This window comes from Phocoena sinus, chromosome 12 (genome assembly GCF_008692025.1).
Source record: "Phocoena sinus isolate mPhoSin1 chromosome 12, mPhoSin1.pri, whole genome shotgun sequence".
NCBI classification, from domain to species: domain Eukaryota; kingdom Metazoa; phylum Chordata; class Mammalia; order Artiodactyla; family Phocoenidae; genus Phocoena; species Phocoena sinus.
The window spans coordinates 14,010,103-14,578,394 of NC_045774.1; the positions used below are offsets into that span (position 1 = coordinate 14,010,103).

Below are 568,292 nucleotides of genomic sequence, written 5' to 3' on the forward strand. Positions count from 1 at the left end.
GCTCTGAAAATTCATGACCAATGGTCATAAAGCTTGTACGTGCCAGAGCCAAGAAGTATGGCCAGGGCTGCCTGATTCTAAGGTCCACACATTCCCTTCTGTGCCTGGGTTGGGATGGGGGTGGGTAGGTGGGGTTGGAGGGGAGCCTGGCAGCAGGCTGACCATCTAAATTCACTGTGCTCTACAGACGCATGTCACCACCTTGATCCTTGATCTTGGGCAGCCAGTGCTGAACCACTAGCAAGAAGGGAGCTGACAAAAAAACCAAACGTCTTTCATGTATTTCTTTATTTGAACACCAAATAGGTAGAGAAAATTGTTTAAGGTGCTTGAGCATCCCACTGGATTCTTTACTTTCTTTAAGGTGCAAAAGAGGTTTACAAGTGTGTTTCATTAAACAAAGCAAAGCTGCAACAAAATAATCACATCAATAATAGTATATGCGTCGGCAAAGGGCATATTAATCCATCAAACACAATTTGGCATGTGAGCTTTTCCCCATAGAACAAGAGCTCTACACTGAAGAATTTGTCGTGCACAAAAAGCATTGTTTGTAAGCTGTGAGAGAACATGAACTGGCATAATGTCACTTATTAATTCAAGTCTCTAGGACCAATGACCTCTCTGTGAATGCAAAGGGGTCCGTGCCTCAGGCACCTGCTCATGGGGCTGTATGTGGCTTCCAGGGTACACAGCTCTGTAAAAACACTGAAGATGGGTTTGAAACATGGCAGCATTTACATATTTAAAAAGTTCAGGCACATTTGGATGCAAAAAAAAAAAAAAAAGAATAGAAATTTTTCTTGAATCTCTGAAAGACAGTGCAAATTGAAGTGCCATAATAGAGGCAGCAGGTACTTAGGAAACAATTTTAAGTGACTTAGAAAGAGGCCACACTTGCTTTAATCCAAATGGAAAGGAACTGCAGTTAGAAACAGAGATAACACTAATGAAAAGGTGGATATTTGGGACCACAGTTAAAGTCATTTGCTCCAGTTGAGAGTAAGTGTTCAGGGAGTTCATCCCGGAGGTGATGATGTCATCTGGACCATCCTCCCAAGACTTGCACCAAAGAGAATCACGTTTGTCTCAGAAGCTATGTATGACTCTGTCTTTCCAATAACCAGCTTCCTGAAGCAAATTTGCCTGTGAATATCAGACATTACTGTGGTCCTAGTGATCGCTCCCGGTATCCACAGTCCAACTCAGAGTTGGGAAGTATGAATAGGAAGGGATTTGGAACTGGTTTCATGAACCAGTGGCCTAAATCAACGGCCATTTCAGTGTATAAGATTTTAACGCAAGAACATCTTAATGGGATCAGAAGTAAATTATCAGTAAGTCCCTTATTTGTTCAGCCCCCAAAAGGCATAGGATATGGCATGGTTAAACATAGTTGTAAGGTTAATAGGGAAATCTAATCAACGACTACACTTCCTTAGGGGCTGGATTTTGCAACCTACGTAGGGTCTTCTCTTTGGATGAACTAGCCTCTCTGATGGTTGCATGACAGCATGGCAGGATCATTACCGCAAGCCTGGAGCTAGGCAACGGCTAAAAGAAACACAGACCACTAGCTGTTCCCTGGACTGGACTGCAGATGCCACTAGTTCTTCCCTGGAACTCAAGCTGCCATTATATCTGAATGGCTGTCAGATACAGCCACTTATTTGTGGTTAACAGGGCACAAGTGAAATACTGAACCCTGGTGCATACCCAGTGCGCCAAGTATTGATCTGCTTCAAAATACTTTCAAGACTCTTATTACGATATTTCCCATTCTTCAAATTCCTAAACCCACGTCCCCACCCTACCCTCACCCACCCACCCCACCCGATCCACCATGGCTTTCAAACTTTAAATTGTCTCAGAGTGGGGGGAAAAAATACAGCATGTTCCCCACACCCGAGAGTAGTGTCAGCGGCAAAGTACCAGCTGTCCATTAGTGGCACTTCAAATAAGAAGAGACTTTAAAAATTACTTGAAACTCCCGGGCTAACATACCAACCATCTGGTGTCCTCTGCCCCATTTCAAACGTAGTAGTATCTTAACATGAATACAAACATCTCAGATGAATAATGTAAAACCCTCCACTGGATTATTGTTTGGATTTAGCTGGTATTACATCACCTATAGTTCTAGAATTTTTTTTGTTGTTTTTATTTTTTTTAAAAGAAAATCTAAGTATAAACATTAAAAAGAACCCACTGACCCATTCACTACTGTCCAAAAATATTTATGTTTTGGTAAAGCAAAATTAGCTGCCCTGAATAATTTTCCTTTTCAGGCATAATCTCTGCTACATATGATTGTCTATCATTCAGGATCCAACAATAGGCATCTGGATTAGTGCTATTTTGTCTACTGTGGATATAAAAGTTGATATGAAATGTGATCTTCATTTAAATGAATAATCACCAGGCCTTAGGCATCAATGACTACATCACAAGGTAGTAATACAAAAAAAGTAAACATTTTTCCTTGGTTTTGAATGTTAACCCAGTCAAATTAAATCCAGAACAGAATTACTACATTCAATTGTCTGACAAACAAGCATTGCAATTTCAAAAAAATATATATTATACTATATAAGGTGCTTCTTAAACAAAAACAACAGAAGAATTATGTTCTAAACATTCTTACTGCCCCCCAATTTAGATGCACTTGTGAAAACAACTTTTTTTTTTTCATGGCCCTCCCAGGTTCCCAGTCCTTTGGTGATCACTGATTGGGTCATTGGAAATGGATGAAATCCACTTTTGAGACAGGCATCCCAAGAGAAGCCCTAGAAGTTTGGCTGGGTTGTTGGCTAACGCATTGCCTGTCACTGGGGTTTGAGTCAACAGACAATGCGGTCACCAGAGGAAACCAAACTTTCTTTTTAGCTGAAAAGGGGAAATAATCCATAATTGCTTTAGAGAAGCAAAGACCCAGGGAAATCTGCCCTGTGTCTGGAGTAGGCCTCTCTTGTTTAGCCTATAGGTTTAAGGATTCCTATGGCCCAATTCTGGGCTTGCTCTCTTGGCTTATGAAGGTTAATGAAATAGACGCTAGGGAAGTTTGTTTGTTTGTTTTTCCCTCAAGGCCAAACCCTGATTTTTGGATGAGCTCTAAACAACCAAGGGCAGGTGTGGTCTGACCAGGCCCCAGGCAGCCTGAGTACGGAGCGCTCCAGTCCTGGCCCTGTTCCCCCGCCCAGAGTGTGCCTCCAACCTGGGCCATGTGGGGAAATGAGGAAGAGAAGGACTGCCCCATGGACCCCAGGGCAGCCCCGCAGTGCAGTATGGGGTCTGCCAGTAGCACTCCTAAGTGGCTGCAGCCTGTGGCAGGGCCACCCTGAGCCTCACAGTTTTATCCAGTTTCTGCCCTGCTTTCCTCTTTGGTCTCTAGTACCTGCAAGAATCATGCACATTTACTATTAAGCCCACTGCCCCAGGGCTAAGAGTGTCACCAGTGTACCTGCTCATTTAAACTGCCCTTGGTCATAGCCTGGGCACTACACCTAATTCACCGTGTAAGTTACACACCAGGAAGAGCCACGCAGAGCGCCCTCTGCTGGTAAGAGTGAGATCACACCAGAACAGGTCCTGAAGCCCATTTACTGCAAGTCCTGGGGGGAAAGGGCTGTCTTTTATAAAATGGAAAAAAAAACAAGAATTTATCTCTCACAAAGGAACTGCTGTGTGTGGAGGTGACTTAACTGGGAGCAACTTGCTGTTTTCCATGGGTCCATGGGAAGCAAGAATTAATTGGAACCCATGACCTATACCTAGTGCTCTCAAAAGCTAATGGTAAAGCATTCAGCAAATCTGAAGGTGCGGTGTATTTAGTTGACAAAGTTTTGACAGTTAGGGGCTCTTCTTTCCCTGTGTGCATCTTGTATTCCTATAGGGGAAGTGGGTGCACAGCCACCAGATATTCTGCTACAGCCATGCAACAGAGCAGAAGCTTTAAGGTCTGACTTTACTAAAATGATACGTTACTGTAGGAATACAAGAGGATGTTATAAGGAACCCTGGACCTAGCTTTCTCCGAGTCAGCAATTAAAGGAGCCACTTTCAATTCTTTCCTGTGGCTTATGCTTAAATAAGATCCATTAAGAAGTGCTTCACATTCACGGCGGTGAAACGTCCACGCTCCAGGCCTTGGGTCACAAGTAGCTAAAGTGCACAGCCATCTGAGCCCAGCTCGTAGACGGAGCTCAGCCACGAAACGCTAAGGGAATCCTCGTGCTCAGTAAGGTAGCAAAGGGAGAGAGAGAGCTGTTAACAAAGAAAGTAGCCCTGGAATAATCCCTTTGGCTGTTCCCAAAAGAAGGTGTGCCACTTAGAACCGAGTGAGCAAATGAATGGCCACCCATATTAGAAAGCCAGCGCTGGGTGCATGCCAGAGTGCGCGCAGGGGCAGAAGTCGGCTAGAGTGATGCATGATGTGGATAAAGTGCGACAGGGATTCTCAGAACCCTGGGGGAGCCGCGGAGCTCTCAGACTGTGGTGGGGAAATTCTCTGCCTCCCCGGTGATGTAATACGTTTGCAAGGAATGTGATGAAGTTGAGCCGGCGGTGGCCAGCTGGCTCTGGTTCACGTCCTCTGTGGGTGCGCTCCCGAAATTGGCTGGGGCGTGCAGGCGGTGGGCATCCAGCATCTCCAGCAGCAGGTCGTAGAGAGGCACCACATTCTTGCACTTCATGCTGTACAGATGCTCCATGCCTTTGTTACTGTGGGCGGGAAGACACAGACAGGACCACTTTAGACGATCCCCAGATCCAGGACTGCTGAAATGCCGGGGAAGGGCAAGTAAGAAAAACCCCAGCGACACTGATATGCCAACCTTTCTTCCTATTTAAAGAGCCAGTTTAGGATTTACTATGCAGGTGAATTTCTTTCCCTCTATCACAATTACATCTAAAAAGAGAACAGATGAGATAGGCTACCAGGTAGGAAAGAGTTTTTATTTTTTAATTTAATTAATTTATTTTTAAATTGTTATTTTTTGTTAATTTTTCTTGGAGCAGATTTGCTTTACAATGCTGTGTTAGTTTCTACCGTACAGCGAAGTGAATCAGTTACGTATACATATATCCCCTCTTTTTTAGATTTCCAGGAAAGAGCTTTTTAAACGTGCAACAAACCGGTCAAGAAGTTCCCTTGCTTCAAACTGTTCAGTTGCTTCCCATGTAACTCAGAATAAAATCTAAACTTCTGTCCGTGCTATGCAAGGTCCAACTGACATGGCTTGTCCTGCCTCTCTCCCTAACCCACTCCCTTTAACCACCCTAGTTTTCATGCTGGCCCTAAAGAAACAAAGCAAGACTCCCAGACTCAGGGTATCTGCCCTTGCTGTCCCCCCACCCGCATGAACTTCCCCCAGATCTTCGAATGCCACCTGCTCTGAAAGGCCTTCCACGACCCCAGTGGCATTCGGCTCAAGACCCTGCAGGTTTAGCCGTTGGCTTTCATGTTACTGTTTTTCTCCCAGCACTATGACAACCTGATATTCTCCTATGGATGTATGTCTTGTATGTATGTTTATTCTTGTTCCATAAGCATGCGCGCGCGCACACACACACACACACACACACACACACACACACACACACACACTGCCCACCCACATCCCAACACACACTGTGCAAGTTCAGTGAGGGGCTGCAATTTGTCCATCCCGTAGGTCTCCAACAGTGGCAAGAACATGGTAAATGCTCAGAAAATATGGGCTGGATGGACCTATAGGGAAATGCATGTAAATGGTGCTTCTCCTTTTACCACTCTTCCCCCGACCCCCAGCCCCGTCCTCCACCAGCGACATCTCTGCTCTGTCCCCACAACACTACCACCAGGAAAAAAAAAAACAACTATTCTCTAGATTGATATTTCTTTAAAAAGAATCATGGATCATGAGTAGACAGACCAAGAACATCCTAAAAAATATTGGCATTTTCAGTAGGGAAAGTCAGCCCTAGCTGGAGACGTGCCATGGAAACAAAGCATCAAAGTGATTCGGGGCATATGACACAACCACCTAAATTACGTTTTCCAGTGGGATTTTGTTTTCTTGTTTTTGTTTTAATTTAAAATGCTGTTAAAGTTAAATGCCCCTGGATCTGACACCGTCTTCCTCTTGCCACCTAATGAATCACATTTACCATCCGATGAAATCTGGTGTTAAATGCTCTGAATAACAACATATGGCTGGGGCCAAGCTTAACACAACAGAGTTCCGTGATTCAGATTGGCTGTAATGAGGCACCATAATATTGTTGGTATGTGGGTGGGTGTGTGTGTGTGTGTGTGTGTGTGTGTGTGTGTGTGAGTGAGAGAGAGAAAGCTCAAAGCTTGCAACAGAATAGCAACTTCTCTCCAGCTCGTCACACAATTCAAACAGGAACTCTCGCCGCCGTGGCCCTTGGCCATGTGTTGCCAGTAAAACTAGCAAGGCCTGTATATGCAGTGCAAATATACTTGGTATTAACTAATTAGGCTGGCTAATGCTGACAAGCAGTTAATGGATCTGAAAATCCGGCAATTCCTACCAACAAAAAAAAAAAACCTTCATCTGTGATACATGGTTTCTACGTCAGTGAAATTCCTAGCTTGGAGTAGAGCTAATACATTTTCTTCAAGGGGAAGGTTACTCTCTCGGTCAGGAAATTTGGTAGGGGATTATGTTATTCTGATCTATCCCCCTCTTCCCTATGTGTAATATTCATCAAAAGAAATGGATGGGAAAGGACTGAAAATGTGTACTCCAAATGCAGTCACCTACTCAACTTGGCCAATGTGAGTCCTTCATCTGTGACACAGGGATTCTTGGGGACTCCCTAAGAACAGAGACTGCAGTCACTTTCTCCCCAACTTTGGCAAGTGAAAGCCATCATTTGTGAATTTCAAATTCATAGGAAAAACCTCAGGTAATTTGTTCATTCATTCATTCATTCACTCATTCACTCAGTAATAATGTTGTGAGCATATACGACATGTAAGACTTCATATACGGCACTGTGGGACATACAAAGAAAGAAAGATACATTTATTTTCTCAAGAAGCTAACAGTTGGCAAAGTTATCTCCAGAAAAGGAGGCACCTGGGACTTTGATGGGTTGAACTTCTTGCCATTTGACTCAGTCTCAAGGTCTGAAGACCCCTTAAAAATTAATCGAACTCTTTCTAGACACCTTGGCCCTTCCCTCATAGCCACTAAGAAACAGAATCTCTTTTTCATTCCTGGGGTTCTGGTGTAAGCCCAAGGTCATAGAGACTTCATCATGCAGGAGTGTCATCACTTCACCTCACTGTTGTGGCCTTTCTGGAGTAAAGAATCCGATACTTTCTTCATCTCTTCCCTGCAGGCTGGGTTCTGTTCACGGGAATGGTACCCACTAAGCCTCTGGCCAGCCATTTAGAATGGAAACAAGGCCACTTTTACCTTCTGGCACAGAAAGACTCTATTTCCTCTGCTATCGTCCTTCTATAGAAAATATTTATTGAGTAGTTACTACGTGCCAAGCCCTATGCTAGGTGGTGCTGGGTACACAGAGTAAGCAGAATGGGTTGTGATAACTGCCTCAGAGTTTACAGTCTAATGGTGTTGAAAGATAAAAAATGAGCAGTAACCATCAGGAAGGACAGGGTATAAATCTCACCTAGGTGTTAAGGGTCAGGAGATGCTTCCTGCAAGGAGTCGTATCTAAGCTATGATAGATTAGCTTACTGTTCGGAAAGATTCACTCTCTGTGCCATGTGTCCATGATCCTTGACTTTGGGCTGTCTCATGTGACTTGCTTGGCCAATGGAATGTTCGTGGACATGACTTAACTAAAAGATTAAAATGCACTTCTCCAAACAGACTCACTTTCTTGTGCCTCTGCCATCAACATGAGAACATGTCCCAGCTCTCCTGTGGCTACAAGGAGGGCAAGAGGCACACGGGGTAGTCACCTGGCCAACCTTCAGGCCTGCAGCTAGAGGCAGAGTCTCCCAGCTGTGCCCTGCTTCCATCAGCTGACCCGCAGATGTGTGCGTGAGCCCAGCGGAGGTAAACAGCTGCGCAGCCCATCTGCAGCCTGCAGCGGAAATCCCCCTCGACTCAGAGAACAGCTGATTAGGGCTACAGCCCAGACTACCAGGAAGTCCTGAAAGTTAAGTAAGGCTAGAGCATAAGAAGGAATATAAGCAAAATAAATGGATTTATACTTTCATCTAAAAGCAATGGGAAGCCATTTCAAGGCTTTAAGTAGGAAAGCAATGTGATAAGATTTGGTATCAGAATGATCACACTGGCTCTACTGTGGAGAATGGATTAGAAAGGCTCTGAGTTGAAGACAGGGAGAAAGGTTAGGCAGCTGGGGCAGAAATCCAGGAGGAGATGGTGGTGGCTTGGGCGAGGGTAATGGCCACGGGGGTGACAAGAATGGATTGAGAGGGATGGAGGAGTCAACGTTGACCGTCCACAAGGCGTTTGGAGCCGGAGTCTCTCGTTTAGAATTCCCACTTGTTAAGTAAGGACAGTGCGACACAGGAACAATAATGGATGTGCGCAGTGCTTTCCGAGGACGAGCGTGCTCGCGGACTTCCCCTGATTGGCTGGGGCCGAGCGAACAACCAGACGGGACCCTCCTCCCCTGAGCTGCTCGCTGCACACTCTTCCCCGGCTTAGGATCTTGCGCATGCGCCAAACTGAGCGAAAGTATCATCTCCTCTCTGCAGGCTTCCCTGACACCCGCCCACACCCCAGGCTGAGTTACTGCCTCCCTCTGCTATCCTCCCCACAGCCTTTATGCTATGTGCCGGGAACCGTCCCGAGTGTGTTATCTGTTCTCAGGCGTCAGCCCTTCCCGGGCCAGCTGTAGCATATTGTTGGGGGCTTGATTGCTTTACCTCTCTCCCATGGGAAACCCAAGGACGCCTCACCTCATGTGCCTGATGTGAGAGAGGATGAGGAGAAGCTGGGCCAGACGCCGGTGCTGTTGCTGCAGAGTCAGGCCCGCTTTGGCCATCAGATGGATCAAGGTGTCTGTGATCTTGTCCAGGACACGGTGGATATGGTCCTTCTCTTCCAGAGACTTCAGGGTGCTGGACAGAAATGTGTACACTCCTGAATGTGCAGAGAGAGAGTGAGAGAGAGAAACTCAAAGAGGATGAGGTCCGGGAAGCTGGGCATGTGCGTGGGACGTAAGACTGAGCCAGTGCCCCGCCCCCCACCCCGCCCCCGCCCGGCAACGGGGAAGTTCGAGATCTGTTCGGTCCAGGCAACCATGCAAAATTCCTTAGGAATATACGTGTGTGAGAGCACACGTTTAGGAAACTCATGTGGCCCCCTGTGTGGGAGCCAGTTTCCAGGATTTGTCATCAAGATTCCCTGGAAAGGCACTGTTCGCCTTGGGGCCATGGTGGTTGACACCAGCCACCTCTCCTCTGACACGCCTGTCACCAACGTTATCCTGTTAACGCTGGTGACAGCTCCACGAAGGAGGCATTATTGTTCCTTTTCACATGAAGAAAGCGAAGGGCAGAGAGCTGCGTTAACCTGCTGAGCAAGCTCGACAGCGTGGAGCCGAGCTGAGAACGAGCCAGTGTGCTGACTCCACATCCGGTTTTATAACGGAGACGCTAAGTTAGAGACACATGACCTCTCGGTGAGGTGCACAGAGAGAGCAAAAGTGATTTGCTAAGTGACTGACAGGCAATTTTTAATTTGCTGTTACAGTTCAGGTCAGCTGTGGGGCCTTCGTACTTTTCATCCTCAGCTGAAAGGTTTATGATGCGAGGGTAGAGAGGACCCCGGGAACTGCTGTATTTCACTGCCAGGCATGTTTTTTTGTTTGTTTTTTCCCCTCTTGCCTTTTTTCTGGTAATAACTCCTGCTCTCGGGGCCGCAGGTAGACTCAAGGCTGAAATTAGACAATCAGGTCACTCTGTCCTTTTGGATAGTATTAGCCCCAAGATAGACAATCAGAGCTTTTTCTGAGCTTGTATATGGAAGTTGTGGGCGGAAGTTCCTTCCTCTAGGGTGGAGGCACTGGGAATATGAGAATGTGGGACTTGTAAGCGCCATCTTCCAGGTACGTGGAGCTCGCCCTGCAGAATGGAGCCCAGTGACGACCAGCAGAGGTGATAGTTACGCGGGGGAGGCAGGAGGGGGGAGGGGACGGAAGGGAGAAATCCTGGTTCCTGTCATAAGGTCCTGGTTCTTACTTTTTTCATTTGACCTTAGAGCTTCCATAATGTCCTTTCTAACACATGACTCCATAAATCCCCTGTTGGCTTAAGATGGTGTTAGTTGGGTTTCTGTCACTTGCAACTGAAAGAATCCTGACTCTTTGACTTAAGTTGTGAGCTCAGCCCACGGAGCAGAGGAAGGTGAGTGATTAAGAGGTGAGAAGTACTGAAAGCAAAAGGAGGGCAGGATGGAGTATTCTTGTCTTGGGACCACAATGATGGCTGTTCTATCAAGTAAACACTGTGGAAATCAGCTCATCCTACCCAAACGCATCATCTCGCAGGGTGCAGATGACGCGGTATTTTTCTCAAGATATACGTCTATTTAGCAACATTTTTTTTTTGGTCTTACGAGCCCACTGGCCCACCCATAAGTATATTTCTTCTCCTCCCCTCCCCCCCATCCTCACTGGTATTTTCAAGTTAAAGGCCCCCAAGTTTATGAATCCCCGGCTTTGTACTTGTAACGCAGTGACGAGTTACTGCTCACACAGCAGCCTGTAGGTCGGGAATGGGGAAAACACCCACAGAGAGGAACTTACAGTAAATACAGTTGTAATTGCCTGGAATGGAAAAGGGCTAATATTTAAAACAAATACAACAATAGCAGAACCAGAATGGTCAGGCTCTTGGCTTACGGGCAGTAGAATAGAATAATGTAGTTTTGATACCCGGAGGCACTCTGATACAGGGGAAATTGAGCACAGAATGAGTAAGCAGCGGACAGGCAGTGGGATTAGAAAGAAATTGCTGGATTACTTATGTTCCATGTGGGCTTCTGATAAAGACTGTGTCCACTAGAAAAATGGGCAAATGTCTAGTGGCCTTGGTGTTGGCCAGGAGGTAATGGATGGCAAGGGAGGTGTGTGCCAGTGGGCTGGGGGGGTCAGGGGCAGCCTCTCCAGAGCCCCACGGCCATGCCTCTCCCTGCCCTCATGTCATCACACACATTCTAGCCTCGCGTCTCTCAGAGGCCCTGCGTCTGGCTGGATGTCCTGGGAACCTGCCCAGGCCACAGAGCTGAGTTAATCCAACTTGGATGATGTGTTTTCTACCAAATTCCTTTTCTGTTACCACCCAGGATGCTGGCCTCGTTCATCAATAATCCCATTCTTGTTCATGGAAACCACAGAACCAAGGAGCTTCCATGTCCCGCGTGGGAAGGTGACACTCGGCAGCACCTACTTGTGTGCACAGGGTGAGGGCACCCTGTGCAGAATCACGGGCGTCCTGAGGGCCCGCGTTGCACTCTGCCCTCTCCTGTGGAGGTAAGAGCCTTGGCACTCAGGCTCTGGGGAGTGTGGTTTTCCCTTGTGCCACTGGTTCCCCATCCTCCCATGGGCTCCCCCCTCCCGCATGCTCTCATTGAGAACCTACTGTGTGCGGACAGTGTGTCATGAGATACGGATTCCAAGCCTTATTTTCTTTTAAGCATTAATGTCTTAAGAGCAGCTATTGCCTGTGGAGGAAGGATTGTCTTCACACTGTCTTTCGGGATGCAAGCCATTCTCAGAACAAGCCTGTTTTTCTAGTCCTGTTTTGGCACCAACACAGCTTATCATCTCATCCTTGCGAGAGGCTTCCTAGCCGTGCAAATATACTTCGAAATAAATATATAGTCCTGTTGAAATGCCAATAATTGACAACTGCAGCCATCTTCCTTTGGGGCTTTTCTGGCAAAACATGTGGTCCGTGTTTGCTGCCTTTTGCCCCTAAGGGGCCGGTGGAGAGAAACAACAGAAATCCGAATTCCCAGAATGCTTCAGGTGCTCTGGCAAAAGCCAAACAGGGTTCCCGGTAATTTCCATATCCCAGGTGGTCCCTGCCACCCTGGACAGCTGCGCCAGTGTTCCCAGCAGCACGGAGCCAGTGATCAGACAGTGCGAGCCTTCAGAAAGAGTCTTACAACAAGGCAGGCTTTTGCAACTCCGCAGGCTGCTCCAAATCCCAAAGATGGAAAAAAACAATCTGTATGTCATTATCCAGTCTTGAAGTGCTGTTGGCAGATCTGAGCCTCTACATATTCTGAATCTTGCAGCCAACATTGGGAGCTTTTAGGAAGAGCCTATGGAGAAAGCGGGGTGGCAGAAAGAACGGGGAGCGGGACTGCATGGGCCCCCCATAGACGCGAGATGTCAGCCTCTCTCCCTCTCTGGCTCTCAGTGACCGTTGCCCTTGCTCTCTCCCTCCTTCTCTTTCTCTGCTTGGACACTCTCTTCCTTCTTTCCTCCTTTTTGCTCCATCCCATAGGAACACCCTTGCTACCCCTCATCACTTCTCCAGATGATGGAGTCTTCTGGAGGCTGGAAGAATGCAGATATGGATACGGTAGTGCATGTGACTGTGTCCAGAGGAAACAGTAGCACAGCCCAGGGTCCTGCTCGCCCGGCCACTGACCTCCACTGAGGGGCACGCCTCACTGTTCCCGGAGAAGTGAGGAAGGCTGAGGCTCACCAGATGCTTGAGGACAAAGTTTCAAGTAAGGCCATTTTCTTTTTTGTCTTTTCCAGAAGGAAGAATGTGACAACGGACCCTGGGACAGTCATTCCATCTATAGCAGCTTGACCAGAAAAGCAAAGGGAATGACTCAAAGGAAAGAGAGAGTGAAGAAAACTCCTCAAACCCACGGCTGTAAGTGGTCTAGGCCAGAAAGCTGCCGCTCAGCTGGAATAAAAACGAGCTGCTTTCTGGATCTGGCTCACGGACGACCCAGGGATTCATCGGTAGGTCAACCTTGAAGGTGGGCTGCTGGGAATGGCTTCCACAGCCAGATGGTGTGCGCTCATAACTGCCTTCAAGGCTGACAGTTTCATGAGCACTGCGTCCATTTTAGCCTTCACCTCTGACTGCGGCTTCTCCTCCTGGGGCTGCTGGTCCTGGTGGGGTGTTGGACAGCTCGTGGCCACTGAAGCCACTTAGTGGGAAGGGCTGAGCTGGATGTCCTATGCGCGGGACAGTCCCAAACAATGAAGGATTATTTTTTCTTTTTTTTTGCGGTACACGGGCCTCTCACTGTTGTGGCCTCTCCCGTTGCGGAGCACAGGCTCCGGACACGCAGGCTCAGCGGCCATGGCTCACGGGCCCAGCCGCTCCGCGGCATGTGGGATCTTCCCGGACCGGGGCACGAACCCACGTCCCCTGCATCGGCAGGCGGACTCTCAACCACTGCGCCACCAGGGAAGCGCAGGAGCCTTCTTTTTGTTAATTATGTCTGTAATATATTAAGAAACAGCCAGGGTTCTGATTTTCCTATTCTTCAGTCAATTACTACCTTTCTGAGGTCAAGAAGACAGTCTGAAGAGACACGTGATGGAAAATGTGCAGCGCATCTAACACGAAGGGGTTTGTTCACAAGGTTCCACGCGGAACTCCTAGTGCAGGTGAGCTAGCCTGGTCTCAGGAGGCCTTGAGGGTTTCACTTTTTTCCCAGAAAAGGCAGGTTAAAACATTCTGGCTGAATTTGTTTCCCTGCATCTCACCTTTTCTCACCTGGCATTTCAAAGACAACGGAGCAACAATGCAGAGCAGAGAGTGGCTCTTTACACACGTTGGGGCAGATTTATTTTCCAAAAATGACCACAACAGTATCTCCCATCCGACATGTGTCTCTGCGACGTGATCTTGGCAGTCCTGTCATGGAGATGTGCGGGTTATGGCCCTCCCTTGAGTCTGGGTGGACCCATAACTTGCTTGCAATCAATAGAATGGAATAGAAGTGACGCCACCTGGCTTCTAAGGTATGACATGCCTGTCATACAAGGCACAGAGCTTCTGCCTGTCACCTGGGACACTTGCTTCTGGAGCCCTCACCGCCTTGTAAGGGCTACAGTGCAACAGGAAGTGAAGGAGCCAAGGCCACAGATAAGCATCCCAGTGGACAGCTGCAGCGGATGTCCCAGCCAACAGCCAGCATCAGTCGTCGGTATGGGAATAAAGTCCTTTAAGATGTCTCTGGCCCACGACTATCAAATCACTCCCAGTGGATGACCCTCACCTGCGGCCCCAGACATGGTGGAGAAGAAACAGTCCATGCCCTCTGTGCTCTATCCAAATCCATGATTAATAGAATCCAAAGCTTTTTTTTCTTCTTTTAGCCATTAAGTTTTGGGGTAACTGATTACACAGCAGCAGTAAACAGAGCACACCTGGATATCTGCGCCAGACATTCAGGGAGGAAAATGACCCAGGACCAGCAAGTTGGAGACTAGACTCCTGATCCGGAACATCGTGAGACGAAACAGCATTTGAATACTTCCTGCTCCACGTTATGAATCCTACTGTGTCTCAATGCCTTGGCCCAGCCCTGACCTTCACTCTTGTTAGTATAATGGTCAGGGCTCAAGCTCATCCTATCAGACCCTGTACACAGTTAACAATTTTCATAGGAGGCCTTTATCCCTAACAACTGCCCAGCTGATTATCAAAATATATGGATCTTCCCTTAACTGGCAACCTCAAATATCTGCACCCTACTTTCTTATCAGAGAATAAAACACTCAAATTCTGGGCTTCCCTGGTGGCGCAGTGGTTGAGAGTCCGCCTGCCGATGCAGGGGACGCGGGTTCGTGCCCCGGTCCGGGAGGATCCCACATGCCACGGAGCGGCTGGGCCCGTGAGCCATGGCCGCTGAGCCTGCGCGTCCGGAGCCTGTGCTCCGCAACGGGAGAGGCCACAACAGTGAGAGGCCCGCATACCGCAAAAACAAAAACAAAAACAAAAACAAAAACAAAACAAAACAAAACAAAACACTCGAATTCTCAGTTGCATAATCTTTATCGAGTGCTGGTTGTGAGAAATAGACCTTGTCGAGATGTGCCTAAAGGAGGGATTTTGTGTGGAACAGCTAGTCTATTTTATTTTATTTTTATTAAAAGCCAGTGGAGCTTATAATAGAATGTGTTCCCTTTGCTTTGGCCCAGCAAAGGAAACTGAGAGCCAAATTTGTGGCCCACTCCTAGCAACCGTACAGATGGACTACTGTGTGCTAATCTGACTCCTGGATTTATTATTTTCTTCACATTATTTTCCTTTTTTTCAGATTGGGTTAATTACTGCCTTACTCCCTTTGCATCACATGAACTTTAGTCAGCCATTTCTAATCCTCTGTGGAATAGGCAATGTATAAACAAAATAATGGACCGGACGCCCCTCCCTCCTCTGCCAAGTTAATAAACTGAGTTAGTGTGAATACAGATGTTTATAAAACATCATTAAACGTTCATCTGAATTAACTGCGAAGCCAGAAAAAATGACATACGACCTAAGAATATATAGTTGGTTGAATGCACATGTTCACATCATCCTGAGTTGAACAGCACTATTTAAAAACCCTGTGATGAGCAACACTGGCTACTGTGAAGTGACGCCTTCTTGTGTGACTGTAAAGTCCACCCCTTCTTGGTGCTGGTTTGCATGTTTATCTCCAGAACCACAAAGATTCATATACACTTTTTCCCCCTTCTTCCTAGAGAGAAAATCAAAATGGCAAAACGGCTGATAGTCTCGCTGATTATTTTGAAAAAGATAATTAGTGTCCAAAATTACTATTTCAGAAAGATAAGTGGACATGTAGATGATACCTATTCTTTAGACGTATCAGTTCCATCATTTCAAGTGAGCTCTACAGTAGATAAAAATTGTGGTGAAAAAGTATCACATGACTGTGACAGGCTTATCTCATTTCTCCTTAATAGAGCCTTGGGAAAGGACATATTACCTTGCAAAAAGGAGACACGGAATTCCAGAATTATGGATTTAAGTTCAGTGTTTTTCAAACCATTTTGAGAATCAAAATCCTTTTAAAAGAGTGAACTTCATGTGAAACATTCACATAGTTTATAAACTGAATGAAGTCAAACTTCTCTGATTAAAGTGGGAGAAAGGGAGAGGGGGAGACTGGAGCCTGCTCACCCAGCGCCCCCTCCTCAGCCTCATGTCCCCATCCTCTGGTGACCAGAGGCACCTTTTGAAACATGAGGCTCTAGCAGAAGGTTTCAAAAGCACTGATCTCGGGACGATGCAAAGTCAAGCCACAGACTGGGAGAAAATATCTGCAAAAGACACCTTTGCTAAAGGACTCTTAGCAAAATATTCAAAGAACTTGAAACTCAACAAAAAGAAAACCAACAACCCAATTTAAAAATGGGCAAAAGATCTGACACTTCACCAAAGAAGATACAGAAATGGAAAATAAGTATATGAAAAGATGCTTCACATCATATGTCAGTAGAGAACTGAAAACTGGAACAACAATGAGATACTGCTACACGTCTGTTAGAATGGCCAAAATCTACAACACTGACATCAGCAAATGCTGGCAAGGATGTGGAGCAACAGGAACTCTCACTCATTGCCGGTAGAAATGAAAAATGGTGTAGCCACTTTGGAAGACAGTTCGGCAGACTTTTACAAAACTAAACATACCCTTTCTATATAAGCCAGCAATCACGCTCCTTGGTATTTACCCAAATGAGTTGAACATTTATGTCCACACAAAAACCTGCACATGGATACTTATAGCACCATTAATCATAATTGCCAAAACTTGGAGGCAAGATGTCCTATAGTAGATGAATGGATAAACTCTGGTACCTCCAGACAGTGGAATATTATTCAGTGCTAAGAAGAAATGACGCCACAACTACTGAAGCCCACATGCTGCAACTACTGACGCCAGCACACCGAGAGCCTGTGCTCCACAACAAGAGAAGCCACCGCAATGAGAAGCCCGTGCACCGCCACAAAGGGTAGGCCCCACTCACCACAACTAGAGAAAGCCCACTCACAGCAACGAAGACCCAATACAGTCAAAAAAAAAAAAAAAAAAGAAACGAGCTATCAAGTCATCAAAAGACATGGAAAAACCTTAAATTCATATTACTGACTGAAAGGAGCCAATCTGAAAAGACTACATAATATATGTTTCCAACTACATGGCATTCTAGAAAAGACAAAACTAAGAAGACAGTAAAAAAAAATATCAGTGGTTTTCAGGGGTTAGGGAAATGTGTGGGTTGAATAGTCAGACCACAAAGGATTTTTAGGGCAGAATGTCCTAAATGTCCTAAATAACATACAGAGTGGAAACTCCTCTGTACAATACTATACTGATGGATACATGTCATTTCACATTTTTTAAAACCCATAGAATGTACAACATCAAGAGTGACCCTTAATGTAAACTATAAACTTTAGGTGATAAAGGTATGTAAACGTTAAGTTCATCGATTCTAACAAATATCTCTCTCTGGTGTGGGATTTTGATAATGAGGGAGACTGGGGGTGGCGCGGAGGGGGGCAGGTTACATGGAAAATCTCTGTACCTTTCCCTCAGCTTTGCTATGAACCTAAAACTGCTCTAAAAAATAAATTCTACAAATAAATAATTTTGTGAATTTTTAAAATTGAAGGATAGTTGATTTACGATGTTGTGCCGATCTCTGCTGTACAGCAAAGTGACTCAGTTACACACATAGACATTCTTTAAGTAAATAATTTTTAATGTGAAAAGGCCCCCTACTGATCCACTCATTAATTTACTTGTTGGGAAACAGAGGCTCAGAGAGGTTAAGGAACTGGGGCTAGTGGATGCTACTGCTGGGAGGGTTTTCAGACAGAACAGCAAGGCTGGACTTGCCTGAGGTCACCCTGTGGGTAAATAAAGGGCGGAGTTGGGACAAGCACCCAAATACCCCTCACTCCCGGCAGTACTGAAAGGCTACACAAAGAATTTCCTAACTTCACGGTTTCTGAGAAACTGGAAATGACCGCCAATAGCCTCGCCTCCAGAGATATCTGAGAAAACTAATAATTTTGCTGGAATGATTTAAGAGCACTCCAGATTTTCCAAACAAGGTGCAAGATGGTGTGGAGAAGAGGTGCTGGTGGACCCAGGCACCTTCTAAGAGTCTCTTTAATTAAGAACATTTAGCAAAATGTTAACAATGATTACTTTTGTGCAGTGAAATTATGATCACTTGGGAGGTTATTTTTCTTGGTGGCTTTTCTGTATTTTCCAAGTTCTCTGCCACAGGCACGTATGCCTTTCGTAATCTGGTAGAAGAAAATGCTATTGAAAATACAAAATCAAAGTGCCTTTCATTTCTATTATTTCACAAGCTTTGTCAATGCCTGGACCGATGAGAGGGAAACAGAGCTGGTGACGGATATTCCAATGACTAAGGAGCTTGCTGTAGGGATATTACTTATTACTATTTTCATAATATTGCTATCATCCCTAAGGCTGTTCGCATTTCTGAAACTCTTCAAGGTTTGCCATTTCGGCAGAAAAGGGAACTAACAAATTTGTTACTAAAGCTTCGGAGAAAATTTTTCTTAGTTGGAAATACCTGCGACATGTCATCAGTAACCTGAGCTACTTATCTAAGTACAGAAAAGATCAGCTTTGTCCCACGAGGACTGGCAAGTTGGAACGCAAAGGAAGCAGAGCATTAAGGTCTTACTAGAAGGTGCTGAGTGCTTGGCTTTCACTGAACGCGAAGGTTATATTATCTCACTCAGAGTAACATCCGCTCTACCAAAAGTAAGGGCTTCACCATCAAGACGAAAAAGGAAAGGTCGTGTCAGTCGCACAAAGCCCCAGAACCCAGAGCAAATGAAATCTTTGGAGGAGGCAGGTTGTCCTTCCCGAGATGAGTTTTTAAAGGGAGGTTCACTTACGGCCATTCAACCTCTTGCCTTCCTTTTTATAAATATCCCTCAGTAAAAACAGTGGCAAAGGGACCAAAGGCAGAGGGTGAGATACTAAATGCCAACCCTCTGTGCATCCTGACTGCTTAGAATAAGAGCAGTTCACCAGCACAGTGTCTGTGCAAGTCATAAAATTTTAAAATGACGTAACAAGCGCCTATATAGATAACAGATAATCAAATAAACAACATTCTCTGAAGCGATAACTTGCTTCCAAAGGAGTGAGCTTGGGATGTTTGTAATACGATGTTTATAACATGTCCTGTGTAGAAATTCCTGCCTGGGAATTTCACAGCTGAGGGCAGTAGCTGGGCTGCAGGGAGCTGTCTGCATCGCTGCCTCTGAGAGGGATGCACCCACGTCTGTCTTCCACATGCGTGAAAAGGTTACATTTATGTAAAAGTGTAATTTGATAAAGCTTTCTGGGGCAGTAGGCAATATGTATCAAGAGACAATGATATCTACACTCTTTCACCCAGCAAATCCACGTCGCGAAACATTATCCAAAGTAATGATCACAAGCAGGCAAAAGACAATTATAAGAACGCAGAAGAAGCGCTGTTTATAATAACAAAAGCGAGAAGTCACTTGTGTTTAACAATATCAGATTCGTTAAATAAATGATCTTATATCTTCATGAATGATTATGGCAGCCATTTAAAGTCTTATTTTTGCTTATTTATTTATTTTTATTTTTTATTTTTGGCCGTGCGGCTTGCGGGATCCTAGCTCCCCGACCAGTGATTGAAACTGCACCCTTGGCAGTGAAAGCTCAGAGTCCTAACCACAGGACAGCCAGGGAATTCCCCAAAATCTTATTTTTAAAGAGAGTACATGTGTATGATCCTAATTAACATGGGTAAATCTAAAGATGAGTATATATACACACGGTACGAAGAGAAAATAGTTTTGAACACAAATTAAGTGTTAGTCTAAAGTAGGCACTTATAAAGCTAACCTGTATTAATAGGTAGGCACTATTAAGCTCGCCATTTCATGGACCAGGGAATAGGAGCCCAAAGCGTTTAAGTAACTTGTCCAAAGTCATGCTACTAGATAGCAGAAAGGGGATTTGAACTTGGAACTAGAGTCCCTTGCTCTTAACCCTTATACTCTATTGCAGTAACATCCATCAAAACGTCCACATGGTTGCTTAACCTCAGGTGGTTATTTCCCTAATAATATATTTTGTTATTCTAAAATTATCTAAATGTAACATATTTTTTGTAATCATAATTTCATTTTTAAAAGGAACAGTTCTGAAGTCAGAAAGAGAAAAACATATACCGTATTCTAACGCATATATATGGAATCTAAAAAAAAAATGGTACTGATGATTCTAGTTGCAGGGCAGGAATAAAGAGACAGACATAGAGAATGGACTTGAGGACACGGGGTGGGAGGGGGAAACTGGGGCTAAGTGAGAATAGCATCGACATATATACGCTACCAAATGTAAAACGGATAGCTAGTGGGAAGCAGCCGCATAGCACAGGGAGATCAGCTTGGTGCTTTGTGACCACCTAGAGGGGTGGGATAGGGAGGGTGGGAGGGAGACGCAAGAGGGAGGGGATATGGGGACATATGTATGCATGTGGCTGATTCACTTTGCTGTACAACAGACACTAACACAGTATCGTGAAGCAATTATAATCCAATAAAGATCTGTTAAAAAAAGAGAACAATTCTCTTTTTATATCTGTCTTTATCTTAAGAGCGTGCGGTCCCTGAGGTAGAAACTGCCTTACTAATCACTGCTACCATAATCACTACTGGTATGACCACGAGGTCACTTTGATGGAGCATCCCTAGGGTCCAGGGAGCAGTCCACATGGCTCACTTCATGCAAACTAGTATGTAGGAACTACTACTACCTCCCATTTTACAGATGGGGCAACTAGAGGCAACTTTTCCTTTCCAGCATTTAATGCCTGGAAAAGTAGTAAATCCTCAATAAATGGTAGTTAAGCTAACATAAATCCATGGATATCACTCAGTTCCGTGGGGGTATTGCTGTCTGTCTCATATGCCAGAAGAAAAACAAAACCTAAAGAGTAGATATAAAGTAAAAACTCAGAGAAACTAGAACCGAGGCAACCTCAAGCTACCTCAACATTCAAAAGTAGCCGTACCCCCTGGGGGAAAGTGCTGAAGGAGTCTGAGGCTGATGTGGTGCCCAAGGACCAGGACCCCATGGGAGAGGCAGGGAGTTTGTTTTTCCACCTTTCTTTCAACCCAAGAGAAGCAGTCAGATGTAGCCGTGGGCCCACACATGAAAGGCTAGGCCCAGAAGTAGGTCTTCCAACTAAGTGTAGGGGTGTTTGGTTTAGACTGAAAACTTGACAGCCTGACTTTCCATTTAAATGTTTCAGGAAGCACACATATTCCAATACGGCTTTTACTTGTTCACTGAGTATCATGCAGGAAAGGAAAACCCCATTAAAAAGCAATATTTTATTTCACTTCTGAGCTCAAGAAATGAGTGGGATTTTGTTGCCGTTTTCTCATGGTCTTCTTCAGTTCAAGTGTCAACACACATTTAGATTTATAGTTCAATGTGCCAGGCATGAGGGCAGAGAGAGGGCATCTACGGCCCTTCCAAATATAGGGCCTGAGTGTAATTCTTGTCCTATGATTAGAACAGGGAGATCCTGACACCAAAGTCTCTGCAGGATATTAGATCACATAATATTTTCCCCCTAAAAAAACAACAGATTATGATAGTAATGATGATATTAGCTCATATTTTAAAGCTATCTTGTTATGTCATGACAAATCCTTGAGTTAACAGGACAGTTTAGAATTATTATTTCTATTTTATAGTTGGGGAGACCAGTGAAGAGCGGTCCAGTGGCTTGATGAGACCCTGTTAGTTTAATGGTGGAGTCAGAACTTTCCCTCTTGCCTTCTGACTCCAGCCAAGTCCAACTCACCCTAATGACTCAGTTGAAGCATTGGTGCTCAGGTAAGGACCCTGCTATCCATCTCTGCGGACACTCTGCTTCCCTTCATCATGACATTCTCTTATCTCATGACATTGACATGATCTGTTAATTGCCTGTGTCCCCTGCCCAAGCCAATGTGTGAAAGACAGGCCTCCATTTCCTGTCCCCAGTGCTGGGCAATGTTCTCTCTGAGCACCAGCAGTTTCTCCCCACAGTTTGCAGAATGGTTCACTTTATCATGTACTAGAGAACTAGTTTAACTTCGCAGACATTTCATCACCTACAGCAGTAGTTTTCAAACTAATTTCCACACATTACTGAGAATTAAAAGAGGATTCTCAAAGGTCCTTAAACTGGCTCCTGGCCTTTTAAAATTGTACACTTTAATCTTAACAATATTCTAAACAATGTCATTAAGACATTAATTTCAGAATGTTCTATGTCAGTTAGATCAAGAGTTCTCAGTCCTGGTGAGACTGAAGTCTTGGTGGGAGCTTTAAACAAACACCGATATTCACGGTTAACGAGATCGGAATCTCTGGGAAGGGTCCCCGCAACAGAATTTTTTCAGAGACCCCCAGAGGATGGAAACGTGTGGAGTATTGAGATGGACCCATCTAAATAATCCATATCATCTTTGACTGTTTCCTAAGTTACATATTTTTCACCCGTGCTCATGGTGGCCTCAAGTCTAACAGTTATGTCTTAAGTATCTCAGAAAAATAAATGCAGAAGCAAACAAAATACATAAATGATGTGTTCTTGCCAAGACAGGGTGCTACAGAAGCAAAGGTTTTGCCATCCTTTTGAACACAGACAAGGGGGGGAGAACAGGGTCCTCACAAGAGGCTTGGTAGACTAGCAGACAGAGATCTGCCTCAGCAGGCTGCAAAAAGCAACTCAGTTTCTGCCAAAACATTATTACCAGTTTGCCTTTCAGTCTGTATTTAATTTGTGAATTTGTTTTGTATGTATATAAGAGCTATGAACATGGAGTTTACACTCATTCATTTACATAATGTGATTATTCATATTTAAGCAACATACAAAGAACTTTTTTTTTTTTTTTTTTTTTTTTTGCGGTACGCGGGCCTCTCACTGTTGTGGCCTCTCCCGTTGCGGAGCACAGGCTCCGGACGCGCAGGCTCAGCGGCCATGGCTCACGGGCCCAGCCGCTCCACGGCATGTGGGATCTTCCCGGACCGGGGCACGAACCCGTGTCCCCTGCATCGGCAGGCGGACTCTCAACCACTGCGCCACCAGGGAAGCCCCAAAGAGCATTTTAAGCCAGCAGTGGGGTAGTCTGGGGCATTTTTCTTTTTTTTTTTAATGGTCCCGTATATTATTCAAACAGGTAATTTCTGGGCCCTAGAGAATGTGGGTGAAAGTGGTGGTTGAATCAAGGACCTAGGAGACAGCTTCCCCCTTTGTCCATGCTCCTTGGAGCATAAAAGGATGGGCAGCTGCTCCTCCCTCTGAGGTTCTTGAATATGAATGGATAACTGCTCCTAATATCAGGATCATCGCAAGGATTTCCAGTCTCCCAATGGCTCCTGCCTTTGCCCCGTCCAAAGAGTTAAGACCCCCAAGTCTTCCCCAGGTTACAGGCACTTAGCTGGTTCCCCCAGTTCCTTAGAAGTTCCAAGAAGTCTCTGCAAGAAGACGCAGGACCCAATCCACCCCTTCTGGGGCCTGGGACTATTCCACTCACAAGAAGGACATCTTTGCTGTGAGAATGCAATTTTTTTAACCCCAAATGACCTGCGTGAAATCCCACTTCAGAATTCCCAGGCAGGAAGTTATGTATCATCTGCTAAGAAAAACGTGCCAGGGTTTTTGTATTTGGAGAGTCTACAGACTGACATTTACGTGCACACATTATGTGCCATGCAGTAGGTGGTCATTGTTTCAATAGTCACAACAATTCTGTGTGTTAGCTATCATTATTTCCATTTTACACATGAGGCTCAGGGAAGTGGCTTAGCAAAGGGCATCCATCACCGCCTAAGTAAGTGCCCGAGTTGCTTCTCTTGAATGCCTGGGCTCTCTAAGACAAAGTCCACACTGCGCCAAGTGTTCAAGAAACTAACGGAGGCCGAGAGGCTTCAGGCCACACCATTAGGTGGGAGCAAGGAAAGACTCCAACAGCTGTCGACTGCCTCCAGAACCCATCAGCCAGTGAGGAGACAGTGAGCCACTTAGTAACTATCAAGTGCCGTTTATCTCAAAGTTACCACAATAAGCAGAGGCTCCCTGGAGGGGAAGCTTGGCATTATAAAGAACCCAAGAGATAATACTATCAAATCTTCTCCACTGTGACAGCAATGGGCAAACCTGACAATGTGTCTATCTGAGATTCCAAGGCTTGTTCCCATCAGGAACCTTCAACTGTTAAGAATGAATGATCCTTAATGTTTGCAGTCAACATATCTACAGTATGTTTTTTAAATGTTTTTTCATCTAAATATAGGGACGCTGAATCATTGTCTAACTTCTACACTTAAAAATATCCGGGCTTCCATGGTGGCGCAGTGGTTGAGCGTCCGCCTGCTGATGCAGGGGGCGCGGGTTCGTGCCCCGGTCAGGAAGATCCCACGTGCTGCGGAGCGGCTGGGCCCGTGAGCCGTGGCTGCTGAGCCTGCGCGTCCGGAGCCTGTGCTCCGCAACGGGAGAGGCCACAACAGTGAGAGCCCCGCGTACCGCAAAAAAAAAAAAAAAAAAAAAAATATATATATATATATATACCAATGCAGTGAATAATTGTCTAATAATTAGCAGAGAGAAAGCAAAGAATTCAGCTCCGAGAGAGGAAATAGTCTTTGTGATGGGAGCCTGTTACAATTAATCATGATTACAAATGCTTCTCTGACGAGATTGCAGCCTCTGGTGAACATATACAAAGCAAATGGATGTCACCAGCTTCAGCATCAGATGTTTCATCAAGGCATCAGGATGACAAGATATGCCATTATTAACAAAGCAGAACTAGGTGACAGACAAGAGCTGGTACCATTTTTATGTTTACATTTAATGTATATGCACCTGTGGCATATTCCATATCCTTTTTTCTTTAAATGAACACGGGGATACACACTTTAGAGATGTTGTCATAATTCTTCCTTCCTGGCATTTTACTTTCCTTTAACTTTCCACCTCGGGTTTTTAGCCCCAGTGGTTTTGGCTCTTTATTCTTCTTTAATACTCCATCAATTGAAAGAGACATGTTGTCTGAAGATCAGCTTTGGATGAACAGGTGATCAAGGGTACAACATTTTTACAGCAGAAGACTTTCCAGGAGTAACAAACATGCCTGCCAATGGTAACACTGGGATCCAGCGGGCAAAGAGTTGGAGTAATTGGAGTTAGTTTGTGGATAAGGAGAGAAAAGAAGGTCCACTGTAACACAGAGGGCAGAGGAGCTGCAGTCAGGGGTCTGACAGGCTCTCCAGGGAGCCAGTTGGATAAAGTTACCTGGGAGTGAAGTACGTGAGGCTCTTCAGAATTACTGAGGTATATAAAGAATTGTGGTCAGAAAGATGTTCAGAAAATGGGGAGAAATAATTATTAAATTGATCTTGAAGGCCAAACCCAACGTTCATTAGAGACTGTAGATTTATACGTATTAAGCTTTGACTCATGAATTTTTCCGAGTCTTGGAAAACACTTCCTAGATGGGTGGTGTTCTGAATGAGAGTGGATTCTGAAGGCTTTATGAGGACCACATAGATGGGGAAAGAGGATGAGAAGAAGCAGAGTCGACTGATGGTGAATGCAGACACCACAGAGTTTTCATTCAGGTCCGTCAAAATTAAGGTTCAAATAACAATCAGTTACTATCCATGAGATAATCTTGCTCTAAAATTTCTCTAAATAAAATTAAATAGCACAATTAACAAAGCCTCAGAACAGTTACAATCTCTATTGTTATTATTACCCTCCTGTCCTTGCATACTTTTTTAAGCCTAGCGGAAGGGAGGCCTTTAAACTAAAAGCACTTAATTTTATTGAAAAAAAGGCATGAACTGACTCCGTTTAAGCCAGAGATTCTCGTGAGTGATGATGACAGTTGTCACTGATTGAGGACCTACTATGTTCCAGGAACTGCATTAGACACTTTATGTACAGTTTCCCCTTGATCTCACAATAACCCAAGGAGATGGGCATTATTTTTTTCCCATTAATAGTTTGCCATTATCTAGATCTATAGTACACTGAAAAAGATGATATGTTTCATCATGGTGGGAACAGCACGGAAAAAATGGGGACTTTCTAGGTGCTTCTGGTCATGCCCAGCAAATACGCGTCTATTAAATGACTGAAGGGTCTAATACTTGTTGGCAGTTCACAGGCTGTGAGGAATAAAAAAAAATATAGTTTATAGGGAAATTAGGACATACACGCATAAAGAACCCATCCAGGCTAAAATAAAACACGGAAAACCCAAAACCAAAGAATGATGTCATTCACTTTCATATATTTGGCTTAAATTTCATGGTGGGAATTCCATAACTGATGAGTTATTGAATAAATTAATGAAATTATTGCATCAATTATTGAAATCAGTGCACCAACTTCCCAAATGCTAGATTGTGAGGTACTGGCTCTAAGAACTAAAATAGTCTGGAGAAGAAAATCTCATTACGGACTTGGGTTGTAGCAAGATTTCCTGAATGAGGTGAGATCTGAACCGGACCTGAAGAATTTGAAATATCGGAATTACAAAGAAGAACTGAAGTCATGCTGGGTAGCAGGAATACAGTAAATGGGCACAGGACCTCCTTCCCGGTCCCCCTCTGTAGCTCCAGCTCCATCCTCCTCTCCCACTGCTGCTGCCTCCCAGCCTTTTGCCCTGAGCTCATCTGCTCTGTTCGCATTTGCCCTACCTTGGACCCTGTCCAGCTAGTTCTCAGAATGCCTTGACACTAGCATTGATTTGGCTAGGGCATCTTTGGATTAACTAGCAATGCCTCTGCCCTTTGGTGGGGAGTATAAAAACAAACAGTGTTTGTCCTATGGATGATGAGAGGCTTTTGCAAGCAAAGTAATAAATTATTCTGTCCCCGTAATGATGAATCCCTCCCACTCGCAAACAGCTGTGAAGAGGGCTTCCCCTGGAAATGTTGGCATTTGGGAGACCTTCTCAAGGCTTCCAGAAAGACATTCCTAGCAGGTCCTCATAACAACCTTTCAACTCCCCTTGTGTCTCGGCCCTAAAGTCAAGGCCAATGTAAACACACTCTTCTCAGACTCTGTTGACAGGGGCTCAGCCCAAAACCCAGGGTTCCTCCATACACTGAGGTCTTGTTTCCCAGGGACCAGAAAAGCATCTTCTAGTGAAGGTTTCCTCAATCATTTCTAGCTTGGCTTCCATCAGAGATTCCAGGAATTAGAGTCACTTTGTATTTTGTCTCATGACAGGTGAAGGGCTGCCCCTGATCAGAGCAAGGAATTGGTTGGGTTTTTAGAAAAGTCCATACCTCCAGTTGCGGGAAAAACCTGTTGATCGTCGCGGCGACCCTCATATGACTGACCACTTTTTGACTCGGAAAAAGGCCCTGAGCGCCACACCACTGTGTTTAGGAGTCATGTTTTCTTGATTCTGTTTTTCAGGAACAATATGAGACACCAGGAGCTGTGCTCAGCGGCAGATCCGCTTTTCCAAAACAGAGCTCACTTTTGGAGTGGAAAGAGCGATTCCACTTTTCCCAAGTGGAGAGACAGCTTCTGTTTTGCTACAGCTCGTGAGCCAGCAGTGCCATCCTTACAAGAAAAGATGAGCTGCTGGTATCTCATGAAAAAGACAACTATAAACTCTGTCAGTAAAACAGTGCCTTGTATTTCCAAAATAGCGTTCCAACCCTCCCAGCGCAAGGGAGCTCACAGAAGATCCTGAGAAAGGGGTAAAAGAACAAGGATAGAGCAGGAAAGTTTAACTGGTGTCAGGGGGTAGCAGGTGGAGGTCCAAATCCTGCGGTGGGAAATACTGTTTGGAGATGCTGGTGCCAGTCTTTACTAAATACTTTCTTGTAAGGGCTTAAAGTTTTTCCTCTGGGATTTAAAATACTTAGGTCTATAAATCCAATATTTTGATGGCAAAAGTCCTGTCTTTTTTATTATATAATATGAAAAAAAAAACACCCTCCCATAGGAACAGATCAGTAATGCAGGAAAAAACTCTGCCGACCTGAAGGATATAGTTTTGATTACCAAGATCATAGCAGCTCCTTTTGTTGATTTTATAACTCCAGCTAATTTCACTTCCTGTCCGGGGTATTATTTCCTGGTAAAGGTAGGAAGAAAGTCCCAGCACTTGACAGGCCTGCCTTCCCTGAAATTAACAGATTGCCCACACGAGAGACGTCGGCGTGTGCCAGCCCTCCAGCGAAGAAGGAGCAGGTTCAGGACCTGGCACTGTGCAGCCGAGTGGCACTGCTCCCAGAACTCTCATCCAATAAAGAGCCATTATGGGATCTGGACCCTTCAACATACAGGACAAATGACTCAAATGAAAAGCACAATGCACGTTGAGTGGAACCTGAAACTTGAATGGAGTGGTAATCACTTCCTTAGTAGAGACCACATTATTTTTCATGCAACTTCATTCTGTAATTCAGTCCCTGCCTAGTGTAATAGTACAGATTTCCATTTATCAGTTAAGTGAGAATGGTTACTATGACAACCATTAAGCAATATAGGTTACTAGCATCGGTGGGGAAGAGAAGTGGAAGATTGTTAGGGGATATGGGAAGGGATTGGCATTCAACAGGAAGAAACAAAACATCTCAAAACACAAGGGAGTGCCGACGCTTTCCATATGGGATCAACACAAACTGTAGTTCAGCTATTGGGAACTTTGAGACCGTATCGAATGATGTAAGAAACTAAATCTAAAATCAGGTCCAGGGGTTCCAAACAGTTGTGATTTGTATGTGAGAATGAGGTCTCTGGCATGAGGTAGGCCTGAGGCTGGGGGACTAAGGTCCAGATTAAGGGCATCTACAGTGCAGGTGGCACCCCATTGTTAAGCTTCAGGTGGTGCAGACTGGGGATCTAGTGCTTAGACTCAACTACCAAGGAGTCTGGGATGAGTCAGGGTGCTGATACAGGCTGAGCCATAGTTTCCATCTGGGTGACCTGGAGTGACTCATTATGCAACAGCCAACCTCACCACCAAAAAAAAAAAAAAAAAAGATGCCACTCTCAGCTAAGCTTTCTCAAATGAATACATAGGAGGGGACAGTTGAATTAGACACCATGGATCAAATGAAAACCACTCTTCCAGCTGGACCAATGTACCGAACTCCACGTTCCTCGGTTTTAGAACTAGGTTTTTCTATCTCTGAGCCAATTATATATTTCAGCTAATCGGTTTTGACTAGAAACATGGTCTGTCTCAAATAAGCCTCTTTGCTTATGATCTGGAACTTAGAATTGGTCACACTATCCTAACAGGGTCACTCGCTCTACTTACCTTCTGACATATACAACTAACAACAGACTTATGTCCACATACATGTACCACTTTAATAAAAACATCCCCAATATCTGTGAGAGGATAAAAGTACTTCAACAGAAAGGCCATTGGAGTCAATGTTCAATTTTTGGTTTTCATTCACCATTTTTGACCAGCATGGTTTCACCTCCATAAGTAATTTAAAAAGAAGATAGGCATTTTATTTTATTTATTTTTTTATTTTAAATGTGTTAATTGTTCCTATCAATTTGTGATTATGTCTTTGTAGTAGGTAGCTTGTACCTGGTTGAAAGTACAAATAAATATTTCTTCCAGTAACCAGCATTAAATTTTCCCATGTTATCCACTCACCAGAATTAAGCAAAATGATGGATTTGAGGCACACGAACTCCTCTCCCTGGAGATTCATCATACGGAACCGAGACGATGTAGCCAGCAACATGTCAAAGATCTCCACCATGCCCTCAACACATTTTCCCTGGTTCCTATGAAAACACAGGAAAAAGGAATTAAAGAACAGGAAAGCTTCCAGAAGAAATGATAAGGTTCACATTCATAAAAATTTACTGGCTCCAAATCTGTAACAAAAAACCACAGCCCATTCTCTTCATAGAGCATGAACATTCATTTGAATTCTAGAAGGCAAGATGAAGAAAGATTTTCCATCAATAAAACATTTTCATTTCAAATTCTTAGAAGAGATGTATTATTCAATCCCCAAATCTGTCATGCTGAATATGAAGTTCTTCAACCTATGGGTAATTAAAAATGATTCAAATTCAGGTAAATAATTTTTCTAATAAATATTTATCAAACTGCTACTATATTCTAGACGTTGTGGTAGTAATGAGAATAAAAATAGGGCCTCTAATCTCAATATGCTCATGACCTTGAAATAATATAATCAGTTTTAATAGACATATAAAATGCTTTTGAAATACAGGACAAACTAGGAAAACTATGAGCTGTAGTTGTGCTGGAACCATTGGTGTTGCCTAGGATGACAGGTAAAGATTTGCCGAGTGGGTGGCATTTGAATTGACATTTTAAGAAAACGTAAATAGGATTTCATTGAGTTGAGGTGTGAAAGCATCATTGGAAGAGGCCCTAAACATGGAGAGGAGGAACAGTGTGAAAGAACTTGGAGCAGTGTGCTATAAGCAGAAGGAGATAGGAGAGTAATCTGGGAAAGAAGGACAATGTCGGTTGATGAAGGATGTCCTACATCATTATATAAGAAGTTTAGGCTTTTCCCCTGTACAACAGAGCTTTGGCATCAAGGATTTAGCATTAATAGTTGCAACTACTGAATAAGCAAACTCACAGGTTCAAAACATGTAATATTTTCAAAAGAAAGTATTAGTATCTTTTCCGTAGGGTTGGTGCAAAAATTAAATGAAGAGATAGATGATACATGTGAAAGGAATTCATTCATCTTGTTATTCATGAGCTGAATTTTGGGCATGATGGGTTTGGGGGGCTAGAAAGAAGCTAGAATATTTTATGTGTATGCAAACATATGTTTGTGCAATATATAAAAATTTAAAACATGAACAGTAAACACGTTGTCCAGCACCTTGTTTTGTTTTTAATTGATATATTTTGGGGTTCTTCATCAACGGTTTTTAAGAGCTGCATAATTTTTCACTAAACAAAATGCTATTATTTCTCTAACTACTTCTTTGTTGGTTGATATTTAGTTTGATTTCAAGTATTGTGCTGTTACAAACATTTCATGCAATGACTATACTTATGTTTATGTCTAGACACATGTATAAATAGCTATAGAATAAATTCCTAGAAGCCAAATTGCTAGATTGGGGGACTTATGTACTCTTAATTTGGACAAATAGTTCAAATATTGCTTCTAAAGAGCTTGTACCATTAGGCTGTTGGTTGGAGAATATATTGGTATAAGCTCTTCCTCTGAGCTGCGTGCTTTTGTACTTTGCCCATATTTTTTGTTGGGTTTTTGGTCATTTTCACATTGATTCTTAAGAGCTCTTTATATATTACAGTAATTAGCCTTTTGTTCTATGTGCTTTTAATTATTTTCTCACTATTTGTCATATTTTTCTTTTGATTTTGTTTCTAGTATTTTCTTCTGCAAAATATTCAATTATTAAATAATCAAATTTATCAAGCTTTCATTATGGCTTTAGAACAGTATGTCTTGCTTGAAAAGGTCATTCTCCCTTCCAATAACATATTAAAAACGACCTTATGTTTCCTTCTAATACATTTCCATGTCTTTACACTTAAATCTTTGATCTTCTGGGATTTATTTTTATAACAACTTTATTGAGATATAATATCATATCATATCATTCACCCATTTAAAGTGTACAATTCAATGGATTTTAGTATATTTATAGAGTTGTGCAATCATCATTTGAGATTTCCTTTGGTGTAAGATGCGAGACAGGGATTCAGCTTCGTATTTTTCCAGGCAGCTACTTAGTTTTCTTAACACCATTTATGGAATAAGCCATCTTTTTTCACAGTGACTTAAAATATGCTAGGTGGGGCTTTCCTGGTGGCGCAGTGGTTGGGAGTCTGCCTGCTGATGCAGGGGGCGCGTGTTCATGCCCCGGTCCAGGAGGGTCCCGCGTGCCGCGGGGTGGCTGGGCCTGTGGGCCGTTGCTGCTGGGCCTGCGTGTCTGGAGCCTGTGCTCCACAGCAGGAGAGGCCACAGCGGTGAGAGGCCTGCATACCGCAAAAAAAAAAAAAAAAAAAAAAAGAAAAAAAATATATATGCTAGGTACTTTTGATAAATTCATTTACTTCTTACAACTTCTCTTAAAGGTTAGTATTATTTTCCCTATTTTCCAAATGAGGAAATTAGGACTCAGACTTGTTAAGTCAAACCACACTGCCTACCAACCAAAAGAAAGTATTCCAACAATAAGATTTTCTTTGTCTTCCTTTCTTGCTCTACTTTAATTCATTCAAAAAGACTTATTGAGGGCCCCTTATATATCAGGCTTTGTGCTAACATTAGGGGACAGAGAAGAAAGCCACGGCCCTTGTTAATGAAGAGATCAGGATGGGTGGAGGGAGTGAGATAAATTAGGAGTTTGGAATTAGCAGATACACACTACTATACATAAAATAGATAAACAACAAGATCCTACTGTATAGCACAGGGAACTATATTCAATATCTTGTGATAAACTATAATGCAAAAGAACCTGAAAAAGAATATATATATATGTGTATGTATGTATATATAAATAAAATATATATATATATATAACTGAATAACTTTGCTATATACCAGAAACTAACACAACATTGTATATCAACTATACTTCAATAAAAATTTTAAATAAATAAAGAGATCCAGAACAGGGGCAAACAGACAAGAAAAAGATGAGTGCAATACAACAGGATACATTCCCCAGAAGAGGTATAGAAAGAGTCTTATATCTAATGTCAGTCTCCCCAGATTTAGCCCAGATCAATATTGAAGCAATTGTCATAGAATTCTCCAATAAAGGTAAAAAGAGTTTTTATGTAAAATGCTTAGAATGGCATGTAGCACACCGTAGGGGCCATATTTAAGTCTTAGCTACAGACATATTGATAAATAGGTAGATCCATAGGTATCCGGGTAGAGGTTGGCCTTTTTACCTGAAGTATCCAGAGAACAATTGCCACAGTGCATTTTGCTTTGTGGAAGTCCAGGTGCATGAGAGCGTGACATAAGCAGAGGGGAATCTTTAAAAGCTATATTGGCAAGGCGGACCTTCAAGATGGCGGAGGAGTAAGACGTGGAGATCACCTTCCTCCCCACAAATACATCAAAAATATATCTACGTGTGGAACAACTCCTACAGAACACCTACTGAACGCTGGTAGAAGACCTCAGACTTCCCAAAAGGCAAGAAAATCCCCATGTGCCTGGGTAAGGCAAAAGAAAAAAGAAAAAACAGAGACAAAAGAATAGGGACAGGACCTGCATCTCTGGGAGGGAGCTGTGAAGGAGGAAAAGTTTCCACATACTAGGGAGCCCCTTCACTGGTGGAGACTGCGGGTGGGAGGGAGGGAAGCTTCGGAGCCACAGAGGAGACCACAGCAACAGGTGTGCAGAGGGCAAAGCGAAGAGATTTCCGCACAGAGGATCAGGGCCGACTGGCACTCACCAGCCTGAGAGGCTTGTCTGCTCACCCGCTCAGGCGGGTGGGGGCTGGGAGCTGAGGCTCGGGCTTCAGAGGTCAGATCCCAGGGAGAGGACTGGGGTTGGCTGCGTGAACACAGACTGAAGGGGGCTAGTGCACCACATCTAGCCGGGAGGGAGTCCGGGGAAATGTCTGGAACTGCCTAAGAGGCAAGAGACCATTGTTTCAGGGTGCGCGAGGAGAGGGGATTCCTTCCCTGTCTGCCCACAGAAGGCAGAGCACTGCCTAAACGAGCTCCAGAGACGGCTGTGAGCCATGGCTATCAGCACAGACACCAGAGACAGGGACGAAACACTAACGCTGCTGATGCAGCCACCAAGAATCCTGTGTGCAAGCACAGGTCACTACCCACACCCCTCCCCCACGGGGAGCCTGTGCAGCCTGCAACTGACGGGGTCCAGTGATCCAGGGACAACTTCCCTGGGAGAACACACAGTGCGCTTCAGGCTGTTGAAACGTCACACCGGCGTCTGCCACTGCAGGCTCATCCTGCATTCCAATTATAACTACTGTACCCCTCCTTCCCCCAGGCATGAGTGACCCAGAGCCCCCTAATCAGCCGCTGCTTTAACCCTCTCCTGTGTGGGTGGGGAACACTACACACAGAGGCGGGGCCAAAACCAAAGCTGAACCCCAGGAGCTGTGCAAACAAAGAAGAGAAAGGGAAATCTCTCCATGCAGCCTCAGGAGCAGCAGATTATATCCCCACAATCAAGTTGACGTACCCTGCATCTGTGGAATACCTGAATAGACAATGAATCAACCCAAAATTGAGGCGGTGGAGTTTGGGAGGAGCTGTAGACTTGGGGTTTTCTGTCTGCAACTGACTTCTTTCTGATTTTTATGTTTATCTTTGTAGTTTTTAGCACTTGTTATCACTGGTGGATATGTTTATTGATTTGGTTGCTCTCTTCTTTTTTTTAATTACTTTTTTATTTTAATAATTTTTTTATTTTAATAATTTCATTTCATTTTATTTTTATTTTCTTTTTTTCTCCCATTTCTTCTGAGCTGTGTGGCTGACAGGGTCTTGGTGCTACGGCCTGGTGTCAGGCCTGAGCCTCTGAGGTGGGAGAGCTAAGTTCAGGACATTGGACCACCAGAGACCTCCTGGCCCCATGTAATATCAATCGTCGAGAGCTCTACCAGATATCTCCATCACATTGCTAAGACCCAGCTCCAACCAACGGCCAGCAAGCTCCAGTGCTGGATGCCCCATAAAAAACAACTAGCAAGACAGGAAAACAACACCACCCATTAGCAGAGAGGCTGTCTAAAATCATACTAAGTTCACAGACACCCCAAAACACACCACCGGATGCAGCCCTGCCCACCAGAACACAGGCACCAGTCCCCTCCACCAGGAAGCCTAAACAAGCCACTGAACCAACCTTACCTACTGGGGACAGACACCAAAAATAACAGGAACTACGAACCTGCAGCCTGTGAAAAGGAGACCCCAAACACAGTAAGTTAAACAAAATGGAAAGACAGAGAAATATGTAGCAGATGAAGGAGCAAGTTAAAAACGGACCAGAACAAACTAATGAAGAGGAAATAGGCAGTCTACCTGAAAGAGAATTCAGAGTAATGATAGTAAAGATGATGCAAAATCTTGGAAATAGAATGGAGAGAATAAAAGAAATGTTTAACAAGGAACTGGAAGAACTAAAGAGCAAACAAACAATGATGAACAACACAATAAATGAAATTAAAAATTCTCTAGAAGGAATCAATAGCAGAATAACTGAGGCAGAAGAACGGATAAGTGACCTGGAAGGTAAAATAGTGGAAATAACTACCACAGAGCAGAATAAAGAAAAAAGAATGAAAAGAATTGAAGACAGTCTAAGAGACCTCTGGGACAACACTAAATGCACCAACATTCGAATTATAAGGGTCCCAGAAGAAAAAGAGTAAAAAAAGGGTCTGAGAAAATATTTGAAGAGATTATAGTTGAAAACTTCCCCAACATGGGAAAGAAATAGTCAAGTCCAGGAAGCACAGAGAGTCCCATATAGGATAAATCCAAGGAGAAACATGCCGAGACATATTAATCAAACTATCAAAAATTAAATACAAAGAAAAAATGTTAAAAGCAGCAAGGGAAAAGCAGCAAATAAAATACAAGGGAACCCCCATAAGGTTAACAGCTGATCTTTTGGCAGAAACTCTGCAAGCCAGAGGGAGTGGGAAGACACATTTAAAGTGATGAAAGGGAAAAACCTACAACCAATATTCTCCACCCAGCAAGGATCTCATTCAGATTCGATGGAGAAATTAAAACCTTTATAGACAAGCAAAAGTTAAGAGAATTCAGCACCACCAAACCAGCTTTACAACAAATGCTAAAGGAACTTCTCTAGGCAGGAAACACAAGAGAAGGAAAAGACTGACAATAACAAACCCCCCAAAATTAAGAAAACAGTAATAGGAACATACATATTGATAATTACCTTAAATGTAAATGGAGTAAATGCTCCAACCAAAAGACACAGACTGGCTGAAGGGATACAAGAAAAAGACCCATATATATATGCTGTCTACAAGAGACCAACTTCAGACCTAGGGACACATACAGACTGAAAGTGAGGGGATGGAAAAAGATATTCCATGCAAATTGAAATCAAAAGAAAGCTGGAGTAGCAATTCTCATATCAGACAAAATGGGCTTTAAAATAAAGCCTATTACAAGAGACAAAGAAAGACACTACATAATGATCAAGGGATCGATCCAAGAAGAAGATATAACAATTGTAAATATTTATGCACCCAACATAGGAGCACCTCAATATATAAGGCAAATGCTAACAGCCATAAAAGGGGAAATTGACAGTTTAACACAGTAATAGTAGGTGACTTTAACACCCCACTTTCACCAATGGACTGATCATCCAAAATGAAAATAAATAAGGAAACATAAGCTTTAAATGACACATTAAACAAGATGGACTTATGTGATATTTATAGGACATTCCATCCAAAAACAACAGAATACACTTTCTTTTCAAGTGCTCATGGAACATTCTCCAGGATAGATCATACCTTGGGTCACAAATCAAGCCTTGGTAAATTTATGAAAATTGAAATCATATCAAGTATCTTTTCCAACCACAATGCTATGAGACTAGATATCAATTACAGGAAAAAACTGTAAAAACTACAAACACATGGAGGCTAAACAATACACTGCTAAATAACGAAGAGATCACTGGAGAAATCAGAGAAAATCAAAAAATGCTTAGAAACAAATGACAATGAAAACACAATGACCCAAAACCTATGGGACTGAGCAAAAGCAGTTCTAAGAGGGAAGTTTATAGCAATACAAGCCTACCTCCAGAAACAAGAAAAATCTCAAATAAACAACATAACCTTACACCTAAAGCAGTTAGAAAAAGAAGAACAAAAAAACCCTAAAGTTAGCAGAAGGAAAGAAATCATAGAAATCAGATCAGAAATAAATGAAAAAGAGATGAAGGAAACAAAAGCAAAAATTAACAAAAGTAAAAGCTGGTTCTTTGAGAAGATAAACAAAATTGATAAACCACTAGGCAGCCTCATCAAGCAAAAAAGGGAGAAAACTCAAATCAACAGAAATAGAAATGAAAAAGGAAAAGTAACAACTGACCCTGCAGAAATACAAAGAATTGTGAGGGATTAATACAAGCAACTCTATGCCAATAGAATGGACAACCTGGAAGAAATGGACAAATTCTTAGAAAAGCACAACCTTCAGAGACTGAACCAGGAAGAAACAGAAAACATAAACAGACCAATCACAAGGACTGAAATTGTAACTGTGATTAAAAATCTTCCAACAAACAGAAGCCCAGGACCAGATGGATTCACAGGCAAATTCTACCAAACATTTAGAGAAGAGCTAATACCCGTCCTTCTCAAACTCTTCCAAAATATAACAGAGGGAGGAAAACTCCCAAATTCATTCTATGAGGCCACCATCACCCTGATACCAAAACCAGACAAAGATGTCACAAAAAAAGAAAACTACAGGCCAGTATCACTGATGAACATAGATGCAAAAATCCTCAACAAAATATCGCAAACAGAATCCAACAGCACATTAAAAGGATCATACAACATGATCAAGTGGCGTTTATCCCAGGAATGCAAGGATTCTTCGATATAGGCAAATCAATGAATGTGATACATCATATTAACAAACAGAAGGATAAAAACCATTTGATACTCTCAGTAGACGCAGAAAAAGCTTTTGACAAAATTCAACACCCATTTATCATAAAAACTCTCCAGAAAGTAGGCATAGAGGGAACTTACCTCAACATAATAAAGGCCATATATGACAAGCCCACAGCCAACATCATTCTCATATGGTGAAAAACTGCAACCATTTCCTTTAAAATCAGGAACAAGACAAGGATGTCCACTCTCACCACTATTATTCAACATAGTTTTGGAACTTGTAGCCGTAGCAATCAGAGAAGAAACAGAAATAAAAGGAATACAAATCAGAAAAGAAGAAGTAAAGCTGTCACTGTTTGCAGATGACATGATACTATACATAGAGAATCCTAAAGCTGCTACCAGAAAACTACTAGAGCTAATCAGTGAATCTGGTAAAGTAGCAAGATACAAAATTAATGCACCGAAATCTTTTGCATTCCGATACACTAATGATGAAAAATTTGAAAGAGAAATTAAGGAAACACCCCCATGTACCATTGCAACAAAAAGAATAACATATCTAGGAATAAACCTACCTAAGGAGACAAAAGACCTGTGTTCAGAAAACTATAAGACACTGATGAAAAAAATTAAAGATGATACAAACAGATGGAGAGATATACCATGTTCTTGGATTGGAAGAATCTACATTGTGAAAATGACTATACTACCCAAAGCAATCCACAGATTCAGTGCAACCCCTATCAAACCACCAATGGCATTTTTCACAGAACTAGAACAAAAAATTTCACAGTTTGCATGGAAACACAAAAGACCACTAATAGCCAAAGCAATCTTGAGAAAAAAAATGGAGGTGGAGAAATCAGGCTCCCTGACTTCAGACAATACTACAAAGCTACAGTAATCAAGACAATATGGTACTGGCACAAAAACAGAAATACAGATCAATGGAACAGGATAGAAACCCCGAGATAAATCCACGTAAATATGGTCACCTTATCTTTGATAAAGGAGGCAAGAATATACAATGCAGAAAGGACAGCCTCTTCAATAAATGGTGCTAGGAAAACTGGACAGCTACATGGAAAATAATGAAATTAGAACACTGCCTAATACCATACACACACACAAAAAAAATTCAAAATGGTTTAAAGACCTAAATGTAAGGCCAGACACTATAAAACTCTTAGAGGAAAACATAGGCAGACCACTCTATGACATACATCACAGCAAGATCCTTTTTGACCCACCTCCTAAAGAGATGGAAATAAAAATAAACAAATGGGACCTAATGAAACTTAAATGCTTTTGCACAGCAAAGGAAACCATAAACAAGACGAAAAGACAACCTTCAGAATGGGAGAAAATATTTGCAAATGAAGCAACTGACAAAGGATTAATTTCCAAAATATACAAGCAGCTCATGCAGCTGAATATCAAAAAAACAAACGACCCAATCCAAAAATGGGCAGAAGATCTAAGTAGACATTTCTCCAAAGAAGATATATAGACTGCCAACAAACACATGAAAGGATGCTCAACATCACTAATCATTAGAGAAATACAAATCAAAACTACAATGAGGTATCACCTCACACTGGTCAGAATGGCCATCATCTAAAAATCTACAAACAATAAATGCTGGAGAGGGTGTAGAGAAAAGGAACCCTCTTGCACTGTTGGTGGGAATGTAAATTGATACAGCCACTATGGAGAACAGTATGGAGGTTCCTTAAAAAACTAAAAATAGAACTACCATATGATCCAGCAATCCCACTACTGGGCATATACCCTGAAAAAAATCATAATTCAAAAGAAGTCACAATGTTCATTGCAGCACTATTTACAATAGCCAGGACATGGAAGCAACCTAAGTGTCCATCGACAGATGAATTGATAAAGATGTAGCACATATATACAGTGGAATATTACTCATCCATAAAAGGAATAGAAATTGAGTTATTTGTAGTGAGATGGATGGACCTAGAGTCTGTCATACAGAGTGAAATAAGTAAGAAAGAGAAAAACAAATATCGTATGCTAACTCATATATATGGAATCTAAAAAAAAAAAAAGGTTCTGAAGAACCTAGGGGCAGGACACGAATAAAAACGCAGATGTAGAGAGTGGACTTGATGACATGGGGAGTGGGAAGGTTAAGTTGGGACGAAGAGAGAGAGTGACATGGACATATATACACTACCAAACGTAAAATAGATAGCTAGTGGGAAGCAGCCACATAGCACAGGGATATTAGCTTGGTGCTTTGTGTCCGCCTAGAGGGGTGGGATAGGGAGGGTTGGAGGGAGATGCAAGAGGGAGGGGATATGGGGACATATGTATACATATAGCTGATACACTTTGTTATACAGTGGAAACTAACACACCATTGTAAAGCAATTATACTCCAATAAAGATGTTAAAGAAAAAAAAAAGAAAGAAAGCTATATTGGCTCCTCGAGGGGATGAGCTGGTGATCACACCAAAAGGTGAGTTGGCCTTAAGCCCTAGTGAGCCTTAAACTAGAAGTGGCCTTAATCTAGAAGTGAGCTTTTCTTGTCCTGTAGTTGAATTTTTTTAAGTGGCACATTTTCTTTCTGGTGAAAAAATAAACAAGGAGAGGGGGAAATGTTTGGAGGATAAAGCTTTAAAAGTAACAACTCATAGCCAAAATAGTGAAATGTTCCTTTCTCAGTATAAAGTCTTTGTTTACTTAACAGACTGCACACCGGCAGGGGAGGACATCTCTGTGTGGGAGGGAGCCTGTGTTCACCTGCTGTGAGCAAAAGTTCAGATCAGAAACTGAGAAAGTGGAGTCTTAACAATTTTCTTCTCATTCCCTTTCAATAGTCTCCCACATTTTCCCATGAGGAGCTTGTTCTGTACTCTTCCAGAGAGAGTGTATTCTTCTCAGCCTCTTCTCACTGGATATCCTGCTATTTCTAAGCAGCCATTATTATCTGGCCACAGCACAGTGCTGGCTCTTCAGCACACATTAGGACTGAGCCCTCAGCCATGGCACACACCCACAACTCTCAATTCAGTTCTCGCTATGCGTGTGTGTGTGTGTGTGTGTGTGTGTGTGTGTGTTTTACTTCAGAGGACGTGGAGGGAGCATACGTTAAGTATAAATCATTGAGACAATATGATAGAAGGACCCTGGGGCTTACCTTCCGTACAAACAGAAGAGCTTCATACCTGCTGGTGGGAGTCTCAAATTTGAGGGCTCTTGGGGGAATATTCACTGCAGTGAAGCTGCAATTTTCTAAGCAATGCTCTAAGAGTCTGGAAGAACTTTACGCTGATGACTCCAAGAGAATGAACACACTGCCTTTCAATGGGAAAAACTCACTTGGTCTGAACACTTCAGCCAATCCATTATTTGTGTAATAACTTAAAAGTGTGTACTTTGATGGCCCTGATGATATTTTCAGTAAATCACTAGAATGTTGCCTGCATGGAAATGACTGATTACATGGTATGTGAGGGTCTCTCACCGGCATTACCACCAGGTGAAAATGCTTGCCATGTGAGCTAGTGGACAGGTGATTTGTCACCCTAAGATCAGGTACAAATCTATGTGGACTTGGAAGGTTAACTGGCACTTGTCACCTGCCCGACACAAAGGAACCCTTTACTATCCACTGAGGTCATTACACATTGGGGTCAGGGCTTCATTTTCAAAGCCCTGTCGAAATATCCTACACTAACTTCAAGGAGCCAGTCAGGCTAGCACATTTAACTCAATTTCAGGGGACCCGATGAATCAATGCCTCAGAGATGGGGTGACTGTTAAGAATCGGGAGGTAACCTGTCTATGATAAGACAAGATTAGTCTAAATCCATGAGGTACTCTTGAGGCTGTGAGACACATGGGGCTTGGAAGAACAAGATTTATTTTTAAAAGAAGCACGGCTTCAGGCATAGAGCAGGAGTAGTTTACCAAGCAGACCAACCCATGACTCCCACTGTGAGACATGTCAGCCTGCAGTGATGAATTCCACCGATCACATCAGTCTGGCATTCAGAGCACCTCAGAACCACCTAATTCTGCTCCTTACCCTCTGCCAGTGAAGTCCAACTGCACTTAAGTCAAGAGAGAAGAAACAGGCTTGAAAAGAACATTTGCTCATGGAAGTTTCTCCTCTATAGAAACGAGCACCTGTTTTTCAGAAGCCCTTAGGTACCTATTGCTCCACGTGGGAAATAAAGAGCTCTAATGAGGGTGTGCAGATCAAACCTGCTTGTATACCTTCAAAAATAATTTTACAAAATGTAAAATTACCCCCTAGCCTCTCTTTGTATAAATGGATATTGATAGATGGAAACTGAAAACCCCCAGGGGATCAACATAAGACATTCAATTTAGCTGTCCTAAAAAGATTTACAATAGAGTTAGAAAAAAAGTTAAGAATTAAGAGGCTGTTTAATATCAATAGTGGCAGGTTTAGTTGTATTTAAAGAGCTTCTGTATCTTTGATGCTACAAAATCTCTCAGCAGATGCTCTGATATGCTGTGACTCCATAACTCTTTGTATGATCAAGAGGTTTACATATACAACCCACTGATGTGTGGGACAAAATGCTGAAGATGGCAAATTGTAAGTGATATACCTTGAAAGATGCAAAATTTGAATGGTTGTATCTCAAAGCTGATTACTTGAGAGGAAAGTGGGTTAAGATTCTGGAATCCAACTGCCTGGGTCCAAATCTTGATACGACTATTCACCAATTATGTGACCTTGAACCAATTACTTAAACTCTTGTGTGCCTGAATGAGCATATACCCACAGTGGTAGGTTGAATAAGAAATAAATAAGTTGTTAGCCTATGTGGATCAATAAAGAAATTGGTCCTGAGAGTGGGCTACTAACATCAAAAATATTTACCCCCTTAATGCCAAGTAACAAGAAACAGATACAGCAAGCTAGAGAGCCCTGTTACAACACTGCAAAATATCTGGTAAAACCATGGTCTGAAAGAAATTGGAAGGCAGACCACTCACCTGGAGAAGTGGACAGAAGGAGTCAGAGTGATGGTGTGTGGTTACCTGTACAAAAAAGAAGTGAACTCAAGCCAAGAATTGAATGGTTCTCAAGCAGAAACTGAAAGGAATGGGGAAATCCCAAAGATAAATAGTCTTACAAGTTTGGAAAAGCCAAATGCTTCTGGCTATGAAATATTAAAGAGACGAAGTTAAAAAGTGTTCTGCGTTTAAAGGCCAGTAAGCCTTCTCAATTTACAAGGTAACTCAGTGTTCAGAGAGACAGAGAGAGGGAGGAAATTGGGGAGCAACAGCATCTCTGGCGTTGGAGCCAGAGTGGAACCAGTCAAAAGGAGTAGTGGTAAGAGAAGTGGCAGATTAGGAGGGACCAAGATGCTGAAGGTTAGGTCAAAAGGAAAAGGCAAGCAATGGGATGAACTAAAGGCAGGGACTGAGAGAGGGAGGGAAGGAGAGAAAGATGGAATTTTTATAGATGAGTACAGACTCAATATCATCATAGGAGCAGGAATGCCTTTTTCTAACTCAAGAATAAGAGAAAAAACAGCGTCAAAACAGGGAAATTCTGGGCTTCCCTGGTGGCGCAGTAGTTGAGAGTCCGCCTGCCGATGCAGGGAACACGGGTTCGTGCCCCGGTCCGGGAAGATCCCACATGCCGCGGAGCGGCTGGGCCCGTGAGCCATGGCCGCTGAGCCTGCGCGTCCGGAGCCTGTGCTCCGCGAGGGGAGGGGCCACAGCAGTGAGGGGCCCGCGTACCACAAAAAAAACAAACAAACAGGGAAATTCTGAGAATTTAGTGTTAGAAATAATATCACCTCAAATTGCTTAGGAAATGGGACGTAATATTATTTGCAGAAAATATGGGAAGGTAGATTGAGGCTGGAGACTTCAGGACATGGGAGGAAACCGTAAAAGTTGTTGGGGGCCTGGTATCAGACAACGCTCAAGAATGCCCTTGGATTTCTGGCCCTTGCCCAATCTTCTCAAGTCCATTTCTTACTGCCTACCTTATAATTTATGCTGCATGACACTTGTGAACAGATGCAAATTATCCATAGCACTTACTCCTGTTAAGGTTATCACCTCTATCCCACCGCATCCTGCTCTTGGATATCTCTTTCTCATCTTTCAAGTTTCAGGTACATATTTCCTCTTCCAGCAGGCCTTCCTTGACAGCCCAGCATTCTCTACCCGTTGGGTTATACACTTTTCCTCTGTGCTCTGAGACTATCCTTTACATCAGTAATCAGCAATTTTTTTTTCTGTATAAGACCAGAGGGTAAATATTTTAGGCTTCGAGAGTAATACAGTTTCTGTTGCATCTACTCAACTCTGACATTTTGTGGTGAAAGCAGCCATAGACAATATGCAACCAATGAGCATGACTATGTTTCAATAAAACTTTATTTACAAAAATAGTACCAGACTTGATTTGGCCTCTGGGCCATGCTTTACTCCTGCTGTATACATTGTTCTATATTCAAAAAATGTATTGAGCACCAACTATGTGCCCATGTTGGGTGATAAGAATGTAATGATGAGCAAGACAGGAATGTGCCTGCTTCAAAAGGAACTACCAATCTCTTTGGGAGACAGATAGTGAAAAGAAAAGAAAAAAGAAAAGAGAAGAGAAGAGAAGAGAAGGGAAGAGAAGGGAAGGGAAGGGAAGGGAAGAGTAGAAAAAAGGAATATTTAAAGTTGTAATTAGTGGCAGAAGGAAAAAAACTAGGTTCTGTGGAGGAGAAGTTTGAGATGCCCACGGGATATCCAAATAGCTCTTAGAGATCTGGAACTCAGAAAAACCTTTGCACCTGGAGATTCAGCTTTGGGAGCTGCCAAGAGAGAGTGTTTGAGTGCAGAAGGAGAGAAACAGACAGCATCTCAGGGGAATCCAGCCTAAAAGGAAGCTGAAGCTGCCCAAGAGGGGCAGTGGGAGAGACGAAAAGGAACCAGGAAGGAGGCGGACGAGAAGCACAGAATGATCTCCAAATGGAGGCTAGAGACGCCAAGAAGAGAAACATAAATCTGTGGGCCAGACCAAGATGATATTCCAGCTTCAGAAAAAGTATTGAGTAGCCCGGGGATGGAAGTGATGAAAGTAGACAGTGGATGTGGCCCGAAGATGAAGACTGATTCTTTAGGCAGAGAGAAGAGTCGAGGGGAGAGAGATTTAGAGGTGACTGATTACAGGGCTTAGGATGAACCAGGAGGAAAACGAGATCAGAAAACTGTAATCAAAGAATAGGAGGAGTTAAGTGTCAAAGATAAAGAGTAGGTCCAGTAGGAATAAAGGAGCGAGGAAGTAGAGGCTACAGAATATATACTCCTGGAGAGGGAGGTTCCAATTTAAGATACTACTGGTGGTACAATCCCCAGGGGTGGCATAAACTAAAAGAGAGAAGAAACCAAATAACTGAAATGTAGAACCTTACGAACACTGAGACCAAGTTTCCTATCATTATAACAAAGCAGGATATTAAGTGACTGGCTTTAGAGTTGACCAAAAGTCTCAGTGTTTTGAAAAATTACCCAGGGCTCTTTTGTTTCTGCAAGAATGGGCTCAATGAACCACTAAAAGGAGAACATATCTCTCTCATGCTCAGCCTTCCCTCTGTGCACCTGTGAACATGTAAACTTCGTGGCTTTGGGTCAAAGTCTGTGCTTCAGGTGTGAGTGTACTTTAACTATCACAGGCTACATGTCAAGGCAAATGAACTAAGAACACATAATTATAACTAGTAAAAATGTCATTCCTCTTAGAAAGGATAGTGTTTAGGTAGAGAAAACTGGAATATAATGAAAACCAATAGGGAAAATTTTAAGAATATGGCCAAAAGATCATCTTCTTAGAGTTATCCTGAGGAAACGGAGATAAAAACCATGTTATATGATTCATTTGGAAGAACCGGATTTCAAGTGGAAATAACTTGTGGTCCATTACCTTGAGAAGAGTTGCTATGAGACTGAAAGCCAGTGCTGTCTTCATTGAGAGTTGGAGGAATAAATGCATAGAGCAATTTAGGAGCATTTTGGAAATGTAAAGTCCTCAGAAGGCACATTCCAAGTCAAGCAGACCTTGCTGAAGAAGTAGGGAAGCGTGACAGTAGGAAGAAGGTTTTCAACTCTGCTTTTCTCAGCTTCAATCCATATGTAGCGCTGTTGCTATTGTTGTTTTCCTTTGAAACATAAGGGAATCTACCAAGAGAAGCCAATCAACATTGGTGCCCAGTAAATGGACTTCCAATAAATGGAGAAAAAAGCCAAAACGATTCTTTCGGCATAAGGAGGTCCATGCTCATTGAAATCACAGAAAGGAGTGAGGCTTTCTTTCAGGCAGTGACCTCAGGATATGTTCAGCTCAAGAAAAAGTCATTCTCCTTCAGAGAGGCATTAACTCACTGATGACTGAAGTTTTGGAATGGCTGCCACAGGATGCCAGGCCATCCACACATATCTAGGCATACATCCAATCCCTTCCATAATGAGGACCCTACTCGTGTCCCCGCAATCATGCCCTGACACAAGGCCAAGAGGACTCCCAGCCCCCGCTCCTCTCTCTTCATTGCAGTCTCTAAGGGTGGACTTCAGCCTTGCAAGAGTCGCTGGGAGCCCACGTCCCATCTTGGCAACAGAGTACAGATAATTGATATGCCTGTTACTCACCCAGAAGGATCCAGACCCTTTTTGTTCATACCGGTGCAAATGGTCGTCATGAAAATTACACAGGAAGCATTACAGTGACCTATCTGAAAGACGGTCTGTGTATTAGCTTCAAACACTTAGTCATCTAATATCCAATTATCTTTATTAAGCCACCTGTCACCTAGGAGTGAGACTCTAGGGAATCCATTGCTATTTACTTTTCTCACATCAGTAGGTTGACAGTCAAAAGAGCTCCGAAGCCAAGAGATATTTTCTAATAAATAGACAATGCCTTAACATGTAGTCTTTTCATATACTTTAGGATGCTAAAGTAGCAAGAAAGGGGGTTACAGCTGGCTGTTATAGGTGCTTCTGTCAGAATGTGTAAAACATACTTCTGGGTCTGAATCGTTTGCCAAAGGGAGAAGGAATTCTGCACTTCTATAGATAATGATCCACTTGAGTTTGCTTGTTCAGTGTATACAGTTTAAGAGCGAAAGTAAGTCCCTAGAAGAAAATTCTCTAATGGTTGCGTCTATTCAGATATCTAGTTGAAAGGGAGTTGGTCAATCATTTAAGATACCTGCATCAAGTATGTAAAACATCAGGAAGAATGCCTCCGGTTATTCACTTTCCATTTGGATGTGTTGGAATTACACAAAGCACTTAGGTAGTTTTTCTCCCATGTACTTAGATGAGCAGATTCTCTTAACTGGAATGAAGGTAAATGAATGAACAGAGAGAGAGTGGTCTGTATGAGAGCAAGTTTCTATTTTTGATAAACCAATAACTGTTTCTCTGTGGATGATAAACACTTCACTTCTTCGTGAACTTGATTTTAGTTATACACTATGTTTTAGTCTCTTATATATGCCAGATTCAGTGCTAGACACTAGGAACTCAAAGATCAATTTTATTCTTTCATTCCTTTATTCATTCAGTGAATATTTACTCAGTGAGAATCTATTATGCTCTGGGCACTAAATTAAGTGTTGAGGGTTTAACAATGAGCGAAACAATGCCCTCCTGTAGCGTAAATTTAGTAAGGTAGACAGGCATTAAATACACACACACACACACACAAAACAATAAAATAAGTAAAACTATTAATTGTAATCAGTGCCAAGAAGGAAGAGTACAGGGTCTTACGAAAGAGAGTAACAAGAGGACTACCTTAAATCAGGGGAAAAGGGGGTGTCAGAGAAGGCCTTTTTGAGGAGGTGACACAATCTGAAACCTAAAAAACTAGGAATCAGATAGGAAAAGACTTGGGAAGAGTGAACCAAGGAGAGAGCTGTGTATGTAGGTTTTAGAAGAAAAAAAAACACTTGATGAGTTTAAGAAACTAAAAGAAGGTCAGCCTTTGGAACTCTGGCACTCCATGATCCCTGGCACAGTGGTCCTGGATGAGGCTGGCAAGGCAGCCACAGAAACGAGGCCCTCAGGCTTTGATCGGGAGGGCAATCTTCAGCACTAGGCCAAGAGAGGCCATTGCAGTACTAAGAGAATTCCAGGGAGAACTTAAGAGTGACCAAGATTTGTGTTTTTCAAAGATCAGACTCACAGGGGGTGTATTTCCTCCAGTCTCTATAGCAGGAAGAAAATAAAATTCACATTTCTTAACCTGGCCATTCTAATTACAAAAGTTTTTACGTACAAAAAAACAAAACCAAAATGCACCACCAAATGCTGTTTTGTGGTACAGAAAGAAAATGCAACACAGTCTACCAAAAATAAAATAGATAGCTAGTGGGAAGCAGCCGCATAGCACAGGGAGATCAGCTCCGTGCTTTGTGACCACCTAGAGGGGTGGGATAGGGAGGGTGGGAGAGAGGGAGACGCAAGAGGGAAGAGTTATGGGAACATATGTATATGTATAACTGATTCACTTCGTTATAAAGCAGAAACTAACACACCATTGTAAAGCAATTATACTCCAATAAAGATGTTAAAAAAAATAATAACACAGTCAATTACAGCCATTGAAATGTCTGAAGAAGAAGCAATTCCTTTCTTACCCTCTTTCTTTTATAGAAAACCTTAATCCGTTCACTATCCTTTAAGACAAATGACACATATCCAATACAGAATATCATGATTCTAAGCACTAAACTAATGACCTAGGAATTCTCAGGGGAATTCTAGAATCATTCATTCAATGAGGATTTATCAAGCTCTTATTTAGATCCCAAACACTTTGCAAGATATTCAAGGTCCCTACTTTCCTGGAGCTTCCATTCAAATGGTAAAGGCAGATAAAGAAAAGTCAACACACAAGTAAGATAATCTCGAATTGTGACAAGGGCTTTTATAGGACATAAAACAAGGAGCAGCAGGCTGCATGGTAGATGGCAAATTCAGCTAGCCTGTCCTCCAGGAGGTGACATCTGACCTGAGGCCTGAGTGACAAGATATTTTGAGATAACCCAGACTCCATTTGCAGAAGAAAAAATTTTCAAGTGTTTTTTTTCATTAGGATAAGAAACAAGCTAGTCATTTTAATGGTTGGTTTGAAGGCTCACAAGAAGTATTCTGGTTTTGAAATCAAATAGGGTAGATCAATACATGCAAAGCATTGTGCCAAACAATCCAAGAAACTGGAATTGAAAAAGGAGAATTAAAAGTGGCCAGAAAAACCACCAGTCCCTCTCATCAGGAAAATTGCACAAGCCTCTCAGATAGCCGCATCCACCAGAGGGCAGACAGCAAAAGCAAGAAGAACTACAATCCTGCAGCCTGTGGAACAAAAACCACATTCACAGAAAGACAGATAACATGAAAAAGGCAGAGAGCTATGTACCAGATGAAGGAACAAGATAAAACCCCAGAAAAACAACTAAATGAAGTGGAGATAGGCAACATTCCAGAAGAATTCAGAAAAATGATAGTGAAGATGATCCAGGAACTCCGAAAAAGAATGGAGGCAAAGATCGGGAATATGCAAGAAATGCTTAACAAAGACCCAGAAGAATTAAAGAACAAACAAATAGGGATGAACAATACAATAACTGAAATGAAAACTACACTAGAAGGAATCAATAGCAGAATAACTGAGGCAGAAGAACGGATAAGTGACCTGGAAGGCAGAATGGTGGAATTCACTGCTGCGGAACAGAATAAAGAAAAAAGAATGAAAAGAAATGAAGACAGCTTAAGAGACCTCTGGGACAACATTAAACACAACAACATTCGCATTATAGGGGTCCCAGAAGGAGAAGAGAGAGAGGAAGGACCCAAGAAAATATTTGAAGAGATTATAGTCGAGAGCTTCCCTAACATGGGAAAGGAAATAGCCACCCAAGTCCAGGAAGCACAGAGAGTCCCATACAAGATAAACCCAAGGAGAAACACGCCGAGACACATAGTAATCACATTGGCAAAAATTAAAGACAAAGAAAACTTATTGAAAGCCACAAGGGAAAAACAACATATAATATACAAGGGAACTCGCATAAGGTTAATAGCTGAGTTCTCAGCAGAAACTCTACAAGCCAGAAGGGAGTGGCATGACATATTTAAAGTGATGAAAGAGAAGAACCTACAACCAAGATTACTCTACCTGGCAAGGATCTCATTCAGATTTGATGGAGAAATCAAAAGCTTTCCAGACAAGCAAAAGCTAAGAGAATTCAGCACCACCAAACCAGCTCTACAACAAATGCTAAAGGAACTTCTCTAAGTGGGAAACACAAGAGAAGAATAGGTCCTACAAAAACAAACCCCAAACAATTAACAAAATGGTCATAGGAACATACATATCGATAATTACCTTAAACGTGAATGGATTAAATGCTCCAACCAAAAGACACAGGCTCACTCAATGGATACAAAAACAAGACCCGTATATATGCTGTCTACAAGAGACCCACTTCAGACCTAGGGACACATACAGACTGAAAGTGAGGGGATGGAAAAAGATATTCCATACAAGTGGAAATCAAAAGAAAGCTGCAGTAGCAATACTCATAGCAGATAAAATAGACTTTAAAATGAAGAACATTATAAGAGACAGGAAGGACACTGCATAATGACTAAGGGATCAATCCAAGAAGAAGGTATGACAGTTATAAATATATATGCACCCAACATAGGAGCACCTCAATACATAAGGCAACTGCCAACAGCTATAAAAGAGGAAATCGACAGTAACACAAAAATAGTGGGGGACTTTAACATCTCACTTACACCAATGGACAGATCATCCAAACAGAAAATTAATAAGGAAACACAAGCTTTAATGGACACAACAGACCAGATAGATTTAATTGATATTTGTAGGACAATCCATCCAAAAACAGCAGATTACACTTTCTTCTGAAGTGCACACGGAGCATTCTCCAGGATAGATCACATCTTGGGTCACAAATCAAGCCTCAGTAAATTTAAGAAAACTGAAATCATATCAAGCATCTTTTCTGACCACAACTCTATGAGATTAGAAATCAATTACATGGAAAAAAACGTAAAAAACACAAACACATGGAGGCTAAACAACACATTACTAAATAACCAAGAGTTCACTGAAGAAATCAAAGAGGAAATCAAAAAATACCTAGAAACAAATGACAATGAAAACACAATGATCCAAAACCTATGGGACACAGCAAAAGCAGTTCTAAGAGGGAAATTTATAGCAATACAAGCCTACCTCAAGAAACAAGAAACATCTCAAATAAACAATCTAACCTTACACCGAAAGGAACTAGAGAAAGAAGAACAAACAAAACCCAAAGTTAGCAGAAGGAAAGAAATCATAAAGATCAGAGCAGAAATAAATGTAACAGAAACAAAGAGAACAATAGCAAAGATCAAGAAAACTAAAAGCTGGTTCTTTGGGAAGATAAACAACATTGATAAACCATTAGCCAGACTCATCAAGAAAAAGAGGGAGAGGACTCAAATCAATAAAATTAGAAATTGAAAAGGAGAAGTTACAACAGACACTGCAGAAATACAAAGCATCCTAAGAGACTACTACAGGCAACTCTATGCCAATAAAATGGACAACCTGGAAGAAATGGACAAACTCTTAGAAAGGTATAACCTTCCAAGACTGAACCAGGAAGAAATAGAAAATATGAACAGACCAATCACAAGTAATGAAATTGAAACTGTGATTAAAAATTCTCCAACAAACAAACGTCCAGGACCAGATGGCTTCACAGGTGAATTCTATCAAATATTCAGAGAATAGCTAATACCCATCCTTCTCAAACTCGTCCAAAAAATTGCAGAGGAAGGAACACTCCCAAACTCATTCTATGAGGCCAACATCACCCTGATACCAAAAGCAGACAAAGATACTACAAAAAAAGAATATTACAGACCACTGTCACTGATGAATATAGATGCAAAAATCCTCAACAAAATACTAGCAAACAGAATCCAATAGCATATTAAAAGGATCATACACCATGATCAAGTGGGATTTATCCCAGGATGCAAGGATTCTTCAATATAAGCAAATCAATCAATGTGATATGCCATATTAACAAATTGAAGAATAAAAACCATATGACCATCTCCATAGATGCAGAAAAGGTTTTTGATAAAATTCAACACCAATTTATGGTAAAAACTCTCCAGAAGGTGGGCATAGAGGGAAACTACCTCAACAAAATGAAGGTCATATACGACACACCCACAGCAAACATCGTTCTCAATGGTGAAAAAGTGAAAGCATTTCCTCTAAGATCAGGAAAAAGACAAGGATGTCCACTCTCACCACTGTTATTCAACATAGTTTTGGAAGTCCTAGCCACAGCAATCAGAGAAGAAAACGAAATAAAAGGAATATAAATTGGAAAAGAAGAAGTAAAACTGTCACTGTTTGCAGATGACTTGACACTATACGTAGAGAATCCTAAAGATGCCACCAGAAAACTTCTAGAGCTAATTGATACATTTGGTAAAGTTGCAGGATACAAAATTAATGCACAGAAATCTCTTTCATTCTTATACACTAATGATGAAACATCTGAAAGAGAAATCAAGGAAACACTCCCATTTAGCATTTCAACAAAAAGAATAAAATACCTCAGAATAAACCTACCTAGGGAGACAAAAGACCTGTATGCAGAAAACTATAAGACACTGATGAAAGAAATTAAAGATCATACAAACAGATGGAGAGATATACCATGTTCTTGGATTGGAAGAATCAATATTGTGAAAATGACTATACTACCCAAAGCAGTCTACAGATTCAATGCAATCTCTATCAAATTACCAAAGGCATTTTTTACAGAACTAGAACAAAATATTTTAAAATTTCTGTGGAAACACAAAAGAGACCCCGAATAGCCAAAGCAGTCTTGAGGGAAAAAAACGGAGCTGGAGGAATCAGACTCCCTGACTTCAGACTATACTACAATGCTACAGTAATCAAGACACTACGGTACTGGCACAAAAAGAGAAATACAGATCAACGGAACAGGATAGAAAGCCCAGAGATTAACCCACACACCTGTGGTCAACTAATCTATGACAAAGGAGGCAAGGATGTACAATGAAGAAAAGACAGTCTTTTCAGTAAGTGGTGCTGGGAAAACTGGACAGCTGCATGTAAAAGAATAAAATTAGAACACTCCCTAACACCGTACACAAAAATAAACTCAAAATAGATTAGAGACCTAAATGTAAGACCGGACACTATAAAACTCCTAGAGGAAAACATAGGGAGAACACTCTGATGTAAATCACAGCAAGATCTTTTCTGATCCACTTCCTAGAGTAATGGAAATAAAACCAAAAATAAACAAATGGGACCTAATGAAATTTAAAAGTTTTTGCACAGCAAAGGAAACTACAAACAAGACGAAAAGACAATCCTCAAAAATGGGAGAAAATATTTGCAAATTAATCAACGGACAAAAGATTGATCTCCAAAATATATAAGAGCTCATGTAGCTTAATATTAAAAAAACAAAGAACCCAATCCAAAAATGGGCAGAAGACCTAAACAGACATTTCTCCAGAGAAGACATACAGATCGCCAAGAAGCACATGAAAAGCTGCTCAACATCACTAATTATTAGAGAAATACAAATCAAAACTACAATGAGGTATATCACCTCACACCAATTAGAATGGGCATCATCAGAAAATCTACAAACAACAAATGCTGGAGAGGGTGTGCAGAAAAGGGAACCCTCTTGCACTGTTGGTGGGAATGTAAATTGATAGAGCCACTATGGAGAACAGTATGGAGGTTCCTTAAAAAACTAAAAATAGAATTACCATATGACCCAGCAATCCCACTACTGGACAAATACCGCAAAAAAACCGTAATTCAAAAAGACACATGCACCCCAGTGTTCATTACAACACTATTTACAACAGCCAGGACATGGAAGCAACCTAAATGCCCATCCACAGAAGAATGGATAAAGACGATGTGGTACATATATACAATGGATTATTACTCAGCCATAAAAAGGAACGAAATTGGGTCATTGGTAAGACATGGATGGATCTAGGGACTCATACAGAGTGAGGTAAGTCAGAAAGAAAAAAAAAATCATATATTAACACATATATGTGGAAGCTAGAGAAATGGTACAGATGAACCAGTTTGAAGGGCAGCAATTGAGAAACAGATGTAGAGAACAAATGTATGGACACCAAATGTATGGAAACAGAGGTAGAGAACAAATGTATGGACACCAAGGACACTTACCTCTTTCTGAGGTAAGTCAGAAAGAAAAAAAAAATCATATATTAACACATATATGTGGAAGCTAGAGAAATGGTACAGATGAACCAGTTTGAAGGGCAGCAATTGAGAAACAGATGTAGAGAACAAATGTATGGACACCAAGGTGCGAAAGTGGGGGGGCGGGCGTGGTGGTGTGATGAATTGGGAGGTTGAGAGTGACATATATACACTAATATGTATAAAATGGATGACTAATAAGAACCTGCTGTATAAAAAAATAAATTAAATAAAATTCAAAAATTCCAAAAAAATAAATAAATAATGGCTGGAACACTGCCTTCCTCTAAGAATCTCCAGTCTTTTCATGCTAAAGTTGGACCTACAACCATTAGGAGAATAACGGCTTTCCCTGGAAGCCAGTTCACAAACTCGGCCCGTGAGCAGTCCACAGAAGATGGCAGTATTTCTTAGCTTACATTGGAAAGAACCCTCTTTGATGGAATACATCTTTCTTTAATATTTACAACTGTTGTGGAGTTCTTTTGTTTCCTTCATTTTTAAAATTTTGTCTTTTATTATGTATGATCCCTGCCTCGACTTCATCATATAATTTCTACTTTCTAACTTCATTTCATACATCTCAATCTATGGTTTAGCCAAATAAAAACACAAATATAAAACATTAATTTGAAGAAGGGTAATTGACACTGACAGCTGTTACATACCCATAGACAGCACCCACCACCTCTGTCCCTCACTTAGCTACTTTTTATTGACACATTTTAAGCTTTGTCTGTTCATGTAACTATCTTACTACTTCCCCCACCCTTAATAGGTTATATGCTATCAGAGGACAGGCTTGTGTCTTATTTTTCTCTATATTTCTAATGCCCAGGAAATGCTGATATTATTAATCAATATCACTCATTAATGGTGGAGTGAAAGAACATTGATGCTGGAGTGAGGAGTCTTGATTCCTGCCACTAAGGAGCTTTACAATTGTAAGCAGATACATTAATAGCTATAACCTCACTTTCCCAGAGGAAAGATGAGCATTATGATGTCTATCTTAATATCCTGAAAGAGCTGTTTCAAGGATAATGAGAGAATGTGGAGGGTAGTACAGTATAAACCGCAAGTATGACACATTGTAGAATTACTGTCATTACTTAAAACTTAGCCTTCTTTTCTACAAGGGTTGTTTCTGAGGCTTTTCTGAAGCAATGCAATCTAGGAGAGGGAAAGGTTATAGCTCACAAATGCTTATTAGAAACTGAAATTAAAATTAAGAAAAATGCACTGAGTTTCATTAACAGCAAGGTTCAACATCATCAAAGTGACCTCAAAGGCCAGATGAACTGGTTCTCCTCCACCCAGAGCTACATGTACTGGCATTTTCAGGAGAGAAATAAGAAATTATCTACATCTCTTTTATGGATGAGTGTGTCTTTCTCAGCATCCCTATCATAAAGGGCAAGGTTTTGTTTTTTGTTTTGTTGTTCATTTGTTTTTATGATACTCTTTTCTCATTTACTGTCTCTCTCCCTTTATTAAATATCCCCAAGGCTTCAGGCTGCAGTACATGGGAGAAATTATATATTTCAACTGACAGAGTAACACTAAACTGGGCCAATACCATCACTCTAATTTACCAAGGACTTCTTGAAGAAACTAAAGCAGGGATTGAAGTTTAATCCTACCATTTCATCAGTGATTGGCACTACAATATATTGTTCTGGACACAATTGGTAAACAAAACTGGAGCCCATTTCTGGGCTTTCAGAAAAACATTTTTATCTTTTCTTTCCCTTCCTGGTGTAGTCCCAAGGACTTCGTGCTGCACTCTGACCCCTCAGGCCTCAATGATGATTAAAATTGATTCTGAACCAAGGTAAACAGGGTTCCTCCCAATGGCCTGGAGAGCTCCAGTCGGCAGAAGCTAATGAAGCCCTTGAAGCAGCCTGCTCCTCTTCCACCCACACTTTATTGAAATGCTTTTGAGTCTTATTGTGTTGTAATTACATACTATAGAAAACTCAACCATCATCTATTTCTAGGATTGGACCCATGACTCTTACTAAAACATTTCAATTCCATTTTCCTGAACATACCATCTCTAAATGCACCTGTGAGGGCCCTCCACAAGTATTTCCATTTCCCATTTCAGAAAACGTAGAGTGATGCAGGTTCCTGACTGAGCTGATGATGGATGTAAAGGGACAGCCATTCTGAGCTGTTTAAGCTGTTCTCTCTTTCCTTACTTCATTTTCTGTCTAATATTTGATTTATACAAAAGAACTGTGACCATATATATGTATTTTATAAAGCATAATAAAAAAGTAAATACCCATTTCTCCAGCGACCCACCTTCTTTTATTTTTTTTTAATAAAAGTTGTTCATTTTAGAGAGATCAACTTTAGCAATGTTTCTTTTAGGGTTAGTACTTTTTTGTGCCCTGTTTAAGACATCATTCTCGAAACTAAGATGGGTATTTTCCTAGAAAACGTTTAATTTTATCTCTCAATTAAATCCTTCATCTGGAGTTACTTTTTTCACATGCTATGAAATAAAACCAGATTTCTTTTTTTTCTTTGTAAATAACAATGGTCTCAGGACCATTAATGTAATGCTTCTTTCTTTCCCTCCCAGTCTTCATGCTCTATCAGACGTCAATTTTTCATAAGTGTCAGTTTCTGAACTCTCTTTTCTATTTCATTAGTCAATGTGCTTATTTCTATGTGATTACCACACTGTCAATTATAATAGCCTTATGAATTTATAACTTAATTATTATAGTTTTTAACCTAATCTCCCCACCTTAATTTCAGTCTTCAGAAATATTTGGCTATACTCGGTCTCTGATCTCTACCATATAAATTTTAGAATTAACTCAAGATTTTGATTGGAAATGCACTGAATTTATAGATCAATTTGTGGAGAACTGGTATATTTTCAATAAAGGCTCTTCCTAGTCATAAACATGGTATAGCTTTCTTTTTAAGGCTTTATGTTTTTAATGACTTTCAATAGAATTTTCTAATTGTCTCTACAGAACTCCTGCAATTTCTTTATTAAATTTATTCCAAAATACATTATAGTTTCTGTTACTACTGTAAACATATATATAATTATATAAAGCATTTATATAATTATATTTAATTGTGTTTTATATTTATTGCTGGTATATAGAAATAGATTTAGTTTTTATATATTGATTAACTAAACATTCTTCTAAACATTCTGATGGGACTGAGTATCAGAAAGATAGCAAGGGAAGTTCTTGTCTAAGAGTATTTTAAACCAGATATATCAAGTCTGTCTAAATTGCTCACGATTAAACAAAAAACCTGGAATTTTTTATTTTAATGGGAGGCAGCTGCTAGAGAATGGAAGTTAATCTCATAGGCTTTCTTTCTGCCTGACTTACAAAATATAAAAACTGTGTAGCTTGAAATCTAAATGGCTTCTTCTGAGTGAACTTATACGATGTACATAGCAATCTATTGCTCCCAAAATCAAAACACATTTCAGTGATGAAAAAGGGTCTTTTGAAAGCTCCATTTGATGATTCTGAGTCCTTCTAATGAAGGATGAATTTGTGTTTGTTTAAAGCCCATTTTTAGCATGTATCTTTGCTAGTTGTTAGTAAAAACCTGGTGTGGTTGAGACCTATGATTCATTGGGGTCTGCTTTGACAATTCAGCTCTTCCAAGTACTGCTATCCACAAGGGAGATGAAAACTGTAGCCTAATATATCAGAATAAGTTAAAAATAATGAAGAAAGTGGTCAAAGCTTTGAAAGAGTTGTACATTTCAGAAACAGAAAATATAGAAATGATATGATCAGGCAACAGAAAAAAATAAACAAGAACTGAGACATTTTGGAAATAAATTGTAAAATAAAGAAAAAACATTCAGAAACACAGACTAAATTAGACAGGATGTAAGAGCAAATAGACTCCATGGACACCATAGTGAGGGGAATAAAGGATGGAAAGATAAAGAGTAAAGAAAAAGAATTAGGAGAAAGTCAAAAATATAGAATACAGGTAAAGAGTACCCATTGTATGTACAAATGTGCCCCTAAAGAAGCAAACCAAAGCAATATAGCAAAGCAATTACTTAAAACTATAAATCATGAGAGTCGAGAAGTAAGAAGATTTCAATCTATGTAGTCAAAAGACACACCATGCACCTGGGAAAACTGACTTAAAATGGTCAACACAGAGACATATCTTAATAAAACTACTGAAATTTAAGTCCATGAAAAAACAAACAAACCCTGTAAGCATTCAGACAAAAAGTCCAAATCACTAACAAGGGAAGGAAAGTCAGACTGCCATCCAACTTCTTGACCACAACATTCCATACTGAAAAACTAAGGAGCAATTGTTTAAAATTACTTGAGAAAAACGTAAGACAATGACTTTGTATACAGCCAAACTTTCCACATAAAGGACACAGAAAAATAATTATAAACGTTCTAAAACTAAAAAAAAAAAATTTGATAAGTGGTCTCATGAATCTTTCCTGATAATAGAAGCTCCAGACAACCAGAAAAGATTAGAGAACCATCAGCATATGGTCTGAAGGTGGACATTAAATATATTTAATGATAGAGTTAACACTAATATTTGGGGTTGGGGGTGACAAAAAAGAGCATCTAAGTGTTATAGGCACTAACTCTGCACAAAAATACAATAAATAAAAATAAGATGAGAAAGGAAGAGTCATAGAAGTTACTATTAGCTTATGATTATCTCATAGGTAATAACTGAGTAAATTAATATCATTTGATTCTGACAAATCAAGTAGTAGAAGCATAAGTATATTTAACACTTTCACAAAGTTTAACACTAAAATAATGTTATGGGCTTAAATTGGAGGGAGGCTGAGGAATGTTAAATGTCCAGCTTACTTAGTAACTCATAGTAGGTGCTCATAGCAGGAAATGAACAGTTTCTAAAGGAAGAATTGACTAAATATACATAAATTTAACAACCAGAACAAAAAGCCTAAAAAGAAACAAACAAAATATTAAAAATAGCAAAGAAAAGAGATAGGCAGATAATATTTTACCTTCTATCTTAATAACAGTAAATAAACTTTCATATCAAGCATATATTAAACATTTAGAAAAACTGAAATTATATTAGTCTACAAAGAAAATGTTAATACATTGCAAAAATAATTGAAGTAGTGTAAACAGTATTCTCATTCCAAAGCAAAAAATGCTTATTAATAACAAAAAATGCCCTTCAAACCTGGAAATTAAACTGTTTATTAAACAACTCTTGAATGAAAGGGAAAATAAAATATGAAATTGCTGAATTATAAAAATAATGATAATGAAAGCAAGTATATCAGAATCTATGGGACATAACTAAGACAGAGCTCTGAGAAAATTCTTTGCATTAATCACCTATATTATAAAGTGAAAATAAATAAATTAAATATCAACTCAAAAAGCTAGAGAAAGAATTACAAACTTAACTGACTGAAAGCAAAAGGAACGACTTAATAAATCTAAAAATATAACAATGAGTTAGAAAGTAAAAACCAGTAGAACTAATAAAAAAATAATAAGGGTAAAAGAACTGACAAAATAGAGAAACCACCAGCTGACCTAAGTTCTAAAAAAAGATAAACACATAAAATAAATTATAAGGTGGAAGTAATCATCAACCCAGAGAAAAATTTTTTTAATCATCAGAAACTACTTTGTCCAACTCAATGCAATAAATTTGAAAACTTAGATGAAATGGATAACTTTATCAGAAGATTTATATACCAAAACTGACTCCAGAAGATATAGTCTACAGACCAATTACTACAGAATTAAAGTTTCCAGGAAGCTCCCCTCTGAGGGAGCCACCAGGTCCAGATGGTTTCAAAAGGGAACTCTATCAACATTTAAAATTTTAAAGATTAAGTAATTCCAATGTTACTCAAACTTTCCAGAGCATAGAAAAGTAAAGAAAAATTCCAAACTAGTTTTATGAGGCATGTGTAGCATTGATAACAAAAACTTGTAAAGACTACACAAAGAGAAAATTTCATAACAAACTTTCTTATGAATTTTGATGCAAAAATGACAATAACCTTCATTCCTAATAAAAACATCTAATAATACAGAAATCTATAGAACCTCTTGTAACATGAATATACAAGAACAAGGAAATGGTGCCCACTATTGCTACTATTTTTATATGGTATTAGAGTTATTATTCAATGCAACTAGATAAGAAAAAATATTTTGATGCTTAGGGATAGGAAGAAGTAAAACAATCTCTATTTGCAGGTGATGTGATTGTATATTAGAAACCCCATGGAAATTAGTGGAAACACTAAACAATAAGAGACTTTAGTAGACTTTAGTAGAGTAGTAATCTATTAAAATAATATGCAAATATCAATTATCTACATACAGACGATATACATATTTATTTATACTTATATATTATATCTACATATATATTAGCTAGGTATGATCTTTATAATATGTGCAAAATATATATAAGGGTATTTGAAAACACTTCTGAAAGACACAAAGATTTAAACACAAATGAAAAAGCACAACTTGTTCTTAGATAGGAAGATTCAACACCATAAAGATGTTAATACTCCCCAAGCCAATTTATATTTAACATGATCCCAATAAAATTACCAACAAAGTTTCTTATGGAGCTAAACAAGTTAATTATAAAGATCACATAAAAAAGGAACAAGGAAGAATCACCTATAAAACCCTTAAAAATCAAAAGGCAACATTAGAGAGATAGCCCAACGAGAATTAAAACACAATTTGGAGCTACCATAAATAAAGCTAGGTAAAGAGATAAACCTTAGCAGGTAATTAAAATTTCATGAAGAGACAAGTTTATAAAGACATTAAGTACGTAATTAAGAAGAAAATATTGATTTTTTAAAATAAATGGTGTTGGGAAAACTGCAAAGCCATCTGGGAAAATATAAAAGTCAATCTTTATTTCACACTGTTGTATCAGGATAAATTCCAAATGGACTCAAGGTATGAGAGTAGAAAGTACTAGAAGTAGGCAGAGTGAATATAATTATAATTTGGGAGCAGAGGATCCCTTTAATAAAATAAAAGATTAATATATTTCTGCTGTATAACTTAATATGCAAACGTTTTTGCATGGCAAAATCCTCCATAAGCAGTTTAAATACAGATGAGAAATTGAGAAAATATGTTGGCAATTTACACTGAGAACAGCTATTCTATCTCTAACATATACAGAGCTCCTAAAAAATTTTTTAAAAAAAGATAAGCTAATACTAAATGGACAGAAATATGAATAGACAATTCACAGAAGATGAAATGAAAGGCTCTAAACGTAAATAAGATGCTCAATTTTATTCATAAATAAAAGGAAATGTAATTAAAACCATTCTAATATACTTCTTACCCATCAGATTGGCAAAAATCCAAAAGTTTGACAACATATTCTGTTGGAGAGGCTGTGGAGAAACAGGCCCTCTTATACATGGCTGGTGAGAAAGCACAATGACACAATATCATTGGTAGTAAATTTTCCAGTATCTACTAAAATTATGTATGCATGCACCTTTTGACCCAGTAACTCCACGTCCAGGAATCTATCACAAGGATAGACTAAGGAAAATACAAAATGACTTACTCACAAAGTTGATTATGGTTGCCTTCATTCTGTTGTTGTATATTGCATAACATTGGAAAGAACCTACATGCCCGTCAATAAGGGATCCACACAATGGAATATAAAATAATCATGAACAGGAATAAGGAAGATCTTTACACACATACATGTAGTAACCTCCAAAGCAATATGCAGAATTATATATCATATGTTACTTTTGTGTATGGGGTGCGGATATGACTACATACGAGCACACATACATATGTATATCCACCTCCCTTCTAATCTTAATTCAAACTTGACATTATAGGAAACACCCAGTGGAGAGGTTAGCAGTGCAAGTTAGACTCTTTGAATACACCTGGTTATAAAGTTTTGACTTTGGAAACAAATATTTTACATATTCAAAAAATTAAATTAAAAATATAAAAATGAAAATCAAGTTGAAATGAATGATTCTTACTCTATATCAAGGTGGCAACATAACTTCAGAGAGAAAGGTTACAACTAGTGTCTGCAAAATATAATATTTTGACTTTCCATTCTCAGTGGAACATAGTTCAAAGACAAATTGAGCTACTTAGAAATCTTCAACTACATTCAATGGTCTAATTGTTAGCTATATCCTAATTTTATCCATTGAAAAGGTCAAGTAGCAATGGCAACTCTAAAGCAGTGAACACACCAAGTGCCAAGACTGAGTTCTAAATACCATTTTCCCTGAAACAAGTGCCCCTTGTAGAAATGGTTGATTCCAGCTCTGGGGCAGGAAATATGAGGTTGGGAGATGTTATTGTGCTATTCTGTAAGGAGGCATCGAAGATTAATGGCTTATGTCAAAATGACACAAACGTCGACATGAAGAAACTCTATTAGCCAAAGATGGGACACCTCGAGCAACAAAAGAGGACAATAAATCAATCGATTGACACACACTGAAAAAAACAAACCTCATAATGCAACTAAAAACTTTCTCATTGGACATCACTGGATTGACCTAGGACACCTGCCCCCTTGATGCTGTGCTATCAAGAACTAGAGATCCACCGCCTTTCACTACCAAACATCTGAAAAAGCTAGTTTGTATTTCCTTTCTCTAATTTTCCCTACCCATGTTCTCTTTCATACATTATACTTACACTTAATACATTTACACTCTTGTTTTATTTCCCCTACCTCTTTACATTTTTACTAAAAATGCTCTCTTCTCTTTAAGGACAACAATTATCCCCTAATTATCAAATCCTTAGTCCCCTCCTACTTACTCCTGCCTACCCCTCTCTAGTATTTGGTGTAATTCACCACCCTTTTTCTTTTGAAAGCCATCACTCCCTTGGAATCAGAGACTTTGTGCTCCTACTTCTCAAACAACTCAATCCCAGGCTGGGATTCTTTTCTACTTGTGACTCCTAAGTGTCAGCCTTTTAACAGGTCTTTCCTCAGCCCTTTGGACACCACTTTCTCCATTGTCTTGCCTACTTATCACATTCATCCCACACTTTTAACTAAGGAGATGACTCAAATCTTTTCTCTCCAGCTTTTAATCTCCATCTCTCTTCTGGGCTCCAACTTTCTTCAGGACATAGCCTTGAGTATATCCTCCCTGTACGTTAAGCCCAACATATATAAGGAAAAATTCATCAGATTTTCCCAACACCTACTCTTTCTTCTGTCTTCCTATCAACAGCATTGCCATCCTTTCAATTGCCAAGACTACAAGTCTTGAAACCTTCTTCATCTCTGCATTTCATGCCACACCCACACTGAATTAAGTGCTCCCTCAGGCTCTGCTCTCCTCAGAGGCTAAGATGGATCCAGTCACAGGCTCAACTTCACAAAGTATTAAGCTTGTCCTATCAAACTTGGAGATACAGAAGAAGCCCTTTTCTTATCAGGGGTATGACTAACCTTTCCTTATTATTGTAACATGTCTGTGGCATCATATTTTCCAATGATAAAGTCATGATGGATCTTAGAATCTGTGCCAATGGAGAGTGGCCAATATATAAACAGATTAAGAAACTGATTCTCTGCTGTGGTATTATAAGACCAAAGAAAATACTGACTGTGTGTTTTTCATTTCTCTTGCATTTGATAAAATAGAAAAACAGGTAAAATAATGAATAAGAATATATAATGACTTAGAAGTGCCTCTTGAAACATCACAAGAGAAATATGATCCTTAGTATTTGGATTAGGAGCCTACAAGGAGAAGTCAATAATAGCAAAGAAGAGGTTGGAATTCAGTTACAGATCATAAGGGCATATAACCATGACACTAATAATAAAGAGAATTGTAACTTTACATAAGAAATGGAAATAGATATACTAACTTCATTTACTTTGAAGTGAAATTCCAAACCTCTATCCAGTCATAAAATTAAAAGCTGTAATCATAGAAAAATATCCAAGCAGTACTAATACCTTGTCAGAAATAATATTTCAAAAATGTGTAACTTTTGGTCATCTACCACAGAGGCTTAAGAAATCTCTGCTAAAATCCCCTGCTGCCCTCCTGCCAGACCCAAAAGACCAACATATGGAATGATCTTTTAGAGTTATCTATATTAGCATGCACTTTTAAGCAGGATAAATGTATAATGAGTATAGTTAGTTATGCTGGCATGGAAATGTCAAGAATGAACCAGTTTATAAATGTAAGTATAAACCAGGGTTTGATTTTCCCTTACATAGACATTAGAAAGTGAAAGAGGTACAGTCGATACAACAGAAATACAAAGAATCATAAGAGACTACTGTGAACAATTATATGCCAACAAATTGGAGAATCTAGAAGAAATGGATAAATTCCTAGAAACATACAACCTACCAAGACTGAATCATGAAGAAATAGAAAATCTGGACAAACCAATTACTAGTAAGGAGATTAAATCAGTAATCAAAAACATATCAATAAAGAAAGGGACCAGATATCTTCACTGGTGAATTCTACCAAACATTTAAAGATGGATTAATACGAAACTGTCATGAACGCTTCCAAAAAATAGAAGAGAAAGGAATAATTCCAAATTCACTTTACGAGGTCAGCTTCACCCTGATACCAAAACCAAAGACACTCTAGAAAAGAAAATTACAGGTTAGTATCCCTGATGAAAAGAGATGCAAAAGTCCTCAAAAAATATTAGCAAACCAAATTCAATAATACATTAAAAGAATCATATACCATGATCAAGTGGGATTTACTCCAGGGATGCAAGGATGGTTCAACATTTGCATATCAATCAATATAGTACACCACATTAAAAAAATGAAGGATAAAAATTATGGGATCATCTCAGTAGATGCAGAAAAAGCTTTTGACAAAATTCAATATTCATTTATGATTAAAACTCTCAACAAAGTGGGTATAGTACCTCAACGTAATAAAGGCCATATATGACAAGCCCACAGCTAACATCATACTCAATGGTGAAAAGCTGAAAGCTTTTCCTCTAAGATCAGCATTAAGAAAAGGATGCTTTCATCACTTTTATTTAACATAGTATTGAAAGTCCTAGCCAGAGCAACTAGGCAAGAAAAAGAAATAAAAAGTATCCAAATCAGGAAGGAAGAAGTAAAACTGTCACTATTTTCAGATGACATGATATATAAAACCCTAAAGACCAAAAAACTGTTAGAATAAATGAATTCTGTAAAGTTGCAGGATTCAAATGCAATATACAAAAAGAAGTTGAGTTTCTCTATGTTAATAAGGAACTATTAACATATAGCTCCTTATTAACATATATTATGATGCATTTACAATTGCATCAAAAAGAATAAAATACCTAAGAATAAATTTAGCCAAGGAGGTGGAAGACCTGTACACTGAAAACTATAAGACGCTGATGAATGGAATCGAAGAAGACACAAATAGCTAAAACTATATCTCATGCTCATGGACTGGAAGAATTAATATTGTTAAAATGTCCATACTAACCAAAGCAATCCACAGATTCAATGCAATCCCTATCAAAGTTCCAATGGCATTTTTCACAGAAAGAGAACAAATAATCCTAAAATTTGTATTAAACCACAGAAGACCCCAAATAGTCAAAGCAATCTTGAGAAAGAACAAAGCTGGAAGCATCACGCTCCCTGATTTCAATCTATATTACAAAGCCATAGTAACCAAGACAGCATGGTATCGGCATAGAAATAGACACATAGATCAAGGGAACAGGATAGACAGCCCAGAAATAAACCCACACATATGTGGTCAATTAATTTATTACAAAGGAGCCAAAAATATACAATGGGGAAAGGACAGTCTCTTTAATAAATGATGCTGAGAAAATTAAACAGCCACATGCAAAAGAATTAAACTGGATCACTATCTTATACCATACACAAAAGTTAACTCAAAACAGATTAAAGACTTGAACATAAGACTGAAACTATAAAACTCCTAGAAGAAAACATAGGTGGCAAGCTCCTTGACATTGGTCTTGGCAATGATTTTTTTGGATTTGACACCATAGCAAATGCAACAAAAGCAAAAATAAATGAGTGGGAGTACCTCAAACTAAAAAGCTTTCATACAGCAAAGGAAACTATGAACAAAATGAAAAAGCAACCTACCAAATGGCAGAAAATATTTGCAAATCATATATCTGATATGGAGGTAATATCCAAAATGTATAAACAATTCATACAGCTCAATAGCAAAAAACCAAACAATCTGATTAAAAAATAGGCAGAGGATGTAAACAGACATTTTTCCAAAGAAGATATACCAATGGACAACAAGTACATGAAAACGTGCTCAAACACCACTAATCATCAGGGAAATGCAAATCAAAACCAGGAGATATCACCTCACACTTGGCAGAATGGCTATTATCAAAACGAGAAGAAATAGGAGATTGGTTCGAGGTGGCGGAGTAGAAGGACGTGCTCTCACTCCCTCTTGCGAGAGCCACGGAATCACAACCAACTGCTGAACAATCATCAACAGGAAGACACTGGAATTCACCAAAAAAGATACCCCACATCCAAAGAAGAAGGAGAAGCCACAATGAGATGGTAGCAGGGGCACAATCACAATAAAATCAAATCCCATAACCACTGGGTGGGTGACTCACCAACTGGAGAACACTTACACCACAGAAGTCCACCCACTGGAGTGAAGGTTCTGAGCCCCATGTCAGGCTTCCCAAACTGGGAGTCTGGCACGGAAGGAGGAATTCCTAGAGAATCAGACTTTGAAGGCTAGTGGGATTTCATTGCAGGACTTCGACAGGAATAGGGGAAGCAGAGACTCCACTCTTGGAGGGCACACACAAAGTAGTGTGCACATCAGGACCCAGGGAAAGGAGCAGTGATGCCATAGGAGACTGAACCAGACCTACCTGCAAGTGTTGGAGGGTCTCCTGCAGAGGCAGAGGGTGGCTGTGTCTCACCATGAGGACAAGGACACTGGCAGCAGAAATTCTGGGAAGTACTCCTTGGTGTAAGCCCTTCCAGAGTCCACCATTAGCTCCACCAAAGAGCCCAGGTAGGCTCCAGTGTTGGGTTGCCTCAGGCGAAACAACCAACAGGGAGGGAACCCAGCCCCAGCATCAGCACACAAGTGGATTAAAGTTTTAATGAGCTCTGCCAGCTCTACCCACCACCAGTCCCTCCCATCAGGAAACTTGCTCAAGCCTCTTAGATAGCCTCATCCACCAAAGGGCAGACAGCAGAAGCAAGAAGAACTACAATCCTGCAGCCTGTGGAACAAAAACCACATTCACAGAAAGATAGACAAGATGAAAAGGCAGAGGGCTATGTACCAGATGAAGGAACAAGATAAAACCCCAGAAAAATAACTAAATGAAGTGGAGATAGGCAACCTTCCAGAAAAAGAATTCAGAATAATGATAGTGAAGATGATCCAGGACCTCAGAAAAAGAATGGAGGCAAAGATCGAGAAGAGCAAGAAATATTGAACAAAGACCTAGAAGAATTCAAGAACAAACAAACAGATGAACAATACAATAACTGAAATGAAAACTACACTAGAAGGAATCAATAGCAGAATAACTGAGGCAGAAGAATGGATAAGTGACCTGGAATGCAGAATGGTGGAATTCACTGCTGCAGAACAGAATAAAGAAAAAAGAATGAAAAGAAATGAAGACAGCCTAAGAGACCTCTGGGACAAAATTAAATGCAACAACATTCGCATTATAGGGGTCCCAGAAGGAGACGAGAGGAAGGAACCGAGAAAATATTTGAAGAGATTATAGTCGAGAGCTTCCCTAACATGGGAAAGGAAATAGCCACCCAAGTCCAGGAGGTGCAGAGAGTCCCACACAGGATAAACCCAAGGAGAAACACGCCGAGACACATAGTCATCTCATTGGCAAAAATTAAAGACAAAGAAAAATTATTGAAAGCAACAAGGGAAAAATAACAAATAATATACAAGAGAACTCGCATAAGGTTAACAGCTGAGTTCTCAGCAGTAACTCTACAAGCCAGAAGGGAGTGGCATGACATATTTAAAGTGATGAAAGAGAAGAACCTACAACCAAGATTACTCTACCTGGCAAGGATCTCATTCAGATTTGATGGAGAAATCAAAAGCTTTCCAGACAAGCAAAAGCTAAGAGAATTCAGCACCACCAAACCAGCTCTACAACAAATGCTAAAGGAACTTCTCTAAGTGGGAAACACAAGAGAAGAATAGGTCCTACAAAAACAAACCCCAAACAATTAACAAAATGGTCATAGGAACATACATATCGATAATTACCTTAAACGTGAATGGATTAAATGCTCCAACCAAAAGACACAGGCTCACTCAATGGATACAAAAACAAGACCCGTATATATGCTGTCTACAAGAGACCCACTTCAGACCTAGGGACACATACAGACTGAAAGTGAGGGGATGGAAAAAGATATTCCATACAAGTGGAAATCAAAAGAAAGCTGCAGTAGCAATACTCATAGCAGATAAAATAGACTTTAAAATGAAGAACATTATAAGAGACAGGAAGGACACTGCATAATGACTAAGGGATCAATCCAAGAAGAAGGTATGACAGTTATAAATATATATGCACCCAACATAGGAGCACCTCAATACATAAGGCAACTGCCAACAGCTATAAAAGAGGAAATCGACAGTAACACAATAGTGGGGAACTTTAACACCTCACTTACACCAATGGACAGATCATCCAAACAGAAAATTAATAAGGAAACACAAGCTTTAATGACACAATAGACCAGATAGATTTAATTGATATTTATAGGACATTCCATCCAAAAACAGCAAATTACACTTTCTTCTGAAGTGCACACGGAGCATTCCCCAGGATAGATCACATCTTGGGTCACAAATCAAGCCTCAGTAAATTTAAGAAAACTGAAATCATATCAAGCATCTTCTCTGGCCACAACTCTATGAGATTAGAAATCAATTACACGGAAAAGAAACGTAAAAAACACAAACACATGGAGGCTAAACAACACACTACTAAATAACCAAGAGTTCACTGAAGAAATCAAAGAGGAAATCAAAAAATACCTAGAAACAAATGACAATGAACACACAATGATCCAAAACCTATGGGACGCAGCAAAAGCAGTTCTAAGAGGGAAGTTTATAGCAATACAAGCCTACCTCAAGAAACAAGAAACATCTCAAGTAAACAATCTAACCTTACACCGAAAGGAACTAGAGAAAGAAGAACAAACAAAACCCAAAGTTAGCAGAAGGAAAGAAATCATAAAGATCAGAGCAGAAATAAATGTAACAGAAACAAAGAGAACAATAGCAAAGATCAAGAAAACTAAAAGCTGGTTCTTTGGGAAGATAAACAACATTGATAAACCATTAGACAGACTCATCAAGAAAAAGAGGGAGAGGACTCAAATCAATAAAATTAGAAATGAAAAAGGAGAAATTACAGCAGACACCACAGAAATACAAAGCGTCCTAAGAGACTACTACAGGCAACTCTATGCCAATAAAATGGACAACCTGGAAGAAATGGACAAATTCTTAGAAAGGTATAACCTTCCAAGACTGAACCAGGAAGGAATAGAAAATATGAACAGACCAATCACAAGTAATGAAATTGAAACTGTGATTAAAAATCTTCCAACAAACAAACGTCCAGGACCAGATGGTTTCACAGGTGAATTCTATGAAACATTTAGAGAAGAGCTAACACCCATCCTTCTCAAACTCTTCCAAAAAATTGCAGAGGAAGAAACACTCCCAAACTCATTCTATGAGGCCACCATTACCCTGACACCAAAACCAGAAAAAGATACTACAAAAAAAGAAAATTACAGACTAATATCACTCATGAATACAGATGCAAAATTCCTCAACAAAATACTAGCAAACAGAATCCAACAGCATATTAAAAGGATCATACACCATGATCAAGTGGGATTTATCCCAGGGATAAAAGGATTCTTCAATATACGCAAATCAATCAATGTGATACACCATATTAACATATTGAAGAATAAAAGCCATATTATTAACTCCACAGATGCAGAAAAGGCTTTTGATAAAATTCAACACCCATTTATGGTAAAAACTCTGCAGAAAGTGGGCATAGAGGGAGCCTACCTCAACATAATAAAGGCCATATATGACACACCCACAGCAAACATCATCCTCAATGGTGAAAAACTGAAAGCATTTCCTCTAAGATCAGGAACAAGACAAGGGTGTCCACTCTCACCACTGTTATTCAACATAGTTTTGGAAGTCCTAGCCACGGCAATCAGAGAAGAACAAGAAATAAAAGGAATACAAATTGGAAAAGAAGAAGTAAAACTGTCATTGTTTGCAGATGACATGATACTATACATAGAGAATCCTAAAGATGCCACCAGAAAACTACCAGAGCTAATCGAGGCATTTGGTAAAGTTGCAGGATACAAAATTAATGCACAGAAATCTCTTTCATTCCTATACACTAATGATGAAACATCTGAAAGAGAAATCAAGGAAACACTCCCTTTTAGCACTGCAACAAAAAGAATAAAATACCTAGGAATAAACCTACCTAGGGAGACAAAAGACCTGTATGCAGAAAACTATAAGACACTGATGAAAGAAATTAAAGATCATACAAACAGATGGAGAGATATACCATGCTCTTGGATTGGAAGAATCAATATTGTGAAAATGACTATACTATCCAAAGCAGTCTAGAGATTCAATGCAATCCCTATCAAATTACCAAAGGCATTTTTTATAGAACTAGAACAAAATATTTTAAAATTTCTGTGGAAACACAAAAGAGACCCCAAATAGCCAAAGCAGTCTTAAGGGAAAAAAACGGAGCTGGAGGAATCAGACTCCCTGACTTCAGACTATACTACAATGCTACAGTAATCAAGACAATACGGTTTTGGCACAAAAACAGAAATATAGATCAATGGAACAAGATAGAAAGCCCAGAGATAAACCCACGCATCTATGGTCAACTAATCTATGACAAAGGAGGCAGGGATATACAATGGAGAAAAGACAGCCTCTTCAATAAGTGGTGTTGGGAAAACTGGACAGCTGCATGTAAAAGAATAAAATTAGAACACTCCCTAACACTGTACACAAAAATAAACTCAAAATGGACTAGAGACCTAAATGTAAGACCGGACATTATAAAACTCTTAGAGGAAAACATAGGAAGAACACTCTTTGACATAAATCACAGCAAAACGTTTTTTGATCCACCTACTAGAGTAATGGAAATAAAAACAAAAATAAACAAATGGGACCTACTGAAACTTAAAAGCTTTTGCACAGCAAAGGACACTACAAATAATACAAAAAGACAACCCTCAGAATGGGAGAAAATATTTGCAAATGAATCAATGGACAAAGGATTAATCTCCAAAATATATAAACAGCTCATGCAGCTCAATATCAAAAAAACAAACAACCCAATCCAAAAATGGGCAGAAGACCTAAACAGACATTCCTCCAGAGAAGACATACAGATCGCCAAGAAGCACATGAAAAGCTGCTCAACATCACTAATTATTAGAGAAATGCAAATCAAAACTATAGTGAGGTATCACCTCACACCAGTTAGAATGGGCATCATCAGAAAATCTACAAGCAACAAATGCTGGAGAGGGTGTGCAGAAAAGCGAACCCTCTTGCACTGTTGGTGGGAATGTAAATTGACAGAGCCACTATGCAGAACAGTATGGAGGTTCCTTAAAAAACTAAAAATAGAATTACCATATGACCCAGCTATCCCACTACTGGGCATATACCCAGAGAAAACCATAGTTCAAATAGACACATGCACCCTAATATTCATTGCAGCACTATTTACAATAGCCAGGTCATGGAAGCAATCTAAAGGCCCATCGACAGATGAATGGGTAAAGAAGACGTGGTACATATATACAATGGAACATTACTCAGCCATAAAAAGGAATGAAATTGGGTCATTTGTAGAGACGTGGATGAATCTAGAGACTGTCATACAGAGTGAAGTAAGTCAGAAAGAGAGAAACAAATATCGTACATTAACGCATATATGTGGAACCTAGAAAAATGGTACAGATGAACTCGTTTGCAGGGCAGAAGTTGAGATACAGATGTAGAGAACCAACATATTGTCACCAAGGGGCAAAAGTGGCAGGGGGTTGGGGGCTGGGGGGATGAATTGAGAGATTGGGATTGACACATATACACTAATATGTATAAAATGGATAACTAAAATGAACCTACTGTACAAAATAATTAATTAAATAAAATTCAAAAAAAAAGAGAAGAAATAACATGTGTTGGTGAGGATGTGGAGAAAAGGGAACCCTTTTGTGCACTGTTGGTAAGAACGTAAATTGGGCGGCCGCTATGGAACACAGGATGGAGGTTCCTCAACAATTTAAGAATAGAACTACCATATGATCCAGAAATTCCTCTTCTGGGCATTTATCCAAAGAAAATGAAAACACTAATTTGAAAAGATATCTGCACTTCCATGTTCATTGCAGCATTATTTACAATAGCCAAGGCATGGAAGTAACCTAAGTGTCCATCAATGGATGAATGGATAAAGAAAAAGTTTATATATATACATATATATAATGAAATATTATTCAGCCATAAAAAGATGGAAATCCTGCCGTTTGTGATAATATGGATGGACTTTGAGGGCCTTATGCTAAGTGAAATAAGTCAGACAGTGGGAGACACATCCCAGCAGGATATCACTTATATGTGGAATCTTAGAAAAAAACAAATCCACCAGGCTCAAAGATACAGAGAACAAATTGGTGGTTGCCAGAGGAGGGTGGTGGGCAAAATGGGTGAAGATAGTGAAAAGGTACCAACTTTCAGTTATAAGATAAATAAGTTCTGGGGGTGGTAATGTACAGCCTCGTGACTATAGTTAATAAAACTTTACTGTATATTTGAAAGTTGGTAAGAGAGTAGACCTTAAAATTTCTCGTCGTAGGAAAATGTATAACTATTTGTGGTGATGGATGTTAACTCGACTTACTATGGTGATCATTTTATAATATCTACATATATCAACTCTTACGTTGTATACATATGTTGTACAATATAATGTTATGTCAATTGTATCTCAATTTTTTAAAAAGTGATGGAGGAAGCTAAACTAGACACGAATGATGTGGGGTGTGGTGGAGGCTTGCTTATAATGTCTTGCTTTTGCCTGCATTCATTTGTACACCAATATTACTCTACCACTAGACAGTGAGTTCCCTGAGGACAGGTCTGCCTCTTACACATTTTTTTCATATCCTCCAGTGTTAGGCAGAACCCTAGAGACATGGACGTACTCAATAAATATCTACTGAGTTGACTTAAACTGAATCCTAACTAACACAGACTTGAAGTTGTGTTATCTCCCTTTATCAATGGATTTTAATTGCACTCATTAAACAAATGAGGATCTTTCCAATTCTGACTATGGAAAAGCAGCTGCGATTAAAGCAGATATGAGAGAGGGATTACGTGATTACCTCTGTGTAGCATGGGTGACTTAAATAATATCAAGATATTTTAGAACTGTCAAAAATATTATGATGATTGTATTTTAAATCAATTAGCAAGTTTAATTGTTAACAATTTGTGGCAAATGCAAAAATAATGTGGTAGGTAAACATGTAAGAAAAGTTAAATTAACCTCTTACACAGGATTAATTCTTTGGTTGGAATTATGCCTTTTCCTCTGGGGCAATTTTATATTAAGTGGATCCTTACTGTTTATAGGCTTATTCCTCTTGAGGAGTTAAAGACTTGTGGCTTAGCAGCCTTTATAACATCGCACTGCTTAATTGCTTTGTTTTTAAGGAGAAATCTTGATTTGAATGTTTTGTTTTTTACCTTTTTCCAGTAGAACCCCTACAGGCGCTTTCATGATTGAAGGTCTCGTTGGTCAAATTGACTTTTTCCAAAACTCCAATATGTGTGTGTGTGTGTTTAATATTTTTATTGAGATATAATTCACATATCACATAATCGACCCACTTAAAGTGTGTAATGAAATTGGGTTTTAGTCCAATAGATATTTTGATACCTTTTCAATCAGAGATAGCAGTAATATTAGCAGCTTGGCGAATTTCTCTATTCTTTGGGCCTCAATTTTTCTCCTCTGCAGTTTACAGTTTCATATTCCCAGGATTTGTCATAACTCTGCACCAAAGACTTTAAAGAATCAATCAGTTGGCATCTGCTGTTGAGTAATTAAGGACTCAGAACTGGAAAGAACCAATGGATCCAGCGCCAAGAATACAAGCTGGTAAAACCCTTTGCTACCTGTATTCTCACATAATAAATAAAATATAGTATAGAAGATAACCCTACACACTACTGTACAGATTAAAGAAGTTACATAAAAGTTGGCTTCCTTTCTTTCCTTTCCTCATCCAATTCTATAAGGTGGAGCAAAAATAAAAGTTATGAACAAAGTTCTTGGGATATGAATGGGCTATATAGGGATGCAAACCAACACAAGCCTGGAAAGTTATGAGGGAATCCAGCAAAGCCACTGGAGTAACCGAAACTGTCTCCTGCCCAGGACTGACTTTGCTGAGGAGCAAAGTCACTCCCCGACCCACCTGCTGCCCCTGCTACTATAACATCCCCCTTCAGTAGAGCATATATTTTTCAGAGAGAAGAAATCTAAAAAGGGAATATAAAGGGAGGTCCTTCTTTTTATGCCCAAGAAACCTTTAAATAAATTACATTCTGAATTTATCAACTTATTTCCGAAATTTCTTTTTTCACTCTTCCAAGTGAAGAAAATCTGCAAAGAATTTACATCAAATTTTACACAGGAAAAAAATTTAAAAGGCCAATTAAAAAAAGGCCAGTAAAAGCATCTGCTGGAAGCATTGTTTCATTTGCATGTTTTTATCTGCATGTTTTTTTCTGAAATATTTACAATAAATAACTTGAAACGAGCACGCTCTGGCTTCTAGAAAATGACTATTTTTTTCAGTTTAAAGTGAATTTATGGTCTGAAAACAGTCAGCTATTTAGTAGAAGAAGCAAAATGTTCTCTCCAGTGCAACAACCTGTTTTTCTCTTAAGGAAGAGAACTTATTCCTATCCCATGCCTACAAGTCAAAGACCTTTCTGTTGTCCAATATTATTTCCTACAGACAGAGCCTCCTGATGCAGGAGCGATGGAAAGAGCTAGATCAACAACCCTCTGGCCAGACGCTTGGTAGAGGGAATATTCTCCTTGTCGAATTAAGCTTTGCTTTCAAATGGATGAATAGTTTTTTTTTCTCTGAGAGTGAATAGGAATCGAAAGAGAGTGCTTTGGCTTCACTGAGAAATCCGCAAATATTTCTTAGAATTTGTTAGCGTGGATGGCGCCAGCAAAACAGAATCTAGACAGTGCTCTGGAAACTGGATAGTCTCACTGAACTGGCAATTCACACTGTGTCCTCTAACATCACATCTGCCTTCCAGCGATAGTAAACTTTACTCCTGCGAAAACAAAGAGATCCCACAAGGAATGACTTATATTGAACACTTTTGCTTCTGTTTTCCGTCTCTGTTTTTCCAGGGTGAGCACTCAAGCAGGACTAAACGAAGAAGTGCATTCCTAGTTGACACAGAGGACATATTTTGTGTTTTCTGGTGCCAAAACACACCAAGGGATTAGGTGCTAGAATGGAAAATGAGATTTCTCCATTTCCTGATTACTTTCACAGGTGTTCTTATTATCTTTAACTTCCCTCTTATAAAATACACACACACACTGAGAGAAATTACTGGGTTCTCTATTAATACCTGATAACAAGCTTTATCTCTTGGTTTTCACAGGAAGAGAAGACTGCATTAAGTGCTTGGGACTCAGTGCTGCAAGATACAGGGAAGAACTGGAAACTGTGGGTAGGCTAAGTGGCAAGGATAAAATTAGCCTTCAAGCATGTGACTACCAGGAAAGCTATAAACTACCAGAATCAAGATATCATGGGTTATCATCGGGAGTAAATCAAGCAATAACTCTTTTGAAATGGATGCTAGATAGGAAATACAGTCCTCTGCTCACAAGTGTCGGATGGTAATCCAGCAATTTTTTTATATTCCTATAATCACTAAACCCCATTTGCCAATACTAACATTTGAGTAATTACAAGGGAAGACTGAGGTATATTCTATCCTCTTGATAGCCTTGGAAAGCACAAGTGCCTGGATTTGCAAAGAAGGCTTAAGAAAACAGGATATCATTATAATCTATCGCAGATAAACCCTTGTCTCTAGTTAGCAACGTTGATAATCCCTGGGTGACAGGACTCCTTGGGACTTCTGGCTTTCCCTTGTCCCCAGGTCTATGCAGATGTAAACACCCTATGGAGGCCGACTTTGCAAAGGTAGTATCACCAAGCCTGAGATAAAATAAAAATGATGCAGTGAACACTCATCTTTTGCTTACCAGCTCTCAAATACTTGGCTTTGAAACTCATGGATTTCTACATTTTGTTACAAAAAATGTTTACAATGTGCAAAAGGATAGGAAAAGAGCAAAAGGGAGATCAAGGTGACTGATGTTAATCAGAAAGCTGAATGTTATCAAAAGGGCTGGGAGCCTGCAAGGCGAAAACATAAACAGTGCTCTCAACTATCACTCAAAAGTCATCTTCCAGATGTATAAAATTTCAAATGGGAGGCTGGTCACAATATTTTTTACTGTTATGCATATATCAATGTCATCAAAAGCAGTTATCTTCTAATACCAAGAGAGTAATTTAATAATATTGAAATTTTATAAGATTTAGGTACATGTTAATAATTAGAAAAATGTAGAAAATTATATACTATAGATCATATTTTAAAAAATAATATTATTTATATAATTTATATTTATTTATATATTTTTCGAATCATTAACATGATTAGAAATGTATGTATGCAAATGTTCTTAAACATATTAAGACCTGGAGGATTTTACTCCATAGTGGGTCTAGTGATGGAAGAAAAATAAGATCCTCTGTTTATCTTCATTTGGAATTTAACAGGTTTGTGGAATACAAGCAGAAGTATAAGCATAAGCCAGATGCACTTAGTAATTTTAAAAATCCTTTCGAAACAGATGTATCTTAATTTCTTCAAAGTCTAGAAGGGTCTAAGCCAGGAATTAAGTAGCCCTGAACAAGAAGTGAGTGAGTTTGATGACAAGAACAGTTGAAATGACCATCAGAAGACGTGGCTTCTCCTGACTCTCCCATGAGCCACCGGGGGACCCTGGCCAGTGCAATTAACAAACACTTATCGGGGATCATGGAAGACTTTGTTCATGGGAGGGAACAAAAAGGCGAACAAGATCTGGTTCCTGCCTGTATGAAGTTCATGAGCTGAAAGGGAAGATGAGACATACAGTCATAACTTACAGGTGACAGAAGGAGAATAAGAGAAGCAGAAACCAAACCCCATGAGAACATAGACAAAGAAAAGGCTACTTTCTGGCTAAAGAGGAGAGAGTTTGGAGGAAGGTTTTCCGGAAGAGTAACATCTGAAATGGCCTTAAAGAAGGTCCCAAGATTCTGACAAGGAATCCTAAAGGTACAGGGCCTTTCAGAAGCAGTGGAAAAAAACCTTGAAGAGTGAAGTCAAGTTCGTGGCTCTCAGGCTGCAGTCAGGGCCCAGGTGCTTGTTAGCCTGGAAAAGAGCTCACCAGGCTCACTTACTCCCCAGAACTCCGTTTTGGACTCAAAGCCACTGACCTTCCTCATTACATCATCTGACCCGCTCTGTTGATGTCTGTGTCTGCGACACTTGCAACAGGGATTCATAATTATCAAGGTAAGAAGTCTAGACGGTACTTTCTAAAGAAGGCAGAGAGCCAATGGAAGCTGAATCAGGAAGCATCAGGATCACAGCTGTGCCTTAGAAAGAAGCCTCTGGCAGCCCTGTGGGAAGAGACTGAAGGAAAGAGGGCCGGTGGCCGAGAAAGACAGTGCTGGAGAGGCAAGCCTTTGGGGAGGGCTGACTTGGACCTGTGCTAGGGGAGGAATGGCGACAAAGGGGAGGTGTGGATTTCAGAAACAGGGCAGGAAGGACTTGACAGTTAACTGGATAATCTGGTGGAGGGAGTGGAATCCACGGTTAACTTGAACTTGACAGCTTCAGTGTCTAGCTGAATGCCACTAATAGAAAAAAAGAAAAGGAACAAACGTGGTGAGGAAGATAATGTATTCAATACTGTGAGTCTGAAGAGCTTATAGGATTTTGAAATGGGAAAATCTAGAGTAGTCATTCTCAACCAGGGACAATTCTGTGCCTCCCTTCTCCCCACACATACACAGCGGACATTTAGAAATGTCTGGAGACTTTGGGGGTTGTCATCTCTGGGGAAAGAGATGCTGCTACGAGAGCATCTAGTAGGTTAAGTCCAGGAATGCTGCTAAACATCCTAAAATACACAGGACAGTCCCCCACAAGAAAGAATAATCCAACCAAAAATATCAATAGTGCAGAAGTTGAGAAATCCTGGCCTAGAGGTAGTAGGAACTTCCTATCTGGAATTTTAGAAGGGAGGAATGGAGAGAAATGAGAACTCTTAGTCACTGACACTGCAGTGAGAAACATGGGAGAAAATTAAGCACACTGACAGTGTGTGGAAAAGAAAGGCAGGTGGTTGATAAGATCCTACACAATATCACCTTGCTGGCAAAATGAGTTTCATCGGGGTGAGGTGATGTCACAAACACTTTCATATCTAAAATGCAATGACTGATGATTGCTCTCAGGAAGTGTGTACCTAGGAAGGTAAACATGGATGAGGTAGTAAATCATGGAACACATCAATTCAGTCAGGAATGTCCCCAATATCCTAAACCCTGAAGACACCTTCCAGTCTACTGTGGAGAAACACTGTATGTGGTCTATGATTTTCATCTGCAAATTTATTATAACTTGCTCATGGAACGACATGACTGTAACAGAAAAAATTGAAAAGCAGCAGAAGAAAAAGGAGGAGGAGAAAGAAAAGGAGGAAGAGGAGATAGGCCAAAAAAAAAAAAAGTAAAGAGGAAAGCGAAGGAAAACAGGAAAAAAGAGGTGGAAGGGAAAAATGACAAGAGAAACAAGGGAAGGGAAGGGAAGGGAAAGGAAGGAAAAGAAGTGAAGAAGCACTGTAGAGACATCCTCTAAAAGGTAGGCTAAATACCGTGCGAGGGCAGTTCTACGGAACCAGACCAGTGGCCGCTCTCGATCAGTCCACAAAACTGTGATACAGGACTATATTCCATGGAAAGAAAGAGCTGCTTCTTGAACAGCATCATCACTGTTGATGACGCTATAATAACACAAAATGATGAAAGAGTAACCAATACGTATACAATTCTCCAGTATTTAAATAAATAAATGTTGCCAGAACTCTGTTCCAGGCGGCTTGGCAGGTGTAGGGCAGGAAGCCAGAGCAGGACAGGAGATGAGGGGGCAGCGTGGTGCTCCGAAAGGAAGGAAAGCCCAAAGATGCATCGCGTGCAACCTGGCAGCCTTGGACTGATGAGCAGAGGCAAAAAAAAGTCTGCAAGAAACAACTAGAAGATGGATCGTTCCCATTCAAATGATTATGTCGTCCGTAAAGACAAGGTGCATCTGGTAACAAAAGGTCACAGCAGCAGACCAGAGAAGGCATTGCTGATGAGGAAAGAATGTGAAGGACGTGTGCACAGGGCAGGAGACAACATGAGTGTGCCAGAGACAGACAGATCTTGAATTCCAATCCTGGCTCCACCATCGGCTAGCTCAATGCTCTTTGCGAGTAGCAGAATGTCTCTGAAACTCAGCATCCTTTCTGGTAAAACGTGAATGATAAGGCTTCCCGGGAGCGCTGTGATGATTAAATGAGATCATGTATGTAAAGTATTCAGCACAACAGCTGGGGCTGGGTAGGGACTCTGTTAGTGGTAGCTGCTGTTAAATAATGTCTAAATTCGATTACTCTAAGCAATGACTGAATAAGAAAGAATAGGACCCACATTCCAAGTCAACCCAAATAGAATACATGAAATAAGGGGGTACGTTTGAAAACTGAAATCTTCATTTTCTAAAATAAGCAAGTTAACTTGTAGGAATTCATAAAACTGGAAGTGGCCTTCAGAACTCTGTTCAAATTTCTTCATTTACTGATGGCAAAATTGGAAAAGGAAATGAAAAGACTATTGTGGTTTGGATTGTACATGAGCCAAAAAAAGATTTTAATTAAAGGCAAGTTACTCATCATTCTTTTATATAACACAAAATGAAGGTGAAGTTAGAAAATTACAGTCCACAATTTTGTAAATACACACAAATACATATGTGTATATATATTGATACATACATATGTGTATATATATTGATACATGCATATATGTATATATAAATATACACACACATATACAATATACACGTATATTTTAGAAATGAGAGAGCTAATCTGGGGAGACATCAGGCAGACAGTTATCCTTAGCCTTCCGTGAACTCGACTACCCTACATCACCCGAATCCACCCACTTGTAAATATATCTGATGAAGTTCTTGGAGGCTTCGTGCAATGCTGAATAAAGGAGCTTCAGGATCAGACTGGTGATTATCAAGAATGTGCTTCCCCCAAGCTACAGCCAGGTCACTCACCTGTCCAGGAGCAAGTTAGGAGCAAACAGGAGCTTCCCTGGGTGCTCCATGGAGCGCCAGACAAGACCAATCATGAGAATCTCTAGCCAGGCACATTCCAGAAGGTGGACCTGATCATGGAGGGTCAAATCCACAAATCCTGAAACAAGACAAGAAAACCCTGCTGACTCAAATGAAAAGTAATGCAACCAGGGATTTGAAGTGGTAGGGTCTATTTTTTATTAGATGGGAAAACATAAATTAGAAGCACACAGTAGGAAAGTCAAGTAACTATTTTTTAAACCTAGCATATCAGTGAACTTTACTGTGGCATTTTTTTAATGTCTTAGTGTCATGTCTACAGAAATATACTAACTTAAGCAACCCACTTAGTTTTCTATAAAGTTCTGAACTTAGTGTTAAAATGTGTATGCTTTTTACTTAGACATTTCTAATAGCCCTATGTGACCATTACATTTCATTTCTGTTTCAGCTGAAGACATTTAGGTGCAAGACATTTAAATTACTTGCCCTAAACCAAATAGGAATTGGAGCACAGGTAGGACCAAAGTCACTAAATTTCTACCTCTTTGCTTCATCACTAAGCCATGCTCTTTTTTTCACACCATGGAAAAGAAAGACTAATACAGTAGAATGTGTAAATAAATCACTCGGGAGAGAATGAGTCAGATGAATAAAAGTGACATTATGGTTACTTCTGGTAATAAACACTAAAAAGTGCCCTTGTTTTCCAATGGTGTATTGGGAGAGTAAAGCTTTCTCCAGTCATCACTGACAATATGGTGGATGCCTAATAGTAATAATAATAGTGAGAAGAAGGAGGGGGAGAAGGAGAAGAAGGGGAAAGAACAGGAAGATCAATTGATTGAGCCTTTACTATGGGTTAGAAGTGATGCTAAGTACTTCCCATACCAATTTTTAAAGTATTTATTAACACAATAATTCTCAGAGGTAGGAACTCACGGGGATATCATTTTACAGATAAGGAAACAGATGTTCAGAGAGCTTATATACTAGTTAAGGTCAGAGATGGAAATATAGTCTCCAGAACCTATGCCCTTGACCACAAGTGACAGTACTTCTTATGTGCTGCAATTAATTGTAGACTTTGGATCAAGTGACTAAATAAATCTAACCACACAAATTAAGACATGCCAGAGTGACAAGGGCATTGTGTAAACAAGAGGTCCATAAAGTTTGCTCCTTTCCAAATCGGTTCCCTGTTCTTTTGTCCTGAGGTACCCCCATCACATTTCCTTCCTCTCTCTTTCTGCCCTCAACCCTTTGTTCTCTCTTATCCATGAGATGGGTCTAGGAATCCCATTTTTCTTTGTCCTCTTCTTTAATTTTTTCTCACTAATATTATACTTTTATTAGTTATCTATACTTGTATTTACTAAAGAGCCAAAATGTAAGTTTATTTTCCTTAAGCAGTAGTAGTGATGGTTTGCCTACTGAATGTTTCTTCTTGGGGGTGTTGATTAAAGAATTAGCATTAAACAGTTAGCTCATCATTTCTTATATACTTAAGTGCCATCTTTCATACAATCCTCACCACCAAGTAGATGATGATCCGCATAGAGAAACCCAAGGTGGAGAAAGACCTCAGAGTGTAAGTCCCCTCTAGCCACCATCCCATAACCAAGCCTCATTAATTCTTTCAAGTAACCATAAAATTCTATTTCTCCTTTCTATATTTCCACCATTACTGCATTTATTTAATTCTCCGAGAGTCTCTCATCTTTTTGCCTTCTTTAACTCAGCATAATTATGTTAAGACTTACCTATGTTGTTACATGTATAAATAGTTGATTCTTTTTATTGGATATAGCCAATAAATAAATACAATTTATCCTTTCATTGGATATTTGATTAACTTCAGGCTATTACAAATAAAATTGCCATGAGCAATCTGTGTACAATTTTTTGTACGGACATATGCTTTCGTTTCTCCTGGGTAAATATTTAAGTGTACTATGGCTGGATTATAAGGTAGGTATACAGTAGGTATATGTTTAACTTTTTAAGAAACTGCTATACCGTCTTCAAAAGTGATTGTTCCATTTTACAACCCCGACAGCAACGGACGATAGTACCAGTCTCTCCACACCTTCAGCCAATACTTAGTATGGTCAGTCTTTTTCATGTTAGACATTCTAGTAGATGTACAGAGGTATCACACTGGCACTGTGATTTTAATCTGCATTTCCCTAAGGACTAATGACATTGAGCATCTTTTCATGTGCTTCTAACAGATCATTATCTTACACTATATTCGCATTAATTATGCATGTGTCTGTAAATCCTTCTAGACTAGGTACTCATTAGAAGCACAAAATACATAATTCTATCAAATTCTGCTTTTCTAACGTCTAAATTTACTGCACCTTCTGCTACATCATCCAGCCATGCCAAGGCCAATTAAAGTGTAGCATTTATCAGAGCAAGTGTCTTCCCACTGGAAAGGGTGGGTTTCAGTCACACAAAGCAGGACTTGCAACTGGAGAGAAAATGGGCAGTTCTGTTCATAAGAAAAACTAAGGGATTAAAAAACAGTGACTGGGTTTCAGGACTCCTGGGAAGAAAAAGGAACAGATATCCCTACACCTTGGAACTGTTTACCTATAGCATGCTTTGGGTCAAAATGGACTAGCCTTGCTCTGGAAGAAGCACTGCCTAAGGCAGCAAGAAAGGCTTCTCTTTCTCAGTAGTCAACGTCTAATGGGATAAACCATCTCCAGTGAGCAGTGTTTATAAGGAAAACTCACAGGGAAGTTTTAATTCTTTAAGATTTCATCCCAATTTTTCAGATAAAGTCTCATAATAGCAATATAAACCTACCCTATAAATCAAACTCACTTTCAGAAATGTTAACATTTGAGAGGTATTTTCTCTCTTCTCATGACATTGCCTGTTTGATGTGGAAAAAAAATGTAATCCTGTGATAATGTCACCCATAATGAAACCTACACAATGTAATTCAATACCCTCCATAAGCCCCAAACAATCACGCAGGATGACATTTAGAGGGTATCTCAAGAGAGAACTGCAGCCATGTAACCAATCAATTTTGGAAAACCAAAGGAGCATTTTCTGGTAGCAACCTTACATATTAAACTGAATCATACTTTTTAATTCTCACGTCAAAACTTCAGTGCTATTTAAGTCAGACAGTTTTAGTGGTTTTGGGGGAGTCTCAGAAGCTCACCATAACCATTTGTACCACAGAGGTCTGGTGATTATGAAATCTGTCTGAAGTATGTCTGTTAGTGACAGTTTTCAGTCTGAATCCAGCAGAATTGCTGGGTCCTTCTGTTGAAATGATGTAGATCTCTCAGAAAGGAATAGTCTCTTTAATTATCTTTCCCAGCTGTGCATATCGCCTGCAGACAAGGGTTATTGTGTCTCTTCCAAAGTGTCCTCTGCAAGTTCCTGGGGCAGGGCTGCAGGGAGTGTGCAGAAACTGTCAATTAACCTTCTCAGTGAATGTGAGGGCTACTGAAGGAAGTTACTGGACGGAGTGTCTCTTCCAATATACTGATCTCAATATTATTTTAACCACACAGGAGCTGCATGCTCTTTTGGTGTAGAATAAATGTCCTTTAATACTCTCAATTCATATACCGTGAAGAAAAATAATGTAATAAATCCCAAACAAAATTATACTGGGCCAACTATCTATAGACACCGAGTTTCAACCCTTTGGCTTATTTTCCTTCAAAACAGGAAGAATAATCTATTATGCTACTTCAGCTGAATCTGCTATCATAACTTAGAGGCATGCAACAATGCCTTTCTTGAACACTTGAAAGTGTGGCCAGTATGAAGGTGGGAGCTAGCAGCATCTCGGGGATATGAATGGAGGCATCAGTGACAGAACTTCTTACAGGTGACACAGTGAGACATGATTTACCCCTCATCACTCAGGGACTCTCATTTAGTGCCAGTGGCAAGGGGTCTTCAGGGCTGTGGAATCCACACCAGTGGGGTAGAATGCATACCTCAAAAGTAGTAACAGTAGTTTATTGAGACCAAGTGAAATCAGCTGCAAGGAAATCTCACTTTATAAAATAAAATTTTAAGAAAAGCGAACATGAGCCTTTTTCTCTAGTCTGCACTTACAGGTCTAGTAATAGAGTATCCAGAGATAGGATATACTGGAAACAGACAGAAATGCTTCAAGTCCTGTTTGCCACCTGTTATGTGGGCAGGGATCTGATGAAGTTGAGGAAGGCCTCTTTCAGAGAAAAAGAGTCTCTCCATACAGACAAGCAGCTTGTTATTTCCAGTCTCATCACCAAGTAAAGATATTTCTGCCTTCTTTCTTCGTTAAAAGGTAACTGTTTTGCCTCCAAGATTTTCCACTGCGTTTTGACTGTGAAAGGAGCTCGTGGCATGTCTTCCCCCCTCCCTTGGGCCTCATGAGATCCTAAGCCCTCTTCCCCACTCTGCTAGGGACTGCCATACTAATTGCTTAATTTGCCTTGGCACACAGGAGATACTTAAAGCCTTACCCACTCTTACTGGGTGTGGCAAGACACGGCAAAGTGTGCCGAGAGCCTGAGGCTAATATAATATGAATGCCCCTTAAGTTCTGCAGTGCTGTTGAGTAAAAGATAAACCAGAGTGGGTCTTCAGTAGAGGCATGAGAAAAAAAAATGAGGGCTACAGTAATTGTATTTCTTTTTTCCATGGAATACAATCTATACGTTATAGATGCAAAACAAAGTAGAATCTCTGTGAAGAAAAAAGCAACTTTTTCCTGGGGAGCAGTTGTCTCAAAACTAGAAGCCAGGTGGTTGGTTCCCTTAGTAAATCCACTGGAAAAATATTAGTTTCCTGACCTTCAAAAAATTAATCATGTTCTCAGTCATATGATGACCCCAATGTTCTCCAAAATGTCAGTTATATTGCCCATTGCATTCTTTCTGTTTTGCCTTAACTCAGTGAAAGAAGATTTAAATAATTCATCTATTTTCCCCTTGATGCCAAAATAAAATAAGTTTTTTTTTTAAAAAAAAAGAAAGAACATATGGAACATGAGATTGTAGCATAAATCAGCTACAAACTGAATAAAACTTGGGATTTCTGAGAGAAAGCCTATAGAACAGATAATGTCAGAACAACCTAGATCCCAGCTCAAATGCTAAGCGGTCTTCACATCCTCCATTTTGTTGTTGTTGTTTTTTTCTTTTTCTCCACAAGATAGTAACTTAATGCCATACTACGAACCATGTACCTCATGGTATAGTTGACTATAACCTCCCTCCTCCAAATAAAAATATGGAATCTCCTTTATATGCAGCCTCATTATAGAGAGACCCATTAGAACTGTGATTCTCATTCTCTAACACTAATTTAAGACGTCTCCGTAACATATAAGCATTGAAAAATTCTTTTCAAAGAAATGAGTTTAATCCATTTAAATAAATAATGTAATATACCACTCTTAGCAAATATGTACCACTGTTATAAAATAGAATGGTAAGAGACTATCACTTGTTTAGACATACTGAATCACAGTGCAAGAACATGGGCCTCCTACCAAGCCTGCCCCACATCACATCCCTGTGTATTCTGGCTTTCCTCCGCTATAATAAAAGGAAGTGTTCCCAGGCCCCCTCTGGCAAACGTCACCTATCCAAAGCCCTTATGCAGACACCGTACTAAATATCCACCTTGCCAATACCAAGCGGACACTTTCCAGAGGCTACAGCATCCTCACCCTCGGGCCTGATTATCAGGTATTTCCAAGTCACTTCCCAAGATGTAACTTTTTGGAAGGTACACACCCTCCCTTCTCCCCCAACAGAATGAGGAGGACAGAAGTAATTAAAAGACAATGAACCAAAAAGACACGTAGACCTGGCTTGAAATTATTCCGTGGCCCACGGCCAGTTACTTAAGGTCTCTGAAAGCTCTTCCCATCTGTAAAATAATCACTTTGGGTTATTGTAAAAATTAAGGAGTTAGCAGATGTCTCAGTACCAGAGTGGCTACTCAGTGAACATTTGTACTCTTCCCTACTTCATCCCAACAGGCTGGAACTTCTGTCCAGTAGAAGGGAAGACCACTTTTGCAAAGTACCAAGAGAAATGTTTGGTTTTAAAATATTGGAGATTTAGAACTTCAAACTTAAATAGAGCACTTTGTGTTTGCCCTAAATCATGATGTCATGTTGTGTTTTCTGTTTATTTTTTCTTTTTATTTATATGTAAAAAATAACCTAATAAAAAGGATAAAAGACTTCCTGGACATCAAACAGTTCTTACAAAACAACATTTTCATGATTTAAAAGTGGAGGGAACATGAGCATGTGAGTTATATTTCTCCTAAAACACATATGTGAAAAAATGAAAAAAGAAAGCACGTTTGGGCTTTTATTATACTCAAAGCATTTCAAGATGTTTAGCAAATCCAGAATGCAGCTGTCCTCATGCCACCCTCCCTGACCAGCCCCAATATAAGTGGCCCATGGCTTTCTATTGAACTCAGCAGACCTCCACTGAGGTCCTTTGTTGCTCCTTATTTGCCTTGGGGTAGAGAGAATGAATCTTACCCTGAGGTGACTACATGCATTGGGAAATAGAGTGGTATTCTCAAGGCAATGCGAAGCAATAAAAACCAGTGGTAAGTGAAGAACTGAATGTGACAAAGTTGACGTTTTTAAAATCTGTCACGTTTAGCATAGTTGACAGCCAAATTAATTTGGGTAAAGATCGAAGAATTCAGTCCAGAGGTTTTAAAATAAACAAAGGTACTGCCTTTTAAAATTACTGGAGCGTCCTTCAAACACCCCTTACTTAGAAGACCATATGTTGAAAGAATTACAGATGATGAAAGTCATGATATCTATATAGATCCACGGACTTTCCAATCTTGACTCTACAGACTGACAAGAGTGTCATGTTTTAGCTGACACTGTATGATGAAGATGCCATGACATCATTACTAATCCCTTCAGAACAGTGCAGCAGAGCTTAACACATTTTACTCTGTGACTTATTTTTACGTGTACAGATTCAAAGGTGGAGTTTCTAAGGCACATCCAAAAGAAAAACCAACACCGCTGTCTGCGGTTATTCTCCTTCTTCCCCAGTTTTATCTGAATGAAAGACAAACAACAGAGAGCTTGCTTGGGAGGATCTGAGATATTTCCCAGACATCTCTCTTACAATGCATACATGAGAGATAAACTAAATGCAGAAAATTGTCCTTCCTCTGAAAAGATCTTAGGTATAATGAGTAGGTTACTCACTGAGAAAGGATATCCAAAGACAACACTGGCTTCAAGTTTGCTCAATTGTTGCTTGGTTTTTTGTTTTTGTTTTCTTTTTTGCGGTACGCGGGCCTCTCACTGTTGTGGCCTCTCCCGTTGCGGAGCACAGGCTCCGGACGCGCAGGCCCAGCGGCCATGGCGCACGGGCCCAGCCGCTCCGCAGCATGTGGGATCTTCCCGGACTGGGGCACGAACCCCTGTCCCCTGCATCGGCAGGCGGATTCCCAACCACTGCGCCACCAGGGAAGCCCCTGTTGCTTGGTTTTAAACACCCTCCCAGAACTATATTCAAGGAACCACACTCCTTATAATGCTCCTTTGAAAAATTGTTAGACTTTGCCACAAAAGTGTATTCAGACTCTACTTCAAAAATTTTCCAGAAGATTTTCCTCGCTTCAGACATCAGCCCACATTTATTGTTTAGTCATCGTACATGTCTCTGGATATGCATCTGTGTGTGTGATCTATTGCGGTTACATTTTACTCAACAACCAGTATTTGACTATGTTTACACTTCAATGTATAGGACAAAAAGAAAAAAAAAAAAGAAGAAAGTGTATGGAAATAAATTACCTCTGATCTAGAGAGGTAATTGTAGAACTTCTCTGATTAGAAAGAAAAAAAGGAGCACCTCAAGGCTTTAAGTTTAGAATTACATATTGTAGCATATGTAAAATAATTTTAATACAAAGAAGGAAGTACTCTTGACTTAAAAGCTGAACTTCACAAAATATTTCCCTTAACCTTTATTTAGTGATTTAGTTTACCACACTGCTTTAAATGGCTAGATATGTATTTTCTTATTTTTCAAAGGTTCCATATGTCTTAATTCTGATCACAGCATGTGTGAACTTGTGAAATGCTGACTATATCCCTTTAAAAATTTATGTTCTCAATTTTTGTAGTAGGTAGATGTGAGAAAATGTCACTGCATCTTTGGTAAAGGAGTGGATGAAAGGTATTGAGCTGCATCCCGCATGTAAGCAATCATTTATTTGGCAAATTTCTCTCCAAATGTAGTAACAGGAAAAGGTTTTCCTCTCCTAAAGAATTAATGTGCTCCTTTTCGTTGGAAAATAAGAACACCAGAGTTTCTTACAGACTGCACAAAGCCCTACCATCAAGAAGCACAGACATTAATGCAATGTTCAAAAGCAGTAATACTTTTCCCTGTTTCCTGGGAAAATTATTGCCTGAGTCCTGCTTTTTCTGATCTCACTTTTTTTTTTGCGGTACGCGGGCCTCTCACTGTTGTGGCCTCTCCTGTCGCGGAGCACAGGCTCCAGACTCGCAGGCTCAGCGGCCATGGCCCACGGGCCCAGACGCTCCGCGGCATGTGGGATCTTCCCGGACTGGGGCACGAACCCGTGTCCCCTGCATCGGCAGGCGGACTCTCAACCACTGTGCCACCAGGGAAGCCCTGATCTCACTTTTGCCTGTACTGTTGAATTACTAGGCATCTTGTATCAGACTTTGCAAAGTAGATAGAGGAATAAATCATTAAAATATGTATACTTGTTTTCACACACACATAATTATCCTTTTTTTCCCCTCCTTTTAGCAATAAGTAAGGTATGTGATGACAGGTAAAGTCAGGAGAAAAGAACTAATCTCACAACTATATCTGACTCTAGAAAGAAAAATAGGTCAGGACTTTCAGGTATGAAGATCATACTCGGGGATCAAAAAAAAATGTCCCTCAGAGAAAACAAAGCAGATGGCAACTCTACCTTGTTACCAAGCCCATCTGTATTACACTCGGGGCCTTGGTTCATGAAGAGATGGTTGTCATGACAATAAGCATTTGAGAAGAGTTCTGGAGAAGCTGACGGATTAAGAGTGTCTCCTAGCTTCCCAATTTTCCAAACACACACAAAAATCCCATCCCTCCACCCCATCCTCCAAATAAACAATTCTATTACTTCTTGTGTTGGCTACAATTATCCTATATTGATGTTATAAAATTCTGCACTCTCATGTCAAAATCCTCCTTGGAGGTACAGAACAGCTCTTTACGCTGATACAGCACAGCTTGAAAGTAAACTGGTCTTTTATTTTTATTTAGCAAAGCAACTGTATTAACTACAGCTTAATTTTTTTCTTTCCAAGCTCAGAAAGAAATCAATTTCAGCTTAAATGAGAAAGGGGAAAAAAGTAAAAGAAATTATTTTCCAGTTTCTGAGAGTAGATGGCAAACTAAAGAAGGAAAAAAATTAATAAACTATAAAGTGCTTAAGACTGTCCTTTGACATGCTTGTCAAATGGACAGGAAGGCCAGCACCGCGGAGCGATTCTGAGATCTCTGATAAGGAGCACGGCTGGCTGCATTTAAAAGTCAACAAGCACTTGTACCTTGGAACATACATTTTTTCCTGTGTACCTCATAGCAGACCTACAGAAGCATTTCAAATACTATTGTCATCAGTCTGAGTTTTCTGGGTACCTGCGTGCTCCCCGTAAACACTACAAATGTCATCAACACAAAGATTGAAGGAGAAGCGGACAATCTCCTTTTTAGAGCAAGTTCCCCAAACAACTGAAAAATGATGATTTCTTCCTACCCCCACCCAGCTCAAGTCCCTTAATGAAACCAAAATTGATGACTATCTTATAATTTTAGGGAGTGTTTCCTCACACACACACACACACACACACACACACACACACACTTGATTTAGAAGCTAGAGGAACACCTGTTGTTGCCAATTACCCAAGGACATCTCGTTCTAGAATGAATTAGGAGCAAAAAAAAAGAGGCTTTTTCTCCCTTTCCTATAGTTAAATTCAGAAGGTTAAAATGGGAGTTTTGCAAGCCAAAATCATCAAGAAGTAACAGAAATGCTGAGTAAAAAGTCACATAACAACACCTCTCCTGAGAAACCAGCGGACAAGATACAGGGCCCCACACCAAGAAGAGGGAGGGCCACAAGTCTGGGGCGGTGGAGGCCTGCGGGTCTCACAAGCACATGGGGATTTATTTTGAAAAGTTTGCTTCCTCTGTTCCAGGTGTCCCATAGTGCCCCACTTCCCACATTCTTTCCATTATCCTACATAGATTTCAGCCCCAGAGAGGACAAGAAACAAAAGGAAGGAGAAAGAAATATTTCAGCCTCTTCCACCCCAGATCTGAAGTCAATGAACACTGACCTTATATACACCATTGCTGAGAGGCCATAAGGAGATTAGAAAGCCAGAGACTATATTTCTTTCATCCATGGTGGATCCTTTTATAAGCATAGAAGTTCTTGCCAGGCCATTAAATAGCCACTCTAAAAATAAAGTGGGTAGCTAAGCAAACCTAAAAGAGAGATTCTCTAAGTACCAATTACCTTCAAAGCAAGAACTATTCCATTTGTTCGCTAACTCAACATGGCCCGTGGCTTGGTATTGGGTCCCATCAGTAATGCTGACTACCTAAGGTTTACAATAGGAGTTACAATGATATTTCCTAATAAAAGTAGATAGTAGCTGTATTAGTTTCATAGGGCTGCCATAACAAAGTACCACAAAGTGGGTGGCTTAGAAGAACAGGAAACAACAGTTCTGGAAGCTAGAAGTCTGAACTCAAAGTTTCAGCAGGGCCACGCTCTCTCTGAAGACTCTAGGATAGAGTCTGTTCCATGCCTTTCTCTTAGCTTCTGGGGTCGCTGGCAATCCTTAGCATTCCTTGGCTTGTAGATGCATCATTCCAATCTCTCCTCCATAATCACATGGTTTTCTCTGTGTGTCTCTGTGTCTCTTCTCTTTTTGTAAGAACAGCAGTCACATGAGATTAGGGTCCACACTAATCAAGTACGACCTCATCTTTTTCTTCTTTTTTCCTTATTTTTTTTGGCTGCATCGGGTCTTAGTTGCAGCACACGGGATCTTTGTTGAGGTATGCGGGATCTTTTCATTACCCCACGTGTTCTGCTCAGGCTTCTCTCTAGTTGTGGCGTGCGGGTTTTCTCTCTCCAGTTGTGGTGCGCAGGCTCCAGGGCGCGTGGGCTCTGTGGTTTGCTGCACGCAGGCTCTAGTTGAGGCACACGAGCTCAGTAGTTGTGGCACGCGGGCTTAGTTGCCCCACGGCATGTGGGATCTTAGTTCCCCGACCAGGGATCGAACTCGCATCCCGTGCACTGGAAGCCAGGTTCTTTACCACTGGACCACCAGGGAAGTCCCAAGTATGACCTCACCCTAACTTGATTATATCTGCAAAGACTAGTTCCAAATAAGGTCATACTCACAGGTGCTGGGGGTTAGGACTTCAACATATCTTTTGGGGGTGTGCAATTCAATCCATAACAGTAAGAAACTGTAAACATTTTACCGCTGACATGTCATGTTCAATATTCACCAAATATTTCTTGAGTATCTCCAATATATATATAAACCTGGCATGAGGCTGGGTACTATCGGTACAGAGATGGGGCAATGTTCTCATTCTCAAAAGGCTCCTAGTCTATAGGGGAAGCAGAGAAGATGGACATATGATAATAATGACAGGTGTTAAGTGCCAAAATATAGAAAAATATCTGTGGAGCAGACACCTTAATCTCTGAGGCTGGAGCAAAGGTTATTCCTTGGGCTACTGCATATGCCTTCCCTTCTTCCCAGAACACTCTTCCAAAGACTTCAGCGCTCACAGCATCAAGATCAAGTTCTCATTCCCAGGGTAGCTCTTATCTGTGTGAGTGCCTATGTGCTCATTAGCGTCACTCACCAGAAAGGAAACAGACTGAGCACAGGGACTATGTCTTGATGACATTATGCCTACAGTACTTAATGCAGTGCCTGGCTGAGAAAAGACCCTTAATAAACACTTCTCTTAATGAATGAGATGATGAGTGTAAGTGAATTATCTTCTTGTAGTAGGTGCAGCAATTTGAAGGACTTCTTATAAGAAGGTATCCAGTTTCTCTGGGAAGAAGGAGGAGAGCTCCTTTCTTGGGAAGGAGAAGGAGGTGATAGGTAGGGAGTTAAGAGTAGCAAAGGAGGGGACTGAAATTGTCACTGTGGGAATAGAAAGAAAGCGAGAGTGAGAGGAAGAGAGACAGAGAGAAAGGGAGAGAGAACACGCTAAAGAGGCAACAAGAATATTTGGAAAACTTAGCTGTTAGATCCTCCAATCTCTAAAAATAATTCTAAATGTGGTCATAGGTTGAAATAGGAATATATCTTCCCCTTTAACTGGGATATTGTCCTTTTGAGTATAGTGTTGCTTAAGTCTTAAAAATTCAGTAAAATCTATGCATAAACCCAACTTTTTAAGGAGCAAGATGTGAAATTTAAATACCCAACCTTACCATTAAAAAAAAAAATCAACAATACTCACAAATACAGTATTCTTTGGAGTACTTAAAAGCATAAATTAGTTACAGAAAAATTAATTTCTTCACTATTTTGAACACCTACCATGTGTCAGGAACAATATTGATGTTACGGACAAAAAATTTTAATGTCTTGGTCTCTGACATCAAAGCTAAGAGAAAAGAGAGTCCAATTTAAAAAAAGATTGTAATCACTACTATATGTAAAATAGACAAACAAGGACCTACTGGGAACTATATTCAATATCTTATAACAACCTATAATGGAAAAGAATCTGAAAAAGTATATAAATATATATATTTATATATGCATGTTTTTATATAACTGGATCACTTTGCTGTACACTTTGCTGTACACCTGAAACTAATACAACATTGTAAATTAACTATACCTCAATTAAAAGTGTTTAAAAAATAAAATAAAATAAAAAAGATTGTAAAGTACTATCTAAGACCACGTTGGAGGTCTGTGCAGGGCTCCCTGGATGCACACAGGACGGGCAGCTATAGTCCAAAGTGGCAAGACTCATATTGCTGATTTGAGTCTGGATAGCATACTTGATGGAAAGGGAGGCAAAGCTACAGAGGGACCAGAGAGGATGGCACGTTCCTGAAACTGTCTCTAGACCAGACAGAAAGCAGGGCGGGCGTGGTGAGAAATGGGGCCAGAGAAGGAAGCTGGGGCCAGGTGGTGCCACAGAGCTTCGGCTTCACCCAGAGGCAAAGAGGAGTCACTGAAGGAGTTTATAGTGAGGAGTATTAACTAGTTAATTTCATTCTCCACTAGGAGAATGAACCAAAAGAGAGCCATTGATGAGATATTAAGGAAGGTGAATGAAAGGAATTTACCAACTGATGAGATGAAAAAAGGGGGAGAAAAAGCCAAGGATCTCCTGAGTGTCTGGGTGGTAGAGCTGTGGCCACTGTGATGGGCAGACAGAAGCAAGAGGGGGTTCACAGGGGAAGGCAGTGAGTGCCGGGTGGAACATATTTAGGCTAAGCTTCATGTGGCGCCCCCATGTAGAAAAGTCTAGTGGTTTGCTGAAACAAGGGTCTGAGGCTGAGAAGCCTGGAAGGCAGGTCGAAATCAAAGATTTGGGTTTTATCAGGAACTAGGTGAGAATTGAATTCATGGGATTGCAGTATCAATTTGAAGGAGTGTGCAGAGAAAAAAAGAGACCAAGGTGTCATGAAAAATGCCAACGCATCAAAATGATAACATTTTTCCCATACTGGAAACAATGACTTGATAACTTTAAAAAAAAAAAAGAAAGAAAAATAGAGCATGGGGCTGGCATATGCTTTCCTTTCTTTGTACTCATTATGTCCAAAGTTGTTAAACAGATGTCCAGAAAGGCAAAAATACACATCTGTTATTTACTGATTCTAAAAAAAAGAAAAAACCAACTCTGGCCATGTTTGTGACTTTTTATCAAAATACTTTCAATAATAAGAATTCAAAAACGGCATCAAATACATTGCTTCTTGATCATTGCTGGCTGGGATGCAACACTTCCATCCACTTTCTCACATTAGGAGATGAACATGAAAAGATCACATGTGTTCTTTTTCTTTAACCCCAAAGGGATCCTGAGGGCAGACAGGGTCCCAGCCTCAAGGAGCCAGCTGCAGCTGTGTTCTCCCTCCCCCAGGACCTTGGGAAGGTCCACTTAGGCAGCAAATGCAGCCCTGGCTTATGCAATGATGTCACCTCGTGCCTCCCAGGAGACCTTGCACCAGATTTCTCTTTGGGGAGAGGCTGGATGGCCTGACTGCACTGAGGGAGCCAGCCTTGGAGCTGTCCACTGCTCATCCCAGAGGGGAGCAGGCAGAGATGATGGGATAATTTTTTCTTACAAACCTGCCAGGCAAGGTATCAACCTGTAATGAAACTTGAGGAAAATGAAACTCGAAACTGCTTTGTCCATTTTGAATTCTTGGAACTAAAAATATTTTGAACATAATTATTTTTTCTTCTTATGGAGAAGTTGTCTTTATTTTTACAAGTTAAAATTAAAAAGAATATCCATGCCCACTAATGTTGGACTAGTCAGATTTCCAACCTATATTCCACTGTCATAAACCCAAAGGAAAGGATTTCTTTTCTTTTTTTTTTTTTTTTCTTTTCCCTTCCGACCACCTATGAAGCAGATAGGAAATCCGCCAGGGCACAACGGGCTAAAACTCCTAATCACACTTTCAACTGCTGTCAGTGTCAAGGTCAGCTTCTCAAATCAGCTTCCAATCTGGAAAGAGGAGCTAAGCCAGAACTGGAGATGGCATGAAGTGGCTCTTTTGATTCCAAGAAATTGTGTTTATCATCATAAACCTGGCTTACATTTCCTAATGAAAATATAATCTGTCTTCAAGACTGCAAGGTCTCTTGTTCTATGTATTTCAGACCACAAATGAGAAAATCATGGGATCACTAAAACAACAAAACCATTCCTCCACACCTTTCCCTCACCACCACACACAAACCAATGGCACATGCACCAAATTAGAGGCAAGATTTATGACTATTTAGCAAGGCAGAGGAGTAGATGTCTTTTCTTGAATACAAAGACATACAGATGCCATCACTGAAAACGACATATATTTTTATTCTGTCTCATGATGACAAGACTAGTGATGGTTCTAGAAGAGAATGAACTTATTTTAGGAATTCGCTGTTTGGGCTCTGGTTTGCTCAGGCAATGCTAGAACAAAGAAAAGCATGAGCAGAATTACTACTTTGGGGACTTCCCTGAAGGCACAGAGATTAAGAATGCCAAGGCAGGGGACATGGGTTCGAGCCCTGGTCCGGGAAGATCCCACATGCCGCGGAGCAACTAAGCCCGTGCGCCACAACTACTGAGCCTGCTCACCTAGAGCCCATGCTCTGCAATAAGAGAAGTCACCACAATGAGAAGCCTGCGCAGCACAACGGAGAGTAGCCCCCGCTCGCCACAACTAGAGAAAGCCCGTGTGCAGCAACGAAGACCCAACACAGCCAAAAATAAATAATAAAATTTTTAAAAAAAGAATTACTACTTTGCAGGAAGATCTAATTATGTTTCATATTTATACAAAGAGAATATCTGTTGGCTACCTTCTTAGAGTTCTGTGTTTCTCAATAGGATTTTTAACTTTTCCAATGTAGAATGAGATATTATGAAGATGCAATGTGTGATGGGAGGGACAGTGGGCTTTGCTGAGTTCAGCTTTGCCACTTCCTAGTGATGTGACCTTGGGTGAATTATTTCATCCCTGATGCCTAGCACAATGTCTGCTCGTAATGTATACTCTATGAGTATTTTTTAAATAAATGAATTGCTCTGGGCTTCAGTTATTTCACCTACAAAATGGGAATGATAACAATATCCCTACAGTATATTGCGGTGAAAAATAAAAAGTATCACGTTGCCTGGAAAACACTGGTAGTTGACAAATAAGTGATAGCTATCATTGCTTTAGTTCCTTTTTAATGATCAAAAGTGCCAAGAATATTATGACCAATTTTCTTCTGGCACCCTGACCATGAGTTTCATCATCTATAATTTGTAGGTTGAAATACATTTATGACAGGGTTCTTAAACATTTTGCTCAATTTGGAAGTCTGCTGAAGTCTATGGACCCTTCTCAGAATGGAATTCTAGATGCACAAAAGCAGATATTTTAAAAATCACAAAATAAAACCAATTATACTGAAATTCAATTATTTTTTAAGAACTCTGTGTGTCCATGGACCCCAGGTTAAGAACCCCTTGTCGGGGAAGGCTAGAAGTCAGTGACTTCCCAGATAATCAGAGGCTGCTGGTAATTTCACGCACATCACGTTACAACAGGGAAGTCCTCTTCCAGCCCCTACTTTTCTTGGAATGCTCTCAAGACATTATTGAAGAGCGATGAGAATATTATTAACTATTGGAATGCTTTGTGCATATGAGACAAAGAGATCTGAAAAAAAAAAAAAAGGTTGTAATACAGATCTAGTAAAAAAAACCAACTGCTCCTTAAGAGCATGTACAGGAGTTGGCCTTAATGACTCACATTCAATGACTCACCTCATAAGCTATTAAGGGAAATCGTTCCTACACTTATTTAACTAAAGAATGTCCGTGAAAATTCATCAGGATTTAAAGAGTACAGGTAAATGGCAGGTCTTATAATAAAGATAATTGAATGAATTATAAAATGACTGAGATATCAAAAAACACATTTTATTTACTTTTAAGAGATAGCAAAATCTACTAGTAAGAATTTACACATGAAATAGACAGGCAAAACCTCAAAAATACATGCTTCTCAACTTTCACATCTCATAAAGATGTGTCAGATGTGTGAGGTTTTTATTTTTTTTTATTTTTTGATTTTTTTGCGGTACATGGGCCTCTCACTGTTGTGGCTTCTCCCGTTGCGGAACACAGGCTCCGGACACGCAGGCTCAGTGGCCATGGCTCACGGGCCCAGCCGCTGCGCGGCATGTGGGATCATCCCGGACCGGGGCACGAACCCGTGTCCCCTGCATCGGCAGGCGGACTCCCAACCACTGCGCCACCAGGGAAGCCCTGTGTGAGGTTTTTAAATGGCCAGCTGAGAACTGGCCAGGAGCACAAAGTCATTAGCTTTGACACGACCATGATGAGGAGTGGCCAGAATGGATGAGGGCAGAAATGGCCACCCAGCCCACTTTGAAGAACTTCTACGTATTCTGTCCAAGGCATCTTAGACACCAATAAATGTCAAATTTTAGGACTAGAAATTGATAGCCAGGCCAAAGAGTCTGAAACCCATGCAGATGTGTGAAAAGACGTTGCTTTAGATAGAATAAGAATGTGAAGAATACCTAAACTTCAGAATGTAAGCTGGCAGGAAGAATAGTCATAAATACGTGAAGGATCCTCAATCTTACGAGAATTGATTATACTTGGTTAAGTAGATCAATGATATCATCTTGATCTGGAGTTTACAAGACTGTGCATGAGTAATGACATGTTTTCAGAAAAATGTAACTGATTGACCGAAAAAGGTTTCTGATCCTTTCTCTCATCCTTTCCTCAGCCTAGAAGATATTACCCCTCCAATGCATGGACTTAGTAGAGAGGAAGACACAGGCTCACTCATCTTTGCTTTCACCAAAGAACCCAGAACAGTGCTTTTCATGAAACTTAATATTCAAAAAGATTCTGACTGAATGTTTGCAAGGATCTAGAAATTAATATAAAAAAATTAATGCTGATTTTATTGGCAACTATAATATCCTAATGGTGGAGTCTCCTAGGCTAGGCCTCATTATCTTTGTGGCTATGTGTAAATGGCATGTTTACATATACATTTTACCTAGCCATTTACTATACCCCTAATTGGAATGATTCAGAGAAATAACAAAGAGAAAGATAAGAGATAGTGAATAGTCTTAACACAGAAAATCAAAAAGCAACAAATCTAAAAGCAAATAATCTTCCAAATAACAAGTTCTAGCAAATACCAAGGAGGGCTGGGATCCCCTCATCACTTCTGGAAGACTTCAGGAACACCTCCAAATGCTTTTTCCCTCCCCTTGGCTTTCAGTGGCCTGTTTTCTAATTTTTTCAGGATGGTGGCACTCTAAAGCTTTTTCATTCCCTTTTCTTTTATTTCTATGTTTTTCTCTTCTGCTACTCCATTCAGTGGAATTTTAGCAAAGTGAACTTGATTTAAATTTTGAACTCCAACAAAAATCTCAAATCACTTTTGCCCTGCTAAAAGCACAATGTCAAGAAAGAGGCAGAAAGTGGAACGATGGTTTGTTGAAAAATAACTTAGATTCCTGGTTCTATCAGCTTCCGGCAATCACAGCTATTCTGCATATTACTTCTCAGGAGGTATTTTTCTCCCAATGTATCAGTATTAGCAGTTGTAATGGGTTATACTTGTCCATTTGAAGTTCTTACAGCTATAATGTTAACCCTCTGGGATACTTTGTGTCTTCTGTCTCATTTTGCAACACTGAGACTGAGATTGAAAAAAAAAAAACCACACTTTTTTTGGATCAGAGTGTAAAAGCATTCCAAATCTCCTAAGCTTGCTACAAAAAAAAAAAAAAAAAAAGAAAGATCATGTAATTTGAGCACAACAATTTGGGTTTGCAGTTATCTAATATCTCAATTTCTATTTCTTGAATGGGCTACCACAGATCCTTTCATTTACTAGCTGACTGGTAAATTACATGTTAATTGAATGGACAAAAAAATAAATAAGTATATTATGAGAAAATTCCGAAGCCAAATATATATCAGTACTGATTTCACCCAAAGACTGACCAGATCTAGTCCTATCAACCACGGTTGGGCAAAACAATAAGCCCCGGTGAGATGCTCTTCACATCGTCTTATAGTTTTATTTTGCCATTTTGTTCTTCTTTTGGCCAGGGCTAGGAAGGGCATTTATATAGGGAGGGAGAGTACCTGCTTATGAAAGAGTCTCATTTGTCCCATTTTGTCAGCTGGGATCAAGTATTAAAATAGTACCCATGGATGGGCTGAAAACCTTCTTGTCATTCAAATCTCTTTTGTCTTTAATAGGGAGTGCTATTGTTACTGCTATCTGTTACAATACACTTTATTCCATAAAGAGAAAGAAACAAGAAAGCCTCTTTACTTACGTTGAGATAGTTTCTTGGACTCGCTTTTGATGAAGGGCTTTTGATACTGCCCACTGTCACACATGGAGTAACTAGTGGGAGAGGGTTTGTCACCCACAGGTCCTGGGTCAACAGCATGGGGAGTGTGTTAGGACTTCAGCAGGCCCTTATGCTTTGCTTTGGCTTTATTGGGAGGACTGTTTCGCAACTTAATTGAACACGTTTTTATTGAGTGTATATGTGCCTAAGGTTGCTTGTGTTCATCCATCCATCCAACCACCTATCTATCCATCAATCCATCCATCTAAGATTTATTGAGCACTTATGTGCTGGAAAGTAGCTGGGAGACACAAAAGAGAATTGTACGCAATTCTTCCAGGAGCGTAAACTCATAATTAAGAAAAATGAGAATCCTTCCCTGTAGGAAAGATGGGCAGGCAGCTACTCTTACCTATCTTCTTCCTGGACTAACCTGTCTGACAAAATAGCCCCAAGCACATGCATAAAACACACAAGCACACACACTTGTGCATGAAACAAAAATTGAAGGGTGGAGAAAGAGGAAGGGGGAAGGAACAGAACAAATGATCGATATTCTTAAGCTTCCACTGCAGGAAGTCAGGACTTTCCGCTTGCCGTGAGACAGGCAAATCATTTAAAATTTGGCCATAGCCACCGGGAGAACTAGTGCATTAATGAAGGATTGAAGAGAAGGCAGGAAGGGACTCTTATATTTTAAAACTTTAATACCCACATGCACTTTAATTTTTTGCCTTTTACGTTATGCCTAACAAGGTTTTCAAAACTAGGTTTTCTAAAGATAACTAGTTAGTCCACAAAATGTGCGATATATCTATTTAAATTCACTTTTAATCATAGAAATAGTACTTGCAAATAGTAGCCCACCAGCGCTCAGAAAACTACAACCAAGAGTGGACAGGTACTGAATCAGACTGTTTGCTCAAGCATAGCTAGAGTTTAACAACAGAGGTAAAAATCACTTTGTGTAAAAAATTCTGCATTTGTACATATAGGTGCCATAACTTTAGCTTAGCTTCAAATGCCAAAATTGATTACCAAATTTTTTATTTCTAGTGTTTTGGTTCCCAGATTGAATCCTACTTGGATATTTTAATTCCTCACAGTCGGGTTTGAATATCACTTCAACCCACATTTCACAGAAAATAAGAGAATTGTATTACTGATGGGAAGTAGCCATATTAAAGATGTCCAGTGAGAAAACAGACATATGGATTAGATTCTAGGAAAAGCTTCCTATAACTCGAAGGATTATGAGATACTAAAACACATAATCAAGGATGGCAGCAAAAGTCTCTTTTACTGAATATTTTAAGGAGTAGACAATTATCTTGTAGAAAATAGTCTTTCTTGAGAATCTTTCTAGATATACTCGGCTGTTCTTGGCTGTTTTGCTTTGGTCTTGCTTTTTGGTTTGTTTGTTTCTGTTTTTTTTTTTTTTGGCCTACTCTTCAGGGAGAGTTGGTGAAAACAAAGCAACAGGCAAAATCTACACAGAGTCAACTGAATAGTTGGAAGTTTACTTGATCCTTTCTAGGGACTCAGAATTGCAAAATAAGCAAGGCACTGATGACTCTATGAGGGTGTTAGTTAGCAGCAGTAATGAATCATCTGAATCTAAATCATCTGCTGTTTGTCTCAAGGAGAGGTCCAACATCCCAGACAGGTGACAGAATAGCAACCACTCCTACCACTGCCCCAGGTATTCAAGTAAAAGAGCCAAAGACAGGAATGAAATCTGTCCCACCTAAGAGCTGACAGTTGAAATGCCAATAAGCAAATGAATACCAGACCCTAGATGCCACAGGAAACCTTCAGTACCGCCATGCCAACCACAAGCAATAATAAAACAACAACAACAAAACAAAAAACAGCATTTTTCATTGGAAATGAATAAGCAAAGTAAATTTGCGTACAGCTTAAAAAAGTATTATTCACAGGGAAATCTTGAAGGGGACAAGCTAGATTTCTGAGCTACAGAAGCAAAGGCATTTTGGCACACCCAAGATGACACTAATATCCACCTCTCTGGAAAATAGGCCCGTGAATCATAGTTAGACTCTAAGCTACTTAAGCTCAAGGACCATGTCTATCTAACTGAAGCCCCAATACCTAGCCCCGACATCTCGCATAATGTGTGTTCAATCACTCAGTTAAATGATTAAATGCTACTTCACATGCTTCCAAGAGATCACATCAAAGTGTTTTCCTTCCTCCTATCTCCTCGGTAAGTTTCTATTGGGTTTTCAAGATCCACTTCACGGATTCCTTTCTTAACTCTCTAGAGCTCTCTGCTCACGCCTCTGCTATAGCACTTATCTTACTGAGTTGTCATTCTCGAGCTGCTCTCTCCAATATGATAGCCACTAGCCTCCTAAGGCTGTTGAGCATGTAAAATGTTATGTGACTAAGGACCAGAATTATAAATTTTATTTAATTTTAATTAGCTTAAATTTTTAAACTGATACTCAATTCAGTTTAAAAAAAAACTTTTAAGTATATTCAGAACTAATTGGGTATGTGAACCTACTTTTTCTCCACCCTAAATTTTATAAAATCCAAACACAGATTCAAATACTCTCAATGAAAAGTTAACATCCAAATCGAGATGCTTTACGTGTAAAATACAAACCAGATTTCAAAGACTTACTACAAAACAAAGAATGTAAACTAGCTGATTAATAATATTTTATATGAATTACATGTTTAAAAGCTAATATTTTGGACATATTGAATTAAATAAAGGATATCATTAAAATTAATTTCATCGGGCTTCCCTGGTGGCGCAGTGGTTAAGAATCCACCTGCCGATGCAGGGGACATGGGTTCCAGCCCTGGGCTGGGAAGATTCCACATGCCACGGAGCAGCTAAGCCCATGCGCCACAACTACTGAGCCTGCGCTCTAGAGCCCGCGAGCCACAACTACTGAGCCCGTGAGCCACAACTCCTGAAGCCCACGCACCTAGAGCCCGTGCTCCGCAACAAGAGAAGCCACTGCAATGAGAAGCTTGCGCACCGCAACGAAGAGTAGCCCCCGCTCGCTGCAGCTAGAGGAAGCCCTCGCATAGCAACAAAGACCCAACACAGCCAAAATAAATATAATTAATTTAAAAAACATTAATTTCATCTGTTTCTTTTTACCTTTTTAATGTGGCTACTAGAAAATTTTAAGTTACATATGTGGCCTAAATTTCATTTCTATTGGATAAGCATCGCTCTAGACATTCTATGAGCACATTGCTATTCACTAAGATAAGCAATTTATATGTTAACCCTGTTTTACCAGTAAGGAAACAGAGGCTCCTAAACAAAAGTTATGTAACATGCCCAGGAGTGCAGTTAAAGTGGGATTAGACCCAGGTCTCCACGGCTTCTGAGTTCCAACCCTCAGCTCCTCTTTGTTCCTGGTGTGTACATGGTAGCCTGCACATTCGGCTGTGAGCTCTTCCAGAGCACAGACCCTGCCTTAATCATATTTATGTCTTCCTCAGCTGGTACACAGCAGGCAGCCAGTGAATGCTTGTTGACTGAATGAAACACAAAGTGAATGAATTAAATGGGATTATCCAGGTAAATATATTTGTAACACATTAAAAAATCTACATAATGTTAAGCTCAAGTTTAACAATATAAAGAGGATGAAGACACATCTGATTTGTCTGGAAACACTGCAGAGCTCGTTAGTTTTGTTGTTTACATTTACCCAAAGACATACAATCCTTTTGAGGAAAACATGTTCGCTGTGAACATGAAGAGTTTAGCCTAATCACAGACGGATAAGCTGCTGGGAAACCAAGTTGGGCAAATGTCTACCAAGGGAGCAAGGGATACTAAAAGATTGCACACATCTGAATTTTTAAGTTCAATATGGTTGAAACGGCTCAAGCTAGAGCAGCAGTAACTTTGTGTGAACAATGAGAACAATCTTATATTCTTAGGTTTATATTTCACAACAGACTTTTTAATAAACGTTCTACACATATTTCTCAAGTTCATCCTGTTGGCCTTGATCTGTCACGGAGGAATATCTTATGCTTAAATGAAGATTTGTTTTACAAGGTAAAAATTAATGATCTATAAGAAGAAGGAGAATATAGAAATTTTAGTCTTGATGTTTCCCTTAGATTGAAAGTTTCTGTAATACTATTTTCTTTACTGTCATTTACTCTACAAAAAATTCAATTCAATCCCACAAAAATCATCCAAATGCCTCCTGGGTGCTAGGTGCTGGTTATTAAAAAGTGAGTAAAGCCATGAATAAGAAACTCCTCCAGATCACTCGTTTTATCATTTCTTTCCCTTCTTACCCACTACTGAAAATTTGTCATTACTTTAGGAATGGCAATATAGAAGTAAAAATAAAACAAGTTTGCAAAGAAACAAGGAAAGGCAGAATACCGCTAAACCTTAAAATGCAGATGTTGAGTGAACAAGAAGACTAGAACCACTGTACAACTACAGACAGAAACTGCTCAGAACATCCTGTGTGGGACATGAGAAATGCAGCATAACCTTAGAGTTCATGGTCTGGTCATTCTTTCTAATCATTAGAAAATAAAATTAGTCTCCTACTAAGACACCTGCAGCCATTTTAAAGCTTCAGATGGCTCCAGTTTGCAAAGCTCATCTATCTGAATTTCTTTTGGGCAAGATAACCTAGACATGTCGGATGTTACCAACTGTTGGTCTAATTCTGTCCTTAATGGCTACCCCGAAGAGAAAAGATCTCTATAATAGTCAACTATGCAAATTAGTAATCTATTTTTTGTCACCTCTCTAGAAAAATGTTTTAGACTATTTAGACAAAAGTAGTTTTCGTCTCCTATTTAAGAAAAAATATATTTTTTTTCCTTCATTGCTTCTCCCCCTCCTCAGAGTCAAGATATTGTCCTTGAGCAAATGCCAGATGCTGAAAATTATTCAAAGCATTATAGTGACACATCAAAGAGAGAAGAGACCAGGAAACTAATTGCAACAATTTCTTTTGAACACTCTAAAAACTTCTTTAACTGCTGTGTAGGAGTGTCAAAATCCAAGAATGCCAAAGGGGAGGACTTTTAGAAGAATACAAATTGGAATGTAGCTGACCATTTGAATTTATTTTCTTGTCTAGTAAAATTAGCAAGCAACATGTTCCAAGAAACCCATCACTTACTAACCAACTAAAGGGCTGTTATTTTTCCTAAGAATCCTTTCCAAAATGTGACAACCAAAAGTGCATTGTTTGTCTGAATCTTTCAACTTCAGGCAAGCAAATACTGAATAAAATGTCTGTCATTAAAAAAATTATGTGCAATTAACTAGGCAATAACATTATGCAATTTCGGAAATCTGTTCTTCTGATTATTTTTAAGGTTCTTATATGACCCACTATGTTACACAATAAAATGTTTCTTATTGAAAAACCAACAGTGAACAAAGATTATGGATTATGCCTATCGAGATTACAGCGCTAAAAGCTCATTAAGTTTTAATTCCATGTGCAATTTGGTATTTAGAAAGCAAATGTGTCCAAGATTTATGTTCCATTATCTAGAAATAAACCCAGATTAATCAAGAAAAGCAATATTGCAAACAATACTGAAGAAGAGGAATATTCACCCTAGTTAAAACAGATTATTTTCAAGAACTTTAGAACTATGTAATTGATTTTTAATTGTCAATTGCTCATGAAAGCAGGTTTCACACTCTGCTTTCTTAATCTGAGTCACCACACATTCTTGAAAGTAAATTAAAATATGATTTTTTATGATGCTATTCCTTAGAAATGATAGTTTTATAACACTAAAGTAAGGAGCAGGTAACTGAGTTATGATTATGAGCCTTTTGTTTATTGTACTGAGTTTTTAAAACATGTCAGGTCATTAATAAAATCAAAAAGGAGGAGAGCTGGTATATTTAATATTCATTTTTTCTAACATCATCTTAGGTTAAATAGCCAAGTTCAATCCTCCAAAGTAACTTTGGTCTCTTCCTCTTCCAGAAGACAGGATTTTACTACAAAAGTTGCATGGTTACAGGCTGAATGGTGTCCCTCCCAAAATCATATCTTCAAGTCCTGACCCCCAGTCCTTCAGAATACGACTGCTTTTGGAGATAAGGCTTTTAAAGTGGTGATTAAGTGAAAATGAGGCCATTAGGGTGGGACCTAATCCAATCTGAGTGGTATCCTTAAAAGAAGAGGAAATCTGGACACAAAAGAGATACCAGGGACACAAAGTTCATGGACCACTTCAAGTCCCATCATCCCCCTTCCAACTTAGATATTATTATGGTCCCACATTTTAGTTCTACTTAAATATTTAACCTTCAAATTAGACATTATCATTGCTTCATTAGTCAATGCTTATTTTTATTTACTCACATATTTCTCAATATTTTACTCACAATCTCTTTTTGCATATCAAACATTTTTTCTAGAGTCTTATTTCTTAGGATTGCAAACTGTAGGCTTCTGAATCTGAGGATCAGCGTCTTTCAACATTTCTGGATGATTCTCAGCCATTATATTTCTTGAATGTTGTATGTTTCCATTCCCTTCACTATCTCCTCTTTAATCCTGGCTGAACTTTATTACACCTTCATACTCTGTTCTCTGTGTCTCTTAAACTGAAGTTCATACTTGTCATCTATCTATCTCCTTAAGCTTCATTCCTGATCAACTGTCTGAATATATTTTTCGGTTCACTAAACGTCTGCTAAATCCATACTGTTTAACCCGTCTAACAATTATTTCACTATAATCATTACACTTTTATTTGCAGAAGTTCTATTAGGTTCCGTTTTAAAATTTGTGTCATCATTTTTTATAGCTTCTTACTACTTGCTAATATTTCCAATCCTCCTTCACTTCTTAAAGAGATTTAACATACATCTTTTGTAGTAGGTGTCTAAATCTCCAATATACGAAGTCTCTGAGTCTGATTCTATTGTCTTTTTTTTTTTTCCCCCTGCTGGCTTACTCATAGTGGTTTGTTTTTGGCAGAGGTGGGCGTTTGGTGATTTCTGAGTGTGGGTACAGATTCTGTGAAATATTTTAGTGGGAATTCTTTGAGGCCCAACTTGAAATTCCATTCCCCCGTGAGGATTGGTGTTTCCTTTTCCCAGTGCCCTGTGGTCACTATCAACCTGGGTCCAAATTAAAGAACAAAGTCTGGCTGTGGTTCTTTTGGACTACAATCCTGGCTGAAAGCTCACATGAGGGCCAGCTTGTGGTTATCGTTTCACAGGGAAGATATTTTCCTTTCCTCTCTCCAGGACCAATGTTGTGTCAGGCAAGTTTTGTTACTGTTCTTTCTGCAGAGATAGCTGTTTTCTCATTCATCCTAACACTGAGGGTATAGATTTTGGAATCCCAGATTTATGTGGGAATCTTCTGTTGGACTATGTGCAGGTCAAAATGGAAACTTGAGGTCCTTGGGTTTCATAAATATCTTCGGGCTTGCTTACATTCCAAGATTCCTGCTTTCACTTTCATTTGTTCTCTATAATGTCATACTTTCTAGCCAGCTCAGTGATGCATTTTGAAAGGTATTATTTAACATGTAATCCAGCATTTATAGTTGTTTTCAGTAGGTTATCCAGGATATCTAGTCACTATATCACCAGAAAAGGAAGTCTCTACGTACATTTTTAAAGACTTCAAAAAGCCTCAATTGAAAATTCTCTTATTATTTTCAGTGGTAGATTTAATTTTAACTATATATTTATATAGTTATGTCTACTTTATACATAGATACATATAAAACTTTTGGAGCATCTGTGAGTGCTGAAAGGAAAAAAAATCATCATAACTTTACACTGTTAAAGGACTATTCAAGTACAGAAGAAAGCACTACCAAAAAGGTAAACTATTTAAAACATTAGGTGAAGATGACTAATAAAAGGTAATTTAATTTCTATCAATGAGTAAAATTTTGCTTTTTGAATTTTATTAGTTCTATGCTGTGTTTGTCTGAATAGGAAATAAAAGCTAAATGTGAGAGAGTTATTGCTCTTATGGTATTTCTGAATTAATCCAAATCAGCACATAATGAAACATCATAAGAAATATAATTCTCATAAGTTACTTTACTGTATTTTCCAGATAAGCACGACCTATAGAACCAAAAAGATTCTGTAAGTGCCATAATGAGTAAGGAGATTGAATCAGTAATCAAAAACCTCCCAACAAACCAGATGGCTTCACTGGTGAATTTTACCAAACATTTAGAAAGGAATTAATGCCAATCCTTCTCAAACTCTTCCAAAAATTGAAGAGGAGGGAACACCTCCAAACATTTCATAAGTCCAGCATTAGCCTCATACCAAAGCCAGACAAAGACACTACAAGAAAAGAAAACTATAGGCCAATATCCCAGATGAATATAAATGCAAAAAATTTCAACAAAATACTAGCAAATTGAATTCAATAGTACATTAAAAGGATCATACACCATGACCAAATGGAATTTATATCTGGGATACAAGGATGGTTCATGAGACGCAAATCAGTGTGTGACATACCACATTAATAGGATGAAAGATAAAAACAATATGATCATCTCAATAGATGCAGAAAAATCATTTGACAAAATTTAACAATCTTTCATGATAAAAACTCTCAAAAACTGGATATGGAAGGAACATACCTCAACATAATAAAGGTCATATATGACAAGCATACACAACTAACATCATACTCAACAGAGAAAGGTTGAAAGTTTTTCCTCTAACATCAGAAGCAAGACAAGGGTACACACTCTCACCACTCCTATTCAACATCATACTGGAAGTCCTAGCCAGAGCAATCATGCAAGAAAAAGAAAAAGAATAAAAGATGTTCAAATTAAATCAGAAAGAAGAAGTAAAATTGTTTCTATTTGTAGATGACATGATCTTATATTTAGAAAATCCTAAAGGCTCTATACCAAAAACTGTAAGAACTAATAAACAAATTCAGTGAAGTTGCAGGATACAAGATCAACATACAAAAATCAGTTGTGTTTCTATACATTAACAACAAACTATCTGAAAAATAAATATGTGAAATAATCTAATTTACAATTGCATCAAAAACAATAAAATACTTAGTAATAAATTTAGTCAAGGAGGTGTAAAATGTCTAACACTGAAAGCTGTTAGACATTGATGAAAGAAATGAAAAAAGATACAAATAAATGGAAAGATATCCTGTGTTTATGAATTGGAAGAATTAATATTGTTAAAATGTCTATAGTACCCAAAGCCATCCTTTGGGTGGGTACAATGCAATTCCTATCAATATTCCAATGGCATATTTTACAGAAATAGAACAAACAACCCTAAAATTTACATGGAACCACAAAAGACCCCAAAGAGCCCAAGCAATCCCAAGATATAAGAACAAAGCTGGAGGCATCATACGTCATGATTTCAAACCATATTACAAATCTATAGTAATCAAAACAGTATGGTACTGGCATGAAAATAGACACATAGACCAATGGAATAAAATCGAGAGCCCAGAAATGAATCCATGCATATACGTCAACTAATATTGACAAGGGAGCCAAGAATACTCAATGGAGAAAGGATAGTTTCTTCAATTAATGGCTCTGGGAAAACTGAATTGTCACATGCAAAAGAATAAAATTGGACCCCTATTTTACACCACTCAGAAAAGTTAACTCAAATGTATTAAAACAATATATGTGTCTATATACAATATACACGTGTGTGTATCTATATATGAATATTAGCCATAAAAAGAAAATCCTCACATTTGCAACAAATTGGATGGACTTTGAAGGCATTATATTATATGAAATAAGTCAAACAGTGAAAAGACAAATACTGTGTGATCTCACACGTGGAATCTGAAAAAGTCGAACTCATAGAAACAAAGAATAGAATGATGGTTACCAAGGCTGAGGAATGAGGGAAATCAAGAAATATTGGTCAAAGGGCATAACTTTCCAGTTATAAGATGAATAAGTTCTGACAAATCTAATGTGCAGTATGGTGATTATAGTTAACAATATTTGAAAGTTGCTAAGACAATAGATCTTAAATGTACTCACCACAAAAAAAATTGTAATTATGTAAGGTGATGGAAGTGTTAATTAACCTTATTGTGGTAATTATTTCACAATAGATACATGTATCAAATCATCCCATTATATACTTTTAACTTACACAATGTTATATGTCAATTATATTTTAAGAAAGTTGGGAAAAAAGATGGGAAAGTTTTATAATTTTCTGAAGTCATGTAAAATGGAGCAATTTTCATTCACATAAAAATCAGTTTCATTTTTTTATATAAAATTTTTTATAAAATTTTTATATGTTTCATAATTTTATATCTCAAATGACTGATTTTTATTTTTTACTCAACTGTACATTTGAAAAGACAAACCTTTAGCTATTACTGTTGGAACTATTATTGTTAGAGTTATTATGCATGTAGAAATATACATTCAAACAGTGTAGAAGGTACAAATTAAAAGTGAAAACCTCCTACTTCTATTCCTCAGAGATATTATACTCGATTATGTCCATTTCTAGTTCTCATGGTTATTCACACTGCATCTACATTGTTTATTTACCTCAGAAAGGGCACACATTTTGAATGCTTATTAAAAGCTTGAACTGTGTACAGAATGGTGTGGCATACTGTGTTACTAAGAGATATTGCCCCCACCATAGCTTTTCAAGCAGACTTTATTGACATTTTCAGCAGAGAGCTCTAAAATGTTGATATTTAATGTAAAAGTCGTCTTTAGTACCTAATACGACCATGAATAGCTTCACTGCAACCGTTACCAAACAGACATTAAAATAGCCATGTAAATTCTATTTGAATAGATTTCATGCCTTGTAAAATCTGAAGAATCTTTTAAATTGATGTGGTGTTAGAATGTTTCAAGAAATAAATTGAATTTAATACCAGATTTATCAGAATCTATGAAGGTTATATTGTGGCATAAATGAATGTACTATAAATGCCGGGGGGACAAAAAGAAAACAATCTAAGAATGGATAAATTCCCATTGGATGTGCTGTTACCAGTTTATCATTCTGAGATAACTATGAAAGCATCTGTTAACATTGTATGCTCTAACTTTTCAAGCACATAGTTGAATTCAATCAGAGCATGATTTTCCAACGTGACAGCCACTAAAAGTTAAGAATTCAGATAAGAGGAAGAAAAGGTTCTATAAGTAATTATGGTACCAAAATTAGCAACTGATTAAATCAAGTTGCTGTGAAAACTTTAAGTTAAATAGTTGGCTTAGTGTGTGTTAAACTCCCCTCCCCTATGAAAATGTAACTGGTTGATGGACTTACTTTATTTTGCAACTAGTATAGATAGTAACTGAACTCAGGCAAAATTTCTTGGAAGCAAAACAGAATCTCTTAGGTGAAAACAAAGTTATGATGCTATCAAATAGCAGGCAATCACACTTCTGTAGACTATCTCCTTTTCCCCATTTTTTAAAATGAAAGAATGAAGCTTATTTTATTGAGCATTAAAAAATCTAAATCTTAAACAGAAAAAAAAAAGAACAATCTCTTTACAGTTCTTGGACTGGTAAAAATAATAAACACATCAACATCTTCATCCTTGACAAAAGTTCTTTGAAATTAATCAGTGTGATATTATATGCTTGAAGCCAAACTACTAGTTGGTAGAACCTACTAGTTGGGTGAACTGTAGAGGCAAGGACACTGCAGATATCTCTTGTTGCCTCTGACTTAAGAAGAGGTTCCTTGATCTCAGCATTCCATAGAAATGCCGGTTCAGAATGACCAGCATTTCTCTCTACTTCCAGTTTACAAGTAGGCTATAATGACAGGTTATTGATACCAAACGTGATGGCTAACTTTATGTGTCAACTGGGTTAAACTATGGTGCCCAGCTATTTGGTCAAACACTAGTCTAGATGTTGCTGTGAATGTATTTTTTAGATGTGATTAACATTTACAATCAGGAAAGTAAAGTAGATTATCCTCCATAATGTGGATGGACTTTGTCCAATTAGCTGAAGGACTTAAGAACAAAGAGTGAGGTTTCCCTATGAAGGCATTCTGCCTCAAGACTGCAACCCTCCCTGAGTTTCCACCATGCTGGCCTGCACTACAGATGTCGGAGTTGCCAGCATCCACAGTCCCAAGAGCCAATTCTTTAAAAATAAGTATTGCTCTGTAGATAGGTAGATAGATGATGGATACATAGATACAAAGATACATAGATCCTCTTGGTTCATTTCTCTGGAGACTCCTGACTAATACACCAAATTAATATAGACATCTGTTACATAAAGAGCTAGTAAAAGAGAGCTGAGGAAAAACTAAAGGGAGAATTTACTAAACACAATATTGTGAAGGAATAGCTTGGGTGGAAAAAGGAGCAGCATTTAAGGTTATCTCAATTCTTTCACTTTGTGATTTTTTTCAGATGGGGAGATGTGTACCATTCCATCCCTGTGAGTCAGTTAGTAACATCTGGCCAGAGGCTGTGAGGACGGGAAGGAAGGCATTAGGAAAGGGGTGCCTCAGAACTGTATCAGCCAAATCAATCTTTAACGAGACATGGTTAAATTGGAATCACACATTTGAACTCTATAAAAATATAACTATATTTTATGTGCCCTTTGACCTCTTTCTTTGCATCCCAGCCTCACCTCTATCCTCCCTATGTCCACCCAGCCTAAGTGATTTAGGAAAAGCCCTTTGAAAACAGTTTACTCTTGCTCAACAGAGTAAAGGAGTGAGAGAATGAATGGTACACCTTTCCTTCATAGCAGAGAGGAACCTAGATATGTAACAACAAACACCCAGAAAAGGTGAGTGCTCTAGGGCTGGGAGAGATCAAGAAGAAAAACAGTGAAGATGGTTTTAGGTGTCAACACCCTGATAACCCTCTTATGGGTTCAAGAATTCCACTGCCTTTCTTAAAAATTTCTACTTTTTACTACACATTAAAAAAAAAAAGACTAAGATTGTTTTCTATGTCTATGAGTCTGTTTCTGTTTTGTAATAAGTTCATTTGTACTATTTTTTAGATTCCACATATACGTGATATCATATTTGTCTTTCTCTGCAGAGGGGTGGTGGGGAGGGGTAAATTGGGAGTATGGGATTAAGAGATGCTCACTATTATATATAAAATAGATAACAAGGATTTATTGTATAGCACAGGGAACTATATTCAATATCTTGTAATAAACTATAATGGGAAGGAATCAAAAAAAAGAATACAGATATATACATAGATATATGTATAACAAAATCACTTTGCGGTACACCTGAAACTAACACAATAATGTAAATTAACTACACTTCAATAAAAAAGACTAAGATTTATCCAAATGACAGACTAATAACTAACAATTATATAGTGTTTACAGTTTGTAAAGCACGTTCACATACGTTTTTATCCTCCCAGCTGTCTCTATGGTTGGAAGAACAAGTTCTATTATTATTCCCCTTTTATAAGTGGGAAAACTGAGGCTCAGCCTTAATGTAATTTGCCATGGAATAAAGTTGGAGTGTGAACCAGATTTACGATTGTAAGGCCCATCTCAGTTTAGTATCATTAGTATCTGTGTAGGTGCTCATGAATCCTGAAATCAGTCCACCTGTATCAATATATTGGCGACACGTAACCCCGGCAGGCTCTCTGTGACTCAGTTTTCTTGGCTGTACATGAAGATAATAATAGTACTTGCTTTATAAATAATATAAAGCATGTACAGTGCTTAGCAAATTGCCTGACATGTAGCAAACACTCATTACATGTGAGATGCTATTAATCTCAGTGATTAAATCAGATGGTTGTGTCATCAATTTAGTCATTTCCTGCCCAGTAAATTTTAGAAAAATACAGAAAACACAGACTCAAACACGGTAGCATCTAATAAGCATAGCACATTTCAAATCAGGGGTCGGAAAGCTACAACCCAGGCTGATCCCCTCATTTTTTCCAATGAAGTCGGATTTGACCACGGCCATGCCCCTCATTCACAGATCGTCTATGGCCGCTTTCTTGTCTATGGCAGAGTTAAGTGGGTGTGACACTGACCAAATAGCCCACAGAGCTGAAAATATTTACGATCTGGCCCTTTACAGAAAAAAATTTGCCAACCTCTGCTTTAAATCAATAATGAAGATTCAAACAAAACCAAACAAGTAAACGACTCTGCTAGGTATCCAACAGAAGGTAAAGGGAATTACGGAAATGGGAGGGCTCTACGAACCGCCTGTGAATCAAGAAAGCCAGGGAGCGGGGTTTTTCCAGTCCTGTCTCTATTCAGGAAACATTCACTGAGTGTTTATAGTACGCAAAGCTTTACTTTCTACCAAAAGATGCAATCATTGGCCCTCTGATGAACTTCTATTTGTTTCCAAAAGCATCTGGAAAGTTATGGTAAATTACACAACGACTTTCTCAGTTCCGGCTTCTAACAAAGTGGAGGGGGGAAGGGGGCCGGTGGGGCTGGTGCTCGTAGCACGATGGGCGTTCAGGAAATGGTAACATTGACAGCGTAGTAAGAGTTTGGGGCACCCCAAACACTCAGTGCAGAAAGTCACTCACTCAGGGGAAGTCCCCCTTGTTGATCTTGCAGTACGGTGAGCCAAGCTATCAAAATGGGAGTAGACTGAAAAGCCAGCTATATTCTTTAGTTTGTTTACAATTCAGACAATAATAAACCAGCACATACTCAAACACAGACTGAACACAGTGGCTCTACTCTTTTCTACCAGCTGTGTATCCTTGGCAAGTTATTCAACTTCTCCAAGCCTGTCTCCTTTCCAGTAAAATGAAAATAAATACCTACTTCACCAAGCTGTCATAAGGTTAAATGAGATAATCTTACTGGTGTTATCACTATCTATTTTTCCATGAAGACTATTAGCCACGTTTAAAAATTAACTATAGACATTCTCCCACAGATTAAAACCTCTACTATCCAGGACACACAAATGATGCCAATGTAATATAAATCCATTCCACAAGATCTATTGATCATCTGTGTTGTACAAGGTACTATGCTAGGTACTATGTGGAATACACGAATAAATGAAATACATTGAGTCTGGAAGAAATAAAGCATATGCACCAAAAAATCTGATATAGGTACACTATTCTATAATAAACATGTAAACAAACAGCTAGATGGAACCAAAGGTTTCTATTGGGATGGGGGTGAGGAATGTCATAGAAGAAAAGTAGCATTTAAGCTTGTTTTAGAGGATCTGACAAGCAGAGATCGGCACTCGACAGGGAGGGAATGGTGTGGGAAAGACACAGAAGAAGGAAAATGGAGTGAGCTCAGCAGGACCGGAAGTCGCCCTGTTGGGCAGAACAGAGAGTATGGGTGAGCCAATGCATGAGGCTGACTGCCTTGCCAAGTGCAGACACTTCATTTCTTCAAGTGCAGGGTTTCTTGGTCAGCTGTCCAGTGTTTCCCCATGTAATCAGTTACTAGTAATAAACTGTGAATAATCCCTTTAAAATATGAATTCGAGGAGCTCCACGGCACTTCCTGTAGTAACATTGCTTTCATTATCTTGGATCTGCTTTCTAGAGTAGGAGAGAAAGAGGCCCACTTCCTGTAAGTACCAAGGCTGGGACTGCTCCGTAACCAGGCTTATCTTCAGGAAGCCCAGAAAGAAGAAGCCCTGGTGGGGTTTTCTTCCCTACAAATTTTTATCTGTTTCTATAAAATATGGGTATGCTCATGAGAAGGCTTCTTATACGGGAGTGTTCTTGGCCAGGCATGTCATGACAGGAAGACTGAGAGATGTGAGGGGCCAGTGGTGGAGAAGGCATAGGGAAGGGGTAGCAACAGAGGACGGCAAGCCGTCATTAACCTCCATCGTCTGCCAGCTATGTATCCCTGGTCTTCATTAACCTTAGTGACTGAATGCCAAGCGTCATGGTGAACATGTGGAGGACAGAGAGGGAATCAAGCAGGGATACTATCTTTGCAAAGTGTCTAATCTGGTCATCATCAGAGCCATGCCTTGGAAGGGCCTCTCTGGAGGCAAAGGTAGAAATAATGGAAAGGAGAAACAACTAAAAGGCAGAAGGTCAGCAGAGCCTAGTGCAAGAGTCCAGGACTATGGGGACTGCACCATAATGATGTCACTAGAAAGGAGGAGACCCATAGAGGTGACAATGGATAAACTAAAATTAGGGTATGTTTCAAAAGGAAAGTCAAGTGGGGAGGGAAAGTGCCACTTACAAAGACACATAGAACAGGATTGGGGGAGTGGGGAGAGACCATGAGTTTCATTTGGTTTCAGGAGTTCCAGCATCCTGAAATAAAGTCTCTAAGGTGTTTGTGGCTCACAGTGGACCCAGGCTAAGCAAATCAACAGAACCTGCCTCCACTACTGTTTGGGGGAGTTGTCAGCTGCAAGAGAAGAGGTAAGTGGGAGGGAAAGTCATATCCTGATGACTCAAATATTCTACTCCTATTGTCGATATGGCTGGCTCCTGCACACATTCCTGCCAGAGCCACTGGCACTGCAAATGGTGAAACTCCTACCACCAGCCACCACTCAGCTGCCTGTGTCTGCTGGAACAGTTAGATGAGAGGAGACATGGAGAAATGGTGTGTGTGTGTGAGTGTGTGTGTGTGTGTGTGTGTTCATATGCAGATGTACACACTCTTTTGCAGGGACTCACACCAGCTGTATACCTGAAGGACTCATTTAGAAAAACGTTTCAAAACATTTTGGAATACTCAACTTCATTTTAGTCTGCTCCTTCCTTCCACATGAAAATAAACACTCTTTTTTAAAATTATAGGCTGATAAAGGTTTGACTCTGGACCCAAACACTGATAAGCTACAATAATAAAGTTCATAAGTCTGTAAAAATACAAAATCTTATTTAAAAATAAATCAGAAGGGCTTCTGGTTCAGGGAAAGGGACAGAGCACACCCACGTGCCTCCCCTCCCTTCCTACCCCTTCAAGGTAGGAAGCAGATGCAATGAACTGGCACAGATATCAGAGCAGAGGTAACACACCAGAGGTAAAGGAGTTCTTCCTAGAAGCCAGAAGTTCACAAATGCAAAGCACCTTGGAGCAATTATCAGAGTAGTTCATTAAAGAACTGCATTCAGAAAAGCGTGGAAAACCATGTACGTCCCACCTCTTCCCCAATAAGCTTGAGCCTTTTAGCCTCCACCCAAAGCCTGAGCTCTGTTTACTGAAAATGTGGGTGATCTGTATGAAGAAGAATCCAGCTAGGGGTTTTGATGCCAGAGAAAGCCTAAGAAACTCTAGATCTCAACTGTAGACAGGAAGAAGAAAAAATAAATCAAGAAGGCAGCTCTGCCCAGGACCATGCACAGAGGAAGTCTTCTCTAGCTTGACCTTTTTCCAGCCTGTCTCCCTGCTTGCTCCCCTCCATCAGGCTGGAAGTATGCCTACAAGAAGAAATGGTCCATTCATTGACCCAGAACCAGATCAGCTTGCCCAGTGTGGGGAGAGGTATGGCGGGGGAACAGATTCCCACACCCACAGTGAAATCACTGAGCAGCTGCCTGTTCCAACCTTGACTCTAACTAATAAATGTGAACACAACAAACAGACCACCATGGACCACCGGATGTTTGAGGAAAACCAAGAGCAAGAAAGAGAGGACATAAGACAAACAAATGAAATTAATGAGCCATGAAAAAAATAAAATAGAGATTATTCTGGGAATAAAAGAGAACTTTTAAAATTCTCTTCTCCATTCTCAGAGAGATCTACAACAGGTTATTTCATCCATAAAATGGGAGAAGATGGCAATGAAAAAGGAGTATAGTGGGATTGAATTCATCTCCCTTCACAGCTATTATTTTTCTCACCTCACTTTAAATAAGGGAATGCAAAGCAGTACTGACAATGCAGATTTGAGGGACGACAGCATGAAATGGAAGTCTGCTGGTCCCAGTACAAAGAGCGATAGCAAAACGACAATTGGAATTTAGCGATGTGGTGAGGGGTAGAGAAAAAGAGAGAAAGGGATGTTGAGGGAGGTGATAACATATAGGCATTGGGGAGACTTGAAGACAGTAACAAAATGTTTGCCCCACAATATTCTGCACTCAGAGTGTACTCCTACTCAGCTACGAATAAGAATAAGTTCTTTCTAGGTATTGTGGAAGGTAAAAGTAGGGTTTCAGGAAAAGGTAGAATACAAACAACCAATTCTTAGAAATTAAAAATATGGTTACCAAAATTGAAATTAAAAATTCAAACACAGATTTACTAATAAAATTGACATAACTGAAGATCTAATAGGTGGTGTCCCAAAGTGAAAGAGTATTCTAAATGCAGTGTAAAAAGAAAACAAAGATATAAAAATATGAGATAATCTCAAAGACATGGAAGAGCGAGATAGGGAATCCAATATATCAAAAAGGCCTTCAAGAAGGAGAGAAGAGAGACAATAAAGGGGAAGAAGAAAACCAAAACATAACAGATGAAAATTTTGCCAAGCTGAAGAAAGATGAGACTTTAATTGAAAGGCCTTTTGAATATCTAAAGGACTAAACAAAAGAAACACTCACACCTAGAGACATGATAGAAAAGTTTCATCAGTCAGAGGATAAATAACAGTTTCCTAGAAGAAACAGTCAGGTGACCTCAAAGAAATGTCTCAGACTGACACGAGAATTTCTCATTAGCAGCAACAGATTCTAAACCACAGTTGGGCAGTATCTTCAAAGTTCTAAGGGCGAAAGAATTTGAACCTAAAAGTTGATATTCAATCAAACTGCTAGCAAATATGAAGGCAAGATTTTTGAACATATGAGAGGTCAGAAAGTTTATAACCCTCATACCTATTCTGAAAAATTACTCAAGGATATCCTCCAATCAAAAGAAAAGGGGGGGGCTTCCCTGGTGGCGCAGTGGTTGAGAGTCCGCCTGCCGATGCAGGGGACACGGGTTCGTGCCCCGGTCTGGGAAGATCCCACGTGCCGCGGAGCGGCTGGGCCCGTGAGCCATGGCCGCTGGGCCTGCGCGTCCGGAGCCTGTCCTCCGCAACGGGAGAGGCCACAACAGTGAGAGGCCCGCGTAACGCATAAAAAAAAAAAAAAAAAAAAAAAAAAAAAAAGAAAAGGGATCCAAGAAAGATTGATCCAAAGTAAATGACCTCTCTGCGGAGTAAATTCTTCTTTGAGAATTTTATTATTACTTTATTAAATATTATTATTTTATATAAATAAATACATTTTATAACTACAGAGTAGTAATTATTATAAATCTTGACAATCTTAAAGCAGTAATATAGCAAAAAAATTGGGAGGTCTAAGAAATAAACAAAGATGTAAGTAAGTAATCAATTTACACACACATATGTATATAAAGAAATTAAAATGTTTAAAAACTATAGCAGTTTCAAAAACATTTTAGAGATACACGTCATGGCTTGGAAAGACGGTCACAGCATGTTAAGTGAAAAACAGCAAGTTGTAGATCAGATGATATATGATCCCAACTGTATAAAAATTAATTAGGGGCTTTCCTGGTGGCGCAGTGGTTGAGAGTCTGCCTGCCGATGCAGGGGACGTGGGTTCGTGCCCCGATATGGGAGGATCCCACATGCCGTGGAGCGGCTGGGCCCGTGAGCCATGGCCGCTGAGCCTGTGCTTCCGGAGCCTGTGCTCCGCAACGGGAGAGGCCACAACAGTGAGAGGCCTGCGTACCGCAAAAAAAAAAAAAAAAATTAACTAGGTGTGTAAGTATGTGAAAATGCCTAGAAAATATCTGGAGACAGTTTCATAACACTGTTCAGCAATGTTTATCTACTAAGGAGTGCTTTTGGAAAAGTAAGACAACATAGCTTTTGCTTCTTAATTTATAAACTTTTTCATCACTTAGATTTTTTTCAGCAAACCAGTATATACCACATAATTAAGAAAATAGTTAGAGAATATGATCTATTACTCCTAAACAAAGAACGTTCTCCACATTAGTATAAAAAGCCCTACAACAGCACATGATTTAATTATTAGGTTAACATTAACATAGTGATTGGCAAAACAACGTTTATCTCTAAATGGATAGCATTGATTGCACGTTATCAAGGGCCTTAACAATTTCATAAGTGACAAGCTACTCTGTTTATTGTAAGAAAAAACTAAACTGCATCTGTAAAGTAATTATCTTCTTTGCAGATTATTTACACATTTTTTGTCCTATCACCTAAAATTCCTAGCTTAAATAGTCACCCAGTGGTTCAATGTGTTAGAGGTTGCAAGAGAACGTGTCTAATACATTTCACATCGCTTTCCATAAGAGCCATAAATGATTTGAGGATCCTGTCTTCATCAAGGTAAGCAATACATCTCTCTTCTACTAATGAGTTTAATCAAGAGATAAGACTATCTAGTGGGAATATCGTGCCACAAGTTCAATTTCTAAAAATCAAAACTCAGGGGCCTGCCTGAAAAGAAAATGGCAATATGTTGATTTCAAAATTTGTCTCGAACAAAACTAATTATAAAATTTTATGTCAAGCCTTATACAAGTTGGCTGGTGGGGAGAAGGGTAGCAGGAACAGAATTAGTGATAGATCAGCTAAAAATGCCTCAAAAAGAAACTTAACCAAATAACCACAAGTTATTCTAACCACTCAACCATAATGAGTTATTCTATAAAATGCTCAGGACAAAAGGATTCCCTGCACTGACTCTGACAAATATCAGAATTCTCTACAGATTCTATTTGCTTAAGCTCACTTAGGTTATTGGCTATTAGTCATATGGTAAAAACTATAGCTTAAACTTTAAATGGTTATAAAAATCACTTTTTTTTATATATAGCAGAGCAAAAAGTGAAAAAATATTTTATCACAGTCAATTGTTATGCAAATAAAAATCTGGTTAACTAGGTCCCTTATACCATTTTAGGGACCATAAAAACAGCAACATAACGATGTGTGAGGCTTACAAGTTGGGTCTAAGAGAAATTTTAGAATATTTCTACAGTATTTTGAGAAATGCAGCATTACTGTCTCAGGTGTAGAGTTGCTCAAGTAGAGGTGAAGGGCAACTTTCATTTGAAAGCATGGTTTTGACATTTGTTTTTTAAAAATGGAAGTTTCTTCACATTCCGGTAAAGATTCATGTATGAAAAAGAGCATTTAAAACATAAAAATTCACCCTGAAAAATATTATAAGGGAGAGATAATCTTAACACATAATACTATACTTCAAGCTTGTAGCACTTTTTAAACCTGAAAACAGAAACCAAAAGGATTTAGAAACCCTATGGCCACCGGCTCTGCTCTGTGTCCAGTCATAAGAGAACTCTTCCAGCAGGCAGACACCTTCCCCCAGGGAGAGGCAGTTCCACTGGAAAGGTGGAAAGAGCTTTAATCAGAAGGAAAAAAAATCTAAAAGAAAATTACCTTTATTTTCTGTATTGGGGAAGAGTCTAAAATTCAGCTTCTAAAATCATTTCATCTTTTAGAGATAACACAAGGGGTAGAGGATGGAAAAGGATATCAGTGAGAATCAAGGCAACGGCCCCTCAGGATCCCAGAACAACTCAGAGGGATAAAGTGGCTAAGATGTCAGAGAAACTGGTGGAAAATCTGTATAATAGGTTAAATTAACAGGCCCCCATCCTACTTATCAACATCAGGCTTCACATTTTTACTCTCTATCCCTATCCCCCAAATCCCTGTCAAAATACTTGAATTTTATTTTCTGGAGAAAGATAATTAATAGTTTCATACTTTGGAGTTCCAAGCATGATGGGGGTCGGGGAGGTCTAAGGACTGAAGACAAGCAAATTAATGAATCTACATTCTGATTAGGGGATCACTCTACCCTCACTTTCACTTCCATACAACAGGCAACTAGGCTTTCACTTCCTGAAAAGGAGATTGGAAAATTATAGATTTGGAGAAACTAATCAGTCCCAGAGAAATGCTTGTATTGAACCCCACTGAGTTTCACTCAGTGAATTTTTGGTTCCTCATGGTTAAAAATGAATGAATGGTCAAATATTTTGTGATAAACCTCCAAAATCAAGAGCAAGAGAAAAAGAAGGAAGGAGAGAGGGAGAGAGGGAAGGAGGAAGGGAGGGAGGAAGAAAGCAAGGAAGGAAGGAAGGAAGGAAGGAAGGAAATAAGGAAGGGAGGAAGGGACGGAGGAAGGAAGGAGAAAAGAGATAATTCAGGGACCAGAAGAAAAGTGTTTTTAAAATACCTATAACTGTAATTATGTAACATGATAGAGGTGCTAATTGTCACTACAATGGCAATCATATTACAATGTATAAATATATCAGATTAACATGCTGTACACCTTAAGTTTACACAATGTCATATATCTAATACATTTCACTAAAAAAGAAAGTTAAATATAAAAATTAAAAAACTGAACTCAGAAAATACCTATAACTAATATTCTCAGGGAGATAAAAAGGTAACACAGTAACAATGAACCAAAATCTATATAAAATATATGTATATATTATAGCTTTTATATATTTCTAAAAGAAAGCTTTAGAAGACAAAGAGTAGCCCCTGGAAATTTAAAATAGTTCAGACATAATTTTTTTATAATTTATTGCACAAATTGGAAGATAAGGTTGAAGAAATTTTTTAAAGTAACCCTTCCCCACAAAATTCCCAAAACCCAAAAGGGTCCACTGAGTGTGTGTACCCAGCACAGTGAATGAAAAGTCCACATAATTATGAAATTACAGAACACTAGATATAAAAGAGCCACAATGCTTGGGTGAGAAAGGGGGTTGTGGTAAAAAAGACACATACAAATAATGAGTGGCAAGATTACCATCAGACTACTCAATAGTAATAAGGATCTTTAGAAAACAATGGATAAATGTCTTCCAAATAATAAAGGAAAATTCCATACCCAGACGAATTATCATTTAGATGGAAGAATAAGAAAAAAGACATTTTCAGACATGCAAGAACTTTAATTAAATTTAGCTAACGTGTCCTTTCTTAGGAAGTTCCTCAAGGATTTGCCCCATAAATGAGGCAAGGAAATAAACCAAAAAAGAAGATGATGTAGGATTTCAATTTGAACCAAAGACGAAAGATGCTGTCAGGTATAACCCCAGGGGGAAAACTTGTAACTTCGTATTTCAGCATATTTGTGTAGGCATACTAGACAAATGTTGAAATATCTGGAAAAAATAAAGCTTAAAAACTGGGCAGTGGAAAATATGAAGTAATTATTAACCTCAAGAAAAATGAAAGATTTGTTCAAAAAGAAAAATGTGGCCATAATTCCCTATGTGGCTTAGCAATGCACAATATTTACATATCACAGTAATGATTTAATCAGTACTTGTGATATAATTATATTGGGGGAAAGGAAGAAAGCAAAACTTGCGTTGATGAGGGATAGCTAAATTATTTTTCTCCTTGTGAGTCAACAGCAGATCAGTCAAGAAATACCTGCATAAACAGATAACTAATAAGGATCTACTGCAGAGCACAGGGAACTCTGCTCAATACTCTGTAATGACCTGTATGGGAAAAGAATCAAAAAAGAGTGGATATATGTATAATTGATTCACTTTGCAGAAGCTAACACGACATTGCAAATCAACTATACTCCAACAAGAATTTTTTTAAAAAGAAGAAATATCTGCGTAAGCAACATGGAAAGATGTAGAGATGACCATACTAAGCTAAGTACAGCAGAAAAAGAAAGACAAATACTATATGATATCACTTATATGCGGAATCTAAAATATGACACAAATGAACGTACCTACAAAACAGAAACAGTACGTAGATATACAGAAGACTTGTGGTTGCCAAGGGGTAGGGTGGTGAGAGAGGGAAGGATTGGGAGTTTGGGATTAGCAGATGAAAACTATTATATATAAAATGGATAAACAACAATGTCCTGGGACTTCCCCGGTGGTGCAGTGGTTAAGAATCTGCCTGCCAATGCAGGGGACACGGGTTCAAGCCCTGGCTGGGGAAGATCCCACATGCTGCGGAGCAGCTAAGCCCATGTGCCACAACTACTGAGCCTGTGCTCTAGAGCCTGTGAGCCACAACTACTGAGCCCACGTGCCACAACTACTGAAGCCCTTGCACCTAGAGCCTGTGCTCCGCAACGACAAGCCACCACAAGAAGCCCGCGCACCGCAACAAAGAGTAGCCCCTGCTCTCTACAACTAGAGAAAGCCCGCGCACAACGATGAAGACCCAACGCAGCCAAAGGGGTGGGATAGGGAGGGTGGGAGGGAGGGAGATGCAAGAGGGAAGCGATATGGGGAAGTATGTGTATGTATAACTGATTCACCTTGTTATAAAGCAGAAACTAACACACCACTGTAAAGCAATTATACTCCAATAAAGATGCTTAAAAAATAATAAAATAAATTTATAAAAAACAAAACAAGGTCCTACTGTATAACACAGGGAACTATATTCAATATCCTTTGACAAACCATAATGGAAGTGAATATGAAAAAGAATATATATATATATATATATATATATATATATATATATATAACTGAATCACTTTGCTGTACAGTAGAAATTAACACAACATTGTAAATCAATCAAACTTCAATAAATTTTTTTAAAAAAGATATATCTGGGGCTTCCCTCGTGGCGCAGTGGTTGAGAGTCCGCCTGCCGACGCAGGGGACACGGGTTCGTGCCCCGGTCCGGGAAGATGCCGTGGAGCGGCTGGGCCCGCGAGCCATGGCCGCTGAGCCTGTGCATCCAGAGCCTGTGCTCCGCAACGGGAGAGGCCACAAGGTGAGAGGCCCGCGTACCGCAAAAAAAAAAAAAAGAAAAAGATATATCTGCATAACCGCATAATTTCCACGTTACTGTAGCTGTTGATACCAAGGAAATTGCAAAGCCAAGCAGAAATTTTTTTCTGAGGTGTGGTTCTTGAGATGATTGTTATCTATCACAAACCTTATTATGGTACCAGACTTTTATAACTAAGTATATGCATTGTCTCAATTAATCCTTCCAACCTCTTCCAACCTTATGAGATGTACACTAGTAGAGAAGTTTTGAGAGACTAACTCAACCAAGAATAAGCAGCTAATGAGTAGCAAAGCTAGCCTTTAAACCCGGATCTGTCGAACCAAGTTTGAGTCCTTCACCAGTGCTCAACCAGCTTCAGACAGGCTGCTTCTGACCACCTCTGAAAGGACTGTGGTAAAAGCTTTGCCCAAAGTCTCTGCTCAAATCTACGAACCATTTGTCCGGATCCATTTCGGTAGTTTTCCCCAGGCATGTGACACTGTGATGGCAGAGCTCATCAATAACACAGCTAAACAGTAAAATCATCTTTGCTCATTTTTTTTCTGCTTAGGGGTAGAAACAGATCTCTGCACATCTCCTCTTGCAGAAAATCGAAAATTATCATGTAGCTTCATTTAGAATAGTCATTTAAAACCATGTCCTTTACTTTCTAATAAGAAATCCTTATGGCCTGGAAGACTCTCCTGGGTAAAACTTTACTGGCGAAGAAGACAATAAATTTACATTAGTAGCTGCTTTTGAGTACATAAGCTGCAGATTTTTATTTATAAGAATTTTGAGTGCTTTGTCTCAAACATTGAGGGGACGATTTCAGTTTCTGGCATTAAAATGTTCTGTGCTTTTTCCTTTGCTTATTTTAGGTTTCTTTTCTTCTACTTTAGTTTTGGTTTTGATTTGCAAAGGAACGAAAACTCAATCACGATTTCATTCCTTGCTGGATTGCTATAGTACAAGAGTCTATTTGAAAAGGAATTAGATCAACTAGGAGCCCTACATCACACCGGAGGATACATGCTAAAGGCTGTGATCAAACCAAAGCAGGCGGGAGGCTATCAGATCAGAAAATTCATTTCAGGAGGCTCTGGGGGCTCCTCACAGGGTGGATCTGGTATGGGCTGAGGTAACCCACTTCGGTTTCAAGCAACCACAGACATTCTGCCATTGGAGTCTCCTGAAGGGCCTCTGGACTCTGGATAAGGTTACACAGAACGCAGGTCTTCCAAACACACTTCTGGGAAGATTTCAAAGCATCCATGAAGAACCCGACTTCAGAGACTTCCGTGAAGCAGCAGAGCTCCTGGGAGATGCAAGCTCTCGACCCTAATTATAAAGGACAGGCAGCAGGCTTGGGGTCCCGCTCCCCTTTCACCGTCCCCTACCCGCTCAGCATCTACATTCCTGCCTCACCTGCACCATTTTTATTCATTAGAATCCCTGGCCCCTCTCGATTCATCATACAGAACTACTGCCCTGTTACATTCATGCCAGCTCCCCATGCAGCTGAACTGACTGAAGAGAAACACACAACCACACCTTCATGACCCAAACGTCAAGTGGGCCTGTCATGTAGCCCAACAACCTTACTCTTCTGCCCTGATCCATCCACTCTCCCTCTCATCTCTCCTGTTTCCAATTCCTTTCCTCCCAATTTCTCATGAGCTCGCTCCAATTAGGCCTTCACCACAACGACTCTATAAAACTGCTCTTGACAAGGTCACCAGTGACCTCCAAGTCTCTGACTACAATGACCAGCTATCAATTCTCAGTGTACTTGACTTAAGAGTAACAGCTGATACAACTGATCATTTTTCTCCCTGTATTTTCTTCATTTGTCTTTCAAGATGCCACAGTGAGGACCCCGTTTCCACCTCCTTTGACAGACCCTCCTCTTCACTCTGACATAATGTCTGAGCGTCCCAAGGCTCAGCCTTTGGTCTCCTTTTTTTTTTTTTTTTTCAACCCTGTTAAAATAACCTTTCTTTTCAACCTTGATGAATCTAGGCAACTAGTGGTAACTAAAACTCTCAGGATGAAGGGTTGACGGGAAACGATAGCAGATAAACTGTTCACCCTGGAATCACTGGTTAATCTTAACATCTCTAAAAGTGGTGTTTCCAGATCTTATCACATCCTGATGCAATTCCACAGTGTTCTTACCAATGATATTGAACAGGAATATAATCAAGCCTTAAAATCCAATTAACACGTAACAATAAAGAGAGTAGAGGAGATTATGCTAAATGTCATCAGAAAGATTCAATTGGCCACCTCCAAACTGTAGAATATTTTACAGGGTATACTTCCTGTTTCTTCAGTAAACAAATGGCAAGAAAAAAAAATGGGAGGGTCACACCAACCAAGGGCATGGTTTGGACATTGTCTGGACCCAGATTGGAACAAATCAACTGTAAATAGACATTCTGAATGGAATGGCTGGGGGAAACTAGGAATTTGATATTTAAAAATTATCATTTATTTGCCTGTTAAATATAGTTATGATATGGGGCTCTATTTTTAACAGTCCTTCTCTAGTAGAGATATACACTAAGGTATTAATATTTATGGGTGCAAAAATATAGTGTCTGAAGTTTTCTTTAAAATACACATACATACACAAGTGTTTTGGAGGGAACTGTACCATTTTTTCCACTTTTTTTTCAGATGTTTGAAAATTTCTAGATGTGAAGAAAAAGTGGCATAATCTAACAATAGAGTAGATATATAAGATAAAGAAAAAGGAATATGAAAACACCAATCTCCTTCTCTTTTTTCTTATACTCACTTCCTTGGTGATTTCAATCATCTCTGTGCTGGGGACTCATGACATTATATCAAGTCCAGACCCACTTCCAAATCCCAGGACATCTCTGCTTGGATTGTCTGAAAATATTTCAAAACTGAACTGATTACCCGCCCCAGAAAACACTACGTGTAGACTTCTCCATATCAGTTGCTGACAAGTCCACCTTCTAATTATTCAGGCCAAAATAACTGGAGCCATCCTTGACACTGTCCTTTCTCTCACACTCTACACCCAGCCCATGAGGAAAACCCTGTCAGCTCCTCCTTAAGAGATATTCAAGGTGTGACCACCCCTCACTGCCACTCTTACCACCCCTGTCAGAGCCGCCATCAGCCCTTATTCCTCACCTACTTACTGTCGTAGTCTCTCAACTGCTCACCCTGCCTCGACCTTTGGTCCTCTTTGGGGCTTTTCTCAAACCAGCAAGCCACAGTGAACCCTTGTAATGTAAGTCATATGTCCCTCAAAAACCTGCATGAGACCCCATTTCCCTCCAAATAAAAGCCAAAATTTTAGTTGCTACAGGGACTCACATGAGCCCCCATTCCTCCCCTCTCAGGCCACGTCTTCTCCTAACTGGCTCCTGCCTCTTTCTGCTCTTGTCCTCCTTCCTGTTCCTAGAATGTTCCAGAACTGATCTTGCTCCGAGGCCTCTGCACTCGCTGGGCCCTTTGCCTGGAATGCTGTTCCCTCCACATGGCTAACCAACTCTCTCACCTCCTCCTTGAAGTGTTGCACAAATGCTCTCTCCGAGACTTTTATTCTGACCCACCCCCTCCCCCTTCCCCACTCCTGGTCCCCTGTCTCCCTCTCTCCTTTTCCTTTGTCCACTGTCATCTTCCAAAAATAGATAGTTAACTTGTTCATCACGTTGGGTTTTTTCGTCTCCTCCACTAGACTGTAAGCACCAGGGAGGCGGGGCTTGATGTATCCCAGGCACCCAGAACAGTGCCGGGCCTGTAACATACTCAATGAAATTGCTAAGTGAACAAAATAATCAATATATTATTAGCCGCCATCTCCAACCATACTCCGGGCTCCTTAAGGCAGTGTTTCTCCACTTTTTAAAGTGCAGAGACTCCATTGGAACATCAGTAGAGTCTGAGGACCTACCCCAACCCCCTTCCCCTAAGCACACACGTTAATGTCCTTTCAGCGAGTGTTGACTGAGAAAATGTATAATAACCAAAAACTACTGAGATCAGTAATGTGTAGACTGCATCTGTATTTTATGCAACAGTCAACAAATAGTTAATAAGCGCTTACTATGTTCCAGGTACTGTTCTAGAAACTGGAGATAGTAACAGCAAACAAGATGGATAAAAAAAACAACTCTTCTCACAGAACTTAAAATCTACTGGCTCCATGGGTCTATAAATACTTGAGAACATAGTCCATACATGTGTAAGACATATTATTCAATGTTTTGTGCTCACATGGAGTAGTGGATCTCTTATATTAATGCATCTGTTCTCATCAGGGACAATTATTATCTCTGACAAGGGAAAACTTAGATCTGGGGGATCAAAAAATCTTAGCTATAACAATGGTCTGTGGTCTTCCAAAGCTGCGGGTACCTGATAAAGTCCTATTCTGTAGTATCTGATAGTCCTCTAAATTAAATTACATTCAATTTTTCTACTTGGGGTAGCAATAACGTACAAAAAGGTTGAGGTACACTGTGATAAGGCAGTAGGCCTCCTGGGTTTGCGGGTCTCAGATTCACCGCCCGTGCTCCAGGAATCCCCCCAGCCCAACTTTGCAACCTCTGAGGGTCGCAGGTCCCTCAAAAGCTGGTCCCTAGACAGGAGCCACCCATGGCACAGCACTGGCCATGAATATTCTGAGACATGTTGGAGTACAGAGACTGAGAAAAGATGATTAGTGGAGTGGGGAGACATGAGAAAAGAGGCTGTGATTATTTAGCAGAAGAAACATTAAAAAAAAACTCATGAGAAAAATCAGCATTTGAGTTTGCATTTGTTCATGAGTAGAAAAAGATGTGTGCCACACCAGTGATTCCTAACAATGAAGAGTTTACAGTTTCACAGATGACTAAGTGATCTTTCACTATGGTTGATTAATGGGATGATTCAAACAAAGATGGAGGAACAAGCCAAGCGCTACCCCTGAAAATGTGTGGGTTGAAGAGGGCATTTCCTGTTGAACATTTCTGTCCCAAGATGACCAGTTCATACATTGGGGAGTGTTTGCATTTATATACTTAGGTGAGTGGTTCTAGAGCCCCAGGGAGATGCCAGTCCTGGTCGCCAATTCCTCCTCACTCTCCTCTCCACTCCACACCACTGTCCTTGCTAATGTAAAAACTAAAAACTTCAGGTCATTGAAGCTGTTGGCTCTCAACTGGCACTGATGCTGGGTCCTGGGTCTCAGCATCTGAGGACTCAGCATCATCAGCCCTCTGAAGACAAGTATGTAATATTTGTCCACTACTTATGCTCAGAACACGTTCCCTCGCATACAGAAAACCTTCCTTCAAGAACTATTCTCAGAGGTAAATGTGAGTGTGTGTATTTTGATCTACTGCACACAGTTTAAAAAATATGCATACAGTACAATCACATGGGTACAGAATCCCAACAGTTAAATAATTTGAACAGCCAGAATTTCTCACCAGACCATAAAACAATCATCAATGCTCATGATGACCAGCTGCAATGTCTTGAAGTACTGCAACATCCCGAACGACAAAATGAAGCAGCAACATGTAAGGGCTTTGAAGGTACATCATTAGGAACCAGACTTCCCAGAGCTCTACCACTTCTTAGCTCATGCCATTTGGGAAAGCTGCTTTCATCTTGATGCCTCTGTTTCTTTTCTCTGTAACGCGGCCACAATGATAGTACCTAACTCATAGGAATATTGATAATAAAACACTCAAGAAGTAGCAGATATTTTTCAATATGGCTTTCATGTGAATTTTGTTTTTTCATGTTCTGATTCTTTTTTAAAAATGATCTATCTGTGATATATGTTGATGTTCAGCATATAAATGAATATTCAAGTCAGAATATTCATTAAAGAGAATGTCTAACTCTCTAATTATGATATGAAGATAACTTGCAGTAGAGACTGCTATTTGTCTACCAAATATCCATTCAACTCTTATTATTACTAATAGAACTCAGATTTTATTCCAGGTACAATGTACATAGCTTAAAGACTATATTTCCCAGTGTCTCTTGCAGCCAGATGGAGCCTAAGTTCCGACCAATGAGATACATGAGGAAGTGCTGAGTAAGACTTCCAGCAAGGCTCCTTAAAGGAAGCTTTTTCAGCAAAGTGTAATACTACTGACTTTTCCCTCTTCCACTTTTCTGTGGTCTGTAATGCAGCTATGATGGCTGAAGCTCCAGTAGCCACACTGGACCAAGAGTTGACCTTGAGAATGGAAGCCTTGGGCTAGGCTAGGAAACAGAAACTCAGAAAGAGCTTGGGTCGTTTTGACTGTGGAGCTGCCATACTACTGGTAAAGCAGTACAGATTTATCTCATGTAAGAGAAAAATAAGCTTTGTATATTAGGCCTCTATTACTTGGGGGTTTTCTGCTACAAGTGGCTGATTCTAATCCTAAAAGAAAAGAGTTATATTTGAAATAGGATTTCTTCTAAAATAGGTACAATTTCTTACCCCTAGATTCTTCCAATTTCATGTAAATATTTGTATGTACAAATACTTTAAGCTTGTAGGATAGCTTAAAGCATTTAAATGTAGCCAAAATGTAGTCAATATTAACTCAGAAAAATTGCCAGGAGCTGATATAACTCAGGAATGTTTTTTTTCTTAATTGTAACAACGTGTAAAAACAAAACAAAACAAAAGCAAAGGACAATCAAATCTCAATTAGTTTTGATTATACAGATGCTGTTGATGATGTCTATGTCTTATGGCAGGAGAAGGGGCAGTAGACGTTATTTTGCTTTTTTAAAAAAAATCTAATAGTGATAAAATGGTACAACTTTTTGAAACTGTGTAATCATTTTTTTAGCCTATTCTAAGAATTTCACACAGGAAAGTATCCTAGAATACAAATTGTTTCCCTAATACTAAACTTTATTAACCTCTCTGTCCATCAGTTTCCTATTCTATAAAATGGGAACAATAAAAGCAATCAGCTGAGTTAATATCAGTTAAATGCTTAGAACAGCGCCTGACACCTAGTTAGCTACTATTTGTAACAGATAAATCACTAAATTCAGCTCCACTTCTTCTTCATGTGGAAAATGGACAAACCATAGTAACTGCATTCACATTCCTCATGTGACAGCTAGCACACTGAAAGAGAAGTTCCTTGAAAGCAGGATTTTGTCACTTTTGCTCTCTAGTGTATTCCCACACGTAGAACATGTAGGAGGAACTCATTAAATCACTGTAAAATGAACGAAACTGTGCTCTTATTATAGAAGACTCTCTAAGAGCCTAAGGTAAAACCTGTTTCTAGTTCATTATTCCACTCCACTTCATTGGATTATTAATTTATCTTTTTACAATGTGTTTATATTCTATCTAAAAATCAAATTCAAGGTTTTGGATGAGAGAAATGACCTCTGAACTTTGTATCATTTTTCTCTATTACCTTTTTGCCATGTGATGCCTCTTTCCTTTTCATGTATCTGATGTAAAGTATTATACCTCCTTCTTTATTGTGGTGAAATATACATAACATAAAATTTACCATTTGGACATTTAAGTGCCATTAAGGACATTGTTGTGCAACCATCACCACTATCCATCCATACCTCTTTTTTTTTTAATGTAGCTTCTAAGCTATATTAAGTTCCATTTACTAAACATAAACAAGACAAATCAGAAAATGATTAACGAGGCTAATAATAACCATGTTCCTGTTCTGACAGTTATTTTTCCACTAAAGATTCAGTCAAAGTGATCTGCTATTAGGAAGGAAAATTAAAAGATATTTAAGTAGATCTCTCTGATTTCATGAGATTGTGAGTCATGCGATTTGATACAGTTATTAGACACTAACTGACTATTTGATATATATCTACATATTTGTCAACCTTTTAAATTTGAAATCTTTCTTAATCAGCCTCAGTGGAGCCTTCCACTCCCACAGACCCACTATAAAGGTAGCATTCTTCTGGATCATAGTTTGGGGAATTTCCGATCTACTCAAGAAGGGGCAGTATTCTTTTTCAGTTTATATTTCTGAATTGTGCACAGCAATAAAGAAAAAACAAAAGTGATTATATCCCATTTCTGCCTTATTGATACAGGAAGAAAAACACTGCCAGATACAACTTAAATGCATGCTTAAGGCCACAGCTTAAGACCTTGAATGATTTCTCAATTCATAGCATTTATCCACTAATTTTCAAGGATGGCTTTCAAATGCCCTAAGAAAATTTAGGCAAACACCTTGACCAGGTAAAAAGAACCAAATGTTATTATGTGACATGCTATTCTATGAAGAGACACTTTTAACACCCTCCGGAGAAAAACTACCCACCATTTTATTAGATTTCATATTTATGAAATGGTCACACGATAAACACATGCTATACTACAAAGAGAAACTTCAATTCCCTCTAGAGACGGGCACTGCCACTATTTTATTAAATTTTGTTTAGCAATCACACTTCTAATTTTTCATATTATTGTGTTAGGGGCTCTGCTAGGTGCAACTAGGTGAAAAAATCTAGACCAAAAAGACAAGGCCATTTGTTTTTTTGAACTAAATCACAGTGAATTGGACTCAAGAATTTTTAAGCAGAAATTAGATTTTAACACATCAAGCAATTTACTTACAAGGGAGAATGTTCGTAAGAGAAGCACCCATTCGAAGTTGAGCAAACTGCATGGAACGGTTTAGTAACCAAGGCAACAAGAATTGAATCTCTAAGATTCCCTGGAACTAGAGGTGCCCAACAAGAACAGCTAATTTTGTCACTTATCCTTCTGAAGAAGATGAACTAACACCAAGCTGCTTGTGGTGACTCAGGTGAACTTTAAAATTAAATATAAACAACCCCAAGGTTGTATCAACCTTACTATTACTGTTAGAATACCACAAGCATTAAAAGGACCTTACCACAGCACTTTTTCTAATTCCCCACCCTCTGTGCAACAGCAGGGTGTAGAATGGGCATCTATTTACCTAATGACTATTACCATTTTCATCTAGGAATCACCTTAAGAGAACAGTCACACTGCCTCCTCTAGGAAATAACATATTTGAGTTAGAGGAAAAGAACATATTTCTATATTATATCTAGCTTAATACTAATACTTTCCAACCTGCTTCACTGTTTAAGCACTTGCTAGAGGCAGTGGGTTTATTTTCACACTAGCAAGAAAAATGTTTACCATGAGTATTTGAGACCTGGGGGTTGGGGGGAAGTGAGGAGAGAAAAGCAATAATTGTGGCCCAAACAAACAGTCAGTTTAGACTGTAGTCTAACATAAAGACTACAGTGTAAACCTGTTGGTTAGAGCTCTCTGGTTCCTGTGAAAGCAATAACAGTGTGGTGGTATGAAACAAATTTCAAATCTATTGATTGAGATTTCTCTAGAAATTACTGGTTTTACAGAGTTGTATAGGAAATAGGTGAATTCTTTTAATTCTACTCCCTTACTCCTTCCGAGGTTCTCCTTGTTTTTGATGGCTCCGCCTACTTAGATCTCATTAGGGCCAATACTGATTTTCTCTCCTTTTTGCAGTTCTCTGGTCTTCAACCCCCTAAAGAAAACTAACATCTTACATCACTGAGGTGTAACTTCCATTGGATAGCAGGGAAGTTGAAACTTCAGTTTGGCCATGTTGACGCTTAGGGCACACAGAGGCTAAGCCCACAGTGTGTCTAAATACACACCTGTTAGGAATAAATGGATTCCAGGGATCTAGACAGAGAATTGGTTAAGCCAAAAGATCAAGTGCACTCATCCCAAGAAGAAAGCCACACGTGTCTCGGAGAAGCCATACAGTTTCAGGGTCATTCTGAGAACGCAGCTATACTACAGTCAGTCCAAACGGTCATAACACTAAGAAATCTCAATTTCTGAAGAAGCACATTTCAATAAAAATAAGAACATTTGTTTTGTCAAAGGAAGGATCACTTCACATAGCTGTATCTGTAGCAGGTTTTATATAAATGGAAGACACCCTTACTACAATTAAAATATGATTAATTTAATATAAACGCATTTTGCACATATACAACTTTTAAAGAATAAGTTCATGGCTTAAGCAAGTCAACCCAGATTGTAAAAATACTTTTCCTTTGACAAAGTTCCCTGGACAAAAAGAGACACCCAGCCATCAAGAGACACCTATTCATCTTTCCATTTAAAAGAAGACATCCAACCATAGTATAAATGAATCACCCAGCAACAAATCTACCATCAGAGAAATAAGAGTACAGTTTAAGAGCTCTTGCTGTGTTTTAGACCCTGGTTGATTTAGTTCATCTATATACATCTGACAAGGCACTCTGGACCATGGACTGGTTATACTGTGATGGCAAATTCAATCCAAGATTACACTGATTAAGCTAGTCTGAAGTTTCAGAAAGGAAGCAGAAGTTGAGGTGTCCCTTTAGGGGAAAAAAATGAGTATAGAAGTGAAACAGAGAGAAAGAGATGCAGGTATTCAAGCAGAAGAAAAAAAAAAAATGAACACTTTGTGGAGGGGAGACCGGCAGGAGGAAAGGGTGAGGCAAGGAGATCAGATTGGAAAGTAGAAATCAAATACGATGGGAGAGACCGAGCTGGTGAACAGCTTTTCTACAAGGTCCTTCACAGGGTCTGTCTGAAAAAGGTTAGCCTAGGGTTTGGTGCCCTGAGGCATAGTCTCATTCTGCATTTTAGGCATCAAGGTATACTATCACTTATCTGTTAAAGCCATTGCTAAGTTAGACAGTCAAGTCCACTGCCAAATTTTTAATTGAATAGCTGTTTCCCCTAAAATTCATATTCACCCAGAACCTATGAATGTGATCTTATTCAAAAATAGTCTTTGCAGATTTCATCAAGTAAGATGAGGTCATACTGGATTAGGGTGGGTCCTAAATCCAATATGACTGGCGTCCTTATAAAGAGAAGGAAATTTAGATACAGACACACAAGGAGAACATCCTGTGACAACAGAAGGGCAGAGATTGGAGAGATATATCTATAAGCAAAGGAATGCCAAGGGTTGCCAGCAGCCTACAGAAGCTAGGAAGAGGCAAGGAAGGCTTCTCCTTTAGAGCTTCAGAGAGAGCATCGCCCTGTTAACACCTTGATTTCAGATGTGCAGCCTCTAGAACTGTGAGACAATCAATTTCTATTGTTTTACACTACCCAGTTTGTGCAACCTTGTTATGGCAGCCATAGGAAACTAATAAAGGGAGTGGAGCATTCTGAAGTGATGATTTGCAGAAATTACTCTGGCAGTGATGAGTAGAAGTTGAAGGGAGGAGAGGCTGGAACCAAAAATGACCAGTTAGGAGGATATTACAGTAATTTGGGCTTGGAAAACAATGAGGATGTGGACCAGGCTGGTGACAGTGGAATGAAAACAAAGCCAAAATCTAGAGATGTTGAAGAGGAAGAACTGATGTTCCACAGTGAAGAAGAGCCAGACACAAAGACGATTCCAAAGTTAAGTCAGAGAGAAGGGTGGGGACTTCCCTGGTGATGCAGTGGTTAAGAACCCACCTGCCAGTGCAAGGGACACAGGTTCGAGCCCTGGTCTGGGAAGATCCCACATGCCACGGAGCAGCTAAGCCCGTGTATCACAACTACTGAGCCTGAGCTCTATAGCCCGCAAGCCACAACTACTGAGCCCACATGCCACAACTACTGAGCCCGCACACTCTAGGGCCCATGCTCCACAACAAGAGAAGCCACAGCAGTGAGAAGCACATGTACCGCAATGAAAAGGATTGACATATATACACTGATATGTATAAAATAGATAAATAATAAGAACCTGCTGTATAAAAAATAATTTAAAAACAAAAACCCGAGAAGGGTGGAGTCCCTGGCAGAAATGGAGAGGATTAGAATAAACAAATGAGTTTGCCATAAGGGGGAGAAAGAGAAAACAGCTAGTTTGGTTTCATATATATCAGAAGATATGTGGGCAGTTGAAAGTGGGAACTGAAAATTTAGGTGTTGGGACCTACAGAAGGAAATCTGGAAATCGTGAGCCTAAAAGTAAACAGCTGAGGCTCTGAGGACACTAGCTTTTCAAGTTGGTTAAAAGCAGCAGGAGCGCTCAGGGCCCAGTACTGAAGTATCTGGGGAACGCTTTCAACAGATGGGGAAAGAGAGAAGGGAAGCCTGGTACATCCTTATCTTTCTTTCCTGGGAACAATTTTTCTGTCCTATGAATATTGAATGGTAATTCTACTGATTACCTCTTACCAGCACTAGTCTTTTCAAAATGTATCACGTCTCACGAACTTTTGCTTCTTATTTCTAAGATCAGAGGAATGTTATGAAATACCTCTACACAAGACAGCCAAATCACATTATATATTCAGTTAATATAAATTAGGCAAAATGTATAACTTGTGAATAAATCCCTTATTTTCTTTTTAATTTTAGAATTGGGAAAAAAAATAACCAACCGTGTAAACTAATGGGTCATATCTATCACTCTACTTTCAAAGCTCTTAACAAATAGTCAACTTGGAAGGTCAAGAAAAGTCTTAACAATACTTCTGTAGGAGGCCGTTCAATGAATGGAATCGAAACAACTGTGCAGCCACCTGTAGAAAAACAACGTTGGAGTCGCACCTCATAGTGTAAACCAGGATGAATTCAAATGGATCAAAGATATAAATGCAAAAGAGGAAACTATTAAAGTACCAGATGAAAACATTCTTTTGTCGGTTAAAAATTTTTACCAGGTAGTTGCCAGGTAGATGCATGGAACTGTTAAAGTTCTAAAACAACTTCAAAGCCAGAAGTTCAGTGGAGTACTTGGACAGGCAAAGGAGAGAATCTACAAGAGTAAATGATTAGCCAAGCCTCCACCAGGTGAGCCAAACATCCCTTTTAAAATCAAAAGCTCCTTATTTCTTCTGCCTTAAAAATACAAGTCCCTTTTATTTTTAAAACAATTGGTAATCGTTTCCTAGAACTGTCACACAACGTATTAAATAGTGGGTGCCTTAAAACAACAGAAATGCATTGCCTCACCTTTCTGGAGGCTGGGAGTCTGAAATCAAGGTGTCAGTGGGGCCGTGCTCTCTCAGAGGCCTCTTGGGGAGGAGCTGTCCTTGCCTCCTCTGCCTTTGGTGTTTACTGGCAGTCCTTGGCATTCCTTAGCCTGGAGAAGCATCATTCCGATCACATGGCCAACTTTTCTCTGTGTCTTCACATCATCTTCCCTCCTTGCGTGTCCACCTCTGAATCCAAATTTCCCCTTTTCAAAAGATGAAGGCCTACTCTAATGATCTCACTCGAACTTGATTTCCTCTATAAAGACCCTATTTCCAAATAAGATCACATTCTGAGGTACTAGGGGTTAGAATTTCAACACATCTTTCTGGGAGTATACAATTCAATCTATTTCAACACACTTCAAGAGTATTACATCTGTTTAGCACATAAATAGATACAAAAAAACTGACATTCTCCATGCCAAGTTCCCCCCTGCCCCAGAAGTAGCACAGCCACAGGCCAACAACTCCCCACGAGGAGGCTTGAGAACCCTGGGCCCCCACCCCCACCCCGATTCACAGAAACAGAACCCTGAGGAGGGTGGGGCAAAGAAGCCCAGATGGGGCATTTTCCTCAAACACTCTCGAGATGAGAAAAGTATTTTAAAGGCTTAACAGCATCTGGGCCAACACGCTTCTATGGGGCTTCAAAGTTTCACGTGAAAGAAAAATCAGGAACTAGGTGTTTTCCTTGGATTTCAACCAGAGCTTCCAGAGGAGCAGTGAAAAGCCAGGTAGGGCTGACTTGGAAGTGGAGTGCTCCAAAGAAAGCTCCCAGGGGGCTGCCACCATCCATGCGGGGGTAATTCTAACCCAGTCCCAAGGCTCTTATTATAGAAAAGTTGCAAAGTCTGAACCACAAATCTTACCCTTAAACATAAGTATCTGTCGCCTCTCTGGGATGTCACCCATGCTTCCAAGTCACTTCCAAGTTATCTTTCATCACTGTGCCATGCTGAAACAGGCTGGAAAACTATGACAGCTTTAAAGTAAGGTCCACGGATCTGATTACAAGTTGGGAATCAGAGTACTAGGTAGGACTGCCAAGTCCCTGGAATCCACAGGAACCTCCCAGAATAAAATATGTTCCTTGAAGATGCTCCCAATTCCCAGACTGAGGTATTGTGCCCTCTCCTTGGTGCCTTGGCCATACCCATTTTAAGGTTTAAATTACCCTCGTGAAGTGAAACAACCTTGCTGCTAGCCAAGTGAAGCCTGTTAAAGTCCTCAGAGCCCAAGTTCTGTACATGCCTCTGGATATTGCTCTGGCCCTCACAAAAGAAAGGTTGGAAATGAGTCTCATGAAGGCAGCTGCTAGAAGGATGTCATAACAGCAGGTAGATTCTGAAGGGAGGTGAAAAAGAGTAACACCACAACTTTAAAGATCACTTCGACTTTATGGAAAAATTGAGGTCTAACAGGGCTCAGAGATTTCTTAAATATCATTAGTTTCCAAAGGCTTCTTTCATTCATTCATTTATTCATTCATTCAACAAGCATCTCCTGAGCTCAATCCATTGCTAACTTGTATGATGAGGATGAATGTTAGAGTCCAGGAAGGTAATTACTGGATTCCTGGTGAACAGAGCATCAGAAGCAGCCTTGAGCTCTGGAACGGCTAAGACAACCATGAAGTCTCAGAGATAACACAAGAAGCTCCAGAGAAACGTGAGCTTGGGGTTGGTGGGGGGCATGCTCAGAAAAAGTGAACCTCTCCCCTCTCCCTGGGGCCAAACAGCAAGAAAGGAACCCACAGTAAAACGATGGGGAGTCGGGGGGCTCAGAAGGAAGAGAGGACTCGTCTGGTGTTGAGTACAGAGTGACCTAGGCAGGAAAGGAGAAGGAGGAAGTCCACCTAGTTTGCCACTGAAAGAATGAAGAAGTGGATAAGGTAGTATGTTTCCCATGAGCTTAACTGTGAACATATGTCCCCTTTATTCTTCTTCCTGGGCCAGCAACTTCAGCACACTCATGACCCACCCAGATGTGCCTGGGGCTCAGTGAGACTGCCAAGCTTCTACCTTTCAGCCTTTAAAGGGCAATGAAGAGCCCAGAGCTAGATATTTGTCCAAATATCCATTAGACAGAACTAGAACACAAACTTGAAGTATGAAATTGCCCTTGAGGTATATAAAATTATAGTGAATTTTGGAAAAGGCATAATTTTTAATAAATCAAATTAACGGTTTCCTGATGCAATTCAGCTTCTGGGGGAAAAAATCGAATGTACTTGATTAACACTGAAAAATGAGAATCAGCCAATCAATGATGCAGAAATTAAAAATATAACAACTTGGCAGTCATACGTTTTTTCCTTTCTGACCTTCAGATAATGATGTTACACTTGTTGACAAGTGTCACTGTGTATAGGATAATGATGAATTAAGATTTAACAATCTCTTTTAAAACTAACTCTCCATCCATGGATAGATTATATAAAGTGCTTCTTAAAGATTAACAAATTTCATACAAACAATAAAGAGAAAAATCCTTCTCTATAGCTAGATATCAAAAAGCAGATATGCAACACCTGTTTTAAAAAAGCATCACTTGTCAGAGTGGCGTAGGTAGGTTTTATCATTCTCCTTGCTGCTATTGTTTTTAAATTGCAGAGGGAAAATAATTAATGTCGTGATGTGATCTTAAGCCAGGTCAGCTATAAGTACTTTACAGATGGGAACTTGATTATCATACTTATATGATGTATTTTATCATAATGCTCTTCACGTCTTGAGTCTGAGTAGAGAGATATTACAAGTCAAAAAATATGCCCTAGATAATTAAGAGAAAGGAAAATTCAACTTACAATCACCAACATTTGAAAATTCTGATAATACTCTGTTAGTAAAAATGTACTTCTAGAACTATTAGAATAGTCCAGTGAACTGATTATTTTTATTAAAATTCATCAGGCAAAATGAAGTCAACTGGGGGTTATGGTCCAAGATGGAGACAGAGGAGACCTCTGAACTCAAAACTCCCACAGGCATACCAAATCTCCCCTACAAACAGAGTGATTTCCCCTAAAAGAAATCCAGAGACTAGCCGAATGGTTCCTTCACTTTAGGCAAATGAGAAAATACCCTTATTGAAATGGGTAGGAAAGGCTGAGACACAGTCTCACTGAAACTCCACCCCCAAACCCTGGCACAATGCCATAAAATCAGAAGGGAACTCACAACTCCCAGCTTCTACCTGGGAAGGGAAGGGTTTGGTCCCAACATCTAATACCCCAGGAGTAGGCCCCCAAAGCACATTGCTCTGGAAGCCAACAGGGCTTACATCAACCACACCCATAATACTAGAGCAAGCAAATTGTTCTTAATGGACTCACTATCTTCCCAGGGTCCAGCACAAAAGAAGCAAATAGATACAGGCATTTCCCAGTGTTTCCCTGAAAAAGGTCCATCTGCATACTTTAAAAGCTGCTACCTGAGAGTCAGGTTTCTAATTTAGCACAGTCTAGGGACTGACTGATTCTCCCCAGAGACTGGGAAAGCAGGAGACACGATCTCTGCATTCTCCCTGTAGGCTGCTCCAAATTGCCAATATCTCCCTGGAAGGAGCTTGTACACACGTTTGGTACCCTAGCTTTTGCAGATGCCACCTAAGGAATACATCCCTTGATCACCTGGCTCTAGTGGCCAGCAAAGCTTGCACTTGCCAGCCCCACAGGCTTTTAACAAACAAATGTTCTTAAGGGGCTATCCTGCCAAGGGTCAGCACAGAGGAAGCAAACAGAAAATCCCATCACCCAGTCTTCCCCTAAAACGGATCTATTTGTATACTTTAAAAGCTGTTACCTGAGGGTCCAGCTACCAATCAGCCTGTATCTACATGCTCACTGAGATCCTCCCCTTTAGGATACTGACAGGTCTTGGCATACCCTCAACTATTGGGAGCCTCTAAGAACAAAGAATTCACCTTGGAAGATCACAGAGGTCTGAGAGACAACCAAGAGCTCAGGCTGGGCTGAATAGTAAGGTTCATCTCCAACATGAAACCACTCTGTCAAGACTGGAAGAGGTGGCTGTTTTATCTAAAGCACAGAAACCAATACAGAGAGTCAAGGAAAGTGAAAAAACAGAGGAATATGTTCCAAACAAAAGTACAAGATAAAACCTCAGAAATAGACTTTAATGAAATGTAGATAAGTGATTTACCTAACAAAGGGTTGAAAGTAATGGTCACAAAGACGCTCACCAAGGTCAGAAGAACAAGGCATGAACACAGTGAGAAATTCACTAAAGACATAGGAAATATAAGAAAGTATCAAACAGAAATTACAGTACTGAAGAATACAATAACTGCACTTCAAAAGTTCAATAGAAGGGTTCAAGCAGAAGAAAGGACCAGCAATTCAAAAACAGGGTAGTGGAATTCATCCAATCAGAGGAGTGAAAAGGAAAAAGCATGAAAAAGAGTGAAGACAGCTTAAGGAACTTATAAAAGGACAACATCAAGAAAACCAACAGTCACATCACAGTGGTCCCAGAAAAGGTCAGTACAAGAGAAACTGAAAGGAGTAGAAAGCTAAAAATATAATAGCTGAAAACTTCCCTAAACTGGAGAAAAAAACAAACATCCAGATCCAGGATGCTCAGAGAGTTTCAAATAAGATGAACCCAAAGAGACCTATACCAAGACACATTAAAATTAAAGTGTCAAAAGTTAAAAACAAGGAGATAATCTTAAATGCACCAAGAGAAAAACAACTTGTTACATACAAGGCTATCAATAGATAAGACTATCAGCAGTATTTCAGCAGAAACTTTCCAGGGCAAAAGGGAGTCACATCATATATTCAAAGTGATGAAGAAAAAAAAAAAAAACCACCAACTAAGAATACTCTACCCAACAAAGTTGTCCTTCAGAGTTGAAGGAGAGATCAGCACTTTACCAGATAAGCAAAAGCTGAGGGAGTTCATCACCACTAGATTAGACTTACAAGAAATGTTAAAGATACTTCTTCAAGCTTAATGAAAGGATGCTAATTGTAACAGAAAAACATATGAACATATAAATCTATAAAATAGGTAAACAACAAGGACCTACTGTATAGCACAGGGAACTATATTCAATATCTTGTAATAACCTATAATGGAAAAGAATCTGAAAAAGAATTTACACACATGCACACACAACTGAATCTCTTTACACCAGAAACACTGTAAATCAACTATCCTTCAATAAAAAAAAGAAAGTATAAATCTCACTAATTAGGTAAATATAGAGTTAAATTCAGAATACTCTAATGTTGTAATGATGGTGGGTAATTAACTTATAGATCTAGTATGAAAAGTAGTAAAAATGTAAATTGTGACATCAAACATAAAACATGGAAGGAAAGTCAAACTATAGAGCTTTAGAAGTTGTTATCAACTTAAAATAGACTTATAAATATAAGTTATTGTATGTAAGCTTCATGGTAGCTACAAAGCAAAAACCTATAATAGATACACAAAAGATAATGAGAAAGGAATCTAAACATACCACTAAAGAAAGTCATCAAACCACAAAGGAAAAGAGCAAGAGAAGAAAAAAGAAACAGGGAAATTACAAACAGCCAGAAAAAAATCAACAAAATGGCAATAAGTAAACACCTATCAATAATTACTTTAACTGTAAATGGACTAAATTCTCCAATGAAAAGACATAGAGTGAATGAATGGATCAGAAAACAAGATCCAACTGTATGCTACTTACAAGATACTCACTTTGGGTTTAAGGAAACACATAGATAGAAAGTGAAAGAATGGAAAAAAGATACTCCATGCAAATGGAAACGAAAAGAAAGTGGGATAGCTATACTTATCTCAGACAAAATAGAATTCAAGCAAAAGACTTTAATAAGAGACAAAAAAGTCATTATATAATGATAAAGGGGTCAATCCAGTAGACAATATAATATTTGCAAATAATTATGCACCCAAAATAGGAGCACCTAAACACATGAAACAAATATTAACAGACCTGAAAAGAGAAATAGACAGCAATATAACAACAGTAGGGAAATTCAATACCCCACTTTCAACAATGTGTAGATCACCCACACAGAAAATCAATAAGGGAAATATTGGACTTAAACTATGTATTAGACCAGATGGACTTAACAGACTTTTCATCTAATAGCAGCAGAAAACACATTTTTCTCAAGCACACATGGAACACTCTCCAGGATAGGTCATATGTTAGAACACAAAATAAGACAATAAATTTAAGAAGATTGAAATCATATAAAGTATCTTTTCCAACCACAATGGTATGAAACTAGAAATCAAGTACAAGAAGAAAACTTTAAAATTCACAAATATTTGGAAATTAAACAACATGCTACTGAAAAACAAATGGGTCAAAGAAAAATCAAAAAATACCTTGACACAGATGAAAACTGAAATAAAACATACCAAAACTTACAAAATACAGCAAAGCATTCTAACAAGGAAGTTTACAGCTGCATTAAGAAAAAAGGAAAGCACTCATTACATTGAGAAAAAAAGGAGCTCAAATTAACAACCAGTTTTACATCTAAGGAAATATAAAAGAAGAACAAAGTAAGCCAAAACCTGGTAGAAGGAAGTAAATAGCAAAGATTAGAGTGGAAATATGAAATCAAGATTAAAAAGACAACAGAATAGATCTTTGAAACTAAGAACTGTTTTTTTGAAAAGATAAACAAAATAGACAAACCTTTAGCTAGATTTACCAAGAGAAATTAAAAAAAGATCGCAAATAAATAAAATCAGAAATGAAAGAGGAGACATTATAACTGATAACACAAATACAAAGGATCATAAGAAACTACTATGAATCATTATACGTCAACAAATTGGACACAAGAAGAAACTGTTAAATTCCTGGAAATACACAAGCTACCAAGGCTGAATCATGAAAACAGAAAATCCAAACAGACCATTACTAGTAAGGAAATCTAATCAGTAATCAAAAACATCCCAACAAAGACGAATCTAGGACCAGATTGCTTCACTGGTGGATTCTACCAAACACTTAAAGAAGAATTTCAAACTGTTCCAAAAATTAGAAGAGGAAACACTTCCAAAATCATTTTATAAATCCATCATTACCCTGATACCAAAACCAGACAAGGACACTACAAGAAAAGAAAATTACAGGTCAGTATCCCTGGTGAACATAGATGCAAAAATTCTCAACAAAATATTAGCAAAGCAAATTCAACAATACATTAAATGAATCACACACCATGATGAAGTGAGACTTATTCCAGGGATTAAAGGATGGTTCAACATCCACAAATCAATCAACACACAACATTAACAAAATGAAGGATAAAAACCATATGATCATCTCAATAGATGTAGCAAAAGCATTTGAAAAATTCAACATCCATTCATGATAAAAACTCTCAACAAAGTGGGTGTAGAGGAAACATACCTCAACATAATAAAGGGCATACATAAAAAGCCCACAGCTAACATCATACTAAACAGTGAGAAATTGAAAGTTTTTCCTCTAAGATCAAGAACAAGACAAGAGTACCCTGTCTCACCACTCCTAATCAACATAGTACTGGGAGTCCTAACCACAGTAACTAGGTAAGAAAAAGAAAAAAAAGGCATCCAAATCGAAAAGGAAGAAGTAAAATTGTCTCTATTTGCAGATGACATGACATCAAACATAGAAAATCCTAAAGACTCCACCAAAAAACTATTAGAATAAATTCAGTAAGGTTGCAGATACAAAAGCAATATGCAAAAAGCAGTTGCATTTCTATATACGAACAACAAACTATCAAAAAGACAAATGAATGAAATGATCCTATTTACAACTGCATTAAAAAGAATAAAATACCTAGAAATAAATTTAGCCAAGGAGGTGAAAGATTTGAACACTGAAAACTATAAGACATTGATGAAAGAAACTGAAGATGGTACAAAGAGATAGAAAAATATTCTATGCTCATGGACTGGAAAAAATAATACTGTTAAACTGTCCATACTACCAAAAACAGTCTGCAGGTTCAATGAAATTCCCATCAAAGTCTCAATAGCATTTTTTACAAAAGCATTTAAAAAATCCTAAAATTTTATGGAACCACAAAAGATCCCAAATAGCCAAAGCAATCATGAGAAAGAAAAACAAAGCTGTAGGCACCAGTGTCACATTTCCTGATTTCAAACTATATTACAAAGCTATAGTAATCAAAACAGCATGGTATTGGCATTAAAAAAAAAAAAAGTAGATCAAGGGAACAGAATAGAGAGCCCAGAAATTAACCCATGCATATACAGTCAACTAATATTTGACAAGAGAATCAAGAATACTCAATAGCAACAGGATAGTGTCTTCAAAATATGTTAGGAAAACCGGATATTCACATGCAAGAGAATGAAACTGGACCCCTATCTACACCACTCACACACATACACACACAAAATCAATTCAAAATGGATTAAGGACATGAATGTAAGACCTGAAACTATAAAACTCCTAGCAGAAAACATAGGGAAAAAGCTCCTTGACATCAATCTTGGCAATAGTTTTTTTTGGATTTGACACCAAAAGTAAAGGCAACAAAAGCAAAAATAAACAAGTGAGACTTCATTAAGAAGTTTTTGCATAGCAAATGAAATCATCAACAAAACAAAAAGGCAGCTTACCAAATGAGAGAAAATATTTGCAAATCATGTATCTGATAAAGGGTTAATATGAAGAGCACATATAGCAAAAAAAAAAAAGAAAAAAAACCCCTATGATTAAAAAATGGGCAGAGGAACTGAATATACATTTTTCCAAAGAAGATATACAAATGCCAATGGGTACATAAAAATATCCTCAACCAATCATCAGGGAAATACAAATCAAAACCACAATGAGATATCACCTCACACCTGTTAAGTTGGCTATCATCAAAAAGACAACGGATAATAACTGTTGGTGAGGATGTGGAGAAAAGGGAATCCTGTATACTGTTGGTAAGATTGTAATCTTGTGCAACCACTGTGGAAAACAGTAAAGAGTCCCCCCCCCCCCAAATAATGTAGAATTACCATAAGATCCAGCAATCCCATTTCTGGGTGTATATCCAAAGGAATTGAAAACAGGATATCAAAGAGATATCTGTAGTCCCATTCATTTCAGCATTATTCGAATAGCCAAGATATCCAAGATATGGAAATGAACCAAGTGACCATCAACAGATGAATGGATAAGGAAGATCTGATAAATCTATATCTACATAGACGGGCTTCCCTGGTGGCGCAGTGGTTGAGAGTCCGCCTGCCGATGCAGGGGACACGGGTTCGTGCCCCGGTCTGTGAAGATCCCGCATGCCGCGGAGCGGCTGGGCCCATGAGCCATGGCCGATGAGCCTGCGTGTCCGGAGCCTGTGCTCCGCAACGGGAGAGGCCACAACATTGAGAGGTCCGTGTACCACCAAAAAAAGAAAACAAAACAAAAAATCTATATCTACATAGATATATAATGGAATATTATTCAGCTACAAGAAAGAAGGAAATCCTGCCATCTGTGGCAACATGGATGGACCTTGAGGGTATTATGCTATGTGAAATAATCCAGTCAGAAAAAGATTAATATTGCATGGTATCACTTATATATGGAATCTAAAAAAAAAAAAGTCAAATTCACAAAAAGAGAGTAGAGAAAAGTGGTATCCAGGGTTTAGAGGATGGGACAAATAGGGAGAGGTTGGTTAGAGTATAAACTTTCAGCTATAACATGAAAAAGATCTGAGGAGCTAATATAAGACATGGTGATTATAATTCAAAACGTTGTATTGTATAATGGATTTGCTAAGAAAGTAGAACTTAAATGCTCTCATCAGAAAAAAAAAAGTAAATGTGTGAGGTGATGGATGTTTAATCAACTAGCTGTAGGGAATCCTTTTATAATGTCTAAGTATATCAAATTACCATAATGTACACTTTAAATATAATTTTGTCAATTATACTCCATTAATGCTGAAATTTTTAAAAAATGAAATCAATTCACAATCTCTGTTATACTGATAGCCATCTGAGGATATCCAAATGTTCTACGCAGGTTTTTGTATCATACAGCTAATTCCAGGTACTTCTACAACTGCTTTCTTACTGCCCTTCTTACTAATGATGTTTTCTATTCCCTCTATATTAAGTTATTATTATTCTCAAACTGTGACCATATAAATGTAATATTGTCTATATTAGATTTTCGGTGTGAACTATGTTTTTAATGACAGAGAGTATTTGGATACAAAAAAGCTTTTCAAAATGTGACTTTGTCAAATTTCTGAGAAGCTTGACAATCATCTTCAAAGATTCCAGAGGACATTTTTTTCTTCCCTCATTTTTCATCTTTTTAAAATCAATGACTCTTTTTATTCTGCTTGGTCAGACTACTAGGCTTTTGATTTACAACAGCTATATTCCAATAGCATATATATAATTTCATTTTTGCCTTTATAATTATTATTTTTTTAAACCATCAAGTAACAAGATACAGTTTGGTCCAAGGATTTTGGAATCATTCAGGTCTTTTAAACTAATATAATCAAGTTATAGGGTGGTTTTGCTACACATCACATTATCATAAATTTGTTTAGTTCTGCGTTTAACAATGGGATGGCTAAGCATGGACGTAATATTTTCCTTCCCTTGATTTCCAGCTCCATTTTATTCCTAAATTCAGAAGATTATTGCCATGACATTTTCATCCACTGGTAATGTATTTGAATTTAGTTCTCATTGTTTCAAATGCCCTTCAAAGTTTTATAATTATAAAAATGTCATGATGGAAGTCTACTGATAAGTATGAAAAATATATACTTGACTTCAACAGTGTTCTAGAACTAGTATTACCAAAACTTCATTCAGGAAAATATATGCTTATAGGACAATAAAACTTAATAGTAACTAGAGTTGGCTCTCAGGGATATGACCCTTAGTTGTTCGTTTGTTTTTTCCTCTTCTCCCAAAGTATTTTTTTAAACAAAGGCAATAATAAATATAAAGATAAAACCTATAACCACATTACATGTAAATTCCAATATTTACTTATGGATCTGCTTCACATGGGAATGCTAAGGTAGGTAAGTGCTCATTAAAACTCCTAATTCCAAAGATGGCTGGGAATTTTTATTTGCCAGTTGGACTGAGTCTGAAATCTAAATATGCCTGTTAATCCCCATGTTTCCATGTAACCCAACCTCTGCTACCTAAATAGATGCCCTCTACCAAGTTTGGATCACAACATTGCTGGCTCCTTATTCAAAGGACCACATGTTCATATGTTAAGAAATGCAAATACATGAACCAGTATCTAAGGCCAGATACATGTTTTTCTTGGCCTATAATAGATCTCTAAAATGCAAGTACAAAACTCCACATTTATTTAGTTTAATAAAAAAAAGTCCCCTGCTTCATAGGTAATAATTAACTTAATCTATTAAAAGAGAGCAGACAAGACAATCGCTGTCTAAATTCATTACTCGTTTGATCTATAAGCCCAGAAAAAAAGATTTAACTTCCTCTTGCCTTGGTTCATCTACGTTAGCTCCTGAATGGATATGATGGGGCATGGAGGAGGTCATTTTCTAGTCTTGTTTCCATAATAACTAGAGTTCTTCTCCCTGAACAACAAGAGCAACAGTCAAGTTTTACAGGAACACCAGTTCTGAGAGTATCAACTGAAGGACCAAGTATCACTTCAGCCACTGTCATCTTTCTACAAGCTCCTCTCAGGGATGAGAACTTAATTTATTTTTCTATTGTATTACCTTTGTCCTACAATATTAAGACTAGACAGTTGAATGAATAAGTGGCATTCAGTAAAAAAAAAAAAAAAAAAAAAATTGATGATTCATAATTTAGGTGTTTTGAAGAAAAATCCTCAATATTAAAAATTTATAGGGCATAGATCACTTAGTGTTAAAAATTTCTGCCACTGTGAACATATAATATTAAATGCATTTATTACCTAGAGTCCACCCCCAATTTTTTGGTGAATACCGGTGGGTTAAAAATGTCAGATTAAAGACTTTCATCATCTAGATTTTGATTTCAAAAGATTATATCCTGGGCTTCCCTGGTGGCGCAGTGGTTGAGAGTCCGCCTGCCGATGCAGGGGACGCGGGTTCGTGCCCCGGTCCGGGAGGGTCCCACATGCCGCGGAGTGGCTGGGCCCGCGAGCCATGGCCGCTGAGCCTGTGCGTCCGGAGCCTGTGCTCCGCAACAGGAGAGGCCACAGCAGTGCGAGGCCCCCGTACCGCAAAAAAAAAAAAAAAAAAGATTATATCCTAACTTCCAGGAGAATTACAATGTAGGGATACTGAAAAATTTTAACCAATTCTGATGTAACCTTGAAACCAATTAGATAACAAACTATTTTTTCCCACTGTTTCTCCCATGATACCGCAACCAGTTCAAGAATAGTTAATGGCTCTGAAAAAAACAGTCGAACTTTGTGTTCTTACCTGGCACCCTCTTTGCCCAGTTGATCATGTGGACCAGCTCCCTGTCTGCAAGGCTGGTCAGCAAGCCCATCATTGAAGCCTCACTGAAGGGTCTGGTAGGATCATATTCGGAGTAGATTATGGGGGGCTCAGCCTCCAGCAAGGCACTGATCATCTGATCGGCTGTCAGGGACAAGACGGGGCTGTTCTTCTTAGTGTGTTTAATCAAGAGTGGGCTCGGCCAAAGGTTGGCAGATCTCCTGTCTCCAGAGGGCTCCGCTTCGTTCCTGCCCTCCCCATCATCTCTCTGGCGCTTGTGCTTCAACATTCTCCCTCCTCTGCGGTCTTTCCGTATCCCTGAGAACATACGGGAAAAAAAAAGTTTATTCTTTTTCTCATATAAACGTTCACACTAAAATCATCTTCAATGCTAACAACGCTTTATTCTATTTGAGGAAAGAGTTTGGGGCACAGTTGTGCTGGTAAGCGTTTAACAACCAGCTGTCCACGAGAAAAAATAGGCTTTGATTTGTAGCATTCACCAATTTCCATGGTGTAACTACTCCCATTTCCGTGGCAAATTTCAAGCTAGTTGTCTGAGATTAAGCATCATACAAAACTCCTGAAAAGTTAACAGTAAGCTTTTGTGAGCCAGTACAAGCTGGTCTAACAAGCCATTGGGGTGTGTGTGTGTGTGTGTGTGTGTGTGTGTGTGTGTGTGTAAGAGCTGCTGTAAAAAGGACACGATAATAATTATTCTTGAAATATGGCTTATATCAAAGATTGCTTCTGCTATGAATATTCTTTCAACAGTAAATTAAAAAGGCGTCTTTAAAAAAGCATTTAATAAACATCCTTATCATCCAACTATACCTCTTTATGGAAGACACTAAAGAGGAATGATTTATCCAAAACGTATCTGACAGCCTCTGGATCCTATAGGTGTTCGGTCAGTCTTTCATTGCTACTAAACTGTACCTCACCACCTGAGGAATTGACCCACAATCCTCAACTTGTTTACTTGGTTCTAAGACTGACACAAATGTATTTCTATTTTCCTGATACAAAAGTTTTTAAATAGTTGAAAATAGTTTCCCCCCAAAGATTTACCAGCTGTGGTTCCCACTAACTAAATTATAGGGCAGGGGAGACTCCACTCTCTTTTGCAGAGACTCTGAGGTTTGGCTCAGCATCTTAACCTGGAAAAGGCCAGGCTGTGGTGCTGAAATGTATCAGCAGAAACAAATATTTTAAAGGACAAAAACGATCACTAGCTTCCATAGTTTCAAAAACCGTAATCTTTTCAAAATATGGCAGATAGCAGCAGTTCTTAGATTTATATAAAAGAAATAATCATTTTGGTAAAAAGTTTATACAATTATTTTTCATATTAAAGACATGAGAAGTCAACATTCTTTATAACATATTACCTGTTCTCTTACTCGAAATGAAGAACTAATGTCAGAACTTTGTTCTATTTCGTTCTAATTTGTCAAGGCGTTTGAACAAATGTGCGGTGGTGAATTTTTTATGTATAGCTTGTATTCTTTTAGGTCTAGATTAGATATGTTAGATGATACTAAAAATATAATGAAGCCACAACCCTTCTTATTTGTTCAGTATTAAAATAAGCATTTCCCAGAACTCTTGGAATAAGTAACAATTGTAAAGATTATTATCACTAACATGCACTGAGCACTCACCATGTGCTTAAACACTTTAATATACACTTTACATGTGAGCATTTCACAACTAATTTAGTCCTCACGATACTCTTGTAAGGTAAATACTACAAAACCGCTGCTTTAGAAAGGTTAATGAACTTGTCTGAGACCATTCTCTATTAAGTATGATGCAAGATGATCCGAGCTCTGAAATGAAGGTTTTTTTTTTTCCAGTTAACAGTTTTAAAAGTGTATCCAACAAAGTCGACACATATAAGGATACCTAGAAGTAACATAGTAAAGAAATAAAATGAGAAGAATCGTTGTATCTGACCAATTGTTGTCCACAGTCAGACATTTCAACTCTTTCGCTGCTAGATATGCTAACGAGAGTATAATATCTGAACTGGGGAAGGTAATACAGCCTACTCTCAGCTCATCAGAGCACACCTGGAGCATCACACAGTACTGGATGCTGCAGAGACAAGCAAAACAAATCCATTCAGAGGAACTAGGATGGGGAGGAGATGTGAAATAGGTCACATGGAGAACCACTGAGGAACTGAAAGGGGTTAGCCAAGAGAAAAAAAGACTTCGAGGAAACATGAGTGTCACCTTCACATGGGCTATACTATACAAAATGGCATTATGGTCTGAAGGTTTGTGCCCCCCGCCCCCAGATTCATATGTTGAAATCTAATCCCCAATGTGATGGTATTCAGAGGTGGGGCCTTTGGGAGGTCATTAGGTAACGAGGGTAGAGCCTTCATGAATGGGATTAGTGCCCTTATAAGTAGAGGCCAGGGGGCCAGCTTACTTTCTCCACCCTGTTAGGATATGAGAAGACAGCTGCCTACAAGCCGGGAAGCAGGCACTCATCAGACACCAGATGTGCTGTCAAGCTTGGACTTCCCAACCTCCCGAACTGTGAGAAATAAATGTTTGCTGTTTAATCTATGAAGTCTATAGTATTTCTGTTATAGCACCCCAAACTGACTAAGAGAGATAGATGGGTTCAACTTGCTCTTTCTGAGCCCAAAGGGTAAAATAGAAAAAATATGTGGAAACTATGAGTAGTTAGAGCTCACTGCAAGGAATCAGTTTGTAGGAGTCAAAGCTGACAACAAAGATAGAATTTGCTGCCGCAGGAAAGGATGTGTTAGATCACTGGAGGTTTCCAAGAATAGGCTAGACGAAGACTTTACAGGGGTGTTACCAAAGGCATTCAATTACCCAGTATTTGCACTACGTGACCTTCAATATACTTTCCATCCTGAGATTGTAGGACTCTCTGTTCTTCCATTTAGAATGTAAGACCAGTGGCCTTGGAATGAAAAACAGGAAAAGAAGATCGAAAGCAAAGAATTCCTACAGGTTCACATTTCTTAGGAAATTCTGAGGTCAGAATTTTGAGAGGATGATTCTGATTGTTAGTTATTTACCTACTTTGGGTGGGAACTAGGGTGAAAAAAATGCATTGTTCTTCAATATTAAACGGAGTATAACTCAAATACTCTTTGCTCCCCTACTCTATAACTTTATAAAGAGATAGAGAATGTGGACAGATCTTATTGGAAAGCTGCAGCATTCCAATAAAATCTTTTAATATTAGATCTACATGGAAAGATAGAAGCAAGTGACTTGAATAAAGAAGAAATGGTTAAAGGTGACATTGTTTACAGTAAGATGAAAGCAAGTTACCTGAGTAATCAAGTTATGACTATACACATACATTTTAACTCTTTAAAAATGAAACTTTATGTTATAACTGTAGTTTACCTTCATTTTAAAAGAGTTCCAAAACTAAGACAAGTAGATCGACGGTTAATGAAGCAAAACAAAACATAGTATTACCACCCACTTTAAAAGTTCCCAGCAATCATACTACAGACAATCTGATCTCCAGAAGAAGAATTTTAAACGCAATTCAGGTTCTAGGAGTGACAGTTATAAAAAGCTGTTTACCAAAGTATTTGCTCTTTTCGTAAAAATTTGTTCAATACTTACAATGTATATTCACAGATGATGCAGTGGGAAACAAAGATCATGTTACCCTCCATCAGGTTTTCAGCTTGGAGGGAGAAAGCCATGAATCAAAAGTTATTCTGTTATTTGTGGAATGAATGCATTAGCTGCCCAAAACACTATGGAAGGGAGGGGGAGGTGCTAATCGGAGGAGACAAAGAAGGCTTCTCTAGGAGACAAAGTTACATTTGAGCCGATTCATGAGATTTCCTCTCTTGGAGAAATTTCAAAGCTGACTACTCAAATGGTTTAGGTATAGCACTATTTACAGCAGTGAGCTGAATCACCACACCACTTTGAGTCTCAAATATTTGATTCACGTTGTTGAACACAAGACAAAAATGTCCACAGGCTTGGAATGCAGAACAAGAAAACACAACCAGAGAGACGGAGGAAAGAGCTAAATATTTATAAAATCATCAAATCGTCAAATAGGGTAAGGTAGATTCAATTAGCATTAACAAATATTTTCTTAAATTTACCCCTCAATGTTCCATATTTTTCAAATGTCAAAGCCTCTATAAAATATACAGACAGAACAAAAATAGCAAGTTGTACATACTGTGTGGCCGACTGCATGTGATAGGATGCCAGGGCACAGCTCAATGAGGAAAGCAACCATTTCTACTTGTAAGCAGTAATTGCCATATAAGTAGTGACATATCAGTGTCACTACCAGTGATGATATTGCATATTTCATAGTAGTTCAAAAAAAAATCAAACTGGAATTGAGTGGAACAGGTGAAAAATGGCCCAACTTCTACTATCTTAACCTAGGCTAAATGAGAATTGCAGATCACAACCAATAATTACAGCCTGTGTCACTATGGAATATACAGCCAGTTCCTAATTATATACAGTGATGGGGTATAGGAGTGGCATGCATAATTGAAATCCAAAGATAAATTAAAAAACTCATTCTATGCTCCCTACCAAGAATTTTTCCAGACAACGTAGACGGGTAAGTATTTTACTTAAGCTCAATTTCCTTTGTCTAAATTATTTTAACTATTTTGGTACCCGAACAAAAGTTCACAAAGCAGGGGGGAAGAAAAACAATTAGCTTAGATCATGCAAATATTAAACAGGCAGCCTCTTAACAGTCAAGATGTTTCTCTGTAACAAGTAGGACTTTGGCTTGTAACGCCATATAAACAAGATGTATTGTCATTCAGCTCCCCAAAATGTCATTTCCCAGAATGGTTGAGCACAATATTTAGCAGCGCAATGCAGATGTCATGTAACGGATATGCTAGTGTACAAACGTTATTAGCTCTCAAGTTGTGTCACTGATTAGACAAGAGTTGTATCACAGCAAATTTCTCTACATTCCTTTGAAAATTTCATAAGCTTACAATAATTCAGTGATTACCCTCAGGCTTGAGAAACAAACTCTCTCTCATCAAGCAAGCCCACCACACATGTGAAATGCCACCACTTTGAATTTTATGCCCTTGGGTTGAGCCTTCTCTAATACCCTGTCGCACTGTGGTAAGGATTCAGAAGCGGAGTATAGAACCTCTGCTTCATAATACTCAATGTGAATTTGAGTGATTCTAATCCACTAGGAAGTGTTAATTTCAGGGAATTTATTAAACCAATAAGCACAGACCACTGGAATGAGAACAAAAGGGAGAGAGATGATGCCCAGGGGACTCTCTAAGATCCCTCAGGAATCTCTCTAAGGCTGCCTGGGCTTGGGGAGGTCTGTGGTAAGGTAGTGCAGGGGCTGAGCCCTGGCAGGGAGAAAGGGGCTGGGGACATATCCACTGCTTAAACAATTATGTCCTGGCCCTAAAATAAAAAGATCTGTCCTAATGCATCAAACTAGGAGTTTTGAAAGACTGCTTCTAATACTTGAGTTTATTTAATCATCCTTTTTTTAAAATTCTTTAAACTCTTTGGCTTGGTCATTATATCTTAGGAAAAATGAATATGCTATCTGAATATTCATCAATTAATAGAATTCATTGGCTTATTTGCTTCTAACGCATTCTGCTTTTTAAATTTTCTTTTTCTGAAATGATCTTTTTTCTTCTTAGTACCCTTTGCCTCTACAAAAAGCTACTATAACTTCAGTAAAGTTATTTCTCCAATTTCCCAAGACTACTTTAATGTATTATTAAATATTTCAAACATTTGCATAATCACCTTTCTTTTGTTTTTCAATAATTCCACATTATTCATGAGGTATTAAAAACCCAGGCAGAGAAATACCCTAAAAGCTTTTTAATTCAACATTAGTTGAATTAAAATTCAACATTAGTTGAATGCTGATTAGTTAAGAATTAAATAAAGATAAGAACTAATGAAACTTGCACCAGAGAAACTTCCCTGCATCAATTCTAATGCTTCCCTTCAAATACTAGAAATGAACCTTGTAAGGTAGGCACTGGTATAGTCCCCATTTAACAGAAAAAAAGAAGTTTAGAATAACTATCATGACCAAGGTCATACCAAGAGCAGCACAGAGATTTCAACCCAGGTGAAGTATGTAATTATAGATTATTATTAATATTATCCTAGCCTCTAAGTGCATCATCGATGATGGTACATCAATGATCCACTTTGCGGTGATGAATTATCCAGTTCATTTAAAGCTACTTAATGCTCTTCCTCTCCCTCCTTTCACATCCAGCAAATCACCCCAACCTATATCTACTCACATATCTCTTCCTTTACTCCCTTTCACTCTATCTTTACTGCCACCATCCTGGTTCACACACTTCTCCCTTTTTGCCTAGATTGATGCAGCAGCCACTAATCTGTCTCCCTGCCTACCTTCAATCTTCCTTCCAATCAAATCAACTGGCAATTGAATAATCTCCATTACACACCTATTTCATCCTGTTATGTATTGTCCATCTAAAGCTCTCAAAGACCTCCTTAGCTACAGCAGTTGTTTGTGCTCTGAAGACTCTTGGCAATTCTAAGCAGTAGGGGTACAATTAGGGCTTCTGCTTGCCCTGTTCCCCCCATTTGTCTAAAGCAGCTGTTTATATATATATATATATATATATATATATATATTGTACTGGGATTAGGGAAATAACTCATTTTTAAAAGAGTTTACTGGTTGTATTTTAAATTTAAAAAGCCACTAACCCACTGAATAAAATCCAACACTACACTGACTCATGAATTTCCACAAATAATCCCAAAGTACTTTTCAAATCTATCTTTACAAATCCCCTCCACAAACCTTTACTTTTTTATGAAACAGTGTTGGCCTTGCCACTTTTTATAATACTTTCCAACATCACCACCTTGTACAATTTCCACTCCTCTTATATTGGCCACCAAATCCCAAGTAAAATCTCATTTCCTCCATAGTCAATTTTGGACCCCACTCCACTCTAGTGGCTCTACCTCCTTCATTCTTGTAGCTTTTCTTTCATCTTTTTGTTTTCTTGTGTCATTCATTGGATAACCATCATGTACTAATTTCTGTGTTTAATTACACCTGAGTTCCCCCTCCCTGGCTATGGCCTCGAATTTCTCTCCAGGCAGGAAGTTGGAGCAACAGTAGGGCTCACCTCATCTATTTTCCCTTTCTCAAGAAACACTGCCCCACACTGCCTGATATCCAAGGTTTAAAAACAGTTGTTTCATACATTATATCCATTTTTTAAAGATACTTCTGTTGGGAGGCAATAAGGTTAAAAGTGGAAAGCAAAATAGATCTGCTATTATAGTTGGAAACATCATTATCTCCCTGTCCATAACTGATTACTTAAGTAAGCAGAAAATCAATATGAATGGAATTGACTTCAAAAATACTATCAATCAACTTGATCTAATTGACATTTATAGAAGACTCCATCAAATAACAGATGAATACACATTATTCTCGAGTTCCAATGGAACATTCACTGAGACAGACCCCATTCTGGGCCATAAAAAGACGCTTAACTGTTATAACTTTATCAACTAGAGTACCGTGTTTGTGTATAGCCCCTTTTGCCTTTAAAGGTTATAAGAATTGTGAAACCACTCTTAGGTATATTGGAATTAAATAATTAAGTAAATGAATGGCACATAATGGGAGCCAGGTTTCACACTGTTGCAGAAAGAAGTGACTTGTAAGTAAGAGAAGACTAGAATGATCCATGCTGTAATGGCAAGAGTTGGAGACATCAGTGTGTATTCATGTTTAGCTTAAGACAGATACAGATGTTGAGTTGTATAAAGATATATAAATAAAAATATTTATAAATATGTGTATATACATGGGCCAGTATAAACACATATATCTCCTCGCACTGTCAGCTTAGAGGTCCTAGAAGTAACAATATCCCAGGAACAGAAAGTACATCTACTGCTCAGATCTTGGTTTCCAATAAGAGAACCATGACTCCATGGAGAAATGGCTGATTCTAGGACTGGGGAAGGAAATATACAAGATGAGTCTGAACTAAAAGGAAGAACGTGCTCAAAAAAAAAAAAAAAATCGCTCAATGATGTGTATGTCAAAAGAATACAGGAGCCAACTCATAAAGCTCCCAGTGCCAAAGCTGGGACAACATGAGCGGCAAAATAAATAAGAATTGGATTGTATCCCAAAACATAAATATCCATGAGTCTATACTGATATAAATGACTGAATAAATAAATTAACTGAGAATAGCAACTCCAACTAATTTATGTAGGTACTCCAGCCTTAAGGCGTAACCCCCCATTCCTTAAGTATGGGCTGCACATAAGCACTTCCTTCCAAAGCTAACTGTGTGAAAAAGGAGAAGAAAAGAATAACCTTACAGTACAGAAACCTAACAAATCCTGCCTCAAGTAAGGTTGTCAAGGTCAACATCAATACTGATAAGTCATATTGATTGATTCTATGTACCCTTGATATGATGTGATGACAATGACACTTCACATTTCTGGTCTCCCTCCCAGAACTCATTAACCCCAGTCTAACCATGAGAAAAACATCAGACAAATCCAAACTGAGAGACATTCCACCAAATATCTGACCAGTAATACTCAAAACTGGCAAGGTCATCAAAAACAAAGAAAACCTCAGAAATTGTCACCATCAAGGGGAGCCTAAGACAACATGAATACTTAATATAATATATCCTGATGGGATCCCAGAACAGATGAAAAGTATTGGGTAATAGCTTAGGAAATCTGAACGATAACTGACTTCAGTTAATGATAAAATATCAATATTGGTTCATTCATGGTGAGGAAAGTACCATATAGTAGTATGAGATGTTACCCACAGAGGAAACTGGGTGTGGGGCATCCGAGATCTCTCTGTACTATCCTGGCAATAGTTCTGTAAATGTAAAACTGATCTAAAATGAAAAGTTTAGTTCTTAAAAGTCAAGGGCAAAACACTGAGCGAGAAGTGCTTTTATATAATATGAAAATTAATTTTATACTGCTTCTTGATTGTTTGGAATAACTAGTCACTGCCATTCACGCCGCTATGTTGAAGGAGAACAGCTGAGTCATCCTACCCAAGAGCTTGCGTCAAAGTATAATTCTACATTCATGATTGCATTGTGTATGGAGAAGACCATGGAGCTGGTCAAGAGGAAAATTTAAGGCTGTCAGAGACACCGACCTATAAATTGAAACTACAAAGATTATATCTTTGCTGCTTAAAAAGTTTTCAGGATGTAGAATAAGCTTTGTAACTGGGCACATAAATTTAACCCTGTTGTAGCTTTTTATCTTTTCCTAAAATATACAGAGAGAGGGAGATGGAGAAAGAGAGAGAGAGAAAGAGAGTGTTAGTTATGGTCAGTGTTTAACACAAGTTAAAATTATAAGCGTCTCCTATTAAAGACATACAACAGTCACAACAAAATATCAAAGACTACTCAATTACAAACCACATGAAGGCAGAAATTATATGTCTTGTTTACCAGCAGACATAATTCCCTACTAGACTTCAACAGACATGGCAGTGGAATACATAAATGAGTCGGTAGGACCTAGAATCATATTGAATATATTAATAACACAAGTTTGATATATTAAAACATCTTGGAATTCCAGTTGTTGGAATTTTATTATAGCAGTGTTTGAAATCGGTCTTTCTGGTAAGGCAACTCACCTTATGTGATCAATTTAAGTAACAAAAGTCTTCAATAAATTGCTAAATAAAAGAAGTAAGTTAGGATCAGTCTTTCCACATTCAATCTCCTGATCCAGCTATGTACCCTAAGTACCCTGTGGTCTGATTTTATGACTTGATTCCTCTGTCCCCTCCCCATATCGTTAAGTTTTGTTTCCATTATCTTACATAACTTTGGAATAAATCTGTTAGTAGTGGGGAGACGGCCATGTACATGATCCAGACAAGACTGGTTAATTCAGTTTTCCTTGAAAGTAGTTAATTATTAACTTTTCCACCAGGCTACTGTCACCACCACCAGTTAACCTCAATTGTCCCAAGTGCTGTATACCAACTAACTTGGTCCTTCTCCTCCAGCCCAGTGGCCTATCTATCAACCTCTCAATAGACTGCAGTACTCAAGAGGAGCCATAATATCCCATGGTGTCATCTGCCAGCACCCAAATTCAAATAAACTGGCAAGTTTTCTTAACACTAGGCTCCTTTGGGGTGATTAACCATGGTGAGCTAATTGTCCTTGATGAGTAAACTTGTGTACAGATGAGCAGTGTTTCCTCCCATGGATGCAAAGAGCGCATTTCCCCCCTTTCCTCCTAAACTAGGACTCCAGTGGTATCCGCCCTAATTACTCCATTGGCATAAGAGTAAACAGAGCCCCCCATGGTGGCCAACCATGCTACCCCCGCCCAGTCTTCATGCTTCTTCCCAGGCCCCAGAGCTAGGTTCCTATCTGCTGTGACAATAAGAACTCAGCAATGATGGAAGGGAGCAGCTGAAGTTCTATGACAGGAGAAAACTTAATTAATATGCTGTCAGCTCTGCCTGGTCATGCCTGTTCCATCGTAGAGTGTGTGCCCAGAAGTTTACAACAGCCCACGTTTCTGCCCTGTTGAGCTGGCGTCGTCTGCCAGAAAGGCACTTGACAAACACCAACTGCAGAAGTACACAGTGATTCTTCTCTGCAATTAGCATGTATTTATGTTTACAATCTGGAAAACAAAACCCATGTATGTTATTATTTTTAAAAGGAATTCTGCCAACAAGTGCGGAGAGAGTATTCATCTCTGTCTTCACCAGATAGTATTGGAAAACCATAATCTGCCTTGATAATATTTGATCGTTTATCCAGTTTACTTTGATGAAATTTTATTTCAAAATGGATTGTCTTGTTCCTGTTCTGACTTGTTGCTGTACTGCTTTACAAATGTCCCTTTTGGAAGCTGAAGCAACCAAAGAGGTAGCCTTCGTATAGGAATGCACTGTTTTGGAATTTTCCCAAAAGTTTAGACAGGGAGTGCCAAGAAAGGGAAATCAATCACAGGTTACCACACCTTTAATTGCATGTCAAATCACGCTGCCTTATCCCAGCAACAAAACCAAGTGTCCAGGTCCAGGTCAAGTGTGGAGTAAGTCACGATCCCGCGTGATCTCAATGACATCCGTTTTGACTTAAAAGCATAATGTTCACTCATAAAACTACGGTGCATTTTAATAAAAATTCGGCCAATAAACCCTTGTTTCTAGAGGCAGCTGTGGCAGGCTGTTCTATAAGAATCTGATTTATTAATAACAAAATTTATGGGGTGAGGAGAAAAGCAATACATATTTTTCTTGCCTGGCTTCATTTCCCTGTAATATCTTAGTGATGAGTCTCCTGCTGGCAGGCATTCTGTAGCCAAGAGGAATAAATAAGACACCAAGGTTTAGCCTGTGAAGTTCTCACTTTTCTCCCATTTCTTAGCAGTTCTGCTACTCAGACCTGCAGTTTTCCCTTCTCCAACTTATAAAAGAAACAGTCTGTCTCCCCACCTCCCCATGGATCTCTTCTCTGTCTCATGCTGATCGGTGCGGCATTGGATACAAATGAAGTCCTCGTTGTCTTTAATTCGGTCATGGATGAGCCTTCCCAGCCTCGCCTGAGTCACCAACACCCAATTACATTCTCTTGGACAAGAAGTGCCTGCCAGTGGGACAGTCATCTTACAACAATCCTACAACTGGATCAACAAACTAGTTCACCCTTGCTGGTGATTTAACAAATCCTCGAGCGGGTGAATGTCATATTTCTTGAGGCTTAAAAGGGTCTATTCCTTTCTACAAACTCTCATTTGTGAACTCTGTCACCTTAAATCTATCAGAAATCTTTCATACACCCTACAGCTCAGACCTGGGCAAATTAGGGGCTCGATAAATATATGTTAAATGATGAATTTGTTACTTGACCTGGTAGCTAACAGAAATCACTGGGCTCCTTTCCTAAAATGTTGACTTGAACAAGTACTAATAATAGAGGAGGAGGAAACAGAATTATCAAGAGCCTTAAGGATCAAAAAATTCTACCACCCATATTAATAGAGAGCTCAGCAAAAGGAAATATCTCATTCTTACCACTGATACAGCAGGAGCAATTCTTTGTCACCATACTTATGCCAAAGGAGCCCCTATTGCCCCAAGCCAGAAAGTTTCTCTCTCTGAAACGTGCCAAGAGATGAAAGTTTCTTAATGATAAGGACTGTGCCTAGTTCTCTGTATTCCCTGCTAGATTTAACTCTGTACCTTGTAAATAAATTAGCTTTCCTAGGTAAATGATCAATGAATGTTTCGTGTACTGACTAGAACCAGCGCCTCTCAAAGAAGACAACATTCCACTGAGGGTAGAAGTATCATCTAGGGGCCAGGTTCTCCTCTATAAAATCTCCATTTTCCTCTTCTTTGACTCTATTTCAGTGTTAGCGACTCCTCATTCAATCCAAGCAAAGTAACAGATTTATTATACTGGGATTTCTTCCTGAATATCAAATATCTTGCCCCATCTGATTTGAACTCCATTATTCACTCTCACAAGTTCTTATCCACTTTTCAGAAAAGTTAATGCATCTCGATGCAGGAAGCGTGTCCACATCTGTTTGCCTCACCAAATACCAACTGGATCCTTTGTTTACAATTGCCAGAGCTGAAAATTCTATTGAAAATATCTTAAACAAGCATGTTCATTAAATGTCAAATACTAAATATATGCTGCTCCAGAATACTTGTTCTTCAGTGGGAAGATACCTAGCAACCTGACATAACTACTGGTTTCCTATAAAACGAGATTTCCACCGCTAAGGATGCAGGAAGAGAGAGAGAAAGAAAGAAAGAAGTCCTCAGTCAGAATGCAAAAGCTGATGTCAGTAGTTAGGGTAGCAGAAGATATTCCAAAATAAGCTGGCCGGAACACTCTTAAACTCAAATAAGATGCAAACTTAAAAAAAAATCTGTAAAAACAGCTCAAGACTTGGATAACACATCAATGATAATAACAGTCCAATCATAAGTCGAACTTACAGAATCTTTGAATTCTTTGAAGTCCTAATACTTTGTGAAGATAGTTAGATGGTTTCCTGGCCTCATATGTATTGCACCTGTGTCCATTTCTAAAAGCCAGTCATTTTGTCCATGTTTAGTGCAAACCAGAAGTTATGATAAAGGATAGAGTTGAGCATCAAAATGAAGATTATAGCCCAAATGAAAAGAAAAATACTCCTATTGCTGCCATTTCAGAGAAAAGTTCTTAGACTTTACTCATAGCTCATGAAATCATAGATATGTAATTAGGATATGTTCCAAAGGGAGATATAGGTGGAAAATTAATTGTAGATTCCAGCTTTCTTAGTAAGGAAAGGGCTTCCCCAGAAGCATACTGTCCCTTCTGGAGAGAACACAGGGGGACTTCTGCCCTTTCTCAGGAGGGCTGGTGCCACAGCCCCATATATAATCAGCTTCATCAAATTCTTTGACTCTTGACAGTTGGTAAGTGTGTATCTCTTTTAAGCTTACTATATTTTTGGAAATGGTTATGGCATATAAAGTATATTTTTATTGTGACTCTGGGATGTCCAGTAAACAATCTGAACTTATCCTGTTTAAACTGGCAGGGCTTTGATTCAATTAAGAAAGAAGCTATTAGAATTGAACACGTGGATTTTAGGTTTATTCATAGGAATACCTCAGTGTCTGGGGCCTCCAGCCTTCCAGAAAAAGCCTATGTAGTCATTAAGTTAGTGATGACTGTCTGAATGGTCTGACTAGGGAAAAGGTAGAAGAAATTGTTTCAAGCCAGGTGATAGACTTGTTTTGTAACTGAATAAGAAATATTTTAAAAACTAGAAAGAATATCTAGTTGAGATTTGATCAGATGGGCTATTCCATCTAATACATTCTTTAGAGCTGATACCAAGGTTTTAGCTGGTAGAGGAAGTGAAAGCAAGTTTAGCTGCCCATGGAGTACATTTATGCAATAATGATAATAAAATGGCTGAAGTTCACCTATCCTGAATTCAAAGCAGAAGTGCCCATTTCTTGGAAGGACGAGAATTATCATTATGGAGGCGATTATACTATGTTCTGTGGAGGGTGCTTTACATATCACTTCATTGAAACATCTGAGATATTAACCCCAACTTTATAAATGAAAGGGCCGGTAGAGGTAACGATGGCTTAACCCAAAGGCACACAATTAGGAACTGACAAAAGATTAGAACTCAAGACTGCTAATCTCAATGTCCATGCCCTTTTACTCGCTCTACCATCCCCAATACTACTATGATTCGTCAAATGTCATGACGATTTGCCTTATTGGCTGTTGACTCAGTGCACAGGATATGCAGATTCTCACTATCGTTTCTTGATATTATATTTATTACGAGTTATTTTACTTCGGCCACATTCCACATTATGCAGTAACACGAACATGCTAGCCAATTCTTTCACAGTACATGATGATTTTTGAACTCATTCAGAAGTTACACATCCAATATGATTAAGCAGGACAGAGAGTTAGTTTCAATCAATAAGCAGATGGGTTTTAAATACGGCAATGTACAGATGATGAAGTCAAAAGAAGGCTGAAGATATTTTAATAAAAAAGTAGACACAAGTACAAAGGATAATCTGAGAAGCTCAAAGAAATTGTGAGCCTTGAATTGCAGAGAATGGAGCAGAGTAAAACGTTCCTTACAGCAGACAGAAAAAAGAGAGAAAATTGGCTTGCTGAAAATGATGAGGGAATTGGAGACAGGGATAAGGAAATGACAGTTATTTTTTCCATGATTTTAAAGTGAAGGAATAGAACACAGAGCTCCTGAAACTAAAGATTTTATTTTTCAGAGAGAAGGCACATAAAGCCCACATGCAGCAGAGGAAAGAAAAATTTAAGTTTTGATGAAATATCCTGAATGGAAACAAGAAGGATAATGGCGGACAGGGGGTTTCTAAAGATGCTACTTTGAAAATTACAAGATTATCACAATAATTCCTTTTTAAAAGGGATCACTTTTGAACTAAGAGCCTGATTGTTAAAAGAATTCTCTGGTAATTTAGTGATGCTTATAATTTTTAGCTCAGTATGTGAAAAGAAGATCTAATATACATTATTCTTCTTCATAATATTACGATTTTACAAAATCTGAAATATCATACTGGGACTCAGCCTTCTTTGGGAGAACAAAATTAAAACTGAAGATATATGAACTAAAATGGGAAAAAAAGATCACTTTGGTTACCAGGTCCTATCAGAATAAGTTTCTCATAGGTATTCTAAGAGAATAAACTTCCTCGAGTTACTATCTGTATATTATCAGCTATTCATTACAATCATCAAATACAATAACCAGCTTATCTGCCAAAGATATGAGTTAAACTGCCATTTTAATAATTCTTCTTTGTACCAGCAAATGTCATTATTTGAAATAGGGTGAAACTTAACAGAATGAACTCGTTAAAAATAAAGCAAATGCATCCACGAGATCTTAATTATAATTACATAGTCATTTGTGATCACTTCCAATAGTTCTTGGCAAAGACAAATGAGCATAATGAGTTCCATTAATGGATTGATGTGTTCTGTTTACGTGCAAGGAAGGGATTTAATAAAAGTGTCCAAAATAGCAGGAGGGCATACAAAGTGACAAACGAGGTACGGGTGAAAATCTACACAATGGTGTAAGTGGAAGCATCGTGTCAAGAAAGGGATTTCAAGTAATTTGAGAAAGTGATTCTCACCAAAAGTCAGTAAAGACTCAGCTGGTAAAATGGCCACTCTTAGCTTTTTGCTTTTTAATAAGTGAAAATGATATTAAGGTTGACATTCTCCCACTCCTAATGTTCCTGTTATCATAAGAACCTGTAGGACTGGCCTAGTAGGATGTTTATACTGATGTATTATTACAGCATGAGATCTGTCCCTCCCTGGATTTCACAAATGTCACGGTACAAGGCAATGACTGGCACCATATTTTCGTTTGGTGGGATTAGAAACCTTGGGACGATTTTCACCAGCTGTTCACCTCTTCCGTAAAGCAATATAGATTTCAGAGAGGATAACCTCTATGACTAAATTATTTTTAAATGACACACACAACAAAAAATAAGTTAGGGATTAAGTGAGATGCTGCTAGAAACACTCTAACGAGGGAGATAAGTCAAACAAAGATAGGCTAAGCAAATCATATAAAATCAAACCAGTCCTTCACTTAAGTTAACTAAAACTTATTTCAACTGAATCTAAAAAGGAAGGGACTCATAAACTAAGTCCCAAATGTAATGTAAGATACAGTATCTACCAATCACACCGAATGCTTTGGGGTTTCTGTTGTATTGTACCCTCTCTCCTTCACTTCTCCGATTTGATGTTTCCCAGTCGTTAACACAGCTCAATAGACTTCTCTGTGGTGATGGAAATGCTCTACAGCTGGGTTGGACAATACGGTAGCCACTAGCCACTCTGGGTACTAGTGGCTACTGGGTACTTGAACGTGGCTGGTGCAATTGAGGAGTTGTATTTATAATATTATTTCATTTTAACTCATTTGAGTTTAAATGGCCACAAGGGGCTAGTGGGTACCTATTGGGCTACACAGTAGACAAATGTGCAAAAACTAAGTAATATCTGAGGATGCCGAACAGTGCTTGAGGAGAACAAATAGCATGTCTTAGAATCACCCGGGGAGTTTTGAAAACAATTCTGGGAACCTCCCTCAGAGAGTCTAACCTAATCAGTTTGGGAAGAGGCAATGGAAACAGGATTGCTATCTCTAAATCAGAGCAATAAATAAGCTTAAGTAAGAAGATGCTCCCAGGACTAGAATTTCTGGCACTGTGTTCATTTTGCATCACTTACGGAGGCAGATGTGAGGGAAGGAGTCAGAGCAGGTTACAAAGTGAGATGACACATTCTGAAGCCTCTGATTGATTTTCAGAGATTGTTAGAGGGAGCTATAAAGATACAGAAAAATGAAACATCGGAAAGATACAGACATGGGAAGAAACAGGAAAATTCACTGAGCGTGAAAGAGCTATGAAACTTATAACAAGTAAACTGGCTAATAGAGTTATTGAAAAAACTGTAAAGAAAATCTTTCAGTAACTATACTACCCTCGTTACTACTTTATCAAAATATCTGAGCTAAGGATATTTAATCACATTGGTTAGCCCCAGGGATAGCTTTGTCTATAGGTTATACTATTGACCAGAGAGCTCTCTCTCTCTCTCTCCCTCTCTCTCTCTCTCTCTCTCTCTCTCTCTCTATATATATATATATATATATATATATATATTTTTTTTTTTTTTTTTTTTTTTTTGTCGGTACGCGGGCCTCTCACTGTTGTGGCCTCTCCCGTTGCGGAGCACAGGCTCCGGACGCGCAGGCTCAGCGGCCATGGCTCACGGGCCCAGCCGTTCCGCGGCACGTGGGATCTTCCCGGACCGGGGCACGAACCGGTGTCCCCTGCATCGGCAGGCGGACTCTCAACCACTGTGCCACCCGGGAAGCCCCTCTATATTTTTTTGATTACACATCTCTATTAGGAAAAAATACTTGAGCAAGCACCCCCAATAGATGTATATATTTTGCAGTACTACTGTACTAACATATTATTTGACTATAACACAAGCTGAAACACAAGTTTCTTAATGAGACAAAAAAAAAGAAAAAGAAATTATTTTCTTCCAAACCAAACATTTCCCTCTTTGCAGAAATTCCACTGAACAGTCTGCACGAGACATGTAGTATATCCTTCAGGAGCTATGTCAGAGATGAAAAGGATGCTACTGCCAAGAGGACATTCTCTCCACCTAGTTTGTGCAGTCTTGATAATTGGTCACAGCACCCCCTCTTTTGTCCTCTGTCTCCTCATTCACAGCGTCTTACAGCTGAATTTGTTTGTGGCCTACAGTTCAATTTCTCCCAGGCCCCAAGCCAGCCAGCGCAGACAAAGACAGTATGTCAGCCTTCCTATTTGTCCCTCTGGTGAAGCTTGTGATTACATCAGGCTCCCAGACACAGCACAGCCTATTTTCCACATCCACACCCAAGACCCGAGCAGATAACTGTGCAGGTCACCAAACGTGCCCCGTTCCTCACCTACATCACTCCCCGACGGATCAGTTGGCCAAGTTCTAGAGGTCACGCTTCTGCCCAAGGTTTTCAGAGGTGAGTCTCAGCTCTGAACTCAGTGGCAGCTGGGGAACCATTTATGGCACTTGCCCATGCAACTTCCAGCGACGGACCCCGGCCCCAGAGCCCTTTCCAATGTGGAGGACCCTGTCCCTTCCAGGCAGATACCTAACACTGGCTTACGCCATGGCTCCGCCTGAGAACCCTCCTGGCGGCTGAGCCCAGTCAGTCTTCTGTGCCATACCCACTGAAAACAGTGCTTGGACTAACACCCACTTCCTGAAGCCCATTTAGTTTTTCTCATCCTCCACCACTGTGTCCTGGCCTGAGACACTCTAGGGCCCCTCTCCCAGCCTCAGCTGGCTCTCTTCCTTGATCCCACAACTGGCTTCGAGTTGGAGACACCCTAAGTTACGACATGATTCACTAAACAACCCACACTCCCTTGCCTCACTGTGAATGGCTAGCAGATGTCCCAGGGAGTCTGCACCAAGGCAGTGGGGCTCTTCCTCTGAGTGTCACTGCCCTGTAATGGGATAGGGCCCACGACCTTGGTGTCATTAGCACCCCGCTCTCACCAGCTGAGTTAACCCGTCTCTAAGTTTCAGTGAAAGTTTAAGGTCACAGAGGTTGGCTTGCTCTTTTCCATCTTATTCATTGAAGATGGGGTGAATTACCCTGATTGCAGGAGTTGCCCAAATAAAAACATTTCAACTTCGCGATATTTCGGAACAAGGCGTGCCGCTAGTGGACGTGAAGCAGGCAGTGAGAATGAGGTACCACGTACCAGTTACGAAATCTCTCGGAAAGAAAACCTGATGGCAGTGGGGTGCCTGGCTGAGAAAAAAGATAACTTTAAACATAAAATTATCAAACTCTTTGCCAGTAATTGCCTTAAGAAAACACATTGAAATAAAAGGATGGGGCATACGTTATTGCTTCAGGACAACTTTTTTCTCAATTGTTTGGAAAGCTTTTACTGTTCCCGAAATCTCTTTGTTCCCTGTTTACCTTCAAGAGGGACTGACTCCAAAACAGTCATTCGTTATTGACATTTCAATATCATGATTCTGATGTTGAATAAACTCACTCCATGATACTTCTGAGTTTGCCTAAAACATAGTTAAGTACCAATGGGGAATACAGTTGTGAGAGTTAGCAGCTAACTACAATAAGAACAATGTACACAGCTGTTACAGTAAGATAGCTGGCAACCTCATTCCGAGAAGAGAGAAAGAAACATATAAAAAGGACTGCCATGAAGAAAGTTTCCTAAAAATTAAAGAAATGAAGGAGAAATATTATTCCATTAAACCTATATAAAAATATCAAAGTTTTTAAAAAATTTTATTCATAAGTAATTCACGTGCATTGCTGAAAACAGAAATGACAGAGAAGAAAAAAATAGAAAATAAAAATCATGCATAATTCCCTTACCCAGGGCTAACTGCTACTAGCTTCTTGTTGGGTACTCTCCCAGAATCATGTGTTCATTTACTTATTCACTCTCCTCTTTATTGCTCAGTATAAGCCTAAATAATTAAAATACTTAAATATTATTTATAATCTGCTCTCTTCATGATATAGTCCACATCAAGAAATATATCTTTATATATCATAATTTGTAATGTTTACAGTGTTCTTTTATGTGATATTATGATTTCTGAACCAACACCACTGGATTGATTCTGACAATATATATCAAAAGTCATGGGAAAAGTGCATAACTTTTGACTCAGCCATTCAAGTGCTAGGAGTGAATCCTAAGTAAATAATTATTGTGGTATACAAAGATTTAGCAAGAAAGCTGTTCACAGTCCTGTTTAAAATTGTGAAAGCGAGAAACAATGTAAATACCAATAATTAGGAAAATAATTCAATAAATTACAGTATTCCATTTTGGAATATTAATGCAACTGCACTAATAATCTTATATTGAAGGATACTCAGCAACACGGGAAAATTTTAAATGAATAAGCAATGCAATCCTGAACTTGTAAATTTTTAAAAAATATATGACATGTCTGAAACAATAAGATAATGTAGTTTTTTAAAAAGATATGCCTTTAAAATGTCAGTAACACGAAATAGCTAGGAGTAATTTTTTTAATATGCAAGACCTTTTGGAGAGACATTTCTCCAAAGAAGATATACAGAATGCCAACAAACACATGAAAGAATGCTCAACATCATTAATCATTAGAGAAATGCAAATCAAAACTACAATGAGATATCATCTCACACCAGTCAGAATGGCCATCATCAAAAAATCTAGAAACAATAAATGCTGGAGAGGGTGTGGAGAAAAGGGGACACTCTTGCACTGCTGGTGGGAATGTGAATTGGTTCAGCCACTGTGGAGAACAGTATGGAGGTTCCTTAAAAAACTACAAATAGAATTACCATATGACCCAGCAATCCCACTACTTGGCATATACCCTGAGAAAACCAAAATTCAAAAAGAGTCAGGTACCAAAATGTTCATTGCAGCTCTATTTACAATAGCCAGGACATGGAAACAACCTAAGCGCCCGTCATCGGATGAATGGATAAAGAAGATGTGGCACATATACACAATGGAATATTACTCAGCCTTAAAAAGAAATGAAATTGAGCTATTTGTAATGAGATGGATAGACCTAGAGTCTGTCATACAGAGTGAAGTAAGTCAGAAAGAAAAAGACAAATACCGTATGCTAACACATATATATGGAATTTAAGGGAAAAAAATGTCATGAAGAACCTAGGGGTAAGATAGGAATAAAGACGCAGACCTACTGGAGAACGGACTTGAGGGTATGGGGAGGGGGAGGGGTGAGTTTTGACAGGGCGAGAGAGAGTCATGGACATATACACACTAACAAACGTAGTAAGGTAGATAGCTGGGGGGAAGCAGCCGCAAGGCACAGGGATATTAGCTCGGTGCTTTGTGACAGCCTGGAAGGGTGGGATGGGGAGAGTGGGAGGGAGGGAGACGCAAGAGGGAAGACATATGGGAACATATGTATATGTATAGCTGATTCACTTTGTTATAAAGCAGAAACTAACACACCATTGTAAAGCAATTATACCCCAATAAAGATGTTTAAAAATAAATAAATAAATAAATAAAAGTCATTTTAAAAGATTTAAAATAAGTGGAGAATTTATATAATGTTAATGGGTGAGAAGACTAAGTATCATAAAGATGTCAAACCTCCCTAAACTAATTTATAAATTCAATGTAATTTCATTAAAAGTTGATTTTAAAACTTCTTTTGGAAGCAAAAGTAGCCATAAATAGCCAAAACAATTTTGAAAAAGAACAAATTTTTTTCAAGAAGGATTAAAAAGTCAAAGTAATTACAAAGTTATGGAAATTAAAACTGTGGTTTTATTGACAAATAGAGGAAAGAAATACCAAAGAGAGCTCAGAATCAGATTCTCTCTTAGAGAGGAACTTCGTATAAAAAGGAAGTAGCTTTACAGATCGATGAGGAAATAACGTATTGTTTAATTAATAGCTCTGGGACAATTCGGTTATCCAAATGGAAAAGAAATAAAATTGTATTCCTACTTTTTGCTTTTTGGAACTTTCTGGAATTTTTTTCCAAGTATCTTTGATCCACAGTTGCCTGAATCCATGGATGTGGAACCCACAATACAAAGGGCTGACTGTATTTTATTCTTTCAATATTCTCAGTATTTTTGAAATTCATCTTGCTAGGGTTTGTTCTGCTGTTTGTTTGGTTTGTTATTTGTCCTTGTATCAGATGATTCTCTAATTTTTTATATTGGATTTAAATCAAAGAGTCACCTAGTACTGATTTCCTTAGCCTCCCAGTGGTTAAATTTCAAAATATATTCCTTGAATATCTGACAGATGCGGATGGGCAATTTTCTGACCCATTACCACTATTAAAAGTCAGAAACCTACATCACTTTGGGAGTAAACAACACATCCGTGTGAAGTGAATCAATTCCACATGTACAAAATTTAATTTTGGGAAGTTCTCAAGTGAATAAATGGTGAACTGCAGCCCTGGAGCAAACATAGGTAAGTTATTCCAAAATCAATTATTATTAAAGAAAATCCTTAGAACTTATTTTTTTAATCTTTCATTTAATGAACTGAAACCACATTGAGAGAGAAAGAGAGAGAGAGGGGGAGAGAGAGGGAGAGAGAGAGAGAGAGAGAGGGAGGGAATAAAAATGTGTGAAAATATGTTTTTTTTAAAAATAGAGCTAATAATATCTGCCTGCAAGAAAGAATACCTGGAAAGTTCGTTATGAAACCATCGTACTACAACTAATATTTTATAGGAAATTCCCATGTATAGCAAAATGCATATTTTGAATCCTCAGAAACAAAATAATGAACATAAACGTATAGGCTAAAGGAAAAATAAAACAGGAATTATCCACAGTAAAGACGCTATACCTAGAACTTCTCAAAACAAATATCCATAAAAAGTTTCAACAACCAACAAAATAGTTCATCTCACCTGTGATACTAAATATTACCCAAATAATTCAATAATGAGGAAATCTTATTTTAACTTAATAAATTTGGAAACAGTTTTTTTTTAACTTCCTAAAGCTTGCTTTTCTTTGACTTAATGTACAGTTTTATTTATTTGTTATGATAGTTGTAGTATTTGGTGTCCTTACTTTTTATGCCTAAAATTGCATAATACATTTCCCCCAGGTCTATGCACTAGGCAAAAGAGAGAGGGAGAAAGATGGGGGAGAGAGAGATCATTACAGTTAGCGGTGTTACTTCAGTCATGCTTAGTGATCTGAACAACAGACTAATGCCAAGAGAATGGCTTATCTAAACATTAAGATAAACCACCTCTTCTCCTTTTCCTATTAGCATTAAACTCACCATCAATAACAAATATTTACAAGATATCACTGTGCTATCAATAAAACAAGAATATGACACTCTCTGCTTCCAGAAATTAAAAAGCTAACTGCATAGATATGAGATGAATATATTTTTAAAATACAATGCTAAGTCGTTAGCTTGGCTGAACTCAGTCTGGTGCCTAGAAGGTGAATCCTATATCCCATTCAATTAAGTGTTCAAATAAACAAAGATATATATTAAGGCAGCTGGCTGGGTGCTGGTGGAACCGCACAATCAAAGGACCAGAAGCTAAGGGGCGTGGGCACTCTACCACTCGAGAGGCCAGCCTAGGGATGAGACTCAGTGACAATACTGAGGCCAGAGCTGAGTGGTCTGGGTATCTATGGGTGACAGTAAAGTCTAGACACAGTTCTAGCAATGAGAAATGAGCAGTCAGATAAATAACCTAGTAGTCAAAAATCAAAGCTTTATGCAGATGGAATCATGCCAAAGATTGGAAATGAAAATGAGGAGGCGGAAGGCTGACAACGAAGTATATGTTAAAATCAAGGGTGGTGAGGTCAAGCAGTGGTCAAGCGTCAAGACGGCACAAACTGCTCTCTTGCGGTTGGAATTGACTGTACACCAAAGTGTCCAGCTTGTCCTCAGGCTGGCAGGGTTCAGGATGCTCAGTACCTGGGTTAGCACCAGGATACTGACAAGCAGCTCACCTGACCTGATTAACACAGGGAAGGAATATAAGAGCTATTCCGAGGAAAAAGGTGATGACTTACAGGGAGTCCTAAACGAGTGAAAGAGAGGGGCTTTAGCAATCAGGGAAACTTACTACGAATAAATAAAGTATTAATAACTAACTTCAGATTGAAGGGAGGCAGAAGGGGATAAGGTACATTCTGTGGTCAATGAGCAGACCTGCTTGTTGTAGCCAAAGGTTTCTTAGGACAGTAGGAAAGAGTCTGAAAAAAAGAGGTGTGATTCAGAAGATAGAGAACTCTGAACGTCAGGCTTGGCAGGAGTCTAAATTATAGGTTCCTCGAGGCTAGGCACTACCTTTTATATATCACTGATTATCCAAGCTGAACTAAATACATAATAATTAATTGCTAAATAATCCTTGATTAATTGTGACAGTGTAGAATTGAATTTTATATGGAGACTAGAATTAAGTGCATAAGGCAAAAATGAAATGTACTCTTTATTACTGCTGTAACCAACTTTTATGGAGGGCTCACTACAGGCCAAATACAATACTAAAAGCTATAGATGAATTCTTACACAACCTTGTTAGGTAGATGTTATTACTGTCCTCGTTTGGCAAATAAAGAAACTGGGGTTAGAGAAGTTAAGTATCACGCTCATGGTCATACATGTCTAGACAGAGCTAAATTTTGAATCCATGGGGTCTGATTACCAAAGCCAAAGACATAACCACCATGCTACACCATGTATGAAATATGAAACCTAACATTTGTGTGCCAATTTTTAATTATCAAAAGATAATTCATGCCTTTAATTCTCAGAAGAGCCTGATGAAGTAGTTAACGTTTTCATGCAAGTATGTTTTCTATGAGACTGAGACCCACAAAGAGAAAGAAATAAATCCAGCATGGGCAGGACTTAACTTGGCAATAGGACATATCCCCGTGAATATCAGCCGGAAGTTGAAACCCCAAAGTACAAAGGGCCAGCCAGCAAACTTGAGCTTGCCTGATCCTTGGGAGCACTGAAAGATATCACTAGGGTCACAACTGGTGGGTAAACTGAGGCAGCAGGAATTTTTAGGCCAACTTCAGTCCTAGGTCTCTTGAGGGAATGATGGGGCTTGGTCACCTTTTATGTGAAAAATCTCTTTCCATCATTAGGTTGTCTAGACGCTATGCTCAGTGACCATGTTTTACCCTGTGTCTCCAAACACCTTCACATAGTAAATGCTCAGTAAAGGTTATCTGTAAATGACTTAGGCTAAGAAGTTTGGACTTGACCTGGCATTTGTTAGGTAAAATTTTCTAAATAACAGTGCCAAAAATGTAATACAAAGTAAGTATAATAGTAACTAGTCTTAAGCAAGCTTTTAAAGATACCAACCCCTAGGTATAACTTTGTATGTTTCTCACTACTTTTTACTTCCTCAGTCAAGCTTAAACTAAACAATGTGTTACCTCCAGATGTAACCAGAACGTGTCTTTATAATGACTCCTCACTTTACCTTCAGTCTCTCTTAGGACTGGTATATATTTCCGTGATTTCCAAGAGGTCTCACCTCAAGTGTGTTGGTTTACGCCTACTGGATAAGTTTTCAAGGAAAACTCACCAGACTCCCTTGTGTGGTATTTAAACCAGGAACTTCTCAAAATTCACTATCTTTTCAGTCTCTTCCTTTCTCTGTTCCACAAGGCAGACACTAGAAAGTTTCACCAGCTCCTGGGACTCAAGTCTTAGGCATGACAAGAACTTACTGATCTTCTCAAAGTCCTATCTCAACAAACTTTGTTCTTGAACTCTTTCTTTGATGTGGCTAAAAAAAGTGTAGTGATATTATAGCCATCTGCTCATATCACTACGGACATCAAACCCATTTTGGTGACACTCTTCACTCCAAAGAGATTGACTTTCCAATCTAATCAATGAAGAGAATAGCTTTGTCCATTCCAACAGGTTTTTCCAGTTGCTGGTTGCTCTGCAAATTTACCTTGAAATATAAATATGATAGCTAGTGAGGTGGTTCCTCATACTGGGAAACTTGTATACATACCTTTAGCTTTAAATTCTGACCCTCCCATCATAAAACACAAAATTTAAGATTTGAAAGATGCTCTAGAGACCACTCAGTCCTAAGCCCATATTTTTCAAAAGTGACAATTGAGTTCAGAAGAATTACGTGATCTGCCCAAGGGTCTTGAAAGAGCCAGGTTCAGACTGGACCCTTAGCCAGGTCTCCTTTTACTTGACAAAGTTACCTTTTTTTATAGCAGAATAATCTAAGTATTTAAACAATAAAAAACAGATGGGCTTTCAACAAATATTGCAACTGTTACCTGAAAATAGTGAACACCCTCGGCCTGAAGGAGAAAATGTCTTTTTTAAATGATATTAAGCAATAGGAAGTAATGAAATATTAAGTAACTCTTTTTAAAATAACCATCACACACTCCATATAAATGTAATGTGGTACTTCTGCTATGCAACTAAGCCAAATGCGTTGAGATTAATGTTTTTGCTGAAGAAGAGTAGTATTTTGTGTCCATGGTAATTGTTCCTAAGTCATAATTTGGTCTGTGTGATATTAGTACCTTACTTATACATGTGTCTACGTTTCATTATGATCTAAATTACTCCTGGTCAGTAAGGCAGTGCAGTATAATGAAAAGAGCCCTGAACCAGGTGTCAGGAGTCTTGGCTTCTGGTCTGAGTGGTTAACTAGCTGTGTGACTTGGACGAGAACAATGAGCTGAAAAACAAAGAGGTGGACTAGGGGATCTTTTAAGTCCGTTCAGCTCTAAACACCGTTTATTATCCTAATCACAATCATTGAAACAAAATGAAAACACATGAAAATTTATGAGGTCTTAGGCTTATAGAATTTAAAACCAGCAATTTATTCATACAATTACTGCCCCCAGAGTTCTGCATTTTGTAAATACTATTGACAGAAAGGGTCCTTACATCATCTCAAAAACGATTTGCTTTTGCAAAATCAAATTATAGGAACAAGAAAGACTGATTTCTGGAATTTTTGTAAAAACCCGTCAGCATTTCTTTTAACATTCAAGGTGAGATATGGTCATTCGTGAAAAGGTAAATGAAGATCCCTCCTCCTGTCCTTTAAAAACCAAAATGACCTCTAAATAAGCAATCAAAATTACTTCAGCATAAAACAGTGAAAACAGTATTCTAACTATAACTTATATAAAAGCAAAAGTATGATTGTCAGTGTTTCTTGGTTCATTTTATATATGCAGTGAACTTCTACTGAAATATTAAAATAGCCTTACATTTAATTGTTTTCTAACATCCATTCATAACCAATTGTAAGATACATGAAAGCTACATCTAAATGAATTAGTGAAATACAGCACATCTGAAACAAGCCCATATTTTTCCAGAAGTACTGGTTCACGCCTACTCCTGGTTTTTTTCCTGCCCTATTGTGTCCACTCATCATGTATATAAGGCAGACGCAAAGATAAAATTCACATCCATATTCAGCACCCCTCACACAGCTGTCAGGAAAGCGAGATGGGGGATTCCTGTACTGAGTATGGAAGAAGGGTAAATGAACCTATAAGTCCCTTCCAAGTGTTAAGAGTCCATGACTCTCTAATTATTTTTCAGTTTCAAATCTGAAAAGTTCATATTTCTGGTTGTGATAGATTACAAAAAATGGTTCCAGTTTTTTAACCTTTGCCAGATAACTCTGAAGGCCCCTCTCAGGAAACCTAAGGACTCAGCCATTTGACGGGCATTGGCCCTTGGATATCAGCTGATAATGCAAGCAAAAAGCTTGAAATGGGCTTGTGATTTGGGGCTTGTTCTCTTTTGTGCCTCTGCCATTACTGGGAGAACACGCCTGGACTAGCCTGCTGGAGGATGAGAGACTTGTGAAGCAAACCTCAGTCATCTTAGTTGCTCCAGCCAAAAGAGCCAGCTGACCTCCCGACATATGAGTGAGCCCTGCCAATATCAGCAGCTTCCCAGTCTCTCCCTGACATGTAACAGATGCTTCTTGTTGTATTGCCATTGAGATGTTGAGGTGAGGTTCTGCTATGTGGTGAAAGCTAACTCCTATACAGGTTTTAATTTCCAAGCCGATATTCTCCCTTAATTAGAAAAACAGGACTCTTGACGCTCAATCTATTCAGAGCTCAACACTTACAGTGTACTTTCAGTTGTGCTCATTCATTCTATTAATTCGTGCATGCTACAACTATTTCTCGACTGTCTATTAGATGCAGGCACTGATCCACGCACTTGAAATACATCAGTGAACAAAACATACAAGCATGTTTTGTTTGTTTGTAAGCACCCATCTGGAGCTTATGCTCTAGTAAGGGAGACAGACATCAAGCAATAAATCATCTAATAATTAATTCTATGGTGTATTAGAAGGTGAAAATGCGGGATGTGTGGGCTGCGCTATTAAATGCAACAATCAGGATAAGCCTCATTGATAAATTGATAATGGAGCAAAGAATCTGAGGGAGGTGACGGAGTTAGCTGCCCAAATATTTGGGGGAATGGCATTCCAGGGAGAGGGAAAAGCTAGAGTAATTGGTCCAAGACATAAGTGCGCCTGACACGTTAAGAACGCCTACGTGGTTTAGGGTAAGCGGGAGAGAGCGGAATAAGAAAAGAGGTGAAAGAAGTAAGAATGGGGAGGAGATATGGTCTTCTGGCCACTGTAATGACGTCAGCTGGGTGAACGGGGAAGCCGTGCAATGTTTTGAGAAGTGATATGATTTGGTTTCCATTTTTAATGTATCTTTAGGGAGAATAGATGGTAGAGAAGCAAGGAAAAAAGCAGGTAGGGCTTTAGCAATAAGCTGGGAGAAAGATGATGGTGTTTCACGCCAGTGTCAACAATACAGGTGGTGAGAAGTGGTCAGATTCCAAAAATATTTGAAGATAGAGCCACCAGAATTTCCTGAACATGAGGTATGGGAGAAAGAGAAGCGTCAAGGTTAACTCCATTTGTTTTAGCCTGAGCAATTCAAAAGATGAAGTTATTAGCTAGGATGGGAAGGATTGCAGATAAAGCATGTTTGAGGGTGAAGCAGAAATTCAGGTTTGAACAAATTGAGTTTGAGATGTTTCTTAGACACTCAAGTGAGGAAGACACCTGAGAAGTTGTATACAGAAGTCATGGACTTGGGAGAAACTTTGGGCTAAAGGTATAAACTGGGCAGTCATCAGCATATAAATGGTATTTAAAGTCATGGGATTAGATGATACCAAAAAGGAGTGAGAAAAGACAGAAAACAAAAGAGAAAATAACGTGAATTCCCAACCCTGCCTTCTGAAAAAGCTTGGATTCACATGCAGCTACAAGTCTCACAAGGATTGTTGGACTATCCCAAGGAAGAAATTCACATTTACATTCTTTTTTTTTACGCAGGCCTCTCACTGTTGTGGCCCCTCCTGTTGCGGAGCACAGGCTCTGGACGCGCAGGCTCAGCGGCCATGGCTCACGGGCCCAGCCTATCCGCGGCATGTGGGATCTTCCCGGACCAGGGCACGAACCCGCGTCCCCTGTATCGGCAGGCGGACTCTCAACCACTGCGCCACCAGGGAAGCCCCACATTTACAATCTTAATTCATTGATTTGGTTCTCCTGTCATTAACATTAATAAACAGTTACTTCTGGCCAAAAAAAAGGAGCCAATGTAGGATCAAAGGAAACCTAATTTTCTGGACTGGAAGCTCATCCCATCAATGAAACAAATTATAGTAACACATGACTATAAATATTAAACTTAGGCAAAAGGAAATATTTTATTTTCCAGCTCTTCATTGGGCATCTCAGTTATTCTGAACCCACAGCATACACTTCCCCATTTATATTATTATTTTTATTATTTTCTCACTTTAAAATTGTAACATTAATTTGTTAAATTTATTTATTGTTTTGGAATATTTCTCAAAATTAAATTGCAATGTTGTCACCAAAATAAAGACTAGTGACAATTATTACTTTATCTCAAATTTCTTCTTAATGTGTTACAAGGAAGCACAACCAGGATGGGCAGTGCATGAGTCCTGCACATCAATTAATTTCTGGTGACAACTTCCTTGTCTGAAAAACGAAAACCTTGCCACCAACACACTCCCGAGTTTATCGGGAGGAATTTTAACAAGTTTGTATAAATCCCTGGCATCATAAAATGATAAACAACAAATCTCATTCATCATGAAGCTATATCTAGCATATGACACCAAAAAGAAAAAAAAGAAAAAGCAGATGTGTCTGAGCCAGGGTTTTACTCCCCACAAAGGAATTAGATATTTATACTTAGTACTAGTGATAAAATTGCCATTCTTTTCCTTCCAAAAAAGATCTGTGCTGAGTATTTAGGTAAGATAGGAATTATTTTTAGGATAGGAGATCTACAGGCATGCCTCATCTTATTGTACTTTTAATTTCTATTTTATTTTATTTTTTTTCTGGTACGCGGGCCTCTCACTGCTGTGGCCTCTCCCGTTGCGGAGCACAGGCTCCGGACGCGCAGGCTCAGCGGCCATGGCTCACGGGCCCAGCCGCTCCGCGGCACGTGGGATCCTCCCGGACTGGGGCACGAACCCGTGTCCCCTGCATCGGCAGGCAGACTCTCAACCACTGCGCCACCAGGGAAGCCCATCTTATTGTACTTTGAAGATATTGCATTCTTCACAAACTGAAAATTTGTGGCAACACTGCATAAAGCAAGTTTATTGGTGCCATTTTTCCAACAGCATTTGCTCATTTTCTGTCTTGTGTTCCTTTTTGGTAATTCTCACAATATTTCAACCTTTTTCATTCATATTATATTTGTTACAGTGATCTGTGATCAGTGGTCTCTGATGTTACTTTTATGACTTGCTGAGGGCTCGGATGATGGTTAGCATTTTTTAGCAATGAAGTATTTCTTAACTAGGTACGTACATTTTTTTAGACATAATGCTATTACACACTTAGTAGACTACAGTATAGCGTAAACATTAACTTTTATATGCACTGGGAAGCCAAAAGAATTTGTGTGACTCACTTTATATTTGCTTCATTGCAATGGTCTGGAACCAAACCTGCGATATCTCTGAGGTCTGCCTGTAATCACTAACACTTGTGTTGTACTTTATAAAGTACTTCACATGTTATGAATTGTGACCTTTACAAGAAACTTGTTAAGTATAAATTATTTATTTTTATTTTACATCTGAGGATAATGAAACTCATAAAAATGACTGTAACAGGATTACTCAGCAAATCTGAGGGTAAGCCAGTATTTGGTCCAAGAATTCCATCTCTGAGGTTTTCCCCTTTCCACCAAACCAAGCTAGAATGCCAAGTTCTTGGATAATAATATACACCTTGGAAGTCACATGGTCTGAATAACACTCTGGGTTGGACTAAACCCAGCAGTGGCTGGCCAAAGCTCTGAACTTCCACTGGCCGCTGGTCTTCCATTCTCATCTTCATCTTCCATCCAGGTCTTAACTTGTCTTCCAGATTTTTATTTGCCACTTCAGGTGCAAATGTCCCCTTTGTACAATGAGGATTCTGATGGAAGGGACTAGGTGATTATCCATGTTTGTACTCTTCATAATAGCTCACCCTTAAGCAGCCCTGAACAAATAACTATTTAAATGAATTAAGTCGTTATTTCATGGGAAAAAAATATCTTGAACACTCACTTTGTGACTTGCTTAGTGCTAGATCAGTAGGCAGGACAGAGAGTCTCCACCATCGTGGAGTTCATGGACAGATGTTGAACAACTAACAATAATAGTGAGGAGGGCTCAGGGAAGAGTTGTTTCCTATGAAAGGGAGAACACAGGAAGCTAACCTAGTGTGGGGCAAAAGGAAGACCTCCCTGAAGAAGAGACATTTAATCTGCCACTTAAGGTTGAAGGGGAGGGAGACAGATGAAAAGGAAAATGCAAGCTAGGCAGAGACCAGCAGCACTAAGATGGGAAAGTGCATCCCCTAAAGCATGTCTTAAATCCTGCATCTTACGGAACCATCGTGGCTCAGGACCAAATCTAATAACGAGGTTGGGATTTTCAGGGTACAGCAGGCACCATAAGAGATTAAATTTCTTCATGTAGATAAATCATGCACTGTTTTGGATCTTTAGGGTACTTTAATAAATGCATTCTACCTTGCTATAAAAGTAGGAGGGGGCTTCCCTGGTGGCGCAGTGGTTGAGAGTCCGCCTGCCGATGCAGGGGACGCGGGTTCGTGTCCCGGTCCGGGAAGATCCCACATGCGGCGGAGCGGCTGGGCCCGTGCGCCATGGCCGCTGAGCCTGCGTGTCCGGAGCCTGTGCTCCACAACGGGAGAGGCCACAACAGTGAGAGGCCTGCGTACCATAAAAAACAAAAAAAAGTAGGAGGTAAGTTTGTGGTTCTCTCTCTTTTATCTGAAATGAAACATTTTATTTCATATGGAGAGATTCAGTATTCGAATTGGTCTCTAGCCTGGTTCAGACACTGGATTCTTGTGAAACCAGTAGGAAAGTGTTGTAAAGATTTATCTAGTCACAGCTGTTCTTTACAAGTAATTTCAACTTTTATAGTTGGCTATAACTGTACTTCCAGCTGTAAATTAGGTCTTTATTGGGTGGGATCTGGGGAGTTGTTATACAAGGTGTCATGAGGTTATGTGTGGTATCCCATACTGTAGAAGAAAAATAAATTATATTGCATTATGGCAAACACTATACATATAATTAAAATGAGATGTTCTCACAGCCTATAGTTTTACAATTTTAAAGCTTGTCGTAAAACTTATACACACGTATAAACTGCCAGAAAGACACATGTTTTCATTTTACGTAATGGATACTAACAGCTGCTAAGGAATCTCTATGGGAAATTGTTATGGACTGAATTGTGTCTCCTCGAAAAATCACATTGAAGCCCCAACCCCAGTACCTCAGAATAGTACTAAATTTGGATATAGGGTCTTTAAAGATGTAATAAAGATTAAATGAGGTCCTAAGGGTGGGGTCCTAATCCAACATAACTGGGGTCCTTAAAAGAAGAGAAAAAAACGCGACGGATGCACACACACAGAGAAAAGGCCACGTGAGGGCACAGCGAGAAGAGGACCACCTTCCAGCCAAGCAGAAAGGTCTAGGGTGAAACCAACCCTGCCGACACCTTGATCTTGGACTTCCAGCCCCCAGAGCTGTGAGAATTCAATTTCTGCTGTTTAAGTCACCCAGTCTGTAGACTTTGTTATGGCAGGCTGAGCAGAATAACACAGCAGCAAACTAGGATAGATATATATTTTGCACTCATAAATGTACATGTACAAGTACATGTATGCACACATAGATTGACTATGTGCAGTAATTATCTAAAGTCCTATTTGAAAGCAGTGGGAAGATTTTTATTATGTCTTTGCATGTTAAATTTTTTGTTAGATAAAAATGTGTACGCATAATTTATATTTATGCATCCAGATTGTATCTGGATGTTAATTAAGAAAAACAGAATTGTTTCTATGAAGTGGGGTCAATGTATGGGTACCCTCAAAGAAAAAAAATGTTTTGGACCAATTTACAACTTGATCATTTCAGCTTTTAGAGAGAATTTAAGAGTCTGGGCTTAATCTACCTACAATTGCCAAAGAAGAATATTAAACTTGGACTCTACTCTTTCAAAGTAAACTTTTTGCATGTAGCTGTTTTATTCCTGTCACTTATCAAGATACCTTAAGAAGCTTTTTGTGAGTTTAATTAAGCCTGACTAATTCTCCAACAGTACAAAGAAAAATGAATTCCTTAAATATTTAATCCATTTATGACTCAAAGTGTCATTTTCTGAATGTGGCTGTTAAATTCTTGGAATTAATTACCCTTTGAATCAAAGCTGCTTTTTCAGACACTCAAGACATATAGTCACAGCTCACACAATGTGTAAATTCAACATTTCATCTGTTCATCAAGATAATTTATTCCAAATGCTGTATTCAAAATCTCAACCCGGTAGATTTATTTATGGCCATTAACAAAGGAATCTTTGCCTATAAGCACCCTAATAATCAGGCATGATTGTTGGTTTTTCCTCTGCCTCCCCCTTTGTCCAAGTGTTAATGAGTTAAAGGTTGGCTTCCCTCTATTTACACAATCGCTACTCTTTTTCATGGCCACTTTGTTCTCCTTAACTAATCTCAAGCCTCCTCTCCAGAAAGATTTTTTCCCATTCTGATCCGCAGGCAGCACCATCATAGGTTTGTCTCTCTCCTTTATATCATCCTAAAACACTGGATGCACCCATTCCTTTATTTCAATTACACATTTCCTCTTGTTCCCTCCCAGTATTTTGAAGGCTCTTCAAGACTAGAAGTGTTCTTCAAAACTAGATTCCAAAGAATACAAGGAGATCAGGCAACCACATTTATGGAGCACCTAATATTCCCAGAACCAGACGCTGGATTCCAGTATAAGAAAACTGGAAGACTGGATACATGAGGAGACAGAAAACCACACGTACACACACCCACAGCACAAATACACGGACACAGATCCCGACCACCTCGTGACGCTAGCGCTCAGAAATCACTGCATTGTTCCCAGCTCCATACTGGACGCTGAGATTATGGGAGCTGCTAGTTAACTCAACTTCTAAAGGAGAAAGCTGCCTTTTGATTGAAATTCAAATTCCCTAAGGGATTTCTGAAGGGATTGAAAGATGACAAACTAGCTCTTTAGCTTTCACATGTACAAGTCTCAGTGTAAGGAAAGTTTCTTCCCAGATACCGTTTTCTAGCATTAGGAACATAAACAGTAACGGAAAAATATTTCTAGAATAATTCTCTGAGCAGTCTTCTTTTCCTTCCACCACCACCTCCCACACACTTTTGATTTTAAATATAAGTATTTACATTGAAAATATGAAACACAAAGTGGTGTGTTCGGATTTCTTCTTTTTTAATAAAATGTGTTATAAAATATAGTTTTGTTGTGAAGAAAAGTGAGAATAGGAAGAGAATTAATTAGAAGAGAAACCACTCCACTCCTGTGGTGACTAGAATGGAAATGGCCAGCAGTGGGTGGGGGACAAGGACCTCATGGTGGGCGCCCTGGGTCCAAGGTACCTACCGCCCTTCATCATGCCCACTTCGTAGCACTTGCGTAGCCGGCAGGCCTGACAGCTCTTCCTCCTGTTTTTATCAATCGTGCACTGGTTGGTAGCCGGACACATGTAGTCATTATGTCCTATCGAAAGCAAGAGGACAGAATTAGTATTATTTCAGGAAATTTAGTCGGTTGGAATCTACAGGGAAGCCGTCTGTGGGATGTTTTCACATCTCTTCCTTGGCCTTTCTATGTTGCTGCCTCAACCCATCATCCTTTTTTGTGTCCTTCTTGCAATGTTAAAAAAAAAAAAAAAACTCTCCTACAATTAATTTCTGCCTCCCCAAATTGCTTTGCGAGTTCTTTGGGCAAATCCCCTTCAGTTCACACAGCCTATATTTGGGGGCATGATGTTTCATATATATATATTCTCAAGGTTAAGCTTTCTCAGTAGATAAGGCCTTTTTTTTGGACCCAGGCCACCCACCAAAATTGTTGTCCAAATAGAGCTGTTAGAACTTTCAGACAGAGGGTTTCAAAGTGGCCTTTCGTAAAATATAATTTAAAGAATCTTTAAGTAGGTCTTCAAATGCAGCACAGAGCACCTAAATTCCAGTTGGGGGGTGGTGGGCTGTGGTGGTGACCAAGGTCGATCCTTAAGGTAGTAAGTCAGTTCACCACTCACTAGCTGGAAGACACTGAGCAAGTTGGTTAACATCCTTAGGCCACACTTTCCTCCCGGCACCACTGCATAACATTATTCTAAGAACTAAATGTGAGACTACATGTCACGGGCTTAGCGCAGTGCGGTGGGTAGGGCAAACACTGAATGAATATTAGTTGTTGTTGCTGTTATTTTATTCTAAATCCTCTTTCTTTTCTCTCTTGTTTATTGAATCTCTCTCACTCCAATGCTTCCTTCTAATTGGCTTTTTTTTTCAAGGTTTATTAAGATATAATTAGCATATAATATTGTGAAATTTGGGGGGGACCTATGAGCTTCATGAACTTGGATGTCCAAATCTCTCCCCCGTTTTGGGAACGTTCTCATCCATTATTTATTTAAATAAGCTTTCTATCCTTTTCTCCCTCTCTTTCCCTTCTGGTTCTCCAATAATTCCCAAGACTGTTTCTCTAATGATGTCCTGTAATTCACATAGGTTTACTTCACCTTATTGGCTTTTATCATGTCATGCAAGTCTGACCCACAAAAAAGGTCTCCCTTGACCCACAGCACTCTCGAACTTCTCTCTTATATCCTGTCCCTCCTTCTCAGCTCAACACCTAACAGATGTCTGCACTGGAGGTCTTTTTCCTCCTTTTCTCCTGCCTGGCTCAACCCACATCAATCTGCTTTCCACCTTTGTTGCTCCACAAAAACAGCTTCCCAGAAACCGCCAATGACTTCTGTTGCTGAATTCAATAGACACTTTCAGCCCACATCACACTTGACCCATCAGAAGCCTCTGACAGTTCCTTCCTTCCTCTTGAAACATGCTTTTCCCCTCGGCTTCTGTAACACAAAATGCTCCCAGCGCTCCTTCTACCCCTCACACTGGAGCTTCCCAGGGTTTGCAGATTTGCCTCCCTACATGCCACAATAATCCAGAGCTGCAGAGGGATCAAGGCCAGGCCCTTTCCTCTTCTGTGACTCTGAATTCTCCCACCAGAAAATCTATCTCACGCCAACGGCTTTCATCACCACTAAATACAGATGACGCACAGACTTAAACTCCCAGCCCAACCCTCTTCTCTGAGCTCTGGGGACAGGTATCCAATAGCCCACATGCAGTTTCTGCTCTAAGATTTAGAAGTCACCTCCATTTCTTTATCCCTCAAAAGAAGTCTGGTTGATAATGTACAGAATATTAAACTTCACAAATTAAAAAGTATTATTGGCATGTTTTTATAAAGCAGCCCATTTATATGAGTCTAAATACTCACACCTCTTGGGAAAACATCCTGAATTTAGACTAAAAAATGATATGTACTATTTTAAAATATGCTTTCCATTCACAAAAAACAGTGAGTGTATATGCGACCTTCTAATTCAGATTCTCTGTTTAAGTCTCCATTTTCTCATTTAATAAGGGCAAGACTCAACATGTAGTGAAATGTTTTAACTACAGACCTCTTTGTTCTTTATTCAACTTAAGGATCAGCCCAATTAGAATAGGGTGGAGTGGGGACTTGATAAGAAATGTTGGTCTCATAAAACTCGATTCTCTATCTTTAGATATACATTATAAAAGTCACTGTATAAACAGGCTTCAGATTAAATTAACATCTGCATTCTTCTATTGCATAAGAGGAATCAACAAACAGTTAAAACCTTGTAACTTCAGTAAGAGACCACACACTGCCTCGAATACCCAGGCATAGTTATTACTTTTAGAATCTTCCCTATTAACAGGGGCAAATTGAGGAAATAATAGAATCAGAAATAAAATTTACCTGGGCAGATATAAACTCTGTATTCTTCTGATACCTCAAAGAAACTCTTAGTGTTTGGTCTTCTATGATGTTTATGTAGTACATGTTGACTTATTTTAAATCTTAAAATATAAGTTTATATCAGAAGAAAACAGTTAATAATAATTTGAACCAAAAATTACGTTGATTCACTTTCTTTCCCAAAAGCCAGAAGTTCTGCAAGCCAGAAGATGGGAGAACTGAAATGGGTCCGAAGTCAATGGTTAAATCTTATGTTTCGATTGGTCAGCCATCGTAGATATGTATCTTTATAAAATCAAGTGAAATTCCTGAACTAACATGTTTAACACATAAAATATGCGGGATTTGTACAATCGAATTCATCCCTTAACAAGAATGAAAATAGACGCACAAAAGAACCAAGTTCATAATGCAAACCTTTCGTGACAAAGCTGGGCTTTCTCCTGCCTAATGTACGTGAACATTTAGAATTGACAGATTGGCAACAAGAAAAAGTTAACAAGTACTTGTTTCATATAAACAATTAAAACAAATTCTTCTTAACCAAACACCATTAACAACTATTTATTTCTAAGTCTTCAACTTGCATCAGAAGAAAGGAAAACACGAAAGTTTTTGTTGCCTAATAAGTATAATTTTGTAAAGATGTGTTCTTAAAGCAACGGATTTAAGTTTCTTTAAGAAGAAATTTCTTTTTAAATGTTATTATTTGGTCTTGTAAAAATAATGGAAGAGAAAATCTTATTGAATTAGAGTTCATTTAAAAAAAAAAACTCGTACCAACTATCTTAATGAAACATACAGTGTCTTTACTGAAGAGACTGAGGAACTCTGTGTACCTGTGACCAGATCAGCCCCAAAGTTCCTCTTGCACAGAATGAAGTGCAAGAGGCCAAATCCAAGATGTGAGCTGCAAGTGAAGGTTTGGAGAAATAATCACTATTTTTTTTTTTGCCCACCAAAAATTAAAGCCTTTGAGCTAATGTAGGGTTTGAATAATAAGAAGCGGGGGTGGGAGAAGGGATGAGGCAAGAGAACCGTAAGCAGGAAACGTGAAGGGTCGGGAGAGGAATTACTAGGAATTGCCTGTAAGCAGGAATTACCAGACTCACCCCCCGCTCCAGGGGCCTCACACAGAGCTCTTCCCCAGGCCTCTCTGGGATTCTTTTCCTTGACTATTCATTTCCCCCTTTCTTCTTATTTTCCCTCTTTCAGCTATTTTTGCATTATTACCATCACACAGAAAGTCTATATTTGTTAGTTACCAAAAATAAAATAAATAAGGGCTTCCCTGGTGGCGCAGTGGTTGAGAGTCCGCCTGCCGATGCAGGGGACACGGGTTCGTGTCCCGGTCCGGGAGGATCCCACATGCCGCGGAGCGGCTGCACCCGTGAGCCATGGCCGCTAAGCCTGCGCGTCCGGAGCCTGTGCTCCGCAACGGGAGAGGCCACAACGGTGAGAGGCCCGCGTACAGCAAAAAAAAAAAAAAAAAAAAAAAAAAGCAATGGCCCATATTCAGAGATTCAAAAGAAATATAACAACAGACCAAATTAAAACAAGCAGGGGAGGATGTGGAAAAAAGGGAACCCTCGTGCACTGTTGGTGGGAATGTAAACTGGCGCGGCCGCTGTGGAAAACAGTATGGAGGTTCCCCAAGAAATTAAAAATAGAACCACCATACAATCCTGAAGTGCCACTTGTGGATATGTATGCAAAGGAAATGAAATTGTTATCTTGAAGAGATATCTGTACCTCCATGTTCATAGCAGCGCTGTTCACAATAACCAACGATGGAAACAACAACCTGCGTGTCTGTTGACAGATAAACAGATAAAGAAAATGCAGAATATATATAATGGAATATTGTTCATCCTTAAAAAATAAAGAAATCCTGTCATTTTCAACAAGGTGGATGAGCCTGGAGGGCATCAGTTAAATGAAATAAGGCAGACAGAGAAAGATAAATATTGCATTGTATCACTTATATGTGGAATCTGAAAAAAAAAAGTCAAACTCATAGAAACAGAATAGAAAAGTGATTGCCAGAGGCTGGGGTGAGGGAAATGGGGAGAAGCTGGTAAAAGGAACAAACTTTTAGCTGTAAGATGAATAAGGTCTGAGGAGCTAACGTATAACATGGTGACAATAGTTGGTAGTGCTGTATTGTTTAATTGAAATTTGCTCAGAGAGTAAAACTTAAATGTTCTCACCCAAAGGAAAAAAAAAAACAGAGAAGAAAGTAAATATACGAGGTGATGGATGTGTTAACTAATTCAAAGGGGAGAAATCCTGTCACAATGTACACATATGTCATATCATCACAATGTACACTTTAAATATCTTACAATTTTATTTGTCACTTTTACCTCAGTAAAGCTGAAAACAATAACATAAAACAAGCAGTAACCTGAGAGGAATTTAATAGTGTGTATCTCTACTTTTGTCACCCTTTTCCCTCAGTGCTTTCTGGCAGTCACCTCAGACCAAATCTCTTTACCAAGCTTCCCACACCTGCCCCCAGTTCATTTAGACTCAACTATCTCACAGACTCTTTGAGATGTATGTGTCCCAAACATAACTGACCATCTTCTCTCCTCACCTACCTGTTCCTATTCACCAACATACCATGACGCCTGAAACATGCGTGTTGTTCTAGACTCTATCCTCTCCCTCACTCCAACCCCACACACACATACTATAAACACCTACCAAATCAATTATTTTAAAGTTCTTTTTCAAAGCCACATCAGCTTTGTCCTGGGCCTGCCGTCACTACCACAGTCCCAAGAATTTCCCACCCAGGTTATCACGACAGCCACGGCCTGCAGCCTTCCCCTGCCAATCATGCCCCACCACGTTGTCAGACGGATTTTTTTTTATGTCTCTTCTGTAAAATGTTTATTTTTTTCATCTTTACTGGAGTATAATTGTTTTACAATGGTGTGTTAGTTTCTGCTTTATAACAAAGTGAATCAGTTATACATATCATATGTCCTTATATGTCTTCCCTCTTGTGTCTCCCTCCCTCCCACCCTATCCCACCCCTGCCAGAGGGATTTTTATAAAATCACACACCATGATGTCACTAACCCACTTTAATAGTCTGATGTTCCTCAAAGCTCTCAGGATAAAATCTAAATGCCTCAAGATGGCTCACCAAGCTGTTCCTGATCAGCCCTTAGCTCCTCTCCTAGCCTTCTCTCACCACCCTCTAAGTCACATCCAAGCTCTAGCTGTGTCTTTCTGTCCACTCTGCGCTCCTTATCACCCCGGAGGCTTTGCACAGGCCCTTCCTTCTCGTGGGAACACACTTCTCCTACTCTCAGACCAATTGACTCCTACTCATATTTCAGGTGTTATCAGTTGAGATAGCAATTCCTCTGGGAAATCCTTTCTGCCCCTCCAGTGATGCCTGTCTTTTGTCCTGTCATAACACCTACTACATTGCCCTTTCATCGCCGTTTCAACCCCCAGGTCACTTTGGGTTTGACAAGGAATGGACTATCTCTGTCTCATTTGTCACCAGGTATCCTGTCCCCAGCACATTATCATGGCACACAGTGGAGCGCAACAAATATTTGTTATCGGAACAAAATGGAATCCCTAAGCTCTGTGTTGCCCCTCCCTCGCCCCCTGAACCCCCTCTGTGGAGCACAGGTCTCCTGAGGGGGCAGATTGGAGTCGTATAAAGGAAGACGGTGGCCCCCAACAAAGCAATGCTCACTACATCCCAGGACCCCAAAACTCAGGTTCACAAAATCAAGACTTGGTCCTATGGGACAAAAGCAGCAGAGGGAGAGGCAAGTCTGCTCCTCAACACTGGATGGGGCCAGACATTAGCATAAAGGAGCAGGTCTTCACAGATGTGACAGGTCAGGAAGTGAGAAGAGCGAGCTTGGATTACCCATGAATTATCTCCACCACTATTTCTATTCTGATGCCTTGCTGGTTTTCTAAGACGAGTGTATTTTATGACTGCCCCCAAATAAAAATCAACACGTTCTAATTATTTCAAAGCTTGTTCTTTATAGAAATGTTTTCGTGAATTGTATTTTTTTTTCCCTCTAACATTTTGGTTATGTATGCATGATAATATGGTTCCTTTTACTAATAGTGATTTCTTTTAGGAGTGTTTTAACTTTTTTGGAACTTCTACTTTATGACTTTTCTGAAGTTCAGTTCTACAAGGTGATTAACAATTTCTTCCTCTCATCTCCCCCCTCTCACTGCCATCACCAAGAAACAGATTTAGCTGTGAAAATAATGGGTCCCTTTTATTACTTCCCATAAAAAATTTAAAGTCTTATAAATGAATTATTAACAGCATCAAAGTATTAGTAGGGAAGGAGGCACATCTTAATTGAAGGGTTTCCTACATATAAACTACATGGACCCTTCAGTAACTGAAGCTAAAATACAATGTGTACTGCTCGTCTTAATAGTTAAAGATATTTAAAATATTTGCTTCAATAATATTACATAAATCTGAACATCAACTTGCCTCAATAACAGTTCTGTGATAGGTATATAGCGTAGTTTTCTTTTTCTTCCTTTTTTACTACTTTCTAACTTGTGGATTCAGAAGTTGTACTTGAACTGTGCTTTCCAACTATTTCTATCACTGACACATTTCAAAGTTTGAAGGAAGCACACACACAGATTTAAGTCATAACCAAAAAAATTCAAATTATATGACATCAACTCTTATTTTATGATTTTTTATGAATGAGCTCAGTAAAAATATACACAGTTCTCTGGGGGAAAAATGAATTAAAATCAAGAAGGCTGATGAGGTCAGGCAAAAAGCCAAGCATGCTAAGGAATAAGCACTTAGCATTTTTTATGAAAATATGAGTAGCTAGCTAACTGCTCATATTTTTAAGGCATGGAAATGAAAATGAATTCTCAAATTAAAGATAAATTAACTCTCCAGTGTTTAAGCAACCACAAATCACCCCCCCCCAAAAAAAAGAGGGTCAACTTTAGCTAATCTTATCTGAAAGTCTCATTGTATGGTTTCAACAAAATAGTATTTCATTTTCAACGTCCCATTCTTTTATACCTGATTAATCCATAAATTTAGCTAGCATCTATAAAGCTTGGTTACCTTTTCATTAAAGGCTCATTGAAATTAGAATTTGAAGTATCCAAGTACACAAATTGTTTAAGGTGCCAGATAAGATGTCAAAATCAGTATTTCTTTCTCCTTCTAAGAATCAACATGCATTTATAGAGTGTTAAATACAGTTTCAAATTTGATATGGAATCACAGGATCGTATACATATTTGGCCAAGAGGAAACCTCTAACTTTTGTTTTATCAGTGAAAAATTATTCTTTTCTTGAGGTGTTAAGGTACAGAAAACATAGTTTTGAGCCTTAGCATTGGGAAAATAAGGGTTTGCTCATGAATTTTCAAAGCACTGAAATATAAACAAGCAACCATCCCAACCTGAGTGGGGGCTTCCAGCTACAGACCCTCCTCAGCTTGTTCATTTCACACTTGTGCATGAGATCGTGTGACCAAACATTCTTGCTTCTAAGAAAACTGACTCATTTGGGTACTGACCATGATGTGCCAGGCACTGCGTTATACACGGATTATTTCATTTAATTCCCCAGCAACTCTCTGAGGAAGGGATTATATTTATCTCCATTTTACAGATGTAAACCTATGATAAAAGTTATAAAGCCTGCTCAAAACCACACAGCAAGCAAGTGGCAGAGATGGGATTTGAAGCAAGGGTTCCCTTACTCCAGAGATTGAACTCTTATTCATATATGGAAGGCTCAACTTCCCCAAAGGACAAGACCTTCACTCAGGAACTGTATCTACTTTCCAGAGGCAACAATGGGAAGATTCTCTGCAACTGGCTGACCACTGAGTGTTCTGCTTCTTAGAAAGCTCATGCATGAGAAAGTAAAAAGTGAGGAAGTAATAAGACCAATGTTACTGTCTTCTATTTAACTATCTGAAAGAAAAATACTGTGCAAGGCCAAACCAATATTGAATTCTTTTGGCAACAACATTTGACTCAGATGACAGGGATGAAATGAATGGTCCAACTCTCCTGGACATGATTGTACAAAGGAACAGAAGTCTAGTCCTCCCTTACACTCCAAGGAAAATATTGACTTCCTGCATTATCTCCAGCTACTCCAACCCTGACTCATGAGGGCTGCTTGATCTTAGCAGTGCCCATACATTCATCGACTGTGACCAAAGGAAAGAAGTGTCATGGGAGTTGCTGGCTAGCACTGAAGAACCAGTCCAAACGGCGATGCCGTGGGGCCCTGCTGGCAAAAGGAAAAAGAAGACTGGCAGAGAATCTGTTGTAGAAATGAGAGTTCAAAAGCGTTTTTTAATGAAAATGGGAGTGTATAATTTTCATTAAAAAAATGAAGAATCCTAAAGTATTCAAAGTTATGTCAAGGAAAAACTCATACCAAAATATGCACTAATCATCTCTGAGTAGTAAAGTAGATGAGGCAGAGAGAAGATGTGAAGAAGTTTGAAATAGCTTTGCCAAATTCTTAAGGCTACAGAAGTGGAGGAAGAAGTCAAAGATTCTGGTGGTTTGTGCCAGGGTGTCTTGAAGACTGTTCTAATCGTTAACCACAAGGAGGATCTGATTTGGGAGGCCAGTGGGAAAAACAGGTACAGAACAATTTTTTTTTTTTTTTTTTTTTTTTTTTTTTTTTTTTTTTTATGCGTTACGCGGGCCTCTCACTGTTGTGGCCTCTCCCGTTGCGGAGGACAGGCTCCGGACGCGCAGGCTCAGCGGCCATGGCTCACGGGCCCAGCCGCTCTGCGGCATGTGGGATCCTCCCAGACCGGGGCACGAACCCGTGTCCCCTGCATCGGCAGGCGGACTCTCAACCACTGCGCCACCAGGGAAGCCCCAGAACAATTTTAAACATGTTGCATTTGAGGCTTCAGGAGCACACCAAGAACCAACTACCCAGCAAGTTATTGTAAATGCAATACTGAAGCTTGGAAGGCAAGTCAAAATGAAGTTGGAGATCATATGATTCAGAAATTCTACTTCTGGGTATATGCCCCAAAGAATTGAAAGCAGACTCAAACAGATATTTGTACACCCATATTCACAGCAGCATTATTCACTATAGCTGACAGGTGGAAACAACCCAAATGTCCATTGATAGATAAATGGATAAACAAAATGTGCTATATACAGTAGTCCCTCCGCCATCTGCAGGGGATTTGTTCCAAGAACCCCAGTGGATGCCTGAACCACAGACAGTACAGATATATATATACCATGTCTTTTCCTACACATGCGTACCTGTGATAAAGTTTATAAATTAGGCACAGTAAGAGAATATCTGAATTGCTAGCATCTCTACTCTCACACTTTGGTATCATTATTAGGTACAATAAGAGTTACTTGAACACAAGCACCATGATACCTCGACAGTCGATCTGATACACCAGATGACTACTAAGTGACTAACAGCAGGATACAGTGGATAAAGGGATGATTCACATCACCAAGCAGGACAAAGCTGGATGACAAAAGATTTCATCTCGTTACTCAGAATTGTATACAATTTAAAACTTAGGAATTGTTTATTTATGGAAACTTCCATTTAATATTTTCAGACCACAGTTGACCACAAGTAACTGAAACCAAGGAAAGCAAAACTGCAGGTAAGGGGGGATTACTATACATAGAAAGGAATTCTATTCAACTTTAAAAAGGAATGAAATTCTTTTTTTTAACTTTTATTTTATATTGGAGTATAGTTGATTAACAATGTTGTGTTAGTTTCTGGTGTACAGCAAAGTGATTCAGTTATACATGTACAAATATCTATTCTTTTTCAGATTCTTTTCCCAGATAGTTTATTACAGAATACTAAGTAGAGTTCCCTGTGCTATACAGTAGTTCCTTGTTGATTATCTGTTTTATATATAGTAGTGAGTATATGTTAATCCCAACCTCCTAATTTATCTCTCCCTCCTCTTCTTTCCCCTTTGGTAACCATAAGTTTGTTTTCTAAGTCTGTGAGTCTGTTTCTCTTTTGTAAATAAGTTCATTTGTACCATTTTTTAAAAAAATTCCACATATAAGTGATATCATATGATATGTGTCTTTGTCTGACTTACTTCACTTAGTATGATAATCTCTAGGGCCATCCATGTTGCTGCAAATGGCATTATTTCATTCTTTTTTATGGCCAAGTAATATTTCATTATATATATGCACCATTCATCTGTTGATGGACATTTAGGTTGTTTCCATGTCTTGGCTATTATAAATACTGCCGCAACTAACATTGGAGGGCATGCATCTTTTTGAATTATGGTTTTCCCCAGATATATGCCCAGGAGTGGTATTGCAGGATCATATGGTAGCTCTATTTTTAGTCTTTTAAGGAACCTCCATACTATTCTCCATAGTGGCTCTACCAACTTATTTATATTCCCACCAACAGTGTAAGAGGGTTCCTTTTTCTCCATACACTCTCCAGCGTTTATTGTTTGTAGACTTTTTGGTGATGGCCATTCTGACAGGTGTGAGGTGATACCTCATTGTAGTTCTTATTTGCATTTCTCTAATAATTAGCAATGTTAAGCATCCTTTCATGTATTTTTTGGCCACCTGTATGCCTTCTTTGGTGAAATGTCTATTTAGACCTTCTGCCCACTTTTTGATTTGGTTGTTTCTTTTTTTGATATTGAGCTGCATGAGCTGTTTGCATATTTTGGAGATTAATCCCTTGTCAGCCGCATCATTTGCAAATACTTTCTCCCATTCCGTGGGTTGTCTTTTTGTTTTGTTTATGGTTTCCTTTGCTGTACAAAGCTTTTAAGTTTCATTAGGTCCCATTTGTTTATTTTTGTTTTTACTTTCATTACTCTAGGAGGTAGATCCAAATAGATATTGCTAAAAAAAAAAAAAAAAAGATATTGCTGTGTTTTATGTCAAAGAGTGTTCTGGGGGCTTCCCTGGTGGCGCAGTGGTTGGGAGTCCGCCTGCCGATGCAGGGGACATGGGTTCGTGTCCCGGTCCGGGAAGATCCCACATGCCGCGGCAGCGGCTGGGCCCGTGAGCCATGGCCGCTGAGCCTGCGCGTCCGGAGCCTGTGCTCCACAACGGGAGAGGCCACAGCAGTGAGAGGCCCGCGTATCGCAAAAAAAAAAAAAAAAAAAAAAAAAAAAAAAAAAAAAAAGAGTGTTCTGTCTATATTTTCCTCTAAGAGTTTTATAGTATCCGGTCTTACATTTAGGTCTTTAATCCATTTTGAGTTTATTTTCGTGTATGGTGTTAGAATGTTCTCTCCATGGACCAGGCACTGTGCTAAGTGACTTCAGCCCTTTATCTCATCTTAACATCATAACTGAGGAGGTAGCGTACTGCAATTCCCATGTTATAGAAGCAGAAGCTGAGACTTCAAAAGACTGAGTAACTTACTGAAGGCCACTTGGCTGGTAGCTGGAGGAGCCACGACTGAAATCCAGGTCTGTGTCATTCACAAGTCCTGGTTCCCCCAGTAACAACACAATAGGGTTGGTGAAATGGAAAGAACTCGAGAACTATTGAACCAGAATGCCTAAATATGTTACAATTGACGCTGTAATAAAAGTAGAATTCCCTAATGTAATCACTGTATTATATCTCTGGGAGGGCATTTCAGAAGCAGCAAGGAAATTAAGTAAAACCTGTGATTTCTAATCCTTTCACAGTTAAAGTTATGAGAGCTTAATCCCATGAAATACATTCATCCATAGGTTACAACATATATTAGACAAAAATCTTTCCGGAAAACCTTTCGGCACGCTCCAGCGTAAAATAAAGAAAAGAGAGAAAGTAGAAATAAGGTACTGAGGAAGTAAATAAAAAATTTACATTCTGTGAAAGAACAACTGCAGTATTATGTTTAGAACCGAAGTTTGACTCAGATATTAAAGCGAATATTCCCTGATTTACGGCCAATGCAACAAGCCAAACAAAATGAAACAGAATTTGGCTGTCTCGGTGAACACATTCCTAAAAATCCAGTGAGGACATTCAGTGTGCCACAATCTGAACGATTTCACAACCACATCTGTACGTTAATGGCATGCAAATAAAAACAGTATACCTTCATAATGCATCCCCAAATTATATTTTTACAGCTAATCAGTTCTAGTATATCTTATCAGTGACAGCAACCACCTACAAATGACATTTTATTTTATTTTTTAATAAAAGTATTATTTATACCTCAGTCTATTTTTAAAGGAAAAAAAAAACTTTAAAGGAATTCTAGGAAAGATACTCGTCCTGGAAAGTTTATTTTTCTAAATGAAATAAAGGGGAAATCTTCTATCTACTTGCCCTCGTCAGACCCCCGTCTGCTAAAAATTTTGGCCAGGGCAACAACATGATCCCTCTCCTTGTCTGGCCTCGCTTACCATGTGCAAAACCACAATTGTTTTAAGGCCATGGCACAGGATCAAACCAACAGCTGCAATAAAGGAAAATAATGAAATCAGTAACCACCAGCTCATTGTCAAACCCCAGAGACCATGAACCGCTTCCCATAACGCCTCTTAGGGCTCAACCCATAAGCAAGGGCTGTTCCACAGCCCAGAAAAGGACTTTCTGAAATTGCTCCCCCGGAACAACTGATAAGTCTCAGACAAAGAGGGGACCAGCGTGACAATCGGAGCAATCAGTTCCATGCCAGTCCGTGTTCTGCTCACCTCAAGACCCCTCTCCTCTGCTCTGTTCAATTGTCTCCAGAGCTTTTCTTCAAGCTTTCTTCCTTCCTGTGTTCATTTAAAGTCCAAACAGTGGTGGCCAAAAACAGTAGGAACAATTTCAAACTGTTCTTGTCCCAAGCTGAAGAGCAAATAAGAGGAAACTGGACAAGCGATCAGAGCAAGAGGGTAAAACTCAGAGCCTGAGCAGAGCTGCGCTTCAAGTCCTGGATGCCTAGAACCACCGATAAGTGCATCGCCCCACCCTGCCATCTCTGGGTCATTGTGGTGCTTTAAAGAGAAAATGGAAAGACTATTTACTAAGATCCGATGTGGTGTGGAATATGAATGTCCTTCAAGCTGCCACACCTGAATGTTCCCTTGTAGGCGTTTGACCATCAAACTGCTAAATAAGAGGTTTCATCCACCTTCAGGAGGCCTCCAAAATTAACGCCCCAGGTGAAGCTCCTCTCAAACATCCTGGTAAAGATAAAAGAAGAGGCAGGAGCTTCTGATCCCACGGTCAGAGGTCTCTTCTAGCATGCTTTAACAGATGAGTTCAGACATTTTCTTAAACTGAAGTCCACTTCGAATAAGTGGAAATAAACCAAAAGACAATCTGTCAAACTTAGAAAGAACTACTAGTCTTCTTTCTCAGCTTGAATACCAATTTCTCCTAACAAGTAGAAATAAATGGATACTGGTTTTCATTCACTGTGTTGCCAGTGAACCTTTACAGGATGGTTGTTGGATAAAACAAAACAAAACCTATGCATAAGGAGAATTGTTTTGTACTTAATTGTACCTATTTGCATGGTAAATTTAAATCCAAAATAGCACAGATAATCTCTTGCATTTTATGGTCCTCGTGGTGGGAGATGTTACTTCACCATAAGCTGCAGGAGCCCTGCAGCCTGGCAAAGAGCTGTGCGAATGTGAGACGCTCAGTAAGTGAATGAGTGGGAAGCAGAAGTGGTATTAAAATCCACACTGTCTGGGCATCCAGACAGCTCAAGTCTACGTGGTCATACCGCCCCGGAGGGAGCATTCTCTCAGACAAGCCGCTTCACCGTGCTTGGAAAGTTTTCTCATTTCTCAAAGGTCTATATGCAGTCCACACCCCATTGTAGCTGATGAGAACGAGAGAGCCTGGGAAAATCTAGAGTCTCCTTTCCCTCCCCTCTCCAGAACTAGCCTCAGGAAATAAAATGGCACAGCTGTATGGTCTGAACAAGCCTTTTGATGTCTTGGACGCAGATCCTCATCTGTACAGGGAAAGGGATGAATCTGTTGATCACTAGGGCCCATTCTAGTTCTAAACTATGATTATTCTCTTTTCTCACTTTCCTGAAGTACACATTTCCTTTTCACCTGGCTTCTTGGGGTTCCAGATTGATGATTTTTTTTTGGCTACTGCCAAGAGTTGACCTCCACTGGTGGCCGTGGCACTAAGCGGAAGGAATACAGGCATTTTTAGGGAATGCCACAGTGCCAGGAGCACTGAACTTCTATTTGAGTCCCATGCCATCCTGGATGAACAAGGCAACCCCTCTGGGCCTTTTGATACCTTCCCTAGTGGCTACCATGAGGCCCAGAAAGATAATATATGCAAACACTCGGTCAACCATAAAACTTTGTGCCAACAGAAGGTATTACTATGGACTAATATACAGCCATTAAAATAAAATGACACTTGTATGTGCTAGTATGGAAAAATCTCCACTATACATTACTCAGTGAAAAACACTAGGCACAAAATAATGTGTAGAGTATGATACCACTTATGTTACCAAAATATGCATATGTGTGTATAAGTGTGTATGCCTACGTGTATGTATATTTATGTAATTTTCGGAAGAAACTGTTAATACAGTGTTTACCTATCAAGAAAGGAAGTATGGACTTTTGAATGGGAGCAGAGGAAGACCTTAACTTTTCATCATATACTATTTTGTACTGTTTAACATTTAACCATGTGTATTTGTGAATTCGTTGTTTTTTAATAATCAAAAAAGAAAAAATATTTTAAAAATTTCAAACCAACACTAGCCCAGCGTTAACAAGCTTCATTTCTTTTCTGGTTCTCCTGCCATTCCCATCCAGTGGTTACTTCTCTCTGCTCAGCAACCCATGGGCCAAGCAATAAACTTAACCACCAGCACTTCACTAAGCAAAAGAAAACACCACACTTCTTTTATAAAGAATGGGGAAAAGGTTAAGTGTGAGCTGCACTCTTTGGTCCTCAGATAGTCCAGCAGAGAATGAGTAGCAGATGCCCAAAGCACAGGCAGATGCTCCTGTCTTGAAGCCATGTTGAGTATGTGACTCTCCTGCTCCAGCTGGGCCTGGCGTCCCTTGATTTCTGCTGACCCAAACCTTTATCTGTGAAGGGTCTTGGTCCCCTCCCCATATAGAGGGTGGAGTCATCATTCACTTTTACCCTATGCCAATAGGGTATAAGTAGGCACAGGGGGGTGGCCCGGTTTCTGCTCAGTGGATAGTAACAACCCCATTTTCCCCTGGCAAACAGGACTAACCCCAGTCAACTCTGTACCCACCGTTTCTTGCCTGTCATCTTAGTGGGACAAGGAGCCAACTATGGTCAGGTGGCAGTCCTCACTTCCAGTGTCCCTTTTAGAAGCATTCCTTCCCTTGGGGGATGCCAAAGAACACAGTGGTTAACACAACACAATGGGTTCTGCAGTCCAACTAGCTGGGTTCAATACTGGTTTTGTTTCTTATACACCTCAGTTTCCTCATCTGTAAATAAGAGTGATTTTAGTGCTGACTTCCTAGAATTTTGTGGAGGATTAAATGAGATGATGCATATGAAACCCTAACGTAAAGCCTGGAGCAGGGCAGGTACTTATTAAACATTAACCATCATTATTATGATTTTTTAAAGGTTTATTTCTTCATTGTGGTGCACAGGCTTCTCATTTCAGTGGCTTCTCTTGCTGCGGAGCACAGGCTCTAGGCACGCAGGCTTCAGTAGTTGCGGCACCTGGGCCCTAGAGCACGCAAGCTTCAGTAGTTGCGGTGCATGGGCTCAGTAGTTGTGGTGCACGGGTTTAGGTGCTCCACGGCATGTGGGATCTTCCCGGACCAGAAATCAAACCCATGTCCCCTACAATGGCAGGTGGATTCTTAACCACTGTGCCACCAGGGAAGTCTTAACCATCATTACTATTAGAAACTCAATCTCCAGACCAGAAGAGCTCAGCTTTTAAGGGACAGCACCTAAATGACAAGACCTTCAAACCAATCTGTAATAACCTATCATTTCTTAATAGCTAAACAATCCTTTTTTACCCTTAAGTAATTCTCTTCACATTATACAACTTGCTAGGCTACATTTATGCAATCAAGTGTAAATCATCCGAAACACTTCATCCTATCCAAAAATTCACTTCAGTTGGCATAAGGCTAACTGTCAGAGCTGGAAACTATTCCTAGGCTTGAAAAAGAAAGCAAAAATGTAAGAAAAATAGCTATTTATTCGAAACTTTTAATAAAATACATTCGAACACCTTTTTAAACAACAGAGAATTGCAGTCTAACTGTCCAAGAATGTAGGAAAGTCATAACATGCCTCTGAAAAGGGCGAAACTCAACTAATAATTCACTTCTGGGCCTTAAAGTGAACGTGGCTGCCTCTCCTGCCCAAGAAGATAAAGGACGAAAGTCATCAATAGTCAGTAAGCCCCAAACTATTAAGCCAATCTGTACTCCGATTCCTGATTCAAGCTACCTGAATTATCTTCACTGAGAACAGGGAAGAAGGACTACACTTTATTTAACAGAATATATAATATTTCAAGAAGTGTTAAATTTGGTATAATTACCTTTTTGAAATCTATTCTTTCTACTGATTAATAATTTGGTGCCATTCCAAATTCTCATTTTGAAGCAACAATTATAAAGGTTATTGTGAGTTTTTTTTTCTAATTTACTGCAAAATGCTTGTTCAGTTTGGAAGCAGAGTCCACAGTTTGGGACTGCTCTCACAGAGATTACATTCTTTGGTGTCGCTATCAGGACATAGCAAGATTTAAAATGGACTCTTTAGACTCAACCAACCATAAAATAAAGTCTATTCCAATAATTTACATATCCAACAAGTTTAATTTTAAAACTGTTTGCCTCTAATTCCATACTAAAAGCCTTGTTTTTCTGACCTTTCTTGATCTACTGCCATATTGGCAGGTACCAAGCAGATAGCCCCATGATAACTGCTCCTGTAAAGATTCTCTTCGAAGAATGCTACTGTAATGACACATAGGCCTTTTTAATAACAGTTCACCCCACTTAATTGGTAACTGAAACAAAGCCGATTTTGAAGGAAAAAGTTTCTACTAGAGTCGTGCAGAAATAAATCAACTGACCTGTTATTTCTTGATAAATGATTCATTCTTTAATTTCTAGTCCCTTTATTTCAAATGCACTATTAAGTAGTTAAATGATTTCATACCATGAATGATAAATCACAGCAATTCCTCATCCAGTTACGGCTTTAAGCAAAAGGGGAGTCCCAAGCAGGATGGCACCATACGAGGTATGACTGTGGTCTCTTGTTTCTACTGAAAATACAAAGCTAAACTCCTTAGGAAAAAAATGAAGCAATTGAAAGTAAGATACTAATTCACAGATACAATACTAAAAACAGAGAGGAATGGATCAAGAGGTGGGATGGTAGGCCAGAGCTCATCTCACATTCAACTCCCAGTTGCTCGGCGGTCCAAAGGCATCATTAAAACAAATTGCAAGCATTAGCCTCAGTGTTCTTCCAACCGTCCTGACGACATGCCAGAGTCATCCCCTTTCTCTCCCTCAAAATCCAATCTGCTATGAACAGTTGCCGGTTCTACTTCCAAATCAGCTGCTGCCTCTCCTTCGGCAAAGCAGCCTTTCCACGTGGTGAGGCAGGGCCCCCATCAGCTGCCAGGCTGCGCGTCCTGTGTTCCTCTATTTGTCCCCAGTTCTATCCAATTTTACCTCTCACCTTGTCTATTCCAATGGTTTCTTGACTCCGACATGTTTCACCACATGCAGGCAAACTACTCAAGGGCAAAAGAACTAAAAGGACTAATCTACTAGGAGTAGTAGAGTGGTAGTAGTAGTAGTAGTAGTAGTGGTGGTGATAGTACTAGTAATATTTCAAAGAGCTACCTTCTTGAACAGGTAAAAATGAAGGGATTAAAAAAAAACTGAATGGCCTTAAAAACTAAAATTAATTTGGATGAAGGAGCTCCAGCATTATGACGGTCAAGTGAGAAAATTTCACATCTCTAAAAAGAAAATCACTAAGACACGCTTTTCACATTTCTAAGAGTTAATGCAACAGAATACTCTGTTTTTGCCCCGAGGCAAGAAGAAACAGCTCATCTCATCTCAGGGGCACATTAGCACAGAGAAGATGTCCTCCACCGCTGAGCCTCACCTGGGGTAGCCGGGAGCCACCAACGCAGAGCCCGGAACCCCCTGGCACATCAGACAGTCTATTCGAGAAGACCAGAGCATCTGCTCCTTGTCACTGAGTAGTTAGTTTTCTATCCCAAGGCCTTCTTAAAGGTATAAATTTACTTTTTTTGTGATAAACAAACAAAAGAATAGAACCATTGATTAGTCCATTACAGCCAAAGATAACTCTTTGCTTTCAATTTTTCCAGCTGCTTCAAGATGACTTTCCTACCCTTTATCCAACCACTTTCAGAATGAAAAGTACAAAATTTCTAAATGAAGAAGTGGGAGCAGAATGAACTGCTAAAGTACATGTCATCAGTCACGATGCCATTGGCACAAGGAGTTATGGCAAAGGGCAGACAGTCGAGGTGAGGATCACGCACTGTCTCCAGGGTGATCAACTCGTGTATGTCATCCATGTGTGCAGTGTGCTCTTCAACTGTGTAGAGCCCTCATGACAAACGTAAGATGCAAATGCATTTGAAAGCACCACTCCTTTCATGAAAGCTTACTGTCAGGATGTGTTTTCTCAATCAGTCCTCAAATTTCATCCCCGTTCCCCTTTTAATCCTTCTTCTTGAAAGGTCTGGGAAATGCTGGTGTGATGCAGAGTCTAGCACCTTAGCCAAAAGGTTAAGACACCAAGGGAAAAAAAGCCTCACTCTAATGCAAAGCTCTGTGAATTTCAGTGGCTGTCCCACCATATTCAAATCAAAGGGGGGAAACTCTTACTAACACTAGTCCTCTTGAATGACTAAATTTTAAGTCTTTGATTGACTGGGAACATCCTTTGGAAATACAAAGACTTTTTCATGCTGTGGGACTTGAGAAATATGAAAAGGAAGTTGAGAGCTGCCAGTTCTGGACCTCCGGATTGCAATTCCTCATTTCAACAGTGTTTCAGTTCTACTAGCATGCAAATGCCATCAACAACTGTTAACACCCAAGGCCCTCCCAAAAGGCTGGCTCTTCCTCCCCGGGATGTATGACTAGGCTAAACAATCACTGTTTGGCTGCATGACTGACATATTTCATCCTTGCTGGTCAGGCCAGCTACTCTAAAGACCTAGACTCCTCAGGTATCATTGACACAAGGCCTTTCACCTCCTCTGCTATAGCTTCTCAACAACGCATAAGGAATACTACTTCATTGGCCTCAGCTACCTCATATCCAACTGATGCAATTTCACTTGGGCCCATGAATAATAAAATGAAAGCTGTTACTTCAGTGCATATGTGTCCTCTTGCAAACAGAGAATAAAAATGTTTTGAAACTCAGGTCTGAAGACTTGCTAGATACACGACAATCTTTCTCTACTGAGGAAAAAGTAAAGTAAATACTAGCGTGAAATAAATCAATTACAACATGGATCTTTAAAATAATTTTTTATTACACCAGTAAAGATACTTATTAGAAAAATTAAAATGCAGATTATCAAAAAGATTAAAATTTAGTCATAATCCTATAACTCAGAGATAGTCACTGGTAATGTACTGTAGTACCTATTTCCAAAGTCTGTACATAGTTCTTTCCCTCTCTATATATGAGTGTATGTGAATATGTGTATTTATGTATGTACCTATGTATATGTGCATATGTATGTTAATACATACAACACACACACACACACGGAAGTGTTTACAAGAAACTTTTGACTCAAAGACTTTCTCCTGTCTTGTATTCAGAAAAAGCGTCTCTCTAGGAAGCATTTAATGAGTAATACATGGTCCACAGGGATCTTAACAGTACCTATATTTCTAGGAAAATGGATCCAAAATCAGGATTGTGACTCTGGTGCCCTTACTTGGTTCAGGAAGGAGATACAAAAGTAAGAAAAAGGAGCAGGATACCTCAGCCCTGGTAGGAGTTGAACCAGCACCTACCTTGCCCATCCTGGTCCTTGCGTGGATTTACAAAAATTCAGGAAGGAACACAACCAGAACAGGTGGTAGAGAGAAAAAAAAAAAAAAAAAAAGCCCATTTCTGGGATCTAAATTCACGTATTGCTGTCGTCTTATGCCTTTACACCAACTGCCTCAACAGTACCAACCTTAGGATAAAGTATTACACAGAAAGAATGGAGGAGAGAGGAATTGAAATGCTCCAAATGCCTTTTACAAAATTGATTAAAGCTGACCAAGTTATTTTTTTTTCTTCTCTCAGATCAGGTTTCCTGCCACAATTTTAAAAATTAAAGAATGTATCTAAGTTTATCATCTATCAGTGGTTCACGTTATACGGAAGTTTATGTCAAAGCTTAGAAGTGAAAGGCTCTAGCCATTTTTTAGAACACCGTTTCATAAATAGCTCATAAAATTAAAACCAGGGAAAAAAGTCAAGAAAGTTGCAAACAGAAAAATCATGGAGTCTAAGCTAAGCCTACTTAAATACATCTTAGCTTGGGACCAACTGTTTTCTTCCACATCAAATATCAAATACATTTACCTCCATAGTAGCTACATTACATATTACTTCAGAGGAACACCTTCAGATTTTTATTAACATCACTCCCATGTCAAACTTCAAAAGTAAACTGAAATAGCACATTATCCTGGAAATAAGTAAAGTGTTATCAACTTCTGAATACATGATAGACTTACTGCTAATAAAAGCAGTCCAGATATACACATGGAATATGTTTTTTAAATATGTTACAAATAATAAACCCATATATATGGGTTTCATATATATTTATGAAAATGAATCGCTTTGCTGTACACCTGAATCTAACACAACACTGTAAATCAACATTTCAATAAAAATTAAAAAAAATAAACTACAGGTAAACTTCAAAAAAAAATAAAAATAAAAAACCCATACTCCCCTAAAATATATAATGTTCTACAGTATTAAACATGCAGAAGTGAGCCATGAGATCACAACAATAAATCACAGGGCACTTACAATGAAGTAGAACTCTCCACCTGGTCCTCTGAACAGAGTGTCAATTTAAACACCACGATGTCTTCAAGTTTACTCCAGTGCTCTGTGCCCACTCCCTCCTCTCAACTCATAACCTTATCTTCTGAGATATCCCTTTGTTCCTTTATACTGCTTCGTGGCATCTCCTGTAGCGCTGACTTTAATGCTTCTATGGTTTAGTGTGTATTATTACAATCTTTCCACTTTTGTACAAGCTGAATTCTTAATTGGATCTCACAGTTTATGGATTTTATATTTTTGCATTTCTCCCAGGGCTAAAATAAAATGGTCATTCAAGAAATATCTGTTGCATAAAAAAATCTTGTTCCAAGTCTCTGAACTCGAAGAGTTAGCCCTCTTGGGTAGAGAGGCTGTGAGGAACTTGAGGAGGGAGGTCTGTAGGCTAAGAAGACACGAGCTAAGAAAAGTGCAATAAGGAAAAGCCAAGAATTGGGTCTGGTGAAAGACAACACTTCGTAGAAATCAGGTTGGGTGGTGAGAGGGGAGAGAATGGCATGTACCAGATAACACAGGCAGAGGGAGAACAACTCCCACAAGGGGTTGGTGAAGACACCCACCAAATTAATTTGATAAGAACAGAGGCCAGTATGAGGAACTGCACATGAGGAGGTCGGTCGAGAGGGCAGAGATGGGGCTGGTCTGCAGGCACTTGTGTAGCAGGAAGAGTGATCAACATGCTAGCAGTCAGAAAAACAAAATAAAGAAGAAAACCATCTCCAAGGTGACTCCAATCTACCACCGTGTCACTGGTCAGTAGTAGTGGTAAGTGTACTTTTACATAATTTTCAAATGAAATCTCTCATTAGGAACTCTGAAGTGTCAAAGGAACAAAACAATTATGAATTTCAATTATCTTAAGAACTGTAATTTATCTTCTCTGGTGTATAAGGAAAATATTGTGTGCATCACTTAACGAAATATAGTAAAGTGTGTGTAGGATTCTTTTAAATCACTGTGCTTGGATTTGAATCACACAAAAAATGTATATTTATAAATGTAATCTAGCCACTCACCCCTGGGGGATGATTTAATAATTTCTTTACTTATTCACTCCACACTTCCTAATACATGATTTTGAAACCGCCAAATGGATCGGATAAAGATGATGTTCCTCTGGATAAAATTTAAAATCCATGTACCCTTTCTCAAAGAAAACAGAATAGTACCTATGGCAGAGAGAAATTACAATTTAATAATTAAATTGTTTACTTCTTTGTTCCTTTATTTCTTAGCAACTGAAACAATGAAATCTTTTTTATTTCAGCTAAAGGAAGACGAAAATGTGAGGAAAATAACAGAAATATTTCCCCCACTATATTCTCTGTTTCTCAAGTAAAGCACTACTTTTCTTTAAAAATATTAAATCTGCTCTAAAACTCACACACGAGCAGAGAATTAACATAATTCCAAGAAAAAATTTTACAAAGTGGATGGCAGATCTACGAAACAGATTTGTCTTGAGTGTTGTTATTTTTCAGTCAAAAAGCCAGGCGAGCAGGTTACAGTATAACCTGTATGCACAGTTCTGAAATAGCAAAGTATAATACGTAGTTCAGAAATGATCAGATTACATCTCAAAGTATACTCTTCTCTGAATGAGTATCAGAGAATCAGCCCATTCTCTCTGAAAGGATCTAAAAGGAAATAGCATTTTAACGGTATCAACAGCAGCTTTCTATGAAGGAAAGGGAAATTTAGGCAGGATTAGGCCACGGGCCGCCATTGGTAGGTTTTGTAAGAACAGTGTTAGCACATAATTTTGAGGGCTAGTTAATGCCCTTTGAAAATGTGCCTATTAAAGGCTATCTATAATTTCTGTGTGAAATTAATGCCACTCATAAACAAGGCTTTCTAATGGAATTGTTGATAAGCTTAACCACCGTATATGGGCACAAAGTCTACTTCTTTAATGGAAATAGTCAATGCCATGACCAGGACAGAACCATTTAGTAGGGAAATTGGAAATTTAACTTCAATCAGATGGACAAAAAAGTGAAAAAGAATGCTTGAAGTGGTAGCATAAAAACACCAGCGATTAAAAACATTTGGAACCTTTGCTTACCCTTCAAGGGCATTTGTTGCCATGGTTTTTAAAGACCTCTAAAAGCTTCAGCTGTGTCCACAAGAGCTGCCAAGAAATAGGGGCTCTATACTGATTTTATTTGTCAGATGCATTTTGTCTTAATTATCTCCAAGATAAAGACTATTTGGCTGAAGGATAAAAAAAGAACAGCCACTGTCATTTCACAGGTAGAAAGACTATGATTTCGCTTTTCTGAGCCAGTCTTCAAATGCATGCATTCATGTGTGCACACACCTCTAATTTTCATACTGTAGCATTAAAGAGTAACTAGCACTTAAAATTGGTAATAGGGATGGCACTCTTACATGGAAGGAGGTTTTCAAGTCTTAAATTTTAGGGTTGTGCCTTTCTTTTTTTCTCCGTTGACAACCAGGAGCCAAACATCTGGCAAGTTTACCAATAGCTGGAGGTAAGACTTTTCTTTTCAAAAGTTTCATTATAAGTGCTTTCATTTGAAAATTACATGATAGCTCATATGTATACACCCTAAAACTCTCCTGCCCTTTGGCCCCAACTGTCTTATTTCTCTGTTGCACAATTTGCATCTTTCTGGGTTAGAAAAGATGTCTGTGGACTCCCACAGTATTAATAATTGGGGGTGGGGGGGGAAGCTTGCTTTTTTATTTGAACATCATAAAAATGCTTCGATTTGTTCCTGCCATTTACTATTTGTACAGCTAATGTATTGGTACCAGCATGTTCTCAAATTGTAAGATCCTGGAGAGCAGCATTTGGCCCTATTGGGCTAATTGGTGATTTTCCTGTTTAGAAGGGCCTTGAACGTACACGTTTAATAATCAGAGTGCTTCTTACAAGGTTTTGGTAAGATCCAGGAAAGTCATATTATCCTGAGAATCAAGAGGATGTTTCTGGAGTTACTTCTTCATTATTAACAATGGAACCACCTTCAGGAAGTCGTTAAACCATTCATTTCATCAAGTTTCTTTAAAATTAATTGAGGAAATCGATTCCAATTCCCACTCGTGGACTGTCTGCAGGGTGCTGCTTCTGTTTCTGTAGCTGCTGGATAATTCTATCTGAATGTCCAGCTATCGTGTCAAACTCAGTACGTCTGGAATTTAACTTACTCTACCCCTGTCTGTTTGGCCTTCCTGTTGATTTTCCCAGTTCAGGTGATGACACCAGCATTTTCCCTCTGTTTTTGAACCTCTTTAACTTTTTTCTTTTCCAGATACTTCATATTGAATCATCGTAAAACAATGTAGATTCTTTCATTATAATATCCTTCATTCTATTCCTTTTTCCCATTTCACAAATACCACAGTTCAGATTTTTACTAAGTCTAAGGCATGTCACCATCAGCCAAGTTCATCCTCGTGCTTTTAGTTGCTCCCTCCTCTGGTCTCTCCTAAATGCCTCTGGCAGATTCATCTTAATTAAAGACGGTTTTGTCATATCTCTCCCATGACTGAAAAAATGTAATGGCTTTTATGTTGCTTAAAGCAAACTGATCCTAACCATCCTTTCATTCCTGTATCTATTCGTTGAGTGACTCCTGTAATATGAAGCCTTGATTTGGGCCTTGCCTTTGGGAGACTCACAGTCAGTAAGCGAAAGACACACATACACTAATACAAGCAGACCTCAGAGATTTTGAGGGTTGGGTTCCAGATCACTGCAATAAAGTGAATATCACAATAAAAGGAGTCACATGAATTTTTTGGTTTCCCAATGCAAATAAAAGTTATGTTTACACTATACTGTCATCTATTGTTCGCAATAGCATTACGTCTTAAAAATGTACCTGTCTTAATTAAAAAATACTTTATTGCTAAAAATGCTAACCATCATCTGAGCCTTCAGCGAGTAATCCTTTTGCTGGTGGAGGATCTTGCCTCAATGCTGATGGCTGATAACTGATCAGGGTGGTGGCTGCTAAAAGTGACAATTTTTCAATATAAGACAACAATGAAGTTTGCTACATCGATTGACTTTTCCTTCGACTTGAACAATCAGAGGCTACTGTAGGGTTATTAATATAAGACAACAATGAAGTTTGCTACATCGATTGACTTTTCCTTCGACTTGAACAATCAGAGGCTACTGTAGGGTTATTAATATAAGACAACAATGAAGTTTGCTACATCGATTGACTTTTCCTTCGACTTGAACAATCAGAGGCTACTGTAGGGTTATTAATATAAGACAACAATGAAGTTTGCTACATCGATTGACTTTTCCTTCGACTTGAACAATCAGAGGCTACTGTAGGGTTATTAATTGGCCGAAGTTTAATATTGTTGTGTCTCAGGGAATAGGGAGGTCCAAGGAGAAGGACAGAGACTAGGGAACAGCTCATCAGTGGAACAGTCAGAACACAACATTTATCAATTAAATTCACCATCATGTATGGGTGCAGTTCATGATGCCCCAAAACAATCACAATAGTAACATAAAAGATCACTGATCACAGATCACCATAACAAACATAGTAATAATGAAAAAGTCTGAAATATTGCGAGAATTACCCAAATGGGATACTGAGACATGAAGTGAGCAAATGCTGTTGGAAAAATGGTGCCAACAGACGTTCGATGTAGGGTTGCCGCAAAACTTCCAATTTGTAAAAAACGCAGTATTTGCAAAAAGCAATAAGTCAAAGAGCAGTAAAACAAGGTATGCCTGTACCTGCAATCCTAGGCAATGGGAACAAAGTACAGTCATCCCTCAGTATCCTCAGGGGATTAGTTACAGGATCCCCCTCAGATACCAAGATATGTGGCAGTTCAAGTGCCTTATATAAAATAACCATAGCATTTGCATATAACCTACACACATCCTCCAGTATACTTTAAATCATCTCTAGATTATTCACAATACCTAATATAATGTAAATGCAAATAGTTGTAAATACAGTGTAATTGCTATGTAAATAGTTGGCTGGCACAAGGAAAATTCAAGTTTTGCTTTTTGGAACTTTCTGGAATTTTTGTTAATATTTTTAATCGGGGGTTAGTTGAACCCACAGATACAAAGTGCTGACTGTAATACGGAGTGCCAAGAAGAAAGAGAACTTCTGCATTAACATCAGAGGTTTGATGACAATCGCTTTGACTAGGACAAGAAGAAATTTTACAGGTAAATCCAGAAAGAAATTCCTAGCAAAGAAATGGGATAGTCATGTTTGAATAACAGTATGTAGTCCAGTCTAGAGGGTCTACCTCAGAAGTAGAAACGATGACTTTAAGACAACCAGAAAGACAGGCTAGGACATGACTGGGGAAATCCTTGAATGCTTGGTTGTCTAAGGATTATTCCATGGGCCCCAGAAGTCATTAAAGAATTCTGGGCAAAGTATTGCTATGATTAGTGATTTGCTAATGTTAATAGACTGTCAGTGTGCAGACAGGTTTGGAAGAAGGAAAACAAATGAAGGAAGTGACTTAAATGAAGAAGGAAAAAGGAAAAATTAAATTACTGCAACGATCCTGGTGAAAGTTAATGGGGCAACCTCTAAGTAGTGGGAATTGGATGGATAGACATTAAAGAGAGAGACCCAACAGGATTACACAACAGGTCTGATGGGAACCATCACAGGGAAGGACTGCCAAGTGAAAAGATGAGGATAACTGCCTCCAAGCTTTTAAGTGTAGATGCCTGAGGGAATGGTGAGGGAACTGATATAAAAGTAATTAGGAGGAGTGGCTAGTGTCAGGGATATGTAGGCGTCACTAAGAAGCAGGGCTGGTACGGGAGCTAAACTCGGAAGATATTTACATAGCTGTTATACTGTAGGTCTTAAATACTGTTCCCTAGGGCTACCACAACAAAGTACCATAAATGAGTAACTTAAAACAACATAAAGTATTGCCTCACAGTTCTGGAGGCTAAAAGTCTGAAATCAAGGTGTCAGCAAGGCCATGCTCCCTCTGAAGCCTGTAGGGAAGAATTACTTGCCTTCTGGTGTTTGCCAGCAATCCTTGCTGTTCCTTGGCTTGTAGATGCATCACTTCAATATCTCTTTCCATCACCTCATGGCATTATCCTCCCCGTCTCTCTGTCCAAATTTCCTCTTCCAATAAGAACATTAGTCACCATACTCTAGTATGACCTCATCTTAACTAATTATATCTGCAACAAGCCTATTTCCAAATAAGGTGACATTCTGAGGTAGTGGGGGATTAGGACTTCATCATATCTTTTGGGGGGGGACACAATTCAACCCATAACAGATATGTATGACATCGCTTAGGAAACTGGGTGGAGAAAAGGATGAGAAAGTGAAAGGAACAGAGGTTGCAAACTCTGTGGAATGCCTGCTTGTAGAGAGCCGAAGAGGGAAAATAAAGAGGCAGAGAGAAGACAGCAAGCCCTCTGTTCTTTCACAGTTGATTTACCCAATTTCCACTGTGCATTTCTTGGTTTACGCTATTTCACATTTCTGGAATTCTTCTCCAAACTTCTTAATGCCTATGAAAATCCTCCAATTCTTTCCAGGCCTATATCAAATATACCACTTGCATTAACACTTCTCTTGCTAGCCTTACCTGATGAAACAACTCTGTTCTCTGAAGCCCTCCAGCAGGTTTTATCTACTATTCTTTTGACTTCTTGCCATGTTCTATCATTTAACAGACGTGTGCCCACATGACTGCAGACATGGGAGTTATAGCAACAAACAGGGCAGACCGAACCAGAAATCAGCTCTCACTGAGCTTCCATCCGAGTTTGGGCAGGAATATTTGAAGGTGGCACCTGTTGCAGACAGATAATAATCAACCAAATGAATAAATCTGAAAGTTCATTAAGGGTTTAAGGGCCTTAAAGGAAAATAAGAAAGGTATTTAAAAAAAAAAAAAAAAAAAACAGAGGCAAAGGTTTGTAGGGTTATTTTTGGTGGGGTAATCAGGGGAGGTAAAAAGGGAACCATATATACTAAGGTCCTGAGAAAGGAATGTGTGTCGTGTGTTGGGAGAAGAGAAAGATGGCCATCGTGGCTGGATTACAGTGATGGGGAGAGAAGGAAGCAGGAATACGACCATGCAGAGTATTTTAAGACATAGAAAGGAATCTGGACTTTAAGTGCAGTGAGAGTTTAAGTTTAAGACCATATGACCTGATTAATGTATCTAAAAGACCTCTCCTGCTGTCACTTGGAGACTAGACTGCAGAGGAGCAAGTAGGGAAATGTGGAGACAAAAGACTTAGTATTTTGGGGTGCACATACTGCCAGGATCAACTCTGAGATGTATCTCTGAAATGACTCTAGAGGTAAGACAGTTCTGTAACGAGAGAGCGGCAGCCTCCACTTCTACCCCATCCTCTGGCCTTTTCTAGACAGGGGCGCAATGGTCAAGACAGAAGGCGACTGGAAATGGGAAACTTAGCATAAAAACTAACCCGTCTTGGGCAAACAAGAGTGAATTCCTAAGCACAAAAGAACTAAGTTCTCTTTTCACAGACCAGCTGAACGGGCCTGAGGTTCTTTAGAAAGTCAGTCTCTGCTTACCCCTGGCAGCTGCTGAAGGAGCTATCCAGGGTGCTGGACTCTCACCCTGAAGCTTTCTAGGGCCTGGTGGGTAAGGACATCAGTTATCCTTGTCGGACCTAAGACCCCCACTGTGCTGGACCATAAGCAGACTCCACCCTAATACCCTGTCCTTCTGGCCTTAGCTAACCTTTAAGTCAACATGGGCCTGGGCCATATCTGTTAAGCACGGTGTTAAATATCTTCCACAGATGCCTTCGAAAGAAAATAGAAAGTGGCAGTGCCGCTAGGGGTGTACAGATAGGTTTGAGCCTCCACTGTACCTCATGACCATTTATAGTATAAGACCGTAATATGATCTTTATAATATTTATTTGTAATATAATGACCAAGCTGCGAGCTCCATGGAGTCCTTTTCCTTGGAATAATGTTCAAAGGTAGTACTTGGCTGCGGAACCTATAACCAAATCTCCTTATGTAACTCATCCAAGAGTCTCTGCCTACAACACATCTTAAGGAACACTGCTCCTCTACCTACAGTGATTAATAAATTCACAGAATATCCAATTTCACCCATCTCCTTTAAATCGTGTCCTTGACTTCACTTTAAAAAAAAAAAGTATGTTCAACTGGAGGCCATTATTCAATTTCTTGAGTAATCAAGTTCATACACTAGGCAGGGGATGAAAATCTGTATGCTTTCAAGTCAAACACTTTACCTCTTCAACTAAACACTTAGAGCACTAGAGTAATCTGATGGACACTCATTTCTAGCTCTCTTCTTAAGCAACAAGAAAAACAGGAAGAGCTACAGCATCTTCAGAGCTTTCTACCTGCAGCACGTCAGACCCTTCACTGTCCTTAAATAGGCTTGAGGGGCAGCGTGATTTATAAAGAGTCACAGAAGTTCAGTAAAACTTTTTAGTTCCAAGCTATCAAGACTATGATGAGAAAGACTCTATTGCTCTGCTGTTTTCCTTTTATAGACGCAAACAAATCAAATAGATGGAAACGCCATTAAAGTCAAAAGGAAATAAATTACTTTGTTTTTACACAGTCTAAGAAGAAATATATGGCCCAGGAATGTCTTAGATGGTGTATTAATTTTGTTAATTTTTATTCACAGAACTCCCCAAACTCTGCCTTACCTCCTGGGCTTTACCCACATACTCAGTCCCATTTTCATGTGACTGAACACTCAACCTGCCCTTTTTCATTTTGCTCACTTGCAAAATTCTCCGGACAATTTTAAATCAGGAAACTTTCTCTGAGAGCCTGACTCAAGCCCCACCAGGAATAAGTGAAGTCTGGACTCCTGTAAAATCTGCACTCACCCTCATCTTGGTACTTATCACACTGTAATTTAATTGCTGGTTTATTTGTCCACCTCTCCTACTACCTTTAAGCTCTATGGGGGTAAGGACTATGTCTTTACTGTAATTGTATCTCCAGGACCTCACACAGTGCTTTGCTTAGTGGAGGCATTCAATGAACAAATCAATAAATTAGTGAACTTTATAATTTTTAAGGTTCCTCTCTATCTTTAAAAGTTAATAACTCTGCCTTGTTTCCAGGCTTCCTGCAGAACTTTGGACTCAATAGTCATCTCATTTAAGAAACCTTCTGTAAATGTCTTCATACCATGATAAGTAAGAAGTTTCTGAAGCCACGTAGAAATTGCATTTGTAAGCAGCTTATATGTACAACTTTAGGTAGTATAATGAAATCCTACTATTTAGTCTGTACGAACAAGTTAGATATCAGATACGTACTGTAACTATCAAAGAGTAAGCAAACATTTTTTTGAATATTTGAACTTGAGATAAAGCCATACCAACAAAATATTTCTTTTTATACACTTACATTTACTTCATTTAATTTTTATAAGTATTTTTTCCTGTGTTTTCTGTTCCGATGCCTTAACGCCTAGAGACAATACTAAGTTCAATGTGGTGTTACATAGCACACTCCTAAATGCTGAACACACGTGAAGAAAATAATTTGTGAAAATATTGTCATTGTTCCTTGGACGAAGATAGTTTCTACCTTCAATCTCAGTCTTTTTACATTTATAACTGACATCTATTGTCTTCCCTATCTGTATCATAGCACAGCACTTTATACTAACTTACTCTCTAATCCTATCATGAGAACGTGTACCTTTGCCTCTCCAAATAAATTTCCCAAACAAATTCTAAATTTTGTGGGATTATGGATTACTTCTTACACATATTTTTATTTCCCTCAGACTATCTAGCACAGGTACAGAGTGAGTTCTCAATAAACATGAAAGACAAAACGTTAGATTTGGAAACCATCGATTCTCTTGTACATTAAATCGGGAGTCAGCAAATTACGGCCCACAGGCCAGTCCTGGTCAGTTACCTGTTTGTGTATGTAAAGTTTTATTGGCACACACCCATTTATTTACACAGTACCTATGGCTCCTTGCAGGCCACAATGCCAGAGTGAGTAGCTGTCACAGAGACTGCATGGCCTGCAAAGCCTAGCTAGTTACTCTCTGGTCCTTTGCAGAAAAACTGCTGACCCCTACTCTAAATCATTTTTACAGATGAGGGAACTCAGTCTCAGATAAATGACTTGTCCAAGTTTGTGGCTGAACCTACCCACTAAATCTACCTCTGTCAGATGATTTTTCCATACCAGATTAAATGCTTGATAAAAATAATGGTATCTTAGATTATATAAAACTAAATGAAAAGAAGAATCACAAGTGAAGATGGCGGTCAAAAGACCTTTAAGGGCTTATACCAACTTAAACCAAAACACAAATATCACTTTTCTAAATTAGGATAGTATTAATATCTGCTAGTAAAATTAAATAATCTGTGTTGGTATGTATCTATATACAAAAATCCACTATCATATAATATAAATTTTATTAAAATTCTAATAAAAAAGTCCCAGTCTTACAATAGATTTCTAAAAGATGGTGAAAGTAATAGTTGTCAAAAAAAAGTGCTTTTAAAATGGACCAAGTTGACCTCACATGCTACTCTATTAAGATATGAATAGCCTTTAAAAAAATCCATCCACTGGCAATGAAAGGAAAAACGAAGAGTGTGTATCGTCCCCAAGCTTTCACCCCACATCAGGGCAGTGAAGAGCTACAGCAAAAAGTCCATGAGCATAGTGATTCATTCTCTATCCAAAAGTGTCTGGAATCAGTACCTACTAATTTAGTAGACTCTGGTTTTCAACAAGTTACTTCAGCCTCAATTTCCATAGAGGGAATCACACAAAAACTCCATCAGAAATATTCTTAGTATTTATATACTAAACTTTGTTTAAGCTGAAAAGATAAAGGAATAAGAACAGAGAAAAATGGTCCAGTATTAAAACAAAAGGTTAATCCAGCTAGTTTGAACTGCTGTCAGATCTCTGTTTTTGTCAAAGGATCTTTAGCATAGATATTTTAGGTAGTAAAAACGACTGTTTCTCCCAGTATATCCTATATAGACAGTATAGCAACAATATAGACACTCCTGGAGTAGAAATGAAATGTAGCTGGCAGTCTATCAGAGAAACTGCACTTGGAAAACTGTATAAAAGAAAAGGATTGAAGCAGACATTGCAAATGACATGAATGAAGTCTTACGGGTGTATGCTTAATAACTGCTTGATACAGATAATACATCCCTTATTACAAGTCACCAGCCATTGAATCTTCTCAGTTTAGCAAAAGGTCATGTCATCCATTGAGACAACAAAGAGATGGAAGAAGAGCAAGAGAAGAGCGAGTTAAATTAGAATTGGTCTGGAGCAAAGATCAGAATGCTTATCTGAGCAAAGCTAAGCTGGAGAAATAATTATATATGGATAATTAATATCACACTACATCACAACAGCCTAGTTGCCTACAACACATAAATATCCACCTGCCATCCCCCAATCATGACATGGACAACATCTCAGAGACACAGCTACTGAAATCCTCTTCCTCTAGAGTTGCTCAAGACTGTTGGGATCTTGCCAAATGGAGGAAGCACAATGACTCAGCCACAACTACCCTGACATTTGCCAATCCCTTCTCCTGGGATCTCGTCTCTTCTCCGTGTTTCTACCATAGATACTAGTGGACCTACTAGGTATTAGTGTTTTGTACAAATGGCTGATCACATGCCTTCCTCTGTTGCTTCCCCTCTTAGGATTAAAAAATGGGATAAGTTGTTGGCAACACACTATTACCTTGAATACTTCTCTTGAAGAAGGCCTTACAGCCCTCGCAAGACCAAACTCCATAATGGTAGCCTGAGGCATAGTCACTGCACACTGCACAGTAGCGAGTCTCCTTGGCAGATTCCATGGCCATGCTTCCCTTGTCACTGGTGCTGGCCAATCTCTCTCTGCCACCCTGGCGCCGATTATCTGAATTTGGCCTGGGGAAAAAAATAGGAGAAAAAAACAAAAAAACAAACAAAAAAAAAAACAGTGAATCCATTAACATTAGAAAAGCAAAACATGCACTCTCCTCTAAAGAATAAGAGGCTTGGAAGATGTAGCAGATCCACTTTATTCTGACATTTTGAAATAATGAATCATAATGTAAGCTAATCTTCATTACCTCTTGCCGTCTGTTGCAGCAAACCTTGAGGGGAAATTGTTTATTGCAAACTTTCTTAAAAAATGGACTTCCTACACCAGAATATATTATCCAGAAAATGACAAAATGAAATTAGCTGGTTTCTCATAGACTTAATCATTTTTTTAGGGATTCTCAGTTAACCCAGAACCATTAGAGACCAATGCTCATTCCAATTCTAGACCACACTAAGGGCCTTTAGAAAATGGAGACAAAGCATAAAACAGCTGGAACATTTGAAAGTCAGATGAACTGATGAACAACATAGAACATGTATAGAAAGATAATTCAAATTTTTACATCATTGTTACAAGGTAACCCCGGGTATCAGTTGCTATGACTTGACTGTAATTTGAGGATAGTAGTCAATATCCAATATTCCTCTTCAAGAACATGTAGAATGAGAAGAACAGAGGAACACAAATGATTACACCAACCCTGAAAATTTTCAGGGAGGAAGCGTATCTCAGAAAAGAAACTGAGAAGGCACAGTCAGAAAGTTCTAGGAGAACCAAGGAAACGGGGAAGCAAAAAAGTTTAAAGAAGTAGAAAGCTTTAAGAAGGAGAGTGTGACCAATCGTGTCAAAGGAGCAGAAAAGTCCAATAAAACCAGGACTGATAAAATGAAGTTGGATTTGACAAGGAGGACACTTAGCAAGGAGTTTCAGTAGAGGGTACAAGCCAGTCCAGTGGGTGGAGAGTGGATGGAACATAAAGAAATGACAATGGGTGAAGGCCATTCCTCTGAGAACTTGGACGTGAACGGGAAGAGAAAGAGATAGGGTTGTCACTAAAGAATATAAAGACAAAAAGGTGTGTTTTGAATGGAAGGGGCCTGAGAAGGCCTCATGGAGACTGAAGGGAATGGGCCAGTAGGGAGGGAATGGTGGAAGGTACAGAGAAGGGAAAACAGAACAAAGTCAAGAAGGAAAGTAAAGCAGCTGGGATTAAATACACAGGTAGAAGGAACAGCTTCACTGAAGACACCTTGAAGAAGACAGGGAGCAAAGAGGTAAGGAAAGGAGTAGATGAGACTAAGTTTGCATGTCTCATCTAACCACATATAGGAGCAGAAATGACATTGACCCAGGATTTGCTAGGCATGTGCAACAGGATAAAGGTGGTATGAGAGAATTGGGGAGTATATAGCCAGAGCCCAGCACAGCGCCTGGAATGTAGTTGGCACTCAATAATACCTTGAAACGAATGGAGTGTTCCAGGGTATATAAGGGGGGAAAGAAAGAAGTAGAAAAATATTGGAAGGGAAGATGGAATGAAGCCTATGACATTTAAAAACAAAAACAAAATAAGATGAGAAAAAGTGAATTGAAGATAGAGCTGCCAGGGTCTCTCGGTTAAGGAAGCTCATGCTTCTTGCTTTCCACTCCCCGCCCAAATAACCAGACCACCCTGTCACCACTCCTCCCCTTCACAAGCCTGCCTTTCCTTTTAGCTCAAATTGTACAACCCTTCCCTGCCCTTCTCACTCATTAACGTTGCCCACAATTTTGCGGCAGTGGCTCTCAAACTACATTTGCCGTAATATTCACAAAATAAGGAGCTCCTTGGGTTGAGTGCGTCTGACTTTGCCAGTTTGTTCCATTCTAAATGACTTAGCTCTTAGGTTGGCAGCCGTAAACAGGAGATCTTTATTTTTTTAATATCCTTAGAGAGAGCTGCCTCACAGTATTCAATTCTAGTTCATATTCTGTTACCCATCTCCTTCCATTTCGTCACCATGCCGTCAACGCCCCCCCCATAACCTCAAATCTTTCTACTGTTTGTTTACTAATGTCTCAGGCGCGATTCAAGTCAGCAGGTAGCAGCTGTGAAGATTTCACTACAGAAGCTTAGCACGTGGGGAGGGAAGGGGTGGTGAGCAAGCATGACATTGACAGATTCGATGACTTATAAACATTAGTATTGACCCTCGGGAAGCAGCTCAGCACCTAACACATAGCAAGCGTCCAATACATGTTCGTTGAATGAATGAATGAGTGAGTGAGTGAATAGTCTGTGCATGGGCAAAAGTTCCAAGGTGTCAAGTATCCTCCACCCAACCCTGCATAATAAAATACCGTATTTTTTTTAAACTGTGGCAAGGTAAACATAATATAAAATCTGTTACCTTAACTGTTTTTAAGTGTACAGTTCAGTGATAAGTATATTCACACTGTTGTACAACCAATCTCCAGAAATTTTCCATCTCACAAAGCTGAAACTCTTTACCCATTAAACAACAACTCCTCATTTCTTCTTCCCCCCAGCCCCTGGCAAACACCATTCTACTTTCTGTCTCCGTGCATTGGTACTCTGGATACTTCATATAAGTAGAATCATATAGTTTTTGTCTTTTTTTTGTTTATTTCACTTAGCATCATCCATGCATGAATTCCTCTCTTATCAGCCACTCTTAATCCCCACACGCTGGAAATAACGTATCCCTGTTCTGAACTCGATAGCAGGTTTTTCTTTACTTCTCTTCTGCTACTTACTACATTATCCCTCCTTCAATTGTACATTCTCGTCTTCACTGCTGTCCACTAAGTTCCCTGTGTCTTGTCTTTGGAACGCTGAGCGTTTATAGCACAGAGCCTCTTCCAGAATAGGAACTCAATAAATATTGATATCAAACAAATTAATCAATGACTGAGTCAATAATATAACAATTTTCAAAACAATATAAATAGGATATGCAAATACTGATTTTAAGAATATGGGTAAAAGATGTAAGAGCTAAAGCCCATTTTCCCCAGATCTAGCAGCGTTGCATGCCGTCGGCAAAATGCCTTTCATCCACACTTTAGCTTTGAGATGGCGCTGGAATACTGAAAGTCTACTGTAGACATAGGGCATAAAATCAGAAAGCTTCCGAGAAGAGAGGGGAAATTACACAGGCCATGTTTCCTCTCCATAAAGCAACGTTTTTATCCAGATGGGAAGTTCACATATATAACACTGTCAGTAATCATTTTGGCTCAGCCCTGCTCGATGAAGGCTCCCAGACCAGGGTTGCATCAAAACGAATATAATACAGATCAAGCGAAAAGGCAAGTGAGATCATCTCATGGGTTGCAAAGCCCTGCGGCACCTTGATATGCGACGCTCAAGGCTGTCTTGAGAGTCAAGCCAAGCTCACTTGGCACAGCTGCATCCAGATAGAGATCCCCGTCCTCAGGATGCAGACTCACTTGGCCCCGTTATCTGCAGTGGAAAGGATCAGAGAGGGAAGTGCCCATGTCTGGACTCAGACCAACACACAAGGGTGGCTCAGGCACCAACCCAAGTTTAGACCAGTCCCCAGGGATAAGCCTACTTACAGGTCCCGGACTCACCTCTTCCAGCTGTCCTCTCTGCCTGGCCTTGCCCGACTGCAGCTGTCATAGACCCGGAACCTTTAGCCTCACACCTCTCTAGTAGGAAGTGCTTACATTACATTTAGGGCAATCTTTCTTCCTCTCCCTCTGCCTCAGAGGCCCTTTGGCTTCTCCTTATTTCCACAGGACCAACGTTAACTACTCTCATTAACTACTTTTCATGTTCTAAATGTCTTCAGGTTCTGCCTTCCTAATAAGAGGCTTTGGATAAAAGCCTTTTTATCCATTTGGATAAAAATGCCCTCCCCCTTTATCCTATGTGAAGATTTAACTAACTCTTTTGCCAAATTGCTAAAACGTCTCCCTTTTTGTAAAACTTGTCTCCTATTCTCACTAAATTGTCACCAAATTTAGTGAGTTTCTCATCCTGGACACTTCCTCATAAGACATAGATAAGAAGTTGACTAGTCTATTAGGCTACGTATTAAGAGATTAGATGTCCTTTAGCCCTACAGATACTTTAAAAGATTCTCTGAAAAGAAGTAGGGCAGAAGCTTGAATGAGACATGGAGGGATGCTCTGCATCAGTGACTTAACACATTGCAACTTTGAGGCACACAAGTGACTAAGGAATGGAGTAAAGTAATGGCAGGAAAAAGAATGGCAGAAGCTGGAGAGCATCAAATAACAAAAGACACCACCACTGCACCTATGGAAACTAGAAACTCAACTGATTAGATTTAGTTCCATTTTCATTACACCAGTTTGACCACTAAATATTTCCAAATGGATGCCCCACTGATATTACATATTCAATATGATTAAGAGAGATGTCAGAAGGCATTCATATTGAGGTCAGAGAGTAGACTCTCTTGGTCCAAGTAAAAACAGAGCCCATTAAAAAGTATTTGCCAGGAAGATTTTCATTAATCAAAGGAAAAGTCTGAAGCTCAATGTAACCAAATACTCTTGTTTTTCCAACCACAAATCATGGTACCAGCCATCCAAAAGCACTATTCCCCTGATTAGCCAAGCATTTAAAAATTTTTTTAGAGCCTTGGTTTCTAAAGGAAATATTTTTTGCGAAGTTAAAAGAATCAACAAATATGCACTCCCTAGAAATGTGGGGGTAATTAAGTGCTAGTGGAACAACTTCATGATGTTCCCTCACCAATCAAATCCCCGAAGTTGTGAGCAGTCAAAGCTCCCTGAACTTTCGTTTCATGGCATTTACCATAATTTCCAGTCCCATGTTTGAGGCGTTATTGACAAATATATGTTCCCTGTGGTAAACAGTAAATTCCATGAAGGCAGGGACCCTGTCTCATTTGCTCCCAATTTTAACTGACACACAGTAGTAGGTCATTAATAAATATTTGCTAAATGTACCTCCTACATCTAAGCCATCATCAAATTCAGTCCATCATTTCTTCAAAACACAATGCCTATCCTTCTTTGCATCCCTGGTTTTCCTCATTCTCGCATAAGAGACCAACACTCCATGTCTGAATGACTAGAATTAAAGTTCTGTCTCCCATCATTCCTCAAACTCATCCTGCCAACCACTGCCAAAAGAATCATCATAAAAGACAACATTCATCTCTCAATAACTTCTCATTGCCTATACCCGGGGATCATTACCTTTTCGATGGGTCATGGACTTGTTTGACGATACAATGAAAATGCTGAAACTGTCTAGAAAACACATAAACACACTTTCAAACTTCTGCCTATAATCTTAGGGGAGTCATAAATCAGGAAAACTCAAGTTAAAAAATCATCATCAAATAAAATTAAGCCCAAGTGCTTGAATTCCCTGCTCCAATCAGAACTGGTCTCTTTGTAGCTCCCTGAGCAAAATTTTATCAAATCCACCTCTGAGAAATTGCTCACACTATGCTCCCCACTTAGTCACCACCTCTCGTCACCTCAGCTGTCAGATGCTGGAAACCATGCTTCGTTTCCCATATTCCATAAGGCTTATCCTACATATTCCAACTCACACTGGTTCAGCTTTAAATTCTTACAGCAGGTAAAGTCTTCACCACTTCTCTGGACACCCACTCAGATCTCACTGGCCGTTACTCCACCTCTATTTCCTCTGCAGGATTTTCTTCCCCCACCAGGCTCCTAAATGTCAATGTTCCTTGAGGTTCTGCCCCCAGCCCTCGTCTGCCTCAGCTGACAGCTCTTTGTGGGAATCTCAGCCATGTGTGTGACCACGAGAAACTGCCGTCCCATACTCCTCTCCTGGACAGCAGACCTAGATGCTAATCACCCACTCTGCAGCTCCTCTTGAATGACCCTAAGAAACTTCAACCTTTATGCGCACAAAACTAAACTCGGGATCTTTCCCTAAAAGCCTGTTCTTACTCCTGCATTCCCATTTTTGGCCCTGTGGCCCATTGATCCCCCTGAGGCATGCAAGCATGCCGCTCCCCCTGCCTGGAACACCCTTCCTCACCCACTGGATAACTCCTATTTATCCTCCAGTTCAAAGTTTGAACTTAACTTCCTCCAGGGAGCTTTGCTGACCTCCATGAGCTAGGTTAGATGTACCCTGAACTCCCCCTACCGTAGGAGAGGCCTTTACTCCCTATGATATTATGATCTATAATAAGAAATATATATTTGGTCTTCATCCCCATTCCTTGCACAGAGTTCCTAAAACCCTTGGAATTTCCTAAGTGATGAAAGCAACAAAGATATCTCTTGTTATGTTAACAAAGTGACTTTTGGACCCCATCTAGGGAGGAGGGTTGGTTGCCAGGGGAACCAGCCAAGCATTGAGGGTTGGAACTTTCAGTTCCGCCTCCTGATCTGGGGGGATAGGGGACAGGATGGAGGCTGAATCAATCACCAATGGCCAGTGATTTAATCAATCGTGCCTAGGTAATGAAGCCTCCATAAAAACCCAAAAGGAAGGGGCTGGAGAGCTTCTGGGTGGGTGAACACACAGAGGTACGGAGAGAGGGGTACACCTGGAGAGGGCATGGAAGCTTTGCACCCCCTCCCCATACCTTGCTCTATGCATCTCTTCCATCTGGCTGTGATCTAGTAAGTCAAATGTTTATAATAAACGAGTAATCTAGTAAGCAAAATGTTTCCCTGAGTTCTGTGGGTCATTCTAGAAAATTAATCAAACCCAAGCAGAGGCTCATGGGAAACTTGGATTTAAAGCCAGTTGGTCAGAAGCACAGATGATGACTGGGCCTTGCGATCAGCATCTGAAGTGAAGGGCAGTCTCGTGAGACTAAGCACTTAACCTATGGGATCAGATACCATCTCCAGGGAGCAAGTGTCAAGATTGAGTTCATCGCTTGGTGGCGTGTTAAAACACACACACACAGAATGCAGTCAGAATCATACTTTGCTATTCAAAACCCTCATGGCTTCCCACCACACCGAGAATAAAATTCAAAGGCCCAGCGCCATCTGTTCCCTGGCTGTCACTCTCACCTGGACTCTTCGCACTGCTTCCCTCACTCACCGAGTTTCAAGCGCTGAAGTCGCTGCTGCGCCACCAAGGCCAAGTGCGTCCAGGTCTCAGCGCTCTTCTCCTGACTTGTTTCCTCCCTCCACTCAGGGTTTCTCATCTTCTCAGGGAGCCTTTCCTGACCTCTCTAAAGTAGCTTCCCAATTACTGTTCACCCTCTTATATTGGTTTGGTTTTTCTTTATAGCGCTTAATGGCTACCCAACGTCAAACCAAATGTTAACGTTTATTTACTGTGTGTCTTCCCCAAATGTAAGTTTCCTTTCCCCAAAACCTTCGAGAGAGCCTAGCAGAGAAATAATCGTTGAATGAACAAGTACATAAATAAATGATTGAAGCCACGGACCCACATTTGGTTGTGTTCTGTTTAATTATCTATCCTTCCCCATACACTGTAACCTCCACCATGGCAGGGACTGCGGCTACCTTACTCACCGTGGTCTCTCAGCTCATGCCCAGCACAGTCTGACACACAGGTAAGTGATTAAGAAACATCTGCCATCTGAAGGAAGGTACAGACGTGGTGAGTCTTCTTGAAAGTCTTCCCAACTCGCCTGTAACTCCCACATCACAACCCTGTCCTCCACACCTCAGCAAGAGCGAGACAAGATGGACATGAAATCCTTTATGTCTCCTCAACGTCTATCATAAGGCTTCTGAATCTTCTTCTTCTGGGTGGACCCCAGGAAAATACCCTTATTTACAGAAACACAGATTTTGCTTATAATCTTTGGGTGTTCACGGGCCCCCTGAAGTCCAGGAATGGTCTCCTTAAAAGACTTCAGACTAAGAGCACCCACTGCAGGTCTATGGGTGAAATGCAGGCTCTTTGGTATTGACAATGATGACTTGGCCACTGTCCAGTCTCCATCTCCATCCCTCCCTGTCAGGGTTAATTTTAAGTGTCTCACTTCCCCAACCTGGCTAGCACATGTCTGGGCCTTTGTCCACACTGCTTCCTATCTTGGCCAAAAAGCAAAAATCTCCTGAGTGAAAATGGCCCCTTCTCAGGTAGCAACCACTGAATTTCTCAATAGAATCAACATGTGCTCCTAGAGTATCACATATATAACTATTCCGAAATCCTCATCATCGTATGTGTTCACTGTGAGTCTCCAGGAAAGAGATCCTATTAGTGTCACCTTTGCTTCCCAGTTTCCAGCACAGTAATGACAACTAGTAAGCGTCTGACAGTTGACTGTGGAATGAGTAAGATTATATGCTCCATATTGTATGTCGTGCCTGCCCAACCAGGCTGTAAGCTTTTCACCAGTATGGAAACTATATTCTAAGTATTTTCTATCACCCCCCCGAAGCACCTGGTACGGTACTTTGCACACAGAAAGTACCCAATAAATACTTACTGGATAAATTAATCAGTAAAGAATTAAGAACAACTTTGCAAGAGACACAGCTGAATCTGTTGCAATACCAGAACGCTGTATCAAGATAACAAGAAGCCAGTTATTGATGCCTGTGTGTGTACCAACATACAAATCAATTGGAACGTGGTTTCTTGTGTACCTCCTGCTTTAAATATCAACAGGGATGGGCATAAGCTAGAGGTGGTTCGTGCCTTTGGCCAGAACTTACCTATGGGTTTTTCTACTCTATGCAACTTTGTACTTGGATTTTAATATGACCTTTATTTTTTTTCCACGGAAGTACAGAAATGTTCTTAAAAAGAATAAAGTTGACATAAAATGGTAGAGTCTAGAGAGGGAAAATTCTGAATCTCATTTTTAGAAAAGCTAGAGTTAAATAAGTCCTGGGCCACACTTGGGAAGCCCAGTAAAACAGGTGGTAGTTATGTTCTGCAGTAGGCAAGTTAAAAATTATTTTCTGGATAACAAATATAGGTCCTTTCAACTTGGTTGGAAATTAAAGACTCCAGCTCATTTATACTGCTTACCTGAAAACTTACTCTGTCTCTCATCTCATATTACCCACTTAATGAGTATAATTTTTATTTGCATTTGTTGTATCTTCTGGTTAATAAACAGAGGCAGATAATGTTCTTCCCTAAAAGGTACAAAAGAAAACCTCTTCCAAAAAATGACTGGTGATAAATGCAGCTCACTTCGATTCCATGAAATTATCTAGGGAGAGAGTTATGGTTGCTATTTCAGCTTCTGCCCAAAGTTCACACCACACCCTGGACTTCTGGAAAACCCAGCATGACCCTTGGTCTAGCAGCTGGAGGAGTAGGCAAGCAAATTTTCGCACAAAATTGATAGTTGTGGCAGGCATTATTTTAAGTGCTTTACATAGAATTAAATCATTTAACCCTCAAAACTACCCCAAGCAGTACTATTATAACTGGTTGTTTTAAACATGAGGTAACCACGGTCCAGAGAGATTAGCTAACTCACCCAAGTCATCCAATCAGGAAAGGATGGCGTCAAGGACCCAGGCAGTCTGATCCCAGAGCCCAGGCTCCCCAAAGAGAAGAGAGTCCTTGGGAACTGTACCCCAACTCATCACAAGGCAAGGGCAGAGTATGTCACAACTGGGAACAAAATCATTACCTCAGATCTCATTCCTAAACTCATAAATAGTAATCCTGTTAGAAATTGTCTGTAATTATTTATTACAAGGCCAATAATACTTTAAGGGAAAATGCTAATTCAATTTCTAGTGCAAAGGTTAAGAACTCTGTTATGTTCCATGAAAACAGAGATAATGGAGCTGACAGTCATACAGAAGAACGCGTTGATGAAAGTTTGAATATCTCCTAAAAAACCATTTCAGAAAATGCCTATTTTAACTCATCAACAAATAGAAAATAATATGTCATTAGTGCTTATATACAAGAGTCCTGAAATCCTTTATACACAAAGAACGTTAGCATTTGCCAGTCAAAACTTAAGTCTCTGTGAAATGTCAAGAGGTTTTCCCACTCACTTAAAAAAATATCTTCACCCCCAAATACAAGCAAGTGTTGATTTTCCACACTAATGGGAAACAAGAACAACCTGGCATAAAATTCCCTAAAAACCCATTTAGCCAATATCTTTTTATCTTTTATCAGTTACTAATGTGTAACCAAGCGACCTGATTGGAGTTTCACCACCTCTCCTTCCTCTACTCTCACCAACCAGTTGCAAGTGCTAATGAACGGTGAGGATAAGAAGCCCAAAGCAAGATGCAAGACGTGGGGCATATGGGTGACACAAAGGAGCTAAGTCAGGAAAGAGCTGTGGTTTGACAGCACACCTTCTTAAAACAAGTCTGACCTGCAGTCTAATTTCCACAGAAAATAGGACACTATATCAGGAGAATAACCATCTACTCACATGCTGAAATATTAAGAAATTCATTCACTCATTCAACAGCACTGGGAAAGTGTCTACTTATTACCAGCCAGGGAGCACCCTAGGACGAAGGACACATGCAAAAGGAGGAAGAACAATAAGGAGAGGAGGGACAGAAGGAAGAGAAGAAGGATAGCTTCTGTCCTAGGAAAGCAGACAACTCAAGGAGGAAGACTTGGGCCTTTGGGAAAAGGCACTTCAGGTACAGAACCCCAAAATAGCAAACACAATCCTGCTCTAACACTGGCCCCTGGTCTGCTTTTGAGTGTGATCCATAAATCATCCCATAAATCGTAAATTGATGATCCCATCCAAGACACAGGGACAATATATCATCACATAAAAAGACCATACAAACATGTCTAGAATTGCAAATGGAAATTTTTACTTAAAAAAATTCTTTGGGAATCTGTACGTCATTAGGGATAGCTTCACTGCAAATGTAATAAACTTCAACGAGGGAGGCAGGGTATTGTGGTGGAAAAATTCTACACTGAGTCAGAACTCCTGGGTTCTAGATAAAAAGCTGCCAATAACAGCTGCATGGCTTAAGCAAGTCACCAATCTCTTTGGGCCTCAGTTTCTTCTCCATCAAATGAGAATTCTCAACTATGTTTTCTAAATTGCTTTCCAGCCTTTATGCTGGGTGACCATGATTCTGACCCATGCCTCTGACCAACAATAACATCTATAACCAGCTAGAATTTCTTCAGTGGGTCTCGCCAGCGCACAGCCCATTTTTCAAAACTCTTTCTTTCCCAAGAGTAATAAAATGTATAAAAGATGAGCTGGTAAGAGGCCCTAGCACTGCATTTAAGCCTGCTCAGCGCTCAGTCCCATGACCAATCAAAGGGGACAAACACCCATTCCATCAGAAGGAGCTGTCAGTGATGGCCACTGTGTTTCTAACTGCCAAAGTGGCTTGCCCACAGAAATGTCACTTCTCACTAATATGAGGCATGAGAAAACAGGAAGAAAAAAAAAAATAGAGGGAAGACAGACAAGAAATAGATAAACAAAGAAACGGGGAGGGGGACGTACATCTGTATATTTGACATATTCTTAGTTCACTGAGCTCTATTAACAATGATTGAGGTGGGAAGCTGGGTAGAAGAAAATATAGCTGAGATATCAGAGACAAAGGAGACATAATTCATCTATTGAGGCTCTGCTCTGTCAACACGCATGGCTGGAGAGGGCTCCGAAGCAAATGAACGATTCCAGAATAGAATACAATTTGGATAGGGTTTAAAATGAACAGAGGTTCTTTTGCACAGAACCTTCAATGATAGTAAGGCCAAATTCGTCACCATAATCAGTGACCAGAAATGTTGATACCTCCGGGTAGGTATCAAGAGCTCTCTTACATGCGGAAGTTAGAACTAACCTGCAGAGTTAGCCCTCTTTGATTTTCCAATCCACTCTATCGGAAGCAAGCTCAAAGAGCAACCTATTCTTTTGCTGCTGATGCAACAAAGAAAAAAACATCTTGCTTACTTCTGAGAAGACACAGTAGATTGCTCTGTGGTGTAGCAATGACAATTGCAGATTATGTCATCCGGAGACACTAGGAGCACAGAGTTGCACACTATGTGGATCTCATGGCGAGATGAGATTGGGTTGGTGTGTGTGTGACACCCTACCAGGGGCAGCGATTCTGGAACTTGCGGGGAGTTTTGGAGTTTTGACATGCTACTGTTACCTCTTTGACTTAGGGTAACATATGCAAAGCGCTCTCTGCAATAGCTCAACTTTCTCCAGACTCATCTCCTGCTGCTCCTTTACCCACCTTCCAGGTACCGCGTACTCCAGCAGCCATCTGTGTGCACTTCCTAACCTGCCATGTCTTCACTCTTCTCGTGCCTTCACTCTTCTCATGGCTTCGCTCTTCTTCTCATGCCTTCGCTCTTCTCATGCCTTTGCTCTTCTCATGTCTTCGCTCTTCTCATGCCTTCGCTCATGTTGTTTTGTGCTAAGAATACCCTTGCCCAGCCCCTGTGATCCGGGAGAAATCCTAATCGCATCCTGACTCACTTCTTCCCTCTGCTATCTCTATACCTTATAGCCATGTTCCCTCTGCCTCCCTGATTGCCACGATGGTTCCACAGGTTCCATGCCCACTAGACTGTGGGAGCCTCGTGAACAACATCTAGTAATATATAGGAGGCAGCCAATTAATCTTTTGATTTCATTTAAATTAATTCAATTTAATAACCCACCTGAATTACGTGGAGCTAGCTGCATGACAGCTCTTGGAATAATTAAAAATACCTTGAGAGATTAGTAAATCCATCCTAATATATGTCCAACTGCCAGCCCAAATTTCTTCTAGAGAAGAACAGGTAATAGAGCAAAAGAAATTTCAAGTTTGGGTAAGTCACTCCCCGTTTACCAGGACTTTCTCAACCACCATCTAAGGGACTTTAGAATAAGTCACTTAACATGTGAGTAACTCTGTACCACTTTTCCACAGTTGAAAATAGCAATACCAACATTTTCTCTAGCTGGGGAATTGATGGCGTTGGATAACATTTACAAAAAGAAACTAAAAATCCTTAAGGTAGATGCTGATGCTAATCTTTAAAAACTATTTTGAAATACATACGTAGTAGTGTTCCAATAAATATATGACACTGAAAAGGAGTTTAATTACTGTCTAATCCTTGACTCCTCTCACATGCTACATCAAAACTCTCAGGAAATCCCAACAGCTTGACCTTCAAAGTATAAATCAATGCAAATTCTTGATACTTACAGAAATATTGTTAACTTTTAAATATGCTAATCATAGTATAGTTGTGCTTTTTTAAAAAAACAGTCCCCATCCTTCAGACACGCATACAGAAATATGTACAAATAAAATATAATTGCCAAAGCTGGGTGATGAATACATGAAGGGTCGTTATGCTATTGCACGTCTGTCAAGGTTTGCAAACTTTCACAATAAAAACTCAGATCAGGTCATTCCGCCCTTCAAAACCCTCTGTTGGATCTCCCACTCATTCAGGGTAAAAGCCAGCAACCCGACAATGACCTGCAAAGGCCCTGTTCACTCTGACGCCTACACTCCTCTCCGTCCTCACCTCCAACTTGGTGCTCCACTCTGTCATCCCAGCCTCCCTGTCTCATACACAGAGGGCACACTCCTGTCCCAGGGCCTTTTCACTGCTCTGACCTCGGCCTGAAATACTCTTCACTGAGATATTCTCACGCCCTTCCCTATTTCACACCTTTGCTTAAGTGTTGCCTCCCTAATGGCACCTTTCCTGATGGGTCTGATTTCTTTACTGGTCTGTTCCCAGTGCCTAGCATAGTGCCTGGCATAGAGTAGATGGCCAATAAATATCAGCTGTGGAATGAATGAACGAATGAAAGGGCAACCTGGGTCAGCCATCTGGTGAACCTAGGTGGGGGTCCTACGACATCAACAGGGTGAAGTAAGGGCATGTCAGACAGGCTGCACTGGTGACTCTAAACCAGACTGGCAAACAGTGATTTCAAATACTCCTTGGACCAACGGTCCAGTGTGGTACCCAGCAAGTCAGCAAAGTTAACGCAGCAAAGTTTTCTAGAGGCTAAGTCTCAAGCAGCCAGGAGATCCATCCTCCAGATCCCTGAGCCAGCCCTGCGCTCCACCAAGCAGCTGGCCACCGACACCGACTACCTGATCACATAATGTCCACCCTTGGGCATGCCGCCACCCCACACCCTCCAGAACATCCTGACACTCCTGAAAACCAAACCCGAGGAATACAGACAGGTCACCAAAGGCCTGCGCTGTAGCCTCACCACCGCGAGGGCTGCCACACGGAGTTCAGACTACTGACACCCCCAGACGCCTGGCTGAGAAGAAGGTCAGGGCTGGGCTTCTGAGGTCAGAGCGACTCTCCAGAATGGATCCGTTCTAAAAATCCACCCAGGATCGGACAGAATTTGTTTTTAAAAGACTTGATTCATCTGTATCCTGAAAAAACAGTTGTAAATTAGAGGAATGTTATTTATTAGAGAAGAATTTTCAGATGATTTTTAAAATGATCTGATCTTGAAAGCTGAATTAATAAATACTGTGAAATGAAGAAAAAAAAGAAAACAGCTGCTCTGCTACACTTTGGACACATCAGTGTCTCAGGCCTCCCAGCACAGGCTGGCATGTTGTAGCCTTTGCATTTGCAGACTTGCCTCTCATTTCTGGACAGCAGCCTCTTGAGATTCCTCCGGTTTCTAGACAGTACCCTCTCATGGTTCTGTCTAGACAGTGCAGTCAGAAGCAATCTGAAATCTCTGAGGAAAAGGGCTCAGATTTCCCAGTCCCTACTCCACTTGCTCAGTCTTCTTACAAGACTTGGCCTTGGTCACAGGGAAGTCAATAGTATACATTGTTATTACCCTTAAGTGGTATTTATGACTTGCTCTATTCCGTGCTGAAATACTCTTATATAAAATACTGACTCTTCTGCTGTCGTTCTGCAAGGTATAAGCATGCTATGAAGCAGAAAACAATCAAACCAACCAAACTTCCATTTACTACCCTCCCGTCCCCGGTGCTCTGTTCAAACCTGGCTCACATCCATTTCGGCAAAATCGCTCAGCTGTTAGCCAGTGGCCTCAGTTGCCACCAGCTCAAGCAACAAGTTTCCCAAGCATCTGAGAACCGAGTTCTAACTCTTCCTCCCACCAACCCTCCCTCCAACCCCAGCTATGCCTTGGCATGTGGCTCTGGGAGTTCTTCAATGTCCTTGAGTTAGGACTGGGTAAAAGGAAATGTTTCCAAAGACTTGGGAATTCTCACTCACACTTTGTTCCCCATGGTCTCACCAAAAAGACTTCAGAGAATCTCCCTCTAGAAAACTACACACGTACGGTTATCTGACCTATACTCAGAAGACTGTTGGAGCAATTACTTACCCCACTGACTCCCAGGCAGCTCCGTATTTCACCCCTTAGCCTTGACTTCTTTACAAACCCCCTAGTATCCATGTATTGGAGGTCCCCCGCGCCATACACCATCCCTGAAAGCCCGTTTGCAGCCATGCATTGAGGCCCCTCACGCAGCACGCCACCTCCCAAGCCACCACAGCCAAGCTCAAGTTCTCCTGTATGGAGTCAGCCACCCCAACGTGCTAAAAACTGAAGAAATGGTTAAGGGGAGTGCAGATCTGTTCAATGCTCTATCTAGATAGGAGCTGTACATTTTCTTCTAAATCTTTCACGCTGTAGAAAGCATTTCAGAGAATAATTTTTCTAAACTACTTTCTGAAATCAATCAGAATGCTGCAAAAATAAGAGAATTCCCCCCAAACAACCAAGAAAAAAGTTCACTCAGTATATTACTCACTCACAAAATTATCTAACTAGGAGTTCTGATGACAGGTCTCTTTTTACTAGGTCCTTACTCTTTGATTTTCTCCTCACATAGAATTATAATATTGTAATATTACATTGTAATATTTTCCCTTGCACTTTGCCTATCTTTTCAGGTAACAGAATGAAGAGCTATGTCATTCTGTATTTACTCTAAACCTCTGTCCTTAATTATAATCAATAACGGTGACAAAAGTTTAAGTGTACAGATTCCACATCGGCGTGCCTCCTTTCCTGGTAGGAAAAGGCAGGTGGACATCTGTGTTCCAGCTGGAAGAGAGAGCCATAAAACATAACCTTCAGCCTTCAAAAATGAAGCTCAGTAAACAGTCAGGCAATATGGCTGGGGCTACCAGATTTACCCAATAAAAATGCAAGATACCCAGTTAAGTTGAAGTTCAGATCAACAACAAAGAATCTTTTAGTATAATATCACATGGGACATAGTTATCCTAAAAGAGCTTTTTGTTATTTATCTGAAATTCAAATGTACCTGAGCATCCTTTATTTTACTGGGCAGTCCTAAATATGATGCTTTTAAGAGAAGGCAACAGAGATGCATGAGCCTGGCAGAAATGACAGAGTTGAGTCCAGGACAGTGGGAAAGATTACACCACAGGCTTAACCATGCTTTTCTTGTCAAGAGACAGAAGTCTGCTTTGGACAAAATTAGGCAATTTTGAAGGTGCATTAACTATTGGGCCAATGGGATATCACATTAAATTAATGTTCGCTCATTTACTAAAATTATATAGGAGTTTAAAATACTAATGTGCCTTCTGATTCACACGGCTCAGATCACCAAAGAGAAGCTCACTCAATGCTAGGTGCGATCTAGCACCACACCATGAGGCACGTGGCCTTGAATTAACTGATCATTCTCACTTTCCATCCGCCAGCTGCTGCTCTCCTTCCTGTAGATCCAATTAGAGAGTCTTAGCCTATACCTTGAGAATATTAAAATGATCATATTCCAAGGAGAAATACTGACTTAGAAAAAGCCACTATTGACCTAATCATCCTTTCTGTATATATCAATAGCATCCCTGGGCTACAAGGAACCACCAGAATGCAGAATGCGGGACAAAAGCTCTCAAAATATCACTACGGAAGTTTTGTCTTCAACTTCTTAGTGAAAGTCATTTTGCTGAGAGGCTACTGATACCATTTTTACAACCAGAAGAAAATACGTTTTGGTCTACAATTTTTCACAAAAGAGAAAAGAAATGGGAAGGGCAACCTCAAGAAATCTATAGTAACTTCTGCCACTTCAAGCTGTTGTTCTTCCCCACATATAAAAATCATCCTTTCCATGAAAAAAAGTCATCAAATGTTAATAAAAGTGCATTTAGTCCCTCCACGCTCTCTTTACAGTATTACTAACTGTAAGGTTATTAACACATTCTTTTCATATATTTTAATGGACAATTCTAACAGTTCTTTAACTCATTAAAAAAATGAAAGTCAAAAAAATAGTATAGTTTTGTTTAATTATAAATCCTAGCCTATAAATATAAATTTCTACAGAATAAGTGGCTTCAAATCATCTTGGTTTAGTACAGTTATAACCCATCAGCCATGCCCTTCTTTCACACATTTATCAGGAACATTAATTATACCTGGGACATACGGTTCCATCAATTGCCATGCTTATTAAACTTACATTTCATTTCCTGGAACAGTATTAAACTACAAGGGGAAAAAGTTAATAGTAAACAGTATACAGCCAACACTGGGTTTAGTGATTAGCCCAAAAGAAGACACATGATTTTCAACATGGGACCTTGTTATAAAAAATGCCTATTGTAACGAGGCTGCTGGATCAAGTACAGACTGAATTATTTTTTAATTTTGCCAATACTAAGGTGAAATATCTATTATGAAATAATGCAAGTTCCATTTTCACATTGGTAATAATGGAATAAAAACAGCATCCAACTGCTTTAGAAATCTAAGAGGAATCAGGATAAGTCTCCAGAGAAATCCAGTAAGGTAATTCCTAACCTTTACGTCCAGGAGGAAAAAAAAGAAAAACAAGAAAGGAAATCTCCAAACACACAGTAACAAGATAGAGTCGTCCCTTGGTATCCGAAGGGGATTGATTTCAGGACACTCCCCACCCCCCACTCCCGCCTAGAATCCTAAAATCCATGGATGCTCAAATCCCTTATATGAAATGGCATAGTATTTGCAGATAACCTATGCACATCCTCCCACATACATTAAATCATCTCTAGATTATTTGTAATACCTAATACAACGTAAACGGTTGTGAATACGATGTAAATGCTAGTAAATAGTTGCCTATGCACAGCAAATTCAAGTTATGTTTTTGGGAACTTTCTGGAATTATTTCCCCCAATATTTTCCGTGGGCGGTTGAGTCCTCGGAGTCAGAACCCTTGGATACAGAGGGCTGACTGTATAGATATTAGAACTGAGAGGAAATGATCTAAACGTTAAGTATAGGAAATAAGTCTCCCCGATTCTTAAAACTGAAGTGTCAAACCAAGGTTAAAACTTCTCACGGGGCCAAACAACAGTTGAACTCATGGCCTGTCTAGACAGGTATAGCTGGTGCATTCACTTTAGCCATCACTGTAGTTTCGTAGTGATCAGCAACACGCGTTCCTTCATTCCACATTGCTTGAGCTTCTACTCTACATGCTAGAACTACAGCAAGGAGGGCACGGCCCCGACATCCTCAGTGAACAGAGGCTGGTCACACCTCCATCTGTTAGGTAGGAAGTGGTGGGCTGGAGACAGACATAGGTTCTAGCTCTGGCTCTGCCCGCACCAGCTGGGGAACTTTGGGGAAGTCACTTCCCCTCTCAAGACTTCAATTGCTTCAATTAGAAAATAAAGAGGTGGGAATCCATCAGGCCTAAGATCCCGCCTAGATTTAAAATACTCTGATTTTATAATTTTATTTGTGTAAAGAGAGGTTTGGACCAAATGAATACTATAATTCTGTCCAGATTTTAAATTCTTGGGTGGGTTTCACATTCAGAGAAATGCATAAGGTTGCTATCGGGAAGTCTATGTAGGATTTTATTTAATGGCTCCTCCCGATATCAGAAGGGAAAACGTTCCCCTACTAAATGGAAACATGTTTAAACGTGATTTTAGCAAGCATCATAAAGATAGTCATTTCCCATAAAACTAGAAGAAGCAGTCTTGGGATGTAGTCTAAGATGAAAGTATTGTCACAACTAAATATAAAGCTATTACAAGGAATTAAACCAACTGCCAAGTAAATCAATCAGTGACAGAAGACATCCTGTCAATTTTTGTGCATGATATAGTAGGTTAAAACTGGAGTTCCAGAGTTCACCTTCTAGATTTAGATTCCCTATTTCTCCATTACTGGCTGTGTGAGCTTGGGCAAGTCACTTGCCCTCTCTTAGTTTCTTTGCCCATAAAATGGAATAATAACAGTATCAGCCTCTTATGGTTGATGTAAGGATTCAACAAGATCATCCATTTAAGGCTTACAGCAAGGTGCCTACTGCACTATGGTCAAAAAATACTAGCCACTGCTATTATTAAAGTTATTTCTCCTATTTGTAACAATTTACTCTTTTTGGTTAATTCAACAATTTGGCTCTATAAATTATTAGGCATTCATTCTGTCCAAGGAACTGGGCTGGAACTCTAGGGAGGACCAGGAAATCAGACTCAGCATCTCTTCACAGCCTCACCCACCCTTCTCTGACTGCCTAAATCCTACCTCCATCAAACCTTTCTGGGTCTGTGCCTCAGTAGATGGGAGCCCTCTGTCTGGTTAAGTGCCCCTCCTCAGTGCCTCTAGTGGGTCCCTCCTCTATCACCATTCTAATTCCACTGGTTTTCAATTGTCTATACACTTTTCAGCTCCCTCACTTAACTATGAGCAACTTAATGACACATAAGGTGTCCAATCTCTGTAGCTACAACAGGACTCAGCATATGACTGACATTTGATAAAACTTACTGAGTGAATATACACATTAATTAATAAACTGTATACAATTACTCTAAATTAATCTATAAAATTAATGAAACAATCATTTCATTAATAATGAGTTAATATATGAATGAACATTACTGTTATTAATAATTGGTAACAATTAAATAGACGGGGGAGACAAATCTATTCATAACCATAATGAAAAGCATTCTATGGTGATTTCCACAATACAGGTACCCAAAACAATGAACACTGAAAGAATGCCAGGTGGCATCTGAACTGAACTGGTGGAGGTGGCATTTGAACTGAACTTTGACTTTTGGGCAGACTCAGCCTAACACAGATGGGACAAGAAGAAAGAAAGGTATATTATGTGAGAGATGGAGGTGACTGAAGAATGGAAGTGGGAATGTGCCCGTTTAAATTTGTTTTTTTTTATTTATTTAATTTATTTATTTTTGGCTGTGTTGGGTCTTTGTTGTTGCGCGTGGGCTTTCTCTAGTTGCAGAAAGCAGGGGCTACTCTTCGCTGCAGTGCACGGGCTTCTCATTGCGGTGGCTTCTCTTGTTGTGGAGCACGGGCTCTAAGCACATGCACTTCAGTAGTTGTGGCTCGCGGGCCCCAGAGCACAGGCTCAGCAGTTGTGGCACACGGGCTCAGCTGCTCCACGGCATGTGGGATCTTCCCGGACCAGGGCTCGAACCCATGTCTCCTGCATCGGCAGGCGGACTCTTAACCTGTGCGCCACCAGGGAAGCCCCTTGAATTTGGTTTTGAACAAGAGTGACAGGAGATGATGAGTTGGAATCAAATTACAAGGGCTTTGAACATGGCACTATAGGATATGCATCTGTTCTGTGAAGGTGAAAAGCCACTGAAGGCTTTGAAACAGAGGAAGGACCCAATCAAATGTCTACTTTGGGTAGTAAGCTCAGGTAAACTGGAAAATTAGAGTTTGAAACTCAAAATCAGTAAGGAACTATTACAGCAATAATAGACAATTGGCTGTGTGCAGAGAAAAGAGGGAAGGACACGAAAGGCATTTAAGAAGGAGCATCTTTCTGTGTTTTTGAGACCTGCAAGAAGATGCCTGGTACCGCATTTCTCTGAACTACAGTTGTTCAACACAGAAACGCTAGAACTTGTGAATGTGCCTACCAGCCACCTAACACCTTTGCTAGCCATTTTCTAATGTTAAACACAGACTCCTTAGACGAGGGCTGGGCTCGTTATGGAAAAGCAACTTTGGTTTCATCAATCACAACTGCTGAGCATCAGACACAAAACACAAAGAACCAGAGAGCCCCGGGCCTGTGGGTTGATAGTGCCTCACGGTGGAGGGCCTAGAACATCGTGTGGACATCAGAGGGGTCCCATGCTCACTTCAATCAAACAATTGTACTGATACATAGAGGCTGTATCAACAATGCTAGAGTCTGGTGTGTGGCAATGATCGGAAGAACTAAAGAGAAGAGAACCCTGTTGGGGGGGAAGGTTCAAGGATTTCAATGACCTCCAATTATCTAAACCTTTACCAAAAACCCAAATCATGCCCGCTAATCGGCATAGGTGTGTACAGTTGGCTCTTGAACGAACACGGGGATTACGGGCACCAACCCTCAGCCCAATCAAAAATCCGAGTATATACACCTGAAATGAGCATAATGCTGTATATCAACTGTACTTTAATTAAAAATATTCCTGGTATATCTTATAGCCCGCCTCCATATCCGTGGTTCCTCCTGTATCCCCAGTTCTGCATCTGTGGATTCAGCCAACAGCATATCGTGTAGCACTATAGTACCTATGTTGAAACAAATCTGCCTGTGCGTGGATCCAAGCAGCTCAAACCTGTGTTGCTCAAGGGTCAACTGTATTCGCATTCATGTTTTCGGTCGTTTCCTAATTTCACCTTCATATCCTGTGGCAAAAGTCTGCAACCTCATACTCTCCCATTTGCCTTCTTTGTATCTAGTCAACATCCAATGCAACCGCCTACTTTATACCTTATTTTGGAAAGATGAGTAGAAATTAACGTTACTGTCATTTTTCTCCTCAGCACTCCTTCCTCCCTCTGCTTCTGAAACCCAAGAGGCTCAGTGAAATGGAGACTTGGAAAACAGGCAGCCCTGGGTATGAACAGTCTTCCTCGCGGTCAGAACACAGCAAAACCCTGGGGCCACCGTGACAGACAGGTACAGGAAGATTAAATGTGATAACACGTACAGAAGTGCTGGGAGACTTCGAATCAGAGGACTGCCCAGGAGAAAAGCCCATGGAGTTGTTTTGTTTTGTTCTCTTAATGGCTTATTCACGCTTCACCCCCAGGGCAGTTATCCAAACTGCCGACATATGGCACAGGTCTCAGTAGTTTTTTTAATCATCTGGGTGATTCTGAAATCCTCCTTGATTCTAATGTGCAGCCAGGTTGAAAATCCACTTTTATAGATGCTCTATAAATGCTGGCTTCCATCCCTCTTCCCTCTCTGCGACCTTCTTTCCGAATCACAGAGAAATTCCCTCCTTGCCCTTGTACGACATGGCTTCTCCGTAGACTGCTTCCGTCAATTTCAACTACTTCCCTCTCTAGAGTTGCTTCGGTCCAGAATACTTAAGGCCTTTCCCTCTTTTTTTATTGATTGATTTATTTTTTATTTATTTGGAGTTTATTACAGTTGCTTTGTTTTGTTTTGCTCGCACAGTATCTGGCATAGGCTAAGCATTTCTAAAAATACTAGCTTCCTGCTTCCTTTAGGTTGGAAAAGTTTAACTTCTAATCACAATAGGGTATTAAAGTTGATCCCTTGAAGGCAAAATAAACAAATATAGGGAAGTTACAAACATTCCAGACTCTTAAAGAGCTCTCATATTCACCTTCTTCAGTGTAGAGTTGCCAATTCCTTTCTAAAGAAGTAATAAAAAATTGTGGCTGGCTACGTGCTGGGTGTGTTTTCAGCCCTTGACATCTCTGAAATTTAATCCTTGTTGTTGGGTTTAATCCTCCCAAGGGCTTCCCTGGTGGCGCAGTGGTTGAGAGTCCGCCTGCCGATGCAGGGGACAAGGGTTCGTGCCCCGGTCCGGGAGGATCCCACATGCCGCGGAACGGCTGGGTCCGTGAGCCATGGCCGCTGGGCCTGCGCGTCCGGAGCCTGTGCTCCGCAACGGGAGGGGCCACAGCAGTGAGAGGCCCGCGTACCGCAAAAAAAAAAAAAAAAAAAAAAAAAAATCCTCCCAACAACCAAAAGACATAGGTCGTATTTTGATTGGCATTTTACAATTGAGTAAACTGAGGCACATTGAGCCAGAGATCACAACTGGGCAAGGGTCAAGAAACAAGCTGCTGGTCTCCCAAACCTGTGCTTTCATCACTTTATTATATACAATCAATTCTTATTACTTGCAAGTTACGTTCTATGAAGTACAGAGTAGAAGCCACAAACACTGAATTAGTGAATACTAAACCATCACTCCTAGGGGAAATAAATACAGGGTTAGGTTCCTGAGAGCCTGTGGTTGTAACATTTTTATGAACCAAGCAATACACAGCCTTGCTTCATGTGTGTGTGTGTGTGTGTGTGTGTGTGTGTGTGTGTGTGTGTGTGTGTTTCTGTTTAAAGACATCTTATTTAACATATGTTGTTGACTTGTTGACATTAAAATCATGGCCAACAGCGCTGTAACTCATGCTGAATGAAGTTTATCTGACGCGTATTTTCTCCATAAGGCACATCACAGCATTCTTGTACTTAGGAACACTAGACAGCACTTCAGCACTATGCTTTTTAAACAGCAAAATCACTAATGAAAAGGACAAAAATGCAAAAAACACACAAACAAAGTGGCACTAAATGGACCTCAAACAGGACACTTGTTTACAGTCTGAGAGATAAAACAAGCAGGCAGAGCTCACCTCATTTGACCTCAGCTAGGAACGTGCATGTTGGATGACTCAAATTTTTCACTACTTTGTGCACGGCCGTGCTACTGTGAATGACTGAGAAAGTGCGATGAGTACTGATCGAAGGTTACAAAAATGTCAGCGAGTAAATGCAAATTCATAAAAGTGCGGTCTGTGAATACTGGGAATCACTGAACTTGAAATGCCCAGTGGAGTCCTTTGCATTTTCATTCCTGAGAAAGGGGTATTCGCAAACTCCCCGCATTCTTCCAGTCCCATCTAAACGTCTCTTCCTGACTGGCCTTTCTCGCTGCAAGAGACCAGAGGGAATCAGGGTAACTGGTGCTTCCTGCCTACCAGGCCTCTAGGGACTTGGTGTGCCATGCACTTTGCCGAGGGCTGAGAGAAATACAGTGGTGTAACACAGGCTTTCTGCTTGGACCAGTGCTCAGGGATTCCTCCTGTTAGAAATCCAAGAGGCTTCTGGAGGCCTCTCAAGTTTTGTCAGATAACTAAAGAAAATACCTTCCCATTGTAACTAAATTGTATCCTGTACTCAAATTAGAATGTACATTCTCTCTCTCTGAAGTGCTTGAAATAATCCAGCAGAAATATGTCTTCCCCACTCCCCCCCCAAAAAAAAGCAGGAGTCCAAGTTAGCATAAAGCACCCTTAAAATCAATTATGTTTCTGACAATGTTGTATAGTGAAAGTTTTACCAACAACAACAAAAAAAACCAAAACTAGGGACTTCGCTGGCGGTCCAGAAGACTTTGCCTTCCAATGCAGGGGCTGCAGGTTCAATCCCTGGTCGGGGAGCTAAGATCCCACATGCCTTGTGGCCAAAAACCCAAAACATATCACAGAAGCAATACTGTAATAAATTCAATAAAGATTTTAAAATGGCCCACATCAAAAAAAATCTTCAAAAGAAAACCACTTAAAATACCTTCATGACGTAAGTAAAATGAATCATGGATGTACCTACGACTGTTCAAAGAGGAATGTTTTTGTTGACGAAGTGGGAAATCACAGTCGGTTTTAAATGCATGGTGTAAGTTCACGTAGATCCAGATTCCTGAAAAGTAGGCCACTGGGAGACCACAGCAAAGGCTGCACTTTTTGTCACCTCCATACCAAATCGACGTGCAGAAGCCTGTGGCCCTAGGATTTCACCCACTCATGCAGTAAGACTCCTGGTTGCTCTGCGCTAACACTGATATGTTAACTGCCAGGAATACAAACACACATTTTTTTGATATTCCATCTATGCCTTTGATGAGCTACACACTTTGGAACAACGTAGCCAAATGAATGAATGAATGAATGAGCTACGAAAGCAATTTCACTAAGTGAAATTTTCTCCCTGAATTATTGTTAAGCGTCTATCCTTAAAGACGAGAAAAAATCATTTTTGAAACTTTTACTGTGGTTAATGCCACTTTTAACGTAGTGAATGGGTTATTAAGGCATATTCTTACACCACTGGCCTTCCCAGGCTAGGGAGGAACTCTGATGAGCCCTGTTCCAAATTTTATTAAAATAACAGACAACAGAGGTCAATAAAGAAATAAACCAGAAAAGATGGGAGGAAAACTGTGGGACTACACAGATGGAGTGACTAACACAGAGAAGAAAAAAGAAAGCTGGATAGCCGAAAAGAAGCCAAGAAGAGTTTAAAGGGAAGAACAGTAGAAAATAAAGCGAAGAAACAAGAAAACAGGAGAACGGACTATCAAAACAAAGATCAGCAGAGGAAAGAGAAAGGATGCCAATGCCAAAATTACTATTTCTAACACTATTTAGTTGCAGGAAACTAAAAGAGAATTCTCTTTTACTTTCAGGATCTTAAAAGAAATTCCAAGTCTTTATGTGAGAGTAGTGAATCGTGAATCGAGTTGCCAAGAAAACTGCCCAGTAAGTAGTGCCTGGCATGCACACATGAAGGCTGCTGGGTCCCTGCACTCGCCACTGTTTGGGAACGGGGGAATGAGGGCGAGGGATGCAGGCTAGAAATGGGACCACAACCACAGAGGCGGAGCCTTCGGGCCAGACAGCTCTGTAGCTTCCAAGCCGAAGGTGAGAATCTGAACATGAAACCTCAGAGGTCACTGGCCCGTCTTGAAGGTGACAACTTTGGGGGAACCCTCAAAAAGAAGGACCCTGGCTGAGTTTATCGAGGGCTCACTGGGAAATATCCAGTCCTGAACGTTTCTTAATTAACTTTATTAACTTTCATTGATCTACTATAATTTTCCCAAGCCTAATTCACTGGAGCTTCAAAAAGTAGAAAATGAAAAGACAAAGTCGCCTACTATCTCATGAAAGACGACACACTTGATTAAAGGAGAAGATGTTATGGGAACAAACTAAGAACTCAATGTGTTCCTCTAAAAAGTTCAGGGGAGAAACAAAGAAAAAAATCCAGGTATGTTTGGATTTTTCTTTTTTAATTTCTGTATAGCAATGGGAGGTACTTAATAGATTTATGGTATTCATGTTATTGATAGTACTATTATTGAAAATTTTGACTATATATGTAAATTATAACTCCACAAAAATGAGTAAAGTACATTAAAATTTTTTCATTTCTGTTTGGATAGATATCTCCAGGCTACATAATAGGCATCCAGAAATACTACCCCAACTGACTTCGACACCTCCTTGCTGCTAGCATCATAACTGACATCACCGTCACCCTCTTCCTCTTCCTTCTCTCTGCCGCCACAGCCACCGTCATCGTGGATTCCACCATCACACCACCATAATACTTCCAAGAGTCAACCCTACTCCTTCTTATTCAATTATCACTTTGCTACACCATATAAAATTTTGTCGTTTGGGACCAAAACAGTTGCCTTTCTAGCCTTCATATTTTTAATAGGGTTTAAACATGTACATATAATTAAAAGTGTTGTTGATTAATGCAAAGTGTTCCCCCATAATTCCTACTAATATTCTCTAATGTGCAGAACTCAGCATTCATGGTTTCTTCTCTCATGAGCTCAAGAATATTATAAAGGTGCTTCCCTTCACCTCCAGCCCACTTAAGTCCTCAGATTTCAGAGGACGCTGTGAGGGTATGTTTTAGGGATGGAGTAGGGGACAGCTCAGACACACCGCTTTTTAAAATGATGTTATCTGTCAATTCATCAGCAGAGTTTAAAATATAAAATAAAACTGCTGGATGATTTTGATGGACTGCCTCCTTTCATGAAATCCTTTACACTTTCACTTTGGCTGGTTTGTGTTCAAGCAGCTGTATTTTGGGGATTTATATAGCATCTTTTACTGGAGTATGAATTTGGGTTCTAAACAGTTGTGGCCACTCTGTTTTCCTTTCTTCGATAAGCAAACTGAGACTTGGAATTAAACCAAATGAGCAATTTGCCTCTATCAAGTCAATGTGTCCTAGAGAAGAAGGGAACACACTTAGCCCTCTCTACTGGGTTCTTCTAAAGTTACATTAAAAATAATACTGAAGTCACTGGGAGGAGTTAGATTTATAATTTTTGTGCTGAATATGAATTTTAGAAAAAATAGAATTAAAATTCATATATTTCCTTACATAAAACTATTATCACGTAATCGGGGTTTTGACTTTTTTAAAAAATGTATCTATAAGATAGATGTTCTTTATGATAACCCAGACTGCAAACAAATGTTGCAGATGGTAATAAAGATTTTATTTAAATTTGGCTTCCACAGAAAATGAGTTCATATTATCATCAATCTATATTTGCGGTGAAACTCCTGATCGCTTAAATCAGTTCTTCCCCGCAGTTTTCTTTTAGCTTACAAAAGCACCAGAACAAATATTAATATGTGAATAAAATAATAAAATAGCGATGGCTTGTATAGCTTATGTACTGCTTTCACATATACTAGCTCACTTGACAAAAGTACTAATGTCTTATCATGATCGGAAAGTTTGACATCTTTTATAGTTTTTCCTGATATCTATTGTTCTTGTCATTGTCAATTTCTTACCCCTGTCTTTTACATCCTTAAAATAATAAGAAACCAAAATGCTGAACCTGAATCTTCCCAAATTATGAATGTCACATCTTAACTATATTCACAAAAGTAATCCAGAGATCCAAATTACCGGAGTGTGAGAAAGAAGGTTAGAATAAGTGGCAATTACCTTTCAGGGGCTTTTTACAAAACACGTACAAGCCACATAGAGTAGGTGAAAATGAAATGGGGTTTGAAGATGTGATTCCGTTTCAACCTAAAATATACTCATTCCCCAGGCAATATGTGGCTCCTTGAACTATTCTTAGACCAACACAAAGAGTCAGGTAAACAGTAACAATTTAAATGACTGAAAAAAGTAAGAACAGGAAAAAAGGGTGCTGAGATATCACCTAACTACAAAGAAAGAATTACTCAAAACTTGAAAATTAACCATTCGAATCTCTCCCTAGAAGTGAGCCTTGCTCAAAGTTGAGAAATAGTTCTAAGTGTTCACCAATGCACAAACTAGACACTAAATATATGCATACAGACAGCAGACAAATCACTAGGGCTTTGGCTTTGATGCAAAAGGTTTGTATATTGGTCAAGTTTTTTGGAGAAGTGGGCAATATTTAGCCTTTAAGAATATTGAGTAATAAAACTGAAATCAGCACAGAGTATTAAATACCTCATTTGAATTTTTTAAAACATAGTGGATATAATTAATTTTCATCTTCAGTTTTATCCAAACTCCCTAAGATATTTGAACTTGCTAAGGACCCAGGATAAGATAACTCCCACTTGCCTTCATCATGACATTTTAGGTAAGACATATTTTGCAGAGTCACAGCTTGCCTATTTACAAATTTATTCCCTTTTAATAACAACTTGTTGGTACATGTGACAATCTTTCCCCATTACTCTATGTCCAGGGCAGTTTTATCTGTTACATTTCTTCATGCATAAATAAGGCTACATATTGTGGCCAAAAGAAGAAAATACCCAGAGCATCTTAATGTTAAATGATGTGAACTTCGCATAAATTCTCTGAACATCCCTGTGGGACATTCAAGTGGGCAATCCACACAGTAGCATTGTATAAATGGAAAAGTTAAGAACCAGAAGTAATAAAGCTTAATCTATCTGACCCAAAGTCACCAGCTAATTTGTAAGAGAAAAATAAAATAAAGACAATCAAAACTGCTTTTTGATTTGTGTCGATAAAACAACCAGCCACTTAACTAAACTTTTTGTTTTCTACTGACCATAACACTTCAGGTCAGTAGCTTTCAAACTTCTTTACCTCAAACCATGTAAGAAATACATTTTTAATCACAGCCAGCACAAACAAGCATGTATAATTAAAACAAATTTTCAGGAAATAAAACCTTCCCTTATTAGATATTACCCATTCAGCTATTTTCTATTATATTCTTTTCTATTTTATGCCTTTAAAAAAAATGTTCTAGACTCACTAAACTAATTTGGTGATCCTCTGGGTCATGACAAGCAGTTTGAAAACATTGCTTTTGGCCCCCAAAACTTTTGGTAACTACTGAAGAAAATTAGAGGTTCCTAAAAGAATCTAATCAGTTCTTTTTACCCAGAGTCAAACAGCAAAACTGAGAGGGGGAAAAATATTAAGTAACATCTGTCTATTTGAAATAACTCTATTTCACAGAGCCTTCTTTTCCTCCCTGGGTAATAAAGGCAGAATTCAAACAAAAAAGACAGGATGTTATGGTAAATAAATGACAAAGGAAAAAAAATTATTCTAAAACTGAATTTCCACACAGAATCCCATGTGTATGAGTTTTTTACCTTATTTTTTTTAAGTTCCATATTTTTTTTATTATTCTAAAAGTATCTGAATATCATCTAATGCAAAAAGTTTAAGATGGGGCATGTTATAGCGCTATTATTTGCCACTGAGATGATGAACAATTTTGAATAAAACGTGATTCCCCTCTTTATTTGACCATGCTCACTTTGTAATTATCAGCAAGGCAGTAAATAATCCACTGAGAAGCAGCCTCATTAGTGCCCATTGAAATTCAGTGGCATTAATTTGCAATAAAAGAACTGAAAATTAAATGGAAAAGAAAATAGTTTCTGGAGTCTACCGTAAGGTTATGGAATTCACATCATACCACTGCCTTCCTTCACAACAAGGAATTTAAAAGGTTTGAGTTAGACTTAATCGTTATACTTTGTTCTAACACTTTTTTTTTTTAAAAGTGGGCAGAATAAATTCTTTTTTGTTTTCCATTTTAACCCTGAATTAAAACAAGTTAAATTAACGTGATAGATGCCAACCTTTTAAAGTTTTGTTCATTGTTTGTCTTCTGAGGAATAACTCAGGCTGGACCTGCATGGCTGTGGGATGTTCTAAAGTCCTTTGAGGGGCTGAAGGATGCGGAGTATGTTCAGATACCCCAAGAGTCTGCCTTCACAATCCTCTGGGGCCACCCTACACCTTCCTCCTATTTCTTCTGCTACAAATATCTGTCGATATAGAACACTGAATGGAAAATCGGTCCACAGCCTGCTATACAGAAAGATCTGGGTGAAAGTGGAAGGCGAGTCCAGGCACCAGTGTACAGTCAGGCAGTGCCTAACTCAGCACCCAGCCACGTGGGTGCCCTGAGGCCTCCCAGCAGCACCTAGGGCACAGGTATTCACCCGGACCACCTGCCTACGCCTTCCTCAAGTCCATCACGAAGAGAAGGGAGACGCTGTCAAAAGGAAAATGGGAGGAAGAGGGGAGAAGGAAAGTATAATCTCTACAAGCAAAAATAAATAAGGACACAAAACATTTGCCTCTTAAGTCACAAAAGTGCCCCAAACTACCAACTGCTTCTTCTCCCTTGAAGGAAAAGCACAGAACTGGGCTGAAACCCTGCTCCCCAGTCCTGGGGCATTCTCCTCCCTGGTAGGCCAGAAATGAAACTTAGCTGTCAGGAAAGTATTTCAAAGCACTCGTGCTTCGATGTGGCATGTGTTAAACCCACAGGACACGTATAAATCTCTGGCTGTCAGAAGTCTTCTGTCTGCCCTGACACGGACTCAGCCGGGTAACTCAGAAATCAGAAACTCCTTAAGAGCCATTGAACTCTATTACTCCTCTGAGCAGCGCAAGTCGATCCTACAGCCCTCCAAGGTGGGACGGGGAGGGCGAGGAAAGCAGTCTAGGAATCGCTTCCCAAGGGAATCACCTTCACCATCATTATCATCACCATCATCATAGCGTTCATATTTCCACCCCGAAATTCTAGGAGAAAGTTAATTTTGCAAGCACATTAAAACAAAATTGTAAAATAATACTAATAATATAAATAAATAAAATTCTGAGCTCCGCTAGCCCTAGACACCTTCAGCCTTAAATACCAAAGCGGGACATTTTCTAGGGACTCAGAGCACCTTGTGTTTATTTGCTCTGGGGTGTTTCCCACACACACACACACGCTAATAACCTCTGCTTTGCACAGTTTTCCAATATTTGTTTAGTTAGGAAGCACACGGGGTTTCGGATCTGCATCTCACGCAGACACTGGGGGCGGGGGGGGGCGTGGAGAACAGAATGTTGCTTTTTTTTTTTAAGCCGCCAGGCCAGAGAACTTGACTCTAGAACGCGAGATCCCCGCGTGACCCTGGGCCGGGCCGCGCGCTAGCCCTCGGGTCGCGCGTCCGCGGTTCCGGCGGCGGCCGGGTTGCTGGGCGCCCGGCCCCGCGGCCTGCGGGCCCCGCGAGCTCCCAGCGGCGCGGCCCCTTGCCCCCCGCTCCCTCCCGCCGCCGTGCGCGCGGCGGCCACCCCGACGTGGCGCGGCGGGCGGCGCGGGTACCTGTAGAAGGCGGGAGGGCCGGCCTCGCGCACCGCATAGCCGCTCGGCTCGTTCTCCAGGTAATAGGGCACCTGTTGGCCGTGGGGATGCAGGAAGGGCGAGAGCTGCGGCGGCGGGTGCAGGAGCACCAGCGGGCTCGGAGACACGCTGTTGAGCGGCGGGAAACCCCCCAGGCCGCTGGCGCCGAACGCGGCCGCCTCGGACCCTGGGCCATAGGCGAGGCCCGACTGGCCGTAGACGGGCGCGGAGGCGGCGGCCGCGGCGTTGAAGTCGTACGCGGCGCCCTCGGGGTAGTTGTACACGGCGGGCTTGCTGCTGTCCACGTACACCTCGCTCAGGGGCCGCTCCAGGGGGATCTTGAGCTGCGGGCGGTTCAGGGGCTCCAGCTCGTTGGCTTGGATCTGGTGCAGCAGGGCCATGCCAGACGCTTTGGTGTGCAGGGTCATGGTCATGGTCAGTGGCCGCGGGCAAGGCGCAAACCGTCTCCCCCCGCGGCAGAGGGCTCAGCAGCCGACCGGCCACCTGGAAGAAGAGCACAGCCCGCGGTTAGAGGCGGCGCAGCGCATGTCCCGCCGCGACGCGAGCTCCGGCCCTGCCCTGGGAGCGGGCCCGTCCGATGGAGCGGGCCGGCCGGATGCGAGCAAGTGCAGCCCGGCGCGAGCGCGCTCCTCCAACTCCCGGGCTCGGGTCTCCAACTTTAAGTACCGGTCTCCCGAGCTCGTATGCATTACAGAGGTGCTGGAAGCCGGCCAGGGGCTGTTGCCTTGCCCTGACGTTGGCTTAAACATCACTCCAGGCGCAGCTCGTTTTGGAGCGATCCCAAAGAGCAGCTTCCCTGAACTTTACTTTACTTGTCGCTGCTCGATAGAGGCTGAATTTCACTGCAGGAGGGCGGGGGAGCCGAGGGATCTCCTAAAGGTGGCCCAGAGAAGACGGGGTTTAAAACAAACTCGGAAGACTAATCCAGGGGCCGGCTTTCTCTAACGTGCTACCTTATGTGCCCCGTGCCAGGCTCCAATCTATCTCTGTTTGTCTCTCTTACTGTTTGATTCACGCTCCTCGTTGGCTGGAAATATGTAGTGTGTACATAGAATGACCCTGGGGAGGACCACTCTGTAACCGAGATACGGCAGATAGAGTGGGGTATGCGGTTGAATATGCAGACAGCTATATTTAGCAGCTGCCGGGACTGATGGGAGGCATCTGGGGGGAAGGGGGTGGAGATTCAAGGTGTACATATAGGAAGAGCCGCGCTTTGCAGCAGGAGAGCGCTGCCCGACCTCACATCTTCAAAATTCTCCCAAAGTGGTCCCCTCCAGCCACGACCTTCTGAGATTCTCCCAGCCCGACTCGTCTGCTTGTGCTGGACCACAGTACTGTACTTGCTCCCAATAGGAATTCTAATGTGAATGACGATTTACAAAAACCTTCCGTTAGGCGGACATGGGTCTTCATGCCTTCCACTGATTATGCAACCAAAACTTCAGAAAACTGAATATGAAACGTGACCTTACCATAAAAAAAAATAACCTCAGGTCATTAATCAAATCTTTGGCAATCAGGTTACACTGTTGGTCTAACCAACAAATTTTAAAAGGCAATGATACATTTCTGTTCTTTCATCCTATGATTGGACCTTCTTGGTTCACTTGGACTAGGATATGCAGAATCAAATATCCAGATTGAAAGAGAAATAGAAAAAAGTTTTGTATTGAATTAAAAAGTAAACACGCTCAAGTACATTTTATATATATATATATATATATATATATAAAACATAATATATACTACTACATACTATATAGTATATAATTGTATATATAAGTATATATTAAAAAGATATGGTCAATATATTGTGCACCTATAATCTTGGACAGTTTATACTTTTTGATAAACTTCCTTTGCCCCAGCCTAATGAACTCTGGTATGACCATCAGATACTTTGCTTTAACTGCTATACCAAACACCTGACAGAATACTTGACAAAATGTTTGTGTCATATAGAAATGACAAGGATGATATTACTGACAGTAATATTTTGGGGTATCTTTATACTAATAAGCACACATTTTACCTGATTCTTACAAGAACAGACAGACCATTTGGGGGTAATACGCAGATGCAGCTGATTTAGTATGAAGCCAAAATTGAGCTCAGCAACAGTAACTATAGATTGCAAGCAAAGAAAGGGTTAAAAACACATTAGGTGAATCACAGATATTTCTCTTTATGGCCAGCAACCATTACTTTCCAAAGCAATTTTTTTACAGATGACTTCGTTTCGGTAAATCACACTTTCAATTTTCAAATGTCTTTCTAAAACCCATGCAAAAGCACTTCAGAGGGCTCTTAAAAATCTGAACCTGCCGAATTATATGTAAATTACACAAAGAACCTTACAAGTCCTGAAAGCAGAAGGAGATGCGCACATAAACCCATGGAAAACAGCAAATCCTCGTCTCCCTGCTAGGATACAGACACTGGCCAGAAAGGTAAGTTGCTTTCTCAAAATGCTAAAGCTACAAAGAGAAATCAAAACAATCCTACCCTGCTGGATCAAGAGCGTCTTTCCAGAAACGTTCCATGGGCTTGTAGAAGTCAAGGGCTGAGACAGTGAGAATGAAGGGAAGAATGTGCTCACATGTGCCTGTGGCTCTGTGTGTGAGCAAGGCAGAGCGTGTGGGGCTGTGTTTGTATGTGGAACGGCAGGGAATCGGGAAGCAGCCAGTAGGCAGGGCACTTGGCAGCCCCTCCCGGCAGGCACAGCAACTGGGCTGCTGCACAGAGATGGATGAATGGCCGTGGGGAGTGAGGAGAGGCTTGCTGTCTGCTCCTGGGGAGAAAGGTGGCACACTCAAGTCAGCATGACTGGGGAGAAGCAAAACTCCAGCCCTTTTTGCTCCTTATACTTCAAGCCTAGGAAGTGCCCCATGTTTTCTGCTGCCATCCTAGGCAAGAAGGGAAAGCAGGCTTGCTGTAAATCATAGGCTTACGCTAAAATAGGATGCCAGTCAAAAGTGCGTAGATATCAAGTTTACAGAATGTGACACGGGCGGTTTTTCCTGAAGAATATAATTTAACAATAAAAGCCTTCTGGGATACACTTGGATCCGATGCCTTGCTGGCCCCAGCCCCCAGTCTCTGAACAGACACACTGTTGCCTTGCCTCTGATTGCACCAGGAAACCAGACTTTGGAATAAACGTTTTGGCATTCTAGGGATGTGTTTCCAACTGAAACATAATATTCCTCCACCTCGTTAACCAAACCCACAAACCTTTCCATGAATAGCTCAGTTGACTGCTTTCTGTAAACATGAAAAGATATATTATTAAAAGCCCAGAATAGGAAGATAAGACAAAGGTGGGTACCTTTGTTGAACTGATTTGAGGCTTTCTGGTTCTAGAGGCATTGATCATGGGGAAAGGGTCTCTCATTTCTCAATGGTGCCCACATGGGTCCACCAGGTTCTCAACTTTTCTCTTGACCATACAGCTAACACACAAGAAGAAGGTGCTCCTAGGGGCCCTCACCCAGTGTCTCAGGACATGTGACACCTAGTGGAGCCTTTGTTGCCAGACATTAGTCACTGCCTTGGGTATTAAATGACTCTAATCACAATGCCAGGAGTGGCCAGTCTCTGGCCTGGGACTCTATGCAGTTACCAAGAGATTTATGAGTGACTCTTGAGACCAGTACAAAGAAAGAAGTTAAAAGTTACTTTTTTTTTAAGTTGGAAAAATGTTAATGATGTCATAATGCAAATATATATTTTGTGCTTTGAAAGACCCAAAATATTGCAGTATTGGAGCACAGAACCCTTTGTTGTTGATGGTGGTGAATCCTAACTCCTCCTTTAGGTCAGCCATGGCCACCCACACACTAGGCCAGTCCAGAATAAAACAGGAAGGGAGGAGAGGGAAGGGAAGGAAGGAATGGGGGAAGGAAGGAGAGGAAAAAAGAAGACAGAAAGGAGGGGAGGATGGAGGACAGGGACTTTGCAGATATTCTCCTTGAACATGGGAAGGATAAGGAACCTCATCATCTCTTCATAGACTTAGCCTATTCTGAAGCTAACCATCAAAGTTAATTCAAGATGTCCAATAAAGGCAGTTTTCCTGAACACTTTCTTTCCAGCATTCTCTTTCCTGTTCCTGGTAAGAGCCGTCTCCCAGGCTTAATAAGAGTGGGTGGGAAAGGACACCGCACCTTTTTGCCAATTTTCTTCTAGTGCTTCTGGCAAACAGCCTCACAGTCCTGCCCCCGGCCCCCTCCTCTTCCCTTCCTCCTCTTCTCCATCCTCTCCCTGCTGCACAGACTCACACTCCCCCACTCTGTGACTTCCTGGCACTTGCAGGTGAACTAGCGTCAAGTCTGTTTCTCTAGCTCCACCCCTGAGTGCATCTCCAGACCCACTTTTCCAGCAGTCTCCTGGGCATCGCTGGCTTCTTCAAAATATGGGTCATCATTCTCTCTCCTCCAGACATGGGGTTCCTCTCAACCCCCCAGTCTGTGAAAAGCATCCCTATCCCTCCAGTCACCCAGATTAAAGTCTCACAGTCTTCTTTGAGGGCTGTCTTTCCCTTGCCTTCCACACTCCTGACTACTCTAGCTTTGCGATTTCTCCCTCTCCCTGACATTCCTATGGCCCTCCTGCAGCCCCGCGTTACCTTACCTGTTGTAAGAGCCTTGTAGGGACATCTGCCTCCTCCCTCCCCCTCGCTTCTTCCTAGATCCTGCTGCCTTTTATTTCCTTGGTTTTTACAGCTTTGAGATCCATTTTCTCATGACCCGGCTCTACTCTTCATCCAGATCATAGCTTCCTCCGACGTTCAGGCCTTCCTCTCTTCCCATAATATCCTGTCTAGTGTACCTCCCCGTGATGTGAGGCCAATGCTTCAGCCAAAAGAAAAAAAAAAACTTGACACTCCAAGCACGCAAACCTTTCCTGATGCCATTCTCTCTGCCTACAAGCCCCACTCTGCTGGCTTGTCAGCGGAAAGCCTTTTTGAAAGCCCCCCCCAAATGCTATCACATCGAAAATGCCTTTATTCCTTATTCAAAGGTAATTTCCTCTCCTTTGAACACCAGTGGTATTTCTCATGCATGTATTGGGTTGCCCAAAAAGATCGGTCGGGTTTTTCCGTAACAGCTTACAGAAAAACACAAATGAACGGTTGGGCCAACCCAATATTACATTCATTCTTGAATTCGTTATTTATATATACTTTTATCCCCTCATCCTGCTAAGAAGTTCCTTGAGGACAGGGTCTGCAAAGAGTTATTTGGGTATTTTCTGAGTGCCTAGCCCTGTGCCTGGTCATATGAGATCATCAAATATTGGCTAATTTATTCATCCAGATACTTAAAAGGATAAAATAATATTATATCTATCTGGGTAACCCATCTCTAAAAGCTAACTTTCCAAGTAACGTTCTCCCATTTTCAAACTGTTTTTGCTAGACAATTATCTTGGTATCCTCATACTGACTGAGGCCATAAAGTCACAATTCAAATTCATACAGTCTTGGGGATTAAGCCTGCAATTCTTGGCAGTATGGTTCACGAGAGAGCTCTGAATTTTCAGTTCGTAACCAGATAATACTGTGACCAAACAAAGTTTCTTCTCTAGCTCCATTAAAAGCTTTTTACATTTACAAAAACATGATTCCTCCAACAGAAACACGAAAGAAAATAAATGTGGAGATATTTCCAAAGTAGCTTACTCTCCTAGAAATGGTTCCTTCAGTCTGAGACATGGAGCTCCAGCCCCGTTCAACTTGACTATTATTATTTTGATCATAAATGCTCTGTTTGGGAGTTTTCGTTGCACATTTATTTGACACCATCTATTTTTCTCTAAAGTAGAAGAAAAATAACTTCCTTTTAAATTTCTGCCTTTAAAAAAATGTTTCATACTGCTTATTTTAAGGGCTTTTGATTAGCTCCTAGAGTTTTTTTCAACTGACCTTTGATTTTTGTCTTATGAATTAAAATTTGTATGCAGTGAAATGCACGTATCTTATGTGTACAGTTTGACAAGTTTGGATATGCCCATGTGATGACCATCTTAATGAAATCATAGAGTATTTCCACCACTCAAGAAAGTTCCCTTCATGCCTTGTTTTAGATAGCACCTAACCCCTACAGGCAACCACTGTTCTGATTTCTATCATCATAGATTTATTTCGCCTCCTGGCCCAAAACGTGGACCACGACCTCTTACATATTGGAGAACATAATATACTGCATTTCCGACCAATAACATAACAGTCCAGTGCTGGGCATGCAGCACTGCCAGGGTACACAGGTCAGCAAGGTACAGAGCTATCCTTCCTTCAGTCAGACCCCTCTCCCTGGGATCAGCTCCCTCAAGCCCACAGAATTTTACTAACACGCTATTCATGGACCTTTTTCTATAACAGGCTTTACGTGATCAAATGCTACAGAAGCCTGCAAAGATACGAGTCAATGAGGAGCAAAGGAAATCAGGATTCTCTAGCGTGTTCTTAAACAGCCACTCCAAAAGCTAAAATTTAAAAATTGTAATGATTTTTAAGCCAAGAATCAAACCCCAAATCCTTATTCTAATGAAGCTCAGCACCTCAGATGCCATTTCCTGTCTTCCTACCCAGAACCTGATGGAGATAGTTTGGATTTTTCGTTGCCAGGCAGAATGGCTACTCTTTACTGTGAATCAATGAGTGCTTCAGATTTAATTCTCCAGCTTAATAGAATTTAGTAACTTTCACGTTACGTTTTTTAGAGAATTGTTTACGTAATTTAACTATATAGCATGTGGCATAAGACAGTTTAGAAAGTACTTTCTCTATAAGTACCATGAGTGGTAAAAGAATTCCAATTATTCCAATTATTATTACCCCGTGTCCCACTCTCTCCCTTTATCTGTTGTTTACTTGAGGAATCTCATTGCCAGCTTAGGGTATTATTTCTCTGTGGAGAGCAATAACCAGATCGTGCCTAAATTCAAGTACTATTAGTACTATTATTCAAATAGTACTCTCTACTGTTAAGGAGGGCCTTTGTACACACACACACACACACACACGTGCACACACCTGGTAATTAACCAGGAACCTGGCCCAATTTCAGAACCAGCCTTATTCAAATGGTAAAACAAAACAAAACAAAACAAAAAAAAAGGAGATGTGTACAGTTTGAGCCTTTTCGGGTCTTTCTTCCTATTTTGACCACACTCATCTGGATAACTGGCTCCCTCAGCACCCAGCACCCTAGGCTAGCCATGCTTACCAGTGTTTGCCCCTTCTCCCAACCCCTCAGTTATAATCCTGCTGTCTCAAGAGAGTGATATATTTATGAACATGCCAAAGAATAACTCATGTATTCAATTCACTCAAAAAATACTGCTTACCTACTGTTTACCAGGGCCATGTCTAAGTGCTGGGCCTTGTCTTAGTTAGCTCAGGCTGCCATAACAAAAGACCATAGACTGGGATTAAGCCACAGAACAACAGAAATTAATTTTTGCACAGGTCTGGTGGCCAGAAATCCAAGATCAGGGTGCCAGCTTGGTCAAGTTCTACTGCGGACTCACTTTCTGGCCTTCTCCCTGTGTTCTCCTATGGTGGGGAGAGCTCTCTATTCTCATAAGGCCACAGTCCTGTTGGATTAGGCCTCCACCCGTGAACTCACTTAATCTTCATTACTTCCTGAAGATCCTATTTCCAGATACAGTCACGTTGGAGGTTAGGGACTCAACATATAAATTCAGGGAAGATACAGTTAAGTCCACCCAAACATAAACAACAAATGTCTCTGCCCTCAGAGAGCTTACTTCCAGAGCTTTAGTATTTAGTCCTACTTTAATGGCCCCTCCTACTCACCCTCGTCCAATAGCATCTCTGCCTCTGTCTGCCCACAGATGTTGGTATTCCTCTAGGTTCAGCCCCTAGGCCCTCTTGTCCCCTCTATACTTCTCCCTCTGGATGATCTCAGCCACTCCCAGGGTTCTAAGATTCATCTGTAGATTGAAGACTTAAAAATAGAAATCTCCAACCAAGAGCTCTCTGCTGGCTAGGAGCCATTTCCAGATACCTCTTAGACATTTTTACTTACATGTTCATTCATTCAATAAATACTTCCTGAGTACCTACTATGCGTTTGCCATTCGAAGCTCAACTTGTTCAAAATTAACTTACCTCTTCCCCAGACCTGTTCCTCCCTCTGTTTCCTATCTCAGCAAATGGCATTGCTGTTCATGTAATCGTGCAAAGCCAGAAAAGGATCCAGCCTTCAGCCTCGACCCTCTTTCTCACTCCCTACATTTGATCTCTCACAAATCTTTTTTACTTTTGTCTCCTTGATCTCTTTTGAGTCTACTCCCTTTTTTCATCGTCATTATTATTTTGAGGCTGCTATCTTCTCTCCCAAGATGTGCCTCCAGCCTTTTTCTTCCCCTATCCATTCTCCATACTATGGGAAGTGTAGTCTCTCTCAAGAGCAAAAGGACTTGAATTATTATTCTCATTTCTCCAGCGTTCTCTCCCACAGGTACTGTGTTCCTGCCATATTGAGTTATTTTCAAGTTCCTCAAACTCTGTGGACTCTGTCTGAATCTAAATATTCATATTTTCAATTCACCTTACCTGGAAACTTCCTCCTATTTCTTTTCATCTGACTTAGTCCTACCCATCCTTTAAGTCTCCCTTGAGATATCACAGCCACCAGGAAGCCTTCCTTGATATCCTCGATTTTCTTCGGGGCCTGTCTATGAATGCTCCCTAAAAAACCCTGGTTATGGCTCTTATCACGCTGTTGGAATTTCCTGTGTATTTCTCTGTATCCTCCCACTGACCTATAAATTTTTAAAAGGCACACAGGGACTGTCTTTTTCCAAGTCATGAGCCCATCGCTTAGTAGAATGCCTGATGCATAGTTGGCCCCAATAAATACTACTTGAAAAATGAATGTTTATACCCCTCCCAGATATCACATTTGCATTGTTAACTGAATTCCTCAATAACTTAATTCGAAAGGAGTGAATATAACGGCAAGAACTCAGAACCAGAGCTTAGAGGAGAATTTGGAAGCAGATTCATATTTTCTAGAACAACTCAGATTTCTTATCTCAGGCTATTAGAATTAATAACCCCTTGGGCTTCCCTGGTGGCGCAGTGGTTGAGAGTCCGCCTGCCGATGCAGGGGATGCGGGTTCGTGCCCCGGTCCGGGAGGATCCCACATGCCGCGGAGCAACTAGGCCCGTGCGCCACAACTACTGAGCCTGCACGTCCAGAGCCTGTGCTCCGCAACAGGAGAGGCCACAACAGTGAGAGGCCCGCGTACCGCCAAAAAAAAAAAAAAAAAAAAAAGAATTAATAGCCCCTTTATGGGTTGTCAAGCCCAAGTTCTTAATTGTATCCATAAAGAAAGGTCGTACTTGCTGAATGTCTAGTCCAGGAGAACTGGACTAGAATCTCGGTCTCCAAGTTTAGGGTTCATCATTCTTTCTACCACACCCCTATTCTCTCCCTGTTGATACCTCATTCTTTCTTCTTTTAGTGTGGGCCATGATCGGTATAATCAAACTGAGACATAATGTTAATGGCTCAGTGGGCTATTCTTAGAATCTTAAAATTTTCCAGCTCTGGAAAACACAACAAGACTGCTTCACATTCTCAAGTCACTGGTAAAGAAATGGGGAGAAGGGTTTGGGAACATAAGTTAAAAACATTGAAACAACTTGTGTTCAGAGAAACAGCTTGCCTTATGAACATGAGGAAATGAATTTTCATGCATTACTCCTGGAAGAGGGTTCATTAAGGTCTGACCTTTATACCTACATCATTCAAATCAAACTTTCTAGCTAAAGGAAAACTTTATATCCTTCCTGTATCTTCTAACTTGTACAGACTTGCAAATATATCTTTAACCCCCAAAATTGCTTTACTGTATTTGACACATTCCAATTTCCAAGAGAATCTAATTTGAAAGATACCTTTCCAGTTTGCTATCATACTCATCACAGGAATTACATTATGATCCACAGGTGCTAGCCTTCCTGAAAACCGTAGCTTCTTAACTGGAAAGATTGTTGGGAATAACACTATAGACACTAGATTCAGAAGAATATAGCGGCACACTTTTGGTTGATTCTCAAATAAAAACATTACTTTTCATGACACTTGCCAGCAACTTTTTGTACCATAAATACAAAAAAAATTCTACAAACTTTTATGCCTTATGCTAATAAATGGCTAAAATGTACAAACTGTCGTTTTTTTCCCCTTTTCTCCACCCTGCCCTTCTCAATTTTCTGTCCTTAATACATCTCTACCTCTTCCTTATGTGCTGTCAAGCCTACCTCTCCTCTGAGGCCAGCCCTAGGCAACAGAGGTCACCCCAATGAGGCCCAGAATTCTAGTCCAAACTCACAGCAGAAAAAAATACCTGCCAAGGGACTTTCCTGGTGGTCCAGTAGTAAAGAATCCGCCTTCCAAGGCAGGGGACGTGGGTTCGATCCCTGGTCGGGGAACTAAGATCCCACATGCCACAGGACAACTAAGCCTGCGTGCTGCAAACTACAGAGCCCACGCGCCCTGGCGTTCGCTCACCACCACTACAGAGAAGCCCACGCACCGCAAAGAAGAGCCCTCACTGCAATGAAAGATCCCGCATGCCGCAACTAACACCCAACGCAGCCAAAAAATAATAATAATAAAGAAAAAAATGCCTGCCCAGCCACTGTGTTCCCTCTCACATGTGTGATCTCAACTCCCTCGCCTCCCCTTTCAACACTCCTGGTAACAACACTCCTTCAACACAACCTTCTCAGGTCTGGATTTGGGTGGGTTGCCCAGAGTTCAAGTGGTACAACTCTCTACTCTCCCAACCCCCACCCCATCCAAATTCTAGCTTGTTCAAAGTCTTAACTTCAGCCTGCAGTTTATAGGAACATATCTGATTGAACTAATTTCCATGCTCACTTCACATGCAGGTATTTGAATTTTTTAAAAAGGGGACTCTTATTAAACTAAGGAAACCTCTACTTGTAGATTTGCAAAAGGGCCTGGGAGGAGGTATCTGTAGGTAAGGCATAGCCTGTGTTTTTCTTTCTCAAGCTGTCAGAAAATTCCAAACAGGAAGGAGCCATATCAAACTATCTCTTGATTAACCCCCAGAGTGCCTGAGGGAATTGTTTTTCACATTTCAACCAGGATGTGTCCTTACCCTAACCAGTACTGTCTTTGTTCTTGTGTGAGCAATTAACGATCTATAATAAACAAGCCCAAGCAGTGCCTGGGGGCAAAGTTATGGCTTTCATAAGATATGTTCCATAACAGTCAAATCAAAGGGACTAATGACTTTCCCAAAGAAAACTGAAGGTGAGACTATTCCAAATACCTAAAATTTACTTCCTTGCTACATTGAGATGCTAGAGACAGAACATAAAAAGCAATAAAGTCATTTTCAGTGTGAAAGTTTAGGTCTAACAGTCCCATTCCCACTGGTTTTTCTTTCATGCAAAATGTGGTTTTTGACTGTTTCTGACGTGATCATTTAGCTTTTTCAGAATGGGCGTAAGAAAGATTGAACTAAATATAGCTCTTGCTCAAGAATCTGGACATGCTTATCCTTGAAAATAATGCTACATTCATTCAAATGAATGTTTCTCAATCAGCCCAAACTCACCCTTCACTCTATACTTAATATACTTTTCCATCTCTGCCCACCAGACCCGCTTACCATTTTGCATAATGTAGCATTTGATGACTGGACAGTTGCAACTCCAGTTACAAACTCTTCACATTGTTTAAAGGAGTTTTCATAGAAGCTAACCCAGAACCTCATAACTCTGGGCCTGCACTTGCTCACAATGGCGGTAATAGCTTTGTGTATATTCTTGGCAATTTCATCATCTGCAAACACCCCCTCCCCACCCCCCATCTATATGTGGGGAGGAAAGAGGTTGCCAGAGGGAACCAGATGGCCTTAGCCTTTCTATAAGCTGGTCTGGTAGGGAGGATTATTTCTGTTCTCTCTGAGCTAGTGCAGTATGAGCTGATACTCAGTTTTGGAGACTTTTCTTTTGGATTGGTTTGACAACAATCAACACATCCCAAAACATCCTTTCTCTAGAGCTGATTTCTTTATTGATATCTCACCAGAGGCCTAAGTTAAAGCCTGACGGCTATTCATTGAGCAACTATCACGTGCTTTATAGATATTATCTCATTTAAAATTTGTTTTTTACTTACTTTTAAGTATATCATGAAGTCTGCATTTTAATCTTCAAAAGATATTTCCAAAGCCATACTGACAGAATCTCCTCCCACCTCTGCCTGCCACCCACCAATTCCCCTTTCCAGAGGCAACAGATGTTACAGTTTTTAAAAGGTTCCTTCCAAAGGTATTCCATGCATACAGAACACACACACACACACACACACACACACACTCTTCCGCATCCTTTTCTAAAAATAGTAACATATGCCCTGTTTTGCGCCATGTTTCTTCTTTTCATTAACAATATATCTTTCTACTTTGCTGCATAAACATCTCCCTCATTCTTTACAGTTGCATAGTATTCCATTGCATGGAAGAATCATAATTTATTTCGCCAGTTCCCCATTCATGGCAATTAAGTTTGTCCCAAACTTTTGAAATTATCAACAGTGCTATAATTAGTAACCTTGTACATAAGTCAATTCTCATAGGATTAATGCACGCAATATTCATTTTACTAGATGTTGCCTAAATGCCCTCTATTGTGGCTGTACAATTTGAACTCTTACATACTCACTAATATGGTGGATCTTTGAACTTCTTGATGTTTCTCAAAATAGTATCTCCACGCAGTTTTTTTTTTCTACCATCTTTATTGGGCTATAATTGCTTTACAATGGTCTGTTAGTTTCTGCTGTATAAAAAAGTGAACCAGCTATACATAAACATATATTCCCATATCTCCTCCATCTTGCGTCTCCCTCCCACCCTCCCTATCCCACTCCTCTAGGTGGACACAAAGCGCCAAGCTGATCTCCTTGTGCTATGCGTATGCTTCCCACTAGCTATCTATTTTACATTTGGTAGTGTATATATGTCCATGCCACTCTCTCACTTCGTCCCAGCTTACCCTTCCGCATCCCCGTGTCCACAAGTCCATTCTCTATCTCTGCTTCTTTATTCCTGTCCTGCCACTAGGCTCTTCAGAACCATTTTTGTTTTTTAGATTCCATATATGTGTTAGCATACAGTATTTGTTTTTCTCTTTCTGACTTCCTTCACGCTGTATGACAGTCTCTAGGTCTATCCATCTCACTACAAACAACTCAATTCAGTTCTTCTTATGGCTGAGTAATATTCCACTGTATATATGTGCCACATCTTCTTTATCCATTCATCTGTCGATGGACACTTAGGTTGCTTCCAGGTCCTGGCTATTGTAAATAGAACTGCAATGAACATTGTGGTACATGACTCTTTTTGAGTTATGGTTTTCTCAGGGTATATGCTCAGTAGTGGGATTGCTGGATCGTATGGTAGTTGTATTTTTAGTTTTTTAAGGAACCTCCATACTGTTCTCCATAGTGGCTGTATCAATTTACATTCCCACCAACAGGGCAAGAGGGTTCCCTTTTCGCCACACCCTCTCCAGCATTTATTGTTTGTAGATTTTTTGATGATGGCCATTCTGACCGGTGTGAGGTGATACCTCATTGTAGTTTTAATTTGCATTTCTCTAAGGATTAGTGATGCTGAGCATCCTTTCATGTGTTTGTTGGCAACTTGTATATCTTCCTTGGAGAAATGTCCGTTTAGATGTTCTGCCCATTTTTGGATTGGGTTGTTTTTTTGATACTGAACTGCATGAGCTGCTTGTATATTTTGGAGATTAATGCTTTGTCAGTTGCTTCATTAGCAAATATTTTCTCCCATTCTGAGGGTTGTCTTTTTGTCTTGTTTATGGTTTCCTTTGCTGTGCAATACCTTTTAAGTTTCAGTAGGTTCCATTTGTTTATTTTTGTTTTTATTTCTATTTCTCTAGGAGGTGGGTCAAAAAGGATCTTGCTGTGATTTATGTCATAGAGTGTTCTGCCTATGTTTTCCTCTAAGAGTTTGATAGTGTCTGGCCTTACATTGAGGTCTTTAATCCATTTTAAGTATATTTTTATGTATGGTGTTAGGGAGTGCTCTAATTTCATTATTTTACACGTAGCTGTCCAGTTTTCCCAGCACAACTTATTGAAGAGGCTGTCTTTTCTCCATTGTATATTCTTGCCTCCTGTATCAAAGATAAGGTGACCATATGTGTGTGGGTTTATCTCCAGGCTTTCTATCCTGTTCCATTGATCTATATTTCTGTTTTTGTGCCAGTACCATACTGTCATGATTACTGTGGCTTTGTATTATAGACTGAAGTCCAGGCGCCTGACTCCTCCAGCTCCATTTTTCTTTCTCAAGATTGCTTTAGCTATTCGGGAACTTTTCTGTTTCCATACAAATTGTGAAATGTTTTGTTCTAGTTCTGGAAAAAATGCCAGTGGTAGTTTGACAGTGATTGCATTAAATCTGTAGATTGCTTTGGGTAGTAGAGTCATTTTCACAATAATGATTCTTCAAATCCAAGAATATGGTATATCTCTCCATCTGTTTGTATCACCTTTAATTTCTTTCATCAGTGGCTTATAGTTTTCTGCATACAGGTCTTTTGTCTCCCTAAGTAGGTTTATTCCTAGGTATTTTATTATTTTTGTTGCAATGGTAAACGGGAGTGTTTCCTTAATTTCTCGGTCAGATTGTTCTTCATTAGTGTATCGGAATGCAAGAGATTTCTGTGCATTAATTTTATATCCTGCTACTTTACCAAGTTCATTGATTACCTCTAGTAGTTTTCTGGTAGCATCTTTGGGATTCTCTATGTATAGTATCATTTCATCTGCAAAGAGTGACATCTTTACTTCTTCTTTTCCGATTTGGATTACTTTTATTTCTTTTTCTTCTCTGATTGCTGTGGCTAAAACTTCCAAAACTATGTTGAATAATAGTGATGAGAGTGGGCAACCTTGTCTTGCTCCTGATCTTAGTGGAAATGGTTTCAGTTTTTCACCAATGAGAACAATGCTGGCTGTGGGTTTGTCATATACGGCCTTTGTTATGTTGAGGTAAGTTCCCTGTATGCCTACTTTCTGGACAGTTTTTTATCATAAATGGGTGTTGAATTTGTCAAAAGCTTTTTCTGCATCTATTGAGATGACCATATGGTTTTTCTCCTTCAATTTGTTAATATGGTGTATCACATTGATTGATTTGCGTATATTGAAGAATCTTTGCATTCCTGGGATAAACCCCACTTGACCACAGTGTATGATCCTTTTAAAGTGCCGCTGGATTCTGTTTTCTAGTATTTTGTTGAGGATTTTTGCATCTCTGTTCATCAGTGATATTGGCCTGTAGTTTTCTTCCTTTGTGACATCGTTATCTGGTTTTGGTATCAGGGTGATGGTGGCCTCGTAGAATGTGTTTGGGACACATTTTGGAAGAGTTTGAGAAGGACAGATGTTAGCTCTTCTCTAAATGTTTGATAGAATTCACCTGTGAATCCATCTGGTCCTGGGCTTTTGTTTGTGGGAAGATTGTTAATCACAGTTTCAATTTCGGTGCTTGTGACTGGTCTGTTTATATTTTCTGTTTCTTCCTGGTTGAGGGTCGGAATGTTGTGCTTTTCTAAGAATTTGTCCATCTCTTCCAGGTTGTCCATTTTACTGGCATAGAGTTGCTTGTAGTAATCCCTCATGATCCATTGTATTTCTGCAGTGCCAGTTGTTTCTTCTCCTTCTTCATTTCTAATTCTATTGATTTGAATCTTCTCCCTTTTTTTCTTGATCAGTCTGTCTAGTGGTTTACCAATTTTGTTTTTCTTCTCAAAGAACCAGCTTTTAGTTTTATTGATTTAGCTATTGTTTCCTTCATTTCTTTTTCATTTCTTTCTTTCCTTCTGCTAAATTTGGGGGGGGTTCCTCTTTCTCTAATTGCTTTAGGTGTAAGCTTAGGTTGTTTATTTGAGATGTTTCTTGTTTCTTGAGGTAGGATTGTATTGCTATGAACTTCCATTTAGAACTTCTTTTGCTGCATCCTATAGGTTTCGGGTCATTGTGTTTTCATTGTCATTTGTTTCTAGGTATTTTTTGATTTCTTCAGTGATCTCCTGGTTATTTAGTAGTGTATTGTCTAGTCTCCATGTGTTTGGGCTTTTTTATGGATTTTTTGCTCTAATTGAAATCTACTCTCATAGTGTTGTGGTTGGAAAAGATACTTGATATGATTTCACTTTTCTTAAATTTACCAAGGCTTGATCTGTGACCAAAGATATGATCTATCCTGGAGAATGGTCCATGAGCACTTGAGAAGTGTAGTCTGTTGTTTTGGGATGGAATGTCATATAAATATCAATTAAGTCTATCTTGTATAATGTATCATTTAAAGCTTGTGGTTCCTTATTTATTTTCATTTTGGATGATCTGTCCATTGGTGAAAGTGGGGTGTTAAAGTCCCCTACTATGAATGTGTTACTGTCAATTTCTCCTTTTATGGCTGTTAGTATTTGCCTTATGTATTGAGGTACTCCTGTGTTGAGTGCATAAATATTTACACTTCTTATATCTTCTTCTTGGATTGATCCCTTGATCATTATGCAGTGTCCTTCTTTATCTCTTGTAACGGTCTTTATTTTAAAGTCTATTTTGTCTGATATGAGAATTGCTACTCCAGCTTTCTTTTGATTTCCATTTGCACGGAATATCTTTTTCGATCCCCTCACTTTCAGTCTGTATGTGTCCCTAGGTCTGAAGTGGGTCCCTTGTAGACAGCATATATACGGGTCTTGTTTCTGTATCCATTCTGCCAGTCTATGTTGTTAGGTTGGAGCATTTAATCCATTTACATTTAAGGAAGTTATCAATATGTGTGTTCCTATTACCATTTTTTAATTGTTTTGGGTTTGTTATTGTAGGTCTTTTCCTTCTCTTGTGTTTCCTGCCTTGAGAATTTCCTTTAGCATTTGTTGTAAAGCTGGGTTGGTGGTACTGAAATTTCTTAGCTTTTGCTTGTCTGTAAAGGTTTTAATTTCTCCATCAAATCTGAATGAGATCCTTGCTGGTAGAGTAATGTTGGTTGTAGGTTTTTCCCTTTCATCACTTTAAATATGTCCTGCCCCTCCCTTCTGGCTTGCAGTGCTTCTGCTGAAAGATCAGCTGTTAACCTTATGGGGATTCCTTTGTATGTTATTTGTTGCTTTTCCCTTGCTGCTTTTAATATTTTTTCTTTGTATTTAATTTTGATAGTTTGATTAATATGTGTCTTGACGTGTTTCTCCTTGGATTTATCCTGTATGGGACTCACTGTGCTTCCTGGATTTGATTGACTATTTCCTTTCCCATATTAGGGAAGTTTTCAACTATAATCTCTTCAAATTCTTTCTCAGTCCCTTTGTTTTAGTCTTCTTATTCTGGGACCCCTACAATTCGAATGTTGGTGCATTTAATGTTGTCCCAGAGGTCTCTGAGACTGTCCTCAATTCTTTTCATTATTTTATCTTTATTCTGCTCTGTGGTAGTTATTTCCACTATTTTATCTTCCAGGTCACTTATCCATTCTTCTGCCTCAATTATTCTGCTATTGATTCCTTTTAGAATGCAATGTTTTATTGCATTGTTTATCATTGTTTGTTTGCTCTTTAGTTCTTCTAGGTCCTTGTTAAATGTTTCTTGTATTTTCTCCATTCTATTTCCAAGATTTTAGATCATCTTTACTATCATTTCTCTGAATTCTTTTTCAGGTAGACTGCCTATTTCCTCTTCACTTGTTTTTACCTTGTTCCTTCATCTGCTGTGTATTTCTCTGTCTTCTCATTTTGCTTAACTTACTGTGTTTGGGGTCTCCTTTTGGCAGGCTGCAGGTTCGTAGTACCCGTTTTTTTGGGTGTCTACCCCAGTGGGTAAGGTAGCTTTGTGGATTTTGTAGGCTTCCTGGTGGAGGGGACTTGTGCCTGTGTTCTGCTGGATGACATTGGATCTTGTCTTTCTGGTGGGTAGGACTGTGTCCAGTGGTGTGTTTTGGGGTGTCTGTGAACTTATTATGATTTTAGGCAGCCTCTCTGCTAATGGTTGGTGTTTTGTTCCTGTCTTGCTTTTTGTTTGACATAGGGTGTCCAGCACTGTAGTTTGCTGGTCGTTGAGTGGAGCTTGGTCTTAGCATTGAGATGGAGATCTCTGGGAGAGCTTTCGGTGTCTGATATTATGTGGGTCCGGAGGTCTCTGGTGGATCAGTGTGGTGAACTCAGCTCTCCCGCCTCAGAGGCTCAGGCCTGACACCCAGCTGGAGCACCAAGACCCTGTCAGCCACACAGGTCAGAAGAAAAGGGAGAAAAGAAAGGAAGGAAGGAAGGAAGGAAGGATGGAAGGAAGGAAGGAAGGAAGGAAGGAAAGAAAAGAAAGTTATTAAAATAAAAAATAAGAAAACATTATTAAAATATTTAAAAAAGCAAGAAAGAGAGAGCAAGCAAACCAAAAAACAAATCAACGAATGATAACAAGTCCTAAAATCTATACTAAAACAAACAAACAACAGCAACAAAAAAACCGGACAGACAGAATCCTAGGACAAATGGTAAAAGCAAAGCTATACAGACAAAATTACACAAAGAAGCATACACATACACCCTCCCAAAAGGATGAAAAGGAAAAATATATACATATTAAAAAAAAAAGGAAGAAAGCAACCAAATCAATAAACAAATCTAACAATGATAATAAGCTCTAAATACTAAATAAACATAAAACCAGAAACAAATTAGATGCAGAAAGCAAACCCCAAGTCTACAGCTGCTCCCAAAGTCCACCACCTCAATTTGGGATGATTCGTTGTATATGCAGGTATTCCAGCGATGCAGGTTACATCAAGTTGATTGTGGAGATTTAATCCACTGCTCTTGAGGCTGCTGGGAGTGATTTCCCTTTCTCTTTGTTCGCACAGCTCCCAGGGTTCAGCTTTGGATTTGGTCCCGCCTCTGCATGTAGGTCGCCTGAGGGCGTCTATTCTTTGCCCAGAGAGGATGGGGTTAAAGGAGGTGCTGATTAGGGGGCTCTGGCTCACTCAGGCCATGGGAGGGAGGGGTACGGATGCGGGGTGAGCCTGCGGTGGCAGAGGCCGGCGTGACGTTGCACCAGCCTGAGGCACCCCGTGCGTTCTCCTGGGGAAGTTGTCCCTGGATCATGGGACCCTGGCAGTGGCAGGCTGCACAGGGTCCCGGGCAGAGAGATGTGGGTAGTGACCTGTGCTTGCACACAGGCATTTTGGTGGCTGCAGCAGCAACCTTAGCATCTCGTGCCCATCTCTGGTGTCTTCACTGATAGCCACGGCTCACACCCATCTCTGGAGCTCATTGAAGTGGTGCTCTGAATCCCCTCTCCTCACACACCCTGTAACAATGGTCTCTTGCCTCTTAGGCAGGTCCAGACTTTTTCCCAGACTCCCTCCTGCTAGCTGTGGCGCACTAGCCCCTTTCAGGCTGTGTTCACGTAGCCAACCCCAGTCCGCTCCCTGGGATCTGGCCTCCAAAGCCCGAGCCTCAGCTCCCAGCCCTGACCCTCCCCCGTGGGTGAGCAGACAAGGGTCTCAGGCTGGTGAGTGCTGGTCAGCACCGATCCTCTGTGCGGGAATCTCCGCTTTGCCCTCTGCACACCTGTTGCTGTGGTCTCCTCCATGGCTCCGAAGCTTCCCCCCTGCCGCCGTCTCCACCAGTGAAGGGCTTCTAGTGTGTGGAAACCTTTCCTCCTTCACAGCTCCCTCCCACTGGTGCAGGTCCCGTCCCTATTCTTTTGTCTCTGGTTTTTATTTCTTCTTTTTCCCTACCCAGGTACGTGGGGAGTTTCTTGCCTTTTGGAAAGTCTGAGGTCTTCTGCCAGCGTTCAGTAGGTGTTCTGTAGGAGCTGTTCCACATGTAAATGTATTTCTGATGTATTTGTGGGGAGGAAGCTGATTTCCACATCTTAATTTTCTGCCATCTTGAAGCTATCCCCCTCCATGAAGTTTTAATTTGCACTTTTTTTATTGTGTGGCTGCACATCTTTTCACATATTTTAGTTTGAATACTAGCTGGACCACTTAGAGGTTGAGTGAATTTGGACAAATTAAAGTTTTTGAAATCTATAAAGTTGGGACAATCCCTACCTCAAAAGGTCGTTGCAAAGATTAAATGCAATGATGTCAGAAGTGCACATTCTTCTCTCCAGTTTCCACCATTATTCTTCCAGTAGTTAACAAGTACAGGGGCCCCAGAATTGTAAGCTAATAATGCATTAAAGGTAACAGAAAGGGTGATAAGACCTAGGGTTGTGGTATCAGGAAGTTTTAGATGAGCTGAAGAGCTGTTGTTGAAGCCTTGCTTATTACCGTTCCAAAATGACAGTTTGCTTAGCACAGCATCATTGAAATTGAGTGCAAATCAGGACTGTTTCCCTGGGGATAAAAAATAACTCTGCATAGTGGTACCGTAGGTGTGGAATAGAACATCAACACCAGAAGCAAGCTATGTAAACTTGAAAAACAGAAACTCACTTATGAATCCAGTGTGTTTGGGGAATGAATTATTGAAATGCCAGTTTTAACTATTTTACAATGTTTTCACACCCATTGCTGCAAACCACCTTCTACTGCTCCCACTGAGGCACCGTACAGACAAGTAAATACGCATCATCAGATTTTAAACCTCTGTAAATAGGTGGTAGGTTGTTGACAAAATCTTGGCTTTCGTGACAGGAAAAGGACTACTGCTTTCACAAAAATAAAAAGAAATATTTTGAAGCACTGTTAAATATCAGGTATTAAGATGCTTTACTATACAGCCAAAATTCTTGGGACTCAAGTGGCAAATGTGTCCACAGCCTAATTTGGAATCCCTTTATGTACAGAATTTTCAGTAAAGTTGAAACCACAAACCACCCAATTTTTTTAACCGTATCTTTTAGTCTTATCATTTATGTCCTATCAATAAACACAACCAGTGAATTTGGAGAATGTGGGTCCCAATAAGAGACAGGAAAACAGGAATACATTGTGACCTTCAATGTTTTTTAATGGAAAAAAGAGGTTTTATATTTATGACTAATTTTTCATTTTTGCAAAAGAAGCCAAATAGCTGTTTTTATATTCGAAGAAAACCCTATTGCTATGTATTTATAAGCTTTCTGGTCCAAAGCATAGACATCAAAGGAGGTCTGATGTCACTCCTTTCCACAGTCAAATATATGCTATTCCAAATTTTTAGAAATCAAGACACAATTAAATAGCCTGGCATTAAAGATAACATCATATTCCCCTAATATTTTTAATTGTGCTTTTATCTTACAAGTACATGCATCTAAACTTAACAACTGAACCACCTAGTTTAATTCTTCATGGGGAGTAGGTAGGCGACCTGCTATTACAGGATTTTTCACTTTGAATTTTACATATTGTTTTTGCGTTGTGTTTCCTACTAGATTTTGAGAAGCCTGCAGGTCTCTAGTTCACTGCCTGGCACATATTTGGTGTTCCTTAAATATATTGGAAGAGAATTCATGAATTAATTAATTGATTGATTAAAATGACTCCAACTTACTGTCTAACTTCATGTAGATAGAGGTTTTTTCCTAGGTTTCGCCTGTTACTTGAGTCATACAGCATAGACCAGATGTATATCACTATCTGAAATATGGAACAATATCCCTGCCTCAGGAAGTACAGGGTGAGATGAGATGTTCTGACCAGCAGATGCCCTGAAAGCCACGTGTCTCTGAGTGTCCCCGCCCTGCCTTCCAGATCAAGAGAGGCTCTTTCTGGTAGTTACACCGAGTTTCCCCTGAGATCCTTGCATCCCAGCTCAATCCACCATGGCCTTCTCTTCGTGACCTTCAGGAACTCTGTAACAGTGTGGCCCAGTGACCCCAGGTCCACCACACAGCTGACAAAGTCAAGAGCAATGAGCAGAATTGCTCTGAGGCCCCCAGTACCATACACCCAGCAGCAGGCCAGCTGGTTTTCTCTGTTCATGACCAGAAGCAACTGTTCTACTCAAACACCATAAATCCCAATGATCATTAACAGCATTTATTATTAATGGTACTTTGGGGAAAATCTCATGATACCCAACTCTATACTGTCTTTTATTCATGTCCAGAAATTTCAGTTATAAGACCCAAGTTGCCAAACCATATTAGACATTCCTTGAAGGTGGAGACTAAGTTCAGAAATCAATTCAGGATAACACGATGGAGACTCCTGGTGGTAGAAAGACTGGCTTCATTATTTGGGTCTTTTTCTTAACTGAATTAAGTGATTGGATGGTAAATAGGTTAGAAAAAGTTGAATCATGTTTATTTGGTCAAATGTATGCATATATCAACAAACAAAATGTTAAAATTGAGCTCTTTGGTCCTACTGTTGAGATCCCTAAATATAAGATGGTACAATCCAAAGGGAAGTTTAAGTCACCAAGCAGTGTTTGGAGAAAATAAAAAGCTGGGGGGTACATGCCAAACAAGTCGCAAGACAGGAACACAACCCCACCCATTAGCAGAGATGCTGCCTAAAATCATACTAAGTTCACAGACACCACAAAACAAACCACTGGACACAGTCCTGCCCACCAGAAAGACAAGATCCAGACTCATGTACCAGAACACAGGCACCAGTCCCCTACACCAGGAAGCCTTCACAAGCCACTGAACCAACCCTACCCACTGGGGGCAGACACCAAAAAAAAAAAAAAAAAACGTGAACTACAAAGGTGCAGCCTGTGAAAAGGAGACTCCAAACACAGTAAGTTAAGTAAAATGAGAAGACAGAGAAACACACAGGAGATGAAGGAGAAAGGCAAAAACCCACCAGACCAAACAAATGAAGAGGAAATAGGCAGTCTACCTGAAAAAGAATTCAGAATAATGATAGGAAAGAATATCCAAAATCCTGGAAATAGAATGGAGAAAATACAGGAAACGTTTAACAAGGAACTAAAGCACACAAAACAATGATGAACAACACAATAAACAAAATTAAAAATTCTCTATGAGGAATCAATAGCAGAATAACTGAGGCAAAAGAAAGGATAAGTGACCTGGAAGATAAAATAGTGGAAGTAACTACCACAGAGCAGAATAAAGAAAAAAAAATGAAAAGAATTGAGGACAGTCTCAGAGACCTCTGGGACAACATTAAATGCACAAACATCCGAATTATAGGGGTCCCAGAAAAAGAATAGAAAAGAAAGGGACTGAGAAAATATTTGAAAACATTATAGTTGAAAACTTCCCTAATATAGGAAAGGAAATAGTCAATCAAGTCCAGGAAGCACACAGAGTCCCATATAGGATAAATCCAAGGAGAAACACGCCAAGACATAAAATCAAAAATTAAATACAAAGAAAAATATTAAAAGCAGCAAGGGAAAAGCAACAAATAACATACAAGGGAATCCCCATAAGGTTAACAGCTGATCTTTCAGCAGAAACTCTGAAGCCATAAGGGAGTGGCAGGACATATTTAAAGTGATGAAAGGGAAAAACCTACAACCAACATTACTCTACCCAGCAAGGATCTCATTAAGATTCCACAGAGAAATTAAAACCTTTACAGACAAGTAAAAGCTAAGAGAATTCAGCACCACCACACCAACTTTACAACAAACGCTAAAGGAACTTCTCTAGGCAGGAAACACAAGACAAGGAAAAGACCTACAATAACAAATCCAAAACAACTATAAAAATGGTAATAGGAAAATACATATTGATAATTACCTTAAATGTAAATGGATTAAATGCTCCAACCAAAAGCCACAGAGTGGCTGAATGTATACAAAAACAAGACCCATATATATGTGTCTACAAGAGACCCACTTCAGACCTAGGGACACACACAAGCTGAAAGTGAGGGGTCGGAAAAAGATATTCCATGCAAATGGAAATCAAAAGAAAGCTGGAGTAGCAGTTCCCATATCACACAAAATGACTTTAAAATAAAGACTATTACAAGAGACAAAGAAGGACACTACATAATGATCTAGAGATCAATCCAAGAAGAAGATGTAACAATTGTAAATATTTATACACCATGTTACTGTACATAGAGAATCCTAAAGATGCTACCAGAAAACTACTAGAGCTAATCAATGAATTTGGTAAAGTAGCAGGATACAAAATTAATGCACAGAAATCTCTGGCATTCCTATACACTAATGATGAAAAATCTGAAAGTGAAATTAAGAAAACTCTCCCATTTACCACTGCAACAAAAAGAATAAAATATCTAGGAATAAACATACCTAAGGAGAAAAAAGACCTGTATGCAGAAAATTATAAGACACTGATGAAAGAAATTAAAGATGATACAAATAGATGGAGAGATACACCATGTTCTTGGATTGGAAGAATCAACATTGTGAAAATGACTCTACTACCCAAAGCAATCTACAGATTTAATGCAATCCCTATCAAACTACCACTGGCATTTTTCACAGAACTAGAACAAAAAAATTCACAATTTGTATGGAAACACAAAAGATGCCGAATAGCCAAAGCAATCTTGAGAACGAAAAATGGAGCTGGAGGAATAAGGCTCCCTGACTTTAGACTATACTACAAAGCTACAGTAATCAAGACAGTATGGTACTGGCACAAAAACAGAAATATAGATCAATGGAACAGGATAGAAAGCCCATAGATAAACCCACACACATATGGTCACCTTATCTTTGATATAGGAGGCAAGAATATACAATGGAGAAAAGACAGTCTCTTCAATAAGAGGTGCTGGGAAAACTGGACAGGTACATGTAAAAGTATGAAATTAGAACACTCCCTAGCACCATACACAAAAATAAACTCAGAATGGATTAAAGACCTCAATGTAAGGCCAGACACTATCAAACTCTTAGAGGAAAACGTAGGCAGAACACTCTATGACATAAATCACAGCAAGATCCTTTTTGACCCACCTCCTAGAGAAATGGAAATAAAAACAAAAATAAACAAATGGGACCTAATGAAACTTAAAAACTTTTGCACAGCAAAGAAAACCATAAACAAGACCAAAAGACAACCCTCAGAATGGGAGAAAATATTTGCAAATGAAGCAACTGACAAAGGATTAATCTCCAAAATTTACAAGCAGCTCATGCAGTTCAATATCAAAAAAACAAACAACCCAAACCAAAAATAGGCAGAAGGCCTAAATAGACATTTCTCCAAAGAAGATATACAGATTGCCTACAAACACAGGAAAGAATGCTCAACTGATTCACTTTGCTATAAAGCAGAAACTGACACACAATTGTAAAGCAATTATACTCTAATAAAGATGTTAAAATTTTTTTTTAAAATAAAAAGAAATAGAAATAAATTTGCTGATCCAGGAAAGTCAACATATCTACTACTTCTTTTCAAGGACACACGTGATGCCTACCAGAATAAAATGTCTTAATAACTGTTCATATGTCAAATTACGGATTTTTTAAAACAAGTCAACAAAAGGCACTCTGAGAGGTTCAGTTTATACCCTTGAATAAAGACGCTTACCCCTTGTAAAAAGCCAAATGTCCCCTTCGGCAACACTTGTGTATACAAATGGTTCTTTGCCTTTGGTGTTGTTTGAAAACAAGATTGGGAGAAAATGGGCATGTTCTTTCATTAACTACTCTCTAAATCAAGTCCAGCGAGGATGAGATGAAGAAAGGGTGTATTCATTTAAAAGAGCCCCAGACTCCGCCAGGTCTCTAGCTCTTGGGACCGCTGCCCTCCAGCAGAGCTCCCTGCCCTGTAGCTCACTGGAACTGTGTCAAGGGCACGAAAGGCAGCCTCTGGCTGGAGGGTGGATGGGAGACTGAAGCACACAGGGTTTGAAAAGAACATCTGACTTTGGAGGTTGATCCTGGCCCCAGCAGAATCAGGAACATTCTCTCAGGAAACGGACCACTCCCAGCCACTCCTCTCTAGCAGCTGTGTCCTGGACCAGCCTTGTGACTTTTATGATAAAATTAGGTCAAGACAAGCAAGGATGCCAGGGCTGGACAGGATCTTAAAGGTCATCTAGGTTAATGGGCCATAATCTTTTCACTGCTGCCCACTCACGTGAAGGGCAAGGCTCATAAAAGCTTGAACATTTGTCTGTCCAATCCCGGGTTCTCTGCAACCCCTGCTGCACCAATGTTTTCCTCCTTTGTAAGAAACTTTGAGAGTTAAAAAGCCATTAATATGGGAAGAACCCCTTCTCTGCACAAAACACATAGACATCGTTTGATAACAAAGTACTTGAATCATACCTCCCAACCAATCTCATTCCACAGGATGTCACCACAGTGCATTTCAGACTTGCTTGTCCATTATAACCTCTTCTTTGTATCAATTGGGAACTGAAGCCCTAAAGGGTTAAGTGGCTTGCCCTGAGTGATAACGTAGAATCATAGTCTCATAACTCATTAATAATGGGTGGAATTTGTGCTTCTTGTCACTTCCTAGACAGCCTAGTCCTTACTTGGAGCAGCCCTTTATCTTTACTTTGTCCTAGGATCTTTCAAAGCTTCCCTCTTGAGATTTTACCTTCTCAACAAAACTCTCAGCCTCTCAGGGCATGTGAGGAAGGCATTTGGAGGAAAAATGATCACTCTGAGATGTTAGGGGCCTTCCCAGGATGAATGGCGTACTATAATAGGTGTACCCTTAAACCCCATTCTTCTCAAAGTATAGTCCCCAAGGCAATTGCATCAATATCATCTAGGAATTTGTACAAAGTCCTTCCTTTCTTTCTTACCTTTCCATATCTCAGCTCAAATGTCACCTTCCCATGACCACTCCAACAAAGTGCATCATCCACTCTCCTTCCCCATTCCAGCCTCTCACTGAACTATCACTAGGCTGTTTTCCCACTCATAGCACTTTTCTGTCTTCATCCCTGTGATGGTTGGTCTTACATGTCCACTTGGCTAGGCTATAGTACCCAGTTATTGAATCAAACTCTAACCTAGGTGTTTCTGTGAAGGTATTCTGTAGATATGGTTAACATCTATAGTCAGTTGACTTACAATTGCCTTCCACAATGTGGGTGAGTCTCATCCGATCAGTTGAAGGCCATAAGAACAAAAACTCAGGTTTCCTGGAGAAGAAATTCTGCCTGAAGACGACAGCATTGCATCCTGCCTAAGTTTCCAGCCTGCTGGCCTGCCCCACAAATTTCAGACTTTCCAGTCACCACAATTGCATGAGCCAACTGATAAACATTGCTGAAAATCTGAACAAAAGGCCTGGCTTTAGGGTGGGAGATACCCTTTTATTAAAAAAAAGAGGAACTAGTATATGCCAAAGGTTTTTGGTGGGAAGGATAATATGTTAAGGAAATTTAAAAGGTCCTAGCAACCGGAACCCAGTGAGAGAAGTGACAGTAGTCACAGTCTCTACATCATGTAGTCTAAGATAACCGAGGCGAGAGTGTTACCTTTATCCCAGGAGCAACAGGGCCACCAGGGAGATTCAGAAAGAGGCCTGGGAAAGGTACTTCTTATCAGACTGAGTTACCTGTTGCCTACCTCAGCCTTGAAAACTTGTTACTTGTTCTCTGATCTTAGCATATTAGAAAATAAACACTAATTTTTACATTACAAGCAATCAGAATTTTATTTGGTAGAATATTGGTATAAATGAGACCAGTTAAGGGTAAAAAGTATTTTCTCCTATTACTAAAGTTGACTTAGTTCTTTGATAAGAGTGTTTTTATATTGAAAAATCTATCTTCCTCCAAAGCTAGAACAATATAAGCAACAAAATAAATAAAGTAGAAGTGTATTATAACCCAAAATATAAAATAAATATCCATGAATTTATACTGATATACATGATTGAATAAATAAAATAAATGGGGGAGAACAGACAAATCTCCCATGCTAAAGAATTCCCAATAATTTATGTACATACTCTACCCTCAAGGAGCGGGAGTATAATTCCCCACTCCCTAAGAGTGGGCTGTGTATAGTGACTTCCTTCCCAAGAATACAGTATGGAAAGGGGGTACCCTTACAGTGAAGAAACCTGACAAACACCACCTCAGCCTGATGGTCAATGTCAACATCAAGTCATAAATAACATAAATGTCGACAGTATATACTCTTGATGGGATGTAATGAGCATGGCATCTCACCTCTGTGATCTTCCTCCCCCCAGAACCCATAATCCTACTCTAAGCATGAGAAAAAATCAGACAAATCCCAATTGAGGAACATCCTTACAAAATACCTGACCGGTAAGCCCCCAAACTGTTAAGGTTATCAAAAACAAGGGAAGTCTCAGAAACTGTCACAGCCAAGACATAACAACAAAATGTAATATGGTATCCTGGATACTGGAATAGAGAGAGGATATTAGGTAAAAACTAAGAAAATTGTTATAAAGTATGGACTTTAATAATAATGTATTGGTATTGGCTCCTTGATTGTAATAAATAGACCATATTAATGTAAGATCTTACTAATAAAGGAAGCTGGGTGTGGGGTATACAGGACAGCTCTACCATCTTCACAATTTTTCTGTAAATCTAAAACTGTTCCAAAATAAAGAGTGTATTTAAATACACACACGGTCACATATATCTTTTATAAAAAGTGTAATATGAGATATGAAATTACTTTCTAAATAGACATGTACAGAATTGCTAATACCATTTTCTGTTGGACTATTCTGGTTGTTGTCTACACTTAATGCTAATGAGGTTCCTGCAGCCCCAAGAGGGTTCCCTCTGCCAGACTTGCCATGCAAAGACCAGTGGCGCTTAAGAACCTGGCTCCCGGCAACAAAATGCCCTTCCCATTCCAGCCGGCAAAACAGCCAGCATCTCCTCAAGAGAGGGAGCAGTGGGCGCTGGGCTGCCACTGCCTTTGTGGAAACTGGCAGAATGTGCCCCATTTTCCAGGCACACGTTGCCCCGTGCAAAGGTGTTTTGGTTTGAGAGCAGTTGAGAGCTGGATGTCAGCCATCGCTTACTCTTTCCCCCGGTGAGAGTCACTGCGGTGGCCTTGGGGGACACAGGGTGACGTGTAGGTTGCTACTAGGTGACTTATGAAGGTCATGGTGCTGGCACAGGAGCCAGTTTCCATGGTTTGTTACACGGTTTGTTAAAACCACTAGCTCAGAAATCTCAAGTGTCGTACAAAATAAGATTAAATTTTCTTTCAGATTTCAGCAAGTGGATATTGGGAAGAACATGAAAAAGATTGGGAAATTAGAGGCCTAATGAATATCCAGTTGACTTTGATTTACCTTTAACATTTCTCCACGTTTGGTCAGGACTTAATAGTTCATTCACACATACACTTCTTGTGTTTAAATGATTAGATTTCGGGCAGAGAGTCATGACATCAGGGTAGCCTGATTTATAGAAGGCCGCCAGAATAACACAGAGTGGTGAAATGGGCAATCCCACACACTTTTAAATTTGTTTACACATTTCTCGAGGGAAATCTGGAAGTGTTTATCAAGAGTCTTACACATATTTATACTTTAAAAATTATTTATCTTGAGGAACTAATCTAAGATTCACACTAAGATAACAAACAGATATTCATTGAAGCATCACTTACTAAAAACTTGGAAGTAAACTAAAAAAAGATATCTATTAAGGAGGAAATGGCTAAATAAGTCACTATCCTTCAGTAAATTCAATTATAAGTTGTTATAATACTATTCTTAAAAATAATTTGTTCAAAAATAGACTTGCCATCTTACATAAAGTGAAGAAATCAGACTATAAAAATCCACACAATACTTGTCTCGCTATAATCTTTAATATTCTCTATATTCATATTTCTACATGACCATACATTACTTTTACAAATAAAAAGAAAACAAGTGATAAATTTCTTCCTTTCTTTCATTTTTTTAATATCCAAAACAAGAAGGATGGAGAATCAGATTTAAGTTCCAATTCCAACAGGTTGTTGGCTGACCTTTAGTCAAGGAAATTTTGAAGTCCTCATTTTTAAAACAAAGGGTTTGAACATAATAATCCAAGTCCCCAATTTTTCATAATTCTATGATTTATTTGACTATAGTATACAGTTCTGTAGCATATTACAGTTAATGATATTATAGCATATAATATAATTTATATAGCATATTACAGTTTGCCCACGTGTACCTAATCTTTTAGGATTTTAGCTGTTATTATCTCTTCGATACTACTCACCTCTGCTTCAGACTTTTACAAAAAAGCAGAGTAAAAATAAAATCAGTTATATCAGCTATTCTTAAGAGCTCTGCTGTTTCCACTAAAAATTTGGCAAATTAAATTCTAATCTGAAAATATATCTTTTGCACAGTACTTTTTAAACAAATATTTGTCACTGTTTATTAGAAATATATTTTATTCTGCTCCACTAAATAAAAACTTAAAGTCATTCTGACCTGTCGCACACAATTTGGTGTATATCAATTAGTAAATGTGTGTTGAAATAGATGAAAATATAAAGGAATGGAAACAAGGGAGAGACAGGGTGTAGGCGAAAGAACATTCTGGATTGGGAATCAGCACATCAGGGTCCAGGTCTAATAGATTCTCTGTCCTTAACTAGCTGTGTGCCCTTAGAGAAATCATTTCATCTCTTGGGAATCTCAGTTCCTTCATCTATAAAATTAAGAGATTACATTAAAACTATCTTCAAGAATTCTTCCACATATAAAATTCTACTTCAAAGGAAGTTTGAAAAAGATGTATACTTTTAAAAGCAAAAAAAAAAAAAACAGATTTAGGGGCTTCCCTGGTGGCGCAGTGTTTGATAGTCCGCCTGCCAATGCAGGGGACGCGGGTTTGTGCCCTGGGCTGGGAGGATCCCACATGCCGCAGAGCGGCTGGGCCCGTGAGCCATGGCCACTGAGCCTGCACGTCCGGACGGAGCCTGTGCTCCACAACGGGAGAGGCCACGACAGTGAGAGGCCCACGTACCACAAAAAAAAAAAAAAAAGATTTAGTTTTGCTAGTGTTTGCATCCTACAACAATGATGATGAAAATCTGAATATTTATGACCCAGTTATATTTAAGAACCCTCTGTTAGATTTTGATTAAAAATCACGTTAAAAAGTGAGAATATCTAGCTGGAAATGTCTACTGCACTATGATTATATGTACAAAGTAGCAAAAACACTTTCAGGACTACTAAGTGTTTGAAGCTGACCGTGGGTCAGTAGTTTTGTCCCATGATTTTGATACCAAATGCCCTCTTGGGACAGTTTGAGTGGACTGAGCGTTACAACCAATGGCATCAAATGTAAGCCTGATGTTCATCTGAATTCCGCCCAAGTCTGGGCTTCCGCTTTTCGGAAGAACAGAGAAAACTTGAAAGTCCAGTGGCTTTCAATCCTGGCTACACCTTAGAATCATGAAAGGAGCTGTTAAATCATTTTCCTGCCCAGGCCCCACCCCATAGCAATGAAATCAGAATCTAGGGGGAGTCAGCTATATGTATTGTTTTTAGAATCAGAGTGATTCTAATGTGCTGCCAGTTGAGAACAACTGGGTTAAGTAAAGAAACATATAAGGAAATGGAAGAAATGAGAACTGCTGAAAGAAAGAGAGAAAGAGAGAGAGAGAGAGAGAGGAGAAAGAAAGAAAGAAAGAAGAAAGAAAGAAAGAAAAAGAAGAAAGAAAGAAAGAAAAGAAGAAAGAAAGAAAGAAGAAGAAAGAAAGAAGAAAGAAAGAAAGAAAGAAAAAGAAGAAAGAAAGAAAAAGAAAGAAGAAAGAAAGAAAGAGAAAGAAAGAAAAAGAGAGAAAGGAGGGGAGGAAAAAGAAAGGAAAAGAACAGGCTTTTCCCAGCAATGTACAGTTGCACTGCATTGCGTCTGCTTTTCTGTATACTGTGCACAAAACGAGAAAAAATGGGAAACTGCATGACAAAAAAGTAGAATTCAAGAATGACAGCTGTCTGTGATTTTCAGAGGAGAGTGGAAACTACTTTTAAAAATTAGGCCAGGAATGAGTTCTGTCTTGGGGAGTTGAATGTCAAGACGTGGATTTCCTGGTTTTGCATAATCTACTGTACATTTTAAGCATGTGCGGTCAACCATTTCCTCTGAGTTAATTATTCTGGCCTCTGTCTGCCAGAGGGATTCTTGGTCCTCACGCGCCCATTCTTGTATTAATACCGTTCTAACCACAACCTATTGCTCTTTACATCATCAACACTCGGCATTTGGGTCCAGTGAAATACCTAATTGCTAATTTCACCTCTTCTTCATAGTTTCCACAGCCACCAGCCTCACCAATGCCTTTATTTGAGATAAAAGAAAAAACAAACCCAAACCTCAGAGTTGGGCATGCCCTCCTCTGGCTTTTCATACACAAAGCTGGCTTCCCTATAAACCCAGATTAACCTTTCTGAGATGCCACTCTCATCCTCAACAAAGCATTTTGGACTTGTTTTGCCTCACATATAAAACCCAAATACCTACCTGCTAGCCTCTCCCATCAACCCGACTTCTTATTTCTCCCTATACACGATTCCTTCTCCAACCAAGACCGCCCTGTGGCCAGTCTTCTGAACACAACATTTCCCCCTCCATCTGCATAAGTGAGAACCCATTGCTGTCTCTCCTGCAATTAATAGCCACCAGCACCCACAGCTCTATGGTTTGCTTTAGCTGCCAAGTAATCCTGCCAGTCTGTTCATATGAAGGGCAGAGAACAGACAGCCTCTGCTTTGGTAGTTCTCATAGTAAAATTGCTGTAGTAACCATTGGTATTGCCCCCACAAATCCTTTCCAGAGGCCTGGATTCCCGGGCCTCTTTTTCTTAATATTTCAGTACTGTGGTTTCAGCCCGCTCGTGCTGGCCTCTTTTAGCCAGGGCACTGCCTATTTCCCCAAACTAGTCTCTACTCCTCCCCTAGGTTCTCCAGGAATCCTACTAATAATGTATCTGATTCCTGCTGCCAGATCCACTCTGGCCCAGCTTCTTTCCTTGAATTTGCATTACCTGCTCTTCCCTGCCTCCAAAGTCCTGAACCTCTCTACTTGCAATTAAAACTGCCCCCTCCCCATCCCTTATCCTCTTCATTTGGCCTCCCTTCTGGGATTTAAGGGCCTTACACTTCCATTCGTACAGGAACTGACTTCCTGACCACGCCCTTGCTTTCCAAATCATAAAAACCCAGCACATGTTCTGGGTAGACCAGATGTCTGGGCCTGACTTCTCTTGGCTTGCCCAGTGCTGGTGTCAGTTGAGACCTAGTGTAAACAGGCCTTGAACATCCATCTCTTGCAAGAGATTTTGTTTCTCCCTTGCCCACTGCTCTAAGTACTCCAAAGCCCACTACTTTAACTTGCTAGTATTTTTCTCCATCAGTAAGCAGTTCTGCTGTTTTGGGGTATGTATGCTCCATATGAGAGACTGTGTTCCTTTTAATGTCTACTTTTTGTCCTAACTTTTCCTTTTACCTCTTCTGACAGGCCTTGCCCAGTGACAGAACTGGATGCCTAGAGAGCAGTCATGCAGATAACATTTTGAAGTTTGACCTTTCCTGAAATCAAAGGGATACGTTGGAATAGACATTGGCTCAAGGTCCACCTTAACCCTATTATTTCACTATTTCTCTATGGTAAGATGAAGGAAAAGTCAATTAAAATAACATTAAAATGAAGTCAGTGACAAACCAAGAGAAAAGCAGTTTGAATAAACATATAGTTATTTAATGGTTACCAGTGACTTCACTGAGTCCCAGGCTTTTTCTACCCATCTAATCAACTAATTCTGTTAAGGTACCAATAAATGTCTAGAAAGATATTGGCTTCTTTCAGCTTCACCTGAAAATGTTCAACACCATGGATGGAAGACATTTTTCCTAAATATAGACTGACTTAACTGATCGTCTCTAACCTCCGTGATCATCACAGACTTGCATCTTGGTGGTAGAAAGTAACGATAACACAGCTCTCCTAATACTGTACAAACACTAAGCTGAGAGTCCATCACACACAGCAGAAGGTTTTAGAAACCGCAGGAAGACCACCATGCAATGCCATCACTACCCATCCATAACTAATTGGCCCCCAGTGATCCAGAAACTGTTACCCATTCTTGGCATATTATGCTTTGTTCAGAGGCAGAAAAGTTCAAACAACACAACTTAACTTCAAACAAAATGTCAGAGTTATTCATTATTGAAGAACAGCCCTTTGTTCTCACCACCCTGCCAACACCAACTTCACCGTTTTCTCTGAAATAGCTGTACTTCCCAATATGGCACCATTCGGAGTGACCAAAGCAAACTTATGGACGTAAAACAAGAGCAAATGAGTCACAGTCTCTGTCTCTGGATGCTAATAAATTTCACGAGCTAGTGAAATGGTTTCAATCCAGCATCATTGCAACATGAACCAAAACTGACCAAACCCTTCCAGAAACCTCCTTTAACTCTCTAATGCCAACGTTCCTTAAAATAGCCCTGCTTAATTCACTTATTCCAACTCCACCAATAGCTATTGGACACCTACTCTGTGCAAAGCACTGTGCTCCAATCTGTTCCTCATTCTTATTTTAGACTGCTTTCTCTTTACCAAAGACGTTACATATGTTTATTTAGTTGAAAGCCATCTGACATCACAGCATTACTGATAACAATCCAAAAAAGCATCTCACCCTCTGAACTTGACCCAGGGATCAATTTTCCAATGAGAACCTCTACAGCCCAATCACTTGGCAACAGAGGATGTGAGAGGTTAGTTTTTTCAAAGATAATCAGACTCTGTCTGAAAACCCTGTTCTTGACTTTACAACAAGCAGGATCTCCCCCTAAATCAGTGAAAAGGAGAAAATGCCTCAGTTCCTATTTGTGCAAAGACCCGTGAAGCAAGAAAACAAACCTAGCTTTCCTGAGTCACCAGGTTGCCGCCCAGCAGCGGCCTTCAAACATACACTCTAGCAAAGGTAATTAGTCTTCATCAATAGACTTTCTGCTTTTATAGAAGAATGAGTAAGGATTGTTCCAAAGAATGAGTGTTATCACAGAGGAGAGAGTGTATTTGTTTGCTAGGGCCGCCATAAAAAAATACCACAAACTGGGTGGCTTAAAAAACGCTGGACACCGAGACTGTCCACCTGATAAGAATACAAAGTTCTCAATCATTGATTTGCAGATCTGGATTTTCAGGTTGGCAGAACTCAATTTTGAATCGCTCGCCAGCGTGGAGGTTGTCATGGGGCAATCATCACTCTTAGCCCTTTTGTCCCTCTGGCTTCATTGCTCTCAAAGGTCCCTCAGTGGGGGCCTCTACCATTAATCCCCTGAAAAGCAGATAATGTCTATTTGGTAAATGGTTGGAGAATCTGTCACATATTTTGCTAAACCCTGCCTTTAAAAGGTAAAACCAAAAAGGGATCAGACTCTAGCTTTCTGTTTGGTTATTTGTTTTGCATATACCCATGGCCACACAAGGTACAACCCACCTTTGTGTATAATGCAGAAGTTATTACAAAAGTTAATAGCAACTAATTTATCTTTATTACTTTGCGGTAGAATCAAGAAAGTTCAGAGAGATTCAGATTGGTGCATAAGCTAAAGGGCCACACGTCCATGACATTTGGGTGCATGTCACAGTACCCAGTACATCTGAGCAGTTGAGACCCCTACTGGGACTTCACGTCCTGTTGTTCAAAATTTCCCTTCCTGCTCCAATTTGATAAACCAACAGTTACAAAAGCATGGTTTCCCACTGACTATGGCGCTGTGCACTGCCCTGTTGAACACCCACATTCCTTGATTTACCTTAAAAATCTGCATGTAGCGTTTGTTACTAACAAAACCAAACTGAGGAATTTAGGCTGGAGGTGGGAAGGTTGAGCTGTTCATTTAATTAGAAACACTTACCCTTCCTTTTTAAAGCAACCTCCTGAGAAAAGCAGCGGAGTTTTGATTTAGCAAGAGAAAATAATAGTCAAGCAGTATCGACAAATTAATTATTTAAACATATTCCATTCCAAGTAATTTCTTACTTCCTGGAGGTTTTTGTCAGTTGTTTTTGTTTTAATGACAAAATAACACTTGCTCATTTTAAAAAATTCAAACAATACAGAAGTGTATAAAATAAAAAGCATAATGTAAAAAGTGAAAGTCTTTTCTCACTTTCCCTCATCTCACTGCCCAGAGGTTATCACTCTATAATTAAGCAAATATCTAAACATATATACATAAATGTTACATATAGAGTTGCTTACTCAAAAAATAGAGTTTATTCAACATTTGCACTGTAACTTGTTTTTTCTCACTTTACAATACAGTATGGACTTTCTTCCTGTCATTCCATGTTTCTTCCAAAAGAATGCAATTTTATTTTTTGATCAGTGGTGAAATAGCAACCAAAGGTGTAACCACATGAACATGGACAGCTAGGCTGCCACAAGAAATTCCAGCTTTAGTTCTTGTGCAGGACTAAATTTGCAACAGGTTATACTGGGAAAGGTGGAAACTTTAGAACAAAGCTGAGTGAACGGTATTTCCTAGGCTGTGGACAAACGTGGGGGATTTCATTACTTCCAAATGCCCAATTTTTCTACTAAGAGAGGATAAACGCTTTCAATTACGTGAATTCCCATCAGGCAGACAACAATAGCATGGACATGATTCTATAGCTCTTGAGGAATAAAAAGTATATCACAGACGGAGAACGGGACAAAGAGAAACAGCTCTGCCTCCGTAATAAGGTAGAGAGTGAGGCTCGTTATCTGCAAAATACTCCTGAGGCACATTAACTGAAAATTTTAAGTAAATAAGTGGTACACTATTTCTCAGTGATTTACAAGATTTCTGTAGAAAATTCTAGTATAATCCATGCTGCTGGTGCATATCTGACGTCTCTAACTGATTCAGGTGCTTTCTTTGTATTTCTTCTTTTTTTTTTTTTTTTTTTTGCCCTTCAAACTTTTCCCTCTCTGATCTGAACACTTTCACTTCTCTTTTTGCTCAGAAACAACTGAAATAGGCAACCTAATCGTCTTCAGATCTAATTTGAGGTGCAGAGAGACTTCTAGACTCTTCATCTCTCTAACCTTTTTTGCCTCCCATTATGACAGAATCTTTGTGAAAAAAATAGACTCAATCTGATTTATAATAGCAAAATTATATACATAACTAATCGATGATATCAAAAACACTGTCTGATGCAAGAGGGAGGGGATATGGGGATATATGTATGTGTATAGCTGATTCACTTTGTTATAAAGCAGAAACTAACATACTATTGTAAAGCAATTATACTCCAATAAAGACGTTTAAAAAAAAAGTCTGAGATTATCTACATTGGTTTAATTCTTCTTTGCTTTGTACATATTAATCACGTACCCCATCACCTCTTGGAAAGAATTGGTCAATTTTAAGATTCCTCTTCAGATAGTTTAATTTTAACCTTTTTCACTTATATTTATCAATTATATTTGATTATTTATATTAAATTAAATATTACAGGTAAATTATATATTAGTTACAGTTATATATCAATTATATTTAATAACTGGACTGTTATAAAACAGTCAAAATTATGCCTGTCTTTGTTACTGATAATTAAAATTTTAATGCTGCATAATAAATATTTCTAGAGTGTTTTACCCTAATTTAATAAATATTTATAATGAAGTCTCTTCCAAACAAAATAAAGAGTTTTTTTCCATTTTAACTGCATTAACACTCTCAGTTCAGCTCTTAGAAAAGTGTAGCAAGTGTTGTGTAATATTTTCTGACTTATAAATGAAAAGTTAAGAGCACATAATGTTGAAGTGATTTGTCCTGGATCTACTAGAATGTCACCACGTAAGTTAGATTCACAAATCATCAGAATTGGTTTTTGAGGCAAAGAATTTCCATCTTAACTCACCTATCTTTCCCCTATCCTTGTACCCGTCTATTTTATCCAGGTTAATACAACCTGACTTATATGCCAACTATCTTCGGTGTTTTTCTTTAAAACTTTTCCATAGACCATCATGCCATCATATCTTATCAAGATCTTACTTTCCTATTGTTAAAAGAAGTCTTAAAAGCTCATTTTCTCTGAAGCTTATTGATTGATGGGAATGTAGACATAAATAGTCAACTCTTGATTTGACATCTTCATGTGGACATTTTATAAGAACCTTGTTATGGACTGAATGTTGTGTTCCCTGAAAGTTCATATTTTGAAGTCCTACCTGGCAATGTGATGACATTTGGAAGTGGAGTCTTTGGCAAGTAATAAGGATGAGGTCATAAGGATGGTGTCCTCATAAAGGGATCAGTGTCCTTATAAGAAGAGGAAGCACACAAAGAAAAGGCCACATAAGGACAAAGAGAGATGGTGGCCATCAGCAAGCCAAAAAGAGGGCTTCACCAAGAACCAAATATGCCAGAACCTTGATCTTGGACTTCCTGGCCTCCAGAACCATCCAAAAAATATCTGTTGTTTAAGCCACCCAGTCTATGGTACTTTGCTATAGGCACCTGAGATGACAGAGACAAACCTCAAACTTGGTTGTTGTCCCAGACTGAACACCTAATCTACCCTCTGCCTGTCTCAAACTATTTTCCCTTCAGTGTCCTCTATATTACTATGCGCCTCCCCCCACATTCCATTACTTTCAACCTAGAAATGCACTGTCCATTCAATCAATCACCAAGCCTGTCAATTATAGATCCTAAATGCTCCCTGTCATTCTGTTACTCACAATTTCAACTGCCATTATGGCAACCCATAGGAGAAATAAAGATGGTATCTATGTAACAGTGTATGTTAAGAACTATATATTGATGGGGCTATTATTAGTACAAGTGCTGCTAAATGAATTAACCTGTTGGCTTAGGCTGTTTGGAATTGTCCATTTAAATGTTGGGGAAAATCTACCCCAAACTCAGAGTTTAAGTCTGGGTAATCTATGCTGAGCTGTTCCTTCTGATAGCAATTAGCCAGAGTTCAACCACTTCTCGGCAAAACATCTAATCAAGAAAAATAAATTTGTGACACCAGTACCAAAAAAGTGGGCTTGTCTTCTATTTCCTATAACAAGATGGAATGTGTTATTCACATGGCAGTTATACTAAGTGCTCGAGTATAAACTTAAGAAGTCAGTACAATCCTATCTGATACCACTGAAAACATGGACTTATTGGTCTACTAGATTATAAGCTTTGCAATGTCAAAGACCTTGACTTGTTGCCCATTGCGTCATTAGCAGTTAACACCAGGCATAGTATGCAGTTACAGCTCAGTAAATGTTTTCTGAGTGCACGCACAGCTCTGTTGTCTCTTCATTTTATGGTTATGTTGTGAGGCAAAATCCAAAGGATCAATAATAGCTCTAAATCAAGGCAATAGTTTGAATCACAATTATTTCTAGCTATGAAATTCAATGCTATTGAAAAAACTCAACAGCATTGAGAATGGATTTAAGTTTTCTGGACGAATTTTTCAAGTTGATAAATTTCACGTAACACGGCAAGTAGGGATTAATGTGTCCAAAACGTAACGTTTTCTTCACAGTGGAAACTGCTGGCGCCGACCCCAAATCCATTTCCTTCAGTTTAATGGAATCCCAATTTAAATCGTGCATCCCCCCAACCTCACCACCAACAATCCCAGCTTCAGAGGGAGATTCCAATTAATCCGAGGTAGTCCACTGGTCAAGGAGTGAGTACACCACTTAAATTGACGGGAAACAAGTAACATTCCATGCTTTTAGGAAGAGTTTTTCTCTGTCCGCTTATTGATGTGAACAAGAAAACATTACTCCACAGGCGGTTGACATCAATTTTTTGACAGTACGGGGACCCAGTCTCAGGGTGAAGTGGACGGATGGGAAATGACAGAGCAGAAGTTGTAAAGGACCTGAGACTTTGGTGACATGATTAAGCCGGTGACCCAACCAACTGTGGATTCCACCACTCATGTGGAATCTGTTACATGAGATAAATTTTCTAATTGTGTAAACCAGTTTGAATTTTCTGCTAAAATACCTCCTAACTGATATTTCCCTTACAAAAGATAGTTTTTTGAGAAAAGAACTAATACAGGTTTTTGGAGGAATGCTCAAAATACTAATCAGTCTTTAACGTTACTGAGGGAAGGATTTACCATTTAAAGATAAACTTGATCTTGCTTTTTATTTATACTGAGAAAACTATCCCTGTAAGAGTAGTAGAGAAAGTAGATATTGAAAGAATGAACATGTATTCATTTTTTTTCCTTATTCAACAAATATTTATTCAACCAGTTCCTGTCTATGTACCTTATAAACTATTTCATTTGATACCCACAAAAACTCTATGAAGTAAATACCATTAACCATGTTTTAGAAAAGGAAACTAAACTTATAGAGGTTAAACAACTTGACTTAATATCATGGAATCCCTAGGAACCAGGATCAGATCCTGCAACCGTCTAACTTCAAAACCCAACTACTCCCCACAGCCCTACATTGCCCTCCATAATGAGGTTTGGCAAAAATTGGGTCTAATACCAAATTTGGAAAGCTGATAGTAAAAATGGTATATATCCATTTATACAGTGTGTGTACACCACTGTAAACTGGTAAAGACATTTTGGAAATAATAAATGGTAAGAGTATACACACATGTGCGTGCACACACACATACACATCTATATCTATCTAATGTATCCATGTATATTCTTAGATATAGCTACCTTATTCCTGGGAATTTGTTCTCAGAAAATAGTTCAGTAGAAGGGAAAAGTATGTAGGTGCTTTTGGGAGGAGCAGTTATTATCTCTTAAATTGGAGGAAATTTTTCAAACTCTAAAATTAATAAAATAGTTGAAAAACTTCTGGGGCGAAATATTATAATAAGCTATTATGCATATATAGCAAGTAATTATTAACACTGTAGAAACATTGGAAAGGTTTTTAATACCATTGTAAGTCAAAGAGCATAATGCAAATCATATGTCTTCTATTTTAAAATAAAACATAAATGCATGTGTACAGACCAGAGTGGAATCCACACCAAAAAAAAAAAAAAATTAAAATAGATCATGATTAACATGGTGGGATTTTGCATGGGTTTAAATTCTTTTGTGCTGTTTAGAGCTAAACTTCTTTTATTTATATGTGATCTACTATTACAAATAGATTTTAAACAATTTGGGAGTCAAACCATTTTCTGGAAACTTAAAGTTGCTGGTAACTAGCTGATCATACTTTAGCTTGGAAACATAATTGGCTCTCATCAAAGGGATCCCCAGTGGGCTACAGAGTCCAATCATTCATCATCAATAGAAATTTACATCTTTTAAGTTCTCTAGAAATAGCAACAACTGAGAAAAAGTACACTAAAACAGTGCTCAGCATTGCACCTGAGAGATGAGCCCAAAACCTTTCACTGGCATTTATTTTAAGACATGTTTTGAATAGACAGATTATTTATACAAAGATCTAACCTCAATAAGGATGGGGTAGCTTCAATTGGATTTTATTTGCTGTGGAGCTGTGACAAATATATGAGGGTTTTTTGGTTTGGGATGTCTCTTTTCCTACCAGTGTACAGTACCTGATTTCTAAGGCAAATGACAATCAGACAGGTTTCAACAAATCTAGCATCTGAAGACATCAGAATGATAATTTTAAATTATAGGATCTTTAACTTCCTCATTGCCATAACCTCACCGGTGTGTCTGTGTGTGTGTAAATACAGTGGGCACACACATGCAGTCAGAGTCAAGACCAGGGATTCTGAAGATCAGAATACATTTAATAGTAAATCATCACTTCTAAAGGGTATAAAATGACTGTAATGGTTGCTCCTCAGTAAGAAATGAAACTAAATATTTCCTTAGAGTCCCAGAGGCTGCCATTCAATACTATAAGCTTTTGTTAGTGAACAAATTTGATCAGATCTTTTCTTCTGGGGTTCAAGAAGCCATGCTTGGAGAGATGCCTTGTGAAAATAAACTTGCAAGACCAGATTTTCCAATGAAGTCTTGGCAAAACTATTGACAATTCAGACATTCAAATCTACCCAAACATGTAAGTGGATAACAAGATAATAAAATGTTCCAGAATCTGCAGGATTGGGATGCCAATTAATAGTTGTATCCATACATTAAAGCACACTAATGTACTCTTCTTAGGAAAAATGGATCAAAACACAGAGAACTATGTTCTTTCCACATGGCTCAGAATCTCCTAGACTCATACTCTGATGTTAACTAGAATACAAGTGATCAACCCAGCTTGTCACTACCTAAGGTTCTTTGATAAATAGAAAAGCACCAGGCAAACAAAAGTTTGGACCATCCTCCTTGGTTTTATAAGAGTCAGGCTGGGATGGGTCCAGATGGCAGTGTGGGAAGACGTGGAGTTAGCATCTCCCTACAGCTAGGGCGCCTGCTGGGCACTGGTGAAGGACTCTGACACCCAAGGAGATGGGAGGAACCCCAAAGTGAACCAGTGGCTTGCGAGATCTTGGTTCATGAGACCGGGGTTGGGCCGAAGCTCCTGCAGTGGGAGCTCCGAGTCCAAACCACTGGACTGACAGAGAACCTCAGACCCCAGGGAACATTCATCGGAGTGAGGTCTCACGGAGTTACTTATCTCAGCACCAAGACCCAGCTCTACCCAGCAGCCTACAAATCCCAGTGTTGGAAGCCTCAGACCAAACAACCAATAAGACAGGAACACAATCCCACTCATAAAAACTTAAAAAAAAAAAACGAGACGGCAAAAAAATATGTCACAGCTGAAGGAGCAAGGTAAAAACTTACAAGACTAAATAAGTGAAGAGGAAATAGGCAATCTACCTGAAAAAGAATTCAGAGTAATGATAGTAAAGATGATCCAGAATCTCGGAAATAGAATGGAGGCATGGATTGAGAAAATACAAGAAATTTTTAACAAAGATTTAGAAGAACTAAAGAACAAACAAACAGAGATGAACAACATAATAACTGAAATGAAAAATACACTAGAAGGAATCAATAACAGAATAACTGATGTAGAAGAACAAATAAGTGAGCTGGAAGACAAAATGGTGGAAATAACTGCTGAGGAGCAGAAAAAAGAAAAAAAATGAAAAGAATTGAAGACAACCTCAGAGACTTCTGGGACTACACTAAACACACCAACATTCGAATTAGAGGGGTCCCAGATAAAGAAGAGAAAAAGAAAGGGTCTGAGAAAATATTTGAAGAGATTATAGTTGAAAACTTCTCTAACATGGGAAAGGAAATAGTCATCCAAGTCCAGGAAGCACAGAGAGTCCCATACAGGATAAACTCTAGGAAAAACACATCAAGACACATATTAATCAAACTAACAAAAATTAAATTCAAAGAAAAAATATTAAAAGCAGCAAGGGAAAAACAAAAAATAACATACAAAGGAATCCCCATAAGGTTATCACCTGATTTTTCAGTGGAAACTGCAGGCAAGAAGGGAGTGGCAGCAAATACTTAAAGTGATGAAAGAGAATAACCTACAACCAAGACTACACTACATAGCAAGGATCTCATTCAGATTCAATGGAGAAGTCAAAAGCTTTTCAGACAAGCAAAAGCTAAGAGAATTCAGCATCACCAAGCCAGCTTTACAACAAATGCTAAAGAAACTTCTCTAAGCGGGAAACACAAGACAAGGAAAAGACGCACAAAAACAAACCCAAAACAATTAAGAAAATGGTAATAGGAACATACATATTGCTAATTACATTAAATGTGAATGGATTAAATGCTCCAACCAAAAGACACAGACTGACTGAATGGATACAAAAACAAGACCCATATATGTGCTGTTTACAAGAGACCCACTTCAGACCTAGGGACACATACAGACTGAAAGTGAAGGGATGGAAAAACATATTCCATGCAAATGGAAATCAAAAGAAAGCTGGAGTAGTAATACTCATATCAGATAAAATAGACTTTAAAATAAAGAATGTTATAAGAGACAAGAAAGGACACTACATAATGATCAAGGGATCAATCCAAGAAGAAGATATAACAATTGTAAATATTTATGCACCCAAGATAGGAGCACCTCAATACAGAAGTCAAATACTAACAACCATGAAAGGAGAAATGGACAGTAACACAATAATAGTAGGGGACTTTACCACCCCACTTACAGCAATGGACAGATCATCCAAACAGAAAATAAATAAGGAAACACAGGCTTTAAATGACACAACAGACCAGATAGATCTAATTGATATTTATAGAACATTGCACCCAAAAGTGGCATAATACACTTTCTTCATAAGTGGACATGGAACATTCTCCAGGATAGATCACATCTTGGGTCACAAATCAAGCCTCAAAAAATTTACAAAAATTTAAATTGTATCAAGCATCTTTTCAGACCACAGTGCTATGAGATTGAAAATCAATTACAGGAAAAAAAAACTGTAAAAAACAGAAATACATGGAGGCTAAACAGTGTACTACTAAATAACCAAGAGATCACTGAAGAAATCAAAGAAGAAATTTAAAAATACATAGAAACACATGACAACAAAAACACGTCGACTCAAAACCTATAGGACACAGCAAAAGGAGTTCTAAAAGGGAAGTTTATAGCAATACAATCTCACCTCAAGAAACAAAAAAACTCAAATAAACAATCTAACCGTACACTTAAAACAACTAGAGAAAGAAGAACAAAGAAAACCCAAAATCAGGAGAAGGAAAGAAATCATAAAGATCAGAGCAGAAATAAATGAAATAGAAATGAAGAAAACAATAGCAAAAATCAATAAAACTAAAAGCTTGTTCTTTGAAAAGGTAAAGAAAATTGCTAAATCCTTAGCCAGACTCATCAAGAAAAAAAGGGAGAGGACGCAAATCAAAAAAATTCGAAATGAAAAAGGAGAAATCACAACTGACACTGCAGAAATACAAAGGATTATAAGAGACTACAACAAACAACTATATGCCAATAAAATGGACACCCACGAAGCAATGGACAAATTCTTGGAAAGGTACAATTTCCCAAAAATGAACCAGGAAGAATTAGAAAATATAAACAGATGAATCACAAGTAATGAAGTTTAAACTGTGATTAAAAATCTTCCAGCAAACAAAAGTCCAGGACCAGATGGCTTCACAGGTGAATTCTGTCAAACATTTATAGAAGAACTAACACCGATCTTTCTCAAACTCTTCCAAAAATTTGCAGAGGGAGAAACACTCCCAAATTCATGCTATGAAGCCACCATCACCCTGATACCAAAACCAGAAAAAGATATCACTAAAAAAGAAAATTACAGACCAATATCCCTGATGAATATAGATGCAAAAAACCTCAACAAAATACTAGCAAACAGAATCCAACAACACATTAAAAGGATCATACACCATGATCAAGTGGGATTTATCCCAGGAATGCAAGATGCTTCAATATATGCACATCAATCAATGTGATACACCACATTAACAAATTGAAGAATAAAAACCATATGATCATCTCAATAGAAGGCAGAAAAAGCTTTTGACAAAATTCAACACATTTATGATTACAAACTCTCCAGAAAATAGGCATAGAGTGAACATACCTCAACATAATAAAGGCTATACATGACAAACCCACAACAAGCATCATTCTCAATGGTGAAAAACTGAAAGCAGATCCACTAAGATCAGGAACAAGACAAGGATATCCACTCCTGCCACTCTTATTCAACATAGTTTTGGAAGCCCTAGCCACAGAAATAAAAGGAATACAAATTGGAAAAGAAGAAGTAAAACTGTCATGTTTTGCCAATTGACATGATAGTATACATAGAAAATCCTAAAGATGCCACCAGAAAACTACTAGAACTAATCAATGAATTTGGTAAGGTTGCAGGATACAAAATTAATGCACAGAAATTTCTGGCATTCCTATACACCAACAACGTAAAATCAGAAAGATAAATTAAGAAAACGCTCCCATTTACCATTGCAACAAGAGGAATAAAATACCTAGGAATAAACCTGCCTAAGGAAGCCAGAGACTTGTACTCAGAAAACTATAAAACACTGATGAAAGACACCGAAGATGACATAAACAGATGGAGAAATATACCACGTTCTCGGATTGGAAGAATCAATATTGTGAAAATGACTATACTATGCAAAGCAATCTACAGATTCAATACAATCCCTATCAAACTACCAATGGCATTCTTCACAGAATTAGAACAAAAAATTTTACAACTCGTAAGGAAACACAAAAGACCCTGAATAGCCAAAGCAATCTTGAGAAAGAAAAATGGAGTTGGAGGAATCAGTCTCCCCAACTTCAAACTATACCACAAAGCTACAGTAATCAAGACAGTATGGTACTGGCACAGAAACAGAAATATAGATCAATGGTACAGTATAGAATACCCAGAGATAAACCCATGCACATATGGGCACCTAATTTACGACAAAGGAGGCAAGAACATAAAATGGAGAAAAGACAGCCTCTTCAATAAGTGTTGTTGGAAAAACTGCACAGCTACATGTAAAAGAATAAAATTAGAACACTCCCTAACACCATACACAAAAATAAACTCAGAATGGATTAAAGACCTAAATGTAAGACCAGACACTATAAAAGTCTTAGAAGAAAACATAGGAAAAACACTCTATGACATAAACCACAGCAAGATCTTTTTTGACCCACCTCCTAGAGAAACGGAAATAAAAAACAAATAAACAAATGGGACTTAATTAAACTTAAAGGCTTTTGCACAGCAAAGGAAACTATAAACAAGACAAAAAGACAACTCTCAAAATGGGAGAAAATATTTGCAAATGAAACAATGGACAAAAGATTAATTTCCAAAATATACAAACAGCCCATGGATCTCAATATCAGAAAAACAAACAATCCAGTTAAAAAATGGGTGGAAGACCTAAATAGATATTTCACCAAGGAAGGCATACAGATGGTCAAGATGTACATGAAAAGATGCTCAACATCACTAAATATTAGAGAAATGCAAATCAAAACTACAATGAGGTAACACCTCACACTGGTTAGAATGGCCATTATCCAAAAATCTAGAAACAATAAATGCTGGAAAGGGTGTGGTGAAAAGGGAACCCTCCTGCACTGTTGGTGGGAATGTAAATTGATACAACCACTGTGGAAAACAGTATGGAGGTTGCTTAAAAAACTAAAAATAGAACTACCATATGACCCAGCAATCCCACTACTGGGCACATACCCTGAGAAAACCATAATTCAAAAAGACACATGCACCCCAATGCTCACTGCAGCACTATTTACAATAGCCAGGACATGGAACCAACCAAAATGTCCATCGACAGATGAATGGATAAAGAAGATGTGGTGGGCTTCCCTGGTGGCACAGTGGTTGAGAGTCCGCCTGCCGATGCAGGGGACACGGGTTCGTGCCCTGGTCTGGGAAGACCCCACATGCCGCGGAGCGGCTAGGCCCATGAGCCACGGCCGCTGAGCCTGTGCGTCCGGAGCCTGTGCTCCGCAAGGGGAGAGGCCACAACAGTGCAAGGCCCACGTACTGCAAACAACAACAAAAAAAAAAGACGTGACACATATATACAATGGAATATTACTCCGCCATAAAAAGAAATGAAATTGAGTTATTTGTAGTGAGGCGGATGGATGTAGAGTCTGTCATACAGAGTGAAGTAAGTCAGAAAGAGAAAATAAATACCATACGCTAATGCATATACATGGAATCTTAAAAAACAAATGGTACTGATGAACCTAGTTGCAGGGCAGGAATAAAGAGGTAGACATAGAAAATGGACTTGAGGACATGGGGTGGGACGGTGAAGCTGGGGCGAAGTGAGAGTAGCACTGACATATATACACTACCGAATGTAAAATAGTTGACTGGTGGGAAGCAGCCGCATAGCACAGGGAGATCAGCTTGGTGCTTTGTTATGACCTAGAGGGGTGGGATAGGGAGGCTGGGAGGGAGGCTCAAGAGGGAGGGGATGTGGGGACATGTGTATGCATATGGCTGATTCTCTTTGTTGTGCAACAGAAACTAACACAGTATCGTGAAGCAATTATACTCCAATAAAGATCTATTTAAAAAAAAAAGAGGCTTAACAATATTTTTATTTTGAAATAATTTCAGATTTTAAATGAAATTTTGCAAAAATAGTACAAAATATTCCCACATGTTTTACCTATATTCCCCAAATGTTAACAATTTATCACACTTACTTTTTCATTCTATCATTCTTACTATCATTCTATCTATCTACTTATCTATCTACCTATTTATTCTTTTTTCCTGAGACATTTGAGAGTAAGTTGCCAACATCAGGATGTACGTCCTCAAAACAGGTTATTTTATTTTACTTAACCACAGTACTCTGATCAAAATCAGTAAGTTCATACAGATACGATACTGTTGTCTAACCTATAGACCTTATTCAGATTTTACCAACTGTTTTACAGATGCCCACTTTCTGATTCAATATCCAAGGCAAAATCACCCTTGCATTAGTTGTCATGTGTCTTTAGCCTCTTTTAATCTGGAACAGTTCATGATCTTGACAATTTTGAAGAGTTCCAGCCGGCTACTTTGTAGACTATCTCTCAGTCTGGGTTTTTCTTTTTTTGTTTTGTTTTGTTTTAATATTGCCTATTAGCACAGTAACAAATGCAGACTTCAGTAGTCCTCAACATAGAACCAATCCACTGAACAACTCCTATCCCATGCCTTACAGTTAACAGCTTAAGGTATTTTACTACAGGTTTTCACAAGTTCTGATGCAAACCTCTATCTTTTCATAAGAAAGTAGATTGGCATATAAAATAAAATACATAACTACTCACTTCCTATACGGTGCCATATAGCCGTGTGTCCATTTTATATATATGAGATGACAGTCTCTAAAAGCTGTTAAATATCAATGTTCCCTTCCAAGAAGGGAAAACAAATTCCAATTTTTTTAAACAAAAAACTGTACAGTCTTGCAAGGACTTGACATAAATGGCCATGTGTGTAACCTGTACAAATTAAGCTGTTTCAAGTTACAGACTACAAGCAACTGAACCCAAATGTCTATTCTTCTCTGTATTGCATTTCAGCTAATATTGCAGAACTAATGACGGTTTTAAACATTGCTATTGCCAATTCTGTCTATTGTAGCAAGATACCTTAAGTTACAACAAAATCTTAGGAAATAAGACTGAATAGTATCTGTCATAGAAATACCCTACTCTTGATCAACTCCCACCCTCCCCTACCCCATCAAAATCATAAGCAGCTCTCTCTGTGACAGACAAATAACGTATAGAATTGTGAAAATCCAATTTATGTAGCGTACCCCTTGGTCCACTGTCTGGCCATTCTGTCGTGTTCTGCTCTGTTGGTCATATACTGAGTGGCAATACTTCCCACCAAGGGGTCGGCAGGATTACAGTCTGTAAGAAGTGAGCAGATAGAAAGAAGGACTTTAGATATGGTTAGTGCTGGACTCCAGTTATCTTTCAATATGTCCAAGCAAATAACTCCTTGACTTAATACTACAAGTGATAGATTCTTGTCCGAAATGCAACCTTTGGAAGCTTGAAGGGATATTCTGGGGTAAAAGTGATATCAAGGAAGAATACACCACCCTCATACACGGACCCTGGAGGCCGTAGAATGGTTGATCTCCATTCCTAGCTGTTATCGCCTTTGGGACCAGCACTGCAGTTGGGTGGAGGGTCTAAAGTGATCTCCGCCAGCTGCTTCTGAATCCTCTTGGCACTCATGGAGAGGGGTTTGGAGTTTTTGCTCATGCTGACTTTACTCTCCTTCTTCTTGGGGGTGTTTGTTTCTCGGTTTGCTGGTTGGAGGACGAAAATGGGGAGGAGCTGGTTCTGGCCCTCGAATTTTCATCCGCAGAGTGACCCCCCCCCACCACCACCACCCGGCAAACAGCCCCTCTCTTCGTGTCTGGCTGCTTTGCTGCGGCTGAGCCTGGCCACTCGAGTCTCTCTCTCGCTGGGAGAGAAGTGGAAGTGCAGCAACAGCAACTACTAAACAGGCAGTGTTTTCCCCCAGCCACACACCGGGGGGTGGGGGGGCACACCCCGCCCCTCCCCCCCGCCCCTCCCACACCGGCCCCGTCCCACCCACGCGGGCTCCCCGCCCCCTGGACACCTCCAGGGAGAGGGGCGCAAGCAGCGCTCGGGGGACCCTGGGAAGCCCGGCCCCCTCCAGACCCGGGATGCTGGGCCTAGGGGGCGAGGGCTGTGAATTTTCTCTCAAGAGGTCTGGGGACCGCCCTGGGTTTTTCTGATGTTTCCTTTGACTAAATTCAGGTTATGCATTTTGGGCAGGAATCACAGAAATGTTCCTGCTTTGTGTGTCACCTGTGCCAGTTTGCCTCATTACTGATGACATCACCTTTGATCACTTGGATAAGGTGCTGTCTGGCTAGATCTCTTCCTCTCCATAAAGTTAATATTTTCCCTTCCCAATTAAAAAGTATCTGTGTGGCAGTACTACAAAGCTATAAAGAATATTCTGTTTCTCATCATATTTTTCCTTCTTAGTTTTAGCATCCATTGATAATTCTTGCTTGAAACAATTATTGCTCCATGCTCTCCACATCCTACCTCCTTCCTGCACACACAGCTGAAATACAGTTCGTAGCCCTCTTCCTCAGAGGGACAATACAACTTGTTCTAGCCCAAAAACTCTGACTGCAGGTGGTGTATGTCCCTTCCTGGTTTGGCCCCCAAATGTCTCATATTATCCTACAAGGTCTTTGTCAGTCGATCGCATGCATAAGATCTAGTAAAGGACTCCAAGAAGTCTTTGGTAATTGTGGAGCCACTAGAACCTGAAATCTAAGCCATTAAGGGAGTCCTGTGAGCTTGGATGGGGGAAATGTATTCTCATGAATTTTAACTGGACCTTAGCATTCCCTGTATTTATGAATGTAGTCAGTGGTTACAACAGTGTTAGCAAAATGTGCCTTTGTCTCCCATAGAAATCACAGATATTTCATATCACATTACACTTGATGCAGATATCTTGAAATATATTTACCTGGCACTATTTTGTAATTAACTTTGAATTTTGGTTACTAGCTCTTTTTTTTTCTCTTCCACATTTACAAACACTATTCTTAGAGGAGGCCCATAGGCATCAGCAGACTGCTAAAGGGCTCCAAGACATAAAATAGGGTAACTTGGATGGAGCTGATCCCTGAGTCACCACTTGGTGGGGAGCCATCGGGAAAGCAGGTGGGGAGTATTTGCACTAGAATTTGTGTGTGAGAGAGAAATAAGCCACTGAGATTTATGATGTTATTTGTTCAGCAATTATCCTGTTCAGACTAACAGAAAGAATGAAGTCACAAATTTGGAAATTAACATTCATGGGAAGATAGTTGAAGCCATGGGATCGGACGTGATAATTGAGGAAGGAGAAAGAAAAAGAAGCCAAGTGCTGAACTTTGGGTAAATATTACATTTTGAAAAAGAGAACAAAACAAACAAAAAAACACTGTTAAGGAAGCAGACAGAATAGAAGAAATGCAATAGTAGAAAGACAACCAGAAATATATGGGGCAAGAAATTACAGAAATGACACCATGTTCTAATTCCTCAGATGTCTTCATATAGAAAGTCCTTATATGTGGTCTCTGCTAAAAAGATAAGAAACGAAAACCTTTGGGGTAGGTTTTCTGAAATATACCTAGAAATTTGCTAAATGACACGTATAGTACTTCTCCAAGAAACTCTAGTTTCTTTAGCTATAAGAAAATTGCTATTCAGATTAGAAGAGGTAATAAAAGCAAACACATGCAAAAGAAGCTTGTACAGCTTCTGACGTGTACCTGTCCTAAATAAAATTGTCTCTTTCCCTCCTCAAACCTTCTCCTCTACCATTTCACAGACTATCCCAGAATTTAAGAAGTAAAGAGTATATTAAGAAAACTGTAAACATTCTGAGTCAAAAGCATTGGTATTAGACTTATTATACTAGTTACACTGTGAATATTCTACCTATAAAACTAAAATAAGCAAAATCATGATTAGGATTCAGCCAGCACCTTGAGATTCTATTTGGGAGACAGACTGAGTGATAATTACGGAAAAGAGAGGCTGTGATTTTAAAATGCCACCCAAGGAGTATCAAGAAAACACACCACAATTTGATGGGGTTTTGTACCAGGGGGTCCTCATGAGCTATACAAAAATGCACATCAGGGTACTGGCACAAAAACAGAAACATAGATCAATGGAACAGGATAGAAAGCCCAGAGATAAACCCACGCACATATGGTCACCTTATCTTTGATAAAGGAGGCAAGAATATACAATGGAGAAAAGACAGTCTCTTCAATAAGAGGTGCTGGGAAAACTGGACAGCTACAGGTAAAAGAATGAAATTAGAGCACTCCCTAACATCATACACAAAAATAAACTCAAAATGGATTAAAGACCTAAATATAAGGCCAGACACTATAAAACTCTTAGAGGAAAACACAGGCAGACCACTCTATGACATAAATCACAGCAAGATCCTTTTTGACCCACCTCCTAGGGAAATGGAAATAAAAACAAACAAATGGGACCTAATGAAACTTAAAACCTTTTGCATAGCAAAGGAAACCATAAACAAGACAAAAAGACAACCCTGAAAATGGAGAAAATATTTGCAAATGAAGCAACTGACAAAGGATTAATCTCCAAAATATACAAGCAGCTCATGCAGCTCCATATCAAAAAAACAAACAACCCAATCCAAAAATGGGCAGAAGACCTAATTAGACATTTCTCCAAAGAAGATATACAGGTCGCCAACAAACACATGAAAGGATGCTCAACATCACTAATTATTAGAGAAATGCAAATCAAAACTACAATGAGGTATCACCTCACACCAGTTAGAATGACCATCATCTAAAAATCTACGAACAATAAATGTTGGAGAGGGTGTGGAGAAAAGGGAACCCTCTTGCCCTGTTGGTGGCAATGTAAATTGATACAGCCACTATGGAGAACAGTATGGAGGTTCCTTAAATAACTAAAAATAGAACTACCATACGACCCAGCAATCCCACTACTGGGCATATACCCTGAGAAAACCATAGTTCAAAAAGAGTCATGTACCACAATGTTCATTGCAGCTCTATTTACAATAGCCAGGACCTGGAAGCAACCTAAGTGTCCATCGACAGATGAATAGATAAAGAAGATGTGGCACATAGGTACAATGGAATATTACTCAGCCATAAAAAGAAATGAAATTGAGTTATTTGTAGTGAGGTGGTTGGACCTAAAGACTGTCATACAGAGTGAAGTAAGTAAGAAGGAGAAAAACAAATACCGTATGCTAACACATATATATATGGAATCTAAAAAAAAATGGTTCTAACAAATGGCAAGATAGGAATAAGGATGCAAACGTAGAGAACGGACTTAAGGACACGGGGAGGGGGAAGGGCAAGCTGGGACGAAGTGAGAGAGTGGCATGGACATATATACACTACCGAATGTAAAATAGATAGCTAGTGGGATGCAGCCTCATAGCACAGGGAGATAAGCTCGGTGCTTTGTGACCACCTAGAGGGGTGGGATAGGGAGGGTGGGATGGAGATGCAAGAGGGAGGAGATATGGGGATATATGTATACGTATAGCTGATTCACTTTGTTATAAAGCAGAAACTAACACACCATTGTAAAGCAATTATAATCCAATAAAGATGTTTTTAAAAAAATGCACATGGGTCCTTAGAAACTCAACTTGAATCCCTCCAATGCTGGAACTCCTCTTATCTCGTGTTCTTTTATCACAAACACAAAATGAAGGGGAGGAGAGGGATGCTAAAATGTTAATCCATGAACTTTAAACACATATATATAACTTTAGCTACATGTTATTTGTTCAGGGTTTTTTTGTTGGTTTTTTTTTTTGTTTTTTTTTTTGTTTTTTTTTGCGGTACGCGGGCCTCTCACTGTTGTGGCCTCTCCCGTTGCGGAGCACAGGCTCTGGACGCGCAGGCTCAGCCGCCATGGCTCACGGGTCCAGCTGCTCCACAGCATGTGAAATCTTCCCGGACCGGGGCACGAACCCGTGTCCCCTGTATCGGCAGGCGGACTCTCAACCACTGCACCACCAGGGAAGCCCTGCTCAGTTGTTTTAATAATGGATGTGGATATCTTACATAGAAAAGAAATATGAAACTGTAGACATTCTAAAACATTCACTTACAAAGTTGCCTGGAAAATGAAAAAAACAGATTAACATTGCCACAGTCTAAAACAAAATCTACCTCTCATCTGCTTAGAAAAGTTTTATTAAGCAGCACTTGGAATCACCATTTTCAAAATATGGATTTGAGCAAATGAAAGCGTTTTGATAGGAGTCCTTTAATTGCATCTCTTTCTTCTCTCACCTTAGAGCTGCTTTTCTTTTACCCCAAACTGAGGAATGTGCAATTTTCTAGAGGCTGAGACTGTTTCCATAATCAGCAGCCATCTATACAGAATGACAGCAGAACTGAAAAGATTCTAACCTATGCCACCAAAAAATTTTCTAAAGAATTGACTCTATGAAAAACGCCAGAACCTGAGTGACAAGTCCTAGCAACTCCTCCCTCTTACAGTTTCAGGAAGAAAGTGCTGCCACCTACAGGACGTATATGGAACTAATGCCTACAAAAAAAGATGGAGAGAGTCTTTCGGCTTTTATAGTCGTAAACAGCTAAAGAGAAAAAAACCAAAAAAAAGCATGACAAAGGAGAGTAATAAAATGTGCCCGCTTCCAAATTCATTTACTAAATATATTCTACTTCTCTGTTTTCTAATCTTCAGCCACTAACCATATGTGGCTAATAAGCCCTTGAAATGTGGCTAATGTGACAGGAATGAAGAGTTTTTTTTAAATTTCATTTGAATTAACTCAATTGACTTCAGATTTAAAACCGACACTCAAGTCAGTCATTGGAAAACTTTTAAGTATGTTTGTGACAAGTTGGGTATATGAATTTACTTTTTCAACTGTAAGTTTTATGATATCTACATATAGATAAAATATGCCTGGGCTTCCCGGGTGGCGCAGTGGTTGGGAGTCGGCCTGCTAATGCAGGGGACACGGGTTCGAGCCCTGGTCTGGGAAGATCCCACGTGCCGCGGAGCGACTGGGCCCGTGAGCCACAACTGCTGAGCCTGCGCGTCTGGAGCCTGTGCTCCGCAACAAGAGAGGCCGCGATGGTGAGAGGCCCGCGCACCGTGATGAGGAGTGGCCCCCACTTGCCACAACTGGAGAAAGCCTTCGCACAGAAACGAAGACGCAACACAGCAAAAATAAATTAAATAAATTAATAAACTCCTAACCCCAACATTTAAAAAAAAAAAAATATGCCTGATGAAAGAAGTGCTGTAAGTGAAAAATACACACAAAATTCTGAAGACTCAGTCCAAAGCCAAGGAATGTAATATAGCTCATTAATATTTTTTATATTGATAACATTTTGAAATTATGATATTTTGGATATGTTGGATAAAATGTGTCAAGGTTAATTCACTGTCTTATTTTTACTTTTTAATTTGATGACTAGAAAGTTTTAAGCGACACACATGACTCACATTATACTTCTGCTGCACAGTACTGTTCTGATTTAAAGGCCCGAAAGAAAAGAGGTAAATGTGTTCAGTGTCTTACAGAATTACATGAAGTGCTATCTTATAAAATGCTCTTAGGTTCTGAGTGTTTAATTGCTATCTGGCCCCAAGATTAATAAAAAGCATGCAGTAGACACTGATATTTGTATGGATTAATAGAACACAACTTTTAGAGGAAATTATCTAACATCACTTTCAATGACCCTCATTGTGACTGATAAATATCTAAAAATGGGAGAAATTTTAGATCTTGATGAATGTAATTGTAACTATTGATGACCATCTATATCATGGCGAACGAACTGATGACAGAAACCACACATTTTTAAAGAAATTCCAATAAGTTTGTCCTCTGTTCCATTTCTTCCATCAGTTTCCAGCATTCTATCTCCAGACTATGCATTTCAAGGACTCCACCCCAGCGATCTCCCACTGCCCTTCACTCTCCCAAGTGCAGGGCACAGACGCTTCTCCGTGGTCCCTGCCTTTGTCCTTAGCTAGAAAGCAGTCCTCCATAGCATAACCATATCCTTCATGGAGGGTGTCTTCTTCCAAGCCACAAAAATCATACCTCCCCTTTCTTTCTCCTCCATAACCCACCTTTAACATATGCTTCTGTTACTTAGAAAACAAAACCAAACAAACGAAAGAAAAGACAGGCAGATGATTCAGCTGGCAGATACCCACACAAAGATAGGGAGCTCGATGTTCCTGATGTGGCGAGATGGTCCCATTTTAACCTTCAAAGTCTCACCTTGCCGCAGACCAGGACGTATGGTCACCCTACTTGAAAGTCTCACCTTGCCGGAGACCAGGACGTATGGTCACCCTACTTGACAATCTGACCTGTTGACAGCAAAGCAAGAGAGAGGCGAACGTCATAGTTTATGCTCCAGCAACACCCCACTGCCTGTGTTTCCTGCAGTTTCTAGCCTCTTCCCTTTACCGGTAAACACAGCCACCTTTCTCCTTACCGCTCCCTTAACTGGCCTGATTTATGTTAATCTTTCAGGCATCATTTCCCTTCCAAATTCTTTACTCATTCCCCCAGGCTGAGGTCAGTTGTTAACACTGTACTTTAATCCTCTGTCCATCCCCCAAGGCCCCCATCAGCTGTGAGTTCCTTGAAGTCAAAACCGGAGATGACATCCATTTTTGTCTTCTCATCACCTGGTAGCCGAATTTGTGAGTGAATGAAGGTTGGTGTGTCTTAGAAAGGCACCTGAGCTTCGGGTAATTTCATGTTTTTATTTTTCTTTTAATTTTTATTGGAGTGTAGTTGATCTAAAAGGTTGTGTTAGTTTCAGGTGCCCAGCAAAGTGAATCAGTTATACCTATACATATATCCACTTTTTTTTAGATTCTTTTCCTATATAGGCCATTACAGAGTATGCAGTAGAGTTCCCTGTGCTATACAGTAGGTCCTTATTAGTTATCTATTTAATATATAGCTTATTAGTTATCTATTTAATAATATAGTGTGTATGTGGCAATCCAATCTTCCAATTCATCCCTCCTCCCGCTTACCCCCTGGTAACCATGAGTTTGTTTTCTAGATCTGTAACTCTAATTCTGTTTTGTAGATAAGTTCATTTGTCAGACAGAGACAGACAAATATGATATTGCTTATATGTGGAAGCTTTGGGTAATTTCTTTGGCCTTCCTCAAGCTAATTCACCGCTCTTCTGCCATAACAAGCACCAACAAACTGTTTTCAAGACTGGATGCCCATGTCTTTCTCTGCCTTGGAGAATCTTAATCAGTTCTTAGCTCCTCCAACACAGTAGATAACACTATCCCGTCACTAGCCCCTGACTGGCACCATCCCCACTGCCCTTGAGAATGAATGAAGGACAGTGGGAAATTGCTGGGGGTAGGGTCCTTGAAATATATAGTCTGGAGATAGAACGCTGGAAATTGATGGAAGAAATGAAACAGAGGACAAACTTATTGGAAGAAAAGAAACACACACACACACACAAAAGCACACACACACCAAAAAGCAACAGGAAAAACAACCACACACACAAAAATGAAACTTGTTTTTGTTTTCAACACTGACTAGTAATTTTTGCTCTTGGGTGTTGGAATTGCTCAATATGCATATTTCTTTCCATTGTGGGAGGAGAAGGAATATGTTTATGCCACTGAAGAATGTAGCAAGGTGGAGAGAATGTGTAGAAATAATGGAAGACGTGTACCTAAAGATTTCTGCATATGGAAAAGTGACTCTGAGTGGTTCTCAGAGTGCTGGAAACTAAGGGAGATGCAAAAGAATATCAGACACAGCCCTACTTTTCCAGGAGCTACAGAGGTTATTATTTGGAACTTATATAAATATGTTTTATAAGTATTATGTAACACTTAAGGAAATAAACTGCTTTTAGAAATACACAGAAAAATCTAAACACATGTTGAACATTTTAACATATCAACATATATATTTGTTATGTATTTTAAACTTATGCATTTTAATATAGTAAAATAAAATTTACATATCTTTTATATAATAACATTTTGAAATATATTCAAATACATTTTAAAATATGTTTTCAGATACTAGATTATTAGTGGTCATTTTTGAGTGCTAATTATGTAAAATAACTTTACCAGTATGATTCTCAAAACCCTATGAAATGAGTTTTATAATTATCCCTATTACAGAGAAACCTGTGGCACAGAGAAGTGAGGAAATGAGTCCAAGGTCATAGAACTGGTAAATGGGAGAGCTGGGATTTTAAGGAGATTTATCATCCTTTAAAAGTGATAACCCATTTGCAGCAACATGGATGGACCTAGAGATTATCATATAAAATGAAGTAACTCAGGCAGAGAAAGACAAATATTATATGGTATCACTTATATGTGGAGTCTAAAAAACTGATACAAATGAACTTATTTACAAAACAGAAATAGACTCACAGACATAGAAAACAAACTTACCATAGGGGAAAGGGGGTGGGGGAGATAAATTAGGAGTCTGGGATTAACATATACACACTACCATATGTAAAATAGATAGACAACAAGAACCTACTATATAGCAGGGGATATGTTCAATATATACAAGATATGTTCGATATCTTGTAATAACCTATAACAGAAAAGAATCTGAAAAAGAATATACATACATATATAATGTATACATATATATGTATAATTGAATCACTTTGTTGTACACCTGAAACTAACACATTTAAATTAACTATACTTCAATTTAAAAAATGGTTACAGGGACTTCCCTGGTGGGCCAGTGGTTAAGAATTTGCCTTCCAATGCAGGAGACATGGGTTTGATCCCTGGTCAGGGAACCACATGCCACGGGGTGACTAAGCCCACACGCCACAACTACTGAACCTGCATGCCACAACTAGAGAGCCCGCATGCTGCAACCACAGAGCCCACATGCTCTGGAGCCTGCACGCCACAACTAGAGAGAAGCCCATGAAACGCAACAAAGAGCCTGCACACCACAACGAATGATCCCATGTGCCGCATCTAAGACCTGACAGAGCCAATAAATAAATAAATAAGTAAATATTTTTAAAAATAAAAAAATCTTTAAATGGTTATACAATTTTTTTTTCATTTTAAAAATCAATTGGTAGAATTCACGTGTTTAAAAAAAAAGTGATAGCAGCCCCCTGGATTGCAAAGAAAGACATCCACACTACTCACCAAAAATCAAATAACATATCAGCAAAACTAAGTTATAAAATAATCTATAAAATCCAAAGCAATATTTCAGCACACACCATGCTGTTTTGGTACAAACTGCACAACATGTGTCCCAACGGATGCTCCAAAGATAAGTATACACCTTAGTAAAGAAATGACTATTTCTGGAGGAATAAACCCATGCATGGAAGACTAGACAATAGAGTCTTTATGACAAATTTGTTTCTTATTCATTTAAGTTAGAATCATAGTCATTTTTGACCTGCAAGATACCTTACAAGTGGCTGTCAATAATGACTGCTCATTAGAAGAAACTTGGGAACTTTAAAAACTATTAAGATCTGATTACCACCACAGAGATCATGATTTAATTGGTCTGGGGTCCACTATTTGCAGATGACATGATGCTATATACAGAAAACCCTAAAGACACCATAAAATATTGTAAGAACTAATAAATGAATTCAGTAATGTCACAGGATACAAAGTCAATATAAAGAAATCCATGGTGTTTCTATACACTAATAATGAACTATCAGAAAGAGAAATTAAGAAAACAATCCCATTTACAATTGCATTGAAAAGAATAAAATACCTAGGAATAAATTTAACCAAGGAGGTAAAAGACTTGTGCACTGAAACAAGAGGACACTGATGAAAGAAACTGAAGACGACACAAATAAATGGAAAGAAATTTCATATTCATGGATTGGAAGAATTCATATTGTTAAAATACCTATACTATGCAAATCAATGTACAAATTCAATGTAATTCCTATCAAAATTTAAAAGGTACATTTCACAGAACTAGAATGAATAATTCTAAAATCTATATGGAACCACAAATGACTTCATATAGCCAAAACAATCTCTAGAAAGAAGAACAAAGCTGGTATCCTATATCCTGATTTTAAACTATACTACAAAGCTATAGTAATTAAAACAGTATGATATTGGCACAAAACAGACACACAGATCAATGGAACAGAATAGAGAGCGTAGAAATAAGTCCACACATATATGGATAATTTATTTACAACAAAGGAGCAGAGAACATACAATAGAGAAAGAATAGTCTCTTCAATTAAACGTGTTAGGAAAACTGGACAGCCACATGCAAAAAATGACACTAGACCATTATCATACACCATACACAAAAGTTAACTCAAAATAGATCAATGACTTGAATGTAAAACCCAAAACCATAAAATTCCTAAAATAAAACATAGGCAATACCATAGCCGCATCCACCAGAGAGAAGACAGCAGAAGCAAGAACTACAATCCTGCAGCCTGTGGAAAACAATCCACAATCACAGAAATATAGACAAAATGAAAAGGCAGAGGACTATATCCCAGTTGAAGGAACAAGACAAAACCCCCCAAAACAACTAAATGAAGTGGAGAGAGGCAACCTTCCAGAAAAAGAATTCAGGATAATGATAGTAAAGATGATCCATAATCTTGGAAATAGAATAGACAAAATGCAAGAAACATTTAACAAGGACCTAGAAGAACTAAAGATGAAACAAGCAACAATGAACAACACAATAAATGAAATTAAAAATACTCTAGAAGGGATCAATAGCAGAATAACTGAGGCAGAAGAATGGATAAGTGACCTGGAAGATAAAATAGTGGAAATAAATACTGCAGAGCAGAATAAAGAAAAAAGAATGAAAAGAACAGTCCTAGACACCTCTGGGACAACATTAAATGCACCAACATTCAAACACCAACATTCAAATTATAGGGAATCCAGAAGAAGAAGAGTAAAAGAAAGGGACTAAGAAAATATTAGAAGAGATTATAGTTGAAAACTTCCCTAATATGGGAAAGGAAATAGTTCATCAAGTCCAGGAAGCACAGAGAGTCCCATACAGTATAAATCCAAGGAGAAACACGCCAAGATACATATTAATCAAACTGTAAAAAGTTAAATCCAAAGAAAACATATTAAAAGCAGCAACGGAAAAACAATAACACACAAGGGAATCCCCATAAGGTTAACAGCTGATCTTTCAGCAGAAACTCGGCAAGACAGAAGGGACTGGCAGGACATATTTAAAGTGATGACGGAGAAAAGCCTACAATCAAGATTACTCTACCCAGCAAGGATCTCATTCAGATTTGATGGAGAAATTAAAATCTTTACAGACAAGCAAAAGCTGAGAGAGTTCAGCACCACCAAACCAGCTTTACAACAAATACTAAAGGATCTTCTCTAAGCAAGAAACACAAGACAAGGAAAAGACCTAAAATGACAAACCCCAAAAAATTAAGAAAATGGGAATAGGAACATACATATCAATAATTGCCTTAAATGTAAATGGATTAAATGATCCCACCAAAACACACAGACTGCCTGAATGTATACAAAAACAAGACCCATATATATGCTTCTACAAGAGACCCACTTCAGACCTAGAGACACATACAGACTGAAAGTGAGGGGATGGAAAATAATATTCCATGCAAATGGAAAGCAAAAGAAAGCTGGAGTAGCAATTCTCATATTAGACACAATAGACTTTAAAATAAAGACTATTAGAAGAGACAAAGAAGGACACTACATAATGATCAAGGGATCGATCCAAGAAGAAGATATAACAATTTTAAATATTTATGCACCCAACATAGGAGCACCTCAATACATAAGGCAAATACTAACATCCATAAAAGGGGAAATCGACAGTAACACATTCATAGTAGGGGACTTTAACACCCCACTTTCACCAATGGACAGATCATCCAAAATGAAAATAAGTAAGGAACCACATGCTTCAAATGATACATTAAACAAGATGGACTTAATTGATATTTATAGGACATTCCATCCAACAACAACAGAATACACATTTTTCTCAAGTGCTCATGGAACATTTTCCAGGATAGATCATCTTGGGTCACCAATCAAGCCTTGGTAAATTTAGGAAAATTGAAATTGTATCAAGTATCTTTTCTGACCACAACACTATGAGACTAGATATCAATTACAGGAAAAGATCTGTAAAAAATACAAACACATGAAGGCTAAACAATACACTACTTAATAACAAAGCGATCACTGAAGAAATCAAAGAGAAAATCAAAAAATACCTAGAAACAAATGACAATGGAGACATGATGACACAAAACCTATGGGATGCAGCAAAAGCAGTTCTAAGAGGGAAGTTTATAGCAATACAATCCTACCTTAAGAAACAGGACACATCTCGAATAAACAACCTAATCTTGCACCTAAAGCAATTAGAGAAAGAAGAACAAAAAACCCCCGAAGTTAGCAGAAGGAAAGAAATCATAAAGATCAGATCAGAAGTAAATGAAAAAGAAATGAAGGAAACGTTAGCAAAGATCAATAAAACTAAAAGCTGGTTCTTTGAGAAGATAAACAAAATTGACAAACCATTAGCCATACTCATCAAGAAAAAAAGGGAGAAGACTCAAATCAATAGAATTAGAAATGAAAAACAAGAAGTAACAACTGACACTGCAGAAATACAAAAGATCATGAGAGATTACTACAAGCAACTCTATGCCAATAAAATGGACAAACTGGAAGAAATGGACAAATTCTTAGAAAGGCACAACCTGCCAAGACTGAATCAGGAAGAAATAGAAAATATGAACAAACCAATCACAAGCACTGAAATTGAAACTGTGATTAAAAATCTTCCAACAAACAAAAGCCCAGGACCAGATGGCTTCACAGGAGAATTCTATCAAACATTTAGAGAAGAGCTAACACCTATCTTTCTCAAACTCTTCCAATATATAGCAGAGGGAGGAACATCCCCAAACTCCTTCTACGAGGCCACCATCAGCCTGATACCAAAACCAGACAACGATGTCACAAAGAAAGAAAACTACAAGCCAATATCACTGATGAACATAGATGCAAAACTCCTCAGCAAAATACTAGCAAACAGAATCCAACAGCACATTAAGAGGATCATACACCATGATCAAGTGAGGTTTATTCCAGGAATGCAAGGATTCTTCAACATACGCAAATCAATCAATGTGATACACCATATTAACAAATTGAAGGAGAAAAACCATATGGTCATCTCAATAGATGCAGAAAAAGCTTTTGACAAATTCAACATCCATTTATGATAAAAACCCTCCAGAAAGTAGGCATAGAGGGAAATTTCCACAACATACTAAAGGCCATATATGACAGACCCACAGCAAACATCGTCCTCAATGGTGAAAAACTGAAAGCATTTCCTCTAAGATCAGGAACAAGACAAGGTTGCTCACTCTCACCACTCTTATTCAACATAGTTTAGGAAGTTTTAGCCACAGCAATCAGAGAAGAAAAGGAAATAAAAGGAATCCAAATCGGAAAAGAAGAAGTAAAGCTGTCACGGCTTGCAGATGACATGATACTATACATAGAGAATCCTAAAGATGCTACCAGAAAACTACTAGAGCTAATCAATGAATTTGGTAAAGTTGCAGGATACAAAATTAATGCACTAATCCTATACATTAATGAAGAAAAATCTGAAAGTGAAATCAAGAAAACACTCCCATTTACTATTGCAACAAAACGAATAAAATATCTAGGAATAAACCTACCTACGGAGACAAAAGACCTGTATGCAGAAAATTATAAGACACTGATGAAAGAAATTAAAGATGATACAAATAGATGGAGAGATATACCATGTTCTTGGATTGGAAGAATCAACATTGTGAAAATGACTCTACTACCCAAAGCAATCTACAGATTCAATGCAATCCCTATCAAACTACCACTGGCATTTTTCACAGAACTACAACAGAAAATTTCACAGTGTGTATGGAAACACAAAAGACCCCGAATAGCCAAAGCAATCTTGAGAATGAAAAACGGAGCTGGAAGAATCAGGCTCCCTGACTTCGGACTATACTACAAAGCTACAGTAATCAAGACAGTATGGTACTGGCACAAAAACAGAAATATAGATCAATGGAACAGGATAGAAAGCCCAGAGATAAACCCACGCACATATGGTCACCTTATCTTTGATAAAGGAGACAGGAATGTACAGTGGAGAAAGGACAGCCTCTTCAATAAGTGGTGCTGGGAAAACTGGACAGGTACATGTAAAAGTATGAGATAAGAACACTCCCTAACACCATACACAGAAATAAGCTCAAAATGGATTAAAGACCTAAATGTAAGGCCAGAAACTCTCAAACTCTTAGAGGAAAACATAGGCAGAACACTCTATGACATAAATCACAGCAAGATCTTTTTTGACCCACCTCCTAGAGAAATGGACATAAAAACAAAAATAAACAAATGCGACCCAATGAAAGTTCAAAGCTTTTGCACAGCAAAGGAAACCATAAACAAAACCAAAAGACAACCCTCAGAATGGGAGAAAATATTTGCAAATGAAGCAACTGACAAAGGATTAATCTCCAAAATTTACAAGCAGCTCATGGAGCTCAATAACAAAAAAACAAACAACCCAATCCAAAAATGGGCAGAAGACCTAAACAGACATTTCTCCAAAGAAGATAATACAGATTGCCAAGAAACACATGAAAGAATGCTCAACATCATTAATCATTAGAGAAATGCAAATCAAAACTACAATGAGATATCATCTCACACGGGTCAGAATGGCCATCATCAAAAAATCTGGAAAGAATAAATGCTGGAGAGGGTGTGGAGAATGCTGGAGAGGGTGTGGAGAAAAGGGAACACTCTTGCACTGCTGGTGGGAATATGAATTGGTACAGCCACTAAGGAGAACAGTATGGAGGTGCCTTAAAAAACTGAAAACAGAACTACCATATGACCCAGCAATCCCACTACTGGGCATATACCCTGAGAAAACCATAATTCAGAAAGAGTCATGTACCACAATGTTCACTGCAGCTCTATTTACAATAGCCAGGAGATGGAAACAACCTAAGTGTCCATCGACAGATGAATAGATAAAGAAGATGTGGCACATATATATAATGGAATATTACTCAGCCATAAAAAGAAACGAAATTGAGTTATTTGTATTGAGGTGGGTGGATCTAGAGTCTGTCATACAGAGTGAAGTAAGTCAGAAAGAGAAAAAGAAATACCATATGCTAACACATATATATGGAAACTAAGGGGAAAAAATGTCATGAAGAACCTAGGGGTAAGACAGGAATAAAGACACCGACCTACTAGAGAATGGACTTGAGGATATGGGGAGGGGGAAGGGTAAGCTGTGACAAAGTGAGAGAGTGGCATGGACATATATGCACTACCAAACATAAAATAGATAGCTAGTGGGAAGCAGCCGCATAGCACAGGGAGATCAACTCAGTGCTTTGTGACCACCTAGAGGGGTGGGATAGGGAGGGTGGGAGGGAGGGAGATGCAAGAGGGAAGAGATATGGGAACATACGCATATGTATAACTGATTCTCTTTGTTATAAAGCAGAAACTAACACACCATTTTAAAGCAATTATACTCCAATAAAGATGTAAAAAAAAAAAATCTTAAAATTTGTGTGGAAGCACAAAAGATCCCCAATAGCCAAAGGAGTCTTGAGGGGAAAAAATGGAGCTAGAGGAATCAGACTTCCTTACTTCAGACTATACTACAAAGGTACTGTAATCAAGATAATATGGTACTGGCACAAAAAAAGAAATATAGATCAATGCAACAGGATAGAAAGCCCAGAGATAAGCCCACAAACCTATAGTCAACTAATCTATGACAAAGGAGGCAAGGATATACAATGGAGAAGAGACAGTCTCTTCAATAACTGGTGCTGGGAAAACTGGACAGCTACAAGTAAAAGAATGAAATTAGAACACTCCCTAACATCATACACGAAAATAAACTCAAAATGGATTAAAAACCTAAATGTAAGACTGGACACTATAAAACTCTTAGAGGAAAACATAGGCAGAACACTTTTTGACATAAATCACAGCAAGATCTTTTTTGACCCACCTCCTAGAGTAATGGAAATAAAAACAAAAATAAACAAATGAGACCTAATGAAACTTAAAAGCTTTTGCACAGCAAAGGAAACTATAAAAAAGAAGAAAAGACAACCCTCAGAATGGGAGAAAATATTTGCAAGCAAATCAACAAAGGATTAATCTCCCAAATATATAAACAGCTCATGTGGCTCAATATCAAAAAAACAAACAACTCAATCAAAACATGGGCAGAAGACCTAAATAGACATTTCTCCAAAGAGGACATACAGATGGCCAAGAGGCATATGAAAATCTGCTCAACATCACTAATTATTAGAGAAATGCAAATCAAAACTACAATGAGCTATCACCTCACACCGGTTAGAATGGGCATCATCAGAAATGTACAAACAACAAATGCTGGAGAGGGTGTGGAGAAAAGGGCATGCTCTTGCACTGTTGGTGGGAATACAGCCACTATGGAGAACAGTATGGAGGTTCCTTTAAAAAACTAGAAATAGAACTACTGTGTGACCCAGCAATCCCACTACTGGGCATATACCCAGAGAAAACCATAATTCAAAAAGACCCCAATGTTCATTGCAGCACTATTTACAATAGCCATATCATGGAAGTAACCTAAATGCCCATCGACAGATGAATGGGTAAAGAAGATGTGGTACATATATACAATGGGATATTACTCAGCCATAAAAAGGAATGAAGTTGGGTCATTTGTAGAGATGTGGATGGACACAGAGACTGTCATACAGAGTGAAGTAAGTCAGAAAGGCAAAAACAAATATCATATATTAGCACATATATGTGGAATCTAGAAAAATGGTACAGATGAACCGGTTTGCAGGGCAGAAATAGAGATACAGATACAGATATAGAGATACAGTCTCTGTATCTGTATGGACACCAAGGGGGGAAAGTGGGGTGGGAGGCTGATGGGATGAATTTGGAGATTGGGATCAACATATATACACTAACCTGCTGTATAGCACAGGGAACTCCACTTTTCTGTACAGTAGAAACTAACACAACATTGTAAAACAACTATACCCCAATTAAAAAAAAAAAAAGAATAAATGTAAAAAAAAAATTGGGCATAGAGGGTACATATCTCAACATAATAAAAGCTACTTATGATCAACCCACAGCCAATATAATACTCAACAGTGAAAAGCTGAAAGCTTTCCCACTGAAATCTGGAACAAGACAAGGATGCCCCCCTTCACCACTCCTATTCCACATAGTATTGTAATTCCTAGCCACAGCAATCAGACAAGAAAAAGAAATTAAAAGTATCCAAGTTGGAAGGGAAGAAGTAAAATTGTCACTATATATAAATGACATGATACTATATATTGAAAACCCTTACTCTCTTGTATGATTATGACCTGAAGTCTGTGACCTGGGATTTTCTGAAATCTACCTGTTACTCCTCAGGTAGAAAGAGAGAATGTCAGCAGGAAACAGTTACAAAGAAGGACAGTGGTGACCATTTGTTTGTGGTACTCATCCTTCTCAATGATAATTATACATATCTTCTGACCCGAAGAGTGAGACTAGCTGAGGTTTTCAAGGGATCTCAGATTTCTTACCCAATGTGGAGATCCACTCCTCACCCATTTCTTTTGCATTAGTGAATATTTTCCAATGTAGCATTTTGATTACCTTAATGATTTTTTTAATTAATAGACTTTATTTTTAGAGCAGTTTTAGGTTTACAGAAAAACTGAACAGAAAGTACACAGTTACCATATATCCCCCCTTCCCAATTTCCCCTATTATTAACATCTTGCATTTCTGTGGTACGTGTATTATAACTGATGAGCCACCATTGAAAATTATTATTAACTAAGGTCTATAATTTACACTATAGTTCACTCTTTGTGTTGTATGTTCTGTGGGTGCTGACAAATGTATAATGAAGTATATCCACCATTAAAAAAAAACAACAACTATACACCAAAGACAGTACATTGAGGTCAGATCCTTAAGCAACTGCAGACAAACTGAATTTTCTCAACGATTAGAAGCGCAGCCCATACAAAAGGAAAAACTTATCTGAGGTGAATGAAATCCAAAAGGAGATTTGACTGAAGATGCAGAAGTTAGGCAATTAAAAGAAGAGGACCCAGATTTAAAATACAGCAGGTAGGGCTTCCCTGGTGGCGCAGTGGTTGAGAGTCCGCCTGCCGATGCAGGGGACATGGGTTCGTGCCCCGGTCCGGGAAGATCCCACATGCCGCGGAGCGGCTGGGCCCGTGAGCCATGGCCGCTGAGCCTGCGCGTCCGGAGCCTGTGCTCCACAATGGGAGAGGCCGCAACAGTGAGAGGCCCGCGTACAACAACAACAACAAAAAAACACAGCAGGTAATTCTCCCTTTGCCACATGGAGCCAAAACATTCACCAATCCTAAATGAAGAACAACTAGAATTAACACCAGACTATGATGTTTGGGGGGCTATATATTAATTGTAGTTGTGTGTGTATATGTGTGTGTAAAATAACTTATTTACATATTTATTTATAACATCTTAACAAGTGGCACCTTTCAGAGGGAAAATTTTCTTCACTTAAAAAAATAACTCAATGGTATATTGAGTTGTTTTGTTTTGCTTTTTTTAATGCATAGACTCAGTAAGACCAAGAAGGAGACAACAAACCAAAGGATGAGCTGAAATATTCTGCATAAGACAACAACCCCAAACGCAATAGTACAGAGGCTGGGATTGTTTACAAGATGGAAAAAAGGAGAAAAGAAGACGGGAAAGTTGAGAGCAGCAAGGATGTTGAAGTCTAAATTGGACAAGAAATTTTTAAGAAGAGGGATATTTAATATTCTATTTCAAGATGCTTGTTTGTTGTGCTGTAAACTCTTTCTTCTTTGGTAAAATCTGGCAGTAACTACAAGGTCTTGTCTGGGTGGCCTTTTGTGGAAATCAAAGGAAGAGAAGAAATTCCCCCTCAGACTCCACTCAGTATGGAAAGTGGACAAGACATGCAGGACAGTAAAATGACCTGCATTGAATGAAGTAATTAAACAAGTCTTCTGGGAATATGTGTATATCGAAGGCATAGAGAAATCGGTCTTCACAAATTGAGGGTGGTGCCAGTCTCACCTAGATTTTACGTGATGTGGTGAACCCTGATAACAGCTTGCTTACACATAGGCATGTACGCTTCAGTTAAAGCTCTCTGTAAACTCTATATAGCTTAATTTGTAGCATAGATTCAGACACATTGGATTAAAGTTTTTACTGATTTTATAACTTTCAGATTTCCACCAACCTTTTCCGTTCTGATAAAGAAAAGTCCCAGAAGGACCCAAATGCTGACGATGAGAGGAATGCAGCTGTACTTCACTGAGAATGGCCCTGAGTAAGGAACACTTCTACTGGGGTATGGCACCAGATTTACATCACCAGGAGCCCTGAGTAAGGACCACTTCTACTGGGGTATGGCACCAGATTTACATCACCAGGAGCCCTGAGTAAGGACCACTTCTACTGGGGTATGGCAGCAGATTTACATCACCAGAAGTATCTACCAAGTAGAGCCGCACACTGGGCCATTTTTATCAAAAACGAAAATGGGTCCCGAGATATCCGTTGTCTAGATATCAGCCACCAGGTGGTGTTCGGCAGCACAAAGCTCCATGGTGTGGCATGCAGGGCCGGGCGTGCCAGGAAAATATTAACATAGCTTAAATTCTTTGAATATTTAAATACAATAAAAAGAATCTAACTTATAAACACAGGTGTTTTAATATATTAGCAGAACCATATTGTCTCATGCAATGGAAATCACAGGAATATTCTGGTTTTGTTTTGAGTTCTCTAGACCATAGAATATGTCTTGATGAGTTTGCTGTTGTCATTGCTGTTGTTGTTACTCCAAAGTTCATAATAATTTTTATTTTCCCATGTGACCAAAAAACACAGAAAGCCTACTTTGAGAAATAATTTTATGTTATTTCTTCATTTTGAGAAATAACCTCTTTGTGATTTAATAATAAGAACAGCTGAGAGATTAGGAGAGGCAGCTTTCATAATGCCCAGCTCTGCCAGCAGTTCAGTGTAAGACCTTGGGCGAGTCACCACCTGGCTTCCCTTTTCTTCTTCTGTAAAATAAACAACTGGGCTAGGCTTTTTCTGAAGTCCCCTGGAGCTCAAACTTGCTGTCATTTTATGATTCTAAATGCACCATTATCATTGCTCCTGTTCAAGTATTACAGAATAATTTATGAAGAACAAACAGGCTGAAGACTTAAATAAATGCATAAAAAAGAACTGAAGAGATAAGTGCATTTTAAGCTCCAGTGATGAAAGAAGGCCCCGTGAGGCATCTATAATCATGAAAGCAGTTTGCTTCTTACCATCTATTTTGCTACTTCTATTAGGAAAAAAAACCAAACCAGCCCATAACTAACAAAACTGGCCAAAAATTCCTGCTCTATTTTTATCAAGCAGGTGCCTCTAAAGAATGCTAAATAGCCAAGACATGAAACTACAAAGAAATCACATGGCATGACCCCTATGCTCATAGCAGCACTATTCACAATAGCCAAGAAATGGAAACAACCTAAATGTCCATCGACAGAAGAATGGGTAAAGAAGATGTGGTACATATATAAAATAGAATACCACTCAGCTATAAAATGAATGAAATAATGCCACTTGCAGCAACATGGATGGAATTAGAGATTATCACACTAAGTGAAGAAAATCAGAAAAAGAAAGACAAATACCATATCACTTATATGTAGAATCTAAAATATGACACAAATTAACTTATCTATGAAACAGAAACAGACTCACAGACATAGAGAACAGGCTTGTGGTTTCCAAGGGGGAGGGGGTGGGGGAAGCATGGATTGGGAGTTTGGGATTAGCAGATGCAAACTATTATATATAGAACAGATAAACAACAAGGTCCTACTGTATAGCACAGGGAAATATATTCAATATCCTGTGATGAACGATAGTGGAAAAGAATATGAAAAAGAATGTATATGTATAACTGAATCACTTTGCTGTATGGCAGAAATTAACACAACATTGGAAATCAACTAAACTTCAATAAAATAAAATTTTTTAAAAAGCATTCATATGGCATGAACATTGAACTTTAAAACTCCCAGTGTTTTTGGAGATTTTGCAAAGCTTTCTATTCCTGTGGTTTTATCAGCTACCTTATAGTTTATAAACTGCCTTGTTTCAGAATAGAATTGAGGGTACATACCACTCTACATCTAGCCCTAGAAATGGCCTCTGTGTTTGGAAGCAGACTTTAACAGGTTCCTCAAGTTCAGACCATTGCCTTATTACAGGAAAGCTATTACAAGATGATGTCATTTCTGGCTTTCAGTTTGTCTAGAAAACTACCTACTTTCTCAGTTTAATACACCACCCTCTGCTATCTCTTTTCTTGCCTCTTGGTGTGGCACCTGATCTCAGAACCGAAGCTTTCATCTTAGATCTAGTCAGACACGGAGAAACACGTGGGAGAAGACACAAACACATAAAGCTTCCAGATGAGAACTTCTCCTTCTGAGGGAAACAACAGCCTAGTGAGTTCTTGGTAATAGGGAATACGCATGAGCTCACTCTGTTCGAGAGCTATAACTTGAGTAGCCGATCTGAGGGCAGGACCCAAGGTTCTAGGCCAGCTCCACACCAGTCTGCTCTGACCATAACACATTTCCTCCAGACTCTCAGGGTCTTGCTTTTGACCATTTGGGTGCAATGAAGAAAGATGAGAAGGAAAGCAAGAGACAAGAGGGATGGAAACTTTTTAATATGTCCCTAAAAGCCTCTTTATAGAGATGAGTAATAGAAAGATTGAGGCCAGCAAACATATTCAACCTTTCCACATTTTCTCTAAACTGTTATAAAACTGAGAGTCTTCTAAGGTCAGAGTTAAAGTAGTACAGCCTTGTTTTTGTATTTTAAATGGTTTTTAGTGGAATGCTAAAATAGCCTCACCACTAGTAAAAGGGCGTAGTCAAGCCATTCTGATTTGACTCAGGAGGGGATAATAGGACCCAGCAAGTAGGGAGGTTAGATCATTTTTTGTGAACTCTCACCCTAATGCCACGTATGGCTCCATGGCAGCTCCTCCACCCCCCCGCCATGCACATGTTTCCCTTCTCCTCCAATCAAGGCACGTTATACTATGAGATCACCTAGCTGATTTTGACCAATCATAATTTATTACCCTCAATTCTTTCAAAACACATCAGTTGAATGCCTACTATGTGTTAGACACTGTTCTAAGTACTTGGGATACAGCAATGGACAAAACACTGAACTCTGCCCTCCCAGAACCTATAGTTCAGTGCAGGGAGAAGGAAGAATAAATCAGTAAAGTACACAATAGGTTCGAAGCTGATAAAGAGAGAAAATGAAGCAAGGAAGGGAGTGCAGTATATTCAGGGAAGAGGGGGAAAGTTAAGAGAGGGTTGCAATGTCAAATATGGTGGTCAGGGAAGGCCTTGCCCCAAGTGAAATTTGAAAAATGACCTCAACAAAATGAAGGGCAAGCCATGTGTCTGAGCAAATGTGAAAGTTCTAGATCAGAGGCATGTCCAATGCTTCAAGGAGTACTAGGGATGCCAGTGTGTCTGCAGCAGAATAAGTAAGAGTAAGCAGTAAATCAAAGAGGTAAGAAGGGGTGGGAGACAGGTTTGGCTTTTACCGGGTGAAAGTAGAAATTATTGGGAGATGTTGAACAAAGTCATGACATTATGTGACTTCCATTTTAAGTGCTAGAACGGACTGATCACGAGCAAAAAAAGGCAGAAGCAGGGAAACGAGTTACCAAGCTGCTACAACTCTCCAGACAAGAAATAGTGGTAGCTAGGACCAGGGCAATGGGGATGGAAGTGATAGGAAGTATACATTTCTGATGTATTTTTTATTCTAAAGCCAACAGGATTCTCAGGTGTTTAGATTGAGAGCATGGAAGAGAGGAGTTAAGAATTACTCCATGGTATTTGGCACGAGAATCAGAAGGAAGGATTTGCTGTAAGTTAAGATGGCATGTTTGTTTGCAGACATGGTAAGTTTAAGAAACCTCTTAGGCACCCAGGTGGAGAGGTCAAGTAGGCAGGGACAAGTCTAGAGTTCAAGGAGAGAGAAGAGAGGGTGATAGATGGTATTTAAAGCCATGACACCAGATGTGACTGAGACCAAGAAAAGAAGAAGTCCAAGGACCAGATCCTGGGGAGCTCCTACTTTGAGAGACTGGAAATTAGGAGCAACGAACCAAAGAGACAGAAAGAGTGGCCAGTTTAGAAGGAGAAAAACCCGGAGAGCAGAGTATGTTGGAGTGAAGGGAAGTCTCCAGATGAAGGGAGTGATCGACTGGGTCAAGTTTGGCTGACAAACGGGTCAAATAAAATAAGGGCTGAAAATGGATACTGGGTTTAGTGATTCTGCCAAGTCAGGTCAACGAGGACTGAGTGCTGTTGCAATATGGCCACTAGCCTGAACAAAAGAAATCGATCAAGTTTTTGGCTAACTAGTTAGATCTCAGGGGAAAAACCCTTATCATCTTCAGTGGTCCTTTGTTTCACAAATATTACTTGAGAAGGAGAGAGAGTTTTATTCTCTCTATAATGACAGTCAGACTTAATGGTATCACTGCTTAGCTCACAATGGCTGGTTTAATTTCACGTGAAGTACAGATACTTTTTTGCTTCCTAGGCTTCGGAAATCACAGACGATTTTCTTTCTTAATTAAAATTACACTTTTTTTTCCCTAAATCATACCTGGAAGGCAAAAATGTATATTTCCTTTAACTATTTTGATTTGAGGGATTTTTTTCCCCTTGTTTTTCTCCTTCCAGCTAATTCTGAAGGTTTTCTGTTTGTGTGAGCATCTCAGACCACGCCCCTTTCTCATCCCCTTACAATATCTGACGCCTCTGCATTACCACAATCAATTTGATCTTGAGCATCATAAAATTCTACATATTCCCAGAGCAGCAGATTTGATGTCACTGACAAAATATGATGGATTCGAAGAACAGGCGAGCAAAAGGAAAGGCAGACAAGGGCAAAGATACCTAAGAGGAAAAGAGAGAAGAAGCTGGAGGAGGTGGGCTTAACTGACCACGTGCTTCCATTATTTTCCACAGAAACAGGTTAAATCAGAAACTGCAAGATTTAGAAATTCCATGTGGATAAAGTCCAGCCAAACGTATGCATACTAAATAATTATACACATTTAACAAATAAACACCATGGCAATATCTATGCACCTCAACTAATGATATTGGGTCAGCAACTAATGTATTAAAATTCACTCAACCAATTTTGAGAATAACTTCCTATTTGCATAATTTTCCAAACTGATTCGTGTATATAGAAATTGCCTCATTCTGAACGGTTGGCAGTACAAACCAAAATAGTCCATAGGATCTTCTGGCCATGATATCACAATCCTAACTCTTAAAACACATAAACAGTTGAAGATGTCAAGTAGTTCATAAGTATGTTTCAAAGCTGCAATTTTAACATTTTTCATTTATTCATTATGGTAAATCTCAGAATATAAGCAGCAAATAAAAGTTACCATGTCCTACATTAGATTTGATTATTTTGGTGTTCTTGGCACTTTTAAAAGAACTAGGAAAATAAAGGAAAGGTATACCCTCCAATTGCAATGAAGTAATTACTTTATTAGTCCATTAGTCTTACTAGAACCTAGCAGCTCCAGAAAATGCTTAACTCAACAGATGTCTTTCTCCTACGATATCCTTTAAAAAAGAGAAAGCAGTGAAAGACAAGGGAGAAATATTATACTGCCAGAACTCGCAGAAATACTTTCTGAATGTAAACAAACATTTTCAGGGGAAAAAAAAAGGGGGATATCAAATGTTCAAGGAAATAAATGCTGAAAATATTTTAAAATAAGTATTATCTGTTTAAAATAACATTTTAGTAGTATATTGTATTCTTTTCCATTGCAGTGAATTTGACACCTTGAAAAGAAATTGAACATCTTTTTGTTTTCTATGTCTTTTTTCTGTGTCTTTGGAACTGTTATTTTTATTATCCTGGCAACAATATTTTGCAGAAAGTCATGGAAACATGAATAGGGAACCCACAGCAATATTATAAATTTCTAAGGAAACAACTGCAATATTAATATGAAGAGGAAATTCAAAATTTGGAAGTAAACTGTAGTAAAATAGTACTTTGAAATAATGCAGTTTTTAAAACGTCATTAACTCTACATTTCCCTCTATATTCTAAATCAATAAAAACATTTCAGAGTGCTTCCATTTTGCCATTGCTGATTTTTCTTTATTCTCCCAGAGTACGAGGTTTTTGTTATTTTTGGTAAAAAAAAAAAATAAAGCTACATTAAGATTCAGCCTCAAAAGAGGTTGAATTCCTAGTAACTGCAGATGCATGGCACTTACTACTAATTGGACATGGCTGCTTTTAGCAAATGTGGTAGCTGCTAAAAGCTACTGTTGCTGTAGTGCTGCTTCATCAACACACTGGGCACACATACACCATCCACCTCTCCTTCACCAAGGCTACACGTCTGCAAAGTCTGCCTACCAACATGCGGAGCCGGCTCCTTTGTTAAAATGCACAGAGATAGAAATCTTAAAGGGCCACCTACAAGGGCACTGCAAGAAAATGAGGACCTCTTAATGCATATTAAATATTCCTATTAAAACATTATTACAGTAAAGTATCTCCCTGTTATAATACGCTATTTCAAGCCCCATGCCTTGTAGAGTGGGATACAAAAGGAAACGCTATTAGCACTTTCTTAATTACCTTCTCTCTAGTGTGCCATACTGCCTGGCTGGTAGACTGTAGTTTTGGGAAATATTGTGAACTAAGTTATATCTGTGTCTCATATCATCATTTGTGTTTTTGTAGGATGTTTGTTATGAGAAGTCTAAAATTACTTTGTTAAAAATTGGGCCACATTTACCAGTACCACATAAATCTCCTGGTTTAAATATTAATGCTTTCCATTTTTTCTAAATTTACAGCCTCAGTACATTCTACCAATTCTACTCTCTAACAATAATTTCATAAAACATTCAAGTTCAGACAAAAATGTCCTATGTGCATCATTGTTCTTATTCATATTCCAAGACTCTTTGTGTCTTACTGTCTGCATTACACACATTCTATGCGGGTAAGCTGAGTTATTGGAAGGGAATTATTGAGAGCAACTGAAGAGAGAAAAATCCAGAAGTAATGACTTGAAAATAATCAAAATGTAACTCTCAAATGGCCAGTATGATTATGGACCAAATACATATAAATATTATACAAATCAGCATATGCTTCTTCCTGTTTCATAGCTGGGACCCCATAGATCATGAGTCACAAGAAATTCCAACCCTTTCCCTAAAGAAGTTAATATCATCTATTTCAGAAAAATTTGCCCAAGGTCATACGGCGAAGTCCAGGTCAGCCAAAAATTGAGCCCATTAATGTTGACACACAGCAGATTACCGTGCTTCCTTAAATACCTAACTTATCTATTGGACACTGTTTTAAGTGTCTGAAGACTGGTAACGAGACCATTTATACTACATAAATTGCAGTGCATCAAGATTGCCTGTTTCTATTGCTTTTCACATATCAATAGAATCTTTTTTTTTATCCACTTGGGTTAGTTTTCCAGGTTTCTCCTCAAATGCATCTTGGACTCCTGGAACAAATCTTGGGTTCCATCCTACCTAGAGGCAGGATGAACAATCTGAACCCTGACTTTTGATTTCCAGTTCAGAGAATGTGATTTAAAAAAAAAAAAATGTCGTAAAATTAGACCTGATTTCCGAACAAAGCTGACCTGCTGAGCAATGACTTCTCAAATCCCATAGCTCCTCATTTGTTGCCAAAATAAAACACCTGTCAGAGAGGGTCTGGTTTTAGGGTTAGCGTTCCAAAGGAAGGGGCTTCTACTTCAAGGAGGTAACAGGGTTGTCTCTTATTCTGAAGGAAAAGCACTTTGGAAAGCTTGGTAAAATTGTAGCTGCTCATGAAAATTTTTTTCAGTGGAAATCCAGAAAATGTTCTTCATTGGAGACATCTTTCTGCTGGTTCTAAAGGAAAACTACAAAATACCCCTTTTAAAATACCTGGAAGTAGGGCAAGGCCACCCAGAAGACTGAAGGCTCTACGCTCGTCAATGCTGTTGGGGAACATTGACCCAAATCTGGGAGGGAGATGAAGAGAAGAAACCTATAGCACCTCCTCGTCGCCCCCTGTCCCATTACTTTTCTCAGTTAAAAAAAATATTTTTACCACTTCTTATCAGTTGTAATGGCTAAAATCAAAAATATAGATAATAACAAATGTTGGTCAGGATGTGGAGAAACTGGAACCCTCATACGGTAAGAATGTCAAAGTCTGCAACCATTCGGCAGTTCCTCAAAATGCTAAGAATAGAGTTACCGTATGACTCGGCGACTCCTTTCCTAGGTATATACACAGGAGAATCAAAAACATATGTCCACACAAAAAACTCGTATACAAACGTTCATAGCAGCAGTATTTACAATAGCCAGAAAGTGGAAACCCTAATGTCCATCAACTGATGAGGGGAAAAACAAAATGTACTATATCCATAGAATGGAATATTATTTGGCAATAAAAAGAATGAAGTACTGATACATGCTACACTATGAATGACCCTTGAAAACATAATGCTAAGTGAAATAAGATACAAAAGACCAGATATTGTATTGTTTCATTTATATAAAATGTCTGGAATGGGACTCCATAGAGACATACAGGAATTGAGAATGTTCTAAAATTAGATTGGTAATAGTTGCATAATACATTGAATATACTAAAAACTCCTGGGCTTCCCTGGTGGCACAATGGTTAAGAATCCACCTGCCAAGATGGCGGAAGAGTAAGATGCGGAGATCACCTTCCTCCCCACAGATACACCAGAAATACATCTACACCTGAAACAACTCCTACAGAACGCCTACTGAACGCTGGCAGAAGACCTCAGACCTCCCAAAAGGCAAGAAACCCCCCACGTACCTGGGTAGGGCAAAAGAAAAAAGAATAAACAGAGACAAAAGGATAGGGACGGGACCTGCACCAGTGGGAGGGAGCTGTGAAGGAGGAAAGATTTCCACATACTAGGAAGCCCCTTCGCGGGCAGAGACTGCAGGTGGCGGAGGGGGGAGCTTCAGCGCCGCGGAGGAGAGCACAGACAGCAACATGGGTGCGGAAGGCAAACCGCAGAGATTGCCGCACAGAGTATCAGGGCCAACCGGCACTCACCAGCTCTAGAGGCTTGTCTGCTCACCCGCCGGGGCGGGCGGGGCCTGGAGTTGAGGCTCGGGCTTCGGTCGGAGCGCAGGGAGAGGACTGGGGTTGACGGCGTGAACACAGCCTGCAGGGCGTTAGTGCGCCACGGCTGGCCGGGAGGGAGTCCGGGGAAAAGTCTGGAGCTGCCGAAGAGGCAAGAGGCTTTTTCTTCCCTCTTTGTTTCCTGGTGCGCGAGGAGAGGGGATTAAGAGCGCTGCTTAAAGGAACTCCAGAGACAGGCGCGAGCCGCGGCTAAAAGCACGGGCCCCAGAGACGGGCATGAGACGCTAAGGCTGCTGCTGCCGGCACCAAGAAGCCTGTGTGCGAGCACAGGTCACTATCCACTCCCCTCTCCCGGGGAGCCTGTGCAGCCCGCCACTGCCAGGTTCCTGGGATCCAGGGACAACTCCCCCGGGAGAACGCACGGCGCGCCTCAAGCTGGTGCAACGTCATGCAGGCCTCTGCAGCCGCAGGCCCGCCCTGCACTCCGTGCCCCTCCCTCCCCCCTCCCCGGCCTGAGCGAGCCAGAGCCCCCGAATCAGCGGCTCCTTTAACCCTGTCCTGTCTGCGCAAAGAACAGACGCCCTCCGGCGACCTGCACGCAGAGGCGGGGCCAAATCCAAAGCTGAGCCCCGGGAGCTGTGAGAACAAAGAAGAGAAAGGGAAATCTCTTCCAGCAGCCTCAGAAGCAGCGAATTAAAGCTCCACAATCAACTTGATGTACCCCGCATCTGTGGAATACCTGACTAGACAACGAATCATCCCAAATTGAGGAGGTGGACTTTGACAGCAAGATTTATGATTTTTTCCCTTTTCCTCTTTTTGTGAGTGTGTATGTGTATGCTTCTGTGTGAGATTTTGTCTGTAAAGCTTTGCTTCCACCATTTCTCCTAAGGTTCTATCCGTCCGTTTTTTTTTCTTTGTTTTTTTAATTTTTTTTCTTTTTTTCTCTTAATAATTATTATTTTATTTAAATAACTTTATTATATTTTATCTTACTTTATTTTATTGTACTTTATCTTCTTTCTTTCTTTTTTTCTCCCTTCCCTCCTTTCTTCCTCCCTCCCTCCCTCCCTACTTTCTTTCTTTCTTTCTTTCTTTCTACTTCTACTAATTCTTTCTTTCTACTTTTTCTCCCTTTTATTCTGAGCCATGTAGATAAAAGGCTCTTGGTGCTGCAGCCAGGAGTCAGTGCTGTGCCTCTGAGGTGGGAGAGCCAACTTCAGGACACTGGTCCACAAGAGACCTCCCAGCTTCACATAATATCAAATGGTGAAAATATCCCAGAGATCTCCATCTCAACACCAGCACCCAGCTTCACTCAACGACCAGCAAGCTACAATGCTGGACATCCTATGCCAAACAACAAGCAAGACAGGAACACAACACCACCCATTAGCAGAGAGGCTGCCTAAAATCATAATAAGTCCACAGACACCCCAAAACACACCACCAGATGTGGACCTGCCCACCAGAAAGACAAGATTCAGCCTCATCCACCAGAACACAGGCAGTAGTCCCCTCCACCAGGAATCCTACACAACCCACTGAACCAACCTTAGCCACTGGGGACAGACACCAAAAACAGTGGGAACTACCAACCTGCAGCCTGCAAAAAGGAGACCCCAAACACAGTAAGATAAGCAAAATGAGAAGACAAACCCACAGCAGATGAAGGAGCGAGATAAAAACCCACCAGACCTAACAAATGGAGAGGAAATAGGCAGTCTACCTGAAAAAGAATTCAGAATAATGATAGTAAAGATGATCCAAAATCTTGGAAATAGAATAGACAAAATGCAAGAAACATTTAACAAGGACCTAGAAGAGCTAAAGATGAAACAAACAATGATGAACAACACAATAAATGAAATCAAAAATACTCTAGATGGGCTCAATAGCAGAATAACTGAGGCAGAGGAACGGATAAGTGGCCTGGAAGATAAAATAGTGGAAATAAATACTGCAGAGCAGAATAAAGAAAAAAGAATGAAAAGAACTGAGGACAGTCTCAGAGACCTCAGGGCCAACATTAAATGCACCAAGATTCAAATTATAGGGGTTCCAGAGAAGAAGAGAAAAAGAAAGGGACTGAGAAAATATTTGAAGAGATTATAGTTGAAACCTTCCCTAATATGGGAAAGGAAATAGTTCATCAAGTCCAGGAAGCACAGAGAGTCCCACACAGGATAAATCCAAGGAGAAATACGCCAAGACACATATTAATCAAACTGTCAAAAATTAAATACAAAGAAAATATATTAAAAGCAGCAAGGGAAAAACAACACACAAGGGAATCCCCATAAGGTTAAGAATTGATCTTTCAGCAGAAACTCGGCAAGCCAGAAGGGACTGGCAGGACATATTTAAAGTGATGAAGGAGAAAAACCTGCAACCAAGATTACTCTACCCAGCACGGATCTCATTCAGATTTGATGGAGAAATTAAAATCTTTACAGACAAGCAAAAGCTGAGAGAGTTCAGGACCACCAAACCAGCTTTACAACAACTGCTAAAGGAACTTCTCTAGGCAAGAAACACAAGAGAAGGAAAAGACCTACAATAATGAAACCAAAACAATTAAGAAAACGGGAATATAACATACATATCGATAATTACCTTAAATGTAAATGGACTAAATGCTCCCACCAAAAGACAGATTGGCTGAATGGATACAAAAACAAGACCCATATATTTGGTGTCTACAAGAGACCCACTTCAGACCTAGAGACACATACAGACTGAAAGTGAGGGGATGGAAAATAATATTCCATGCAAATGGAAAGCAAAAGAAAGCTGGAGTAGCAATTCTCATATTAGACACAATAGACTTTAAAATAAAGACTATTAGAAGAGACAAAGAAGGACACTACATAATGATCAAGGGATCGATCCAAGAAGAAGATATAACAATTTTAAATATTTATGCACCCAACATAGGAGCACCTCAATACATAAGGCAAATACTACCATCCATAAAAGGGGAAATCGACAGTAACACATTCATAGTAGGGGACATTAACACCCCACTTTCACCAATGGACAGATCATCCAAAATGAAAATAAATAAGGAACCACAAGCTTTAAATGATACATTAAACAAGATGGACTTAATTGATATTTATAGGACATTCCATCCAAAAACAACAGAATACATATTTCTCTCAGGTGGTCTTGGAATATTCTCCAGGATAGATCATATCTTGGGTCACAAATCAAGCCTTGGTAAATTTAAGAAAATTGAAATTGTATCAAGTATCTTTTCCGACCACAACACTATGAGACTAGATATCAATTACAGGAAAAGATCTGTAAAAAATACAAACACATGAAGGCTAAACAATACACTACTTAATAACGAAGTGATCACTGAAAAAATCAAAGAGGAAATAAAAAATTACCTAGAAACAAATGACAATGGAGACACGATGACACAAAACCTATGGGATGCAGCAAAAGCAGTTCTAAGAGGGAAGTTTATAGCAATACAACCCTACCTTAAGAAACAGGACACATCTCGAATAAATAGCCTAACCTTGCAACTAAAGCAATTAGAGAAAGAAGAACAAAAAAACCCCAAAGTTAGCAGAAGCAAAGATATCATAAAAATCAGATCAGAAATAAATGAAAAAGAAATGAAGGAAATGATAGCAAAGATCAATAAAACTAAAAGCTGGTTCTTTGAGAAGATAAACAAAATTGATAAACCATTAGCCACACTCATCAAGAAAAAATGGGAGAAGACTCAAATCAATAGAATTAGAAATGAAAAACAAGTAACAACTGACACTGCAGAAATACAAAAGATCATGAGAGAGTACTACAAGCAACTCTATGCCAATAAAATGGACAACCTGAAAGAAATGGAAACATTCTTAGAAATGCACAACCTGCCAAGACTGAATCAGGAAGAAATAGAAAATATGAACAGACCAATCACAAGCACTGAAATTGAAACTGTGATTAAAAATCTTCCAACAAACAAAAGCCCAGGACCAGATGGCTTCACAGGAGAATTCTATCAAACATTTAGAGAAGAGCTAACACCTATCCTTCTCAAACTCTTCCAAAATGTAGCAGAGGGAGGAACACCCCCAAACTCATTCTGCGAGGCCACCATCACTCTGATAACCAAAATCAGACAAGGATGTCACAAAGAAAGAAAACTACAGGCCAACGTCACTGATGAACAGAAATGCAAAAATCCTCAACAAAATCCTACCAAACAGAATCCAAAAGTATCATACACCATAATCAAGTGGGGTTTATTCCAGGAATGCAAGGATTCTTCAATATATGCAAATCAATCAACGTGATACACCATATTAACAAGTTGAAGGAAAAAAACCATATGATCATCTCAATAGATGCAGAGAAAGCTTCCGACAAAATACAACACCCATTTATGATAAAAACCCTCCAGAAAGTAGGAATAGAGGGAACTTTCCTCAGCATAATAAAGGCCATATATGACAATCCCACAGCCAACATCATCCTCAATGGTGAAAAACTGAAAGCATTTCCACTAATATCAGGAACAAGACAAGGTTGCCCACTCTCACCACTCTTATTCAACATAGTTTAGGAAGTTTTAGCCACAGCAATCAGAGAAGAAAAGGAAATAAAAGGAATCCAAATTGGAAAAGAAGTAAAGCTGTCACTGTTTGCAGATGACATGATACTATACATAGAGAATCCTAAAGATGCCACCAGAAAACTCCTAGAGCTAATCAATGAATTTGGTAAAGTAGCAGGATACAAAATTAATGAACAGATATCTCTGGCATTCCTATACACTAATGATGAAAAATCTGAAAGTGAAATCAAGAAAACACTCCCATTTGCCATTGCAAAAAAAAGAATAAAATATCTAGGAATAAACCTACCTACGGAGACAAAAGACCTGTATGCAGAAAATTATAAGACACCGATGAAAGAAATTAAAGGTGACACAAATAGATGGAGAGATATACCACATTCTTGGATTGGAAGAATCAACATTGTGAAAATGACTCTACTACCCAAAGCAATCTACAGATTCAATGCAATCCCTGTCAAACTACCACTGGCATTTTTCACAGAACTAGAACAAAAAATTTCACAATGTGTATGGAAACACAAATGACCCCGAATAGCCAAAGCAATCTTGGGAACGAAAAACAGAGCTGGAGGAATCAGGCTCCCTGACTTCAGACTATACTACAAAGCTACAGTAATCAAGACAGTATGGTACTGGCACAAAAACAGAAATATAGATCAATGGAACAGGATAGAAAGCCCAGAGATAAACCCACGCACATATGGTCACCTTATCTTTGCTAAAGGAGGCAGGAATGTGCAGTGGAGAAAGGACGGCCTCTTCAATAAGTGGTGCTGGGAAAACTGGACAGGTACATGTAAAAGTATGAGATTAAAACGCTCCCTAACACCATACACAAAAATGAGTTCAAAATGGATTAAAGACCTAATTGTAAGGCCAGAAACTCTCAAACTCTTAGAGGAAAACATAGGCAGAACACTCTATAACATAATCACAGCAAGATCCTTTTTGACCCACCTCCTAGAGAAATGGAAATAAAAAACAATAATAAACAAATTGGGACCTAATGAAAGTTCAAAGCTTTTGCACAGCAAAGGAAACCATAAACAAACCAAAAGACAACCCTCAGAATGGGAGAAAATATTGCAAATGAAGCAACTGACAAAGGATTAATCTCCAAAAGTTTACAAGCAGCTCATGCAGCTCAATAACAAAAAAACAGACAACCCAATCCAAAAATGGGCAGAAGGCCTAAATAGACATTTCTCCAAAGAAGATATACAGATTGCCAAGAAACACATGAAAGAATGCTCAACATCATTAATCATTAGAGAAATGCAAATCAAAACTACAATGATATATCATCTCACACGGGTCAGAATGGCCATCTTCAAAAAATCTAGAAAGAATAAATGCTGGAGAGGGTGTGGAGAAAAGGGAACCCTCTTGCACTGTTGGTGGGAATGTAAATTGATACAGCCACTGTGGAGAACAGTATGGAGGTTCCTTAAAATACTACAAATAGAAACTACCATATGACCCAGCAATCCCACTACTGGGCATATACCCTGAGAAAACCATAATTCAAAAAAGTCCATGTACCACAATGTTCACTGCAGCTCTATTTACAATAGCCAGGAGATGGAAACAACCTAAGTGTCCATCATCAGATAAATGGATAAAGAAGATGTGGCACATATATGCAATGGAATATTACTCAGCCATAAAAAGAAACAAAATTGAGCTATTTGTAATGAGGTGGATGGACCTAGAGTCTGTCATACAGAGTGAAGTAAGTCAGAAAGAGAAAGACAAATACCGTATGCTAACACATATATATGGAATTTAAGGGGAAAAAATGTCATGAAGAACCTAGGGGTAAGACAGGAATAAAGACACAGACCTACTAGAGAATGGACTGAGGATATGGGGAGGGGGAAGGGTAAGCTGTGACAAAGCGAGAGAGAGGCATGGACATATATACACTACCAAACGTAAGGTAGATAGCTAGTGGTAAGCAGCCGCATAGCACAGGGAGATCAGCTCGGTGCTTTGTAACCGCCTGGAGGGGTGGGATAGGGAGGGTGGGAGGGAGGGAGGGAGACGCAAGAGGGAAGACATATGGGAACATATGTATATGTATAACTGATTCACTTTGTTATAAAGCAGAAACTAACACACCATTTTAAAGCAATTATACTCCAATAAAGATGTAAAAAAACAAAACTGATGAAAGAATATGGAGTGCTAATTCTGAATAGCTTCAAGATTTTAATATTAAAGGGGTTATCGAATCCCTCCAAAAAAAAAAGAAAGAAATGCACTTTAGAGAAATATTCACAATTTCACCCAACTTGATACAGTATTTTGAGACTTAAGCTTTTAATATTTCAGTAAAAATTCAGTTAATTTGTAAAAAAAAAAAAAAAAAAAAGAATCCACCTGCCAGTGCAGGGGACACAGGTTCAAGCCCTGGTCCAGGCAGATCCCACATGCCGCAGAGCAACTAAGTCCATGCGCCACAACTACTGAGCCTGCGCTCTAGAGCCCGTGAGCCATAACTACTGAGCCCCTATGCCACAACTACTGAAGCCCGCACGCCTGGACCCCGTGCTCTGCAACAAGAGAAGCCACCGCAGTGAGAAGCCCGTGCACTGCAACGAAGGGTAGCCCCCGCTCGCCGCAACTAGAGAAAGCCCACGCGTAGCAGTGAAGACCCAACACAGCCAAAAATAAAATAAATAAATTTTTAAAATAAATAAATAATAAAAACTCCTGAACTGTATACACTTTTAAATAGGTGAATTTTATTTATGTGGAATATATCTCAATAAAGCTGTGGAAAAGTTTTTAAAACACTATCACATACATTATCACATTGGCTCTTCATACTCGTCCTCAAAAACGATGATTGTAAAGACCCGATGTGATAATATATATACAACAAAACACAGAAAAGTAAAACGGCAACTACTTTTAAAATTAAAAGTCTATAGTCCTGAATAGTAGTCTGGGTTCTATTTCTGGGCTCAGAAATATTGTCTGTAGTAAAAGAAACAATTTTACTAGGGGTTTGCCTCCTGCAGCATATCTGCATCATCAATGATTCAGGCATTAAAGGCTCTTACAGTCACCCAGAATATATTTGTGATGCACTCATGGCCTCTTTTGATACAGCCAGAGTCTAAGAGCTTTCGGGGTACAAAATGTTCCATCCATCGCTCTTTCCATTTATGCACTACTAAGTGCCTAAAAGGAAAGGGGATTTTAGACCTTCGGTTAGTCCACATTTTAAAACCACTCAGTAAAAAAGAAAAACCTATTTTTTTGCAGATGACAACAACACTGATGCCTGAGATAATATGAAGAAGGTAGAACAACCTAAGGATTCACGGCCGATGCTAGAGAAACAGCAGCAAACTCTTACATAGCACTTCTTCCATAACAGCCATAGATCTAGCAAGTTACATATATTAACTCATTTAAACACCACAACAACCAGTTATTAACTATAGTTCACACATGAGAACGTGAGGCTCTGAGTAGCTTGCCCAGTGTCACCCAGCTCACAAGTGGCAGAGACTGGATTGGCACCAAACGCTCTGACTCCAGAATCTGTATCCTTGACCATGTCTACCACCTCCTCATCTAAACCCAAGTTTCATATAGAAAACAGCTGCTACACATTATGTTTTCTCTAATAATATTTTTAATCAAGTAGAACTTAAAATCAAATGCATATAATCACCCAAATTTGTATCTTTCATCACCTTGAGTCTTCCTCAACCAGATTCACTTATATTGCATATAGCACTTCAGTTTAACCACCATATCAAATGTAATCTGGTCATGTTATCTGGTAGCTAGAGGACTTTTGATGAAAAAATAAACTTGAGATAGTAAAAAGTTTACCTTTGTATTAAAATACATAGCGTTTGTTATAAAACACAAAAACAATCATGAACCATTTAATAAAATTATTGGAACCCCTTATAGCTATTACAGGGATAATTTTAAACAATCATCCTCTTCGTGGCCTCTGTCTAAAATAATACAAACCTCACAAACTTAAAAAGACAAAAAAATAAATCAATCAAATATTGGGGCTACATACTTCTCAAGAGAAAAAAAAGAGAAAAAGAGGAAGAGGTACTCATTGTTCTCTTTTCATTGAGATGATATATTTTTGTTGAACTGAATCGTGTTTTCCTGGAGTAATAAAGAACTAGCCAATAGCCCATCAATCACAAGAGTGATTGATCTACTTGTATTTTGAGGTCTACAAGTTTGATTAACTTCAGCACTTCCACTGTTTGAAAAAGAAAGCACAGGCAGGTGGCGTTCAAGTTGTAATTTGTTCGTGATTATCCTGATGGGATATGTCTAAAAAGAAGCAAAATACATAGATAGAAATGTTCAGAAAACAATGAAAAGCCTAAATCAGGAAATAGGAGTCACTGACTGAGAATTACTTGATCATTCAGTGAGTTTAGGAAGATGCTAACAGAGAGTCCAGAGAATCCAGAAGGAAGTAGACCACCTTCATTTTAATTATGCACACTACAGGTTACAAAAGTTTGACCTAAAAAAATACAAAGTCATTTTCTTTGAGAATCATCTTGGTTTATGCAATTCTTACAAATGTACAAAGATGAAAAAGTGTGATTTAATACTTTCCTACCAGTAATACACTTTTTAAAGGTATAAACATACTGGAAGTACATGGTAATATTGGAGACAAAAAACTAGCTTATTTATGTTCCCTTAAAATCAGCTGAAAAATGAATGACTTCTCCTGTCCACTCTTGGTGGGATTACAAAATGGTGCAACTGCTATGAAAAACAGTATGGCAATTCATCAAAAAACTAAAAATAGAGTTACCATATGATCCAACAATCCCACTCTACGTATACATCCAAAGGAACTGAAAGGGTCTCACAGAGATATTTGCATACCCACGTCCATAGCTGCATTCCCCACAAGAGCCAAGAGATAGAAGCAACCCAAATGTCCATAGACAGATGAATGGTGCATTCATGTAGCACTCAAATATTATCTTATCTCCTTTTTGTATTCCCAATCAGTCTGTGAAATCTGAAAGAAAGAAATAAGGACTTATATTTCTTTGTGTCTATAATGTCCAGCACATTCACGCATTCACTCAAAAATATTGATTGAATGCCTATATACCTGGCCCTATTCTAGGTGTAATGACCATCAATGTACAACATACACACCTTCACTAAATACATGACTGGTGAACTTGATTATAATGATTCTATTCAACTGAATTCAACACACAGTAGCAAACATTTAACTGGCCATATTGTATGGCAGGAACTGTTCTAAGCATCATTATTATTATCTCCAGTTCGTAAATGAAAACACTGAGGCACAGAGAAGTTAAGCAATTTGCCCAGATTACAGTTAAGAACTGGCAGGGACAAGATGTGACTCTCAGCAGGCTCATTCCAGAGTCGGTGATTTTAACTACCCTGCTCTATCCGCTCAGCATGAATACTCTGCTACGTTTAAGGGAAATGATATTAATAATACCCCGCATTTATCCTGTATGAGCTCACGGGTGAGCAGGGTAGAGAGAGAGCTATAATACTAAATTATAAGTGCTATAACAGAGAGATAAGCGTAGGAGCACAGAGGAGGATTCAATGAAGTTTATTCTAAAAATACGAAGGCTTTACAGTGAGAAACACTTAAGGTAAGCTTTGATAAAGTCACCAGGAGGAAAAGGAGGAAGAAGAGAAAAAGAAGCAGGAAGAGAAAGGGAAGAGGAGGTGGAGATGATTGTGATAATGGAAAGATTGCCATCAGGGCACAGAGGAGAGAAACTTGACATTGCTGTGGATTGCTAGGGAACAGCAGTGAACGACAGACCCTCCTCTCACACCCCTATCAGAAACAGAACAGTTTCCTCCCAATAAAGGGACCTGGCAAGCCGGAGGCAGACACAGCTACAGCAGCAGCCCCATTTCTGGTGACAGCAGCCTCTAGAGATGTCGCAGGTGGTCAAAGCAAGTAGAGTAGAGGAAAGCCTTACCCATCAGTGGACTTAGCCACATTCACCCACCTGAAGAGCCGAAGGTCGGCCTCGATATTTTCAAAATAAAGCCTAGAGTTTAAGGAGGAGAGGTAGAAACGCTAAGCAAATGACTAAAGGGAAATTTTCAGAGTGAACCAAATTCTGAGTGCTTGGGCATCAGATTAAAAACAAACCTGTTAACTCAGCCATAGACATGCACAGACCAGAAACAAGTTCTGATGATACTTGGCTTCATTTTAAAAGTAGAGAAAGAAAAAAAATTATCAAAAATTAACTAAGGAAGCTCTAAGAAATGTGAAGAATGTTCCTGGAGAATAAGAAGGAAGTTCAAGACAGAGGTGAAGGCCGAGGTGAGAGCTTTTAGAGGTGAGGACACATTTTGTCAGCTCCGGGACAGCACAGGAGATTAAGGGCCTGGGAAGCAGCCTATCTTCAGAGAATATCTTCTCTTCTATCTTCAGAGAATATTTGTTTCAACAAGTATAGGGGAACCTAGTGATAATATAGCCATAAATCTCAACTGACCTGTTAGATCTGCAGTGACGGAACCAGCAAAGACAGTGCCCGGGTCCAGATCTTAAGGAGTGCAGTGCATTCCACACAGTAGCTTCTCAATAAGTATGTGTGAGTGGATAATGGAGAAAAAGGGATAGAAGGAGGGATGTAGGGAAAGAAGGAGAAAGGGAGGGAAGAGAGAGCAAATGAGGACCATGTCGTGGATGGTTGTGGGTAGATTGCTAACAGATGAAACCAAAAGATAAGGAGGAAAGAACTTCTGCCAGAAGAAACTGAAATATGATGCCTGTAAAGACAGAAGTTCAAAATCAAGTCAGAGCATGAACAACAAGGCGAAATAAACTATTTAATCTACGGCATGGTCATATTTTGGAAATTAGATCAAAGAGGTTTGGGGTTATAGCCTGTATGGACTTATCATTTGAAAGCAAAGGAAAGTGGTTTAGCAAAAAAACAAATCTTTGAGGTATATCACACACACAGGGCACAGCAAAGACTTTTATAATCCTGACAACAGCTGTTTTTCACTTTGTTGGACAACATGCAATCAAAACTAGACTTGGAATCCCTTCATGCTCATGAGAAGAAAGAAAGAAAAACCATCTACCCAGAAGATAAATAGAGGATATCCGAGCTAGTAAAATTACCCTAGAAAAAGAGCCACACCATGGTTTTAGACCTTTATCTTGAGAACAAAGGTTGATTGGCCCCAACAGTATGATTACAAGATACAACAACATCAACAGCCACTATGTTTATGTAACACTTACATGCCAAAGACTTTGCTAAATGCTTTTCAGGCCTTATCTCATTTAGCCCTCATGACAATATGAAGTAGGTACAAGCATTATTATCTTTATTTAAAAGGTTAAAAATCTAACAATCACCAAGATTGAGAAACTTGACCCCAAATCACCTAGTGGTCAAACCAGGACAGCGAAGCCAAGACTCAGTGAAGCCTCATCTTATGAATAAGATAAGATAAGGCATGATATACCAGAAGGGATTCACGATAAAGAAATCTCTACCACAGCCTATATTCCATGATTTGAAAATGGTGGGAAGTGTCCTGCTGCCTTAAGACACTAGGAAATGCCTTCTGAGTGCTGAAAGCAGCACTAATATTCTAACTTAACAGAGGCAGGAGGTAAACCAGGTTTCAACACTGCCCCAGTACCTTCTTTAACGTAATGTCCCAGTAACTTCTTTAGCCACCACCAACTCCCAAGTCAATATGAAGCTAATAAAGTCATTTCATCTTAATCAAGTTCAATTCAAATTAATCCCACTTTGACCACAGACACCGAATTTCAGCTTATGCCCATAGAAACTATTTTATAAATGAGACATATATAAAATAGAACCAACCCATAAGAGATAAAAGTCCTCCAAATATAAGTACTCATGGATCCATTCTAGTTTATAATATTGCTTTTACGGAATACATGAAATTGGAGAACTGTTACTTGGACATTATTTTAAAAAAACAAATTCTGATAGATATGTTATTCAAAACAATTGATTCTCACATCCATTATGATGGCTACTATCCAAAAGATTAAAAAATACAGAAAATATCAAGTGTTGGTGAGGAACTGGAACTCTTAGTCACTGTTGGTGGGATTGTAAAACGATGCAGCTGCTATAGAAAACAGTATGGCAATTCCTCAGAAAATAGAATTACTGTATGATCCTCAAAAAAATAGACTTACTGTATGATCTAGCAATCCCACTTCTGGGTACATATCCAAAATAATTGAAAGCAGGGTCTCAAAGAGATATTTGCACACCCATGTTCATAGCAGCATTATTCACAATAGCCAAGATGTAGAAGCAACCTAAGTATCCTTTCACAGGTGAAGGAATAAACAAAATGTATTATAGTATATTCATACAATGGAATATTGTGTGATCTTAAAAAAGAAGGAAATTCTGTCACATGCCACAACACAGATGGACCTTGAGGGCATTATGCTAAGTGAAATAAGCCAATCATAAATTTTAAAAACTGTGTGATTCTACTTATATGAAGTGTCCAAAGGAGTCAAATTCATAGAAATAGAAAGTAGAATGGTGGTTGCCAGGAGCTGAGTGGAGGGGGTAATGGTGAGTTGTTTAATGGCTATAGAGTTTCAGTTTTGTGAGATGAAACCGTTCTGGAGATGTGCTGCACAAAGACGTGAACACACTTAAAACAAACAAACTGTACACTTAATAATGGTTAAGGTGGTAAAAACATACATACTCATTACCATAAGGTAATACTTCCATACTGTTTGGAGTTTTTTCTTGCAACATTAAAAAATACATCTAAAATATGGATTGCTTAAAAAATAAAAAAGGAATAAATTATGAAAAAACAATTGAATGTATGTAGAAGAGAAAATAAATCTGTCTGTGCTTATTAAGAAGACAACACTAGACAGAAGACTCAAGGAGATACGTTAAAGCTCTATTCAGTAAAAGGCTTTATAAAACAGAGCTGGCCAATGGAATGTGTTTTGTTAGGTGGTGAGTTCTGGGCCACTGATTCATTCAAGCAAAGGAAGACCTGTATCTATCAGTGTTGCTATAGGGGCTTTTGCACTGACTGGAAATTTTTCCTCTGTTAACTCTAAGGTCTTTCTAGTCCAAATCCCATGATTCTATGTCAAAAGAATCCAAGTAAACAAAGGGGCAGTTGGAGGCTTTGATCATCCAGGAAAATTATTCACAAGCCAAACCGAAAAGATTGATAGATTTGATTATCTAAAAAGAATTCTCTATAGCCACACCAAAACAAAGAACAACAACAAAAAAAACCCACAATCATAAAACAAAATTAAAAGGCCAACAATGAAATGTGAAATAAAATTTGCATCATTTAGTACAAATAGGCTGGTAATTTTATTATATAAAAAAGCTTTACATATCATAAACAATAACCAAAATAATAAAAAACCACAGTAACAAAAGGCTCAAAAAATATTGACAGGCAATTGCAGAAGAAGAAGAAATACCCATAGACAATAAACAAATGTTAATATTTGCAGCTTTTCCCTTATAATGCAGTAGTAGACATTAAAAATAGTAAGATAGTTCTTTGCTTGCTAATATGGAAAAATCTTCAAGGTATTTTGTTAAGTGAAAAAAGCAAGGGGCAAAACAATATGTATAGTGTGATTCTGTTTGTGCGGGGAAAAAATAAGGACACACGTGCATGCAGACACACACACACACAAACGTGTTTACTTCCATGTGCCTTTCCTTATATGTGCATAATTATTTTAGGGAGGCTACTTGAGAGAATGCTAGAGTGGTTGCCTCCTGAGAGAGTTACTGATGGATGTCTGGGAAGCAGGTATTGGAGGTACTCATCCTGTATAATGTTTTGTTTCTTTAACATTTGAACCACATATACTTACTCAAGGGATAAATAAAATATTTGTTAATTTTTGTACTTCTTGTAAATCAAAAAATACGCACTGAAATGAGAATTTTTTTCTTTTGTTTTGTCTATTAAATAAAAAGAGGCATCTAGTGTCCAGGAAAATAAGCCATCTTGTTGACTGCTAGCATTAATGTAACTTGAGACTATCTTTCTGGAGAATAATTGACAATATAAATCAAGGAACTTAAAATGTGCATATCCTGAGGTTTGGCCAAGATGGTGAGTAGGAAGACCCTGAGCTCACCTCTTCCCACAGACACATTAAAATTACAACTACTTATAGAGCAACTATCTAGAGGAATGACCTGAAGACTAGAAGAAAAGATTTTCTACAACTAAAGATCTAAGAAGGATCCACAATGAATTGGTAGGAGAGGCAGAGACGCAGTATAGTCAAGACCCACACCTCCAGGTATGCAGCTCACAAAGGTAAGGATGATTACAATTGCAGAGGTTTGTCCCAAGAAGCAAGGAGTTAGAGCCACACGTTGGGCTCCCCAGCCCACAGGTCCTGCACTGGGAAGATGAGTCCCTGGAATGACTGACTTTGAAGCCAGTGAGGCTTGAATACAAGAGAGCCAGGGGACTGTAGGAAACAGAGACTCTGCTCTGAAAGGGCGCACACTCCATGTCCCAGTGCAGAGGCAGTAATTTGAAAGAAACCTGAATCAGACCCACCTGCCAATCTTAGAGAATATCCAGAGAGGCAGGAGGCAACTGGGACTCCCCCTGGGGACATAGAAGCTGGAGGCAGCCATTTGGGGAGCTCATTCTACCACGAGGTCACCTGTGCTGACAAGCACTATACTGGAGTCTTCCCTCTAGCCTATTAGCACTGGGGGCTTACCCACCCACCAGCAAGTCAACACCAGTCTTGGGGCCCCCAATCCCCACAGCCAGTCATGCCTGGATTCAATCCTGCCCGCCACCAGGCCACCAAAATCCTAGGATTCCCAAGGCCATGCAACCGGTCATGCTGGGACTCAGCCTCACCCATCAGCAGGCCAGCAGCCACCACATGAGGCAGGGCCTGGCAACCAACCGGTGCACCCACAGCAGTCAGCCCAACCACAACAGAAGGACCCATGCAGCCCACATAGGGGACACCCTTAGAGTGTATAGCTCTGGCAACTATAGGGACATGTGCTGCTGGAACCCATAGGGCACCTGCTACGTAAGACCATTTCTATGAAATCAGGAATTGTAACTGACCTACATAATACAGAGAAATAGACACAGAATTAGGGTAAATGAAGAGATAGAGGAATATGTCGTAAACAAAGGAATGAGACAAAAATCCAGAGAAGAATTAAGTGAAGTGGTGATAACAATTTATCCAATAAATAATTCATGATAATAATCATAAAGATGCTCAGCAAACTCAGGAGAAGAATGGATGAACTCAATGAGAAGTTTAATAAAGAGTTAGAAAATACAAAGAAGAAACAAACAGAGCTGAAGAATACAATAACAGAAATAAAAAATACACAGAGCTGAACAGAAAAAGGAAAAAAGAATTTTTAAAAATGAGAATAGTTTAAGAGACTTATGGGACAACATCAGGCATACTAACATTCACATTAAGGGGGTCCCAGAGGAAAAGAGAGACAGGAACAAAGACCTTATTGGAAGAAATAATAGCTGCAAAGTTCACTAACCTGGGAAAGGAAACAGACATCAAGTTCAGGAAGCTCAAAGAGTCTCAAACAAGATGAACCCAAAGAGGACCACATCAAGACACATTCTAACTAAAATGGCAAAAAATTAAATATAAAAAGAGAATCTTAAAAGCAGCAAGGGAAAAGCAACTAATTATATGCAAGGCAACTCCCATAAGACTATCAGCTGGTTTTTCAGCAAATTTTGCAGTTCAGAAGGGAGAGGCACAATATATTTAAAGTGATAAAAAAAAAAAAACCTACAGCCAAAATACTCTACTCAGCAAGGCTATCATTCAGATTTGAAAGAGGAATAAAGAGTTTACAGACAAGCAAAAGCTAAGAGTTCAGCACCACTAAACTAGCTTTACAAGAAATGTTAAAGGGACTTCTCTAAGTGGAAAAGAAAAGAACACTAGAATTCGGAAAATTATGAAAGGAAAATATTCATCGGTGAAGGAAAACATACACTAAAGGTAGTGGATTAACCACTTATAAAGCTAGTAGGAAGGTTAAAAGACAAAAGTAGTAAAACCACCTATAGCCACAATAAGTAGTTAAGGAATACACAAAACAAAAAGATGCAAATATGATGGCAAAAACATTAAATATGGTGAAGGAGGAGGAAAAATGCAGGGTTGTTAGAATGTGTTCCAACTTAAGAGATGATCAAATTTTTTAAAAAATCTATAAATATAATCTATATCTACATATTTTGTTATATATGAACCTCATGGAAACCACAAACCTATAATAGACACACTCACAAAAAAAGAGAAAGGAAGTCAAACATAACACTAAAAATAATCATCAAATCACAAGGGAAGAGAGCAAAAGAAGAAGAAAGGAACAAAGAAGAACTACAAAAACAACCAGAAAACAATCAACAAAATGGTAATAAGTATATATCTACCAACAATTACTTTAAATGTAAATGGACTAAATGTTCCAATCGAAAGTCATAGAGTAGCTGAATGGATACAAAAATAAGACATATATATTCTGCATACAAGAGACTCACTTCAGATCTAGATACAGAAACAGACTGAAAGTGAGGGAGTGGACAAAGTTATTCCACACAAATGAACACACAAAAAAAGCCAGGGTAGCAATACTTATATCAGACAAAATAGATTTTTTAAAAAACTGTAAAAACGGACAAAGAAAGACATTACATAATGATATAGGGATCAATCCAACAAGAAGATATAACAATTATAAATATATATGCACCCAACATAGAAGCACCTAAAAACATAAAGTAAATACTAAAAAACATAAAGGTAGAAATTGATAACACATAGTAACACCCCAGTTACATCAATGGACAGAGCATCCAGACAGAAAATCAATAAGGAAACACTAGCCTGAAATGACACATTAGACCAGATGTACTTAACAGATATAGAGAGAGAGATCATTCTATCCGGAAGTAGCAGAACACATACTGTTTTCAAGGCAATATTCTCCAGGATAAGTCACATGCAATGCCACAAAACAAATAAAATGTTTTGGCCGTGCCACCCAGCATGCACGATCTTAGTTCCCCAACCAGGGATCGAACCCGTGCCCCCTGCAGTGGAAGTGTGGAGTCTTAACCACTGGACCACGAGGGAAGTCCCAAAACAAATAAATTTTTAAGAAGCTTGAAATCATATCAAGCATCTTTTCCAACTACAAAGATTTAAGACTAGATATCAACTACAAGAAAAAATGCAAAAAACCCACAAACATATGGAAGCTAAACAACCAATGGGTCACTGAAGAAATACCATAACTGTCTTTTAATAAGAAATTTAATCATGTAAATTATGTACTTCCATACAATGGAGCATTATGCAGCAAAAAAATCATGATCAAGAAGAATGATTTTTGACATGGGAAAGTACGAAAGTAGGGGTGGGGTACAAAACAGTATGTGCAAATAAACTATCTTTTTTTAAGTTATATGCACATAAAAATTCAGAAAGTAGATGCAGTTCAGTTTTTTTCCAGGTTTATTGAGATATAATTGACATATCACATCATATAAGTTCACTGTATACAACATGATGGGTTTTTTTTTTAACATGATGGTTTTATACATGTATGTATAGCTAAGTTTTAATTGTTTCCATTTACCAGGTATCTTTAAATGGTGGGGAAATGGGCAGTTTTTTCATGCTTTTGAAGTTCTCTACATTAAATTCAGCTCAATTATTAGCACCATGGGCTGTGAAGCCAGACTTCCCAGGATTCAGATGCCCACGCCATTACTTGTGATGAGACTTTGTGCAGGTTCCATAACTTCTATGTGCCTCACTTTCCTGTCTGTAAAATGGGGATAATAATAGTTACGACAGCAAAAGGTTATTGTGGGTTCAATGAGCTAATAGAAGTGAACTGCTTAGAACAGTACCTGGAATATAGTAAATATTTAATATTGTTGTTTCTAGTTTTAGAATTAGGGGGGAAATCTTTCAAAAACTCAAGTTTATGATCTATTATACATTTCAACTTTCACTTTATTACATGTTGCTGAAAAAAATATATATATATAAGACTTGAGGGACACTGAATTAAAAAAATAATCAGAAAATTCTTGGAATGGAATGGACTACTATTAATTTGGCCTTCCAAATTTAAAAAGGTTAAAGAGCTTTTCTATTATTCATATCCTTAGACAAAATCATACTCACAAACAAATAAACCAATAAAAACCACCTCCCCATTGAGGCGGTATTATCTCCTAGGAGAAGGCCATCTTGTTTTGACACCTGATTGTAGATTCACAAGCAAGTTACATTTTTCTACTAAATTGGTGGAAGAGCAGGCTCAACAACAAAAAAATGCTCTAGGGATGATCTGTGAGTGCTCAGAAGCAGCACAAAACTTTTACCAGCCTGTGGGAGGCTGGTGATCAGGACGATCCTACTTAAATGAAAAATCTGTTGCTAGGATTCCAATGCTTCAAAAATCTGCGGGACACCAGGGGACTGATGAAGTAGGCTTGGCAAAAAGAATTGGAGACCATAAGCATCACAACAATGCATTATGCTAAGAAACCTAGTCCAGAACTCTGAAAAACAGCCCTGTAGATGTTAGATTGGTTCTATTAGCTATCAGCTATCCCCAAAATAACACAATCGTGGAAGATAGGATTCTCCTCTAATGAAAGAATGGTCAAAGGCTATCATTTGTCTGCTCACTGTCTGCTTTATAAACGTTTTTATTTTAGCCAATTATTGTTATATCATCCAAAGGTCCATTGGGACCTAGACTTCATTTCAGTTTATACTTGTTTTCGTTTTTTGGAACTCAGCTTTGTCCCTAAATTGACAGCAGCAAGCTGCCAAAAAGTGCAGCAAAAAGCCCTGAACCTTCTCACCCAGGTTGTGAGGCCCCCTCCCCAGGCAGGGCAAGAGTGATGAACCAGGGGAGCATCAAGCTGCAGGTGGGACTTGGTCAGCTAGAAGCAAGGCAGTTCCTCTCAAGTTCTCATCAATTAACCTCATTATAGCAGCTGAGGTGGTCATAACTTGGCATTTGAAGCCACTGGCACAGTCTCCAAAGACAGCTCAGGGGAAAATGCCCCTCAGTGATCCTTGGAGCGATAGCTCCAATCTGGACCACAAAGAAGATGGAACTTGACTTTGGATTATGCCGACTTCTTTTTCTGCATCTTTCTTGTACACGATCACCCCTCTCATCCTCTCACAAGCAGTCAGGTCTCCTGCATGGCCAACTGGCTGTCCAAAGAAGCCTAGGAAAATGCTTCATTATTTAAATACCAGTTTGCCTTTCTTAAAGTACCCCTATGCTCCAAAATAACTTCTCAATTCTACAACAAATTAAAATTCTCATTTCTGCACTGATGTGAGCTGAGGTGTTAAAAGAAAAGCAATCTAATTGAAGAGCTTCATACTAAGTTGGAAATTAAGGGAACTGTCTCACAGTTTCAAAATGGAAGGGATAACCCAACTATCCCAAATGAATATGTAATCAATAGAACGTGTGGAGGAAAATAATTGAGTAAAGTGGAGGCATCCAGTGGAGGACAGAAGTATCGTGAGTCCAAGAAAACCAGGGTTAACAACCTGGCCCATCCCTTTGCGGAGACAGTTACACATGATATGAGTGTTCTAGAGTCTAACACAAGTGTGGAAGAAATCCTAACACCTGGGGAAGCAAAACTCGTCATTTCATTGCTTTTTTTCTTACCTACTCAGTTCCTTTTTAATTTTCTTAATTAATTGACCATATAATGTGCAGTTGTTAAGGAAAAGGATTCTGGAACTCACTGGAGGGGTCTTGTGTCTGTGTGTGTGTCTGTGTGTGTGTGTTAATACCTGCTTTATAACAAAGTGAATCAGCTATACATATATCCCCACATCTCCTCGCCCTTGCATTTCCCTTCCACCCTCCCTGTATTGCACCTATAGGTGGTAACAAAGCACTGAGCTGATATCCCTGTGCTATGTGGCTGCTTCCCACTAGCTATTTATTTTACATTTGGTAGTGTATATATGTCCATGCAACTCTCACTTCGTCCCAGCTTACTCTTCCCCCTCGTCGTGTCCTCAAGTCCATTCTCTACTTCTCGTCTTTATTCCTGTCCTGCCCCTAGGCTCTTCAGAAGCTTTTTTATTTTTCCTTTTTTAGATTCGATATATAAGTGTTAGCATGAGGTATTTGTCTTTCTCTTTCTGACTCACTTCACTCCATATGACAGACTCTAGGTACATCCACCTCATTACAAATAACTCAATTTCGTTTCGTTTTATGGTTGAGTAATATTCGATTGTATATATGTGCCACATCTTCTTTATCATTCATCTGTTGATGGACACTTAGGTTGCTTCCATGTCCTAGCTATTGTAAATAGAGCTGCAATGAACATTATGGTACATGATTCTTTTTTTGTTGTTTGTTTGTTTTTTGTTGTTGTTTTTTTTTTTTTTTTGCAGTACGCGGGCCTCTCACTGTTGTGGCCTCTCCCGTTGCGGAGCACAGGCTCTGGACGCGCAGGCTCAGCGGCCATGGCTCACGGGCCCAGCCGCTCCGCAGCATGTGGGATCCTCCCGGACCAGGGCACGAACCCGCGTCCCCTGCATCGGCAGGCGGACTCTCAACCACTGCGCCACCAGGGAAGCCCGATTCTTTTTGAATTATGGTTTTCTCTGGGTATATGCCCAGTAGTGGGATTGCTGGGTTGTATGGTAGTTCTATTTTTAGTTTTTTAAGGAACCTCCATACTGTTCTCCATAGTGGCTGTATCAATTTACATTGCCACCAACAGTGCAAGAGTGTTCCTTTTCTCCACACCCTCTTCAGCATTTATTTTGTAGATTTTTTGATGATGCCCATTCTGACCAGTGTCAGGTGATACCTCATTCTAGTTTTGATTGGCATTTCTCTAATGATTGGGGATGTTGAGCATCCTTTCAGATGTTTCTTGGCAATCTGTATATCTTCTTTGGAGAAATGTCTATTTAGGTCTTCTACTCATTTTTGGATTAGGTTGTTTGTTTTGCTTGATATTGAGCTGCATGAGCTGCTTGTTAATTTTGGAGATTAATTCAGTTACTTCATTTGCAAATATTTTCTCCCATTCTGGGGGTGTCTTTTCTTCTTGTTTACAGTTTCCTTTGCTGTGCGAAAGCTTTTACATTTCATTAGGTCCCATTTGTTTATTTTTGCTTTTATTTCCATTTCTCTAGGAGGTGGGTCAAAACGGATCTTGCTGTGATGCATGTCATAGAGTGTTCTGCCTATGTTTTCCTCTAAGAGTTTTACAGTGTCTGGCCTTACATTTAGGTCTTTAATCCATTTTGAGTTTATTTTTGTGTATGGTGTTAGGGAGCATTCTAACTTCATTCTTTAACATGTAGCTGTCCAGTTTTCCCAGCACTACTTATTGAAGATGCTGTCTTTTCTCCATTGTATATTCTTGCCTCCTTTATCAAAAATAAGGTGACCATATGTGCCTAGGTTTACCTCTGGGCTTTCTATCCTGTTCCATTGATCTATATTTCTGTTTTTCTGCCAGTACCATACTGTCTTGATTACTGTAGCTTTGTAGTATAATCTGAAGTCAGGGATTCCTCCAGCTCCGTGTTTGTTTCTCAAGATTGCTTTAGCTATTCGGGGTCCTTTGTGTTTCGCAAATTGTGAAATTTTTTGTTCTAGTCCTGTGAAAAGTGTCATTGATAGTTTGATAGGGATTGCATTGAATCTGTAGATTGCTTTGTGTAGTAGAGTCACTTTCACAATGTTGATTCTTCCAATACAAGAACATGGTATATCTCTCCATCTGTTTGTATCATCTGTAATTTCTTTCATCAGTGTCTTACAGTTTTCTGCATACATGTCTTTTATCTCCTTAGGTAGGTTCATTCCTAGGTATTTTATTTTTTTAGTTGCAATGGTAAATGGGAGTGTTTCCTTAATTTCTCTTTCAGATTTTCATCCTAGTGTATAGAAATGCAAGAGATTTCTGTGCATTAATTTTGTATCCCGCTACTTTACCAAATTCACTGATTAGATCTAGTAGCATTCTGGTGGCATCTTTAGGATTCTCTATGTATAGTATCATTTCATCTGCAAAGAGTAACACCTTTACTTCTTCTTTTCTGGATTTGGATTCCTTTTATTTCTTTTTCTTCTCTGATTGCTGTGGATAAAACTTCCAAAACTATGTTGAATAATAGTGGTTAGAGTGGACAACCTTGTCTTGTTCCTGATGTTAGAGGAAATACTTTCAGTTTTTCACCATTGAGAACGATGTTGGTTGTGGGTTTGTCATATATGGCCTTTATTATTTCGAGGTAAGTTCCCTCTATGCTTACTTTCTGGAGGGTTTTTATCATAAATGGGTGTTGAATTTTGTCAAAAGATTTTTCTGCATCTATTGAGATGATCATATGTTTTTTCTCCTTCAATTTGTTTATATGGCTTATCACATTGATTGATTTGCATATATTGAAGAATCCTTGCATCCCTGGGATAAATCCCACTTAATCATGTTGTATGATCCTCTTCATGTGCTGTTGGATTCTACTAGTATTTTGTTGAGGATTTTTGCATCTATGTTCATCAGTGATATTGGCCTGTAGTTTTCTTTCTTTGTGACAACTCTGCTTGGTTTACGTATCCGGGTGATGGCCTCATAGAAAGTGGTTAGGAGTGTTCCTCCCTCTGCTATATTTTGGAAGAGTTTGAGAAGGATAGGTGTTAGCTCTTCTCTAAATGTTTGATAGAATTCGCCTGTGAAGCCATCTGGTCCTGGGCTTTTGTTTGTTGGAAGATTTTAAATCACAGTCTCAGTTTCAGTGCTTGTCATTGGTATGTTTATATTTTCTATTTCTTCCTGTTTCAGTCTCAGAAGGTTGTGCTTTTCTAAGAATTTGTCCATTTCTTCCAGGTTGTCCATTTTATTGGCATATAATTACTAGTAGTAATCTCTCATGATCCTTTGTATTTCTGCAGTGTCAGTTGTTACTTCTCCTTTTCCATTTCTAATTCTATTGATTTGAGTCTTCTCCCTTTTTTTCTTGATGAGTCTGGATAATGCTTTACCAATTTTGTTCATCTTCTCAAAGAACCAGATTTTAGCTTTATTGATCTTTGCTATTGTTTTCTTCATTTCATTTTCATTTATTTCTGATCTGATTTTATGATTTCTTTCCTTCTGCTAACTTTAGGGTTTTTTTGTTCTTCTTTCTCTAATTGCTTTAGGTGTAAGGTTAGGTTGAGATTAAGGTTTATTTGAGATTTTTCTTGTTTCTTGAGGTAGGATTGTATTGCTATAAACTTCCCTGTTAGAACTTCTTTTGCTGCATCCCATAGGCTTTGAGTCACCGTGATTTTATTGTCATTCGTTTCTAGGTATTTTTTGATTTCCTCTTTGATTTCTTCAGTGATCTCTTGGTTATTTAGTAGTGTATTGTTTAGCCTCCATGTGTTTGTACTTTTTACAAATTTTTCCCTGTAATTGATATCTAGTCTCATAGCATTGTGGTCGGAAAAGATACTTGATATGTATTCAATTTTCTTAAATTTACCAAGGCTTGATTTGTGACCCACAATATGATCTATCCTGGAGAATGTTCCATGACCACTTGAGAATAAAGTGTAGTCTGTTGTTTTTGGTTGGAATGTCATATAAATATGAATTAAGTCCATCTTGCTTAAGGTGTCATTTAAAGCTTGTGTTTCCTTATTTATTTTCATTTTGGATGATCAGTCCATTGGTGAAAGTGGGGTGTTAAAATTCCCTACTATGAATGTGTTACTGTCAATTTCCCCTTTTATGGCTGTTAGCATTTGCCTTATGTATTTAGGTGGCCCTATGTTGGGTGCATAAATATTTACACTTGTTATATCTTCTTCCTGCATTGATCCCTTGATCATTATGTAGTGTCCTTCTTTGTCTCTTGTAATAGTCATTATTTTAAAGTCCACTTTGCCTGATATGGGAATTGCTACTCCAGCTTTCTTTTGATTTCCATTTGTATGGAATATCTTTTTCCATCCCCTCACTCTCAGTCCGTATGTGTCCCTACGTCTGAAGTGGGTCTCTTGTAGACAGCATGTATATTGGTCTTGTTATTGTATCCATTCAGCCAGTCTATGTCTTTTGGTTGAAGGATTTAATCCATTTACATTTAAAGTAGTTATCGATATGTATGTTCTTATTACCAGTTTCTCAATTTTGGGAGGTTTGTTGTTGTAGGTCTTTTCTTTCTCTTGTGTTTCCTGCCTAGAGAAGTTCCTTTAGCATTTGTTGTAGAGCTGGTTTGGTGGTGTTGAATTCTCTTAGCTTTTGATTGTCTGTAAAGCTTTTAATTTCTCCATCGAATCTGAATGAGATCCTTGCTGGGTAGAGTAATGTTAGTTGTAAGTTTTCCCTTTCATCACTTTAAATATGTCCTGCCACTCCCTTCCCCTTGCAGAGTTTCTGCTGAAACATCAGCTGTTAACCTGATAGGGATTCCCTTGTATGTTATTTCTTGCTTTTCCCTTGCTGCTTTTAGTATTTTTCCTTTGTATTTAATTTTTCATAGTTTGATTAATATGTTTCTTGGTGTGTTTCTCCTTGGATTTCTCCTGTATGGGACTCTCTGTGCTTCTTGGACTTGATTGACTATTTCCTTTCCCATATTAGGGAAGTTTTCAACTATAATCTCTTCAAATCTTTTCTCAGTCCCTTTCTTTTTCTCTTCGTCTTCTGGGACCCCTATAATTCGAATGTTGGTGCGTTTAATGTTGTCCCAGAGGTCTCTGAGACTGTCCTCAATTCTTCTCATTCTTTTATATTTACTCTGCTCTGTGGTAGTTGTTTCCACTATTTTATCTTCCAGGTAATTTATCCATTCCTCTGCCTCAGTTATTCTGCTATTTATTCCTTTTAGAGAATTTTTAATTTCATTTATTGTGTTGTTTATCATTGTTCTTTTGTGCTTTAGTTCTTCTAGGTCCTTGTTAAGCGTTTCTCGTATTTTCTCCATTCTATTTCCAAGATTTTGGATCATCTTTACTATCATTACTCTGAATTCTTTTTCAGGTAGAGTACCTATTTTCTCTTCATTTGTTTTGTCTGGTGGGTTTTTACTTTGCTCTTCATCTGCTGTTTATTTCTCTGTCTTCTCATCTTGCTTAACTTACTGTGTTTGGGGTCTCCTTTTTGAGGGCTGCAAGTTCGTAGTTCCCATTGTTTTTGGTGTTTGCCCCCAGTGGGTAAGGTTGGTGTGTGGGTTTTGTAGGCTTCCTGGTGGAGGGGACTCGTTCCTGTGTTCTGCTGGATGAGGCTGGATCTTGTCTTTCTGGTGGGTAGGACTGCATCTGGCTGTGTGCTTTGGGGTGTCTGTGAAATTATTATGATTTTACACTGCCTCTCTGCTAATGGGTGTGGTTGTGTACCTGTCTTGCTTGTTGTTTGACCTAGGGTGTCCAGCACTGTAGCTTACTGGTCGTTACGTGGAGCTGGGTTTTAGCATTGAGATGGAGATCTCTGGGAGAGCTTTTGCCATTTGATATTGCATGGAGCTGGGTGGTCTCTGGTGGACCAAAGTCCTGAACTCAGCTCTCCCACCTCAGAGGCACAGGCCTGACACCCGGGTGGAGCACAAAAACCCTGTCAGCCACACAGCTCAGAAGAGAAGGGAGAAAAAAAGAAAGAAAGAAAGAGGGAGGGAGGAAGGGAGGGAGGGAGGAAAGAAAGGAAGGAAGGAAGGAAGGAAGGAAGCAAGGAAACAAGGAAGGAAGGAAGGAAGGAAGAAAAAAGAAAGAAAGAAAGAAAATAAAGTTATTAAAATAAAAAAATTGGACTTCCCTCATGGTGCAGTGGTTAAGAATCCACCTGCCAATGCAGGGGACTTCGGTTCAAGACCTGGTCTGGGAAGATCCCACATGTCACGGAGCAGCTAAGCGCGTGCACTACAACTACTGAGCCTGTGCTCTAGAGCCTACGAGCCACACCTACTGAGCCCAATTGACACAACTACTGAAGCCCGCACACCTAGAGCCCACGCTCCGCAACAAGAGAAGCCACTGCAATGAGAAGCCTACGCGCCACATGAAGAGTAGCCCCCCTCACTGCAACTAGAGAAAGCCCATGCGCAGCAACAAAGATCCAATGCAGCCAAAAATGAATAAATAAATTTATAAAAAAAAATAATAAATAAATAAAAATTTAAAATTATTAAAAATAAATAATCTTAAGTAATAAAAAGGAGAAAGGAAGACGAGAACAACCAAACCAAAAAACAAATCCACCAATGATAACAAGCACTCAAAACTATACTTCAAAAACAAAAAAACAAAACAAAACCAAAAAAACCGACAGACAGAACTCTAGGTCAAATGTTAAAAGCAAAGCTATATAGACAAAATCACACAAAGAAGCATATACAAACACATTCACAAAAAGAGAAAAAGGAAAAAAATATATATCTATATTTTTTTTTAAAAAAAGGAAGACAGCAACCAAATCAATAAACAAATCTACCAATGATAATAATCTCTGAATACTAAACTAAGATAAACATAAAACCAGAAACACATTAGATGCAGAAAGCAAACCCCAAGGCTACATTTTCTCCCAAACTCCACCACCTCAATTTTGGGATGATTGGTTGTCTATTCAGGTATTCCACAGATGCAGGGTACACCAAGTTGATTGGGAAGATTTAATCTGCTGCTCCTGAGGCTGCTCGGAGAAATTTCCCCTTCTCTTCTTTATTCTCACAGCTCCTGGGGTTCAGCTTTGGATTTGGCCCCACTGCTGCGTGTAGGTCACCTGAGGGCATCTGTTCTTCACTCAGACAGGATGAGATTAAAGGAGCAGCTGATTAGGGGGCTCTGGCTCACTCAGGCTGCGGGGAGGGAGGGGTATGGAATGCGGGGCGAGCCTGTGGCGGCAGAGGCCAGCGTCACGTTGCACCAGCCTGAGGCACGCCGTGTGTTCTCCCAGGGAAGTTGTTTCTGGATCGTGGGAACCTGACAGTGGCGGGCTGCACAGGCTCCCAGGAGGGGAAGTGTGGACAGTGACCTGTGCTTGCACACAGGCTTCTTGGTGGCGGCAGCAGCAGCCTTAGCATCTCATGCCCGTCTCCGGGGTCTGCACTGATAGCTGTGGCTTGCATCCATCTCTGGAGCTTGTTTAGGTGGTGCTCTGAATACTCTCTCCTCGTGCATTCTGAAACAATGGTCTCTTGCCTCTTAGGCAGTTCCAGAGTTCTTCCCAGACTCACTCCCAGCTAGCTGTGGTGCACTATCCCCCTTCAGGCTGTGTTCATGCAGCCAACCCCAGTCCTCTCCCTGGGATCTGACCTCCAAAGCCTGGGCCTCAGCTCCCAGCCCCCACCCACCCCAGAGAGTGAGCACACAAGCCTCTCGGGCTGGTGAGTGTGGGTCGGCGCCGATCCTCTGTGCGGGAATCTCCCCACTTTGCCCTCTGCACCCCTGTTGCTGTGCTCTCCTCCGTGGCTCCGAAGCTTCCCCCACACCACCTCCCATCTCTGCCTGCAAAGGGGCTTCCTAGTGTGTGGAAACCTTTCCTCCTTCACTTCTCCCTCCCACTGGTGCAGGTCCCGTCCCTATCTTTTTGTCTCTGTTTTTTCTTTTGCCCTACTCAGGTACGTGGGGGGTTTCTTGCCTTTTGGGAAGTCTGAGGTCTTCTGCCAGCGTTCAGTAGGTGTTCTGTAGGAGTTGTTCCACATGTAGATGTATTTTGGATGTATCTGTGGGGAGGAAGGTGATCTCTACATCTCACTCCTCCACCATCTTGAAGGTCTCTCCCACTGGAGACCTTAAACTCCCATTGTGCCATTTCCTAAATGTAAAGTATTTTCAGCTATAAAATAGGGATAATTCGAACCTCATTAAGATCATTGTGAGAGTTAAATCTCATTTATGTGAAGTGTGCCTGACACATAAATGTGCCTAATAAGTGGTAGATGATGAAGTGCAGGATGAGGATGACAACAATGACAATAATTAAGGTTATGGGACAGCCCTTACGTGTGCCCCCAGGTGCTGGAAAGGGTGCATATTCCTCATCACAAGTAGCATAAAATTAAGCAGAAGAGATCAACATGCCGCCGATTAGTTGTACCGTGATGGCGCTATGTAGTTGATCTGAGTTCAAGGTGCAGGATAGTGTGGTGACCAATAACATGGGTTCTTGTGTTGGACTGCTGGGTCCACATCCTGGCTCTACTACCAACCACGTGATCCTGGACAAATTGTTTAGGCCCTTAGTGCTTCAATTCTCTCAACTGTAAATTGGGGATATGAATAGAACCTCTTATCATTGGGTTATTGTGAAGATTAAAAGAATCAGTATGTGTAAAGTACCTGGAACACTGAACAGTATATAGTATGCTCCAGAAGTGAATGTCATCTGTTATTGTTATCTGGGCTTTTCACAGGTCCAGAGGAGATGAGAACTCCAAGATGAAGGAACAAGAGAAATGAAGGGTGATGGTCATGGGAGGAAGGAGAAGGATTGGAGTATAGGACGTGTAGCCAGGCAACCCTGGGAGATGGGGCTGGAGAGGCTAGACTCAGAGGTCAAAAGCTTTTAGCTCTTCTCTTGTCCAAAGGCAACCATCCCTTTCAATCTCAATATCATGGCTCATACTATCCGTCATGGTTCACGGGCAGAGTAGCCACAGTCTGCCAAATTGGATCTGATGCCTTGTAAAAAGACCCTTTCCCCTAAAATATGTCCCCTACCAACCTCTATGAAAACCCAAAAGTCTTTTTCATCATTGGGGTTAAGTTTCTGGTTTAAGGCACTATATGCAAAAAATTCTCTTTAAATGCAACAGGTGGACTAAAAACAAAACCAAATTGAATTAACACTCACTAGCATAAAAGCATGAGTTATATACATCCCATATAATTATACACACACCAGAAAAATCAGGGGAGCCCTATTTACCCATAAGAAAATCCTGAAAGTGAAAAATCCTTTTACTTTCATCAGAGAATTAGACACAGTTTCTGGCTCATAACCAGAATAACTTCAATTGGCAAATACAAATAAGTTCTTAATTCTTTGGAATTATATTGGCAAGGTTACAAAACCATTTTTTACCTTTGTGACAAAAGGGATCACATACAGTATGTGACAGCAAGATATCAGCTACTTTTTAAATTTAGCTTAATGATTCATCAATGTAAATTAACTGCCTGATGAACTTGACTAGCTATTTATAGTGGCAATTTTATAATCAAAATAAAAATGTTATCCTAGAAAAAGAAAAGAAGCACAGCTTTCTAAAACTCTAAAAAGTTACCATATATAACTTGGAGAAACTTGCATTTTTAGATTTTATCTATCTAAAAAAAACTTATGAAAAAGCTTTCAGAATTATCAGCAGCCCAGTTAATAACAGTGATCAAACGTATGGGTAGAGTGGGCTATTCTCTGTCTTTGCTCAAAATTCCATGTATCCTGTCTGTTTCTTGTCTTCTGGTTCACAGTGGGCCCACTTCACTAGGACTGCTGATTTCTTTTTCTGATGAATGGGAAAACAGCATTTTCTACTGCTGTAGATGCCTGCTGCAGTCTATCAATGCATAACTGTAGCTTTAACCTCTACCCTGTTCTTTCAGCTGTATAATGAAAGTGGTAATATAGACACCTTATGCTGTCTCCCTGATGAAGGAAGAAGGCAGATGATAAAGGCTATTAAAAACCAAAGACCCCACTAGTGTTCATTGCACCACTATTTACAATAGCCAGGACATGGAAGCAACCAAAATGTCCAACAACAGAGGAATGGATAAAGAAGATGTGGCACATATATACAATGGAATATTATTCGGCCATAAAAAAGAAAGAAAGAATGCCATTTGCAGCAACATGGGTGGACCTAGAGACTGTCCTACTGAATGCAGTAAGTCAGACAGAGAAAGACAAATATCACATGATATCACTTATATGCGGAATCTAAAAAGAAGGGTACAAATGAACTTATTTACAAAATAGAAATAGAGTCACAGATGTAGAAAACAAACTGATGGTTACCAGGGGGGAAAAAGGGTGGGGGGAATAAATGGGAGATTGGGATTGACATATACACACTACTATATATTAAATAGATAACTAATAAGGACCTACTGCATAGCACAGGGAACTCTACTCAGTGCTCTGTGATGACCTATATGGGAAAAGAATCTAAAAAAGAGTGGATATATGTATATGTATAACTGATTCACTTTGCTGTATGGCAGAAAGTAACACAACATTTTAAATCAACTATACTCCAATAAAAATTTTTTAAAAAACAACAACAAAACAAAACCAAAGACCCTGCAATTCAATCTCACTGTGATCAATGGCTAGTATCCCATTAAGTCTGGCTAAAATATAATCAGTATTCCATCATGGGTAAGCCGTGGCTGAAGCACTGGCTTGGCATAAACTCCCAGAGAGTTTATAGAAGGCTTATACAAAGATTGACATCGGGCGCAACACTGACTCCAAGACGCAGAGACCTGGCGACATCTCAAACCCCCTCTGGTGTAACTCTGAGCTAGGCCTCCACATGGACACTGCCAGCAGCTGCTCTGTTTCCATGCTGCTCTAAGTGCCAGCCAAGCCCAATCGTTCCAAGGATTTTTTTTTTTAAATGTAAAAACCACATCTGCACCCCCGTTTCTGTCTGCTAATCAATTTCCCTCGAACAGAGAAAGAAGGTACAAAGAACAAGTGTGCCCCCTCGCTCATGGGTGACATGCAGGCACTCTTCTAGAGAAAAGAAGCAAGTAAAATGTCTTTTATTATTAGTTTTATACAAAGATCCTTCTATCTGTAGTTTGGCTAGACAGAGAAAATTGAATCTATTTAATTTAATAACTTACTAAAAATTGTGTAAAAGTGGTCTTAGAGATAAAAGGAAAAATTAGGATGAACATTTCACCAGGGAAGACCAGTAGGAATGTCTTCAGCACCACACTCTAAGCTTGTAAACTTCGTATCATCACATGCCCATGAAACACAGGGATCCTGGTTCCTCTTGGTGAGGTCCTTCAATATGAGCTATTACTTCCTTATAATCTACCAGACTGAACTCCAAATTGGAAGTGATTAATTGTGGAGACATTTATTTGTTAATGATTCATGCAGTAAGTCCAAATCTAGATCAAACAGAGGAGAGAAATCTCAAAAAGGAGGTAGTGATGAAGTCAAATGATGCAGATGAGACAGGTACCAGCTACAGGACCTGAAGAAGCCGGGACTTGAGCTCCTCTGAAAAGGAGCAGACCTTGAGGACAGATCAGCTGTGGATAATGAAAGGCTGGACCAGAACAAAAGAAGATGGTCAGAGAGAGCAGGACCCAGGAATGGGCCACAACAGGCCAACAGGACAAGGCAGGGGTTCCCGTCAAGAGTGATGGGCAGGCAGATTTTGAGATGGGAAACAGGGAAGCAGGCAGGGTGCAAGGTAGAGCCAGCAGATGGTCGGCATCTGGGGTCATAGGCAGCAGGACGAGAAGCTCCAGTGACAGGGTTGGGGACCAGGATGCCTGACCCTGGCCCTAAGAAAAAGAACAGGGAGAAGGCAGGAGCCCAGTGTCTGGGTCCTCAAAAATTCAGATTGGTGTGCATAACAATTGGACCAGGGGGAGAAGCAGAGGATCAAGAAGGAATTCATTACTAGGTCTAGGGTGCAACTCAGAGCAGTGGCAGCAACAAGACTAATGTGATATTGAGCCACAGACCACTTTCAGCCTTGCCACTGATAACTCGGGAACCTTGGACAAGTTATTTAACTTCTCTGAGCTTCAGTTTCCCCGTCTGTAAATAGGCTAATAGGACCTATCTCATAGGCTTGCTGAGAGATGTAAATAAGAATGTGTACAAACCACTTCAGCACGGTGTCTAGCACATGGTAGGCTTAACAAGTTTACTACTTTCCTTACCCTACTACTCCTTCCACTTCATTTCTACTAAACTCTAAGTTTCTTAAAGATGGGTCCAAGCCTTATTATTTCCCCCAGTTCCTGCCATATAAGGCTGGGGACACATAGGCTGCAAATGCTCCCTGGGAAATTGACTGACAATGAGTGAAAAACAAAAGGATGGGACAGTGGTTGTGGAATATAAAAGTATTGTCTGTCATGGCAGACCTGATAAGAGCTCAGCTTGGTTGCTGGAAATCAAACAAACAAACACTTTCATCTAAATGCACTTTTATTTTTTTATAAAGAAATATATATAGATTTTTAAAAATATTTATTTATTTACTTATTTATTTGGCTGCACCAGGTCTTAGTTGCGGCATGCATGCAGGATCTAGTTCCCTGACCAGGGATTGAATCCAGGCCCACTGGATTGGGATCACGGAGTCTTAACAACTGGACCACAAGGGAAGTCCCTCATCTACGTGCATTTTTAGTACCACCTTTTCTGAAACAAACCCTGTATTTTCCTGTATTAGCACAGTATTAAACCCTGTATTAGTACTGGGTTTATATGGCTCAAACTCTATTGATGTTCATTAAAATCCAGTAGAACTCCAGAGTAGGGAAGCACTTTTGCTGCCTTTCTCTGCGGGGTTTTGGAGGCAGGGTTAGACTGCCACAGATCACCAAAGCCATTTCTTGGTGGCCAGTGGGGTTGGGGAGGGGTGGGGAAAGAGATTAAAACATTGGGGGTGCGAGTGGATATGTCCCTTGTCTTGATTATGGTGACGGTTTCATGGGTATACACATATGTCAAAATATCAAATTGCACACTCTAAATAGGCATAGTTATGGTGTCAATAATACCTTGATAAAGCTGTCAAAAATTTAAAGGTTTGAAGTTGTTGAACAGTCAGATATCACAAATGACTTTTAAAAATTATTCAAGGTTTTGAATCAGGAAAAAATATCGAACAACTACTCAGTGTTTTCAGTTGATGAAAATCTTTCTGGTAAATACATTTAAACAATTTTCAAATTCAGTTGAACTCTCCACTTACAGGAGATTTTTTTTCTAATAACAATAATAATAGCTGAAATTAAACCACTCGCTAGAGCCTGGAATGACCTATGCACTTTAATGTGCTGTACTGTTTAATTCTCAGCATAAATCTATGCGGTAGATAGAGCGTTATCTTCATTTACACAGAGAAGGCCACTCGGAACTAAGATCCACACCAAGTAAGAGGCAGAGCTGGCATATCAAACCAGGCAGTCTGGAGTCCAAAACCTATGCTTTTAGTCACAAAGCTAAGCTGCCTCCTTTGGGGGGGTTTTGGGGAAAATCCTCTTCTCCCATTGAAGACTGTCAGTTAAAGGGCTCTCTCTTCTCCTGTCCTCAGTCCTATTTTTTCTGAGTGTGATTCATCAACTTGTACTTTGACAAAAATTAATATATCCCAATCAAGTTGGATGTAGTTCAAAAACAAAAAATTCATTTGAAAATCAACTAATATAATCAACATATTAACAGAATAAAGATAATATTCATGTGACCATCTCAATAGATACAGAAAAATTTTGATAAAGTTTATATTGAGTAATATTATATTAATACATATTATATTACTAATATTAAAATTAAATATTATATTAATTCACAATTTTAAAATAACTGTTATTCAACTAGTTAGGATTAACTTATTTCTTTTTTGAAAAGTATCTACAAAACCCTGTAGAGAAAACATCACTCCTAATGGTGAAAGGTTAAAAGCTGTCCCTCTGAGATCAGAATCCCTACCATCATCTTCTATTTATATTGTCTTAGAAGGTCCTGGCCAATGCAATATGGCAAGAAAAAGAATAAAGCCAGGAAGAAGAAATTAGAATGTCATTATTCATACAAGGTATGAAATGTTTGGAAAATTCAAAAAAAGACAAAATTATTATAATTAATAAGTTTAATTAGAAAGTTTGCTGGATACAAGGACAACGCGGAAAATGTACTATATTTCTATGTATCATCAACAGAAATTGAAATATTTTTTAAAATATCTTTGACAGTAACATAAAAGTATCAACTGTCTAGGAACAAAAGTATTAATAAAAGATGAGCAAATCTTCTACATGCATTCCTATGTTCATAGCAGCACTATTTATGACAGCCAAGACATGGAAACAACCTACATATCCATCGACAGATGAATGGATAAAGAAAATGTGGTACGTATATACAATGGAATACTACTCAGCCATAAAAAAGTGAAATAATGCCATTTGCAGCAACATGGGTGGACCTAGAGATTATCATACTAAATGAAGCAAGTCAGAAAAGACAAAGACAAATACCATATGATATCACTTACATGTGGAATCTAATATATGACACAAATGAACCTATCTATGAAACAGAAACAAAATCAGGGACATAGAGGATAGACTGGTGGTTGCCAAGGGGAGGAAGGTGGGGGAGGGTAGGAGTGGGAGTTTGGGATTAGCACATGCAAACTGGTATATATAGAATGGATAAACAACAAGGTCCTACTGTATAGCACAGGGAACTATCTTCAATATCCTGTGATAAACCATAATGAAAAAGAAAATGAAAAAGAATGAATATATATTTATAAGTGGGTCACTTTGCTGTACAGCTGTAATTAACACAACATTGTAATTCAACTATACTCAATAAAAAATAAATTTAAAAAAAGATGAGCAAATCTACACAGAAAACTGTTCAAACTATAAAAAATAAAGAGAAATTAAATGAGGCCTAAATAAATGGATGGATATACCATATACATGGGTTGGAAGACCCAATACTGTAAATTCCTTTTCTGCCTAAGTGAGCCAGATTTTGTTTCAGCTTCTTACAACCCAAGCACCCTGACAAGTCCAGAAGTTTGGGATCGAGGGTGCCCCTCCCCCATATACATGATTTCCTTGCTCTCTGTTGATCAAATACACCTTATAGTTTTCCACCTCTTTATTTTTGCTCCTCTCTTTCTTCTCCTTCTGCCCAAATCCACTCCTCCAACACAATTTCATCCTTTTATAAGTTTTTTGTTATGCAACTCAATTTAAGTTCATTGCTCTTGCCTTGAATTCTACAATAATTTTTGTCATATAACTAGTCTTAATAATGTTTGCAAACTCTTACAGTGTCTGTTATATAAATATTTCTTATTTTACTTTTCACAACTCATCTCCCCAGCTAGAGCACTCACACCAAGACAACAAATATCATAGCTTATATTTCTTTGCTTTACTCTTGCATAATGTCTTCCACATAGGAAATGCTCGATGCACATGTAAAGCTGTGATTTGTTTTATACACAATATGTTACCACAATTAATGGATATGAAATAGACAGGTCGATACAATAACCCAAGATCTTAAAAACCTAAGGTTTATATGGCTCTTCCCCTGTTAATTAGAAAAATATGAAAAAGAGTAGTCTTGGGAGCTTTACCAATTCCCAAGAATTTACCCAGAAAATTAAGAATTGGAGATTTTATCCAGAAACTCTATAGTCCCAAATCAAAGGACATAGCCATAAGGTTTCCTGGAAAAACAAACAAAAAATACTCAAGAGTTTTAAATAAATTCTGTGTTCTTGGAGTTTTACAATACTAGAGGGACCCAATTAAATATACCACCCCAAGATGACCTCAAGACACATGAATGGTAGTACAGCAATGTGGTTCAACAAAGAGCTGCCATAGAGAAGAGTCTTCAGTTCCTTAATCAGGGGACAGAGGTGGGATCGTTGTAATAAATTTTTGGCAGAAAGCCCTCCGTGGGATCACATACACAAAATGAAAGCTCATCCTTCTAAATTCTTCATTCTGAATGACACATTAGGCAAATTCATAGAATGACAACGATGAAATGTGAGGCAAAATGCATAGAATGACAGCAAATGTGTTCTTATTTCATTTGCTGACAACACAGAATAAAATACTTAAAATCTGAAATTTAGCTTTTAGTACAACAAAATAAAAGCCTTCTCCTAGGTTTTCTGGGATTCCTAGAAAATGGTTTATGAAAACACCCATAAATTTGTTCCAGGCATTACCACCCATAATAACTCTGGATTTAAACCTGAAGATGGGGCCGTGAGCAGCATGACTGTGAATCCTGAGAACTCCGCCTCCTCCCCACTGAGGAGAACCCAGGAAAGTAGCTCCACCTGTGAGGACAGCATATGCTCTAGAGCATGAGCTTGCACCTCTCCAACCTCTGATCAAAGAATAATGCTGTCCTTTGCTTCTGAACTGAACTCTGTCTATTGGTGAGAGTGACACCAGGCAAGAGGACCCTTGTTGGAGTCCTACTTGAAAGGCTATCTAGAACCCGGCAGCACACAAATTTTCCTAGCTTGAACCCCCCTTGATGTGTGATCAGAAATGAAGAGAAAAGGTTTTACTGAAAAATTAAAAATCCATAAGAATTGGACCTTCAAGATTGCGGAGGAGTAAGACATAGAGATCACCTTCCTCCCCACAAATACATCAAAAATACATCTACATGTGGAACAACTCCTACAGAACATCTACTGAACACTGGCAGAAGACCTCAGACTTCCCAAAAGGCAAGGAACTCCCCACATACCTGGGTAGGGAAAAAGAAAAAAACAACAGAGACAAAAGAATAGGGATGGGACCTGAACCTCTGGAAGGGAGCTGTGAAGGAGGAAACGTTTCCACACACTAGGAAGCCGCTTCACTGGTGGGGATGGGGGATGGGCGGGGGGGAAGATTTGGACCCATGGAGGAGAGCACAACAACAGGGGTACAGAGGGCAAAGCGGAGAGATTCCCGCACAGAGGATCGGTGCCGACCAGCACTCACCAGCCTGAGATGCTTGTCTGCCCACCCACTGGGGTGGGGGCACTGGGAGCTGAGGCTTGGGCTTCAGAGGTCAGACCCCAAGAAGAGGACGGGGGTTGGCTGCGTGAACATAGCCTGAAGGGAGCTAGTGCACCACAGCTAACCGGGAGGGAGTCTGGGGAAATGTCTGAAACTGCCTAAGAGGCAAGAGACCATTGCTTTGGCATGCGTGGGGGAGGGGATTCCTGCTCCATGCACCCACAGAAGGCAGAGCACCCACTAAGCAAGCTCCAGAGATGCATGAGCCACGGCTATCAACTCAGACCCCAGAAATAGCATGAAACACTAACGCCGCTGCAGCTGCCACCAAGAATACTGTGTGCAAGCACAGGTCACTACCCACACCCTCCCCCCCTCCCCGCCCAGGGAGCCTGTGAAGCACGCCACTGCCAAGGTTCCGAGATCCAGGGACAACTTCCCCAAGAGAATACGTGGCATGCCTCTGGCTTTTGCAATGTCACACTGGCCTCTGCCACCACAGGCTCACTCCGCATTCCAATTATGACTACCGTACTTCTCCCTCTCCTCAGCCTAACTGAATAAGAGAGGCCTAATCAGATACTGCTTTAACTCCCTCCTGTCTGGGTGGGAAAGAGACACCTGAGGGCAGACTACAGGCAGAGGCAGGTCCAAATCCAAAGCCGAACCCCAGGAGCTGTATGAATAAAGAAGAAAAAGGGAAATCTCTCCCAGCAGCCTCAGAGGCAGTGGATTAAATCTCCATGATCAACTTGATGAACCCTGCAACTGTGTAATACCTGAATAGACAATGAATGTTCCCAAAATTGAGGCGGTGGACTTTGGGAGCAACTGTAGACTTGGCGTTTGCTTTTTGAGTCTGATTTGTTTCTGGTTTTTATGTTTATCTTAGTTTAGTTCTTATTGCTTGCTATCATTGGTGGATTTGTTTATTGGTTTGGTTGCTTTCTACTTTTTTTTTCTTTTTTTGAGTGTGTATGTTTCTTTTTATGATTTTGTCTGTTTAGGTTTGCTTTTACCATTTGTCCTAGGGTTCTGACTATTCGTTTATTTCTTTGTTTGTTTGTTTTTGTTTTATGAGTGTGTGTGTATGTTTCCTAGTGTGATTTTGTCTATTTAGTTTTGCTTTTACCAGTTGGTTTGGGGTTCTAACTCTTCTTTTTTTTATTTTCCTTTTCTTTCTTCCTTTTCTTCCAAGTCGTGTGGCTGGCAGGGTCTTGGTGCTCCAGGTGGGTGTCAGGCCTGAGCCTCCGAGGTGGGACAGCCGATTCCAGGACATTGGACCACCAGAGATCTCCCAGCCCCAGGTAACATCAATCAACGAGAGCTCTCCCAGAGATCTTCGTCTCAACACTAAGACCCAGCTCCCTCAACGGGCAGCAAGCTCCAGTGCTGGATGCCCCATGCCAAACTACTAGCAAGGCAGGAACACAAACCCACCCATTAGCAAAGAGGCTGCATAAAGTCATACTAAGTTCACAGACACCCCAAAACACACCACTGGATGTGGCCCTGCCCAACAGAAGCACAAGATCCAGCCCCACCCACCAGAACACAGGAACCAGTACCCTCCATGAGGAAGCCTACAGGAACCACTTAACAAACCTCGCCAACTGGGGGCAGACACCAAAAACAACAGGAACTATGAACCTGCAGCCTGTGAAAAGGAGACCCCAAACACAGTAAGTTAAACAAAATGAGAAGACAGAGAAATATGTAGCAGATGAAGGAGCAAGGTAAAAATCCACCAGACCAAACAAATGAAGAGGAAATAGGCAGTCTACCTGAAAAAGAATTCACGGTAATGATAGGAAAGATGATTAAAAATCTCGGAAATCGAATGAAGAAAATACAAGAAACGTTTAACAAGGACCTAGAAGAAATAAAGAGCAAAAGAACAATGATGAACAACACAATAAATGAAATTAAAAATTCTCTAGAAGGAATCAATAACAGAATAACTGAGGCAGAAGAACAGATAAGGAACCAGGAAGATAAAATAGGGGAAATAACTGCTGAAGAGCAGAATAAAGATAAAAGAATGAAAAGAATTGAGGGCAGTCTCAGAGACCTCTGGGACAACATTAAACACACCAACATGTGAATAATAGGGGTCCAGAAGAAGAAGAGAAAAAGAAAGGGTCTGAGAAAATATTTGAAGACAGTATAGTTGAAAATTTCCCTAACATGGGAAGGGAATTAGTCAATCAAGCCCAGGAAGCACAGAGAGTCCCATACAGGAGAAAACCAAGGAGAAACACACCAAGAAACATATTAATCAAACTGTGAAAAGTTAAATACAAAGAAAAAATACTAAAAGCAGCAAAGAGAAAAGCAACAAATAACATACAAGGGAATACAAGGGAATCCCTATCAGGTTAACAGCTGATCTTTCAGCAGAAACTCTGCAAGGGGAAGGGAGTGGCAGGACATACTTAAAGTGATGAAAGGGAAAAACCTACAACCAAGATTATTCTGCTCAGCAAGGATCTCATTCAGATTCGACGGAGAAATTAAAAGCTATAAAGGCAAGCAAAAGTTAAGAGAATTCAGCACCACCAAACCACCTTTACAACAAATGCTAAAGGAACTTCTCTAGGCAGGAAACACAAGAGAAGGAAAAGACCTACAAAAACAAACCCAAAACATTAAGAAAACAGTAATAGGAACATACATATTGATAATTACCTTAAATGTAAATGGATTAAATGCTCCAACCAAAAGACATAGACTGGCTGAATGGATACAAAAACAAGACCCATACATATGCTGTCTACAAGAGACCCACTTCAGACCTAGGGACACATACAGACTGAAAGTGAGGGGATGGAAAAAGATATTCCACACAAATGGAAATCAACTGAAAGCTGGAGTAGCAATACTCATAGCAGATAAAATAGACTTTAAAATAAAGAATGTTACAAGAGACAAGGAATGAAACTACATAATGATCAAAGGATCATTATCATCAACATAACAATTATAAACATATATGCACCCAACATAGGAGCACCTCAATACATAAGGCAACTGCTAACAGCTAAAAAAGAGGAAATTGACAGTAGCACAATAATAGTGGGGGACTTTAACACCTCACTTACACCAATGGACAGATCATCCAAAATGAAAATAAATAAGGAAACACAAGCTTTACATGACACAATAGACCAAATAGATTTAATTGATATTTATAGGACATTCCATCCCAAAACAGCAGATTACACTTTCTTCTCAAGTGTGCACAGAACATTCTCCAGGATAGATCACATCTTGGGTCACAAATCAAGCCTCTGTAAATTTAAAAAAATTAAAATCATATCAAGCATCCTTTCTGACCACAATGCTATGAGATTAGAAATGAATTACAGGGAAAAAAACATTAAAAACACAAAAACGTGGAGGCCAAACAATACATTACTAAATAACCAAGAGATCACTGAAGAAATCAAAGAGGAAATCAAAAAATACCTAGAGACAAATGACAATGAAAACACTACGATCCAAAACCTATGGGATGCAGCAAAAGCAGTTCTAAGAGGGAGGTTTATAGCTATACAAGCCTACCTCAAGAAACAAGAAACATCTCAAATAAACAATCTAATCTTACACCTAAAGGAACTAGGGAAAGAAGAACAAACAAAATCCAAAGTTGGCAGAAGGAAAGAAATCATAAAGATCAGAGCAGAAATAAATTAAGTAGAAACAAAGAGAAAAATAGCAAAGATCAAGAAAACTAAAAGCGGGTTCTTTGAGAAGATTAAAAAAATTGATAAACCATTAGCCAGACTCATCAAGAAAAAGAGGGAGAGGACTCAAATCAATAAAATTAGAAATGAAAAAGGAGAAGTTACAACAGACACCGCAGAAATACAAAGCATCCTCAGAGACTACTACAAGCAACTCTGCCAATAAAATGGACAACCTGGAAGAAATAGACAAATTATTAGAAAGGTATAACCTTCCAAGACTGAACCAGGAAGAAATAGAAAATATAAACAGACCAATCACAAGTAATGAAATTGAAACTGTGATTTAAATTCTTCCAGCAAACAAAAGTCCAGGACCAGATGGCTTCACAGATGAATTCTATCACACATTTAGAGAAGAGCTAATGTCCATCCTTCTCAAACTCTTCCAAAAAATTGCAGAGGAAGGAACATTCCCAAACTCATTCTATGAGGCCACCATCACCCTGATACCAAAACCAGACAAAGATACTACAAAAAAAGAAAATTACAGACCACTATCACTGATGAATATGGATGCAAAAATCCTCAACAGAAGACTAGCAAACAGAATCCAACAACACATTAAAAGTATCATACACCATGATGAAATGGGATTTATCCCAGGGATGCAAGGATTCTTCAATATACTCAAATCAAACAATGTGATACACCATAGTAACAAATTGAAGAATAAAAACCATATGATCATATCCACAGAGGCAGAAAAAGCTTTTGAAAAATTCAACACCCATTTATGATAAAAACTCTGCAGAAAGTGGGCATAGAAGGAACCTACCTCAACAATAATAAAGGCAATATATGACAAACTCACAGCAAACATCATCCTCAATGGTGAAAAACTGAAAGCATTTCCTCTAAGATCAGGAATAAGACAAGGATGTCCACTCTCACCACTATTATTCAACATAGTTTTGGAAGTCCTAGCCACAGCAATCAGAGAAGAGAAAGAAATAAAATGAATCCAAATTGGAAAAGAAGAAGTAAAACTGTCACTGTTTTTAGATGACATGATACTATACATAGAGAATCCTAAAGATGCCACCAGAAAACTACCAGAGCTAATCAATGAATTTGGTAAAGTTGCAGGATACAAAATTAATGCACAGAAATCTCTTGCATTCCTATACACTAATGATGAAAAATCTGAAGGAGAAATTAAGGAAACACTCCCATGTACCACTGCAACAAAAAGAATAAAATACTTAGGAATAAACCTACCTAAGGAGACAAAAGACATGTATGCAGAAAACTATAAGACACTGATGAAAGGAATTAAAGGTGATGCCAACAGATGAAGAGATATACATGTTCTTGGATTGGAAGAATCAATATTGTGAAAATGACTATACTAGCGAAAGCAATCTACAGATTCAATGCAATCCATATCAAATTACCAATGGCATTTTTTACATAATTAGAACAAAAAAATCTTAAAATTTGTATGGAGACATAAAAGACCCCGAATAGCCAAAGCAGTCTTGTGGGGAAAAAAAAAAAGGAGCTGGAGGAATCAGACTCCCTGACTTCAGACTATACTACAAAGCTACAGTAATGAAGACAATGTGGTACTGGCACAAAAACAGAAATACAGAAAAATGGAACAGGATAGAAAGCCCAGAGATAAACTCATGCACCTATGGTCAACTAATCTATGACAAAGGAGGCAAGGATATACAATGGAGAAAACACAGCCTCTTCAATAAGTGGTGCTGGGAAAACTGGACAGCTACATGTAAAAGAATGAAATTAGAACACTCCCTAACACTATACACAAAAATAAACTCAAAATGGATTAGAGACCTAAATGTAAGAGCAGACACTATAAAACCCTTAGAGGAAAACATAGGCAGAACATTCTTTGACATAAATCACAGCAAGATCTTTTTTGATCCACCTCGTAGAGTAATGGAAATAAAAACAAAAATAAACAAATGGGACCTAATGAAACTTCAAAGCTTTTGCACAGCAAAGGAAACCATAAACAAGATGAAAAGACAACCCTCAGAATGGGAGAAAATATTTGCAAATGAATCAATGGATAAAGGATTAATCTCCAAAATATATAAACAGCTCATGCAGCCCAATATTAAAAAAACAAACAACCCAATGAAAAATGGGCAGAAGACCTAAATAGACATTTCTCCAAAGAAGACATACAGACGGCCAAGAAGCATATGAAAAGCTGCTCAACATCACTAATTATTAGAGAAATGCGAAACAAAACTACAATAAGTACCACCTCACATCAGTTAGAATGGGTGTCATAAGAAAATCTACAAACAACAAATGCTGGAGAGGCTGTAGAGAAAAGGGAACCTTCTTGCACTGTTGGTGGGAATGTAAATTGATACAGCCACTATGGAGAACAGTATGGAGGTTCCTCAAAAACCTAAATATAAAATTACCATATGATCCAGCAATCCCACTACTGGGAATATACCCAGAGAAAACCATAATTCAAAAAGTCATATGTAGGCTTCCCTGGTGGCACAGTGGTTGGGGGTCCGCCTGCCGATGCAGGGGGTGCGGGTTCGTGCCCCGTTCCGGGAGGATCCCACGTGCCACAGAGCAGCTGGGCCCGTGAGCCATGGTCGCTGAGCCTGCACATCTGGAGCCTGTGCTCCACAATGGGAGAGGCCGCGGTGGTGAGAGGCCCACGTACCACAAAAAAAAAAAAAAAAAAGTCACATGCACCCCAATATTCATTGCAGCACTATTTACAATAGCTAGGTCATGGAAGCAACCCAAATGCCCATTGACAGACAAATGAATAAAGAAGATGTGGTACTCATTCATCATTAGAGAAATGCAAATCAAAACTACAATGAGATATCACCTCACACCGGTCAGAATGGCCATCATCACAAAATCTACAAACAATAAATGCTGGAGAGGGTGTGGAGAAAAGGGAACCCTCTTGCACTGTTGGTGGGAATGTAAATTGATACAGCCACCATGGAGAACAATATGGAGGTTCCTCAAAAAACTAAAAACAGAACTACCATATGACCCAGCAAACCCACTACTGGACATATACCCTGAGAAAATCATAATTCAAAAAGAGACACGTACCACAATGTTCACTGCAGCACTATTTGCAATAGCCAGGACATGGAAGCAACCTAAGTGTCCACCGACAGATGAATGGATAAAGAAGATGTGGCACATATATACAATGGAATATTACTCAGCCATAAAAAGAAACGAAATTGAGTTATTTCTAGTGAGGTGGATAGACCTAGTGACTGTCATACAGAGTGAAGTAAGTCAGAAAGAGAAAAACAAATACCGTATGCTAACACATATATATGGAATCTCAAAAAAAGAAAAAAAGGTTCTGAAGAACCTAGGGGCAGGACAGGAATAAAGATGCAGACTTAGAGAATGGACTTGAGGACATGGGAGGGGAAGGGTAAGCTGGGACGAAGTGAAAGAGTAGCATTGACATATAGACACTACCATATGTAAAATAGATAGCTAGTGGGAAGCAGCCACATACAACAGGGAGATCAGCTCGGTGCTTTGTGACCACCTAGGGGGGTGGGACAGGGAGGATGGGAGGGAGATGCAAGAGGGAGGGGATATGTGGATATATGTATACATATAACTGATTCACTTTGTTATACAGCAGAAACTAACACAACATTGTAAAGCAATTTTACTCCAATAAAGATGTTAAAAAAAAAAATCTGAAGTTGAGAAAGAGCCAGGCACTGAGACCAGAATGAAACCAGTCCAAGCATTGATGCTGCTTAGACCAACCAGATTGTCTCTGCTCCTTTAGGCAAAGAGCAGCTCAAGAAAGGTTCAAGATGTTATTCACCCTATATGGTTCCTCCAACAGAACTGGAGTGAGTGTGTGTGTGTGTGTGTGTGTGTGTGTATTTATTTGTGTGTCTATCTTTCATGTTACTGCTGTTGTCTGGTGATCCTTGATTACTCCAAATCATATTTCTACTTGTGCATCTCTAATCAGGTGGGACCTTGCCATTTCACTGAGACACTCTCTTAAATATCAGTTTTGGAGGGTCTTTTCTCTTAGACTGTTTCCTCAGAGACAACTCCTCCAAAGTGCTGCCTGGATGGTATGAGCTTTGCTGTCTGTATTGAGATGCAGGGTACACGGAGTCTTCCATTTGGCAGGACAGTCTTCAGTCTCTCTATTCTCAGGAAGACATTTACCCCTCTCCACTAAACTGTAGACGATTCGGAAATCAGAAGCGCATCTGTTGCTCTGATTGCTCCTTTTAAAGATTTTCAACCAGTTCTCCTATTTTCAGCCCCATCCCAACCCTCATCTGCAGAGGCACCTGCTGCCTCCAAATCCCATGCCTTTCTGGGGATCCACAGTTTGATGGATTTGCTTTTCAATGGCTGCCCGTAGCCCACAGGCTTGGGTTTCACCTGAACTGGTTGGCTCGGTTGGTTACCAGTCATCCATCAGCTTTCACATCCTGTTATCTCCTCTCTCATTGTCTTTGTCCTCATGGATTTATGCCTTTTTTCATTCCTCTGTTGTCGTTTTAGCAGTGTTTCCAAAGAAGTGGATTTTCTCAATTTTCTCTCTAGAGCCAAAAGCTCCTAGTTATATTTTATACGTAATCTAAAGGGCTTCTCTCTGTCTAAACAGCTCCATAGGCCCAATGCCTACCCCACCTCCATCCCCTTCCTAATCCATAGATCAAAAATGTATGACATTGGCAAGATACAAAAATTACCTTTTAATAGAACTACACAGTTCTTTATTACTCAGAGGCTGAAATTATCTAACCTTTAACATTTTGTAGACATTGTTTCTACATAAGTGTGACCTGTAGCCTACATTTCTGCCACATTTATATGGTTATAAACAGAGGGGCAGAGAATGGTTTATAACAAATGGTATGCAACAGACTTTGCTAAAAAGTCCTAACGCTCTGCCTCCCAAACCTCCTTTACATCACACTATAAAGTGACAACTCATGCAGATAATGAATTCGTTTGTAACAGGATTTCACCTCAGCAGCTTCATCCAAAGATAAACGATACCTATGAGAGACCATTACTGTTTTATGGAAAGAGGATGGACTTAGAGAAGTCCAGATTTTTATTTCAATTTAACAAGACTATGAAGTTGCTCCAGACCAGAAACATATTAGGATTTATAGACACGTGGGTATGTTAGTGCCAGAATTATTACTGGTAGAGGGTCTTTACTGCTTCATCTGAACGCACTTCACTCTCAGCCAGGCTGGTTCACGTTTTCTGACTCTCCTTCCTCCCAAAGGCTTTCCCACACACCGACAGATCTTTGGTCAGCGTTTTCCTCTCTTCCTTCTACCTTCATCCATATCTGCCTTTTTCTCTGCGTTGTCCTTGCCTCCTCCTGAGGCCAGGTTCTTCCCAATCTAATCCTCCCTGTATCTTGGGACTTCTCAATGGAAATACTTGCTTTCGGTGTGTCACTTTCTTGTTTGAAGAGCTCTAATGGCTGTCTGTCACCTACAGAGGAAGCCAACCCATCTTGGTAGGCAGGTCTGTCAAACTCTCCACCATCAGGGCCCATGTACCTGCTCCAGCACAAGCCCTCACTCCTCCCGGCCCTCCTTGCCCCCCGAACCCACCGCGCTCACCCCAAAGCTGCCGATCCGTTGCTCAAGAGCTGTTACCATCCTCTCAGGTGTATCCCTCTCTGCCTCAGTTATTCCCACCTACTTTCCAAGATCCTGACTATAATCAGTCTCCCAAACAAGACTCTCTCAGTGCTTCCAGGGCAGGTCAATCTCTTAGGAAATTAATGTGTCACTGTCTTTTGGAAAGCGAATGAGACTTCGCCTGAAAGGTATAATTGACTAGCTTACATGTCTGTGACTCACTTCAAATAAAATGAAACATCCTCGACATATACAGCTAGCTCCCTGAGAACCTACCACGGTGCCATGTACGTTGGTCGTATTTAACACACACTGGTTGGAGGAATGAATCGCTTTTGAACAAGAGTGAATTCCTGTTATCACGGATATGCCAAAAGCCCATCCTTGCAACTCTGCACCGCTGAGTCTGATGAACAGGGGTTCTGTGAAGGAGGAGTTGGGAGCCTTCTCTTATGAGCACCTCCCACACTGACTTGTTCTCAGAGCATTGGGGAGCCACCTGGGTCTGAGCAGAGACACACAATGCACAGATGGTAAACAAGTGAACGATCTGACTTCTTTCCAAACATTCTAGTCCCATCATTTCCAAAGAGTTGGTAGCTCTGTCCTGATTTTACTACCTAAAATTTCTTTTCATATTTTTTAAGTATCAGTAGATGCACTTAAACGGCCCGATCTACTCCTGTCTCCTCAAGAATCTCATTCCATCAATTATCCACTGCACCATGCTCAGACTCCAGCCAGAGTGCTCTTTCTAGATTTGTATCTGATTTGTGTTATTTGGGTTTTGGAAGCCTGTGGGTCATTGCAAGCCTCTGAGTGATCTGCTTACCCCCAGTCTCTCCACAGAATCCTGCAGTCCAGCCGTGATGAACCACTTGCAACCCCCAACTCCACCAAACCCTACCCCGTTACCCAGACATGTTCCTTGTTGCCTCTTCCTTGAATACTCACCTCCAGTGTGTCACCCTGGCCCCCCTGCTAGACATGTATGCATCTACGCCCTCTCCTTTGTTCTTATCAATCACTAGGTTCTGACCTTACATTCTCTCTGAAAGCTACTGGTTGAGTCATGGAACTAGATGAGTCACATTTCTAAGCAATCACTAAATCGAGTACTTCTGCCCCCTCAAACATTAAACGCATAAATATACTCAGTGGCAACTTGAATATAATTCTATCTCCGTAGCTCTGGGAGAACTCTGCTTTAGTTTTCCCTTATAATTCTTCTCTGTATTGGGGAATTTAAAAAAGGAAGAGAAGTTTACGAAACAAAATTTACCTAGAGCTCTGAGGGAAGGTTAACCATATAGAAGTCTGCTTGCTAATCAAGTTTTCACATGAAAGTTGAGTTTTTTTCTAGGTAGTATGAAAGCACGTTTGAGAAAGTTTTCATGTAAATTTATCCAAAGCGTTACCCTTTCAACTCCCCAACTGAAAAGCAGTTTACCTGCCCCATCCTCTCCTTAGCCCTCTGACCTTCTCTCCCGGACTGGGCTCCAAGCCCACTGGCCTCCTACGAGGAATGCTTCTCCTCAAGGCTTAGCACCAGCTCTCCCCTCTGCCTGGAAATTTCTTCCCTGGGTCCCCACTGTCTCACTTCCTCATCTCGTCCATGTCTTCGCTCAAGGGCTCCCTTCTCAGCGAGGCTTGCCTTAACCAACTTGTTGCATCCTCCCTCCACACCCACGTAGCCCCTCCCCCTTCTACCTTCCTTCGCTCTACATTTTTTTTTTTTTTTTTTTACGGGACGCGGGCCTCTCACTGTTGTGGCCTCTCCCGTTGCGGAGCACAGGCTCCGGACGCGCAGGCTCAGCGGCCATGGCTCACGGGCCCAGCCGCTCCGCGGCATGTGGGATCTTCCGGGACCGGGGCACGAACCCGTGTCCCCTGCATCGGCAAGCGGACTCTCGACCACTGCGCCACCAGGGAAGCCCCCTTTGCTCTACTTTTGCTCTTTGCCTGAGTACTTACCACCTTCTGATATCTACACCTACTTGTCAAGCTTATTGTTTATTATCTGCCTCCCTCCACCATAAGACGTAACCTCCGTAAAAGCAAGATCTTTGTCTACGTTGTTCATTTCTGGAGCTGAGCGTCTAGAACACCGCCTCGACATAGCAGGCGCTCAATACTTCTTGAATGAAAGAGTGAATACTATAAATTGGATTGTATCTAAGATTGCAGATAAAGTCGGAGCTTGAGGAGAGGGAGGTGACCCAAGGAGGAATGAAGAACTAGCGAGTCTAGGTTTCTTTTCTCTTTTCCCTACCTCTTCCTGATTCAGGCTGCTTCTCCAATGCTTCTCCAGGAACAAGGAGAGAAGGGTGAAGGTAAGAAAGACGGGGGAAGTAAAATGGTAGGATGAGAAAGAGAAAAGGGAGAACTGCAAGGGCACTCATCTGGAAAGGGGTGGAATGAAGCTGAAATCTTCCAACAAAATAGGGAGCAGCAATCTATTCTCCTCAGCTTGTCTCTTGTCCTGATGAAATTGAAACTAACTGAAAGATAATTTTAAGGCCCAGTAAAAGTGCATGAGTTAAACAGACACTACTAATTGTCAGCAAGCGACAGGAACTTCCTTGGGGCACCATAACCTATTTTTCAGTCATTTAGAGAGTAAAACCACTGCATCACCTCCACATGCAGCCCACTGGCAAGGACAGATATGGGTTTTCTCCTCCCGGTCCTTGCATAATATTTCTCACTAGTATATTAGTAATAGATAGAAGGACAGAAACATCATGTACGTTTTTAAAATGAGAAGCCTAATAATGCTGAATTCTCTGGTCACCAAAAATAATCCATTATTTTAAAATCAGTCTGCCAATACTCGCTAGTCTCTGTGTTAGGTGCTGAAGCAGTAAGATGGTAAGATGTGACTCTTAATTGTAATTCAATGTTGTGTTTCTCACCCTTTGTATAAAGAGATAAATATCACGCTCCTTCTCCAGATAGAACCATCTGGAGAGAACTGGCCTCCTGGGTAAAACTTCTTATTACTGATTCATAGAAGGGAAGATGTATATTCTCACCAAGCAACAAGAGATTTTTATTGAATTTCATTTTCTCATTTCATACTGTGAAAACAATAGATTTTAAATTTGTTTTCCAAATACAAAATGTTACAACATGTTGTTATAATGTTTTATAAAGTTCATTCATGATCAAATATTCAGAGTGCTTCTAGAGACCAGCTAGGTGCTATGGTTAAGATGGTGAATAATAAGGAAAATGTTTTCTTAAATCGCACACACAACACTAACAAAGAGCTCTTCCCCTGATCCACCACCTTTCCTCCTTGAGAATCACTGATCCAGGGAGATAACAATAGAATTCCATGGGAAACTGTTGTATGTATGATTTTCCAAGGCACTATTATTCCCATTCCATTTTAAAAATAAATTGTATTGACTTCTTACCATTATAAAAATAATGCATGAAAAATATGGAAAAGTTGGGAAACACAGAAAAGTGGAAGAGGCTAAAAGAATTCATCATAATCCTACCAGGGTCACCAGGGTCAACTAATGTCAATGATGGTTTAATACATTTCCTTCCAGTGTTATTCCGCTTACTAGATTACTTTTACTCTAGAAGGAAATATAACAAGAAAGATATGAGAGCAATCCTGTATAAAGAAAATTAATCGTATGGAAGTTCCTAACACAAAGTCTAAACAAATGTGAAGACCACGAAACTGTCAAACCACTGAAAATTAGAGGACACATTTAAGTTAGTTACAACCATAAAATCAATATGCTTTGCTTTTATCTGTTTGATTATTTTTTAACAGAATTCCTTTAAAATTCATATGGAACTCTTAAGTGTTGAAAACTAGACCAAAATTAAGAAGAAGAATGTGGGGGAGGGGCATCACCTTGCCAGATACTAAAATAAATTACAGAGCTATTACACAGAAAGCAGTATGGCTCAGGCCTGGCAATAGATAAATAGACACGTGCACTAGAGAAAAAAATTGAAAAAATAGATACTAGTATATGAGGAAATTTAATTTACTAGAGAAAAAGGCAGTTTATTGACTACGTGATACTTAAACAATTGGCTATCCATCTAAAAGAAAATACACTTGGACCTCCTAGTTTTATATAAAAATAAATTCAAGATGGAAAAATACTACTGGTAAAATATTATGAATACAAAAAATAAAAATTAGGATTTAAATTAGAAGAAAATTTAAGAAACTAGGTGGGAAGACCTTTTAAAGCAAGACTGGAAACCCAGATTCTGTAAAGAAAGAGCAATAGATGTGATACCACAAGATTTTTTTTATTTTGTGGAAGAAAATTACAAAAATAAAATCAAAGAACAAATTGTTGATGGTGAAAATAAAGCAACTAACGTGACCCCCCCCAAAAAAATTTATAATATTCAAAGAGTTTTAAAAATTAATAAGAAAAAAAGCAACTATATAGGGGCCAAGGATACATATAGGTAATTGACAGATAAGGAATCCAAAGGGATCATAATAATATGAAAACACACTTAACCTCATTAGAAGCCAAAAAATTGAAATGTCTAATGCTTACTCATTAGACTAGCAAAAATTAGGATGTAGAGAAATAGGAGTGCTGGTAGAAATGTGAGGAAAATGATATTCTCAAACATTGCTAGTGGGAGTGTGGTTTGTTACTATATTTTTAGAAAATAATATGGGAAAACCCATTAAAATTTAAAGATACACATATCCTTTGAACTAGTAATTTTACTTCTGGGAATTAGACCATAAAAATAAAACCACCCACAGCTAAGAATATGTGTCTACAAATATTTGTAGTGATAGCACTTGTTTTATCTGTTGAAAACTATTCACAACAGAATGTCTATTGATAGCAGAATATCTGAATAAATTTTAGCAAATTCATACCTCATACAACTATGGAAAAGAATAAGACATCTTTCTCAGAATCTCCAAGACATATTTCAAAGTGAGAAAATCAAGACACAGAGTAATACACACACACACACACACACGCATATACTGTGTATATAGCCTGATCCCACATTTTAAGCTAAATAGGGACCATTCCCCTGTATATCAATGTATATCACAGTGCTGTGTGTGACCATCGAGAAAGGAGTAGAGGAACACATCAAGCTGTATTCACTGGTTTCTCTGAAGGGGTACAGGCAAAGCAGAAAGAAAGGAAGAAGGGAACAAGAAAGATAAAAAAATACTGTAGCATAATAGAAACTACCCATGATACAACAAAAGAAAATGTAGGAAATAAAATTCTATCCATTATCTTAATGGAAAGAGTCAATAATAGCATAAGTTCATGGACAAGGACCAGAGGTGACATGGCCAAATAAAATAATAATTTGATTTCTACGTGGGATTAAGACAATTTTTGCTTGGAATCTTTTAAGAGAGTTTCTGCAAAATAATAATGTTTCAGAAGGAAATAGAAGAAATCTAGCAGTACCCCCTCAAGAAGCTTAAAAGCAGCTTTGCCTTTTGACACTGTATTTCCACTTTTAGGAATTATTTTTAAGGAAATAAACAGATGTAGACAAAATGCATGTTGAAACACCTAAATAATTAAATAACTTCTACAAGATACAACATAATTTCAATTTGCAAAATATATAGCTGTGTGTATGTGTGTGTGTATATTATGTATATATGTTATACACAAATGCTATACAAATATGTTAATGAAAATCTAAGATACAACATAATTTCAGTTTGTAAAATATATACTTTGTATATATATATATGTATATGTTTTGCAAATGGAAATTGTTTTGTATTTTGGGTTTTTGTTAACATTATACTGTGGGAATTTTTAATTTTTTATATAATATACAAATATGCAAATAAATATATATACATATACACATAATAAATACTAAGCAAAGACTACAAGAAAATATATTAAAATATTGTTAGTGATTATCTATGGCTGGTGAGTAGGTGATTTTTATTTACATCTTTATTCTTTTCTCTTTTCAAAGAATGTTCAAATTAACATGCATTCTATATAAAATATGCAAAACACAACAACTATTTTTAAATGGAAGCAAAGAAAGGTGATGAGTTGATTTAAAAATGAAAAACGGTACTTCAACATAATTCAACGTTCAGAAACACAACCTTCCTCCAATGCTCTTCAACATTAGAGAGTAGTGTCAAAGCGCTCGGCAGCCTAACCTGTGTCTACATCACCTGGACAAAAGTCAAAGTCCAGCATCCCCTAGATTAACAACGTGTTCCTCCAATATCACCTAAACCTTGGATACTACACATCCTCAAATTTCGAGGATGAATTGCTCAGGTAGCCAGTTCTCAGAGAGGCTACACAGAAAGTCTTCCTATGAAAACCAGCAAAGCTGTTTTTTATATTGCCTCTAGTGAACAAGGTTCATAATTTATTTCTTCAGATTTCCAGTTAGAGCAGATATCTCTAGTTTGATCTGAGCTCTCAAAACTGGAAACACCTCCTCTGTTTTCTCTGTTGGTTCTCCTCCTGGGTAGAAAGGATTTCAGCTGAAATGCAAGGCAAAGGCACTGGTGTTAAGAGGACAAACAAGCCTGCAGTGAAGTGAGCTGGTGAGGTTTCATGGCACAGGAAGGATAATCAATAAGCCTTGTTCTTATCCCAGAAAATCTTCCCTAACAGGCCAACAAGATAAACATCACCCCTCTAAAACATGCTTCTCCCCTCTCACCCGCCTTCCTACCCATCCCTTGAAAGGACTCTGGTTTCCTGGTTGACAAGGATTCCCAGCTACATCTCGTTCCCACAGTCCAGTGGGATTGAAGGAAGATCAACAAAAACATGGGTGGATTTCTTTAAAACATACTAGCCAATGTCTCCTGTTGCCAAAGCAATTGGAAGAAATGTGTTCGGCATGCTTGCGCTAACTAAAGTTCACAAAACTATTCTGAAAAGTTTTCATACTCAACTAGTACCAAAATATTTACACTTTGATGGTCAGTAACATTATTACTTAAATAGGTGCCCAAACAGTGGCTACATGTTGTAATGGGAAGAAAATGTGGACACGGATGCATGCGTGCATGTCCTCAGCTGATTCTAGCTCCTGGTGTCTAGCTCTCTTAGGCATCATGGAACCCAGACTTCCAGATGACAAAGATTTTCACTTCTTATGAGAATATATTGTTGCTGTATACATATACCTTCAGACTGGATAGAAAATTCTGATCCATCTGATTTGCTACTATGTGTCAGGTCAACGATATGAACAGAAATTAGCTGTGTAGCACTGTTATGTAGACAGGCCAAAATAAATTGAATTGAAACAAACTGAATCTTTTAGACTCAACGAGCCATAATCAAAGTGTGCATTAGGGTTCCCGTTAGCACATATCCAAACAGATAAATTAATAAGAGAAGTGCCTTCTCATGGTACCTGGCCTAAAGGCAGGAGTTACAATAAACAATACTAGAGTATATTTACTGGGCTGCAATTTACTTAGAGACAAGATTAAAGCCAAAAGATAGAGTCAAAACTAGGAGAAATCACAGCAAATAGGTACCAGTAAGAACAGAAATACAGCAGAGAAGTAATTTGACCCAAATGGAGAGTGAAGAGAGGATAATGGTAACATTCAATAGTGGAAATGAACACATATTGTTATATTGTATTCAGTTCTTGGTTATTCACGTGTGATTTACCAATTTTGTGGATTATTCTTCCCTCTGCCAGTCCTTATACATCCATCTGAGTCATCTCTTGCCATCTTCAGTTCATATGCGCCCAGGGGACCCCAAAATAATGTTTACCATTAATCTATTTCAAACTCAATTAGCAAAGCAAACCTGATGCTATGGCTCCGGTTTACTGATCAAAGACCCCTTCACCTCTCTAGAAATCAAATCTGATGTCACGTTTTCACCAGAGAGCGAGAAGTCAGAATGGGAATTGAACTTGGTAAATGAGGATACCGGTCAATTAACCTTTTTTGCCTGTTGCCTTTTTGCTAAGTTAAATTGATCCAGATATAATCAGTCAACTCCATTAAGTGTCATTTACAGGCAAGACAGTGTACTCCTAGGATGATGAAAAATAGAAAGGTCACCGCCCAAAGCTGGTAAAGGCTTACACTCAGAGTCCTTGACTTGAGTGGATGAGCTCCAAACAGTAAAAAAGGAAATCATAGGAATTTGTTCCAGGCAAAGCGGATACAAATATTTCACAGTGGAAATTTGAGCTCCTCATTTCAGTGGATTATAAGCTTCTCGAGGGAAGAGGCCTTTCTTTTAATACTGTTTCTGTATTTCCTTCAATATCTAAGCCCTTTGCCTACAAACATAATCTGAAAACCCATATTTACAGTGGCCAAGCTCTTGAGTTACTGTTCTAAGTTCAAGTCTTGTTATACCATTTACCAACTGGATGACCCTCAGCAATTTACTTGATTTCTCTGAGCCTTGGTTTACCTCCCTAGAAAGTGGGTATAATGATACCCACTCCTAGAGATGTTGTAATGACTAAATAAGCTATTCACTGCAAGGTGCAAAGCACCATGGCCGGCAGAAAATGCGATCAGTACAGGGAGAAGTAGTATTACTGTCATTATATTACTTACTTGACTGACTGACTCCAGGGATGAGCTAAGTAGATCATAAAAGAAACAGGACTTTAAAGAATTGGTTATTTAAACAGAAGAGCTGGATCTTTAAAAAAAGAAAGAAGCAATGGTAGCAGGCAACCCCACATGTGGGTACTACACTAACCTACTAACATATTTTATGTATTTTATTCTTTAGCCCTTAGATTCTTTCTACTGATACTTAAGACCAACATTTACTAAAACATAGAGCTTTGGGAGTGGGAGAAACACGGATATTCTGTGTTGTTTATAAATAAAAAATGGGGGGGGGGAATGATTTTGGTGTTATTACCCAAGTGACACAAGATAAATGCACAAAAAGCCCCAGGTTCCATGGCATCTGGAATCCCAGTGGTTTTGTTCAGACCTCTTTCAAAGTCCCGGCAACGGCACAACCTCAGACCTTTTCAGGATAATCAGCTTCTGATCCAGGACCTCAAAGTGCGAAGAGAAATGCAAGCCCACTCAGAGACCGACAAGCATGTAGAAACACAAAAGTTGAGGAAAGGAATAGCATCTTAAAAACTGTGTAGGACACAAACTCCCAGTGGTTTGTACTGGCTCTACTTTCTTCAGCCCCAGGTGGGTAGAGGACTCATTTTTTGGTTAAAAACCTTTTCCTTCCTTCCTCTTCATCGTCTATCTCCTTGTTCTCCAAACTAGTTCTCTGCTCTGAGCTGGCAAATAGCTACGGGCACTGTCTCCTTGAAAGTAAGAAGCTCCAGCAGTTCACCCTGTTCCCAGTTCTATGATTCACATGAGAATTCCTTCACAGCTGCTCAGACTCTTAATACAAGGATTAGAACTATAGCTATTTAAAATTCCTAAGCCAGAGGAGGTTTTGCGGGGCTTCTAAGCAGCCAGCAGTCAGCCAGGCCCTTGCAGACAAGGCTCTGCAGGTTCCGTGGACCCAGGAACAATAGCACAGCCCCACCCTCCCTCGGAAGACTGGCCCGACCAGTCCCACTGCACTCTTGAGGACAGTGGCCAAGCCTGGCATTGGTGACATTAACATTTTGGTTAGTCACGAAGTAAAGGCTTCACCTAGAAACCTTCATTTCCTATACAGCAGGGTAGACAAGGTCCAACGGAAAATTTTCCTGAAATACTTCCCTAAAAGAGGCCAGTTCGGGCTTCCCTGGTGGCGCAGTGGTTGAGAGTCCGCCTGCCGATGCAGGGGACACGGGTTCGTGCCCCGGTCCGGGAAGATCCCACATGCCGCGGAGCGGCTGGGCCGGTGAGCCATGGCCGCTGAGCCTGTGCTCCGCAACGGGAGAGAAGAGAGGCCAGTTCTACAATGAGGAAGTGCCCCACTAAGCAATATATGCCGGTTTGATCCTTAGGGAAATCAGGTTTAACCCACTAGCATCTCTAGCTGATTGGCAGACAGACCTGGCTCCCATACCCCAGCCCTCCCTTGTAATCTGGGCAGGTTACATAAAAATCAACCTTCCAGTATTACTCAGTTGACTCAGACTTCCTGTGCTTTGGAACATTTTGAATGATAGCCTGGTATTTACAAACCAGAGGGGCTTTTTAATCTTTTATATCACATGCTGGTACTGGATTCACAAACTGCTAAATAGCCTCTCAAATTGGCTTCTAGGCAATGGTGACAATTTGTACTTTCATTGTAATATATGCATGGCTTTTCAAGAGGTTTGCTAACTAGTTTAGAAATGTTCCACGGAGAAAATGAGAAGTGGACTTGAAAGTCAGTTATTTTCTCTTTTAAATTTTAAATAAAAAACAATGTGATTACTTGGTGATCACAAATAAAGTGAAATGGCTACTTGTTCACCTAATCAGTTTTTTTTTCCCCTTAAGAACCTGCCACTTGCCACTTTGAATAATTCAATTCAACAGAAAGGTTTCTCAGTGACTGAGAATGTAAGAATCTTGCCTCTATTTTTAGGTAGGTAATTGAAAACACAAAGTCTATACTCTGAAGATGTTCTCCTATTTTAGAGTTAAATTAAACACACATTAGACACACAGACATGGAAAACAAACTTATGGTTACCAAAGGCGAAAGGGTTGAGGGGTAAATTAGGAGTTTGGGGTTATCATATTTACCACTATATATAAAATCACTAACCAGTAAGGACCTACTCTATGGCACAGGGAATATTCAGTATTTTGTAATAACCTATAAGGGAAAAGAATCTGAAAAGAATATATACATATATATATGTATATATGTTAGAATATATATACACACACACACATAACTGAATCACCTTGCTGTACACCTGAAACTAGCACAACACTGTAAATCAACTATACTTCAATAAAAATTTAAACACACACACACACACACACACACACATATTTTGCTTCTTATTAGTACCATACAACTGGCAAAAGAAGAAGGAGGTTGTGAAAATCAAATCAGGAAATGTTTTTACTTCCTAGCAGCTATGGTAAAGCCCTAAGGAGGAAAAGAATGAAATAAAAGATCTTTTTAAAAAAAAAAAAGTTTGGGCTTTCTGTATGTAAAGTGGACTGCTGAGCATTGTAGATACATTCATTAACATCCCTGATAACATGTAAAGAAACTTCGACCACACAGTGTATACAGAGGATGTTTTAAGTACACCATCCACTATATCAACTCAGGTCCATAGAACGAGTTCCATTTCTGTAGGTCAATTTTGCCATTAGAGCAAAAAGTCCTGGCCCACAGTATCTCCAAACATGAGTTCAGCAGCAGAGTTGCACCTGCTGTGGCTGTGTTGTATGGGTTTACAACAGAGATTCAGACATTGCTCTATGATGGGAAAAGCAGTCACTACCCAGAGCAAGTGAGAAATTTGGCAATGACACTTAATACACACTTTTATCCTATTCCTTATAAAACGACTTCCTTAATCCTTACTTGCATGCAAAATTCTTCTTGAATTTTTACTTTATTATAAGAGACTCCAGTTGACTCCCTTGGAGTACTGCAAGAGTATTCCGTGGGCAGTTTTCACTGTGAATTTCAAACATCAGCCTGAGCTATTGAAAAAAGGCCCTGGGTTATTTTTTTGTTTTTAAAATGCTATACATAATGGCTTTCAATGTACAAGACATGATAGAGTGAAAAAAATACTTGTTTAACTTCTTAACTTTGTTTTCCTCTCTGTAATACTAGCCTGACTGTGTTTTTTTTCTGAATTCCAAGCAGCAGGGAACCTAATTTATGAACTTTTCCTCAATAAAAAAACAACGAATGGAAAGTTTAACATTGAATTAAGGAGGCTTCAGGATTAGCAGGTACACAATGACAGATTTACAGGGGCCAAGGACTGATAACTATATTTTAGGTCTAGGAAACATCTGCTCAGAGTAAGGAGTTTATGGTTTTCATATCAAATAGAAGGAAAAAAACCACATTGATCTGAGACTTTGGTAGTTTTATTTTTTATGTTTTAACCAATGGTAATGCAAATCCTATTCCAGTGGGCTTGTACAATTCGTTGATACGTTCTACTAAAATCCAGGGCATACAGAAATTGCCACATGAGGAAATGGTAAAGGTAAGAGAGAATCAGAGTTTTTCGATGGAAATTCATAAGCCCATGCTGTAGGGGGGAAAGTTTAATTAAATATAACATTCAGTTAATCTAAAATTCTTTCTCCATGTAAGACCATAGATTATATGGGCTTCCTCAATCACCTCGACATACTAATCTAAAATAGTGAAATCCCTGGAAATACTCAGAATTCGACGTCCCAGATAGTAAATACAGATACAGAGAAATTTTGCATAAACGTACAACAACCTTGGTAATGAACTCGTCTTTTTTTTTTTTAACTCCAGTCTTTCAGACTCATTCTAAATAATTGCATGAAGCCAGGAATTGGCTGTCATCCAGTGAATGTGGACTGTGGACAGTGACCAAGCTGTTTGACATTTTACCCCCTTCCCGTCTATTTTCAGTCCACATTCTCCCTCCACGGTGACTTTCTGGTTACGTCTTATCTGGTTTTGGCTGTCTCTACTGCCCACTTCAGATAACTGCTCAGCTCTCCACTTGGCTTCTTGCTGGGTAGGCTTGACCGAAGAGAATGGATGAAGAAGGAGCCAGCATTTTCCTTTGATCTCCTAGAGCTCAGGATTCCGTTATATAATCTACCATAAATCCTGGCAATAGAGATTGACATCAACTTCCAAACTTGCCATAAGATGACACTCCTCGTTGATTCATTATAAATCCTGACATTTCTTAATTAACAGGAACTCAATACTTCAGTTTGTCAGTGATAAGACATTTTGTTTTAGTTGCCTTCTCCATAGTTTTAAGGGTTGCCTTGATTAATTTTTCTCTTCTGCAATCTAAGCCTTAAATGCCAAATGTTCTAACTGGCTATCTGCCTCTAAGGTTTAAGCTCACAGATGTTTCCTTGTGGCCAACAGGCAAATACCACTCCTCTGAGAATAAGTCTGATAAACAAAATTGGCAATAAATTTAGAACTAAAGAGCTGGATAAGAAATTTAAATACAGCCCTCGTTAGCTACACTTTCGTAAATCTACAAACTTGTCTAGTGTGCTCAATTCTCAAATATTGGTGTTAGTGGATTCTAGAAATCCCGTCAACAAATTAAAGCCTTAAAGAATCCAAGAACTTCCTTCACTTTAACAGTATAAATCCCTTTCCCTACTGGACACATTACCATGGCTGCTAACAAGTAGAAAATTGGCCCACTTAAATTTCGCTTCTATTCCAAGGGCTGAGGGAGGAGTAAAACGGATAGAATCCAGATGGTGACAAGAGTGTGAAGCAAGGGCCCTGTGTAGTCTGAACATGAATAACTTGTGAACTGCTCTGAGTGATGGATACTCACCCATATTAACACTGCTTACGCAACATGAATGCTATAGTAAGCAGGAGGCCTTTGCTTTCTGCTTTTTCGTTTCCTAGAAAACAACACTCTTCTATGAGTCTTTTCCTCCACAAACTAGACTTGAAGTACCTCTTTGCTGGATTTGTGAGGCCTAAATAATCTGGAGGAATACACCAGCAAACCAGTGTGAGCAGTGTTCTTCATGCTGAATACCAGGATGTCACCCTGTCCCTGCACTTTTCTACTTAAAATACGATGCCCAGGCATCGTCCACCAGGGAGCACTCTCAGGAGTGGAGTATTATCACTTGAGATTTATTGTAACTGAAATTAAATTATTTAGTGCGCTTCCCCCCCCACCCAACTCCCAACCCCCAATAAGTCGTTGCCTTTTCTTGTTTTTTTTCTTTTAATTGGTATCCTGGCCTTTTATTTACCCTTAGAAGAGAAGGAAAAAAAGAGGCAAAAAGAAAGCACACTCTGACCCCTTCCCTTTATCCTCAAATCACTAGATTCATAAGCATAAAACACTTCAGACAGCTGCAAGAGATATCAGAGTCTTCTTTTTCTGGTTAGAGTCCTAAATCAATGGAATGATGACGTGTCTTTTATTCCCAGCATAGATGCCCATGGGTTTGACTGTGCTTATATAGTATCTCAATTCACTGTTCTAAGTGGAGACTGCTGAAAGCAAGAACTATAGAATCATAAAGCATGGCCACAGAGACCATAGGGCTCCCCTAGTCCGATGCCTTCATTCAACTGATGAGGGAAATGGGGCCTCAAAATTGGACTTGTTCAAACAAAGCTGGAGACATAACACTTTCTGGTTTCAAAAAATATTATGAGGCTACAGTAATCAAAACAGTATTGTACTGGCATAAAGACAAACATATGGACCAATAGAATAGAATAGAGAGCCCTGAATAAATCAGCACATACACAGTTGATTGATCTTCAACAAGGTTGCCAGGAATACACAATGGGGAAATGATTGCTCTTCAACAAATGGTGTTGGGAAAACTGGATATCCACATGGAAAAGAATGACATTGGATGCTATCTTACCTAGTACACAAAAATCGACTCAAAATGGATTGAAGACTTAACTGTAAGACCTAAAACTGTAAAACTCCTAGAAGAAAATGGGGGAGAGTTTCATGACATTGGTCTTGCCAATATTTTATTGGATATGACACCAAAAGCACAGGCAACAAAAACAAAATAAGCAAGTGGAACTGCATCAAACTAAAAAGCATCTGCACAGGAAATAATCAACAGAGTGAAACGACAACCCATAGGATGGAAGAAAATATTTGCAAACCGAATATCTGATAAAGAGTTAATCTACAAAATACGTAAGGAGCTCATACAACTCAATATCAGAAAGACAACCCAATTTTTTAAGGGACTTAGAACTTGAATAGACATTTCTCCAAAGACATACAAATGGCCAGTGGGTACATGAAAAAATACTCAGCATCACTAATCATCAGAGAAATGCAACTCAAAACCACAATGAAATATCACTTACACCTGTCAGGATGGCTATTATCAAAAACACAGAAGACTTACTGGCGAGAATGTGGAGAAATTGGAACCCTTGCACACTGTTGGGAGGAACGCAAAATGGTTTAGCTGCTGTAGAAAACAGTATGGAGGTTCTTAAAAATTAAAATAAAACTACCAGATGACCCAGCAATCTCACTTCTGGGTATACAGCCAAAAGAACTGAAACCAGGATCTGGAAGAGATATTAGCATAACCACGTTCATTGCAGCACTATCCAAAGTAGTTTGTTCAACGTGAAAACAACCTAAAAGTCCACCGAGAGACAAATGGATTAAGAAAATGTGGTACATACATACAATGGACTACTATTCAGCCTTTAAAAAAGAGTAAATTTTACAATACGTGGCAATATGGTTGGACCAGAAGGAAGTGAAATAAGCCAGTTACAGAAACACAAGTACTGCGTGATTCTGCTTATGTGACGTATCTAAAATAGTCAAATTCATAACATCAAAGACTGGCATGGTGGGGCTTCCCCTGGTGGCGCAGTGGTTGAGAGTCCGCCTGCCGATGCAGGGCACGCGGGTTTGTGCCCCGGTCCGGGAAGATCCCACGTGCCGCGGAGCGGCTGGGCCCGTGAGCCATGGCCACTGAGCCTGCGCGTCCGGAGCCTGTGGTCCGCAACGGGATAGGCCACAACAGTGAGAGGCCCAGGTACCGCAAAAAAAAAAAAAAAAAAAAAGATTGGCATGGTGGTTACCAGGGGCTGGAGAGAGGAGGAAATGGGAGTTATTAATCAATAGACATAAAGTTTCAGTTAAGTAAGCTCTAGAGATCTATCATACAACACTGTACCTCAGGATCAAGGAATACGTCAGGCTCTCTCGAACACAATTATGTACCGAACATCTCAGGACCTCCCACAGCACTAGAGTGAAGCCGGCACAAAGTCCATCATTGCACTTGAGGCACTCCCAGTCTGGTTGGGAGCAGAGACTCTGGACAGACCTTAATAAACCACAGCTCATTCCTTAAATAAAATCAGGAAAAAAATTAACAGTGTGTATCAAGTTGAACTGTATTGGATTCTGAGTAACTCTAATCTCTAAATATCCTTTAGTAAAATTTGATGCAAGGAGGGCCTGGAGGTGAAGTAAAAGGCTTTAGGGAAGAGTTTTGTGTTTCTTGCTAAAGGTACAGAAGCAGCCATCTACATCCTTTTGTCTTGAGTGGTACCAGTTCCACTTGTTAATTATAGAAACAAAGATAAGCAAAAAAAAAAAAAAAAGAAAGAAAGAAATTTGTATCTGTATTTGTCACATAGTTTTAAAATGAAATATATTAAAATGGATTATCAGATGTGATGTGATCTCTATTTACTGTACATGGTTTTAAGGAAATGAACGCTGACAGATGATGGCCATAGTAAATAAAGATGAGCGTACAAAAGACAAATGTTTTCTGTGAGATAAACTCCAAATTACTTGCAGATTTCTTTGTATCTTTTTAGAAATTCTGAAAGGAAATACCCCATTGAGACTATTTCTATGAACAGCAGAGGGAGGACGGGTCTCAGAAATGCAGATTATCCATTTGTGAAAGTGCTTTAGGGGCTCCTGAACCAACCTAGAGGAAGAGGTATGTTTGGAGAGCTTGCTCAGCTGCTGGCTATCTGATAAGAGAACAGTTTGATGGAATCAGAGGAAAAAGAAATGCCAAAACCCCAGTGGCAATCTACTATCCCAGCAAAGGGCAAGGACCTAGACCAGGAGCCGTGACTACTCAGACTTAGCAAGTCTTACACTTGTCAGTTTCCCTAAGCTGTCATTTTGTTGGGGCCTGTCTCTTCCCCCTGGTGACTGCCAGTTCCCACAAGGGGCTGCGCGTTTTCTTCAAGGCATCGAGAAAGAGGAGGCGGAAGACTGTACCCCATTCGTATTCATTCTTAGCAGGAAACCTCAAAGAACGGAGAGTTGGGGATGGCTATGAAGAGTGAAGTCAGCTGAAGCTCCTGGAGGCCGGGGTTAGGAAAATGAAGCTCCAGGTGTGCAGCTGAACCAGTCTTTGTGGTTTTTTACAACAGAACGGCAAGGGCAGCTCCTAGCCACTTGTCTTCTCAGAGAAGTCAGAGAGCATCCCGAAGACTGCAGGGATGCCCCCGGGAGAGGATTACTCAGAGAGGGAACAGGCTGACTCCCAGCCTATCTGCCACTATCCTGCCAAAGCCCCACCCCTTCTGCCCACTCTATTTGCAAGCTTTGCCACACGCTCCGGAGGCCAAGACTCTCCACCCACACCTCCACCACTGCACACACTCTCAGGTCTTTGGAACATAAACCAACCCACCTCTCATACCCATTTCACAGCCCCACACCAGGGCCACTCTCATTCACGTGGTGACAAGATTCGATATGTAACAAAGTCATTATTTATGCATTCCATATGTAAAACTTGTACTTAATAAAACTGAACTTTTCATAAAGGTCTTCTATGTCCATTATTTAATTTAATCCTCATGAATGGCCATAAAACTTCTGTAACTCAGATATCATTATTCCCCTTTTACAGATGAAGATACTGAGGCCTGGAGAGGGTATGATATTATCTCTTGTCAGCCCTAGATGCTCAACTTGCTTCTCCAAGGCAAGGATCATAATGATCAAAAACTTTAGAAATGAATATTTTGTCAAATGATGGCTGAGAGCATGGGCTTGGGAAACAGAGAAGCTTATCTTCAAGTCTTAGAACTGTCATTTATAAGGCCATCTAACATTGGACACTTTACCTAACTTCGCAAAGCCTTAGTGTCCTCAGTTGTTAAATTGGAATCATACTATTGTTTACCACTTGAGGCTGTAGTGAGGATTAAATGTGATCATGCCTTTAAAAAGCATTGTACAAAACAAGAGCTCCCTAAATGGGAATTGTTAATATAATTGCTGTCCCTACCACCTCATGGGCATGAAGTATTTGTTATACAGCCAGTGGGGGAGAGACCATCCCAGGTCTTTGGCATCCCACTGAATGAGAAGTCAGGGTACGACTCCACACGTGCGTAGACTCAGGTTTTGCCCAACCACCAAGCAAAACACTTCTTTGGACAGCAAAATGAATGCAAAGCATTTGTACCAAGTTTCACACATACTTGTCTCAGCAAGTATTTGCCCATTTTCTTTGCTACTCTTCTTATCACAAATGGATGTGACTATCCTTAGGGTCACAAAGGAAAAGAAGTCATGATGGAGGATAGGATATTAAGGGTTTCTGCACCTTCTCTTCCAACACTTTATGCTCATTACAGAAGCAGCAGCATTGCAACCGTGGCATGCTCAGCTGGCTGCATTTGTTGCCTTTTTTTTCAGGTCAAGTTCCCTGTTATTGTCCAATGGATGCAAACTCCTAGTCTCTGTGGTGCTGACCATGAGGTCTGGTCATTTATTCCTCCAACATCTATTATCAGATACTGTACTAGGCTTGGAATAGAAATGACTCCATTATATTTAGTTTCTAACACGTGAGGACCGCGTTGAGTGGTTTACTATCATTGCACACAATTATATCCAGTGGCCGCTCTTATTATCCCTACTTTGCAGATGAGAACTTTGACGGCAGAGGTTAAGTATCACAGCTAGAAGGTGATGGGAGCTATGGCTTGGACTCAGGGGTCTCCTGCGGATTTGAATTGAACTACTGAGTATCTGAATCCTCCCCAGAGAGCTCCTGCTAGGGGAGACCTGAGCAGAAGCTTTCCAGCAAGATATTTTTAGGGGTGAACAGATAATGCAAGCCTCTGCATCCTGCCTCTTTCAGATCGTGAAAGAAAAAAATTTTACACTCCTTAGAAAGAATCATAAACTCACTGATGTGCAAGGTTTTGTCGGGGTCCAGTGGGAATGATCCAGAGGAAGTCTACTGAGATGTTGCCCAGAAGGCAAGCTCACCGTCCTCACCATCACCTTCATCAAAAGCCACCTGTTAAGTACCTGCATCGAAAACTAGCACTTTATTACACCCTGGGCAGGGTGTAATAGTAATGGGCAGGACCACTTCTCATCCAGTACGGGTGAAACATGGTTATGAATATTTTACAAAACTGTGGATGGTGTATTCAGAGGTGGGTCACTCTCATCCTTGCCTATTAATCTTTGCAACCAATCTGCAACCATAAACCAGAGCTGTTCTCTGTTTCTGGCAAACCGAAGCCTAACTACCAGGCCCTCAGCCCCAGCAGTTGTTCTGATCAACTGGACTCAATGAATACAGACGGATACTCAAAGAAGCTACGGAAAACCTCATAGAAATGTTTAGCAGACATGCGGTGCAAATATTTATATTGTATAGAGGTTTAGAGTGGGTGCTAGGAAGAAGGAAGGAGGTAGTTAGCTCTGCATCCTAAACTGAATGAAAGATAGAGTTAACTGAAGTGAAAGATAATTGTTGCACTTTGTCCTTGCTGCAAGTTTGAGATGCATGAGCTTTATCGTTTTCCTGCCATAAAACAAAACAAATATCTCCAAGGGTCTAAGAAAAATATCCTGCTAGGAAATATGACCCTTATATTCATATTCAAATTTTTGCTTTTTTCCCCCTCCGTGTTATCTCTGATAATTACATTATTTTTATTCCTAATTTCTTTAAAATCTAACACTCTGTATGGTATTACATCTAACCTCTGGAATAGTATTGCCACGTGTGTTAAAGCCTAGTGAGCAGTCTTCGTAGGATATTCACAAAATTGGAGCAAACATTTGCTTTGGAGAAATAAGAAGGGGGTGTAAGGAGTAGAAATGGGGTCTGAAGCCTAGATCTCAAAAGTGCCCACCTAATTTCCCTCCCTTTGTCTCTCGGTTCATGTTAAGATAAAACTCAAATACTTCTTCTACCTCATCTTCATAAGTTCACTCTCAACATTAATACACACCATATACGTGATATATGTGATACATACATTGCATTCAAAACCAGATGAGTTTCCCAGCAACCTCGTGCGTGGAGCTGCTCTGAAAACCTATTAGATCTGGCCCAGAAAGCCAATAGAAATCTGGCACCTTTGAACAGGAATCATCGCCGTGATCCAAGTCCTGATATAGCCCAATCCTTACATTAAGGTTAAAAAAGAAATCACGTTGGCTTCTATGGGCACGTCCGGGAGAGCAAAAACTGGTTACCCTCTTGACACAGCACAAAACTTAGAACTCAACGCGCATTTCCTGAAACGTGTGGCAATTCCTCTAACCAAAATGAAAGTAGGCTGCCCTGTCCTTTGTGACTGCCACATCATTACTCAAGTAGCACTCTTCTTGTGGTGGGGAGGCATTTATGGGCATACCATCCCCTGTAAAAAGCGACCGGGAGTTTTTTTACAGGGGAGCAAACTGAGGCAGGAAGACCCCAAAGAACTTACCTGAAATCACAGGGCACTTTAAGGACAGGGTGGCTGACTTTTGGATTTTGCTAGATGGCGTAGCTTTTCAGAAAACTTGACTGCCTCCAGGAAGCAAATAATGGCTTATTCAGATTGCTTAGTTCAAACGCACATAAGTTACGGCACCAAAGATTAAGAAAACAGGTAGCATGTTCATGCTAGCCCGTGATCAGGCCAATTAATAACTTTTGAAATTCTGCCGCATTTCAATAATCCAGAACTTCCTAGCTAGAGCTGGATCAAATAAATAGGCGTTATCTGGGACAGGCAGACAGCCTGTCAGTGCTGTACTAAGAAAAGGGTAGTCGGGTTGCCCTCTGACTCAGCTGAATATTATTCGAAAAGTGACTTTTCACTGTACCAAGTTTAGATTTAACATTTTAACGTCGTAGTAATGCTTGCCAGTAACTTTGCAAAATATCCCTGGAGCACTAAGAGAAAAATGAACATCTTTTCATAGGAGAGGGAAGCTCTAAAGTTACATCATGCTTGTAAATAGTAGCACATATAACAAAAAGAAAAAAATATATTGAGAAGAAGAAATAGGAGTACCTACTTGAGGAGAAGAATGTCACTGAAAGACTGTCTTCTTATTGCTATAGAAGGGGCAAGGGAAAGGAACATTAACCTTTCAAGCCCGTTAAGGAGCTTCTGAGCATGGAGCCTTTATTTTCAGTTTTGGTGAAAGCTGTTCTGAGGCAGTAGACAGGAGGCTGTTATGACCATGAAATTAGGAAATGTGGGAACTCAAAAATAAAGAACTAGCACCACCATTTGACTAGGAGTGGAAACATCTCCCGTACAAAAGAGAGGAGGGGGTGGCCTTTCTTTCTCCACATGAGGCCTGTTTCTAACTATCTTAGCACTTGGGTCAAGGTAGACGTCTCACAAGGGTGTAAGTCATCTGTTAATCTGCCTGAAAATTTTTTAATGTAATCCAGCTGATTTTCTCTTCACTACTAATGAAGCTTGAAGTCTAGACAGGCATGCTGAGTTGGAAAAATAATACTAATCAAGGATTCATTCAGCACATAAATTTTGTTAATCCCAGGTTAGTTAAGGAGTCGGGACACCTGTTTGGTGAGCGTTTTCGTATCTTTCTCTTTCAGCATTGACTCAACGACTCTGCATGTCTGGTCACTGATGAATTAGGTTCTGGACTTCAGTATCCTGCAGAGGTTAGCTTCTCTCTGACTCTGAAGCCATTCCTCTGCCACCTGATCTTCCCATGAACAGCTGGCTTTCCTCCAGCCATTTAAGAGTTTGTGGGATGTTCTGTTTTGTTTCATTTGCATGGGTAGTATGTACTGTAAAGGATTTTTTGTGGAACATATTAGATTTTTCTGCTCAAGTCTGAAGAAAGGCTGGTTTTCTGCAAGTGAGAATGGTGGAAGAGAGGTTGAAGAAGAGGAGGCTCTCTTGCTCCTGGGCTTTCTAGAATCTCCAAGTGCAGGCTGACATCTGTAGGGCAAGCCATGCATCTCAAAATCGGCTTAGGAGAGAAAATCAAAATTCTCACAATCAATGCTTTAAAACATTTAGAAATAAAGGCTCTCAATTGTCTTCCATCATCTCTATACTTGCAAGTTAGCCTGTAAAATAATTTGAATATGCAAATTTGTCTGAGATTAATTTCCACATAGAGCAGGACATATTTTAGGTAATGTGTAAAGTATTTCATTTTGACTTAAGAAACATAGAATTTCAACAAGATGCACTTACCAAAAAACCCATCATGTATACTAATGCATTGTGGCAGTTTTATTAGCTTTTTATTATTTTTATTATGACTTGTGGCAAAAGGTAAATTATTTACTAAAATGTTTTGAACACTTAAAACATTTTGAAAGCAAAATATTTTTTCTAAATTAATTAAATCCTTCAGTTATTTGATTTGCCAGAATGGGTGAGGTACGCTTTTCAAATAGCATTTAGCTACCTGTTAAAATCAGTTGTGCACATCAATGCAGAGGAGAAAATTATTTAGAGCAACATTTCTCAAAATAGAACATCTGGTGAATTCTGAAGGTTATGGATCCTTTTCTACTCATTAGAAAATTTAAATGTATAATATACAATTCAGATAAAATAAAAATTAGGTCAATCATCCTTCAAAGACTATTACTGACATTCATTTGTATTCCAATATGTGCTTTCTCAAGTGGGAGAGTACAAATAACAGTAAAAGCCTTCTGAGCAGGCACTAGAGGTCATTACTACTCTAAGCACTTTCACGACAACTCAGTGAGGTAAGTACCATTGCAAACCATTTTACAGATGAGGAAACCGTAGGATACCAAGGTTAAGTACCTACCCCAACATTTTATAGCTGGAGTCATGGTTCAAACTCAGGTGGTCTGACTCAATCACCAAAGCTTTTAACACTCCACTGCAGAATCAAAACCAGCACATGGTGGGAACACAAGTGTTTTACATGTATCATTGGAAGAAAAAATTGAGAAGTTATCAGTGAATGGGTAAGAACATGTTTCTACAGATTGATATAGAAAGGTTACTATGAATCATCTTAAAGTTTATCATGCGAATGAAAACACTAAAAATAAAAATGTCTGCTTGGACTGACATTGTTTTAAAATATTCTGTGATTTCTTCTAGAAAAAAAAATCTCCTTTGAGGAAAAGTTTCTAATTAAATTGTGTTCACCATTGTTAGATAGACTCAATAATGAAAAAACAGGGCTTCCCTGGTGGCGCAGTGGTTGAGCGTCCGCCTGCCGATGCAGGGGACACGGGTTCGTGCCCCGGTTCGGGAAGATCCCACATGCCGCGGAGCGGCTAGGCCCGTGAGCCATGGCCGCTGAGCCTGTGCGTCCGGAGCCTGTGCTCCGCAACGGGAGAGGCCACAACAGTGAGAGGCCTGCGTACCGCAAAAAAAAAAAAAAAAAAAAAAAATAATGAAAAAACAAATAGGAAGAAAAGAACAACGTAAGGGAAGCAGCGTGATACAGCGTAATTGAAACCAACACGGTGCAAATTCAATCTCATGAGTACAGTTCGAAGAGAAGTATCACACCTTTATGCCTAATTCCCTCACATGCATTTTACAAGTGAAAAATGAAGCCTTTTATTTCATCGAAGTCAGGTTATCCACTATATCTTTACTTTTTAAAAATCAACATACACGTTCCCTTAAGTGGCATGCTGTTTGTTAAGAAATACAGAACAAGGAAGTTCTAGATCTTTCCAGGTTCCAACTTTTTTTTTTTTTTTTTAAATACTTCTCATTCCAGAAGTGATCACTAACAGCCTGGTCTTCACAAGCAAAGTAAAGCAGAAAATTGATGCAATCTGTCTGGGTCATTCAAGCAAAATTCTGCTGTGATCTGGGTGATTCAGGTTAAAATAAAACTCAGGTTTTTGATTTGGAGTGGTTCTGTCTGATGCCCCAGGCAAGAGCAGAGTTTGTGACTCAATTACATAGTTAATTGTCCAAATTCTTTGTTTGCCCTTATTAGCAAAGATGTTTGCTTTGGGCGGCGCTCTAAGTATGATTTCATCGGATTCTGAAGGCAGCCCTGCACATTCAGTTTGCCTCATGAAGAGCAATCAAAATTGAAACTCTGCCTTGAGATACCAGTCAGTACCCAAGCACCCACTCACTCAGCTAAGGGCAATTGCCCTGCCCTCAGCTCCTGTTGCCTAGACAACCAAGTCACATCCATATGATCCTCAGCCCCACCTCAGGTCAGAGCTAATTGGATCAGAGATAAGCATCTAACCCAGGTAGGCAAGGACCAAGGACATGGCCTAATGTGAAAAGGTGAACTTGACCAATCGTATTCAGCTCTCAGGATGTATGAATTTTGGAAATCTAGACTGAGATAGCAAGACACACAGGCGGGAAGGATGTCTTGGGGTAGACTGGAGGCCACAGTTAGCACAGGCCCTTAGCAAATGACGTTACGTGAGGACAGAGAAACCCAATGGCAAAGATGAACAAATATGGGGCTCTGGGCCCATGAGTGCGTGGCAGGGTCTGTACAGCTGCGTTGGTCACTGGCCGGGTTGTGAATGTCACACAAATTCTTCCATAACCCTTATTACCAGGTATCCAAGGGAGTCTCTGTTCCTTGCCATAAAAACCTGTAACTAAAACACGCATCCCGGATCCCAGGTGCTAGTTTGTGTAGCAGAAGGCAGAATATCCAGCAGTCCTGTTTTCAATGTACACGTCCAGGGTATTTGAAAACAGAGCCTTAATAGAACCGATACCTGGTGACTCAAATTGAAACTCTCTAGTTGAAGCTTATAGGGATAAAGATAGTCTCTTTCTCAAAAAAGAAAAATAAAAAAAGGACCAACTTCCTTCAGATAACAAAGATGTTAGGCAGAAAATACTTTTGCAAAAAGATAACAAATTCAATTAAACCTTACCCTTCATCTCTAGAAAGGCCTTTAAAATTTCCCTTCATAAATCACATGCCTCTTCTTTATATAGAAAAAGATATATAGCAAGTCACAAACATCCCATGTGAAGAAATAATTATTGAAAAAACTTCTGGTAGAAGAATAAATGGGCTTTTATACTGATAGGGGTGACAAAGGAAATAGCATCTGAAGAATACCATGGTTTAAAGTGGAAACGCTAGGGGCTTCCCTGGTGGCGCAGTGGTTAAGAATCCGCCTGCCAATGCAGGGGACATGGGTTCGAGCCCTGGCCGGGAAGATCCCACATGCCGCGGAGCAACTAAGCCCGTGCGCCACAACTACTGAGCCTGAGCTCTAGAGCCCTCGAGCCACAACTACTGAGCCCACGTGCCACAACTACTGAAGCCCACGCGCCTAGAGCCCGTGCTCCACAACGAGAGAAGCCACCACAATGAGAAGCCCGTGCACCGCAACGAGGAGTAGCCCCCGCTCGCTGCAACTAGAGAAAGCCCGCGCACAGCAACGAAGACCCAATGCAGCCAAAAATAAATTAAAAAATTTTTAAATCTTTAAAAAAAGAAAAGCGGAAAAGCTAGTCAGTCTGCTGGGCAAAGAAAATCTCTGCGTGACCCTCCTTACTCCCCCGAGTCCCTGCCCCTCCATCTTCTCCCCAGACACCAGTCCCTGACCGCTGCTCAACCCCATCCGTCTCGGTTGCCAGATACACAAACACACACACGCTTCTCCTTGGTGGGAAGCAAGGTCTCAACTAGCATTCGGAGAAGGTTGGCCCTCCCAGGAGTTTATTTTCATGGAGTAATAGGAGAACTTCTAAGGGGAAAAGAGAACCCCACAAATGTCATGCAAGGCCAAGGAGCCAGGGCCAGAGGAAAACGGTTTTTAAATACAGCACAGATTTGTCACTGTTTGTCAAGTGTACTGCAAGAACAGGCTGCTGTAAAAAGCAGAAGAAAAATCTCTGTAAGACATTGAGAGCAAAGGGAAGCCTTGATTCCTAAACCATATGACAACTAGGAGTGAGCTGCTCTCCCCACTTGAGGATCTGACCACCTAAGCAGCAGGTGAACCCAGCCCTCATTGGCACCTCTGATTGGCACCAGCGGCAGCCGCCTTGGCTTCAGCAGGCCTGCAGTGACTCTCAACACCTGGGGCAAGTTCAGCAGCAGCTGGGGACACAGGAAGGAAGAATTTGATAGGACTTCAGCTTGCAAAAGAAAAAAGAGTTGATGGAGAACAGAGCGAGAACAATATTATTTTCCTATTGTTTTCATCCTATTTTTTTTCCTGGGCTGGTTTATTCTAGGGAAATATGGATTACAAGAACTTCAGACTCTGTCCCCAAAACATCTTCAGCCTCCATCCCTTCTGTTTCCTTCTTCATGTTACTACTCAAGCCTTCTTCAGCTCTGAGCTGGACTATTGCAATAGCCTCCTAATAGCATCTGACTGCCTCCAGCCTCTCCTACTTCTGGTCCACTGAACACACCTTCACCAGATTACCTTCCTGACTAATCATCGTCGTCATGTCACTACACGAGCAAATTAAGTGCAAACCACTCACCATCTCCCCGAGAATCCAGTCCCAGCCCACCTCTTCAGCCTCAAGCTCTGGTCAGGTGGCCTCGTAACCTGCTCCTAGTATCCCACACTTATGTATCGACCTCTTCCCCGTCTGTTAGTTATGATCCTACCACTTCTTCAAAGTTCGTCTCAAAGAACATGTTCTCTAGGGGGCCCCTTCCTGATTGCCCACCCACCTCTGAATCCCCACTGAGCATTGCTTGCACTTGTCGCCTGCAGTAACAAGTACTTAAGAAGCACCTCCTCTATGCCAGGCAAAGATGGACAGACATGGCCTTAAGGAGTTTATGTCTAGAAGGGAGAGACCCTTCAACAGATGAACTGTATGACAACCTAATCACTGATGCCTCAGAACTGAAATATAGTTTTCCTGAACACTTGGTAACACTCTTAGGGAAATGAAAATTCAGTCTGGTACTGAGCTACTCGTGCATCTCCCACACCTCCTACCACCAACTGATTGTGGTCAATTGCAGGTTACCTGGGAATGTGTCATACTCCACCTAGATCCGTGTCAGTAATTCACACAGTGCTGGACACACAGACTTTTTTTTTTTATTAAAATGAATTTCAACTTGAAAAGAAGAGAGAGAAAGTCCTGTTCATCCCAATCTCCATCCCTCTGTCATCCCCAGGGGCCTAGGAGACCTACATTTACCTTGCTCTCCAAGTAACAGAAACAATGCAGCTTGACCATTTACAGGAGTACTGAGCAGCCTCAACCCCCAAGCACATCTCTGCCTGGGTTTAGAAAGCTTCCTCTACAACATCAAAATCTATACTGGAGGGCTTCCCTGGTGGCGCAGTGGTTGAGAGTCTGCCTGCCAATGCAGGGGACACGGGGTCGAGCCCTGGTCTGGGAGGATCCCACATGCCGCGGAGCAACTAGGCCCGTGAGCCACAACTACTGAGCCTGCGCGTCTGGAGCCTGTGCTCCGCAACAAGAGAGGCCGCGATAGTGAGAGGCCCGCGCACCGCGATGAAGAGTGGCCCCCGCTTGCCACAACTAGAGAAAGCCCACGCACAGAAACGAAGACGCAACACAGCAAAAATAAATTAATTAAAGTCTTTAAAAAAAAAAAACCAAACTGGAAACCTATTAGGCCCTCAAGGCCTAATACCTTTAAGGTCCTTGAAGTAAGGGCATGAAGTAAGGTCCTTGAAGTAAGGACATGAAGCAAAAAAAAAATGAAACATAGAAAACAAGAAGGAAAACTAGATAATTACATCAGAGACAAGGCATAACACATTTAAGTTACACAGTTTGGGCATTAAGTAAAATAAGAGGATAATAGAAAATAAAAGGCAATCATTTAGATCACGAGATCATCGTAAGTGTAAAATGTGCTTAAAAGGGTTAATAATATGAATATAATTTTGTTGCCATCACTTGGGCAATGAATGTGTTTGATCATTTTCCCCACAATCAAATTGTGGTTGGTTACTACATATATATATATATATATATATATATATATATATATATATATATATTTCTCTTTTATAAAATCATCTAGCCTTTTCTGGTTTGCTTACTCCACTTTCCAAAGCAAAGATCCACATGGATGGTTCCAGGGGATTTGGAATCCCCTGAAATCGTAGCCAACCTTTTGGCTACATAAACACATGTGCATTTTTCTGACAAGGGAGTCTAGAAACTCCACGTGATTCTTTAAGAAGCCTAAACGAGATTGAGAACGACTAAAGGCATGGGCTCATCATTATAAGCGCTGTGACGTATACTATTATGTTTCTTTGAAATTTTTTAACATTGCCTGTATGGTTACTTTTTCTTTTCAAAACTAACACCTTTTACCAAATTAATAAAGTTTTACAATTTGTACCTTTCTTCTAAAATAAATTGAGATAGTCATTTCTCATTTTTTAACATTTTACTTGTAAAACTCCAAAGAGATCTTGTTTTTAAAACCTTAGGGCCAGCCAGCAATTACCAAGCAGTAACATGAAGCAGCTCCTGGTGTTCAGAATGAACCCTAGAAGATCAAGGTTGAATACTAACTTAGCAGGTAAACATTTTTCCTGTAAAGGTGGGACAGACAGTTGATATGCATGTGAGGGTTTGTAACCGGTTTTTGTAATCTCTCCGTTTTCGGTGCCTCTTGTGGTGTTTCTGCACTTAAGAGATGTGTGTAAGAAGTAACAGTAGATCTCCAGATGCAGACAGCCCCAGCACCTCGCAGGGAGGCTGTCTTCCAGAGTCACCACAGGGGGGGTCTTTGTTTGTTGAGACATTTAAAAGGTGTTTTGCTGGAATCCACACTCCAAGGAGGAGCCGTGAAAGGAGAACTGGCCCAAGCCAAGCTGTGGGTCACCACTAAACCAACCAAAGCAGCCGGAGCCAGCAGACGCTCTCGAGCAGAGGAAGCAGTCTGTCCCAAAGAGTTTGTGTCCTATTTATTCAGGCAAAGAAAGGGTATTCATTTCAACCAGCAAGGGAAATGTAAGGTTATGTAACCCTGGGACGAAGAGAATGAGGCTTTTTTTTTTTTCTTTTTCCTGGAGAAAAGTATTGTGAAATAGTCCAGAAACAACCTCCAGTTTCCATGGTCACTCCTGCCCCCAGAAGCCTCTAGATCACAAGATCAACAGTCAGAGCCGTGGGCTGTCTTAAGGTTAGGTTAGGATTAAGAGAAGCCAAAGGAGAACTGGTGGGCCCAGGACCCTCTCCCGTCTACTGTTGTCCCCTCCTCCATCAGAGCCTACCGGAGCCGTGGGAACCCTTGACCACACACCTTCATCAGTCATTTCAGGACAACCACGGTCCAACCATCCTGAAGCATTTTTCCCACCTTCTCACACTCCAGTGCAACCTTAGAAAGAAGCTTTATTTATGGCCCTGCTGCACAGAGCCAGCCTGAAGCATCATTAAGAATTATTATTGAAAAGGGATGCTTAAGTAAGCCTGAGGTTGACCAATGTATCAAAACTCCAGGCTGGTGAGGACCAGAGCTTGCTTTTATTAAGGGAAAAATGAGAATGTGAGCCCAAGTGAGGTGTCAGCCAGGAGGTGGGTCCGGAGAGGCAGGGACAGAGGGAGTGTGAGTGCTGTGAGTGAGAAGGACCCCAGCTAGCTGACGGAGCAGGGACAGGGAAGTGACCACAACCGACCCCAGCATTGGCAGAGCCCCAGGTGGGCAGGACACACAATGGGCCATGGAGCCTCAGGTTGTCCAAGACATGGGAAGTTCCACTTCTGGGGAGACTAGGGCATAAGGCCAAGACTCAGCCACAGAGCAAGGCAAACCCAGTCACTTGGGAAGAGATTAGCTAGGACACCCATTCATTTCTTTTTTTCATCTAATAATTATTTACTGAGCCCCTGTAAAATGCCAGGCATTGTTCCAGGTGTTGGGGAATAGGAAACAAAATAGACCAAAATCTCTGACTTTGTGGAGTTTATATTCTAGTGGAGGACGAAGGGAGGTAAACAATAACTAATAAATAAGATAGAGAAGCTCAAGTGGCGACAAGTGTGAAGGTGAAGATTAAGCAGGGAATGGGGACAAGGGGCACGAAAGCAAGGTTGACCTTTAAGTGTGGCAATCAGACAGGTGACCCTAGAGATGACACTGAGCGACCACCTGAAGACGGTGAGGGAGAAGCATCCCGGGTCTGCAACAGCCCAGAGTAGTAGCAAGCACAAGGTCAGGAGTGTCCCAGGCATACCTGGGCAACAGGGTGGAGCTAGAGGGGCTGAACTGGTGCCCACAGGGGTAGACAAAGGAGAAAAGGTGGGAGAGGTAACAGGAGCTCCAAGCTGTATAGGACCATCCAAAGGGAACTGCCTTTTACTCTCAGTGTGATGGAAAACCACTGGAGGCCTTTGGGCAGGAGTGACATGATATGACTCCAGTTTGAAAAGGCCCACAATACCTGATTAGTACAGACCTATGGGTGGGGTGGGGAAAGACAGGAGGGGCAAGGACCAGGGAGGAGGCCACTGCCCCAGCCCAGGTGAGAAGCCAGGGTGCTTACACCAGGGCAGTGGTGGTCAGTGTGGCCAAGTAGTTACGTTCTAGGTGAACTTGAAAGGTAGAGCCGACATGCTTGCTGATACATATGACGTCCAAGGAGTGAGAGAGAGAAAGGAGGCCAGAACACCCCCAAGGCTTTTGGGGTCCATCCTCCAGAAACCCAGTATGAAGCGGTCATTTACTCAGATAAGGAAGACCCCAGTAGGCCCAGGGTGGGAGGAAGAGAGGGTTCTAGGGTCCAGCTTTAGACATGTTAAGTTTGAGATGCCAATTTAGACACCCAAATGGATATAAGTTGACAATTGAGGTCAATAGAAAGGGCTTGAATGGAAATATAAATGGTGGGGTGGAGGTCATCAGTGTACAGATGGTATTTAAAACTCTGAAGACAGTGGCTCCTGGTTGGTGACAGTGGAGCCCGGCCTCTCTTCTCTTCTGCTCAGCCGCCCAGGGTCTCTGCCTCCCTACCCTCAGGTAGCTATAATCTCCCTATTACCTGGCTTCACCTGGGTTTGCTTTGCCCGTTCCTGGCTTTACATCCCTCTTCATCTCAAATGCGTTTATTTACTTCTTCTGAGTCCTGTTCTCTCAGAGCGCTTTTCTTTGGATGTAACAGACCAGCAGATATAAATGAAATGAATAGGTCTCAACGTCTGGAAATTGCTTTTCAAGCTAATGTGAATTCTTTTTAATAGGGAACTTTTAGGCCATGTCAAAGGTCCCATCTGGGACACGTGGCATCCTTTGAATTGCATGGGGGAAGACAGCTGGCTCCGAGGATGAAAGTGTTGCCCTTGAGATACAAAATAGACATTCCATCCACTCTCAAAAACAATCTTTCCACAACTGGATCAGGACCTTTGAAAAATATATATATTTCCACCACAGTTTAAATAAAGGCTATCAATACTATTTCACTCAGCATTTTCATAGCATCTTAATGCTCCAGAAGTTCAACTGAAGAAGAGCTTATTATTTTGAAAGTCAGGAAGAGCCAGAAAGTATGGGAGCAGTCCCAGAAGAAGAGGCCTATTGACAGCTAGAAAAAATCCACAAATGTGCATTGGTCCACACAGGTGTCTAGTACTAGGCTAGGATCCCTTGCCTGGAGAGACTTCTAATGAGCATTTTTCCATTGGTTACTAGCAGTTCTCAACCCTGGCTGTCAACTAAGGAGTCTTTACAAATGTCTAGGCCTAAACCACACCCTCAGATGTTCTCATTTCTGGGAAGAGACCAGAGCATCATTTTTTTTTAAATCTCCAGGTGAATCCAATGTGCAGCAAGAGTTGCAAACCCCTGGGTTGGATTAATCTTTCGACACTGTTTTCTATGAATCTGTCCCATTCAAGGCCATTCCTGTACCTCGTACACATACGATCAAACCAGATCATGACATCACCAGTTGTCATGTTTCTGTACATTGCTATTTCTGTATATTTACTTCCTGTTTCTTACATTACATTTGCTTTAACATGTTTTTCATTATTTTTTTTTACAGGTTTGCCATGTTGAACGGTACCGCTTAAGAGAACGTGTGAACCTTCATTAGCGGAAAAGAAAAACTCCCGGGCAACAGTTCCAACGCCTGAAAAAACAAAGCTAAAACAATACAGTATTCCAAATTTATGTCAAGACTTCCTCCCTTTGCAAACTCTGCTGCAGAAATTACACTGCATACCCTGTTCCCAGAGCGATCCTCTTATTGACAATGTGGGTGAAGAAGTAAACAGAAAGAGCCATGCTCATTTCAAGCCTCTGAGAAACACAGGCCAGAAGAAAAATAAAATCAATCAACCTTTGCCAAGTGGAAAAGAACAACCCAGCAGGGACTGAAGTTCTATATTCAGCTTTTAAAAGAGTATTTCGAACAGTAAAGAACAAAATACTAGGTAATCCCTCCAAAGATTTACAGACAACATGACAGAGCAATGCAAACCGAATGGATACCACAGGGCGCACGTTTACTCTCGAAGGAAAAGCTGGACGCCCCGAACTTCATTAATGAAATACTCCATGTGTTCGCACTCATTCACAGCAGCCTCTCGGGGAACCACTGGGCTGTCAGTAATATTCTCTATTCTTACCTTTAAAAACTTTTGGAAACACTGTCAGCAAGCACTTGAATTCCCATTTTACAGAGAGATAAAGGCAGGAAGATGTTAATTTCTCTGATCAACAAAGTAGCAGTTAAGCTGCCTCCGACACAGCTAAGAGTAAAAGGCGCCCGTTTCTGAATGTTTTTCTGCGTCATCACGCACCAAAAAATTTCCGTCCGTTTTCCCAAGAAAATCAGTGCCTATCATTTCACGTTCTAACTCAAACTTTCCTTTCTTTTTCAAGAACTCTTTCCTGTATTCTCCCCAGGTCTTTCTTTCTCCATACTCTGCATTTCCCAGCTGCTTTTCACGGTTCCAACTCTATTATAATCAGCGCTACGGGTCTATCTAAAATCCTTCTGCTAGGATTTTGGTGAATATACATGTCTTGAGATAAGCAGCCATCTGCTAGGACTCGGTAATGTTCCTTAGCGAATAGCGGTTTCTCTGGTGAGGCAGCTCTCTGGTGAGTGGTAAGGGGTAGATGGGGAGAGGGTACAGATAAGGGATCTCCAGGATGCCTTCCCACGAGGGGTGCTAAAGGCAGTGTGCCAGGGTGCCACGTCAGGGGAGGGAATGGTGCCCAAGCGTTGGCTCTGTTGATTAGCACAATTTGAAGACGATTATGACAAGACCACACGGGGAGAGCGTGATGCTTCAAGTGGAGTAGACCATTGAGTAAACAGGAGTACCGAACTGTATTTCCTGGGTGGTTGTGAAAAATCTTCCAAAACCTGAACAGAAGGATGCTGAGGGCTTTAGTTCTCTGGAGTAACCAAAAGGAAAAGCACAAGCAAAGCCACGTCACCACACCCTGATCACTCCCAAATCGTCCCAAGTGCACTCGACTTACTTTAATGTTTGTTAATAAGATAAGAACCTTGCAATTTCGGCTCCAGAGAGATACGTGGCCGGTGTCTCCCATATCGCAGTCCATTAAGAGCCACTGCCCTTGGAAGACCAAGCAGGACCAAGCAGGGACCTGTGCTGGGAAGGTGCTGGAAGTAATGTTGGGGAGATAGGCTGGCTTCCCTCTGGCACCTCCCGGCAATCCACCCACACTCACCTCGTTTCTCCTGTTCCCTTTGCTTTCGCCACCCAGCTCTTGACTTACATCAGTCCTATTTCAATCCTTGCTTCCCTGAATTCTGATCTTTGTTGAGTTTCTAATTCTCTTGCTTTGCTCCCTTCCTCTCAGATACAGTCAAAACCTTGATTCTGTCTCCTAACCCTTTGCCGCCTTCACCTGTGACCTAGGATCCTGGACCTCAGCCCGCTCTCTGCTGCCCCCACCTGGTCCACAGCCGCATATGCAGATGGTAATCTGACGAACCGGCCCTTATCCAACGCAGCTTCACCTGATTTCTGACACCAACTCGAATTTTGCTAGTTTTGTTTCACCATAGCCTGACTTAATGTATGGATTCCAAGCAATTCTTAATATTTAATGGCCAGGTTATGCTAGTGAGTAAAGGAGTCACTTTAGGGGAAGTGTGTTTTTTTTTAAGGTAACTACCGAATGGTGGTAGCATGGTGAACATCCTAAAGTCCAGCCTAAAATGATGGCTTTTTTAAAATCACGAGGACACACTGTATAAATGTAGAGTTATTCCAAAAAGTGACCATTTATGTAACATTGTTTTTTTCTTCTTTCCTTCTACTTCAAATGTCCTATGACAGTAATAAAGGGGGTGGAAAGAAGAAGAAAGAGAAGGAGAAAGAGGAAAGACTTCTGGTTTGCAAAGCAGCTCAGAAACTTGTTAGAATAAGTTCCAACACCTGAAGCCATGAGTTAACCATGCAGCCATTCACAGTCAAATAGACAGCAGGAGCATAAACGCGTGTTTACCTCCGCATCACCAGCACGTGGCTGGAATCAGGTACACAGTAGACTTTCAACAAGTATTTGTTGAACAGACCAATGAATTCACGTGTAATTGACAGCACTTTGTAATCCATACATTCACCTAGTAAACTATACCTATGTATTTGTTCATTTATGTAGCCTGGAAATGACAGCACTGTTCGTCATATGCACAGATACTCAATAGTTACATGCGCTATACTCTCTCCTCCTATAGCCTTAGTTATTCCTACCTTCATACTCCATATTACTGGTCAAAAATGGACCTAGAACTTAAAAGCTTTTGCACAGAAAAGGATACCATCGACAAAACGAAAAGACAACCTACTGAATGAGAGAAAATATTTGCAAATGATATGACCGATACAAGGTTAATGTCCAACATATATAAACAGCTCATACAACACAACATTGGAAAAACAAACAACCCAATTAAAAATGGGCAGAAGACCTGAATAGACATTTTTCCAAAGAGGAAATGCAGATGACCAACAGGCACATGAAAAGATGCTCAACATCATTAATCATCAGGGAAATGCAAATTAAAACCACTATGAGGTGTCACCTCACACCTGTCAGAATGGCTATCATCAAAAAGAACACAAATAACAGATGTTGGCAAAAATGTGGAAAAAAAGGGATCCCTCTTACATCATTGGTGGGAATGTAAATTGGTGCAGCCACTGTGGCAAACAGTACGGAGGTTTTTCAAAAAGCCAAAAATAGAACTACCATACAACCCATCTATTTCACTCCTGGGTGTAAATCCGAAAAGCAAAAAACCCCCACTAATTTGAAAATATACTTGTACCCCAATGTTCAAAGCATCATTATTTACAATTGCCAAGATATGGTAGGAAGCAACCTAAGTGTTCATCAACAGATGAATGGATAAAGAAGATGTGATATATATACATACATATATATGTGTGTATGTGTATATATATATGTAAGCAATGGAATACTACTCAGCCTTAAAAAGAATGAAATTTTGCCCTTTGCAGCAACATGGATGGACTTGGAGGGCATTGTGCTAAGTGAAATAAGCCAGACAGAGAAAGACAAATACTGTACAGTATCGCTTGCATGTAAAAAATACAACAAACTAGTGAACATAACATGAAAGAAGCAGACTCACAGGTACAGAGAACAAACTAGTGGTTACCAGTAGAGAGAGGGAAGGGGGGAGGGGCAAGATAGGGGTAGGGGAGTAAGAGGTACAAACTACTATGTATAAAATAAGCTCAAGGATATATTGTACAACATGGGGAATACAGCCCATACTTTATAATAACTATAAATGGAGTATAACCTTTAAATTTGTGAATCGCTATATTATACACCTGTAATTTATATGATATTACACATCAACTATATACTTCAATTATAAAAAATGGGCCTAGGAGTAGGAAAAGTATTTATTTTTTATAAATCACCAAAGCACTTCAAAGGCTGGCTCAGAAGATACTGGTCTAAAAATACATCTCTACATTTTTCTTCTTTAGAAAGCGTAGGATTTCTGAATGGAAATCTAATGCAGTCTTACTAATATTGTCAGGTTCTTGCACCAGTGTCTGGGGGGTATTTAGTGGGACTGGTAGGTCTGATGATCTCAGGTAGAACAGAACTGTAACTTGGGTCCAATAGAAAATCATGCACTCTCTTTTGTAATACAGAAAAACCATTTGGCTATAATTAATGTCCAAATTAAGCGCACTGAGGATAGGTAGGTTTTTAAAACAGCAAAAAGTAACATGGAATTGTTTATAGTTTATTTTCATAGACTCAATGTTGAGACATACAGTCTTAGAAAGATAAACCCAAAGGCCCAGTGCAACGTGATGGGAACAGAGTTGCCTATGCTACCTTGAAAAAGAGTAACTTTAATACCATGGCATTTTAATTATTTATGGAAAAACTGACCAAACAAGATAAAGAGAGATATTATGTAACAAAAAAAGATACACTTTTATAAAGGAAGGGCCCAAACAACGTAACAGCTAAATATATAAAGCAAAAGCTCTTTAGAAGTGCAAGAACTTGATTAAAAGGCAATTATGGTGAAAGATGTCAATAGATCTCTGTTAGAAGTAAATCAATATTACATTCAATTATCTACATTTGAGAGTGATATAGGGATCCTGAATATTTTTCCATCAACCATTTATAAAATTTGGTTATGAGTTTAGGCACCAAGCATACGCTAAAAATTTTTGCAGAGAAAGTATAGGTTTACAGAACAAACAATCTGATAATAATCCAATAAAACTGGGATAAAAAGATAAAACCTTCACTTAAAAATTAGGATATATATACTTAACTAACTTTAGAACTGAAGAAATCAAAGGTGATACTCAAACTATCTTGAAGGCAATGAAAAAGATGCTTCACACCAAAACTTATGGGTCACAAAAGAAACTGAGTTAAATGAAGTTTTTTTATATATCATATATATAATGATATATACAATATATAATTATAATACCTATATGATTGTTTCTTTATATCTGTAATTGTATGTTTACAATGTAATTATCTGTATAACTATATCTATATTATATAGACATCATTATAATTATACAATATATGTGACTTTATATTATATAACTATACATAATAATATAAAATGATAAATATATCATGTAACATTATATAATATCATTATATATGTATATATTATATATACTATATATAATTTAATACTCATTTTAAGAAATCAGAAATGAGCAAAATAAATCCAAAAATTTTAAGAGAAATCAGAACCTGACGCTAAAGAAAGACCAAAAAAATAGAAAGAGTAAGTAAATCTGAAAGCTGTTTCTTTGAAAAGACCAATAAAATAGATATACTTCTTATAAACCTGATATGGAAAAAAACAAGTGAGAGAAAGAATTAAAATATGTAAAACTAACAATGAGAAAACAGTAGTGTTTAAGAGAATTACACAGGCAAACCCAAGACAGTATGAAAAACCGCCTGGCAAACCTTCCTAGAAAGATATAAATTACTAAAATTGACCCAAGAAATTGTGAGAAAGTTGAGTACGTCAATTATCATAGAGCGGGAAAGGTCTCAGAGAGCTCTCTTTGAAAATGGGTTTATGAGCTAATGGGGTCACAGCTTAGTCCTATTTAACACATAAAGGAAACACTAATTATGAGGAAACCATTCCCTAAATGGCCTGGTGGGTTCCCTACTCCTTATAGGCCAGAGGCATGGAGTTGGGGTCTGGTGGGACCAGAGCCAACAAACACTTCTCCTACGTTTGCACCTTTACTTTGTAGGGCCAAAGCAACAGTGAGACTTGAGGGAAAACCTGCCCTGATCCCCTCTTGGAAAATACAGCTAGCTGGTGGAGCAGAGTGGTTAAGACAGTAGATGGTAGAGGCAGGCCTGGGGTTGGCTCCTGGCATTCCCACTGACTAGCTGTTCAACCACCCTAAGCCTCCATTTTCTCAGCTATAAAGTGGGACTAATAGTGGCATCCACCTCAGGGGTTACTGTGTTGATGAGATGAGCGGTAAACACATGAAAAGATCTACCACCATGCCAAGCACATGACATGCTCAGAGTGTTAATATTGCTATTTCAATTAGGCCAAGAAAACTACAAAAAAAGATAAAAGAGAGCAAAAAGCAAAAACAGAACAGCTGCCATCAAGTGCAAGAACTTCTAACTCCTAGTTACCCACCTTGTACTGGGAATTCTCCAGGAACTTTCTCTCCATTCCCTGGGAGCATAGCTGTACCTCTCATTTCTCTATTCTACTTCCTCTATGATTCCTTAACACGTTCCTCTGAGATCCATTCTGAGCCCAATTCTACCTCACTTTCTACATAGTATTTTACTACAATTTTTCTGTGAAAAAGGAAAAAGGAAGGTAATGTGACCCATTTCCCCAACTCCTTCCTCTCCACTTCAATACATATCTTCTATGTATTGTGTATCTTTCACCTAGACTTGCCTCCCATTTTCTCAACTATTGAAACATTCGTTCATTCAACAGACACTTCATTGAGCTCCTACTGAGTGCCGGGAGCAAAGGGAACTGTGCTAAGCAGAAGAGGTCTCTGCCCCAGTGAAGCTAGTGGAAAGGGGCGGACAATGAATAAACAAGAGAACATCAAGCGGCGAGACATGCAGTGGAGACGTGGAGACGTGGGTATTGGAATGGACACTGGCTGCTTTGGACTGGATGATCACGGAAGGCCTTAATGATACAAAGGTTACAAAGGTGATACAAAGGAGCCAGCCACGTAAGGGTCTGAGCAAAGAGCACTGCAGGAAGATGGAATTGCTGGAACAAAGGCCCAGGCGGAAGCAATCTGGGCAGGGCTGAGAAAATGCAAGAGATATACAGTCGTCCCTCGGTATCTGTGAGGGCTTGGTTCCAGGACCTCCATGGATACCAACCAAAATCCTCGGGTGCTCAAGTCCCTTATATAAAATGGTGAAGTATTTGCATATAACCTACACACATTTCCTTCCATATACTTTAAATCATCTCTAGATTACCTAATACAATATAAATAGTAGCCAGTGCAAGGCAAATTCAAGTTTTGCTTTTTGGAACTTTCTGGAAATTTTTGAAAAATATTTTTGATATGCAGTGGGTAGAATCTGCAGGTACAGAGCCCGTGGATAAGGAGGGCTGACTGTAAAAGGCAGTAGGGAATATAGGAGGAATTATAGCTAGAGAGGCAGATAGGAGCCAGTTCACAGGGGCTTTTGTGGTCCAGATAAAGAGCCTAGATTTTATTCCAAGTGCAAAGCAAGGCCACTTTTCCTTCCTCCAAGACTAAGTTTCTCCCGTGCACTTATTCCATAGCCTTTGGCCTGGGTCTAAGTTTACCTCCAACAAGCCCTCTTCAATATCTTCCATTTCTTCCCTCTCCCATGTGCCCTTCCCCTCAACTTGACACATGCTTCAAGATCTCCCATTAATTAAAAGAAATCAACTTCCCTTGATTCTGCTTCTCATTCCAACCAGTCCCATTTATATTTGTTTTCACTACACTTTCTTTAAAACCTCCTAATGATGGCAAACACACATAATGTTTATTTATGCCAGGCTCTGTTCTGACAGTCTTATCCTTATTAACTCATTTAATCCTCACAACAACCTTATCAGGTGTTATATGGTTATGCCCATTTCACAGATGAAGAAACTGAGGCAGGGGTCATTAATAACTTGCCCAAGATCATCCCGCTAACAAGTGGCAATCCCAAGATTCCCAGGCAAACATTCTGGTGCCAGAGTCTTCCCTCTTAGTCTGGTTTGGCGCCCTGGGGCTTGCTCCTTGAATAGGACTTTTGTCTCCTCAGGTTCCTCAAGCAATTTTTTTAAGGCTGTTGTTGTCTTTTCTTCCCCCACCTTCTTAAATTTCTCTGTCGACTTCATAGCATGGAATACCTTCTCTGTGGCGGGACACACTCCTCCCACGGTTCCTGTGCAGCTCACCTTTAACCCCCTTCTCCTTCCTCCCCGTGACACCAGCCCATTTCCAGAAACGAGCACCCGCACCCAGATCTCAGTACAACAGCTTCCTCACTGGTGCCAATCCCTTTAGGCTTCCCAGCTCCTAAACAGCTTCCCCACCACTGCACTGAATGTCTCTGAAGCCCAGTTGTCACCAACACCCTGCTCAGATGTACGCTCTGGTTCCACGTTTCCTACAGAACTGAGAGGTCATGGAGCCAGGTCAGGAAGACGGCAGTGGGTCTGGCCAGGTCAGTGGAGACTGGATGGAGGGGACAAGTGGTCCAGGAGCTGTGGACCCTTTTGTCATACTCATCTACTGGGAACCTGATTTCTGCTTCCACAGGAGCGGGGGAACATGCAGTTTTCTTCATAGAAGTAGTTGAGCTTATTAACCAAAAATGCTCTTTAAAGTACAGTAATGACAAAAAGAAGCATCTGTCTCTCCCTCCAGACCAGCTGTGCAACTTCTTTTCCTCACTTCTGACAGCTGAACAAGAGGGCCAGTATTTGGGATCCCCTGGGAATGGGACTTTTTTCTTTCTAATATCTCCAAATCTAAGATTTAATTTTTTTCAATGCAGTTTTTCTTCCCCACTACAGGTTTAAATCAATTTCAGAATGCCAGTTACTTATGGTGGACACATTTCAACAATTTTCTAGGAAGAGCCCAAAGAAAGACACTGAAATTAGCCAATTTCTTCTCAGTACTATAGCTGTACTAGTGGAATTTGTTTTCAATAATTTCTTAGTTTTTCAATGCAATTGAAATTCTTTAGACCCTGACAAAATAAAATGTAATTTTAAAGTGTTACTAGAAAATATAGAAGGAAATAACTGTCCAAGAGATTTAGGGGAATTGAAATAAAATAAATGATTTGAGAACTAAAATGGTATAAAATTCTTGTCTCCGTCTCTTTGTAGCAATCATTTGAGATAATATCTCTACATCCCTAAAAGAGGATATGGATAAGAATGAAATCACTTCTTAATATGCCATTCTGTTTTTGGAAAATGTGATAAAACATTTTATGTTAGCAGTCTGAGGTGATTTAGAAATCATTTATTTTTGAAGTATCTGAAACCTTTTAAGTCTTGGCATGGGAAAAGGGAGGGTAGATCTATTTCTTAAAAGGAGAAGAAAAAGAAGGCTGGGAAGAATAGTGCTGACCTAGTGGGATGACGGTGAGGCTAGTCATCTCTCCCTGGGACCACCCAGCTCTCACCCCCTGCCCAGCACCCCCACCTTCAGTTAGGTCATCAAGGCACTGGTTCTATACCTGCCAATATCAAAGTTCACCCTGAATAGAAAATAAATGGTCCACATTTACTCCCACTAAGCTCCAACTAGCCCAAGAGAGGAGTGGGGAGAGGAAAGAGCAGCCTTGAGTAAACTTCTGTGTAGAAGACAGAGGAGGCCTTGCAGACAGCAGTCAAAACCCGCTGTCCTGACCACGGAAGAGCTATGCTTGCTCTGGTCCCGTGGCGTCCAGCTCCGGAGTCCTCTGCTTCCAAGTTCCGAGCTCACAATTCTCTACCCGCATTGTCTCTTTAAAACAAAATCTCTCTGAGGCCAAATTTAATGATGAAATTAACAATGATTTATGTGTCATGACAGACACTTCTAAAAAACAAACCACTTTAAAAATCAGTTGCCTGGACGGCGCTTGGGTTCAAGTCCAATTCCCTGTTACCCTGCTATTTCTCTGACCCAACCCACCTCATTTTCTTGTTTAATGGAGGAGGCTCCCAGCCAGGAAAATAAGGCATGAAAGCGACCGCGCAGGACACAGCTGCGAGCAAGGAAGAATATTAATGCTGCTTATTCTAAACTACACCCCTCCACAAAGAGAATTTCGGGTGCTCACAAAACTTGCTTTGATTTTTATCACTGCTATTTCTGTTCATAATAATAACAGTAATGCGACAAAAACATATTTTGAGGACTACAAGTTTTTGGCAGTTAGATTTGGCATATTTTCTACCTATTCTACAATTGAAGGCAGTAATTTTGGAAAATACTTATTACTTTGCAAACCCAAACTCATCACAATGATAAATGATGATGAGTGTTATCTCTTTTTCTCCTAAGACCATTTTCAAGACAATTCTCCATCTTCCTTTCCTATTTCCTTCTCAGTTTAGAAGTGGAAGAGTTTTGTTGAGGAAAAGAAAGGGTCGAAGGCAGGAAAAAAAACAGACACATCAGATTTCTCTTAACTGACTCTCAGCAACAAGGCTGATTGGTCTCACACATTTAAAAAAGAGAAAATAAAACTTTACACGCAGGATAGGGAGATTTAGCTTGTTTTTCAGACTTTAAGAAAACGGTGCAGTTTGCGTTGAGAAAGATAATTTACTATTTTTGTCAGGCAGGTGCTGTGTGTATGAACTTGTTTGGGTGCTCAGTCGTTGACCTTTATCAGATGGGCTAGAGAGCCGGGATTTTGGCAGGTCACGCCGTCAATCTGTGCCTGGTATTTTTCTGCGAAAAGGAAAAGTACCTTCTCGTGTTATCTAAAGCATTATCCTTATCATAACCTGATACATTTTTAATAGTTATTTCTTGGTAATCATTTTTTTATACGCTATAGGTTTTAATAGTAGACCATTTAGAAACTAAGTATCAGTGTTGCTTAAGTTCTCTAAATTAATTTACTTCAAAATATGGTAATGGCGTCCTTGTTTATTTGCTCTCACAGAAGGTTGACCTTCTCCCAGTATCCATAAAAGCAGTGCTCACTTCCATCTGGTGGTAATACGAGTTTTCAGCATGTCCTACAATCTAAATATGGTTTTCTCCATGGGATCTGTATTTCCTCACTTCTTTTCTTTGAAGCAGGGTAGACTTACAGTGTTGTATTCATTTCTGGTGTACAGCAAAGTGATTCCGTTATTCATATATAGACATATTCTTTTTCACATTCTTTTCCATTATGGTTTATGGTTTATTTACATTTCCTCACTTCTAAGTCACCACTTCAATCTTTTTCTTACTTCAAATTACAGTTACCTTTATCCACGTACCAAGAGTGTGATGTAACTGGCACGACATCAAAGGTAACCAGAGGGCAGTGGGGAAGCTGCGAAAACACATCCAGGATCCTTCCTAGAAAGGACATCTTTGAAGAGGCAGAGAGAAGCTCTCACGAAGCAACAGGGCTTCAGTGAAAACCTACCTGCTCCAAGTTCTCTTTGCAGTTAATTTCCTTCACTTTTAGGCTGCTGATTCTTTCCTAGTCTTATTTCTTCACTATCTGGAAGAATCGGTGCTTTGTTTTAGACCACAGCCATAGAACACATACAATCAGAACTTCCCTTGTGTATTGTTCTTGTGTGTCGGTCTCTAATTGTCCCCTGTTGTAAGGCTTTTTCTCCAACAAGATTGTCATCTCCTTGAAATCAGACAGTACTTTTTTTGAGCCACCGTTAGCACCTCTCACAATCCCGGGGACATGGTGAAAGCTCTCACAGGAACTGAATGGAATTGAACAAAGAAGGAGAACAAACCTAATCCTCACATCAGTGATTAATGACCCAAAGAAACAGCACTAATGCTTCAATTACTATGGACAATTAATCTGAAAAAAAATTGAAACCAAAGGCACCAACCCTTTGGTGGGAACTAAGTCTGAGTCTATACCAGTCAGTTCTTACTGAATGTATTGAGAGAAACGCTGACACTTAGACTACGGTCCAGAAATCTCAGTTGCGGCAGAAGAAAAGGTCTCGAAATAAAAGTGGTGAGTAGACAAATATGAATGAGATGTTGACGTACCCAACCCACAGGAAGATCTACAGGCCCTTGTTAATTAATTAACGAATTAATTTCTAAATCAACTCCTTCCTGTAGTGGAGACACAATCTCAGACACCATGTGTCCCAGGTGCTGTACAAAATGTGCCACATGTAACTGAATAATCACCAAAAAGGAAACTGAGGCTCAAATAGGTGAGAAAAAGTCTCCAAGAGCGTACAGCCAAATCCCACCTTACCAGTGCACTAGCCTACACCATCTGTTTAACAATGAGAATCGTGACCCCCCGGCAGTCTAGGAGACTTACCCAATGTTACATTGGGTTTGGGGCCAAACCATTCCTAGAACCAGGCCTCCTGAGTCACACTTGAGGCATGCTTTCCATTATAGAATAAACAATGACTTAATTTACTAGCTGTACAAAAGTTTAACAAGAATTTTCCAGAGAAGCGTGGAACACTCCACATTTTTTTTCTTATAAACAAAACCCTTCATTTTCCAAATAACATGCTAAAGACTTTTAAAACTATTCTTTGCAACTAATGTTGAACAGAAACTGAGAAGTGGTGGAGTTGGTACTCCTTTGTCTCTGGTTCCTGGAGGCTGAGGCTCCTTCACCGAAGAGGAAGCAGAATCTCCAAACCCTTCCTCGTGATCCATCTCCTCTGGTTGTTGCCACTCACTGACCTGTGGTCTTCTCTGCTTTTCATGTCACGACCCATGAATTTGCTGACGCAGAGGTGGGGGATGAGGCGGTAGAGAGAGCTGGCAGCAGTAGTCCCTGGAGATATGGCACAGAGGTCGAGCTTAGCCCAAGACCCAGAGACACCTGGGCTGGAAGCCTGCTTCTTTCATTTCCCAGCTTTTGATTGAGGACAAATTATTTAAACTCTGTTTTCTCCCCTTTCACAATGTTGCTTATCCCAAGGTTGATATGAAGATGAAATGAAAATCAGTTCTCAGTAAGTACTAAACATGGTTATTATTTCCCAGAACTGGAAGTAAGGCCGTATTGTTGTCCATAAAGTAAATGCTGGCAGCCTAAAGAAATGGGGAAGACATGGTGAAACTTTGGGTTCTGTGATGGATGGCAGGCAGAGCTAATAATCACCCTGAATATACCAGTGAGGCCACGTTGGGGGTTAAAATACTGAAATAACTCCATACCAGTTGGGTAAGAGCCACTAACTTGAGTCCCTGGAGTGACCTTTCGTGCCACCTGAACGGTCTCGGCTTCTCCCCCGGGAATGCCTCCTCCCATCTCATTTCATCCAACTAAAGCAGTTAGCACTTGGCAGTCTGGGAGATGGGTGGGGGGAGAAACGTAGGACTCTGCTCATATGCCTCTGGCGGGCATCCCTTCTGATTGATTGGTGCCCATAATTATTTTGGATATTTGTTTGCGTTTGAAAAAATATTTGGTGGCATTCAGTCTTAAGCACCAAAATGAAAGCCATGCCAAGGTAAGTGCGTCTGGAACCTTTGTGCTAATTAGGAAAAAGCACTTCTTCCTCCCATTGGAAGCAGCCCCTCACCAGGAGACACACCCTGGGGAGATGACTGGGCTTGAGCCTCCACTTACGTTTCATCTGGACACCCTGCTGCAAGGCATGGTATTGTTATACAGCAGCTCTCCTCTTCCCACCCTGATCCCCACAATACATATTTCAAAACAGAAGCAACAGTAAGTTGCAAAATCTTTGTAAGGAAGCCCGTCGAAGTGTGCTTTTCCCCATGATATCTATTATACGGGTGCTTTGTTAAAAATATCAACTATCAAACTATTTCAGTTATTTTATTACTTTTTTAACTCTCCCTGCCCCCTTTATTTTGCTTAGTACCTATTGCACTAGCTCTTAGAAAGTAATCCCAGTATTGGTCAATTTTAGCTTCACTTAGAATCAACTGGACGGCTTTTAAACGAAATACTGATTCTGGGCCCAAACCCCAAATCGATTAAACCAGAATGTCTCAGAGTGGAGCCTGAGCATTAGTAAACATTTTAAAGCTTCTCAGGATTATCTAACGTACAGCCAAGGATTAAAAGCACTGTCTCACAAACCGCTAGAAATTCAGAAATGAGGCAGAGTATTAGGGCTTGCCTGTGTGTGTATGTGTGTGTGTGTGTGTATGTGAGAGAGAGAGAGAGATCCCTCTCAGTTGTACTAATAAATAATTACTGTGAGTAAAACATACATACAAAAGAATCTATATAACATATATATATTTAAATTACAATAGGAAAAAGAGTATCTAAAATACAGCCCACTCAACCAAAGAACTGGAGCATTTCCAAAATATGCAAAGCCTACTTTTTCTGTTCCCTAATTCAGAGCCTTTTCTTTTCCCTGGCTAGGTAACCACTACCCAGAAATTTGCTTCTATATTTCCCTTCTTTTTCTTTATGTTTTTTTCCACGGGTGTATATTTCTTAATGAAATATTGTTTGCTTCTGCCTATTTTCAAATTTCTATGACTGGATTCCTACTGGATACATTCTTATGAGACTTCCTACTTTTAGCTCAAATTTAAGTTTTGAAGAATTTTACATGCTTTTCATTTAATCATCACAACAACCCCATAAATGAGGTTTGGAAGATGAGGAAACGCTTGAAAGGGCGAGTAGTTTGATCAGAGCCACATTCTAACAATGGCAGAAGTATCTTCAGAACATAGATCTGTTCATCTCAAAGTTTAGCCACTGGGCTATACTGACCAACCATTGTACTGAACTGGCCACAAAATCATGGGGAATATGAGAAATAAAGTCGCGGGATAACGAAGTTGAGAGTTTAAGAACAACACAAATTCTGCTAATCCATCATCCCAAGGTATGCTATGTTCACAGAAGTTGCCAGAGCAAGTCATAAAGTCCTTTGCAGAGTTTACTGGGAATTATACATTTTCCCCATAGAATGGATACGTTCATTGCACCTACTAGGTGGATGCACAGAACTGATGTTCATCCTGATTTCTTTGAAAGTATTGAACTCCAAAGTGCTAAACTTATGACCGTGCAGACACATCTATTATAACATGGACATATTGCATATACATAAATGCTAGTAATTCTCTTATTCTTTTTACCATTATAAATAAAGGTGTCTTTCCCACAAGCAATTATCAGTAACAATGTGTTATTTTCAGGCAAATTATGCCTGACAGTTCCTTATGTTTCTATACCTGTTGCCACCTTAATTTGGCTTTAATGATCACCCATAACCTGCTCTGAATTTTAGGGGTAAACATTATGAGTTGATGTGTATACCACACACATTATTTTTCTGTTCTTTTTTTTTTTAACTTAGTTGAGACTCACACTATAAACCTTTAGACTGTCATTTTGAATGGAAAGCTCTCGGTGTGGTTGGAGTGTTGGCAAGGAAGACATCTGCCTTCTTGACTTATTCCTATCAAGGGTCAGTCCCCAGACTTTGCTGACAACACAGGATGGCTCGCAGAGTCCTATAGAGCAACCCGCATACCAATTTATTTCTTAGTCATGAGAACTCAATGGTAAAAAGGGCTGGGACACTTGTATCATTGGGCAAACCAAATGGAAAACCATTTTATGAATGGAAGTTTGCAGGATAAACAATGGAACCAGAAAAGGGGAGAGTTGCTGGCTGATTCTATGTAGGAAAGACTAACCTCTGGGACTGAATGAGTCTGGGGTTCCAGCCACCCCCTCTGTTGGTCAATGCATTGCCATTGCCTTGGCATTTCTCGGTGCAGGCTCTTGGGGCCTCCCTTTAGTAAGCGCTAGGCGGGCTGTTTTCAGGAAAAGCTTTTATAGTAGACTTATGCACATATGTACTACAGTGTTTAAAAACCTGGATTTAGACCCAGGCTTGGCTGCTTTCCTAGCTCTGTGATCTTAGTGAGAAATAAATTCTCTAAGCCCGGGTTTCCTTATCTGTAAAGCAAGAATGATGTTCCTTCCTCCTAGGATTATGTGAGGATTAAATGAGATTATAACTTGAATGCACTAAGAACAGAGTCCACCACATAGGAGGTGCTTAATATATGATATCTACTATTATTTTGAATAAAAATGTTAAAAGCACATATTAGTTATAAATATATATTTAATATTGGCGTCTGAATTTTGCATGGAAGGGAAAATAATGCAAGATTCTTGACTCATTGAAATGAACAGTCCTTAGAAAAGTGCTTTGTGCATGCTGGGAATCAACTATTTTTATTAGGTAAGGAGTGTTAATAACCACAATTTTAATAAAATTAGCGAACAACAGCATTGATTGTGTTTATGTGTAAGTAAGGATTATGAAATATTTCTTAAATTCAGAGTTCAGAAACATAGACGGCTTATGGTTACCAAAGGGGAAAGGTGGGAGGGGGGAGGATAAATTAACAATTTAGGAGTAACATATACACATTACTATAAAATAGTGTATACTATTTTTTATATATACTGTATTTTATATATACTATATATAAAATAGGTAACCAACAAGGACCTACTGTATAGTACAGGGAACTATACTCAATATTTTGTAATAACCTGTATGGGAAAATAATCTGAAAAGACTAGATATATATAACTGAATCACTTTGCTACACACCTAAAACTAACAAAACATTGTGAATCAACTAAACTTCAATAAAAAATAAATTAATTAATTTAAAAAAAAGAAATGTAGAAGGGAAAAAGGATTTCAGAATCAATAAGTACTTTTGTGGGTCATTTCATCTACATGAAAGGAAATATTTAGAGAAACCAAAAAGGTCAAACTAACCTGAAGCCCAATTTTATTGACAAAAGTTTAAGTTACCTTTAGCATATTTCATTACACTATAATCAGAACCATCAACAAATATTTACCAAGTGCCTACCACACTCAAGGCGCCACAGTGCAGGCTGCATTCATGGTTAACTGATATGAAAAATTACTAAGAATTGTACAATAAGGTACCTGTCTCGGATGATTAAAATCTAACTGCAGAGACAGAATGTAGCATAAAAATAAATCTGCAAAAAAAAAAGGAACAAAAAACTAGCCTCCAAAATTTTCCAGTTTTTGGAATGTGCCTAGATTACTCTAATATTGAAAAGTATTTTAAAACATAAAGCTTATGATGAGTAAATAATTCTCTAGTCATCACAAATTTTTGGTCAATAACCTCACAAAAGAAAGATTTTAGAATGAATGATATGAAAATGCCAATATTCAACAAATTTTTTAATATGCACAACCAAAAATTGTATATGGTTTAATTTCAGTGAGCCATTCTTTAGAGTCAGCCCTTATTTCTTCTGGGGCTTTTTCAGATCTGAGGTAAATATGTAGAGAAAAAAATGACATCATGTTTAAACTCAGAGACTGAAGAACTAGCACAAAAAGTTGATCAGTGTTGAAGAAAATTTCATTCAATACATTTCATAAAGAAAAAATATTTAATGCACATGGTAGAGCCACTCCAGTAACCTGTGTCAATGCAGTGATATTAACTAACAATCAAATTTTAAAATAATTTTCCCCAGAAAAGGACTTGTTTTTGCTTAGAAGATTATGCAGTGTGCAAACATCTGTGGGCTACAATTGCTACCCAAAATATTTAACTCCACAGCAGATTGTAAGTAGTTTCAATGTAATATAATGGACAAAGTTTTATTTTTAAAGGTTCATGTCTTCAGAAGTTGTCCAGTTTGACTAATGTCCCTTTTTCCATGGTACAGTGGATCTCAAAATTTGAAATGCATCCATATGTTGCCATGTATTTTCAAAATAGTTTTTAATTCCCACACAACATTAAACTTATTTACAACCATAAATCTAAAATCTGAGTTTTTAAGAAGAAAGACATGTGGTAACCTTACCTGAATAGACAAGGAAACATTTTAAAAAACAAATAATTAAAATGTGTTCCCTGTAAGTAAGAGATAGACTAATTTAATATAGTTGAAGAGTTGTTTCACTATCATTTGTTGATCTTCTAAAAACTCTCCCAATGTGAAAGATTGTCATAATTTAGGAGCTCTGAAAATCTAGGAACCTTGTATCTGCAAGTCCTTGAAGACACGAAACATTGTGCCCACTTATAGCCCACATCTACATCTCAGCATCACTTTATAGGAAACAAATTCTTTCTGCCTTGTATGATTGTAACCCATTCTGTGAGGCCTTGGTCTGATTACATCTTTTCCTAGCATGTAGATATTAGATTATTTGAAATAAATTTAATCAAGGAGAAAAAACTTAAAACTTAACCTTCTTTGAGAGCTAGAGAATATAACTCCTAATCAAATGAATCGGTTTCAGATTCTGAAGATATCTGAAGCTACACATTCATTTATCTGACTGATCAGAAATTTAGACCTACCAAAATAAAATCTATTAACCAAATTTTTTTGGACAAAGCTAACAAACACAGTTTGTTTAGGCATTGGTAGTATGTCTGGGAGAGTCACTTCTGCTCTCAGATAAATGTGTTTACTGAAAGAAAGCACAGAACAACTGTCTCAAAAGCCATGAATAATCTTTCCAAAAGATGACAAATATTGACAGTGAAGGGAAATCCTGACTGTCACTGGTATTCATGGTCAATACATCACAAGTTACTGAAAAATTGGTGTATAAAGTAACTAGCTTACCTTCTGAGACTTAGAGCTAAAAAAAAAAAACTGTATTTAGAAAAGAGATCCTGCAAAATACTAATTATAATAAACAATGGGTTAATATTTGTAATATATAAAGAGCTCTTTAAAATTCTACTCTGTAATGGCTTATATGGGAAAAGAATCTAAAAAAGAGTGGATATATGTATATGTATAACAGATTCACTTCGCTGTACACCTGAAACTAGCACAACGTTGTAAATCAACTATACTCCAATAAAAACTAAAAAGATTTTTTTTAGTCTGTTTTTTTTAAATGGAACATGTGAACAGGAAAATTAGCCAAAGATCTACAAAAAACAAAATACTAAAGGCCAACAAACATACTTTTTTAAAGTTCAACCCCACTGGTAGTCAAAGACTTACAAAGTTTTAAAACTGTATGCTACCAGTTTTGAAATGATATTTACAGTGATAATGATGCACAAAACAGGCCCTACGGGACAGTGCTGGGGGCAGTATAAATCGTTACAGTCTTCCTAGACAGCACTTTGACTTCAGTTCAAAATCTCAAAACAATCACGAGAAAGAAAAGCTTTCTTATCGTCTCATCTACAGATTGGAATAAAATAAATGAAAAAATATCCCACTCATAAAAGCAAAAAAAAAAAAAAAATCTTTTATATATATAAAGGATCTTAAAGGATTCATTATGTTATAGACTCAGAAACTTAATACTATAAATGTAATCTAATTTCCAAAATCAGTCCCTGCATTGAGGCCTTCTGGAAAAATAAATACATGAGAATAGCTTAGATATATCTGAAAGAAGTAAGGAGAATAGTTAACCTGGGGGAGTTCCCTGGCGGTCCAGTGGTTAAGACTCTGCGCTTCCAATGCAAGGGACGCGGGTTTGATCCCTGGTCGGGGAACTAAGATCGCACATGCTCTGTGGTGCTGCCAAAAAATATATATTTAAAAAAAAAAAGTTAACCTGCAAGTTTTGTTAAGCATTATTATTGAACTAAGATTGATTCAGTAAGAAAGAGTTCATTAATACAACCAAATTACAAGTTTAAGAAGAGTACTGTTGCATCGGGCTCTGTAGGGCAATGGATAGCACATTGGACTTCGGATACAGTACTGTTGTGAGCTGAATTGTGTCCCTCCCCCCCAAAAATTCATATCTACCCAGCACCTCAGAATGTGATTGTATTTGGAGATAAGGTCTTTAAATAGGTAATTAAATTATAATAAAGTCATTAGGGTGGGCACTAATCCAAGATGACTGGTATCCTTATAAGAAGAAGAAATTTGGACACAAAACACACACAGGGAAGACAATGCAAAGACACAGGGAGGCCTAGGAGAAAGGCCTCAGTAGAAACTAACCCTGCTGACACCTTGATCTTGGACTACTGGCCTCCAGAATTGTGAGAAAATAAATTTCTGTTGTTTAAGCCGCTCAGCCTGTGGCATTTGTTACAACAGCCCTATAGCAACTTGAAATACAAGGACCAAATATATTTAATAATTTAGTATCTGATGAAAATGGCATTTCAACTCAGTGGGAAAAGAACATAGGCAAAACATTCTCTGACATAAATTGTAACAATGTTTTCTTAGGGCAGTCTTCCAAGGCAGCAGAAATAAAAGCAAAAATAAACGAATAGGACCTAATCAATTCTGTGAGGAAAGAATCGATTCAATAAATTATTTTGGAATAATATATTGGCAGAAAATGAATTATTTTGAGTTAATAATTTGTATCTATACTGTAAAGCATAAACCAAAAAACCTTGGTTGGTCTTAATTTTTAATGAAAACATTATTATAGTAATAGAAGAAAAATAAATATAACCTTGAGGGATGGGAGAGCTTTTCTAAGCAGAATCCATATAGGAAAATATTGATAAGTTTGATCTATCGTGCTACCTGTCTCATGTATCAAACTTCAATTCATGTATGGGTCTGTTTATGGGCTTTCAAATGTATTAAATTCTACATAGCAAAAAATACAAAAAGCAAAACTAAGTGTAAAACCACAAATAAAGGAAAATATTTACTATGTATATAGTGAGAAAGTTTTTTTAATATAACTCTTTAATATAAAGAGTTTTTAATATAAAGAGTTCTGACTATTCAATGAGAAACAAATATCACAGTCAAAAAAATAGCCATGAATGGACAAAAGAAGAAATAAAAATGGCCAAAGGACATGAAAAAATATTCAACTTCACAGTAGTAACAAAAATACAAATTAATGAATGAGATATAACTTGTACTTATCAAATTAACAAAGACTTTTTAAAAATAATAACAATGAGAATCTTTTCTTTTATATTTAGGACTTTTTTAAAAAGGATTTTGTTCCCTACCCAAAGTTCAACATATAGTCACCAAATTTTCTGCAAAAAAATTAAAGTTTGGTTTTTGACATTTAAGTCCTTGAGACATCTGGAGTTGAACTTTTTATGTGGTATGACACGGGAATCCAATTTTCAGTTTTACCTTTTCCCATTATATTTAACCATTTTTACCCAGTAGAATAATCCCTCCTTGCCTCAATAATCTAGCATGCCACCTCTGTTATATGCCAAACTTCAGTTTATAGGCTCTCAAACATATTCTGTTGGTCAGTTCGTTTATTTCTATGTCAAGATCACACTGCCTTTTTTATGCTAGGTTCAGAATAAGTCCTAATGTCTAATAGAGCAAGACCCTCTCTTTACTTTTCTTCTTTAAAATGTTCTAGCTATTCTTAGCTCTTTACTTTTCCACAAAAATTTAATAATTAATTTATCAAGTATCAGGAAAAACCTTGCTGGGACTTTTATTGGACTTTCATTGAAATTATAGATCACTTTGAGAATTGACATCCTCAAAATATTGTTTTCTCGTGGATGAATATAATATAAACCTACTTACTTAGTCTTTTTAATATCTCTTAATAAAGTTTTACGATTTTTTTCTCCAAGAAGTCTTTTAGCATTTTATACTGTTCTCAAGTTCTTGATATTCTCTAACGTTAAAGTCTTTTTTTCCTGTCAGTTTTGCTAGTACATTGAAATGATACTGACTTTTGTATATTAACTTTATATCCAACCATTTTGCTGCCTTCTCCTATTGTTCTGAATAATTTTTCTGAAGGTTCTTTAAGATTTTCTACATAAATAAGAATATAATTTGAAAATGATGGAAGTATTTCTTTCTTTCCAATCTTTATGCTTGAATCTATAGTTCTCATAATCTTTGCTTCATATATTTTGAGGCAATTTAATTAGGTGTATACATGTTTAGAATGTACTACATCTTCCTTGTGAGTTGAAACTTATGTACTGCCTCTCTCTATTACTGATAATGATATTTGTCTAAAAGTGAGTCTTGTCTGACGTTTATAGTTCCACCAGCTTTCCTTTGGTTAATATTTGTTCATTTTCTCTATCCTCTTATTTTTCTGGTTTTGTGTGTTTTTATGCTTCAGATATGGTCATATGAAAAACGTAAGTCTGGCATATTTATGATCTAATTTGATAGTTCCTTTGAATGGGCAAATTTAATCCATTGGTAATTATTGTAATGAGTGATACATTTGTAAACCTTTTTATCATCTTATTTTATTATTTCAATTTGATTCTGCTTTCTGTTTCTTTTTAGTCCTTTCCTATTTTTTTTCTTCTGCCAACAAGTTAAGAATTAAGCATAATCTCACATCCCTTAACCTTTCCCCTACATCTTCATCGACTCCCTTAATGTTGAATTGATCTAGCATTTTAAGCCTGGATAATTATGAATAAACCTTCCCTTTTTTTATTTTTTCGTATTGATTATATATTTAAGTCAACAAATTTTACCAAGATGTTTGATCATCTTTACTTCACACATCTCTGTGGGTGTGAAGGTGAAGAGTCTTGAGTACCAGAAATTACAATTACTTCCTGCTCCACCAAACACCTCCTTGTGTCTGCATTCATCCTCAGCTACCTACAGACAGGCACCGTTAAGATGAGGTGGTCCTTAAATTACACCCACCCCCTTTATTTTCCTCAACTGCCTATTCTCCCAGACAGCTTCCTCACTGCCTGGACTTTACTTCTAAGGATACACACCCCAGCAGTCTGAGCGACAGCTGTGGGGGCAGACCCTGAATACTCCAGGCAAAAGCAGGACTCTAAAAACTCATCATCTTCTGTTTTATCATCCCACAGCCACACCTGGCTGCAGCCATCACCCCAACAAATACACACACACGTACACACACCAGTTCAAAACAATCCTCCCAGTTTTTCTCTGAATCTTAATGTTTTCCTTCTATGATCTGTCCCGATGTGAAAGATGAGAACCAGTGGTCACTGCTAGTTCAGCATCTTGTAAGAACTCAAATCGTAGAAAACTTTATGTACAGAAATGTGCATCACAGGATCTTTATAACACTGAAACAGTTCTTTTAATCCATTGTAAAGTTTTAAATAAATAAATTTGATATATCCATAAGATAGAACACAATATAGCCATTAAATTATGTTGTAGAAAAAACATCAAATGATGTGGGAAAATAGTTTCAATGGCTGATAAGTTTTTTTTAAATCAGTTTACAAAACTAGCTTGCAATATGATTTGAATTCTCTCTCTCTCTCTCTCTCTCTCTCTCTATATATATATATATATACACACACACACACACACACACAAACACATGTTCACATACAAATAGATATAGTAGAATGCATGTAAATAGTGGCAAAACCTGAGAAGGTCTGTAGTTCAGTTGACAGTATTTTACCAATGTCAATTTCCTTATTTTAATAATGGTTATATGAGATGTTATCATTGGGGAAAGCTAGGTAAAGGTTACATGGGAACTCTCTGTATTGTTTTTGTAACTTCCTGTGAGTCTAAACTTATTTTAAAATAAAAGGTTTTGTAAAGTATACGTTGTAACAGAACTTTTTATGGGGGGAGGGGTCCTGCTTAGCAGCCATTCCTCCTTTCTGAGATCCCTTGATTTCCCTTTGGAGAGTAAAAGTGTAAATATTACCCCACCGTGCACAGACAGTCTTGATGGAGTCCTAATCCAAGAGGCTTTCAAATTGCCAAGCCAAATGCATCCACAGAATCCATCACAGATGAGTTCAGCAAGAAAATTCCTCTCATAGCCAAGGCCTAGAGACACAATCCAAGCTGGTCAAATCAGACCCTCTCTCCAGGGACTTTTCTTCTTGACCAGAGTGAAGCAGCAAAGCAAGATGGTCGGAGGCTCTTCATTCCCAAGTGCCCAAATAGCTCTTGTCCTGGTCGTCCCATGGCGGTTACTCTATGATCTACGTGGCACCCATCCAACATAATCCCTTTTTGTTTGAGTTTACTGAAGCCAGTAAACAAAGAACTATAACTGAATAAATGGTATCTTACCCATGCCCATTTTAAATAAACTTAAGTGAATTTGTCCTCCTGTGAACTCCCTTCAAATTAGGGACGACTGGTCACAGATTCTCATTTCTTTGAGTAATAGCTCTAATTAAAATTTTTCCCAACTCAGCCAAAATTTAATAGATTCTTCCCATTTCTGTCTCTAGGGTCTCCAGACTGATGCTTTCTCAGAACACTTTTGTCTACCAGCTCAGTTTTTTGGCCAGACAGTCTTGAGATCATTGGTTTCACCTCAGGAAAATTCTCTGTCAAAACTAAAACACTTGTGCTCACAATTCTCTGGAACATTATTTAGACAAAAGACATCAATAGATTGATCACAGGTAAGACTACAGACTTTGGAATCAAACTGAGCTGACTGGAAGTTTGACTTCACTGTGTGTTGGCGTTCATAGCTTGTGCAACTTCCTTGATCTCTTTGAACTTCTGTTTTCTCCTTCAAAAATGAAAGGTTATATCAGTATCTTGTGGATTATTTGGAGGATTAAGTAACGAGTTTCTGTAATGCCCCTGAAACTGTGTCAGGCACAAAGCAGATAGTCACTAAACCTTTGGCTGTACATCAAACAACTCAAGGAAGAAGAATAAAAAAAAAAAAGAAAGAAGAGGAAAAAGAAAAGGAGGAATGAAAAGGGGAGAGATGTGCCCCTTCCTCTCACATAAAGACAGAAGAATTAGAATGCTTTATGTTTTCATATGACGTTATATACATCTTCTCTTTGTATCCTCACAACAGACTCATGAAATAGACAAAGCGAGTATTCTTTTTCCTGCTGTAATGAGGAGAAACTAAGGCACTGTGCTGATTTAGGGGCAGAGCCAGGTCCAGAACTAAAGTTCTGACCCAGACTCTGTGATGTCCTCTGCCTGGTCCACATTTTTTAGAACATTTATAGATGACATCTACAACTGCCTAGTCCAGAAATACCTCCCTCCCATGTCAAAAATCAAGATAAGACTGTCACTGGCATTATAACCTGAACAATCTCTTAGGCTATGTGGGCAAAAGAAAAAGTTTTATACATGCAGGAAAGTAACAGATATGAAAATTGTCCCCTAGTCAAGTCATAAAATCAGGACAGCAACCTGCAAAATAGTTCAGACTATGTTACCTAGTGAACTGCAGTGTTATTCAATGAGCACTTGATTGTGTGACAGCGTCAGGCCAGGACAAAATAATATGTATACTTTATGATGTATCATTACGAGCTGCATCAGCTCTCAAATCAACACAGGCATTTGATGTGTGACAGTATCAGGCCAGGACAAAATCTGACTTCTTAGTTCTCCTCTGCTGGAGAAGAGATGGCCTTGTAAAAAATTCTCTCTCCATGTTCTGTATTTTGTGATTTCAATAATATCCCATTTAGGGTAGAAAAAGCAAATAATTCTAGCAAATGTATCACCACAATAAAGTATAACAATGAACAGGAGACACTTACATTCTACCACAGAATAATAGCTGGCTCTCATCACAACTTCAGTAACACAATGAAGAGTCTGTAGTGAACTTATCAAAATGTTTAATCTATAAGTGGAGGTACAATGCAAGGTAGACTCATAAAATGTTTGGTTTGAAAAAGCATTAGAAATTATTACCTTAACCTCCATCCCCTTTCTCCATTTTTAGATCATGAATCTGAAGATCAGAGAGGTTAAGTAACTTTCCAAGCTAACGAAGACACACCAAGTAAGATGGTAGAAGGATTTCAAGATTTGGAGCCTGGAATATGAATTGTGTCTCTACATCATGCCATTTCTATCACCTTTCTTATGTCATTTAATAATCTACACATGAGCTATAATAATTTATATTTTGGAATTTGGGGGGGAAATAGTCCAATTGTTTTCTCATAGTAAAATGGTATAATGATTAAAAAATAACAAAAATAATACCTATATCTTAGGTTGTAATGAGAATTAACCGACATGCCCTTTGTATTAAAAAGCACTTTGCAAACTGTACATTTCCATGCATATGTCAGTTATTAGTCATAGGATGCTGAGTGGTAGAAATTTCTTACTGCTTTCTCAAATTGCTGGATTCCACTGAGAGTTTTTAAAAGGCCAAGACTGTCTTATTCATCATCGTATCCTCAAAATCTATCACGGTGCCTGGCATACAGAAGGCAGTCAACAAATGTGTATGTTTTTTTAAATAACTAGATAATTACATAGACAGTGTGATGAACGTTGGAATTTGTTGAAAAGGATACTAATAAACTGTGAACAGGTTGGGAAGGGTGGAAACAATGGGATACCACTAAAGCACTATTCGGAGGAAAATTCGGAGCCCTTAAATGTATTCATTAGAAAACCAAAAAGACTAAAAATAAATGAGATAAGATTTCAGCTCAAGAAATTGAAGAAAACAAAATAACATCTCCAAAAAAGAAAAAGTAGAAGAAAGAAATGAATAAATAAAAATAAAGAAATCAATACATTTGCAAATAAAACTAAATGAGAAATTTTAAAATTTTGGTCAATAATACAGCTTTTCTTTGGAAAAAAAACAATCAGGTAAATAGGCATAATAGTATTAAGAGGTACTCTCTACAAGACTTGTAGAGAGTCTTTTTTCTATCCTCCCACTGCAATACTTTTTTCTATCCTCCCACTGCAATACTCTCCCCCCAATACTGTGCTCACACAAAATGCCCCTCCCTCCGCAACCCTGCAAAATTAGCATCAAAATAGCCCACTCCATCAACTGTCACCACCATCTCTGATGCTCAGGGGAGACTAGCTCAACCAAGGCAGAAAGTTCTCTGACATCACAATATCTTGAAGGCTGTGAAAGGACAGTGCCCAGAAATAGAGGCAAAGATGGCCAGTGGGAGGGTGGGGACTATTGAGGATTCCCTCATTGCTGAGACACCTCTGCTGAAGTTCTGAGGGTGAAGCAAAAGATATCACAGCGATCTCTGGTGTTGACATAGTAATGAACCATCCTTTGCTGAACTTCACCAGAAAAATTTCTTATAAAAAGTACATCAACCATTACATAAAATTAACCAAAGATAGATGCCAGGAGATGAAACAATGCAGAATAAAACCTTTACAAGCAGAGATGTGGAAAAAAGCAAGCACAAAAGCACATGGGACTAATAATACTCACACTAACAGTAGGTAGCACTTACCTGTACCAGACGCGATTCTAAGTTCTTTACATGCATTAACTCTTTTAAATGTCACAGTATTGCATGGTAGGTACGATTAGGAACTCCATTTTACAAATAAGAAGCTGGGGCAGGGGCTTCCCTGGTGGCGCAGTGGTTGAGAGTCCGCCTGACGATGCAGGGGACACAGGTTCGTGCCCCGGTCCGGGAAGATCCCACGTGCCGCGGAGCGGCTGGGCCCGTGAGCCATGGCCGCTGAGCCGGCGCATCGGGAGCCTGTGCTCCGCAACGGGAGAGGCCACAACAGTGAGAGGCCCGCGTACCACAAAAATAAATAAAATAAAAAAATAATTCTATTTATGGATGGTTTTTAAAAAGAAAAGTATTAATGAATCTGGCTAGATTGATAAAGTGTCATCATAACTGTGGCTATTGCTCTTCCTTATACACAGAACATCAAGATTTAGACAAATAATTGATATCACCTTGGGTTCTATACATTTATTTGATTTCTATCTATTTGTACTAGAGGCTTTTTTTTTTAATTTCATGTAGTCTATCCAAAATAAAACATCAACTTTTAAAAAGTGGGATAAAAAAGGTGATAATATAGAAATTTTGAAAAGTAAGGGCAGACTACATAAAAATTAGTAGTAAGAAAGTTGAAATCTACACCATGTGGCTGAACTTTTAAAAATAATATGATTTATCAATATCGATATAAGAGTAAATGAACTTAAACATACCAGTAACCACAGAATAAATGAGAAACTTAGTCAAAGTTCCTCCTAAGAAAAGCTCTGGGTCCAAATAGTTTTACAGGCAAAATTTATAAACCTCTCAAGCAACAGATCTATAGAAACAGGCATCTCCTAAACCAGGAGTCAGGAAACTGAGACCAGGAGTCAGGAAACTGCAACGTAGGTTGGCCTGTCACCTGCCTTTGTAAATATAGTTTTATTGAAACACACACCCAGTATAGGCTTTGGCTGCTTTACTGCTATAAAGGCAGAGTCAAGGAGGTGCGAGAGGCCTAAACTACTTACTCTGTGACCCTTTACAAAGAAACTCTTCCTAGAGGGAGGAAATCCAATGGCCAATAAATATATGTGGTAGCCATAAAAATGCACCACTCAGATCTGCTGTGGGGAACATACCTGACAGACTTTCTGGCTGCTGAGTTCACACCGAGGCCACGATTCCCATGGGCTGCTTCGAGCCAGTGACTGAGCAAGAGGGCTGCCGGGTACAGGATTCCTGCGAGGCACGGGCGCTGGACTCCTCTGACAGGTGACTTTGGTTCAAAGGCTCCACATCGGCCTGGGCCAAGTGTTCTAAGAACTACACTGTGGTCTGAGACACAGTGTTTCTGTGTCTGAGACTACCTGTTTCTATAGATCTGGTTCCCCAGCCCTCCTCCTCCCCTGCTCTCCTCCAACCTGCATGGCAGTCCCACAGCTTCTACCACATCCATTGCTCTCTCCCCTTTTTCCTTCACAGGCATTTTCCCTAATAAACTTCTTGCACATCTGGTCTAGTCTTAGTGTCTGCTTCTCAGAGGACCTGAACAAGCATAACATGTAAAAATTGCTACCCTTATCTCTTCTTGCATTAGGAAAGTTCAAAATAAAACAACCACACACCATTTGCACTCAGTCAGATTAGCAAACTTTCTAAATTTGACACTATCCGTTGTTGATGACGGAGGAGGGACTGATTTTCCCATAATCTACTGAAAGTGAATTGGTTCTGCCATGTAAGAAAGCCATTTGAAAAGTGAGTGCACACTTTAACCCAGCAAGGCTGCATCTCCATAATCGCCCTAGAGGAGCACTTGAAATACATACAATAACACACATAAGGTGTTTCATCGCAAGGCTGTCTATGATTGTGAAAAATTGGGAATATCCAACAGTATGATTAAATAAATTATGAAATACCTATGTTATGAAATACCACGCAGGATATCATGAGAGGGAAAATAGATCTATATGAATTGAAAGATCTCTAGACATCCTAGTAAGTGATGAAAGCAAGACGTAGAGTAATACATACCATGTAATACCATTTATGTTTAAATCTCCCAAAAACCTCTCTCCCTCTCTCTCTGTTTACACACACACACACACACACACACACACGTATATATATTTATAAACTAATTATCAGTTTATTGTATTTAGGTAGAGGAATGAAATTAGGAGTGGTGGAGGAAATTTTAGCTTTACCTGATTTTCTGTTAATATTCACATGGAGAATCTATTCATATATTATTTTCATGGGAAAAATCTATATTTTAAAAAATTCAAGTCATAGCAATTCTTCTTTCTTTCTATGCGCTGCTGGGCAATATCGGAGGCTCCCTGAACACTGCACATAATGGCATGTATTCCATAGGTAGGATCTAGAAACTCCTCCAAAGAGCAAGGTCGAAAAGAAATCACTTTATCTGGAGGTTCTGTTTCTCTTAATTCAACAGAAAAGCACTGCATGGTTATCAGCGAAGAATCCATAAAAGACTACTTCCAGTAAACTTTCTAATAGGTGAGAGACAACTCATTCAAGATAGATGGATAGATTGACAGACGAGAAGAAATACAAACACGTATATTCAATAGTTATCTAGATGTATCAAAATATACATCACACTATTGTTTGTCGTTTGCAGTCAGTGTGACCCAGACTAAGCATCAAAGAGAAAACCCTGCTGTGTTTTCGGAGCAGGTTTTACAGAGGGAACTGACAGGTCATGAAGAGCTGTAAGAATCAAACTGTCTTCCTTTGAACGTGGTAACTACCTCTGTCCTCGAGACTCATAACTAGATAAAGCATTTTGTGAAGACCAAGCTTGGAACCAAAGAACCTCACCTAGGCCAAATGCCAGTCTTTTTCCACTTAGCCTCACTTTCATAGGACCCATTTACTGAAGATGAGACAGTTCACTTATCTGCCCAGAGTTATCCATCTAATCCTAATATCTCTCCAGTGAAACCGTTTAATACTACATGAGCTGGACATCAGTTCCTAAGAGCCTCCGGAGTGCATGTTTTGGCTTCCTCTTCGGAAAAAACAATACCTCTACTCGTTAAGTTCTTGTCACCCTTAGCGCCCTCTTCCATATTAGACTGTGGAGTAAACCGTGGAGTCATGTAAGCAACAATGTTTTCTTAGTGCTTGGAGTTTTATGGCTGTTGATAGCAAACTAAGAGACCACTGGTAGTTATGAATCAATCTGAATCCCAGGATTGGGGACTTGGGGTTCTGTAGGAGCCTTGAGTAAGGTCTAAAAGGGCTAGCGGGTTACTGCAGGCTGGCCGTCTAGAAGTTGGTCCACAGTCCTGCCCCTTTACCCACTTCTGCCCTGTCTACAGTCAGAATGTGCCTGTAGGGATACTTAAATGTAAGTGTCCTTGGCCTAAGGCCAACAACAATATAGAGAAAGAATGTCAACAGAAAGATACTGTAGCCCAAGGCACCCTGTACCAAAGCAAGGCTCACTCCCACCTCCTAGCACCACAGCCTTAATCTACCTGTGCCTCTGCATTCCACGGGTTCGCCTGTCTCTGCCAGCAGGACTTGGCATTCCTCCCTTTGCTGTGCCAACACAATCTTGTTTGTGCACCACGTTAGTTCACTTAACATAACAATGACTAACATCTCCCGAGTCCCAATCATAGGCGAGGCACTTTCCACCGGTGCTCTTATTTAATCCTCACAACAACCCCATGAGACAAGCATTACTTTTCGTCCCATTTTACTGCAAAAGATAAGAGTGATACATTGCCCAAGATCAGCTCAAAAGTGGTGAATGAGGACTCAGCGCCAATCTCTTTCCTTTCAAAGCCCAAGCTCCCAACCACTATGTAATAAGATCTCCAATGTCTTAGTGCCACAAGTTGGTCATCAAATGACATTTAAGATTGTTTCTGACAAATCCAATTACATGGAAACCTTAGAGTATTAAATCAGTTTACATTCATTCATCCAAGAAACATTTACTAAAGTTCCGCTGTGTCTCATTTCAGACGCAACAAAGATTCAAGCATCAGGAAGGTAATACATCTCAGGAACTCACAGTCTAGCAGAGGAGACAGACACAAAAATAACCATAATACAATGAGATGGAAGCAAAACAATGGAAAGACACTGACAATTCCCCTCTTCTCTCCAAAATTTTCCTATTTCTCAGCCTTAATTAGGTTACCTATTCTTTGATTATTTTTATAACTACATTTTTGCAGCTCACAAAGATTTTTTATTATAATCTCTCTTTCACATAAAATTATCAGATTTTTTAAAGAACCAACAACTCCCCAATTCTTTGCCCAAAATTTGATTATGGGGCTTCCCTGGTGGCGCAGTGGTTAAGAGTCTGCCTGCCAATTCAGGGGACATGGGATCGAGCCCTGGTCGGGGAAGATCCCACATGCCGCGGAGCAACTCAGCCCACGTGCCACAACTACTGAGCCTGCGCGCGTAGAGCCCGTGCTCCGCAACAAAAGAAGCCACCGCAATAAGAATCCCGTGCACTGCAACAAAGAGTAGCCCCTGCTTGCCACAACTAGAGAAAGCCCGCGGGCAGCAAAGAAGACCCAATGCAGCCAAAAATAAATACATAAATAAATTTTTTTTAATGAAACTAAAAAAAATTTTGATTATAATAGCTAATGTCTTTCTATTTGTTCTTAAAGTTTTTAAATGTTTTTGTTTACACAATGCTAAGATTAATTTAAATCTCCCAAAGGTTATTACCTTTAAAAATTGTTATGGGAAAAAAATCTGCAAAATACATAGCTGATAAAGTATTGTTATCCAAAATATACAAAGAACTCTTAGAAATCAAGAAGAAAACAAACAACCCGATAAAAAAAATGAGCAAACGATCTGAACAGACACCTCACCAAAGAAAATATACAGATAGCCAATAAACATATGGAAAGATGCTCCACGTTATTTGTCATTAGGAGATTGTAAATTAAAACAACAATGAGATACCACTACACACCTATTAGAATGACCAAAATCCGGAACACTGACAACACCAAATTCTGATAAGGATTTGGAGCAACAGGAAATCTCATTCATTACTGGTGGGAATGCAAAATGATACAACCCCTTTGGAAGAAAGTTTGGCAGCTCCTTACAAAACTAAACATTCTCTTACCATACGATCTAATACTCATGCTCCTTGGTATTCAGCCACATGAGTTGAAAATGTATGTCCACACAGACACAGATGTTTGCAGCATAACTGCCAAAACTTGGAAGCAACCAAAATGTCCTACAAGTAGGTGAATCAATAAATACACTGTGGTACATCCAGACAATGGAATATTATTCAGCACTAAAAAGAAATGAGCTGTCAAGGCAGCAAAATACATGGAGGAAACTTAAATGCATGTTACCAAGTGGAAGAAGCCAATCTGAAAAGACTATATACTGTATGATTCCAGCTCTATGACATTCTAGAAAGTGCAAAACTATGGAGACAGTAACAAAGATCAGCGGTTTTCGGGGGGTGAGGAGAGGGAGGAGGGTGTTGAATAGGCAGAGACCACAGAGGACTTTTAGGTCAGTGAAACTACTCTGTATGATACTATACTGATGGATACATGTCATTATACACTTGTCAAAACCCATAGAATGTACAACACCAGGAGTTGTAAAGCTATGGACTTTGGGTGATAATGGTATAAATGTAGGTTCATTGATTGTAACAAATGTACCTCTTAAGGATAGGATTGTCATAGTGGTGAGGTTGTGCATGTGGGGAGAAGAGGTTATGTGGGAAATCTCTGTACCTTTCACTTCGTTTTGCTGTGAACCTAAAATGGCTCTTAAAAATAAATTCTTGGGCTTCCCTGGTGGCGCAGTGGTTGAGAATCTGCCTGCTAATGCAGGGGACACAGGTTCAAGCCCTGATCTGGGAAGATCCCACATGCTGTGAAGCAGCTAGGCCCGTGAGCCACAACTACTGAGACTGCGCGTCTGGAGCCTGTGTTCTGCAACAAGAGAGGCCGCGATAGTGAGAGGCCCGCGCACCGCGATGAAGAGTGGCCCCCGCTTGCCACAACTAGAGAAAGCCCTCGCACAGAAATGAAGACCCAACATAGCCAAAAAAAAATTAATTAATTAATTAAATTCTTTTTTTTTATGTTCATTCAAAATTGATTGTTTTATCTATTCCATCCTAGTCATGGATTAAATGTATTTTCCCCAGAAGATTTATAATCTTCTCCAATGTCCAAATCACTCAAGTCATTTCATCTAAATGCAATGAAAAAAAGGGATTCAGCAAGGGAAGCTGAGTCACTGAGACACAGCAGTGTTTGGTATATGTACTTCGGTTGGCCCATGTAGAAAGAGTCAGTCACATGTCACATCTACTCAGCAGCCACAGAGCAAACAGGCTCTCAACCCTTCAAATACAATAACATTCAATACTATTTGGTCAAGTTCTTAGAGCTCTCCAAAATAACCTGAGTCCTTACCCTACTCTTCTTACTAACCACATGTTTTGGAAAAACACCATTAGGGTGCAACTGGCATTGATATTTTCCAAATAAAACATTTATTTCTGAAAATATAAATTGTCTTATTTTTCTGTTGTAAACACTGGTTTTGTTGGCGAATGGAAATGTGAGTAGCAATTATTGTGGTGAGGCAGTTGGAGTGTCTGTGGGGTTTTTTCGTATTTCCACAGGCCCAAGGCCACAGTGATGGCTTTCCCATCAGACCTGAGTCCTGGCAACTCCCTCAGGTGCCTTCTGATGGACTTCTTGGCAACAGGACATAAGCCCACAATGTAGATGTGCTACTCGGAGCTCTTTGAAAACGCTTCTCTTTCTCCACAGCTGTCCATTTGCCATCGGGATTTTAGTATTCGGGCTGCATTTTTATTACCATAGGTTTCATAAGAGGTGACGTTCCGCAGTATTATGCAGACACGACAGAGGATGCGCCAATCTTCTATTGCCGCATCGCAAACCAACCCCGAAAAGTCAATGGCCCAAAACAATACTGATTTATTAATCTCAGGATTCTGTGGGTTCTGTTCATGACTGGACTCCCCCAGGTGTTTGCACTCAGCTGGAAAACTGGCTCAAGGTTAGGCTCACCCAGAACACTGGGGTGGCTGGGCCTCTGTCCCCGTGGGGTCTTAGAATCTCTCTCCAAGAAGACTAGCTGAGTCTGGTCTCTCTTGCATAGCGTCTGGGTTTCAAGAGGGTAAGTCCCAATATGCGAGTGTTTATCAAACCTCTAGTTATATTACGCCCACTGACGTCCCATTGTCCAAAGCAAGTCACAGAGCCAAGCCCGGAGTCATTGTGGAGTGGGGAGGGATTAGACAAGGGCATCAACACCAAGAGGCATGATTCACTAGTGGCCATCCGTGTAACAGTCCACCCAGAGGGAGGAAAAAAATCAGTCTTTGATGATAGTGATTTACTCTAGGAACAGAGGTATTCAATATGAAAACATGATGACTGGACCTCGTAAGGGCTTAATAGTAATAATAATTTAATTAATATAATAATAATTAATATATACATAGACAATTATGCTATACCAGACATTGGACTGAACATTTTGTGCTATTATTTAACTTAACTCATAGCAACTGTAGAAGATTTGGTACCATTGTGAGTCCTCATTTTACAGAGGAGAGAACCGATGCCCAAGTATGGAAGCAAACAGTAAAAGGTAGGGGTCAGATGAGAGTCCAGTGAGCACAACGCCACATCTACGTTCTTAATCCCCATGGTATCAGACTTCTAAGCAAACGGTACAGGAGTCCCCACGACGGTGGCAGTAGCACGTCTTTTAAAAATAACCTTTAACATTCAGTTGAAGTCAATCGTCCTAACTCCCTAACCGGTGAGTCCGAGTGAGCTCCTGTCCACACAAAGATCTCTGCTGAGCAGACACCTTTCTTTCTTGGCCGCGCCCCTAGACTTCCGGGTCACCGGCTAATCCGCATACACAGATAAAGTTCCCACTCTCCTTCAGGACAGGGCACAGCCTGGCCAGGCCTCCACCTCCAGGGCCTGGCAATAGGCTCCTCCTTGGAGGCGGCAGAAGAACGCAGGAGGAATAACACTGGTTAGACCACCCGGCGCCCAGGGGAGCCACCTGACACTAGTCCCTTAACCTCCTTTAGACCGTTTCTTCAGCTTTAAAGTGAGGCTAGTAACAGTGTCTGCCTCAGAGAGTTTAAGAGAAGATTAAATTAGATAAAGCTTACAAAGCAGTCTCTAGTGCATAAATAAATGGTTACTATTGGTGGTAAGATTAAGTGCTTTTCAGAACTTTTTTGCAACTCATCACATATGCTGAGAGGAGTGTCCAAGGGGCTTTATCATCTCTGCGGAGGACCTTCTAAGGACTATCAACAGAGCCACGTAGACCATACGTTAGCTTACTTATAAGAAACAATCAAAGAAAAGTTTTAAATAAGCTACTTGACTTAGCTGGGGGGGAAAAAAAAGAGCAGTGTGATTCTCAAAAGTATGTGGATCACGTCTCCCAAAGTCATATATTATATATCCTCTTGGTTTATATGTCAGCTCAACCTCTGTACTGAGGGTAATAAAAATTAAATTGCATCGGTGAAGAATCACATTGAAATGTCCTGTTTTTAATCTAGTATTTTACTTAATTTTATGCATTTTTTCTAAAAGAGGAAAAATTCAAAAACAAATACTGAGTTAAGAGTCCAATGTTTCAAGAGGCATAAACACTTTGTAGACGTTCTCCCCATGTTTTACCAGCTTAGCATTCCTCACACTGCTGCAACCAGACACAACTAAACTCCCATATATATGGCAGGCCGTTGTATTAAGTTACAGAATGGAGGTACCTAGGGAAGTCTTTTAGGTTACTTACAAATTCTTCCAATTAGTTGCTTTAAACGTTATCACAAGCAAAAGGAAAGCATGAAAGATATGACACTAAAATAATGCCAGCAAATTATCTTCACAATTCCAAATTGCTTGTAGATATCATTGCCCTATAAAAAGCAAAGTGTGTCTTAGAAAGCTTTTGGATAAAATGGGCAGCTCAAGTACCCATTAGAATGTCTCTTTTTCTAAAACATGAAAATTTCAGTCTTCCTAATAAAGTCTGTTTTGAGTATTTTCTCACTTATACTCACCTTGAACAAATAATGAAAGCAACAGAGACATTCTGGTACAGTAAAAAAAGCAAGAGCTGTACGTCGGCCAGAACTGAGTGCAAATTCCACATTCTTCTACTTGCTGGTTTAACGACCTTGGGTGAGCCCCTCGTAATCACTTTAACCCTCTTTCCCCTCACCTGTAAAAATGAGAATCACAGTTCCTCCTTTAAGGACTGTTGTGAGGATTATAGGAGTTAGTGTAGATGAAAATCCTTGGCACACTGGCACAGAATAGGCATTTTTTAAATGTTTATTTTTTCTGTCTTCTCAATAGACTTTTCTTTTTTCAAACCAATTACCTTCAAACCTACACTGCATTAGAAAAAAGTCCATATTGAAAGCCTTAATCATTGGCAAATGTAAGCTTTGACCTAAAAGCTCTACATTAAGGGATTAAATTCTTTACAAACCTTACCAGTGAAATTAACAATCACCTTCCATACATGGGGCAGGTGAGCTACTCATACACTGCATGTTCAATATGCGCCGTCACACTCTTAGAATGAATCATCAGATTTTACACCTACTTGCATAACCAGGAACTTAATTAAAGCCAACTAATATTTTTTAGGAGTATAACAGTTGATTCACAGCTGCATTTGCCGTCAAGCCTGCCTTGCGAGCTTCATCCCTCCTCTACTAACAATTATAAGGTCCCAATCACTCTTTTTCTCTGTTTTCCCAGGTAAATGTCAATCAGGTCATTAAGCACACAGAGCTATTACAATGCACCCATTTTCAAGAGGAGAAACTGCTGTCCCAAGGACTAGAACCCGCTCTCCTGATTCTCAATCCACTGTACACTGTTAAGTCTTTTCTGTGAGCAGCCTTAAATCCTTTTTGTTAATTCAGGGGAGGGAACAGAGTAGAGTAGACATTGTGGATTGGCACTCAATATCCATTTCCCCTTCTTGTGGTGCAGTATTTTTCAAACTGCCAGTTGCCATCCATTAGTCACGAAGTCAACTTGGTGGGTCAAGACCAGCATTTCTTTCTTTTTTTTTTTTAATTAATTAATTAATTTATTTATTTTTGGCTGTGTTGGATCTTCGCTGCTGCGCATGGGCTTTTCTCTAGTTGCAGCGAGCAGGGGCTACTCTTCATCGCGGTGCGCAGGCTTCTCATTGCGGTGGCTTCTCTTGTTGTGGAGCACGGGCTCTAGGAGTGCGGGCTTCAGTAGTCATGGCTCGCGGGCTCTAGAGCACAGGCTCAGTAGTTGTGGCGCATGGGCTTAGTTGCATGTGGGATCTTCCCGGACCAGGGCTCGAACCCGTGTCCCCTGCATTGGCAGACAGATTCTTAACCTCTGCACCACCAGGAAAGTCCCAAGATCAGCATTTCTTAATGGAGTGGAGTAGCCTAGATTAGCATAGAATTGCACAGCATAGACTAGGATAGAAGCCATCATGGGGCATCACATTGTCTTGTGAATCTTTTATTTCAGTTAGACGTGACTGTGACTGCGGGTGTGTGTGAGTCAAATGAATTTTACAGTAGAGTATGTCTTAAAGTTTGAAACACATTGTTCTGGTATGCTTTTCTGTACCTCTGACATTGGGAAGCTAAGTACTCTTGTTTCCTAGAATCCTTTGAGAAAAGATTCCAGGTATAATTTGTGTTTGGCCAGTCAGAGGCCCAAGGGTGCAATTTGGAAGACGGCAGTGGTCACACCTCTACTGCCACAGCTATTTTTCTTAGTAAGCATGTCACGGACACTTTGCGTCTTCTGGGGCTTCATTAGCAGAGGTCCCACCATACGGTCATAAGATCCCTGGGTACCAAGAGGCAAGACGCAAGGCATCCATTTCCTGGCCCAGACGGCAGCAGTGGCAGTGAGGTTCTGGAGTTAGCAGCAGTAGGCGAGCCACTCTGAAAACCTGAAAACGGTGGCTTCCAGAACTTGATGATATCGATGAGATTCTGGATCCACTGGCTTCCTGGTTGCAGAAGTAGCAGCAGCTGTCTTGGTGGTTTAGTTCTGTAATGGGCCTCTGGAAATTGCTATGGAAAGTTCAACTTCAAGTCTGTTCCTCCAGCCTTCACATGATTCTACAATCCACTTAAGACCGTGTAATACATCCCTTCTTGCTTAAGCTACTTGGAATACCGTCTATTCCGTACCCTGTTGAAACTGATAGGAAATGGAAAAAAAATAAAATATTTTTTTGATATTCAACATTATACTGGAATCTAGTTATGAGTCTCTATAGAGAATTCTGGAAAGGAGCAGAAAAATCAAGTAATTTGTGAGTTATAGATATTTTCAGTTTTGTTTTGTTGTTTTGTGTTTTTCAGGTCTTATATCACCAAGTGATCAATAGTTGTTGACTGACTGATTGATAAAAACCACATGTTGGAAAACACCTACATTGTACTTTCATAACTAGTTGCAAGGAGAATGAACGAATCTGTCTTAAGTCAGGCTTCCTGGAAAGACTCTGAGATGGGAATGTGGATGCAGGGAGTTTGTTGAATTGCACGTTCAGAACAAAACCTGTAAGAAAATAAGAAAGCGGAACTGGGCAGAGGAAGCAGCTGCACTGTGATGCAGTCACAACAAAGACCTTGGCTGATCTTATTGGGGGAGGGAGGAATTCTGAATCTGAGGTGATCCTTCAGAGTGGTCCTGTATTGAGGGCAGAAGACCAGGTATTTGTAGTCCCTCATTGATCAGTCACTGGATTCAATGCCTGGGAAGGGTCTGAGACCCAGGGTGAGGTATCCCTTCAGCCAAGGGCGAGTCCTTGCAAGGGACTCAGCTGTGGGTTTTCAGGAGCCGGTAGCTCTGGGCAGCTGGAGGATGAGTGCTTCAGTCCTGAAGGGGGCACGTAGGTAGTGAACCACAGCACCTGCTCAGAAGCCAGAGAAGTTTCAGCAAGTCCTGCAGCTTCCTCCGTGCCTTGTAAATACATTCAGTCCAGTCCATACAGGAAAACAGGAAAGGTATGTTTTCAGTATATAAGTGACTTTCAGCATGACTGTAACAATAAAATCTATTTTCCGCTTAGCAATACATCCAGCTAAGCATGTTTTTCAAATAGAATTTGTGAGTCTGGAGCCAGAGAGCATGAGTGTAAGCTTTGTCCCCCATCTTCTGTTTCCAGATCAACAGTGGATATGATCGCTCCACTTTTGTTTATGGGCCATTACCACTTTGAGGAGTAGAATTTTTTTATGCCATCCTCTACCCTACTTTCTGCTAGGTCAAGAATTAACCACAAGGCAATTTTATGAAAAGGAAAACTCATGGGACCAGGATTCAGGGAGCCTCCCTCTTTCTCTCTCTCTCTCCTCTCTCCCTCTCATTTCCTAGGAATAACCATACCTGCCCCATTGTATAGATCAAAACAAAGGAGTGTACATGAAAATAGTGTGGTAAGAATTACATCTGTAAGCTCTTTTTTTTTATTGAAGTATAGTTGATGTACAATGTTTCAGGTGTATAGAAAAGTGATTCAGATATATATATTCTTTTTCAGATTCTTTTTCATTGTAGGTTATTACAAGATTCTGAATATAATTCCTTGTGCTACACAATTGGTTCTTTATTTTATATATAGTAATGTGTATCTGTTAATCCCAAATTCCCAATTTATACCTCCCTCCACCTTCCCCTTTGGTAACTATGAGTTTGTTTTCTATGCCTGTGAGTCTATAAGCTTTTATCATTAACAGTCATCTGCCCACTTTAAAATTACTCATACAAATCATCATGCAGTAAGAACCAATCCAATCATCATACAGTTTATGTTTTGGGACATAAAGAGAGGAAGAGCCAGCCCCCTTCAATATTCAAACTCCATTCCATTGGCTGATTCACTCACACATTCAACAAATGCTCATTGAGCATCAACTATGGGCTAAACACTAGATGCACAGGGAACAAGCCTGTAGGAGGCAACATGGCTGAAAGTGAACACTGTGGACCTAGAAGTAAGAGTAGCCCAGCTTTCAGTTCCAGCTTATGTGGCTATAACCTTCACTTCTCTGAGTCTTGGTGTTTCTTTGCCCATGAAAAGGGATAGAACCATAAGGGATTGTTGTAAATAAATGCTGGTAGAGTTACGCACAAGACACCATGGAAACCCATAGGTGGGTGACCTAAACTAGACTCAGAATAGCAGGGATGGCCATTCTGACCGGTGTGAGATGATATCTCATTGTAGTTTTGATTTGCATTTCTCTAATGATTAATGATGTTGAGCATTCTTTCATGTGTTTGTTGGCAATCTGTATATCTTCTTTGGAGAAATGTCTATTCAAAAAATCTAGAAACAATAAATGCTGGAGAGGGTGTGGAGAAAAGGGAACACTCTTGCACTGTTGGTGGGAATGTAAATTGATACAGCCACTATGGAGAACAGTATGGAGGTTCCTTTAAAAACTAAAAATAGAACTACCATACAACCCAGCAATCCCACTACTGGGCATATACCCTGAGAAAACCATAATTCAAAAAGAGTCATGTACCAAAATGTTCATTGCAGCTCTATTTACGATAGCCAGGACATGGAAGCAACCTAAGTGTCCATCATCGAATGAATGGATAAAGAAGATGTGGCACATATATACAATCGAATATTACTCAGCCATAAAAAGAAATGAAATTGAGATATTTGTTGTGAGGTGGATGGACCTAGAGTCTGTCATACAGAGTGAAGTAAGTCAGAAAGAGAAAAACAAATACCGTATGCTAACACATATATATGCAATCTAAGAGAGAAAACAAAAAGTCATGAAGAACCTAGGGGTAAGACGGGAATAAAGACACAGACCTACTAGAGAATGGACTTGAGGATATGGGTAGGGGGAAGGGTAAGCTGTGACAAAGCAAGAGGCATGGACATATATACACTACTAAACGTAAGGTAGATGGCTGGTGGGAAGCAGCCGCATAGCACAGGGAGATCAGCTCGGTGGTTTGTGACCACCTAGAGGGGTGGGATACGGAGGGTGGGAGGGAGGGAGACACAAGAGGGAAGAGATATGGGAACATATGTGTATGTATAACTGATTCACTTTGTTATAAAGCAGAAACTAACACACCATTGTAAAGCAATTATGCTCCAATAAAGATGTTAAAAAAAAAAGAAGAATAGCAGGGAAAACTCTTTGGTGAGGGTAATATCCAAACAGAGACCCTAGAATGAGCAGGAATCAGTCAAGTGTGGGAAGGAAAGACAGTCCAAAAGGTCAGCAGTTGCAAAGCCCTGGAGCGAAGAAAACACTGGGGAGACTGCAAACATTGTTTTGTAGGAAGTATAGCATCCATAGAGAAGAAGGCGAGGAAGACAGCCCCGTGTGCTGTGCCAGCAAGGCTGGCCGCTATCCAGAGAGCAGCGAGAACAGTTGATGGGCATAAAGCAAGGAGTCATGGGATCCTATTTGTATTTTTTTAAGTGATCACTCTGACTACAATGGAGAAGGGAGAGGACAGTCCCTCATGCCAGGAACATTAAAGCAGAGACTGAGTGAGTTAGAGATAATGGTGTGTAACCCACTGTGGTGTTAATGGTGTATAATGGTGTATAGTGGTGTTAATGGTATATAATGGATAGATGAGGGAGAAGGCGGGTGGTGGAACAGACAGGATTTAATCACATTCACTGAGCTCTTGTAACACCCATGTTCCAAGCTATGCACCTTGTATACGTCAACTCACTGAATCGTTACAAGGACTGTATGAGGAAAATGCTCTTGCTGTTTCTGTTATAGTCCTGAAGCACCAGTGTTCAGAAAGGTTAACCAAGTAGCCCAAGTCCCTCGCGAGAGCCTGTATTTGAACCCCAGTCTAGTTTGCTCATACCCTCTGTGTGCCTCCTCCACACCATACTGCTGCAGAGACTGCTGTACAGATCAGGACAAAGGTCTCACGTAGAGCAAGAAAAGCTGGCATCATTACCACACAGATGATCATTAAAGCCATGAGAACAGGAGGAACTGGTTAGCAATGTTTACAGGCACTGAGTATTCCCTGTGTTCCAGGATATTTTCTAAAAGCTTATCATTATTTAATCCTTACAGCAACCTTATAAGAGAGTGTGTTAGTTTCCTAGGACTTCATTAACGAAGTTCCACAAACTGAGTGGCTTCAACAACAGAAATTTATCATCTCACAGTTCTGGAGGCCAGAAGCGTGAAACCAAGGTATTGGCAGGATTGGTTCTTTCAGAGGGTTGTGAGAAACAAGCTGTTCCATGCCTCTCTCCCAGCTTCTGGCGTTTTGCTGGCAACGTGCGGCATCTTCAGCTTTAGCTACATCCCCCCAGTCTCCGCCTTCATCTTCACAGGGTGTTTTACCTGTGTGTGTGTGTGTCTTTCTCTGTGTCCAAATTTTCCCTTTTTTATAAGGACACCTGACATACTGGACTAAGGCCCACCCTAATCACCTCATCTTAATTTGATCATCTATCTGCAAAGACCCTATTTCCAAATGAGATCACATTCATAGGGTACTGAGAGTTAGGACTTTAATGTCTTGGTGGGGGTGGGGGGACACAATTCAACCCATAACGGGTAGATATTTTACGTCTATTTTACAGATGAGGAACCTGAGGCGCAGGGAGATAAGTAACTTGCCTGAAGTCAACGGCTAACGCACTGGAGAGTGTATGAAGTATGGGAAAAAGGGACTAAGACAGACCCCAATGGAACACTTAAAACATCCAAGAGACAGACATGAGACCCCACTTCTGTGACCACAGTAGATGGACCAGAAATGGGTGTCTGATCCAAAGAAAACCTATCTACAGGCTTGTCGCTGCTGGCCTGCAAGGTGACATGGTATAAAAGTGTTGCTCGCACTGAAGAGTGATGGATTAAGCTAACCAAGTTCTCCTTCCGGAGGCAAAACACAGAGAGACAGAGCAAGAGCCGTTAATGGTGGGAGCAGAAATGGGATGTACAGAAAAGCCAGGAAGTACTAGAGAACATAAAGAAGAGGAAGCCCAGGATAAGCAGAAGCAGATGCTAAAGGTAGAGAGAAGAGTGGAGAGCTGACCATGGTATCGGCAGAAGCAGTAGAAGCAGAGGCAGGGAGAAGTTGAATCATCACGGCATCAAAGGACACCGGCATTCATGGGATGGGTAAGAGAATCCAGCCATGGCAGCTGCACGGTACCCTGAGACTGGCACTCTAGTTCCTGGACTAACAACTTGTTCCAGCTTATGGGATGTGTGACTGATCATTGGGTTCTGACTGTGAGGTCAAGATTCCCACCCACAATTATACCCACACTTATCCTTACACAAATCTCTCATTTCAATTTTGTGTCTGATAACCTTAAAATAATCTAACTCAAGCGCCCAGAGAGGCAGGAGAAAAAGGAGTTGAATGTCACAGTATGGGAGTTAAAAGAAGAGAATGTTTCACGAAGGAAATGGTCAATTGAATCAAACGTTACAGAAAGATCAAGTAAGACGAGCACTTTAAAAGGAACAGAGATTTGCTAACAAAAATGTGAGAGCTGGGTAAGTGGAGAGAGAAGCCAGGTTGCCATGGATGATGGCATGAATGGGAGGTAAGACCAGAGAGTCAGCAATACAAACCCTACTTTCAAGTGGTTCTACTGTGAAGAGAGAGAAAAATAAGGCTCTAAGTTGTGGAGTACAAGGAGTGATATTTTTTAAGATGAAAGAGATCTGAGCATATTTAAAGACTGATGGAAATAAGCCACTAATGAAGGCAAGGTTGAAGACAGCTGAGAGAAGAAAACAACTAATAGAACTAAGATGCAAGAGGCCAGGTAGAGGGAATAACCCAAGACAGGAGGAGAGAAGGAGGCAACAAAGGGCGGGCACACGTATGAGGCTATGTTAGGATCAGATATTAAAGGTGTTTCCTGTAATGGCTTCTATTTTCTGGGTGAAATAGAAAATGAGATTATCTGCTGACAGTGAAGAAGGAAAAGACAAGGTAAGAGCCTCGAGGGAATGGAGAATATTTGCAGCAGTCATTTTGGAGAATGGCAGTGAGATCTAACCAGGAAAACGGTGAAGGATTACCAATTAGTACAAAGGGCTCAAGTGAAATCAAAGGCCGTGGATTTGGCATACCAGTTAGCTGTGCTTTCATGTGATTTCCTCCAGTCTCCTTCAGTGGGGCAGGAAAAGCAGCAAAAACATTGGTAGTTGGGATTAATTCCAAGTTGAGGACAGAAGGGCAAGGGAACAAGAAGTTTAAGGTGTTAGGAAGAGAATGACTGAGGAAATATGTCGGCTGGCTCCAGAGGGAGTGAAGACGAGCAGGTCTAGTAGGGAGAAAATATGAGGACCAAGGTATCTCAAAGAACAGTTATTTGGGAGTAAGAGATAGAGTTCTGTGATAATAAGAGGCTATGGAGCATTTAAGATTTCAGAGGTGGAGAAGTTCTAGGTGATTCGAAGACCCTGAATCTGGCCATGTGTAATAGATGTGTGTTGTCTGTCCGTCCAGCTTCTCTTTCTTTGGGGAACTTTCCCTCTGTTACTACATGTGGTTCTGGTTGAACAGATTATTCTGGAGCCTCACCCCATCCCACCCTCACTGCAGGGGTTGGCATAGGATGCAAGCCAGTGAGTTCATCCTTCTGGCTAGAGTGATTGGCTCAGGGGTATGTGACCAAGAAGAGATGATTAAACTATGCTGAGATTTCTTCCATGAATGTTAGAGGCAGAGAATCTCTCTTTCTCAGCTCAGTTCCTCACTTGTAAAGACTTTGTAATTGCTTATGACCATCTTTCTTGGCAACATAGAGAAATCATCTCCAGAAGGAGCGAGTCCAATACACAAAGACAAGCAAACCAAGCAGAGACAAAGATGAATAAAAGCAAAAAGGATCCAGAAAACAATGTTGAATCCCTGGATCTAGCCATGCTGAAGTTAGTCTACCCCTGAATCTTTCAACTGAGCATCCCCAAATCTCTTCGCTTAAGGTAGCCTGCATTGGATTACTAGAAACTCCAGTCCAGGAGTTGGGTGGCTGAAACCAAAGGAGGCAAAGGTATGAGAGCTGAAAGAACAAGAAACTAAAGATAAAATGTTGCATGGGTTTGCCTTATAGGCATGAAAGTCACCTAAGATGAAGGTAGTACTTGATGAGAGTGGAGAAGACACCTCTGGACCATTTCAACAGTCTTACATAGGAAGAATAGACAGGATGTTAGTGAATTAACTGCAGTAAGGACTGGAAGAAAGTTATGTATTAGTTAGCGCGAGCCTCAAAAGAATGGTGGCTCTTATACAAAGGTGAAGGAATAGCAGCATGGAAGCTGCAGAGGGGAAAGAGAGGCATGCAGACCCCACTTGCTGGGAAGAAGCTAAGTGGGGTGTACAATAAAGTGGGTAAGATCGCTACTGTGTAAAGTGGGCAGAGCCTTCCCAGTCAAAGAACTGTGAAACGCTTCCCCAGTGAAAATTAGACTTCATTTTCTAAGTCCTAATTGTTACAATATCAATAATATAGACATTCTTTAAAACTTGCAGCCCACAGCCCCTTGACCTTGAATCACTCGCTGTTCATCTATAAGATAAAGTAAAACTGGAAATGTAGATGGATCAAGTTAAATTTTTTCTAATTGAGATATTCTAAGCACACATTCAAATGTCTCACACAATGATCAGAATAAGAACCTCAGCAGCAATTATTACTCAAGTGATTTGGTAGAAGAGTTAATGTTAAAGATTTTAAAACTCTATTTAGAAGATCACATCACACTAATGCATTTCATTGGACAACATGAAATATACATGGATATTACAGAAGAACAAAATCTAACACAAAAATGTGAAGCTGGCCTGCCACCTCTGGAATGAAAGCCACAGAGGGAAAGCCGACAACCAACTGGCACGTCAACAGGAAGGGAAACGGCTTTATTAAGGGATTCTCAATTTGTCCAAATGACAAATAGTTAATGCGCATATGGACATATATACACAGATAGAATTTACCTTTCTTATCCCACATAGCCTTTCCACCAGAAGTTCCTAAGGACTATATTCAAACACTTTAAATATTTCTATATGTATTAAAGATGGTTGTATCTATGCTTGAGCTATATTTTGGAAATATTATATAAATGCATATTTAGATAAATGGAATGTAATTTTGTGTAATAAGGAGAAAGTACAGGACTAACCATTTTTAGTATGGACCATTTTTAATCTCTTATATGAATCTGGAAATACAATTAATGATAAGTCAAAATGGAAAAAAAATATTATGACAGTGTATGTTTGCTTGTTTGTTTGTTTGTTTTGCAGTACGCGGGCCTCTCACTGTTGCGGCCTCTCCCGTTGCGGAGCACAGGCTCCGGACGCGCAGGCTCAGCGGCCATGGCTTACAGGCCCAGCCGCTCCGCGGCGTGTGGGATCTTCCCGGACCGGGGCACGAACCCGCGTCCCCTGCATCAGCAGGCGGACTCTCAACCACTGCGCCACCAGGGAAGCCCCGGTGTATGTTTTTAAAGTGATGTTGTTAAAAAGCATCTTTGAAGAGTGTCAAAAATAAATTTACAAAGAAAATAAATGAAGTTCATCAAAGACTGTATTTGGAAAATGAAAACAGAGAGAATGCACAAAAACAATCTCCCCCACCGCTGGTCCCGCCCGCCCACCCTGACCCCATCAACGACGGCTTTCTGTGGCCTGGACGGAGCAGAGTCACTCAGCAGTTCTATCCCCCAGAGACCCGAGGAGCGAAGCCGCCTCCTCCCCTCCAGGTGAATGTGGGTCTGGAGCAGCAGCCACTGCATCTTTGGAGCATGTGGAGGGATCTCCAGAGACCACAGACCTTCCCTTGGGAGAATACGTGGCTACCTCCCCTACTGTAGACCTCATTCATGTCCTAAGTCAGGGATGTGCAGTAGCAAAATGCACACGACAGAGAAAGCCAGGCAGAGACGACCCATCCCCCAGCGGAGACCCTTGGTCACTCTCCCTCTACGTCAGCTGTCATCCAAACTGTGTCAAACTCACCTCCTTTCTTGTAGAGTTTTCATTTTCTCTTAATGCTTGGGTGTAATCTATTTTTTCCTTCTCCTTTAAATTAGACACTAATGCTCTTTTAAGGGAATATAAATTTTTTTTCTTATGGCATCAATAGAAATAAGACAATAACCCAAAAGAGAAACAGGTTTTCCTTGGGAAGTTAAGAATATGGTTTCCTGAAAAATATTCGTGAAATAGAAATTTAAAAGGAAGACAGAAAATGATAGAAATTCACTATAAAATCTCAATCCTGAAAAAGTATCCCTGCTGGCTGTCAGGACATCTGATACATTGGTGAATAAACTGTGTACAATTTCTTCATCTTACCAGTATTTCATGTTAAAGCTTTCATTTTCAAAGTACTGAGCTCGGCTCTGTTCAAACATTAATGATTACCACCAAATACGATCTGGTAGCAACATTTATTTGAAAGAGGACCATTTTATAGGACCTCAGATCTATGTATGTTTCATCCACATAATTAGGTGTATGGCTTTTTTTTTTTTTTTTTTTTTTTGCGGTACGCGGGCCTCTCACTGTTGTGGCCTCTCCCATTGCAGAGCACAGGCTCCGGACGCGCAGGCTCAGCGGCCATGGCTCACGGGCCCAGCCGCTCTGCCGCATGTGGGATCTTCCCGGACCGGGGCACGAACCTGCGTCCCCTGCATCGGCAGGCATACTCTCAACCACTGCGCCACCAGGGAAGCCCGTGTATGGCTTTTTAAAGAAATCATGTGGGTTACACTCATAAATCTCAGTCACTTTTGGACTTCAATCCTTGATTGTACAGATGTTTTCCTTCCTTTGTGATGAAGGCAATTTCCACCAGAATCGCAGGAATTTCAGGAGAAACAGTAGGACTGTGAAATAACAGAGAAGGTGCAGTCTTTGATACTGAGCCGACCTGGTGTTCATTCTGGTTCTGTCACTAACTAACTACAATCATAGGTAGGTAACCAAGATTACCTCTCAAGCCCCAGAGAGGTTGTAAAGTAAAAACATTAAAGTTTCTCCACATGGTTATTATGAGAATTAAATTGGGTAGTAGAACTCCTGACTCATAATAGAAACCCCATAATTGTTATTTCCCTACCGTCATTTCCCATTCTAGATACACAATCTAGTGAAATTCATCTGGGTCCCAAAGTGCTAGCAAATAAAATAATAGGTGATTTTAGTGCCAAACATTTACCTAAGGCTTGCACCTTTGAGATCTTTTTTTGCCCATGATCAATTCTTGCTCTATCATCAAAGTATACGATATTCACACACTGATCAAACTTCAAAGGTTTGGGGAATTTGTGAAATTGAGAACTCTGTCCTATCTCTCATCTCCACCTCCCTCAAGAGATATGGTGTTCAATGAAGAAGTTGTAAGTGGCCTTGTGGGTGTCCATCTTGCCTTGTGGTCACATCTTTGAGGCAGGCACAGGTGACAAAGTGATGCTGGTGTGAATGGATCAGTCTTTCAAGACATTTGATGATTTCATAGTCAGGAAGAGCGAGACTGGTCATGTTCAAGGCCAGCATCTGAGAAACCACCTCCCTGAAGTCCACCAGCTGCAATGTCAAACAGAACCACAATGATTGAGAGAACAAAATGTATCAACACAGCTAGACCAAATGCAACCCAAACATCCTGTGGAAAACCCAGGTTTGCATGAGCTAGGCAAATTACTTACTCTCATTACTCTCTGATTAATTCTCTCATTTATGGAAGAAGGAGGGGAAGGAGAAGAGGAAGAGGAAGAGGAAGAAGAAGGAGAGAAGAAGGAGGAGGAGGAGGAGGAGGAGAGAAGAAGAAGAAGAAGAAGAAGAAGAAGAAGAAGAAGAAGAAGAAGAAGAAGAAGAAGAAGAAGGAGAAGAAGGAGAAGAAGAAGAAGAAGAGGAAGAAGAAGAAGAAGGGGAAGAAGAAGAAGGAAGAGGAGGAGGGTGGGGGAGGGGAGGGGGAGGAGGAGAAGGAGAAGAAGAAGAAGAAGAAGAAGAGGAAGAAGAAGAAGAGGAAGAAGAAGAAGAGGAAGAAGGAGAAGAAGAAGAAGGCTACCTGCTAAATTACCTCTCAAGACACTAACCTTCAGCAATTTCATAACCACTTTTCTGATGAGCCAATTAATATGGTATCGGCTACCAAATCAAGAAGCCCGGTTCAGCAACTATGAATGAGATTCTGGCCTTGATAAGATTTCATTTTCCCACTTCCAGGGTGAATGACTAAGCATATCTTTTTCCCAGGGCTGTTCTGAAATTTGGATCAAATGAAACGATGACTGTGTATGTGTTCTGCCTACTAGGAAATGCTCTACAATTGTTGGTGTGGTTGTGTCTCTTGTGTTATAAGCATTTATGCACTGGGATGTTAACTGGGCAATGAACCTCTTAAACAAAAGGAAGAACAAATGGCAAAAAAAAAAGTATGAGCTGATGAAAACAGAGGACTTCTAAGCGTTGATCAAATCACATCACACAGATTGCCACCTCACAGTCCACAACACTGGACTCTCTGGGACAATTATTTGTCCAACACAAAAGGAAAAATGAGAGTTGTGGAGCTAGAGAAAATGGACAAAATGTGCCTTATACCCCTTCAAATTCTCATTGACTGGTTGCTGTGATTCTAGGTAAAAGCAGAAGCAGATCAACTAGAGATGGCCAGACAACCCCTCTCCAGAGGTACCTTCCATTTTAGAAAAGGTGTGATCCAATCCGAAGGCAGATGTTTCCTCCAGGAGAAGTGCCTTCCACACATCCTCATCTTGTGCTCATTCACTTACCAGCACCCTTCCCATGCTGAACCCAACTCGGGAAACAGAACACTCTTTCCAGCCTAGTCTCCCTGATGAAAAAGTTTTCCCCAAACTTTTCCACCCTTTTGAATATGGCCAATGCTCTTAATTGATGAGAGGTTTCCTCTGAGACCACTCACTCTTAGAGCTTGGCCTTCCTCAACTCGGCCTGACACATGAGCCAAAGCAGAGGCAGCCAAAGAGAAAAAATATCCTCGGATCAGAGCCCACTCTGTGCCCTTCTGAGCTGCAGAAAGAGACTGAGATAAAAGCCAAAAGCAGGGGTCAGGCTGCCCAGGACATGTTTTTTTATGCCTGACCTCCTGATGGGCTCACCAGATAAAACTCCTCCTTGCAACCAGTGGGCGCATGAGTTCTGTTTTATGGTTTACATCTGGGCTTGGTCGGCCATCAGGTCTGGGTGCCACTGTTTGAGAATTGGGATTGTTTCCTGCAATTGATCTCTGCTGGAGATAAAATTTCCCTCCTGAGGCTGCAGCCCTGGATAACGTTAGAAGATCTGGGATAACGCAAACTTCAGAGGCAATCAGCAAATATAATAAAAACCTCTTCACAACCAGAACCTGGCTTTTCACAGGCTTTCCATGGCTTCAATAAGAATGTCTTTTTCTTTGCTACAGTTCACGCCATGAAAATGTGAATTGTTTTTCTTAGTGGAGTAAATCATAATCGTTCTTTTAATGCCAAAAAGATGGTAGAAGACAGATAGATACGTTAGAATGATATAGAAAGCTTGATAAATTGGTTATGAAGAAATATATGAATAATTATCAAGCTTTTGAATTGCCCCATCTTTCCTAAATCAGGTTTCACTGACAGATTTCTACCCACCTGCTTTTCTCTCTCTTCTGCTTCTTCCAGTGATTGTTTTAATGTCTTCATTTCACTGGTTACCACTTCTAGCATGTTCCTGGCCCTCTCTTTACTCTCCTTAGCCCCATGCTCTGTAGTCTCCAATTCTGATTTGACAGACAGTAGCTTTTTCTCAGCATTCTCCTTCATCTTTTCCAGTTTGTCTCTGGATTTATTTAGGTCTTCAATAGCTTTGGTCTGTTCCAAAGTTTTAATCTAAGCAGTCAAAGAGAATGCTGATAATTTCTTCTGCATTTATTTAGGAAAATTGTATGAACAAGACAAATCAGAAGTCAGTGGGGACTTCCTGGTGGCACAGTGGTTGGGAGTCCGCCTGCCAACGCAGGGGACACGGGTTAGATCCCTGCTCCGGGAAGATCCCACATGTCGCGGAGCAACAGGGCTCGTGTGCCACAACAACTGAGCCTGCGCTCTAGAGCCCCCGAGCCACAACTACTGAAGCCGTGCACCTAGAGCCCATGCTCCGCAACAAGAGAGGCCACCGCAGTGAGAGGCCCGCCCGCGCGCTCCAGCAAAGAGTGGCTCCCGCTCGCCGCAACTAGAGAAAGCCCGCGCGCAGCAACGAAGACCCAACACAGCCAAAAATAATAAAATAAATAATAAAAAATTTTAGGTCAATGAAATTCATTTAACAACTCCTTTCATGAATGAAGAATGGAATCCAACCCAGTTATACAGACTCTGCTAGGCATACAGACTGGACGAACATGTCTTAAAGCAGTTATAATTTATGAGCAAATATTAGAGTATCATTATGTGGAAGATTGATGAGATGAAATGGTAGATAGCATGATTCAGGGGTTAAATATTAAAACAAAGTCTGTGGTACTCACACATAGACTCTACCGAGCTCCACAGAGAAAGCAACTTGCACTTTTTACCCCTGCCAAGGGGTCATCCCTGGTATACAAACATTAGAAAGAGCAAAATGTCTCCTCATTTGGTGATTTACCACAAGGAAGCCCCACTTAAAATCTCCATGGCAAGTCATCAGTGCTGTGAGGGAAATTAGCAGTTTTTCTGAAAAAAAAGTCTTCTGACTTTACCAATGAGTATATGGGAACTGGGAGGTGGCCACAGCATTCACTGCAGGCAGGAGGCAAGGGTGGTACCTCTCTCTCAGAAGCTATCCCAGGATCTTAAAGCCAAAACAGAGCATCCTCAAGTATGAGGCACACTTGCTTTATTAGTTTAGTATTTAAAATTATACCAGATCTGCCGACAAAAAGAATTTGAGTCAAAGGAATGAAGCTCTGATACATACTATAGCATGGATGAACTGTGAAGACATCCCTATAAGTGAAACAAGCCAGACACAAAAAGACAAATATTGTATAATTCCACTTCTGTGAGTTACCTGGCGTAGGCTAATTCGTAGAGCTAGAATGTGGAATAGGAGTTACCAGGAGCTGAGGGAATGGGGAGCTCTTGTTTAATGGGCACAGAATTTCAGTTTAAGATGATGACAAAGTTCTGGAAATGGATGGTGGTACTGGTTGCACAACAGTGCGAATGTACTTAATGCCACTGAACTGTACATGTAAAAATGGTTAAAAATGGTAAAATTTTATGTTCTGTATATTGTACCACCGTTTTTTTTAAAAAAAGAATTTGAGGTAGTTTTACATAATTAGGCACAAAATTTTTTAACTGACCATTCAAAATAAATATGAATGAGCTCCCACTCACTTATCCACCAGATGACTATAACCAAAAAGATAGGCAGTAACAAGTGTTGGTGAAGAAGCGGGGAAATTGGAACCCTCCTATACTGCTGGTGAGAATGCAAAATGGTGTGACTGCTGTGAATAACAGTTGGCCAGTTTTCAAATTGTAAACATAGAGTTGACTTATGACCCAGCAATTCCACTCCAAAGTGCATATATGCATGAGAACTAAAAACTTACGTCCACACAAAACCTTCACAAGAATGTTCGTAGCAGCACTATTCATAATCACCAAGAAGTGAAGACAGCCTACATGTCCGTCAATGGACGAGTAGATACTATATCCATGCAGTAGAGTATGAGTCAGCAATAAAAAGGAACGTAGTACCGATACATGTGACAACGTGGATGAACCTTGAAAACACTGTGTTAGGGGAAGTAACTCAGTCACAAAAGACCGCTTATTATATGATTCCATTTATATGAGAGATCCAGAAAAGGCCAGGGGTTGGTGGGAGTAGAAAATGGGGAGTAACTGTTCCCCGTTTCTTTTTCAAGTAATGAAAATGTTCTGAAATTAGATAGCAGTGATGTTTATAAAACTCTGTGAATATACTAAAAATACTGAATTGTATGCTTTTAAAAGGGTAAGTTTCATTATATGTGAATTTATCTTGATCAAGTTGTTATTGGAAAGTACATTTACAAAGAAGCCTTTAAATGCATCAGAAGAAATTACTTTGAAATAAAGAAGTACACGTGGGATGGACAAAGCGCCAATACCAGCAGAGCTCTGAATTGAGTTCGGAGCCTCCTAACAGTTCAGACAAGGCCTACAGGCATATTCTCAAAGAAAAAGCATAAATTTGTGTTTTAATTTTGTTGAAAATCGTTTAAAGGTTACATCTGAAAGTAATAAAAAGATACCAAATAATGAGCGTTTGCTGATTTCTCCCTTCCCCTTTCATTTTATCCCTTCTTTCCTAAGAAAGAAAGACGCTTTCTTGCTGCATCTACTCCCATCCTGTTGTTCCCAGGGCAAATCTGAGTAACGGGGAGAGTGTTGGGGAAGAAGAAAGTCTGAGAGACTAAATTGATCTACCCGATAAAAAGCTGAGAGAGGAGTGGGAAGAAAGAGTCTCTGTCAACTAGGCTGCAGGAAGTGTTTCTGGAAGAAATTTGGGATGATGGAAGAGGGACTTGTGAGGAGATATAGGTGTCATGCAGCAAGGAAACAAGAGAGGGAGAAAACAATGGAAAAGACGCTTTAAAATATTGCTACTCTTGATGAATGAAATCCTCCTTTGCTTTTCTTTTTTCCTTTTTGTTTTGAGTAACAATAATAAAGCAACATTAGCATTTAGTTTCTGGACTGCTGATTATTTATTGATGAAGGATTCTGAGATTGTTGCAATTTACCCAGACTACATTTGGAGGCTACTGTCAGAGATTAAAATCTTGACAGAGTCTCGGGGTTAGAGCTCATCTTCATGGAGACTGAGCTCCAGAATTATGGCGTAAGGAGCACAAGCTGACCTGACCTAAACTCTGAAGGGTCCTCCAACACTTCTGGAAAGTCAGAGGAATGGTAGACTATTCTAAGATTGGAAGTATGACATGATATGGAGGAAAGGTGCCTGCTTGGGATATGGATGTCCAGAGGAAAATCAGATTTATACTGTCTGGGTAATGTCACTAAACTGAGAAAGCTTGAGTCAAATACCTAAACTGGAAACTTGTTTTTACCTACTATCACACACACAGATTCTTAAGAAATTAAATTCCTTCCCAGGCAGAGAGGAAGTCAATGGCAGACACTCTTGGACAAGTTCAAAACTTTTGAACTGGCTCCATGCAGGAGAGAGGAAATCTCTCGGGAAACTGACAGCTGCTCGCAATCCAGAAGGTATAAGAACAACTGCTGTAGCTTGGGAAATATGCAGGAAATAAAATGCCAGTAACAGCTGGGGGAAGGGATTCTGAGTCAGCTTTTACGTCAATGAACCAGCACCAGTAGGGCAAGCACTTGAGACAAGGAAATGGTGCCCACGAAGTGCAGGTCTGCAGATGCCGACCTTGGAGATCATTCATGGATTCCAAGTTATCAAAACCCATATTTGAACGTGGACTGTATATTAGTACGAGTATATTCGAATATTATCCCAATGTAGATTCCTGAGTGTAACGACTGCACTGTGGTCACACAGAAGAATTCTCTTGTTCTTAAGATATACCGGGTAAGTATTTAGGGATGAAGTGTCATGATGTCTGCAACTTACTCTCAAATGGTTCCTCTCTCTGTATCTCTCTGTCTCTCTGTCTCTCTCATTAGGCAAAATATAACAGTAAGTAAAATGTTAACAATCTACATGAAAAGTAAAAGAATGTCTGTTATGCTATTCTTGCAACTATTCTATAGATTTGAAATTTTTCAAAATAAAAAATTGAGAAGGGAGCTTTCCCATGAGTGATCAATACATGTATAATGCATCCTATCAGTAAAAAGTTCTGAATATATATGTACATTTATTTATAAATTATATGAACAAGTGCTCTAAATAATATATTGTGTAGATTTTCAAATATTTTACAAATAGGGGACATTAGATGAGCGAAATCAATATCAATTTTAAAACAAGGTTATCTCCCTTTAAAACATAAAGATTCCCTTCACATGCCAATTATCTCAGTGCCGCAGAGAAAACGTGGGGCAAAGCAAGAAGTTTCTGGGATTGCTATGTTGCATTATAAACCTTACATTAACAGAAGAGGAGATACATTCAGCCTTTCTACTCAGATTGCAAAAACATTTACAGTGGGCCATCTACCAAAGGAGATGGAACATAGCTTGGAGAGTTAGAAGCACATAAATCAAGTCCTAATGAGAAAAATTTATAGCCAAGAATTTCTCAAAAATGTGAGACTTTATCACAATCCTGAGGGCTGCCTGAATTCTTGTTGTCAGGGAGAAAGTAATGGACTCCAAGCCAAGCCACCAGGACCGAACTGGGAGCCAGCGGTAGGAAGTAGGCCTCAGCCTCCTAAGTCAAATCCAGCAAATGAGACTGCTGGGAGGATGGGGGGACGGGGGGTGGGGAAAGGGGGTCAAGGCAAATGGGTTTCTTAATCCAACTACGGGAGCTTATCAGATCCAGCCCAGAGTTCAGTGAGAGACTGTGCCCACAATTTTTTCCCAGTGGGACAGAGATGGTCATAAACAAGACTGATGTGCCACTCAGACCCCAGCGAGGATGGACCAGCTTCCGAGTCTGCTTCACTTTCAGTGAATACCATATCTGGCATCTGCCCCCTTGAGGGAAAGCATTTCAAAACTGGTGAACAATTCTCTCGTGTTATAAGGGCCAAAGACCCTGAAAGAGAAGGTGATTCAACGTAAAATCGGACCTGTTGAATCTGCCAGAGGATCTGAATTCTCCACCTGGAGGGTTTTTAGGAGATCGCACTGAAAATAGGACCCTGCGGGAGCCAGGCACTGCAAGAGGGCTCTCTAAAGGGGGTGGGACAGCAGCGGGGGAGGGTCGCCCAATGATACCTTGCCCCTCCTCAAAGAACCACAGAGATTTCACTAGGAGGGAACCATAGCAGAAATCAAAGGAAGATGCTCCACTCTGCAGGCTGAGCACACCCCAAACCCCTCCGCAGCACCAAGGAGGTTCTTTCTCACAGGTTCTGCTTGATGTACACATTCAAAGTGGGGCAAGTTCAGGGCAATTCAAGGTCAATGGATCTACGTAATCAGAGCTGAGTTCAAGATGGTAGGTTTGGGGAAAATAGTATAAAGAAAGGCCGCAACTGGCCAGACTGGAGAAAGTTCTGGAGTGTGGGAGGAGCATGGGAAGCAGCTACCTTATGTGGGAGATTATCAAGAAAGTGAGAAAGCAGAAGAGAGCTTTGCTGGTGGCTGAAGAATGTTACCCTCTTTGGGTGTTTCCTTGAGAGACTACAAGGAAGATAATAATGGCTTTCCACTAGTTTTTGGTTGTCTGACTACCAGTCTTTGGCCACAGCTCCCTACTAAGATTGAGCCACATGTACAGGGCTGAAAGCTCCCACCAAATATCTATTCTTCCTTTTTTTATTACTTCCCAGAATAAAGACCCATTTCTAGGCTGACTTCATCTAAGTGAGCCCCAGGGACTAAGTTACAGCCAACGAAGACTAAGAAGTGTTGTATTGTTCCTGGAAAGTGGCATACAGGATGTCCTTCCACCTTTCCTTCGGCCTGGTGCCTGGAATGAGGCAGCAGCTAGCTTGCACTGAGAGGTGGCATTGAGGAGGAAAGTTATTGCTGGATGGTGAACGAGAAAGAGAGAACAAGCCAGGATCAGCGATGAACATGAAGCTATCCTACTAAACGTGGAATGACCACGTCCGTGCTTCTTTGCAGTGAGAAACACATAAACATCTTTCCTGACCAAGCCACTGTTATTGTGTGTTTTCAATCTACTCAGCTGAAACTATTCATAACCCATGCCGGATACAAAGCAACTAGCGTTGCTTTGGGCAGATCCATAGAAACAGAAAGTAGATTACTGGTTTATGGAGTTTGGGAAGGATGAATATGGAGGTTTTCTGTTTTTGTTTTTGTTTTGGGAGGTGAGGGGATGATGGACATGTTCCAGAATTAGGAACGGTGATGGCTGCACAACCTTGTCAATATATTAAAAACTACTCAATTGTGTACTTTAAAGAGTGAATTTCGGGAGTTCCCTGGTGGCCTCGTGGTTAGGATTCCGGGCTTTCACTGCCATGGCCTGGGTTCAATCCCTGGTTGTGGAACTGAGATCCTGCAAACCAAGCGGCACAGCCAAAAAAAAAAAAAAGTGAATTTTATAGCATGTGAATTATATCTCAGTTTTTAAACGAAAACACATAGAAATGTGTCCAAATTATTACTTCGTATCAACCCTCTCTAAATGGTGAAATTAATGCCTAATTTAGGTAAGAGTGCCCCCACCAACCCCACAAAAGACATGTTCTACCCAGAACCTCGGAATGTAGTCTTATTTGCAATTTGCAGGTGTAATTAAGATAAGAAGCTTGGGGCTTCCATTGTGGTGCAGTGGTTAAGATCTTCCTGCCAATGCAGGGCGACATGGGTTCGAGCCCTGGTCCAGGAAGATCCCACGTGCCACGGAGAAACTAAGCCCGTGAGCCACAACTACGGAGCCTGCGCTCTAGAGCCCGCGAGCCATAGCTACTGAGCCCGCAAGCCACAACTACTGAAGCCCGTGTGCCTAGAGCCCCGTGCTCCACAACAAGAGAAGCCACCGCAATGAGAAGCCCGCGCACCGCAACCAAGAATAGCCCCCACTCGCCGCAACTAGAGAAAACCCGCGCACAGCAACGAAGACTCAACGCAGCCAAAATAAATTAATTAATTAAGTAAATTTTTTTAAAAAAGATAAGAAGCTCAAGGTGAGATCATCCTGGATTAGGGTGGGCCCCAGATCCAATAATGAGTATTCATATAAGATACAGAAAAGGAGAGACATACAGAAGGAAAGGTGACATCAAAATGGAGACAGAGATCAGAATTATGCAGTGGTATGCCAAGGACTGTAGTCAGCAACCAGAAGCCAGGAGAAAGGCATGGAATGGTTCCCCTCAGATGCTCCAAAAAGAACCAACCCTAGCAACACCTTGACTTCAGACTTCTGGACTCCAGAATTGTGAGGAGAATAAATTTCTGTTGTATTAAGCCACTCTATTCGTGGTACATGGTTACAGCAGCCCTAGGAAACTAACACAAGAAGGCCATTTTTGCTAACGTCAGAAATACTGCTTTATGGATAGTAAAATTAACACAGGGACAAGCATAGGTGATGTACAAAGATGGAGAATTGATACCATCAGTCTGTCTTGAATACGTCTCAAGTAAAACAATAAAAAGCTGTTTTGTAGTTGAAATCTTATAAATTCATGAAGTTAGCATTTACTGTATTAGTTAGCATTGGTGTCATTTACTGTATTAGTAAGTTATAGAGATCCCTATTCCTTACTGGCAGGCAGACTTTGCACTCTACTTAAATGTTTAGGGGCTGAGTGATTGCTGAGTCAGTCAAATCCAGTCTCTTCTATACCTTACCTGTAGAAATATGTGCATCTCTTTATGCAAAATAAAACAACAAATAAACACACAAGCCAACTTTATTTACTTTCCTGTCTCTCCTTCCCTTTCATCCAAGTATTCCAGAAGACTGGGCCGCCATCTTTGTTTCTACTTCTCTGTCATTTCTCAGCCTACTGAAACTTGGCTTTTTGTCAGAGCCTTCACTCACTACCACCATGATCTGCTATTATACACGCTCAAGCCTTAGATGTCCCAAGGCCAAGTGTAGCAAACAGTCATTCGGTCTTCATCTCACGGCTGCCCTTGACGCTGCTGATCACAGCCTTATTCTGGAGTCCCTTTGCTCTCCTCATATCTCTGTTTCTTTTTAGTCTCTTTCCTGACAATTTCACTCATCTTCTTGAAATTCCCCAGTGGCTCCCCAGGACCCTGATGAAAAGTCCAAGCATCCTAGCGTGACACACGAGGCCCCATGTGAGCTGGCCCTGTGCCCTGTCCGCTGCCCAGTTTCTTCTCCCAGTGCTCCAAACCCCGGAAATTATCACGGTGTTAGCAGCAGCCAATCAGCGCTTCTATTCACCTGCTTACTGCATTTAATTATCACTCATTTTCATTCTCTTCTCCAATCTGTCTATATTTGTTATTCCCATTCTACCTCCACAAGGTTTACCTGTCCACATGTCACCTATATGATCCATTTTCTTCTTCAACTTAGCCACCTTTTTAACTTAAAGGAATTTAATGATTTTAAAGGGAATTTTATATGATTTCAACAGAATGTGCCACAAATGGGAGATGACAATAAAACAAACACTGTATTAACAATAAAATAAAACGGTATCAGTAGGCAGTACCGCTGGGACTGAGCACTGAGCATAAGGCGTGTTCTTCGTTTAAAATATATACCAGCAACAGAAAAACACACAGCAGATGAAGGAGCAAGATAAAAACCCACCAGACCTAACAAATGAAGAGGAAATAGGCAATCTACCTGAAAAAGAATTCAGAATAATGATAGTAAGGATGATCCGAAATCTTGGAAGTAGAATGGACAAAATGCAAGAAACAGTTAACAAGGACCTACAAGAACTAAAGATGAAACAAGCAACGATGAACAATGCAATAAATGAAATTAAAACCACTCTAGATAGGATCAATAGCAGAATAACTGAGGCAGAAGAACGGATAAGTGACCTGGAAGATAAAGTAGTGGAAATAACTACTGCAGAGCAGAATAAAGAAAAAAGAATGAAAAGAACTGAGGACAGTCTCAGAGCCCTCTGGGACAACATGAAACGCACCAACATTTGAATTATAGGGGTTCCAGAAGAAGAAGAAAGAAAGAAAGGGACTGAGAAAATATTTGAAGAGATTATAGTTGAAAACTTCCCTAATATGGGAAAGGAAATAGTTAATCAAGTCCAGGAAGCACAGAGAGTCCCATACAGGATAATACAAGGAGAAACACGCCAAGACACATATTAATCAAACTGTCAAAAATTAAATACAAAGAAAGCATATTAAAAGCAAGCAAGGAAAAACAACAAATAACACACAAGGAATCCCATAAGGTTAACAGCGGATCTCTCAGCAGAAACCCTACAAGCCAGAAGGGAGTGGCAGGACATACTGAAAGTGATGAAGGAGGAAAAGCCTGCAACCAAGACTACTCTACCCAGCAAGGGTCTCATTCACATTTGATGGAGAAATTAAAACCTTTACAGACAAGCAAAAGCTGAGAGAGTTCAGCACCACCAAACCAGCTTTACAACAAATGCTAAAGGAACTTCTCTAGACACGAAACACAAGAGAAGGAAACGACCTATAGTAGCGATCCCAAAACAATATAGAAAATGGAATAGGAACATACATATCGATAATTACCTTAAATGTAAATGGACTAAATGCTCCCACCAAAGACACAGATTGGCTGAATGGATACAAAAACAAGACCCTTATATATGCTGTCTACAAGAGACCCCACTTCAGACCTAGAGACACATACAGACTGAAAGTAAGGGGATGGAAAAAGATATTCCATTGCAAATGGAAACCAAAAGAAAGCTGGAGTAGCAATTCTCATATCAGACAAATAGACTTTAAAATAAGGACTATTAAAAGGAACAAAGAAGGACACTACATAATGATCAAGGGATTGATCCAAGAAGAAGATATAACAATTGTAAATATTATGCACCCAACATAGGAGCACCTCAATACATAAGCAAATACTAACAACCATAAAAGGGGAGATCGACAGTAACACATTCATAGTAGGGGACTTTAACACCCCCACTTTCACCCATGGACAGATCACCCAAAATGAAAATAAATAAGGAACACAAGCTTTAAATGATACATTAAACAAGATGGACTTAATTGATATTTATAGGACACTCCATCCAAAAACAACAGAATACACATTTTTTCTCAAGTGCTCATGGAACATTCTCCAGGATAGATCATATCTTGGGTCACAAATCAAGCCTGGTAAATTTAAGAAAACTGAAATTGTATCAAGTATCTTTTCTGACCACAACGCCATGAGACTAGATATCAATTACAGGAAAAGATCTGTAAAAAATACAAACACATGGAGGCTAAACAATACACTACTTAATAATGAAGTGATCACTGAAGAAATCAAAGAGGAAATAAAAAAATACCTAGAAACAAATGACAATGGAGACACAACGACCCAAAACCTATGGGATGCAGCAAAAGCAGTTCTAAGGGGGAAGTTATAGCAATACAAGCCCACCTTAAGAAGCAGGAAACATCTCAAATAAACAACCTAACCTTGCACCTCAAGCAATTAGAGAAAGAAGAACAAAAAAGCCCTCAAAGCTAGCAGAAGGAAAGAAATCATAAAAATCAGATCAGAAATAAATGAAAAAGAAATGAAGGAGACGATAGCAAAGATCAATAAAACTAAAAGCTGGTTCTTTGAGAAGATAAAACAAAATAGATAAACCGCTAGCCAGACTTATCAAGAAAAAAGGGAGAAGACTCAAATCAATAGAATTAGAAATGAAAAAGGAGAAGTAACAACTGACACTGCAGAAATAAAAAAAATCATGAGAGATTACTACAAGCAACTCTATGCCATAAAATGGACAATCTGGAAGAAATGGACAAATTCTTAGAAATGCACAACCTGCCAAGACTGAATCAGGAAAGAAATAGAAAATATGAACAGACCAATCACAAGCACTGAAATTGAAACTGTGATTAAAAACCTTCCAACAAACAAAAGCCCAGGACCAGATGGCTTCACAGGTGAATTCTATCAAACGTTTAGAGAAGAGCTAACACCTATCCTTCTCGAACTCTTCCAAAATATAGCAGAGGGAGGAACACTCCCAAATTCCTTCTACGAGGCCACCATCACCTGATACCAAAACCAGACAAGGATGTCACAAAGAAAGAAAACTACAGGCCAATATCACTGATGAACATAGATGCAAAAATCCTCAACAAAATACTAGCAAACAGAATCCAACAGCACATTAAAAGGATCATACACCATGATCAAGTGGGGTTTATTCCAGGAATGCAAGGATTCTTCAATATACGCAAATCTATCAATGTGATAAACCATATTAACAATTGAAGGAGAAAAACCATATGATCATCTCAATAGATGCAAAGAAAGCTTTCGACAAATTCAACCACCCTATTATGATAAAAACCCTCCAGAAAGTAGGCATAGAGGGAACTTTCCTCAACATAATAAAGGCCATATATGACAAGCCCACAGCAAACATCATCCTCAATGGTGAAAAACTGAAAGCATTTCCACTAAGATCAGGAACAAGACAAGGTTGCCCACTCTCACCACTCTTATTCAACATAGTTTTGGAAGTTTTAGCCACAGCAATCAGAGAAGAAAAGGAATAAAAGGAATCCAAATCGGACAAGAAGAAGTAAAGCTGTCACTGTTTGCAGATGACATGATACTATACATAGAGAATCCTAAAGATGCTACCAGAAAACTACTAGAGCTAATCAATGAATTTGGTAAGTAGCAGGATACAAAATTAATGCACAGAAATCTCTGGCATTCCTATATACTAATGATGAAAAATCTGAAAGTGAAATCAAGAAAACACTCCCATTTACCATTGCAACAAAAGAATAAAATATCTAGGAATAAACCTACCTAAGGATACGAAAGACCTGTATGCAGAAATTATAAGACACTGATGAAAGAAATTAAAGATGATACAAATATGATGGAGAGATATACCATGTTCTTGGATGGGAAAGAATCAACATTGTGAAAATGACTCTACTACCCAAAGCGATCTACAGATTCAATGCAATCCCTATCAAACTACCACTGGCATTTTTCACAGAACTAGAACAAAAAATTTCGCAATTTGTATGGAAACACAAAAGACCCCGAATAGCCAAAGCAATCTTGAGAACGAAAAAGGAGCTGGAGGAATCAGGCTCCCTGACTTCAGACTATAATTACAAAGCAACAGTAATCAAGACAGTGTGGTACTGGCACAAAAACCAGAAAGATAGATCAGTGGAACAGGATAGAAAGCCCAGAGATAAACCCACGCACATATGGACACCTTATCTTTGATAAAGGAGGCAGGAATGTACAGTGGAGAAAGGACAGCCTCTTCAATAAATGGTGCTGGGAAAACTGGACCAGGTACATGTAAAAGTATGAGATTAGATCACTCCCTAACACCATACACAAAAATAAGCTCAAAATGGATTAAAGACCTAAATGTAAGGCCAGAAACTATCAAACTCTTAGAAGAAAACATAGGAAGAACACTCTATGACATAAATCACAGCAAGATCCTTTCTGACCCACCTCCTAGAGTAATGGAAATAAAAACAAAAATAAACAAATGGGACCTAATGAAACTTCAAAGCTTTTGCACAGCAAAGGAAACCATAACCAAGACCAAAAGACAACCCTCAGAATGGGAGAAAACATTTGCAAATGAAGCAACTGACAAAGGATTAATCTCCAAAATTTACAAGCAGCTCATGCAGCTCAATAACAAAAAAACAAACAACCCCATCCAAAAATGGGCAGAAGACCTAACTAGACATTTCTCCAAAGAAGATATACAGAATGCCAACAAACACATGAAAGAATGCTCAACATCATTAATCATTAGAGAAATGCAAATCAAAACTCCAATGAGATATCATCTCACACAAGTCAGAATGGCCATCATCAAAAAATCTATCAACAATAAATGCTGGAGAGGGTGTGGAGAAAAGGGGACACTCTTGCACTGCTGGTGGGAATGTGAAATGGTTCAGCCACTATGGAGAACAGTATGGAGGTTTCCTTAAAAACTACAAATAGAATTACCATATGACCCAGCAATCCCACTACTGGGCATATACCCTGAGAAAACCAAAATTCAAAAAGAGTCATGTACCAAAATGTTCATTGCAGCTCTATTTACAATAGCCAGGACATGGAAACAACCTAAGCGCCCATCATCGGATGAATGGATAAGAAGATGTGGCACATATACACAATGGAATATTACTCAGCCTTAAAAAGAAATGAAATTGAGCTATTTGTAATGAGATGGATAGACCTAGAGTCTGTCATACAGAGTGAAGTAAGTCAGAAAGAAAAGGACAAATACCGTATGCTAACACATAATATGGAATTTAAGGGGAAAAATGTCATGAAGAACCTAGGGGTAAGACAGGAATAAAGACGCAGACCTACCTGGAGAACGGACTTGAGGATATGGGGAGGGGAAGGGTGAGTTTTTGACAGGGCGAGAGAGAGTCATGGACATATACACACTAACAAACGTAGTAAGGTAGATAGCTGGGGGGAAGCAGCCGCAAGGCACAGGGATATTAGCTCAGTGCTTTGTGACAGCCTGGAAGGGTGGGATGGGGAGAGTGGGAGGGAGGGAGACGCAAGAGGGAAGACATATGGGAACATATGTATATGTATAGCTGATTCACTTTGTTATAAAGCAGAAACTAACACACCATTGTAAAGCAATTATACCCCAATAAAGATGTTAAAAAAATAATAATAATAAAATAAATAAATAAATAAATAAAATAAAATATATACCAGCAAGTGTTCTAGGACATAACAACCTCTAAGATTGTCTCCTTCATGGTGAAAGAATTGAAAGAAAAACTAAAGGGAACCCATTTTTTACCTCAGGATTGAACATCATATAATACCCATCCTGTATAATGCTTCTGCTCTCTTCCCGCTTCCGCTCTCTTCCCGCTTCCGCTCTCTTCCCGCTTCCGTTCTCTGCTACACGAAGTGTGGGCTCCTCTCACCCCAGCACCACTTCCAGTTCACAGGGTTGTCTTGGGCCCAGGCCCCCTACGGCTACTCTCACTACACTTAGCTCGGGATCATGGCTTAGCGCATCTGCCTGAGGAACCTTGTGATGGCGAGTCACTGTGTCCCTCCCTTGAGCGGGCCACCGCCACCTGCTCCCACAGTGTGCTCTCCTGAGCGCATCTTTAGCTACCTTCCGTATCCCCCAAGAGCGCAAATGGAACTTCAGGCTCCAGGGCACGGGTGCCATCTAGGCCCCCTGCGCCTGCACCTCCTGCAGCCCCTGCCAGCCAGGGAGGGAGCAACTGCGTGCTGACATCAGGGCACATCAGTGCTCCCTGACCCACCAAGACACACACCCCAAAGGTCAGTCCTCAAGGTATGAGAGGGGTATCCAGGATACTTACTTCTGATATTTTCTCCCCACCCAGGCACCCTATCAGATGCTTTCCCTAGCCTCCTCCTTCCTTTACATTCAAGTATGTCCACTCCCCTGGTGGAGTCTGCCCTCCTCTTCTCTAGGGAAATAAGCCTTTACCTAGTGGCCTCCTTCTGATGCCAAAAGGGCTTCGGGGGAAAAAAGCTAATGACTCAGAAGGGAGAATAGAGTGGGAAATATGCCCTAAAATATTGTCCTGCTACACAGATCAAGTGCTGGCTTCATTCCAGATTCCTTTTCCCAACTGGTCTGTGTCCAGATTCAGAAACATTCCAAAAGTCCATTTTCAGAGCCCATGTCTGCAAAGAGCAAGGACATCATCGTTGCCCGCTTTCACAACACGGGTATCTGCCAGGGGTGACATGCGTATATGAAGTTATGTATTATGGGCCAGCGGCACACATACGTGATATTTAAATATTTTTATTAAATCCCAAGTTCCTAATTTCGTTCTTCCCTGTATTCATTAGAAGCTGAACGCCTCGAATCCAGGAATCACGTCACCCCAACCTGTCTGCCCTCTTCACATTTGGTGTGACACATCGCACAGCACAACCCACACCTGTCTTCTCAGTGAACACTCTGTTCATTTTCTCCTTTTTCTCTAAGCAAATTCCTATGTGAAAAATCCCTACATGATCCCTACCATGACAGTCACCCACACTTTGAAGAAATGTTTTTATTTTCTGTACATCACATCACCCCTTTTTGACTGACTTTTCACCCAGCAACTATGGCTTCACTTCAAATATTGAAGAGACACGAAATTGATCGACTCTGCTGATCTGTGGGAATATTTGCATTTTTCTCACAACTCTAGAAAATCAGAGGAAATTTTCAGCTTTTTTTTTCTGGCGTGGCCCTTTTTAAGGCTGTCACGCTTTTGCATAAACTTTTATGGAACACACATAGACAGTGACAAGGAAATGCAGCTGAGCACTTGCCTTAAGCTCATTGGTGTCAGCCAGTTTGGCTTTGAGCTCAGTGTTCGATTCTCGACACACACTCAGCTCCTTCTGCAGCCTCTCCACCTTCTTCTGCAACTTCCTGATGGTGACATTGCCCTCGTCCCTCTCCACAGCCGATGCCGAATGCACCTGCTTCTCCTCCTCCAGCTGGGCTATTTTTTGCCGGAGGAGGTTCATGTGCAGCTCTTTGCTCTCCAGTCTTTCTTTCTGAGTCTTTAGCTAGTTTAATACAAACAGGGATTTTTTTTTGTTAATAATCATTGAATAGTCAGTAAATATAAATGAATTACTCAGATAATGTTGATCTTTATCTACACTTCAATAAGACTAATTTGTAAACCATCAGATTTTCCTGATTGCATTTTTCTATCCCTATTTTTCCAAGAATTAATTTGGTAGCTGCAAAGTATGAGACAAAAAGAGCACAGAAAATGCACAAGGGAGCAGGCTTTCAATGTCTGATTCCCTCCAACATTATGTGCATCGTAATAAAAACGTAAAATTACTTTTAAAACTACTAAAATGGGCTTATCAAGAGCAGAACATAATAAGACAGACAAAATCCTCTCCAACACCCCACGGCAACTGTACTTCTACTGGTCTTTTCTGAAAGAGACAAAGTGTAAATTAGTACCGAAAACCCAGTGTGACTAGTTTCAATCACTTAGAACCAGGTTGAGTGGCACCAAACATGGGAGTTGATATATTTTTAAAGTAAGCTATATGAAGGAGATTTTGAGGAAAGCTTTGTTTATATATTGAAAATCTTAGAAATAGAAGGGACTTCAAGAAGGCATTGCTTCATCAGTGTCTTACTATACGCCAGACCTTATACCATCCACAAACCAGGCTGAAGAGGGTCTGCAAATAGCACTTAGCATCGACGGTCAAACTTGATGAAAGAAATTGTAATTGTTTTTAGAAAAAGCTTATGGACTCCATGAGGAGAAAAAAATCCTCCTGGGCTTCATATGTCACAATTAGTGAGTAGAATATTAAGTACAGGAACCTCTTTCATCTCTTACGAACACTGGGAATTGGAATCGTGTAGAATTATAGAATGTTAGAGCTAAAGACCATCCCATTTTCCCTAATTATATATTCTGCATTAGTAAAGTGTTTGAAGGTGTGAAGGGCTTACTGAAATGAGGGCTTAAATATCTTGTCTAACAGTGACAGCAATGTCCATGCCCACATCCTTTTTTAACAAGGCGCTTTTAGTATTTCTCTAACTAAACTCCCTTTCCTGAGCTTCTTCATGTCAAATTTCACTCTACTGCAAATTTACCATGGTAAGTTCTCTACACTAGTCATTTTAATAATTATATAATACTTAAGAAGGAATAATATTGGGTATTGAGGAAAAATCAATTATCTGAGAACTTCAGAAAGAATTGTAGCTCAGTTTAATGTCTCTGATGGTACTAGGGGTTGTCTGCTTTCTTTTATAAAATATTCCTTAAGAAACAGTAGATGGAGAAGAGGTCAAATATGAATAGAGCATTTTCTATGAACCAAGAGTGCAAAAATGCTATTTATTAACAACTTCATGAGGTAGGTATCATCCCCATCTTAAATACGAGGAAACACAGACAGAGAAGTATATAATTTGCCCAATGTCACACAGCTTGGTTGAACCAAATTGAGAACCCAGATGTGACTCATTAAGCAGCCTATACACGATAATTCTACCATAGAATTTTCTCCTAAGAACTATTCTAAGGACACATCTGTGTTTTCCTCTTTCTTTCCCCAATGCCAATAATTACATAATAATTATGTTTTTATGTTTTCATCCATTCGTTTATGTAGTCTAAACTGTTTCTAAGTCTCCATTTGAGTGAGTGGAAAGTAAACTCTTCTCCTGTCTACCTTCTAGTGCAAGAGAGCTTATATAAAGGTGAGACTGCTAGATGTTGCCCAGCTCTCCTCTTCTCCCATAGTCATAGAAACAGTGACTTTTTCAGCTAGGACAAATGGCTACCCAGAGTAAAGGCTACAGTTCCCAGCCTCCCTTGCAGCTAGGTTTAGCCATGAGAACACATTCTAGCTGTGGGATATAAACACAAGTTCACATAGAAAACTCTGGGAGCCTCCTTTAAAAGACAGCTCATGCATGTTCTTTTGCATCCCTCTTCTTCATCCCTTTCTTTTTTAACCTTCTGCCCGGAACACAGATATAACGGTTCTAGGCACCACTGTGAACCATGACAATAAGGACCCCACTAGGGATGGGCAATTACTGAGCTGAAAGGAGCCTGGGTCCTTGGAAACTTTACAGAGTAGAGCTGCCAACTCACTCTAAGCTGCTTGACTCCAGAAATGGATGTGAGGGAAAAAATACCCAAGAAACCCACTTCTACTTGTTTAAGCTATTCACAGTCAAACATAACCTTAGATGATACACTTACTTTCCCTTCAGACTTGAAATAGAGACTCAGCTTCTAAATACATATTTGTATAATATGTTTCCTAGCCACACTGGCAAATATGGTGGGAATAAATTATTTTTCGAGATTTAAGTTTCTCAGAATTTCCCTCTCTCAACACCAGCAATATCCCCTACCTTTCTCTGTAAACTGTAGGCGACCGTCTTGTTCTCAATGACCTGCGCTGCTCTCGGGGCAGACCAGCTGCTCTGTGCGAGCTAAAACTACATCCAGACGCGTGTCGAAGCCAAGTTCAGCAGCCATCTGGTCCAACTTCATCTTCTCTGGAAGCTGATCCAGAAATTTAAGATACTAAACCCAAGAACAAAAATGAAAATGGGACACAAAAGTAGAGTTAACAGGTGATCTCACAGAATCCTTGTGTTTCTCCCAAGCTTACAGGTGGTTCTCATTAACCCCAGTACAGAGCCCAGCCCCGACTCCAGTGCTTGGTGATGAATTCTTGAACCACCTTGCCCGCTCCATGTTCTGTTCCTTGTCCAAATTCTCTTGACTCTCCTGGTCAGGGGCCTTGATGTTCAGTCTAACATTACACACTCTTCTTAACCCTGCCACCTGACAAATGTGGCGCGCTCCTGACTGCATCTGAATCTCTCTGCTTTGGGTACACGCTGCTGCTACCATGACCCGCCCAGCTCCTGGGATCTACTGGCTAATCCAGCCCCTGCGATCCACTCATCCACGTACCTTCCATGGAAATTTTGTCCACCTAAGTGGGTCCTGGCCTCCAAGGTGGAAATTGACCAATTAGCTAGTTGCCATCTTACACTTCTCGGTTTCTACAAATCACACTGAAACCAGAGCTCTCCATACAAACAAACTTGGGCAACATTTTTGTTTTTGTAAGTTAAAATTCTTTAGAAAATGTCTTCAGGGCTTCCCTGGTGGCGCAGTGGTTGAGAGTCCGCCTGCCGATGCAGGGGACACGGGTTCGTGCCCCGGTCCGGGAGGATCCCACATGCCGTGGAGCGGCTGGGCCCGTGAGCCATGGCCGCTGAGCCTGCGCGTCCGGAGCCTGTGCTCCACAATGGGAGAGGCCACAGCAGTGAGAGGCCCGCATACCGCAAAAAAAAAAAAGAAAATGTCTTTAAAAGTTTTTAATGTATCAAAGTTAAAGGAACAACACCCTAAAATTGAGCTGTATCAAACAGGTTAAAGTTACAAAACTACCCTAGGATCCTCCTCCCTTGATTTCTGTGGCTTATCTCATCATGCCAGATATTAATCCTTACTAAGTGCTTGATGGATAAATAAACCCATCAATGAGCTTTCTATAACATAATTTCATGATCTGGGTTCTATCTTTGAAAGTTCCTTCTCATTGCAATAACTCATCCATCTGGCGTTTTTAGGCAATTATATGTTTAAACAAGTATAAAGTATCATTTCCTGATGACTAAAGCATGCCAGCTTAAAGCACAGAGCTATCTATATTTCAGTCATCAGAATGAAATTATTTGTAAGTGTATATTTTCCAATTTTGTTGAAAAGCATATGTAAAACTTCATCTCTCCTGTAAGTCACAGCCGTTACAGACATTGCTGCTGTATTGTGTGACAGGACCACCACAGGCTGTTTTTGTCTCTGAATCATCAGTTTGTCACTTCTTATTTTGGCTGTCTTGGGTCTTCGTTGCAGCGTGTGAGCTTCTCATGGCGGTGGCTTCTCTTGTTGCAGAGCACGGGCTCTAGGCATGCGGGCTTCAGTAGTTGTGGCTCGCAGGCTTCAGTAGTTGTGGCTCGGGGGCTCTAGAGCACAGGCTCAGTAGTTGTGGCACACAGGCCTCATTGCTCTGCAGCACGTGGGATCTTCCCTAACCAGGGCTTGAACCTGTGTCCCCTGCATTGGCAGGCGGATTCTTAACCACCGCGCCACCAGGGAAGCCCCAGTTTGTCACTTCTTAACGTTGGGTCAGCCCCCCTCACGGACTATTTCATTTCTAATCTATGCAGATGAAAGTGAAATAACTGCTGCTGTTTGTATTTAAAATAAAATAGAGTTGGTACCTTTCATGCGAAGGTATAAAAGCCTCTCTTTCTATTTCTACATATGACCCATCCACTCAGCATTCAAGGATCTACAGCAGGCCAAAGGGGATTAAGGGCAGGACTGAGCCAAGACCCCACAGAGAAAGTGCCTTTTCAAGGACCTTGGCTAAGCCTCAGAAAGTTAAGGTTGCTGACAGGATTCCTGTACATTTTGTTCATTTGAATCACAGTTTAGCATGAATATATTCTATGTCGTATAAACCTCAATTACCTGTATTTAAATTTAATCTCTATACACCTTTGCTTTTCAATCTTACACGCCTACTATTTAAATTTACCTCAATTACCTGTATTTAAATTTAATCTCTATACACCTTTGCTTTTCAATCTTACACGCCTACTATTTAAATTTACCTCAATTACCTGTATTTAAATTTAATCTCTATACACCTTTGCTTTTCAATCTTACACGCCTACTATTTAAATTTACCTCAATTACCTGTATTTAAATTTAATCTCTATACACCTTTGCTTTTCAATCTTACACGCCTACTATTTAAATTTACCTCAATTACCTGTATTTAAATTTAATCTCTATACACCTTTGCTTTTCAATCTTACACGCCTACTATTTAAATTTACCTCAATTACCTGTATTTAAATTTAATCTCTATACACCTTGCTTTTCAATCTTACACACCTACTATTTAAATTTACCTCAATTACCTGTATTTAAATTTAATCTCTATACACCTTTGCTTTTCAATCTTACAAACCTACTAGCCTTACTAGGCAGTAAGGCTACTATTACTATTTTATAGGCAGTTGTCTATGAAAGATTCACCATGGGCAGAGTCAGTTTACACAACTTGATTGCATAACTGAAAGCTGTTCTGGCATAACCTCAATTAAAATTAATGAGTCATCCTAGTGAAGGTGGGAAGAGACAACGATCTACCTAAAAGTCTTGCCTTTGATATGCTTCTTCTATTATTTAAATAATATTTATTGATTCTTGCTCTAAGCCCTGGAAAAATCCAGAAAAAATGATTTCCCCGGGCCTCAAGAAGTTCTGAGTTGACTGGAAAAGACAAATTAAGACATGGATACAAAAAGGGTGATTAGTGCCGTGACAGAGCCAGGTACGTGTTGCGTGAAGAACTAAGCCTCTGAGGAAAGGCTTCCAGAGGAAGTGGCATTGGAGCTGAGTCTTGAAGGGATAGGTATTTCTAGAAGAAGGTGAGGAGAACATTTTCTCAGAGAGACCAGCAATGTGCAATATGGATTGCCTCTAGACTCTCAGAGCCACTCTGCCTGCAGAAAAACCTTTCTTTTAGTCAGAACCCTCCCGTGGCTTTCCATTACCCACAGGATAAAGCCTCGCGTAATCAGCCTGCCCCACCTCAGTTATTCCTGCCACCTTGAGAGCTGCCTCCTGCCTCTGCCTCAGCAAGCATCACGTTCCAGTCTCCCTGTCACCCTCTATCTCTTTATCCTTCCTGCTGTCCCCTCTGCCTCAAATTCCTTCCCCACCGCTTCTGCCTGCCAAGTTCCTACTCATTCTTTCAGGCCCCTCTCACATGTGACCACTTGGGTGAATATGGCTCATTTCCTCACACACAGAAATCGGGAAGAAGTAATTACTCCTTTGTCTGAATTCCTGTCGCATTGTACACCTATCTCGATTGTAGCACTGACCTGTACTAACTGTGCCCTGATTTGCCCATCTCATCCATGACACTAGGATTTCTCACAGACACCTCTTAGGCACCTTTGCATATCCAACCCTCAACACAGGCATGATGCGTCCTCAACTTTTTTAAGTACAGAGGATGAAAACGAATGAGTGTCCAGAGTACAGATTTTTCAACTGAAGAGTATTTTTCATGCCAAACTCTGCCCCTATGCTCTTGAGCCCATTTGTCTCTTTTTCTTCCCCTACAGATGCCGTGACAAGGTACAAACATGTACCTTGCCATTCTGTCTGATAAAACCTTGCTCTGATCCTGTTTTTCATAGCTTTGGCTTCATGCCTCTTTTCTCTTTGGTCACCAGCCTTGGTAGTCGTCTAAGTCTCTAGCCCTTCTCTTCCTAGTCACCCCTCCTATTCTCCACCGCTCTACTAAAACTGCCACTCAGATGTCACCAATGGTCTTCCCAGGGTCAAATCTTAAGCTTAGACCCCATCTCTTCTCACTCTACTTTCCTTGTCGCCATTATCGTTTCTGAGTCTCTCCACACTGCAATCCCAGTTCCACAGTGATGAGATCTTTCTAAAATACTGTGATGTTCAGAAGTCACTTATTACACGTCATAGTCTACAGAATAAAGAGAACCCAATCTTCATAACCCAAGCCATTCCAATCTGCTCGCCTGCCAGAGCCTCGCCAAGAATGCCACGTTCCAGCCACATGGCAACAGCTACTCTGCGCTCTCTGAATATACTATGCACTTGCAACTTTCATGCTTTTGTTCAAACTGTTTCCCTGACAGTATCTGCTCTTTCTCTCCACTAAAATCCTACTTATCCTTCAAAGATGAACTCGATTATCTCCTGCACTGTAAAATCCTCCCCTCATCCAGAATTTATCACCCCCTTCACTGGACTCCTAGAGCACTCTGTTGATCAGTACATCTATTATAACACTTATAGCCTTATAGTACAGCAAATTATTTGAATGTCTGTCTCCTCTATTAAATCATGAGGTTTTATGGTCAAGAACTGCGTGTTATACCTTAACCCCCAAACCTTCAGAGTCTCATATATAACAGACGTTCAATAAATACCTGTTGAATTTAATTAACTTGAATCAAGGAAGCTCCAAACAATAGCAAGGAACACCAAAACAACATCCACTGTTCCTTGAAATTTACTCAGAACTCAGAACTTAACCAATCTACCAAAGCACTGCAAAATTCAAAATATTTCCAGGTGAAATTTTATACTGCAGCAGATGTTGCCACCCACAGACATGCCCTCAGGTTATTACATTTTGCTTCTCGAAATTCAAGTTGTCTCGCAAAATGTCTCCGGAGACCAGCTCTCCCTCCAGATGTGTCAGCTGACCCTGGAAGAGTCTCCACTTGTTTTCTGCTTTCTGGGCTCTCTGTAGAGCTCTCTGGTGAAACCCAGACTCATTTCCCAACTGTTCAACAGCTCAGATATTTGGGCTTCAAGCTGGGAGACCATCTGGAAACAAAGAAACAGAACAAGGATAAATAAGCCTTGTTTCAGATGCAACAAAGTGTTAAAATCTACTGCTTAGCCGAAGGAGACAAAACTATTTATAACACCAGCTTCCAGATTCTTTGCAACAATTAACTTAAAAAAATAGGTAATGGATAGCTGTATTTGCCTCTGCTTGAAATAAATCTACATTCGTTAGCTAATAAAATATTTACTGGTATTGTTTAATTTTTATATAATTCCTTAAACAGGTTCCTCGAGAAGTATTTAGGGAAAACACTTACTCCTAAAACTACTATTAATTTAGGAGTTTCAAAGCTTAGTTGGAAAAAGAATTCAGACAGAAAGTACTTTGAAAACTTTTGAGTTTTCAAAGTACTTTGAGTTTGCCAGAGAAACTCTTTCACCACATATACCAGATTAAGATTATACAATGAGGTAATCTTGATAGGTAACCTTGAGACATTATCAGGAATTCAAGTGCAGAAAGATATTTTTTCAAGCTTTTTTAGAACTTTCTATTGCATATTGGTTACTCATGCACTGAAGTGCAGTGGTACTGCGTCTATGCTGAAATAGTTTTGGAGTAATGTCATCGTTTCAGCATTTGAAAGGGCAAAATTCCACTAATATAATGACTCTAAATACGGTCATAGCAGAGTATAAGAAGGCTAGGAAATCTGATCACCACCTCCTCTTCCAAAGCATAAAATCACTATTTCTCCATTAAAGGACCCAAAACTCTACACAACCCCCTACCTTGCCCAACGCTTCCATCCTTTCCTGGAATTTCCCTCTCTGTCCTGACCTTCCCTTAAACCAAGAACTTAAATTTACCAAACACCTCAAGTACACTTTGAGGTTACTCTAATTGATTCTGCCAAATCCAATTTTCAGAAAGTGCTGAATTTAATAAAAACACCAAGTTTGAGGTGATAAAATTTGTTTGGCTTTGATGGTTTATTTTGGAAGAAGAAAGGGGACAAGTAGTAGATATTTACATAATACTCAGTACCATTGTCACAGAAATTAATATATCTTGACGGTCTCAGGCTTACAGTCTCAGGTTTAAAAAAAAAAAATTCCTGTTTGCCTATCTACAAACAACCAAATTTAAAGGCAAGAAGACATTCAAGCTGTCTTCAACTATTTTAAAAAGCGATTATATAGAAGAATAGTAGGATTTGTTCTGAGTTGCCCTCAGAGCTCAAGTTGAGGACCAAAAGGTATAAATCAAAGAATCTTACTCTAAGGTAAAGAATTTCCCCCAGCCCCAATAATTTCAAAGTGATACATACTCACTGTATAAGAAGATTCATTACGGACAAAAACAGAAGTGTAAATAAGCAAAACTAATTCCCATGAGCCCACCACCCAGAGGCACAACTATTAAAATTTTTTAATAATTTATTTGTATGTATTGCTAAAATATAGTTGAGATATTATATATGCAATTCTGTGGGTTTGTTTTTAACCTCATATTTTAAGCATTCTTCACATGTCAGGCAGTGGAGTTCCCAGTCACTGGAAAACGCTAGAATTTGGCCAATCATTTGTTAAGAATGTTATGGGGGGCTGAAGTGCTATAATCAGGAAGGTTAAATTACTTAATCTCTGAACTCTCTAATTTTGTCCTTCTAAGGCTCTCAAGGTCCGAGGCCTATAATTCAATTAATTCTATACTCCTTTGGGTGTTTGAAATCAGCTACTTGATGGCAAGCTGCTCAGCATCATATCCAAGGAATTCCGTTTCCAAAGGAAATTTATAATTTCATTATAGACTATGAGGCTTTAAGAACTCTCATTTCATGTTTCCTACCTTTAGTGCAATAGTAGATCTGACCTTAATGCAAAGAAATGCATTAAGTACCATATACAAAGTAACCTACAGAACAAGGGCTATCAAACAACGTCCTCAAGATACTGGCTCCTAAGGGGCTGTCTAATGATACTATGTTGTACAAGGGATGACACTTTTCTGTGCAACTGAAAACGTGCTTTCACATTGGACTCCCAGTAGAAAGTAAGTCTTTCCACCTGAAGATCCTTCCACAGTTCTCCTATCTCACAGTTGACCTGGCAAAGAGAAATGAAACCAAAGAGCTAACAGATGCAGAAAATCTCAGCTGGAGAGATGGAAAACTGTGTGATCACTCAGCCACAGTCAACACGCTGCAGAGCTTAGCAGAGGAGAGCAAAGTCTTCAATGGAAATCAATCAGTAAATGACCTCGAGCAAGTGCAGTAACTAGACTCAGGGAGTGATAATGACCCTGAAGGAAGAAGCAGACACCTGATGTAGACCAGACTGTGGAACAGGGACTTTAAAGTCAGACAGTCCTGATTTCAAGTCCTCACTCTACCACTTACCAGTGTGTTAGACTGAAGCAAGAAATTAACCTCTCTGAAGCTCATAGACTTGCTATGATGAGCAGATGAGATAAATTAGACAATCCAAGTCGCCCGGTATTCCATACCCAACTGAAGTTCAACATATTGCATCCACTTTTTTTTCTTAACATCTTATTGGAGTATAATTGCTTTAACAATGGTGTGTTAGTTTCTGCTTTATAACAAAGTGAATCAGCTATACGTATACATATATCCCCATATCTCCTCCCTCTTGTGTCTCCCTCCCACCCTCCCTATCCCACCCCTCTAGGTGGTCACAAAGCACCGAGCTGATCTCCCCGTGCTATGTGGCTGCTTCCCATAGCTATCTGTTTTACATTCGGTAGTGTATATATGTCCATGCCATTCTCTCACTTCGTCCCAGCTTACCCTTCCCCCTCCCCGTGTCGTCAAGTCCATTCTCTACATCTGCGTCTTTATTCCTGTCCTGCCCCTAGGTTCTTCAAAACCTTTTTTTTTTTTTTTTTTAGATTCCATATATATGTGTTAGCATACGGTATTTGTTTTTCTCTTTCTGATTTACTTCACTCTGTATGACAGTCTTTAGGTCCATCCACCTCACTACAAATAACTCAATTTCATTTCTTTTTATGGCTGAGTAATATTCCATTGTATATATGTGCCACATCTTCTTTATCCATTCATCCGATGATGGACACTTAGGTTGCTTCCATGCCCTGGCTATTGTAAATAGAGCTGCAATGAACACTGTGGTACGTGACTCTTTTAGAATTATGGTTTTCTCATAGCAACCGTAGTGGGATTGCTTGGTCGTATGGTAGTTCTATTCTTACCTGCATCCACTTTTATCATCAGTATTACTCCTCCAGTATGTGGGTTCACTCAGTCCTTTGCTTTTGTCATAAGGAGTTTATGGAGCCTTTCAGGAATTATGTTATATCGTGTTTCTCAAACTCTTTTCAGCCCAGAGAGCCTGGTTTTTCAACTAGAAGTCTTCCTGGGAAATACAAATAAGGAATAAACGTGTTGAATCAGAGGTGAGGGGGTCCCTCCTGCATCCTCACCCTGGGTGGACCTGAAAGTGTTCCATGGAACCTGCAGACCCAGCAGAGTGTAACTTTTAAAAACACCAGGATGGCTGACCTGTGCAGAACCTACCCAACCTCCCTGCCAAGATTCTGGCGTCCAGAGAGGAGCAAACAGCTATGAACTTCCCTATATTCTATGCACCACAGAACTTACCTTCATACGCTTACCTAGATCTCCATGAATATGATACCACCAAGTCTTTTCAAAGTTAAATTTACATATTTTTATTCAAATAAATTAACATTCCAATCTGACTCAGTTCTTGGGAACACCAAATGCCAATGCCCAGGTGAATATATGTGTCCCATCAAAACTGTAAAGTTGTGTTGTGTTTCTCACACCAAGAAATGTGATTTTCTTTCCTTTTTTTTTTCTCCTCCTTTTTCTTAGTATCATTTGTTAATATATCCCTGATACTCTGTGGCACAAGATGTGCTAGGGATTTCAACACTAGAGATACATGGAATAGGGCAGGGAAGAGGGGGTGGATTGTAATAAAGAATACATATCTCAATTTTTTAAAAACAAAAAGAAGGCCCTGAAATAAACCATACTTCAAAAACAAGCAGCTTGGATTTTGGAAGTGAAGTCATAATGCCCTAACAGAATTAATTTACTTCCCAAGGACAAGTAGTTGTTGATTTTTCCAGAGAGGCAACTTTTGCCCTAAGATTAAACCCAATGGAAACACGAGAGCTCAAAACTGAAGAAAGAGCCACTTAGGTCATTTAAGGGCCAGTGCCTTTTAGACATGGACAATTCTCTTCTGATTATTGAAACTAGATTTTCACTTAAGAAATACAAAAAGTAAGTTATCAGGAACCAATCAAATTATCCTTTCTTCTTGTCAGTATGTACGGCCAACTTTATTGACAGGCTAGCCCTACACCTGTCATACATAATAAAAGTATGACATACATAATAAAAGTTGTGTATGTCAACTTTTATTATGACTTGAATTGGGTCACCCCAAAAGAGACGTGGGGAAGTCCCCTGGTGCCTCAGAATGTGACCTTATTTGGAAACAGAATCTTTACAGAGATAATCAAGTTAAACTGAGGTTTTGAGGATGGGCCCTAATCCAATATGACTGGTGTCCTTATTAAAAGAGGAAATTTGGAAAGAGAGACACACAAGTAGAAGGAAAATTATGTGAAGACACAGAGAGATCATGATCCATAAGCCAAGGAATACCTGAGGCTACAGAAGCTAGGTGAGAGGTGTGAAACAGATTCTCCCCTGCGGCACTCAGAAGACACCAATTCTAACACCTTAACTTTGGACTTCAAGCCTCCAGAACTGTGAGACAATAAATTTCTGTTGTTTAAGCCACCCAGGTAGTGGTACTTTGTCATGGCCATTCTAGGAAATTAATACACTATAGAGGCTGGGAGAGCTGAAATCTCTATCTGTGTACTTTCCCAGATGCCCTTGTAGCCAGGGGTGACTATATAACATAATACTGGACAATTAAATGTCAAAGGAAGTCTACTTGAAGTCTACTTCTGGGCAAACGTTTGGTTTAGGATATTGGAGGATTAAGAACAGAACAGAATGATGAGATCAGAAGGGGGAGTGTGGGAGTTGGAGAAACATCTCAGGTCCTTTACGGCATCGGATTGCTTCCCCAAAGCTCCCACATCAGACTGGAAAAGCTCCAGTGGAGGACGTACAGCCTTGTGTGCGCTCTAAAGCAGAACAGACGAGCTGTCTAGATAAATTTTTGTACGGTTGTACTAATTTGTCTATAATTAAGGAGACGACATGGAAATCACTCATGGTCCCGTCCTCTCTGTACAGATCAATTCTCAGCCAGGTGATTAGCCAGTTTGGAAACATCTAAAAGTTAAAAAACAAACAAAAAAAACTTTGCCTCAAGATTCTAAACTAAAATCTGAAAACGTCACAGCTTCCTGTCATTGTGTAAGAAATCATTATTTCAAAAACACTTGTTACGAGTGTCCTGAAATTTCAGGCTGCATAACATCGAAATACTCATTTAGAATTCCTGGGAACCCGACAGCAGAACATTCCTCTAAGAGAGTGGTTTTCAACTAGGAACAATTTCACCGCCCACCCCCCAGCCCCAGGGACATTTTGCAATGTCTAGAGACATCTTTGCTTGTCACAAACTGGGGAGAAGAGGAGGTACTATCGGTATCTAGTGGGTAGAAGCTGGAGATGCTGCTAAACATCCTACAATACACAGAACGGCCTTCACAACAAAGGATTATCCAGCTCAGAAAATGTCAATAGCTGAGATACGCTGCTCTAAGATATAGTAAAGCATTTAAAAAGAAAATTAGATATTGTTATAATCAGAAAATCATGGAACAAGTAGAAATGACTTACTGAAAAAGTGTGGGTGGTGTCCTGAGTTCTACCCCGAACTGCAAATAGAGGAGAGTGAAAATGAATAGCGAAGAGGTAAACAAGAAAAGCAATGTTCAGTAAGTAGGAGTCATGGTGAAGGGGAGAATTTGCCAGGCCCTGAGCACAAGGGTATTACTCAGGAGTGAACTGTGTGTTTATCCACGGCAGCTGGCAGGGCGTTGCAGCCTCCTCAACGAACAGATTCACCAAACTGCAAAGCTCCCATTCTTCAGAAACATTTCTAAGACAATATATGGAATCCATTTTCTCCTGATTTTACTTGAAGATGAGTCACACAAGGTGCCAGCTATATGCTTGATTTCAGGCTTCTAAATAGTGAGAGCAGCTACTGAAAAAAATTACAGGGTAGGAAAGGCGGACAAAGGCACTAAAAACACTGAATCATTCTCATTTTTATGAGAGGGAGAAGGCATATCCAGCTTAACCAATTTACATCATTTTGCTTTAGAAAATAAACATATACTTCATGCTGACAACTTTATGCCATGTTTCACATGCTGGAATTAAAATAGTTTTAGGAAAACATTTGGGAAAATAGAAGAGGGAAGCAATAAAATGAAATGGCAAAGATCCATTAGCTATTGAAGTACGTCTATTACTATTCAAGGTAAGTCACTTGAAGTTTTTCCCAGTCCTGTAACTAATTCCCTTCCCCAATCCAGGACCTATATGTGTACTGCATCACAAGATAAACTGAGTCACTCTCAGAGACCCACACATGTTACAGGGGTGAACATTTTATATCCACAGAGAATCCTACACTTGAACAATGGAGTCACTAGGGCTGCTCCTGGAGTACATGTGAATTTTGCAGTTTTAAAGGGAATTTAAAATGTTTTATCGGGACTTCCCTGGTGGCGCAGTGGTTAAGAATCCGCCTGCCAATGCAGGGGACACAGGTTCAACCCCTGGTCCAGGAAGATCCCACATGCCACGGAGAAACTAAGCCCGTGCACCAGAACTACTGAAGCCCACGCGCTCTAGGGTCCACGAGCCACTATCACGGAGCCCACTGTGCTGCAAATACTGAAGCCTGTGCCCTTGAGCCCGTGCTCCGCAACAAGAGAAGCCACTGCAATGAGAAGCCCGCGCACCACAACGAAGACCCAACGCAGCCAAAAATAAATAAATAAATAAATTTATTTTTTAAAAGAAGTTTCATCACTAAAGGAAATTTACAACTGCAACCCCAAACTTTGAGTTAGTGATCACTTTGAGTTTTTTAGGATCATTAAAAGGAGGAAAAGTGCATTTTCTCCTTTCAAGCAAAAAAATGAACTCAATAGAAGAAACGGTTCCTAATGGAATTATACATAGAATTTGGACATCATTTACCTTAAAACCTCATTAATTAGGACTTCAATAATCTGGATTTGAGGATAGTTTAAACAGAGTGTGGGCTGAAATTAACTCAGCTAAGCAAAGCTTTATAGAAAATGAGACTTGTTAATAATATAAATAAGGTAACAAAATTAAGCAAGCTTCAATCATATGTGTGATTTCAACCATTTTTAAATCCACTTGTTAAATAGGTCCCCTGAAAGACTGTTCCAGGTACCAACACATCAGGAAAAGGAGGCGAGAAGGGGAGGAGGGGCCAGGGCAGCAAGAGTTAATGTTTAGTGTTGCTATTTGCCGGACAGTGTGTTAAGGACTTCCTAACAATTTTTTTTCATTTAATGCTTACAACAAACAACAACCTGAAGAGGCAGATACAGTTGCAGGTCCAGGAACTCTTACCTACAATTGCAAAATCCAAAAGGATCTGAAAGCTGACAGTTTCTTTCCAAAAGTTATTTGCTAGCAAAGCTTGACCTAACAGGATTTGGCAACAAAGCCTGACCTGAAGTGACCGAGGCTATGCACAGCCTTGGTGGGTCCCACGCAGCTGAGCTGCTCACAGCTTTTGCCACAGAAGATGAATGTGGTGAGTATGGGGTGCCGTCCCAGACCCCACTGAGGAGGAATGTGGAAGGGTGCTCTCTCCATTACCTTTCTGGGGACAATTTTACCTTCCTAAACACTGAAAAACTCTGAATTCAAAACCACAGCAGGCTCCAAGGGTTTCAGACAAGGGGTGTGGACCCTGGGCTGTTCCTGTACAGCAGGCCATGAAGCAAAATCTCAGAGGCTGTCCTCTCAGGAACCTGCCCAAGGTCACATCTGGAGCAAGTGAGTGTTCAGTAGAGACCAAGATTCAGCCCGGGTAGCTCTGAGTCCAGAACCCGCATGGTAGTATGCGGTCAGGCTTCGGGACTATAATATATTATTGAAAGTAGTACAACCACATTTAAATGCTACTTTTAACTAACTCAGACAACCCACTCACTTACTGAGTATGCTGAATGAAGGAGCTGAATGAAGGAGCTGAATGAAGGAGCTGACTGTCCTTAAGAAGCCGGTACGCAGCCATCACCCACTCACCCGTTTCCCGCTCTCTTCCCGGCTGCCCATTTCTCGAATCCTCTCCAGAATGGCATCCTCCGTGGGCCTAAGCGTGCCCGAGCTGCTCCTCAGGAGGGCTGCAATTTTCTCCCTAAATGAGGAGTACTCGCTCTGCGAGGCTGTGGCTGCATCCACACTGGCCTTCAAACTCTTCTCCAACTCCAGAGAGCTTCTCTTCAAGAGGCTCAGCTCCTGCTTTGAGGCATCCCAGACCCGCTGGCCAGCAAGCAGCCTTTCTTGGAGGATCTTAACTTCCCTTTCAAGAGCTTCTTTCTCCTCTACAGCACTGAGCAAGTCCTAAAATAATTTCGGAAAGTGAGGACAGTAGCATTATCAGCTAAGGAGGGGAACCTGCATTTGCTTCTCATTTACCTTGCTTGCTAACAAGTTCAAGGAGTTAGGGTTAAATGCTCATTCCATTTTTAATTTTAGGTGCCCTATCCTCTCTTCATAAAGTTGTTCAATTGTAAAGCTATGTTAGGTAAATTTAGATGTCTGAAAAACAGAAGGGATATAAAATCAGGGCTAGAAAAAAAAAGAAGGAAGATGACATATAAGCCTTTTCTATGTGGACCTCTGGAAAGAGTTAATAAAAACAAATCATTGGCTAACATACTACTAGATTCGATCCATATATAGAATATGTTTACAGGCCTATGTGTTCTTAAGTTTGGTATAAATGGAAATTGATGTCGAGTAAACAGTAAACCCTCAGAGTCCTAATAAGTCACTAAAAGTTATTTGAATGAAGATGTCTCCCCTTAAAACTATTTTAAATAACAGGTAGAATTATCATAAAAAATCATTGTATAAAGGAGAGAAGGGCTTCCCTGGTGGCGCAGTGGTTGAGAGTCCGCCTGCCGACGCAGGGGACACGGGTTCGTGCCCCGGTCCGGGAAGATCCCACATGCCGCAGAGCGGCTGTGCCCGTGAGCCATGGCCGCTGGGCCTGCGCGTCTGGAGCCTGTGCTCCGCAACGGGAGAGGCCACGACAGTGAGAGGCCCGCATACCGCAAAAAAAAAAAAAAGAGAGTAAAATCTTTCTTTCAATATTCATTGACTGTGTATCCCCTTGTCTCATAAAAATAAAACCAATACTGATAGGACCTGAAGAAAGGAAATAGAAAGGAGTAGCCATTTGGTGGGTGGGAGGATTAAAAGTTAGAGGGAGATAGAGTACCATACTGAGAAGAATAATTTCAAAGAATATGATATGTATGATTAGGTTTGTAAAAATAAAGGGCATTGAGAAAGTTACCAGTACACCTACTTCTATTTACTATATGTAGAATGGTCCAAAGAGGCATAAAAAGGATATCTTTAAAATTCATTTAAAAAAAAACAAAACAACACTTGTGGACATCAAGTTCCCAATTAAGTGAATTCACATCAAATAAGATTAAGCAGTCGATTAGCCAGCACTGCTATAATACTGTAGTCTAGGTAAATGGCAAACATATTTTTGGTTTTTAGGGGCAAAAATAACTAAAAAGAAACCATATCGTCAAATAACAGATTCTACGTCTAAACTGGCCAGTTGACACTTCAGGCTGCTAGTTAAAATGCAATCATCCCTTTTGCATTAGAGCTTGAAGACAGGAAGAATGTTACTTGAAATGCTACCTCCTACTTTTTATTTTTAAAAAAGAAAGAGAATATCTTCCTTTTTTTTCTGGTGATTTGTTTTTAAATCAAGGAAGTCTTGGGCATCAATTTGAATGAAAAGTCATCCAGTGGATGTAGGTAGTTAGAGAAAGCTGCCCCTTTCAGAGATGTAATAACTAAACTAATTATAGAAACTAGTCTGTGAAATGCTTTGCTTCTCCAGGTCCTGGCACCAGCTCCATTTCTCCACTGCCTTTCCAAACCAGTCGTCTGTGCAGAGAAGTCCCATTATTACTGCTAATTAAATTATGTACACTTTATCACAAATACAATATTTTAACACTTTACAGATTTCTTTTCAGATAGTAATACAGTAGCTGCTCAATTAGAGTAACTAGTATCAGCATTGGCGATAATAAATTGGGCCCATGTATTACTCAGAAACTACCATCTAATGTGTGGTTAGAAAACTGAGGTCCTAAATTCGATGATGCAGGGATGAAAATTAATCCTAATCCCCTCAGAGTTCTAAAACTCGATAGGAAATTACATGTTAACTTTTACATTGAAAGAAAGTCCCTAATGCAAAGGAGGGGAGTTTCCATGACCAATGGAGAGATATTTTTAACCAGGAATTTACAAAAGATCCTAAAAATACACAAAAAATATATCAGACACTTGAGTACTATAGACTTACTGTCAGTTTGGAATAAACTAATCAATCAGCAGCTTACAGCAGGAGACCAATAAACACCATTAAGATATTTCAGCTATGAGGCATTTTTTCCACCCCAATATGACTGTTTTCTCACTGCCTTAGAGACCAGGGTCAAAACAGTCTTCTTTAACAAATCCAAAGCACCAATGCTTATGTCTAATAAAAATCAGAAAATTCTTTTGTGGTCATAGAATATAGTGGCACATGGCAGCAGGTCAGATTTTTTTTTTTCTGGACACATTTCAGCCCACAGAACTATATGCTGTTTCTCGTATGAAATGCAGACTCGGGAGCCAGCGACAAGGCCTTGGGGACCTGCTCCCCCAGTGCTCTGATTAAGCGCTTCAGAATTCAGAGGCACGCGGCCGATCTGCTGGAAACAGATGTCCTCAGACTAAAAATGCAATTACTTGTAGAGCTATTGGGAGACAGCGGCTAGAGTCGAGTCTGGTTGCATGGCTACCTCAAGGATACACTGAAGTAATGTGACATTGGTGTCGCCGGCCAGGACCTCGGGACTGCTGTCAGAGCACACTGACACACAGAACAAGAAACAAGTAGCTCCCTCAGAGCAAAATCAGGGCTGACCTCCACAGAAGAAATCGCACTGGCAAATGAGCACAGACCCTATCAAGACAGTGACAGGGATCACTTAAAAAATTTTTTAAATTAACAAATCTTTAGATTCAGTGCTACTAATGCAACAAAGTATAATGACCCCTTCACAATTACTTTTAACAAAAACATTTGTAAATAATAGGATCAAGGTGTTCAATTTAACTTCCCAATTAAATGCATTAAGTAATGAAATCATTCAAAGGTTTGTGTTTTTAAAACACAATTGATTCCTATTACAATGTTGCTAACCATCCTATGGATTTGGATATGCCTGAGATCAAACTGCCTCTCAAAACTAAAATGACTAATTATCATCAGGGTAGAAAACCTCTGGCTTGAGCTTAATTCATCCAACCCTAGACAAATTTCATAAAATTAAAAATTCGTTGCTTATTTCCACCTACTGCAGTTAACATCAACAAATAAACTCAGAAATTCCCCCAAACATGTCCTCTCATACATTGCTGGTGGAAGTGTGAATAGGCATAATTTTGATATAAATATCTAAAACATGTAATATGCACAATATCCTTTGGCCCTGTAATTCCATGATCTATTAGAGTGGGAGCTGCAGAGTAACATTTTACTTCAAAATGAGGAAGACCTTTCCCAAATCTGAGCTGTCCCAGTGGCATAATCAACCTTGGAAAATAATAAGAATTCAACTTAAATTTGAAATTCCCATTATTGACAAACCCGATACAAGTTAACAATAAATTTAACTGTCCATGAGGCCAGTGTGTTCCTGGGCTTCACTTCAGTACTGCAAAACGCTCTGCCCTGAACTGGTCAGACTGTGCCTGGAGGACCATGGACAGTTCCCAGCTGAAATTTCAAGAGGGACATTGTCAAAATGGAATGAGTTCTGCATCACATGCTAGGATTAGACCCATAATAAAAAAATGTATGCAGTCATGTTATTTTAAATTCTGTTTTGATTTACTTTAAATGTGTTGAATGAACCTAAAGACAAAGCATTGAAAACTTAATTATAGTTACAGAACAGAATGAAAATATTACAAACCTTGACAAGGTAAATACAATAATAAAATAAAAACTGGAATGCAGAACGATGCGAGTAAAAAGTAGGAGGCATTAAATTCGTCATATATCATAGCAGAACATCTAAAAATACTATATCAGGTTGTTGAATCAGGAACAGAAATGTATTGTTTTAAAGTCTTAATGGTAATATCAGAGGTTCAAACAAGAGTTTGAGGCTAGAAGTGGAAGGAGAGATGATTTTTAATTTCACTTTGGAGCCTTACGAACATTTTTAATCTTTTATAATATGAGCAGATATTAGTTTAGTGTTTATTTTCATCTTAATTACTCACCATTTTAGAATGGTGAGCTCCTCTAGCTTATGAGCGCCAGGACCCACACCTACCCACCATCCTGTTGGCACCAGTACTGGGATGCCTCAGGCCAAGTAGCTAGGTGGGAAGGGATACAGCACCACTAGTAGGCTGGCTGGCTGCCTTAGAACCCCATAATCCACTAGCCCACCCACCAGAATGCCCAGGACCAGGCCCCACCCACCAGTACACCTGCACTAGTCCTGGAACCCCCAAGACCTGCAGCCAGCTGACATTACTTGGCCACAGCCACTAGGAGGCCAACACCAGCTCTGAGATACCTTGGGCCCCTCAGCCAGCCACCCCAGGAACCAACCCCACCCACAAGCAGGCAGACAACAGACCCAGGACCACTGCAACCCAGGAACCTGCCATGTCAGGACCCAGCCCACACACGAAGGAGCCAACACCAGCTCTGGGACACCCTGGGCCACTCAGCCAGCACCAATCCCTAGAAACATACAATCTTCCAAGACTGAATCAGGAAGAAATAGAAAATATGAACAGACCAAACATCAGTAATAAAATTGAATCAGTAATTTTAAAACTTCCAACAAACAAAATTCCAGGATCAGATGGCTTCATAGGTGAATTCTATCAAACATTTAGAGAAGAGTTAACACCTATCCTTCTCGAATTGTTTCAAAAAATTGCAAAGGAAGGAACACTTCCAAACTCATTCCACAAGGCCATGTATTATCCTGATACCAAAACCAGACAAAGAATCACTAAAAAGAAAATTACAGGCTAATACCACCGATAAACATAGATGCAAAAATCGTCAACAATAAATTAGCAAATCAATTTTAACAATACATTAAAAGGATCATACCCATGATCAAGAGGGATTTATCCCAGGGATGCAAGGATGTTTCAACATCTCCAAATCCATCAGTGTTATATACTACATTAATATATTGAAAAATAAAAATCATATGATCATCTCAATAGATGCAGAAAAAGATTTTGACAAAATTCAACAGCCACTTATGATAAAAAAAAAAAAAACTCCCCAGAAAGTGGGCATAGAGGGAACATACCTCAACATAATAAAGGCCATATATATGACAAGCCCACAGCTAACATCATACTCAATGGTGAAAATCTGAAAGCATTTCCTCTAGGATCTGGAACAAGATAAAGATGCCCACTCTTGTCACTTTTACTCAACATAGTATTGGAAGTCTTAGCCACAACAATCAGACAAGAAAAAGAAATAAAAAGAATCCAAATTGTGAAGGAAGAAGCAAACTGTCATGTTTGCAGATGACATAATACTATACATAGAAAATCCTAAAGATGCCACCAAAAAACTACTGGAACTCATCAATGAATTCAGTAAAGTTGTAGGATACAAAATTAATATGCAAAAAAATCTGTTGCATTTCTATATACTAACAATGAACTATCTGGAAGAGAAATCAAGAAAACTATCCCATTTACAATCACATCAAAAAGAACAGAATATCTAGAAATAAATCTAAGAAGGTAAAAGACCTGTATTCAGAAGATTATAAGACACTGATGAAAGAAACTAAAGATGACAGAAACAGATAAAAAAATATACCATGCTCATGGACTGGAATAATTAATATTGTTAAAATGACCATACTACCCAAGGCAATCTACAAATTCAATGCAATATCTATCAAAATACCAATGTTATTTTTCACAGAACTAGAACAAATAATTCTAAAATTTGTATGGAAACACAAAAGACCTCAAATAGTCAAAACCTTCTTCAGAAAGAAGAAAAAGCTGGAGGCATCATGCTCCCTGATTTCAAACTATTACACAAAGCTACAGTAATCAAAACTGTGTGGTACTGGCACAAAAACAGACATGTAGATCAATGGAATAGAATAGAGACCCCAGAAATAAACTCACATTTATATGGGCAATTAATCTACAACAAAGGAGGCAAAAATATACTGTGGGAAAAAGATAGCCTCTTCAACAAATGGCGTTGGAAAAACTGGACAGCTACATGCAAAAGAATCAAACTGGACTACTTCCTCACACCACACACAAGAATAAATTCAAAATGGATTAAAAACTTAAATGTAAGACCTGAAACCATAAAACTTCTAGAAAAAAAACATAGGCTATGTGCTCTTTGACATCAGTCTTAGTAATATTTTTTTGGACCTGTCTCCTCAGTCAAGGGAAACAAAATCAAAAATAAACAAATGGGACTACATCAAACTAAAAAGCTGTTGCACAGCAAAGGAAACTATCAACAAAATGAAAAGGCAGCCTATTGAATGGAAGAAGATATCTGCAAACAATAAATCTTTTAACAGGTTAAAAGCCAAAATATACAAAGAATTGATACAACTCAACATCAGAAAAAAAAAGGGCTTCCCTGGTGGCGCAGTGGTTGGGAGTCCGCCTGCCGATGCAGGGGACGTGGGTTCGTGCCCCGGTCTGGGAGGATCCCACATGCCACGGAGTGGCTGGGCTCGTGAGCCATGGCCACTAAGCCTGTGCGTCCAGAGCCTGTGCTCCGCAACGGGAGAGGCCATGGCACTGAGAGGTCCGCGTACCACAAAAAAAAAAAAAAAAAGAGAACAACTATATTGAAAAATGGGCAGAGGACCTGAATAGACATTTTTCCAAAAAGACATACAGATGGCCAACAGATCCATGAAAAGATGCTCAACATCACTACTGAAAATCAAAACCACAATGAGATATTACTTCTCACCAGTCAGTACAGTTATTATCAATAAGACAACAAATAGCAAGTGTTGGTGAGGATGTGGAGAAAAGGAAACGCTTGTTCACAGTTGGTGGAATGTAAATTGGTGCAGCCTCTGTGGAAAACAATATGGAGATTCCTCAAAAAAATTAAAATTGAACAACCATATCATCCAGCAATTCCACTCCTGGATATTTATCCAAAGAAAATGAAAATACTAATTAGAAAAGATATATGCACCCCTATGTTCCTGCAGCATTTTATATATATATATATATATATATATAAAACTCAGCTATAAACTCAGCTATAAGAAAAGAACGTATATAACTCAGCTATAAACTCAGCTATAAGAAAAGAATGAAATCTTGCCATTTGCAACAACATGGATGGGCCTAGAGGGTGTTATGCTAAGTGAAATAAGTCAGACAGAGAAAGACACAGAATCACTGTGCGATTCCATTTATATGTGCAATCTAAAAAACAAATGAACAGACGTAACAAAACAGAAAGGGAGTCATAGATACAGAGAACAAACAGGTGGTTGCCAGAGGGTAGGGGGATGAGGGAAGGAAAGAAGTAGGTGAGGGAGACTAAGATGTACAAACTTCCAGCTGCAAAATAAGTGAGTCATGGGTATGAAATGTACATTGGGGAATATAATCAATAATTATGTAATATCCTTTTATTGTGACTGACAGTAAATAGACTTACCATGATGATCACTTTGAAATGTATAGAAATATCAAATCACTATGTTGCATAACAGGAACTAACATAGTGTTGTAGGACAAATATACTTCAAAAAACAAACAACTCGTCGGTTACAAGGGTGGGAGGTAGGGGAAGGGGGAATTGGATGAAGGCAGTCAAAAGGTACAAACTCCCACTTAAAAGACAAATAAATCCTAGGGATGTGATGTACAACATGATAAGTATAATGAACGCTGCCGTATGTTATACGGGACAGTTGTTAAGAGAGTAAATCCTAAGAGCTCTCATCACAAGGAAAAAAATTTTCTATTTCTTTAATTTTGTATCTATACGAGATGATGGATGTTCACTAAACTTATTGTGTAATCATTTCACGATGTATGTAAGTCAAACCATTATGCTCTACACCTTAAACTTATACAGTACTGTATAGCGATTATATCTCCATAAAACTGGAAAAAAAGAGAGAACCAGGATGAGGACGTGAATTATAGGGATTTTGATCCTGACTTGCTACAGTGAAGAACTGTCAAACAATTAAGACTGCACAGAGGAAGTGGGCCTCCGGTGAGTTCCCTGCCTCTGGAGGAGTTCAAGGGAAGGCTGGTACTAGCTAGACAGGGACATTTTAGAGATGATTCTTATTTCAAATAGAGAGTTTGATGATCTAGATTCTAAAAGACCTTAGGGTCACTTCCAACGTTGTGATTCTATGATTTTAAAGAGCTCTTTAACTTCTTTAGTAATTTATCCTGTCTGATAATTTCTCATTTCCAGGAACTCTTTCCATATGTCTGTACTCTTAAAATAACCATACATTTACTTTAATCCCTAGATAAAAGTAAATAACTAGGAAAAGGAAATTAAAACACTGAGCATCAATTATGTGCTGGGCTTGTCTTGAGTACCATATGTAGATTACATCATTCAATCCTAACGATAACTGTAAGAGGTAGATCCTTAAATTATTTTCCCATTTTACATACAAGAAACTGAAGTTCAAAGAGGTAAAGTCATATGCCTCAGATCACACAGCCAAATGATTCTGGAGCCTATATTAAAAACCCAAGAGCCTCGCCTCTGAGCCACCCTGCTCAGTGTGTCTCTCTTATCCTCTCCCCTCCTACACACGCTGCTGTAGACAACAAACCAAGAAAGCAGAAGGGACATCCTTCCAAACCAAGCCTGCTGACTCCAAAACCAATACTCTTTCTCCTAGCTTCAATTCTGGCCACTAGAATTAAGGAAAATGTGAACAGTGTGAAGGAAAATAAGCTGTTTTAAATCCATTATGTAAGTTTAATTTCTGATTCACTGATTGAAATGTCTGGTCTATAGGAAACGTGTGTGGCTAATGTAGATAAAGTGACTACTTTTCTCAGCATTAGATTATTTCGAGACAACAACAACAAAAGGTGCCAATCTATAAAAGTTTTTAAAACATACTGCAATTTTAACTATTAAAGATTGTCAAATAATATATTATCCATATGTATAATAAATCACATGGATTTTTATTTGGGAATTTTCATAAAGTAACTTAAAAAAAATCATTAATAAGAAAAGCTGAGTTTGGTAGAAACAGAACCTCAGCCCCGTGGATACTTCTACCTCTGCAGTCATTCTGGACTTTATTAATAAAGTAAGTTTCCAACCTCAAAAACAGAGCTTTAGAAAGCATTATGAAAACTCTTCCTGAGACCATTAATGTGTCAGTAAAAGCACTTGACAGTGTTTTTCAGTAGTAAATCTTTGGAGTCATAATCCCATGAATGAGCACTTTATTAAAGACCTCAAGTTTTTTACTGCCCATATTTTTTTAATAATTTGTATTATTTTGGCAGGAACTTGATCCCAAAGTGAATGTGTTTCACAAGTCTGAACAACATTGTATCATCAGTCATTTACAAGTAAAGACACACATAAAAGAGGAGTAAGTTTTGAATTTTTAATGTGCTTTTGCAATACATTGTCATTTCCTACTGCTCATCTCCAGAAACGCACTTTTACAGACAAACTCAATTCTTCATAATTTTCAAGGCTTGATAATTTGATAACTACTATCTATAATCAAATTAAAATCATTCATTCACTGAGGAAATTTGCATAGCTACTTATTTTTATTGTTCCACTGACAAACAGTATTTGGCACCAGACTTGTAGGGAGGAGGTAGCTGTGAATATACATGTAAAGGGGATTACTGATAAAATTACAACAACATAATGACCAGGGTTCAAGTCACTTTGCCAGTTAATAGCTGTGCATACTTGAGCAAAGTACATAACCTCTCTGAGCACTTAGCAAAATGACTATGCTAATGGCAAGTGATTGATAAATGGTGACTATTATACTAATGATTGCTGATAGTACTAACATAAAAAGTCTGAGAGTCTTAAACTTCACTAAGAAGGTTTACTTATAGGTAGAATATTGAAAGTGTAATTTTGAAATAATTTTATGTATACTGTAAGACAAATCAAATGAGTAAATATTATTGTTAATATCCAAAAGATACTAATATAAAGTTAAAAGATATTAATTTATTAATAAATTAATTTAAAATTTTTATTTTTATAATTAATTAATTTTAATTAAAAGTAATATTCTAATTAACTCTAGAATATTACTTTTTTTTTTTTTTTTTTTTTTTTGTGGCATGCGGGCCTCTCACTGTTGTGGCCTCTCCCATTGCGGAGCACAGGCCTCGGACACGCAGGCTCAGCGGCCATGGCTCACGGGCCCAGCCGCTCTGCGGCATGTGGGATCTTCCCGGACCGGGGCACGAACCCATGTCCCCTGCATCGGCAGGCGGACTCTCAACCACTGCGCCACCAGGGAAGCCCTAGAATATTACTTTTAATTAAAAATACCAGTATTAATTTATTACTAAAAAAAGTATTTCTAGCTCTGTCCACTGAAAGCAATGACACCCCAATAGCAATGAGCACACCTAAAGCCTGAATCTTGGTTTCTAAGCACCATTCCCAGTAAAAGGAGCCAAAGCTCCATAGAGAATAGGCTGCTTTTAGTTCTGTGGTCTGAAAATTGTAAGTGAGCCTAAGATATCATCTTCTGTCAAAAGGCAAGGAAGCATTGAAAGACTAAAGGAGTCAGGTTATAAGGTCACAGAGACCATCTTGTAGGGACTCGTCCTGGCCAAACATGGAGGATTGGAAAGCCAAAAGGAGAATAATTGATTATAACATAGTAAGTGTCAATAAATAAAAATCCATGTGTCCATAGAATTGAAAACAAAAAGCTTTTCTTTACGTAAGAATGTCAACTAATAAGTAGAAGGAAGGATGAAGTTAGAATATTACCACTTTGCCACCCCTGATGTAAGTTAATCCAGAAAAGAATCAATGGATGATAACATCACTAGGTCAACTTGATGCAGAACAGAAATAACCTGCCAATGATCACCCCACAGATACCTTACTTAACTGAAGGAAAAAAAAATGTACCTTTACACTAAAGATCTGGGCAATCAAACTTAGTTTCAGCAACAATAGAAAAATCTAACACTATCTGCTTCTAATGCAATGCAATATGAAGTATACAACTTTATTTTGGGTTTTTTTGTTTGTTTGTTTGTTTGTTTTTTGCGTTACGCAGGCCTCTCACTGTTGTGGCCTCTCCCGTTGCGGAGCACAGGCTCAGCGGACATGGCTCACGGGCCCAGCCGCTCCGCGGCATGTGGGATCTTCCCGGACCGGGTCACGAAGCCGTGTCCCCTGCATCGGCAGGCCGACTCTCAACCACTGCGCCACCTGGGAAGCCCTGAAGTATACGACTTTAGCTTTGAAATATTCTTGCCAGAAAGGTTTAACCTGGGAACTTCCCTAGTGGCACAGTGGTTAAGAATCCGCCTACCAATGCAGGGGACACAGGTTCAATCCCTGGTCCGGGAAGATCCCACATGCCACAGAGCAACTAAGCCCGTGTGCCACAACTACTGAGCCTGCGCTCTAGAGCCCATGAGCCACAACTACTGAAGCCCGTGTGCCTAGAGCCCGTGCTCTGCAACAAGAGAAGCCACCGCGATGAGAAGCCCACTCACCACAACAAAGAGTAGCCCCCGCTCGCCGCAGCTAGAGAAAGCCCATGTGCAGCAACAAAGGCCCAACGCAGCCAAAAATAAATTAATTAATTAATTATTTTTAAAAAAGGTTTAACCTGAATCCAATACAGCCGCTAGATCCAACTTTAAGTGTATAGGGCATAGATGAGCAAGTTAAATAACATCTTGAAGAAACAATCAGACCACTGCTCTGTACTCTGTATAAGCCAATGATATGTTTTGAAAAACTATAAAAGGCTAAACATAACAAATAAATGCAATGAATGAACCCAGACTGAGCCCCAATTTGGGGAAGAAAACAGCTATAAAAGACATTCTTGTAGAAAATGATGAAATTTGAATGTCAATATTAGATGGTTATTGATCAGCTATTGCAGTGTAACAAATTAGCCCAAACTTAGTGGCTTAACACAACAATTTATTATCTCACAGCACTATGGGCCAGAAATCTGGGACTGACTTAGCTGGGTGTTTCTGACTCAAGGTCTCTCAGAAGGTTCTAGTCAAGCTGTTGACCAGGGCTACTGTCACCTCAAGATCATCTGAAGGAGGATTCACTTCCAAGCTCACTCACGTGGTAGCGGATAGGCCTCAGTTCCTGGGCACCTGGGCCAGGCAACTGGCTACCTGAGGGCCCCACCACATGACAGCTGGTGTTCCTCAAAAGCAATGATGCAAGGGAATTCAAGAGAGTGTATCTAAGACAAAAGCCACAGTGTTTTCATAACCCAATCTCATAATTGAGATCCCACCACTTCTGACGTATTCCACTCACTGGAAGTGAGTCAATTCATCCAGCCCACAAGGGGAGGGGAATTAAATTCCACCTCTTAAGAAGTACAAAAACCGTGTGGGTCTGATAACCTCCAAGGATGATACTGTGGCATTACTGTTGACTTTTAGATGTGATAATGGTATTGTGATTATGTATGGTAATGTCCTTATTCTTAAAATATATATGCTGCTGTAGTCAGAAGCAATACATACGATGTCTAAACCTATTTTGTGTGTGTGTGTGTGTGTGTGTGTGTGTGTGTGTGTATGCAAAGTAATAAAGCAAATACAGCAAAATGCTAACAACTGTTGCACTTGGGTGGGTAATAAGTGGATGTTCATTGTATTCCTGTCTATACATGTTTGAAAATTTCTGTAAGAAAAATTTGGAGAAAAATAATTAAGTTACTTGAATTGTGTCCGCTCAAAATTCATATGTTGAAGCCCTAGCATCCAACGTGATGGTGTCTGGAGATGGGACCACTGAGAGGTAATTACATTTAGATGAGGTCACTAAATGTCATTACCTCCCAGCCTCCAGAACTACGAGAAATAAATGTCTGTTTTTTAAGCCACCCAGTGTATGGCATTTTATTATAATAGCCAAAGCAGACTAAGACAAGGTGCTCAAATGACTGAAGTGACTTGATAACAGTGATAAAATTTTTACTCATTTCACAAAGTTAATGTGACAGAAGAAGAAATCCAGTGGTAAGAAGGGCTTTTGATACAGAGAACTGGGGGGAAATAGAAATTATTATCATTACTGTGGATCACTTTCATATTCCAACTTCTCATATTACCTCAGCTTGGCAGTGAAGTCACTGTAGACCTGGAAGACCTAAGAGATGATCCCACAAAGATGGCTCCTTCTACTGCATCCCGCCAACTCCAGAACCCCCGTCACAGCCTGTGGGACACCACTGAACCTTCACCCTTCATGGAGCCTCTCTTTTTCAGCATTAGTCATTCCTTAATTTTAAACTCCATCTCCTTTACTCTTCAACTTTCTCCTACGTATTTTATTAACTGATTGCACTAGCTCACTTTTGCTTTTGGAAATTAATTGTTATTATTAATCCCATGATTAGTTTCCTTGACACAAAATTTTTTAAATATAATTAAAGGATTATACAGTGTTAAAAAAAATACCGTATTAATTCCCATGCTCAAACAGACTCCAGCTAATTTAAAAGGTAAAGCAATTCATTGGATAAATAAAAGTTTGGAATTAAGAGTCACTTCCCTTTGGCAATATCTCTCAAAATTACAAACCCCATATCCTTTGACCCAGCAAGTCTACTTCTAGGATTTTTGTCTTGCTGATATAGTCTCACATATGAGAACTGACAGATTATTCATAGCAGCCTTGTGTATAATAATGTGTAGTGTCTTACCAATTTTTTAAAAAGTAAATAAAAAGAAAAACATAGAGGTGCAGAGTATGTTGCCATTTGTGTTAAAAGTAAATAAAAATAAACATATGCATATATATATATGTAGAATATTTCTAGAAAGGTATATAAGCAATTGTTAACAGGTTGCCTCTAGAGAGACCAACTCGGTGGCATGAGGGAAAGGACTGGGGGATAACTTCTCATCACATTCCCCTGTGTCCATTTAGAATTTTGTATCTTGTGAATGCATTACCTAGTTGTTCAAATATTAATTTAAAATTTTTGTAATCCTTACAGTTTAACCAAATCAGACGTATTAGCTACAAACTTTTTACTTTTAAGTGTTCTGTATTTCTTTTTTTCTAATTAGAAAAAAACTGTATCCGACGGCCAGATCAGGTCACTGACTCCCGTGGTGCCCCAGACCTCCTGCCGAGAGGAGCCTTTGAAGTTGCAGTCAGTAACACTAGTGTGCTCATCCACATCTGGTTTTCAATGTCTGCTTCATAAACATGATCACAGATGCACACACACGCTCCACACATTGTACCTGGTTCAGCTTCTCTTTCTCTTCAACGCAGGAGGCAGCTTTTTTCTGCTCTCTGTTTACTTCTGAAGCCAGCCTCATGATTGTTTCTCTGCTAGCTTTTGCCTCCATCTCATGGACATTTTTAGTCTCTTCAAGAGTAACGATTTGTCCTTTCACGAATGCGTTTTCCTTGCACAGCTCTCCAAGCTGAAGAGAAAGCAATTACAGCTGTCCCGTAAAAATTAATAATTTCATACCACTCTAAGCAATTCTGATCTATAAACCCCAATGATCTCATTATCACATGACAACAGGGAAAGAGCTATCCCTCCATCCACTCAAAAGATAACTTTTTCAAAGGCAGCCCCTAAATGCTCTTGTTATGTGCAGACCCAGTGGTCAAATTAAAATTAATCAAAAGGTAGCTGCAAGGCAACAAGGATGAGAGTTCAGCCAAAAGCTTCCAGACAGAACAAGCATCAACGAGCCCCTGGCTGCGAAATACTCAAGGGCCGGTGATGTTCCTACAGTTACGGCAGGCAAGGAAGCAAGGGCGTTCTATTCAGCCCACATCCACTGGCACCAACTGCCTGCAAGGTGTTACCTGGCACAGGGTGGGGACATACAGAGAAGAAAGCAGGACTCTCTTTTTCAAAAAGAAAATCCTTCTTATTAATATAAGCATAGAAAAATCCTGAATAACATGCTCGAACAATGTATTCGAGGCGTTGGCTGGGAGAATAAGACTTGTATGATTTATAAGGAGGGAAAATAAAACCAACCAGCCTCCTCGGCCCCAGGGAAACAGCCACGCAGACAGCTCAAGGATGCCTGTCGAAAGACCCGAAACTCCTCATGACAGGGTCAGCATTTGTGTTAGGACAGTCAGGGGAAGTGACATATCTTTTAGCCTCAGCAATTTGCCAACATGGTGCCCTGCTCCTGACTCAGTGCTATTCCCTCTCTCGTGAACACTTTTCCTCATATTTGTATACTTCCTCTCCAACATCCTTTTCAAGGTCCCCATCTCACAGGGGCACTCCTCGGCCGGTCTACCTAAAGTAGCATCCCATGCCTCTAACCTGCTTCACTCTCTTTTCCCATATCCTGATTTGTTTTTCTCCTTTGCACCTTTTACTACATGGGATAATACTGGATATTTGTTTATTTCCTCAGCATCTTTAACCACAACAATGGAAGCTCTAGGAGGGCACAGACTCAGTCTTGTCTCATTCACTGCTGTATCCCAGCACCCAGAACAGTGTCTAGCATACTGTAATCACTCACTAAATGTATGGGAAATGGATGAATGAATGCCAAATAAGGAATCCCTTCTTTTCTACTGTTTCCTTAGAGAGTGTGTGTACATGTGGTTATAAGGGCCTTAAAAGTAAGGGAATGGCTTTGAAATTGCAGTGGTTTCGTTCACCTTCTCAGGGTAACACCCAGTGAGTGTTCAAGACAGTAGCCTTTTTGCTCTTGGCCAGGGAGATTGTTGGTTTTTTTTTTTTTAAGACAGGGACCTCCTCAGGTGATTGGGATGCTAAAACTCTAGGGTCTCAGGATCTGTTTAAAAATATAGGTTATAGGGGCTTCCTTGGTGGTGCAGTGGTTGAGAGTCCGCCTGCCGATGCAGGGGACACGGGTTCGTGCCCCGGTCCGGGAAGATCCCACATGCCGTGGAGCGGCTGGGCCCGTGAGCCATGGCCGCTGAGCCTGCACGTCCGGAGCCTGTGCTCCGCAACGGGAGGGCCACAACAGTGAGAGGCCCGCGTACCGCAAATATATATATATATATATATATATATATATATAGGTTATATTATCATTCAGGTATGGTGAGGCCAACGGATCAGGAGACATTGAAACTGTGTTACTCACAGTTTCTGAGAGGAAGGGGCACACCATGCCATGCAGGGCCGCCCAGGGAGCACCAGGGCTAGTCAGGAGACAGAGAGAGCCAGGGGAAAACATGCTTCCCACAGGAAGGAATGGGTGAGGCAGGGTAAGCAAGCTAGTTTGACTAATTTCAGTGGGTTCTGGAGTGTAGGAGCCATCTCTAGTTGTCTGGCACCTGACCCTGGGGTGATTAGTTGTATAGTGGCCAGAGTATAAAAGCCTGATAGAGGAAGTGGCTGGGGTATGGGCTCTGTATTGGTTGGTTTGCTTATGAAAGCTGTGCACCCAGGAGAGTCATTTACTAGGAATTGGCTAATCCTGGGACCCAGTCTTTCCTGGGTCAGCAAGGTCCCAGATGTCAAAGCATTCGAAGTACAGAATATAAAAAGGCAAGATTAATACAGTATTAACACCCAGATTAGCACCTGGAGATTGTCTCTGATGAGGGAAAGGGTACCTGAAAGAAGGAGCTTCTTCATTTCCTTTTGTTTTCCCCACCACTTGGCTTTTTTAAAGATAATCCCCCAAACTACAATGTGAAGTGGACTTTTATTGCCAGGCTCCTGGTCACATGTTACAGAGGTGGAGGTGAATCCAGCACCTTGAGGGTATCAGACAGAGTCCAGGCCTGAGCAACCAAAACCCATGAGTGAGGTGGAACTTCCTGAAGCGAAGTGTTACATTTCTCAGCTCTCACAGAGTTCACGTGGGAGGCTTACTAATAACCCACTGAGGGGAGGCCTTTAAGAACGGCTGCATCGGGCTTCCCTGGTGGCGCAGTGGTTGAGAATCTGCCTGCCAATGCAGGGGACACGGGTTCGAGCCCTGGTCTGGGAAGATCTCACATGCCGCGGAGCAACTAGGCCCGTGAGCCGCAACTACTGAGCCTGCGCGTCTGGAGCCTGTGCTCCACAACAAGAGAGGCCGCGATAGTGAGGCCCGCGCACCACGATGAAGAGTGGCCCCCGCTTGCCACAACTAGAGAAAGCCCTCGCACAGAAACGAAGACCCAACACAGCCAAAAATAAATTAATTAATTAATTAAAAAAAAAAATACGGGAGTCCATGTATTTAAAAAAGAATGGCTGCATCCCCAGTGGTCACTGCAGTGCTGTTTACAATAGCCAAGACATGGAAGCAACCTAAATGTCCATCAACAAATGAATGGATAAAGAAGATGCAGTACATATACACAATGGAATAATACTCAGCCATAGAAAAGAATGAAATAATGCCATTTGCAGCAACATGGATGGACTTAGAGATTATGATACTAAGTGATGTAAGCCAGACAGAGAAAGAAAAATATCATATGCTATCGCTTATATGTGGAATCTAAACAAAAATTATCCAAATGAACTTACGTACAAAATAGAAATAGACCCACAGACATAGAGAACAAACTTATGGTAACCAAAGGGGGAAGGGGGGGAGGGATAACTTAGGAGTCTGAGACTAACATATACACACTACTATATATAAAATAGACAACCAACAAGAATCTACTTCATAGCACAGGGAACTGTACTCAATAATTTATGATAACTTATAAGGGAAAAGAATCTGAAAAAGACTATATATATATAATACATATATATATAACCGAATCATATGTATATGAATCACTTTGCTGTACACCTGAAACTAACACAACAGTGTAAATCAACTATACTTCCCTTTAAATAAATAAATAAATATTTTTTAAAAAAAAGAATGGCTGCATGGAAATCTATCAGGAAGCAAGGATATGAAAGGTTTATAAATGAGCAAAGATATGGTGTCCATTTAAACAGCTTCAGGCTCTCTAATGAATCACCACAGTCCAGGTAGTGATATAATTAATTTCCATCTCAATGGCAACCTACCATTAAAGTAGGATTTTTATTTTTTTTGGCTTTAGTGTAAAATCAAAAAGTACTTTAGAGGGCTTCCCTGGTGGCGCAGTGGTTGAGAGTCCGCCTGCCGATGCAGGGGACACGGGTTCGTGCCCCGGTCCGGGAAGATCCCACATGCCGCGGAGCGGCTGGGCCCGTGAGCCATGGCCGCTGAGCCTGCGCGTCCGGAGCCTGTGCTCCGCGACGGGAGAGGCCACGACAGTGAGAGGCCCGCGTACAGCAAAAAAAAAAAAAAAAAAAAAAAGTACTTTAGAGATAATCTTAACCTTATGCTCAAAAAGTATCCAAAAAATGACACACAGCTGGTTTTGGTTTTGGTTGTGAGTGTGTATGTGTTTCTATCTGTAACTAAAACAAACAAAAATCTTCCTAAAACAAATCATTAAAATGAATAATTCGTTGTATTTGACAACCTAAATACATTTTAGACAAAACAATCAATTCCTTCTGGAGAATAATTAATCTCAAATAATGCTAGAAAGGATCTTGGAATTGAGGCTCAGAGAGGTGATATGTTTTTTCCCAGGTCACACAATTAATGCTGTACTAGGGCTCCTGTCCTGTTCTCCTGCACCCCCAGACTCAACCACAGCTCTTCCTCTATGGCACACTTCAGAATGACCACTAAATGTATAGTCTTTTTAATCTTCATACAAATACCTTTAGAATTAAATCTTCATCTGATGCCTTTTCATTCTTCTTCCCTGGATCTAAGCAGTCATGAAGTTAAGCCAGAAATTCCTCATGTTTCCTGCAATTCTGTGAGACCTGATCCTTATTCTCCTTGTTTTCCTTTAAACATTTTCTGTCGGGCAAATAACAAATAGGTCAAGTTTTAACACCAAAGAAGATAACATTCATCAAAGTTCAGAACTCAAGCTCTCTGTCGGGAAATAACCAATAATCATTTCAACACAACACAGTTTCCCAGACACAGAGCACGATATCGTCTTGCAAGCCCAGTTAAAGAGGGAGAAAAGTGGAAACAACTCTGGGGCACGTACACTCTGCAGAAATGTAGGGAGAGCTTTACGGCATGTTAGCAAGGGAGACAGATTATCTGCCTCCTGCTCCTGACATTTTAGGATCTGCAGAAGTGGAAGGTGGTTCTCTAGATCACACAAGGATCCACTCAGCCATGAGTCTCTGTTGCGGCTTCGTGGGAAAGAAAGAGAGTGATGCTACATTGGGTCTAGAGACCATGCTTTGGTCACTACACAATGATCCATAAGGGTTACTTAGAGCTTTCCCTGGCTCATGGCCAAGCATAACTATAATCAAAAATACATCAGAAGCAGGGGATGTGCCCACCCCTGGAAAAGAGAGGTAGGTGTTCAATCATCAGCAAAGATCACTATTAGTTTTTGCACATCCAGAATTTTTAAAGAATATTGGAATGGGCCAATCAAGGAAAATCAGTCAATTTATGCTCTGCTGTGAATATTTTATTTCAAATCTCAGATAGGTTTGCTAAAATAGCATAGTCTATTTCTAATTCTTTAAATGTTAAAAACTAAGAGAGCATAAAAAACAGACATATTTTAAAGGCAAATTAGGATCATTTCAATAATTTGGCATCATTTTTTAGTACCCTAGATAATAAACATGATTATTGCTTTCCCTTTTTACCATGTTGAGTGTTTACTGCAATTCTTTCACGCTATTCAAAGATTAACAAAGCGTGTAATTGCATATACTCAAAAGCATATCATATTTCTATTTAGAAAAAATGTATAACAATAAAAGACCAACATCAATATATCTCTAAGTTCTTATTTTCAGCATATGAAAGGTAACATTCAGTCTCTCTCACTCATTTAAGTCATAGTTAATGCTATGGCTCTGACTTATTTATGTATATGATTCTATATATTTACGCTAAGATTTCAGTCTTACTTCTGTTCCAGGAGTTTCTAAATTATTTCCACTTCTATTTGCATTTCACTCTAACCCAACAAAGTCCCAGGCGTCTATCATAAAGACATAATCACATAAATGTGAAAATATGAATGCACATGGGTACTCACTGCATCTTAGTTTATAATAATTTTTTGACTGGAACTAACCTAAGTGTCTAAAGTTAAGAGCAAAAAGAACCTGTTAAGTAAATTATGATATTAACAGGCAATGGAATATCACTGGCCATTAAAAATGATACAATGAAAGACTTTTTAAGTATTTACAACATAGTATCCAGGAAAAATAGTTCCCTACATGATGCCATTTATGTACAACTGTCTGAAGATCTATTCAACAAAATGTGAACTATAGCATTTCTGGAATCATAAGGTTGTGAGTAATTTTAATTTTGGGGGGCACTTTACTATATCTTTAAAAACTTTCTTATAATGAATATATATCATTTTATTACTCATTTGTTTAATAAACATTTATTGGGCACTTACTATGCTACCTACTATGCTTAAAGGTGCTAAAGATACAGTAGTAAACAAAACAGATAAACATCCCTCATAGGGCTTACATTCTAGTTGGGAAGATGGACAATAATCAAAACATAAATGTATGTAAAATGTATAGTATATTATAAAAGGGCTGGAGACAAAAACAATTAAGCAGGAAAGGGAGTAAGAAACATTTGGGAGGAGTGGGGTGAAATTTTAGATGTAGTCGCTAAGATCAGGTTAGTGGCAATGGGAAGTTATCAAAATTTAGATTTATTTGGACGGCAGAGATAGATGATGAGATTTACTGAAGGATCAAGGAAAGAGAAACAAGGATGATCCAAGATTTTGGCCCTGATCAACTAGAAGAATGGAATTATCATTAAACGAGATTAGGAAAAGCACAGGAGGATTTTATGGAAACACCAGGAGGTATTTTGGACATGTTCCGTTTGAGATGCCTGTTAGACATCCGCATGGAGATGCCCAGTAAGTCATAAGATATGTGGGTCTTTAAAAAAAAAAAAAAAAAGATATGTGGGTCTTGAGCGCTGGAAAGAGGTCCAGGCTAGATCTAGAAACTACATGCTCGTGGGGGGTCACGCGCATGTAGATCATACTTTAAGTCATGAGACTGGATGAAAGTGAATTTAGATAGAAAGGAGAAGAGAGTCAAGGACTGAGTGAGCCCTGGGGCACTCCAGTACTTGGAAGTCAAGGAGATGAGGAGGACAAAGCAAGAGACTATGACAGAGAGGCTAGAAAGGTAAGATCAAAAGCAGGGGGGCTTCCCTGGTGGCGCAGTGGTTGAGAGTCCGCCTGCCGATGCAGGGGACACGGGTTCGTGCCCCGGTCCGGGAAGATCCCACATGTCGCGGAGCGGCTGGGCCCGTGAGCCATGGCCGCTGAGCCTGCACGTCCGGAGCCTGTGCTCCACAGTGGGAGAGGCCACAGCAGTGAGAGGCCCGCGTACTAAAAAAAAAAAAAAAAAAAAAAGCAGGCACGCGCAGTGTCCTGGAAGCTAAAACAAGAAAGTGGTTCAGGGAGAAAAGCCAACTGTTGGCTCATACTGGAAGGTCAAGTAAGATAGGACTGATCATTGAATTTGCAATGCGCGGTCACTGGTCACCTTAATGAGTGGCTTCAGTGGAGCAGATCTGAGAAAGGAGAGAAATTGGTACAGTGAGTACATATAAACATGTTCCAGGAGTTTGGCAGTACATGGAAGGAGAGAGAGAGGACAGGAGCTGGAAGCATTGGGTTTTTGTTTTTATCTTTATAAGATGAAATAAGTAAAACAAGTATCAAGTATTTTATTAGTAAAGTGATTTAAGTCATTATACACAGAATTTTTAAAGTGTATCTTAAGAGCAGGTAGCTCCCAATTTTATCTCAATAATCACCTTTTGTCAGAACTAAGGGTAGAAAACCTAGATTTCCTGAGCTCTCTGCATAAACTGGCAATAAACCCTAATGAGGAGTGTCCAGGGTGGTCTGGGGTGTTTTGGGTTTCCGGGGTATTTTTATAACTAGCTTCTGAATAAACCCTTCCCCCTGTGCACTATTCCTCCACCTCCACTTAAACCTCTACTTAGCGGAAATCTTCCAAATTGTATATATCTAAGAATTTGCAACCCTAATCAATAGGGCATAAACATGCTTAGGACAACGCCATGACATTTAGAAATGAGCTTGGAAAAAATTTTCAAGAGTCCAAAGATACGTGAGGTCAATGATTTTTTTTTTTTTTCAAAAATGCAGGGGACATGGGTTCGAGCCCTAGTCCGGGAAGACTCCACATGCCGCAAAGCAACTAAGCCCATGCACCACAACTACTGAGCCTGAACTCTAGAGCCCGTGAGCCACAACTACTGAGCCTGCCTGCCACAACTACTGAAGCCCATGCACCTAGAGCCCTGCTCGGCAACAAGAGAAGTCACGGAAATGAGAAGCCTGCGCACAGCAACAAAGAGTAGCCCCCCTCACCGGAACCAGAGAAAGCCTGCACGGAGCAGTGAAGACCCAATGCAGCCAAAAATAAATTAATAAATTTATTTTTTAAAGTTAAAAAAAAAAAGAAGTTAGTATTTTAACACCAGCTCCACTGAGAAGTATACTGAAATATCCTCACTGCAATTTCTCGTCCAGTTCTACAACTTTCTTCTTTAACTCCTGGTTCTCCTTGATTGCAGACTGAGCTGTGATTTTTAGTCCTAATTTTAGAAGTGGAGAGTGCCGCTGATTCTTATTCTAGCTCCTGAACTCTGTCTCTCAAAGAGGTGAGGAGAGACGATTCTCTGGCATTGTTTTCTCCGTAGCTCTCCATTTCAGCTTTCAACTCTTGACAGGAAACTTCTTTGGAAAGCATCTTGGATCGCAGTTCTCGAAGCTAACATGGAAAAGAAGTAAAAGAGGGAAAAGATGTCAATGGTATAAGTTGGAAGTACCTTGAAAAAAACCCAAAGTCATAACTTAAAATTTCAATCTTTTATTCATGACTTCATCTGACTTTACTTTTTTTTTCTTCATATTTGTTTCCACATTACCAGCTGGGAAATTATGCCTTAAATAGGGGACTTCATAGTCTGTCTTTTTCAAAAAACAATTGGGCAATGTCTTGTGGTAATTGAGTCTCACTCAAGAGACATGTGTGGTGTATTTTGCAAAAAGCAATAAAATATTTTGCAATGAGAATTCATTTTCTAAATCTGTATTACTGCTATCGCTGCTCACGATGAAACAAGGAAGCTGCAAGGTAGGCTGTTTGTAATTTCATGGCCATAGCTGTTTCCCAAGTCAATACGGACTATGCGATATATCACAGCATTTCTCCCCCTGGCCTTATGGACCCTTACTGTGGCTGATAAAGAAAAATAATACCCGGATTTCTGGAAAAAATATAGGAGAAAAGGAAAAATCATTATAGGATTTATACTAAGGAAACGTTTTAACTTTTATGAATTCTGTGGCATCAAAATGCTTAACACAGTATGTGCCTTATTAAGCTACCAGATCCACTCCCATTAGAAAACTTTATGAATGCATCTATTTTTTTGGAAATGTAAGTATGCATGCATACACATACACACACACACACACACACACACACACACACACACACAATCAACTCATCTTTCAGTGGGATCCTGGCAGCCTAGTGAGACTGCTAGTTACCTCACAGGCAAGCCTAGGATTCCTTGGGGCCATCAGGCTATAAGCGCAGTGAGTCTAGAGAGAATCTCCCAGAAACTCCACAATAGACCTGATCCAGGTCAGAGGGTAAATAGATCCCAATCATCTTCCTAGAATTTCCCCCAGACAATCAGAACCACAAGAAAGGGATTCAGATTTCCAACCCCAGAGCTTCAGGTTGCAAGCAATCCACATTAAAGGCAGCTACTCCCAGGGATGCTTACAGCCATCCAAAGCCCACACAGCCCAAACCCGAAGTCCCCAGGTGTCCCCAGGTGCTCTCGAGGATGTAGAGCTCCCCTGAGATCCAGAATCCTGCCCACGTCACCCTGCTTTGCGTCACGGCAAATGCACAGCCTTTCAGGAGTTCTCCACAGCTAGAGGGTAGGGGCACAATAAGAGAATAAGCGTAAACTTTGCCAAAAAGTTTAAAACTGTTTCCCTTTGTCCTACTTCTAATCACCTCTATACTCTGCTTCACTCCATAAGAAGCTAACAAGGCCATTTGTGAGTTATGAAGACGCAGACTCTCACCTCAGACTGAGCAGATTCAAATTTGACCAGAGTTGCTGCAAGTTCACTTCGGGCAGCCTCGGCCACATTCCGATAGTGGTTTAACTGCTCCCGAGTAACTGTGACTTCCAAGAGATGATTATAAGTTTCCTGATAGGGTTCCCCAAAAGACAAAATATACAAAGGAGAGTTAAACAATCTTTTCCATGCAGCTGTGCAAAGCAAGATTAAGTACAGAAGCATTCTTTGTAGTCCAAATATGTTGGAAAGGCTGCCCAGAGATGTGTTTGGTTCAGATTATTTCATTCTCCTTCTCAAAATTCTAAGGGAAGCAGGAGGCAGCCCAGGAAGGAATGATAGGCTCCCCCAGGATGGTAGTGGAGTTTGACTTTTAAGAGTCAGTATGTCCCCTTGGGGGACTTCCCTGGTGGTCCAGTGGGTAAGACTCCACACTCCCAATGTAGGGGGCTGGGGTTCGATTCCTGGTCAGGGAACTAGATCCTGCATGCTGCAACAAAGATCCCACATGCCACAACAGAGACCTGGCACAGCCAAAAATAAATACATAAATAAAATAAAATATTAAAAAAAAAAAAGATTTGGGCTTTGACACTTTACAGAGTTTCCTTCCGCCCAACTCCAATGTTATTTGACCTCTGACCAGAACAGATAGCATCAACAAAGAACCACCAGAAGAGATGGCTAACAGGAGGCAGTTTTTATTGTTCTTCTATTTCCAGACTACAAAGATTATCAACTCATCTCTGGTCTGTTGAATAAGTGTTTCAGGTGTTTATCAAAGAGACCCTGTCATTCAAGTATAGAAGTCTGTCTCCTTCATAATTATCCACTATGCCATTTATTCTCAATCTCATAGCCTATCTTGGTTTTTTGTTTTTGTTTATTTATTTATTTATTTTTGGCTGCGTTGGGTCTTCGTTGCTGCACGCCGGCTTTCTCTAGTTGCGGTGAGCGGCGGCTACTCTTGGTTGTAGTGAGTGGGCTTCTCATTGCGGTGGCTTCTCCTATTGCAGAGCACAGGCTTCAGTAGTTGTGGCTCAAGGGCTCTAGAGCGCAGGCTCAGTTGTTGTGGCGCACGGGCTTAGTTGCTCCACGGCATGTGGGATGTTCCCGGACCAGGGCTCGAACCCGTGTCCCCTGCATTGGCAGGCAGACTCTTAACCACTGCGCCGCCAGGAAAGCCCTATCTTGGGGTTCTGAAGGTTACTCAGATGAATGCCTGAGGCCAGAGATAGTGGTCATGCCTGGAGTCCTTCTCCATCCAGAAGGGAACAACTCCCAGCTCCACTGACGGCTGCCAATGCAGAAATATGGATCCCAGCATGGCCTCATTACTCTAATTTTTCAAGACAAGTCCTATATTTGGGCTTTTTGAAGTAAAAATTCCCAGTTTTTCCCTCTGGGTAATTAATTTAAATTTAAAAAAAAACACCATATGATCCCAATAAACACATCTGCAGAGCAGATTTGATGGGTTTGGGCTGTGGGTCAGTATGTAACCTCTGGTTCTGTTTCTGTCCTATTCATGCCATAACACCCACTTTCTGAAAGAATTATTCCAGAGTTTGGACAGACACCCACCTCTATGAAGTTTCCAGGGCCTGGGGTCTTTGTGAAAGACATACAAGAAAGCCATTCATTTTTGAAGGAATATGAAAGAGGTCACATAAAGGAGGGTTTCCCTGGAATATCTAGTGTCCTCGGGGGACACACCAGTAAAACCTGTTTATGATTCTGCCCAGCTACTGAACTGCCAAAGACTACTGTTTGGAAATACTCATGAATGCAAAGTCATCTTAAAGCCCTGAACTTCACAACAAGCGTTGTCATGACTAGTGTGTTTCAATCCACAAAATGCTGAACAAAACCTTCAGCGCACTTAGTAACAGCCAGTGTTTGTCAATTACAACATATGCAAGAAGATGGTAGGCATGTACTCCTGGGGAGAAAGCATAAAACAATTAACTGCATCTGTTAAGAGAACCACATCCTGTTCAGCCTCACCCAGCATTCAGAAGGAACTTTTCCACCCTAAACACTCCAGCAATATTTTCCAGAATAAGCCATGTGAGGACCTAGGTCACCTACAAGAGGTCTGAGCTACAGCACGTATGGACCATTTTCTAAATTTCCTTAGGGAAATAAGTTTCTTAATGGCCATGGTTATTTCTTTCATTGACTAACATGATTTTTTAGGACATGACAGAGTCATACTATAATTTTATATCTCTTTCTTATGAAAAAATAGTGTCCGTTGGATATAATATTAAGAGCCCCTGAGACAGTTCAGAAGTGGGCCTTTATTTGAGGAGGTTACAGTGTAATGCAGGACACCACCAAAAGCATTAGCATCTTCACGTGCTCATGGGCGAAAGAAACCACATATTAAGATATTATTACCTTTGACACTGGAGCAGGGCCTACATGAGGAGGACTCTTGATTACTGAGTTTAGAAGACAGGTGCTAGGATCTAAATCACCTTTCAAAGTCCAGCAGACTCGAGATTATTCATCAGCAAGTGTTTACAAAAAGCCTATTCTGGGTCAGGCACTGAGCTTACAGTCTAATAAGAAAAAGAGCATTTATCAAAGAACCACGCTGGTGATTGTATAATTACAAACTGAAATAAATTCAAGCAAAGAAAGAAACAGACAACAAAGGAAAGTGACTTAAAATTAGGGAGGTGGAGGGAAAGATTTCCCTAAAGAAGTGATGATTAAATAGAAATTAAATAGGCAAGAGGTACTGAAACAGGAGCAACCCACATCTTTCAAATAGCCAAAAGTCCGAGCAAAGGTCCTGTGGCAGGAGTATGCCCTGTGTCATTAAGGATCAGAGAGAAGGCAGTGAGGCCTTCTGAGGGGTCAGAGCAGGTGAAGAATACTGGCAGCAGGGCTCGAAAGACAGCCCTGAGCCCACTGATATATTTTATTATCTGACAGGGCTTCTTTTTAAAAATACTCCTCCTTGGCTATTCTTACGTGTTCATTTTACCATGTGAAATTTAGAATCAGCTCATCAAATTCCAAAAATTCCTGTTGGTATTTTTATTGGGAGCATGTTAACTTTATAAATAAACTTAAAGAGAATTAACATCTCTTAAATGTTGAGCTTTCCAAATAAAATCATCTTTTTTCCATTTGTTCAGGAATTCTCATATGTCACATATGTAGCTGTGATGGTTAATTTTATGTGACAACTTGACTGGGCCACAGAGTGTCCAGATATTTGGTTTAAACATTATTCTGGTTGTGTCTGTGAGGATTTTCTGGATGAGATTAACATCTGAGTCAGTAGACTGAATAAAGCAGATTGCCCTCCCCAATGTGGGTGGGCCTCATCCAATCCACTGAAGGCCTGTATAGAACACAAAGCCTGAGTAAGGGAGAATCTGTTCTTTCTGCATGTTTTTGAGCTGGGACATCAATCTTCCCCTGCCTTTGGATTCAGACTCAGACTGGAATTTACACCTTCAGCTCTCCTGGGCCTCCAGCTGGCCTACTGCAGATCTTGGGAATTCTCAGCCTCCATTATTATTCAAGCCAATTCCTTGTCATATATATATATATGTATATATATATATGTATATATACACACACACACACACACACATATACATACATATACATCCTACTGGTTCTGCTTCTCCAAAGAACCCTGACTGAGCCCCAGGGACACCTCTGTGTTGAGCTGGGCTCTGGAGTATACCACACTGACATAAATCATACCAATGTTTTCTTTTTTTTTTTTTTTTTTCTGTTGCTATACCAATGTTTTCTTAAGCAAAAATAAACAAATGGGACCTAAACTTATAAGCTTTTACACAGGAAAGGAAACCATAAACAAAATGAAAGACAACCTATGGACTGGGAGAAAATATTTGCAATGTGACCGACAAGGGCTTAATTTCCAAAATATACAAACAGCTCCTACAACTCAATGACAAAAAATTAAACAACCCAATTAAAAAATGGGCAGAAGACCTAAACAGACATTTCTCCAAAGAAGACATACAGATGGCCAATAGGCACATGGAAAGATGCTCCACATTGCTAATTATTAGAGAAATGCAAATCAAAACTACAATGAGGTACCACTTCACATCGGTCAGAATGGTCATCATCAAAAAGCCTACAAATAACAAAAGGTTGGAGAGGGTGTGGAGAAAAGGGAACCCTCCTACCTGTTGATGGGAATGTAAATTGGTACAGTCACTATGGAAAATACTCAGTAGTATCAAGGTTCCTTCAAAAAAAAAAAAAAACTAAAAACAGAGTTGCCATATGGAGTATACCACAGAAATCCACTCCTTCAAGACACTCTGAGGTAGCTTGAAATGAGAAGAAATGTACAGCAGTAGCACGAGAGGATTACAAGGATAAGAAAAACAATATGAAAACTGAAAGAAGACATGAATTCATTTAGTTATGCCTACGCTTTTCCTCTTAGCCCTTCCTTGGCCGTCCCATAGATCCCCATGTAGTCTTCTTCATATTTGGCTTGGATTTCTTCTTTGACCTGAGTTGTTTTAAGGGCTTAGTTGTTTTCGTGGCGCTCTGTCCTCAGAATTTGTTACGATGTCTGTTTTATTGCATTGTGCTCAGACAACCCAACTGTATTCCAGGCTGACATTCACGGGTGTACACCAGTGGGGTGGACCAATGTCCATTCAGACTGGAAGGTTGTCCTTCTTATACCAGCCATTACACATTTTCACCATCATCCTTTTCTATATTATTTCTACTTCAGGGAATTTACCAAGGTTTTTGTAAATACTCAATTTTATGAACATCCAATGGGTATTTAAAAGGAAGGTATATTCTCTATCTTCTGAGCTTGAAATTCAATATGTATCAGTTAGTTCTACTTTATTCATCATTTTAATTACGCATTTCTAGTCTCGTCTAATTTCTACGCTAATTTCTACTCTATCCTGGCTCCAGAGAGGTGAGCTAGAGCCTCCTATTACTACTATAATTCTCTATCACCTTGTAGCACTTGTATTCTTGCTGAATGAACACTGGTACTGCTTGACTTGGTGCAAGGATTCAGAAATTTCATATATTCGTTGTGAATTATACCACGTAGCACGGTAATGTGCCATTATTTGTCTGACCCTTTTTGCTCATAATTCAACTTTTTCCAATATTGAGATCATGACTCCTGATTTCTTTTTGTTTGCATCTGACTACATATACCTTTGTTCCAGCTTTTTATTGTCAACTTTTCGGTATCACTTTGTCTTGGGTGTCTTATATGTAAATAAATTTGGTTAAGCCCTTTGGATACCCTTCCAATTACACTATATCTATTAAAAATTTAAATGTAAATACTATGACCCAGCAGCTCTACCTCTCAATTATCTCCCCTTGAAAAACAGTCACATATGTGCATAAGGATATAACAGCAAAAAAGAGGGGGTGTGTGAAACAATATAAATTCCCATCAACAAGGCAATTACTAAAAAAGGCACTCCCAAACTATGAATACTAGGCAACAAGCAGTAGGAGATCGTGCTGTATGTTTGGGCATAAGAATATCTCCAAGATATACCACTGAACAAAAGTAAGAAAGTACAGATCCACAGTTTGATACCTTTTTTCATAAAACACATAGGGAGGGAAAGCACTATGTCTTTTCTATAAATGTATTTAGAGAAGAAAAAGAGAAAAAGGTCTGAAGGGACACACATCACCTTAATAACAGTCCTCACCTCTGGAGCCGACAACAGTATTGGAGCTGGGAGGGGAAAGGCTTTGTTTTTTTCAAGAAGGATACATTTATGCATTATTTGTATAATTAAATATAATTTAAAGAAAAGAAAAATACTGGGAAGAAATGTTACTGCGGTTATCTTTCAGTTATAGGACCACCTTTTATTTTCTTCTTTATTATATGTTTTTATATTTTCCAAATCCTTTATAGTGACTGTACATTAATTTTAAAATCAGAGTAAACATCCCCCCTTAAATAAAAACAAAAGGAATAAGGATAAGAATAGACAAAAATCACAAAACCTGCCATGTGTTGCTTTTATGGAAAACACAAGGACAAAGAAACAATCCCAGTAGCATAGGAATTTGAATGCATGTGAGAGCAGACATCTCAGGGGTTTGCTCTTTTAATTAAGCCCCCTAAAGTTAGTAAGATTTTTGGAAAATTCTTCAACTTTTTCTATAAATATTAAGCAATCTTCACTTTAAAGAAACGAATTTTACCCTATTCAAAATGGCAAGATTAAAAACTCATCCATTTGTCCTCACATGAGGACACTCCAAGTTATTAGGTCTCTCTCAGCCAACCCATGAAGCAATTTTACATTAATTTTAAAAAGCCAACTACCTATGATTTGATTCAGCTACTGATATTATGATAATGATTGAAATTGCCTCACAGGGTGGCTCATAGGCTTTTCAGAATAAAGGATAGTTTCAAAGCGCAAAGGCAGAAAGAAGAGATCAGCTTATTCATAATTTAGTACACAATGTGTCCAATTATCTGACCTGGGGACAATGTCTTGGGCCAGTCTTGCTTCTATGGTTTAGTTGTCTTATTTTCCCATGGACAAAAAAGAAAAAGAAAAGAAAAGGAGAGGAAAATCACTGCCTACCTCTGACACACAAAAGCACCTAAATCCATTCCTATCTTTCTATCCCATAACCAGCCTCCCCTTTTGTTCCAGCATTATTCCATACCGCAGCGCGTGACTGTGTCCCCAGGGCACTTCCACTGTGGAATGCTTCCTTTAGCCTCTCTCTCTCTATCTCCTTCCCTCTCTCTCCCCATCCCTCTTTAAGCCTTCACTGCTGCCCCAGTGAGCAATCCCTTCTAAGACTCTCTCCCCTACTCTCCAACTTCTTCCCCCCAAGTAGTTTCTTCCCTAATTTACAGAGCATAAATTAAGTCTTACAAATTGTACTTCTCCAACCAATGCCAATTTTGACTACTCATCAATTCTTCTCCGGATTTTCAAGGATTTTCCTGGCCCTCCTGCTTTTCCTTCTTATATCTGCATTTGGTTTCCGGGGTTTACTGCTGCCTGCAGGGGACAGTGTGATGGGTGTGGAATTCAGGAAATAAATCTGAGTGTCTACATTTTAGCAGTTGTGGGACAAATTTTGGAGGAAGACATTTCTGCATTAAATCAAGTTTTTTGAAGAAGCCGATCTATTATGTTTCCATTGTTCTCTAATTCCTTTTCTCTTGGGTGTCACTTAAAAACCCTTCTAACTCTGTATCTTTAAAGCAGAGAATGCAGTATTCCAAAATGTTCTTAATACTGTGGCTCTACTAAAAGAAACTGAGTCATCTTTTCAGATGGGGAAGGGTTGCAGTTAGAAAAACTTAGATGCCAAACTTTTGAGGGTTTGCTTCAAGTACTAATCCTGATATAACAATATATATTAAATATGTATCTTATATATACTTATATATTAGATATGTATCTCATATATATACATATATACATGATCATAACTAATATTCACTGAACCAGGAACTACTTCTTTTTTTGGGGGGGGTTGGGGGGGGAACTATTTCCATTCAATCTTCACAACAGCCCTATGACTATTCTTTTTTTAATTAATTTATTTATTTATTTACTTCTGGCTGTGTTGGGTCTTCGTTGCTGCACGCAGGCTTCCTCTAGTTGCTTTGAGCAGGGGCTACTCTTCATTGCGGTGCACGGGCTTCTTATTGCAGTGGCTTCTCGTTGCGGAGCACAGGCTCTAGGCGCGCAGGCTTCAGTTGTTGCAGCACACGGGCTTCAGTAGTTGTGGCACGTGGACTCAGTAGTTGTGGCAGGAGGGCTTCAGTAGTTGTGGCTCACAGGCTTTAGAGCGCAGGCTCAGTAGCTGTGGTGCATGGGCTTAGTTGCTCCGCGGCATGTGGGATCTTCCCGGACCAGGGCTCGAACCTGTGTCCCCTTCATTAGCAGGTGGATTCTTAACCACTGAGCCACCAGGGAAGTCCCCTCTGACTATTTTTATCCCCCAGGGACTGTTCTTATCCTCTCATCAAAAAATGAAGCTATTAAGGACTAAAAAGGAAATTCTTTTGCCAAATAGCAAACAACTGGTAGTAGATCTGGAAGCAGTAATTGCTTTTCTGTGCTATATAATTTTAAAATTAAGTTTAAAGTAGGATTAATGAATGGGCGTATAAACTGTCCCTGCCACTGCAGGAGACACTTCGGCGTATACCCCGTGACCCACAATTCTACTTGTCATTCTACATGAATGTTTGTGGTTCGCAGTGTCCATCAGTACAGGAATTGGTCAACAATAGTACATCCATAAGATGGGAAACTAGAAAGCAGTTAAAAGAGCAGAACTAAACCTATTTAGAGCAGCACAGATAGATCTCAAAAACATATTGTTTTCCAAATAAAGTAAATCAGAGAACAAAACTAATAGTATGATACTGTTTATGTTTTTAAAATACATGTTAGACAAAATAACATATTTTCTAGGTTTAAGTATGAATGCAAAGAGTATTTTTTTAATGGTCTGGAGGATACTCACCAAACATATTTAATAATTCCCTCTGGAGAAGGGGATCAGGATTAGAGGTGATTGACAAAAGGAACTATAGTTTATATGTAATGCCCTCATTTTTAAAGGAAAAGTGGATATAATTGTAATATTAAAATCAATTTCTTCATTAAGTGAAAAGACAACTGAAAGCATGTTTAAAGAGGCCAATTTTCTATGTTCTCAGCTTTCACACCCTAATCTTCAGACTTAAGAAACTGAATACCATGGGAATTCTTTACTGGCTGCGGAGGCAGCAGGAAACCCTGAACTTGAACCTCAGCATGCACAAGGCGGCAGCGGTAGGAAGAAGAATCATTGAGTTTCCAGCAATACTTGGAATGTATTTTTTGGGGCAGCAAGAAGGTTTTGACTACATTTCGGACAGGAAGTTCACCACAAAAATGAATGGAATAATACAATATTATAGCCAAAACAGTATCTTCAAGGATTAAAACAAGAATTCAATGATTCTTAATGTTTTTATTAACTCTAAAAAGATCTCCAATTAACAAAGGACAAGCCAGAGAGAGAAAACAACCTAAATAACACGTGTTGCACTAAATACTCTTCCAGGGTAACTCTTAGCTCTGCCCGAAGAAAACTCAACAGAAATGATGCTGCTTCATCATTTTGATAATATTTCTTCTGTTAAAAGGAGGCCATGGCTTCCAGCATACACACTCCTGCCAGCGACAGTCTCCTGAGAGACGAATTTTGTAAACAATGAGAAGACTGTGGAACGTTAGCATGTGTAATCTCTCCAGGTTTCACATTAGAAAGAAACCAAATAATTTTTAACCTCCTCATGAGAATTGTTGCAAGGTGACAAAGCAAGATGACAACGCAAGATCCACAAGTAAGTTTTCAGAATTAATTTTTCTCTTTTGCGTCCAGAATAAAACAGGTTAAAGGCAGATTTCAAATCCCAAACCGCAGGGCTTAGCAAGTCTCATTACTAGTCATGGAGAGGACACGGATGTCCTCAGCACACTCTAGAGGACAGAGGACAGACCAGAGTGGGCAGACTCCTGTTTAGGAAGCCCTTCCTTTCTAAAGATAGAACCCCTCATCTCACCCTCTCTCCTCCCCAGGACCTGCATCGCCTGATCCCTAATAAAGAGCTCAGCAGGAGGCAGCTGGGGAAGATCAAAGGAGGGGTCAGAGGCCACAAAAAAATCAACTAATGGACAGTGTATTCACCTGAATAGTAAACCTCTCGGGACTTCCCTGGTGGTCCAGTGGTTAAGAATTCGCCTTCCAATGCAGGAGACGCAGGTTTGATCCCTGGTCGGGGAACTGAGATCCCACATGCCAAGGGGCAACTAAGCCCGCGCGCCACAGCTACTGAGCCTGTGCACCCTGGAGCCCATGCGTCACAACTAGAGAGAAGCCTGCGCGCTGCAATGAAAGATCCCGTGTGCCGCAACTAAGACCCGATGCAGCCAAAAAAAAAAAAAGAAGTAATCCTCTCACTCTTCTCATATTTGCAATTTCAAAGTCTTCGCACTCCATTTTTCCCTCTGCTTAATTTTCTAAAAGACTTGACCCATCAGAATTCCCACCTGACCACACCACTATCTTTCAGTTATTCTCTCATACAGCCTATGCTTCTCCTTCACAGCACTTACACAATGGCAAGGAATACATTATATGTGTAATTAAGTATCTAATGTCTCCCTCCCTCAAAAGACTGTGATGTTCACGATGTCATACCTAGCACCTAACCAGTACCTCACAATTTAAGTGTTCAATAATTATTCGTGGAATAAGTGAATGGATGGATGGATGGATGGATGCTCTTTTTATTAATATCTTAGTCCTCCCATTTGATTCACTCCACAATCTCATCCTGTTCTCATCTGCCATACCAAGTTCCAACAGTCTCTGGAGCTGGCTGATTTCTACTGCACACCGAACCCCAGCGATGATGGGCTAGTTTAGGAAACACACAGATTCTCCCACTATGACCCCTCGCAGCCTGTCCGTCTCCAGTAGCATTAGTATCCAGACACCACGGATGTATCACATAACCATAAGCCCTGACAAGAGAAAAGCTGTCTTGCCTTTGACTCTGTGGGTGTTCTGGAACATACTTCCCAGTCACTGAATAGCTTCTTCTATATCATGGCAGGATCATAAACTAAAGGTGAGTCCCCACGCCACTAGTGTTTCCTGTAATCTTCACAGTTTACCAAAGGTCAAGACCTTAGAGAATGACTTTAACTTCCATGCAAAGTTTCAAGTTTATTTCTCATCCAATGTCAAAACAAGAAAAACAAAAAAGGAATGAAGCAAATGGCAGGAAAGAAAGATTGAAAGAGGGAACGAATAAGAGGAAGCGAGTGTCCTGTGTGTGCTGTTGGTGCCGTGCACTCGTTAGGGGTGAACCGGTGTGACTTGGCCCTTCCAAGCAGATCAACGTGACTCACACAATCTACCCGAACCACGAGGTAAAGCAAACAAGTTGCTCAGTAACAGGACACCTGTTCACTGCAGGAAATCACAACAAATCTCAAAACCCGTGGAACAATCCAATGGCGTAATGCCAAGCCTTTGTTCAGTAAAAGCACTTCTATAGCAGGGCCAAAACAGTGGAGTCCAAATAGGCATCTCTCTCGGGTTTTGGTTTTTCAGGGATAATTTTGAAGTAGAGCAGAGAATGAATGAATGCAGCTTCTTCGGTCAATCCTCTGAATGTCATTGGACAACATCAGCTTAGTTAATATCAGAAACACATTCCTGAGACCTCTTGCATTAAGTCTCATCACCTGGATCCAGCCTCCTGCTGAGACCAGTAAAATACGTCCTGCTAGGTGAGAACAGAGGCTTCATATATCTAACTCCAACTTACCAAGCTCTCAAATGTCACATGTGCTAAGCTGATGTAATAACTTTAAGGCATTTCAACATTAGGATTGAAAATGGCTCTGTCAAAACTGCATCCAAAAATAAACGTAGACGGATGCCACAGCTGTCTCGCTCTCCTCCCTTCCACGCATCTCCTTTTGCACTGACCTAACCTTCCCACTGCTGCAGAGCAGACGGGATGAAACGCACACCTGATCAGGTCCCTCCCTACCTACCAAAGCTGCCCATCTTAGACAAGGTAAGGGATAATCTCCTTAAGTTGTACAAATCTCCTCTCAATCACCAAAGGCCTGTTATCAGTGTTTCTGTCCCAATGTCAATATCTAGCTTAACCTTCAGTCACAAATGAGACTTGTCTAAACATGCCATGTATCTTTCATAACTGTTCCATGCTTGAGGTCCTTCTGCCTCCTTCCCAGTCTCTTCCTCCACTTGAGAAACGCCTGGACTCAATTCAAGAGTTAGAATTGGCTTCTCTGTGAAACTTTTCTAGCGTACCCAGGCAGAATTCTTTTTTTTTTTTTAATTTTTATTGGAGTACAGTTGATTTACAATGTTGTGTTAGTTTCTGTTGCACAGCAAAGTGAATCAGTTATACATAAACATATATCCACTCTTTTTTAGATTCTCTTCCCATATAGGTCATTACAGAATATTGAATAGAGTTTCCTGTGCTACACAGTAGGTTCTTATTAGTTATCTATCAATATTTTATATATATTAGTTTGTATGTGTCAATCCCGGTCTCCCAATTTATCCCTTCCCATCCCCTTACCCGCTTAGTAACCATAAGTTTGTTTTCTACTTCTGTGCCTCTATTTCTGTTTTGTAGATAGGTTCATTTGTACCATTTTTTTAGATTCCTTACCCAATTTACCACTCATCCTCAGCTTGTTTTATTTATTTTGGTTAATAATTCTCTGATTGTCTAATCAATGAAAAAAGATAAATGTCACCCACATTCTTACCAGAGACAATACTGATATATTTTCATGCATTTCTTTATAGTACTTTTCTTATACATATATATTGTGTGCTTTTTAAAAAACATAATTGGGGTTACACTATAACAATAATTTGGTATCCTATCTTCTTCGCTAAGTATTAATATTTTCCCAAGTATTCTTTTAAAATGTTAAGAGATGCACAACATTCCATCATAAAGCTGTAATTTAATCTCACTATTCTATTGATAGACATTTAGCTCTTTTTCCTATCTGTCACTATTACACATCTGTTAGAATTTCTGATTGTTTCCTTAAGATAAATTCCTGGAAGGGAAACAACTGGGTCAAAGTGAATAAAAATTTTAAGGATTTTCGTGCATATATCAAAACGTAAGCAGCGCTAATTTACATTCCTACCGATAATTTATTATAATAGTTTCATGACACTAAGGGTCACCGCTTACTCAGTCCCTTCCCGATATTTCTCTATCACTTTAAAAATGGCTGCGTTTTAATATTTATCAAATGAATAATAACACAGTAACATAAGTTATCATTTTCTGAGGATTTGAGCTACATAAGCACAACGTAAGGACTGTACTAACATGATTACATTCAATCCTTACAATTCTTACAGAAGACAATTCTCCCCCTCTCCCAGGCTTGCCCAACAGATAGTGAGTGACAGAACCTGACAACAAACCCACAGCCCACCTGACCTAAATCCATGCTTTGACCAGCGGGTCTACAAATGTTTTTGCTTATGCAACCTATCAGTATCAATCTGTAGAATAAATTTGAATATTAATTTATGTAAAAATATACTACTGTCATATCAGGCATATTACCAAATATACACAAAGATACAAATTAAGATGAGATTAAAATAATAATGCAAATATTTTCTTCCTGAACCTCTCATAAATCATTTTGCACACCTCCTGTAGACACAAGCCCACTTCTGAGGAGCACAGCCCTTATCTTCTACACTAGTTTTTATGTCTACCACTAGGACATAAGCTCCACGAGGGCAGGCCCTGTGTCTGTTTTTTAGCACTGTATCTCCAGTGTCTACGCTGCCTGGCACACTAATGAAAGACACGTTGAATATTAATAAATGAATAAATGATTCAGCTGCAAGGTTGTGGGTTTGAGGGAAGCATCTAGAAATCAGTTTTATTTGTATCCCTAGCACCAAGCACATTTCCTAGCACATGATGGACACCTCTATAAATGTCTGCTGAGTGGATACACATTTGCTGTTTGATGAGTAAATGAGTGAATGGAGGGATGATGGATGGATGGATGGACAGATGGACAAACAGAATGGAAAGGCTTCTTCCCCTCTGTTCACATCTCTAGGATTAGCATATCAAAGATAAAAATACCTGGCTGAACTTATTTATTTAATTTCACTAACACTTTACTACTGCTAAACAGTGGTCCTGTTGGAACAAGTATAGATGGAGTTTCACTCACCTCTTGTAAAAACAGAAAGTAACAAGCCTCATATTTTTAAAATTAGCCCTGGCGAGAGATCAACCTAGAACAGAGATATGAGCTTCAGAAGAAGATGGGAGGGAGAGGAGATAGTTGACCAAGATGCACTGGGGAGGAAAGGCCATGAATTATTTATTCATCCACATCTTGCTAGATAAGAATAAAAGTTTAAAAGACTGAAAAAATACTTACCTTGAAGGAACCAAAATTATAACTCAATCCTTGTTAGGGTGAAGGTCTCATCCTATCTAACTTGTAATTTTTCTGTATCTTGTTATGAAAATATCTTGGCTAATAAAATTGCAGTTGTTTCTTTAACTCATCCTGTCTTTAGAAGCTTATTGTCACTCCCTGTGTAACAGCTATTCTTAATCTCAAGGTTTACATGCTACATGGACATGAGGGGAAATTACATTAATCCACACTCTCAGTATCTCTAGTTTGTAACCTTGCTGATACATCACTTACGTTCACTTGTTAATCAGAAAACATTAAGATGTTTTGTCTTGCCTTCTTCTTCAGTTGTGACTGTAATTTTAAAAATCATTTCTAAAATGAGCATAAATGTGGAAGCTCTTCAAACAGCTATTAGCCTCTCTTTGCTTATTTCCATTCTTGAGGTGGATATGATTACCTCACCAGAATGCAAACTCCATGAGGGCGTTATTATTTATAGACACCAGGTAGTAAATACTAATCATGCTAGCTCTGTATTAAGTATGATTCAAATACAATGCCATTTAATCCCAAGTGCAACCATGTGAAGCTGTTACAACTATCCACATTGCATAAAAAAGAAATTTAGGTTCAAAGATGATAAGGCATTTGATCTGAATCCCACAGCTGTGTTTTCTGGCTCCTCTCTTCCCCTCCCTCCCCTCCCCTTCCCTTTCCTCCTTCCCCCGGTCTCCTTCCTTCTCCTCTCCTTTCTACCCTCAACTCTAATCTCTTACTCTGGCTCACTCTACCTAGCCACTGTGACCTGTTTTCAGTCTTTAAATCAATGTTCCCTGAGCTTCGATCTAAATTAGTTTCCTGTTATTCACTCTCATGTCGCCTAATACTTATCCTTCGTGTTATCACCAAATTAACTATTATTTATTTGTATGATTATTTACTTAATATCTATGTCCCCCACTAGACTATGAGGTCCACAGAGGCAGGAAAATGCCTGTTCCGTTCACCACCGTGTCCCCTGTGACCGAGTATCAGTAAAGATCACAGAGTGAATGAAGGAGTGAGTGAAATGGCACAGCCAGAATTCAAACCAAAGCCTATCTGACTCCAAAGTCCATATTGTTAATCACTATGTTATCATCCTATATATAGATATGCAATCATTTCTCCCTAAGTTGAATTCTTTTCCGACCTTCATTCAATATTGCTGTCTGCAAGGCAAGTAGGGCTGCTGTAGTAATGAGGTGCATTTCCATAACTAATTTTAAGTTCACAAAATTTAACTTTAATAAATTCATAAATCTCTTTCCAACCACTTTCTGGAAGATTCCTGGGGGAAGGGATACATTGGGAGACTGAGACTGACATATACACACTACTATATAGAAAATAGATAACTAATAAGAACCTACTGTATGGCACAGGGAACCCTACTCAATACTCTGTAATGATTATTTGGGAAAAGAATCTTAAAAAGAGTGGATATACGTATAAGTGATTCACTTTGCTGTACAGCAGAAACTAACACAACAGTGTAGATCACAACAGTGTAAATCAACTATACTCCAATAAAAATTAATTTTAAAAAACGATTCTTGCGACTTCCCTGGTGGTCCAGTGGGTGAGACTCCACACCCCCAATGCAGGGGGCCCAGGTTCGATCCCTGGTCAGGGAACTAGATCCCGCATGCATGCCGCAACTAAGAGTTCACATGCCACAACTGGAGGATCCCGCATGCTGCGACTAAGACCCAGCGCTGCCAAAATAAATAAATAATTGATTAACAAATCAATGAATAGATTCCTTCTGCTTTCTACAAGTTCCTGAATGTTGTATAGGTCGGGTCTAGTCAATTTAGAAGCTTATATTTTCACTTAATATGAAGTCCTTTGAATTTATTTTTAATCTGTTACCAAGTTATCTGTTACCAAGATAACTTCTTAGTTAAGAAAGTCACAGGCAAGTTAATTAATTTCAGGTCCTATTTTAAGTGACTAGCAATTTCTCAGCGTTTATATTGGATATATCTCCATGGGAGGTATCAGGTGTAGCTATCCAGGCTAATAATGAATGCAGATTTGGGAACACTGTCACACATGGAATAGCTTCTGTGAGTGGAAGGGTGGAAACAAAAATCTCTGTTGACAACTAGATGGCACATTTTATTCATTGGAATCCTGTATATATCTTTTTGCATATTAATGATTCTAGAACTCTTCCCAAGTGGGATTTTTTTCACTCTATCTATTATCAAACACTTGATAAATTATCTTAAAGTGAAAAATTTTCCAAGATACAATATTTTACTTCCTATGCTGAGTGGTGTGCTTGAAACTTTAATAAGTTGTCTATTCAAAGTGGCTCCTCGGGAATATTTCCCTTAGAATGAACGTGAAATGTAGCTTAACCCATCTTCCAAAAGAGCAACTGTCTAGCGCAATAAAATTGTCATAGGGAGACTTAAGTCTTGCTGGACTTCATTTCAATACTCATCATTTTATGTCAACCTTTAGGAGAAGGAAAAGCAATTTTAAGACAAAACTTTCTTCAGCATTACACACAATTCACAAGACGTGAAACAACCTAAAAGCCCATCACTGGGCGAATGGATAAGGAAGAAAATGTGACATGTTTATATCTACCTATATCTAAATAATGGAATATTACTCAACCATAAAAAAGAAGAAAATCCTGCCATTTGCAACAACGTGGATGGACCTTGAGGGCATTATGCTCAGTGAGATAAGTCAGACAAAGACAAATACTGTATGATCTCATATGTGGAATCCAAAACAAGGAAAAAAACTCATTTTTAAAAAAAAAAGAGGGGCTTCCCTGGTGGCGCAGTGGTTGAGAGTCCGCCTGCCGACGCACGGGACATGGGTTTATGCCCCGGTCCGGGAAGATCCCACATGCCGCAGAGCAGCTGGGCCCATGAGCCATGGCCGCTGAGCCTGTGCATCCGGAGCCTGTGCTCCGCAACGGGAGAGGCCACAGCAGTGAGAGGCCCGCGTACCACAAAAAAAAAAAAGAGGACTTCCCTGGTGGCGCAGTAGTTAACAATCCACCTGCCAAGACAGGGGACACGGGTTCGAGCCCTGGTCTGAGAAGATCCCACATGCCTTGGAGCAACTAAGCCCGTGTACCACAACTACTGAGTCTGCACTCTAGAGCCTGCGACCCACAATCACTGAGCCCACGTGCCATAACTACTGAAGCCCACGTGCCTAGAGCCTGTGCTCCGCAACAAGAGAAGCCACCACAATGAGAAGCCCGCGCACCGCAACGAAGAGTAGCCCCTGCTCACTGAAACTACAGAAAGTCCGTGTGCAGCAACGAAGACCCAACACAGCCAATAAATAAATAAATAAAAATTTTTAAAAAAGAGATCAGATTTACAGTTACCAGAGGTGGGGGGCTGTCAGGGGCGGGGGCATTGGAAGAAGATAGTCATAAGGTATAAATTTCCAGTTATAAGATAAATAAATGCTGCGGGTGTAATGTACAACATAATGACTATAGTTAACACTGTTGTACGATATATTTGAAAGTCCTAAATATATCTGAAAGTTCTCATCACAAGGAAAAAAAAATCTTCTTTTTTTGTGTCTATATGAGATGACAGGTATTAAATTTAAGTTAACTAAATTTATTGTGGTAATTACTTCACAATATATTTAAGTCAAGTCATTATGCTGTAAACCCTAAACCTACACAGTGCTGTATGTCAATCATATCAATAAAACTGGGAAAAAATATGTTCTATTATCTATGTCTTCGTATCATCTCTTCTGTTGCTTAACAATGCTTTCTATACAATGTTTCTACACACAGTTTCATCTCCCTACAGGGCTACATTATAAATTTTGTGGGTCCTATGCACTTTTACCTTCATGGTCTCTTTCCTCCATAAAATAGTAAAAATTATATTTTATAACTAATTGGTATAAAGAACATATCAAAATATTACATATTAAAATATTTTTTCAACTTCAAAGTTATTTTTTTCTCTCTCTCTCCTGATTTTAAAAGAAATTAAAACATTCTCATGGGTTCCTTAAAATATGGTGGTCTCTAGTGACACTGATGGATAGATTGGTCCTGTCTCTCTAAGAAAATCAGGCAGTAGATATGACAAACTCTCCCCAGTTTTCTGCTGTTGATTATTAGCTTTTGTGTTTGTGTGTTGAGCACCTGTGGGCCTTGCTGCACTGTCCTATTTTTTTTTGTTTTTTTGCAGTACGCGGGCCTCTCACTGTTGTGGCCTCTCCCGTTGCGGAGCACAGGCTCCGGACGCGCAGGCTCAGCGGCCATGGCTCACGGGCCCAGCCGCTCCACGGCATGTGGGATCTTCCCGCACCGGGGCACGAACCCGTGTTCCCTGCATCGGCAGGCGGACTCTCAACCCCTGTGCCACCAGGGAAGCCCGCTGCATTGTCCTTTGTGGTGGACTACAAACCCATTGGTTCTCACAACCTCCTCAAGCATGGAAGGACTCAGCAAAGTACCCTGTGTATTAATTAAGGTTCTCCAGAGAAACAGAGCCAACAGAATGTAGGTGGATAGATAGATAGATAGATAGATAGATAGATAGATAGACAGATAGATTTACTTTCAGGAATTGGCTCACATGATTGCAGGGACTGACAAGTCTGAAATCTGCACAGTGAGCTGGCAGCCCGGAAACCCAGGGAAGAGTTGATGTGGCTGTTTGAGTCCAAAGACAGTTTGGAGGCAGAATTCTCTCTTCCTTGTGGATCTCAGTCTTTTCTCCCAGGCCTTCAACAGACTAGGGGAGGCCCACCCACATTATGGAGGCTAATCTGCTTTACTCAAATCTACTGACCTAAATCTTAATCTCACCTAAAAAATACCTTCAACAGTGAAATATAGGCTGGTTTTTGGCTATATATCCTAGCCTAGCCAAGTTGACACACAGAAGTAACCATGACTGGGCTTCCCTGGTGGCGCAGTGGTTGAGAGTCCGCCTGCCGATGCAGGGGACACGGGTTCATGCCCCGGTCCGGGAAGATCCCACATGCCGTGGAGCGGCTGGGCCCGTGAGCCATGGCCGCTGAGCCTGCGCGTCCGGAGCCTGTGCTCCGCAACGGGAGAGGCCACAGCAGCGAGAGGCCCGCGTACTGCAAAAAAAAATAATAAATAAATAAATAAAATAACAAAGAGGTAACCATTACTTTGCTGTACATGTGAAACTAACACAACATTGTAACTTAAGTATACTTCAAAAAAAAAAAAGTAACCATTATACCCTGTATTTTCAAAAAATATACGATCTTGAGGTTGCTACCAGGCTGTTACACAAAGTTACAATGATCTTCATGCAAATATCACTGCCAGACTAGAGAAGAAATAAATTGTCTCAAGGTCAAAATAATGTGAAACAAAACTGTATCACCTGTGTCTTGAACAAACCTAGCCTTGTAAACTTGAATAAATCTGAATATTTTGATTTTGTTTTTAAGTAAATGTCAGCCTGCCCATTTGCCTTTATGAACAGAAGTGTAAGCATTCTTCTTTACCCAAATAGCATGGTTTTGAAGCCAGGGGCCAGAAATGGCCTTAAAATACTTAGTTAATTACATCAGAAAGGAACGTTTAACAGCCAGTATGGACAAAACCATAATCATTGTTTTTGGCAGCTATTCTCAAAATTCAAACTGTCAATTCTAAATAAATCCAGGCTCCAACACATGGGAAAAGGAGAACTGGAGGGAGACACGACCAGTGCTTAGATGATGCCGGCCCTAGTGCGACCTAACACCTGCCATGAGTGGTGCAGGCTGCGGGCGCTAATGAAGACCCCAGCTAATGCCCTTGCTTCCCAGGATGTGGCCCTGGAGTGGAAGCCTCTCACAACAGCCCTACAGGCAGGAAGCTCCCGGGCATAGAATGAATGGCGATGACCGAGCATTGTGCCCACTGGGAAGCCCCCCCACCAGCACCCACTCCTCAGGTAAGGAGGGGAAACCATACACTGGTTTCCCTGACACGGAGACACTATTTTTTTAATTTATTTTTTAATTATTTTTTATTGGAGTATGGTCGCTTTACAATGTTGTGTTAGCCTCCACTGCACAACAAAATGAATCAGCCATACACATACAGGTATCCCCTCCCTTTTGGATAGACAACTGATGGGAACATATGGTATAGCCCAGGGAACTCTACCTAATGCACTGTGGTGACCTATATACATTATTGATACTATGTATAAAATAGCTAACTAATGAGAACCTACTGTAGAGCACAGGGAACTCTACTCAATGCTCCGTGGTGACCTAAATGGGAAGGAAGTCCATTTTCCAAGTAAAGCAAAAAGGTAGACGTAGATAAGACAACAGACTTAAGGGACTTGGGATGGAAATAAAGAGCGTACAGCATGGCTGAACATTCAGAGCCAGGGCAAAGTTAAGGATCTCAGTAGAAACTGCTGTCCAAGTCCATGAGGGAAGTCAGGGCCAAAGGGAACAGAGGATGGTGCTCAGCCCAATGCTCCACCCCACCTTCAGTGCCAAGAAACTCATAACCAACTCCACTCCCACTTGCAAAGACTTAGTTCATCTAAGGGGAAAGGGAATGAGGAAAACAAATGGAATAAGTTTCCTTGAACTGACAAAATGGCATTTTTCTTCTAAAGAGAATAGCCTCTGCTGAGCTAAGCGGAGCTGTTATAAAATGTTACAAAATGTTTGCACCTGGGCTTCCCTGGTGGCGCAGTGGTTGAGAGTCCGCCTGCCGATGCAGGGGACACGGGTTCGTGCCCCGGTCTGGGAAGATCCCACATGCCGCGGAGCGGCTGGGCCCGTGAGCCATGGCCGCTGAGCCTGCGCGTCCGGAGCCTATCCTCCGCAACGGGAGAGGCCACAACAGTGAGAGGCCCGCGTAACGCATAAAAAAAAAAAAAAAAAAAAAAAAAAAAAAAATGTTTGCACCTAAGTTACATCGTCTCTAAACCTTATACTCACTGTGTACGTCGTAACTGAACTTCAGTCACTCACCAAAAGAGCTATCCATCACGGCTAAATACATAAAGAAAACCGATACATAAGCAGAAGAGTAACAGGAACAAGTTAATGAATCACTTCAGGTTCTACAAGTTAGAGTGGCAGAAAGTTTATTTCTCCAGAGAAGTGACTTCGCTAAGGTACAGCTTAATACACTTCAGCCTCTAGGGATAAATGTTATGAGGAAACTGCATATGAAGAAAGTTGTGCAATTAAAGACAATGTCCATCATGTTCCATCGTAGTTACACTTCATGTTTATTTGAAAGACCTCTGTGGTGTGAGTTCTGAGCACCAGTGGTTGTACTAACTTTAGCAAAGGCCGACTATTAGTCAGCCCCCGCTGTTGTAACAAAATACCTCAGATGGGTGGCTTCAACAACACATTTATTCCCTCACAGTTCTGGAGGCTGGGAAGCCCCAAATCAAGGTGCCACACAATTCAGATCCTCCTGAGAGCTCTCTTCCTGGCTTGCAGATGGCCACCTTCTCACTGTGTCCTCACATGGCAGAAAGAGTTCTAGTCTTTCCTCTTCTTATAAGGACATTAATCCCATCGTGGGGGTCCCACCTGCATGACCTCATCTAGACCTAATTACTTCCCAAAGGCCCCACCTCCTAACACTATCATATTGGGGTTAGGATTTCAACGTGCAAACCTGTGGAGGACACCAACATTCCATCCACAACAGACTGCACGCTGAATTTCATGGAGTGCGAACAGGTTAAGTCCGAAGTGCAGGCAGCGGAAGGGCACTGGGGGTGCAGGCAGCCAATCCACGTTCTGTTCATCAATTAATCACCCCGAGTTCTCCCTACTTCCTAATCCGTATCCCTAACTGGCAATTCCAAGCATGGAACCTTCCAGAGGTCCCTGGGAAGAACAATTCCACCTCCACTGCTATCTTCTCCTATGCCATTTATTCACCAGCATGACGCCACTGCCTTTGTATTTTCTAGAATGGTTAAAAAAATTAAAAATTTTTGGTCTTATTCCCAACAGTGCTGGAGAATGATTCTATTACCTACTTTTTCTCCTCTTTTAATGGGGTTTAGAGAAGCAGAGGACATAAACACATGTACTCAAGTCCAGAATCTTGAGCAAAAAGCCCAGATCAGCTATTAATAATCCCATTTTCACAAAGAGCACACTGAGGCCTGAAGGGTTAAGCAACGTTTTCAAATGGTGGGGCTGACGTACACAGGATCTTCTAACTTACTGTCTTATACATAGTTCTTTATAAGCCCCCTCAAATTATTTGGGAAGTGATGGTTAGTTTATCAATAGTTCCTAGAAAATGTAAGGTGGAAATTAACCTTAAAACATCCAGAAACCAGACCTAGAGAAAGTGAGGAATGAGCTCAGGACAACAAAATCAACTCATTTCAGAGTCAACAAGATCCAGGGTTCTTGACTCCCTGTGGCTAATACTCTTTTTAGGCCAACAGACGTTTGCTCAATAGATGACTGAGTTGACAAGCAAACGATTTTCTTATGAGGTGCCCATAATAGGGAGAATTTGTTCCCTTCATTTGTTCCTCTCAGTTTCCCTGGTCTGCTTATCCTCAACCATCACATGGTAAATTTCACTGTGAATTTAAAAATCCTTCTCGCTCTCTCCTTAGAAAACCTCTTATTTCTCTGGCCTTCCTTTATTCATAACTTCAAGAACCATCTAAACGGTGATGAGCCCCATCTACCAGACGATCCCCAGCCCAAACCTGTCTTTTGGGCTCAGGATCTACCCAGCTAACCGCCTTCTGGATATAACGTGTAAAACAGACAGACCCTTCACACCCAACACGTCTCCAGCTGAGCTCATGCTATTTTCCCCCAATTTTTTCTTTCCCCATCTCGGTGAATGGCACCACACATCCACCCAGTTCCTCCAGCCAGAAACCTGTGCTTTACAATCTCTCCCTCCCAGTTCCAATGCCTCTGTCTTGTTGACTCTCACCCCCAAACAACGACTCACCCTCAACCTCCTCGTCCACCACCCAAGTCTCGGTTACCATAACAGCCGGCACACAGTCTCCCCGACGTCAGATTTATTCCCCACCCTCACCACTCACCTAGCCTCTAGTCCATTTATAGCCAGAGTGATCTTTTCAAAATGTAGACGTGCTCAATATTCCCAAGGCTTGAAATTCTCCAGGGACTTCCCCTTGGCCTCGGGACAAAATCCAAACTCCTGGGCTTCCCTGGTGGTGCAGTGGTTGGGAGTCCGCCTGCCGATGCAGGGGACGCGGGTTCGCACCCCGGTCCGGGAGGATCCCACGTGCCGCGGAGCGTCTGGGCCCGTGAGCCACGGCCGCTGAGCCTGCGCGTCCGGAGCCTGTGCTCCGCAACGGAAGAGGCCACAACAGTGAGAGGCCCGCGTACCGCAAAAAAAAAAAGAAAAAAAGAAAATCCAAACTCCTATGGAGTCCCGCATAACCTGACCCCTGCCTACCTCACCGGCTTCATCTCCCACTACCCTTCCCACCTCACGGTCTCTCCCAACTACTCTCCCGCCCCAGTGGCTTCCACGGTTGCCTGAACGGACTTTGCTTCTTCCCATTCCCCACGGTGTGCGGTGGAGAAAACTTATCCAGCACTCCCAGCCCCGATCCTTTGCCTAGCTAACTCCTACTCACCTCCCAGAGCTCAGCTGAAATTTCACTTGCTGGGGGAAGACCGCCCCCAGCACCAAGTCCAGGGGACACTTTCACTCCTTACCTGACCTGACCTCCCTCTGGTACTTGCCACGCAAAGGACACCCTCCTTGACCTCTCCGGACTCACACCCCCCGCGCCACCACTCTCCCAGGCAGCTCCCCTTTTCTCTGACGCACCTGGTCCTCCTCTGCCAGTGCCTCCTGTAGCTCATCGTCCTCCACCCACTCCAGCCATGCTTGCCTTCTTCCTTTTTTCAAACTGTTACTTATCACCCCATTTATTATTTACTTCACTATACTGTGAGCTCGATAGTTAGAAACAGCCTCTTCTACTTAGTATCCCGATTTATTACAGGCACGTACTCTCTTTAAAGTCTTATTTCAGTCTTACAGGAAAGTTACAAGAATAATCAAGTATATGCTTCGCTTAGATTCATCAGCTGTGAGAACATTTTGTCACATTTGACTTATTCCTTTCTCTCTGTACATTACAATCACGATAGCCAAATCATCTGGGAGTACTTTGCAGACATCGTAGCCTTTAACCCCTAAATACTTCATCATGTATCTCCTAAGAACAAGGACATTCTTATGGATACAGCTGTCAGATTCAAGAAATTTAACTATGATACCGTATTATTCACCAGTTATCTCGATAATGTTCCTTAGAGCAACTATAAATGTGTGGCATGTATTGTCAGGTATCTTTAGACTGTTTAATCCAGTTCTTGGCCTTCCTTTCTCTTTCATAACATCAATAACGGGATAAACTGACATATGGCTCCTGACATGAAGCACTGAGAAGTAAACAACATGTCTCATATAGAATCACCATAAATGCCAAAAGTGATTAACTTGAATATAAGGATGAGGAAACATGAGGCATACCCAAACTGAGGGACATGCTACAAACAGTACTTTTTTTTTTTTTTTTTCGCGGTACGCGGGCCTCTCACTGTTGTGGCCTCTCCTATTGCGGAGCACAGGCTCTGGACGCGCAGGCCCACTGGCCACGGCTCACGGGCCCAGCCGCTCTGCGGCATGTGGGGATCTTCCCGGACCGGGGCACGAACCCGTGTCCCCCGCATCAGGAGGCAGACTCTCAACCACTGCACCACCAGGGAAGCCCAAACTGTACTCTTTTTAAACACATTGCCCCTAAGGGCCTGTAGTTGCCCTTGTTATTTCTGAGAACACTCCCTCCCATCATCACCGACAACTCCGCACAGATGGCTTCTCCTTGGAGAGCCCCCCGGACCCACTCCATCCCCATCCCCACCCCAGTCAACCTCCATCCTGCTATCCCACTTCACTGCCTTTTCGAAGCATTTAACACACTTTGAAATTACTTTGTTTATCTATTTGTTTTCTTTTGTTATCTATTTCCCCCACTAAAATATAACTTTTATGAGTAGTGGGACCTTATCTAAAACAGTGCCTGCTTTAGACTAAGCCCTTACTTTTTAACTGCTGAAGGAAAGAATTTCCATATCTTTGGTGCCCTAAGACTCAAAGAACATTCGCCACATGGGTGACTCATGCAATGTATGATTCACCAAGCAGAATTTTTCTGGTTCAGGTTACCTCCCAAGTTCTCATTTTTGCTTACTCCAAATATTCACAAAATTTCAACACCAAGACCTTCCTTTTTTTTTTTTTTTTTTTTGGCGGTACGCGGGCCTCTCACTGCTGCGGCCTCTCCCGTTGTGGAGCACAGGCTCCGGATGCGCAGGCTCAGCAGCCATAGCCCACGGGCCCAGCCGCTCCACGGCATGTGGGATCTTCCCACACCGGGGCGCGAACCCTCATCCCCTGCATCGGCAGGCGGACTCTCAACCACTGCGCCACCAGGGAAGCCCAAGACCTTCCTTTTTGATTCTCCACTCTACCCATTTCATTTACCCTTAAGTAGAAAAGACTTAGGAAAATGTGATAATTATAGTCAGTTCTTAATATTGTTCCCCTTTGCACTGACGTTGAGATTAGATGATGATGACCTGGAAATGCTGAAAAATACATTTCTGTACAAAGCTAACAGGGAAGGTCCAGGAGGGACAGCACAAGGGTAAATTCAGTCAACAGAAAGGAAGTTATTTCAGTTACTCAGAAATAAAATTCACATACTTCCTTTTATTAGCAATATTTAAAATATTTTATTCAAGCATATCTAAACATGTAGAGATAGAAGCCATAATCAATAGCGGTGCTGGTATCAGTAAGAGAAAGAGTGCAGTGTCACTGGTCCACCTCAGCAATGCTTTGAACTTCTCTGACTTACATCAAAGTCACCAAGGCGCCGATTTCAAAGGAAAAAAATTGGAAGCGAAACAAAGAAAAAACGAAATCTTGGGTAAATAACCTAGCATAAATAATTCCTAGTACAGCAAATGTTACTCCCTTTTTAAATTAATATTTTTAATTGTCCTTGAACACAGAAAAAGTAAGTCTTTGTAATGAGTCAACTTAAGTACAAACCAAGAAGCACTCACTATTGTTTCAAATACACTACCCATTACATTTGGCAACATTGAGTAAAGATACACACGACCTTTTTAAAGTATGAAAGGAAAAACCTGCTCTCTGTTTGGGGTTCAAAAAGGTTTCTCCTACCTGTTCTTTGAATGCTTTCCCTCATGCTGCATTCTAAAGCCAGGTGGTCAAAGAATAATTAGATACCAAGAGAAATTAAGTGTTACAGTTAAAATAAAGTTGGATATACAAATGAATTAACTGGTTATCGTTCTTTTGTTTTAGCTTTTTATTCTGAAGTAATTTTAGACCCAGAAAAAAAGTTGCAAAATTAGAACAGAGATTCTGTTTACCCTTTACCCAGCTTCCCCTAATGTTAATTACATAACTGAAGTCTGCTAAAACCAGGAAATCAACATTGATGCAATACTATTAACTAAACTACAGATCTCATTCAAATTTCACCAGTTTTCTAATAATGCCCTTTTTATGGTCCAGGAGTCATCTCAGGCTCCCACAGGGCATCTAGCTGTCATGCCTCCTTAGTCTCTGCCAATCATGACCTTGACACTTTTGAAAAGTACTGGCCAATTATTTTGCAGAAAATCCTTCAAGGTGGGTTTGTCTAATGTTTTCTCATGATCAGATTGTTATGATTTATTTTTGATAGTATAAAGCTCTTTTTTATTTGAAACAAGGGAAAACATTTAGTTACTTATCTAGTTCAATCCCTACCAATAGAGTACACTTTCTAGGAGTTTGTCCAATTGATTGTTTCATAGTCTAAAGGTATTTATTCCCTTGGGCAAGGAGAAAAAGTCATCCTGTTAACTTTTACAGCCATATCCCAAATATTTTATATACTTTTCTTCTTCTTTATAATGACTTAACCAAGTTTGTATTTTTAGCTTTTTAAATAGTTCCCTTACCAAATTTTTGTCTGGTGTATCTCTCAAATACTAACAGAGGTATGTTAAAAGTGTTCTACTGTAGTTGTGGATTTGTTTATATCTCCTTATAGATTTTTGCTTCTGTCAATTTTTGTTTTATATATTTTGAGGCCATTTAATTAGATGCATACACATTTAGAATTGTTAAAGTTCCTGATGAATAAAAATTTTTATTATTATGTGATAGTGATATAATTTGTGTTATTATTGTGACTTTGTTTACCTCCAGTAATGCTTTTTTGCCTTAAAACTATTCTGTATAATATTATTATGCCTAATAAGCTTTCTCTTGCTTATTATGTGTCTGGTAAATCTTTTCATACACTTTGCTTTCAACTTTTCCAATACTTTTGTTTATATGTGTCTTTCATAAATAGCATATACCTGGATTTTTAAAAAATTCAATGTGACAGTTTTGTTGGTTAACTGAGCATTTAGTCCATTTATATTTATTGTAATTACTGGTACATTTGTATTTCTTTTCATCATCTTTTTTTTCTTAGCTTTTTCTGTTTCTTTTTCTCTCCCTTCTTACCTTTTTGGGGAAGCTTTAGGGTTGTTGTTGCTTTTTTCTTTATATCTAGAATAGGAGGCTTCTGACTTAAGTTCATATGAAGATGTGATTAGAGTCAGATCTTTTCTTAAAGTGGATTAAAAGGAGAAAACCAAAAAGAACAGAGCAAATCAGAAGAGAGAGGAAATGGCTCTTTAAAAGGTGGGAAATAGGGACTTCCCTGGCAGTCCAGTGGTTAAGACTCCATGCTTCCACTGCAGGGGACACCGGTTCGATCCCTGGTTGGGGAACTAAGATCCCGCATGCCACACAGTGCAGCCAAAAAAAAAAGAAAAAAAAAGTGGAAATAGATACTACCTCACACCTAGAAGGATGGCTATGAGAGAGAGAGGGAGGGAGAGAGAGAGAGAGAGGAGGGAGGGAGGGAGGGAGGAAGGAAGGAAGGGAAGGGAAAATACAAGTGCGGACAAGGATATGGAGAAACTGGAACATTTGTGCAATGCTAATGAGAAGTTAAAATGGTGTATCCACTAAAACAATATGGCAGTTCCTCAAAAAATTAAAAATTGAATTACCAAATAATCCAGCAATTCCAATTCTTATACCCAAAAGAATTGAAAGCAAGGTCTTGAGGAGATATTTGTACACCCATGATCATAGTAGCATTATTAACAGTAAAACAGTCCAAGTGTCCTTGTACCAATGAATGAATAAACAAAACCTGGTATATACATACAGTGGAGTGTCGTTCAGCCTTAAAAAGGGAGGAAATCCTAACGCGCGTTGCAACACGGATGAACCTGGAGGGCATGATACTAAGTAAAGCAAACCAGCCACAGAAGGACAGATGCTGTATGATTCCACTTATATGAGCTGACTAGAGTGGTCAAATTCAGACACAGAAAATAGAATGGCGGTTGCCAGGAGCTGGGGTGACGAGGGAATGGGGAGTTATTGCTTAGTGGGTACAGAATGTCAGTTTTGCAAAATGAGAAGAGTTTCAGGGATAGATGGTGGCGACAGTTGCACAGTCATGTGACTGTACTTAAGGCCACCGAACTGTGCACTTAAATATTAAGATGGTAAATTTTATATGTATTTTACCACAATTTTTTTGAAGTTTGAAATGGTGGGGAAATAAGGGAAAAGTGACTTGACTTCCTTCATAATTATACATGACCAGCTCTATGTCCTTTACTTTAAGGAAATATAGCTGTTGATTTACATTCGCTTCTCAAAACAACCCCATCAGACAGCAATTCTAATTAACCCTTGTTTTACAGAGAGGAATGGAACTTGCTCAAATCCCCAACAATGGTATATACTGGAGCCATAACTTTGGTTCAGGTCTTCCAAATACATGAAAACACTGACACAGCAAAGTAGCTCCATGTTTGTGGCCTCTGTGTCCAAACCCAAGCACTTTTCACCAAATGAATGCTAGAGCTTTTTGCTGACTGATGATATAATTTGGTGACATTTTCCAGCTTCCATACCTTATTTCAGATGCATGGCAAAGTTACACTGCTCTGCTCAAAGTGACATCTGTCAATTTCCCCAAAGCATGTTTCTGTCTTCCACGCTTGAGCTGTGACACTTCAATTCACACAATATTGCTCTTAGTATTTGTCACTTTTCCTAGCCTAGTAAAGCTCTGCTGATGATAAGGGGTAAATCCAACTTGAGAAAAATGCAACATTAGATTTGGTGCAGGGATGATACTACAAATGACACAGTCTTGTTATGGGTTATTGTAGACTCTTGATTTTTCATTGACACCAGGGACTGTGTCAGATTCATTTCTGTATCCTCATTCCCTCACACAGATCCTCAGTAACTGATTGCTGATGTGGTCCTGAGGTAAGGATGGAGGTGTCAGGGGTGGTGGCAGTGGTGTTGATGTACGGCAATCTCACAAGTTATAAAGACTAATAATAGCTAATAGATAAAATAGATAAACAACAACAAGGACCTACTGTGGAGCACAGGGAACTCTACTCAATATCCTGTAATAAGCCATAATGGAAAAGAATCTGAAAAATTATACATTATATATATATAAATAACTGAATCACTTTGCTGTACACCTGAAACTAATACAACATTGTAAATCAACTCTACTTCAATTAAAAAAAAAGAAAAAGGAAAGAATAAGAAGAGCGAATATGAAGAAGCATTTACTCTGTCACTCTGTTGGGAGCTTTACATATATGAACTGTGAATCCTCAAACCACACTATGTCATAAGCATTATGATCCCATGTTTCAGATGAAGAAACTGAAGTTCTGAGACATTAAGTAATTTTTTTGCCCAAGGTGTCACAGATAAGTGGTATACTCAGGACTGCTTGAACTCAAATATAATATCTCCGGTCCCTGCAGTATTCTACTTCCTCATACAATTGCATATTATCCCTGCTTTGTATTTTAATCAGTTTTTCAGTGTTATAATGGTGTGGTAGGAAAAGTACTAAACTTTCAAAGAAAAGATATTTAAGTTCCCGCTCCATTATTTGCTAATTGAGCAAGCTATATCATCTGTATAATGGGAAATTTCTGCCTTGCCTATCTGAGTTATAAGATTGTCTCAGATGAAGTATTTTGGAAACTGAAAAAACAATTATAATAAATGCTGGCCTTTTGCTTCTACTTTTATTCTCAATAAAATTTAGGTCTTTCAGGTCAATTAAAATCTTGGGCTTGGTGGATATTTTCCTTTATGTAGGTAGTGAAATTTATCCTAAAAATCTCAATATGGGGGCTTCCCTGGTGGCGCAGTGGTTAAGAATCCGCCTGCCGATGCAGGGGACACGGATTCGAGCGCTGGTCCAGGAAGATCCCATATGCCGCAGAGCAACTAAGCCCATGCACCACAACTACTGAGCCTGAGCTCTAGAGCCCACAAGCCACAACTACTGAGCCCGCATGCCGCAACTACTGAAGCCCGCGCACCTAGAGCCCGTGTTCCGCAACAAGAGAAGCCACTGCAATGAGAAGCCTGCACACCGCAGCAAAGAGTAGTCCCCGCTCACCACAACTAGAGAAAGCCCACGCGCAGCAACGAAGACCCAATGCAGCCAAAAAAAATAATAAATTTACTTTTAAAAAATCTCAATAAGATTACTCAAAATGATCACTTATTTATTACTAAAACTTACTTATTTTTCCACCTTTACAGTAGAAAACTCTGGCACATACCAACGGTTTGGAATATCACCAATAGTGGGACAAACTGACATCATGCACCTCTTGCTGTGACACACTGTGACACACCACTGATATAGTATTCCTACCAAAAATCTTATCATGAAAAACAATCAGATAAACCTATTCTGCAGAACAAATGACCTAGAGTCTGTAAAAATATCAGTATTACTGAACACAAAGAAATGCTGAGGAACTGTTCCAGGTTTACAGAGACTAAAGACACACAAGTAAATATAATGTGTGATCCTGAAATGAAAAAAAAAAATTGCAGTAAATGGCATTATTAGGACAACTGGCAAAATTTTAGCAGATAGTGTATAGTATAGAAAATACTATTACAACAATGCTAAACACCCTGAATTTGATCATTGCATTTTGGTTAGAGAATGCCCTTGTTCTTAGGAGATACACACTAGAGTATTTAGGGATGAAGGGCCATGAAGTTTGTGATTTACTTTCAATTTGTTCCCCAAACAAATATAAATAATATAAAAATTCTACATACTCATGCATGGGTTAATATTCTTAATTCACAGAGGATACCAAATAGGGATAAAATATGCAAATGTCCAGTGGAAGAAAAATTAATTTTATTTGTACAAGATGGTACTAGTTTTCCAAAGATATACCAGGAATCAGAAAAATCTAAATGTAGGTAAGGCACTATTGGGTCAGCTGTAAGGCAACAATCAAAGCTGCTGAATATTACAACTCCTACAGCATGTTGGAGAATCCACCCCATGTTTTGAATTGAAGAGTGTGCCCCAGGGATTTTTGTGGTCAGTACGGCTGGGCTGAGGACACCCTCTGGGGCTAGCAGTGCCACTGAACACAGTTCCCCCGTGTCTCTGGCAAGCACCCCTGACACACTCTATGCCTGGTGGGCCCCTGGTGCCAGGTCCAGAAGAGGACACTTAACCCAGGCTGAGCCTGAAAGTCCCCAGTGCCTAAGTACCTCCTGGGAGTAAATGAGTAAATGGAGCCAACGACAATCGAATTACTGTTTCTGGAGTGGCTGGCAACCAGGAGGCCAGCGACTTTGCCCAAGACTGGCATTAATCCTACCACCTCAGGCTTTGAAGAAACTGCTCTGAATCACGTCTTAGTAGCTAAGTAGTCTAAGTTAACTGCAAGAATGCTTTGCTCCGGGGCCGGGGAGGGTCTACAGGAGCCAGACACGCCGTTTTTAGAACTTAACCCATTTAAATGGCCAAGAGAAGCAAACTGGTACAACCTCAAAATTCAACAGCATTTCACAAACTCACGACTTGCCCCTAACTTCCTAAGATTAACCGGCCGCTGGCAAGTCCAGTCCCGTTCCGACTACGATCTCCCCACGCCATCGAGAGGAAAGTGTGCCGGCGAGGAGCGCCCAGCACAGCCGGGGCCGCGCAGCCGGGGCCGAGCATCCCCCGCGCCCTCCCGGGTGGAGACTGGCCGCCGGTGCCACCCACGCGCGCGGCCGCGGGCTGCTACGGTACCTCGGGCGCTGGCGACTTGACGCCGAAGGCGGCGCGGCGGGTGGGCTGCGGGCGCCAGCGGCCGGAGCAGCTCATGGCGGCCGGAGCCCCGCTGCGCGCTCGGACCCGCGGGCGGCGGGGAGCCAGGGGGCGCGGGAGCCGGCGGTGCGCGCGGTGCGTCTCCGCGGGCAACCAGTAAACACTGCGGCGAGGCCCGGACGCACGCTGCGCCCGCGAGACCCGGAACCCGGGCCTGGCTGCGAGCCGTCCGGGCCTCCGAGAAGCGCCCGGGGGCGCCGGACCGACCCCGTTTCTTCCGAGGGTGTCCCCCACAGTGCGCGGCGCAGCGGCCGAGCGGCCACATCCGGCCAGGATGAGGCTCACACACCCGCCGGAGCGACTGGGGACAGCGGGGCTGGAGGCTGGTCTTCACCGCGGGACTCCATCGCGAGCGCAGTTCCGGGTCTTGTCCTCAGGTCAGGGACAAGTGATAGCGAGGGGTCAGTATTGACAGGACTGGCGGCGTGCGCTGTCACGAAGGTGAATGAGCATTTATTTAGCGCCCACTGTGTGCCAAGTCTTCTGCGTCTTCCAGCGCCGGGCCGCTTGCTGGGTGTGCAATCCGAGCAGTGGCACAGGCCCTGCGCTCAGAAGGGCCTCACGCTTGGTTTAACTCCCTGCTGTCCCACTCTTGAAATTCTTAGTGATTTTTGAACAAAGGGTCCTACATTTGCCTTTTGTACTGGGGTCCACAAATCATGTAGCGTTCTCTCATTCAACCTTCTCAACAACCCTGCAGGGAAATATAAATATTAGTAATACTAGTGTTAGAACAGCCATAGCTTCTGGTTATAAAACACTTACATGTGTTCTTTCAAGAGCTTTTCTAACTGCTTTCCAACTAAGATTTCATTACTTAAAACAAGATTATGAAGTGGATATAAGAATGATCCATTTTTAAAGTGAGGAAACAATCACAGGGAAATGAAATAAATTGTCCAAGAGTATACAGCTGGTCAGCGGCAGAATGATGATCAGACCCCAGACCATAAGACTAAAAGCACAGAGAAGGTGAGTAACGTGCCTAAGGTCCCACTATTTGTAGCAAAACCTCAAACTGGAACCCACATTCATCTCACTTCAAGGCCCTTGATGGACCTCCCTGTGTGCTGTGCTAAAATTAAATGAACTCACAGATGTGGCAGCTTTTCTTAGATTCCATCCAACCATCCTACTCTGAGGACTTCTTGGCCTTGAGGATGGCTTTTGATTTTGTTTTATATTTATTTTATTTGTTTATTTGGTTGCGCCGGGTCTGGCTCCTTAGTTGTGGCATGCGAACTCAGTTGCGGCATGCATGTGGGATCTTGTTCCTTGACCAGTGATGGAACCCAGGCCCCCTGCACTGGGAGCACGGAGTCTTAACCACTGCGCCACCAGGGAAGTCCTTATGGCATTTGATTTTACAGTAACATTGCCACGTATCCAGTCCAGAATCACCTCCATGCTTTCACTTGAAGCAACATTAAAAAAAACAAAAAAGTCCTTAATGCAAATGAAAACTTTCAGAAATCTCCTATTAATAGTATAGTTTGTAGTAAACATGCTTTCAACTTGCAGTTTTTCCTTGCAGTAGAATCACTACACACTTGTCAATTTTTCTTTTTTTTTTAATTTTATTTATTTTTGGCTGCGCTGGGTCTTCGTTGCTGCATGCGGGCTTTCTCTAGTTGCGGTGAGCAGGGGCTACTCTTTGTTGCCGTGTGCGGGCTTCTCATTGCGGTGGCTTCTCTTGTTGTGGAGCATGGGCTCTAGCTGCGTGGGTTTCAGTAGTTGTGGCTCGCGGGCTCTAGAGCTCAGGCTCAGTAGTTGTGGCACACGGGCTTAGTTGCTCCACGGCATGTGGGATCCTCCCGGACCAGGGATTGAACCCATGTCCCCTACATTGGCAGGCGGATTCTTAACCACTGAGACACCAGGGAAGTCCCACTTGTCAAATTTTCAATGAAACGACACTGCCCGAGGAAACACAAAAGCTGATTGAAACCTCAAGTCACCTGGAAGAGAAACTGTCTGAAAATGTCCCTTCTCCATTAACTCCACGTCCAATTGTTGCAGAATTCAGTTTCATAAAGTCTAATTCTGGTCACTGTGGTCAAGCTTGTAACTCTTCTTCATGACACCAGAAGATATGAATTTACACAGTCTTTAAAAATCGGTGTTGGTGATGAATGTGTTAATTAAAGAGATGGGAGGAATCCTTTCAAAATATAACTTATATCAAATCACCACTATGCACACTTTTAATATCTTACAGTTTTGTCAGTTATACCTCTATAAAGCTGGGAAAAAAATGCACACAATAAAAGATTTTAAATCAGTGTTAAACAGATTCTTCTCTATGAAAGCAATACAGTTTTGCAGTAAGTGGGAGAAGAAAAAGTACCTGGCCTGACCCTTCCCTGGACACCTGCAAACTTTCTGGGATGTCAAGACATGAGCCAAGTGACCCTTCAAGGTAGCACCCGATGATGTGTCCCTTGAGAATTGAAAGGAGGACCCTGCGTCTGGATGTACGTCTGAGCTGGACCCTGGAAGGCACTACAGTTTGGGACTAGCTGGCACTACAGTGATAGAATACGCAGGCTGGCAGTGGGGGGAACTCTGGGTATGATGATAGTTTAAGCAAGGCCTAGGGGGTGGGCACAGTTAGTAAAAATGCACAAAGCACGGCGTTCCAGCCCAGATTACTCACAAAACTGCATGTGTGGACAATATATTATGGTTTGTAATACCTCGGTACAGACTTCTAGTTTTCTTTATAATGACAACAGAGTCAGGAAGCTGCCAGGTGCGTGACCTAGTCCACCTCATGTACCTGCTTCTTTATAGAAAAGGGAGGTTCCTTATTAGATACCAGGCTAGTGTATAGGAACCCTTCAGCTGGCCAAGTTTTTAGCCATAGTTGATTAACAATGTTGTGTTAGTTTCAGGTGTGCAGCAAAAGTGATTCGGTTATATGTGTATATTCTTTTTCAGATTCTTTTCCATTACAGTTTATTATAAGGTATAGTTCCCTGTGCTCTACAGTAGGACCTTGGTGCTTATCTATTTTATATTTAGTAGTTTAGGTCAAGTTTTTAAACAGCAACAGGACGAAGGCTGCAACCAAAGGAAGATAACAGGGCAACAGGAGGTGGGATACACAGGAGGAGAGAGAGGGAAGGCAAGGAGGCCTGCAGGGGGAGCTGTCACAGGCCAGGTGAGAGGAGGGACCGGCAGGCTGGGGGCGGTTATGTGAGGAGGGGAAGGTTCGGAGGGGGAATCCACTGGAGGCTGAGTTTACCAGCCAGGCTGAAAGCATAGTGAGGCCTGAAAAGCAGTGAGGACATAAAACAGAGGAGGGCAAAGGAGAGAGAGTTCAGTTTGGGACAAATTTAGTCTGAGGTGCTGACAGGAGAAGGCAAACAAATATTTTGTAGTTTGGGAACGGGAAGCCCTGGGCACACCCAGCTTAAACCAGAATTTCCGGCTCATTCTGCTATAATGTTAAATCTTATCCTGAAATATGTTTACAAAGCTGCCACGTTGAGATACACATTCAATAAACATGATATCTGAGACAAGATAAAAAAATGCCTCATCGGTAGCTCTGGGAAGCGAGGAAGATCTACATCTCTCTGGCACTTGGGCTTTTATTCTGGAGCTTTCTTGTGGTTTCGTAAGTTTATTTCTCCGGTTTCTTCCTTTTGTTTGTTTACTTGTTTGTCTTGCAAATATACAAGTTTCCCATAGGAAAAATCTGTAATAGGAAACTTTGGGGGCTTTCAATATATTTAGAAACCTGTCTGGAAAGCACTCCTGTAACATTTTGTTTGTCTAAAGATTGTTTTCAAAGAATGTTTGATTTAAATATTTTCCTAACCTGAATGAAATGTTGCCAAACCTGCAAACTACTTTAGTCATCCAACACAAGATTCCTTGGTAAAAGACCACCAAAACCTACTTCTGTCCTTTAAGTGACTGCATTTAAAGGACTTTATAACCATTCTCAGCCCTGTCTTAGACTTGTTTCAGTTGCTTTGCTGATTTCTATTTGATCTCTCTAATAATTAGTCCTTCTTTAGCAATGGTTATTGTTTTACCAATTCATCCTAAAACAAATCCCCGTCCCTTACTTGTCCTAGTAGGACAACACAGCTAGTTGTAAAACAATCTATCACTGTCACTTCCAAAGATCTTCATACATTTTCATATCATTTATTTTTAAAGTCCATTTTCTTTTCCCAATACATATAACTGTTTCCAACATATTTTATACCTAAAATAAATGTGATCCATTTCATAACTTTATGATAAGCCAAGCTTAGAAACCACTGAGAGCTCTCGTTACAAAAAATAACCAATTCAGGGACCTTTGGTTTCAGCATTAAAGTCAATCACAGACTGCTCTTTTTATTAAAAAAAGTAAAATCCTTATCAAAAACTTACAGTGCTTTTTAAAATACTTTAGCTGCGTAAGTAGAAGGTTCTGAAAAACATCCATGATAAATATATACTTTCAAAACTCACATGATTTTAATCTCACTTTAAATTCAACATATTTTCATTCAATTGCAACCTGTATTTCCTCAAGTCAGCAAGGAGATTGCGTTGTACATAACGCCATCCTCCGTGGCCTTACTGAAGCAATCCTTCAGTTGTAAAGTTGCAAATTTAAAATAGTTCAATATTTTAGGAATAATTTGGAAGGATTAATCATGCAATCAGTGTTAATATTTTTTATCCCAAGGGGACAGTGAACTTTCCGGCAGACTGTCAGAAGAACTACTTCACCATGTGTCTCTTTACAGGAAAAGTGTCAACCAGTCAGGAGGATTATGGCAAGTCTGGGATGAAGCAAGAGCCCTAAGGGCCTTCTTTGACTGCTCTCTCCTCCACATTTCCTTGCAGCTATGGGTCTTTTAGATAAGTCTTTCCCCTTTGGCGTTAGTTCCCCAGGAAGAGCCAGTGGTCAGGATTCGTAAGGAAGTGGTTTACTGAGGAGTGCTCCTAGGACAAGGAGGTGAGGAAAACAGAATAGGGCAGGAGAACGAGCTACTCCAGCATGTGGGGCAAGCCTGGAAACTAACTTCCCACTTTGGTTCCAGGGGGCTGGCCCTTTGTACCTGCAACCCCCCTCTCCCTGCCCCATCCAGGTCTCCTGTCAGTCAGCCATTGGCAGGAGCACAAGTCTCCAGCGAAAGGGACAGCCTTTTACAGCCAACACTCACAGCAGCTCTTGGGGGGAGGGGGGATTCCAGCTAAGAAAGGGGGTTCCAGAAAGGATAACATCTTCAACTGCACAATTCAGTCTCTGAAATAACTCTTCAGTCTGTTTCTCCTTTCTCCATTCTTGCTATCAATTGATTGCCTTAGACTAGGTTTTAAGGAGTTTTTTAGGGCTTTTTCTGTTTGTTTTTTTTTAATCTGGGACTTTATACCAGTCTGCTTCTAATCCATTTTCAAACCAACACAAGAATTATTTTTTAAAAACCCCAATCTGATCAGATGATTCCCGTGTTCTAAAGCTTCAAGGAAACCCCACTGCTTATAGGAAAAGAGGGAGAGTCTTATTAACATCATATGCCTCTTTTTTTAATAATTTTCATACGTATTTTATTTTTCCTCCTCAAATCAACTCCTCTGAAGTGGGTATTATTACCCTCTTATTACAGATATAAAAACTAAAGTTCAGAGAGGGAACTTGCTCACATGCACATGACATAAACGGCAGTACAGGTATTTCAAGTGAGATCTCTCTGCCTCCAAGTTCTCTACTCTTTATAACTGATGTTATCTAACAGCATTTCTCAAAAGTTGAACCTATCCACTCTGCCTACTGTGCTTCCCCTATGCAGCCTAGATACAATCCAGGCTGCCACGTATGGTTGGTCAGGTTGTGCACTGCACGAGGGCACCGCATTTTAAGGGACACTGTTCAAAGCAGAGACATTTTTGCTATTTTGAAATTTCTTTGTATTTTTATTACGCTTTTGTAAATTTTGAAGATGGGCTGTTTGTACATTTAATATGACATTTTTTTCAACTGATAGAAATAAAATGTCTTTTCTAAAAGGTTAGATATGTACCAGCTGCTTTGATCTATGAAGGAGGACTAACTTTGATAAGTGAATAATAACTAAAACAACTTGGGTTTCTAAATAAGAAGCTGGTTTTCTGACACACTGATCAGTGTATATCTTTAAGTTTTACAAATACAGTCAATCCTTGCTATTTGTGGATTCAATATTTGTGAATTTACCTACTTACCTAAATTTATTCACAACCCCAAAATCAATACTCACGGAGCTTTCTCGGTCATTCACTGACGTGCACAGACTGGTGAGAAATTTGAGTCAACCGACATGCATGTTCCCAGCCGAGATCAAACAAAGTGACACTCTGCCTTCTTGTTTCAGCTCTCAGAGTGTAAACAAGTGTCCTTTTTGTGGTCCATTTAGTTCCACTTTTTTTGTTTGTTTGTTTTGCATTTTTTTGCTTTTGTGTGTTTGTGTGATTTTGCTATTTTAAATGGCCCCTAGGCATAGTGATGAAGTGCTGTCTGGTGTTCTTAAGCCAATAAGGCGGTGATGTGCCTCACAGAGAAAACAGTGTGTTAGATAAGCTTCATTTAGGCATGAGTTACAGAGTTACTCATGGCTGTTGGTCATGAGTTCAGCATTAATGAATCAACAATATATATTAAAGTGTCTCTAAACAGAAACACACATAGGACAAGGTCATGTATTGATCAGTTAATGAAGATGCTGTGACCAAAGGCTCACAGGAACCTAAGCCTGTATTTCCCCTGGAAGCAGTGGATCAGTATTTGCTAATTCAGTGTTTAAAGCGACTTTATAGAATATAACTACTGTGAGTAACAAGAATCTACTGTATTCCACTGGAATTAATTGCTGATTAGATTTGACACTCACAATGCAGTTTGTATCATCTGCTGTTTGTTTTTTGTTTAGAATGGTATCTTGGAGTTAACAGTTTAAATCTACAAGTGTTTTCATTATGACAGCTGCCATTAAATAATTCATATTTAATAATGCAATAATTATGGGACTTCCTGGTGGTGCAGTGGTAAAGAATCTGCCTGCCAAGGAAGGGGACACGAGTTCGAGCCCTGGTCTGGTAAGATCCCACATGCCTTGGAGCAACTAAGCCCGTGCACCACAACTACTGAGCCTGTGCTCTAGAGCCCGTGAGCCACAACTACTGAGCCCACATGCCACAACTGCTGAAGCCCACACGCCACAACTACTGAAGCCTGCGTGCCTAGAGCCCGTGCTCCACAACAAGAGAAGCCACCACAATGAGAAGCCTGCTCACCGCGACGAAGACCCGACACAGCCAAAAAAAAAAAAAAAAAGCAATAATTAAATGGGATAAGTCAAATGTATTTCCTGCCAATTCAGTTACATGACCATGTAATATAAATTTTTTAATTCTATATTCTTGTTAAAAAATTATCCACCTGAAGTAAAATTAGATTTTCCAAAATACTCTATAGGTAGAAAGTTTGGGAAATTTATCACACATTACAAAATGAAAAAAATCTGTGAATCCTTGTTTTTTTTTTTCTGTCTCATAGTATTTTTTAGTCTACCTATATTTTAAACACTTTAGGGATGAAAAAATGAAGTGAAGAGTAAAAATGAGTTCAAAGATTTGCAGCATTTATCATGTATTCTAAAAAGCAAGCCAAACGTTACTTCAAAATAATAACTTTTAAGTGCCTTTGCTCTGTGTTCATTTGGTATGATTTTAAAAACAAGTGTTATCAGCAAAATAACGCAGGAATTGAAATTCATTGTGCATGGAAGCATCAAAGAGATTAGGAAATTCTTTGAATAAAAGAAGAAGCAGTGGTGTTTACAAAAATATTTTTGGTTGTTATGTAGCAATATAATCTTTAAAAGAGAGGTTTACGATGTTGAAAGAATATCATTGCTGTATCACTTCAGTAGATGTATTACTGAAAAATTAGAACTGATGCATAAAGTTGGCAGATTTTTCCCAGATGAAAGCCAGCCCTCCTTGGTAGCTGGAAGTAGCAGACTGACTACCCAGTGAAACTCTGTAGGGTCAAGCATTTCCCCTGCTTTAACAAAGTTGGCAATCAGTAGATATACCCTTAATTGAAATCAGATTATAAATGAGATCTAGTTCTTTTCATATATATGAAAAAAAAAAGCACCAGTAGAATATAAACTTGTATGAGAGGTCTTGTCCTTTTTTAAAAAATACTAAAAGTCCTTGAATTTATCTCTGGCCTTGGAGGCCTTCCAACAGTGGTTAAACAGACAGACCCTGGAGCCAATCTGCCTGGGATGAAATTCTGGCTCTGCCACTTCCTAGCCTTGTGATCTTGGGCAAATTCTCTACCTCCTTGGACCTATTTCCTCATCTGTACCATAGAGGTAATAACAGTACTTAACCCATGGAGTTGTTGTGAGGATTACATGAGTTAATGCATGTAAAGTGCCTAATACAGACCCTGGGACAAAGTACAAAGTAAGTGTTAGCTATTCACATTATTATTTTAAAACAGAGTAGAAAATCCCCCCACAAGACACTGCAAAAAAGCACTAGAAAAGCAAAGGGTTTACTCTTATTCTAAATTACTCAGAACTTTGGACTATCACAGGATTAAAAAAAAAGTTTTTTTTAACTACTCAGTATATAAGAATAAATTCTTAAAGCATTTTCATTACTTTTGGAAAATAAGGATCTTAGAAAGAGGCTGTAGGTAGAAGCAACAGAGGCACCTCATCTCCAAGAACTTAGAAATCAATTGCCCTTGGGACTTCCCTGGTGGTGCCGTGGTTAAGAATCTGCCTGCCAAGGCAGGGGACACGGGTGCGAGCCCTGGTCCGGGAAGATCCCACATGCCGCGGAGCAACTAAGCCTGTGCGCCACAACTACTGAGCCTGTGCTCTAGAGCCCGCGAGCCACAACTACTGAGTCCGTGTGCCACAACTACTGAAGCCCACACGCCTAGAGCCCGTGCTCCGCAACAGGAGAAGCCACCGCAATGAGAAGCCTGTGCACCGCAACGAAGAGTAGCCCCCGCTCACCACAACTAGAGAAAGCCCATGCGCAGCGACGAAGACCCAACACAGCCAAAAAAAAAAAAAAGAAGAAATCAATGGGCCTCATGGTATGGAAGCAATCAAAGTGTCCATCAACAGATGAATGGATAAAGATGTTATATATATATAAACTTTACATGTGTGTATATATATATATATATATATATGCTTTATATGTATGTGTGTATGTATACACATATACATATATGTGTGTGTATATATATATTTACACAAAGGACTACTACTCAGCCATATTAAAAGTGAAATTTTGCCATTTGCAGCAACATGGATGAACTTGGAGGGCATTATGCTAAGGGAAATAAGTCAGACAAAGACAAATACTGTATGATATCACTTATATGCGGAATCCAAATAATACAACAAACTAGTGGATGTAACAAAAGAGAAACAGGCACAGATATAAAGAACAAACCAGTGGTAACCAGCGGGGAGAGGGAAAAGGGCAGGGTCAATATAGGGGTAGGGGAGTAAGAGGTACAAACTACAATGTATAAAATAAGCTACAAGGATATATTGTACAACATGGGGAATATAGCCAGTATTTTATAATAACTATAGGTGGAGTTTAACCTTTAAAAATTGTAAATCACTATATTGTACATCTATAACTTATATAATATTACTGTACATCAACTATACTTCAATTTAAAAAAAGAAATCAGTTGGCCTCATTTGATTAAACCGAAGCAGAGATATGCAAAACCCCTTATAAAGACAATGTTTCCCCAGCCAAGACAGGACTGTAACTTAATGGAATATATTAACATATAATAAAGAAAATGGTAACCACAAGAGAGGATATTGTCCAGTGGAGGCTCAGGGGAAAGATACTGAACCTCAACTGTTAATGTCATGCCCATTTGATAACTTTCTCATCTAAATTAATAAATAGGATTTCAAGTTTTTAAAGAGCAAGATCCCACCCTCAGCCTACAAGCCTGTGAACACCAAGTCCTCCCCAGGGACCTGGCCTTCCCTCAGGATGGTCATCCATACACAGGATGTGTCCGGTGTTGAAGACAACAGGACCCTCATGTCACAGTTATGTTTCGACAGGGTCACTCCAAGACAGTGATGAAAACAGGAATGCAGTTCTTCGGGTTCTTTTTGCTCCCACAAGTTGAAGTTCTTGAAGGACCAATGTCACATTCCACCGAAAAATATGATAACTTGCCAAACAAATGTTCCATTAAAAAAAACAACTTTCAAAAGCAAATGTGGTTTCTAAATTAAGCAAGACCCCAGCTTCTTCTGGATCTTTAAAATGTCTTTATTATTTTGGAAAATCTTATGGCTTTGGGTGGGGGAGTGTGGGATTTTCCTGACCCCATTTTAGACATGCTTTGGGTTTCTTTTAAAAGGATGCCAACTTTCCTTCAAAAAGCAACAAATAATTCTTGTTAATAAAAAGTTTATAGAAGTTGAGAGGGAAGACTGTTCCTCATGTGCTCTGGGTCTTCAGTATCGATTCTAACTTCCTGTTGAGGTTTGTGCAAAAGTATTCAAAAACATTTTGATGATTTTTCTGACTCGGACCAGGCTAGATTTTATTACCAATTCGATTTAGCCAAACTTATACATACATATAAAGTCATCCTCATCTACTCCTCTCAACAACATCATAAAAATAAATTTGTCTAATTTTTGGAAAGAGATTTTAATCTTCTGCTGATTCACTGATTTGACCTCAATTAAAATACCCTCTTTACAAGCTTGCATTATGAGTCACAAATTTCCTTGGTTTATACAACCTTTAATGAAGAAGAAAGAGAAGGAAGCAAGTTACAGGAAGCTGAGTCTTTGGCTAATCATTTTCTAAAGAAATGAACGCCCCAGCCTTTTCAGGGACAGACGTCTCTTGAGGTGCTTCCAAAATACTGATCTATGAGTGTAAACTGCCTTTATTTCATTTGCTAAATCAGCCACAGTTACTTAATACCTGCTCTTGATACAGGACGGTGATCAGAGTGTACAGTGAGTCCAAAACAGTAAAAGGTATTTAAGTCTAACCTCGAGGACTTTCTGGTTAACGAGGAATGATAAGATGCAGAAAAGAGAAAAACCATAAAACACAATCGCGAAACAATTAGTCACCAAGCAATATTGCAAACATGGTAAGTCATCATGGCTGGAGTTACAAATGTACCTGATGGTAGGTGAAAGACTTCACTAGGGCGGTGAATCTTCCCAGCACTCTGAAAAATAAAATGAGGAAAAGTCAGAATTATCCTCATTCCTTAGCACACCATGCTTCAGAGGCAGCCATTCTATAACATACCTGTGAACAAAACTCTCTGAATCAGTTCTTACACATTTCAGGATTCACATATAGTCACAAACACTCAGACATAAATTCAGCCTGACTTGCCCCGAGGTGAAAACATAAATCCAGGGCCCAGGTTTATGTTTTCCAATTATTATATCGCAATCATGTATATGTGTCAGGGACAGGTTAGCTGTCCACTAAACATGGTTAGGCGTGACCTTGAATTTCTGGCCTTTGGTACGTGGACGGAAGTAAAGTACATCACTCTCAGGTTGGGCCTGTAAAAACTTCCCGTGTGATTCTGTACGCTCTGTCTTCCCCTGCGATCTGGCTAGATCCTGATTCCAGGATGGCATCTGAAGCCACATACTGAATGTGGTCGAACCTCCATCAGCCTGGGTCCCGGAATGTCTGCGTAGAGCAGACAACCCCGTCACCTCCCCTACACGCGTCCTGGCTGACTGGACTTCCCATTTGTTAAGCCACTGAGCTTTGGGTGCTTATCTGCTATAACAGCCGACATAACCTTACCTATATAATGTATCGTATCTGAAAAAAAAGACTCTCCATTCACTAAGACTTTGGGGTGTGTGATTTCTTACACAGTAACCCCGCTCCTTTTCTTTTTCCTGTCATACCTCGCTCCAGTGAAATTTTTCAGGGAAGTAAATATATCAAACAGATCATCTTGGCACCACTCTGGTTGAACTGGGAGTTGAAGATGCAGCTCCAGCCCCAAACTGCCCCTGCTGCTCCTGGAAACACCTTAACAAAACCCCAGAGGCTCTTAGGAGCACAGTTCGAAAGCCACGATTTACACTGATTCAATCGCAAATATTAGGTACAGTCTCACCAAGCATCCTTAGTTTCCAGAACTTACAATGGCCTTATCATCTACCATGCATTACCTGCATTTTTGGAAACTATTTAAATTTTCAACCTATGAATACTCTTAAGACGATAAACTCCATTTTCCTCTAAAATATTTCTTTACATTTATCTTTCTTCCATTTTTCTCTATCATCAGCCTAGTTCAGGCCCATATTACATGACTCCTTTGCCTCAGTTTCTCCCCACTCTCCCAATCCATCCAGCACACTTCCTTTTAAGAGTCTATTCTCTGTCCATGGATAAAGATGTGGTAGGTATATACAATGGAATACTACTCAGCCATTAAAAAGAATGAAATAATGCCATTTGCAGCAACATGGATGGACCTAGAGATTATCATACTAAGTGAAATAGGTCAGACAAAGACAAATACCATGCAACATCATTTATATATGGATTCTAAAATACGACACAAATCAACATATCTACAAAACAAAAACAGGCTCACAGATATGGAGAACAGACTTGTGGTTGCCAAGTGGGGCACAGGTGGAGGGTTGGATTGGGAGTTTGGGATTAGCAGAGACAAACTATTATATATAGGATGGATAAACAATAAGGCCCTACTGGATATCACAGGGAATTATATTCAATATCCTGTGATAAACCATAATGGAAAAGAATATGAAAAAGAATATATAACTGAGTCACTTTGCTGTCCAGCAGAAATTAACACAACATTGTAAATCAACTACTCTTCAGCAAAATAAAAAAAAATTAAAAAAAAAAAGTCTATTCTCTGTTCAGCAGCACAAGTGGCCCTTACGGAATATGCATCTGAGCAGGTCACTCTTGCTGGAAACCCTCTGATGGCTACCCATCACACTTTGAATAAAAATCCAAAGGCCTTTCAATGGCCCCTAAGACCCCACATGACTTGGCCTCAGCTCCATGCTCCCGGCTACTATAGCTGCACCTCGCTGTTCCTCCTCAAACGTGGCAATGACGCTCCCATCCCAGGGCCCCTTACACTCACGTTTCCCTAAACCTGCACCTCTCACTTTCCTGATGACTGGCTGGCGGCTTCCTGATGTATTTCATCCAGGACCAAGATCAGATCTGGCCTGTTCAAAGGCTGTCCCCGCCCCCCTTGTGTGAAACAGCTTCTCCTTTATGCCCCTACCCAGAGTATATCATTTCCTGACATTAAATCACGCATGGGCTTGTTTCCCCTCACTTAGACTGTAAGCTCTTTGAGGATAGGATTTTGATTTTGTTCATTACTCCATCCCAACACCTAAAACAGTACATAGCACATATCTGTTGCTCAGTAAATAATTCTATAAGGGAATAAATGAACGAATTCCCTCAGAGAGTTTGTAGCACCTAATGATTACTCTTTCCAGCTCAAAACCATTCAGGCCCCAGCATTACTAAGGCACAGCTCCCTTCTGCAGCCTTATTTCCCGTCTCAGAGTCTCCTGGATGTTGACGCTCACGGCAACATGTGTGAATCTGAAAGGCATTATGCTGGATGAAAGAAGCCAAACTAGAAAGGTTTGTATTGTATGATTCCATTTATATGACATTCTCAAAAGGACAAAACTGTAGGACAGAAGAAGATCTGTGGTTCCAGGAATTATGGGTGAACAAGATCTGTGGTTCCAGGAATTATGGGTGGAGGTAGGGGTGACTATAAAAGAATAGCACGAGGGAGCTTGGGGGGGTGGCGGTGATGGATGGAATTGTTCTGCACCTATTATGGTGGTGGTCACGAATCTATGCATGTGCTGAAATTCATAGAATTGTACTCCAAAGGAAAGAAAGTCAAGTTTAGTGTAATTTTTAAAATAAAATAAATAAATATGCAAAAACAATTTTGGTCCTGTGGACACTAAGATCCAGACAAATTGAATTTTTGCTCTTCCTACTTCTTGCTCTGACTTTCCTGCCCTCTCCCCTCCGCTCCCGTAACCTCTCTTGTAACCTCTCCTTTTCTATCCCCTCCTTCCTAAGTCTCTCTCTACCAGACTCTCTATATTGAAAGCTTCCAGCCACAAAACTGCCAGACTGATCTTTCTAAAACATGACCTCCTCAGAAACTTTCAACGGCTCCCTTTCACTTATGGCAATGGTTTCCAAGCCTTTCTCCTTTTCTCCAGTGAATCTTTGTCCAACTGGAATCTTTTTCAGGAGCCGAGTGTGCAGAACAGACCAATTTGGAGATTTCCTTGGTTCACCTAGTTGACAAAGGGTGGGGTGCTAGAGTCCCACTGAAGTGCCTCCCCATGGCTCCTTCTTACACACCACCCCAAATCCCCAACATTCCTCCATGGAACCCCAAGAGCTACCAGAAGCACAGGATGAGAACCAGTGGCCAATAGAACAAAGTCTAACTTTCTAGAGAGATATTTCTGATCTCTGAGAGATCTTGCTATTTGTCCTAAAGAATGTATGGGACCATTAAAGGGCAGGAGACTTGGAAGATTTGGGGTTCAAGCCCCAATCTAGCCACTTACTAGCTGTGTGAAACTCTTTTGCCCTTAGGTCAAGTTAAGGTAAGAATAACCTATCTCACAGTGTTCTCGTGATGATACGACATAGTACGAGAACTCTTTTGTAAAGTATAAAGTGCTTTGTAAAATGTATGATAGAGTATTATTATGAGAGGCAGTGTAGGTGTGGGCAAAAACTATGGGTTTGGGCTCTTGGTTCAAATGTAGGTCCTGTCACTTGCTACCACTGGCGAGTTTCTTATCCTCTCAGAGTCTTTTATCTTGTGTGTAAAATGAAGCAAATATAGCATCACTTCTGGACATGAAAATCTCCAGAAGAAGAAGAGGGATATCTCCTTCCATAAGCCCCTTTTTAAGCGCAATCACTGGCAAAGGGAGTGGTACCAACATAGGGAAGGATGTTCAAACAGCTGGTGCCCATGCCAGGAAAAAAGAAGGGAAAATGACTTTTGTATTGTCACTCAACAGTCTCAGCTTCAATTTCTACCTTTGGAGTCCTGTTGCTAAGCCAGACTTCTCAATGTAATAAAATATCCCTCCATTCTATAAAGAATGTCTGTCTATAGTGTCAACAGTCTACAATGTGCAATATTTTCATCAATTCTTTTAATTGAAGACAAATTGTATTATTTGGTTCTTCTCACTGACATATTTAATTATATCCTCATGATTTGTCTTATAGAAACTAGCCAGTCTTTCAATGGGTTAAACAGAGATTAATAGAAACAAAAGTTTTCTATGGAGAGAAAAATGACATTAATAAGTAGGAAGAAGGAAGTAGAATTTTCCACAAAGGTAAAATGCCAACGTTTGTGCAAGAGTAAATAGGATTATGCTGTCTTGGTGCATATGGCAGAAAACACAATTGGATCATAAAATCATAGAGCTAAAAGCAAATTTATGGCTTATATACAAAACATTAAGTAACAATAATAGAATGCCTAGCTAAAAATCACATAATTAATTAGTAACATAACTGGGACTGGAGTTCAGATTCCTTGAACAAGAACTCTGAACAAGAACCTCCCTCAATAAAGGAAGGTAGCTGATGGGTCTCCTGTAAGATCATTATTAGGGTTTCAGCAGTTCAAATAACATTCCATTTGGGAACTAATGAGAAACGAAACAGAAATATAGAATTAAGGTATAAGCTTACAGATTAATATAAAATTGTGCTTCATTTAACTTTAAACAACTTATCAGCAATGCTATCAAAGACCAGGCAAGAATTGGAAGAGTTTATTTGAACAGATTTTGGATTTCACCAAGATAGCAAAACAACTTTTATATCATCCCTTCGGTTGAAAAAATAAGCCAGTTCATTCTTGTTAAATCACTTCCATCTGGTCGCAAGAATAATTTCCCTTCAAAATAACTACCCACTGGTTTTCAGCTGGTTGGTGGCCTGAAACATGAGAGGCTTTCTTTTCATTACTGGATTTGCTGATGTTCAGCTCTCTACACCAAACTTCTTAGAGATTTCCTTTCTCAGTGTGGTGTTCAGCCTACTATAAAATTCCATGAATTCATAAGTGCCCAAACGATACAAAATGTATGATACAGAAAAACAATCCCCATTCCCACCTACTCCCATTCTACATGACTATTTTAAAACATATAATTGACCTTTAGCTTTATTTCTTCTGCTGCTGAGATTTCCACGTTAATAACTCATAATGTGTTTGATCATCCACATAATCTTATGGCTCAAATTTCCATTGACAGTAAGTATATTTACTCATATTTAAAAGGAACTTAAGTAAATGGTTACAAATTATGGGAAAGGCATAGTAACTTCAAATAAAAGCCATAACTTGACTTTTGGAGTCCAACAGATCAGAGTTTAAATTTTTTTTTTTTGCGGTACGCGGGCCTCTCACTGTTGTGGCCCCTCCCGTTGCGGAGCACAGGCTCCGGACGTGCAGGCTCAGCGGCCATGGCTCACGGGCCGAGCCGCTCCGCGGCACGTGGGATCTTCCCGGACCGGGGCACGAACCCGTGTCCCCTGCATCGTCAGGCGGACTCTCAACCACTGCGCCACCAGGGAAGCCCTCAAAGTTTAAATTTTGTCTCTGCCATTGACTAGTTCAGTGGCCTTGTGCCCAGTTACTTGAAATTACTTGAAATCACTGAGACTTGGTGCTCCTGTAGGAATAATGGAATAAAAATATTTGCCTCCGGGAACTTTATGAAGATACCATGCCACATTATGAGTAAAGCACTTAATACTGTGCCTGGAATATAGTGCTCCATAATGGTATCGATTCTGTTATAATGTATCTATAATGTGCTTGCTATTCACTGATTGCCATAATTATTATAAAAATTAAGAATATATGTAGAAGAAATTTTTTGAATTTTGCTTCTTGCTTTATACTTTAAACAGCTTTTTCTGATTTCTGATTTTTAAGACCTTTAAAATATTTTAAGAGTTCTAAATAGGAAAACATTCCTAATGATTTTTCATCTCTTTTTATTTTAAAACACAAACACACACGCACAAAAAAGCCTTGTAGTTGTAAGATTAAGGATGACTCATTCTAGGTGCACATGTGAAATCTTTTCCTTCTTTTAAGGACCCCTGGAAGAAATCAAGCTAGACAATAAAGGAATTATATTAACTGAAGTTTGAGATGGGAAGAAAAAATACAGTATGATGTATCTCTTCTTCACCTCAAAAACAAAACCATAAAAATAAACCAGAGCTTCCCTGGTGGCGCAGTGGTTGAGAGTCCGCCTGCTGATGCAGGGGACGTGGGTTCGTGCCCCGGTCCGGAAAGATCTCACATGCCGCAGAGCGGCTGGGCCCGTGAGCCATGGCTGCTGAGCCTGCGTGTCCGGAGCCTGTGCTCAGCAACGGGAGAGGCCGCAGCAGTGAGAGGCCCGCGTACTGCAAAAATAAATAAATAAATAAATAAACCAAATCATGGCTTTCACCAACTGTGAAAAAGAATGAAAGAAAAGGAGAAAAATAAGAGCAGGTATTAACTGTTTTTGTGCCATGAGCTTCTCCAGGTAAAGCATCTAAATTTTTGATGTAATGATGAAACAATAATTCAAGATAGTTGAAGTAACCATAATATAATATGAAAAGGCTTGTGATTTTTGCAGTTGATGAAAGTACAGGTACTGCTAATATTGCTGAGGTTTATGGCTCATATTCAATATTAAAGGAAATACATTTCAATTAGAGATTAATGAAAATAAAGACGAAATTTTTTCTCACCCAAGCTTACAGACCACCTCAATTCTATTTGCTGAACCGCCTGGACCCCAGTTGCAGAATTTCTGCATTGGAGGTATACCAAGCCCAATTTGTATCTCCCTAAATGTAAGATAGAATTGGAATATTAGTTCTTTTAAATTTTCTGAATCACGGTAAAAATTAACTTGCTGTGTTACAATTAGCAAAATAAGGAAACAAGTACAGTTTTGCTTCTTTCCTTCAAGCAAAGTTTAAGTGAAGTGACAAGCAATTTTTTTTATTTTCTTACAAAGTTTTTTCTTGGATGACTTTTCTACATTGTTAACAAAATTGTTTCTTTTTTCCTGAATTTTATTTTCAAATTCACCTATTTTGATATACTTCTATGATAAACCACTGTAACACTGGGTCACAAACATTATATGTATACAGAAAATTTCAGCCAAGAAAGGAATGAGGACACAGTTTTGTTGTCATTGACCTTACTGTGTTGTACCAAATCCTTGCTCCAGCATAATGATTTTAAAGTTGAAACCACAAGAATGTGTGCAGTCAACAATTAATATTATACTCTGCCAGGTTTTCTTGCTGAAATCGGCAATTCTAAATAGTACAGAAGAAAAATCCAGCCACTTTACCGTGCTAAGGGATCTCCCCCTTGTGCCTAAACTTTGTATTGAACTCAAGCAGGATTGAAAGTCATCAGCATGACATATGAATTTTTTTTTTCTTTTTGGCTGCGCAACAAGTGGGATCTTAGTTCCCCGACCAGGGATCGAATCCGTGCCCCCTGCAGTGGCAGTGCAGCGTCTTAACCACTGGACTGCCAGAGAAGTCCCTGAATTTTTTTTTAAAGTAAGGCAAAAAGTGACCTTCCTTCTCATATAAAGCAATTACTCAATGTTTAGAGTTTGGGGCTAAAAGCCTAATACAAGCACTATTCTAGGACTAGAATAATTGGGTGGCTTCAAATAATTCTCCGTTACTGAAGACTTGCAAAGCTTAATGGGTACTAGTTGTCTGAAGATGTTCATATCAGCTTCTTTTATAATAGCAAAGATTCTGAACAATCTACATAGCAAAACAAAATATGATCTAGCTATATGATGAAATGTTTGCAGCCATGAAAAGTCACATTTTTGAAGAATTAACAAACGGGAAACTGAGCACAATGTAATACTGAAGGGATAAAGCAGTATTCAAAGATGTATACATTTATGGAAAACACCCAATTATATAACATGTATTTCTTTATTCATTTAACAAGCACCAACTGGTCTAATGATCAGACTTTCAAGTAGACCCATTTCAGACTTCAATTTAAGTAGCATCACATCAGGGGGTTAAGAAAATTATTTCAAGTGCTAGAATTTGTCACCTACCAATCAGTCATTCATTGAACACCTACTCTGTGCTCTACATTGTGTGGGGAGCAAACACACAGAGGTCAGTGGCTGCCCCCAGGAAATGTACAACTGATGGGATCCAACACTTTAGAAGTGTCTTCCCTAAGAACTGGTTTTCCTTTCTCCAAAATTCTGGAAGGCCTGAGAGCGAGGTGGATGTTAAATAAACTGAAAAGGGGAAATGTGACCCACCAAAGAAAAGCAGGAAGGTAGGAGAACCAGGTGAACAGTGGCCTCTGATTGGATGGCTCAGAGTATACTAACTCCACTCCCAACAGTATCTGTAGTTTACAAATGAAGGGAAAAAATCAGGGTTCATGGAATACTCAGGTGGCCGCTAGGGGATGCCAGAATGCTGGTATCTTTCAGCGTGACGCCCGTTTCCCTAGGGGAATCTGGGTTTGCGATTGAATGTAGTTCAAGTTGACCAGAAATAACTTCTCCTTTTCCAGTAAAATTGTGAGAATGTGACTTAGGTCACGGAGTTAACAGGAGACCAGGCATTAGCAATCAAGTATTTATGAGTCCCAGATCATTATTAAGTCCCAGGTCATCCAAGGGGGAAAAAAAATCTTCCATCCCTCCAGCCGGAACTAATGATAGCAAACCAGACAAAAATTACAAAAGTAAAATGACAACAACAAAACCAATTAACCAAACTAAAACTTCAGAAGCTGGAAAACCACTTCAGAATTTTTTTTTTAATTTAAATAGTACAAACCTGGTTTTTGTTTTTTGTCTTAAAAGTGTAAAAAATATGCCTAGGCACGGAGAAAGAAATACATCCAAATCTTAACAGGAGTATTGGAGGTGGTGGGATAACATCCTTATTATTTTTCTCATATTTTCCCTCTGCTTTATTCATTTTCTGTAATGTCAGGATATCATTTATCGCATACCATAAATGTCAGACACTGCATTAACACTTTATCATGGTAGTAAGACACGCACGTGTAGAAGTGTTCAGAGTCTCCTCGACTCCCCACACCCAGTCCAGGGAAATAGGAGAGTAGAGGGGAGAAAGTTTTGTGGAGTTAGAGGCTCCAGAACAAGGCTGAGTGAGAGCTTGGGCGGAGGGAGCTGTTAGGAAAATGGGTGGGAGAGGAAATTTTAATAATTCTAACTCTGAACTGTGTTTTCAATTCACCCTAGGGCTTTCTTAAAATCTAAGAAAATGGTTTGAATTACGTTGGTATTGCCTTTTGCAGTGGGAATTTCTTTTATAGAAACGTGACCTTGAGGTTGAACAACATGGGTTCTGGCTATTAAAAAGTTCAAAAGCATTACTGCATTTTATCAAACACCAAAATGCCACCTTGAATTACAGAAAAAAGCTGGGTCATCTCAAGAAATCTTGTTCATTTGATGTTTAATCAAAAAGTAACATAGAGCTTCCCTGGTGGCGCAGTGGTTGAGAGTCCGCCTGCCGATGCAGGGGAAACGGGTTCGTGGCCCGGTCCGGGAAGATCCCACATGCCGCGGAGCGGCTGGGCCCGTGAGCCATGGCTGCTGAGCCTGCGCGTCCGGAGCCTGTGCTCCGCAACGGGAGAGGCCACAACAGTGAGAGGCCCGCGTACCGCAAACAAACAAAAAACACAAAAAGTAACATAAATCAATGGAGTATAAACCGCCATCCTCCACCTAATTATTTACCTGCCCTTCATCCACATTTTCATCATAATATACCTAAGATACTGGATCTATGTCTTGCTAAAAAAGGGTTGCATGAAATTTATAGGCTGCTTTACCCAGGAGTTACTTCATACTTAAGCCAAGTATGGTATTGTTAGCAGTTGAAACAATTGAAGATGCTATTTTAGGAGTTTCCCAAGATCCCTCAGCTCTTCAGTGGAAACTTCACCCCCAGCTGACTCCAGAGCCCCAGCTTCCCTCATCATGCTCCTCTGTACCTACACCAAACAGAATATATAGGCCAAATCTGCTAGGGTAGAAACAGATGGGGAAGCAGGAGAAGGCGACAGGCAGAGCCCTGTCCATTGGGTGTCTCCAGCCCTCATTTCAGAGGCCCTTAGGTGATGTTAAGAAGCAGTTCAAAATCCAGTGTTTTCCAACAAAAGAGAAACAAAAAACATAAAGACTTCGTGAAAACGTAAAACTTTTGTGCTGCAAACAAAAAGACACCCCATAGAATGGGAGAAAATATTTGCAAATTATATATCTGATGGGACTTGTATGCAAAAGATATAAGAACTCTTACAATAAAAAATAAGTAAACATAAACTCTTGAGACTTCCCTGGCTGTCCAGTGGTTAAGACTCTGCGCTTCCACCACAGGGGGCAAGGGCTTGATCCCTGGTCGGGGAACTAAGATCCTGCATGACGAATGGCAACATGGCCAAAAACAACATAATTTTAAAAATTAAAACTCTTACGACAAAAGATAATCTAATTTTTAAATTTTTAAATGGAGAAAAGAATTGAAGACACTTCTCCAAAAATATACGAATGACCGATAAACACATAAAAACATGTTCAACATCAGGGAAATACAAATTGAAACCACAGTGAGATACTGCTTCTCACCCAGTAGCATGGCTATAATGAAAAACACAGACAATAACAAGTGCTGACAAGGATGTAGAATTGGAGCCCTCATGCGGAATGTAAAACACTGCAAACACTTTGGGAGTCTGGCAGTCGCTCAAAATGTTAAATGTAACTGCCACAGGATCTAGCACTTTTACACCTAGGTACATGCCCAAGAGAACTGAAAACACACATACATACAATCACGTGTACATGAATGTCCATAGCAGCATTATTCATAATAGTCAAAAAGTGGAAACATACCAAGTGTCCATTCACTCATGAATGTATAAATATGGTAGACCCATATATGGTATATCCATACAATGGAATGTTATTCAGGAAAAAAAAAATGAAGTACTGATACACTTTACAACTGATGAATCTTAAAAAGAAGCCAGTCACAAATGACTACATATTTTATATTCTATTTATATATGAAATGTCCAGAACAGGTAAATCCATAGACAGAAAACAGATTACTAGTTGCCAAGTGCTGAGGAG

General features: G+C 39.8%; 2 protein-coding genes and 1 pseudogene across 2 annotated transcripts; all 3 read right to left on the reverse strand.

Moving 5' to 3' along the window:
• Positions 1-273: 273 nt before the first annotated feature.
• Positions 274-252,510, reverse strand: ESR1 (estrogen receptor 1). Its single transcript, XM_032651735.1, has 9 exons — positions 252,373-252,510; positions 249,826-250,347; positions 218,298-218,488; positions 185,010-185,126; positions 150,163-150,498; positions 80,722-80,860; positions 29,699-29,832; positions 8,912-9,095; positions 274-4,719 (listed from the first exon to the last, which is right to left on the reverse strand). Exons 2-9 carry the CDS (start codon positions 250,275-250,277, stop codon positions 4,485-4,487), a joined length of 1,788 nt encoding a protein of 595 aa, XP_032507626.1. The 5' UTR covers positions 250,278-250,347; positions 252,373-252,510; the 3' UTR covers positions 274-4,484.
• Positions 252,511-299,126: 46,616 nt separating this feature from the next.
• On the reverse strand, positions 299,127-306,322 carry LOC116763266 (annotated as a pseudogene).
• Positions 306,323-454,694: 148,372 nt separating this feature from the next.
• CCDC170 (coiled-coil domain containing 170) lies at positions 454,695-545,949 on the reverse strand. The gene is given in 14 exon segments (XM_032650985.1): positions 454,695-455,607; positions 457,683-457,919; positions 473,179-473,421; positions 475,769-475,810; positions 475,812-475,943; positions 480,631-480,797; positions 480,800-480,830; positions 489,107-489,424; positions 503,645-503,830; positions 508,078-508,222; positions 511,951-512,027; positions 512,029-512,208; positions 513,546-513,674; positions 545,875-545,949. Coding segments are annotated over 14 exon segments (2,163 nt in total). The 3' UTR covers positions 454,695-455,406.
• Between the last annotated feature and the right edge of the window lie 22,343 nt (positions 545,950-568,292).

Coding starts and splice junctions, on each gene's coding strand:
- ESR1 (XM_032651735.1), bottom strand. CDS start 250,277: ATGACCATGACCCTGCACACCAAAGCGTCTGGCATGGCCCTGCTGCAC. Junction 185,127..218,297: donor CTTCAAGAGAAGTATTCAAG/GTAATAGTGTGT, acceptor TGCTTTCGATAG/GACATAATGACTACATGTGT. Junction 80,861..150,162: donor CTGGGCAAAGAGGGTGCCAG/GTAAGAACACAA, acceptor GTCTTGTTTCAG/GATTTGTGGATTTGACCCTC.